The sequence below is a fragment of the Mirounga angustirostris genome, unplaced genomic scaffold, assembly GCF_029215605.1.
Source record: "Mirounga angustirostris isolate CCGP_5_RB_7025 unplaced genomic scaffold, mMirAng1.0.hap1 SCAF_2, whole genome shotgun sequence".
Classification (NCBI taxonomy): Eukaryota; Metazoa; Chordata; class Mammalia; order Carnivora; family Phocidae; genus Mirounga; species Mirounga angustirostris.
Window position 1 is genome coordinate 125,125,783 of NW_026991710.1, and position 576,716 is coordinate 125,702,498.

The 576,716-nt window shown below is 36.6% G+C and overlaps 1 protein-coding gene, 1 non-coding gene and 2 pseudogenes across 2 annotated transcripts; 1 reads left to right on the forward strand and 3 right to left on the reverse strand.

Moving 5' to 3' along the window:
• Positions 1–41,764: 41,764 nt before the first annotated feature.
• On the reverse strand, positions 41,765–41,867 carry LOC123849126 (U6 spliceosomal RNA). Its single transcript, XR_006791964.1, has one exon. It is a non-coding gene; the product is annotated as a U6 spliceosomal RNA (small nuclear RNA).
• A 150,755-nt stretch (positions 41,868–192,622) lies between these two features.
• Positions 192,623–446,069, reverse strand: LOC135363545 (IQ domain-containing protein M-like). The gene is made up of 6 exons (XM_064584030.1): positions 446,062–446,069; positions 445,722–445,920; positions 424,564–424,708; positions 415,942–416,076; positions 313,379–313,540; positions 192,623–198,996 (listed from the first exon to the last, which is right to left on the reverse strand). Exons 1-6 carry the CDS (start codon positions 446,067–446,069, stop codon positions 198,908–198,910), a joined length of 738 nt encoding a protein of 245 aa, XP_064440100.1. The 3' UTR covers positions 192,623–198,907.
• Positions 428,824–428,931, reverse strand: LOC123841459 (U2 spliceosomal RNA; annotated as a pseudogene).
• An 88,588-nt stretch (positions 446,070–534,657) lies between the features above and the next one.
• LOC123848177 (small ribosomal subunit protein eS1-like) lies at positions 534,658–535,393 on the forward strand (annotated as a pseudogene).
• Positions 535,394–576,716: the final 41,323 nt, after the last annotated feature.

The window sequence follows — 576,716 nt, forward strand, 5'->3', positions numbered from 1 at the left end:
GGTTTTCAGCAAATATTGAAATTAATTTGTGGGATTTAAACAGAAGATGAAGTGTAGAAAAAAATAAACCTTTTCAGTTCCATTGGTATCTGGTGCTTTGGAATCCTCAAATTTGCTTTTCAACCTTTTGTTCTGTTTTAACAAATTTGGAGTATGTAATTTAAAAAATAAGCTGAAGAAGTTGGTTAAGTCCCAGATTGATGTTGGGGATGAGCAGAACATGAGTTCCACAAAGTTGCTGGAGGGCAGTAGGATCACACCAAAAGGATCCAGATCTCTCTTTCAGTTAATCTTCAAGTGTAATAGCAGGAAAATCTCCAAGGTTAGAGAGATAAACAAAGCAATGTTGTTGTCCTCCTTTCATAGGCTATTGGTAATGTACACAAAATATATAGTTGCATTCTGATCTAAACGATTACTCACCCATTCAATGAGCAAATTTTGAGCTCCTGCTATGTGGCAGGAACTACACTATAGCAAATAAATCAGACAAGATGCCTGCCTTCATAGAGCTTACATTCTAGCAGAAGGATCATTATTTCTAGAAGGACAAGTCTTAGGGATGCCCAGAATATGAAAAGTGCTCTTTAAAAAAAAAAAAAAATCACACTGTATTCTCCTCTAATTACCAATCCACCTACTTTCCTGAAGGTAAGTATGAAAAAATGGCAGAGGTCATGTGAAATGTTTACGACATTTAGGTTAAAACATTAAGAAAAATTTCTCAATGACAGCAACCTCTTGCCCCAAAGGGTGAAATCTTCTGCAAAACTAATATTTCTGTTAAATCTCAATCATCCTATAAGGTGGGGGACAATGGTGATAGTGTCCACATATTTTTGTATTGATAAAATAGCCTCTCTAGGGAGGATTTTCTTTAACTATATGGGTTGTAGAATATAGGGCGATGCAAGTTCATTTCTTTCCTGGAGAGATGAAAATTCCTGAACTATTATTTGTGGTTATTACTATATCAACTTGTCCAAAGATCAGAAAAATGACATCACAAAATAGAAAAATAGGATTGTCTGTTACAATGTTGCTTCCCTGAAATATTTGGCCAGAAGATATGTGACTTATAATACAAAAGCTTGCATGCATGAGTTGGTGGAATCAATATAAAAAAAAAAAAAAACAGCTTTTAAATACCTGAACTTTTTTTTCTTGACACCCATCACTGAAAACCTTTTCATGATCAAGAACTCCTGAAAATGTTAGTGGGTCATCTTCATCACATTGCAGGACTGAGTTCATGCAGACAGAAGTGTGCATAGGTTTCAGATTAGATCCTTAGACTAAAGCTTTGAAAACATTAACAATAACTACTATTGATTAAAGGCCAATTAGGTGCCAGTAGTGGGCTTGGAACTCTGCACCAGTTACTTGATTTAATACCACAGCCTTATAAGGTGGATACATTTTATAGATTAGGAACTCAAGATTGAGCACCACAATATGATTTGAAACTCAGTCCAACTCCAAACTTCATGCACTTCCCACAATGCAACAATACCTCTCTCAATAAGAGTTTGAATGGATGGAAAGATAAACAATGTACATTCCCTTACTGATGCACGGTTTCATGAGAGCTTCTTTATTAATACACATTACTTTGGTACTAAGACCAAAAAGCTAATTGTCAAACTAAGAGCTTCTATAAATTTTATGGGACTGGAAGGCTTAATGGGTATTTTCAACACACTTCATGCAATAAGAGATTTCTTTCTTTCTTTTTTTTTTTTGTTAACACTGGCAGGTAAATGAAATGTGTTCATTTCAATACACTCTGTTTCAAAAACTATATTCTGGACATCAATTCATAAACAAGAGTACAAAAAATAAAAATTCGCATGAACACCTAATAAAAGATTTTTTTGTGAAATGAATTCATTTCGGGTCCACAGAAAGGTAAAATGCTGTAAAATATTATACCTGTAAAGCTGATATAGTTTGTCTTACAGTGTGCATAAAATCAGTTTAAAGGTAGAAGAGTTTGACCAAAACAATAGGCACAGGCATGCATTTCTGGGCTACATGATCTCAGGCTTGATGGTTCCGGTTTCTACTGTACATTTCCTTTAAAGAAAATTGTATTTTCTAACATAAAACCTCAGCAGGCATGCACTTGGCTAACAAGGGGAAAACTCTGTCCCAGTTTTCCATAATACATTCATGAAGGGATTTGAAGCAACCAACAGTCACTGCAGAAGGAAAACGAAAAAATGTTGTCCCCTGGCATTTTTTAAACAAACACAAAAGTTCAAGCTCTACAGCTATTAAGCTTTTTGGAGGCAACATAAACACAGGCTTATTTCTAACCCACTATAATCCTTGAATCAAACCCAATCTTCATTTCTGTTGTAATTTTTTCAGCAATACCCCAGACAATGGGAGCGCGTGAGGCAGGGTCACCAGCCCTGGGTTTCAGCTGGGTTCCTACAGTAGCACTATTAGCCCCAAGGTCTTCACTTATCTCTCCTGTGTGAGAGACCTCACATAACAAGTACCTTCTTTTCCACTCTGTTTAGTCTACAGAGAGCCCCTTTTCTTTTGTGGAAAAGTACCATCTCTCCTCTTGATCTTTTTCTTCAGAAAAGGAAGAAGCATATCCAGGGAGGATGTGGTTGACATATTTGTCTTCCATGCCAGCAGGGGGAAGGAAATTCTTTTCAAAACATAGTTTGATTTATGCAGGATCTCCGAGGATATTATAATGTGTTATGTGATCATTGTGCTCAAGGGAACCTCCAGGGAATGAGGTCCACCCTCTGCCTCTCGACAGGCTGCTTAGAAACTACAGCAGCACAAAAAGATACAAACGGATCTGCATTTATAGTTCTGGAGATGAAGTTCCACAACTTCTGCTAGCCCTCCACAGTCAAAAGATTTGTCTGCTTTTGTCTAAATCCTCTTTGCCATCATCAAAGGGCTTATTAAAGAAATTCTCCTCTCAATAGAGAGCACGAACAGCTGGCCACCATCACCTGAGTAATAACCCCTCAGGTTATTTTTAAATACTGTAATAGCACAATGGACCTTGTGCACCATGAAGAGGCAATTTCCTAAGTGGACACAGAAATCTTGAAGAGGACGCTGTATGGGCAAACGTTACTTAACTGTCTCCATTTACCTAGCTACAACCAGGCCCCATAATTACAGGTGAGCAGTGCAAACCCACAGCTAAATGTGAGGCCACAGAGTCTTTCCTCACATCTGCAGTCCTGTTTGGCAGTGAAATGCACAGGATAGATGATCAATACTAACAAAGTTATCAACCTTGATGATACCGAGGCTCATTTATATGGAGATAAGTGCTGGTAAGGGAGTAGAGGAAAAAGGCAAAGTTAACCAGAAAGATCTATACTTCAATGAAGCAAAGGTAGTTTTGTATGTTTTTTATTTGTACTTGTGGCTGCTTAATACCTATTAAATAAGTAATGATAATTAATATTTATCTACAGTGCACTGGTGATTTGCATCTTAATTGACTGATGTTTGTTGAGCTCTGTAGATGAAAGCTATAGTACATGGTAAATGAAAAATATTTTTAAAACTGTAGTTCTAATTATTTAAAATTTGATATTACCCTCTCCTGCTATTAATTCCTTTAGAGGGACTTTGAGCAAAGCACTTGATTTTTGGTCTGGACCTTGACTTTCCTGTTTATAGTTCAAGAAGGTTGAAATAGATGATCTCTAAGGTCCCTTTACCTCCAACATTCTGTGATTATAATTAACTGTACAGCTGGAGACTGATAGAATTCTGGACCTGGAAGAAATTCTGGACCTGGAAGAAATTCTAGAGTGGATTTATATAGAATTGTTCCTAAGACAATCATGGAGGCATTTTTTTTTTTTTTTACAGATTTCATTTATTGAAAGCTTATTATATGCAGGCACTATACCAACCACCTTCATATAATTCTCTCATATGTATCTCAGAAAAGTGTGATTTAGACATTGTTAAAATCTTCATCTAAAGAAACCAAGGCTCAAGGAAATAAAATTGCTTAAGACATACAGAAAATGGCAGAACAGGAAGTCAAAGCCAGTTTCTGGCTCCAAAATCTATGCTCTTAACCATTCTAGGCTGCCTTTGGCATAACTTCTCCATAATCCCAGTCTCTGGAGAAAGTCTGAACTTGCCCTTATACACCTCCTCATCACCCCATGATCTTCCTGTTTTCCCTCGGCTCAGAGCCAAGGTTCTTTTCAACTCAGAAAAACTAGTTTCCTATAAGAAATGAGAGTCTCATTTCTTCTCAGTGTTTGTGCTCAAATATCTGTGCAGGCAGGATGGAACAAGCGACCATTCTGCCAGTCTCAAGTTCTAGCACAATAAGATTTTTCTTTAGAATTTCACCCAGGGTAACATGGTCTTCTAAATTCTTGTTTCCCTGCAGGAGCCTAGTAGCTTTATGCAAGTCACCAAAGTGTAGGTCATTCCCCTTCACCATAGGCTAACCAGTGAGGATCCCTCTGACAGACACTTGCCTCTCTTTGTTTCTTCCCTCCTCCCTTTGTTCCTTTGCCCACTGTGCAAGCAATTAGTGAAACAGAATCTTTAATAAGGCCAATTGAGTCCAGCCCACATAGCTATTTTGTTTCTAATAAATCAAGTAATTCAGCTCAGATTGAGGAGGCTGTCATGTTTATAATATCACAGTCAGTATCTCCATATTTCTGTAAGAAATAAGTAGGCATCCTTACTATTATTTTCAGAATAGGATCTCATCTTTCTCTTTGTGGAGTGGGGGCTGGTGGTTGTGCTGCTGTTGCTAGAGTTCCTTGTCTTAACCAGAGACTTGAGAAGATGACTTAGCAGTCATTTACAATATTTTTTTCCATAAAAGGGAAGTAAACAGACAAAAGTCCACAGAGTTTTGTTCCTCTTGGGTACAAGGGATTTGAACAAGGATGGAGTAACCCTTTTGTGGTAACAGTTCTCAGTACTTTCCCTTCCACGATTCTACAGGGATAGGTGGATCCCATTAAATAACATAATATTTATGCTGAGCGAAATAAGTCAATCAGAGAAAGACATGTATCATATCAGCTCATTGATATGAGGAATTCTTAATCTCACGAAACAAACTGAGGTTTGCTGGAGTGGTGGGGGGTGGGAGGGATGGGGTGGCTGGGTGATAGACACTGGGGAGGGTATGTGCTATGGTGAGCACTGTGAATTGTGTAAGACTGTTGAATCACAGACCTATACCTCTGAGACCTATAATACATTATATGTTAAAAAAAAAAAAAAGAAGATAGTAGAAAGAGAGAAATGAAGGGGGGGAATCGGAGGGGGAGACGAACCATGAGAGACTATGGACTCTGAGAAACAAACTGAGAGTTCTAGAGGGGAGGGGGTGGGGGAATGGGTTAGCCTGGTGATGGGTATTAAAGAGGGCACGTACTGAATGGAGCACTGGGTGTTATACACAAACAATGAATCATGGAATACTACATCAAAAACTAATGATGTAATGTATGGTGATTAACATAACATAATAAAAAAAAAAAGAAAACAAAACAAAATAACATAATATTTAAAGCTTATCTTCAAATGACCTTTAGTTGGTAGGAATTATCAATACCTATTCAATCTCTTTTGACTTCTTCAACCATGTTAGCAAGGTAAAATGTAATCTTATTAAATTAAGATTTGAAATTCAGGTCCAAAATATTCCCATAGCTCTACCTTACAATGGAGAAGCTTTAGGAACCACACAAATGAACTAGATTTAAAGAATTTCTTTAACAAACAGCACTAACTGATCAATAATGTGGTGTGATCGCTCATATAACCCATTGGTAAAATATCTAAAGTGAGAGGCTGAAGCTCTTGCTTTTCTCTACATTTTTCAGATAATTGGGCTCAGTACTGTGAGCCAGTAGACTCCTATTACGTTATTTTTAGACTACTATTTTAAGGAAAATAGTGTCAAACCTTAGTATATTCTAAGAAGAGTGTCAAATGGCAAGTGGATTAGAAACCCTGCCAAATAAGAAGTAGTAGAGAGATAATGACTTATTTGTTTAGAAAAGGGAAGATTTGTTTGGGGTCAGGGAGTTCCCACCCTGAGAAAGGTGAAGGCATGTTGGAGAACGTTAAGTGTTTCAACGCTTCCGTGTGGAAGAGGGATCAAACTTATTCAGTATGACTCTAAGGATAAAACTAGGGTCAAGGAGTAAAACAGGAGAAAGCCAGATTATAGTTACTTATGAGGAAATACGTTCTAATAGCTACAACTTTGCAGAAATGAGAGACAGTAAATTCCTCTTCTCTAGGGATGTCTGGGCAGAGCCCAACTGTCCAGGTTGCAGGGATATTGTAGCACTAGTATGGGGAAAGAGAGCAGGAAATAACTCATATTTTAAGGTGCTATCTATGAAAGACTACAACTCTGTAGTTTATGTTCTCACTGAAAAATATGATCTATATTTGTTTGATTTTCTTGAAAAACAGCATGAGCTTAATAAAAAAAGAGAGAGAGGGGGAGAGAAATCTGAGGGATAGCCCAGAAGCAAGCCCTGGTTTTGACTGCTGCAGAGGAATATTATCCTCTATGCTGGTCTCTCGACCACAGCAGTACATTTCCCTTCAGTCTGCAAAGGAGTCTAAAAATCAGGGCCTATACATGTTGACACAGCATCAAATATTATGCTATGATCTGCCAATTTGCATCGAGGCTGCCAAATGGGGTAAGGCAATAACATTGGTTAAGTTTGGATAACTTGTCTGAAAAGACATTCCTGTAGAGTACAAAAAAATAGTTATTTTTCGTAAACTTTTTCAATTTAAAAATTAGTTAAGTCTCCATTATTAAGTAGAAAAGCATGTGGAATTTCTTTAAGATATAAAATTTTAAAGTACAAATTTATTCTAAAAGACACACACAACATTATGCATTCAGAATAACAAGAAGCTCTTTCCCTTTTGAGAATAGTCATGATTTTATTTTGCCTTCCCTTAGTTTTTAATCACTATCCTTGTTGTCTAAAAGGCGAATTAAATTGTTCCAGTGTTCAGTTCTTTGTTCATGCAAATAAATGAAATCTCTTTGTGAATTCCATTGTTAACATAAAAATCTAATTTCGAATTCTTAGTTACATCCATCAATATCCTACCGCATATAACATCACAACTATCAATTAATTGTACTCTCTTTATATTTTGGTTGAAATGAAGATTAAAAAGTTGTACATTGCCAAAAGAAAATTTTTGTAATCTTGGGAATATTAAGAAGGTTTCCCTGGCAGCTAAGTTTTGCAAAGATCTATGGCCTTGTGTGTTATAAGCAGAATAACATGATTGTGACCTACATTGTCTCTTTCTTTTAGATGGAGGACATTTTCACCTTTTTGAAACAGTACTATTTACCTTGGACTAAGTTATGCTGCAGTAATGATTGACTTCAAATCATCTTTCCTTTAAAACAAATGTTTATTGCTTGCTCTTGTTACCTATCCACTGGTGGTTGGCCCATCTGGAAGACCTCTGCTTCATCTCTCATTTATCCAGTGACCATGGTTGATTGAACAGCCTCAATCTTGGATTACTGAGCTCATGGCAGAGGGAAAAGAAAAGGCACAATGTATTTTTTTCATGTTCCATTGACTAAATCAAGTCACAAGCATGATGTCAGCTGGTGGAGTAGGCATGTCTAGAGAGGAGCTATGTAGACCTTTGCCTACTGAATGCAATGCTAGAAGCATCAAAAGCATCCTTATAATGTAGCAAATGTCCCTGTGAACAAATATGTCTGAAAACATTTTATCTCATCTGCTTTGTTCCTTCTCAACTATTTAAATGATGTGGTCAGTTGAATTTTGCCAGGTTGCCATACTTCATCACTTGTTGTTGTGTCCTTAGCCTTTGTTAACCTCAGATTATTTGCCTATAAAATGACAATTCAGTAAAGCTTCATTGTGAATAACCAGGGAATATGGTACTTTATCCAAGGCTTTTTTCCCCTCTAAACTAAAAGAATACAGTACTACACGAAGCCTCCACATGTATTTTTCTCATTAACACTTCCTAGTAGCGGCGCCTGGGTGGCTCAGTCGTTAAGCGTCTGCCTTCGGCTCAGGTCATGATCCCAGGGCCCTGGGATCGAGCCCTACATCGGGCTCCATGCTCCGCGGGAAGCCTGCTTCTCCCTCTCTCACTCCCACTGCTTGTGTTCCCTCTCTCACTGTGTCTGTCTCTGTCAAATAAATAAATAAAATCTTAAAAAAAAAAAAACACTTCCTAGTAAATGGATATTAATTCATGTTACTATAAATTACAATACAGTGTCTAAGCTGCTATGGAATTACACCTCACAGCTACAGAAATACCTGGAGGGCTGCTGGGGAGTAATGTGATTATCACAAGCAACACCAGGGAAATAATATAATTTGTTGCCTACTATAAAATGCTATGCCATTTTTCTTAGAAGCTTGGCAGGTTGAAATAAATTCTTTAAAGTCAATTTATTAGATTAAAAAAAAATCCCACCATTTCCCCCTTCCTTTCCTTACCCAGAGACCTTTAACAAGTAGGTGTAAAAATCAGCAGGCAACCAAGCTTATTGAGGACTTTCTTGAGGAGAAAGTTTTAGAATTAGTTAGGATAACATACTCTGAATAGCATTGGTAAGATTACTGCCCCAATAATTTGTGGTAGGTTACTGTGAAGAACGCTTTGAAATAAAAATAATGATTAGATAGGTACATTAAAGGAGACAAGGAAGAAAAGAAGGGAGAGAGAGAGAGAGAGAGAGAGAATGTCATCAGAGAGCAACAAGATTATTTCTACTGGTGCCATGGATTCATCAAAGGATGGGAGATTATAGAGACGCCAGGTGCTGATGTAAAGTTGACTTTTTTTTTTCCTTCTTCAGAAAGTAAGGGCAGTTGACAGTAGCTTGTACTTAAAAAGATTTTCCACTATAATTTCTCAGCTGGAAATCTTCTCTTCCCTCTTCTTTGGCCATCCTACTAATCTGAAAACATTGGAGCTGTATATAAGTACGTATGTGGGTTGCCTGGAGCTCTAATACTGCTGGTTGCTAGATTGTACTATGGGTTCTTATTCTGTGCCTGGATGTTCAGAACAGACAGATATCTTAGTTCCCAAATGCTTTTTTGTCCCTCAGGAGCCAGAGCATTCATATAGCATCTCCTTTTTTTCAAATTCTAAGGCACCACTGTGCATTTTCTACTATTTAGCTGTTTGCATATTATATTCACAAAAAAAATGCTCTTTTGAATTAAAACATAATAAAACAAAAACTAGAGAAATGGCTCTGTATGAAAAAGCAAGATAATACATTCATGGACTCACCACTGAATTACAATTTCACAATTATAAATGCAATTTGTGATTTCTTTCCATATCTAATCACTAAAATACCCTCAAGGGTGAAGAGAACAGAAAAAATACATCTAGTACTTCATCATTACTGCCTTTTTATTTCTTACCTCAATATTCAGATGTCTCCTTGCAATTTCACCATTGCTGAAACACCTCACATATTCTGCATCCCAACTGTTAATAATTCTATCATCAGCTTCATGTCTAGTGATTTAATTCAAAATACACCATGAAGATAGAGTGGATAGAACTTGCTGGTGGATTTGGACATAAGGTGTAAGAGAAAGGGAAAAGGCAAAGATGTGTTAAAAATTGCCTGAGCACCTGGGTGAAATGTGGTACCCTTACTAATGTTGGGCACAGTGGACAAGCTGGAGGTGGAATAGGAATATATCCAGAATTTTGTTTTGGATCTTTTAAATTAAAGATGTTGAAAGAAATATTGGATACACAAGTCTGAAACTCAAAGAGTAGGCTGTAGATAGCGCTTTCTCAGAATGAAAAGATTAAATCATTAAAGAGAGGAGACTGAATAGAGTCACATAGGGAAGAGGGTATAGAATTGAATAGAGGAGGTCTGAGGACTGAAGGGAAGAGCAGTGAACAAAGGGGCCTGGAAAGGAGCCTTCAGGAATGTCAGCGAGAATGGCATGAAAGGAGGATATAGAATGTAAACCTTCCTTCCAAGAAGTTTTGCTATATAGTTTATGAGAGAAATGGGTGGAAACTAAAAAGAAAACATGGTGTCAAGGTTTGTTTGTTTTTTAAGATGAGAGATATTATATCCTACCTGTATGCTGATGGAAATCACCCAGTAAAACAGAAGAAATTAAAGATGAAGGAGGAAGCAGGATTGAATGCAGGAGCAATGTCTTTTGCATATTTCAGGGGGATGGGAATCCAGTACAGAAGTGGAGGGGTTGGTCTCAAAGACGGCAGAGACACTTGATCCACTGTGATAGGAGGGAAGGCAGTGTATATGGTGACAGATACAGATAGATTGGTTTTTGTGGTGGGAAGATGGGGATATAGGCTTCTGATTGCTGCTAATTTCTAGGTAAAAACAAGCTTTATCAGGTGAGAGTAAGGATTCAAGAAGACCTGGTTGAGGAAAACAAAATGGCTGAAATAGTTTGGGGAGGTGAATGGACAAGGAAAATAAAATAAGATTTCTTGACAGTGGTCAAAATTTTGAAGAGAGACCAGTCACCATGGTTGTCGATTTTTTTTAGCCTCTTTCTACTGTGAGGATATGTTTCTAACTGTGGTTGGTGTTTTGTTATGTGAAATTATGAATGGAAAGAATGGCAAAGGAGTTGAGATTTTTCAAAAGAATGATTATAGTGAAATACCCCAGAACTAAAGCTCAGTGTGAAAGGATGGTGGCAATGGGTGACCATGGTGGGTAAACAGCCCCCAAACTGAATTCATAAGCTTCCTCTTCAAACATGACTCTTGTGTTTCATCCTTTCCTCAGTGACAGATCACCTAGTTCTGTGAACCAGAAATCTGGAAATATCCTATATGTCTCTTGCTTTGCAATCCCAAATCAATTTCTATTGAGCTGATCATGTACTTTTCAAGTATTTCTCTTCTTTCCCCCACTTGTGCTTCCTATGGTCACTTACTTGGATATTGCAAGAGCTGGTACTTTAACTCTCCTGCAACCTTCCACCTCATTGATCCATGACCTGCAGTTAGCAGAATGATTTTTAAGATCTGATTATACTACTTCCCTACTTAAAAACATTGATTGTCTCCAAATATCCTCCAGAAAAAACGTCCAAAACCTTCAAGTGACAGAAGAATAATGATAGTTCATGGGTCTCCAATAGCTACTATGTGCCAAACACTGGGCTAAGCACAAGAAATCTTTAAACAGCCTCAGGGATGATTGATTGATTGATTATTCAATAGAGACATTATGTTACATGTAAAGAAATGGAAGGACAAATATATGAAGTGGCTTGAACAAGGTAATACTTAGAAGAGCAAGAGTTTGATCCAGGTTTGACTAATTCCAGAATGTGCTCTCGTGACCACAGACATAACTGTCTGAGTATAAGCCTTGCTGTGATCTGACACTGGTTCCTCTGTCCAGGCTTGTCTGTCATCCTTTCTCTTTTCCCCTTAGACTGACCTTGGGTAAAGTCCTGTTAAATAATCTCATGCCCGCACTTACGTATCCTCCTGTGTTTGAAATGCTTTCCCCAAATGTCTCTCCTTCTCCTCAACTCCACCTAACACCCACCCTAACACCCCCTTCTCCCCAACTCCACCTAACACCCACCCTAACACCCATCCCTTGCTTGGACAACTTTCACAAATTGATTAAAAATTCGCCCCTTCTCTGATACCTCTGGGTATCTTTTTCCCAACTTCCCATTCAACCTTCTATTATTATACCAATAATATTTTATTGCAGTTTTCTGTTTATCTGTTCATACATCTATTATGGACTGAATTGTGTTTCCCCCACCCCCGCCCCACCAAATTCATATCATGAAGTCCTAACCCCCAAGATTTCAAAATGTGACTACTTGGAGATGGAGTCTTAAAGAGGTGATTAAGTTAAAATGAGACCATACAGTAGGCTCTAATCAAATCTGATTGGTGTCTATATAAGAAGAGGAAATTTAAACGCAGAAAGACACCAGAAATATGGTCTTAACAGAAGAAAGATCGTGGAGATCATGTGAGGACACAGCAAGAAGGCAGCCATGTGTAAGCCAAGGAGAAAGGCCTCAAAAGAAAGAAAACCTGTCACACTTTGATCTTGGACTTCCAGGCTCCAGACTTGTAAGAAAATTAATTTCTGTTGTTTAAGCACCAAGTCTGTGATATTTTGTTACGACATCCCTAGTAAACTAACATCATCTCTCCTACTAACCTTCAAGGCAAGATCTCATCTTATTTGTATCATTAGCCTTTATCCTGTAGACTCCTCCACCCTCTACACATGTTTTTCATCTGACCAGTGTTACAGATGTTCAATACACTTTACCAGATGAATGAATACACAGGTGGGAATGCCTATGTTTGCACACAGGAGTACATTATAGACCTCCTGAATATGGGTCTGAATCTATTTAATATTCCAACGTCAAAGGTTGGCCATTTTGTATGATTTATGTATTTTTTACATCTCTGCCTCCACATGTTATTGAGGACAATTGTTGGGTAGTAAGAAATTAGGCAGTACATGTGGTAAATAAGTAGAAACCCAATGATTCATTAACCCAAAATGTAAACTGATGTCCAAGCCTCCTGACTTTGATCTTCAGAGTCATCAACTTTGCATTTGCCCCTTTCAGAGGTACACTGATGGAGGCATTGTCATATTTACAGGTGTGATAAGAAATTGAGCTCCTTCTTTGGGTTTCTTAGTGTGGCCAGCATCACCATTATCTTTCCCTCTCACATCCTTTCTTTTCTGAGTGAAGGGAAAAAGAAGTGTGTTTACCTGGCAGATATTTTCTTTTCTTTTCTTTTCTTTTCTTTTCTTTTCTTTTCTTTTCTTTTCTTTTCTTTTCTTTTCTTTTCTTTTCTTTTTAAGATTTTATTTATTTGACAGAGAGAGACACAGCGAGAGAAGGAACACAAGCAGGGGGAGTGGGAGAGGGAGAAGCAGGCCTCCCACCGAGCAGGGAGCCCGATGCGGGGCTCGATCCCAGGACCCTGTGATCATGACCTGAGCCAAAGGCAGATGCTTAACGACTGAGCCACCCAGGTGCCCCAACCTGGCAGATATTTTCAAGTTTTCACAGTTCTAGGTAAAACATTCCAACTTATTGTCACCATACTTTAGCAAATAGCAGCATAGCTGGCCAGGACCTGATGAACGAAGTTACATAAATATTTGGTGTACACTACATGTGTGTTAGAGGGATTCCATCCCTTATAAACAGACCAGCAATGTCAGTTGATTTGATTTGGTGGTAGAGGAAGTGACTTCCTACCAAACAATTATTTCAGCTTCTAGAATAGCCACAGTCCCAGCCTAGTGAGAAGCAAAATAAAAATTTGATTTTTGCATTTTGTAGACTGCAAGTCTTGCTAAACCCTGAGGACCTTTAGAGGACTCAAATTGGATTTTGAACCACTTTTTTTTTAACTATATCTTCTTTTTTCCTTAATTGTTTATCTAAAGTCACAGGACTTTGTTTCTTCACCAGGACATTTCTGACAGGGTTTGATAATTTTAGAATGACCTGAAGCAGCTCAGTGAACACAGTTTTTGTAATAATTAAAATGACTACTAAGTGTGATCTTGATCTTTTTTCCAGAGGTTGAGTTAGGGCTAGAGAGAAGAGTGCACTGAAGCAGGAAAAACTTCTGTGTTCCAACAAGCCATTAGTCTGCGCTTGCAAACTTCCCAGGGCACTAAAGAGCTAAGTAAGCAAACATAGACTTGAAGCATGTCTTGACTCCCAATTCTTTTTGTGAAACTCCTCTACCCTTCCTGACTTTTATCTCCTGGTGTTCTATTAAAGATTCCTATAAAAATCCTTATATTGCGATTGTATTTCCAACTTAAAAAATTTTTACTCGGGGCTCACGATCCTGTATCCATCAGAGTTAAATTCTCCATATTCCCCATTCTCCTGTGGACACTTCCCTTCTCCTGACTTGTTGGACTGACATCTTTCATCCACTCCAGCTTTCCTTTCTCCTATTCTTTGAAAGAGAGCAGCAGGGGTTGTATAAGGAAGGGTTCAGAAGACCAGCAGCCAGAGTGAGTCCAATGATAAAAAGTTATGTGACATCATGGCTCCATCAGTGTTTCAATCTTCATAACCTGGAACTCATTACTCTGCTTTAGAATATACCGTTCTTTGAATAAGCTTTTTTTTTAGAAACTCTGTAAAGCAGACATTTGATTTGTATGGAGACATCTTACCTTCCTTTTTTTGTGTACACAGAATCTCCATAAATTTTGCTTAAGTGTCCCCATGGCCTCTTTCCCTATTTGAATATCAGGATACAACAGAGAAGGACAAAGAGATTTGGCTTGTTACCTTGTTACTTGTTAGATAAGAGGTAAAGCTAGGACCCTAGTGAGAATATAATTGAAACATTTAATTTAATAAAGGACTGGTTTCTGTGGTTAAAACTTTGGATCTAGGGAGGGGAAGATTCAAGAAATCGGGCCCTCAGTATGTTTATCTGTGATGTACCATTTTCTTTCACTCATCTTTTTGTGAAAATCCCCAGCTCTTCCTAAAATAAGCCCATTTTGTTAGAAAAAGGAAGCGTTTTCAGATTGTGGGTAGCTTCAACTCTTTCTTGAAAACTGAGCAAAAAGTAAACATTTCCATGTCTTCAACTATTCGATAGGAAATGCAGACCCCAAGATTCAGAAGAGGAAGGCCCCACCCAGCAAAAGAAACACTCCCTGTTAAATCAGAAATGGCTGGAGAGCAAAACCACAATGACCGCTGCTATAAGGCCATATGGATTTGAGTCTGGTCTATATTATAAAGGCTGAGGAAGACTTAGCCTCCTTCCAACACCACACTTCCCCCACCACCCTTCAGTCCACTGTCCTTGACTTAAAGCCAGGGTTTGCTATATATTTTGAAGCATAGTCCAGATATTCTCCTGCTCTCTTGTCTATAAAAAAGAGTCTTTCCTGGATAATGTGTCTGTGAGAGAGTTCACCCTCACGTACAATACAATCCAAGAAAGCTATGTCACTGTATATATCCACAGCTCTTAACAAAACAACAAAGCCATGTTGTATGCAACACTCTTTCATAGGACAAAAGGTACTGGAACTTTCCATGTGTGCAGACGTGGTCCCGCTGTTGTGGAGATGGCTCAGGGGAGTAGGGGCGGTACCGGAGGTGAAGATGTGAGAACATGAGAAGAGACCTCCACAGAGAGAGGCCAGGACTGGGGTGTGTGAAGCTTTGGCCCCATTTTAAGCACAGCTGCGTTATAAATGTGATGAACTAGCATTTCATGGATGATGTTCAGCCTGGGTCACAGGACAGCTAAGGTTGGAATAAAAGTAATGTTACCTTAGGCCTGCCCTCCCCCAGGATATGTATTTCTAAGAGTTGAAAATTGCTGAGATCTGGGGTGCCTGGGTGGCTCAGTTGGTTAAGCGACTGCCTTCGGCTCAGGTCATGATCCTGGAGTCCCGGGATTGAGTCCCGCATCGGGCTCCCTGCTCGGCAGGGAGTCTGCTTCTCCCTCTGACCCTCCTCCCTCTCATGCTCTCTGTCTCTCATTCTCTCTCTCTCAAATAAATAAATAAAATCTTTAAAAAAAAAAAAGAAAGAAAGAAAATTGCTGAGATCTGTCCTCACAGCTGCAAGGGCTCAGAATAGTATGAATGATGTGCATTTTGTGACACCTGGCTCTTGGTTGCCCAGAATTGAGGGGAAGGGGATCTCTCTATCCCCTTCTGTCTCTGTCTCTCTCTCAATCATCTATCTCAAGGTTGATTGGAGGGTAAAGTCCTCAGGCCAGCTCAAACTTCCTCCTGAGCTCAAGAAGGTGGGGGGTGGGGGTGGGGATGGTAGTGACTTTGACATAGGCCATTCATCCATCCACCCCAACAACCAGCAAATAATCTACCTAATATTTGTGTGAATTGCTGAGCTGTGGTCCAACAGTTCTTGGATTGCAAGAGGAGTCCTGGGGAGTCATATTCTACTGGAAAATTATGTTTGATGTTAACAAAATATATAGTCATGCTCGAAAATGTCTGTTTGCCCTCTATCCCCTATATAAACCATATATGATAGTTTTCTTCATAGATCACAACTCTACAGATTTTTTTCACCTCAGGATTTGTGATTTATAGGAATAGAGGTCAAATTACAAGTGGAGAAACTGAATATGACAAAAAAAGGTGTTAACTCTCAGAGCCTGACCACAAGGCACGGGTGGGAGCAAACAGAACAGTGAACAGTGTTTCTGCATCTCTCGGGGCTGCCTTCCCCCTGAGAAAAACAGCATATCCTCTATTGATTTCCATGTCTTAATGAACCAGATGTAATTATAAATACAAGGGTGGGAGAGGCACTGAGGAAAATTGATTTTGAAAAGAAACAGACAACAGTTTTTGTCAGATGAAAGCCTCCCCCCGTGAAGACTGAGTGGGCAGAGACTAGCAGCTAATAGGTAAACTTCCCATGTTTCTTGTCCTCTGAACACAAGAAAATTCTCTAAGTAAAATTAGGTTTAAAATTTATGTCAGCTGATGCTTGTTTGAGCTTTAAGGTTGAGCCTAACTAAGTGAAAAGACCCACTCCAGGGATTATGTAAAAATGTTCAAGTCAAATATGACAAACTTCTAACCTTCTTATATTCAGATAATGAGTGAATTGGCTTAGAAATTATGCTCTCACCAGAAACCCAGCCCCTTAAATAAGCCTTTCGTCTTAATGTTCAAATCCATAAAAAACTTAATATATGTGATATGATCAAAAGTAAGCACAAAACATTCTTGGCAACCCCACCTGAAGCAGCAAATGTGCTAATCACCTCCCAAACCCTCAAGATTGACAGGGCACCAACCTGATTTAATTCATGTGTCATTCCTTTACAGAAGGGACTATTGCAGAAGGCAAGGCGAGGGCTGGTAAGGGCAGATCCTTGGAAGACAATGCTCTGGTAAATTTGGCTCCTGAAACATTTGTTTCGCACCATTATAAAATCCCGGACTATAACATCAGCAACTGTTTCTGAGTCATGTAGTAAACCCCACCCAGTTGTATTTATTTCTAGAAGAGGTAAATTAAAACTCCCCCTCCTAGGTAACAAACTGCAATGTACTTAATCCATTTAATGTTCTTTACAAAATACATAAAATGAGAACAAAACATTATAGAAGACTGATATGCTCTCAAAATAAGGTCCCCTTGAAAGGGTCAGAACCCAGAAGGTCTCAGGGTAAAGCAGTGAAATGACACTGAGGAACTCATGGAAACTTTCTAAAGAATGTAAGATGAATTAATATGCTTTCTGTCATATTCTCTTTCTCTATGGGCTTGAGAATCCTTTTGACAAAAATATGTATCTGTGTGTAGCAGATTTTTTTTATTATAAACATAATGGGAAGGAATAGAAGTAACTAAGGAGTAGAAAAGCAGTGGAATACAACTGACAAATGTAGGTTGTGCCAATGAAAAACATGTCACATAAATTTTTATAGCTGATGATTAGAAAAATGGAGTTTGCCCTCCTTTAATCTAATAATTAAGATCTGACACAAGTAGCCAAATAATCACTTTTGTAGAGCAGTCCAATATTAACTGAAACCGAGTTGATTTTAAAGCACACAGTACTTTCACAACCCCTTCAAAACCAAGAAAACTAACTCCCTCTTGTTGGACCTTGTCCCTCAAACCAATTTTACTCCCCAAAACTGCTGAGACATGGGTCTTTTTTTTTCCACCACTTTCTCACCCTCTCGATTGTCTTTTATTCTAAAAGCGTGATGACTGCTAATTATCTAGTTTAAAAATTATTTTCTCGAGTGCTTTTACATAAAAAGGGGAGTCAAAACTCATTTCTTTTAAATTTTGCTTGTCTTATTTTTTTTTCCAGTCCTACAAGTCTTCTTTAAGTCTACAAGAATCGATAGACTCTCAAATTAATTTTTTTCAAACTCCATCATCTCTTTTACCGCTTAACTCCAGACTGTTTGAAAACTCTTACTTTGATGGTAGTTGCTTTTTTTTCAGTCCTTTACTCCCATTACCGTGTCTTCCATTGATACGATTTCACTTCCATTGTTTGTCTCTCATGGCCTAGTCTTCTACTTCTTTCTTTCCTCTTCTATCTTTTTTTTTTTTTTTTTTTTTTTTTGGTGGTAGGGGTGGGGAGGAGATCCATTCTAAACATTTCCATAATCTTTTTCACCCATTTCTTTCACTGAGCGCCTGTGGGAGAGGCTGGAGTAGCACTGTATGGTATAAACAAGAATGCATAAACAGTAAGGAACAGCTTGTTGGTCTTTCTTGGATGAATGGGCCAATGATTCTTTTTAAGGCTGAATTAAATACTGCAATTGTTAATTAACTCTCCTGATAAAAAATAACTCAAAGCAAAGCATGACTAGATAATGTAGCAGTAATACCCACTCTTGACAATACAATATTAATCTCAAGGTTTTTGCCCTCATTGTCAAAAGCTTTATAAGAACTGAATTTATTAAAATTTCAATTCTTTTTCCTTTTTAATGGTTTCCTTCCTCAGAATATAGAAGTTACTGGTGACTAAAGTGAAAAAATGTTAAGAAACTAAGAAAGTACTTTTTCATAAGAAAAGATTCTAATAGGTAGAATAATTTTTTCTTAGTCTGTGACTCATACCAATACTAAGATTCTATAAAAATAAGACCTGTTTCTTAGCCTTAATTCTTTAATGTTAGCCTGTGAAATAATCAATGTAGAATACTAAAGGTGTTTTTAATTTCCTTCTTTAGTTCCAATCTGTTTCCAAGGGAAGGAAAGGAAATGCAAAGATACAACATCTAGAGATGGAAGAAGCTCCTTTAAAATAGAAAGAGCCAGTGTTCTTAAAGAATATTTAAGCATTACTTCCTCCCCCCTTCTCCCGCCCCACCCCGCCATACTGTGAGCTCACTGAGGAAAGAGCCCACAGTTTATCCATTTTGTGTTTGGTCTACCTGGCATGTTGCCTATGACATTGTAAGTGCTCAGTAAATATTTGTAAATATTTGTTGAATGAATGAAATGACTATAAACATTAAACATTTTAAATGGACACAATCCTAAGTGGATCAGACCAGTGATTTATTTAAGTTATACTCCAAAGCACCAACTCATATTTTGTATAGTATTGGTGTTCAAGTCATGAGTGATTTAAAATTATTTGTCATAGACTATTCGTTCAATATTAATTTCCATCTTTCCCCAATGTACATGCTGAAAATCCTTCCTTTTCTTATTTTCCAAAGAGCTGAGGAAAATTACGTTAGTATCAGATCTTATAAGGTGAATTTCACAATCATAGAAACTCAAGAGCCTTATAATTAAGTGAGAAGCCCTGAGGACTAACAAAGATAGAATTAAAATGATACGCTAGCCTTCTAATCTTAGGGTAGTTCTTTATGATCCAAATAAAGCCTGGGTTAATGACAGATCCTGTGTTAGGCTGCTGAAGATCTCAGCATAATATGTACACATCCCAGGTTCACTGTAAGCCCATACATATTTTGCCAAGGGATTAATCTTTATTGAGAGCAAAAGAAATTCTGAAAGTTCTAATATAATTCGAGTCACTGGAGTTACCAAGCTTAATGTTTAAGAATATGGGATCTCCAGGAAGCCTTTTGAGATGTTTTTGCCAACAGCAAACAAATTTAAACACTCAGAGCCTCATTTTTTCTGTTCAAAACTACAGACCGCATAAGGGTGGAACGACTTCTAAATTTGGCAAAGCACCCTTTCCTGGTACTCCAGAAGTGAGTATCAATCACCCCAAACACGCCGATCGCACTAATCAGCAACCACATAATGAGTCTCATTGAAAAAACTTTAAGCTATTTCTTGTGTCAAGTTAGAAAAAGCTGGGGGAAAACATTCTCCTTTTGATTAAGCATCACAAATGAGAATTACATTTAAGCAAATGCTTTCTGTTAACTAATTTGGAGAACACACTGGAAATTAAAATTTTTACTGAGGATATGGGAAGAAACATGGAAAGAAACATGAATGTATTTATGGATGTGCCACCCTGGGATAAGTGAATATCTATCACAGCTAAAGATGACAGTTAATATTTACAAAAGGGATATATTTTTAAATCCAAACATCAATCCCCCAAGAGGAAAAGAAAAATGTAAGTGTATTTGACAGGTTCAAAAAACACCATTTTGATGCATTAAAAGCCCTTAATCAAGAGAAATACTAAATCAGGCATTCTTCTATAGGGACCAATCTCCCTAAAGAGATCTGTTAGAATTCAAGGGGGGTTGAAAATTTAGAGGGAAAAAAAGTACATTTTTATCTTCACTAATCTATAACTCAAATTTTAGCATTTCCTTCCCATATGAATGTAGGCAACCAATGACATTATTATTAGTAATATCAATGACTCTGTCCCCAACAGAAATCACAGATATTTTCATAGTGCCATATTTATATGTATTGACGATACCTAGAACTTTTCTTCATATCACTGTTTTGAAATTACGACTGATACTAGACCAACTGCTAGATCTTGTTTGTTATTAACATTTAAAGAAGCATTATTTGTCACAAATATTTTCTTAATATTTTGACTATTCTGATATGCTTTGTCCACTATTTCAATATTTGACAATTTCAATATTATTTGTTCCCTATTTCAATATTTGGCTATGTCAATATAATTTATTCCCTATATAATATTATGCATTAAAAACATTATTGCAAGCCAGTATCCTTTGACTTTACCAGTCTGCAAAAGGTAAACATTCCTAAGCTAAACCACCAATGAGAGTTTGGAAAAATCATCAACATATTTTATACATATTTGCAATGAACATTTACCTGGCAGAGAAATGTCTTGGAGCATTCTCTACTATTTATATGTAATTATGCACTATAGTGTGAGTTTAATGGCAACACACTGATAAATAATAGTTCCTTATAAACTAATTTACTAATGAACGTTAGCTAGATATATTGTTTAAGCAATAAAATGAACTGCACATTTTGGAAAAACAGAATATTCCTTCTAACAGATTTTTTTACTCACTAACTTTATATTAGCTACTCTACAAGCCTGAGAAAAATTTTTGCATTTATACGAGGCAGTTTACCAAGCTTAGTCTTCATAACACAAGACTTTGGGAGATGATAGTAAAGAACTTGATTTTCTGAATTAAGAGTAGAGTTCTAATTATTCTATTTTTATATCTATTTTCCATATTGTCAAATGGTGACTACACTTTAAATATTGACATTGATATATTATAAATATCATGCTCCTTTATTTATTCATCTATCTTGTCATTCTTTGAGCCTCGCTGAATAAACTAATTGTGTTAAAGAATGAGTTCTTGGGGTCACCTGGGTGGCTCAGTTGGTTAAGCATCCGACTTCTTGGTTTCAGCTCAAGTCATGATCTTAGGGTCCTGGGACTGAGCCTGTGTCAGGCTCTGTGCTCAGTGGGGAGTCTGCTTGAGAATGCTCTACCTCTCCCTCTACCTCTCCTCCCACTCTCTCCCTCCCTCCCTCTCTCTCTCTTTCTCAAATAAATAAATAAATCTAAAAAAAAAACTTTAAAAAGAAGAATTGGTTCTTTGCTCATTTTTATTATTTATTATTGTGAATTCCATTTCTTGCTCCTTTTTCAACATGTAACAAATGATTCTAGTGCTTTCAACATTAGATTACTAAAAGGATGCTTTTTAACTATGACTTTATGGAAGTTTTAAAAATAGGACAACAAGACTTTTGGGACTTGTTACATAGATTATTGTCAGTAATGAGGTTTGGGGAAAAACAACTAGAAAAATGAAGTTGCCATGAACTCAGATGAGAAAGCAGATTTGGGGATTGGTGGCTGGACATATTTCACATATTAAGTTTGAGCTGCTTCTTACACATCCAAGTTGAGATGTCAAGTAGGTGGCTGGATATATGAATTCAAATTTCAAGGGAAAGAGCTACACTAATGGCATGAATTTGGGAGTCATCAGTAAAGATGGTAGACATGGGTCTGAATGAGATCATCCGTGGAGTGGGTATAAACATGAAAGACCATAAAAGAGAAGAGGTCCAAGGTCAGGATCCACAGAAAGACTAAGAAAGAGTATCCAGAAAGATAGGAGGAATGATTCTTCATTGCCTTTTCATTCCCTGATTTGGAGGCACTATAAATGTGAGCAGTTATAGTTCAGTCCTGGAAAATGCTGTAAGGATGATGTTGCTTAGTTCAAATATGTTTAAAGATGCTGAGAAGTGTACCATATGCAGTCCATTGATATTTTTCTTTGGTTTGAATTAAGACTTGCCGGCTGCAGAAAACTAAAAATACATCATGCTGATAAATGGACACCCTGAACACTTTGTGTGTGTGTTTTTCACAGTTTTCCATGACATTTTAACTAAGTGTGGAGGATATTGTTCTTCTTTCCTTACACTTGGTATGGCTAACGCTGAATGTGTGGGGATTACAATCATACCATGTGACAGATTGCAGTGTCACACATACAGGATTCTGCCTGCACTGCAGGGATGAACAGAAGGAAATCATGGCTAGGAGAGAGAAACTATTTATTCAGCTGCAAATAGCATAATAAAGTGGTAATGATAATTAAGAAAGTTACCAGGTGAAAGTCATGCTTCCTTCAGGTTCTTCACTCTTCACCATTACCTCAAAAATATGTATAGATAGCTATCTATATATCCTATATATCATATATCATATATAACATATATATATGCATATTGCTTCCAGGTATCTCCACCTTTATTAGAACAGACAGTTATAGTTGCAAAAATACTCTATTTAGGTTATTTTGTGTAAAGATAGCATTCAACAAAGGTTAACTTTTAGTTCGGGAAAAACTGATTTGCTTGGGAAATCAAGTAATGATTCCTGTACATAGGAAACATATATGAGGAAAAAAAAAGTAGAGATCATACATTGCTTATATAAAACTGTGCTTAAAATTTGGAAGCCAGATACAATTGATTGGAGAAGAAGTCCCAACGTCACTGTAAAATGATAATCATCTAGGATGTGGGATCGTGTGAGGTCTGCCCTTCTTGTTCTTCTTGGGCATTGAGCTCCTTTCTCTGAGCACATTCCTGGAGACAGATCAAGGAAAACAAGGAAGGCAAAGACACTATGTGTCTTGGTTCTTCAAGTGGTATATAGCACTAGCCTTAAGAATTAAAAAAAAAAAGGGGGGGGGTTGATAAAAGAGGCTTTTGGAGAGGGGCGCCTGAGTGGCTCAATCAGTTTAGCATCCGATTCTTGATTTAAGTTCAGGTCATGATCTCGAGGTCCTGGAATTGAACCCTGCGTGGAGCTCCATGCTCAGCCCAGAGTCTGCTTAAGGATTCTCTTTCTCTCTCTCTCTCTCCTTCTGCCCCTCCCCCTAGTTATGCTCTCACAGTCTCTCTCTCTCTCTCTTTCTCTCAAATAAATAAATCTTTAAAAAAAAAAAGAGAGAGAGAGACTTCTGGAGAGTTTATGAAGTTAATTTCTTCATGCTTTCTCTGTCTCCCACTATGGAATCTTAAAGACAACTCAAGTAAGCAGATGACTTCACTCAGTTGTAGGGGGAAATGCCTCTCTCTGTTGCTCTCTCTCTGTCATTTTCATTCTATGGATGTTTCTGTCTCTGGCTCTGGCTCTCTTTCTTCCACAATCTCTCATCTTTCCCTGTAGTAATGTTGTTAAGTTGTTAGAATTAACTGATATTTTTCCAGATAAAATTTCCAATAGAATTTTATGGTATAAAACAAATTACACTACTTACTTCTCAGGTCAGGTACAGATAGATTTCTCAGGCCTCCTTTCATACTCAGTCAAGGGAAAAAATTTCATATGTATATTGAAGTATATTTTGTGCAGTAATAATTTGTTCTAGGTAGTGTTCAAGGAATGACATTTGAATTCTAAAGTTAGGTATACTGATCTGTGAATTGAAAACTAGTAACTAGAGATACCTGGGTGACTCAGGTCATGATCCCAGGGTCCTCGGATAGAATCCTGCATCGGGCTCCTTGCTCAGCAGGGAGTCTGCTTCTCCCTTTTGCTGCTGCTCCCCCTGCTTGTGCATGCTCTCTCTCTCTTTCAGTCTCTCTCTCTGACAAATAAATAAAATCTTAAAAAAAAAAAAACTAGTAACTAGGCTCTCTGAACCCATATATTCAAAATGCATTTAAATGAGTTTGTGAAGAGTAACATCTTTCATTTTATTCTTAGATATTGCTCTTAATAAATATTAAGAATAATATGTTATTAACTAATTAATACTATATTAGTAATTAATAATGTATTAATACTTTAATATTAATAAATAATAGAAGAATAATTGAGCTTTACTCTTATGGCCTCTGTCCTTTTATAGAAATAATATTTTACAAATGAAAGCCAAAATTTATTTAGTTTTATATGTATTCTTCCAAGAAACAAAAATGAATAAGCAGCAATTTATAGGAATTAGCAAGAACACATGGGAAAAAACTTTTATTTTATTTTATTATTTTACTTTTTATTTATTTTATTTTATTTTATTTTATTTTATTTAAGTATCCCTTTATAATCCCCTGGACTTCATGATAAAATTAGGTCAATGAAAGTGATACAGTTTAATGGTGTGGTCAAAAACACCCTGAGGAAATAAAAAGTCAACAATAATTCAACTTGTATTCAAGATTTATAGCCACGAACTTTGTGGCATTGAAGAAAATTCCATTAAGCATTTATTGCATCTCTTTTTCTCCCTGGAGGAAAACAAAGTATTTATCTCCCCTTACCATGATTAGAGAATTGTCACCTTTAAAAAAAACATTGTCCTTTGTCGCCAAAGCAGACACATAACAAGAAAATCGCAGAGCATTTTCTTCTGAACTTGGGAATTACATTTGGTGATCTCACCTTCACTGAATCATTTCCTGTAGGTATGCGGAGGTGTACTTCTGTTGAATGTTACTAAATGCCAGACACTGAACTGTGCACTTTCCCTACTTAAAGTGTTTCAACAACTTCATAAGAAATATTGTATTATTTTCATTTTCCAGAAGAGAAATGACTTGTTGGATGCTACATTTTGAAGTGCTAGAACCAGAATTTGAACCTGGACCCAGAGGTGGAGATCTATATACCACGATGAATTATTTCATTTTTAAAATTATGTGTATTACTGTGTGTGTGTGTGTGTGTGTGTGTGTCTTGGGGATGGGTGGACAATCTATGCCAGCTAGCCAGAAGATCAGGGGAGTGTGCCTCTGTTATCCCTGATTCAGAAAACAAGACGAGTGAATAGAAGTGATGTTATGATTTTAAGCTTTAATGCAGCTGTGCTGTTGGGTAATTTTCTACTACGCATATGAGGGCAATGCCATAGGGAGAGGAGAGGAGCAAAATGGAAGGATCTCAGGCCCTGAAGCTTTTAAGCCATCACTTGAGACCTGGACTCCTATTCAAAATATTCCTGAAAATATATTTGCATTACCCTAGAGCATATCCTAACTAATAAAGAACAGCACAGATTAAACATTAATTAACAGATTAAGCACTAACGATCTAAATTACAATCAAGGAGTCCCTGGATGGCTCAATTGGTTAAGCATCTGACTCTTGATTTCAGCTCAGGCCATGATCTCAGGGTAGTGAGATCGAGCCCCCGGTCAGGCTCCACACTGGGCATGGAGCCTGCTTAAGATTCTCTCTCTAAAAAGTATGTGTTATGGTGAGTGCTGTGAATTGTGTAAGACTGTTGAATCACAGACCTGTACCTCTGAAACAAATAATACATTATATGTTAAAAAAAAAAAAAGAAGATAGTAGGAAGGGAGAAATGAAGGGGGGGAAATCGGTGGGGGAAACGAACCATGAGAGACTATGGACTCTGAGAAACAAACTGAGGGTTCTAGAGGGGAGGGGTGTGGAGGGATGGGTTAGCCTGGTGATGGGTATTAAAGAGGGCACGTAGTACATGGAGCACTGGGTGTTATACGCAAACAATGAATCATGGAACCCTACATCAAAAACTAATGATGTAATGTATGGTGATTAACGTAACATAATAAAAAAGAAAAAGAAAAAGAAAAAAAAAACTAATGATGTAATGCATGGTGATTAACATAACATAATAAAAAATTAATAAAAAATAAAATAAATTGAAAATAAATTTAAAAACCTATTATGAATTTAAAAAAAATAAAATATATTTTTTAAAAAAAAGATTCTCTCTCTCCCTCTCCTTCTGCTCCTCCTTCCATGCTCTCTCTTTCAAATAAGTAAATTAAATAAATAAATAACAATCAATAAATTAGAAAAATAATAAAACTTCGTAAGTAGAAAAAAATAATGAAAGAGGAAATATTGATATCATGGAAGACAAGCAAAAAGAATAGAGAAGAGCAATGAATTAAAAGCCCTGTTTTATAAAAGTGCCACTAATGTAGGCAATATTCTGCCAATGTTGATCAGGAAAGAAAAGAGTGAGAGAGAGAGAGAAGTGATAGATAGGTGATAAGTAGCTAGATGAATAGATATTGAAAAGACTGTAACTCTATATAATATTAAGGATTTTAAAAACCTGTTAAAAGTATGAGACCCTTTATAATAAATTTTAAAATAAAATGTTAATTATCTAGAAATATGTTAACAAAATGTATTCATTATAAATAAAAAATCCATGTAGATCTATATCAACTAAAGATATATAATCATTATCAAAATATCTACATCAGAAAAAGCAACAGGTCCAGATGTTTTGATTGGTGTATTCTACTAAGTTATCAAGAAATAGAAAGTCTTTTATTATAAATTTTATGAAACTAGTATGAATTTGCTAACAATTCTGCAAATAAATAAAGCCAGGAAAATGATTAGCAACTATCATTTATGAAATAGATGTAAACCTACTGCATAAAATAGCAAACTGATTCACATTGTGTGTGTGTGTGTGTGTGGTGTGTATATAGGTAAAAAAAAACCTTCATGACTAAATATGTTTTTTTTTCTTTTTTTTTTTAAAGATTTTATTTATTTATTTGAGAGAAAGAGAATGAGAGACAGAGAGCATGAGAGGGAGGAGGGTCAGAGGGAGAAGCAGACTCCCCACCGAGCAGGGAGCCCGATGCAGGACTCGATCCCGGGACTCCAGGACCATGATCTGAGCCGAAGGCAGTCGCTTAACCAACTGAGCCACCCAGGTGCCCCATGACTAAATATGTTTTATCCCAAGAAATTAAGATGATTTAAATTTAGAAAACACATTAATATAATACATCAACCTGACAATGTAAAGAAAAATCTATATCAATAAATGCAGCAGTCATATGATAAAATTCAAAACAACTTATGAAAGAAACAATGAACAAAACAGTAATAGAAGGTCAGTTTCCTAATCCAATTGTTCGTATCTATCAAAAAGCAAATGAATTCAATGGCAGTGAAAGAAGCGTTCAGTACTTTAGTTATTTCCCCACATATCTACCTCTAATCCAGGTTTAGGCTAATGAGATATAAATGCAAGCTTTAAGTGGTAGCTTCCATGAGACTTCCTTAACAGACATCTGGCCCATGAGTTTTGACCTTTCTTTTTCTACTCTTCCTCTTCCTGTCACTACTGATGTGGAGGCTGCTATGAATCAAGAGTGTAGGAGTGGGGAACCAGAAGGTCTGAATCCTTAACAATATGTAGCACCATATCAGCCCCAAACTGGCAGCTTCCAGACTTCTAGAAATGTAAGTAAGAAATAAACTTCTATTTTGTTTAAGCTGCTGTTACCATGACTGCTTCTTGTCAACCCTGTACATTACTAGCAAATGTAATGACAGAATAAAAAGAAATGAGATATAAATTATAAATATACCCTAGTTGAGATTTGGAGAGTTATATGATTATATACATAGAAAATCACAGATATTTATATTGCAACATCAGTGAGCTACTTTTTCATACCCATAATATTGTCAGAAACTAAAAGATCTGATAATACCAAGTGTTGATGAAGTCATGGAAACATACAAGCCCTCGTACACTGCTAATGGGAGTATACATTTTTTAAAACTATTTCATCAAGTTTATAGTTGGAATTCTTTTGACTTTAGGCAACAGAAATCTTATCTCAAATTGGCTTAATTAACATGTACATCTACTATCACCTGTGTACATAGTTTAGCTGAAAACCAGGCTTATGATGATCAGGGGCTCAACAAGTCTTCAAGAAGCCAGTTCTTTCCAGCTCTGTTTCTGCCATCCTTAATATACCAGCTTCTCTCCCACACTGGCCTCGCTCAGTGGCAAGAATGCTGCAGCTTTTCCAGAGATCTCATCCAGAAAGACATCTAGAGAAGAAAAGGTGCTATATTCCTGTGATTTCCTTTTAGGAGTAAGGAAACCATTTCCAAAAGTTTGTGTTTCTTTGCTCAGCATTGGCCATGTGCCCATTCTCAAACCAATTATTGTCAAAGAGAATGGAGTAGTTGGGGTGCCTGGGTGGCTCAGTCGTTAAGCATCTGCATTCGGCTCAGGTCATGCATGATCCCAGGGTCCTGAGATTGAGCCCCGCATCGGGCTCCCTGCTCGGTGGGAAGCCTGTTTCTCTCTCTCCCACTCCCCCTGCTTGTGTTCCCTCTCTCGCTGTGTCTCTCTCTGTCAAATAAATAAAGTCTTTAAAAAAAAAGAGAGAGAGAGAATGGAGTAGCATAATCATTATAGCAAGATTTTTAGTAGCAAAGGATTAAAGACTGAATATTCAGTAATAAGCAAATGGATAAAATTGTTTGTTATAGCATTATAATAGAATACTATATAGTAATACTAATAAGAGTAACAGGTAACATTTAGTGAGGTGTTACTATGTGCTAGGTACTCCTCTAAGCACTTGCTAAATATGTATTTATTTTTCCATGGAAGAGTGGGCAAAACCCTACATTTAAACTAGTAATTTCATCCTATTGAGATGATATCCATAAGATCAATGAAAATTAAAAGGTCTGGTATAACACGTGTTGGTAAAGATATATGTTATGTGTGAGTATGTACATACATATACAAATATTTGTAAATATATATATGGAACATTGTAAATATATATATGGAACATAAACTTCAAATACTAGTTATAAAAGTTTAATTTAACGGCTGGGTTGCTCAGCCGTTAAGCGTCTGCCTTCGGCTCAGGTCGTGATTCCAGGGTCCTGGGATCGAGCCCCGCATCAGGCTCCCTGCTCCGTGGGAAGCTTGCTTCTCCCTCTCCCACTCCCCCTGCTTGTGTTCCCTCTCTCGCTGTGTCTCTCTCTGTCAAATAAATAAAATCTTTAAAAAAAATAAATAAATAAAGCATGAAGAAATTAAATATTTACCCAAGAACATGAGGCTATTAAGAGGCAGAGATAGGATTTGAGTCCAGAGAGTCTTTAAATAGCAGTTAAAATAAATAAATTAGATCTACACACATGTATCAATGTGGACAATTTTAAAAGCATAATCTTGAGTAGATGGTAGCCTTTCAACATAAAAGGAAATATAAGAATAGATTAAGTTTGCCAAGGGGGGTTAGATATTAAGAGTTCATTTGGGAATAGGTTGTTTTGAAGGTAAGATGATGATAAATCTTGATCAATGATGACACCCCACAGTCATGTATATGGCTATCCAGAAGACAATCAAATACAAACATTTCAAAAAAGATTTTTGGATCTGGATAGCTGACAGTTATCAGGTAGTAGTGGAAACTGCAGGTGGATTTAAAATGTGAAAAGAGGGAAGTAAGAAAGAAAGAGTCCTAAGTTTGGGGAGAAAGGAACCCGGAAGGGAGGTTGATAAAGAATAACAGAGTAGTAATGGATGAGAGTCCTGTCTCAAATATGATAAAGGGTGAGCTTCAAGAGCATTATGGCCAATAAGGTCAAATGCTACCGAGAGTGGTGAAAATACTTGGCACATCATTGAGAACATTAGTGAAACCACTTTCCAATGCAGTTATAGTTACAAACCTGCATCCATCCTTTGAAGAGTCAATAGGAATGAATAGAAGGGTATATAAAATGCAGCCTATTTTTTCAGAGGAGCTTGGTCAGTGAAGAAAAAGTGAATGTTAGAGGATCAGGCAGGGGGAATGAAGGATTTTTTCAGTGGAAAAGACATGGTAATATTTTTAGTTTGTGTGAAGAATCAGTAAAGGGAGACATCTAAAATACTGGAAAGATAAAGAAGGGTAGGACTTACTGTAGGAGCAACATCTGGAAGAAGATGGGAAGCAGTGGATCAAGAACACAGGTGGAGAATTTAGCCTTGAACGTGAGAAATAATGAGGAAGTGAATAAGAGATCTCCCAGATGAGAAGAGAGACAGATGGAACAAAGAAAGGAGAGAAATGAGTTTTGTCCTGCTGTGTTTCCAATCAGCTTTTCCCAGAAGGGATACTTGGCAAGGAAAACAGGAAACAGACAGGTGGTCCAAGGTCTATTGGGTAAAGTTAATATATAGTTGCTTGATTATTCAGGTCTGAGTTTTAGGACAAAAAAAAGTAGATTAAAAGCAATTACTGAAAATTTATGAATCACATCCAGTTGCCCAGACACCAGTCTCCTGACCCGAATTTCTTCTTCCCTTAGTGAATGGAGCTGGAATGTTGCCTATATGGAGGCCATTCTGAATTTACACCAAAAAAAACAAACAAACCAGAAAAGAGTTAAAGAAAAGTCTCACCAGATGTCAGCACCAAAAGCCACCTAGTGATCATCCACACAAACCCTGTTTCACAGAGGAAAAACAAATCTCGGAAGTGTGCATGATAGCTCCAAGGTCATCAAATTATTGATTGGTGGAGAGCTCATGCTTTATTTTCATCGAACACATGATGTATTTTACTTCTTTAATTCATTTATTATTTGCTTCCTCCCATGAGAATGTGGTCTCCTTGAGAGCAGGGATTTTTGTCTCTTTTGCTCACTGCTGTTACCTCAACCCTCAAAGTGTACCTGGTGTTTAGAAGGCACTTGTTCATTATTTGTTAGTGAATGGATTGCACTTTCTACTTACCCATTACAATTTCAAAAAGAGCACTTCAAAGTGAAACTGACACTTCAAACAACCATGTCCATGCAAATAATTTTTATTAACTGCTTCTTCATTGGGTGGAGAAAGCTCTGGGGTAGAGCAGAATTCAAATCCAAGACTACCCAGTCTCACAGCCAAATGTTAGATGAATTAGACCCATTCAGTTAGTTCTCCCTGAAAAAAAAACTGAAGGGATTTTTTGTGGCAAAAAAACAAAATAACAATAACAAAATAAATGAAAACCAAATCAATATTATACAACAAACTATATAGAGTTCACACAACAGTGAGCCTCGTGGTGTATTCCACATTTATATCTTTATCCATATTTTTATGTCTATGCCCATGTTTATGCCACCCAAGATAAATATGGTAGAAAAGATTCACTGGGTCTGTTGCTAGGGGAGCGTTATGAAAATTGTAACTTCTTATGACCCTTCCTCTGCTGAAGAAAAATCTCTATTTTGGGATTTTGTGTGAAAAAAAAAAGATGAGAAAGAAACACTGTGAAGCAGGCAGCTACCAAGAAGAGTGTTGGTCGATGCTGGGTGAATTTGAGAGAGGTTTTTCCTACTGTCTCTGAAGTGTAATCCTTTTTTTTTTTCTTCAGGAGTCATCTCCAGAGACAGGACGGAGAAACATTCTGAATGAGGATGTGTCCATCTCAGGGGAAGCATATGAAACCGTAGAAGCAGCTCACACAACAAAGCATTTGTTTGTGAAATTAGGTAAGAGAATCCCATGTTATGGTTGTGAGAGATGCAACTGAGTGTTTAACGATTCGCATTGCCTGAGGCTTTCTAGTATCTTTTTTGTAGCCCAAATTCTTAATAGAAAATGTACAGATTAGTATAATCAGTGCATTAAACTTTATAATACATATAATAGGATGTCAAATAGGATACTTAGGTTCTAGAATTTTTGCAAAGATCCAAAGCCAAAAACAAATACACCTCATGTTCTATACTCAGAAAGCCCACTACCTTCCTACCAGGTATTAGTGACAAGAGCTAGTTCAGAAAATACCTAGTCACCAACTCTCCCCACCTCTCCCCCACCCCTAGTATTATCCCACCGAAAGTAAGGCGAGGGTTGTGTGGGAGAGAGAGGTGGTAAGTCGGGAAAGAGCAGAGTTTGGGTAAGAATGAAAGCAGCACTCTTCCCTTTCTAAAACACAGTGGGAGAACTCCAGAAGGATCACATAAAGATTGACAGTTCCTGCCAGGGGAGCCTGGCAAGCCAAATATAGCAGGATGTGTGCTGGGCTGCAGAACACAAATGTCCCCGTCTGTGCCATCATTAATGCTGAACATAGTCAGAGAGACTGGATTTGGGAAGAGCGTCTGGGAGTCTGAAGCATACATCCTTATCCTTTTTGGTCCTCCTCATCCATATAAGGAAGAATAAGTGTGTCCCTGAAGTTTGGAAGTATACACCAATGCGGTGTGGTCTTGAGCTTTCTGTAGCAGAAACACCTATATTAGCAACACTTGAAGGGATGGTGGCACAGTGTACCTGGGAGGAAAATGGTGGTAACCCTACTCCATCTCTATTTCCCATAATCCTCTGAAATGTGATGGGGACTCTGGTAGTTTCCAGAGCTTCATGGAAAGGAACATGAAGGGCAGTAGAAGAGGGTGGGCTTTGGGGCTGCTAGGTGGTTGCTGGGCCAATTTTGTAAGGCTCAATTTAGAGAAAAAGTTGTGATACCCAATCTGCTGTAAAAGGAAAACTGCCCTGGGGAGGAGAGGGGGATGTAACTATTTGAATAAGGGCAAATTAATGGAGTTTCAGAGACAATGTCATGTCACCCACGTTTCTGCCCAATTAAGGAAAACATTCATTTTCTTCTCAAGCCCTATTCAGCAAATAACTTAGTATTTTTGCTTTATTTTTCCATCAAAGTAGGAAAAGGATAAGTCTCTCTTTATTGCTATAATAGGTAAGAAAACACAGAACCCAGAAGCAGATAGCCAAAGAACACAAAATACCTAAAGAAGGGAAAGATCAAGTAGAACTTTAGGATCACCAAAAACAAATAAGCAATTCTCAGAGTACTAAGGAATTAATGGGAAAAATCATGCCAGTAATTTGGAAAAAACAAACTTCCTAAGGAACACCATTGATAAAAGCTTGGTACACAAGCAGAAAAGAAGGGTTGTCTATAACTAATAATAAGGGCTGAAATACAAGTAAGCAACAACCTGGAACAGGTAGGTGTGGGCAAAGTATGGTGTAGGAAACACCAAGGAGAGTTCGGAGAATTTGGGTAATGTATGAAGAAAAAAATCAGGATACGTCCTATGGTAGATTGTATTTTCCCAAGATGAACACCACCATTGGATCCATGCCCTTTTCTCCATTTATAATGACATTAACAACCCTTCCATCAAGTGATAGAATCTCTATCCCCTCTCCTTGGACCCAGGCAGACTTTTGTGACTGATTTGTTCATGGAACACAACAGAAGTAAGTTCTGTATGACTTCCAAATCTAGGTTAGAAAAATTCCTTGTTTTTCTACTTTCTTCTCTTGGGACACTTGCTCTGTAAATCCAGACACCTTGATATGAGGAGGCCAAGAGGAAGCCTCTGGAAAGGCACACAAGATGGGACCCATACCAAGAGGAGCTGAATCCCCAGGCCCTCAGCCTCCCCTGAGCTCCAGCTGACAACTAACATCAAATTGCCAGCCATGTGAGTGAGCCATTCTGGAAGTGAGTCATCTAATGTCCAGTTGAGGGGATGCCACCTGAAACAGAGATAAGCCTTTCCCACTGTGCCCTGCCCAGATTGCAGATTCTGCGCTAAATATGTGGCGGTTGTTTTAAGCCACTAAGTTTGCCAGAGTGGAATGGGCAATAAATAACCAGAACAAGACCAGAAAGGGAATTGTTTACCTAGCCAAAGCTAGCTGACTTTCCACAGTTCTTTGAAAGGAGGAATTGAAAATTTCTATCAGTACTCCATTTTGTATAATAATACAAATATGACAATTATGTCATTTCCCCCACACTTTATTACCTCCTTAATAGTGTATGTGTAGAGAATTCTCACTTCATTATATAGGCTAGGTGTTCTCAATAATTATCTTGGCAGTCCTTACTAAATTTTGAATTATACTTTAAATAAAAGTATAGTTTTAGTTCAGTCTATAGAATGTTCAATTTCAAACAACATAATGGTTAATAACCTGTTACCCCAAAGGGGCACAGTGCATAAGCAATACTCTACAAAATTGTGATTTGCTCAGGCTACTTTTTGATTAGGTGAGTAACACACTACAGTTATAAAGATTGTTGTGTGGGAAAAAGAATGCTTCCTGAAACATTTTTCCCAAAGCAGAGTGGTGTATTTCCAAGAAGTATAATCCAGACCCTCTGTGTAACAATAGTGAGTACAAGGATCCATTAAGTGTGTCTTTGTAAAATATACATAGCACATAATTTATTCATTTAAACATACTTTAGAAAATATTTATTTGAGAACCACTGTGTGCCAACATAAGATGAGACATAGAATAGACAGAGGTGAATGAAACACATTGGTCCCTGATGGGACACTAAGATGGTAAATATATATAGATAGATAGATGGTATATATATATATATATATATATATATATATATATATATATATATATATATATATACTGAAGTAGATAAAAGAGATAACATGTCAAGGTGGGATGGGGGTGGGCAAGCAAGGTTGCTCTTTTATATAGGATGTTCAGGAAAACCCTCCTGATGCAGTAACATTTGAGCAAAGAGTAAATCAGATAGCTACCTGGGAGAAGCATATTTCATGTTAACGGAAGAGCAAATGGAAACACCACAAAATGAGAGCAATCTTAGTGCATTCAGAGGGCTCAAAGACACCATTGTGGCTATAATAGAGCAAGCAAGGTGCTGAGTGGAAAGATAAGCAGTATGGGTGGGAGAGACCAGTCATGCAGAGACGTGAGATATAATAGAGACATTGAAAAGGATTTAGCTCAAAGAACAAATATTGTGAAGATGTCAATGCTACCTAGAGCAATCTACACATTTAATGCAATCTCTATCAAAATACCATCCACTTCTTTCAAAGAAAGGGAACAAATAATCCTAAAATTTGTATGGAACCAGAAAAGACCCCGAATAACCAGAGGAATGTTGAAAAAGAAAAGCAAAGCTGGTGGTATCACAATTCCCGACTTCAAGCTCTATTACAAAGCTGTCATCATCAAGACAGCATGGTACTGGCACAAAAACAGACACATAGATTAATGGAATAGAATAGAGAGCCCAGAAATGGACCCTCAACTCTATGGTCAACTCATCTTCGACAAAGCAGGAAAGAATGTCCAATGGAAAAAAGACAGGCTCTTCAACAAATGGTGTTGGGAAAATTGGACAACCACATGCAGAAGAATGAAACTGGACCATTTCCTTACACCACACACAAAAATAGACTCCAAATGGTTGAAAGACCTAAATGTGAGACAGGAGTCCATCAAAATCCTAAAGGAGAACACAGGCAGCAACCTCTTTGACCTCAGCTGCAGCAACTTCTTCCTAGAAACATCACCAAAGGCAAGGGAAGCAAGGGCAAAAATGAACTATTGGGACTTCATCAAGATAAAAAGCTTTTGCACAGCAAAGGAAACAGTCAACAAAACCAAAAGACAGCCGACAGAATGGGAGAAGATATTTGCAAATGACATATCAGATAAAGGGCTAGTATCCAAAATCTAAAAGAACTTATCAAACTCAACACCCAAAGAAGAAATAATCCAATCAAGAAATGGGCAGAAGACATGAACAGACATTTTTCCAAAGAAGACACCCAAATGGCCAACAGACACATGAAAAAGTGCTCAACATCACTCGGCATCAGGGAAATCCAAATCAAAACCTCAATAAGATACGACCTCACGCCAGTCAGAATGGCTAAAATTAACAAGTCAGGAAACAACAGATGTTGGCGGGGATGCAGAGAAAGGGGAACCCTCCTACACTGTTGGTGGGAATGCAAGCTGGTGCAGCCACTCTGGAAAACAGTATGGCGGTTCCTCAGAAAGTTGGAAATAGAGCTACCATACGATCCAGCAATTGCACTACTGGGTATTTACCCCAAAGATACAAATGTAGGGATCCAAAGGGGTATGTGCACCCCGATGTTTATAGCAGCAATGTCCACAATAGCCAAACTATGGAAAGAGCCAAGATGTCCATCGACAGATGAATGGATAAAGAAGATGCGGTATATATATATATATATATATATATATACATATATATATATATACAATGGAATATTATGCAACCATCAGAAGGAATGCAATCTTGCCATTTGCAAAGATGTGGATAGAACTGGAGGGTATTATGCTGAGCAAAATAAGTCAATCAGAGAAAGACATGTATCATATGACCTCACTGATATGAGGAATTCTTAATCTCAGGAAACAAACTGAGGGTTGCCAGAGTGGTGGGGCATAGGATGGATGGGGTGGCTGGGTGATAGACATTGGGGAGGGTATGTGCTATGGTGAGCGCTGTGAATTGTGTAAGACTGTTGAATCACAGACCTGTACCTCTGGAACAAATAATACATTATATGTAAAAGAAAAAAAGAAGATAGTAGGAATGGTAAAATGAAGCAGGGGAAATCAGAGGGGGAGATGAACCATGAGAGACTATGGACTCTGAGAAACAAACTGAGGGTTCTAGAGGGGAGAGGGGTGGTGGGATGGGTTAGCCTGGTGATGGGTATTAAAGAGGGCATGTATTGAATGGAGCACTGGATGTTACACGCGAACAATGGACCATGGAACACCACATCAAAAACTAATTATGTAATCTATGGTGATTAACATAATATAATAAAATTTACAAAAAAGAAAGGATCTAGCTTTTATTGAGTGATTATAAATATACATATATGTTATAGAATGAGTGATTATAAATATACATAATATGTTATAGAATGAATGCTTGCACCTTCCCCAAAATTAATATATTGAAGTCCTAATTTGGAGATGGAGCTTTGGGCAGGTAATTAGGGTTAGATTAGGCTTGGAGGGTGGAACTTTCATGATGGAATTACTGGTCTTGTAAGAAAAGCAAGAGAGAAATTTCTCTTTCTCTGCACTCACGTACCAAGGAAAGGCCACGTGAGGACTTAGCAAAAAAGCAGCTGTCTACAAGCCAGGAAGAGAACCCTCACCCAAACCCAGCCCTCCTGGCACTCTGATCATGAACGTCTGACCTCTAAAACTATGAGAAAATAAGTCCTTGTTGTTTAAGCCACCCGGCCTGTGGTATTTTGTTATATATATATATGTTATATATATATATATAAATATATATATGCTATACAGTACAACTACAGTGTCAAATCGGTTTTAAGTCAAGCCTGAAATACAATTTTCTTTGAAAATATCCTCTTTTTATTCTCTTCTCACTTCCTCAGTCCACTTTTACTAGCTTTCTGGTAACAAAGGTGCTAATTGTGCAGTTCTTTGCCTAAAATTGCCTAATGATCGGTTTCAATTACAACTTTTCCAGTTGTATTTCTAAAATGCTAGTTTTCTGAAATTTGAGCAAAAACATGAGCTTTGGGAGGTGTGTCTCTCTGCTGATTGAAATGTCTTTTGTTAAAGTATTTTACAAACTGTGTCACAAAAATTAAAATAAAAAGTCTTCTCTAATATGCGTATTACAATTTTATTGGTAGGGATTTTATAGATTGCCCTGGCTCTAAGAAGAAAACAGTATTTTCTTAATTGAGTGAGAGATTCTTGTCCATTATATGGAATTCCTTCTGTCTATAGTTATTGTTTGCTTGCTTGCTTACCAATTAATTGAATATTTCTCTTATTATCAGATGTTTCCTTTGGTTAAAACAGATGGGGCTTCTGACTTTTCTTTTGGGGGGTTAGCTATCTAATTTCATACATAAGAGACTATGAGGCAGAGTTGAATTTTGCCTGCCAGCACAGGCTCTCAAGAGCCAGTGACTTTTTTGCCTCTCCTGGCTCCATTTTATGTTCAGGTAGTTTCTCCTGAGTTCTTTAGAAGTCCCACGTCATCTCTGTGATTATTGCCATGTTTGTTTTCTCTAGGTTTCTGTCTTTGATTTTTGCAGGAGTGCTCAGCACCACAGGATGGTAAATCCTTTAAGGATACAGAGACTCATTTCACTTCCTGGAGCACCTCTTACTCTCATTTCCTTCATCTCTTTCCTTGTTCCTTGTGTCACTTGTCAGCACTGCTTCCTCCTCCTGTTCCTGCTCCATCCCCTCCCCTTTTCCCTCTTTCCCTAGTCTTTCTCTTCTCCTTCTCTTTTCTGTCATGTCCAGCATTTGTATTCAGGCTCCTTGGCTCACGTTTTTTCTAGATCTCTGTGGGATTTTCACCAACTTTCTGCAAGATGGGTGGGACTGTTTATCATTTCTCAGTCAAGACTGTTTTTAGGAGGAGAAATAATTGCCTTCTTGGCATTCATCTCCAGTAAACAAACACAGAAGAGGCAAGCAAACCAACAAGCCTGGGGGGGGGGGGGGGCGGGGGTTAGGGCAGAAATGGTTCTTCGGACCTCTGCTCTTGAACTCTTAACTATGAGCAGAGGTTCTGTAAGAAATCTGTAATGTTGTCAAATCCAAAGAGCAGGGAGATTATGAGTTAACATCTGGGCCCATAACATTTCTAAGAATGAGATGATATATCATTTGGGGGAAAAACTGAACTCCTCCTATAAAGAACGTGGCTCACCTTGTGCGGTACTTCCCCCACAGACATAAATGTGATATTTATGTCCTAGGGAAAGCAAGGTCACAAAAATAAAGTGAATTGACGGTATTATAGAGACTCAAAAAATACATTTTTTCCAACTTTGTTTGGATTCTCCATCTTTCATGGCAGCTTTGGTTTTTATGCTTATGAGTCATAGTAAGAAAATTTCAAAACAAAGCTGACAAGATTTATGGAGATTTCATTCCCTTATTTTTAAAAGAAACACTTTTATTGGAGGAAGGTAGGCATTCATCTCTCTCATATGTCGTTGTCTCGATTGCATTGGGCACGCACCATAGCAAAAATGTTCATCTGGTTGTTTACAGAGAAACAAATAATCCTATTAAGTTTAGACTAGAAAAATTTAAAGAGCCACATAATTCTGAACTTTGGAGTCAAAGAGATCTGGCTTTACCTCTTGTTCCCTGTGTGTCCACAGACAACTTACTTAAGCTCATTGAGCCTGAATTTTCCTATCTAGAAAACCAAACTAATATTTGTTTCTAACTCTTAGGGTTATCATGAGAATTCAGTGAGGCAATAGCACATAGGGCACAGTTAGCAGCATGCCTGGCACGGAGTAAAAGCTCAATAAATACTAGATCATATTATTAGAATGTACTGTTATGGTCATTTTGCATTTTCATTGTCTATGACTTATTAACAGCAGTAGGTAGTATATTTTCCTCCACTACTAACTGGAAACCTCAGTCAATTCACTTAGCCTTCTTTATCCCTCGTATGTATATATCCTCCTAAATGAGATGTTCTTTACATATAGAGGATTATGACAGCTACTTAACTCTCCATATGCTATTTTTAGATCTGCATTTTATTGACCAAATGATAATATTTAATGACAGTGGTTCTGTGACATGCTAGTTCTATGGTTTGAGTTACAAAAGGAACTTTAGGGTGCTATGGATCTGCTCCTTTTCCCTCATCACACAAACACATTCTTTGTGATTACTGTTGATGATATCCAGAATCTGTATTAAATTAATACATAATGACAATAACTCATTGTAATATACAACCTCTTATAACACATAGTTTTGACCTTACTAATTTCCAAATAAAAATAACTGTCTTTCTGTCTCTGTCCCTTCTATCTAATAACTGAGACCTTCATATATGTAAGTTAATAATAGAATCCAGTTGCTAGTGTTCTGCTAACTAGAAATTAATTATGTACATATTGTTTTGCTTCTTCTGAGGAAGACTGAATTCAACTGAGTTTAAAATGTCTTGACCAAACAAAAAAGCAGAAAATAGTAACTGGTAAAACCAGGATTCAACATTGGTCTGTCAATCACAAAGGAAGTGGCTTTAACTATCACATATGACCATACAGTGTATGGATCACTGCTAAGGAAGATTTTTTAGGCAGCCATTATAGGGAAAGATATTCCCCAAAGTGAACAATACCAAACTGTGGTGTATGTGGTATTGCTTTCCTTTCCCATGCATTATTCAGGTGGTTGTTGACCCATAGGGGCTACACCTGTTACTCTACAGACAGCCTACAAATCTTACAGTATAAATAATAGAAGAGCTTGATGGATTCTTGTGAATTTACACACCATGCCAAGTTTCCAGCAATCTAACTCTACCAGTTTCTGTGTTAGTTGACACAGGGTGGAATATTTACACTGCTGATTTCTCGGAAAGGTAGGAAGAGCTGTGTGGAAATAAAGGATCATTTAGCTCATCTATTGGCTGGAGCCTGTATTTTAAAAATGTAGGCTAGATGCATTCTTAACAGATAATCTTTAAATCATCCCAGCTGCATTTGAAATATGGAGAAACCACAGGAGGTGGTATATGTTCAAGTGGCTACAGACATTTGCTGGGGCTGTTTTTTCGCATGTGTGTGCAAAGCTCCAGAGCAAATGCAATTTGTCTTCCAAAAATGACATTATACAGCTTTACATGAACTTGGCATGAGTTAAGGCATCTTTTGTGCTACACGGTTAGTATTTAGATACAGAAATTAGTCATGAAAGATGTAATGCAGTTATTTATAGATGACTGCTTTGCTAAAATAATTTTGGTTGCATACAAGAAATCCTGTCTTCTCCAAATTGTGTCAGATTTTCACTGTCTTCAGATTATACTTCAGAGCATAGCTTCAATGGCTTATCTACACACATACACATGCACACACACACACACACACATACATACACATATACCCCTTGGGGTCCTTGGTTAAGAATTAGAGAGTAGTGACTTGGCTCTTCTGCAGGAGAGCTTCTTTGCTGAACATATCAGATCCTAGCCCTTGGGTGTCCCATTTCTGGAATTCCTTCACAGAGCAGTTCAATCTTCTTGATGTGGTGCTAGTTGGTGTGGCTTCTGGGGAATATGCCTCACTTAGTCACATGACTAAAATGAGACAGCCCAAATCTGCTATTGCCAATTACTGATAATACCATCAAGGCAAGTCTTTGTTTAGAACTTTGGAACTTTTATTTGATGCATCAAGATGACTTGATAGAATTGTGACAAATTCCTCTCTACTAGTTCATTAAATAATATTCTTGCTCTATATTTGTATTTTGATGATTTGTTACTAAAGTTTAAATGAACATGTTAAAAACATCAGAAAGAAAAATTCACCTGGTCCTCCCCACTTGGATTTGCCAATGAAAAAGCCCCATCCAAAATCATTCCTTTCCACTATTTTCTATCTCAGCTCCCTTTTTATTTACTTCATAGCATTCATTCATCACAATTTGTAATTACTTTACTTCTTTTACATCAACTTCATAGAGCACAGATCTTGCCTATTTTTTTTTACCATTGGACCAAGCAAGCACTCTGAATGGCAAAATGAAGTCCCTCAATAAATATTTATTGAATTAATGAGTGAAGTATATTCTTAGTCCCCTTTATCTATTTCACTCCAAACTATGGAATATTTCATGAATTGCATGTCATCCTTGTGCAAGGGCCATGCTAATCTCTGCATCATTTCAATTCTAGAGTATGTGCTGTTGAAGCGAGGACTATCCTATAAGATTCTAAGACATATATTCTAAAATGCAGGTCCTGGGTTCTGAGCTGGGTGTGCTTTCACATAGCTTTATAAATAATGTTTGAGAGGGCAAACAAGAGGTAGACTTTAGAATATATAAAAATATTTTTCCACAGACAGCCAAGCTGAGAATGGTAGACTTTCAGTGGAAATATTGGGGAAAGGAAGGAAGGGAGTTTGAATAAGTATGGGAATTACATTTGCTTTAATCTAGCCTTAATATATTAAGTTAAAATTCCATACTGAGTTGGAGAAAGAATAGTCTTAATATTAAATAAAAAAGTGGTTTTGCCACTGTTAAGCCAGACTCTAGAACAAGTATAGACAATAGCAAAATCCTTGATCAGGAAATTGGCCTTGAGTTGGTTTCTTCTTCATGGGTCCTGTTCTCTTATAGCATACATTTTGAGATTATAAGCAGGTCTCGGTCACCTATGTAAGTGCTAATGACTGAATCAAAATGGTGCCTATTGATTGTCAAATCTATGCTATTGACTTCAGAGTCAATATTAAATGGGAAAAAATGGAAAGAAAGCTACTGGGCAAAGTGAACTATATTAATCTTCCTCAGGGCAAATGTGAGCCTGCTCATCATGCAAGTAAATAGCCATCTTACAAGTACTTATGTAAAAGGGTATTTAGGGTTCTGTGTGTGTGTGTGTGTGTGTTTGCACACAGTATAGATGGATGGACAGAAAGAAACAGGTATCAAATGCTTTAAGTTTACCAATATATGACAGAATTATTTATGCTAAACAATTAGGCACAAATTGATTTTTCAAGAGTCTGAAAATGGCTCATGACTTATGATACACCCTTATGATCCAATATTTTCATAAAAGAAGCTCATTTCCCAAAATGCCCATGCTCCCACGCTCACCACAGAGATGACTCTCCATTTCCACCCTTTGGCTTATAAGACAACCTCTGCCTGCCTCTCCATGTGTTATTATTCAAGGTTGAAAGAGTTGCTAAACTTATTGGTAAATGAACGTCTTCATTAGTTCACATTTTCACTAGTGTAGAATTACTTTACCTCACAGTGGGGACACAGTCTTTTAGGCCTTTATTTCATTATTTTCCTTGGGCTTTTCCTTGGGCTTCCTTCTTTGGGATCTGAAAGATAGTGGAATCCTTACCTGGATCTTTTTTCCATGTGAAAGCACACCCAGCTCAGGACCCAGGGCCTGCATTTTAGAATATATGTCTTAAAATCTTACAGGATAGCCCGGGATCCTGGGGTTGAACCCCGTGTTGGGTTCCCTGCTCAGCGGGGAGTCTGTTTCTCCCTCTGCCCCTGCCCTGTTCATGCTTTCTCTCTCTCTCTCTCAAATAAATAAATAAAAATCTTAAAAAAAAAAAAGAAAGAATACACTTATCATGATGAGGAGAGGATATTGCATGCAACTGCTGAATCATACTGTACCTGAAAGTAATATGACACTGTATGCTAATTATATGTCAATTTTAAAAAAATCTGATAGAACAAGTTCTCCCTGTTTATTCTTCCTTTTTAAGGTTTTAGTCATTTGTGGACCTTTATTTTTGAAATAACTTTTTAAGTAACTTTACTGAGTTCTCAAATATCTAAATAGATCTCAATTGATTTTGCACGAAATTTATAGAATAGATATAGTACCGTCATCTGTATAACATCAAGAACTTTATCCATGGCCATGGAATGTGTCTCTATTTGTCTTTTATTAGAGTATTAACTTTCCCCAAAGAGGATATGAGGTAAGTGTAGTAAATGGGAAGATTTAGCAAAGCCCATTTGCTAGGATTCTTTTTGGGGTATCTTTGTCTTCAGAAAAAAGGAGCATCCTTTTCTCTGGTCATAGGAAGGGGCACCTCTCACGTGAGAATTTTATGATCTGTTTCAGTAGAGAAGGGTGGGGTGAAGGTCAGAGTGACCTTTCTGCTTCTGCCATTTTCTCAAACTCCTTCAGCTTAAAATATTCAATATGCCAAAGTGCCATATTTGGGGTTAGCATGTCCTGAATTCTATCAAGTACAAAGGGAAATCCTCAAATATTAACCATATATAAGCCTCATGAATGCTATATATAGGTCAGTTTTAAAAGATTTTCAAAATGAAGAGAAATATAATATTCCTGCAAATAATTTCTATTTTCTGGTTCAAATCTAATGATTTTTTAAAGTAGAACTTTTACTTAGAATTGCACTAGTAGAAAATTGAGGGGAAAAATCTACCGGTAATGAGCAAAAATTATTAATATAATTAAATTTACTGGGAAAGTGACTATTTCTAAGGAAAACAAAGCAATCTATTTCAGACTGATCACAAAGAGTGAACCCCAATATGCTTCGTGGTTAATTCTTTAGGACCTAAGTTTTGATTATGGAAGATTCTCATAGAAACATTATTTGATGAGAGAGAGAGAGAAAAGCAAGAGACTTTCGTATTCACTATCTTCCTTCCTATCCACTTTCCCAAACATTACGTGATAGTTGAGCCTTGCCAATATAATTCTACTTAATCATTTTTATGAGAATTAAGTTGCCAAATTTTTCATCAAACATCAACTAAATGTTGGAAAAATACAGACTTTGTGGCACATTTAATTTAGAGCTCTACAAAAAAAAAAGAGAGAGAGAAGAGAGATTATGTAAAGACTGAATTTATACATGCAAAGCAAATGGAAGAAATGTGGATATTTTTCTGATAGTCAGTGCTGACATCAAATTTAACCTTGGGATACCTGGAATGAAGTGTCTTCTGATGGAAAGTAGTTGAGAAACTAGCCCCAATTTTTCACTTCACTTAGAGTAAATAATACCTATTTCACTTCAAACAAACAAACAAAAAAAATTGGTTTTATGCTAAAGAAAGAAAAACTACAGAAGGAAAAGCTAAACACCAACACCTTAGGAGTTGAGGAACCCATTTAATTGTTATTTTTAAAAAGAGCTTGATGGAAATCACTTACAAATTTGGATCACAATCTACGCTGAGTAACATAGGTTACTGTTATCAGTGGTTCTAATCTGAGATAACCTGACAGTTTAACTGTGGCTCAGAGATCTCTTTTGTTCAACAGCGTTTTGTTAACCAGCTGTCTTTTTGAAGTAGAAAACTGAATTTGTTAATATAAATAACACACCGGGAGGATATGAACTGTCAAAACAGTGTAAAAGACCTCAATCTAATTTTTATCTTCCTGTCATCCTGGATGGGTTCCTTGAGAGACAATAATGAAGAGTGCAGAGGGAAAACTCTTAGAGGATTTTTTACTCTTACAATTTATAGTAATTTGTTTTTTGACAGCTAGCTTAGGGCTTTGCCCCTCTTCTTCTAAGGAATCATGCAAAGAATGTGTGAGCCTAGGAGTCTAAGGCCATAATTTTCTTAAACTGATAATGAACACAGAGCCAAAACTGAAATCCAAGGTCACAGATAATGGAAAATACACCATAGGCATTTTCATTGCCTTTATGTTTTTAATGATGTCTTCATTGTCTCTTATTGGATTTTTGTTTTGTTTTCTTTTTACAGTCGCTTATGTTTCCTGCTCTTTGCCATTTGCTTTCGGGCTAGCACTAGCACTTCCATAAAATATCTTAATGGCCCCCCGCAGGGCTTCTGTAGTGAAGGGTCTGCTAATGTTTCCATTATGACCCTGGTCTCAGAGATCTTTATATCACAGTCATCCTAATTTGCATTAGACCATGGGGAACATGTCACATAGGTCAGTCTTGAGAGCAATATTTTTTGGTACACTTGGAAAAAATTATAGTATAAATTCCTCAGCAGTTGTGTAGCTCTAGAGCACTGAATCTAGTTATAGTAGCATTTGCTAGGGTTTTAGCTGAGTAACTTCCATAAAAGTTAATTGAAATTATCTGAATGAAGCCTCAGGTGATGCTTCGAAAATAGAGACTAACCTTGTAATTGCTTTGTTCTCCTTTCACCTTCTTCTCTTGCCTGAAATAGTAGTGCTAAGAATATCATCTTATAGATAAAGGTGGAATGACATAATAATTAAAAACAAATTGTACCTTAGTTTAATAAAGACTCCCAATATAAATACAAGACAAAACAGTTGTTTTGAAATGTTAGAGTGACCTAGAGTAGTGATAATATAAAGATACAAATGCCCATGGCATAGAGCCCCTGGGAACAGACATGCTGTCCCAGTGTGGGGGTGTCACACTTGATGGGAAATCAAAGGGAATTAGATACTACTTTGCAAAGTGTTTGTGGTCTATTTTCTTGTTATAAAATGTGATGAGTATTTTAAGAATTTTAATTTAAATCCTGAATAAAAAGTCAAGAAATGAATAGAAAAATATAAGGGAAAGATTTTATCCAAATATACAGCTGGTTTAAAAATTTTTAGACATGTAGCATTTGTTTATTCTTTGAATCTTTACAATAATCTTTTGAATCATGGGAAAGATTCCAATTTTCTTTTTTTTTTTTTTAAGATTTTATTTATTTTATCTGAGACAGAGAGAATGAGAGAGACAGAGAGCACATGAGAGGGGGGAGGGTCAGAGGGAGAAGCAGACTCCCCGCCGAGCAGGGAGCCCGATGTGGGACTCGATCCCGGGACTCCAGGATCACGACCTGAGCCGAAGGCAGTCGCTTAACCAACTGAGCCACCCAGGCGCCCTAAGATTCCAATTTTCAAAATAAGTAAACAAATTACTGGCAGCATGGATTTTGCAGGTAGACCTGGATTTAAATCCTGCCCTACCATTTACTAAGTGAAGGTTTGGAGCACGTTACCCAATTTCATCAGTTATGAACGTGCACATGGGGAATGGTGCTGTTGTAAGGGGCCAATGAGATTCATACATAGTTTCACACCATCCTAGCACAAAGAAGGCACTGAGATTGTTCTTTCCTCAACTTTATTTCTTTGAGAATAGGAGGCTTATTTAACATCATAGAAGGTTAATAGCACAGATAAAATTAAAATATGAGTGGTTTGACTTTTGGCCTGAATTTGTTACACTCTATACCTTGCTCCTCACAATTAAAGATAATTCACCAAATATTCTCATATAATTTTGCTTTAGTTTACTCATTTTCTAATCAAATTAGAAAGGTTTGTATTTGTGGAAGCATGATATAGAACAAAGTATTATGTGAATAACAGAACAATATATGATCTCAAGGAAGAAAATTTCTTTCCTTCCAAATGAATCTGGAAAAAACAAGGAAAATGAGAAAAATTTGTACTATCCACCAGAAGTCATGAGACAAAATGTGTAGAATCTACCACAAGGTCCCACAGAAAACTAAAACCTAGAATGAGAAAATTGAAGGAGATAAAGTTAACCTATATAGATAATAACCTTTGTGACCTTTCATTCTTGATATCTAAATCACTCTCTATTGAGTTATTTTACACAGAGTATCACACAGGACTTGTTCCAAGAAAATACTTAAATTACAGTGTAATTATATGTGTCCAATTGCCTGGAATAGTTTCTGTTTAGGTTTGTTGTCCTTGTGTAATTATTAATAGGCCACCTTTCACTCTCAAGCAGTGTCTATATCTGGATGATGAATTATATTGTTACCCTTTCAGTTAAGGACACAAATCCCTGTTGTTAGGATAGGTAGCATTCTATCATAATTCTTAACCCAATAACAGGCACGTAATCACTTTGGCTACCTACGCTCACTACTCCTTATCACAATCGAGCCCCCAGAGTTTAGGGCTCTTTGTAAAACAGAGTGTGAAACTGGGAATGACGATCAGATTGGGACCAAAGTGTGAATGTTTGTAGGAACAGAAGAAGGAGAGCCACAGTGGGATACATACACTAAATTGAAATTAAAGCATTAATATTTTTAAACCATTGCTGGTGAGGAAAGATGAATAGTGGGTAGCAGCCAGACTGAGTGTTTAGATGCTGGAAGTCAATTTCTAGTATACAACCCAGTTACATACTCAAAGCCCAAGGTTTGGAGTGCATATTCAGTTGTTGATAAAATTGTCACTATTGTTAACAGCCACATCATTTCGTCCTATAGACCATTTTGATTGGTTATATATATATATATATGTATATCTCATATATATATATGTATATATCTCATATATATATATGAGAAAATTTATCATGTTATGCTAGTTCACTATGATCAGTTGTTTGTCTTAGTTTCTTGTTGGAGTGAATAAATTAACTCCTGTATACCAGTTAAATTACTGGGTTGACCATATGAAATTGTTGGTTTTTAACCCTTTGCCTTAAAAGCAGAATTCTATCTGGCTTAATCTGATATAATCCTATTAAGATAGGAAAAGGATGATGGAGAGCTTAACTTAGCATGGTAAATGATCCTGAAGCAAGACAGAGAGGGAGAGAGAGTGGGGGGGGGGGGAAATAGGGAAAAGTTACTAAGAAATGCCTATTGAACACCTATTTCCACATGCCAAGGAACTGTGCCAGGTACCTGGGACTTAAAATAGACATTCTCTCTTCTGTCATGGCACAGGCTATTGGGAACCTAAATTAAGAGTTCAATATGTACTTTATCCACTCACCTGTCAATGGACATCTAGGCTCTTTCCATAGTTTGGCTATTGTGGACATTGCTGCTATAAACATTGGTGTGCAAGGTATTATGCTAAGCGAAATAAGTCAATCAGAGAAAGACAATTATCGTATGGTCTCATGGGCAGAATTTAAGAAACAAAACAGGATTATAGGGGAAGGGAGGGAAAACTGAATGGGAAGAAATCAGAGAGGGAGACAAACCATGAGAGACTCTTAACTATAGGAAACAAACAGGGTTGTTGGAGGGGAAGTGGGTGGGGAGAAGGAGTAACTGAGTGATGGGCATAAAGGAGGGCAGGTGATGTGATGAGCACTGGGTGTTATATGCAATGGATGAATAACTGAACTCTACATCTGAAACTAATGATACACTATATGTTAACTAATTGAATTTAAATAAAATAAGTTAAAACACACAAAAAAAGAGTTCATCATCTCTTTTTGTCTTGTTTTTAAAGATAAATTCTGATAGAACAGCTTCTCTTCCTCCTTTTGTTTTATATTTTCCTCTTTTCCTTTTTGTTTTATATTTTCCTCTTTTCCTTTTTAGGTTTTCTTCCATCCCAGAATATTTTTATATTAATTTGCAATCATTTTCGCTCCTCAGTCTGAAAGCCTAACCTCCTATCACTCTAAAGCATCTACTTCACTATAGCTTGTATTAGTTCCTTGTTTTGAGATCTGTGCCTCCTTCTCTCAAAGCACCCCTTGAAGGTAAGCCCCTTGAAGACAGGGAATGAGAATTATTCATCTTAATTAACATGTGCTGTACTCATTATATTCCTGGCCTTAGATGTTGCTCAATAAATTCTCATGAAAGCAAATAATGTCCAGTGTACATTGATGCACTGTCCAGACTATTGAGCTTCAGCAAGTATGAACACATTGATAATATAGGTATAACCATTGCTACTCACTACCCAGAAATTAAATGTAGTCACTGGATATTATGTTTTGAGATCAATTAAAATAATTTGTTTTTCTCATATATGGGTAGCCTCAGGCTCTGTTTCCCCTCAGTCTCTTTTTTAATGTGAACATTAAAGGGAATTATTTTTTATTAAGCAGAATGAAATAAAATAGTTTTGCAATTTGACTCAGTGTTTGCTGCTTTTTTATGCAGTCATGCATGAGCTAAAAATTTTTACTAAATGATATAAAACATGATGAACATTTTCTGTGAAGAGCTACGGGAGCCTTCAACTATCTAATTTTTCTCCTTACCTCTTTCCCTGAGAGGAGACCTTGAATCTGGAACCCGAATCACTCTTACTTGTCCTAAGATGTCAGTGGAAGATTGGGACAGCCAAGCTGGAAGGTCACCAAGATACTTGCTAATGTACTATTTGTCTTGATTCCTGCATTTCACAATTTTTATAACATTGAATCCACTTGAATAACATAATAGGAAATACATAGCAATTTATTCCTTAAAACAAATGGGAATCCACCTATGTGTATATTGTGGGGAGGAATTATGTGCACATACACACACAATACACATTTCATTTTAGATTTGAGAAAATATATAAGAAAATATTAATATATTCAGTTGAAATTTTGTTCCATATATATTACACATTATATTTTTATATTGTATATGTATGTTACATACATATAACGTATATGTGTACATGTTATACTTTATTTAAACAGCTTATTATTTAAACTGGTTCTAATAATAAATGTATAAATTGCCCTCTAAATACACTGTTCCTGGCAACATTTTTAAAGAAGCATTAAGTAGTAAATTTTGAATAAGTTTATGTGTTTTATAGAGAATCTTTTCCAAAAGAATCATCATAATGCTCTCCAAAACCTAGGGAAACCAAAATGTAGAATTATGAGTTTAAGAGTGAAAGGTTTTTTAGCAACTTAGGGATTTGCCCTTAGCAGAGGACTGTCCCTGGTTCCCCTGGTAGACGGGCTGTGCTAGAGAATTGAAGGCTAATGTGTGCTGTCAGGTAAAGGTCACAATGACTCAGGGTTTTACTCTGTTCTTTGCTGGTTTTGGGTGAAAGGCATCAAACTGATTCACAAAGTAATCACTTTGTTGTCTAAGAATAACAAACTGAGTTCTAGTAATAAATTCTATTTTGGCAACTGGGGAACATATTTTAAACAGTTTTTGTTTTTTAATTCAATTTATTTAACCTAAAGCAAAAACAAAAACAGTATACCCATTTCTCCCACTGTCAACCCCCTGCCTCTGGCAACCACCAATCTGTTCCCTGTATCAATGAGTTTTATATTTTATATAAAATTTCACCTGACTTATTTCATTTAGCATAATGCCCTCGAGTTCATCCATGTTCCTGCAAATGGCAAAATTTCATTATCTTTTGTGGTTGAGTAATATTCCATTGTGTATATATACCACATCTTCTTTATCCAGTCATCCACTGTTGGACACTTAGGTTGTTTCCCTATCTTGGCTATTGTGAATAATGCTTCAATGAACATATGGGTGCATATATCTTTTTGAGTTCATGTTTTCATTTTCTTAGGATAAGTATGCAGAGTGGAATTGCTGGATTGTATGGCAGCTGTATTTTTAATTTTTTGAGGAACCTCCATACGGTTTCCCATGGCGGCCCCACCAGTTTACATTCCCACTGGCAGTGCGCAGGAGTTTCCTTTTCTCCACATCCTCACCAACAGTTGTTATTTTTTTGTCTTTTTGATAATAGCCTTTCTAGTAGGAGTGAGGTGAGCATGGAATATCTTTCCATTTATTTGTGTCTTCTTTAATTTCTCTCACTAATGTCTTGTAATTTTCAATATATAGGTTTTTCTCTTCCTTGGTTAAATTTATTTCTAAATATTTTATTCCTTTTGATGCGATGTGAATGGCATTGTTTTTTAATTTCTCTTTGTAACAGTTCATTATTAATGCATAGAAATGCAACAGATTGGGGGCACCTTGGTGGCTCAGTCTGTTAAGTGTCCTACTGTTGGTTTCAGCTCAGGTTGTGTGATCTCGTGGGTCATGAAATTGAGCCCCGCATTGGGCTCCCACTCAGCTGGGAGTCTGCTTGAAGATTCTTTCCCTCTGCCTCTCCCTCCACTTGCACTTGTGCGTGTGTGCACTCACACACTCTTTCTCAAATAAATAAATAAATCTTTAAAAAAAAGAAATGCAACAGATTTTTGTGTATTTTGTATCCTGCATCTTTGCTGAATTCATTTATTAGTTCATTTATTAATTTACAGTTTTTATGAAGTCTTTAGGATTTTCTATAGATAATATAATGACATTTGCAAACAGTGGCAGTTTCACTTCTTTCCAATTTGGATTTTTATTTCTTTTTCTTACCTAATGGCTCAGGGCTAGGACTTGCGATACTTCGTTGACCAGAAGAGGTGATAGTGGACATCCTTGTCTTGTTCCTGATCTTAAAGGAGAAGATTTCAGTTTTTCCTATTGAGTATGGTATTAGCTGTCAGTTTGCCATATATGACATTTATTATTTTGAGGTATCTTCCCTCTGTAACTGCTTTGTGAGAGTTTTTAGCATAAATGGATGTTGAATTTTGTCGAATGTTTTTTTCTGCATCTGTTGAGTTGATCAAATAATTTTTTTCCCTTCATTTTGTTAACATGATGTATCACACTAATTGATTTGCAGATATTGAACCCTCCTTTATCTCTGGAATAAATCCCACCTGACCATGACCTATGATCCTTTTAATGTATTGTTGATTTTTGTTTCCTAACATTTTGCTGAGGAATTTTGCATCTATGTTCATCAGATATAATAACTTGTAATTTTCTTCTCTTGTGGTATCCTTATCTGGTGTTGGAATCTGGCACTGGCCTTGTAAAATGAGTTTAGGAGAGTGTCCCCCTGGGGCACCTGGGTGGTTCAGTCGGTTAAGCATCTGCCTTCGGCTCAGGTCATGATCCCAGAATCCTGGGATCAAGTCCTTCCAGGTTCCCTGCTCCGTGGAGAGTCTGCTTCTTCCTCTCCCTCTACCCCTGCCCTCTGCTCATGCTCTCTCTCTCTCTCTCTCTCTCTCACTCTCTCTCTCTTTCTGAAATAAATAAAATCTATATAAAAAAATAAGAGTTTCCTCCTGTTCTATTTTTTTTTTTTTTGAAGAGTTTGAAAAGGATTTATACTAATTCTTCTTTGAATTGTTGGTAGAATTCACCAGTAAAGCCATCTGGTCCTGGACTTTTGTTTGTTGTTAAGTTTCTGATTAGTGATTCAATCTCCTTACAAGCAATCTGTCTGTTCAGATTTTCTATTTTATCATGATTCAGTCTTGGTATATTTTATGTTTCTAGGAATTTATCCATTTCTTCTAGGTTGTCAGTTTGTTAGCTTGTAATTGTTCATTGCCGTTTCTTATGAGCCATTGTATTTCTGTGGTATCAGTTGTAACATCTCCTCTTTCATTTCTGATTTTATTTATTTGAGTCCTCTCTCTCTTTTTTCTTGATGAGTCTAGTTAAAGATATGTCAAAGATTCTGTTTTTCTTTTCAAAGAACGAGCTTTTAGTTTTATTGATCTTCACTATTGTCTTTCTAGTCTCTCTCATATGTCTGCTCTAATCTTTATTATTTCCTCCTTTCTACTAATTTTGACCTTCATTTGTTCTACTTTTTTAGTTCCTTGACGTGTAAAATCAGGTTTATTTGAGATTTTTCTTGTTTCTTGAGGTAAGCATTTATCACTATGAACTTCCCTCTTAAAACTGCTTTTGCTGTATCCAATAAATTTTGACATATTCCATTGCATTTTCATTTGTCTCAAGGTATTCTTTTATTTCTCATTTGATTTCCTCTTTGATTCATTGGTTGTTCAGTAGCATATTGATTAATCACTGCATATTAGTGAATTTTTCAGTTTTTTTGTGTAATTAATTTCTAGTTTCATACCATAGTCATCAGAAAAGATACTTGATATGATTTCAATTCTCTTAAATTTATTAAGATTTGTTTTGTGGCCTAACATACAATCTATCTTGGACAATGTTCTATGTGCCCATGTGAATAACACGTAGTCTGTTGTTTATGGATGGAATGTTCTATAAATGTAATCTAAGTCCATCTGGTATAATGTGTCCTCTAAAGTTGCTGTTTGCTTTGTGACTTTCTGTCTGGATGATCTATTCATTGATGTAAGTTGGTTATTAAAATCCTCTGATATTATTGCATTATTGTCTGTTTCTCCCTTTAAGTCTGTTACTATTTGATTTATGTATTTAAGTGCTCCTCTGCTGGTACATAAATATTTGCAAATATTGTATCATATCCTTGGATTTACCACTTTTTCATTATGCAATGCCCTTCTTTGTCTCTCATTACTGTCTTGGTTTTGAAATTTATTTTTTCTTATGTAAGTATGCCTACTCCAGCTTTCTTTTGGCTTTCATTTGCAAGGAACATCTTTTTCCATCCCTTCCCTTTCTGTCTATGTATGTCCTTACACCTAAAATGTGTCTCTTTTAAGCAGCGTATAGATTGGTTGTTATTTTTATCCATTCACTCTATGTCTTTTGATTAGAGAATTTAGTCCATTTAAATTTAAAGTAATTATTGTTTTTTATGTGCTTGTTTCCATTTTGTTTAATTGTTTCTTGATTGTTTTTGTAGATTCTCTTTCATCCTTTCTTCTTTTTCTACTCTCTTCCTTTGTGGTTTCATACCTTTTTTAGTGGTATGCTTATATTCCTTTTTCTTTATCTTTTGTGTATTTCCTTTAGGTTTTGGTTTTGGAGTTACCATGAGGCTTGCATATAAAAACTTATATCTACAACACTTATTTTAAATTGATAACAACTTAAATTCGATCCCATTGTAAAACTCAACATTATTACTCTCCTCCCTTCACATGTTTTATGTTTTTATATCACTTTTTACATCTTTTTTATGTATCCCTTAACTAATTATTGCAGTTTTAATTAATTTTTCACTTTGGTCTTTTAACTTTTATTATAGCTTTATAAACTATTAATCTACTATCTTTAATATAAATTTACTCTACAGGAGAGATTTTTACTTTTGTATGTTTTCTTTTTACTAAATGGTACCTTTTCTTTTCAGCTTAAAAAAGTGACTTTCAAATTTTTCATAAGGTCATTTTAGTGGGGTTGAACTCCTTTAGCTTTTGCTTATCTGGAAAACTAACTCTCCTTCACTTCTGAATGATAACTTTGCTGGTTAGACTATTCTTGATTGGATGTTTTTATTCTTTCAGCACTTTCAATATATCATGCCACTCTCTTCTGTCCTGTAAAGTTTCTGTGGAGAAATCTGCTGATAGTCTTATGGAGGTTTCCTTATACATAACAAGTTGATTTTCTCTTGCTGCTTTTAATATTCTCTCCTTGTCTTTAACCTTTGAACTTTTCATTATAGTGTGTCTTGGTGTGAGTCTTTTTGGGTTCCTCTTATTTGGAACTCTGGGCTTCCTGGATCTGCATATCTGTTTCAGCCATTATTTCTTCAAATGGTATCTCTGCCCCTTCTTTTCTCTCTTCTTTTGAGAGCCCTACCCAGCAAATGTTGGTCTGTTTGATGATGTCCCACATGTCCCTTAAATATCTTTACTTTTTTCATTCTTTTTTCTTCTTGCTGCTCTGATTGGATGTGTTCCACTGCCTTGTCTTTGACTTAACTGAGTCTCTCTTCTGCTTCATCTAGTCTGCCATTGAACCCCTCTAGTGTATTTTTCAGTTCAGTTATTGTATTCTTCAGCTGTATGACTTCTATTGGGTACTTTCTTATATTTTTCCATGTCTTTTTTGAAGTTTTCACTCTGTTCATCTGTTTTTCTCCTTATGACTATTACTTTGAACTTTTTGTCAAATAAATTACTTCTCTCAATTAATTAAGATTTTTTTTTTCCTGAGGTTTTATCTTGTTCTTTTGTTTGAAGTATATTCCTCTGCTTCTTTATTTTGCTTGACTCTCTGTGCTGGTTTCTATACAATAGTTGCTCTCCCAGTCTTGAAGGAATGGTCTTGTAAGGGAGGTGAAACTTGTTAAACCCTGCTTCAGTTCTTGGTTTTTCTCTTAAAACTTTTCCTTGTCCAAGTAGCTTGTTATGTTATTAATAGTTCCCTGAAGTTGAGTATGTACCAAGACCTGTTGATGTTCCAGAGGGGAGGATCTCAGCATCTAGATTCGTGTTGACTGGTAGCCAGAGCATCACACATCAGCTTTTAAACAGATGCAAATATATACAATCCTGTGAGACTACAAGCATAAGCCCCACTAGCCACCAGAACTAGGTGATCTGGAGTTGTCCCTGGGTGGCAGTCACAGAAATCAGGGCTCCACATGAATGTATAAACTCTTCTCTGGGTGATAACAGCACACTGGAGCAAGGCAGAGAGAAAGCATTAAGATGACATCCACAGCCTACATTCCTTAAAAGCAGCTCCAGTGGTACTAGATGTGTGCCAAACCTGAAGCTTCCTCTCAGGCCAAAGCTCCAGACAAGCAAAGAGGCCTCCTTCACAGAACAAATGGGGATTATGCCTCAGTCCTCAGTTAAATGCCTTGGAAGTGACAGCTTGCCACGAACTCTCTCTCCAATTGCCACAGTCCTGTGGGACCCAGGAATGCAAGCCCCCTGGCTACCAGAGCTGTCAATCAAAGGACATTTCCTGGGCAGTAGCTACAAAAACTGGGGAGCCCAACATAAAAACCAGGGCACTGGACATACATATACTTTCCCTTCAGGAGACACTGATGCTTTTGAGTATCGCAGACGGTGAGTGCAAAGATAGTGCCTGCCCTCCATGGTCTTCAGAAAGGATTATAGTCAGTCCCAAGTTGTGTGTTTAATTAGGAGTTTGCCCCTGAGTCCACACTCCTGATTAGCTAATAGGCTAATTCACAGAAACACTGAACTGCTGGTTCTATTGCCTAGGGTGGTAGCTGTTTAAGAACTCTCTCTGTTGGTTACAGTCCTTATTGGACCCACAAACATAAGCCCCACCAGCCACCAGAGCCAGGTGACCTAGAGGAGTCTTCTCAGAGCAGTTGCAAAACTCAGGGTGCCAGACAGCTATGAGTTCTTTCCTTATTACAGTCTCATGGGACTAAGAACATAAGTTCTCCTGGCCTTCCAAGCCAGGTGATCAATTGATTACAGTAGCTGCAAGAATTGGGGCATCAGACACACATAAAAGCTTCCTTCCAAGAGATACTGGTGCTCTGAAGCACAGAAAAGGGATAAACAGTTCTATATTTAGAGCACCACATAGTGTAGTTTTAAAGGTGTTTCTCTACACTTATACCATGAGTTCATAGGGGTCAGCAATACATATACATGTCTCATCCACTTTGTGTCTCTCAGCACCAGGCCAGTATTTGGCTCGTCGTACATTATCGATAATTGTTTGTGAGCTTAATTTAACTTGATGTGGAAAACAAGTCTATCTTAATTTCCATTGTAATCTTAAATTAGCTTTCCATTTCCCTGAAGGAGAGAAAGATTATAAATGAAGTGAAATAAGAGTAATGTGGGAGGAAATAAGATAATCGGGTTTACAATTATTTCACTCTGAGCTAATATTTACTGTTTATAAATGTTTCAGGCAATTTTCTAGGCAGGTGGGCACTCTTTTTTATCACATTTGACAGATGAGGAAACTGAGGCACAGAAATGTTAAACAATTTGCCTAAACTCACAATGCTAATAAGTAGCAGGGCCAGGATTTGATCCATGTTATCTAGTTACAGAGTCTGCACTCTTAACTAGACAGTTTCTTCCAGAAATATAATATCAAACTAAATTATAAAAGTCACTAAGAGAAAGGAAAAAGTAAAAATTTTCACAAATTTTGCAAATTTGTATAATATTAAAAACAAAAAAGTGAAGTCTGGGATTTAACAAGTAATTCTGCTTTAAATGCTTTTTACTGGCAGTTAAGCAAGCATAAGAAATTCAATAGGTAAACTACATGCTGGTTAGCACTTGACATGAACACATGTGTATATCCATTCAACAAGCAAATGTGGAGCAGTTATTATGAGCAAGGCAATGTGCTAGGGATGTAGGCAGGATGTACATTGGCAATCAAACTACTAACAGACCTGAGGGGCCACCAGAAGTACATGAATAGCTTCAGTGCAGAATACCAGTACAGGAAGCAATATCTGGGAGAGGGAGAGTTGTTCCCCTCTAGGGATCTGGATGTGTAGAGACTGGGGACACCTTACAGCAAGAAAGCAAGGGACATTCAAGGGAAACAGACAGTAATTTGTTTCAACTGGTATATACAGTGCATAAAACAGATGAAGGATTTGCAAAATACTGGCCCTGTTGGTGAGGCCTTGAATATCAGGACAAAGCTGGGAGGTATGTGTGGGATATGTATGTGTGTATGTGTGTGTATGTATGAAAGAAGGAGAGAGATCACCTTATTGTCTATGCATTATTCTTCCATTATCCAGCCTCCCATCAGTTATCTATTGTGATGTGTGTGCAAACACAAATGCATCATTATGCACAAATACCATCATTAGGGTAGAAAGAATAAGAAATTAGGCATGTGATGAACCTGGGTATGGATCCAGGCTCCATCTCTCTCTAGCTGTGAGATCTCAAAAAAATTATTTGATGTGGCTGGATCTTGATTTCTTTATCTGTAAAATTCAGATATACTAACCTGCCGAATTATTATGAGAACTAAATGAGCTTAAACCTTAGTGCCTTGATTCATAAATATTACTCAATATATATTATTTATCAAAGAGTATGAATATCTTTCTACAAGCAGTACAAAGCTACTACAGAATTTTAGGTAAGGGAGTAACATACTTAATACTTCATCTTCTGATTTCTGTAATAGAGCAGATTAGAGGCTTCTTTTTTTATATACTAAAGAATTCATCAGTAGCTAGTGATATATATTATATATATGATTTATATGATTTATAATTTATATATATGTGTGTGTGTGTATATATATATGTGTGTGTGTATATATATATATATATATATATATACACACACATACATATATATAATTTAGTGCCCTATTTCTATGCTGTTCCTCGAGTTTGAGGCGCACAGATCAATCTGCAGTCATATTTCAAACATGAAGGGTTTAAGAATATCGATTAGGTTTGTTCCGCCCCCGCTGAGCACGGGAGTACTCAGGGTCTGCTTGTCTTCTAAGAGTTTAAGTGAAATGAATGCCGGCTAGAAAATATTGCTCTGTTACTCAACTACTCTCAACTTTTTTACTCTATCTTATTAACAAAGATATTTGTGGAAACTGTGAAAAGTATCTGGGGCAAAATACCCTTGGGCTACCTTGGTGGAGATTTCTGCTGTGCCATTTTTTGTTAGCTGTCTCCTGCACACATGCACAGCTAGGAGAGATAGATGTTCACTCTCCATCCTAATACTCCAGGATATCTAAGAAGAAGAAGAAAAAAAGTGGTGACAGTCTCAATGCTATGAATTGATTGTGTGTTAGGGGTCAAAGGAGAAAAAATAGGGGAAGGAATGAGAAATTAGGACACATGTATCTTATGGCAGAAGTAGAATTTTCCTATCATACTTTATATAATCTCCATATACTGAATGCCTACTTTTATATTTGCTCTTTATATTTTTACTTCTAAGCATTCGTTGAAAGATTTGGTTCAATGTATTTCTTTCAGAGCTCAATCCTCTGGAGATTTTAGAAGTATATATTCTTTTTGTTATTATGGTTTTAAGATCCTGGAATTTTGTCTTCAGAATTGAATTGAGTAAGCCACTTATCACCCCATGCTTTTAGCCTGTCCAAGTCAGCCTAAGCACTCTTTTGTGACTGCCCCTTCAACACCCCAAAATCCCTATGTCAGCAGATTTTATCCTCCTAATGCATATGCCCTCTTTCGGGTCATTGATGTATAAAGTGAACAAAACTCTGTCCTAATATTTATCCCCGTAGCAGTCCATTAGTTAGTCCTGACCAATTACTATTCTCAATTAACTTCAATCTTAGTTATTCAAGCTAATTTTTTCCCTCATTCAAATATCTCATCCTCTCATACCATAATTGCTCACCTCGTGAATCAATTTTTCTATACTCTATTTTAAAATGTCTTAACCTGTAGGAAAAGTTCCTATTCCCTCTACATAAAGGCTTCATACCCCAGTTTTATTAAAATGCATGACCTCTTTTATGAATCAACACTATCTCTCCAATTTGATACACTAATTTTTGTATCTACTCTTTTTTAAAGTTTTTATTTAAATTCTAGTTAGTTAACGTACTGTATGATATTAGTTTCAGGTGTACAATATAGTGATCCAACATTTCCATACGTACATGAACCTGTGTTCATCACAAGTGCACTCCTTAATCCCCATCAACTTTTTAACCCATCCCCCACCTACCTGCCCTCTAATAGCCATTGGTGTACACTCTATAGTTAAGAGTCTGTTTCCACATTTGCCTCTCTCTCTCTTCTTTTTTCCTTTGCTCTTTTGTTGTGTTTCTTAAATTCCACATATGAGTGAGATCATATGGTATTTGTCTTCCTCTGACTTATTTCACTTAGCATATTACTCTCTAGCTCCATCCATGTCATGGCAAATGGCAAGATTTCATTCTTTTATGGCTGAGTAATATTCCATTATATGTATATTCTACCTCTTCTTTATCCATTCATCAATGGATGGACACATAGGCTGCTTCCACAATGTAACTATTGTGGATAGTGATGCTATAAACATCTAATTTTTGCATATACTTTTATTGTCTCCACTCTCTAGCTTCCCTATACTAATTTGTAAACTTTACTGGATCTGATTTGCTGTACACAATCTTTATAATTTAAAACTTCAGCATATATTTTCAATATATTTTGATTTCTATATTAAAATACATTTTTGAAGTCAGAGAAAAACATGATGGAAGCAGAAGGCAGAGAGAAGAGAAATTTAAAGAGGCCATGCTGTTGGCTTTTTTAAAAAATAAAATGAAATACATTTTTTTTCAAGATTTTATTTTTTATTTGATAGAGAGAGCACAAGCAGGGGGGGTGGCAAGGAGAGGGAGAGGGATAAGCAGGCTTCCTGCTAAGCAGAGAGCCCTATGCTGGACTCAATCTCAGGACCCTGGGATCATGAAGTGAGCCAAAGGCAGACACTTAACCAACAGAGCCACCCAGGTGCCACTGAAATACATTTTATATATTACTGATAATTGCCTGAATTGAATGACAAGCTGGAAAGTTAAACTGCTTTCTAGGAATCAAAGCTCACGGACTATTTAAATGCTTTAGTCAGTGAGCCAGTACAAAGGTGATTCTATCATCTGGTAACTGCAAATTGCTTGAGTAACTAAGAACACTGGCTAAATGTTACCAATGGTAAGTTTAAAGCATTAACTTTTTTTTTTAAATAGAACTTTTTTATTTATTTTTAATTTTATTTTATTATGTTATGTTAATCACCATTAGTTTTTGATGTGCTGTTCCAAGATTCATTCTTTGCATATAACACCCAGTGTTCCATTCAATACGTGCCCTCTTTAATACCCATCACCAGGCTAACCCATTGCCTCAGCCTGCTCCCCTCTAGAAACCTCAGTTTGTTTCTGAGTCCATAGTCTCTCATGGTTTGTCTCCCCCTCCAATTTCCCCCTTTTCATTTTCCCTTCCTACTATCTTCTTTTTTTTTTTTTTAACATACAAGGTATTATTTGTTTCAGAGGTGCAGGTCTGCGATTCAACAGTCTTACACAATTCACAGTGCTCACTATAACACATACCCTCCCCAATGTCTATCACCCAGCTACCCCATCCATCCCACCCCCCACCACTCTAGCAACCCTCAGTTTGTTTCCTGAGGTTAAGAATTCCTCATATCAGTGAGATCATATGATGCATGTCTTTCTCTGATTGACTTATTTCACTCAGCATAATACCCTCTAGTTCCATCCACGTCATTGTAAATGGCAAGATTTCGTTTTGGTTTTTTGGGTTTTTTTTTTTTTGAGGGCTGCATAATATTCCATTGTATATATATTCCACTTCTTCTTTATCCATTCATTTGTTGATGGACATCTTGGCTCTTTCCATAGTTTGGCTATTGTGAACATTGCTGCTATAAACATCAGGGTGCACATACCCCTTTGGATCACTATATTTGTATCTTTAGGGTAAATACCCAGTAGTGCAATTGCTGGGTCATACAGTAGATCTATTTTCAACTTTTTGAGGAACCTCCACACTGTTTTCCAGAGTGGCTGCACCAGCTTGCATTCCCACCAACAGTGTAGGAGGGTTCCCCTTTCTCTGCATCCCCACCAACATCTGTCGTTTCCTGACTTGTTAATTTTAGCCATTCTGATTGGTGTGAGGTGGTATCTCATTCAGGTTTTGATTTGGATTTCCCTGATGCCGAGTGATGTTGAGCACTTTTTCATGTGTCTGTTGGCCATTTGGGTGTCTTCTTTGGAAAAATGTCTGTTCATGTCTTCTGCCCATTTCTTGATTGGATTATTTCTTCTTTGGGTGTTGAGTTTGATAAGTTCTTTATGGATTTTGGATACTAACCCTTCATCTGATATGTCATTTGCAAATATCTTCTCCCATTCTGTCGGTTGTCTTTTGGTTTGGTTGACTATTTCCTTTGCTGTGCAAAAGCTTTTTATCTTGATGAAGTCCCAATCGTTCATTTTTGCCCTTGCTTCCCTTGCTGTTGGCAATGTTTCTAGGAAGAAGTTGCTGCGGCTGAGGTCGAAGAGATTGCTGCCTTAGGATTTTGATGGATTCCTGTCTCACATTGAGGTCTTTCAACCATTTTGAGTCTATTTTGTGTGTAGTGTAAGGAAATGGTCCAGTTTCATTCTTCTGCATGTGGCTGTCCAATTTTCCCAACACCATTTGTTGAAGAGACTGTCTTTTTTCCATTGCATATTCTTTCCTGCTTTGTCAAAGATGAGTTGACCATAGAGTTGAAGGTCCATTTCTGGGCTCTCTATTCTGTTCCATTGATCTATGTGTCTGTTTTTCTGCCAGTACCATACTGTCTTTATGATGACAGCTTTGTAATAGAGTTGGAAGTCCGGAATTGTGATGCCGCCAGCTTTGCTTTTCTTTTTCAACATTCCGCTGGCTATTTGGGGTCTTTTTTGGTTCCATACAAATTTTAGCATTATTTGTTCCATTTCTTTGAAAAAAGTTGATGGTATTTTGATAGGGATTGCTTTAAATGTGGATTGCTCTAGGTAACATTGACATCTTCACAATATATGTTCTTCCAATCCATGAGCATGGAATGTTTTTCCATTTCTTTGTGTCTTCCTCAATTTCTTTCATGAGTATTCTATAGTTTTGTGAGTACAGATTGATCAAGAAAGGATGCTGTACTTTGTCAAATGTTTTTTCTGCATCTATTGAGAGGATCATATGGTTCTTGTTCTTTCTTTTATTAATGTATTGGATCACATTGATTGATTTGCAGATGTTGAAAAAACCTTGCAGCCCAGGGATAAATCCCACTTGGTCATGGTGAATAATCCTTTTAATGTACTGTTGAATCCTATTGGCTAGTATTTTGGTGAGAATTTTGACATCAATGTTCATCAGGGATATTGGGCTGTAATTCTCCTTTTTGATGGGGTCTTTCTCTGATTTGGGGATCAAGGTAATGCTGGCCTCATAAAATGAGTTTGGAAGTATTCCTTCCATTTCTATTTTTTGGAACAGTTTCAGAATAGGTATTAATTCTTCTTTAAATGTTTGGTAGAATTCCCTGGGAAGCCATCTGGCCCTGGGCTCTTGTCTTTTGGGAGATTTTTTGATTACTGCTTCAATTTCCTTAGTGGCTATAGGTCTGTTCAGGTTTTCTATTTCTTCCTGCTTCAGTTTTGGTAGTTGATACATCTCTAGGAATGCATCCATTTCTTCCAGGTTATCTAATTTGCTGGCATAGAGTTGCTCATGATATGTTCTTACAATTGTTTGTATTTCTTTGGTGTTTGTTGTGATCTCTCCTCTTTCATTCATGATTTTGTTGATTTGGGTCATTTCTCTTTTCTTTTTGATAAGTCTGGCCAAGTGTTTATCAATCTTATTAATTCTTTCAAAGAACTAGCTCCTAGTTTCATTGATCTGTTCTACTGTCCTTTTGGTTTCTATTTCATTGATTTCTGCCCTGATCTTTATTATTTCTCTTCTCCTGCTGGGTTTAGGCTTTATTTGCTCTTCTTTCTCCAGCTCCTTTAGGTGTAGGGTTAGGTTGTGTATTTGAGACCATTCTTGTCTCTTGAGAAAGGCTCGTATTGCTATATACTTTCCTCTTAGGACTGTCTTTGCTGCATCCCAAAGATTTTGAACAGTTGTGTTTTCATTTTCATTTGTTTCCATGATTTTTTTTAAATTCTTCTTTAATTTTGTGGTTGACTCATTCATTCTTTAGTAGGATGTTCTTTGGCCTCCATGTATTTGAGTTCTTTCTGACTTTCCTCTTGTGATTGAGTTCTAGTTTCAAAGCATTGTGTTCTGAAAATATGCAGGAAATGATCCCAATCTTTTGGTACCAGTTGAGACCTGATTTGTGACCTAGGATGTGATCTATTCTGGAGAATGTTCCATGGGCGCTAGAGAAGAATGTGTATTCTGTTGCTTTAGGATGGAATGTTCTGAATATATCTTTGAAGTCCATCTGGTCCAGTTTGTCATTTAAAGTCTTTATTTCCTTGCTGATCTTTTGCTTAGATGATCTGTCCATTTCAGTAAGGGGGGTGTTAAAGTCCCCTACTATTATTGTATTGTTGTTGATGTGTTTCTTTGCTTTTGTTATTAATTGCCTTATATAATTGGCTGCTCCCATGTTAGGGGCATAGATATTTACAATTGCTAGATCTTCTTGTTGGATAGAACCTTTAAGTATGATATAGGGTCCCTCCTCATCTCTTTTTATAGTCTTTGGTTTAAAATCTAATTTGTCTGATATAAGGATTGCCACCCAGCTTTCTTTTGGTGTCCATTAGCATAGTAAATGATTTTCCACCTCCTCACTTTCAATATGGGTCTAAAATGAGTCTCTTGCAGAGAGCATATCGATGGGTCTTGTTTTTTTATCCAATTTGATACCCTGTGTCTTTTGATTGGGGTATTTAGCCCATTTACATTCAGGGTAACTATTGAAAGATATGAATTAATTGCCATTGTATTGCCTGTAAGGTGACTGTTACTGTATATTGTCTCTCTTCCTTTCTGGTCTATGTTACTTTTAGGCTCTCTCTTTGCTTAGAGGACCCTTTTCAATATTTCTTGTAGGGCTGGTTTTGTGTTTGGCAAATTCCTTTAGTTTTTGTTTGTCCTGGAACCTTCTTATCTCTCCTATTTACAGTGACAGCCTAGCTGGATATAGTGTTCTTGGCTGCATATTTTTCTCATTTAGTGCTCTGAATATATCATGCCAGTCCTTTCTGGCCTGCCAGGTCTCTGTGGATAGGTCTGTTGCCAATCTAATGTTTCTACCCTTGTAGGTTCAGACCTCTTGTCCAGAGCTTAAAGCATTAACTTTTTTAAAGAGATTGTGCTTTACTAAGTGACTAAGCCAAACCTACGCCTGAATGGAGCAGACTGCCATCTGTTGGTGGTTCTCTTGAATTGCAGGATTCACTCTAAAATGGTAAATTGATCTCTTGAGTATCAAAATAACCGAGTTATATCAGAAAACCTATTTTTGACCATCTTAATTACTATTAATGGAAACTCCATAAAGATTGATCATTTGTGTTTTTAAGATATGCTGTGATCACATAGATAGCACAGATAATTTCAGTGGAATTTAATTATATCAACTCTAATAATAAGGAGATACTAACTACAGCCATTTCTAAAAAAACATTATATTTAAATTTTAGGTCACATCCAACTCCTGTCTACTTCTGGAAATATTTAAGCATATACTAAAAGAGTAGAGGGTTTTTTTTTTTTTTATTTTGACTGTATTTTTTTTTAACTAGAATAAATTAACCCATTTTCAGTGCAGAATTGTGATTTTATAACTTTAGGATTGGACCCTCAGAAAGACTGAAACTTAGGGCTGCTAGGGGTAATGTGATTAGGAAACAGTCTCTGGGTTACTCACCTCACAATAAGTCTCAGCAATATGCCTACAGTGCTATCAGATGCTTACATCTCATGGAAAGACAGGCCCACAGCCACATTTTCCAGCATGGTTAAAAGGGCCTAGGAGTACATTTAAGTAAAAAGCCTAGGATGCATCTTGAAGGACTTGATCAAGAAGTGTTATAACAATGAATCATGGAACACTACATCAAAAACTAATGATGTAATGTATGGTGATTAACATAACATAATAAAATAAAGTTTAAAAAAATAAATAAAAAGAAGTGAAAATTTAAAAAAAAGAAAAGAAGTGTTATTAACAGGAGGTAGATTTACATGGATTTTGATCATGTTATCAATATCAATAATATGATTGATGTTCCTTGCATTATAAGGCTAATTTCAATGTAGTTAAATTTCTCTACTTTCATGGATGGTAAATTTTATCATCTATTTCCATTAATTTCTTTCTGTCAGTTCCATTGCTATCTTTTTTTGTGACAAACTTGCAAATAGTTCTCTTATTTTTAAACAAACAAGGGTATGGGGGCATGGATGTCTTTGGCATCATCACGAAACTGAAATCATCAGTGGCCAGTGATGATGGTTAGCCATTTGCTCTGCTATGCTTAGGAAGATATCCTAACCTAAAGCTTCCTACACAGTACACTTATTCCTAAACCCTATCCCTACTGAATCCTGGACATTTAGTACACATACTACATGACTAAATCAGAGTCTATCTTAACTTGACAATATATAATCTTTTTCCCTTCCATGGCTGCAAAAATCTGTAACTGCTGAATGACTCATAAGCTCTTGGAACCAGCCATTTTTCATCAGCCATACCTTACTAATTTACCACCCAAACCCTTCCCTCCTCTGTTAGACACTGTCCCTAACACAGCAACTCAAAAATACCTCAACAATGGATTCTTAAGTGTATGATTTGCTTTTAGCATAAATGGTATTTTGTTATTACGTGAATTTGTGTATCTTTGATGCTAGAGAGTTTAATTTTTTCATGTGTAAATTTTGTGCCAAATGCGACAAAGATCCAGATTAGAGTGCATATAAGTTTCTTATTTTGTTTTTATGTGGTACACTTGGGAATAAGCATTATATCAAATTAAATCATTTTCTTTCTTTTTTTTTCCTAGTGTATTTCATATTATAATTTCTCCTATTACTGATTTATAATGAGAATTTAATTAGCAGAAAAAGAATTTAATATGTTCCATCTCACTAATAATAAAGAAATTGAAATTAAAATTATATATTTTTGAACTATGAAACTGACAAAGGTTAAAAACAAAATATTAATATCTGTTATTGGAAAGTACATGGTAAAAGAGATACTCTCATTTGCTGAAGGTAGTTATTTAAGTTGGTACAAATTTGTGGAGTAAATCCTAACAATGTTTATCAATACCTTTAAAAATGTTCATGCCATGAACTTATCCATAAATGTTCTAGGAAATCATTTTTTAAATTATGAGAAAGTTATATAGCGATTTACATATATTTTCACTATAATGAAATTTTACATTATTTTATATACTCTGTACACATATTATACAATTATAATGGTAACATTTAGAAAAATTCAAGGTTTCTAAAGAATGAAGGTGATTAAGTTATGGTAGATCCTTTTGATGGAATATTATACAGATACATCACACAGATATATGCAGATAGTTATTGATAGAGATATATAAGTAGAAACTTACAGATAGAAATATAAAACACCAAAAAGTTACCAATGACTATTTCTAAGTATTGGAATTATCATTCTTATCATTTATTTTTCATTTCCTGCATTTTCTTTGAAACTTTTACAGCAACTATCAATTATTTTATAATTCAGGAAAATGTTATAACTGAAAAAAAGTGGAAAATACTAAATGTGAGCCAAATATTAAGCCAAATATTTTCCCATTCCTCAAAATGTCAATTTGCAATGTTCTGGACTTTTTACTTGTGATGGCTGAAAAGATAGGAAGCTTTTCTGTTTGGGCTTCTTGGCCCCAGTAGCAAGTCCCAGACTTCTGTTATTCTCACCCTCAAAGCACTATTTGGAGAACCCTTTGAGAGTTCAGTAGCCTAGCATTGGTCATGTGTTGGCTTCTCCCATTTTATTGTGAGATAAGAGGGTCCTGTGTTGAAGACCTGTTTTAAGGAAACAAAGGCTATCACCACCTTCTCTCCTTCAGGACTTCTTTCTTCCTGTCTCTGTCTTTGTGCAGAGAAAATAGTTAATCTGTGCTTCACTTGGGAATTCTCTTGCTCACAAATCTTCATCCTCCATCACTATAATCCTCCCTGTTTTCTACCCGAGGCTCTATTTTTATGATAAACTCCCAGATACCTGTGTCATGTCATGCCTATTCAGGGGACTATTACACAAGTTTCCTTCTATATAGATATTGTAATAGTTCTTTTGAAATGACAAATAGCAAACCCTTATCGATTTCATTCAAAGATCTCTAACGACCATTCTGTTTTTATGTGATTTTATTTTTATTGCATAGACATTTTTAACATATAACAATTTTTCAGTGTCCTTCTATGATTTATTTCATTGTGTCAACTTGTAAAAATTGCCTTTCATCCATAGACTTAAAGAGAAAATTCTGTATTAGTTGGTTAGAGGTCCCTATTTTTACTGTGTAAAGGGGAAAGCCATGTTCTCTGAGATTTACTCTGAAAGAAGATGCGTATTTCTGGTGTTGAGATTTTTCTATGATATTAACTGATTTGGGGATTTCACCAGTGGGGTCTCCACATCTGGTGCTAGAGTTGGAATTGATTGGAGGATCATAACTTAGAGACAAGATGACATGAATCATTAAATGGAATACTCTCACCTACATGGAATAAGCTGTCCCAGAAATAGGGTGGCTGACTGAACACTATGGAGAAGGGTAGCCTATAAGAGAATCCTCTGTGAATTGATATATATCACCAATGGATTCTAGGAGTTAGAATATTTTATATTCAATTATAATTTTAAAATTTTTTCAACATGTCATTTTATTATTTTAGCTTTTTCCTAAATATCATCTAAGCCACTGCAATCTGAGTAATAAAGCAATGTCCAAGTTTGTGTTTTGGAGGCGAATTTGGTCAAAGAATGCTGGACTGGTAGAATTCTTGACTCCTAGAATATATGTAAAGGAGCCCTAAAAATACTCAGAAATACTTGGACAAGAGATTAGAATAAGGTTCAATTTATTGTTACTTAAATTAAAGGAGAGGGTTATTCCAGAAGGATATGTATAAATTAAGTATAACCCCATTTGGGTCATATTTTATTTTTTGCTAATTTCTATGCAGTTCTAGCCACACAATTTTTAAAATAGACATCCCTTCTGCTTTATTTGTATATTTTACTTTGTCTTATAAAATCCTTGTGTGGCTAAATTTATTTTCATTTCTTCTTTTCTTTTCTATGACCTAATTTCTTTTTTTTTCTTTTTTAAATTTTTAAAAAAAATTTTAATTCTAGTAAAGTTGCTATACAGAGTTACATAAGTTTCAGGTGTACAATATAATGATTCAACAATTCCATACATCATCAGGTGCTCATCATAATGACTTTAATTTCTTTATATCAGTACCACTGCTTTAAATTGTGTTTTTTGAATTTTTTTTTAGTATTGTATTAGTTTCCTATGGCTGCTGTAAAAGTTTCACAGACCTGGTGACTTAAAACAACAGAAATTTATTCTCATGGTTCTAAAGCCTAAAAGTTTGAAATTGATGTGTGAATAGGGCCATGATCTCTCAGAAGACTCCAGGGGATGATCCTTCCATACTTCTTCCTAGTGTGTAGTGGCTGGGGGAAATCCTTGGTATTTCTTGGCTTGTGGAAGCAAAACCCAATGTCCACCTCCCTCTTAACATAGTGTTCTCCCCATGTGTGTCTATGTCCAAATTTTCCTTTTTATAAGGTTATCAGTCATATTGGATTGACCACCCACTGTAATCCAGTATGACCTCATGTTAACTTGATTATACTTGCAAAGATCTTATTTCCAAGTATGGTCACATTCTCAGGCTCTGGATGCACATACAATTTTAGACAGTAGTATTCAATTCAATGTAAGTATATTCTAATATAACCCCTTGTAATATTGGCCTTTGTGCTACACAGACCTATGGAATCAAATGTATGTTATATTACCACTAGGACTTAAGATTTTTTTTTTAAGATTTTATTTACTTATTTATTAAAGAGAGGAGACAGAGCATGAGTAGGGGGAGGGTCAGAGGGAGAAGGAGAAGCAAAGAATCCCAAGCAGACTCCACACCAAGGGTGGAGCCCAACACGGGGCTGAATCTTAAAACCCCAAGATCATGACCTGAGCAGAAACCAAGGGTCTCATGCCTAACCGACTGAGCCAGCCAGGCATCCCAAGAATTAAAACAAAACAAAACAAACAAACAAACAAAAACACCTTTGTTTCTTTCATTAATTAAGCAAAAATTTACTAGTGAATATGGCTATGTGTCAGGCATTGTTTTAGACACGAGGATACAGCAAATGAGGTGCCTGACCTTATGGGGCTTATATTTTAGTGTGGCGGTAAGGGATACAGACAATAACTGAGTGAATATTTGGATACTCTCATACTCAGATATTCAGAAGAAAATAAACATAAGATGAAGGGAGAGAGATTCACTAGCAGCAATGTCACTGAGGAGAGGACATTTGAGCAGAGCCTTGAAAGATGAAAAATATCCAGTCATGTGAATTTCCAGGCAAAGATATTTTAGTGTGAAGTCATGGGCATACAAAGACCATAACTTATGACACATCCATGGCATATTCAACAAATTTCAAAGAGGTAAGTTTATGTGGAATGTAGTGAAAGAGAAATGCAGGTCATGAGGCCAGGCAGGGATACAGGGGTCAGGTTTTGCAGTGCATTTTAGACTATGCCAGGAGCTCAGTTTTTATTCTAAAGATGAAACCACTGAAGGGTCATAAGCATGGAAAAAGGTATGATCTGGTTTATGATTTCAAAAATATTATCTGCAAGTAATGTTTGCAACAATTCTCCATGATTCTTGGAGAGTTAACACTCACCCTGTTTAAGTCAGGATAGTCTAGGCTCTGTTGAAAGAACAAGTATAAGCTCTGACATTTCAATCGTGTAATACAATAAAGATTTATTTCTCCCTCACACAAAGTCCTATAGGTCAGGAATCTCTCTTCCATCCTGTAGCTGCATGATTTAGAATACATACTCCCCAAGGATGCCAAGGCAAAGAAAGAAGACTAGAGGATCATGTAAGATACTTTTAATGCCAGACCTAGAAGTGGCATATATCACATCTGCCCACATCGTGTGGACCTAGGTTCAATTACATGGTACAAAACTCCCAACAAGGGAAGCTAGGAGATTTTGTCTTCTTGCGTATCTAAGAATAGGAAACAAATGTTCCTGCCAAACAACTTGAGCCAAGATAACTCTGACTTATTGCTTTTTAGAAGCATCAAAAGCTGGTAGACATTCTAGCCTCTTCAGGAAAGTGAAGCAACACCTTCAGGTCTTTCCAGGGTCTTGGCATCAACTAGCAACCAGGAACTTCATTAACCTGATAGAGTTCCAAGCCCCCACAGACCTTCTGTGGTCTGTGATCTGGGATCTTGATACAGTGATAATTATTTCCTGGTCATTCTGGATTACTTTCTGCTTACTATACCAAACTGGACTAGCCTAAGTCAAAGAAGCTTCTCGGGGACCAGAATCCAGAATGACTTACATTCTGTACAACTCAGGACCCAAAGGATGAGGCACTTGGTATGGATGGAATGAACTATGAGTAGCTGACTCTTTTCATTTTTTTTTTAATTTTTTTTTATTCTTATGTTAATCCCAATACATTACATCATTAGTTTTAGATGAAGTGTTCCATGATTCATTGTTTGTGCACAACACCCAGTGCTCCATGCAGAATGTGCCCCCCTCAATACCCACCACCAGGCTAACCCATCCTCCCACCCCCCTTGTTTTTCAGAGTCCATCGTCTCTCATGGTTCGTCTACCCCTCCGATTTCCCCCGCTTCATTCTTCCCCTCCCGCTACCTTCTTCTTCTTCTTCTTTTTTTTTTCTTAACATACATTGCATTATTTGTTTCAGAGGTACAGATCTGAGATTCAACAGTCTTGCACAATTCACAGCGCTTACCAGAGCACATACCCTCCCCAGTGTCTATCACCCAGTCACCCCATCCCTCCCACCCCACCCCCCACTCCAACAACCCTCAGTTTGATTCCTGCGATTAAGAATTCCTCATATCAGTGAGATCATATGATACATGTCTTTCTCTTTTTGACTTATTTCGCTCAACATAATACCCTCCAGTTCCATCCACATCGTTGCAAATGGCAAGATCTCATTCCTTTTGATGGCTGCATAATATTCCATTGTATATATATATATACCACCTCTTCTTTATCCATTCCTCTGTCGGTGGACATCTTGGCTCTTTCCACAGTTTGGCTATTGTGGACATTGCTGCTATAAACATCGGGGTGCACGTACCCCTTCGGATCCCTACTTTTGTATCTTTGGGGTAAATACCCAGTAGTGCAATTGTTGGATCATATGGTAGCTCTATTTTCAACTTTTTGAGGAATCTCCACACTGTTTTCCAGAGTGGCTGCACCAGCTTGCATTCCCACCAACAGTGTAGGAGGGTTCCCCTTTCTCCGCATCCCCGCCAACATCTGTCATTTCCTGACTTGTTAATTTTAGCCATTCTGACTGGTGTGAGGTGGTATCTCATTGAGGTTTTGATTTGGATTTCCCTGATGCTGAGCGATATTGAGCACTTTTTCATGTGTCTGTTGGCCATTTGGATGTCTTCTTTGGAAAAATGTCTGTTCATGTCTTCTGCCCATTTCTTGATTGGATTCTTTGTTCTTTGGGTGTTGAGTTTGATGAGTTCTTTATAGATTTTGGATACTAGCCCTTTATCTGATATGTCATTTGCAAATATCTTCTCCCATTCTGTCGGTTGTCTTTTGGTTTTGTTGACTGTTTCCTTTGCTTTGCAAAACTTTTTATCTTGATGAAGTCCCAATAGTTCATTTTTGCCCTTGCTTCCCTTGCCTTTGGCGATGTTTCTAGGAAGAAGTTGCTGCAGCTGAGGTCAAAGAGGTTGCTGCCTGTGTTCTCCTTTAGGATTTGGATGGACTCCTGTCTCACATTGAGGTCTTTCAACCATTTGGAGTCTATTTTTGTGTGTGGTGTAAGGAAATGGTCCAGTTTCATTCTTCTGCATGTGGCTATCCAATTTTCCCAACACCATTTGTTGAAGAGACTGTCTTTTTAAGTGAGAGGACTGGTATAGTGAGAAGCAGTGAGAGGAGTCACCTCCCTGATTCTCCTTTTGTCAGCAAAATTGTACTTCTCCCCCCAGTTTTCTTTGCACAGCTCCTTTTTCTCTGTGAGAATGGGGAACTTCTTATTTCAGGACCACAAAGGGAAAATTATAATTATTATGACTTATGAGACACTTGCCTCTAAACCAGTAATAATACAAATACTGGTGGTATTACGAGTATTTATTAACCATTAGTAATTAGTAAAAATTAACTAATTTTTTTTTGGCCAGGCATTGTGATAAATTATTTAGAATTTTTTTTTCTTTTAACCCTCACCATAAATGTATGCAGTTGGAACTATTAAAAGTTGTTAAAACTAAAGAGCAGGAAAATTATGTCCTCCTTCTGCTTCCACAGCTAGTAAACTGGGAGCCAGGATTCAAACTCATGGCTTTCTAACTCTTAATCCCATGTTCTTAATCACAAGAAAAAGATAAAACAGATCCCTGGCCTGTTTTGATTCATCAACATGCAACTATTTCAGTTAAAGATTTCATAGGTATTTACTAATTTCCCAAATACCTAGGATTCTAGTGTCTATAGTTTGTCTTTTTATGACAAGCAAATTGCATTTTTTGCCATAGGGATATTAAACAAAAATATTCTCAAAAATCAGAAGTGCTACAGAAGCTGGAGAAGGTACATGCCTTCCCTGACAGTGTTAACTTCTCCAGCCTGTTGATCAGCCCTCTCAAGCCATATTTATTTGTCTTTGAATCTCTCATATTGCTTTGCAGATAGTATCCTTTCAACAGATATGTGTTAAACTAGTGAATTCGTATTTCTGTAAGTGCTTACATGGTTGAAAATAGACGGAGGAACACCAAGTATTAATATGTTTTGAAATTACAACATGATGTGTGCTTTTGTTTGTATTGAGACTATCTCTTGATTTTATTTTTTATTGCATATATAATGCATGATTATTGTAGAACTGACAGAAAATACTGATGTGTTTCATATAGAATATATATGTATATACAAATAAAGTGGGCTTATGCTGGTGCACTGCTTTGAATTTTTAAAATTCTTATTTGATTACCTATCAGCTACTATTAACAACAACAAAACTTTCTAAACAATACTTGATATTATATGGCTCGTCTTTAAACTTTCATAGACTATTTTTGCTGTAGTTTTCTGGAGAAGAACATGTGAAACCAGGTCTAACTCTCCTGTGAAATAGTTTAATATGTCTCACTGTTGTGCCAGTAAAATATTCTTGCCTCAAAAATCAACAAGGCAGCTTAAAAGTGAGATTTTTATTTCACATGTAATATGTACATGGTAGATTTATGCAAAAATTCTATTGGTAAATAGCCAAAGAAAACAAGGTCCCTTCATTATGAATACAGGCAAAACTAAGAAAAATAATTAAACAATCATTTAAAAATCCATAAACACAGAGCTCCTGTGTGCACTCGCACACACACACACATCCACACACACACAGTCTCATTAACTTCAAGCCATAAGAAATTAATTACAGATTCACTGTTAATGAACATATGGGATAAGTGCTGACACTCAACTGGTTTCAGTTCAGTGATCACAGAAACAAAGCAATGCTCACAGACGGATGGTGGGGGAAACGTCAGTGAGTGGGGGCCAGGAAGCAAGATTCCTTCATAACTATGGAAAGCAGTTCCAAAATATTCAGACAGAGGAAAAAAGGGCTCCAAAATTCATCCCATTCTGAATACGAACAGACCTTCTCCATCACTACCACCTGCTCTCTCTACCTCTAGAAGAAACGGAAATGTCTGAGGGAGGGAGAAGCTTGAGCAGAGGGAAGAGGGTAGGCAGAGAATTATGACTCAGAAGTAGAGTTACCTACCTCATAAAAAAAATACAAAGGGAAAAGAAGAGAGCAGAATATTGTGTCTAAAGAAAAGAGGATGAAGCCAAAATCAGTCATCTATAAAAAGAGATCCTGAGTTAAATCCAAGGGTAAGTCACTGAACGCTTGCAGAGAAATTAAGATAGTGATAGTATATGTCCTTCTCCATTTAAATATGCTGACAATTTGCAACAATCTCATTGAAGATGAAGATCATGGAGATCCTTGCCCTTAATATGCTGTGTTAAAATGTCAAACTCAAAAGAAATGACAGCAGCAGGATCAACATCACTTTACCTTCAGAATTCTCACCTCATGGAAAACAGAAGGCAGCTATGTTGGGTTTGGTATCTATTAGCAGGATGTGACAGCCAAGGGATACCACCTGGAATTATAAAATAGTGAAGGCCACCTCTTATATTACTTGGGATGAACAAATTCCTCTCTTATTTCTATTCATGTCCAGAATCATCAGTTCATTATTCATCACCTGTGATATATGCATTATTCAGGATTAAATAATTATCAATTCATATTGGTGGTTTTTCCTATTGAATCACTCTCCTATTCTTACTCACCTCTTTTAGATCCATTGAAAATGTCTTAATTTGTCTATGAGATGGGAACATCTTAAACCTCTTGTGCTTATGTACATTACCTGTCTGCTTACAGTTACTTCTATGAAACTATTCTCTAGATATTTTAACTTCTTTTGGAATTAGGTACCTTTAGTCATCTTCTTAGTTCTAAAATCATTTTCCATCAGCTTATATAACCTCTAACTCTATGCTGATAAAGATTTTAGCTTAATACAAGTACTAATACATTCATTTAGCTTCTGGATTTGATTTTCATCTTCCTGTCTGTCAGAACTTTACCAATCTTCAAAAATAAATCAAACACTGACTTTGAATTATAAACAGTTAGGCAATAATAATAATTAGAGAATCTAATTTATTATACAAACATAACAATTTTTAAGAGCTTTTTTACATAAAAGCATGCTTAGAAAACCATAATTTAAATAATGTAAATAGACACTAAATAACAAAGCATGATGAATTCCGTACTATCAAGTAATGGGCAGTTGGAACATTTTGTTTATTCTTCTGGCTCTAGAAAAGAAATACAGCTCTAGCTAATGCACTTCCCAAGTAAATCTTCCAGAGCACAAAAGAGTATAATTATATGTAGATCACTATTAATAAATAGGTCCACCTTTTACAAATTTCAATGACTTGTTCTGATTGAAGGGGTGTCTAATTATTATTTTGCTAACATTGAGAAAGTGTAGTGTTACAGGTACAGCCTTTAAAGTATGGTTAGGGGTATGGCTTTAAAGTTTAACTTCTTGTATTCAAATTCCAACTTCTTCACTTGCCAGCTAAGTAACTGTGCTTGGGTTTCCTTTTATGTAAAATGGGGGGAAACTCATTATATTCAGAAAAAAACATTTTTAGGACTGAGAGACATAATGATATGATTTATATGAAGTTTTCAGAGCCTTTAATCTGATAAGCACGCAAGAAATACTGGTATCATTACTTTGATAAATGACTTTAAAGCAAGGGAAACAACTTATTCTTGAGAGGGGTGTGTGTGTGTGTGTGTGTATGTGTGTGTGTGGTGGGGAAGGGTGTCTAGGGACAAAAATTGGACCTTATAGCCCCTAAGATAGGGGTACTGTTGTCTCCCTATTTTGCACAGTTCATGGATTTTATCACCATACTCTTTGTGTATATTAGAAGGACATGGGACTGAAGAGAAGTCTTGAATTAAAGATAAGAGAACATCCAAGTTGGGTAAATTTTCCACGTTGATTAGACACATTCTCTAATCTAGGACCTTAGTAGTCAAAGAGGATAAGGTCCCAATTAAGTATTTAATTATTTGCTTTATTCTTCTTCATGTCGCTACATAGATTTTTTAAAAATTTGTCACAGGTAGTAAAAATTGATCTGCTTTCTCCTTTAGCTCTGGTGATCCTACACTTTCTCAGCTGTCCTCCCAACACTCTGGGTGTTTCTTCTGTCTCCTCTGTGTTCTCTTCCATGAACCTCAGGTTATGTGTGCAATCCTTCTCTTTTTTTAATTACTCTTTCTGAGAATGATTCACCCTCTTATCTTTATCTACCACCTAGAATTTAGATTCCCCACTATTATATATATTGAGCTACTTCCTTAACATCCCCTGGATGTCTCACCACAAGTTCAACAGCAACATGCCTAAAATAAAATTTTACTTTCACATTCCAAATCTGCTTCTCCTAAATTCCCTCTCTGAGGGATGGCCTGCCATCTGTTCATTAGCCCAAGTAAGTAGCCTGGTAGTTGTCTGGCTTTCCTATCCCTCCCTAAGCACAGTCATTTCGTTGTCAACCAAGTTCCAATAGTAATGTCTTAACGTTCCTCCAGCCTTTCAGTACTCAAATCTCTTTCTCTCTTTTTTAAAGATTTTATTTATTTATTAGAAAGAGAGACAGAGAGAGCATGAGCGGAGGGAGAGAGGGAGAAGCAGACTCCCCGCTGAGCGCAGAGCCTGACACTGGGCTCGATCCAGAGACCCTGAGATCATGACCTGAAGTCAAGACACAACTGACTGAGCCACCCAGCTGCCCTGTTCAGTCCTCAAGTCTCTTAATTTAACTTTTCATCATTTCTATTCCAAATCGCGAAGGACATTAATGCACCGATCATCTCTAAGTGTTCCTTCTTTCACATTGTTTTCCATTCCATAGTCCCAGAGATTGCTTCCTTATCCACATTACTCTGCTGCTTAAAATCTGTTTATTCAGACATTCAATCAATAAGTATTATTTGAGTATCCACTGTGTGCCAGACTCTGCTCTAGGGCCCTGGAAAACATGGTAACCATGCTCTTCCCTTGATGGGAAGATAATTTTTAATATATATACACACATGCGTACACACATATATGTGTGTACATAGACATAGACAGATTTTTTTGTCTTTTACATAGACAGATTATACCTATCTATGATGATATACCTAGAGATATATACCTGTCTTGTGATAAAAATGTATCTCTCTCTATATATAACATGTCATAGACATAAGAGCATCAAAACTGCCAAAGATTTCAATTTCAATTTGGAAATGCATTAGAAGTATTCTTATCTCACTTGCAGACTCATTCACTCATCCATATAACAACTATTCTTTGGTGTCTTTTTAATCACTTCATGATAAAGTTCAAACTCATTAGCATTACATACAGCTGCCTTCCTGATCTTATCTCTATTTCTCTCTCTATAGCAATATTTTCTGCCACTTTTTCATATATCTCCTATATTCTGATCACAAGTTTTGTGTGCCCTATAATCTTGTCTCCTGCTTGAGACTTGGCATTCCTATCCATTCTACCAGGAATATCCTTTCCTGCCATACTCATGGAAACTGAAACTCACTTATTCAGAGTAACTTGTCTTGACCCACCTGACCTTTCAGACTATTAGAGACCCCTCATTGTACATAAATCTATCCCACCAGCTGTCCAATTGTATGATAATTGTTTATTTTCTGATCTCCACTGTGAACTTCCTAACACAACCCCATCATATTCACTTTCTTACACAATGGCCAGTACATAGTAGCAAGTCATAAATGTCTTTAGAATGAATAAAAAGCAGAATGAATGAGTAAATTACCCACAAGCACTTGGGTCACATGCTGCAGAAATATTCAGGGCTTTGTTGAACAAAATGCTTTCATTTCTTCTTCTAAAAAGTTCTGGAATAGTGACCTAAAGATACTATGAAAGTTTTCCTAAATTGAGATTCAATTCAAAGCCAATTAAATTTCAACAAAATTACCATCTTTAAAAGTATATAAAAATCTATTTAACATAAAAAAATACCAAAAGTTGTAGGAGATAGTTGATCAAACTTTTTTTCTTAGACCTTTTGGGCACAACTTTTTGTAAATGATGAGACCCACACTTCTTAAAATCTCTTCAGTGCACTCAAAGCGCAGCATGCCTCAAGATATTCTTTCTTGAAATTCACCTTGACCTCATCTGCCTGCACAAAATCAGCAGCTCTGAGAGCTGATAAAATCTCTGGGGTTCTTGGTTCCTACTTTCCCTCATTTTTTTCTTAAAAACGGAAGTATCCTGAAAGCCCCAAACATTGAAAACAGTGTAGCTGTTGAGACTAATTTCCTCTGTCCAAACAATGTGAAAATACTGATTGATCCAATCAGTTTGCAGGTGAGGTAACAGTAACCCCCTGCGTAGTCTGCATGTTAGAACCTCAGGGCATGCCACATCATTCTTCAAGTTCAAAACTTTCCCAGGACTTTTTCCACAAGAAGAATGCACCCAGCTTCTTTTCTTTGACCATTTCCCCAAAACCCCGATTTTAAGGAAAAAAAAAATGAGGGTTCCTCAAATAAGGGGGTCATTCAGCATCAGCAGCTTTGAAAAGGCGGAGTCCATTGCAAATTATACATAATGCTTGACATAGTGAGGGTGCTTGAAAAGCGCTTTGTTGTGAGGCAACAAATATATGAATCTGAGAATGAAAATTATCACTTCATGGAGGAAATGGAAGATTTTATATATGCATTCATATATAATTATATATATATAAGATGTTACATATGTATCTATTTAAAACCAGACAGCCCAATAGTATAAATAATGTATGAATTAAAATTCAATTTGACTTTAAACAATTATGTAATGTTCTGAAAACTTCTAACACTATAGGGAAGTTAAATTTCCATTAGTAAGTCTATTCTATAATACTGCATTGTTCATTAATTGTTGTTTGAAGATTGAGTATGAAGTAATGGATTCTATGGCACTTACATAATGTTTTATATTTGCAAAGTGCTTTGCAATCATGTGCCAGTTAAATGTTAACTGGCCTTATATCCATTATGGATGAGAATAAGAAATTCCTAATTCAGAAGGACAGATTATTGGAACTTCTTTAAATGAGACCAGAAACCCTTTCATTAACTACATATGTCCTGTAAATTATTTACCTGTCCACATCTTCCATTTTATGAACAGTCTCTGAAGTGAAAAGTTTAAAATACACTAGTCATTCCTCAATTTTAATTCAGATCTTGGAACAGAAACTGCACTGATTCCAACAATCACATATTTCTCTCTAATCAATATTCATCCCAAGTTGTCAATCTATCCTGTATTTTAGTGCATGGTAGCACTAATATCTCTTTTCTTCAACTCTTTGTCCTGTAGAAAACCTTTATCAGTCAGTAGAAATTTAATAATTTCTCTTGTTTTATTGATCTTTGTATTTTTTATGTCAAAGTCTTTGAGGCTCTTGCTTGTTATTTAAAATGTGTTCAGCCTTCAATAAGATTAATGAATTATTTTTTTAAAAAATAGATTATCTCTTCTCACTTTCTTCCTATCATATTTATGAATATGAAGACTCTTCATAAATAATATTTATTTTTATTAGAGATAATGTTCTTTAATATATTATATTAGAAAGATATTTTGTTGGTGTGGTGGTGTTAAGTCGGTTTTAAATAAAACTGGGTGAACAGAAATAGGGCATTCCAGGCCTACCAAATGGAAGAAACTCTTTTAGAACCCACACAAATCACACCTTAAAAAATCCTAACTCAAAATAGTTATTTGTTGAAAAATAATTGTAAATAGAATGTATGCTGTTACTGGCTTGAAAGGTAATGATTGTAAAATGCACATACAATAATTATATAGTAATGTGGCTGATTCTTTAATATAACAAATGGGAATATTTCCATCCCTGACAGCAGTTGGGAAGATGGAGCAGAAGGCACTGGAATAGTTCAAGTGACATCCCATAGGTATTGGAAACAAGGTGGGGCAGTGAGAATGAGCAAGGGAAGCCCAGGAAAGGGAGATGTTGCTGTAGAATCACTACAGTGAGACAGGAGGCAGAAAAGACACATCAGGGAGACACAGAGAAAGCATTGCAGAAAAATCAGGCAAAAGAGCAGACAGGAAATTAATTCTAGAGATTTTGGAATTGGGGTAATGATGTCTAACATGTATGTGAAAAAAAGTAGAACAGGGCTTTAGGAGAGGCACAGAGGTAAGGATGGGGAGTACGTGAATTACAAGTCATCAGCAGAGTTATTCTATGGTCTATTTTATTTTTTTAATTTTGTTTTATTATGTTATGTTAATCACCATACCTTATATCATTACTTTTTGATGTAGTGTTCCATGATTCATTGTTTGCATATAACACGCAGTGCTCCATGCAGTACGTGCCCTCTTTAATACCCATCACCAGGCTAACCCATTGCCCCAGCCTGCTCCCCTCTAGAAACCTCAGTTGTTTCTCAGAATCCAGAGCCTCTCATGGTTCGCCTCCCCCTCCAATTTCCTCCTCTTCATTTTTCCCTTCCTACTATCTTCTTTTTTTTTTTTTTAACATACAATGTATTATTTGTTTCAGAGGTACAGGTCTGTGATTCCACAGTCTTAACACAATTCACAGTGCTCACCAAAGCACATACCCTGCCCAATGTCTATCACCCAGCCACCCCATCCATCCCACCCCCCACCACTCTAGCAACCCTCAGTTTGTTTCCTATAATTAAGAATTCCTCATATCAGTGAGATCATATGATACATGTCTTTCTCTGATTGACTTATATCACTCAGCATAATACCCTCCAATTCCATCCACGTCGTTGCAAATGGCAAGACTGTATTCCTTTTGATGGCTGCATAATATTCCATTGTGTATATATACCACCTCTTCTTTATCCATTCATCTGTCGGTGGACATCTTGGCTCTTTCCACAGTTTAGCTGTTGTGGACATTGCTGCTATAAACATCGTGGTACATGTACCCCTCTGGATCACTACATTTGTATCTTTGGGGTAAATAACCAGTAGTGCAATTGCTGGATCTTATGGTAGCTCTATTTTCAACTTTTTGAGGAACCTCCACACTGTTTTCCAGAGTGGCTGCACCAGCTTGCATTCCCACCAACAGTGTAGGAGGGTTCCCCTTTCTCCACATCCCCGCCAACATCTGTTCTTTCCTGACTTGTTAATTTTAGCCATTCTGACTGGCGTGAGGTCATATCTTATTGAGGTTTTGATTTGGATTTCCCTGATGCCGAGCGATGTTGAGCACTTTTTCATGTGTCTGTTGGCCATGTGGGTGTCTTCTTTGGAAAAATGTCTGTTCATGTCTTCTGCCCATTTCTTGATTGAGCTTGATAAGTTCTTTATAGATTTTGGATACTAGCCCTTTATCTGATATGTCATTTGCAAATATCTTCTCCCATTCTGTCGGCTGTCTTTTGGTTTTGTTGACTGTTTCCTTTGCTTTGCAAAACTTTTTATCTTGATGAAGTGCCAATAGTTCATTTTTGCCCTTGCTTCCCTTGCCTTTGGCAATGTTTCTAAGACGAAGTTGCTTCGGCTGAGGTTCAAGAGGTGGCTGCCTATGTTCTCCTTTAGGATTTTGATGGACTCCTGTCTTACATTTAGGTCTTTCAACCATTTTGAGTCTATATTTGTGTGTGGTGTAAGGAAATGGTCCAGTTTCATTCTTCTGTGTGTGGCTGTCCAATTTTCCCAACACCATTTGTTGAAGAGACTGTCTTTGTTCCACTGGATATTGTTTCCTTCTTTGTCGAAGATGAGTTGACCATAGAGTGGAAGGTCCATCTCTGGGCTCTCTATTCTGTTCCATTGATCTATGTGTATATTTTTGTGCCAGTACCATACTGTCTTGATGATGACAGCTTTGTAATAGAGCTGGAAGTCCGGAATTGTGATGCCGCCAGCTTTGCTTTTCTTTTTCAACATTCCGCTGGCTATTTGGGGTCTTTTTTGGTTCCATACAAATTTTAGGATTCTTTGCTCCGTTTCTTTGAAAAAAGTTGATGGTATTTTGATAGGGATTTCATTAAATGTGTAGATTGCTCTAGGTAGCATTGACATCTTCACAATATTTGTTCTTCCAATCCATGAGCATGGAACATTTTTCCATTTCTTTGTGTCTTCCTCAATTCTTTCAAGAGTATTCTATAGTTTTCTGAGTACAGATTCTTTACCTCTTTAGTTAGATTTATTCCTAGGTATCTTATGGTTTGGGGTTCAGTTGTAAATGGGATCTATTCCTTAATTTCTCCTTCTTATGTCTTGTTGTTGGTGTATAGGAATGCCACTGATTTCTGTGCATTGATTTCATATCCTGTCACTTTACTGAATTCCTGTATGAGTTCTAGCAGTTGTGGGGTGGAGTCTTTTGGGTTTTCCACATAAAGTTTCCTATCAGCTGCAAAGAGTGAGAGTTTGACTTCTTCTTTGCCAATAGATGCCTTTTATTTCTTTTTGGTTTCTGATTTCTGTGGCTAGAACTTCTAATACTATGTTGAATAGCAGTTGGGATAGTGGACATCCCTGCCCTGTTCCTGACCTTAGGGGGAAAGCTCCCAGTTTTTCCCCATTGAGAATGATATTTGCTGTGGGTTTTTCATAGATGGCTTTTATGATATTGAAGTATGTACCCTCTACCCCTATACTATGAAGAGTTTTGATCAAGAAAGGATGCTTTACTTTGTCAAGTGCTTTTTCTGCGTCTATTGAGAGGATCATATGGTTCTTGTTTTTCTTTTATTAATGCATTGGATCACATTGATTGATTTGCAGATGTTGAACCAAACTTGCAGCCCAGGGATAAATCCCACTTGGACGTGGTGAATAATCCTTTTAATGTACTGTTCGATCCTATTGGCTAGTATTTTGGTGAGAATTTTTGCATCCATGTACATCAAGGATATTGGTCTGTAATTCTCCTTTTTGATGGGGTCTTTGTCTGGTTTGGGGATCAAGGTAATGGTGGCCTCATAAAACGAGTTTGGAAGTTTTCCTTCCATTTCTATTTTTTGGAACAGTTTCAGAAGAATGGGTATTAATTCTTCTTTAAATGTTTGGTAGAATTCCCCTGGGAAGTCATCTGGCCCTGGGCTTTTGTTTGTTGGGAGATTTTTTAGTACTGCTTCAATTTCCTTAATGGTTATAGGTCTGTTCAGGTTTTCTATTTCTTCCTGGTTCAGTTTTGGTAGTTGATACATCTCTACGAATGCATCCATTTCTTCCAGATTATCTAATTTGCTGGCATAGAGTTGCTCATGATATGTTCTTACAATTGTTTGTATTTCTTTGGTGTTGGTTGTGATCTCTCCTCTTCCATTCATGATTTTGTTGATTTGGGTCATTTCTCTTTTCTTTTCAATAAGTCTGGCCAAGTGTTTATCAATCTTATTAATTCTTTCAAAGAACAAGCTCCTAGTTCTGTTGATCTGTTCTACTGTCCTTTTGGTTTCTATTTCACTGATTTCTGCTCTGATCTTTATTATTTCTCTTCTCCTGCTGGGTTTAGGCTTTATTTGCTCTTCTTTCTCCAGCTCCTTTAGGTGTAGGGTTAGGTTGTGTATTTGAGACCTTTCTTGTCTCTTGAGAAAGGCTTGTATTGCTATACACTTTCCTCTTAGGACCGCCTTTACTGCATCCCAAAGATTTTGAACAGTTGTGTTTTCATTTTCATTTGTTTCCATGAGTTTTTAAAATTCTTCTTTAATTTCGTGGTTGACCCATTCATTCTTTAGTAGGATGTTCTTTAGCCTTCATGTATTTGAGTTCTTTCCGACTTTCCTCTTGTGATTGAGTTCTAGTTTCAAAGCATTGTGGTCTGAAAATATGCAGGGAATGATCCCAATCTTTTGGCACCTGTTGAGACCTGATTTGTGACCTAGGGTGTGATCTATTCTGGAGAATGTTCCATGGGCACTAGAGAAGAATGTGTATTCTGTTGCTTTGGGATGGAATGTTCTGAATAGAACTTTGAAGTCCATCTGGTCCAGTGTGTCATTTAAAGCCTTTATTTCCCTGTTCATCTGTTGCTTAGATGATTTGTCCATTTCAGTGACAGGAGTGTTAAAGTCCCCCACTATTATTGTATTGTTGTTGATGTGTTTCCTTGCTTTTGTTATTAATTGGCTTATATAATTGGCTGCTCCCATGTTAAGGGCATAGATATTTACAACTGTTAGATCTTCTTGTTGGATAGACCCTTTAACTATGATATAGTGTCCTTCCTCATCTCTTATTACAGTCTTTGGTTTAAAATCTAATTTGTCTAACATAAGGATTGCCACCCCAGCTTTCTTTTGTGTCTATTAGAATGGTAAATGATTTTCCACCCCCTCACTTTCAATCTGGAGATGTGTTTGGGTCTAAAATGAGTCTCTTGCAGACAGCATATCGATGGGTCTTGTTTTTTAATCCAATTTGATACCCTGTGTCTTTTGATTGGGGCATTTAGCCCGTTTACATTCAGGGTAACTATTGAAAGATATGAATTTAGTGCCATTGTATTGCCTGTGAGGTGACTGTTACTGTGTATTGTCTGTGTTCCTTTCTGGTCTATGTTACTTTAGGCTCTCTCTTTGCTTAGAGGACCCCTTTCAATATTTCTTTTAGGGCTGGTTTCGTGTTTGCAAATTCCTTTAGTTTTTGTTTGTCCTGGAAGCTTTTTATCTCTCCTTTTACTTTCAATGACAGCCTAGGTGGATATAGTGTTCTTGGCTGCATATTTTTCTCATTTAGTGCCCTGAATATATCATGTCAGTCCTTTCTGGCCTGCCAGGTCTTTGTGGATAGGTCTGCTGCCAATCTAATGTTTCTACCACTGTAGGTTACAGATCTCTTCTCCCAAGCTGCTTTCAGGATTTTCTCTTTGTCTCTGAGACTCGTAAGTTTTACTATTAGATGTTGGGTTGTTGACCTCTTTTTATTGATTTTGAGGGGGGTTCTCTGTGCCTCTAGGATTTTGATGCCTGTTTCCTTCCCCTTTGATGCAGCTGTTCTCTGCTATAATTTGCTCCAATATACCTTCTGCCCCTCTCTCTCTTTCTTCTTCTCCTGGGATCCCAATTCTAATATTGTTTCATCTTATGGTATCACATATCTCTTGAATTCTGCCCTCATGATCCAGTAGTTGTTTATTTGTCTTTTCTCAGCTTCTTTATTTTCCATCATTTGGTCTTCTATATCATTAATTCTCTCTTCTGCCTCATGTATCCTAGCAGCTAGAGCCTCCATTTTTGATTGCCCCTCATTAATAGCCTTTTTGATTTTGACTTGGCTAGATTTTAGTTCTTTTATTTCTCCAGAGAGGGTTTCTCTAATATCTTCCATGCTTTTTTCAAGCCCAACTAGTATCTTTAAAATCGTCATTCTGAACTCTAGTTCCGACATCTTACTAATATCCATATTGATTAGGTCCCTGGCAGTAGGTACTGCCTCTTGTTCTTTTTTTTTGAGGTGATTTTTTCCACCTTGTCATTTTGTCCAGAGGAGAATAGATGAAAGAGAGAACAAAATGCTAACAGGGTAACAATGACCCTAGAAAAAAATACACTAAGCAAATCAGAAAAGACCTTCCTGAAAGTGGTCACTTTTCTGTTCTGAGAGTTGCTGCTATTCTTTTCTTCAATCTCCTGTTGAGTTCGTAGGTGTTCAAAATGGTTTGATCCCTATCTAGCTGAATTCCTGGGACCAGATGAAATTTAGGTCTCCTACTCCTCCTCCATCTTGCTCCTTCCCCCCCTAAATTCTGTGGGTCTATTTTAAACAGAGATTTGGGGTTGCAGAGACAGGACATGAATTCTGCATATTTCTTTTTGGATACTTTGCTAAACTTAGGTAAAAGTATCATATCAACTACATTATACCAGATATGAAGCAGACAAAAATTTAAAGAAATAAAATCACCAAGTCCTTTTTAGGACTGGGTTCTACCTTATCTAACTCACTTTCCAGACAAAACTCCTCAAATACAATCATTTTTAGGTGGCAAAGTTATTTCCTTCAGGGAAAAATTAGAGTGGAAGTTAGCCTCTGAGCACACAGTGTAGCAGTCCTGAACAGTGAGTTTTTAAAGTCTTTTTTTCTTGTTAAACCTTATCGATAAGGTACTTCCAACTATCCACTTGTACTCCCTTTAAAAGAAACAATGATTTGTTTGTATTAGCATCCTCTCTGCTCTAAGAGTTCTGTCCTAGGCCCGCTTCTGATCTTTGAGATTCCTACTTTATTTTAGGCTTGGAGAGAAGAAGAAATACAAAAACAAAAAGTCAAAACTAAACACCGTGCTACATTTCTGTGGCTGCGAGACCATAAAACTCTTCCTAATCAGACAAAGTCATTGTTTCTTTTCTACCTCAGCTTTTTGGCCTTTGCAGCTGTATCTCTCTATTGCTCATTTGCATTGGATGGCTGATCCTCAGGCAGCTCTGGCACATAACTAATTTCAGATAAAAAAAACTTTCTGAAATATTCATATTTATCAATTTTACTAAAATATTTTAAATTTTAAAGTACATTTAAGCAGAGCCTTAAAACAATTTAAAAATGAAGATGAAGCTTAAAAGGCAATAAATAGCATAAGCTCAATGCAGATTTGTGGCATTTTTCTAAATAAAATGCTGTGAGAAATTACAAAATATGTAACTCGTCTCTTTTCTGTTAGCATGCAAGTAAAAGAGGGTCTAACTTAAGTTGTAGGGATGAAGTCTAATGAGAAGAGCCAGTCTTAGATCTGAAAGATCTGGAAAAAAAAAAAAAAGTCATTGCTGGTACATTTGGGACAGCCTGACATAAAACAAGAGAATAAATTCAAATCAAATTAAAAGATCACTTATAATTAGGTAGGATTGTATTTGAACATTAAAGACATTCATAAAGGATATAAAGACATATATCCCCCCAAATTCAGGGGGACATATATTCCAAGTCTTAGTAAACAACCATATATATGCATTACTCACTATAAGGTTATTAGTCTCCCTTTGAATATAGTTAAAAAGTTTATTGGTGGATTTATTAGCAGACTTGTGGTATTTTTGTTTTACCACTGGGAATGCATTGCTTCCAACTTGCGAAGGAATGTTTCTTATTTTCCTAGTATGTGCTAAGTTTCAATATCTGCTTTACAGTTTGTATTCTAGGTGCATTCTATGTTTGATACATGATCTATGGAGTAGAGATGAAAATGTGTTGTTAACACTTAATGTGTTAGAAAGAAATTTTGTATATCGTGTAAATTATTTATATAATTTACGGAGATTAAAACAGATATAATACACTGCCAATTTAAATCTTTACATAGGAAAGAAAATATGTGCAATTTGTAAGATGGTGCTTGAAAGCTGTTAAATTTGACACATTTCCATGACTGGCATCAATCAGTTGTGGATTCTATGGTGCAAGAGTTTTCAGTTTTACACTCTCTCAGTGAGTACACAGCAGTACATAAGGCTTAATATCTTTCTTCTTATAGTTCTCTCATTAAACCGATCTAAGGCAATGCATATTTGAAAGCATTTTTTTCCTGGTGAATATGTGAGAGCAGCAACACAGCAATGTTTTCATTTGTATCTCAAGATTTTATTTAATATCCAAGGCATTCATATGCAAAAATCAGTGAATCAAACCAACCGGATGATTTAACAGGGGTGTTTACCCAAGATGCTGCTGAGGAACAAGAATAAAGACAAAACTCTGAAGGCTGAACCCAGCACCCCTCCCCCTGATGATAAGTGTCCCCCACAGACAACCTAGGGCCTTCACTTGAGACAGTTCTCCAGAAGTTTTCCCACTTTATCCAGTACTTCACTCAAACCAGGAACTTAAAAGGACAGGAATTAGTGTTGGAGCATCAGGCCAGGGTAGGAATGTGAGGCCTGGGCAGAAAGGCACATGGCAAACAAACATTTCATCAGTGAAACTGAGCCTATAAATAGCCAGGGTTATTGAGGCCGTCCTGATTCTTTTGGTGATGTTTTCCTTGGCCGTTGTTAGGAATTACAGTTCTTTTCTCTGTCTGCTGTTAAGCTCCCATGGGATGGACTAGATGGGATGTAGATGTGTTGCCAGGTTTAGCAAACAAAAGCACAAGACACTCAGTTAAATTTGATTCCCAGCTAAACTATATATATATATATATGTATGTATATATATATGTATATATATATATATATATATATATAATGTGCAAATATTTTTCCATAATAATGAATGAAATTATTCACTGTGTATATGTAAGTAAACTGGGCATTCTTTGTTTTATCCAGCAAACTTAAATATGGGGAGGAAACATGGAAGCAGACGAGCATGTGACAAAGAAAGGAAGAGGAGATGCCTGATACCTTGTGGTCATAGCACTGTTGGTACACAAACAGTGTACCAGTCACCCTTACCCTTGATGGTCCTCTTCCATCTTTATCACAGGCCCATGCTGAACATTCCTCAGGGGCTCTCTTCTGCTCTCTTAGAAATGTGAAAGCCTGCTCTGAGGTAAGAGCCACAAATATATCTTACTACATTTTGTTTTCCAGAGCACTTCTTTGTGAGGCTACGCCTTGTTAAAACCTCCTCCTGATGACCACACACAGTTTGAATTCTTCATCGACATACATTCCTCTCTCACAGAGTTTGTCTCCTGAAACCTAGAAAGAATTGAGACCAATGAGAAGGGAGGCCTCCAAAGTGCCTTGAGCTCAGTGCTTTCACATTTGCCAAATGATTTTACAAAAAGAAAAAAAAAAGCCCCAAGGGAATTTTAACTCTCCTCACAAACCAACACCTTGGTTTTACTTCTCATCTAAAACTTGCTTGTCACCATGACATATAAAAAACATATTTCAGACAACTCAGACAAGGAAGATGCTATGAAAAGGTAGGCTGTGACATTCTTAAACTCATGGAGGGCAACAAAACTTTATAAACCTGGACCGCTTCAGCCACCATTACTGCTAATGTGATGGTGCATTTGGGAATTCCAGCCCAATCAACAATCTCAATTATATTTTCACTTTGCTCTCCATGTGTCTGTGTTATTTGTCTATCATTGCTGGGGTTTTGTGTAGTGTGGTGTTATAGCCAGTGGGATCTATAGCTATGCTGGATCTGGTAGAACTCTTGGCAGCTAGAGGGTTAAGAAGAAGCACTTCACCATTTCTTCAATGAACTCATACTTTGGCTCTTCCCCATGCATCTAGAATGCAGCTCACATAGAGAGTGAGCACATGCTGTTGTGATTTCATCCTGTAGTGGGACATTACTTTGTTGGCTCCCACACTTGAAGCAATTTGAATTTCTCAGCAGCTATACATCACCAATTTTGACAGAATTTGCAGGTTTGTTCTTCACTTCCAGGCCTAATGGATGAAATGAAACTTGGTGAGCTCCCAGAGTTGGACAACCTTCAGAATGCTGAGACAGACCAAATGAAGGAAGAAGAAAAGTTCTCTGAAACTCAGCCCTCCCAGCACCTGTGGCAGGGTCCTGTTTTTTCAGTGAAAAGCCACTGGACTTTGCAAACCAGTAAGTGATATCTATGATGACAAAAGCTTCTGAGTTTCCAGAATCTTTTGTTCAGCCCTCTCATTTTTCCAGCCAAAGAAGATGGCATATAAAGTATGAACGATACCTGGCCTTCATCATCTAGCAAAATGACTTGCACATGCAAAGTAGATTCTCAATAAATATTCGTTCATTTCTGATTGTCTCCAAGAGAAAGGACATATTATAAAACCAATTCAAAGTGTTAGAGTTAGGTTTCTTTGTTTGGGATTTGCTTTTATTTATCTACTTAGTTTAAATTCATCTCAACTTCTTTTGATTAAGAATGGTATCAAGATTAATAGCCTTAAATCTGTTCCTCTTGTACTTGTGTGTTTAGAATGGCATCAAACAACATAGTTTGCAATGAATGAGTCTTCAGATGTATCTATTAGATGTACTATTGCAGGTACACTTCTTCTAAACCTGTCTGAAATACATAAATTTCTTATTAGTAGGATCTATTTCTTAACAGGCCAGAAATAGCACAAAAACATCTCTTTTATTTATTTTTGTTTTATTCACTATAATTTTAACCTCGTGTTATGTAAAAATAGATAAAAGCCATTGACCTAGATAAAACAACTTTTTTTTGTAATGCTGAATATAGTATTGGATTTTAGATCAGATCCTGTTGTTTGCTTCCTCAAATAAAAATCATATTCAGGAGGAAACCTAATAAACAACTAAAAGGGGTGAAAACTTTTTTTCTCATCACTGAACTTTGCTTTCTTTACTTATTAGTTAAGCTCAGCAAGGATGGAGGGCAGGACTGGCATGGCACTGATGTGTCTCAATGTATTATGAGACATTACAGTGGAGCTCCACAGCCCCTGGGCTGAGGTCAAGTGAAGGTGGAAGAGATGACTTCATGCAGGCTCTTGCCAGAAGCTTGATATCCAATGTCGATTGCTGACAACAAGCCAACTGAATTCACTCAAGTTTGGATACTGTACAAGTTTGGTGCCTCATGTGACTTCATAATTGGTCTATACACCCCAGATTAAACTACTTATGAGAACTGAGGAATTGTCAGGGTGATACAAATTTTACCACAAAGGAAAAAAGTGCTTCTCAATATTCACAAACAAACCCCACCGACCTGACGCTGAAGTGTATATACATACAGGACATTGCCTGTATGTGTAATGTCACCTTAAGAAAAGATCTAATGTGAATACACCAAAATGTTGAGGTCTGGCAAGGAAGAAAAAAAGTTCAACCACAGTTAAGGAGTATGACATAAAAAACGGTTTCTACAAACCACACACCATGTAATTAAAAATTATATAAGGTGTTGATTCATGTAGAGAAAAAGGTACGATTGTATTTATTGTCTTTTCAAGTTAATTCTTTGCTTTCTTATCACCTCTGTCTCTGTCTCAGTTTAGTTGGAAATGATCATGAATACCACCTATTTTTTGCTTAATTCCTCTATCTTTCAGACTGACAACTATAATTTACAATTTCAGATTGTACAGTACAGTTTATCAAAGGTTTAATATTCATCTGTATATTTGAGTTGTTTAAATTGTTCAAGCCCTATACTCTGGTTTCTCTTCAGATCGTATAAATCTTTCGCCTTTTATTAAATTGTTCAAGCCCATTGTGACTTTAGAGAGTGTCCAAACTATTTGGACAAAAATGCTTTATTGATTAAATTGAACAAATCATTTGGTAAAGTTTTTATTTTAATTACAGTATAGTTAACACAGTGTAATATTAGCTTCAGACATACAATATAGTGATTCAACACTTCCATACATCACCCGGTGTTCATGATGACAAGTGCACTCCTCAATCCCCATCACCTCTTTTACTCATCCCCCAACCCTAAATTTAACAAATAATTTTAATCCTTTATCTTATTTATCTTTTTCCATAGACAATATCCTTTGAAAACTACAGGAAGCTTCCTCACATATATACTAGATCTTATTTATTTACAAAATATACTTTCTGTCTCTTGGACTATAAATTAAATTTTTAAAAGTTGAACAAACTTCCATTGATTGTCTGAATACATAAATGGCAATGCCAAACAAATGATAAGCAGACTGAAAATATCAATTCTTAATCTCACACCTCAACACTGGCACTTTTATAGGTGAATTATTTCATTGGTAACTGTTTGGCAGTTGGTGATATTTCTATCCTTTCTATTCTGGACTCAACCTGCTCCAAGTGAATTCCACGACCTATATAGGAAGTAGTATAGCAGATATATGATTACCACAAAAGCAGTTTTGAAGGAACTTCATAATGTAAGAATCTAGAAGATGTTACAACACATTTCTAAGGAAGTTCCCCTAAGCTTTCCCTCATAAACAATGGTCTGCTGGTCTCCTTTCCATTCACTCATTCATTCATTCATTCATTCACCCACTCATCCAAAAGATACATTCTGAATTTCCTGTCTTCAAGAAGACGGACCTAACAGTGGAACATTATGTGGACATTGTCTTTGGACAAAACATTCTTCTCTATACATAAAGTCATATGGCAAGTCTAAACATATCCCACTGGAACTTTTGGGACTCTGTTTTCTCCAATGGGATGATAAATAAGGCAGAAGAGATTCCCCAAAGCCATATAAAAAAATATATATTAAGAAGGCTCTCAAACATAAATATTATTTGAAATGTCTAGAGAATTTGTGGAAGATTCTATCTAAGGCTTTTCGAATATTTGGATATTTTTGGATAAAACTCTTCTTCCCAAAACAAGCTGGGTGTATTTTCTTATTTCATACCTTTGCTCCTAATGTGTCCTCTGTCTAGAATATATTTGCATCTTGTGCCTGATGAAATACCATCCCCTAACCACCAAGGTTCAATGGAAATAGAGCCCAAATCCCTTCCTTAAAGTCTAATTCTAATTCTCCTGGTAGTTATTTCTCCTTCTTTTGAATTTCCTTCACATCTTTATTTATCAATCTAATGATCTTTAGACATTTTCAACATAACAGCTATCTATGTTCTTGATACAATAAACTTTTGGAAGGTACTGGGTATTATTTATCTTTGCATCCTCCATCTTAACCAGATGAATGTTTTGCATGCACTAGGTTGTTAATCTATGCATGGTGATACTTATTGAATAATATCTCTCTTTTTTTCCATGGAAGGAATGGCTCAAAAATTATACAGTTTGGCAACATACCTTTCTTTATTCCATTTCTAGCCAGTCTGTCTCCTTTATAAAATAAAAGGCTGGAGATTCAGCCTATCTAAAAAAGAAAAAAAAAGCAGGGGTGGGGGGGCTAAAAATGGCAGCTATAAACCAGCTGCTACACCTTTTAAACTCCAAGAATTCAGCATAATCTTAATTTCCAAGAATCTCAGAGCTGTTGAATGTTTGATTCCACACTAAAATTCTGAACATGAGCACTAAGAGGCTAATTAGTTAACCAATCATTCAGGTTCCTACTTCTCTCCATATTCTGCTTAGCTATTAGATAAAAGGTGGCAACAGAAAAGCCAAAACTAAAGCTCTGGACAAAGAAAATATAGAGAAGTGGGAGTGAATAAATAAAAGTGAGATTCATATTTTAAATTATTGATGTTTTTCAATTATAAATTAAATTGAAGTGACAAATATCCCAAATCAACATTTTCTTTAAGTAACCTGAATTTATCTATACTTTGTCATTTTTGGTTTTTTTCTGGTTATCCTTATCTAAGCCTGGTGTAACTTATGACACCTGATGTAATTTATCTTTCTGATATACTTCACTAGCCATTACAGATTATACGAGATAATTTTTCTCAAAAGAAATTTCCTTCTATCTTACGAGTTAATAGTCATGACTCAGCACATAGTGAGTTAATGTTAGAGCTCAGCCTTGGAATCCAGGTTTTCTGTTACCTAATTCAGAGCTTTTACATAAGTGTTAACAATCCAGATGCCATTAAAAATCAAGCTCCCTTTGAACACATAAAACATGGTTCCATTAACAAATAATTCAACTCCAATGGAATTTTTTTCCAGAAAACATCTATTACCTAAAGTAAGAGATGGAAGTTGTAAGACAAATGTAATGAAATTTAAAATAAAGGTAAGGAAAACAGTCTGGCAATTCATCAAGAGGTTAAAAATGGAGTTATCATATGACCCAGCAATTCTAGTCCTAGCTATATATCCAAGAGAGAAAAAAAAAACATAAATCCACACAAAAATCTGTACACAAATGTTCATAGCAGCATTACTCATAATAAAAGTGGAAACAACTCAAATATTCATCAACTGATGAATGGATAAACAAAATGTGGTACATCCAGACAGTTAAATACCATTCAGCTACGAAAAGGAATGAAGTGCCCACACATGCCATCACAACATGGATAAATCTTGAAAATATTATACTAAAAAAGAAGCCAGTCAGAACAGACCAATATTGCATGATTCCATTTATATGAAATGTCCAGTAGAGACAAATCTATAGATTCCGAAAGAAGTTAGAGCTTGCCCAGTGCTGGTGAGGATGGGGAGAGAGAAGTTCAGAGAAAATGTGCAGTGACTGCTAGTAGGCCTGAGTTTTTTGTGGGTGTATTGAAAATGCTCCCAAATTGACTGTGGTGATGGTTGCCTTACTCTGTGAATATACCAAAACCATTAAATTGTGCACTTTAAATGGGTGAATTTTATAGTATGTGAATTATAGCTCAATAAAGCTGTTAAATATTTTTTTTTTGAGAAAGGTAAACCTTTGGGGCTTAAAATCCAATTTATTCATTTATCATTCACTGTTTTATTCATTCATGTAAATATTCAGTGCTCCAGATTAGCCTTCTCTGATCTCGTTACCTCTCTACCTCCATGTCCATCTCTGGATTGACAATATCCTCACAGCACCACTCCATTTTCCTTCAGAGCACACATTGCATTTGTAATCACACTGCAACCTTTATGACAAAGCAGCGTATCTGTTCTGATCACTGATTTATCTGTAGTACCTAATGTGGTATGCATGGCACATGAGCATTGTTTCAAAAACTGAAATATAAAACAATGAAGAACAACTTAAAACATCCTAACAAAGCATATAAATATCTATCATTGTATGAAGGTATACATGAAAATAATAAAAATGAAGAACAGACAAGATTGTGTTTCAGTTAGAATTTTAATCCCAGACCTTTATAGTTGTTTAAACAATGCTTCAAATCAGAAGATATATCATAGATGGATTTCAGGGCAACCAGGACATTCCTGATAATACAAGCAAATTGTATTGTTCACTGAATCCATCTAGTTCCACGTTAATTTCTATTGATAATAACACTTAAATGTTAACTGGATGTGCCCTTATGTGTCTGTTTCTACTTTTACTGCTTTGGTTCAGGCATTTGTAATTTCCTGCCCTGACCAATGTAATAGCAGACAAACTACTCTCCCCACCACCAGCAGAGAGAAGGTACATTCTCCTTTAGTGAATTAGTCACTTGTAGATGCTATGAAAACAAACAACCCTGGGCTGACTTCAGTGTGCATATCTGCAATTATTGTTTTACTTTCTTCCTTTTCCAGTGAGTACATGTAAGAGATGATCAGATTCGTATGAACAAAGACCATGATTAATCATCTCTATATTCATGTCTTGAACATTGTAGATGTTGAATAGCTATTTATTTAATTGAATGAATCTGTAGCTCTCAAATGCCTAGCATGTGCTTTGCATAAAGGAGAGGTTTAATAACACTGAACAAATGAATAATATTTCTATATGCTATGTATTCATATAGATGCATATGCTATGTGTTCGTTATTTAGGCTTTCTTCAAGACCTCCTAAGGGGAAAAAAGGCAAAAACTTGAAAACAGCAGTTTATTTCTATATATGTTGCTTTATGAAACATGTCTTAAAGCAAAGCAAATCCCATTAACAGAATAAAATCCCAATATTTGCATAGTGCAGAGTGGGTGCAATTTAATGTAGTCCTAAAAGTAGCTACCTTGTAATTGTCATCTTGTTCCAAGGAGATTTCTTAATTATTTTAGCATTTTATGAAAATTTATAATAACTTGAATTCTGAAAGCTGTTTTATCAAGGATTTTTCCACTGTGTAGAATTAGCCCATTAGGTTTATTCCATTTTGCTCTTTCTTGAAAACCTTTAATATACATTTCGTTATGACCTAATAAAAACCTTGAACAACAAAACACACTGATGCTCAACCAGCTGCTCTATTGTGGTGCCAAAAACAGCATAAAGGGTTTATTTACTTTTGCTTCTGGTTTCATGTTCACTAATTACCAGAGGTGTTTAGCTCAGAGAGCTAGATCTACTGTGTATCTTTTGGTAGACGATACATTTTCAAAAGGAGGTACATGCTTAGATTTTTAAAAGTCCAACACATCATTATGGGAATAAAAAGCCATTTAAAATCTTTAAAGAGGAAACCTGTGTTGGGTTATCAGTGTCCAATCACCTTGCATTACATTATACACAATAAGCAGTGCACAACAATTTCCCAAACCACATTTTGCAAAATGAGTCCCCAGCAATCCATCATCCCTGGAAATGTGTTCATCATGTTTTCCAGGTGGTATTTTTCTTCCTGATATTCGGTATCTCCATTCAGCCATTAACTAGCTATGCGCTCTGGGCTTATCTGTGAGGGTTGATTACATCATCCACAAAAAATCTGACATCTTAACTTGTATGAAATCATGGGGGCTGAAATAGATCAAGTGTTGAGGCTCTTCCTAGTTCCAAGGTTTACTCAGGAGTTTATTCAGCATTCTCAGGTTCAGTAAATAAGACTACCTTAAATAAAGCAAAAATAAAATTGAAAATTCAAAGGAAGGTACCAGTGACCATCCAGAAAAAAAATAAATATCTTCAAAACTTAAAATTCTAAAGTCTGTCTCTTCTCTCCAATCCAGCTGCCATTGTTTTAGTATTCCTAATGTCACTGGGAGAAAAAAAAATCACTAAACTTCTGATTGATGTCCTAAAATGATATTAGCCATATTCTCATAATGTCCTTGGTAAACACTCAGATATATTTCACTCACCTGCCATTTCTTACCTTCAATACCTTCCAAGCCCTCTAAATAATTTCTGAGCTTCTCACCCTTGGCAGATAATTTTCCCTCTTAGAGCTCATCATGGGAGAATTCCACTCCCCGTTTGCCCTCGTCATCAACACACATTTTATGAGGATTCAACCATTTTCACTGCCTTTCCTCAAGGCTTGGACCTTTTTAAGTCTTGTGACCACTGTTTATCATGAACACATCTTGGCCTGTCTCCTTTAAAAATATGTTTTTCTAAAGATTCCCTTTCTCTTCTCTATTTCTGTATTACTCCCTGCATTCTATAAATATGTTCAAATATCTTGTATCTTAAAAAACAAAACACCCCCCCCCCCAATTTACATCCCTTTTTAGTGCTCTCATTCTTCTCTCAGTAAACTCCTTTGTGTGCTGGCTCCACTTCCTTATTTTGCATTCATTTTCAGGATCTACTCTATAATTTCACTATAAGCAATTTGGGCAAAGGTCACCAATAGTCTCATTTCTCAATGTCTAATGGAAATTGTCAGTGTTTAATTGACTACATCCTTGTTTTTGAATTTCTGAATGTTTGAACTTGGTTTATACTTCTTTCTCTGGCTTCTGGGATATTTCACATTCCTACTTTCCTTCCTTTACTTCCTTCTTTCTCAGCATTGTTGCTTGCTGTTCCTCCTTCTGCTCTTTGCATATTAATGCCTTTCTCATCTTCAACCAGGACTTTGCTTAAAACAAAACCTCTGTTCCCAAAATACTAGCTGGATGGATCTTGGGTCTGACTTCTGGATTGATCCTGATATTCCTGGGCTCACAAAAATGTGAAGAAAGATATTTTACATTGTATGGAGCAGTGACTTTTCAACCCAGAATCCTGGGAAAGATACCATTTCTAGGTACCATATCTTAGAATCTTGTAACTGGGTTTGGAACAGGGAGGGAGACATTAGGGCCTCTAGATCTAGTTTGAAAAATGCTTCAAATATGCTACTTATATATTATCTATAAAACAACAATTCATACTAAGTTTTAAATTTCAAATAACATTTAAAAATGACTTTGGGGGGCACCTGGGTGCCTCAGTCATTAAGCGGCTGCTCAGGTTGTGATCCTGGGGTCCTGGGATCCAGCCCCATGTCTGGCTCCTTGCTCGGCAGGAGCCTGCTTCTCCCCCTCTCACTCCCCCTGCTTGTGTTACCTCTCTAGCTGTCTCCCTCTCTCCATCAAATAAATAAATAAAATCTTTAAAAAAAAAAAGACTTTGTATTTTTTTTATTCTTATGTTAATCCCCATACATTACATCATTAGTTTTAGATGTAGTGTTCCAAAAAAAAGACTTTGTATTTTTATGTTTAACAAAAGTAGGTGTGGATTTCAAAGCCTTGAGAAAGAAATATCTATTTTCTATCACATAGACAAGCTTTTTTAAAGAACCTCATTGGTAAACCAATTGTTAAATAGGGGATTTTTTAAAAATTGTTTTGATACAAGTCTAGTTATTCAAAAAGAAAAGTAGTAGTACTTTTAGTCATGCAACAAAACAGTGTTAATCTTGATTGGAATTCAAGATTAGAAAGCAATCTTATGTTCAACTGGTTTTCATAATGTCATTTGTTAAAACAAAATTCCCCATGCAAAGGGACCTTTACATGTTCTCCAGTGCTTCTCAGTTACTAAAACTAACCTAAGAAAGTGTCAACCACCCTGAACATGGTCCCTGAAGATTCTGTTATAATCCCTGACCTAAAAAATTCAGAGTTCTAATGTTATCATTCCTCAGTAGTCTCCTTAATTCTGACTAACCTCACATGTTCTTATTTTCTGTCCACAGGGGAGAGCACATTTTAAGTGACTCCAGGATTATTGTGATTAAAAGTTTTATACTTTAAAGAAGCTCTAATGTGACCTTAATTCAGGTGATTTTTTAGAGCAATTACAACAACAGCATTCCAATAAAAACTCTTGGTGAAGAGATAAGGGAGAAGATTGAAGTAGAGGACACAAATAGTAGAAAGAAGTATACATTATGATGCATTTCTTAATTGGGTTAAAAATTTATAGTGGCTGACAATGTAGCTCAAACTCCACGTGTTAACAACAGTATTATTCCAAGAGGACTCAAATAGCACTTTATGTTTTTAAAGTCATTATGCTTGAATTTCCTCTTTTGGCATTGCTGCCTAATTTGTGAAAGCTTTCTTAACCAGCAGAATTTCAGAATAGAACTAGTTCTCAGTTATCTGCACTAATGGAGAGAATAAGAAGAATATAAAACAAAATAATGCAAAAGTAACATTGTATAAAAGGGAATTAGTAACTCAAAATGGATCAAAATGGATCCAAATACAGGTGTAAAGATATAAAACTGTCAGAAGGAAATAGGTGTAAATCTTCATGACTTTGAATTAGGCAATAGTTTCTTAAATATAGCACCAAAAGCACAAACATCAAAAGTAAGTATGGATTAACTGGATTTCATAAAAATCAAAGGACACTATCAAGGAAGTGGAAAGACAACCCACAGAATGAAAGAAAATCTTTGCAAATCATTTATCTGATAAGGATCTAGTATTCAGATAAAGAATTTTTACAATTTAACAATAAAAAGACAACCCAAAAAGTATTTAAATAGACATTTCTCCACAGTAAATATACAAATGGTCAATAAGTATATGAAAAGATGCTCAGCATTAGTAGTCATTAGGGAAATGCCAATCAAAACCACAATGAAATACCACTTAACGCCTGCTAAAATAGCTATTTATGGCTTTTAAAAAGGAAAATAACAAGAGTTGGTGAGCATGTGGAGAAATTGGGACCCTCACACATTGCTGGTGGGAATATAAAATGGTGCAGCTACTGTGGAAAACAACTTGACAGTTCCTCAAAGAGTTAAACATAAAGTTACCATGTGTATAGCAGTAATTCCACTACTAGATCTATGCCCAAGAGAACTGAAAACATATGTTCACACAAAAACTTGTACACAAATATTCATAGCAGCATTATTCATAATAGCCGAAATGTGGAACAATCCAAATGTCCAACAAATCATGAATGGATGCACAATATGTGGTATATCCATATAATGGATTATGGTTCAACGATAAAAGGAATGAAGCACTGATACATGCACCAACATGGATGAACCTTGAAAAGATTATGCTAAGTGAAAGAAACCAGTCTCTAAAGGTCATATATGGTATGATTCCATTTATATTAACTGTCTAGAAGAGGGAAATCCATAGAGACACAAAGTAGATTTGTGATTGATTACCCACAGATATTGGGCATGGGGGGAATGGACTATGTGTGGTTTCTTTTCGGGATAATAAAAATGTTCTGGAATTAGACAGTGGTGATGGTTACACAATATTGTGAATATACTGTAAATCATTGAATGGTATACTTTTAAAAGGTTAAAATGGTGAACTTATGTTATATAAGTTTTAACAATAAAAAAAACTTTAATTTGAATGTTGTCTTGATCCAGCTTTAGAACTCACAAATAAGCACACATACATTTAAACAGATATTTTTGGTTTGCCCTTGGCAAAACAATTCACCAAAGGAAGTCATTGTTGATAAACCACAATGGTACACAAGCTGTAAGTACTCTTTTTCAGTTAAGAGTTTCATCAGGAAAATAGACACTATTTTAGATATTAGAAGCAGAAAGGGAATTAATATAAGGAGTGTAGTGTTTTTAAAAATACTGAAAAGACTGGAGTGAAGACATAGAAAGACCAACACTAGCTCTCTAGTTTACCACTCATTTTGATTGAATTAGTAAGTTGCTCTGGACACCCAGGTTAGGAACTGTGGCTAACTTCTATCAAATGCCCCAGTTGTGGGGCGCCTGGGTGGCTCAGTTGGTTAAGCGACTGCCTTCGGCTCAGGTCATGATCCCAGAGTCCTGAGATCAAGCCCCGTATCAGTCTCCCTGCTTCTTCTGGAGCCTGCTTCTCCCTCTCCCTCTGCCTGCCGCTCCACCTGCTTGTGCTTTCTCTCTCTGTCTCTGTGTGTCAAATAAATAAACAAATCTTAAAAAAAAAATTTTTTTTAAATGCCCCAGTTGTCTGAATACTCGGAAGCAATTGTCTGGGGGCAATACCTGGAGGCTGCTGAAAAATCTCGTTTTCAAAGGCCCATGCTTCTGCCCAGAGTTGAACAACTCTATTTGACAGACTGTAAATTGCAACTAGAATCGTAGAGGCAAATGTAGTTTTATTTAGAAGTTTCAGGTCTTATAAGAGGGGAGAACATAGAAGGAAATGCGGCTACATTATAACTGGAAAAAAAAAAATCCAGTACATTTTTCCAAGACTTAACAGTAGTCAAAATATTTAAATCCTCACAAGTGTCATTATCTGATTGGCAGATATTAACCCCAACTTATGTGGCTGCTATTTTTTCTCACAAGAGCTATGGAATTAATATAGATTATTGAGGTCTATGGACTATACTTTGGGCAGGTTTTCCTTTTATCAGTTCTCATTCTTTCACAGGAAGTTCCACTTTCTTCACAGTAATAAACCACCAAATAGGTAAATGCTTTAAGAAGACAAAAACTGAAATGAAAGAAACATCTCTTTGGTTCATTTCAAGCATGCTATGAAAGGTTTTTTCTTTTCTTGATGATAATTGTTCTCAATCTAATTTTCTGAAATAACCTGACTAACCTGGATTATATTGAAACCTGATATTGGAAGAAAAACAGATATATGTGGAAGAGATGGGGTTCAAATCATTATTCCAATTTTTATAGGTTATATGAATTTCCTAAGATGAATTTAGGTTTGGGAAGATTTAGCTTCAGATTAACTAAAGAGTTAATATTTTCATCATCTTCTTAAAAGGCATGTTACATAAAGTCAACTTACAGTACATTAATAACTTAAAAACTAATAAAATCATCCCTTCACAACAGATATTAGAAGGCAGAATCATATTATCAATAGATTTTAGACAAAATGGGACATAATTCTTTTGAGTTACAAACTGAGTAAAGCTAATATGATTTCTGCATGAGTACTTTTGACATTATAACCTAATTATATTATTCCCCTTACATTTGAAATAGAATGTTTCTAGATTAATTTTGGATAAACTTATAAAGGAAGAGTGGGCTCCAGTTTACTTAGGTCAAAAACAATAAAATCATGAAAATTACCTGCTTTGAACTATGTATACCTTTAAATCAGCATGAGTGCTAGATAATACTTAGATTTTTATTTTAGTCTCTTTGAAAAATCTAAGATAATATTCTGGCCCTTTTTCTGTAGAGAATGACCTCATCATTGGCTCATAAAGTAAGTGAAATAATGCTAATAATTCATGGAAGCTATTTTAATATAAATTTATTTGAGTTGGAAAACATATTAGGTAAGTATATTTCTTTTCTCTAAACATGTAAGAGAAATCTTGCAACATAGCAGTAATATTATTAATGTACTATTTGTTTTTATTGCATACTCTCTTGATTTCCCATCATAAAGTTAAATTTTCAAAAGCAAAAATTAAATAAAGAATATTTTTGGAAATATAACATATGAGAGTTACCTCAAAATGTTTCATTAATTAATTAGAACATTCCACTAATAATTACCCACCACTGAAATAAAATAAAAATTTGAAAAAAATTTTTAATTTTTTTAATTAAAAAAAGAAAAGAAAAATTTGAAAAAGTCTATATCAAAGTTCAAAATATAGAGAACTAATTCTTCTACCCAACAAAAGAATGTTTAATCTCTAACATGTGAGTTTCTCTAGGGCTGGAATTTTAAATATTTTATTCATTGTATCCCAGCTTAGTTCAATAAAAATGTGTTGAATAAATTGTAAGGTATAAATATTGTTAATGGTTACAGTGTCAACGAACATATATCACTTCAAAACAAGATGGCGGAGGAGTAAGAGACCTAAATTTTGTCTGGTCCCAGGAATTCAGCTAGATAGTTATCAAACCATTCAGAACACCTCCAAACTCAAAATCGGAACTTTTAGAAGTCTGCTCCGCTGAGGGATGTCCCACCAGTGGCTAAGCGGGGGGTGGAAACTTCACAGGACAGTGTGGTCTCAGGACCCTCGGGGTCACAGGAAGACCAGGGGTGCATGAGTGTGGCAGAGCTCCCAGGTATTGGAGCGGGGAAGCCAGCTGCAAAGACTGAGCCGAGGAGTGGGCTCCTAGCTCGCAGTTGCCATAAACCATGATCCGCAGCATAGTCGGGCCACTGCTCCTCTAGCAGGGATGTGACAAGCAGCAGATCGGGGGACACTACCCTTCCTCTCCCAGGAGGAGTGGTGCGGGAGCGCACCGCAGGAATCTGCTGGGTTTGGAGACTCCAAACAGGGTTGTGTGCCAAAGATAGAAATGCTCAGTCACAGGCCGGGTGAGCACAGATTGCAGCCGGAGACCAGGGAGACAGGAGCGATTGACTGCTTTTCTCTCAGGGCACACTGAGGAGTGGGGCTCTGAGCTCTCGCCTCCTCCAGGACCAGAGATTGGGAAGCCACCATTTTCATCCTTGTCCACCAAAGCTGTACCGAAAGCTTGCAAGGCACAAAAGCTACCAAGAGCAAGCCTGAGCAGATTACTTAGCCTGGTCCCTGGCAAGGGCGGGGCAATTCTGCCTCAGGCAAAGCCATTGGAGAGTCACTGCAACAGGCCCCTCCCCCAGGAGATCAGCAAGAACAACCCGCCAAGACCAAGTTTATGAATCAATGAGAACGGCAAAACCCCAGTGCTAGGGGAATACTGCACATAGATTTCATGGCTTTTTTCCCATGTGATTTAGCTTTTCAAAGTTAATTTTTTATATTTTATTTTTTTCTTTTTCTATTTTTTTAGTTGAATTTTTCTTCTTTCCTTTTTCATCCAACATCTCCTCAATTCCTTTTTTAAAATATTTTTTAATTTTTCATTTTTACAGTCATATTCTATTTCTTCATTGTAGTTAACCTTATTATATATATATATATATATATATATATATATATATACATATATATATATAAGTTTTTCTGACTTTAAAATTGTGGGATACAGTTTCTTCTAATAGACCAAAATATATCCTAAATCTAGTGTATGACGTTATCCTGGTCTCCCACCTGATTCCATTCTCTCTCTCTCTTTTTTTTTAAATTATTCTTCATTCTTTTTTCAACCAACTTCTTATCTCATCAATTCCAATTTTAAAATTTTTTAATTTTCATCTTTATAATCATATTCCATCCCTTCATCATATTTTCCCTTATTTTTGTATGTATATAAGGTTTTCTTTCTTTAAAATTTTGTGAGGCAGTTTCTTCTAACAGACCAAAATACACCCAAAATCTAGTGTGTGGCTCCATTATTTTCACCAGCCTGATCATATTCTTTTTTTTTTCCTTTATTTATCCCCCCCCCCCCCCACTTTCAGGTATCTTCTGACTTGTTTAGTGCGTATGTTTCTGGGGTGATTGTTACCCTTTTAACATTTTTTTAAGCATTTTTTCTCTCATTCAACTATTCTCCTCTGGACAAAATGACAAGATAGAAAAAATCACCTCAAAAAAAGAACAAGAGGCAGTACCCACTGCCAGGGACCTAATCAATACAGACACTAGTAAGATGTCGGAACTAGAGTTCAGAATGATGATTTTAAAGATACTAGCTGGGCTTGAAAAAGCATAGAAGATACTAGAGAATCCATTTCTGGAGAAATAAAGGAACTAAAATCTAACTTAGTCGAAATAAAAAAGGCTATTAATGAGGGGCAATAAAAAATGGAGGCTCTAACTGTTAGGATAAATGAGGCAGAAGAGAGAATTTGTGATATAGAAGACCAAATGATGGAAAATAGAGAAGCTGAGAAAAAGAGAGATAAACAACTACTGGACCATGAGGGCAGAATTAGAGAGATAAGTGATACCATAAAGCAAACAATATTAGGATAATTGGGATCCCAGAAGAAGAAGAGAGAGAGGGGCAGAAGGTATATTGGAGCAAATTATAGCAGAGAACTTCCCTAATTTGGGGAAGGAAACAGGCATCAAAATCCAGGAGGCACAGAGAACACCCCTCAAAATCAATAAAAATAGGTCAACACCCTGACATCTAATAGTAAAACTCACAGGCCTCAGAGACAAAGAGAAAATCCTGAAAGCAGTTCAGAACAAGAGGTCTGTAACCTACAATGGTAGAAATGTTAGATTGGCAATGGACCTATCCACAGAGACCTGGCAGGCCAGAAAGGACTGACATGATATCTTCAGAGCACTAAATGAGAAAAATATGCAGCCAAGAATACTATATCCAGCTACGCTGTCATTGAAAATAGAAGGAGAGATAGAAAGTTTCCAGGACAAACAAAAACTAAAAGAATTTGCAAACACCAAACCAGCCCTACCAGAAATATTGAAAGGGGTCCTCTAAGCAAAGAGAGCCTAAAAGCAACATAGACCAGAAAGGAACAGAGACGAAATGACAGATGTTGGCAGGGATGTGGAGAAAGGAGAACCCTCCTACACTGTTGGTGGGAATGCAAGCTGGTGCAGCCACTCTGGAAAACAGTATGGAGGTTCCTCAAAAAGTTGAAAATAGAGTTACCATACAACCCAGCAATTGCACTACTGGGTATTTGCCCCAAAGATACAAATGTAGGGATCTGAAGGGGAACATGCAACCCAATGTTTATAGCAGCAATGTCCACAATAGCCAAACTATGGAAAGAGCCAAGATGTCCATCGACAGATGAATGGGTAAAGAAGATGTGGTATATATATACAATGGAATATTATGCAGCCATCAAAAAGAATGAAATCTTAGAAGAAGGTAGCGGGAGGGGAAGAATGAAGCGGGGGAAATCGGAGGGGTAAACGAACCATGAGAGACGATGGACTCTGAAAAACAAACTGAGGGTTCTAGAGGGGAGGGGGGTGGGAGGATGGGTTAGCCTGGTGGTGGGTATTGAGGAGGGCACATTCTGCATGGAGCACTGGGTGTTATGCACAAACAATGAATTATGGAACACTTCATCTAAAACTAATGATGTAATGTATGGGGATTAACATAAGAATAAAAAAAAAGAATGAAATCTTGCCATTTGCAATGATGCGGTTGGAACTGGAGGGTAATATGCTGAGTGAAATACGTCAATCAGAGAAAGACATGTATCATATGACCTCACTGATATGAGGAATTCTTAATCTCAGGAAACAAACTGAGGGTTGCTGGAGTGGTAGGGGTTGGGTGGTATGGGGTGGCTGGGTGATATACATTGGGGAGGGTATATGCTTTGGTGAGCACTGTGAATTGTGCAAGAGTGTTGAATCACAGATCTGTACCTCTGAAACAAATAATACATTGTGTGTTAAAAAAAAAAAGAAGCAGAAGATAGCTGGAGGGAAAGAATGAAGGGGGGGAATCAGAAGGGGAGACGAACCATGAGAAACTATGGACTCTGAAAAACAAACTGAGGGTTCTAGAGGGGAGGGAAGTGGGAGGATGGGTTAGCCTGGTGATGGGTATTAAAGAGGGCACGTTCTGCATGGAACACTGGGTGTTATGCACAAACAATGAATCATGGAACACTACATCAAAAACTAATGATGTAATGTATGGTGATTAACATAACACAATAAAAAAAAAGAAAGGAACAGAGACAATATACAGTAACAGTCACCTTGCAGGCAATACAATGGCACAAAATTCATGTCTTTCAATAGTTACCCTGAATTTAAATGGGCTAAATGCCCCTATAGGCTTTAAATGCAATGCTGGACCAGATGGACTTCACAGATATATTCAGAACATTCAATCCCAAAGCAACAGAAAACTCATTCTCTCTAGTTCCCATGAAACATTCTCCAGAATAGATCACATCCTGGGTCACTATCAGGTCTCAACCAGTACCAAAAGATTAGGATCATTCCCTGCATATTTTGGGGCCATAATGCTTTGAAACTAGAATTCAATCACAAGAGGAAAGTCAGAAAGAACTGAAATACATGAAGGCTAAAGAGCATCCTACTAAAGAATGAATGGGTCAACCAGGAAATTAAGGAAGAATTAAAAAAATTCATGGAAACAAATGAAAATGAAAACACACCTGTTCAAAATCTTTGGGATGCAGCAAAGGTGGTCCTAAGAGGAAAGTATATAGCACATCAAGCCTTTCTCAAGAAACAAGAACGATCTCATATACACAACCTAACTCTACACCTAAAGGAGCTGAAGAAAGAACAGCAAATAAAGCCTAAACCCAGCAGGAGAAGAGAAATAATAAAGATCAGAGCAGAAATCAATGAAATAGAAACGAAAAGAACAGTAGAACAGATCAACAAAACCAGAAGCTGGTTCTTTAAAAGAATAAATAGGATTGATAAACCCCTGGCCAGACTTATCAAAAAGAAAAGAGAAATGACCCAAATCAACAAAATCATGAATGGAAGAGGAGAGATCACAACCAACACCAAAGAAATACAAACAATTGTAAGAACATATTATGAGCAACTATATGCCAGCAATTAGATAATCTGGAAGAAATGAATGCGTTCCTAGAGATGTATCAACTACCAAAACTGAACCAGGAAGAAACAGAAAACCTGAACAGACCTATAACCACTAATGAAATTGAAGCAGTACTAAAAAATCTCCCAACAAACAAGAGCCCAGGGCCAGATGGCTTCCCATGAAATTCAACCAAACATTTAAAGAAGAATAGGCATTATTTCTATTTATTAATTAATAGAATTAATATTTTAATAGGTGTTAATTAATTAATACTTTAATAGGTATTAAAGAAGAATTAATACCTATTTTTCTGAAGCTGTTTCAAAGAATAGAAATGGAAGGAAATCTTCCAAACTCATTCTATGTGGCCAGCATTACCTTGATCCCAAAACCAAAGACTCCATCAAAAAGGAAAACTACAGACCAATATCCGTGATGAATATGGATGCAAAAATTCTTACCAAAATACTAGCCAATAGGATCCAACAATACATTAATAGAATTATTCACCACGACCAAGTGGGATTTATCCCTGGGCTGCAAGGTTGGTTCAACATCCACAAATCAATCAATGTGATCCAATACATTAATAAGAGAAAGAACAAGAATCATATGATCCTCTCAATAGATGCAGAAAAAACATTTGACAAAGTACAGCATCCTTCCTTGATTAAAACTCTTCATAGTGTGGGATAGAGGGTACATACCTCAATATCATAAAAGCCATCTATGAAAAACCCACAGCAAATATCATTCTCAATGGGGAAAAACTGAGAACTTTCCCCTATAGTGAGGAACATGGCAGGGAAGTCCACTATCACCACTGCTTTCAACAAGTATTAGAAGTCCTAGCCACAGCAATCAGACAGCAAAAAGAGGCATCCGAATAGGCAAAGAAGAAGTCAAACTCTCACTCTTTGCAGATGATATGATACTCTATGTGGAAAACCCAAAAGACTCCACCCCAAAACTGCTAGAACTCATACAGGAATTCAGTAAATTGGCAGGGTATAAAATGAATGCACAGCAATGAGTGGCATTTCTATACACCAACAACAAGACAGAAGAAAGAGAAATTAAAGAGTCAATCCCATTTACAATTGCACCCCAAACCATAAGATACCTAGGAATAAATCTAACCAAAGAGGCAAAGGATCTGTACTCAGAAAACTATAGAATACTCTTGAAAGAAATTGAGGAAGACACAAAGAAATGGAAAAACGTTCCATGCTCATGGATTAGAAGAACCAATATTGTGAAGATGTCAATGCTACCTAGAGCAATCTAGACATTTAATGAAATCCCTATCAAAATACCATCAACTTTTTTCAAAGAAACAGGACAAATAATCCTAAAATTTGTATGGAACCAGAAAAGACCCCAAATAGCCCGAGTAATGTTGAAAAACAAAAGCAAAGCCAGTGGCATCACAATTCCAGACTTCAAGCTCTATTATAAAACTGTCATCATCAAGACAGTATGGTACTGGCACAAAAACAGACACATAGATTAATGGAACAGAATAGAGAGCCCAGAAATGGACCTTCAACTCTATGGTCAACTCATCTTTGACAAAGCAGGAAACAATATCTAATGGAAAAAAAGACAGTCTCTTCAACAAATGGTGTTGGGAAAATTGGACAGCCACGTGCAGAAGAATGAAACTGGACCATTTCCTTACACCACACACAAAAATAGACTCAAAATGGTTGAAAGACCTAAATGCAAGACAGGAGTCCATCAAAATCCTAAAGGAGAACACAGGCAGCAACCTCTTCGACTTCAGCCGCAGCAACTTCGTCCTAGAAACATCACCAAAGGCAAGGGAAGCAAGGGCAAAAATGAACTATTGGGACTTCATCAAGATAAAAAGCTTTTGCGAAGCAAAGGAAACAGTCAACAAAACCAAAAGATAACCGACAGAATGGGAGAAGATATTTGCAAATGACATATCAGATAAAGGGCTAGTATCCAAAATCTAAAAAGAACTTACCAAGCTCAACACCCAAAGAACAAATGATCCAATCAAGAAATGGGCAGAAGACATGAACAGACAATTCTGCAAAGAAGACATCCACATGGCCAACAGACACATGAAAAAGTGCTCAACATCGCTCAGCATCAGGGAAATCCAAATCAGAACCTGAATGAGATACTACCTCACGCCAGTCAGAATGGCTAAAATTAACAAGTCAGGAAATGACAGATGTTGGGGAGGATACGAAGAAAGGGGAACCCTCCTACACTGTTGGTGGGAATGCAAGCTGGTGCAGCCACTCTGGAAAACAGTATGGAGGTTCCTCAAGAAGTTGAAAATAGAGCTACCCTGCGACCCAGCAATTGCACTACTGGGTATTTACCCTAAACATACAAATGTAGTGTCTGAAGGGGCACATGCACCCCAATGTTTATTGCAGCAATGTCCACAATAGCCAAACTATGGAAAGAGCCAAGATGTCTATCAACAGATGAATGGATAAAGAAGAGGTGGTAAATATATACAATGGAATATTATGCAGCCATAAAAAAATGATATCTTGCCATTTGCAATGATGTGGACGGAACTAGAGGGTATTATGCTAAGCGAAATACGTCAATCAGAGAAAGGCAAGTATCATATGATCTTACTGATATGAGGAATTTGAGAAACAAGACAGAGGATCATAGGGGAAGGGAGGGAAAAATGAAACAAGACGAAACCAGAGAGGGAGACAAACCATAAGAGACTCTTAATCTCAGGAAACAAACTGAGGGTTGCTGGAGTGGTGGGGGGTGGGAGGGATCAGGTGGCTGGGTGATGCACATTGGTGAGGGCATGTACTATGGTGAGCACTGTGAATTGTGTAAGACCGATGAATCACAGACCTGTAACCCTGAAACAAATAATGCATTATATGTTAATAAAACAATTAAAATGTGTAAGCATAGCCAGTAGTAAAAATTTAAAAAAAAACATATATCACTTCAAGATCAAAATGATGTTTCTTGTTAGGTATAGTAAATTAGTATATTTTAGCCTTCCTATCAGTGATAGTCTTGCCTACTTTTACTTTACGTTGGTGATAACATTTCTTTCTAAAACAGAGAATTTGTCTTAATAAACACTATAGGTTATTATATCTTTAAATAATATGCACTATTTCCTCCTTTCTGAAGTAGTCTTAATTATTATGGGGAAAAACAGGTTACTACAAAAGCACGTAAACAAACATTTAATAAATGTATCCCCTTTGAACATGAATGAGTCACTAAGGGTCATTATTAATATCAATTCCTTTCAAAGTTTTTGCTCAATAAATTAGTGACTAGCTCCTTCAGGCTTGTGTGAGCCTGTGTCCTCCTGGTGAGGAATCTGGACCAGGAGAATTCTTACCTTCTGTCAACCCCTACTGTTAGAAGAGAACAATTTTAAAATCAAAAGACCTTAGAATTCAAACACATTCATGACAATTTAGAAACAGTCATTAAATCTGACTACCTAACTAGCACACAAACAAAAATAATTTGACAGGCAGGAATAGACAATGGAATTATTAAATATCAGCCTGTCTTTTAGAAAGATGGGTTGAAAATAATGTTTTGTCAACTTTTAGCATTAGATAAAATAAAACTCGTTTTTTTTCTACTTGAATTTGCCACAAATATCCCTGCATACCTTACAGTATTTTCACCAGTGTTGCTTATGAAGCAGCCTCAAAATTGAGAAGAGGAGCATGGCTCTTTATTAAGAAAGAGTAGAGAGAATGCCAAGAGAGGCCAGGAGTCACCGAAGTCAGTAGGAAGACATTTTTAAGAAAAAGTGCTTTCAGCAGTACCGAGTAGCTACTGAGATACCAAACAAAGGAAGAACTGAAAAGTTCCCTTGCGCCCTTGGTATCATTGCTGAGAACGAAAGTAAAGAGTAGTTTTCAGTGTAGCTGAGGATTAGCGAAGGCCAGATGACTGAATTAAAGAGTGGGAGGTGAGAAAGGAGAGAAAGCAAGGATCAAAAACAGTTTGTGAATGTTTGACAATGAAAGAAGGAGACAGATAGAAAGTAATTATGGCCCCAAATTTCTTTGACCCTTCCTCACCGAGAGTTAAGGTATATATCCCATCCCTAGAATTTTTCACTCTGTGAATGCGTCACTAACAAAAAAAGCTGTGCCCATTTCCAGAACGGGGTCTTAAGAAAATGGCAACTTCTTAAGAATATAAAGACCATTTGTTTCTTGGGAAATAGGTGCCATTATCTTTAAACTTCTATAAATTTTTCCACAAACCTCATTGGTGTTCACCCCACTAGGCAGAATCTACAACCAAGCATCTATTTGAGATAAATCCTGCTTTAAAGCCAATTAAGGAGACACCATGTTTCTTGGAATATAGTCACCATTCTGTGAGGGAGCCCACACCAATACTGTGAAGAAGGTCATGTGGAAAAGAACCAAGAGATAACACCAGTTTTCCAGCCATTTGGGAAGAAATCCTGGAAGTGGCTCATCCAGCTCCAGTCAAGCTTCCCTAGCTGATATGGCATGGGTAAGAGGCAAATTGTTTTCACTGAGCCCTGACCAAATTGTAGACTTGTGGTTTTTTGGGGGTTTTTTGTTTTTTGTTTTTTTAAAGATTTTATTTATTTATTTTGACAGAGAGAGACACAGCGAGAGAGGGAACACAAGCAGGCGGAGTGGGAGAGGGAGAGGGAGAAGCAGGCTTCCCGCGGAGCAGGGAGCCCGATGCGGGGCTCCATCCCAGGACCCTGGGATCATGACCTGAGCCGAAGGCAGACGCTTAACGACTGAGCCACCCAGGCGCCCCCCAAATTGTAGACTTGTGAACAAAGTAAATGACTGCTGTTGTGTATGCCAGTTAAGTTTGGGGCTGTTTCGTTAGGCACTAATAGATAATTAATGCAGATGTTTGTGCTGGAAGTGATACACTGCTATAACAAAAATCTGTGACCTTGACTTCAAGAAGTTGGAAGGGCACTGAGGGGTCTGTTGGTGGAAGTAGAAAATATAAGGAGAGTGTTATTAAAAACCTCAAGGGATGAGGAGAATGTTAGCAAACATCTAAAAGACTTCATAATGTTATTGGTGGAGGTTTAAAATAAGGAAAATATCATTGAAAGCTGGTAGAAAATGGATTTTTATCATACAGTGACAGAAATTTGGTAACACTGTCCCCTGAAGAAATGTGGAAATAGGAATACATCCACTGAATTCAATTATCTCGTGAAGGGGATTTTCCAAGTAAAGTGTTAAAGGTCCTCCCTCGTTTCCTCTAGCTGTTTGTTATCAAATTAAAGAGGAGAAAGATGAGCTAAGAAGGGAACTGTTGAGTTTTTGAGGAAAGTTTAGAGGAAATATAAATGATTCAGGATCTGCTAGGCTCAAAAATAAAAACATCTTATTGCCAGACTCTCTGGATGATAAAATATTCTTAAATTAAAATACGGCTTCTACAAAAAGGTCAAATCCATGGCAGGCCTATAAGACCCTTTGCTAAGACATTATGAAGATTTAAGGCAATGACTTATAGAGCCTATCAAACAGACAAAAGACTTTCTAAAGATGTTAAAGGCATGTTTTCACAGACCCTCTCCATTAAGTAATGGGGCCTCTAAGAAAATTAAGGACATGGCCCCTCAGTAATCCACAGTAGAACAGGATTTATCTCAAAGATATTTTTGGCTGTAGCTTTCATCTAGTGGAGTGAACCCCAATAACGTGTATAGAAAATCTACACAGGTTTAAAGATAATTATTCTGGAAGAAGCACTGCTGGCTTGAACTATAATGGACAGAGGCAGTACAAAAGGAAGACACTTTTAGAGCCCCAACTTATGCCTTCCTATGGGCAAGGAGAGCTGAGAAAGAGATTCAGTTGCAAACTCTGTTTTACTATGGGGAAGGTAGAATGATTCAAAGGACAAGATCCAAATCCCGGAGGATGGAACTAAGCCACAGAAAATCATACACAGGGAGCAGGACTGGAAACTGGCAATAAGGAACTAGCAACACATGCCCAGAGAGTTCAGCAATTGCTATGGACCAGCCAGTGTTGCATCCATTTTCATCCTTTTTGAATGGGGGTACCTAATGTGGCTATCCGATGCTCATCCCACCATCGTATGTTTGTTGTATGGGTGGGGAAAATAACCTGTCTCTTTAGTTTACAGGTCTTCAGTTCGAAAGAACATATGCCCAAGGAACATTATTTAAGACCTGATACCTATAACATGATCCTGAAGCTCAAGCCTGAGCCCGAGCCTGATCCTTAATGGAAGGAGACTTTTGGGAGTGGAGGGGTATTGGGAGGGTGTGAGTGTAGTTTGCACATGGGAAGAATAAAAATTAATTTGTGGCAATGGGTGGACTATGGCAGTTTTAAATACTGCCTCCAACATATTTTGACACTCTTCTATGAAGAGGTGGAGTCTCTGTTTTTTTGCCTTAATCTGGGTCTTCCTGACCAATATAATATGGCACTGTGTCAGCTTCTGAGCTTAGACATTAAGAAACTGGAAGGTTCATGCTCTGTCTCTTGAAATGCTCACTCTTGGAACCCTGCACCATGTTGTGAAGAAGCTCAAGCAGCATATGGAGAATGCCAAGAGGAAAAAATTGAAACCCTGGGCCCACAAAACCCAGAAAACCTGAAAGTCAACATACGCTTTTTCCTCTTCCTTACCTTTCCCCTTCCTTACCTATATTGCTAATATATTTTCAGAAAAATTAGTAATTTATCATACATACAAAAATGTATAAAATGCACACATACAGTAACTAGGTATCTACACCCCAACTTAGAAAATAGATAAAAAATACAGAGCACCATATTGCTTTCCATAATACATTCTATTCTCTCATTTTAAAGATCACTAATACGAAGTATCCACTTTTCATTGAAGTTTTAATATTCACGCATGTATTCCTATGTAATATATATTTACTTTCTCTAATTTTATACTTTATAATAATATATTATGCATCTTCTGTAATGTGGTATTTTTGTTCAAATAATTTGAGATCTTTCAATGTTGCTTTTTGCAGCTGTATTTTATTTGCATTACAATTTTGTAATAAACACTTTTTATACTGTCAATATTTGTTAATAGTCTTTAATTCTTGATTTTGGTCCCCAAGAGATCAGATTGGTGGTTGCCAGAGGTGAAGGGTGGGAATGGAGAAATTGAGTGAAGGTGGTCAAAGGTACAAAATTCCAGTTATAAGATGAATAAGTCTAGAGCACCTGGGTGGCTCAGTCAATTAAGCATCTGCCTTCAGCTCAGGTCATGATCCCAGGGTCCTGGGATTGAGCCCCACATCGGGGTCCCTGTTCAGTGGGGAATCTGCTTGTCCCTCTCTCTCTGCCTCTCCCCCCTAGGCTCATTCTCGCTCTCTTTCTCATTCACTCTCTCTCAAACAAATAAATAAAATCTTAAAAAAAAAAGATGAGTAAGTTCTGGGAATGTAATGTACAGCATGATGACTATAGCTAACAATACTGCATTATATATTTGAAAAGTTGCTAAGAGAGTAGATCTTAAAAGTTCTCTTCACAAGAAAAAAGATGTGTGACTAATGTGAGGTAATGGATGTGAACTAGATTTATTATGGTGATCGTTTCACAATATATACATATATCAAATCATGTTCTACATCTAAATTAATGCAACGTAATATGTTAAACATCAATGAAAGTGGAAAAAATGAAAAAAATTTAATCTCCTGCTACTGTTTTGGATTTTTCAGTTCTTTTTTTGTATTACTTTCATCATTTGTTTTTATATTTTATGATAAGTAATTAAGGTCTTTTATCTTATTTTTAATGATAATATTAACATATTACATATTAATTTTTGTTTAGTATATGTATGATACATCTTTGTTTAACACTTTTCATTGTTTTACATGTGCCTCAAACAGATTACAGCTGGATTATTTTATATAATTTCATATTCTCTGGATTATAAAAGATCATTTTAGTTCTGCATGTTTATTAAAAATACTTTTATATTTGATCTCATTTACTAAAAAAATTGTCATTTTTTCATATGGTGTTATACTGTATAACTATGCTGTTATAACAACTATGTTGTTTCCTGTTTTTACAGTTATAAGCAGTATTATGTGTTCTTGTACACATATTCTTGTAGATATGTGCCTTTGGGACTACAAATACTAGATGATAAGCTATATACATGTTTAATATACAGAGTAATTTTAACCTTTTTTGCAAAATGGAACCAAATTATGTCTTCATTAGTAGTATATTAGAGCCTGTTTCTCCTTCTCTTCACCAGTATACACAGTATCAGGGTTTTTAACTTTTGACAGTCCAGATGGGTGAAATAACATCTGGAATAATTGTGGTTTTTAATGTGCATATTTTTGATTACTGAGGAAATTTAACAGCTTCTCCTGGGTCATTCTTGTCTCCTCTTAAGGGAAATGCTTTTTCACGTCTTCCATCCATTTCTTTTCCCCTTGGCTGTTGATCTTTTCTTACTGATTCATAGGAATTTTTAATATTTTTTATTAATTTGTTTTCAGTTGTATATGTTTGTCTTTTTCCAGTTTTTGTCTTGTATTTATATTCATGCTATGGCATCCTATGATGATCGAAAGTACTTAGGTTAATGTATTTAAATATATTGTTCTTTTCCTTTAGTTTTTATTGTCTTTAGTATCTTTTTTTAAGATTTTATTTATTTATTTGAGAGAGAGAGCATGAGTGCGGGAGAGAGGTAGAAGAAGACGGAGACGGAGAGTGAGAAGCAGACTCCCCAGTGAGCAGAGAGCCTGATGTGTGGCTCGATCTCAGAACGCTGGGATCATGACCTGAGCTGAAGGCAAATGCTTAACCGACTGAGCCACCCAGGCACCCCACTGTCTTTGGTGTCTTAAGAAATCTTGTACCACTTCAAAAATATGAAGAAATTCTTCTGTATCTTCTTCTAAAACTTTTATAGATTAGCTTTTTATGTTACATGTTTAATTCACTTGGAATTGATTTTTGTGTGGTGTGATATAAGATTTCTTTTCCAATAGGTGTAATCAATGTTTCACCATCAATTATTTAGTACTCCAAACTTTCACAGGGATATTCGTCCCATCTTTGCATTCAAAGTACTTATGCAAGCTTCATTATGAATTAAATTTTCATAGGTGCATGAATATAGCCCTGGATTCTTTACTTTGTTCCATTTTCAATTGACAAACTGTGCACTACCATCAACCTGTCTTAATATAATTTTATGATATCTTGATAGTTCATAAGGAAGGCCCCACCCCCACCTCAGAGATAAATTTTCAAAACCTCTTTTTTTAAAGATTTATTTTTAATTTATTTTTATTTTATTTATTTTTTTCTTTATTTTCTTTATTTGAAAGAGAGAGAACACATGGGGGGGGCAGAAGGAGAGAATCTTTGAGCAGACTCCCCACTGAGCACAGAGCCCTACACAGGGCTCAATCTCACAACCCATGAGATTATGACCTGAGTCGAAACCAAGAGTTGGAGCTCAACCAACTGAGCCACCCAGGTGCTTTGGAAACCTCTTATAGAGAATATGTAAAAAAAAAAAAAAAAAAAAAACTTGTTGAAATTTTGATTGCAAGCTTATTTAATAAAAAGAAAATTTTAGCAGAATTTATATGTTCTTGTCTGTATAAATGCCATATTTCTTGGTTTATTTAGATATTCTCTATTGTCTTTTAATAACATTTTATAATATTCTCTACAAAGAGCTTGCCCATCTTTTGTATTTTAGTTTTAAAATATTTTATGTATTTATTTATAATGTAAGTGTTACCTGTTTACAATAAGATTTCAACTGAAAAACAATAAAAGTTCACAATCATAAGTGTAAAACTCAATTAATTATGACACCAAGAATACATCCATGTAACCAACAAACAGGTATTAAAAAAGAACATCATCAGAACCCAGAAGATTCCTGCATGATGCTTCTGGTCTCAATATTTCCTGCCCCAAGGAGTACCACTATCCTGTCTAATTCATAAATTAATTTACTTGTTGTTCTTTTTAACTTTATTTCAACAGAATCATACAATATGTGACTGGCTTCTTTAACTCAACATTATATTTGTGAAATCCATCAATGTAGCAGTAGCTTATTCATTTTCACTGTCATATGGTGTTATACTATAGTAATGTTCCACCATTTACTTTTCTATTCTAATATAGATGTGTAGTTTGGAGTTTTTGGCTAGTATGGTTATGAACATTTTTTATACATCCTGGTGCAAATATATTCATATTTCTATTGGTATATACTTTTTAGATCTAGAATTTTATTTTACCCTATTTAAAAGCTAGTAAGTTAGTTTCATGAATGCTGGCAGAAGACACAAGACTCCTAGGTTAGAGACAAAAATGTACTACTCACAACACAACAAACAGCATGAGTATCAATATATTTGTGCCAGTTTTCTTCCCCTGCCCCAAGTTTATTGGGATGAAGCAGAAGACTAAGATGGAAGCCTGTACAGATGTGTACAAAGTTAAATAGAACTTGTTATAGCGAGCATCTTTTTCTTCTTCTAGATCAGGCACAATCTTTCAAGATGTTATCATTAAATATAATGTTTACTTTATGTCATTATTGTTTGTATTATTGTTGTTATTGTTGCAGTATATTTTATTTATTTTTTTCAAAGATTTTATTTATTCACTTAGAGAGAAAGAGAGTGCAACATTCATGAGTGGGGGCGGACAGAGGGAGAAGAGGGAGAGAGAGAATCTCAAGCATACTCCACCCTGAGTACAGAACTCGATGCAGGGCTCGCTCACAACCCTGAGATCATAACCTGAGCCAAAATCAAGAGTCCAATGCTTAACCAACTTAACCACCCAGGCACTCCTGCAGTATATTTTAAATATAACATTGCCCACAGATTTTAAGTGTGAAGATCGATGAATTTTGATAAATGTATACAGACCCACATAAGTCCTTGTGGTAGACACAATTCTAAGTTGGTCTTCAAGTTTCCTAGTCTCTAAGACACACATACTAACTACATAATCCCCTCCTATTGAGTGTGGACAAAACCTATGAATACGATATCATTCCCTTCATTATGTTATGTCATATAGCAAAATAGATTTTGCAGGTATTAATGTGCCTAATCAATTGACTTTGAACAAAAGGAAGATTACTCTGTGTGGGACTAACCTAACCAGGTAGCCATAAAAGAAACAAAAAGCATCAACTGACACTTCTCCAGGAGAAAATAATCAAACATGTTGTAAAATGCCTGTGGAGGAGAACACATGGCTAGGACCTGAGGCCAAATTTTAGGCATTGAGAGTGATTTCTGGCTGGAAGTCAGTAAGACACAGGGAACTTAGTTCTACAGGGGCAAGAAACTGAATTCTTTCAACAATCACGGGAACTTGCAAGAAGACTTGGAGCTTCAGATGAGATCTCAATCCCAGCTGACATCTTGACTTCAGCCTTGTGGGACGCAGAAGAGAGGACCCAGTTACACCATGCCCAGACTTCTGACCTACAGAAACTGTGAGGTAATAAATAGATGTGTAAGCACTAAGTCTGTGGTAACTTGTTATGCAGCAATAGAAGACTATTACATTCCCTCATTACTTTTTCCAGTTAATTTCTTCCCCCTAGAGGCTGTTCTGATTTCAATCACCAAATCTTAGTTTTGCCTTTCCTAGAATTTCATAAAAATTTTTCATGTAAATAAAATCTTTTGTGTCTGAAATCTTTTATTCACATTTTTGTGTGTATCAGTAGTTTGTACTTTTTATTGCTAAGTATTTTATTAAATTATTTCTATTAATACATAAATACTATTTATCTGTTGCTAAATATTTTATTATTATATAATATAGTTCAATTTGATTATTCACCTGGTTTTGGATGTTTGGGTAGTTTTCAGCTTGGGGATAATATGAATAAAGCTGCTATTTTGAACATTCTTGGCCACAAATCTTATATGGATTTTTGTTTCATTTCTTTGGAGTAAGTACCTAGAGTAGAATTGCTGAGTAATAGGGCAAGTGGATGTGTGTAAGATAGTGCCAAATTGTTTTCCAAAGGGTTATATTGTTTTTCACTCCCACCAGCAATGTATAATCATGCCAGTTCCTCTACATCTTGCCAACTCTTACTATTGCCGGTCTTTTTAATAGACTCTGGAGTAATTTGAATCCTGGCATTTATGTTTAGTATATGACCTTGAGCAAGTTATTCTTTGTGTCTCAGTCTTACTGATTGTAAATTAAGAATAATATTAGTACCTGATCCATAGGCTTGTTTTGATGACTAAATGAATTTATATATATAAAGTCCTTAGAATTGTGCTTGGTACATGCACCCCGATGTTTATAGCAGCAATGTCCACGATAGCCAAACTATGGAAAGAGCCAAGATGTTCATCGACAGATGAATGGATAAAGAAGATGTGGTGTATATATACAATGGAATATTATACAGTCATCAAAAGGAATGCAATCTTGCCATTTGCAATGATGTGGATGGAACTGGAGGGTATTATGCTGAGCGAAATAAGTCAATCAGAGAAAGACATGTATCATACGATCTCACTAATATGAGGAATTCTTAATCTCAGGAAACAAACTGAGGGTTACTAGAGTGGTGGGGGTGGGAGGTATGGGTTAGCTGGGTGATAGACACTGGGGAGGGTATGTGCTATGGTGAACATTGTGACTTGTGTAAGACTGTTGAATCACAGACCTGTACCTCTGAAACAAATAATACATTATATGTTAAAAAAAAAAAAAAGAAGAAGAAGATAGCAGGAAGGGAAGAATGAAGGGGAGGAAATTGGAGGGGGAGACAAACCATGAGAGACTATGGACTCTGAGAAACTGAGAGTTCTAGAGGGGAGGGGAGTGGGAGGATGGGTTAGACTGGTGATGGGTATTAAAGAGGGCACATATTGAATGGAGCACTGGGTGTTATATGCAAACAATGAATCATGGAACACTACATCAAAAACTAATGATGTAATGTATGGTGATTAACATAACATAATAAAATAAAATAAAATATTGAAAATAAAAAATATGCTCACCATCTCATATTATATAAATAAAAATTATTGTTATTTAAAATTTTTGCACTTGTATTCATGAAAAATACTGCTCTATAATTTTCCTACTTCTACTCATCTTTTGGAGTTTTTCTGACTCTAAAATTAGGACTAGCATATATTAATTTTTTCTACTATTTCATAAACTTAATAGAATATTAGAACATATTTTATTGTTGACAAAACTCAACAATAAAATTGTGTGAGAATCTTGTTAGATTTTAGAAAGATGTTTAACTGCTGATACTATTTTTTTGTTATGTGAAAATTCTAATTTTCCATTCTCCTGGCATAAGATCAGCAAATAATATTTTTCCACAAATTCATCAATTTTATCAAATTATTCATATTTATTGGTTATTTTTTCCAATAAGCCTTTAAATTTTTGGTTGCATTTATAAGTATGAACTCAATTATTTTCTAATATTATTCGTGGTTTTTTTACTTAATTAGTTCTGCCATCATTTTATCTGATCTTAGTATTTTCAGCAACTCAGCTCTTAACTTTGTTGATTTACCCCATTATATGTTTATTTTCCTTGTCATTTCCTTGTACCTTATCATTTGCTCTTTTTTCTATTCTTGGCAAGATAATTCTTTTCTTTTTTTTTTTAACTTTTTAATCTGGATGTGTTATTCTTTAATTTTCAGCCATTCTTTTAAAAATGTCAGTATTTAAATCTAAATTTACATTTCCCTTTATGCCAGTCTTAGCTGCATACCAAAGGTTTCAATATAAAGAGCTTTCAACCAAACTTAGCAATATTTAAATATTGCTACATATTTACTTACTTCCACTATTATTTATTCATTAATATGTGTTACACATACATGGATTTTTTAAAATTCCAGTATAGGGATCTTTTCTGGTCATCTTTTTGTTATTGAATTTTAACAAATGATTTTCTACATTATTTGAGAAAACAGTATCTCTAGTCTCTTTATTTTGATAATATGGTGAGTTTCACTGTTATTTGTCAAATTCTGGAACATTTATTTAGACTGATTACCTAGGTTATGTTCAATTTTTCTAAATATAACATATGTGTTTGGGAAAAAAAGTGCACCTTTATTTGCTGAATACAATATTTTATATGTCTGTTGGTTAAGCTTGCTGTTAGTCAATTTCTTCAAAATCGTATACCCTTACTGATATTTTTATTAGCTTGGTCTGTCAATTATTAAACATTAATTATCCTATTCTCCTGTCATAAATTGTGAATAAATATAGTACTATAAAATACTTCTGAAAATTGATAACTTCATCAAGTTCAGCTTCTAATCTAGGCCTTTTTTCATATATTTTGAGACTATATCATTAGCTGTATACAATTAGATCTCTCTGGTAGTGAATCCATTATCAATATATGGTGATCTTCTTTGTCACTAGTAAAAGTGTTACTTTTTTTTTTTTCTGTTACTTGTATAATTACATAATCTTTTGGTTAGTATTTGTCTCTTGTAAATTTTTAATATTTTATCTTCAAGGATATTTAAATTTTGTTTGTTTGTTTCAGGTTTTTATTTAAATTCTAGCTAGTTAATATATATGGTAAAATTAGTTTCAGGAGTAGAATTTAGAGATTCATCACTTACATATAACACCCAGTGCTCATCACAACAAGAGCCCTCCTTAATACCCATCACCCATTTAGCCCATCCCCCCACCTCCCCTCCAGCAACCCTCAGTTTGTTCTCTATTGTTAAGAGTCTCCTATGGTTTGCCTCCCTCTCTTTTTTTCTTCCTTCCCCTATGTTCATCTGTTTTGTTTCTTAAATTCTACATATGAGTGAAATCATATGGTATTTGTCTTTCTCTAACATTTTCTTTTTTTTTTTTTTAAGATTTTATTTATTTATTTGACAGAGAGACACACAGTGAGAGAGGGAACACAAGCAGGGGGAGTGGGTGAGAGAGAAGCAGGCATCCCGTGGAGCAGGGAGCCCAATGTGGGGCTCTATCCCAGGACCCTGGGATCATGACCTGAGCTGAAGGCAGATGCTTAATGACTGAGCCACCCAGGCACCCCTCTCCGACATTTTCGCTTAGCATAATACTCTCTAGTTCTAACCACATTGTTGCAAATGGCAAGATTTCATTCTTTTTGATGGCTGAGTAATATTCCATTGTGCATATATACCATATCTTTATCTATTCATCAGTCAATGGACATTTGGGCTCTTTCCATAATTTGGTTATTGTTGATAATACTGCTATAAACAACGGAGTGCAGGGTATTTTTATATTTTAAGGGTTTCTTTAGTAAAGCGCACTTAGCTAAATTAAAAAAAAATTAATCTGACCATCTTTGTCTAGGTGAAGAGTTTAGTCCATTTATATTGTTATTACCTTTTATTTCTACCCTCTTACTTAGTGCTTTTCATTTTTTCTTTCCATAATTGAGGAAGTTTCATTTTGAAAAGTATCATTTTTCTATTTTCGTTATCTCTTTATAGACAATGAATACATCTCTCTGACCTACTTTTTGAATAACTTTTGACTTCTCATCCAATTCCTTAATTCTCTCTTCAGCTGAGTTGAATATGTAACTTTTAACCTATCCATTAGATTTAAAATTATGATTATTGTTTTTATGTATAGGAGCTCTTTCTGATTTTTGTTCTCAAATTTTCTCTGTAAGTTTTATATATTCTTGTTCTTTGTTTATGTACTTAATCTTCTTTTTTAGTCATTAAAATATATTAATATATTTTACTGCCTCACAATTTAAATATCACTGCGGGTTTGATGCTGCCTCTTATTGTTTTTGCTGACCCTTACATATGGAGTCATGTTTTCTTGTTTTGTTTGACTTTTAACTCTGATCTCATGTTCCTTGGAACATTTTGTTTGTAGAATTATCTGAGGCCTGGCCTAAGGTGCATTCTCTAAAGGGGAACTGAGTTTTTTTCTGCTTGTTCCTGGGAGCCCCACCAATCTGGGTTCACATTATGTGAGTCGTCATGAATTTGTGCTATAACCTCACATGATGAGATGTTGTGACATCTCAAGGGAGAATTTTTATGTTCTTTTAGCAACAAGGGAGGAAAGATTCCTTGCTGGTCCCTTCACCTTGGCACCTGACACTGAGCATATAACCCTTTGAAGCCCCAGCTTTATGTAGGAGAGTTCTAACAGACTCCATATTTTTGTCTGGATCTAGGCTGTATGTTGTGTCTCTCACACATGCTGTATCTATTGAAACAAACTCAAGGGCTTTGAAAGTATCATCAGAGTGGCTTAGACACTGGCTTACTTCCCAGAGTTTCTGCTTTCACTCACTTTTTGGCCTCTGTTGATTCCAACCTTTTTTGCCACTTCAGTTGTATACTAAAATTTGATCTTTAAAAATTGTTTTTTAAACTTTTGTTCAGAATATTAGTAATCTTCTGAAGCAGGGTTTTTCAGAGTGTCCTGTTTGCCATACTACTAGAAGTAGAAAACATTAAATTGTTCTAGCAATTATATAATCTGTCCCTTTTCTCTGTCTCATCTACAACATCCTAAAATTAGGCCCTCATCTAGATTCTCATCTGGATTCTGGTTTCACTCTCTTCAACATTGTGGTCAAATTTTTATGGAGTTCTCCTTGAGTTGGCACAAAATCCAAATTCCTTGGAGGAACAGAGAAGGAATGTTCAATAATATGTGACTAAAACTAAAGAGTGTGCTATAAAGAAACAGAGTCAATTAAAAAATGGATTACCAATAATGTATTTTTCAGGATATAGGGCCAGAAATTTTTTTTCTTTCACTTTTTAGTCTAAAAGCATAGAATTCTACTTTGCATCTGGGAAAAAATATCAAATTTCCCAAGTTCAACACTTGTATTTCAAAGCACATGAAATTATTTGCTTAGTCTAAAAAGATCTTTGACAGCAAGTTTGAAGTACTTAAGAATGCATAAGCCTTCTTGTCCATGAATAGAATGAACAGAGAGATGGATATATGCCTTGTTATGAAAGTCTTCCTGAATGATAATTCTATTGCAGATGGATAATGATATGTTGCCTCTCTTTACCATTATTGAGCATTAGATTGTTATTAACACTTATATTACCTACAAAGTAGAGATAGGGAAGGAAGTAGGTTCTTTCCATAATAAATTTTTAAAGCTTATTTTTATCAGTATCTAAAGTATTATGATGTTAAAAGCATGTGATCAGTTCCTCCACTCAATTAATTTAATGCTAATTTTAAAACCTACCATCTTTGGGGCGCCTGGGTGGCTCAGTCGTTAAGCGTCTGCCTTCGGCTCAGGTCATGATCCCAGGGTCCTGGGATCGAGCCCCGAATCGGGCTCCCTGCTTGATGGGAAGCCTGCTTCTCCCTCTCCCACTCCCCCTGTTTGTGTTCCCTCTCTCGCTGTGCCTCTATCAAATAAATAAATAAAATCTAAAAAAAAAAAACCTACCATCTTTAATGGTAAGTAGGAATTCAAGAAAATAATGAATCAGATAATACACTATATTATCTTTCTTTTGTATGTAAGACACACACACATATACACACACATCTTTATCAGTGATCCAGTTGAAAAAGTTCCTGACACCTTAAGTTCTTGGACAAGGACAAGGGGCAAGTTTTGTTGATAATATATCAAAACATCTAATGTATTGGCAAAATTTCATTTAGTAAAAATGTTTAGTAGTAAAAAGTGAATTTCACAAAGAATATTACCATGGTTATAAACAGATTAAGAAACATAGCTGTTAAAGTAACAGTGTGGATAGAGATGTTTCAGAGAAACACTTTGCCGCCAATAATTCCTTGCCAAAGGCCTGGAATGGATAGCACCAAACTTAGGGCAAATGAAAACTATTTCCAAGGTAAGAGGTATGCTAAGATTAGATGACTGACACCAAAACCTACTTCTATAGTTTGTTAAGTATCTTCATACCTTTGTTTGTACTTTCCTTATAATTCACTTACAGTTAAAACTGAGCCACTCTAACACAAAATATAAGGGCCTTGCTGATTTCCTCTTCCTAATAATTGTTTTCTGTTCCATAGACATCAAATGAAATAAGCCTTATAGTACTCTCCACTTCTAGACCAGCACTGTCTAATAGAAATACAAGACAAGCCAAAAGTGCAAGCCACATATGTTATTTAAAATGTTTCTAGTCCCACATTTTTAAAAAGGGAAAGAAATGGGAAATTAATTTTAATAATATATTTTATTTAATCCAATGTCCAAAATATTATTATTTCAAATATAATCAACTCCAAAGTTATTAATCAGGTTTTTAGTATTCTTTTTTCAGGCTAAGCCTTCAAAATTCTCTGTGTATTTTATACTTCCAGCAAATTTCAATTTGGGCTAGCCCCATTTCAAGTACTTAATTGACAGTGCAGTTCTAGACAATATTTTTTAAGAAACACATGAATCAGGCATCATGAACTTGAGCTCAGCTGTCTTTAAACCACCCTGTGATAATGGAAGGTTAAAAATATACTTTATTTTTTTAAAGATTTTATTTATTTGTCAGAGAGAGAGAGAGCAAGCAGGGGAAGCAGCAGCAGAGGGAGAAGCAGGATCCTTGTTGAGCAGGGAGCCCAATGCGGGACTGGATCCCAGGACCCTGGGATCATGACCTGAACTGAAGGCAGACGCTTAATGGACTGAGCCGCCTAGGCATCCTGCGAATATACTTAACTTTAATTTTTAACCCCAGGAAGTTGAAATATACACGTTTATTTAACAGATATGGAAGTTGAAATATACACCTGTTTATTTAACAAATATTTATTCTTTGTTGACCTTATGTTTTACAATGTACTTGGTGCTAATGTTAGTGTCACAAAGAGTTTTCATTGTCATGGAGTTTACATTATTATAAGAATGGACAAATAGACATTAGTTATGCATTTTGTGCTAGAAACTCTTCTAAGTGTTCCCTATATATTATCTCCAGCATGTTCCAGGTAGGTACTACTATTCTTCCCAATTTGCAGATGAGAAAACTAGCTCCTTGCTATAATGCCCTGTCTCCATAGCTCTTTTCTTCCCCAAACTGAAGTTAGTTTCACCTAAAGAATCCTAAGGCAGTAGTTTTCAATCTTGGCAGCACATTAGAATCTTTTGGGGAGTGTCTCAAAGTTACCAAAGCTTGGGAAACTCGCTCGGAAATTCTGATTTAGTTGGTCTGGATTTGGGGGTTTTTTTGTTTTTTGTTTTTTGTTTTGTTTTGTTTCTTTTGTTTTTAACTACCTGGGTGGTTCTAATGTGCTGCCAAGATTGTCTTAGGGGAAATTGAAGGAGATTTAATTCCATGGTCATGGGAAATAGCTGCAAGTCACCACAACTACTAAACTCTTTGTAACCTTTACTCATAATAGATAAGGTTTTGTCTCTGTCCCTGACACCAAGTCTCAAGATTTTTGCTCAAGTTCTCTTTACCATCTTCTGCTCACCTCAGAGACCACAAATCCCTTAGCTCTTGCTAAACTTTCTATCGAGTCTGGAGTTCTCTAAACCCCTACCCCAAGACAGAACTAAGTTTGCATTACTAACAATATCCAGGAGTTGCTAATGTTTGTCCAGGAATCACACTTTGAGAACTACTGCTCTATGAAATGCTAGACTGGATCCCTCAAATTGCTTGTAACACTATCTGCCTCTCCCTACATGCAGCCTGGTGCTTGCCCCACTCTGGAAAATGCCCACTTAATTCCCAGCATCTGCTGGTCGACTCTGTCTTATGTACTTTGTAGTTCTATATCCAGCTCTGTGATGAGATATACTTACACTTTTACAAATATAACAGTATGAGCTTTTCAGTAGCTGGATCAATGATGCTATTGTAGATTTCACACAAACCCCATTCATCTATGAGCACTGCATATGAAGCATGTTCATATTGGAACTTTTATCACCCTAGAAATTCTGTTGTGCTTTATGGAGAACTCAAGATATAATGTTATGCATTTAGGATGGAGAAATAATTTAGGGAGAGGAGAACCTATCTAAATTACAAAAAGGAAATATAAAATCAGATCTTCTTAGATCACCTTTGTAGTACACTGCTGCTGCTTATTACTCCCTCTAAGGTAAAATGTGTCTGCTTCAAATAAAAGAGAATCAGGTCTTCTTGGGGTTAATCAGTTTCTATTTTGTTTTACTTGGTGATCTAATGAGTTATAGGTAGCCCTTGATGTTCTGTACTTGGTATTCTCAGTTTGGCCTCTCCCTCTTCCTCCTTTGTGGACAGTTCCTTCAACAATCATTGCAACCCTCCAACCCTCTATCTTCTTTCTCAATGATACATATATATAGGATATATGTTAGCTAAATACTTGAATTCTCAGTTTCCCTTCCCACAAAAGGTGACATAATTCTGTGACATCATCCTGATCAGTTTGGTATAAGCACAAGTCCCTAAGGAGGGTTTCCTCCTCAAATAAAAAGGCAAAACTTCACAAGACTTCTACCTTTATATTTTGTCCTTTGCCTATCCTCCTTCTCTCTACTGGGACACAAACATTATCTCACGAATTCAATAGCCATCTTGCAACCAAAAAGATAACAGGAAGTTAGAAGGACCCCAGGTCTTTGCTAAGATATTTGAACAATCAAATCAGTCTTACAACTGAACTTTTTGTTACATGAGGGTGATAATCTCCAATTTTATTCATCCCATTTTTCATCAAGCTTTTTTGTCAGAACAAATGCAATCCTACTTGATACATATATCTTACTCTTAAATTACCCTTCAAACTATTAAACTACTACTTGTTTAAACAATAGCTTATCAATGACTTTGAGCTCTCATCTGCTGGTATTGCCAGACGTATCTTGCTACTGGAATAAAAGGCCAGACCTCCTCACCAGGCTACAGGAATATTTTCATGTAGGAGCTGAGAGAAATTATTTTTCCCTGTCATATATAGTTCTAATGATCAACATCTTCAACATGAAGAAAGGGGCCTGGAAACTCGGGAATACCGTGAACCTATAGTTTGCTTGCTCATGATGGACTACCTTCTCTGTCTTCTCATTATATGCTGTTCCCATTTTCGGTGTGTGAAGCAAGAGTCTGCTGCATTTCCAACAGATAGCTAGGGGTGAGTGTTTCATCGAATCAGTCACCTGTGCACATTGGTGGCAGCTGTTCCTTGGCTTTTATGGTGAAAAGGGACACTTCCTACTTTACTCTTAGTTTAGGAAATAATACGGTCTCCCTCAGAGTTTTGAGCTTGAGCATTGCCCAGTACAGTACTCTGGTCCTTCCGGAGGACTCTGGGCCAATGTGAGAGTCTTTTAGAAGAGGTCACCAGAATAAAAGAAAAGAGACCACCTCTTGTCCTAGAGTTCCTTGCAAACCATTTTCTGGTTATCCTTCCTAAAGTCTTCCTTGCGAATATACTTAGTCACAAGGGAATAAATATTGCCCCTGGCCACTGCTTAGGCAGAGATTAAATCTTTCTAAACCTACCAGCATAACAAAGGCAAATCAGCTGGAAGCACATAAACTTACTGGTTAAGTTATTGTTAACCAAGAAGGGCTTAGTGTACTAAGGGGGAAAAGTGCTGTGTTCAACATTTTAAAACCCTTTATGTCCCTTTAGTAGTGGGCTACAGTACTTTACCTTGAGATTAGTTTCATATAAACTTGCCAAGATAAAGAACCTTTGTGGAATGCCCATTTGCTAGCTGTTTTATGATTAGCATTACGACACTCATAGGACCACATTTTGTGGTCTCCTACCTGCTAAACAGTTTCACTATGCCAGAATTTTACATTAAATGAAAAGTGACTATGAAAATGTATTTTAGTTTATGATGCTTGAGCCCCTTAAAGTCTCACACACTGAGCAATTCTGAAATATCTGATGACTTACTCTTTTTTGTAACTGCATTTTAGCATTCTGAGCTTAAAAAACACAAATTACTTTTAGCTTTCATAACACCCATTTCTTAATGAAAAAAAACGCATTTCTTCTAAAAAGAAAAAGTATTACAAAATTACCTGGACACAAACTTATTTCTAATGGTTATCCAGACCATATACAAAACAGCATTCCAATGGAAGCAAACCACTTTTGGTAGCATTCTTCACATTTTTAATTCCTTGTGTTATTCCTATAACCTCAATGGTTTCATTAATAAGTCAAAATGAAGGGCTTGGCAGGAAAGCCCCTTGAATGATGAACAAAGTAGGTTAATTAGAAGCATTCTAACTTTTCTCAAGTTATAAATTCTCATGAGTAATAGAAATGGAATATAAGTCTCATAATGCAAGAAGAAAAATGGCATTATTTTTATACTCCCAGATGAATAAACTACACTAAGAAAAAATATCATTTATGGAAAATTTCTAACAATAGTGGGAATTTTTTTTTAAGATTGGCTCCATGCCATCTTTCTCACTGAGAATCTACTCTCTATGGCTACCAGAGCATCAGCATTTTTATGTAACATTCTTTTCTCCTTTCTTTTCCCCTGTAGTTGTGAACTTCTGTCTTCTAGTCCTTCTTTCCTTGTGTTTGGACAGGAAGAGGATGATTTTGTGATCATAGTGATCTATAGTTGTCTTTCAATTATCATCATTGGCATTTTCCACTTCCCAGATTACCTCTGGCACTTTCTGAGCCAGCTTCTCCCACTGTGCATCATGCTCCCAGGATAAATCCCCTGCCATCAGTTGCTGTGTGGGCAGGAAATGCAAACTAATTTTAACCTTAGCTTAACCAAAGCATTATTAGAATCTTAAAATCACAGAAAAGAAATCATACTGGATAGGTGAAAGGCAATTAAGAATGATGGAGAAGTATGGGGCTATCTGGTGATGGGGGTTATCCTAATCTCTGATTTTCTCAATGAGTACCAATAATTGAGAGCAGAGTCTATAGCTTTGCATATTTATTATTCTAAAGCACATGTCAGACAGACAATATTTATCTGGGTCAGTGAGCTCAGTTGGTGTGGAGCTAATAAGGCCAAAAGCATGGGCTCTTTCCCCATAGAAACCAGGAAAATTGACTCAGAGAGAAAAACAAACTTATTCTACATGCACAAGTTGTACCCCTAAACCTGGCCAGACATCTCACAAATGCATGCTGTGGGTAGCAAGTGGGGAGGTTGAGAGAGAATGTGCTAACTCAGAATAAGCCCAATGCAAGTGTTCTAGAGTTGACTCAAAGCTGAGGTCCTTCAGCAAGTAAATTAGGATTGTAATTAATTAGGAGGGTTGGAATTCACATGTTAGATAAAACAGGCATATAGATGCATGTCACTTCCACTTGCCCCCCACACACACAAATTGTAAGATAATGTTATCTATGCTGATGTATTCATTGTTTTAAAGAATTCAGTTAGTTTTTGATGATTTCCACTATTTTCAGGGCTCATCTCTTACATGTGACTCTGCCTCTTGGCCCCATAGGAAGACACTGTGTGAAAATATCTACTTTGGAGTCTGAGAACGGAGATCAAATCCTGCCTGCATCATTTACTTCTTGCATGACCTTGGATGAATTACACTCTAAATTGTTTCCTCATAGGTAAGAAGGCTGTTGGGAGGATTCAGTGAGACAAGGTATGTAAAGCTATTAACTTAGTGCCTGGGACACAGTAAACTCTCCACTAATTCATGTTATTATTACAGCATGAGGTAGCATATGAAAAATGGCTGGTGGAGTGTCAGGTTCATAACAGGAACATCAATAAAGATTAGTTCCCATCCATCCTTCTTCCCTCACTTCACAGTTCCTCTGGGTTTTCTGTAGGTATCTCACTCTGTAGGTAAACACTAAGGTATTCCTCACCTACTCCTTCATAATGTCCTCCAAAGAAAGCATAACTCCCAAGAGTTTTTTCTCAGTTATCTTCCAAAGAATTCTGAAAAGTGAGGGTTGGAACATTGGGAGTCGGCTATGAGGCTGATGGTTGGTCTACATCTTAGGAGGGCATGCTCTAAGATTTTCTCACCACTTCATGAGAAGGGGGTGGAAGACATATGGTCAAGTTTATGCACTCATTAGCCTAATGCATATTGAGCACTCATAGATGATGGAACACTCAAAAGATGAAGATGACATTGGTCCCTGCCCACCATCTAATAGGGAAAGACAGATAAACAAGTCATAATAAAAATGAGTTAATTTATGGATGATTGATATATTTTTAATACATCAGTTCCTTATTGACAATATATGCGCTTTTCACCACTATTGAAATAGCACAACTTTTGGTGTAGAATTAACATCATACATCTCCTATAGTCTCATCATATTCTCTGTCCATATTAGTTTCCTCTACACCCTTTCTGTTTTTAATTTCCTGTCCTTCCCCCAGGTCCCAGGCCCTCGATCAATCAGTTTCATCTAGTGTCCCTTTGATAAGCTGCTGGGGCAGTGTTATAAGTTTCAGTTTATCTGCTAGCCCCCAGATCACTGACTAAATGTACTAAGACCTAAAAATCATTTCACAATGCTGTTGGTTGAATCTTCAATAAAATTATGCACTGGGATATACTTTAATCAAAGGCAAACATGGAATATTTTTTTATTGATACACTCCCTTGAGTCAAGGACTCAAATTTTAAAACCAAATACACTTACAAGGAGAATCATTTATAATGTATTTATTCATTAATTCAAACTGCCTTCACAATTTAAAAAAAAAATCATAGGACCCAGAATCCCAAGCCTGTTTCTTATAGCAATATATTCTAACCCTATTACAAAATGTAAAGGATATCAAAGTAGTCAAACTAAACTCATGAATATTTATAAAGTTTTACATGTCTTTTCCCATAGAATATCAGGACCTGACAAGTCATTTTCTCTTCCCTTTCTTTATACCAAATGAACTTATTAACAGTGATTACAATGATCAGAAGTGAAATGTTTAACAGAGCTGACATTTAGGTGCTCATAATTGGGTTTGAAAGTTACGTATTATTGATATGGATAGGAGAAGTGACTGTGTCATTTTCTCTTGTTCCAGTGGGCTCAGTTCCATGGGCAACAGTATATCACCAGAGGGAGGTTAAGAAGTCTATAAAGTTTAAAATAGGATCCAGCAGAAATCTCACAGAGGGCCATCAATTTTCAAAATCATAGACTTTGAGCACTCTAATTTGTGTTGTCTCTGCTTGAGTTGAAAATTATTCTTTGCCCATAAACTAAATTTGTGTGTCTGTTTTTTCCCTTTATTCCTGTTAGTTACATCTATATCTATATTTGCTCTATTTTTTTTTTAATTTTTCCTTTGGCCTCTAAAAGAAATTGACTCTTGCTAAGGTGTTATTATGTAAGAAGCTTTTCTAATCTAGTGTGTTCATTCTGTGTACCAGAATCCTAAGAACAATTTTCAGTTGTATCTCTGGTTTAAGCACCTATCTATAAAAATAATAGAATGAATTTTTAATAAATCTTAAGTCACAGAGAGATAGCTGTGGAATGAGAACTCCATGCACATTACTTAGGCTTAATTATAAATGAAGCCTGGCTCCAGTTTCAACATCCAATGCAACCCTTCCTTAAATTCATGACATTCTTAGGTAAATTTGGCCAAAGAGACTGACTTTGCCCTCTTCAAGTTTGCATCTCTTCTTTGATTTTTCTGGTACAGCTTTGCTTCCTTACTAAAAGATAAGCTTATAAGGTAGAATTTCTGTCTATTTTGTTTATTTCTGAATTTCTTATTCCTGGATGGTGCTAAGTCTCATTACAATGTAAACTATCCCTCTCTCTCTCTCTCTGTCATGCTGGTAGTTAACTCAGGCTTTGCTGTATAATTGTCATACACTTGCTTTTCTGTAGCCTATGAGTAGATTATATATATATATATATATATATATATATATATATATATACACACACACACACACGCGCATGTGTTTACTTAGATTTATATTTACACACACACACACACACACACATACCTACACCAGGCATATGTTTTTACTAACATGTTTCCATTGTGTTGATTCTAGTTTTAAGAAGGAATTTCTTTTGGCATAGTCAGGAATTTTTTATGTAAAAATAATTTCCATAATTTAGCAGCTGGTGGTATGGGGCAAGATAACGAACCTCTTTGAGCTTAAGTCTTCTCACCTGTAAAGTTATAATGCCTATCTCACAGGTTGTTGAGAGATTTAAATACAATAATACACATGAAGTATTTAGCACAAGGTTTGGCATCTAGTATATACTCAATAAATGCTATCAAAATGTTAAAGGTGGTCGTATACTCTCTTTAAGACTGAGATGGAGGAGACATGATCATTCCAAGGTTATGGAATTACTTTATGGCAAGCAGAATGGCTGGCCAGAGTTCCTGACTATGATATCCTGCATGGATGACAAAGCCTAATCAGCCATGGCATAATTGAATTGCTTATTTTGGCTTTATTTAACAATCAGTTCTGCACAATTAGTTGCTATCAAACTATTTGAAATTAATGAAGTTCCTTCTAGTGAAAGAGTATTATGCAAGTTATGTCTTTATTATTTGAAGTCTTATAGTGTGATTTAATACAAGTTCTAAATCAAGATTCCCTCCCCAATACCCAAAGTTAAAATAGTGGTTTAAAAAATTGTTTGTATCAAAGCAAGCAATATATTTTTGCATTTCAATACACTGGTTTCACTGAATTCTAGGTTTCAAACATTTTTCAAATGTTACTTATTCCTAAGTTATTTTTTTCAGGAGTATAAAACTACATGGGTGTAGGGAAAACAGTACTAGAATTATCCTTGCATATTTGCCTGAAATGCCCCACACAACTGCTTCAAAGTGTCAAAAACATGCTGATGTCCTGTCTACAGTCCTCCAAAAATTCAATGAAAAAAAATGCTAGAAAATTGCAGCTCCTCACTTCACACATTACCCAGTTGTATCCCACAGTTTCACTACATTCTAAGGAGAATGCTTGGTTTTGGCAAAACTGGGTCCACATCTCCCGATGCCACTCAGCTGCTGGAGCTCCATAGTGTTCCCTTCAGACAGGCATGACTTTTGCGTTCACAATGGCCCACTTCTGCCATTTCGGTTATCCTCTGTGCCCCTGATGCATTAGATTTGGGGATTTTATCTTTACTTACAGAAAGTGGAACAAAGAGACTCTACACACAAAGAGACTCTACACATAAAAGATAGTCAACTTACCCACAAAAGGAGATTCTACGGAGCTACATGTATGGGAGAAATGGGACATTCGCCAAGGCAAGGGAGAAAATATTGTAGATGAGCAACTATATGTGGGAGAGGATATCCACTACTGGATATCCACCCAAAGAAAATGAAAACACTAATTCAAAAAAGATACATGCACCCCTCTGTTTACTGCAGCATTATTTACAATAACTCAGATATGGAAAGAGCCCAAGTCTCCATTGATAGAAGAATGAATAAAGAAGATATGGTTTATATAATGGAATATCACTCAGTAACAAAATAGGATGACATCTTGCCATTTGTAACAACATAGATGGACCTAGAGGGTATTCTGCTAACTGAAATAAGTTAGGGAAAGGCAAATACCATATGATTTCATTTATATGTAGGATCAAAAAAAAAAACAACAAGTGAATAAACAAACAAAAGGCAGAATCAAACCTATAAATACGGAGAACTGATGGTTGCTAGAGGGGAGAAGGGTAGGGGGATGAATAGAATCGGTGAGGGGAAGTGGGAGGTTCAGGCTCCCAGTTATGGAATGAATAAGCCCTGTGGATAAAAAGTATGGCATAGGCACTATAGTCAATGGCATTGCAATATTATAATGGTGACAGATGGTAACTACACTTATGGTGAGCAAAGCATAATGTATAAGCTTGTTGAATCACTCACTATTTGTATACCTGAAACTAATGTAACATTGTGTGTCAACTATACTCAAATTTTTAAATAATAAAATAAAATAAAACTTCTTAGGTCCTTATATTTCCTTCGATAACTCTACATTAAGTATAAATATATCATTTAACAGTTGCAAAAATTGATGGCAAATTGAATGATAAGTCCATCCCTACCTGAAAAAATAAAAATAGAACTGGGGATTCATGTTACCTCTCTGCAGTACTGTGTGTGTGTGTGTGTGTACATTCCCTGAGAAAACACAGGATTTCCAAGCAATATGTGAATTCTGTCACATAAAAGATCTGAAAGAAAATATATCAAAGTGTATGTTTTTTTAAAAAGCTACTCTTACGTTTGCAAAACACTTGGCGTCCATCAAACAATGTGTGGGTGGACAGCCTTTCTCTCAGTAAGTCAGAAACAGGGAGTAACAATTTGGCTTCTTTTTACTTTCCTCCACAACACCGAATTGCTGGTTCTAAGTGCGTGCTGGGAAACCATGATACTTCAAACTATAACTGCTTGGATCTTCCGATGCCACGTCACGGATGGCCTGTGCCCTGGAATTAGCCAGTGTGGCATACTGTAACCAAATACAACTCCCTTGTCTTTACAGCTCTCATTTCAATGCAGACATCATTACCAACCCAGGCTGTGTGCAGGGATGCAAAGGGATTATATGCACAGGGGAAACGGAAAAGAGAAGAAAGGGAAGGAAACCAGTGAAAGGAATTTGGCCAAGGCTTGAGTCCTCCCGAATTTAGAATGAAGAGGGGAACCAATAAAGAAGTCAGTAGGACAGGAAAAAAAAAAAAAAAAACTAGGAAAGTGTTGTCTTCCAAAGGCCAAGTAGGTGATGGTAGATAAAATAAACAACTGTATCAAATATGATTTGATACATTGAATCAGGCAGGCTAGGAGTTGACCATTAGGATTTGTCAATGTGGTGTCAAAGGTGGTGCCAGGATAGGAGATTTACAAGACCAGGCTGAGCAGGGAATGGGGTTTAGCTGAGGTGTCCCAAAGCAGAGTAATTCATGGGAAGAACTAATTCCATGACTGGGAAACCAGGCCTGAGAGCCAGCTAGAAAGAAGTGCATCTGTGTGTAGATCTCTCCCCATACACTTCTTACCTCCAGCTAAAAGTGGTCAATGTGTCCCGTGCCTGCTCCTGTGTGAGGCCAGCCATGGCCAACTGCCCTGGATTCTATTTATCCTTATTTTCTCAAGGCTTTTGCTCCTTCCTGCATTGATCACCTATCCCTCTCATCTCTTTCTCTGATTTTGCTCACTTCTTGCAGGTTAAGTCCATCAGCACGCAAACAAGCTGCATTATTTCCAATCTAAACCACAAAACAAAATAAAACCAGCAAGCCTCACTTGACCCCATGTGCCCCACCAGCTCTTGCCCATCCATTTGCTCCTTTTTATGGCAAACATCCTCCAAAGAGATGACTTTGGACTTACCGTCTCTTCTTTGTCTTCTCACATCTGCTTATCCCAATCCAGAGTTTGTCCCTAGACTCTACACCAAAACAATTCTTATTAAATTTGAGTCACACCTGACAGGAGGAGCAGGGAATGATGTTAGATTCAGAATGGCAAAGAGTGAGAGAGAAGGAGGAGGCCCTTCCTGTCCAGAAATGCCCAGACTCTGTTCCCGAGTCTCTCTTTTGTTCTGTGATATCTTCCGCATAACGGAAAATGTCCTCAGACAGTGTCTTCAGTGTTTTCTTGCTAATCCAAGCTGACAATTTGGAAAAATAAATTTTATGCTTTCTTCCCTTTGAGAATTGGGATTCTCTGTTGGTCTCTGTTCACATTTAGTTGCAGAGGAAAGAACAGAAAACATTACATGTGGTCTTAGCCCTTTGAATATTGAAACTTGCTACCTACAGACCATCATTCTTCAGTTAAACCAGGCTCATGACAAATGGTAGAATTACAAAGTCTTTATCAACAGTGAGTCTGAAGCTAAAATTCTAATTCTTCTCTGTTACGTGTATCTGGGCTAATGGGCATGTGTGTATGCAAAAGCATCATGGCCCTCATATGGGTGAAGAGAGGCCAGAATACCAGGACATGGGTCTGGTTCTCAGTTGGCTGGAGAAAATTTATCCTATCAAAACGTTTCTCCAAATATGGTTATCACATACCTTGCATCATTTTGAGCTGAAAGTCTCTAAGCATTAAGTAGAAATATCATAAAGAATTCCATTGTAGATTTGGTTGGTTTTTTTTGTTTGGTTTTTTTTTTTTTTTTTTGTACATAGCAAAGAAGTCATTTATTTTAAGTGTACAAGTCAAGTTTTGGTGTACTTATAGAGTTGTGTAACTGTCACCACAATCTAAATTCAGAACATCTTTATTACCTCAGAAAGAATCTTCCACCCTCTTTCACGGGCACTCTCTATTCTGACCACCATTTCTAGGCATCCATTAATCCACTTTCTATTTCTATTTTTAATTTTTTTTATTCTTATGTTAATCCCCATACATTACATCATTAGTTTTAGAGGTAGTGTTCCATGATTCATTGTTTGTGCATAACACCCAGTGCTCCATGCAGAATGTGCCCTCCTCAATACCCACCACCAGGCTAACCCATCCTCCCATCCCCTCCCCTCTAAAACCCTCAGTTTGTTTTTCAGAGTCCATCGTCTCTCATGGTTCATCTACCCCTCCGATTTCCCCCGCTTCATTCTTCCCCTCCTGCTATCTTCTTCTTCTTCTTCTTCTTCTTCTTTTTTTTCTTAACATATATTGCATTATTTGTTTCAGAGGTACAGATCTGAGATTCAACAGTCTTGCACAATTCACAGCACTTACCAGAGCACATACCCTCCCCAGTGTCTATCACCCAGTCACCCCATCCCTCCCACCCCACCCCCCACTCCAGCAACCCTCAGTTTGTTTCCTGCGATTAAGAATTCCTCATATCAGTGAGATCATATGATACATGTCTTTCTCTGTTTGACTTATTTCACTCAACATAATACCCTCCAGTTCCATTCACGTCGTTGCAAATGGCAAGATCTCATTCCTTTTGATGGCTGCATAATATTCCATTGTATATATATACCACCTCTTCTTTATCCATTCATCTGTTGATGGACATCTTGGCTCTTTCCATAGCTTGGCTATTGTGGACATTGCTGCTATAAAATTGGGGTACACATACTCCTTCGGATCACTACTTTGTATCTTAGGGGTAAATACCCAGTAGTGCAATTGCTGGGTATTAGGGAAATTCTATTTTCAACTTTGTGAGGAACCTCCATACTGTTTTCCAGAGTGGCTGCACCAGCTTGCATTCCCACCAACAGTGTAGGAGGGTTCCCCTTTCTCCACATCCCTGCCAACATCTGTCGTTTCCTGACTTGTTAATTTTAGCCATTCTGACTGGTATGAGGTGGTATCTCATTGAGGTTTTGATTTGGATTTCCCTGATGCCGAGCGATGTTGAGCACTTTTTCATGTGTCTGTTGGCCATTTGGATGTCTTCTTTGGAAAAATGTCTGTTCATGTCTTCTGCCCATTTCTTGATTGGATCATTTGTTCTTTGGGTGTTGAGTTTAAGAAGTTCTTTATAGATTTCGGATACTAGCCCTTTATCTGATATGTCATTTGCAAATATCTTCTCCCATTCTGTCGGTTGTCTTTTGGTTTTGTTGACTGTTTCCTTTGCTTTGCAAAAGCTTTTTATCTTGATGAAGTCCCAATAGTTCATTTTTGCCCTTGCTTCCCTTGCCTTTGTCCATTGTAGATTTGTAAAATATTCAGCTAGAGAAGGAGCTTCCATCCTCCCCAGTAAACAAACTCAACCTTAGAAATTGGCCCTCTGAATTCCAGTGAAGGAAACTGTGTGGTTGATGCTCTCATTGCCAAATTTATTCGGACATTCAAAAATTTGCTTTTGAATGGAATGATAAGCAAACAGTTTGATAAATAAACTTAAATTTTCCATTTATTTTCAGGAAGTGATAATCATTTCTGGTTCCCAGGCCACATTGAATTGAGTTAAAGATATAGACAGCGTCAAATGAGAGGGGCTGAAGATTCTAGCATTGGGTCTATTCTAACGTACTTGGTAGGAATGAAGAACGCTGAGCGATCTTCGGCACTGAGCTAGTCTAATACTTGAGGAAGGCGGCATCAGCCACTGTAGAATAACAATCCAATGTTTTAAGCCTGGCCCAGAATGAGTTTAATCGGACTCACAAGTTAAAACGTCAAAAACAAAACACTAGAACAGGTGGCTTGTAGATGAACCAGTAGGAAAAAAGCAGAAATCATACAGTGGAAAGAATACTGGACTGGAATTAGGTGTCAGATTGAGTTCCAGCTGCACAACTTGCAACTGTAGGACTGAGGAAATTGCTCTCCCTCTGAGCTCTCAACTGGGGGTGATAGTATCATGCCTGCTCACTGCATCCCTGCATTCCTTCACAAATGCAACAGAGGTTTGTGTCCCACCGCAAAGAACACTCCTACTGGAGTGAAATGAAACATAGTGGCCAAGAACCAGGGCTCTAGAGCTCCACCCATGTCCCACTACAGAATATCAGGTAAGTTACTCAGTCCCTTTTTGCCTTTTTTTGCTCATCTGTAAAACAAGAACAATTGCATGTGTCCCCGTAGGACAATTTTAAGGATGAAACGAGTTGATTCTTACAAATGGTTAGAGGAGTCCCTGGCAAACAGCAAGTATGGTTGTTAGTTGCCTCATCATGCCTGGCCCTCGGCAAGATGCGGGAAGGAGACAGATTTGGTCCTTGCGCTTGGAGAGTTGGCTGTGGGGTCAGCTGTGTGCACAGGCAACTTTGGATACTTACTTTAAATTTCAAGTGACATCATAAACGAAAAAAAAAAAAAGCTTTGTAAGTTCTTTACAAACACAAGGCATTATTATTATTTGAATTCACCACACCCTCAAGGAAGAAAAATGACTTTAATGATGTACATTAAACTAAATAATGCAGAATTTAATTAGTTTAAACTGTGGGATTCTGTATGAAAGACTTTTTAGGTGGGCTGTAGCATTGCTTGTAGGAAATAATGAGTCCACTTTAGGGTATTAAATGAGTTCCTAATGCCTCAAAGAATGAATGCTCCCCTGAAGAGCCCTCCTTCAGACTGGCTTGGCATTAGGGCAAAGAGAGCTCCTTGTTACCCAGACAGCTCTTCGTCCTTCCAATAAACCATCTCGTTTATGCAGGAATAACCAGGCATTCGGGAAACTCTGCTTATTTACTAGTTTCCATGTTACTTTTTTCTTTTTAAAGATTTTATTTATTTATTTGACAGAGAGAGACACAGCGAGAGAGGGAACACAAGCAGGGGGAGTGGGAGAGGGAGAAGCAGGCTTCCCTCGGAGCAGGGAGCCTGATGCGGGGCTCGATCCCAGGACCCTGGGATCATGACCCGAGCCGAAGGCAGACGCTTAACGACTGAGCTACCCAAGCGCCCCTCCATGTTACTTTTTAAATAGGTCTAACCCTGTCAATGTTTTTATTTATTTAAAGACTTTGAGTGTTTTCCAGTGTAATTTTTTATAAACTTTAAGCTATCTAGACTGGCATAAGAAATTATTTTTTGAAAATGTAAATTGATTCAAACCTTGGTTCAGTGCATGTCAATTATTAGGCTGACAGCTGAACTCTTGAATCTCTTGACAATTTAAATATTAATGTAGACTTTCAATAGCATCTTACATGTTATGTCCAATACGATCAGAAAGGAAATGGATGTACTCCAAATAGCTAGCATTTGATAACGTGCACTTTCTGAAATGCCCAACAGAGAGTTTCCCAAGAGAAGGGGACATCGCAACATTGCCATAACATCCTGTCAGCCACGTTGCTTCTTACCCATTCCTACAAAAGGTGAATCTAATTTCATGGAAGTTCCACTAGCTGCATCTCAATGTAGATGGTGTTTGGATGCATAAGTGGGGCTGGAACGAACCAGCATTTTTCTTTGAAATAAAATCTCTAGTACTTCAAGAAGGATCTACTTTCAGAAAATAATGGGCTCCAAGCTTCCTCTTGTCATCATGAAAGGGAGTATTTGGAAGGGAGTTAAGTCAATAGTAGGACTTTGACAGATTCAAATGCCCGGGTAGTCCTTAAAAATTAAATGTATTAGAAAATACAAACATAGGGGTCCCTGGGTGGCTCAGTTGGCTGAGCGTCTGACTTTTGGTTTTTAAGCAGGTCATGATCTCAGGGTCCTGGGATTGAGTCCTGAGTCAGGCTCTGGGCTCAGCGGGGAGTCTCCTTCTCTCCCTCTGCCCTTCTCTCTGCTCATGCATGTGTGCTTTCTCTCTCTCTCTCTCTCTCAAATAAATAAATCTTTAAAAAAAAGAAAATACAAACATAAACTAATTGTTGCCCACGTTTAAAATCACAAATATTAGGTAGCATTCATCGAATATCATATTCTACATTCTTTAATGAGAGATAAGTAGTAATAGGATAAACCCCAAGAATTTGCAGCTTTGATTAAATTGACAAAATGTAAAACAGAGATAGTTATAAAGAATGAGTAAAAAAGCCAGTAATTATCTAGTAATATCAAGTCTGTCATAGCTTCTCTTTATACAAAATGGTGGATCAAGAAAGTTTTTCTGAGAGAAAATTTTAAAAATGAATTTGCAACGACACGCTTTGGAGTTGGACCTGGGATTAAACCTTCTTTCTAATACTTATTAGTGTGTAATCATGGACAAATCATTTAAACAAGTCACTGTGTTTTCTCTGGAGATACTATATAATAATAGCTACCTTTTAGAACTGAGAGGCAAGAATGTGATAATGTAATTTATGAAAAGTAGCTGGTTCATATATATATATGGCATGGATATGTGTGCATGTGTGTGTACAATTTTGCACATGCTTCCTCCCCCTTACCTATATAGAAATTGAGACCTTGACTAATGAATTTACATCTCTAGGAACACATAGAGCTCTTCAACAGCAAAATCAGCTTTGAATCTAAGACAAATCTTTTGAAGTTCCTCATGGTTAATGTGATCTTCACGAAGGTCAGTAAGTCAGTAGAGCACTCTAATTCTCATTTCTGAAAACTCTCAGGATGCTCTGATTATTTCAATATCCAATTAAGTACAATCATAAACCTCCCCCCCCCAAGAAAATATGTGTGTTCACATTCAAGTGAAATAAACCACAAACCAGCATGAAAGAAAATTGAGGAAGTCTTCAAGATGCTAAAACTGGAAGAAGACCAATTAACTTGGAAAGCAGGTTAAACGTAAGTACAGCAGACAACTGCTGGTCTTTATTTAGTATTGGTGAGTGGGAGAGAAATGTCTGTTCCATTCACAGTGTAAACCAGACCTTGCAATAGACATCAACATATTAGCATACCCAAAACTTTGATTCGCCACTCCAGATTTGACTTTCCTCTCACCCATCGTTTGCTTTAGCTTACGTGTTTTGCTAGGAAGTAATGATAAAAATGCCTCTTCCTGAAATTCTTCCAAGCATTATTTGAGCCTAGCAGTCTCCCTTCAGAATCGGTAGCAATGCAAATGTGGTACCACTAATAATAACACATGCACATGCACTGTCTCTCCTAGCCCATGTGAGGGATAGGAGTGATTATAAGATGCAATCTTTGATTTCAAGATGTTTATAAGATAGTTTGGGAAAATATTATTTAGGATTAGGTTACCTCATGAGTGACAAAAATTCAAAACATAGCAGCTTAAACAAGTGTATTTATTCCTAGTACTGCTGTATGAAACTATCCAAATTGAGTGACTCTAAACAACAGAAATGTATCCTCTCACAGCTCTGGAGGGCACACGTCCAAAATCAAGGTGTTAGCAGGGCCATGCTCCCTCTAGAGGCTCTAATGGAGATTCTTTCCTTACCTTTTCCAACTTCTGGTGGTTTCCCACATTCCTTGTAGCTGGATCACACTAATTTCTGCCTCTTTTCTTCACATCCTTTTCTCTTCTGTGTGTCTGAGCCTTCTCTTCTGTGGTGTCTCCCCTCACCGTGTCTGCTATAAGAACACTTGTAATTGAATATGGGGCCCACCTGGATAATTCAGGATGATCTCATCTTGAGATCCTTAACTTAATTACATTTGTAAAGACTTTCTCCAAATAAGGTTATATTCACGGGGTTCTAGGGATTAGGATGTGGACAGATTTTTTGGGAGGCCATAATTCAACCCACTACAACACAGTAGAAGTTTATTTCTCTCTTATAAAATCTAGGCAGAGAGCCAAAGGCTGATAGGATTCTCAACAGTGTGTCAGCAACCCAGACTTTTACTATCTGGTTTCCCTGCTAAAACTGGCTTCCTTTCTTAAGACCAGTTTACAATCCAAGATGGCTGACTCAGCCATCACATCTGATTTTGAGCCAGTAGAAGAAAAAATAGGGTCCATGAGAGAGTTATAAATGAATTGCAGAGCTGTTGCCCCTGGTGTCTCAGACTCCACATTATAGAAGAAATAAAAACTCCATCTTTTAGTACTTGATAAGTTAAACTAGCTTTTCTATTACTTACAGCAAACATGTCCTTAAGCAAAACCAGGCCATAAAATACATACACATGTTAAAGGCAATTAAGCCATGCAAAGCAGCATATCATAAGGGACTGTGATAGAGTCCAGAAGAGGGGAAAACTCTGTGGCTCAAAGGATCCAGAAAGAGTTTGTTCCTGACCATTTTCAGGATTAGGAAGATTTGGCAACATGGGAAAAATGAACTTGCAGATGATGTTGAGACTTAATTGATCTTTCCTGACCATAAAATCCAACAACTTGGATTTTGTAATTACTTGTTACCTATAATCACTTAGATTGTGTGTTAGGAAAAAAAAATTGTCATTCTAAAAGGAATCTATTGTATCCTTCACCTCTTAGGTTCTGTAGTGCTGGTAGAGCTTAGCCAGGAAAGCAGAACCAGACGAAACCTAAGATTTACCTAAGATAGCAGGGTACTATCTGAGGAACAACAACAACAACAAAACAGATCTGGAAGATAAAAAGAGAGGTAAGAGCGTCTGAGTTTTGAGGGGAACAGAGTGAGTTTGGGGGAGCTGCTGCTATTAAAAGAAAATGCTCCTCACCCCCTGCTGGTCCCACATTTGCTGCTGCTCACAAGAGAATTCAGAACAGGCTTATACTATTACTGAAGGTTTTGGAATAGCATTATAGACAGCAAGCCTTAACACGGGGACAAGAAAGCACTGGGGAAAATACTTGCACCTCTAAGATTAAAGCATCAACAACAACAGAATTTAACAAACTCTACATCGTACAAATCTCAATTATGATCACTCAGACTTACCTTGAAGGTGAATAACTACCTTTACTCAAGGTAGAGATGACTGAGAAGCTGGGCACTGAGCTAACCACAAAAACATTTACACCCTAAAATCACAGAAAAAATGGATAAGATGCAGAAAACACAAATAAGGCATAAGATATTGGTTGTTTGCATGTTAGTTTCAATAGCATTCTACCTTGATTGCTTTTTTAAAATGTCGTGCACAGTATGCAAACACCCACCATGAGTATTTTTCCACAAATTATTTCTCCCTGTGCTGGAAGGAGCCCAGAGATTACCTACCAGCGGCACAGGCACTTGGTACTTACTTGCTACACAGCGCCATCTGGTGGCAAATACTGCAAATTTCAGACACAGAGTCCCTGGGTTCTCGAGAGAGTCGCCGGGGCACATACCCTGATGTGTAAACCCAATGGAAAATGAGTAAATACACTGACTAGGAATATTTGTCAAAGTTGAAGATGAAGTTATTTGTTAATTATTCTCCTAATTAGTACTCCTAATATATAATTAATGTATTTCCAATAAAAATGAACTACTTTATCAAACAAATTGATTCTTAATAGGAACAATACTCAATCTGCATAACACTGTAGTTTTTAAAGTCCTATTCTTATTTATTAATGCACGAGATGCCTTTCTCACATATGGGAAATGAAGCTCCGGTAAGTTAAAGAAATTGCTCAAGCTCACAAAGCTTAAAATAATGGTGGTGTGGAAAGCCCAAATAAAGACTCTGTTACTAATCCGTGTGTCTTTTTCACAATGATCCTGTTTCCCTCTGCTTAAAATGAAATGAAGCAGTTTCAGCTGAAGCTAGATTGAAGCTTTAGCTTTAACAGAAAGTGGTCTTTTGAATTAGGTGGTACTTCATAAAGTTAACAGTCCCAAGCCTCCCCTGGTAGAATCTGGAGGAGGACTCAGCAAACTTGGTGGAGACAGCTCTGCGTTCTTAAGATCAGTACATGATTTTTTTTCTTGTTTTCCCCCCAGCCCTTGTATTTACATATATGAAACACCATCTCTCTGTCTTTGTGTTTTGCTCAGCTGCCCCATCTTGGGATTTACTCATTATAACTGCTTTTTTATCAGAAGCAACACCTACTTTTCAGTAGACCTTCAGGTGGCCCCTCACTCCCTCCTGGTAGATGTATTTCTTTCAGAGTTAATCAAAGAATGATATTTAAGGTGGCATCTCTTATTAGGCATCTAGATGACTTATGCCATTCATATCAATGAGACCTTTTCAACCCTAATATCTGTTCCAATGATTTATGGAGTACAGCCTTGAAATTTAATTATGGTGATGTTTCAGAGGCTGATGGACAGCTTTAAACATCTCACTTTAACATCATTAGACAGTCCCAAGTTTCAGTGCTATAAAAGAATGAAGATCAGTCTACTGCATGTCTTACCTTCATTGTGATCTATAGGTATAACCCTACATTTCTCAGACTCTGTCAGAGGTTTTTTATCTTGTGAGAAACTATTGAAATTTAAGGGCCTTTTTTTTTTTTTCAAAGCCTATTTAAACCTTATGGGTATGGTCCTGATGCTTTCGGTAAGTATTTTAGTGGTTCCTATACCGTTGCTTACATTCTTAGACTTGAGCAAAGAGTCCTAAAGCTTTGAACAAAACTGGGACTTATTAATGTATTCATTTAAAATAACCTCCTGAGAAAAATGATAAATGTGCATTATGATGTTTAATCTTTATTGGTTCATCAGAATCATTTGAAAATATATTTCAAAATTTATCTCAAAATGCAGAGCATTTTCTTTCCTATAGCTACCACACAACTGAAAACCCCAAATTTCCCTTTTCCTTTATGCCATTTATCATCAACAGCAATAAAGATTTTGGAATTAGAACTTAGGTAGCAATTTTGGGATGATGTATTAGCCCTTCTTCAGCTATGTTTGCTCTAGAGAGGTGATTAATATAAATGTCAGTTTATTTGTAAACTAGGAATATGTAACACAGAAAAGAAGACACAGAGAAGAACTAATACTGCCATTTCCAGAGCCTCGTTTCAGACCCTAAATGAATTTTAGTTGGGTAATGGCCATCACTGATAAACCCTAGAAGTAATATTGCCTAAAGTGACAAAAAATACAGTGGCATCCATCTCTTTTCAAGGTGAAGACATTGCTTACTCTGTTTCAAGAGCTCAGCATATAAATACAGTTTACAAGGAACTTTAAACTGATCACTAAAATCTGTGTATATTCAACTGTTAAATCAAAAGGAAGCGTGTGGTGTTGATCAAGCCCAGTAATCACCGCTTAATATCACTGAGGAGATAGCAGCATGATGAAAAGGATACGGATGGTATAAATCAACTGAAGAAATTTTGAGCCAAAGACCTTCATTTTTAAAAGGCAGAGATTAAAATCACCAAGCTAATAAGATCTGCTCAGAGACCTAGAAATGTCAGCCAAAAATATGGAAAATGTATCCCCCAAGAGTAAGCATTACTAGGTTGGTTTATAAGTAATAGTTATCTGCTGAAAACAGACCATTAAGCTTGCTGTTTAGCTTAAAGGCAGTATTTAGTTGGAATTCTATATATGGGATGTCTTATTCATATATTAATGTTCATGTCTAATGGATGGGAAAAGAAATAAGTATTACAAATGGATTCTGCTTTAGTTTCCCTAGCTCTTTTCTGACATCTAGCATTCACTTTCTGCTCCAAATAATAACTGCTTTGCAAATGTCTCCCCTAACCCAAGAGCCTCAAAAGGTACTCTTTGTCAATGGGGTAGCCCCCTTGTACTACTTTGACTACCTAAGATATTGATATAAATCTGTTGATTTGGCAGTCATCCCCAACAGATTGGAGGTTAAAGAACAGAATAGTGTCCTAATAATTTTATCTCCGAGGCCTACCTCTGTTCCAGGCAAACTGCAAGTGCTCAATACAAAATTGTTGATCCTTAATAATTCTCTCACTATGACTCAACATAAGCATACCTCCAACCCAGCTGATCAACTTCTGATCTCCAGACACTGAAAAGCCCCTCCTCTGTGGCTTGGCCTCTACCATGTCTCCTTTAGGGAGTTTCTGATTCCTCTTTACTTTTTAACTCTTTCTATTTTTATAAGATATAGTCTATGAGACATCCCAGAAGACACAAAATTTTCTCTCCTTTCTCTTCCTACAGCATTTACTATTTTCCCCAATTCTCCTAGCTCATATTAGCACATGCTATCTTGCGGCACTGCTTATGTTTTTAATTTGCAATCAAAACTCCTAAACAAGATTGAGTTTCTTCAAGGACAGGAGTCCTATCTTGGATTTGGTTACACAACAGTTACCTCAAGTGCTGCATTAGCATGCTCAGGTGCTCAGTAGAACTGAGTTTACAGAATGCTGGTTTGATGCTTATCTAATGATAACATAGCATAATAAAAATGAAGCCCAGTGCTCAGCAGGCAACACAAGTATAAACTATGAACAATATCTTGATAAATTATGTGAAAGTTCAGGCTGAAAACATGTAATGCAAAAGGATTTGATGAAATTAATTTTTAAAGATAATTTGAATCATTACAGTGAATGATTCACTACAGTGAAAAAGTAGTGCAAAGTTCTACTCATCGTTCAATATGCAAAAAAAAAAAAAATGCCACTTTTTCTCGAAAGATTCCCTTATCCATTTCCCTCCCCTCCCTAGCCAAATTAGAATCAATGGTTTCCTAAGATGAATACTCAGAACATAGCATTTATTTCTCAAGTATTTGTTTTTCTCAGCCATACTTAAAGTATCATCTCCACCTTGGAATGTACTTAATCAAACATAATGTGTTTTGTCCTATTCTAAGCCATAAGGTATTTGAAGGAAGGAAATCAAGTGTAATTTATTTTTGAAGCAATCCCAACACTTAGAGAATGCCTGACCTATAGAATGTCCCAGGAGTGTGCCTGCATGGCTACATGAATGAATCAGGGTCTATACAGTTACTATAGGGGCTATTCAAGTTAAAATTCTGTACCTGAAGATTCTTGATTCCTGGAAGCACACTTTTTAATTTCAATGTTTCCAAAATCACCATACCTCTGACATTTGATGTGTACATTTAATGTTGTTATTGGTGTGTGTGTGTGTGTGTGTGTGTGTGTGTGAAAAGAGTTAATTGATGGCACATCTTAGGATAAATAGTATCTTTGAATTGAGAAACCAGAACACAAGTCAAAACGTCTAACTTAAAGATCTGCTAATTGGTTTATATGTGTCTGCAAGAAAGAGTACATGGTTGAATGTGAGGAGAAGAATCTCCATCTTCCCAAAGAGGAGCAGAGTTCTTTGTTCGATACATTGCACCCCTGGAATGAAATGAGTATTTGCTATGACTAGAAAACATATTCATCTCTAAAAAGCTGCAAGAATTGTTTAAAAGAGAGCTAGTCAACTGCCCACTCTTCTTCCTGCATTCATTTGTTCTCAGATGTTAATCTGTTTTCTCCCGTGCCCCCATTATCACTGCGATTCATGGCCATCTTTAAATATAGTTGGATCACTTATTTCTGTCTTCATTCATGTTTTGTCTGAACCTTCTCATTCATGATAAAGACTAGTTACTTTCGATGTGTAAAATCTTGGATTCATAGCCAAACAACAGTTGGCCAGTTTGCAAATTAAATCCTTGGTTATAAAGAGTTCCAGGAAAGAACAGAAAATGTGGATCACATAGCGTACCTAGAATTCTACTTCTAGAAACACATTCCCTGGCACTAGATGTGCTGACGGTATGATATGAGTATAACCTTAATCACAAAGGACAACAGGCTAAGCTACCCACATTGTGGGCAAGAAATAATCAAGAATAGAGAACCCTTTCTGATCCCCCTGCCACCTACTTTGGGATTATCCATAAGGTTTATAAAAGCAAACAGAGGAGAAAAATCACACCATGTATTAATTTTGGATAATGGCCAGGACAGCCAGTTAAGTATATATGTTCAGGAAGTGCCTGATAAAGCAAGAAAACATTATTTCTTAGGAATATGTATGGGCAATGGTGTTGTTTATTTTTCCTTTTTCATAGCATAGCAGTCTAACCACTCTGTGTGTGTGCATGTACCTGGGCAGGGATGAGTAGGCAAATGATAAAGAACACGTATTGAATCAAATTGTAGTTTGAAGTTTGATCATTGCTATAAAAGACTGCAATTGTCCTTGTGAGTCTAAAGAGTTAATTTTTTTTCTAGCATGATTTCATTTTACATCCCAAAGAATCAGATTACTACCAGAAAAATGCCACTTAAATGGGAAAAATAAAAGGAGGCAAGAAAGGGATAGACAAAAAAGCAGGCTTGAATGCATAATGAATGCTTTGCAACTCATTGATAGACAACCCTTAAAACAAAGCATTGTTGTGTAAAATGTTCTAGAGAAAAGAATTCAAGAGTTTATCAAATGAGTTATTGGAGAAGAATTTTTTTAAAATCTGCCAGAAATGTACCAGGCCATTATTGCATCTTATAAATTATTTATTATTCCTAGATATGTCATAAAGCCCAACACAAATAAAGAAAAAATGCTGACAAGACAGAAACATCATTGTGAATATAGAGATAGCTTCCTGATGCCTTGCAAAAACGTTCCAAGAATCTCTGCACCCTGCCCCGCACATTCTCACCACTTACATATCTTGCTTCTTTGTATTTGAGGATGTCAGCATTTTCCTTTCCCAACAAGACCACCCATTTCCATTTCTCTTTGCGTGACTACGCTAATAGACCACAAACCACTTTTGCTTGTGTGTGTGTGTGTGTAAGAGAGAGAAAGAAAAAGAGAATTAACCACGAAAAATTAACAAAAATGTGATAGTGAAGAGAAATCCAATTTTATAAACATCTATTAATATGACTGCCTCGTTTATATGCGACTCTGCAAGATTTTGCCATTTCTCCTGATTGCCTTAGCTATATTCTCGAGTCTTACCTAATAAAGTAGTGAAGTCTCCCTAGTCTTTCATTCTTATGAAGCAGGCTAATGAAATATCATAGAGGTGTTTTCATTTTAACACTGGGGAGACGTTACGTATCTGACTGTAAAATATTTTTCTCCTTATTCACTTTTAAGGGTCTTATGAAAATTAGTGCGGTTTTAAGTAAAAGCAGTAATTTCCAAGTTGCTTATTCACATGAAGACATACTGTCTTCCTTCTCTTGGCTTATTCTTTTCCCATTACTCGTTGTCAATTCTGGAAGCACATTTTTCTCCCTCATGGCCTTTCTGGTGAATGGCTAGAACTAGATCCCAAATTCCCTTAGGACAGACGTTCTGTCTTACGTACCTTACTGTCTTCTGCAGCACTTCACCAAATGTTTTGCACATCACAAGTGTTCCATAAATATTTGTTGATTTTAATGAGTACATGTGTGGAGTGGGTTGCATAGACTCTCACCTTGTACTGGGGTGCACTTAGAAAACTCTAGGGCACCAAATATCGTTCCACTTTATCTGACCTCCTCCAGGGCTGGTGTGTGGGAGGTCGCAGCTCTATTCTTTGTATCTGAGAAATCATACTAAATAATACCATTATTTGGTATTTAACTCCTGTCCGTAAGCACAACAAACCTAAGAAGATAATTTCCCTACTGTTAACTCTTAGTTAAGTGGCCCCAAATTTTCCTACTTTCATTTTCTTAATCTTGAATCTAAATAAATATACTTTGGGGGCGCCTGGGTGGCTCAGTCGTTGGGTGTCTGCCTTCGGCTCGGGTCATGATTCCAAGGTCCTGGGATCGAGCCCCACATCGGGCTCTCTGCTCAGCGGGGAGCCTGCCTCTCCCTCTCCCACTCCCCCCTGTTTGTGTTCCCTCTTTCGCTGTGTCTCTGTCAAATAAATAAATAAAAACTCTTTAAAATAAATAAATAAATAAAAACTTTTATTCTGTGTATTTTTTCAGAATCATTTCTGCATACGTTGTTAAAGGGTTGCTCTGGCAATATTCAGATGAAATAAACTAAGTATCTATGGTCTGATGGTTAGGAGTAAGTTGAAAATTTGAGACATTGTAGAAAGAAGCGTAGTGGGAAGTGGGATATAGTGAGGGATGCCAGAGAAGGCTGAAGTTGCCTGTGAAAAATGTGGCAAAGGGGGAATTATTTCAATTCTAAACTCTTCTTTTCACCACATTCAGGACCTTGGACAAAGTGAGGCTTGGGTCACTGACTGGGCATAAGGGCCTCTATGACTTTCACATAAATATGGACTGTAAGGCAGGGCAAGGAACAAGCAGGGAAGAAGCCTTACTTCTAACAGGCTGGGAGATTCTGGGTATTTCTCCCCTTGACTGCAGCTTCTTCTATTGTCAAGTGAAGGCATTAGGCTGGATTGTTTCATTTTTCAATCATTGTTTTGTGTTTTATGGAATCAATCTTTGATACTTGCTTTCTGCAAACCCCCATAATCTATCACTCCACAAGGACTCCTGAGAATGGCTCGCCCTCTGTTTTGGCCACTCTTTCTTGGTTCAGACCCTTTTCATTGCTTTCCTTGCTTTTGTCTTTACTGGCTAATTCACTCTGTACATTTAGTCTGTGCTAACCATGACTAAACTACATCATTTCCAGCTCCAGCATCTTCCAAGATGCCCTGTGATTAGAAAACATGATTCCCAATACTAGCCCAGGTCTCTCCTCAGCCAGAGTAACATGTGGTTTTTTTCTTAATTCGTTCTTTACTGAGAAGTTAACTCTTAGCTGATTTCTTATCCCTTATGTCGAATTAATAGGTCTAAACACTTCCTATTTCTTGGTTTCAAACTTAACCTTTGCTGGTGCAATTTTAAGGCCACTTCTTTTTCTAGATCACTTTATTGCACAACGATCTCTTTTCCCTCTTAAATCTCTATGGTGCTGTCTCTTCCACTTGTTTCTTCCTTACCATTTATTGCCTCAATCATCTGGATCTGCCAGTTATTACTTACGTGGCTTTTCGGCAAATGACAACTGCTTAAGTCTTCAGTTGCTCTATCTGTTAAATGTGAATGACAGCTGTATGTATCCACAAGTGGTTTTGAATCCCCTCGTATAGTACATACAAAGCACTTTGTACTGTGCCCAGGTCCTAAGAGTCACTAATACTGTTACCTAGAAAATATGTATATTGTCCTTTTTCATTATAAGGCATTTATTCTTAATTACAACAGAGCACAAGACAAGAAAAAATAAAAGTAACCTACAGGTCTGGGTAGAATGCCGTGTGTATATACAAACATGTGACTGCTCTTGATGATAGAAATGACCAAGAGTATGTAAAAATGGGGAGTGTGAGGAATCTGCAGCAGAAAAAGACTTGGGGAAGATATTATCTTCATTATGGAATTTTCAAGATTTTCCTGATAGAAATAATAGCAATAAAACCACATTGAGAAGAGACACTCAGAGACATGTTCCAACTCACTCCCCTCTGAGATAAGGATGGCCTTTTGAGATCCAAGCAGAAGAGCTCAAGGACTCCATAAACACCACCTATTTTGGAAAGCAGAGGATTAGAAGCAAAGGTGCCCAATAAAGGGCAGAAAGGGCTTTCCTTTGGCAGTTGTGGATTGAGGACATTTGAGAGAAACTAAGAGGCTATACAGAGGGTCATGGGCATTTACACACAGTAGGATTTTCCTCCAAGCAACCCATCTGTTCTTGAAAAGACAGTGGGTGAGCAATGAGCATCCTCTCCCAGTGACAACTGATGCCATTCACCATTCCAAAAAGACAGTGCCGAGACTATGCTCCCCTTTCGGAGACTGCCTTTGCTCACACAAGGAAACAGACAGTAAGTGGCCATTGAGCCAAGCTTTAAACTCGGTATCATTTGACTCTGAAACACTAAAACAAAATATTTAAAGAACAGAAAAGTCATAATATAATTGACTGAAGGTGGGCATCAAATCCATTTTTAAATGTCTGAATAATTGTTATACATATAGTCGTGAGAGTGGCGATTTTATTTTTAAAAAGTAAAATATGTGATATTGTGAGAGTTTTAAAAACTGGAACTATATGTTAAATTATATGAAAATAAACTGGGATTTGGGTGAGAAGTTAAAGTATGGCAATGTTTTCATCTCGCATCACAGGAAGCCAATGAATATCATTTTGTTCTTGATATTGATAAAACACTTGGAAATTAAATACTCTTCTAAATAAACTGTACGCTATTAAATACACTGAAACTGAATTTATCAAATACGTAAGGAGTATAATGACAACACTGCATATTAAACCCCATGGAGCCCAGCCAAAGATGAAATTAAAAGCAAATTTACATCATGAAATACTTTGATTAAAATAAGGAGAAATGAAGATATGTAATTTGAAGAAATAAAATCTTTCAAAAGAAAGGAGAAATAGAAGGGATTAATAAAGATATATATATGTGAACAAGTTTAAGGAAAAAAATGAATCTATAAATAAAAGAAATTCCTTCTATGTTATCACTCAAAAACTGTCTTTTATGGATGTTAATAATATATGGAATTCTGTTTGGTATCGCATGATTTAAAATATCGGGTGTGTAGACACCTCAAAATTAGTTTGAGAAATTCTGTGGCTCCACTCAAAGAAATAAGTTTTAATATTTCTATATAGCTAAAACTGAAGATGAATTTTTCACCTCATCCTGAAGACAACTGAGAGGGTCAGCTGTCAAATAAACGCTAGGAGGGAAACACAAACTTCACCTTGGGAGCCCATGGAAGTAACTAAAAGAGAAGGTCATGATCTTACAAACACCATAGCTGAAGCATAATGAGTGCTCCACAGGCTAAAAATAGGAGAGATATGCCACATGTATTAAGACATATCAGAGAACAAACTAGACACATCCATATAAGTATAAAAAAAAATCAACATCTAGAACTATGAGGAGCATGAGATTCTATTTACCCTACTTCCAAATTAACACACTGTCCCACCATAATTTCATGAAGCTGGCAGAAGACACAAAACCCATGGGTCAGAGACAAAAAAAACCTGATGAGTATCTTGTTTATATTAATTCCTCTTGCACCCAAGCTCTAGGAGGATTGATGTGGAGTGGGCCAGATGGTGGCTGGGCACCAGCGCATTTGCATCACAGCTGAGGAGCCTTGAGTTGGAACCCAAATCTTTTGTAATGGACTGTAAGCAAACCTGCTTGACCTCAGTGGCAAAGCAAGATATTATCTCTATTATGCTAAGCCTTAAACAGATCGGCCCTCTGCTCCAAAGGGAGACAATATCTTTATCTTCCATGGCTGTTTGCTCTTTGAAAAGGTATTCTAGGACAAAGGCCACCATGCCTCTGCTCACAATATGTTCAGAAATGAGGAAAACCCATGGAGACTTGTCTCTGAACACACACAGATGCTCTAAAGTGCCGATGTTGATTTACAATTGCTCTGCCTTCTTACTTGTACAAATCTGTGTAACAGGCTATAGAGTAGATAGGATCCAGGATTTATTTAGCAACACTTATTTTTCCAAGCAACTCAAGATAGTTCAGCCAGTAATGTATAATTCCAAGGGTCAGTTATTTGAAATTATTTTTTAAAGGAAAAAAATAATAGCTGGACAACCTGGATGAAAAATTTAAACATTCAAAACAATATAAATTAGGAACAGTATATAATACAAATAGGTCACAAAAGATCATAAGAAAATACTATATTTAGCTAAATGATACAATATATAATTTTCTAGCAAACATGAATTATCTAATTTCTTAACATTTAACTCTAATCCTTCTGGAATAAACTTTGGTATATAATATGATAGAGACATTGAATCTTTAAATATTAATTTACCAAATATCCCCAATATCTGATATCTCAAATATCATGTATAGGTAATTCATCTTTAATATACTGACTTACATAGAGAAAATCCTAAAACAAAATAGCATAACACTAGAGATAGTGAAAAATGGTCAATAGATTTGATTTATCATTTTATTACTGTCTATTCTGTCCTAGGAAGTTGTGTAGGGCAACATTTAAGAGTTTAGATGCATTGGGGCGCCTGGGTGGCTCGGTCGTTAGGCATCTGCCTTCGGCTCAGGTTATGATCCCAGGGTCCTGGGATTGAGCCCCACATCAGGCTCCCTGCTCGGCGGGAAGCCTGCTTCTCCCTCTCCCACTCCCCCTGTTTGTGTTATCTCTCTCGTTGTCTCTCTGTCAAATAAATAAAATCTTTAAAAAAGAGAGAGAGAGAAAGAGTTTAGATGTAAGACACTGCCTTCCTCAGTAAGAAAACTCACCCACCCCTAAGTAGCTGAATGATTTGGGGCATGTTATGTACCTCTTAGCCTTTCTATACCTTGGTTTCACCCACTATAAAATGAAGAAGAATAAATGTACATACCTCTTATCTGGATTAATGAGTTAATGATTAAAAAGAGTTAATACAGTACCTGGGACAAAGAAAACATACAGAAAGTGCTTTTTACCATTTTTAATTTAGCACAGCAAAACATGGCAAATACAGATGACAACAAATGTAACGTATCTGAGATTCAGATTAGATAGCTTTAATTTATGAGAAACTTATAAATCTTTAAGAAAAAACAAAGACCCAGGGGGCACATGGGTGACTCGTTTGGTTAAGCATCTGACTTCAGCTCAGGTCACGATCTCAGGGTCTTAGGGTTGAGCTCCGAGTCGGGCTCTGGGATCGGGGGGAATCTGCTTATCCCTCTCTCTCTGCTCCTCCTCCTTGCACTCTCTCTCTCTCAAATAAGTAAATAAAATATTTAAAAAAAAAAAAGAAAAACAAAGACCCTGATGGAAAAATTGCTAAGACACATAAGCAGGCAATAGACATGCACAAAGGAAAAATAGTGTTAAAATATTTAATATTACTAACACTAAAAAATGAAAATAGAAACAGTTTTTTCTATCATATTGCAAAGATTAAAATGAGTAGGAAAAAAATATGCATTAAAAACTCTCAAATACTGCTCAAAGAATTAGTGTAGAGGCATATCAATTTCCTGGAGGAAATATGTCAATATGGATCAAATCCTTAAGCCTTTTAAGAAGATATCCCACCACTCTAAATGTATTCCAATGATAAAATCAAATGTCTATAATGTTGCATATACACATCTATCAGAGTGTTATTTATAACAGCAAAACATTAAAAATAACCTAAATGTCCTGCCAGAGAGCAGTGCTTGCGTCTATTACAGTGTATCTGGAAGTACCAAGTGCAGGACTAGGACAGGGGGAGGCAAGGCAGGTGCTCTGGGCACGTGATTTAAGGAACCGCTCATTCTCATGGCTTGCTCTTGCAAGCCCCCGAGGGTGATCACCTCCTTAAATTTTGCTACCAAAGGACTTTTTTGCCTCACCCTAGGCCAGATCCTAAATATAAAATTCATATGTAAAACCATGTTATGAAAGATTATGTAAGGATTTAAATTCATATTTTTGTATGTTTCTTATGCAAAATCCAGGCTTGACAGAAAGGCTTCTGCCTTTGTTAGGATAACGTTGGTCTAAGTCTTGTCCTGTTAATTATCTGACATTTAATTTCTTGCTATTTTTTTTTTTACTCTTTTGAGTAGTGTTATGATGACCCTCCTTGTGTATAATTCTTTCTGTTTATCGTGTTTTTTAAATTTGTTTCTTGGAATTGGGGTTGTTAGCCAAAAAGTATGAACATTTTTAAGAGCCTTAATAAAAGTTGATGATCGTTTTCCAGAAAGACTCCGTTTTTACACCCATAAGTGGGCAATGTAACTTTCTAAGGCTTCCAGACATGTGTCTCCCCTTGTACTGAAGCTCAAAGGCGTTATAAATTTGGACTATTTCTCCAACTCACCAACTGCAGAAACTTCTATCTCAGCAAAGACCTGATTGGATACATTTTTTGTTTTTCTTTCTGTGCTTTGCGCTTTTAACCCCTTTGAAAGCTTACTAGGCACTAGTTGACTGGTAAATACCTCAGATACATTTTTTTTTTTTTTTGCCACAATTTAAGTCACTTCCTAAACCTATGAGTTCCTTTTCTTCTCTTTCTTTCTTGCTTTCTTTCTTTTTATCTTCTGGTCGAAGCAATATGAATAGAGGCTGGCCAGAAGTCAAGGGAAGACAAAGGAGCCAGCTGGCTTCGGCAGCTCCTATAATTCTGTACAAATCACAGTGTGGAGAATGCTGAAAAATGGCGAATTAACGTAGACGGCCTTTCAGGAGAACTCCTCCCCCCGCAGACCACTACCCTTGATTGCACTGTGCTGGGATTACATACAAACTGCTGCACGGGTACCATCTAGAATTTACTACGTTAAACGTGGAGCGACAGGACATTAAAATCCATTTGAAGATGCAAAGAAAGAAAATAGTTCTGACTCTTGTTTCCATTGTCAAGGCATCCCAGAAAAAGAGGGAGCTTTCTGAAATGTTATATTGTCTAAGGAGTCATGTTTGTACTCTCGGACCACATCTAAATTGATCAAGGGATCCTCTGTTAATCTTTTTATTTTCCAGCTTATATTAGTGGGAATTTCCACCTAACGGATGATACCAGTGATCCAAGTCTCTGTGTAGGGCAGGCGCGAACACAGAAGCAATGTCACAGCCCAGGCTTTCTTAGTCAAACGGACATGGACTGAGAGCCCACATTAAGTACCTTGAGGCTTCTTGAGGGTGCTGGCTTGGCAGCAGATGACAATGAGCTGCAGGAATTTGCAGTGAGGGACAAACTGAACACACAAAAAACAGCATCATATTGTCATCTCAAACGCCTAGAAAGGGAAATCTGTTGTTAAGGCTTTGATACTTGTTTTATTTCTCTGTTCCTTCCTCTACCTCTTTCTGTCTCTCACATTTACACTTTTATAAGGAAAGTTTCAATTAATCCAAGAGAAGCTGCCTGTGCTTTTAAAACAACAGGAAGTCTCCAATCTTACTCTCTAATGAAGACTTACTAGCAGGCATATTTGCAGGGGGACTCAGGTTTTATTGGTGGATACTGTGAAATTTTTTTTTAAAAGTCGATACCTATTTTAGCAATTGCCCCAGAAAGTTACTTGACTTTCAGTCGGGTAACATGACATGGTATCTATAGTTGTCAGCTTTGAAATGTAAGCTGCCATCTACCAAATAGCTTATCATAGAATGTCCAGCCCCCCATTAGCAGTTACGGTATTTAAAAAAAAAAGTTAGATTTTTAAAAATCTAAAAAAATACTTTTGATAGCAGAAACAAAGTGAATTGAGCTTAAGTGTTTTATCTCTTTGGTCCCTCAAGATCCAATGGGTCAGGCTTTCTTGGCACCTGCTGTCCCCAGCTGTGGTGGCTACAGTCTGGCTATGGAAGAGACTCATCAGAATTGTGCACCACCAGCTGTTCGTGTTTCCATGTCTTGTCCTCAGGGTCCCCTTCCGATTCCAAATACCCAACTGGTTGTGGTGCAAGTGCTCTGAGCGTGAATTATGAACGGCATGCCTTGCCCATCCATCAGCTGGGCTTTGCAGGCCACCTATACGTGTCAGAGGTAGGCAGATTGCTCCTTGTGAAAGCTGGTAGAAAATAACACATCCAAGAAAAGGATGGCACTCTCTGCCTTTATTTTGTTCAGTCCAGTTCTGGGCCTTCCATTTGCCCATATCTAGCCCATATACCTTCCCTTTCTTTCTAGCCAGTGAGGAAGTCAGAAATCTTCTGACAAACAAAATGCAATGAGAGAAAAGAGTCAGAAGAAGTCTTGAGTCTGAGTTCTACTTGAGGATGTGAGCACATTTATGCAATCTGGACTTGCATATTCATCTAATGAATTCAGTTTGGAAATTTGGCTCCTGCTGCTACTTCCTAGAAGAGATGCCGTGCCAAGAGGGTAGCAGCTGAGAGGGGAGGGACAGAAGGCAGGAGAGTGGGCGAGACTAATTGGTCTTGTCACATAACACAGATTAGATTAGGTCTGCCTAAAACTAGGAGGGGGAAGGGATGTTTAATCACTGTTTATACCAAAAAGATATAAAGCCGAGCAGCCTCAGAGAACCAGATGCAGGGATAGAAGCACAAGCTTCTTGACAAGAAAACAGGAAAAACTAAGTGCAAGAAAAAAATTTTTTAAAGGTACAACATTTTGCTCTTCAACTAGATAAGGTAATTGAGAACCAGAATAGCAAAGTATAATCTGAGGAGAATTATGGTAATTTTTGATAATTCTCTAAGACCAGAACAGAAGTTTACCTTGTTAAACTAGTCAATAGATTTTTTTTTTTTTTTTTGTAAAGAGAGCAAGAGATTGCTGGAGTTGTGAGGAGTATTCTAGCTACAAAGATGAACTTTTCAAGGAAACAGGAGTAAATATTTTAATACAAATAACTAATATGGTTAACTGTTAATGATTCTTATTGGTCGATAGCATAAGGCATCTTAGAATCTCTGTTCCAGAATTACTATTGTAATTCAAGTTACTGTGTGCTCTACAATGTAAAACCACATTTTTAAAGATAGTACTCGGCAGCTCAAACTCAGAGAACCCAGACTGAGCACTCCCTCATTTGTTCCCATTACTTAAGGGGCTCCTGCATGTTGGCTAAATGAACAAAATTCCTAAAAGAAGAAAGCCGATGTATTTTTTGTGTACCCTTTCTTCTTACCTATTTGTTTTCCTGCCCCATTCCTTCCCTTTGATCTCTCTGACTTTCTTCCTTTCCTCAGATAGTTTGTGCCTTTCTAGCAAATTCCAATTATTTTAATAAGAAAACATGAGGAGGAAAGAGAACGTGTTGATTTGTGACTAAAAGTTTTCTTCAGATTAGTGTGGGTTCTTATGCCATAACCTTTTCCCTGGACTCTGGGACTCGAATGAAATAGATATTTCCCACAGGTCATTCTCTCTGTTGCCTCTGGCCTCAGACCACAGTCAAATCAGCCCCCCTGGGTTTGTCTTACAGACCACATCAGATATCCCAGACACCCCTCTTTATCAAACCCAGCTGTGAGCTAACTAATAGCACCAAAATAGATTCTTCTCTCCTTTTTACTGTTGGGAAAACATACACCAGAATCATAGCTCCCTGTAAATAGATGAGCCTGTTCTGCCCCTTTAGTAAATAATCTGTGGCTTTATCATGGGAAGTTTTTATTTAATTGGTGGACCTGGTTTGTCATATTGCATTGTGTCAAAGAACTTAAAGCTTTTTTCTATTAAAAAAAAAAAAAGGTTTTGGAGGTTTTTTTGTTCTACTCAATAGATCTTTCCAATCTTTTCTTTCTTTTTAACTCAGGGTTGCTGGATATTCATTTCCTGTGAAATTATAATTAGTGATATTTCTAGAAAGAATAATATTGAGTTTTGTATTGCCCCTTTCACACTCGAGTTCTCGGCAGGTGTTTTTAGCAAGATGAATGATAAGGTAACACAATGACTGTGAAGGTAAAATGCATCAACCTGTGACTGTTCAGAAGTAGCTCACCCGTGAGCTCAAACTGGAACACTTCTTTCTGAAAGGATATTGGCCAGGAAGCTCCAGCAAGGAAGATTATTATGTTTGCTTTCAGAAATAAAAGAGGGTAACTCTAGCTTCTAACCTTACATTTATCAGGATCAGGGGACGGGAGGGAACGTGTAGAGAAAGGAAAGGATTCTGAGAGTAATGTGGGAGGATATTGTGGGAGGATATTGGTTGGGCCTTTCTATTAGTTACTGGAAAATCCTCGGTATGTCACAGTCAAAAAAAAAAAAAAAACCCCTCTTTAAAAAATTCAGCAAATTATTGGAATTATTTTTTAGCAGACACTGATTTTAGACATTGCAGATACTGAGACACACACTGATTTAAAAGGCATCAGAGTTTCCTCAGAGATCTGAGTTCAGGAGAAGTAAGGTTCCATTTCCTTGTGGCCTTTTTGTCTACTAAATATGGGGGTGGTATTTTAATCAGTCTCTCTGTTAGTGCCAGGTAAATGCAACACCAGTAATGCTGACAGCCTGTGACCTGTGCGGTCCCTCAGACCTACAGTCATCTCTGCCATTGATCATATAGAACTGTTTGTTTTATTTGCTCTTATATTTGTAGCCCAAAATGACATCTTTAGATTCCATTAAAATAAGCAAACAATGGGCTAAGTCTCTTGATATTTACAAACAACGACTGCTGCTAATATTATGGATCACTTGTAATTGTGATAGTGAGGACTCTCTCTACCTACCTATTTTTCTATGTATGTATCCACCTATCACCTCATTTCATCCTCATAACAATTTTATGAAGGCAGATAATATTATCTCTACAACAGTGAGAAAACTTACATTCAAGGGTTGAAAACTTCCCCGGGGCATAAGACAAGTAAGAGATAAACCAAGATTTGAACCCTCATCCTCATCATTTCGACTATAAAGTCCATACAACTATCTTGCTATCCTGCTATTTGAACTGGTTTCCTGCTATTAGACTGTCATCATTTGGGTCTAATAGGCAATAGAGGCAGAAGTTATTAGAAATGTTGGAATGAAATGAGCTGTCCTTCATTTTACTATTATTCACTTGCCATTTCCCCATTTCTGGTCACTCGTTTATGAATAGATTCTTACCCAGGTAATTAAACCAGATAAGTTACCAATAGGGTCATAGGATTTTGCTCTGGTACTTTCTGTTTGCCTAGCATTTGCATTATTCTCAGAGAAAATTTTATGAGTGCTCTGAGATCATCCTTCACAGATGTATTTTGTACAATGTATATGTATATTTGTTTTTATTTGTCTGAAGAGAGAGAACTTTGGTTATTATAAAACTCGTAAGAGTAGCTAGGAATATTTCTCAAAGCAACAACATAAGTGATTGCACTCAAGGCCTCCAAATCACGAGTTTGTGATGATACGGCATTGTGTATTTTTTCAACATTGTATTTATCTAAACCTTATTCTTTACAAAATGGCTTAAGGCAACTTATAGAAGAGACACAATAACAAGTATAATAATTTGGGTGGAAAAAAAAATCAGCAAATAAGATATAAGGAAAAAAGAAGAACACAGGTAGCCTAAATGGCAGGGTTAACTCAACTGTACAATTGTACAATTGAATTCCAAGTTTGCCTCTGAGCTTCCTGGACATCATCAGAACAAGGAAGCATGATGAATGGCAGTGTTATCTATGGAAAGCATATGTTTTAGGTAACACAATTGAGTGCATGTCAGCCCTATTATGAACTCCTCTTTATTTTCACATCTTTATTATGTCCATATTAATTTTTCTAAGAAAACTGTTACATGCGGCTCCAACTTTTATAATCCCATATATTCCTGGAATTTGCAGCAACAGGGGAGTTGTTATAAAATAAGCATTCATTCTAAGAATAAATAAATGAATTTAAAATATGATGCTACATTTCTGATTAGTTCTGTTGGACCATCAATAATAGTAAAACCTGCTAAATAAATGGTTGAAGATTATGAAAAGAGCAATGTAGCCATCTATAAAATGGTGCAAATGAGCCAGTGAGGAAAATTTGGCACACTGAGAAGTGGAAAAAATCCATATTGCTTCATGTCTCAAAATCTGGTAATGTTTAGCTCTGCCTCTGGATACATAGGGTTCAAGTCCATGTAATGTGTAGGCTTCAATATGTAATGGCACTGAGAATTCTTGAAGAAGTCACAGGATAAACATATTGAAGAAACTTCACACCAATTGTTTTGTTTTCATTACATTATTGACCAAAATTTTGCTTCCCCTTGGAGCAATATGCCACAATATCAAACTTCACAGTTATCAAAAAATTATTTATAGTTCTGAAAAATGTCTCCATCTAGAACTAGGTATCTCAGCTGGCCACTACAGACAACATGAAATATATTTAGAGAGACCGCCTTTCAGCTGTTTCCTACAGCTTTTTTTTTTTTTTTTTGTCAGAATTTTACTTGACACTGAGTTGTTACCAATCCAGATTCTAGCTGGCATTTTTGTAACCCTTGAACCATTAAATAAATCATAGTCTTGCTACATTAGAATCCAACACTTCAACAAAATGGTTTCTAGGCTTTCCTGGTACACACTATTTTTTACATTTAACAACAACAACAAAATCTGTAACAATTTTCTATTTATTTATGCAATTTTATAACACTTCTGAAATTAAAATATGTATTAATTTGTTCCTGATTTGTATTATGGATATTTTCTACAGAGAAAAAAAATACTATGTTTTTATGGTTGGGAAGAAAATGAAAGACAAAAGGAGTCCATGGAAAATTTAAAAAAACACAGATATTAACTGGGATTCCTGGGATTAGATAAATCAATCACTTGAGAGTAAATCAATGCAACAATTTTGATAAACTTGCAACAATTTTGATAAACTTGCCTCCTAATTTCAAAATAACTGACTTTAAATTGTGTGTAATTGTACTTCATGTCTACTTCTTTTTAAGGACTATCATAAATTCATTGTCTTTTGACACATAAAAAGATGTTCAACATTGCTCATCATCAGGCAAATACAAATCAAAACTACAATGTAATATGACCTCATACTTGTCAGAATGGCTAAAATTAACACAGGAAACAACAGATACTGGTGAGGATGGGGAGAAAGGGGAATCTTCTTACCCTATTGGGAGTGCAGATGGGTGCAGCCATTCTGGAAAACAATATGAAGATTCTTCAAAAAATTAAAAATAGGAGTGCCTGGGTAGCTCAGTCAGTTAAGTGTCTGCCTTCGGCTCAGGCCATGATCTCAGGGTCCTGGGATTGAGCCTCACATGAGGCTCCCTGCAGGGAACCTGCTTCTCTCTCTCCCTCTGCCATTCTCTACCGCACCCCCCCACACCCCGCCCCCAGCTTGTGTTCTCTGGCTCTTTCTATCTCTCTGTCAAATAAATAAATAAAATCTTTTCTTAAAAAAATAAAAAAAAATTTTAAATAGAACTACCCTATGATCTAGCAATTACACTATGAGGTATTTCCCCAAAGGATACAAAAATACTGATTTGAAGGGATACATGGACCCCAATGTTTATAGCAGCATTATCAACAATAGCTAAATTATAGAAAGAGGCCAAATGTCCTTGACTGATGAATGGATAAAGAAGTTGTGGTATACACATACAACAGAATATTACTCAGCCATAAAAAAGAATGAAATCTTGCCATTTTCAACGACATGGATATAGTTAGAGAGTAATTATGCTAAGTGAAATAAGTCAGTCAGAGAAAGACAAATACCATATCATTTCACTCATATGTGGAATTCAGGGAAAAAAAACAGATGAACATAGGGGAAGGAAGAAAAAAAAGAGAGGGAAGCAAACCATAAAACAGACTCTTAATTATAGAGAATAAACTGAGGGTTGCTGGAGGGGAAGTGGGCAGCAGGATGGGTTAAATGGATGATGGGTATTAAGGAGGATATTTGCTGTGATGAGCACTGGATGTTATATGTAAGTGATGAATCACTAAATTCTATGCCAGAAACCAATATTACACTATATGTTAACTAACTAGAATTTAAATAAAAACTTGGAAAAAAAGAAATTAAACAAAAATTATTAATACACTTAAATATATCAACTGAACATGTGAATACAATCTTGATTAATTTGGTGTCATACAAATAGGTGATGAATTCAACAGAACATGAAGCAATGGGGTATATTCTTTGGAGCCAGAGGCATTTCAGCATTTCCTTTGCACATAAGAAAACCAAGATCATGGGTGGATATGTTGGACATTTTACTCCATTCTTGGAGAAACCCGATTATATACATGGTTTGATGGGAGAGAAAACTGGGAGGCTGCTTACCACTTAATAGCTCTTTTATTTATAGCTCCTCCAAACTCCTCACTTTTCTTCTCTTTAAAGAAAAATAAAAACATCACCCCCAGATTTAAAAAATAATTTATAAGTATTTGATATATGTATGACCTATATATATTTATTGGCTCATAGAACTATTAAGTATGTTCAACTCTGTTATCTTTCTCTATATATTGAGTGATAATTGCTTCTTTATCTTCCATTTCATCATTCCAAATTTCTTCTCTGGAGCTACATTAAATAAGTCTTATTGAAAAAAAAAACCTGTCATAAATTTATTCCCTACACAGTAAACAAATACAATTGTATTGGGACATGTCCCTCAAGTTCTGAAACTAAAGGAGTTTTTCATTCATTGTCAAGGACAATGCTCTATGTCTGCTGTAGGCAAATATACTAGAAAATTAGGCATATTTACTCGACACTTGCAGATGATGCAAAAATTGTACCACAAGCACAGATATCTGTGATTTGAAATGCATTTTTAGCATCATTTCTTGATTCCAAAGGAAGGGGCAAATGTTTAAGTAGGCAAAAGAAGATTCTAAGAAAGCCTGAAAAATGCTTTTTCTTCAGACATGCTATCATGTATAAGAGATGCCAGATTTGATTTATGTTGCCCAGTAAAATAGATATAGGATCAATAAGGGGCTGTTAGGGAGAGATGGCTTTCAACTATCTGCAAAAATTGCTTTATATTGACAGCTTCATGAGGGCAGGGGTGTCTTTTTTTAGCAGTGTATCGTAAGCAATTAGCAGAATGCCTGGAAAAAAATATTTAACTTACTAATATAGTTAAATAAATGGAAGTAAGATTTTACAAGGAGAAGAGAACTTCCCATTACTCCTTTTTCTTTGCAAAAGATATGCTCCTATTCAGAGATAGGTCAGGCTTGAAGTTCAGCTGAAAGATGCTTCCTAGGGAATCCCAAGATGACCATAATGATCTGTACCATACCATTCAGAATAACGGTTGTCCAACTTTTCCTGTAAAGGTTAGATAGTAAGTATTCTAGGTGCTGACGGCCAGACAACCTCTTTCACAACTATACCACTCTGCTGTTATAATACAAAAGCAGCCATAGACAGTAAGTAAACTAATTGGTATGACTGGATTTGGCTCATGGGCACACCATAGTTTGCCGACCTATGATCTAGTTATGTATTACTTTCTCCCTACTTCTTAATGTACTTTTTAAAATTAAAGTTATTTTATTTTTTATAGTGATGTATACATTACAAAAAATTTATCTTTTTAGCCGTTTTTAAGTGTGCAGTTCCGTGGCATTAAGTACATGGACATTTTTGTACTCCTATCACTACCATCCATCTCCAGAACTTTTACATCATCCCATGCTGAAACTCTATACCCCTTAAACAACAATTCCCCTTTCCCTCACCCCTCCAGCCCCTGTAACGACTGCTCTACTTTCTGTCTCTAAGAATGTGACTACTGCAGGTGCTTCACAGAAGTGGAATCATACAATATTTACCCCTTTGTGTCTGGCTTATTTCACTTAGCATAATGTCTTAAAATTTCATCCATGTTGTAACATATGTCAGAATTTCATTCGTTTTTTAAGACTATTTTTTTTTTGGAATTTTTTTTTTAATTTTATTATGTTATGTTAGTCACCATACAATACATCATTAGTTTTTGATGTGGTGATCCACGATCCATTGTTTTCATATAACACGCAGTGCTCCATGTAGTACGTGCCCTCCTTAATCCCCATCACCGGGCTAACCAATCCCCCTGCCCCCTCCCCTCTAAAACCCTGTTTGTTTCTCGGACTTTTTTTTTTTTTTAAGATTTGTTTGTTTGTTTGTTTATTTATTTATTTATTTATAAAGATTTTATTTATTTATCTGACAGAGAGAGGGAACACAAGCAGGGGGTAGTGGGAGAGGGAGAAGCAGGCTCCCCGACCAACAGGGAGCCCAATGCAGGGCTCGATCCCAGGACCCTGGGATCATGACCTGAGCCAAAGGCAGATGCCCAACGACTGAGCTACCCAGGCGCCCCTCAGACTATTTTTTAAAGCAGTTTTAGGTTCACAGCAAAACTGAGAGGGAGGTACAGAAATTTCCCATATATTCCTACCTCCTCACATGCATAGCCTCCCTTATTGTCAACATCCCCTGTCAGAGTGGTACACTTGTTACAACTGATGAACCTACATTCAACATACCATAATCACCTGAAGTCCATGCTTTACATTAGGGTTAAGTCTTGGTATTATACATCTGATGTGTTTGGTAAATATTTGGATGACATGTATCTATTACTTTAGTATTATATAGAGTATTTTTATTGCCCTAAAAATCCTCTATGCTGCACCTATTCATTACTCCCTCTCTCATTCCCCAGCAACCACTGATCTTTTTGCTATATCATTAGTTTTGCCTTTTCTAGAATGTTATATAGTTGGCATCATACATTACATAGCCTTTTGAGATTTGCTTTATTCACTTAGTAATATGCATGTAAGGTTGCTCCGTGGCCTGACATGGCTTGATAGTTCATTTTATTTTAATGCTAAATAATACTCTATTGACTAGATATATAACATTTTATTTACCCAGTCATCTACTGAAGAACATCTTGGTCGCTTCCAAGTTTGGGCGATTATAAAATCAAGCATGTATAAACATCTGTGTGCAGGTTTTTATGTGGATGTACATTTTCAACTCTTTGGCCAGATTGTATGGTTAGAATATGTACAGTTTTGTAAGAAACTGACAAACCATCTTCCAAAGTGGCTGTACCATTTCGCATTCTCACCAGAAATGAATGAAAGTTCCTTTTGCTTCACATCCTCACTAACATTTGGTATCATCAGTGTTTAGATTTGTTTTAGATTAGATTCTATTAAGTGTCTAGTGGTATGTCACTGTTGCTTTAATTTGCATTTCCCCATATGTTGTGGATCATCATTTCATATGCTTGCTTGACATCTATAACTATTTCTTGGTAAGGTGTCTGTTAAGATTTTTGGCCCATTTTTTAATCACTTCGTTTCTTATTGTTGATTTTGAAGAATTCTTTGTATATTTTGGATAACTGTGATTTATCAGTTGTCTCTTTTGCAGATATTTTCTCCTTGTCTGTGGCTTGTCTTCTCATTCTCTTAACCATGCACTTTTAATACAATTTTATTTAAACATTCCAATTATATCTCAAGGGTACTATAAGAAATTGAGGGAAGAATGCACTTCTGGTTAAGACTAGAGCAGCTCCTCCTGAGCCAGTATGGAGATATCAGTGACAACAAGTAAAAGATCACAAATTGAAGCTATAAAGTCCAAGCATCACATTTCCCTAATACGAACCCTGAAGATTTTTCTTAGGTATTTCAGCACTTTTACATGACTGCAAAAAGTTTATTGGGGTTCTGTTGTCTGGTAAGATGGGATAAGAACATTCTGCCACTGAATGCATAACAAAATATGGACAGAATGCATGCGCAGCTATTTGAGAACTCTGAAAAGTAAACAGTAACAGGCAGATTGGTATGGGGGGATGTGCATAATTCTAAGTGCCACTAAATCACCAGTAATCTTACCGTATTTTGGCTCTGATATCTCCAGACCTGGTCTCAATGTCACCTGAAACCCAGAAGTGGGCATTCTCACAGAGAGAAAGAATTCCAGGAGAAGCTGTCAATGTGTGACTTGCAATATGGGAAAGAGATCTTCTTTTTTTTTTTTTTTTTTTTTTTAGATTTTATTTATTTATTTGACAGAGAGAGACACAGCGAGAGAGGGGAACACAAGCAGGGGGAGTGGGAGAGGGAGAAGCAGGCTTCCCGCGGAGCAGGGAGCCTGATGCAGGGCTTGATCCCAGGACACTGGGATCATGACCTGAGCCAAAGGCAGACGCTTAACGACTGAGCCACCCAGGTGCCCCGGGAAAGAGATCTTCTAACGGTCAAAGATAGTGGGATAAAAACCCCTGTGTTATTGTGGTTTTCTTTTCTCCTTTCTCTCTTCTCCCAGTCCTCAAGCAATCCAGTGCAACTGGTGGTGGCAGTGGAAGCAACAGCAACCATGATGGCTAAGGGAGGCACAGTGAGGAAGTAGAAGCTTCCTTACAAATCAGAGGAGATTAGGCCCCAAGAGAGTGGGGTAAGCACCTGATGCTTTTTTTCTTGCTGCATCTCAGCTCAGGAAATGATTACAATTGCAGGAAGTACATGATAGAACTGGGAAAATAAAGCCCCAGTTTTCTGGCTGAACTGAAAAGAAGAGCCCCAGAGAGCCCAAAAAGTTCTAGGGAGGTCACATAAAGAAAAGAGTTGGGACAGTAACCAGAAAAAGTAGTTTATGTAGTCCTGGGAACACTCCCAAGATGCACGTGTACATCTTTTTGTTTGTATGTGCTTTGACACATAATAACATACCGTCAACTTTGAGAACTGAACTGCCGGGTAGATCAGCACCCAAGACTCAGAATGTCTACAGGGTGGAACACACATAGGACAGATCCAAATAATACTACAAAGGCACTGACAAAGAAAGTGACATTAAGACTACAATTCCCATAAGGCAGAACTTCCAACCTGAAACCAACCAGACCACTTTGCTGCTGAAAATGTCAACATTCTTCAGAAGATGTAAGCAAGAGTATAAGAAAGCAACTGATTTCTGTGCATTGATTTTGTATCCTGCCACATTACTGAATTGCTGTATGAGTTCTAGTAATTTGGGGGTGGAGTCTTTTGGGTTTTCCACATAAAGTATCATGTCATCTGCGAAAAGAGAGAGTTTGACTTCTTCTTTGTCAATTTGAATACATTTTATTTCTTTTTGTTGTCTGATCGCTGTTGCTAGGACTTCTAGTACTATGTTGAACAATAGTGCCGAGTGTGGGCATCCTTGACGTGTTCTTGTTCTTTTTTTTTTTTTTAATTTTATTATGTTAGTCACCATACAATACATCATTAGTTTTTGATGTAGTGATCCACGATCCATTGTTTTCGTATAACACCCAGTGCTCCATGCAATACGTGCCCTCCTTAATACCCATCACCGGGCTAACCTATCCCCCCACGCCCCTCCCATCTAAAACCCTGTTTGTTTCTCAGAGTCCATAGTCTCTCATGGTTCATCTCTCCCTCCAATTTCCCCCCCTTCATTTTTCCCTTCCTTCTCCTAATGTCCTCCATGTTATTCCTTATGTTCCACAAATAAGTGAAACCATATGATAATTGACTTTCTCTGCTTGACTTATTTCACTTAGCATAATTGACGTGTTCTTTTTCTTAACGGAAAGGCTCTCAGCTTTTCCCCATTGAGGATGATATTCGCTGTGGGTTTTTCATAGATGGATTTTATGAACTTGAGGAATGTTCCCACTATCCCTATACTCTGAAGAGTTTTAATCAGGAAAGGATGTTGTATTTTGTCAAATGCTTTTTCTGCATCAGTTGAGAAAACCATATGGTTCTTCTCCCTCCTCTTATTAATGTGTTCTATCACATTGATTGATTTGCGAATGATGAACCACCCTTGCATCCCAGTGATAAATCCCACTTGGTCGTGGTGGATGATCCTTTTAATGTATTGTTGGATCCTATTAGCTAGGATTTTGTTGAGGATTTTGGACGCCAAGGAAATGTTGAAAAAGAAAAACAAAGCTGGGGGCATCACGTTGCCCAGTTTCAAGCCATATTACAAAGCTGTAATCACCAAGAGAGCATGGTACTGACACAAAAACAGACGTATAGACCAATGAAACAGAATAGAGAACCCAGATATGGATGCTCAACTCTACGGTCAAATAATCTTTGACAAAGCAGGAAAAAACATGCAATGGAAAAAAGACAGTCTCTTCAATAAATCGTGCTGGAAAAATTGGACAGCCCCATGCAGAAGAATGAAACTCTACCATTCTCTAACACCATACACAAAGATAAACTCAAAATGGATGAAAGACCTCAATGTGAGACAGGAGTCCATCAAAATCCTAGAGAACATAGGCAGTAACCTCTTTGACATTGGCCCCAGGAGCTTCTTTCAAGGTACATCTCCAAAAGCTAGTGAAACAAAAGCAAAAATGAACTTTTGGGACTTCATCAAGGTAGAAAGCTCCTGCACAGCAAAGGAAACAGTCAACAAAACAAAGAGGCAACCCACAGAATGGGAGAAGATATTTGCAAATGACACTACAGATAAAGGGCTGGTATCCAAGATCTATAAAGAACTTCTCAAACTCAACACCCAAAAAACAAATAATCAAGTCAAAAAGTGGGCAGAAGATATGAAAAGACACTTCTCTGAAGAAGACATACAAAAGAAGACACATGAAAAAATGTTCATCATCATGAGCCATCAGGGAAATCCAAATCAAAACCACACTGAGATACCACCTTACACCAGTTAGAACGGCAGAAATGGACAGGGAAAGAAACAACAAATGTTGGAGAGGTTGTGGAGAAAGGGGAACGCTCTTACACTGTTGGTGGGAATGTAAGTGGGTACAGCCACTTTGGAAAACAGTGTGGAGTTTCCTCAAAAATTTAAAAATAGAGCTACCCTATGACCCAGCAATTGCACTCCTGGGTATTTACGCCAAAGACACAGATGTAGTGAAAAGAAGGGCCATATGCACCCCAATGTTCATAGCAGCAATGTCCACAATAGCCAAATTGTGGAAAGAGCCAAGATGCCCTTCAACAGATGAATGGATAAAGAAGATGTGGTCCATATATACAATGGAATATTACTCAGCCATCAGAAAGGATGAATACCCAACTTTTACATCAACATGGATGGGACTGGAGGAGATTATGCCAAGTGAAATAAGTCAAGCAAAGAAAGTCAATTATCATATGGTTTCACTTATTTCTGGAACATAAGGAATAGCATGGAGGACATTAGGAGAAGGAAGGGAAAAATGAAAGGGCGGGGGGAATCAGAGGGAGAGATGAACCATGAGAGACTATGGACTCCGAGAAACAAAAAGGGTTTTAGAGGGGAGGAGGGTGGGGGGATTGGTTAGCCCAGTGATGGGTATTAAGGAGGGCACATACTGCATGGAGCACTGGGTGTTATATGAAAACAATGGAACGTGGATCACCACATCAAAAACTAATGATGTATTGTATGGTGACTAACATAACATAATAAAATTTAAAAAAAATAGAAGATGTAAGCAAGACCTAGAGAATCCTAGCATAATATTCAAAATGTCTATGATACAATCCAAATTTTCACAGCATATGAAGGACCAAGAAAATGTCAGTTTGTGAGAAAAGGCAACAAACAGATGCCAAATTCAGATGACACAGAAGTTGGAATTATCTAACAAAGATTTGAAAGCAAATATTGTAAAAGTCTTCTAAGAAGTAAGGTCAGACAGACACTATTAAAATGAATGAAGAGAGGTAAGTCTCACTAAAGAAATAAAAGATATAAGTAAGAACCACAGAATTTTAGGGCAGAAAACACTGGATGGACTCAATAGCAGAATGGAAAAGGCAAAACAAAGAGTGAACTTGAGGATAGATTAATAAAAATTACCCAATATGAATGATAAAGAGGAATAAGATTTTAAAATTAATGGCCAGAGTCTCATGGACTTTTGTACAATGCCAGAAACTTTAAAATTTCTGTCATTGAAGACACAAAGGGAGAAGGAAAAGAGCATTATCCTGATTAATATTTGAAGAATTAATATCAAAAATTCCCCATATTTGGAGAAAGATATAAACCTATTGATTCAAGAAGTGCAGTTCACACACATGTTTTATAATTAAACTTTTCAAAACTAAAGGCAAAGAAAAAGTCTTGAAAGAACAAGAGAAAAATACTCAAATACTTAGAGTGCAACAGTGATTTGAATGCCCATATTGCTGATAAGAAAAAAAATGGACACTGGAAGGAAGTAGAACAACAGTTTTAAAATGCTGGGAGAAAGAAAAAAGGACTTTATCTCATGCAAAAATATCCTCCATAAATGAAAGTGAAATAAAGACATTAACAGATAAAGGAAAACTAAAAGAATTAATTGCCAGCAAACCAAGATTAAAGGAATTTCCAAAGGAAGTTCATCAGAGAAAAGGGAACGACACAAGAGGGACACAGATGGTAAAGAATAAAAGAATCAGGGCCCCTGGGTGGCTCAGTCGTTAAGCTTCTGTCTTCAGCTCAGGTCATGATCCCAGGGTCCTGGGATCCAGCCCACATCGGGCTCCCTGCGCAGCAGGAAGCCTGCTTCTCCCTCTTCCACTCCGCCTGCTGTGATCCCTCTCTCACTATCTATCTCTCTCTGTCAAATAAATAAAATCTTTAAAAAAAAGAATAAAAGAATCACAACAGAATGTAAATAACCGAGTAAATATTATGACATACTGCTCTTCTCTTGAGTTTTTTAAAATATGTTTGACACCAGAAAGCAAAAATTATAATACTTTCAAATATGGTTTTCAATGTATGTAAATGCATTACATAACACTATTAATATCATAAAGTGGGAAGGAGTTAAAAGGACCTAAATGGTCGTAAGTTTCTACATTCTCCTTCAAGTAGTAAACTACTGATTATAAGTTGACTGAGAAAAGTTAAGTATATATATTATAGTCACTAGAACAACCACTGAAATCCCGTACAAAGAAATAGAGTGGAAAATAGAGGAAAGTAAAACAGAATACTAAAAATATTGGTCAAATAAACCAAAAGAAGGCAAGAAAGGAGATGCAGAAGAACAAATAAGAGAAGGAAGAAACATAAATCAAAAGTGGTAACCCAAGTCCCAGCATATCAAGAATTACATCCAACAAAAATGGCCTTAAAAAGCTAACTAAAAGACAGAGATTATTATAATGTATTTAAAAAGAAAAGGTGATCCAACTTTATGTGTGTACAAAAACCCTCTGCAAATATAATTATATAAGTAAGTTAAAAGTAAAAGGATTGGAAAAGATATACCATACAAATATCAATGTAAAGAAAGTTGTAATGGCTATGTTGATATCAAACAAAATAGACTTCAGAGAAAATAAAATTATTAGGAACAAAAAGAACATTACATAATGATTAAGTAAATTTAGTAAGAACACGTAACAATCCTAAATATTTATGCACCAAAACTGAGCTTCAAAATTCATGAAATAAAAAGTGACAGAACTAAAGGGAGAATTAGACAAATTCACAGTTGTAGTTGGCAATTTCAGCACTCATCTCAGTAAGTGATAAAAAATTAACAAGGCTAGAGAAAAACTGAAAAACATTATCAATCAACTAGACCTTTTTGATAGTTACAAAACCCACAGCCAACAACAGCAGAATACACATTTTTTTTCAAATGCACCTGAAATATTGACAAAGATAAACAATATCCTGGGTGATAAAACAAATCTTAACAAATATAAAATGACTGAAACCGTAAAGAGTATGTTCTCTAACCATAATAGAATTAGGTTAGAAGTAGATAACAGAAAGCTAACAGAAATATTTTTAAACATTTGGATATTAAGCAAGATATTTCTAAATAATCCATGGGTCAAAGAGGAAATCTAAATATATCTATATATTTGAACATATCAAAATTTGTGAGAGGCAGCTAAATCAATGCTTAGCTGTACATTTATACCATTCAGGGCTTACATTGAAAAGGAAGAAAGTCTTCAACTTAATAATAAACTTCTGCTTTAAGAAAAAGAGCAAAATATATCAAGCAGAAAGAATAAAATAAAGAAGAAAAATCAATGTAATTGAAAACAAAAAGCAATAGAGAAAAAATCAATGAAACAACAGCAGTTTCTTTGAAAAAAATTAATGAAGTTGATATACCTCCAGCAAGACTAACAAAGCGCAAAGACAAAAATTACCAATAAAGAAGTAAAAGAAGTTATATCACTATAGACTGTGAGGACATTAAGAGGACAGTGAAAGAATACTATAAAAATCTAGGCACATAACTTTGAAAACTTAAAAGAAATACAAATCCTTTAAAACTACTAACCCCCAAAACTTTCCAAGTAGAAAGAGATAAGCAGACTCACCCTATAAATATTGAAGAAATTAAACTTGTATTTTAAAACCTTCCAAAAAGGAAATCTCTGGACTCAGTCTCCCTGGAGAATTTTACCATACATTTAAGGAAAAAGTAAAACCAATGCTGCACCATCTCTAAAAGAAAATAGAAAGCAATAGAACACTCCTCAATCCAATTTAAGAGGTCAGCACCTCTTTGGTATAGTTAGATGAAGACCAACAGGAAAAGATAATTACAGACTAATAGTCCTCATTAACAAATACAAAGATCCTCAACAAAATATAAGCAATTCCAACCCAGCAATATTTAAAAAGAATAAACACCACAACCTAGTGGAAATTGTCCTGGGAGAGCAAGACAGTTTCAATATTCAAAAAGCAACTGATGTAATCCACCGTGTTACAGTCTAAGAAGAAAAGCAACATGATTTTTAATTGATGAAGAAAAAGCATTTGACAAAATTCCAAATTCATTCATGATATAAACTTTCAGTGAACAAGGAATAAATGAGAACTTTTCAACTTGATGAAGAGCATCTATAAAAAACCTACAGCTAATTTCATACTTAGTGGTGAAAGAGAGTGCTTTCCCACTAAGGCTGAGAAGAAAGGCATTTCTACTTTCACCGGTCATAATCAATATTAAACTGGAAGTCCTAATTAGTTCAATAAGGCAAGAAAAAACCTTAAAGCCATACAAATCAAAAAAGAAGAGATAAAACTGCCTTTATATTCAGACAATATGACTGTATAGGTAGAAAACCCCAAGGAATTTTTTTAACCTCCTAAAAGTAATGAGTTTAGCAAAGGTGTAAGGTAGAAGGCAAACACAAAGATCAATCATATTTCTATATTTAGTAAACAACTAAATAATTAAAAATAATGCCATGGAATGCAGCTCTAATAAATGGAATACTTAAATGTAAATCTAATGAAACTGTAGTGTATCTATCTATATGCTAAAAACTACAAAACACTAATGACAGAAAACAAAGACCTAAATTAACAGAGAGACATTCGGTGGTCATGTGGTCATTGATTAGAAGAACTGACATAGGGGTGCCTGGCTGGCTCAGATGGAGGAGCATGCGACTCTTGATCTCAGGGTCATGAGTTCGAGCCCCATGTTGGGTGTAGAGATTACTTAAATAAATAAAATTTTTTAAAAAGAATAAGAATTGGCATAGTAAAGATGCCAAATTTCCTGAAACTGATCTATAGGTTTAACATGATTCCAATCAAAATCTCAGTAGGATTTTTGATAGATACAGACAAGTATCTTAATTCAAAATGTGTATGTGGAAAGGCAAAAGAGCTAGAATAACCAAAGCAAATTTGAAAAAGAAGAGTAAAGTTGGGGAAATCATGGGACTCATACTCTCCATTTTTAAGACTTACTATAAAGAGGCAGTAATCAGGAATGTGTTATTAGTGAAAGGATAGATCTATAGATCAATGAGACAGGGTGGAGAGTACACAGACCAACATAAGTATGCTCAATTATAAATGTAATTCAATGAGGAGAGAATCATCTTTTTAATAAATGGTGTTAGAAGAATTGTATATCAAATGAAAAATAAATAAGTAAAAGAACCTAAACCTTATACTTTAAACAAAAATTAGCACATAATAGATTATAGATCTAAATGTCAAACATAAAACTATAAGGTCTTTTTAGGATAAAATATGGAAGAAAATCATATGAGGCAAAATCATTTTAGGCAAAGTTCTTAGACATGACACCAAAAGCATGATCCATCAAAGAAAATATTGAAAAATAGAATTTCACCAATATTAAAACCATTTCATTTGTATGAGAGAGACACTGTTGAGAGAATGAAAGATAAACTACAGACTGGGAGAAAATATTTGGAAATTATATATCTGGAACATGATTTGGGTTCAGAATGTGTAAAGAATTCTCAAAGCTCAACAATAAGAAAACAATCCAATTTAAAAATAGGGAAAAGACTAGAATCAATACTTAACCAAAAAAAAATATATATATAGCTGTTCTGGAAAATTATTTGCCATTTTCTTGTAGGATTAAACATACATTTACAATCTGACCCATAAATACCACTCCTGGGCATTTATCCTAGGCAACTGAAAATTTATGTTCATATAAAAACCTATATACAGATATTTACAGCCCTTCTATTTATTATAGGCCCAAACTGGAAACAACCAAGATGTCCTTCAACAGGTGAATGGATAAACAAATGGTGGAACATTCACACAATGGAACATTATTCCTAATGAAGAGACATGAACCTCAATACACAATACTTAGAGGTATTTCAGAGGCATTATGCTGAGTAAAAAAACGTCAATATCAAAAGTTACATGTAGCATGATTCCATTTATATGACATTCTCAAAAAGACAAACTACAGTCCTGGGAGAGGTTCTGACATACATAAGGATAGCATGATGAAATTTTTACAGATATAGAACTGTTTTATACCTTCATGGTGGTATTGAAGAGGAAAAGAAATCTTTTTCTCTACCTACAGCTCTACCTACCAAACTCCAGGTAGGGCCCTATAAAGTAGACTGGCCAAAGACAGATTAGCAAATATATTAACATGTACATAGTACATGTACACTTGGGAACATCCAGTGATGAGTAACCCAAAGGGATGGTTAGAATTTGGACTTAAATAGCATTTTAGGCTAAACAGTGGAAAGGGGATTTAGGGTTTCTGGGCAAAGGAAAGAAGTTATGGGAAGGTGGTCCAGGAAAAGTATGGTAAATGGGAGTTGTTCAGTTAAGATTTGTTATGCAGATTTAAGTCAGTGCCTTCTCCATTGCTAAGAGTTCTCCTTTGATAAGTCTTCCATTGATGAGACTTAAAAGTCCTCCTCTTCCTGCTATGGGAGAGAGAGACATTTTTACAAAGGAAAACTTCCTGCATAAATGTAAATTTCCTTTATAAAAGGAAAAGTAGTGCCCTGTTTTTAGAGTTTTTCCTGTACCTACTGGTTCTCAATGACCATTAGCTCAAAATAATCCATATGCCAAAGAGCCATACTTTGGGATGGTATATCCTGGTACCCTTCAGGAATGATGGTTCTATAAATCCATACTTGTGTTAAAATTCAGATAATTGTATACTCTAAAAAAGTATATACTACATTTTAATTTGAGCAATAAAAATGTCTAAATATGAAAAATTCATTGGTAAAACGTAAATTTAAAATGTGAAAGAAATTTTGAGATAAAAATTCTTCATTCTAGATCATCATCCAATAAATCACCTTCAAGTAAATTCATTGTTAATTCTTCTGTTCTAAATCTATTAAATGGGTATAATAATTCCTGATCCAACTTACTGGACAGTGTGGGTCTCAATTTTTTTGTCTCAGTTCCCATTAATGCTCTTAAAAAGTGTTAAGAATGCCAAAGGATTTTCATTTATATGGGTTATGTTTAATATTCATAATATTAAAAATTAAAATGAAGAACACATATCAATATTTGTTAACTCATTTTAAAATAACAATAACAAACTCATTACATATTAACACAAATAACGTTTTAATAAAAATTATTTTCTAAGTCAAAGAAAACAGAAGAATAGAATTGTTTTAATTTCCAACTCTCTTAAAGTACAGCTTAATGGAAGATTCTTACCATAGTTTCTTATCTCTGGGGCCTCTAGGATCTCAGACTATGCTTTGGGAACTACTGCTTTACAGAATAGGAGAAAGAAATCTGTATCTAAGGATTCAAATTAACATGTTTTAAACTGGGGTGTGTTGTAGATTCATAAACAGAACCGAAAGACATTTGTTTCTATATGAATGAGAACACGTGAAAATTGCCTTTGCCCAAAAAACTAGTCTACTCTGACCCCAAATCCCATATGCTTTCATTATGCCACATGGCCTCTCAAATGCCTTGCTAGGTTCATTACAAATCTTGCTTATTTCACCCCCCTCTGGACTGTATTGGAAGATATATTAAACACTTCTAGAATCATTAGATATTTTTACAGTCTAAAAAATGCTCTTCTTATTTACCTTGTTGTTTTCCCATTTTCCTCTTAATTTTTCCCCCTAAATTAATGTCTTCCCAAATATTATCTGAATTTTTCCGAATAACAACAGCTGTTCATTCCCAGGCTGGCTATGACCCCAAAGCAGCAATGGCACCAAGCCAATGTTCTCCCCTTGACAACATCAAGAAAATTAACATTTTCTGGATTCTGCTTACTGCTAGATCCTCTTCAGATCTGAAATCACAGGAAATGTTAGAAGAGTGAAGTTAAATGAAAATAGTACACCTTCTGGACTTTTTGCTTTGGCACATTTAAGAATATTGGAATGTTCTGAATGTCATTAATAAAGAATATATCCGAAAAAAAGAATATATCTTAATGTTAATATATATTATAAAGTTAAAGAATTTGAAATGTCCTCGAATGACTATTTTACTGTTTATCCTTTATACGGTAACATGCTGATGTGAGGATTGTATCAAATTTCTGCGAATATTTCTCATCAAAGGAGAGGGAGACTTCACAAACTTCCTAAGTAGCCCATTGTAATAGTTTTTGCTATTTAACCCACCACCTCTCAAAATGTATTTATTTGGCTTATGATTCTATGGGCCAGCAATTTAGGCTAAGCTCAAATGACTGGTTCTTCTGGGCTCAGCTGGCCTTATGCATCTCCAGTCAGCTAGGTAAGTCATTTCTGCAACACGAGGTCTTATTCCCAAGCCATGTTAGCCCACACACTGGATAGTCAGAATTTTGCAACAGCAACGAAGCAGATAATTGCGATTCTCTTGAAGCCTAGAACTGGAATTTGTACACTGTCACTTATGCCACAGGCTCTTGGCCAGAGCAAGTCTATCAGCCAGAGCAATCGTCAGCCCAGATTGAAGGTGTAGGGGAGTAGAATCCATCTCTTGATGGGAAGAACTGCTAAGCAACATGGTAAGGGTATGTTTATAGGAAGAAGCATAATATAGCCAGTTTTTCAAGCAATCTACCATACCCATTTTATGAGACCCAGAAAGCTACTCTGTTAGTTTTCAGCACAAAAAAGAGATCATAAAGATTTGGAGGCAAAAATAAGAAAATGTATGGGAAAATATCTAAATATACAAAAAGGGACACTTTTGTTGGTGGTGACAGAAAGAGATGGAAAAAAAAAAAAGCTGAGTGCTAAGGAAAATAAACAGCACTTTGATCTCCATTGTGTAGTTACATAGGGTATAACTAGGAGTAATGGAGAGTGAAATTGAGAAAAAGAAAACTTGGGCAGAATTCTATGCAAGTTCTAAGAGTAAAGATTATTATTCTATAGAATAATCTTGCAGACTAAGCAATGTACTGTGCATTGCATAAGCACTTAAAGAAAGCCTGTAAAACCAGACTTTTTAATTCCACAAGGAAGAACTTGCTTTATATACTGTGTGTGTTTCACGTCCTCCCATTCTGTACGTATCTGCTGATGCCACCAATTTTTAGAGTATGTTATCCCTTCCCCCTCCATTTCACACTCGGGGACAGACCCTCATCAAATCATACCTGGTATGCATCTCAGTCAGCCACCTTGCTTCTGTCATTTCTCCTTCCTACAGCAATACTGAGAACTGAATTCCAAAAGTATCATCTTGGAATTATACTCTCCTGAACAATTTAGTGTTTTGTTTAAAACTATCATCGTCAGGCATTGGCCCTTAATTCAGCTCCTGTCATGCGCTAGGTGCTAGACAAAACTAGTTTGTTATATAAAATATCATCAATTTCTAACTGAATAGTGTCTTCTTAACCATGTCAAAGAAGTTTCTCATCTGTTATTGAATTGAGTCTCTGAGAATTGGCTAAGCAGATGTTATTCTCGCCCTTCTATACATGTGGAAACTAAGGCACCATAAAGTATATGGAATTGACTAAGGCCATATAGCCAGTTATAGGTCCAACCCCCCAAATTAGAAAAACAAACAAATAAACAATAACCAAAAAAAAACAAAAAATTAAAACTATAAGGCCCAGGGAAGAGATGTAAAGTCTATCTTACACTATTTGTTCTGTTTGAGCTGGTCAGAATTGGATCTTCTAAATCATCCTTCACTTAAAAAATACTTATGAAGTGGGGCACCTGGGTGGCTCAGTTGGTTAAGTGTCTGACTCTTAGTGTTGGCTCAGGCCCTGATCTCAGGGTCATGGGATTGAGCCCGTTGGAGCCCCAGCAAGGAGTCTGCTTGAGGTTTTCTCCCTTTCCTTCTCCCTCCCCCTCTGCCCCTCCTACTGCTCATGCTCTCTCTTTCTAATAAAAAAATAAGTGAAATCTTTAAAAAAATACTTATGACCATGGATCATCCTCCCATGGAAAATGTATTCTTCCTTCTGCAGATTTCTCCTCTCTTCAAAATGGTCTTTCACACTCACCTTCGCCAAGGAATTTCCTAGAGAATCCTTGGTTATAAAAATATTTTACGTTTATAGATTGCATTAAGAAAAAATACTCCTGTAGATTTTATTTGAATCTCACATGATGGTTCATGTGAGTGGTCATGTTTATTTTACTTTTCAGATAGATGAAGGATCTAGTATGACTCTGGGGAGGTTAAGGGATTCCCAAGGATCCTAGCTAGTAGGAAAGCCAGTATTACCATCGGAGAAACCCGGGAATTTCCTTCTGCAGGTCACTGGCTCTAATCAGTCATTATAGTTTCCCCATAGTGTCTGTGAATGTTGCTATACATCATGGAATATTCCTTCTGTTTATAGACCTTTTATTGGAGCATGCTCTCTCACACCCTGTAATGGGCTGAATTGTGCTCCCACTCTTCCTATGTCAAAGTCCTAACCCTCTGTACCTCAATGTAACCATATTTAGAGATAAGCTCTTTAAAGAGGTGATTAGGTTAAAATGAGGTCCTTAGGGTGGAACCTTAATCCAATATGACTGATGTCCTTATAGGAAGAGGGGAAGACATCAAGGATGTGCATGTTCAGAGGACATAGGGAGAAGGCCGCCATTGTCAAGCCGAGAAGAGAGACCTCAAGAGAAAAACCAAACCTGCCAACACCTTCATCTTGGACTTCTGGGCTCCAGAGCTGTGAAGAAATACATTTCTGTCATTTAAGGCACCTAGTCAATGGTATTTTGTTATGGCAGCCTGAATAGACTCATACACCACCTTAAACCTTATGCTGTGGTCATGTGTCCCTCTCCTTAAATATGATTATGCTACTCTTATAAGAGGACTGTTCTCATTTCCTGGAAGATTTCATCTCAGCATAAAAGTTTGAGAGCTTTCCAGGATCTTCAGAAATCAGAAAGAAAATATATAAACCTTTGCTACATTATTCTTTCTTCAAGATAAATCCATCAAATGATTTCTGCACTAAATCAACTGTTAAGGGTTTTCAGATAAGGAAAGGGAAAAAAATAAAAAGGAAATTTGATCAAAAAAGTGTTATTTTATATGACTTTCCTGTGGCTCAAGGCTCTCAGATTGCCAGAGATAAAATCTTAGGTGTCTTTTCTATATTTAAATGCTTATTGGAATTTAGGAAAGTGTTGGTGAAGAGGACTGCATCTGCTATGTGACCACAGTAACAAAGTGTATTGCTGAAATAGAATTTGTTCCTTCCTGTCTATGCGTCTTTTCTCCTTCATCCTGGAAGCACACAGCCCCTCCAGCAGGTTAGTCTCCAAATTAAGGACAGAATATGCATGGCAAAATGCTAAGCCATGCCAGATAAAGCCTTTTTGGTTCTCCTATTTTCTACTAGTGTCTTTATTGTTTCCCGATCATGTCTGAAATGAAGCATTGAATTCTTTTTCCAGCCTCGGAAGAACTTGGTCATTCTCCTAGAAGAATGAGTTTTAGAAATACAGGGAACAGATGAGACATGGTGTAATGGTCCTTACAGTATCAGAGCTCTGGCAAGGGATTATAGGGGAAATAACTCAAACCAATGCCATTCACACCTGCCAGATTTTTGGTCAAGGAATGTGCCAAATATTTGACAGAATAGTGATGAATGAACAATGAGAATGTTCAGAAAATATTAAAAACTGCGTTATTTTGAGAACTGCTCAGCACACAGACAAAACAAAACTTGATAGATTAGAGCCACAGTTTAGGAAAAAGAAAGTCATAAAGCTACTCTCCTCAATACTCTATATATCCGAAATACATACTCTAAAAATTGGTGGCAAATATTAGTATCACAACAGACAGAAGTACAGGTACATTCTTTCTTGGGTACCTATGGTACCTATGGGATTCTGGGCCTGTGTGGGCTGCACTTTTGGTCTGACGTGACACTCAATTCCAGGTCTCTTGTAAGAAATCTAGGGAAACAAAAATCACATCAGAGGACTGAATCCGTACGAGTGCTCTTTGGATCTAACTCTGCAGGAACTGGCCAAAATAAATCCTGTATTTTCTTCTTGCAACACACAAATTCCTCTCGTGTGACTTTAAATTCGAAATGGACTTCTAGACTGAGTAGGAATCAGGACCAGAGACAGACCTCTTCAGGACTTAGAATCAAATCCCAGATTTCCCCAAGGACCAAACCTAAGGCTGGTGGGTGGAGGTGGGTTGGAGGTGAAGCATATCCTTCAACCTATGCCAAAGCAGGAAAAAAAATCCTTAACCAAGAATCCCTCCTACAAATACCTATAAATTTACTTTTCTATGCTGCATCACCACTAAGCCCCAGAATGGCTAAACATTTGTCAGCTGAATTCACTTCTTTGCCCTTCATGGTTATCTGGTGGAAGGTAACAGATAAGAAGGCATAGCACAGCTTCCATCTGAAATCTAACATTCTTTCCGCTCTCTGCACCTCATCAATATGGACAAGACCATGGTGTCAGAGGGAGGATTATGATCTGAAGGGGAGGAAAATATGGAGCTTGCCCTCTCTGCCTTAAAGCTTCAAAGTGCATATAAATAATTCAAAACGTAGATTATTAACTTGTTCATAAAGTTAACTTTTGCTAGAAATCCAGTATGCCAGTATAAATGAAAGAACTTTTTCTCAAAGAAAATCAGGAAACATGGAAAACATAGAGTTCTATTTTCAGATTGATTTTCAGCAAAGAACTTTTAAATCTTTGTAGTTATTTTTTATTATAAAAGTAATGCATGCTCCCTATATAAAACAACATTTGAGACAATACAGAAGAATATACAGAATATGTCCTACTCTCCTTTCCCTCTGCTCTCTTCCTCTGAATTTAATTCTCTAGAGATAAAAACGTTTAACAATCTGTTGTATAGCCTTATGCAAATGTATGTCAGTTTACAAATATATATCCCATATCCAATCGAATTACAGTAGTTAGATTATACAACAGAGAACATTCTATTACCCTTTCACTTAGTAATTTACCATGGACCTTTTCTTTCTTTTATTTATTTATTTATTTATTTGACAGAGAGAGGGAACACAAGCAGGCAGAGTGGGAGAGGGAGAAGCAGGCTTCCCACTGAGCAGAGAGCTCGTTGTAGGACTCCATCCCAGGACCCTGGGATCATGACCTGAGCCGAAGGCAGATGCTTAATGAATGAGCCACCCAAGAGCCCCATACCATGGACATTTTTCTAAAACAGAATATGTAGATCTACTTCATTATTTCAACCACTGCATAATATTCTAGTACATGCATTGTAGTAAAACTTACCTAACCAATCCCTAAAGATGAAAATTTAGTTTTTTCCAAATTTATGCAGTTAAAAGAACATAAATACTGTGCCTATGCATGCAAGCATGCTTTATACGCTGTTTTCTTCTACAGCGCTTATTCCTAAAACTGGAATCCATAGTTAAAAGGGTACTAGCAATTAAAATATTGCTCCCAGAAAGTTTGCACTGAACTCATTTACAATCCAAAGAGTACTGTATAAGAGTACCCAGTGCCTTCATTCTCACCCACATTGGATAGTACCAGTCGTTTTGTCTTTTGCCAGTCGGATAGGTAAAAAGTTACATCTCCTGGTTACTTTAATTTGTGCTTGTTCCATGAAATTGAACATATTTTATTTGATATTGTGCCTTTATATCCCCTGTTCTGTGAGTTGCCTGTGCATACCCTTTGACCATTTAGAAAAAGTGTTTTTTTCTTTATCCCATTGATATATAAGAGCGGGCACCTTTTATTTGAAGGATGTTCCTTATTTTATGTGCTATATGCTATGAATATATTTTGTTAGTATTTTGGGAGTTTTTCTGTTCATGTAGAAGTTTTAAATTAGGATGTATTAAATGTGAACCCGTTCCTTTCATTGTGACTTCTAGAATTTGTGTCAGGCTTAGGAAATTCTTCTATGATTATCATAATATTCTGTTGTATCTCATCCCAATATTTCTATGATTGCATTTTTAAAAAGACATTTAAAACTTTAACTCATCTGGAATTCATTTGGGTGTTAAGCTTTGAGGTAGGAATCCAATTCTACTTTTTTTTTTAATAGCTATGTCACTGTTCAAAACATCAGTGATTGAGAATAATCATTTCCCAGGGATTTGCAATGCCATCTTTCTTACATAGTAAATTCCAGTAAAGGTCTAACCTATTTATTCATTAGTCTGCATCATTGAATTATCTATTCTTTTACTGGTACTACATTATTTTAATTATTGTAGCTTCATAAAAACTTTAAAATCTGATATGAATATTTCCTCCTATTTCCAGAATCTCTCATCTAAGTTCAGATATTTATACATCTAGATGAAATTTTTGAAGTTTAAAGAAAGCTATGTTATGATTCACACTGGGATTTCATTTACTTTATTGATTAATTTAAGAAGAAATTTATATCCTTAAATTTTCCTATGCAAGAGTAGAGACCGTCTCCCCTTTTAAAAGACATTATTTCTCACACTTGTAGTTTATCATTTTTTAAAAAGAGGTACTGTGTATTTTTTCTACATTTCTAGGGGGTTTTATTATTATTATTTCTTTAACTGGAATATATTAATCAATCATCTTTGCTACCTGCTTATTGACATTTGTAAAGTAATTTTTAACTAGTTCTCAACTAAACTTTTAAAATGCAGTTGATATTGGGCTTTTTCCTCTCCAGGCATGCAGTCATAATATAATTTGCGAAAAAATCTACCTTCCTTGCATGTAAACTCCAAGAGTGCAGCCCATCCATATTTCCATAGCAGCATATCCTAAGAGCCATATTATATGGCTGACACCTATTGGCTTTCAATCAATATTTGTGGAATAGAATGGATGAAATAATGTGTTCCCCTTCATAGCAATGTTTTACTTGTTTCTTCATTAATCTTAAACACTACCAATTAGTGTGGGTATCACTGTTATATTTCTGACTTTAATTGTAATACTTCAGCTGCTTCATTCTTTATCATGACACTTTTAGTTAGCATACATATTTTTTCATGCGAACGAAATTTCTATTTATTGCTATTTCTCTAAGAGTTTTTCTTCTTGAATCAGCAATGGGTAATGAAAATTTTCAAATGTCATATCAGCATATGTTGAAACCATCATTTGTTTTTTTTTCTCCTTTGGCTTATTAATGTGCTGAATATTAGTAATACATTTTTAAATATTGAATCAGTTTGGATTTCTGGACTTAATCCCAATTGGCCATGGTGAATTATTCTTTTAATGTACTGCTGGATTCTATTTGCTAATATTTTATTTAGGAATTGCATCAATATTTCTAAGTAAGATTGGTCTTTAGTTTTCTTTTTTATACTTTTTTTTAGATCAGCATTATGGGCTTATAATAGAAATCGGAAAGGAGTCAGTTTGCTTTCTTTGTGTTACAAAACGTTTTAAATAGTAGCCAATCAATTCTGACTTGGAGGTCTCCTTCCCCCAATTCTGCTAGTCCGAAGAAACATTGACCTTGATCCTTCTAGGGAAAATCCTCCCTTTCCAGGTTTGAGGTATTGTTCTAGTATCTGGCCCTTCCAGGTTTGACAGTTTTTTGTAGCTTCTGCACTCATTGACCAGAAAGCTTTTTGAATTACTATATGTGTGCCCTAGATATATATGTACTTGAGTACTTGAGAACCTTGTCCTTCCTTGTTTAGACAAAATCTGAATTTCATCATGTGATTCTCCTTACTGTGTACCACATGTGTATTTTTATCGCTCTTGTTGGTATAAACATGTGCTGCATCTTATTAAAGATATTGATTAAACACTATGCTTTTGCTATAATTAAACATTTAAAGAGATATCCATTGGATAAGATTATCATTCAACTTCAATACTTTTATTTGAATAATTTTGAAGCACTATTGGTTATCATTTGAGAGCGAGGTGCAAGATAAAATCAGAGTGGGGTGATCAAAAGTGCCACTATTAGGTTGCTCAAAATTTGACATTGTTGCAATATCTAGAGACACTGTTAAATAGACCAGACTGTTTAAATCTGTGGTTTGGGAAAAACTCTGCCCTATATAGCATGCCAGCAGATAGGGCAATGCTGGCTTCTGGTATTTCATTATGCCAGAATACTGATGTGTTACTAAGTACCAAAATAACAGTGTTTTTGTTGCTGTAATACTATTTTGATATTTTTTTTTTACAAATTTGAAATCTAGATCATTTCTGCATTAAAATTCTTCTAGAGAATTATATGTTACATTAAGTTTTCAACTGGAAACAAAAGTATATTCCTTCAAAAACATTCTTCATTGTTTAAAACACTTCCAGGGCATCTTACTGTTTTTATTCCAAGTACTTGCCTTATCAATGAGGTTGAGCATATTATACTTATTGTCTCCTTCTGTTTCTTTGTGAGGCCATTTTGGAATTCTTCTATATTTGGAAGACTCCAAAGGGCTTTAAGGAGGATGGGAGAAGCCCATGGAAGGAGGGTTGGAGAGAACAGTGTGGAGAAGGGATGATAGGAAGGTTCCCAGACCCCAATCAAGCCCCTCCCCTGATGCTTGATCATCTCTTTCCCCTAGAAGTAGATTCTTTCTGCTACTCTCATTTTTTCCCCTTAGGACCAGATCTAATCTCTAGGTCTTCCCCTTCCAACGATAGTTTATTTAAACCAGGGATTTCTTTTTTAGTCATCCAACTGAGTTACACTTAGGCATGAAAGACAGAAGAGATTCAGCCCTGGACCCTGTTTTTCTTAGTGTAAATTGCTTCTGAGAAAGAAGTATAGAAGATTATCACAATGTAATCTCACTTTTTAAAGTATGAAAAGAGCAATATATTTTGTTCTCATATTAAAATCACTAAACACTTTGATGGACAAGGCTAAGTATTCAGCCTTTTAAAAATTTCTCTTTCTTGTGTTCTCCGAACAGTATATATGAATGGGTAAAATTTTACAGTGATTACACTGAACCTTAGAGCACTTTAGGAGGCTCTAAAATATTATAGGCAAATGTAAGCACAAAAAAGCAAGGGCTACAACATTAATATCAGATAAATGTGTACTTAGCAAAAAAAACGTATCTCTCCTGCAACTTCATGCATGGATGGTGTGATCTATGTAGAAGATGTAATTGTTGTGCAACTTTGATAAATTCTCAAATGTAAATAAACAAATTAAACCAGAAGAACGGGACATTTAAGGTATAAGTAAGAGTGTTATCAGAACCAAGACCATGGTAGGAAAAGAGAGCAGGAAGAAGGAGAGATTGCAATGATTTGAATGAGAGAAAGTGGCATCAGTGGACTGGAAATTTCACTATTCTGGTGACCAGTCCCAGCGGTATGCTGCAACCTCACAGGATTCTAGCTGAATTTTATTTGGAGAAGAATGTAACTGTTTGCTCATGTCTGTAATGAATAAAGATAAGTAGACCTGAGTATGAAAGGGAAGAGCTAGAAGAGGAGTAACATACAAATGTTAGCGAGAGTGGAGGGGTAATGGTTTGGAAATGGCAAAGAGGAACAATAGGAAATGAAACCCCACCTCTTGTGACCAAAGGATATGGGAAATGAGAGAATAAAGTGCTACCTCTTGAGATGCCACCAGCAGAAACTAGGTCCTTAGGGCCAAGGCAGGCTTTGGTGAGGCATAAGGAGAAGGAAGCACACAGAGAAATGATTGAGATATGAAGAAAAGCTGGTAACTCTGGAAGGATGGGTCCAGGGAACACAGAAGAGGCCTGTGAGACTTGGAGAGACTTGGGACTAGATACATAAAGCCTTACGGGAAGCAGAGGGTAACGGCTAATATCATAGGAGTCAACTGACAAAATGACACATAAGAAGCATCTGTCAATTTAGTCTCATTTTGAGGAGGGTGGAAACTCCCTGATGCCCAGAGGCCCTGGCATTTAAAATACTCCAGTGTCTGCAATATACAAAATCAGTATTCAATATTAGTGACTTAAAACCATAATCATATAGAAAGCTAAAAGCAATTTCAATTAATTCCCTTTTACCTATGAGTGACTCATTTGGTTTATAATAGGTATTGTGATATTACAGAAAGATATGTGGTCTCTGTCCCCAGTTCCTTTGTTCCCAGCTCCTAAAACTCTTGGAATTTCCTGAGTGATAAGAGTAATAGAATTGTCTTAAGCTCTAATGAGTCTGCCCTTGCCTGGCCTCTAGACAGCTTCAGGATGCGTGCTAGTTACCAGAAAGACTAATCCTTGATTAAAAGCTTGGAACTTGCAACCCTATTCCCCAGCCTCTGCAAACAGGAGAGGGGCTGGAGATTGAGTTAATCGTCAATGGCCAATGATTTAATCAACCATGTTTACCTAATGAAATCTCCATAAAAATCCCTATGTGACAGGGTTTGGAGGGCTTTTGGGTTGATGAATGCATCCATGTGCGGGGCTGGTGGTACACCCACAAGGTGCTGTGCTCTAGAGCCTCCCAGACATCACCTTTTGTACCTCTTCCTCTGGTTTATTCGTATTCTTTATAATAAACTGGTAAATGTAAGCAAAGTGTCTTCCTGAGTTTTGTGAGCTGTTTCGGCAAGTTATTAAACCTGAGCCAGCCCAGTCAGAAGTACAGGTGGCTCAAGACTTGTGACTGACATCTGAAGTGGGGGCAGTCTTGAAGGACTGAGCCCTTAGTCTATGGGGTCTAATTCCAGGTAATTAGTGTCAGAATTGAACTGACTTGTTGGACACCTAGTTGGTGTCAGAGACTTAAAGAAATGGTATTGAGGGGGAAAAAAAAGCATATATTTGATGTCAGGAGGGGAAAAACATCTCTCAGGTACTCTTTTACTATTAGCCTAAAGAACACAGAATGAGGTAAAATTGAATAGAATTCCAGCCATACTGAGATGAACTTTCTAGTACCCCCTATGCTGAAATTCAGTCATAGACTGTAATTCCAAGGTCAAATAGCAATAGCTGTAAGCACAACTGAAATCTAACTTTATGTGTGCCTAGTATTTTCTAAGAAACTACAATCTTCCTTCCTCTGTACCTCCATATAGTTTTGGTCCTAGTCCCAAGATTAGAATATAATTACTTAATCTAGATTGTAAACTTCAGGATCATTCTGAGGTCAAACTTGTTAGGATGCTCCTATTGAAATGAATAGCATTCCTAGACTGTGCTGTAATACTCTAAAATATTATGTGAGGAAAGAAGTTCAAGGTATGTGTCTACCACATAAGCCCCACAAGAAATAAATATGTCATCAATTTTAATTGTAATTATGGTATGAATTTTAACTAATCAACAAGGATAGCTGTTTGAGACGCTGAACATCTTTCTTATATGAAATTTAAAGGAATGAATCACCTCTTTAAAGTCAAAAAGTATGACAATACAGAAATTGAGGTACTTTTTCCCTCAGAATTTCTCTTTGTATATTATACTATAGTTTTTCATTGACATATACATATGCTATAGAAGTAAATAAATATCACCTCTTTGTTCTGTCTGAATTCAAATAAATATTCTGAACCAAGCATGATTCTCAGATACTTGAAAGAGTTCTGAAAACATTCATCCATTCTTCTATCTCCCTTGAAAGTAAATAACATGATAGTTTTAGTCTACATTGTTGATGTGAGATATTTTCCTCAATAACTTTCCTACGGAATAAATTTGGAAATAGAGGAAAATTTTAAACTTGGTATCTTCAAGTTGACAACAAATTTATTAAATACAGCACATAAATGCCAATGTGAATCTCTTAAGTTTAATAGATGGCTTTAGAGGACATCAAAAAAATTATATCTATTATAATCCTATATAATCAATGTGCTAACCAAAATTTTCCCAATGGCAAGCTAATTATATATTTGAAGACAGAAATCTTTAGCATGCATATCTTTAAATTATCAAAAATGTTTCTATTCATGTTATTAACCAATAACATATACTGAATTATCTGAGCATTGTTAAGAATTAGTGGATGTATCTTAGAAGAAAAAAAAATTATGCTCAACAATACATTGAAGAAAGAGAGCTGTGGTGCTGATATAACTTTCTTAGTAAATTATAAGATACCTCTCCAATCTCTGTCACCCAACTATTTCTCCTCCCCTATTATATACTGAATTTCAATCTGCAACATATGCACTTTAAATGTGATGCCAGAGATATGTGAGTATGTGAATAAGTGAGCAGGTGTTGCTGTTAAAATTAGAAAAAGAAAATGGGAAAAAAGGGAAGAGTTTATCACATCTCAATTTACATTAGCATAAAAACACAATGACATTTATATTTTGTTTGAGGTGGAAGGGTCATATGGAAATTTGACTTATGACTACATTGCTCACACCTATATGAATTAGTAGAATTTAAAGTTTAATGTATATTAGTGGACACATTTCAATTTCACAGTGAAAAAATAAAAGGTATTGGTATTTTGAAAGGCACACACTAAAAAAAAGAACAAGAGCAACAGAAAAGAAAAAGCTAACATCGCAGCTCTGCTTAAAACAGTAATTATCTCTCATTAGCAATTGATATTATATTACATCAGGAAGTGTATTAGACTCTCTGAAGCTCTCTAAAAATATTAACTTACCAAATTCAAGGTAATCCACAAATGGATATATGCCCAGGTGCTTTTGGAGGGCAGTAGAACTCTGAATGTAAGAACAATGTAATCATGATAATATAAAAAGCTGCAGGTTATAGGAATTTAAAATCAAATACAAATTTAAAATCAAACTAAAACTTTCTTGAAAGTACCACCATGTGAAACCTTTTATTTATTTTTTTGCCAGCGTATTGACATTTACTTTTTCATATAAAATCATTCTCTCTACATAGTATGTTACCTTAAACAGCTTTTAAGATAAGGTGATTTCATTTGAAAATACCCTATGTGGGCCCCACAGAAATTCTACAGTTCCATTAGTTTGCATGAAGAAAATTAATATAATAAGTTCAGCATACAAAAGGATACTGTTTTGCTTTTCTCAGAGTATCTGATACAATTGGACAAAAATATCAAGGTAATCAGGATGATCCAACTCAATGGAAGATAGTTGGTTGTGCTTTCTTTTAATATACAGTACCTCCATTGATACCAGATCTGGCAGCTTTTCAGAAATGCATGGAAAACTCAACAAATGTAAATCAGGTTTTCATGTAGATCTCCATCAAGCTTGGACCATGTTCAGAATTCAATCTAGTGTTAATGAAAGAACTACACTGTATCTAACAGCACACAATCTTGCTCAGTCAAGCTTGCTGATTTTTTGCCTTATGCAAAATGTCAAAAATATATCTTTCCAATATGTGCCCACTTTATTAAAAGACTAGTTCAGGAGCACTGACTCCTCTCAGCCATTCCAATCACCAATATCCAGGTCTTAAGACTTTATCAATCATGTTGAAATATTTTTGTTTAGTACTATTTTAGAAACCTTCCAGAGAGTCATTTGTTTTTCTTTCTTTTGGAGAGAGAAAGACCGGGGTTACCACAGCATGGTGAAGAATAACAAACAAACTTGCATTACCATATTCTATCAAATTTTATTAATATCTCCCTGACAAGACACAGAATAATAGATACTTTCAAAAAGTGACATTTCCCTCCAGATAACCCCAATTTAAAACAGGATATCCTGGTCTCCCAATTGCCTGACAGGAACTCTATTTGGATAAAATAGACCATATGTTTTCCAGGATGGAAAACAAAGACATGAAGGATTTGGTGGGAAGTTATTAGACATACCTCACAAGGATGAAGGAAAGCTGCAGAAGTGTCTTTGAGCTGCACTCTGAAGGAGCGTGTCATAACAGATTTAGGAAATGATAATCCAAGCCACAGAGAAATATTTAGCTAGTGGAAGGGAGAATACATTTTCTAACCATGAAGTTATTTAACATTTAGTTCTGTGGAGCGAAAAGTTTATAGGGGAAATTCTTTGGCTTCCCTGCTAAGGTAATTCCCTGAGGATGCCTCTTCAATTCTTATCTTAAAATACACCACTGAATCTTGGAATGGTAATGATTTTCATTACTTTTATGGGGATTTGTCAATTTTTTTTCAAGTTTGAGTATGTGAATTATTTATTACCCCAGAATAACTAGGGGAATATTCACAGATACTATTTAACAAGTATTCCTTCATTCTGAATTAATTTAGAAATAACATTTGCTTGGTACCATTGCATATGTAATTATGAAGAGGGATAACATTAGTAAACTGAAAATGACTTATACATTCTGAGCATAAACATGATTGTACTAGTGATTCTCATTAGGTATTTTCATCTGGTATCGGTAATGTGCTTGTTTCTATTACTAAGCAATATCATAAGATCTTTATTTCTTTTTTTTTTAAGATTTTATTTATTTATTCATGAGAGACAGAGAGAGAGAGAGAGAAGCAGGCTCCCAAGGAGCAGGGAGCCCGATGCGGGACTCGATCCCAGGACCCTGGGATCATGACCTGAGCCGAAGGCAGACGCTTAACCATCTGAGCCACCCAGGCGCCCAAGATCTTTATTTCTTAAGTTAACTAATAGTTAACAAATGCCTCTACTTACCGAGCACTGTACTAGGCACTGAAGAAACAGATGATCAAGTAAAACATCTATGAAACACAGTATGTTTTAAAGAGCTAAAGGTAATAAATAATCTGTCTATAAGCAGACATTTATTAAGGACCTAATATGTACTAGAAACTATGGCTAGTTGCTGAAAATTTAAAAGTGCATAAGAAAGGCATGATCGTTGCCCCCACAGATCATACAGTATAATTTAAGGGGAAATCAGTTAAAAATAATTGCAATGAAATATAATAAATTCTGACAAGGAGGTGAAGATTACTACTAGTAGGAGCACATCACTGGCCAACCAAACCACTCAAGGGAATCAAGGAGTAAAGACCTCCAGGAAGAAATGTCTAAGTTGGGACGTAAAGAATTATAAGCAGTTACAAGGTTAAGGAAGAGTGGAGAGTGGAAAGGGAGTATTACAGGCAGAGAAGCCATGTGTGAAAATCCAGAAAAGGAAGGATCTGAAAAAAGTTTAGTACCCCGGAGTCTAGCCTTTAAGAGTGGAAATGAAAAGAATTGAGGATAGGGAGAAGCAGAGGCTGGATCTAAAGGACCTGGATCACTACCTTAATGGAACTGGTCTTCATTTTAAGATCAACGAGAAACTATTTTAAGTATAGGAACAATTTATCAAACTTATCTTTGGAAATATTACAGGGACTGCACTGTGGAGAATGGATTGAGTGGAAAGCAGAGAGATCAATTAGGCTTTTGTAACAGTAATTCAAGTAAAAATAATAATGGTCTGCACTATGGCAGTGTGGGTGGAGGGAAAAAAGAAAATGTAAAAGGTATTTAGAAGACATACTGGCATTTTTGAGTGGTGAATGTGGAGAGAGAGAAAGTGAAAGAGGCAAGGCTAGAATAACCCTGGTTTTCTGATTTAGGCAACCAGTAGGAAGGTGCCAATCATATATTCAGGGGATCCAGAAAGAGAAACCATTTTAGAAAGTGGGAAGGTGGGAGTTGAGTCTTGGATATGCTGGGTTTCAGATGCATGTAAGCCCTCTGAGTAATAATATCTAACAGGCAAAGGGTCTAAGGAACATGAGAGAAGTCTACATAAGAAGAATAAACTTGGGAGTCGGTAGTACCTCAAGCCAGTAGAGTGTGTGATCATAGAAGCCAAGACACGAAAGTGCCTCAATAATAGTAATTATTCGAGACCTGCAACTCTCTCCGTGAGAGCTTCTCCTGCCCCTGGGCCTGTATGCAGGCAACTCCAAGGTGTCAAAGAGGTAATGTGCACCCAAAAAAGTCCATCATCCGATGATACATAGGAAACTGGTGGGTAAATGCTCCAGTCCTCTTGTGCCTTTTTAGCAGTCTGAGGTGTTCCAGAGGTCCCTGGGGAATTAAGGCTTGGCTGTCCATGGTGGCAACATACTTGCTAACTCACCCTTCATTGCTTCCCTCTCTGCCTCACTTCATCCCTCCTCCACCTGCATTTTCTGAAATCACCTGCAAAATTAACTCCTTGCACTTAATTCCTTGCTCAGGATCTGCTTCTGAAGGAACTAAAACTAAGATAGCTGGTAAGAGAATTTGTCTCAGAAAGCCATCTCTCAACATGGTATTCTGAAACTCAGTCATTTATCAATCAGACAGCAATTAAGGATACCATTGCTGGTCATGACATGGGTATAATTCCTGATATTGCTGCCACACTATAATTACTGGGTTCTTGTGTGAGGTGAATTGGGACGGATACAGATAGAAGGGAAGACACTGGCTTATACAATGTCTCTAAGCTTAACAGATGGGTAATTATAAGAATTTTAAAGTAGGTGGGCTGTTACTAAGTGCAATAGATTGAAACTCCAGCCCTGACCAGTTTCCCATGCCAAAGTCAGAGTTAGAGTTCCTGGTAAAGTTGTTGAAATCAGAACATTTGGATGAATATGTTTGAGACGCATGAACCTGCAGACTCCTAAGTCACCACACAGACAGAAAAGGACCCCATCCCCTTGCTAGAGAACACCAATCTCCCTTCATTAGAGGACATGTAAATGTCTCACCTGATGGAGTTGCCTCACAAGATGATGCCTGCCCCTGTGAAATCTACGCCCTCTTCTCAGTACTTCTGAACCAATAACTAGAATTAAGGCTCAGCATGGCCAGATTGGGGTGGGGGGTTAGTCCTTGCTATGGGAGGAAAAGGATTATCACCAAAATAGCTTTGGGATCTGACCAAAACATCCTGGGGAGGGGGGAGAGGCGGATAGGAGACTATGCCTGAGAATAGATATTGTGAGTGATGGCCCAGTGGGTGCAGAATAAAAGGTTGAATAAGAGAGAGTTCATTGATGTGGGGCACTTTATCATGACTCAAGATTTACTGACCAGGCAAGGTCACCTGTGGCCAGTTCTAATAGACTGATGGGTTGATTCTTCCAAGCACAGAAGAAATGATGGTAATTGAGGTAAGGTTATCAGAACTGCTCTGCCACAGTATTGAGGAAGGGGCCAAAAGGGTCAAAGAGGAATGTATGCTAGAGTGGACTTATCCTGTAAGACAGAGATGACTGTTTTTTGCAGGACAGCTGAAGGGAGTATCCCTTTACTCAAATGATAAGGCCTGGGTTAATGGGGGGATGGCATTGGTATCATTAAGAAATCCAGTGGAGGCTGTCCTTTGTAGGACAGCTAAGTAACTGGACCTTAAGTTACCAATGATGGTGATAAGACTCTGTGATAATGGAGGTCAAGTAATATTATTTAATTGTTGGAGGCAAAGTGGATATATTACCATAATACGCAGGAGATACCTGTAGTTATGGCAAATAGACCATGATGTTTTGAGAGGTGAGAGGCCTCTAAAAGGGTGTTGCTTAACTTTCAAAGCCAAGATATATCAAGAGCAGGTGAGCAAAGTCTGTGTTAGCCAACAGAATAGAAAACCATCTTATCAGCCACCAAACATGAATCAGACCCAATGAACATTGACTGAAGAGGAGGCAGGTTCTCCTTCAGGAATGATCCTGTAATGCCAGAATAAATATATACAATATCTATTCTCCAATCCTCCTCCTTACCCCCAAAAAAGACATATAGACATTTCCCAGAGGAATTGTTCCCATATATTTCAAGGATTGTTGAATAAAGTGTATGAGCTAATACTGGTAACAGGAGGATTCAAAAGATCCTCAGGACTCCTTATTAGAGCTGGGTCTAGGGAGGCCTGGTGAAAAATGATGTCCATGAACCTACTAGAGGGTTATTTTCCTGGCATCTGAGTGCACAATCAGGATGGATATAATTAACAGCTTGCAGAACCCTCACACTGGTTCTCTAATCTGTAAATTAAGAACCATAGCAGCAGGTAGAAAAGCAGCCAGGTGACAGTCCCTGAAATAGCCCCAGACCCAGCTGAAATCTCAAATGAGAAGCAAAACACATCTTCAGTGAAGTGTCAGAGATCATTGCCTCCTTCAAAGATTTTAAAAGTGCAGAAGTAATGGTCCCCATCATATCCGCATTGAATTCAACAATTTGGTGCTTTGGAAAACCAGATGGATCATGGCAAACAGCTAACGGCTGAAAACATAACTACATAGTAGCCACCAATGTAGTTGCTGTGCAGAATGTGATTTTGGATGTAGCTCGTAAAACACTTGGGAATGTTGCCCTGATCCATTTATCAAGTGATTTGGAAGTTTGATACTATATGGGGCCCAGAGCAAAAGAAGGTTCTGCAGCAGATACAGACTGCAATACACACAACACTTCTCCTTGGCCACAAGACACGGAAGATTCCACATTATTAGAGGGAGTATCCATGGTGGATAAGGATGCCATGGGGATCCACTAGCAAGCCTTGATAGCAAAGTCATGATGCACTCCCCAAGATTTCTGGAGCAAATCCATATTGCCTATACAGAAGAACTATTCAATGTTTAAAAAGTGACCTTAGCATGTATTATGCCTCAGTAGAGTGACTATGGAATTGGAGCCTCCCATATGAACCATCAGGTTGATGGGCACAGCAGCAACCCATCATGCAATGGAAACGTCTATTTGGGATTGGATTTAAGCACATAGGGAAGACAAAAGTCAGTTATGTGAACAGGTGCCCACTCTATCATGTTACCTACCTCAGTTGCACCTAACTTTCTTTCTCTTATCTCACACTCATGGCTTTGTTGAGGATTCCCTATGACCGGTTAATGGAAGAGAAGGGAAAAAAAAAAACAGTTTGTTTCACAGATGGGTTGGCTTAATATGACTGTGAGAACCAAAACTGGACCATAAATGCACTACATAGAGCCCTACTCAGCAGTGGTCCTGAATACCAATGGTGAGAGACAGTATTCCAGTGGGCAGAGCTTCAAGTAGTACACCTAGTCATCAGCTTTGTGAGTTGTGAATATGCTTGGGCAGCAGTGAATGGCTTGGTTGGTTGCTTCATCAGAAGGCCTGTAAGGAGAAGATTGGAAAATCAGAGACAAAGAAGTCTAAGGAAGAAGTGTGTGAATGAACCTAGGGGAATACACACAGAATTTGCAGTTCTTTGTGTTTCACAACAATGCCTGCCAAACTTCTCTAAAGAAAAGGCACTAAGCAACCAGATGGGCAGACTGACTTTTCCTACGGAAGTCAACCAGCCTCTGCTGTTGGCCACTTCAGTGTCTGCACAATGGATCTATGAACAGAGTAGCCATAGTGGCAGAACTTGACTCCATGAAATGACCCAGTAACATGGACTGCCCTTCACCAAAACTAACCTAGCTACTGAGCAGCTGAACAGCCCATCTGTCAGTGACCAAGGCAGACACTGAGCCCTCAATATGGCGTATCCCTCAAAGAAACCAAAGAATCACTTGGTGGAAAGTTGACTACTTTGAACCACTTCCTTCTTGGAAGGGATAGAGATTCAGAATTGTTAAAATTAACTTAGTTTCTGAGTATGAGTTTGTCTTTCTTACCTTCACTGTCTCAGTCAGCCCTACTATACAAGTTTTCACGAAGTATCTGATTTATCATCAAAGAATGCTGTGCAACATTATCTTATACCAGTTTTGTGGGGAAGAATGTGTGATAGTGGGAAGATGACTGTGGAATCCTTTATTCCTCCCATGACCACATCATCCTAAAACAGCCAAATACAAAAACATTGAAATGGTCTCCTAAAGGTACAGCTAAAATGCCAGCATACAGATAACATCCTGGAAGGTTGGGGTCCTGTCTTTCAAGATGTGGCCTATATTTTCATGTAGCCATTATATGGTACTGTGTCCATGAAAGACAAAGCATTTGGTCTGGGAAACAGGGTGGAAATGAGAGCGACTCTTGTCATCATCACCACTCCATGACCCACTAGCAGAGATTGGGTCTGGTTCTCAGAAGGAGGATATTTCCACAGGTGATGCATTAAGGACTCTACTAAATCCTTTTGGGCTCCTCATGCCAAGAGACTAAGCAAGTGTAGAAGGAAGTTACTGGACTGCCAGTGGCATCCTTTCTAATTACCATGTAAGATAGGGCTGCTAATATATAATGTCTGGAAAGTGGTGTATCTAGAAAGTATATCTAGAGCCTGGGAAATCTGTTCACTGTGACCCTTTTAGTGCTCTTGTGTCTCCCATTCCCATGACAAGGAATTGTAGCATTCCTGACCCTTGGAGCTTTAATCATGAGTTCAGACGCCCTAAAGGTTTTGCTTACCCTACTTGGCAAATCAGATAGATTAGCAGAAAAGCTAGCCATGGATAAGAGATAATAAAATGGGTGGTGAAGGAGAAAAATGATAAATACAAAAATCAATTAGTCTCAGGGCCAACTGCAGCAGGACAGAATGTAATTTGTTCCACTAATCCTTCACTAGAAGTCCTTGTATTGGTAACCTAGGAGAGTCAGTGGCAAAACTGAGTGACCTTAGATCTAAGCCCAATATTTTATATGGTGAGAAAAGGAGGCCCAAAGAATTTAAATAATTTGCCCAAAATCAGCTGGTTAATGACACAGCTGGGACAGTCTGTCCAGTGGACATTAAATGTTTGTTTACTTACTCCCCAACCCACCATACATGCACCCAAAAAAACTAGTGCCATTTCATGTTTCAACATTAGTTATATTGTCTTTTTTTATATTATTATGTTTACCTCTGTTTTCACAAAAATATAATGTCCCGCTAAATTGTCCCTCATAGGGCAATGCAGTTCTCATTAGTAAGTCTATTAGAATCTGATGACTTCGACCACTCCTTGCTACTACTGGAGGCTGGGATGTGGCAGCCTCTTATCTTGCTTGTCTCACTGCCTCTGCCCTCATCTCCTTAAAGTCCATGCTCCACACGGGTGATCCCCTTAAAATGTGAGGGAGGTCACGTCATTGTTCTGCTCAATGTCCTGTAATGGTTCCACTTTCACTAGGAGTAAAGGGTCAAATTCTCATTGGTCCTTCCTTGAGTCTGCCTCCATTCCCCGTCACCTACTGCTCCCTTTCATTCCACTCAAGACCTGCAGGCATCCTCACCACACCCACCTATGGTAGCATGCTCCTGACCTCAGGCCTTTGAACTACCTGTTCCCTCCACCTAAATGTCTGCAGAAACATCTTACCTTTTTAAACCTTTTTCAATTATGCTTAATGTCACCTTCTAAATGAGGCCTACCGGATCACCCAAGTGAGCACTATCCCCACCACAATCTACCTTATGGGCTACAATTTTATTTTGGTCAATAGTATATATTATTTTTTAACACTCTAAAGTTCACTTTTATGTATATTTTTAATTGCCTGTTTGCTCTTATTGTAACATAACCTCTACAATAGTAGGGAGCACTGTCTTTGGCTCACTTGTGCATTCCAGATGCCTAGAACTGTGGATGGCACATCCACATGCTTAATTGCTTAATAAACATGTGTTAAATTGAAGTTAATCTTTCCAATAAAAGGCTACTCAGTCCACTTACACCATACTTTTTTTAATTCCTCAAATAATTGCATTTATATTAATTATAATGATAAAGTTATAGTAATAATTTCAGATTGGACAAAGCAGTTATAGAAAAATGAGAAATCAGGTAGACTGTGTAGATTTTATATCTTATACCATTCTAAATTTCATATTTTCAGTGTATAAGCTTTTCCTGAATGTAAGTTAGTCATCTTTAAAGGGTACATTAACACTTTCAGATGACTAAGGTGCTATTTAAAACACCAAACAACAAAAAGAACAGTAGAACAGATCAACAAAACTATGAGCTGGCTCTTTGAAAGAATTAACAAGATTGATAAACCTCTGGCCAGACTTATCAAAAAGAAAAGAGAAATGACCCAAATAAATAAAATCATGAATGAAAGAGGAGAGATCACAACCAACACCAAAGAAATACAAACAATTATAAGAACATACTATGAGCAACTCTATGCCAGCAAATTACATGATCTGGAAGAAATGGATGCATTCCTAGAGATATATCAACGACCAAAACTGAACCAGGAAGAAATAGAAAACATGAATAGACCTATAACCACTAAGGAAATTGAAGCAGTAATCAAAAATCTCCCAACAAAAAAGAGCCCAGGGCCAGATGGCTTCCCAGGGGAATTCTACCAAACATTTAAAGAAGAATTAATACCTATTCTTCTGAAACTGTTCCAAAAAATAGAAATGGAAAGAAAACTTCCAAACTCGTTTTATGAGGCCACCATTACCTTGATCCCAAACCAGACAAAGACCTCATCAAAAAGGAGAACTACAGACCAATATCCTTGATGAACGTGGATGCAAAAATTCTCACCAAAATACTAGCCAATAGGATCCAACAGTACATTAAAAGGATTATTCACCACAACCAAGTGGGATTTATTCCTGGGCTGCAAGTTTGGTTCAACAACAGTAAATCAATCAATGTGATCCAATACATTAATAAAAGAAAGAACAAGAACCATATGATCCTCTCAATAGATGCAGAAAAAGCATATGACAAAGTACAGCATCCTTTCTTGATCAAAACTCTTCAGAGTGTAGGGATAGAGGGTACATACTTCAATATCATAAAAGCCATCTATGAAAAACCCACAGCAAATATCATTCTCAATGGGGAAAAACTGAGAGCTTTCCCCCTAAGGTCAGGAACACGGCAGGGATGTCCACTATCACCACTGCTATTCAACATACTATTAGAAGTCCTAGCCACAGCAATCAGACAACAAAAAGAAATCAAAGGCATCCAAATCAGCAAAGAAGTCAAACTCTCACTGTTGGCAGATGATATGATACTTTATGTGGAAAACCCAAAAGATTCCACCCCAAAACTGCTAGAACTCATACAGGAATTCAGTAAAGTGGCAGGATATAAAATCAATGCACAGAAATCAGTGGCATTCCTATACACCAACAAGACAGAAGAAAAAGAAATGAAACAGTCAATCCCATTTACAATTGGACTCCAAACCATAAGATACCTAGGAATAAATCTAACCAAAGAGGCAAAGAATCTCTACTCAGAAAACTATAAAATACTCATGAAAGAAATTGAGGAAGACACAAAGAAATGGAAAAACATTCCATGCTCATGGATTGGAAGAACCAATATTGTGAAGATGTCAATGCTACCTAGAGCAATCTACACATTCAGTGTAATCCCTATCAAAATACTATCAACTTTTTTTCAAAGAAATGGAACAAAGAATCCTAAAATTTGTATGGAACCAGAAAAGACCCCGAATAGCCAGCGGAATGTTGAAAAAGAAAAGCAAAGCTGGCGGCATCACAATTCCGGACTTCCAGCTCTATTACAAAGCTGTCATCATCAAGACAGTATGGTACTGGCACAAAAACATACACATAGATCAATGGAACAGAATTGAGAGCCCAGAAATGGACCCTCAACTCTATGGTCAACTCATCTTCTACAAAGCAGGAAAGAATGTCCAATGGAAAAAAGACAGTCTCTTCAACAAATGGTTTTGGAAAATTGGACAGCCACATGCAGAAGAATGAAACTGGACCATTTCCTTACACCACACACAAAAAATAGACTCAAAATGGCTGAAAGACCTAAATGTGAGACAGGAGTCCATCAAAATCTTAAAGGAGAACACAAGCAGCAACCTCTTCAACCTCAGCCACAGCAACTTCTTCCTAGAAACATCCCCAAAGGCAAAGGAAGCAAGGGCAAAAATGAACTATTGGGACTTCATCAAGATTAAAAAGCTTTTGCACAGCAAAAGGAACAGTCAACAAAACCAAAAGACAACCAACAGAATGGGAGAAGATATTTGCAAAAGACATATCAGATAAAGGGCTAGTATCCAAAATCTATAAAGAACTTATCAAACTCAACACCCAAAGAACAAATGATCCAATGAAGAAATGGGCAGAAGACATGAACAGACATTTTTCCAAAGAAGACATCGAAATGGCCAACAGACACATGAAAAAGTGCTCAACATCGCTCGGCATCAGGGAAATCCAAATCAAAACCTGAATGAGATACCACCTCATACCAATCAGAATGGCTAAAATTAACAAGTCAGGAAACGACAGATGTTGGCGGGGATGCAGAGAAAGGGGAACCCTCCTACACTGTTGGTGGGAATGCAAGCTTGTGCAGCCACTCTGGAAAACAGTGTGGAGGTTCCTCAAAAAGTTGAAAATAGAGCTACCATATGATCCAGCAATTGCACTACTGGTTATTTACCCCAAAGATACAAATGTAGGGATCCAAAGGGGTACATGCACCATGATGTTTATAGCAGCAATGTCCACAACAGCCAAACTGTGGAAAGAGCCAAGATGTCCATCAACAGATGAATGGATAAAGAAGAGGTGGTATATATATACAATGGAATATTATGCAGCCATCAAAAGGAATGCGATCTTGCCATTTGCAACAACGTGGATGGAACTGGAGGGTATTATGCTGAACGAAATAAGTCAATCAGAGAAAGACATGTATCATATCATCACTGATAGGAGGAATTCTTAATCTCAGGAAACAAACTGAGGGTTGCTGGAGTGGTCTGGGTGGGAGGGATGGGGTGGCTGGGTGATAGACATTAGGGAGGGTGTGTGCTATGGTGAGTGCTGTGAATTGTGTAAGACTGTTGAACCACAGACCTGTACCTCTGAAACAAATAATACATTATATGTTAAAGAAAAAAGAAGAAGAAGAAGAAGAAGATAGCAGGAAGGGAAGAATGAAGGGGGGATATCAGAAGGGGAGACGAACCATGAGAGACTATGGACTCTGAGAAACAAACTGAGGGTTCTAGAGGGGAGGGGGGTAGGAGGATGGGTTAGCCTGGTGATAGGTTAAAGAGGGCACGTTCTGCATGGAGCACTGGGTGTTATGCACAAACAATGAATCATGGAACACTACATCAAAAACTAATGATGTAATGTATGGTGATTAACATAACATAATAATAATAATTAAAAAAAACACCAAGTAACAAGGAGACATTTCTCCAAAGAAGACATACAGATGGCCAACAGACACATGAAATGATGCTCAACATCACTAATCATGAGGGAAATGCAAATCAAAACCACATAGAGATATCACCTTCCCACCTGTCAGAAAAGCTAAAATAAAGAACTCAAGAAACAAGTGTTGCTGAGAATGTGGAGAAAAAGGAACCCCTTGCACTGTTGGTGGGAATGCAAACTGGTGCAGCCACTGTGAAAAATAGTATGGATGTTCCTCAAAACACTAAAAATAGAACTACCCTGTGATCCAGTAACCAAACTACTGGATATTTACCCAAAGAATACAAGAACACTAATTCAAAGGGATATATTCACCTCTATGTTTATTGCAGCATGATTTACAATAGGTAAATTATGGAAGCAGCCCAGTGTCCATCCATTGACTGACGAATTGATAAAGAAGATGTGTAAAGATACACACACACACACACAATAGAATATGATTCAACCATAAAAAAAGAATAAAATCTTGCCATTTGCACCAAAATGGGTAGACCTAGAGGGTAGAATGCTAAGTGAAATATGCCAGTCAGAGAAAGACAAATGCCATGATTTCACTCATATGTGGAATATAAGAAATAAAACAAAGCAGCAAAGAAGGAAAGAGAGAGAGAGAGAAACCAAGAAATAGACTCTTAACTATAGAGAACAAACTGAGGGTTACCAGTGGGAGGTGGGTGGGGGGATGGGCTAAATGGAGGATGGGGATTAAGGAGGGCACCTGTTGTGATGAGCACTGGGTTAACACTCAGTAAGTTATGAACCACTAAATTCTATTCTTGAAACTAATGTTACACTATATATTAGCCAACTGGAATTTAAATAAAAACTTGAAACTAAAAAAAAAAGAGTACACTTATCTTGATGAGCACTGAGTAATATATGAAACTGTTGAGTCACTATATTGTACACTTGAAACTAATATAACACTGTATGTTAACTACACTGGAATTATTGTTTTTTTTTTAAGCAAATGGAAGAAACAGTTCAAAATCTGAAACTGGTTGCCTCTGGGAAGCTGGAATCAGGGATGCAGTGGGAGCAGTCCCGAGATAAGTCTGTAGTTCTGTGTAAAAAAATGTATATATATTATTTTGAAATTGCTGATATTTGTCAGTTTTGGCTTATGAAAACGGCAATTACACATGGTTCAACTTAATAAAAATTAAAATAGAAACAAATTTTAAATAAGTAAATAAAATACTGAACAGAATAATGGTAGTTTACAAAACAATCCAAAAAACTGCTTTAATCTATCTTGTTTGTACCTTAAAAGTCATATAGAAATAAGTTTTATTGTTTTAATTTAATCTATACTGTGCCCTTGTATAAAAACTTCATTTATAAGATTTGACCTCATTTTGTCATTTAAATTCAAGCAGAAACAGATTTGACCAAATACCAACAGAAATATACAATTCCTTTTCATTCTAGTTGAATTTTCCTTAGTCCAGTTATAAATACATTATTTTCTTTTATTTAATCACCATGATGCTTTCTGGTAACTCTGTATTAGAAAATATCTGTTGAGTAAAAAGCATTGCTTAGAGAAGACTGCAAATGGTTTTGTTTCCTCCCAGTAAGAGTTAATTGTAAGATCAAAATTTTTAAACATTTCTTTTTTATAAATATAAAAATTTGTTAATTGAAGCAGAGAATCTGTTGAGCCTTTGTTAGCCCCAGTAAAAAAGCTGAAAATGCATGAGTTAATATACTGTGACTATGGAGCTTAGGTACTATTAACAAGGGAGAAAATGAGTATTATTCTAGGCCACCATCCATTTTTAGCAACTATATTTCTAGTTATTATTTTCCTTATTGAAAATGTACATTAGGATTTGATGTGCTCGCCATGGTGTACAGAATGCTAATACTTTCTAATTATAGGCTGTTTCCTAAAAATCAGGTAGATGCTGCAAGTAATGTCCAACAATCTGCACCTGAAGTATAGCCCTATTAATTCAATATTGCTGAGAAGGCAAGTGGTCCGTGGAAGGTATCACTCCGCACGGCTCTTTTATCTTACTTTTGATTTCCTTTTCAATATATTCCTCTGACTGAACACTTTCAATTATTTAGTCCTCAAATTTCTTCATATTCAGGCTTAAAGACCTTTTGAAAATTTAAGTATTAGAATCTTAGACTATTTCTCCCAGAATATGAAAATCTCAATGGATATTCATAAGAAGCAAGAGTAAGGAAGTAAATCAGATTAGATAAGGCTGTGGATAGGCAAATTATTATGGTAAGGACGCAATGCACACAGCAGAAAAAGCAGAGGCTTTGGAGCCAGTCCATCAATTCAAATTCTGCTTTGGGTACTTTAAATTAAGCTACAATTGCCTCGTCTCTTGTAATGTGATTATAACAACCTAAACCGTAAGATTTTTGTGAGGAATAATATCGTTTCCAGTACATCTTTGCACTTGGTAAGTTCTCAGTGAATAGTAGCAATTATGTAAATTATTTCGTTAAGTTTACTTATGTTTTTCTTTTAGATGACTTATGTTTTTCATCCTAAAATCAATAATCCGCTGGGAGAAGAACATTAAAATTACACACAATAAACTTATTGTAGTAGTGATAAAGGTTTTCCTTGCTTAAATAAAACAAAACAAATTTCTGAGGCTTCTGTTGAAATTTTTACAGTTTTCAATGAGGTTTTGCAAAACGTTGCAAATACCAAATGGCTACAGTGGAAAAGTAGTTTCAGCCTTAAGGTAAATTTGGACTTCCACTGCTAAAGAAAAGGGGAGGCAGACTGTCCCACAGAGGCTTTATGGGGAGACATTCATTACCCTTGTTTTCTCCATGGTGCAAGGGATGACCATCTAACTTTCATGCTCAGACATATACTTGTTATGGATAAAATGTTTGAGAGTCACAATTGCTGAGATGTAATTATGGTAGGTGGTAGGGCTTCTTTTTTCTTTAAAAATTGTCTTTACAATATTGCAGAACAAGTAGAGATGACTCTAATATTCCATAATTTGTATAGCTGACTTGCTGTATCTTTGAAGGTTTCAACACAGTTCTGAAAGAACTCTGCAAAATTAGATGTATCCCCCTCCTCATCTCCAAATCATTGTGTATGACAGAAACATGATTTTATCCATCTCTCCAGGACAGAATCATAGTAAGCAGTTCATGTATAAAATTGGAATGCAGATTTATTAATTTACAATGAATGATCTCTTCAATGAAACTAAAATATTCAAAACCCTTGCATGTAGACCTACATTCAAGCCAAATACGTATTAGAAGTTTTCTTGGAAAGCAGAAATCAGACCAAGAGTAATTAAACTAGAGGAAATAATACCATATGAATCCAGTCTTTAACAATATGCTTCCTTGACTGCATATCTCCACCTACCTATTGCCCCAATGGCTCTGCTTTCTGTTCCCATCAAAGTCTTCAGCAGAGTTTCTAGAATTGTCACAGCTTGTTCTCTCCCCATCCTCTCATTCTTTCTTGAACCCACTCCAATTAGGCCTCCATGTTGCCAAATCGAATGGTCAATTCTCAGTCTACTCTAACTTGATCTTTCAACTGTGTAAAACTATGTAAAACACAATGATGACATCCTCCTCCTTGAGCATTCCTGCACAGTTTTCCCAGCCATAACACTCCTGGTACCATATTCCCTTGGTTTTCCAACACCATGGTGATTCTCAAGGACTTTTAAACCTGTATTTTGAAATGATTTTATATTTACAGAAAAGTTGTAGGAATAGTATGCCCTTCAACCAGATTCACCAACTGCCAACATTTTGCCACAGTTTATCATACTCTCTCTCATTCATTTTCCCCCCTGAACCATTTGAGAATAGATTAGAGACCATAGGTCCCTTAACTTCTTTACTTCTCTGTGTAATTCCTCAGAACCAGGATATATTTTAACATAATTATAGTATAATAATCAAAATCAGATATTGTAACATTGATACAATACTATTCTGTATTCTACATTAGAATTAATCAAATTTCACCAGTTGTCCCAATAATACCCTTTATAATAATTTTTTTTTTTTCTGGTCTGGCATCCAGTCCAGAACCATGACTGCATTTACCTGTTACACCTCCTTTAATCAGGAACTTTTCCTTAGACTATATTTGTCTTCCATGACATTGACTTTTTTTTAATTATCATTTCAGTCCTTTATTTTATTTTTTCATTATGTTCAGTTAGCCAACATATAGTACATCATTAGTTTTTGATGTAGTGTTCAACGATTCATTAGTTCATAGATTCATTAGTATAACACCTAGTGCTCATCACAACACGAGCCCTCCTTAATACGCATTATCCGGCTACCCCATCCCCCCCACTCCCCTCCCTTCTGTAACCCTCAGTTTGGTTCTCGGAGTCCAGGGTCTCTCATGGTTTGTCTCCCTCTCTGATTTCTTCCCATTCAGTTTTCCCTCCCTTCCCCTATGGTCCTCCGTGCTATTCCTTATGTTCCACATATGAGTGAAACCATATGATAATTGTCTTCCTCTGCTTGACTTATTTCACTTAGCATAATCGACATTGACTTTTTGAAGAATACAGGCCAATTACTTTACAGAATGACTTTTCTTTATGATTACATTTAGGTTTGCATGTTTGGTAAGAATATTACAGAAATGGAAGTGTGTCATCTTCAGCACATCTCATTAGGAGACACACAGTATTGGCTTGTTCCATTATTGATAACATTCTCTCTGATCATTTGGCTAGAGTGATATCCTCCAAGTTCTCCCTGTAGAGTTACTACTTTTCCCTTTACAATTAATAAGTAATTAATAAGGAGATACTTTGAGAATCTGTATATATTCTGCTTCTCATTAACTTTAAACTTTTAGTCTTAGTATTTGTTGATGATTCTTGCCTTAATTATTACTATCATGGTTTCAAAATGGTGACTTTTTATCTTCGACATTTATTAGTTGGCATGCTCTTTGCTTTCAGGCTAAGCTTTCTATTTTCCCCCATCTATTTTGTTAATCATTTTTATATCAGTATGGAGTCATGAATTCATATTGTATTCAATGGGTTCATTCAATGGGTTTATTCAACCCACTGTTTTCATAATTTGTTTTGTTGCTGAAACTGTTTAATCTATTGAGTCCCTTTTGGCTAGATATTTTTTTTCAAGTGTCTTGGCCTATCAATATTATAATAATTTAGGGCTAGTCCATAGCTCTTGTCTCTTTTCTATATGCTCATTCTGGGTAATCTCATCTAATCCAATAGTTTAACCATCATCTTTATATTGAAGACCTTAAATTTATATCTCTAGCCCAACCCCTCCCCCTGAACTCTAGATTTGTATTTCCAATATCCTACTTCTCTCTCTAATATCTAATAGGCATCTTGAATGTAAACTACTCTCCATACCTGCGCATCACCCTCCTTGAGTATATCCCATCTCAAGCAAGTACAATTCTCCTGAACCAGAATTCAAGCTAAAATTTTTGGAGTTCTTCTTGACTCTTCTGTTTTTCTCACATCCCACATCTGATCTATCAGCAAGTCCTGTAGCCTCCAACTTCAGAGAACATCTACTACCTGACTGCTTAGCATCACTTTCATTGCTATCACACAAATCCAGGTAGTCACTATTTGTCACCTGGATTATTGCAGTAGGCTCCTGAGTATTCTCTGTGCTTCCACTTTTACCTGCTTTCTACTATCTGTTCTTCAATCAATAGAGAGGTCATTTTAAAGTGTATATTATGACACTCCTCTGTTCAAAAGCTTCTAATTGATTCATATTCATTCAAATTAAAATTCAAAAATGTAATCATGGCCTGTAAGTTTCTGCATAATTTGGCAGGTGATAATCTGTTTGACTTCATCTCTACCTCTCCCCTCTTTCCTTAGTACATTTCATCCATTTTTGTCTCCTTACTCTTCCTCCAGCCTTCCAAGACAGATCATGCTTCAGGACCTTGGCATGTGCTGTCTTCTCTGCCTATTTGTCTTCTTTCAGACATTTGCATGGTTTTACTTCTTTCCATCCTTCAAGTCTCCAGTCAGATGCCACTTCTTCAAAGAGGCTATTGCTGGGCGCTTGGGTGGCTCAGTTGGTTAAGTGACTGCCTTCAGCTCAGGTCATGATCCTGGAGTCCCAGGATCAAGTCCCATATCAGGCTTCCTGTTCAGCAGGGAGTCTACTTCTCCCTCTGACCCTCCTCCCTCTCATGCTCTCTGTCTCTCATTCTCTCTCGCAAATAAATAAAATCTTAAATAAAAAAAAAAGAGGCTATTGCTGATAACTCACCAAAAATGTTACTCTTGTTTTTATTCCTTTGCTTTTTCCTTAGCACATTTCTCCACATGATGTTTATTTGCTCATTTTTTTTCAAAATGTCTATCTTCCACACTAGAATGTAAATTCTGAAAGCAGAGACTTATCTTGATTTTTCAATGTTATGTTTTCTTGTCTATTGAAGAGTGTCTGACACATATTAGGCACTAAATTTTAGTTGAAGTCATGAAATATGGTGATGGAATTATGCTAATATAGACTTATACAACCCTCTCTAGAGATAGTCCTGCTAATACACCCAAAATTCCTGGTGTTTGTTGGTGCCTATCCCCAGGACAGACTTGGGTGGCACTACCAAAATGATTCTCCTTCTTCTGTGTTTCTTGTGGCCCCCAAATTCCCACCCCACTTCCTGAATGCATGGCACATTGTTTCTCTAGACTGGCCGATACATTTAGTCAGGTTATATATTTGTCTTGCTGGCCTGACAGTCATTTGGTCTATAAAATGATTTTGCCCAACTATGGTCTGTGATCTTACACTTTAACTCTCAAAAGCTCACCTTGATGCCTGTTTTCCAAATTCTTGGTGACACCACATTATTGCTTCTTGTTCTCAAACTCACAAATTGTTCCTTGTGAACTCTGCTCACAGAATCATTTGTCACGTAGAAGAACTTGGCCAATTTTCCTTATATACAATAGCAGCTCTGGTTTGGATTTTGTTAGTTGGGTTGTGTTACATACTATCTAAAGAGAATATCAATATTCATCTTTGGAATCAGGACATGCAGAAGCAAGTTTATATATGTTCTTGACTATAGGTCATTTTTTTAGCCATAGGTGGAACAATTCTTACATATTATTTTGGCATCACTTATGACAATCATTATAATGTACTGTACTCTACATCATATACACACATGTTTACATGTAAGTTTCCAAAAACCTTGTGGAAAGAGTAAAAATTTCCACTTTTATAGATGAAGAAATGGAATCTTGGCAGGTGTAAGTAATTTTTCCCAAGACCATTCAAATAGGACTATAAAAAAAAACTACTTATATTCAAACTCAATTCATCCAACTCCAAAGCCTGTTCTTTTACTACCATATCATATTATTTCTCTCAACATACTGAGTAAAGAACCTGGCTCTTTACAACTGTGACCTCTCCAACCAACCTAGCAAATATTCTTGGTGCAAAGTTGCTTTCTTTTGAGTGCCTATGACAAGTGCCTGTGGATTTTTGTTTTATATGACTGAAGCACTTTATATTCTAAGCCAAGTAGAGTGTATAATATATGTAAGCCTCAAACCTGCCAATAATTCTGGGCAGGTTCAATCTTTATCTACTTCTGCTCTTTTCTTGTAATGGATTGATACAGGGCAGCAGTTATCAGCTGGGGGCAATTTAGCTTCCCAAGGGCTTTTTAACAATATTCGGAGACATTTTTGCATGTTATAACTGTGAAATTACTACTGGCACCTATGAGGTAGAAGACAAAGATGATGCTAAACATCCTATAATACATAGAACAACCTTCCACAATAAAGAATTATCTGGTCCAAAATATGAAAAGTATTGAGGTGAGAAACTTCAATCCAGAACAACCATGATAACTCAAAAAGCCCAGATGCTAACGACAGGATTGAAGTTCAGACTCTTTCATTTACTAGCTTTCCTAAACATTACTTATATATCCACAAAATGAGAATAATAATATTTACCTGGCATGGAATACTGTGAGGTTTAAATGAGATCATGTCATATAAACAGCTAAGAGCACTGTCTGACACATGGCAAACACTCCATATATATTCATTATTGTTATTACTAGTAGGTGTTCTTTTTACCTCTGTGCCAGACAAGTGAGTGTTTCTCAGTTTTTCCTTGAGGGATACACCTTAGCCTTGCCTCCCCAAAAGAATTGCTTCCTTGATCTAGGGAAAAACTGGATTTTGATGGTTAGTAGAAGTACTTCTTTCTTTATACCACACCATGTCTGCTCCAAAAATTGAGCATCTGTGATCACTTTACACTTTTTCTGATCCTTTCTGTGAACTAGCAGATTGATTTTTAAGCTTATCCTGTTGACATTTTCAGTTTCTAGGAAGTAAGACATTTGTTTTTCTCTAAGCTTTGTCCCTGTGGATAACTCTACCCTGATGGCACCCATCTTTTAGGGATTTCAACAATCCCCCAAATAAACCTAAGTCCATCTGCTAAAGGGCCTAAAAAAGTCCGAAGTGTGATTAAAGGAAATTGAATCTTTTGGTCTCACCACTCCCTCTGGATTTTCTTTTTGTTTGGTTTTCTTGAAACTTCAAATTTGCTAAGGAACAAATACTGTTTCCTTCAGGTTAATGCATGTGTTCTCAATAACATGAGAAATAGGGGGAAAAGGTGTTGGATAGAGAAAGTTATTACTAGAGAATGTGGGAGGATTAGCTATAGTGAAGGAGAAAAGATATTTCAGCCTAAAGAATTTTTTTTTTTTTAGATTTTATTTATTTATTTTGACAGAGAGATAGACAGAAGAGCACAAGCAGAGGGAGTGGCAGAGGGAGAGGGAGAAGCAGGCTCTGCACCGAGCAGGGAACCTGATGCGGCACTCGATCCCAGGACCCTGAGATCATGACCCGAGCCGAAGGCAGACGCTTAACCATCTGAGCCACCCAGGCGCCCCAGCCTAAAGAATTTTTTTAAAAACTTTTCACTCTTATGCTTTAATGTGTGGGTAATCCCATTTTCCCTGTGGGAAGACAACTTGACAGAAATTTAGGCACAAATTAGGCTCAGATTTAGGTACTCCTAAATTTCTCCATTGGCTCAGTCTGGACTAATTATATGGTCTGAGCCTCAATTAGTTTCTTCACCATATCATGAAGATAATAATATACTCATAGGGTAATTTTGAGAACTAAGACCACCTACCTGCAAGGACCTAATGCATAGTAAGCACTCAACATTACTGTTATTTTACTTTTCCAATATTCCTTTTTGTTCAGAGTCTCTAACCTTCTTTGGGAAGAGGAATGCCTGATATGCTCCAACACAGAAACTTTATCAAAAAGTTCTAATTACCTAAATTCTGATTTGTCAATTTTGTTTTGTTTTGTTTTTTGTTTTGTTTTGTTGTTTGTGTTTTTTAGTTTTTATTTGGTGGTGGTTCTTTCTTTTCTCACAGTTCTCTGATATAGAGCAAGATAAAAGATTTCTGTTGTTATTTTTCAAACTAACTCTTCTTACATGCAAATATTTTAAAGAGAAAATGTTTCTATTCCAGAAATAAATCTTAGGCATTCATTTGTGTGCTAGAGTCCAGATATCACTGCAAGTCCATACTATTAACTACCCCATCTAATCAAAGCACACAAAAATGATAGAATATGTGAAAAACAGATTCACATATCCCTGTACCAGCAACTGAATAGCAACTCAGAAAAATAAAGGGCTGAATTATAGGCTTGCTGAGCTCCAAGCCCTGAAGTACGGAGAGGTCACCAAAAGGTGACTCTTGAGGGGTAGCAGGAACTGGAGTAGGGCCATCAAACCTGTAATGCGAGACTAGAAAGCTTCAGGAGTCACCTGAGGCTATAGGTTGTATAGAGCTGCACACTGTGTTGGAGGAAGGGACACACACCAAACCAATAACCTGGACTAGAGCTAACCAAGCATTAGCTAAACAACTGAATCCGTAATCGCTCCAAGATCATTTATATTTTGCTGCCATTGTTAGTCCAAATTCTGTCCCTGATGAAATGGGGGTCAGGGTAGGCAACCAGAAAATAACCAATTAAGTAGGGATGACTAAAGAAAGAGGGAGAAAAAGAAAAAGGAACGATAAACAATTAGAAACAATTCCTAGTAAGAAGTGTCTGCATGACACAATATACAGGAATGTATAGAAAGCTAAAACTATGTAACAATCCACAAACTCAGTAATATGAAGATAGATTAACTAGTAGAAAAAAATTTTTAAATGATTATAAATAAGATAAAAGGAAAAAAATTGTAAATATATTTTTTAAAAATACATTATGAAACAAAATCATAAATCAAGAATAAATGGGGAAAAAGAATAAATGGATATATATATAAAAGAACCAGTTGCAGAAATTTGCAATTTAATATGTTTATTATTTTTTTTAAATCCATGGACAAAATAATACTCTAGAACAGAGGGACAATTGAAAAGAGACTTACTGGGGCACCTGGGTGGCTCAGTCAGTTAAGCACCTGACTTCAACTCAGGTCATGATCTCAAAGTTCTGGGATCAACCCCTACATTGGGGTCTCTGCTCAGGGAGTAGTCTGCTTGTCTCTCTCCCTCTGCCTCTGCCCTTTCCCCCATTTGTGCTCTCTCTCTCTCTCTCTCTCACAAATAAATAAAATCAAGAAAGAAAGAAAAAGAAAGAAAGAAAGAAAGAAAGAAAGAAAGAAAGAAAGAAAGAAAGAAAGAAAGAAAGAAAGAGAAAGAAAGGAAGAAAGAAAGAAGAAAGAGTTACTAAATTGGAATATAAACCTGAGGAATTCTTTCAGAATACAGTTTGGGAGGTTAAAAAAAAAAAAAAGTAAAAGCACAACAGAGAAAGAAAGGGACATGAAGGATGCAATGAGGCACCAATAAATTGAGGTCTCATAAGTTTCCCAAAGTAGAGAATAGAGATGACAGAGAGGCAATGTCTGTTTAATGTGGCGAGAATTTTTCCACCTTTGAAGAATGATGAAAACTGTACATATAAAGCCAAGCCAAATAAATGAAAACAATTACTCCAAGAACACATCCTAGTGAAACTGCAGAATACCAAGAACAAATAAAGAATCTTGTAAGCCTTTGAGAAGAATAAAAATATTACCTAAAAGGAATGACAGACATAGAGCAGTGATCTCGTTGGCAAGAATAAAAGGTAGAAAATGTTAGAATAAAATCTTCTAAGTACTGAAGGAAAATAACTTCCAATTTCACATTCTAGACCCAGCTGAAGTATCATTCAAAAGGGAGAGAAGTGAAGATATTTTCAGATATTCAACACGTAACAGAATTTACTACCCATAGGACCTCATTGGAGAAACTACTAATGGGTACAATTTAACAAGAATAAAAGTTATTCCAGAAAGAAAAATACCACAAACATTAATAAAATATTTAACATAAAAACTACAATTTTTCTGGTCAAAATATATACAAATCTAGAATTCTAAAAGTAAATTCTGTACAATGAAGAGTTAAACTTGCTAAATGTTATTTCTCATGCAGGAGAATAGAAGTAATGAAAACTTTAAACTCTGATAGAAAAATGCATTCAAGTATATACGTTAATATCTATAAAGGCAATAAACCAGTAACAAAGCAAATTGATCAATCTAACAGAAGGCAGATAGGAGAAAAATCAGCAAAGGAAAAGCATAATAAATGGAAAACACAAATGTTGGAGATAATTCCAAATTCAACAATCTAAAATGTGAAGTGAGAAGTTTTTAAAAATCATATCATACCTTTGAATACTACAATAATCGAAATATCGTTAAGTTAAAGATTAAATAAAAATTAAAATTACAAAATATTTGCAATGAATAACAGAAATATTACATATCAAACCCAATAGATACAGCTAAAGTATTGGTTAGATAGAAATTTTAGACAAATTATTCTGCAATTATTATTATGCAATTATTCTAAAAACAAGAGGTATTAAAAACAATTAGCTACTGAAGCTATTAAAAGAAAAACAGATTATACATAAGAAAGCAGCGGGCGCCTGGGTGGCTCAGTTGGTTAAGCGATTGCCTTCGGCTCAGGTCATGATCCTGGAGTCCCGGGATCGAGTCCCGCATCGGGCTCCCTGCTCGGCAGAGGGTCTGCTTCTCCCTCTGCCCTCTTCCCTCTTGTGCTCTCTGTCTCTCATTCTCTCTCTCTCAAATAAATAAATAAAATCTTTAAAAAAAAAAAAGAAAGCAGAAATAAGGAAATAAAAGAGACAAGAGCAGACAATAATTAAATAGAAAAAATATAATCACAAAAGTAATAGAATGTTTCTTAAAAAGACTAATAAACAACCTCTAGCAAGGTTGATGTGGACACTTTACATTAATTTGTTTAATCCTCACAGGAACCCTATGTGGTAGGTACTATATAAACATTAATATAGAAAGGAAAAGAACATGGCTATAAATGTAATAGATATTTTACAAATAGTAGCAAATTTTTTGCCAGGACATTAAAATTTGTCAATGTCAATTACCAACAGTAACTTAAAACAAACAAACAAACAAAAAACACCCAATACCTATTTTAAAAAATGAAACTGGCAGTCTACAGTCTCTCCCTTAAAAAAGCTATTAGTAAGCTGAAGCAATTTTATAGAATCATTTTATTAATTTCAAATCCTATCTTATATAAAAAGTTTTATATAATAGAATTAGAGAGTGGTTAACAAATTAATGTCAGGAAGCTAATGTAACTTTGAAAATAAGACCTGATAGAGAATTCAAGAAAATCCAAAATTACAAATAATCACATGTGGTAACATAGATGAAGAAATCCTAAATACAGTTTTTGTAAATCAAATCCAGCAGTGTTTAAGAAATACCTTATAACCAAGGAGGATTTCTCATAAGAACTCAAGAATGATTTAACATCAGAAAATACTGCAGGGAAGCCTGGGTGGCTCAGTCAGTTGAATGCTCCATTCTTGATTTCGGCTCAGGTCATGATCTCAGGGTCATGAGATTGAGCTCCATGCCGTGATGGAGCCTGCTTGGGATTCTCTCTCCCTCTCCCTCTGTCCCTCCCCTCTCTTGTGCATATGCACTCTCTCTCTCTCTAAAAAAAAAAGGAAGAAGAAAATACTGTGATGTAATTTATACATTGACATTAACATGACAAATGAAAAACTAAGGAAAAAATACATATATACAGTAAAATTTAAGAAATATGCTTATTCATCATAAATAAAGTACTGTTGCCCACTCTCACTCATTATTCATCATTATTCATCATTGTACTAAAGTTTGTAGCCAAGGAAAGGCTAGCAGAAAAATAAATAAATGCATAAAGATTGGTAAAGAATAAATAAAACAGGGACACCTCGGTGGTTCAGTCAGTTAGGCATCTGCCTTCAGCTCAGATCATGATCCCAGGCTCCCGGGATCGAGTCCTGAATCAGGCTCCTTGCTCAGCGGGGAGTCTGCTTCTCCCTCTGCCTGCCTCTCCCCTTGTTTGTGCTCTCTCTGACATATAAATAAATAAAATCTTAAAACAACAAAAAAAGAATAAATAAAACAATTATTTGTATAGAACACATTTATCAATAAAGAGGATATATGATAATTTCTAAACAAACAATTAGAGCTCACAATAAGGTTCAGCAAGATGGTTAGATAGAAGGTCAATATATAAAATCAAAAAAAGTGAGTACGTTTTAATATATTAAATATATGAAATAAAGAACCCATAACCATTAAAATTATAATAGAAAATGATACTGATTATAATAGCAACAAAATTATAATATGCCTAGGAAAACACCTAACAAAAATATGTAAGCCTGTATTTATTTCCCAGGGCCACCTTAACAAAGTAGCATAAACTAAGTGGCTTAAAATAACAGAAATTCTCAAGGATCTGGAGCCTAGAGGTCTGAAATCACGGTGTTGGTAAAGCCACACAGACTCTCTTTAAACTCTCAAAGGGAGGATTCTTTGCCTCTTCCATCTTCTGGTAGCCCTGGGTGCTCCATAGTTTGTGCTGTACACCTCCAATCTCTGCCTCCATTTACACATGGTGCTTCCCCTAGGTCTCTGCGTCTTCACATGACCATTTTCTTATGAGAACAATCATACTGGATTACAGTCCAACTCAATTCCTGTATGACTTTATTTTAACTACTTCTGTAATGACCCTATTTCCAAGGAAGATCACATTCTGGGTGCTTTGAAAATAAGAAGTTAAGGGGCGCGTGGGTGGCTCAGTTGGTTAAGCATCCAACTCTTGATTTCAGCTCAGGTCATGATCTCATGGGTTATGGGATCAAGCCCTACATTGGGCTCCGTGCTCAGCAGGGGAGTCTGCTTGAAGAGTTTCTCCCTCTGCCCCTCCCCCCACTCTCTCTCTCTCTCTCAAATAAATAAATATGTCTTTAAAAAAAAGAAGAAGAAAATAAGTTAAGATTAAGGGGGTTAAGATTTCAACAAATATTTGCAGGGGACACAATTCAACTTATAACAATCCCCAAAATCAAACTATGATTTTTTTAAAGATTTATTTATTTGAGAGAGAGAGACAGAGCATGGTGGGAGGGGCAGAGGGAGAGAGAGAATCCTTGAGCAGACTCCCCACTGAACAGGGAGCCAGATGCAGGACTCCATCCTAGGATCCTGAGATCATGACCTGAGCTGAAATTAAGAGTCAGCTGCTTAACCAACTGAGCCCCTCAGGCACTCCTCAAGCCATTATTTAAGGACATAGAAGACCTGTGTCTAAGATGCAAATACAAAGACCATTAGAACAACCTGTCTTCAAATTGAGCATCAATTCTCCTGATTACTTGGCTTAGCAAGGAAAACTGCATGCCACGGGGAACAGAGAGAAGAGGATGGGTTTGGGGGCTTTTGACAGGATTTGGGCTTGTGTTGGTGATTTGGGAGAGAGCTTAAGGAAGTGAGGGTTTGCTCTGGACTGGATGATGTCAGAAAGCAGAGGTAATTGCTTGGGAGTTGTGGGTTATTGGAAATCTTAACTTTATCTAAGAGGTGTGAGAAACGAAGTAATTTTGTAATTGGTAAATAAGCAACATTCACACGTTATCTGGGAATGGGATGTTAAGTTATCTTTGTGGTTTGCATGGTGTCCTTATTTTTGTCTGTGTCATTAGGTAATTGCCTTGTTTTAGTCTTGCTCCGTCACAAGCTCAGTGACCTCATGTGATGAGGTTCTGTGACATATTTGCCACCATCCAGATGTCACCAGGCAGTCACCAGCTGATGGCTATTTTAATGTTCTTTCCTCCATTTTACCTGAACTAGTGATGAAATGCACCATGATTATGAATGAGAATATTATAAAAATATCAATTCTACCCAAATAATTGATGAAATCACTTTGTAGAGTAAATAGACACAGTAAGGAGGACTATGGCAAATTAAAAAGTGCATGCTCCTGGCTAAAAGCATCAGCATTTCGAAAGGACAAACAATTCATCCTTGGAACTGGTTCAGTCTCCATTCTATAATTAAGGTGGCCACACATTCTAGTTTGCTCGAAACAGTGCTGACTTGCACCTATTGTCCCAGCTTCCAATCTAGTTAGTATTTTCCTCAGATTTTTCATTTTTTACTGAAGGATTCATTTTAATAACTACATTAAAAATAAGCCAAAATTAGTTTGGTAAAGCTCCCCTGTGCACTTCCAGCTTCTGTCATAGTTATCATCTGGCAGTACGTGATGTTTATGTGCAGCAAATAGCCTCATTCAATATGAGGTTAATTCAAGAAATCAGTCTTCAATGACCCATCTCTCTTTTCCAAAGCTTTTTCATAGATAATACAGTTTACATCTTCCATTCAAGAACAAAATGCAGAGTATTCCCTGATAAAGCAAAGTGTGTGTCAACAACAGCAGCTAGACACAGCAACTCCTTTTGGTATCCAGTTACATTAGGGAAAGGGTTTTGGGGGGAGGAGGATTGAGTATAGTTTTATTTACTAAGGACGCTCATCAGGGTGGAAGCTCTTACCATTGGTCTTGGAAATAGAAATGTAAATTAAACTCACTTCGTTATTTTTAGCAATATCCTGGCTTTTAGTAGTATTTTCCCAGCTTTATCGAGGTATAATCGACAAATAGAATTGTAATGTACTTAAAGCGTACAATGTGATGGTCTGACATAGGCATACATGGTGAAAGGTTTCCCACACTCGGGTGGGGGATGTATTGGATGCCACCGTCCCTGCTGGCCACATGGTGCACCAGGCAGTTGTGCTCTGGCCCCTGTCAGGGTTTCCAAGACGCACTGAACTTCCAGACCTTGAGCTGGTGGAGTCAGTAAGAAACACGGCAAATTACAGATTAGCTGTACGTGAAATGTGTACAGGAAATGGAGACTGAGCAGTCAACAATAAAGACCAGAGAGTGGCTTTATAACTTGCACTTATTTTTGGTAGCGTATGTTCTCTCCCATTTATTTATGCAGTCATTTATGTATTATTATGGACTCACAGAGTTTTTTTAACCTTAGGGTTAAAATTCAATACTATTATTAGAGCTTGTTCTAGAATTTATAATTTTTTATTCTAAATCATTACACTTTGCTTATTTGTAACTTCTCAGAAAGTGAGAAACTTAACTCATAATCTGCAATGTATTTACTTCTTTGTTCGTGTCTAGGATACCTGTAAAATGGCTTCAGAACTGTTAACCCATATCTTGTATGGTAACATTTTAATTTTGCAACAAACATTTTTTAATAGCTGTCGACTCAAGAAATCTTTAACACTCAGTTAAAAATTAAGGACTGAGGGATGCCTGGGTGGCTCAGTCAGTTAAGTGTCTGCCTTCCTCTTGCGTCATGATCCCAGGGTTCTGGGATCGAGTCCCATGTCAGGCTCCCTGCTCAGTGGGGAGCCTGCTTCTCCCTCTCCCTCTGCAGCTCCCCCTGCTTGTGCTCTCTCTCTCTCTCTGTCAAATAGATGAATAAAATCTTTAAAAAAAATTAAGGACTGAGTTTATTTCTCAAAATTTTTTCCAGTAGTTATTTTAAGAAGACTATGCCCAAAGATGATGACTTAAAATGTACAGACTCAGAAGATACCTTTAAGTATAACACCGTGAAGTAGGACATCGATTTAGATTCATTACTAAATGGATTTTTGCTTATTTTCAAATCCAAGTTTTCTTTTACATGATCTCCAAATTAAGTGATATCTATTAATGTGTTAACTCTATTGGCAGAAAGAGACAATATACAAAGTATATTATATTAATATCATCAGATCCTATAAAGGGAAATATCAGGTAAGATAATTGTAAAAATGGTATGATTTTTTTCATATGTTTCATGGAATTAAAGTAAAGCTTTTTTGGAATTTTATTCTCTCAAAGATGAGGCATCTGTTATTTTTTAAGTGCTTTTGTAAATTAAGTTAAAAAGTTCAACATTAAAAATACAGCTTTTGTTTTTGCAGGGATAATATCAATATACATTTTGTGAAGAATGGGATTACAGTAAAAATAATGTCCTTACAAAATTAAGAAATTTTGGGGCAGAAATATTCTTGGAATTGGTTGTAGTACGCACATAATTCAAACTGCATACAAATAAGCTGCAGTATTCTGAAATAGAAGCTGCAGTTGTGGAATTTCACACACACACACACACACACACACACACACACACACACACTGGTGAACTGAGTTAGAATAACCTTACTACAGGGGCGCCTGCATGGCTCAGTCCTTAGGCATCTGCCTTTGGCTCAGGTCATGATCCCAGGGTCCTGGGATCCAGCCCTGCATCAGACTCCCTGCTTAGAGGGAAGCCTGCTTCTCCCTCTCCCACTCCCCCTGCTTGTGTTCCCTCTCTCACTGTGTCTCTCTCTGTCAAATAAATGAATAAAATCTTAAAAAAAAAAAAAAAAGAATAACCTTACTACAAAATTTGGGGAATGAAGACAAGATTGAAACTGAAGCCATACTTCACCATAGCGGTATGTACTTTCTCTCACTCCTGCCCATCACCAACCTGATTTCAGAAATGTTTTCCTTTTAAAGAATGACTTTGTAAATCAACGCTTGTGAGTCCTCTAGATTTTCTTCATTTTCTTCAAAATCAATATGAAATCTTTACTAAAAATATTCAACAAAGGGAGTTGTCAAAAAATGCTATCTTTGAAAGATTTTATTGATTTGCACTGTATCGGGAAACAAAACTAGTCAACAGGAAGACACTGATATTTATTCATATAAAAGCAAGAGTAGCTTAAATAATATGTAAGATTTAATTCTGAAATTCTATAGTTTTGCTTTGGAGTATCTCGACTGGTAGGAACACTATGTTATGGGAGTTCTAATATTTAATTGAATAAGTTATGTTCTGGGATTCAATGAAACAAAAAATGCCTATGATTTTATACCATCTAAAGTTGATAAAACATTCAAAAATCATCTTAACATATTTGATACACTTTTTTCATGTAAAAATATGAAAGAATGGACTCTAACTGGAGGCTAACTATGAATATCTGTGAAAATATTGGGGTTGAAATATTTATGTATGCTAATACAAAAAATTTTATGCTTGAGAATGTTCTCCATTTAGCAGAATTTGCTTTGAGCTTACCTAATATGATCTACAGAGAAGATTCAATAGAAGGTGTCCATTTTAAATTTGTTAACCATAAGATGCAACTTAGAAGTCTATTTCAGGCAGTTTTATGAAAAAAAATAATAATAAAAAGAATGAGACCATATTTGAGAGAAATACAAATGGCATTGTAGTAAAGAGCTACTGCCAATTCCTTAAAGTACATGATTTAAAAATGTGAATTAATGCTGAAGGAGGATCCAATATTGCCCTGACTGACACCATTTTGCCTTCCACTTATTCCTCTTAATTGCTTTGTTTTTCCCTCCAGCTTACCTGTTAACTCAAGCGAGGGACCCAGAGGACAAAACACCCAGTGATGGGAACTGAAACTACACCCTCAAGCAATAACAGCTACCCTAAGGCCATCAAGTCCCTGTGTGATTGACCCCAAGACAATGATCAACCTAACTTCTGCCGCTCAGATGCATATACCCACCCATCTTTGTTCCTCGTTTTTCCTGTATAAACTCAGCCTATCCACAGCACCTTAGAGATAGTTCTTGGGACACTAGTCTGCTGTCTTGTTGGTGTGGGCCTCCCTGAATTAAATTCCTTTCTTGTTTCACCACCACTGGTGCTTCTGCCCTTAGATTTTGTCAGTGGCAAGTGGTCAAACCTGGTCTGTTTGGGATCCCTGGGGCCAGGTGCTCCCGCACCCTAGGGCTCCGGTAACAATACCAAGAACAGTTATGCTGCATATCTTCTTTTTATGTTCAAATAATCAATAAAAAGGTGTTTTTCTATGTTGCATTAAGGCATGTAGATGTATGCTATTTTTAAGAAAGAATTTTATTTTTTGAAAATAGTTTTTAATAGAGTTATTGTATAGCTATGTCCAATATAATAAAATTAGGAATTTCGTGGGGAAAAAATAACTTTAGCTATTTTTGGTGCCCCTTTTACTTTCATAATTGTCTCAGTTTAGATAACATATTTTTTCATCAGCCTTTTTGTGACCTGCTACTGTCTATATTTTCCAGTGTTTGGTGTAGGATCAAAGTCTGAAGCCTTTCATATCTCAGTAAAACCCTTGCTAGCCTGTTCAGCTTGATTGAGCAGTCTGGTGTAAATACTCTTAATTCAATGAACATTTCTCAAAAACTTGTGCTAGGTTTAGGGATGTGGTATAATCTTTGCTCTCAGGAGTCTTTTTTTTTTTTAATTTTTTTTCTTTTTCTGGTGAGTTAAAAGTTATGCACATGAAACAGTTCACCGAGACCAGTATAAATCAGTGCAAAATAACATTATCAAGAACAAAAACAAATGATGCAGACAAATTCAAGCTGACAGAAGGGAATAAAAACACTAAGGATGAAAGTTTTCTAGGAAAGATTTGAAAAGGTAGCTCTAGGACTGGTTGTCTAGACGACTGGCTAAATTTTGAGCAGAAAAGGAGAAAATGGGAGAGGTGCCATGAACTAACGGAGGGGGCTTTCTTTGGGTGGTTGGCAGATGAGGCAATAAGATAAAGGCATATTGTAAGTAGCACAGAGCACCAGGGTAAAGACTTGAACTTCAGCTGAGGGTCTAGAAAGTCATGAACAACGGATGTGTAAGAGACCTAAGTAGAAGGGCCATGCAATGCTGCGCTGGATTGGAGAACAGAGACACTGACACTGGAGAAAATTCAGAGACATAGTAAGAAGTCTAGATTAGAAATGATAAGGTCCTGGACTAGCAGAATGAATGCGACATGAAAAAGAAAGGGACAAATCCAGAAAATGTTTTGAAGAGAAGGGAACTGGCTAACTATCTTACATAAGAAACATGAGTTTTTTAAGAAATGTAATTCTTTGAGATTTAGCTCCGAGAATTGGTATCGGCTAGCCTGGGAGTCAAGATCCAACACGGACTTCCCTTCTCTAAAACCTGAAATAGTATGCTGGATTGATACAATCATCAGGTCACAAGATGTGCAGTAGGAGGTAGGCTCGCTTAGTATCCATCCTAACAAACACACAGAATAAAATTTCTAATAGGGATTTCTTGTGTTCAATGAAGTCAGTCGTAAATCGTGACATGAATGTTGCCAGGATGCCCCTCACCTGGTTTGCACAATGTCAGAATCTGCCAGCATTAGTCACTCACGGGCAGTTCATGGGCCTCGTTAAAATGCAAACAAGGTAATACATGAAGCCATTAGGATCCATTAACACCTTGAACCAATTTAATTGATCAAATTAGCCAACCTATTCTCAAGCCTGAGGAAAAGAAGGATGCTAGCAAGGACAGCAGGGAGATTTTTTATGTGGGAGAAGAGAGATCAGAGAAGTCAGAGGAGGCATCTGTAATGCGGGGCAAGTGTAGTTTGCGAAGTTGCCTGGCTCCGGCCTGCATTGTGGATCCTTCTTTCTAAGAAAATTATCCTCATTTTGTCTTCTGGGGACGTAAGAAGGAATAGGATAAAGAAGACTGGACTGGAATCAGCAGATCCTATGTCAATCCCAGCTCAGACACTAAATTGCTATATGCTCTCACTTCACCCTCCACTTAAGCTTTGATTTTTATAAAATGAGGTCTTTAGAACATTTAAGTAATGCTTGCTCCAGCGACTCAATTCTATAAAATAGGTACATTTTTATTTTCACAATGTTTTTTTTGTTGGTGGTGGTATTTTTCTTTTAGTAAAGGGAGTATTATAAATAAACTCACACTTTTATCAAGAATATCACCTAGTTAAGATTCTGAAGTACCAATGATGTTTCAAAGACATAAGTTCAGACTTTTTTACAGATTAGCCTGATATCTTGGTTTATGATGAAAATCTATGGGACCTATATTTGCATAAGGCCATCTCAGTTTTTCTTAAAGCTGTATTTCACTTATTACAGAGTCCACACTGTCTGTTCCATTAGTCATCTAACTATTTGAGGGATTCCACTTCCAGACTAACCATTATATCATCATTGAAACAGTACTACATTTACAAATAGTTTAGTCTTTAATATACATGTCAAAATGCAGAAAGATTAAATTGATAAATCTTAGCCTATTCCATCCCTTTCATTTTTGTGGATTATAAGCAACTGTCAAGCTTCTGGAGTTTCATCAAATTATCACCCTGCTATCAAAAATAAAGTTACTTTTCTGATATCCTTGGCTTTTCTTTTATAGAGAATTACTTATAGAAATACCATTTAAGATATCAAATATGTGGGGCACCTGGGTGGCTCAGTCATTGGGCCTCTGCCTTCAGCTCAGGTCATGATCCCAGGGTCCTGGGATCGAGCCCCACGTCGGGCTCCCTGCTCGGCGGGAAGCCTGCTTCTCCCTCTCCCACTCCCCCTGCCTGTGTTCCCTCTCTTGCTGTGTCTCTCTCTGTCAAATAAATAAATAAAATCTTTAAAAAAAAAGATATCAAATATGTTTTCAATGAAGATGAAGCCACAGTTATATGCAGAGGAAAAGTGGAACTGGGATTGCTTGGGACAATGTGACATGTCAGGAGATTGCATATCTGGCATTTATGCCTACGTAGTACATCCACAATGTTCAATTTGAAAAAGGCATCTGAATTTTTAAATACCTTAATATTGGTAGAATCTTTATGGACTAGCATTAGTAAGTGAAGAGGGAGAGAAGAAAGGAAGACAGGAAGGAAAGAAGGAAGGAAGGAAAATATATGGGTCTGGTTCTCCGTTTCAGATGACAGGGCAACCGTAGCTATATTCACCAGAAAGATTTATTAAAAGAGATAGACAACTCAAAAAATTGTTGGCATTGCAGAAGAAACAGATTGAAGGAGTTTCATGAGTCACTCTTTGTATCACCCCAGGAACAGTCTTGCCAAAATCAGGAAGCTCTGAATCAGGAAGCTACCCTACAGCCACTGGCCTCAGAATCACCAGGCCAGGTCATTGCTGTGAGGTACTCTAGCAGGATAAGTGCTTTGTACTTGCTCTTTGCCCCTATCCGACTCATTTCCAAAGCAAAATTTTGTATGAGGAGGCTGAAAATATAGTTTGTGCATTATTATTATTACTATTATTATTATTATATTGGAAATGTGTATTTCACAATGTAGAATACTGGCTAAATGTACAGAGACTGCTCAAAAAAATTGGAAGAGACACAAATTAGAGTCCAATGTGAAATGTGCTTAATAACCCCCAAACTTGAATGTTTAAGTATTAATTCCAGAAAGAGATAGCAATTTTGAAGGGAGGAGGCTTCAGCTACCACATTTGTTCAACTTTCTGCAAACCTATTTAGAATTCTGGTTCTTTACATTTTATCTTTCTGTTTTCTCTTAGCTGTTTAAAAGTCTTTTAGAATGAGAATTTTTGGTTTTTTCCCCTCCTTTAGAGAGAGAGACAGAGACAGAGAGCATGAAGAGGGGTAGTGGGAGGAGCAGAGGGAGAGAGAGAACCCCAAGCAGGCTCCAGGCCCAGCACGGAGCCTCAAATGGGTCAATCCCTGGAACTGAGATCATGACCTGAGCCAAAATCAAGAGCTGGACACCTAACCCACTGAGCCACCCAGGCACCCCAGAATGAAAATTTTTAATTCTTCAATATTCTTCCCATTGGAATAAAATGAAGAATTACTTCTGAAATGATAAGTCAGTCCCACACTATTTTATTGTATTTCTTTTCTTGATTATTTATATAGAAAAGTTTGGAAATGGTACAATTCTGTGTCTCCCTCCATTGCTCTGCAAGTATTAGTTTTTGGTAGCCTATTTCTCCAGACTGGAAATGAGTGGTCTTTTATATAAAAAGAATGGTTCCTATCAGCATATTACTGAAAATTATTTACTTGACATGATTTTTATTTGAATAACAAAACCAAAACAAAAATAAAACCCCAAATTCTTCAATTTCAGGAAAGAAAAAACATATACCTGAGAAATTTAAAAAACAAAAAAGGTTTCCCTTTAAATTGATGCTAGATGTTTGCAGGATTCTTGATGAATTTTTTTAAAATCTAGAATTTAAAATCTAGATTAACATCACAATATTGGAAAACTAAAAAAAAAAAAATCTAGATTACTTGGATACTTTTATAATAGAAGGTTAAACCAGATGATGACCATCCAAGTTAAGGCATTTGAAATTTTTCTTGTTCCCTAAAATAATGAGGAATGCAATTTAATCCCTTTAGCAGGGAGGGGACATATTCTCTTCTTGCATATCAAATAGACTACGTTTCTAGCCCCCGTGAATTTCAGTGGGGCAGGTAACAAGTTGCCTCCAACAGAAGGTGAGCAGAGGCGATGTGTTCCAAGTTCAGACTAAAGCAGTTAAGAAGGGGGTATGCTTCCTCCACATTCTCTTTTTGTCTACTGCCTGGGTGTGAAGACTGCAGTAGTAGCCCTAAAGAGTGGCTATTAAGATGGAAAAAGCCTGACTCTCTAGAAGACTGCATGGGGCAGAGTCCCTGCTGACTCAGGCTGGCCACTGAAGTAAGCAAAAAGATACTATTACTTAAAGCCAATGGGATTTTTAGGATTGTTTTTCAAAGCTGTTAACCTACCCTGACTGATACACTTCCTTGAACATAGTGTGTTTGGGAGAGAGTAGTTAATATAAATATTTGGTCTGCCTACTGTTGAAATAAATTCCTAGACCCAAGATGGAGCTGCTCCTGCCTGGGCCACCATGTCAGCAAACTGAAACTTAGATAAGTTTCAGGCCCCTATAAATGCTCCACTAGACCAGAGAAACAGTCAGCCAATACCCAAATGCCAAGCCAAGTCTGGGCTCAATACTTATTTCCTTGTTCCTTTCCACCCCCAACAAGGTTGACTATGTGGCCCCAGCTGATATCTCCTATTTTTCTCTTCCTTGTTCTTTATTCTTTATCTTGGAAAAGCCTCTTGCCCTCCACTCTATTTTGCAGTTCTCTGAATGGAGATGATTCACTTCATGAGTGTTAAAGTTTTATCACCTACATTGTCTTCTTTAATCGTTTTTTTCACACTGATAAGAGTGTCCATCATTCATATTTACGCAAAAGTATACTGCAAGTACCGAAGCAAAATGCACACTTAATATACGATTGTTATTAACAGCATTAATAAAAATATTCATAGTTACAGAGAATTCAGTATTGCAGTAGTGTGCTTTGGAATGGAAGCTGGGAATAGGAATGGATAGACAAAGAAGAATCCCCTGAAATCTGACTTTTCTGAGAGGTAGTCCATGTTGCAAGATCATAGCTGCATGATTATTCTAATAGCTGGATTTATTAAGAAAAATATAGACTCATAAGAGAGTGCATAAGACATAGATGATTTAAAAGAGGTAACAAACCTGAATCTTGACTCTTCCTTGTTTCTGGATTTTTTTTTCTTAATGCACTTTTATTTAATTTGGCTTAGCTATTTTAAAGATTGTATTACTCTAGTCAGAAGCAGTGTTTTAGAACTCAGCTGGGTCACAGGGACTTTCTCACCACTCCATCCTAATTTGCAGTTTTGCTATAATAAAAGCCCTAAATATATTGCTACTGTCTAGACGTTTTATCTGAAACAAGTGTCCTTTGTAGTCTCAGAGGACTTTTCTATTTTATTTCCAGTAAATCAAAGTCTGAGAAGAGCTTTGGTTCTTATTAAGACATACCCTTCACAGTCCAGTGACTGCCAACCCTGGCAAGCCATTGACAGTTCATTTACATATAAGTGATGACTTCCATCAGGTAGTTGGCTCAAAAACACAATGGACATTTAGAGCATATCCAATATTTCTTGTTCTTTGATGAGCACCAAGTGCCAATTTTTATAAAGAAACTGACTATTGAGAAGTGAAAGCTTCTTTTCCCTGACCTTACACTGTCTTCTGGGCTCTAGAGTGACATACTGTCACTGAACTTTAATGGAGGATCACACCTCGAAAAGACATTCAGTAGCCCTACCTCAGTTTGCTGAAAATCAAGAACAATAGTCAAATGTAGGAAATAGGAGACAAGAACAATCATCACACTTTGTTAAAGGAAAAATAAACTTCTATATCCTGCCCCCAATTGTCATAATCATAACTTTTATATTTTATTTTTATAAGGTAACTTGGATATTTTTTTTTAATTGAACAAATTTATTGAGCATTTACAGTATGCCAGCCTCTATTTTAACAGCAGTAATCCAAGAGTCAGGATCCCCCAGGGGGTGTCAGGAGCCTTCCTGGATGAGGAAAACGCTAGTGCGTGGCTGGAGGTGGGAGCTAGGCTTTTGTCAGTATGGTAACTTGGATATTTTTTTTTATATTCATTGCTTTCTCTTATAAATATATTTGCCATTTGAATTAGTGACACTCATTAGGAAATCCTGTATTTTAGTTTGTAGGTGCCTTTCATTATAATTCTATGCTTTTGCTCCCAAATTTTTTTTTTAATAGTGGTAGCAGAAATCTAGCCAAATTTTTATCCTAATAATGCTATAAAAAGGAGCAGGCTGATGATCTGTTACCATGCTGGAACTCAACTCATGTGTGATTTTTTTCCTTTTTTTTTTTTTATTGTGCACTTTCCAGCTTTCAACACTGAAAGTATTGAAATAAAGAAAAACTTTTTTCTTTAAAATGAAACCCTCTCAATTACCAACAGAGAGAATATGGATAATTTAATTTCATAAATACGCTGATGTCTACATTTTAGCTCGTCATCGCTTTTTTCCCCCATCAAATGTTTTACTGCAAACATTTTCTGGTTAGAGGATCAGCATGTTTTTTAATCCAGCCTGGTTCTGGTTTTGGTGAGGCCATTACTTAACATGATTCCTGTAACTGGCTTTTCTAAAGATTTTATTCTAATAACTTCCATATGGATTCTACCCTAAACTCTATTGCATAAAGTAGCCTGAAAGAGATTTTAGTCTTAAACCGGAGTCGATTACAGAAGTAATTGATCAGAGGTAAGAACTGAAAAAATGAAACACACGCAGTTCCTGCCTCTATTCATATCTAGTCTCCATGTTAGGTACAGGTTCTGTTCCTTCACTATCCTTCACTTGTTTCTCCAACCCCATTCATAGAAGGAGGGGGCGGGGGAGAGAGGGATTGATGGACAAATGATGGATAGACAGATAAAATTAAGTGCAAGATTCTCAAGAAATTAGTGTTAGCCGCTATGCTTCAAATCCTTTCTGAACTAAGGCAGGTAATTAAGGAGCATTTAAACTGACTTCCAGTTTTTCACTCGAGTGAGGAATGAGAATAGGGAAAAATAATACTATGACCACACTAATAAAGTCATATAGTTTAAAACATATTCTGAGAAACCATTTCCAAAAAACTTAAGTGGGTTTTTAGAAATAAAAGTCTTAAATATTCTTCATGGCATTTATTGGTAATGGAACACAAGAAATTAAAGTCCAGTGAAAGGAATACTTGACACTAGGTGGTTTCAACTTCAGGATAATAAAACAGTAGCTTTTAATGAAGAAGATCCAGTGAGTGGTTCATCCAAAGATATTTAGAAATTATAAACTGACTTGTTGAAATCTTTCTTTTGCTGTCCAGAGATGCTTGTCATTTTTTTCCTGGTGATATATAATTAATCCATGGCCGATGTTAACATATCTCTTTGGGTAGATAGGTTCAACTCTTAAGATAATAAAATTGTATTGAAACATTATTCTACTTCTCACGATAAATGTCTCATTTTTCTTTCTCTTATAGATCTGGATACTAACTTTCCAACAACCCGGATGTTAGCTCTCTTAAGTACTGGATGTCCATTCACTATAAGACAAATATATAATTACATTAGTAAATTTTCAATTAATATAGCAATGTGTCATGCTTTTGAAAACATAAAAATCACAGGAAATAAATTACAATTGTGCTAGAACATTCAGAAGATCTGACTTGGACACATTTCTTTCAGGTGTATTGCACTACATTCTATATCATGCCAAGAGACTCAGCAAGAGTTACTGTGAGACCAAACAGCTGAGAGAAGGGATGGCAGAACCTGGATTCCATCAACATACAGCATGCTTGAAATAAATTAGATGCAACATATGTTTGACCATAAGAGCAACAGTATTGATTTTTCTTTGCAATACAATATACTCAGCTCTGATGCTGATATTCAAATCACTATAAACCACTATTCATATAGATTGCTTATACTAGATCCATCTTTAGGTATAAAATGACTTTCCAAATGAGAAATAAAAGCCATAGATATACTATGTCCACCATTATACACAGCACTACTTTACAGATAGGGCAGTGTATTTTTGCCTTTTAAGACCTTTCATTGTTATGAAACAAAAACATAACCGAAAAATAGTTTGTTATGAAAAGAACAATGCACATTTATACTAAAAGGAATTTAATGACTTGATGTGTTGTAAAAGACGAATCAGGGCATTGTTGCTGTTTTTGTTTATCTATATTGCCATTAGACAAATAGCAAGGCTTATAATAACAAAACTAAATTATACTACATTCAGAGTATTTATAAAATAATTAGTAATTATCATTGCCACTGTGATCATTGGCAACCACCAACTGGTGTTCTAATCTAGTAGTCATACAAGATAAGCATATTAGTTCTAAAGATCAGATCTTAGGAAAAAATGATTTCCTATTGTGATCTTTTTAAAAATTATATACAATACCTTATATACAATACCAACCATACATTTCATCAGATAGAATATGTTTAAAACATAGGATTTCTCAAAGTAGGTAAAATAGAAAAAAAGTGAATATAATGGTCCAAGCTCTTGTTCTTATACATTTGTCCGTCAATCCAGATTTAATACTCAATCTTAGTTTCCTTATTTTTGAAATGGGGATAATATCTATCTTGTCTGGTTGTTGAAAGGATCCAAAAAAGATAACATGTGTAATAATACTGTATTAATATTGACTCATCAGTTATAACAAATATACCATACTAATGCAGGGTGTTAACAATAGGGAATGGGAGAAGGGGGCTGCAAGTGAGGGGGGATATAGGAACACACTACCCTCCACCATTATTTCTAAAAACCTAAAACTCCTCAAAAAAATAAAGTCTATTAGTTTATTTTTTTATTTTTTTTAAGATTTTACTTATTTGTTTGACAGAGAGAGAGAGAGACAGCGAGAGATAGTGAGAGCAGGAACACAAGCAGGGGGAGTGGGAGAGGAAGCAGGCTTCCCGCCGAGCAGGGAGCCCAATGCGGGGCTTGATCCCAGGACCCCGGGATCAAGACCTGAGCCAAAGGAAGACGCCCAATGACTGAGCCACCCAGGCGCCCCGAGTCTGTTTAAAACAAGATATGTCTGACACTTCATAAGTATTCAAAATATAGTTGCTGTATTATTATTATTTATATCATGATGTTATAATATATAGGCTTTATAAAGGTATTTCACTAATAATTGTGTGAGGTAATAGAAAATATATATATATTGGTCTCTGTCCCTGGAACTTGGCACAGAGTTCCTAAAACCCTTGTAATTTTCTAAGTGATAAGAGGACTAGGAACATCTTTTGTTCTCAGGAGGTGACTCTAGGTGAACTCCTTGATGGGGGTGGTCACTGGAAAGAACAAGCCATGGTTAAAAGCCTGGAACTTTCAGTACCCACTTCTGAGAGAAGGAAGGCAGAGGGGCTGAAAATGGAGTTAATGATGGATCATGCTTACTTCAGAAAGCCTCCATAAAAATCCCAATAGTAGGGCATTCTGAAAGCTTCTAGGTTGATGAACGTATCCACACCAGAGAGTGACTATACCCCAACTCCACAGGGACAGAAGCTCTACACTCAGAATCCTCCCAGACCTCGTCTTACGTATGTCTTCATCTGGCTATTCAACTGTGTCCCTTCTCAATCCTTTAATAAACTGGTAAACTTAAGTGTTTCACTAAGTCCTATGAGCTGCTCTAGGAAATTAATCAAACCCAAGGAAAGGGTTGTGGGAAACTCTGATTTCTAGCCAAGTTGAACAGAAGTTGTATGTAACCTGGGAACCTACTACTTGCAATCTGCATCTGAAGTAGGGGGCAGGCTCTTGGGATTGAGCCCTTAACTGTGGGATATGATGCTCTCTCCAGATAGATAGTGTCAGAATTGAATTAACTAACAGGACACCCAGCAGATGTCCAAGAATTACTTGTTGGTGTGGGGGCAAAGAAAACCTCACACACTGATGACTAGATTCTTGGTGATCAGAAGTGGGATTGGGAGCCGAATCCTAAATTGTATAATCCATTATTTCACAAATATTTCAATTAAATAAAGAATCATTTAATTTTAGAGAGAATAAAAATATACATGATATATTTTTAATCTTTCAAAGTAAATATTCTTGACCTTCATTTTTGTCATATGGCAGAGAACAATCCTTTTGATTAAAAAAGTCAAATCCTGAATGAATTATTATATATATTTTAGCTGCATTGCTAAGCTGGCAGAGGAGGAAAATGCAGAGGCCAAAAACAAAGTAAAATCAGTAACCTTAGTGGATATTTGAAAGCCAAAACCAGTTTTGGTTTGATTTGGTTTGGTTTGGTTTTTTTGGTCTGAGGTTTTCTGCAGAACCCTGGATACTTGAACTTCATTCAGCCTCGTAAGGGGAGTGGGGACAGGAGATAGGGCACAGGGTCCACCCAAAATGGAGAGTTCAGCAGGAGACCACAATGGAGGGCTTGGACCTCAGAGGATAGGGTATCAGAGTAGGCAGGATAAGGTTAAGAGAGAGAGAGAGGAGGGAAGGGAAGGGAAGGGAAGGGAAGGGAAGGGAAGGGAAGGGAAGGGAAGGGAAGGGAAGGGAAGGGAAGGGAAGGGGAGGGGAGGGGAGGGGAGGGGAGGGAAGGGAAGGGAAGGGAAGGGGAGGGAAGGGGAAGGAAAGGAAGGGAAGGGGAGGAGAGGGAAGGGGAGGGGAGGGAAGGGAAGGGGAGGGGAGGGAAGGGGAGGGGAGGGGAGGGGAGGGAAGGGGAGGGGAGGGGAGGGAAGGGAAGGGGAGGGAAGGGGAGGGCAGAGGGAGGGAGGGGAGGGGAGGGCAGAGGGAGAATGGGGAAGGGGAGGGCAGAGGGAGAATGGGGAAGGGGAGGGAAGGAGAGGAAGAGAAGGGAAGGGGAGGAGAGGGGAGGGGAGGGGAGGGCTAGGGAGGTGAAGGGAAGGGAAAGAAAAGGAACACTTCAGAGAAAAACAGCAAGGAAACTTTCTTATCTCTAGGAGGCTGGGTAAATAGAGCAGAACCCCAAACCTGGCCCTGGTTTGATGTTCCAGTTCCTATCACCTGTGTGTCCAAAAATATCTCAATAAATTTAGAGTTTGTTGGGCTCCAAGAACAAATGAAAAACCTCTATAGAAGAAAGCAACTTCAACCAAGGCTTTTAAAATGTCACAGAAACATACTTAGTAAATACCTATATGTTACAATGTTGCTTTAGATGGAAAAGCAGATTACAAAACAGTATCTACAATATGATCCCAGGTTTTTAAAAAAGTTATATGTGTAGGAAAACATCCATAATATTATATAGCAGAATATTAAGAGTGGGTGGAATTATAATTTAGCTTTAGTTCTGTTTATCCATATTCTCAACAGTAGATATTATCTATGTAAAAATAACAATTTTAGAGATTTTCGAGTTTCTAGACTGGAATATATGGTGGACAGTCATTTTTACTGTAGATAATGAATAAATAATCAGAAGTTTGATATCTTTGTTTATACTTCAATAATTTAAAGAAATTATTTTAAATTGAAAAAGTATTCAAATTAAAAAGATAATATGCTAAAAATACGCATTTCATAGGCTGCATTTTCAAAGAATACTAAAATTTTCTCAAAGATTCAAAGTATGCTTTGTGGTCTGTTTTCTTTTTAACCACCTCCAGACTCTCATGCTCAAGTCTATTTCATTATTTCTCATACAATCTCTCTGACCTCTTCAAGGTTATGTATTATTCTACACTATTGGCTACTTCTTGTGAATGCTTCAAAATGAATCTTTGTAGAGCAACTTGGAAAGAAAACGAATGCGGATTGTGTAAAAACTAAAATATACATTTAGGTCATTGTATCCATGGAGCCTTATTTGCACAGGGTCATGCTAAGTGCTAGGAGCTGAGACCTCTCTGAGTCTCCATTTCCTAACCCACAAACAAACGGAAAACAATAAACAAACAAAAAAAACCCTGCAATTATTATGTTGATCACAGAGATTTAGTTAGAAAAAATAAAAATGAAAGCAACTACATAACTTGGTATTATGGCCCTGCCTGCCAATTATTGTAGTCAATACATAGTAAAAGTATCATCCTAGATGACAAATAATTAGGGACATATTTAAGTAGTTACATTTGATTCTAGTATACAGCAGGGGCTCAAGTGTGAAACTACATTTTGTGCACCTTAGGATTTCAAACAGGAGTATGTCCAGAAGACTGGCAGAGCAAATCCTCCATGGACCTCTTTGCAAAGAAAGACCAAGAAATCCTCTTGGGGAAAAACTCTTAATAGGAGAAGAGTTCGCTGAGTATTTTCATCTTGATGGACTAAGACAGTGGCAGCTGCCTGGGATGGGTGTATTTACGTAATCTGAATTGCCCCTTGCTAAGATGATTTTGCTTTGACTCTCCACTCCCCTGTTCCCTATCCAGCTACGCCCCCGTCCCCCCCCCCGCCCCGCCCCCGGGGGAGATTCTGGCCAATAACTTTTGTCGATAAAGGCCCCAGTGAGAAAATGGCAGAGCTGACAAATCGGTTTTCTTACACGATGTCCTGGGTTGCTGAGAGCACAGGGCATCCGTGCTGAGAGGGAGGGCACAGTGGTACAAAGTCCGGGAGAGAAGTTTTCTCCTTCAGCCGGTTGGAATCAGTGCAGCGTGGTCTGCGCAGGTGCTGATGGCAAGGACAAGCAAGACACCTTCAGCAGGCTTCCCGCACTGCAGACTGACAGCAGGATGCGGGACGCTGCTGTGTGGCTGCCTCGGGTGGCGTATTTATGAGCCTACGTGAAATGTCCTGGAAACAACCACGGTTATGGGAACTGCCTTCAAAGAAACTACAGCTTGCATAAGACCAGGTAGAAAATTCTGTGTGGGGCGCCTGGGTGGCTCAGTTGGTTGGGCGACTGCCTTCGGCTCAGATCATGATCCTGGAGTCCAGGGATCGAGTCCCGCATCGGGCTCCCTGCTCGGCAGGGGGTCTGCTTCTCCCTCTGACCCTCTTCCCTCTTGTGTGCTCTCTGTCTCTCTCATTCTCTCTGTCTCAAATAAATAAATAAAATCTTAAAAAATAAAAAATAAAATAAAATAAAAGTTAAGATAATTCGGGCGCCTGGGTGGCTCAGTCGGTTAAGCGACTGCCTTCGGCTCAGGTCATGATCCTGGAGTCCCGGGATCGAGTCCCGCATCGGGCTCCCTGCTTGGCGGGGAGTCTGCTTCTCCCTCTGACCCTCCCCCCTCTCATGTGCTCTCTCTCTTTCTCTCTCTCTAATAAAAAAATAAAATCTTAAAAAAAAAAAAAAGAAAATTCTGTGTGAATACTTCTCTACATAGTATTTCGTATACAGTATCTACATATATACATGTGTGCCTGTATGTAGTTGGATATTACTTTGAAATATTAAAGGTTTGCTTCCGACTCTTCACCACTCCCAGCTCCTGGCTCTGCCATTACAGGCAACAGTGATGGCTTTCTTGAGGGTGACTGAAATAAATCACCTTGTTTCTAACACGCATCAATTTTGAAACAAGGAAAAAATTATAAATAGCTAATAAACATTCCATTCTTGAGTTTTTGAACAGTCAGCTTCCTCTTTGTAATCTCTAAAGATCGAAAACATATCGCTATTTACTAAGCATATGTATTTAAAATGAGGTGAGTAATTTTGCAACATTCCACATATGCGCTGCCCAACAGCAGAAGAATCCTAGAACAAAGAGGACTATGACATTTCAAGGAGGAGGTTTTAAAACACAAAGCAAAAACAATACTTTCAAAAGCAAGGCTTCCACTTGGAAGAGTACAGCTTTGCTCAAAATGTATAGCATTTGGGGGATCCAAGACACCAGAATCTGAAGAACTTAGCACGTGGAGTCTTTTCCAACTTGCAGAGAATAGGAATTGGACGAGCAAACTGGTGGAAAACAAAAGAGGAGCTACTGATGCTCTCATGAGAAAGGGTCAGGCACCCTAACCCCCTGTACCTTGCCCTGGGGAAATGGAAAAAAAGAAATCTCAATGACCAAAAGCACATACAGTTTGCAGAAAGATTTAGAGTAAAGGGGTTTTGTTGAAGGGGCTGCCATCCTTTTGAAAAAAAACCAAGTGGCCAATATGGTGCTGCCAACAGGAGCTGTGGAGAGGGTTTAGATAATGGTCATGCAGCCTTACAGAACAAACTGCAGCCCAGTGTGGTATGAGGAGAGCTACTGAGATTGCTGAGGTTCCCACGTGGGACTTTTGAGAAGACTGGCTGACTGAAGGAGGCAGAGGTCAGGACAGGGAGGGAACTGAGTATATGCACTTCTCTACTGGAGTTATGGCAGAGACTAAGGACGGATGCCTGTGAATGATTCCCAAGATTCAGGTGGCATGAGTTAGACTTCAGGAGGCCAGCAAAGAGAAGAGATCACACTGAGGATGTCTCTCACAAGATGAAAGGAAATGGGGAGCAGCGCTGTTATAAGTGGGGGCCTGGCACAGAGTAAGTAAGAATCAAGGACACAATTTGATGGTATATATAGGCAATAAGAGCAACATAAAAACATGAAAGGTAGAGATGTAGCTTATAGAATACTAAGAGAAAAGCAGTCTGATTACTAATAGGGAAAGCTTTTCTATGTGAAAGACTTGAGTATGAAACTCTACTTATTGTGCAATCCGAAAATATGAATTTCATCAAAATTGGCATCAACTCGCTGAAGGGGGAGAGGGAAAAGGAGCTGACCTAAGTAACTTGAGAAAACAATGTTTTGACTGGAAACTGGAGGCTAATAACAAAATGCAAATGGACAGATGCAGATGGATACATACAGAAATAATTATAACTGTTTACAAACTTGGCTTAGTATTCATATTTTATTTCCTAGATCTGTCTACTGAGGGAACCCGGAAACCTTAGCAACAATGAACACATCCAGTCCCCAGACTTTGGTTTCTAAAGACTATTCTCCAGTAAAAGGAACCAAGAGTTGGAGTGCCTGGGTGGCTTGGTTGGTTAAGCATCCGACTCTTGATTTCAGCTCAGGTGATGATCTCAGGGTTGTGAGATTGAGCCCTGCAACGGACTGGAGCAGTGGAGCCTGCTTAAGATTCTCTCTTTCTCTCTTCCTCTGCCCCTCCCCCTTCTCTCTTCACACACACACCCCCCCCCAAAAAAAAAAAAAAAATAAAGGAACCAAGAGTCCTAGGAGAAATGGCTATCTCTAGGGCCAGGGCAGGGACAATACAAAATGAGTCTGCAGAATCTTGTAAGGCCAGAAAGTAAGGAAGTGCTCAGAAAACAAAAAGATAGCAGGAGGGGAAGAATGAAGGGGGGGAAATCAGAGGGGGAGACGAACCATGAGAGATGATGGACTCTGAAAAACAAACTGAGGGTTCTAGAGGGGAGGGGGGTGGGAGGATGGGTTAGCCTGGTGATGTGTATTAAAGAGGGCACGTTCTGCATGGAGCACTGGGTGTTACATGCAAACAATGAATCACGGAACACTACAACAAAAACTAATGATGTAATGTATGGTGATTAACATAACATAATAATAAAAAAAAAGAAAACAAAAGGATGGGGGTATTTCAAAGGGAAGCGGGAACTAACCTGAAAAATCACCCAGTGTCTGAAACTGGAACAATTTGAACAACAACAACAAAAGAATGTATATTAGATTATAACTCAAAGTATAAAAGAAATATACATGAGTACATGTAAAAAATGATTGAATAAATGGGGGGGAGAAAAAAATCTTCATTACATAACAATTCTTCATAAGTTATATAGATATTCCCACTTTCCAGAGGAAATGTTTCATTTCCCAACCACACCTCCTTGAGCATGAGCTGGATTTAGTTACGGGATTTCAGAAAATAGACTGCAGAAAGTGGGTAGGGGGGAAAGTAACTAGTAGTGAGTGGAGAAACCTGGCAAACACTACCTTGGCCAGTTGATCAAGGTTTATACCACCAGGTTAATAAGTCATATTGGTAGCATGTTCCTGATAATATGATGTGATGAGAAGGGCATTTCACCTCTGTGATATTCTTTCAAAAAACATATAACCTCAGCATTTAAAAACAATATCGACAATGAGAATAATAGCTTCCATTTAATGTACATTTATTCTTTGCCAGGCACTGTGCTGAATGCTTTACTTATATTATCTCAATTTATCTTTCTTCCAATACCAGATGTTATCATTATTATTATAAGAAATTAAGACTCATAACTAAGATGTCTCATTGGGCTATAGGTAATTTTTGATCCACATATGAATTGCAGAACCTTTTATAACTCACCGGAAACGATAGCACTATTTAAATCACTCATTTTTTTAAAAAATTTATTGTTATGTTAATCACCATACATTACATCATTAGTTTTTGATGTAGTGTTCCATGATTCATTTTTTGTGCATAACACCCAGTGCTCCATGCAGAACGTGCCCTCTTTAATACACATCACCAGGCTAACCCATCCTCCCATCCCCCGCCCCTCTAGAACCCTCAGTTTGTTTTTCAGAGTCCATCATCTCTCATGGTTCGTCTCCCCCTCTGATTTCCCCCCCTTCATTCTTCCCTTCCTGCTATCTTCTTCTTTTTTTTTTTCTTAACATATATTGCTTATTTGTTTCAGAGGTACAGATCTGTGATTCAACAGTCTTGCACAATTCACAGCACTCACCATAGCACATACACTCCCCAATGTCTATCACCCAGCCACCCCATCCTTCCCACCCCCATCACTCCAGCAACCCTCAGTTTGTTTCCTGAGATTAAGAATTCCTCATATCAGTGAGGTCTTTTGATACATGTCTTTCTTTGACTGACTTATTTCAATCAGCATAACACCCTCCAGTTCCACCCATGTCGTTGCAAATGGCAAGATTTCATTCCTTTTGATGGCTGCATAATATTCCATTGTACATATATACCACCTCTTCTTTATCCATTCATCTGTTGATAGACATCTTGGCTCTTTCCACAGTTTGGCTATTGTGGACATTGCTGCTATAAACATCGGAGTGCACGTACCCCTTTGGATCCCTACATTTGTATCTTTGGGGTAAATACCCAGTAGTGTAATTGCTGGATCGTATGGTAGCTCTATTTTCAACTTTTTGAGGAATCTCCATACTGTTTTCCAGAGTGATTGCACCAGCTTGCATTCCCACCAACAGTGTAGGAGGGTTCCCCTTTCTCTGCATCCCCGCCAACATCTGTCGTTTCCTGACTTGTTAATTTTAGCCATTCTGACTGGTATGAGGTGGTATCTCATTCAGGTTTTGATTTGGATTTCCCTGATGCCGAGCTATGTCGAGCACTTTTTCATGTGCCTGTTGGCCATTTGGATGTCTTCTTTGGAAAAATGTCTGTTCACGTCATCTGTCCATTTCTTCATTGTATCATTTGTTCTTTGGGTGTTGAGTTTGATAAGTTCTTTATAGAATTTGGATACTAGCCCTTTATCTGATATGTCATTTGCAAATATCTTTTCCCATTCTGTCGGTTATCTTTTGGTTTTGTTGACTGTTTCTTTTGCTGTGCAAAAGCTTTTTATCTTGATGAAATCCCAATAGTTCATTTTTGCCCTTGCTTCCCTTGCCTTTGGCGATGTTTCTAGGAAGAATTTGCTGTGGCTGAGGTCGAAGAGGTTGCTGCCTGTGTTCTCCTTTAGGATTTTGTTGGACTCCTGTCTCACATTGAGGTCTTTCAACCATTTGGAGTCTATTTTTGTGTGTGGTGTAAGGAAATGGTCCAGTTTCATTCTTCTGCATGTGGCTGTCCAATTTTCCCAACACCATTTGTTGAAGAGACTAAATCACTCATTTTTAAAGTAGGTCTATGTTACATTATATTATTGTTTGTCCTTTTTTTTAAGATTTATTTATTTATTTATTTATTTGGGGTGGGGGAGAGAATCCCAAGCAGACTGCACTGACCGACCGCAGAGCTGGATACGGGGCTCCGTGACCCTGAGATCATGACCTGAGCAGAAACCAGGAGTTGGATGCTTAGCCAACTGCACCACCCAGGCACCCCTATTGTTTGCCTTTTTATATGTTTGTCCTGTGTCTTCAAAATATAGTAATTTACTTCTTTGTGTCACTGCATTAGTCTCTAAGAGAGTGTCTTGCAGATTAATTGTGTTCAATAATTTTGATAATGCTTATTTTTGTTTTACAAAAATGACATCGTATTATGCATATTTTGCTTTCTTCACTCAAGAAGAATTCATGGAGATCTCTCCAAACTAACTAGTATAGCTCCAATTCATTATATTATGTGGTGCATAGTATTCTGTGATATGAATGTACCATAACATTGCTTAATGGATTAGTATTTACTTTGTTCCTCAGTTTTTCCAAATAAAAAATGCTTAAAATAAGCATCTTGTTTATTTAGTAGTGTTTTCATTTCCATGTGATAGATTCCCCCAAGATGTAGTGCAGTCAAAAGTATATTTTTAATTTTAATTGATATTGCCCACATGCTTTCTAAAATATTATGAAATTCCCATTTCTACCAGCAACATGTGACATTACTTCGTTGCTCACAACCTAGCCAGCAATAGCCATTATTGTTTTATTTCACTTTTTTTAAATTGTGGCCAGTCTAAAGGCTGCTAATCCACTGAGTTTCTTCATTTACTAGTGACTTTGAGCAGCTTTGCATATATTCAATGACTGTTGGATTTTTTGGGGGAATGGTTTCTCTACATCTTTTGTCTATTTTGCTATTAGGGTATCCTCTTTTTAATTATTTATTAATTTGAGAGAAAGAGCATGCTCACAGGCTTCTGCATGCATATGGGGAGAGGGGCAGAGGGAGAGAATCTTGAAGCAGACCCCACACTGAGCACAGAGCCAGACTGGGGGCTCGATTCCAAGATCCATGAGATCACGACCCCAATCAAACCAAGAGTCAGCTGCTCAACCTACAGAGCCACCCAGGCACCCCAAATTGTCCTCTTTTGCTTAATTTTAAATAGCTCATCAAAATAAACCTCTGTCTTCTAAACTGCAATTCCACTCCAAATCAAAATTTTAAATAGATTTGTTTATGGTATTTTTTCATAGAAATGTTTGAAATTTAAAAAAAAAGTCATTTTTCCTCTGCTTTATATTCTTTATTGAATATCTTTCTTGGTCTTACCTTGAATATGTAGTTCTCTAGATTTCCTTGAAGCTTGATTAACTGATTGATTGATTTAGACTGGTTGTTAAATTTTCTCAATTGCTTCTTTCAGTATCTATTGATAATATCATATAATATTTTCCCTAAAAGTATTTATATAATAAACTATGGGAATATAATTCTGAATTCTTAATATGGTGTTATCCTTATATTTGGAACAGAATGTGTTTGCACTTAGTGTATTATCCTTCAAGAGATGGCTAGGACAACTTCCTTTTCTCCAAGTATTCAGTGCTCCTAACTACTAAGACAAAGAAAATATGCCAACCTCTTCCACCTTTCGAAACTTTCTTTGGATCTTCCAGGCCCAATTATAAGAAATCCACTCTCAGTAAGAGCCCTTCAGCCAGGTTCATATCATAGTGGCCAGGACCGTTTCCATTACCTGGATCTCATCCTCTGCCCAGTGGCGAAGTGATACAGCTTTGAAGCAAAGACATGAGAGATGAAAACACAAGGGCAGTTTCAGAGTTTTCAATTGGAAATTCTTTGTCATATTTTTTCGAGGTGATAGAAAAAGACAAAGTAATAAAAGCCAAAGACTATACAATCTGTGTAAAAGGCACAAATACAAAATTTCTCTGAGCCAGGGTAGATCATTTTTTCTGTGGGAGTCATGGTAGTGAATCAAGGCAAGAGCTTAATATTCCAAATAACATGAGATTAACATAAGAAGGAGACCTATCCAGAAAACACATTTTAAAACCTAGGAGAAAAATGTGTACAAATGCATTTTACCCTAGATGCTTTCCATAATTTAGTATATCCCTTGACCATCATTTGCTTTCCATCTCCCTGTCAAAAGGAGTGCCCCGGTCCTGAGCTACCGCCACAAGCCACCAGTCTTCAGGAGGCCACAATGCTCATCAGAGCCCCTCTCTTCCTGTCCTGGCTGCAGCAAGCAGAAGCAGTTGGGCTCTTTCATTTCAAAACAGCAGAACACCAAAAAGGAAGTTGAAAGAACCCCACTCTTTACTATCCAAGCCACACACAAGTCTTCCTGACATCCTGTAACCGTGTGCCTTGTACCAAGTAGAAAATAAACTCCAAGCAGCCAGCAAAACAAAACAAAAAACAAAAGTGGTATGATATTATTATAATAATATATGAGAAAATACTCAAGTGTTTCATTATTCATTTTAGTCTACATTGGGACAAAGCAGAGTGAAGATTCAAATTGCCAAATTGCCTCTGAGAAGAAACAATCACAATAAAATTAAAGTTTCCCAATATCTGTGCACAATGGAAAAGAGCAAAGAAGGCTCAAACCATGTGTGTCATAATCTATTGCACTCTAATTGAAATCCAATTGATCTTAACAGGATTTAGATAAGGACATTTAATGGACAAACTTTTCAAAGCAGGATGGTCAATATCTCACCAAGAAGTGATAAAAATTCTTGTGACATTTTTAGTACAGAGCTATGAGCATAAACTTTGGGATCAGAAAGACTAAAATTCAAATACTGGCACTTTTAACTTAGCACCTTATGATCTTAAGAAAGATGAGTTTACATTTCTTCATCTGTAAAATGAAGATAACAGTACCTACTTCAAAGAAATAGTATAGGCATTTAATGAGGAAAGACACATAAAGCACTTGATTTATATTTGAATGTATCATTAATTTCTTAAATTGTATCTGTTATTATCCCCTTCTCTTCTTTTTTGTCCTCCTCCACTGAGATGGAGATTAGTTTATCACCATCTGCCCTACCATTTATTTATTTATTTATTTATTTATTTATTTATTTATTTATTTATTTAGTATTTTGTCATTGTTGTTTTTAATAGCGTGCGTGCTATGTGAATGCCACTTCCAGGCAAGCAAACAACCCTTTTCCAATGGACCACCATATTGTTTCCTCCAACCTTTTCCTATAGACATATTCTGTATTTACCACTAATGTGCCTACATTCTGATGTGAAAACCGCTGATAATATAATTCTTCCTCCTTTCCTAATTGGTTTTCAACACACAATGCTACATCCTGCACCCACATACATTACCCAATTAAATTCCGAGGAATATAAATTCTTCATTTTGTTCATTATTCTTAGGTAAATCAGATAGATAAACCTATCTGGTGTTTCCAAGAGGTCTGCAAAACCATCCAATCTTCCTGCCTCTCCACCTCTCCCTGCTTATATGGGCATGACTCTGGAAATCTTAAGACAGCATCTGATGGAGTGCTTCAAATGTCCTTCTCCCAGACCTTGAAGCTAGGCAATGACACGTTCTGAGGGAACATATTCATTGACTATATAATCCCTTTCCATGCAGGGTCTACATCTGTGAAAAGGCTTAGAATTGGGTATGTTCACAGAGTAAATACGCTCACAGTTATATTTTGCCACTTGATGTCACTCTGTCACATCTAAGCAAATGTGGGGCCACTTCCTACTACCAAAATGCACTGCAGTCTAGGCACTTGTCCCACGCCTGAGAAATAACTAATAGTTGCCACACTAGAAGCAAATAATAAAGATTAACCTCCAGTGTAAGACCAAGGCTGGCTCTAAGTATCCTCTGATGAGGATAGAACACCCTTATCTCCACCAACCACGACCTCATTGGATAGGTCTCCTCTTCCAAAGGACTGAGATAGATATACCTGCAGTGTTTCTGTCTCCAAGAGTATTCAGCTTTCCAAGCTCCATCATGCCATGCCATTATCCCCTTGTATTGTATTGGTATCATTAGCAACAACTCAGATGGGTCTCTGATTTTATAATGAAAACCAAGGTTAGTCAATATATCTTTACTATATAAGGCTACTATGCAAACATGATCCAGCTGTCCCTCATTCTCTAAAATTCATTCTACTATTGTGAAAAACCATGGAAACTAATTTTCAGCCTGAGAATCCAGCAACTATTTCTCAGTAAGTCCACCCCAGAAAGAATTTTGTGGAACTGAACTCAAGAAAAACCCCAGTTCTAAACCTTCTAGATTCACACTTGGCATTTCTGCTTCCAAAGATGGCCATGCCTAGAGATTTAACATGTTCTACCCATTTCTCAAGTTTAAAAAAAAAAATTACACTTAGTCTGAACGAATGACTAAAAACAACCAAAAACAAACAAACAAACAAAACAAATCTTGCTTAATTACAAGTTCCTCAGCAGTGAGCACAATCTCATACTCACAGAGATCCATATCTATCTGACATGAACATTCTCTGAACAGAAGATTTTTTTTAAATAGCCTCTACACCTGGCATGGAGCTCAGTGAGGAGCTTGAACTCATGACCCTGAGATCAAGACCTGAGCTGAGATCAAGAGTTGGATGCTTAACCAACTGAGCCACCCAGGGGTCCCTGTACAGAAGAATTTTTAAGTCCTTCAGAAACTAGGTCTCCATTGAGACTTGGTTAAAACTCATGACCCATTGGAAATTTAATAAAGTACTTCTTTAGACTTCCTCAATTCAATAAATTCATATGGTGCTGAATACATTTGCTTCTCTTTCAGGCATATCTTGTCTTGAGCAGGACATTCTAAACAAAATTATAATTGGCACAAATTCAGTTTTCTTGACATTCCTCTCCTTTATGCTATCTTTTTATCAGAAAAATAAAAATCGTGAAATATACTCTTGGCTCGAGTACAAAGTAATTTTAATGCTGAGCAGAAGTTGGATTTAAAATTCTGGGTTATAGATCCCACAGTGTAACTCATATATAAGCCAGGGATCGGTGTGACTCCATTTCTGGCATAATCTAAGGTAATGATGAAGAATTCCAAATTTTACTCAGTCTCATAATAAAATGTCCCAAATGTAGTTTCTTAAAATTATTTTAAAGTAATCTTTAGACATCTTTTTGACAGTCAACACTTTTGCACATCCATTTGAAACTCCCTTTAAAAATACTCTCTCTTGGGGTGCCTGGATGGCTCAGTCAGTTGAGTGTCCAGCTCTTGGTTTTGGCTCAGGTCATGATCCCAGGGCCCTAGGATCAAGCCCGCATCAGGCTCTGCTTGTTCCTCTCCCTTCCCCTCTGCTCCTACCCCACTCCCGCTCACGCATGCACATGCATACCCTTTCTCTCTCTCAAATAAATAAATAAATTCTTAAAAATCTATTCTCTCTTTGTTTATTTCTCTACTCATCAGTGTTCCTCAACACCAATCCTATGAATCTTTTTGGTCACTCTATCAAAATTTAACCACATATGGCAACTGCTAAAAAATCTATCCTTCTGTCTCTCTTTTATCCAAACTTCAATAAGTGTCCCCATAGTCATGATCTTTCCCTATTTCTCTTCTTCTATTCCCATGCTGTTAATGTGTTTATGCTCCTGAAATGCTGCCCGTACCTTACAATTCTACCTTCTTCATGTATGTCTCTGGAAAAGCATTTTTCTTCTATTATGATTGATTTTTTAGACAATAATCAGCCTATTCCCACCCCCTTGAATTCTGGAGAATAAAATACTCTAACATTGTAACTGCTAATGTTTTAATGGTTGTATAGAAAAGGAAACCCAGGCTTAGAGGGACTAAGTAACTTGCCCAGTTAAGAGGTGGATTATGAAGGAATACTCAAGTCAACATTACTTAGAGTTTCATTTAGACAGGCAGCATTAAATGGTGGTTATGAAGACCAACTCCGGGCCATACTGTCCAGGTTGGAATCATCAATCTTACTATCAGTGTAGCCTTGAAAGAATCTCTCTATGCTTCATTTTTTACATTTTTTAAGTGGGGATAAAGACCATATTGCTATTTATAATTGTTGTGATGATTAAATGAGTTAATACATGAGCAAAACACACATAGTAAATGAGTTAAATAAGTAAAACACATAATAAATACTAAATTATTATTATTAACCACTATACTATATTGCTTTTCAAATTCAAAAAAATTTTTTTAAATAAGTGTATATTTATTAGTCAAAATAATATGTGACTAGTCTACAACTCAGGTTATAAATAGGGACATACTTGGCTTATTTACCAAAGGAATAATTCACTAACTTGACTCTGCATGTCAGATACTTTAGTAGTTAAACCCTCAATCCGAGTTTTAAATATGTAACAGATGCTTAATGATGATAATGATGATGATAGCAATAATTGCTAACATTTATTGAGATTTGCTGGGCACTAGGTGCTTATTTGATGCTATAGTAAGTACTTTAATCATCCCTATTCACAAATGAGGAAGAAGAAGCTAACAGGTTGAGTATCTTGTTCAAGATCAAGAAGGTTCTAAATATCAAAGTTTGGGCTTTAACCTATTAAGGTAATTACAGAGCTTATACAGCCCAAAGTTCACGACCGAAACACCATTGAATATTACATAAATTTTCAGATAAATATGTTTCAATCATTTGTAAGTCTAATTGTATATCTTTGGTTTATCTTTAGATTGCATTACATTTGATATTCTAATCTGAAGTTGTACTGTTGGCTACAGAGTCACATAATCTGTTACTGATAATGAGCTTTGGGTACAAAAAAATTATTTAATAAAAAATGTTTCCTAAATCTTAGAGTAAAAAGAACTCCAGATGATGTACCTGCTAAACCTATGGGCATGGATAATATGTATAAATTTAAATGTAATTTTACCAAGAACTCTGTAAGGTGGCCCCATTCTAGAATGAAGAAAGCCATAGCCCAGAAAGGTTAATAAGTCACACAGACAGTAAGTGGCAGAATGGAGATTTGAATTTAGGTTGTTTTCTGATCACAAAGTAATTTCCATGGAACCGAGTAGTCTTCCAAAATAGGTATTGTTGCTTAAATTTATCAGTTATGACTTCAATTTTTTTTCTTATAAACATTTCTAACTTTAATAAAATCAATCTGTAATCACACCCTCAACTGCATCATTTTTCCTTGATTTATTCTATTGTCACAGTTCCCTGGTTTTGAGAGACAAAATTAGTGGTGTTACACCTAGAATTTTTATAATTCAGCATTTACTGTATTGGTAGTGAAAAAATTACATATATTATCCATCAGATCATATCTGGGTAGCATATGAATATTGTGTACCAGTCTAGACAGTTTCATGCCCGAGACTATAATGCAATCTGTGCCTATAAGATACAATAAGCAGAATAGGTTTATTCTGTTTCTTCTCAGAAGGACTGCAAAAACAAAGACCTTGTGTTAAATCTCCTGAAAGAAAATGTTGACTAGACTGATAATGTGAAAGCAAATTCAATAACTAAATGTAAGATGTTTTCAAAAATACCCTGGATCTTATTTTGTGTCAGACACTGTTCTAAGCACTTTATGTGTGCTGTGTAATTTATTTCTTATCACAACTCTATGTGACAGGTACCATTATAATCTCAATTTTATACAGGAGGAAACTGAGGCACAGAAATTTTAAGTAAATTTCCCACAGTCACAAGGTTAGTAAATCCTATTTCTGTACCTCAAACCCAAGCAGTGGAGGTGAGATGACTGACTCCAATATACAAGAACAACAGCATCAGCAGTAACAGCAATGAGTCAGACACCTAAATAAGCACCTTACATGTATTTTTTCATTTATTCTTGATACCAACCCTATGAGATGCTACTATTGTAATTCTCATTTCACAGATGAGAAAGCCACAGCAGTTAAATAATTGTACAGAATCACATACTTATTAAATGGCAAGATAAGATTTGAATCTAGCTAGTCCACAGACTCCATACTTGGACCTTTTGTCTGAATATTAATTACCTGCATACATATTTAATTGATACACATTTATATTTTACACAAATATTTTTACACACATTATGATCTTAGCTCCAGGAATTTATTTTTTTTAAATATTTTATTTATTCATTTGAGACACAGAGACAGAGAGAGAGAGAGAAAGCATGAGCAGGGAGAGAGGCAGAGAGAGAGGGAGAAGCAGGCTCCTCACTGAGCCAGGAGCCCGATATGGGGCTCGATCCCAGGACCCTGGGATCATGACCTGAGCCGAAGGCAGACGTTTAACCATCTGAGCCACCCAGGCGCCCCAAGCTCCAGGAATTTAAATGTAAAATAATTACACAAGTATTTATATACATTTTCTATTCTTGGATATTGATTCTGCAGTGGATATCAGGGATGGACTCCTCCCTTCAACCTTCCTTCTAGATTTAGAGCAACTGGAAATAAAAACCTTATTTATGACATGTCCTTGAAACTAAGACTCTGGATATTATCTTCTACCAATTAGCTATACTTTCAAGGATCTGGAATGTAAAAGGGATGTGGAGATATTTTTTCTACCTGTTTTTTTTTTTTCCCCCACCTTCCTCCTAGCAGATAAAGTTAAAAAAAAAAAAAAAAGTGGGTTTCTTCCACTGCAGTGTTCCAAAGACTATTATCTAGATTCTTGAGAAACTAGAAGAATTTGGAACAGCAACAGTAATCCTCCTAATTTCACATCCTGATTTCTGGATCAGCTATTGGATGTTTTTGAATTCGTAACTCCAGTGGCAACTGCCAAGGTGGGAGCTTCCATGGTGGGTCAGGTCTTTACTGCTCTGAGATCCAATCCTAGAAGTCCAAACTAAAATCCACCCCTGTACCCTCCAACGATTTTTGTTAAGTACTTAACTTATTGTATCAAATCCATGTCTTCTTAAAATATCTAGCGTGCTTTTCATTTCCTCTGCTGAGCCTTGAGATACAGTATTTACTGTGTGAACTGTATGATTGCTCTCTGGAGCAGTTCTTGGAACCAATGGCTTTTAGAGACTGTGATGCTATTGTACCTTACACTTTTGTCTTTTCATGCCTTCCAGTCCTTCCTCCTCGCCTCATCCTCCTTTCCTTCATAACCCTGTCCATTCACTACTTCTAAACCATTTACAAAAACCCTTTGATATAAGCGTCTGCCTTCGGCTCAGGTCATGATCCCAGGGTCCTGGGATGGAGCCCCGCATCAGGCTCCCTGCTCACCGGGAAGCCTGCTTCTCCCCTCCCACTCCCCCTGCTTGTGTTCCCCCTCTCGCTGTGTTTCTCTCTGTCAAATAAATAAATAAAATCTTAAAAAAAAAAAAAAACCTTTGATAGTCAAGCCTAATATACCCTTTGCTTCCAGTTCAGGAATGTTCATATCATTTTGAAAGAAAAAGAAAATTCAGGAAATAGAACATTCAAAATCAAATCGATTTTGATTTGTTTTAAGCCACTTAAAACAATGATGTTTCTGGGGCGTCTGGGTGGCACAGTCAGTTAAATGTCCGACTCTTGGTTTTCTGCTCAGGTGGTGATATCGGGGTCATGGGATCCAGACCCCCATGTGGCTCCATGTTAAGTGTGGAGTCTGCTTGGCACTTTCTCTCCTTCTCCCTCTGCCTCCCCACCTCCCTCCCCTCTATCAAATAAATAAATAAATATTTTTAAAAAACACAATGATGTTTCTGATGAAAGGAAGTTTTGTTTGTTTACTTGTTTGTTTTTCTCTCCTCTGGTATATTTAAACTGGGAAATATGTCCTGGTACCTAGCTCCCATCCTCTGCCACTTTTCACCATTGGTGCAACACCCTTTGCTGCTGCTATTGTTACTGCTTCACCCTTGTCCTAAAAATTGTTTCAGAAAAGATTGTAGGGGGGCGCCTGGGTGGCTCAGTCATTGTGTCTGCCTTTGGCTCAGGTCACGATCCTGGGGTCCTGGGATCAAGCCCTGAGCTGGGATCCTTGCTCAGTGGGGAGCCTGCTTCTCCTTCTCCCTTTGCTTCTACCCCCTGCTCATGCGTGCCCGCTCTCTCTCTCTCTCTTTCAAACAAATAAAATCTTTAAAAAAAAAAGATTGTGGGTACTGTACTTGATGCTTGGTGTTTGCCACAAAAATAAATATCTTCAAAACTAGAGATCAAAATCATGCCAAGTCCCTTGCCTCTGCCACAATTTTATACAAAATCCTTCGGCAAAAACCGGTTTTGAAAATCCCGTCAATTTTTTTCTAGGATACTCTCTATTAGCAATAAAGGTTAGCCTAACTGTTTAGCCTAGGAGTAGTCATCAAGAAAGTCCCAAGTCCATTCAGTTAAAAAGCTCAGTAACTTCATATCAAAGAAGAAATACTGTTACCAGAGCACCTTGCTGAATTTGTACTCAGCTGCACACTAAAATAAATACCATACATATTTATACGTGATGGTTGTTAGGAAGAATATCAGAAGGGTAAACAACATTTGGGAAAACCAACAGCCATTTGTTTCTTTGTACCTGACCAAAAATATGTTCAGCTGGTATTTGTGCTACTACATAGATGGGCGCCTACAACCCATCTGATACTTCTGCTCTCATCCTCCTTCCCTGCAGAAGGGAAGGAGAAGACAGATCAAAAACAATGCCTAAGTCCCAAAATGCCACAGCCAAACCAGAAAAGTATCCTAACAAAAGAGAAAGTCCCTGTCACTGGGAACTGGGTTAGCTCCTACTTTTTGTTTCTGGACGGCAAATGGGAAGTGTTTTGTAGAAAAAACAAATATTAAGTAAAATACAATTCCCACTCTCAAATTGTTTTAAACCCTAGTTTGAAAGTTAATCAGGTTAATGCACTTCTGTGGGAAGAACTACGACTTTTTGAACTCTGGTTTTTTTCCAGATCTTTTACAAAAATAGAAACAAAATTCCCATTACTATTTTCTTGCTATTCCACTGTGTTTTTACTACATATTGTAATTCATTGATTTTTTTCCTCCCAGTTTATGCTTCTTTAAATTCAGATCGGAGGCATGGAAATTCCTTAGCGAATAGTATTTGATGCCACAAGACTATTTTAATTTATTATAAATAATCATTCAATGAAACAAACAAATGTCTATTGCATTTTCAATGATAGAGCCAGCAGGGGAATATTTGAGTATTTTGTTTCCAATGATTTATTACTGAACATTCGCAAACGTACTAAAAATGTGAAAGAATTATACAATTAAAACCAGTTAGGTCTACAATTAATATTTTACTATATTTTCTTTATTATGTATCTCTCTACTTATCTGCCCTGTTTGGGGATAATGTAATCGGATAATAAGAGGAATCAGCTGAAAAACATTTAAAAAGCGCATAACCGAATAGAAGTCTCCCCACCCTTAATAATGTTTTCAACGTTTTGACTTCACTTTTTCCTTTCTAAAATTACTATAAAAATGTGGATAATGTTTGAAGTGAACACCGGGATTATGACTCATATCTCAAATGTTTTCTGCAGGTTTTCTCATGTTTTTCAATAAAGTAGGATTTGTTGAGCAGTAGAGGACAAAGGGTTATCATTGAGTATCAGACTAATATATAAAGCTCCTTACATGCCATCACACTGCCCTCGATTTTTAAATAATGGGATTTTATAAAAAGACTGAATAAAGGACTCTAAAGCGATAAACTACAGAGAGATACAAGATGCTATTGCCAAAAACAGATAGCACTCAATTAGTTTTTTTAAAGGCATTCTTATCACATCTTCTCCTAATATTAGCTTTCTCAATAAACAATAGCCTGCTGCAATATTGCCAGGGTTGCCCAGCTGAGATGACAATGTGCAATGGCAGATGATCGGGACCATCAAATTGTTGATGTTATTCACAAATGGCACTCACTGGCCCTTCGGTTTTTAAGATTATTCTATGACTCTAACATGAAACCAGATTAATATTTATGTGGTAAGAGAGATGAGAAATGCATTTTCCTGAAATAAAAAAGGAACTAAAAATATTTTGTGGGTCCATTTTCAGCTACTAACTTTTATCTAATTGAGTTTGAGATGTACATAAAAAGCAACAAACACAAATCTTTCTGCTTTTTAAATAGGCTTTAAATCTTGTATGACTATTCGAGAACTTAGTTAAGGTTTTCAGATTGTATTTGCTATAAACAAAGGAAAAATAGGGGAAAAAATCTCCATAATTTAATGTACTAATGCCACCATTCACACTAGGTTATGCCAGTCTCTGTTTTTAAACATATTAATTAGTACATTAAACTACTAATCAAATTAAAGTTTAGAATATTATATAATCTGTTCTTTTTATCCAGAATATAGAAAATTTCTAGTTTTCAAACTAAAAAAAAAGTCAGTATTTTAAACCATCTAATTAAAAAGTATATTTTCAAGATATTTGGGCACATTGGCCAATTTGACAGTATTGAATTATTTGAATTTCTGAAAGGAAATTCAAATTTTATTTAGATTCTAGAAGTAAAGTAAGACACGTCAAAATCTTTTAACATTATAATATCTCCAATTCAAGACAGAAAGCAATTACTAGCTTATGATAAACAAAAATTTTCTTAACATTATCTGTAATGCCTTAAAAAGTGTGGCCTCTTCCTATCTTTCCAATCTCTTCTGGAATGATGTTCACAGAGTTTCCAGATGAGTCAACTGTCTAGTTTTCTCCTACCTTAATGAACTGCTCTTCTCAGCCTTTTAAGGATTCTTCCTCCTTCTCTTTGACTTGGTATCATATTCTGTGCATTGAACACTCCTCTATCTTCACCCCCTTGATGTCCTTATCCAATCCCCGTCTTTAAATATAATAAATTTGTTAATGGCGATCAAATTTATGTCACCAGCTTCAATAGCTCCCTAAACTCCAGATTTGGTATAAAAGGGGGCTCGGCTCTAGGATTCACTACATATCAGGCGGGGAAAAATGAGCCCTTTCAGTGATGTGCTAGACTAGTAAGAACAGATTTTTACACATCTCTTCCCAATTCTGCATTCAGTGACATCCAATTAGTAGCCTGAAATTGGCCATACTGGGACTATTTCGCCCATGAAAACCAGCAAATGGTACAAATCCTTATCCCCAAAGAACTTAGCAGCACATAAGTGCCTGTGATAGTCTGGAAAGGCCCAAGAAAATGCTGAGTAATTAAAATACCCTTTTTGGTGGGGGGGGGGGGTAGGAGATTGTTTTGGTTATTCTTTGAAGATCATTTTCTAAATCTATTGTTTTGTTTTATTTAAAATATCTTTATACACACAAAGTTCCAAATCCTGATCAGCAGCTAGATTTGGTGGTCTTGGGGTACTTAACCTACTCATTCAGGTGGAATAACAAGGCTGGAGCAATATATGAAGATAGAGGAAACAAATTTAATTACTTTAATTAAATTTTACTAATAATTATTATCTAGATTGGGATCCTATGGTACTGCTACCTCTAACTCTCTCCCAATGCAGATATTTAGATCCAGGCGGAGACACTTAACACAAGTTGGCCAATCAAATTTTTTTCTTCTGGAACTTGTAGGCCAGTTAGCTCTTGATAGCCAAGTTGGAAAGTCATATTTACATATTCTATCTGACATTAGTGCTGTGAAGAGCAATGTGGTATAGAGCAGGGGAAATCACAAAGCAACAGGGAGAATAAGGCAAATATGCAAAGAGAAACAGTGCCAAGAGATCTCATGGTCCAGGAAAAGAGATGGCAACTTGACATTTCATACCCCATAATCCCAGGTAGCATGGCTATTCTCCCTGCAGTTGGGTTTCATGTGCTTCTGTTCTGTTCTTTAAATACACACTCTTTTAGGTTAGAAGGTCTTTTTATTAAAAACAGCCTTTTAAGATTTAGTTGAGAAAAAAAAATATTTCATTAACAGCCAGGTATGGTGTTAAATTGACCTCTTGCAATCACCACTTAGGTGTGTAATAATCATCTCAAAATTTACATGTAAAAGTGAACTCCTGAATTTCACCCAAAGCTGCTTCATTCATATTTCATCTTCTTCAGCTCGGTAAATGTCTCTATCTTTTTTTAGTTGTTCAAGCTAAAATCATTAGATTTTGACTTATTTTCTCTCACATAACTATATCCAATCCCATAGTACGTCCTGCTGGCTCTATCTGCTGAATATATTCAAAATCGGAGTACTTCTCATCATCTCCATTGTCACCAAGCTCTTCCAAGCCATTATTCTCTCCTGCCTGGATTATTGCAATAGCTCTTAATAGTCCTTGCTTCTGCCTCTCTCAGCCTCCACCCTCCCCCAAGTCTATTTTCTACACAGCAGCCAGAGTATATCATCCCACTCTTCAGATCAACACTACATTAAGCTTCCCATTTCCCTCAGGCTAAAAGCCAAAAAACCGTATAATGACCCCTCCCTCTAAGCTCTGTAACCTCACCTCCGACTATTCACCTCCCTATTTATTTCCTTCCAACTACATGTTCTCCCCTGCTTTCCTGAAACATTCTGGACACCCTTCTTTTCAGGCTCTTTGCCTTTATTGTTGCATTTGTTTCTTAGAATTTCTCCTCAATTATCTGCTCAGTTCAATTCCTCAACACCTTCAGATGTTTGCTCAAATGTCACCTTATGAATGAGATTTTCTTGGCCATTCGATTTAAACTGAAGTACCACCTTCCCCCTGGGACATCTTAGCCCCTTTCTAGTCCCTTTTTGTCATATAATTTAGGAGCATATAACACAGTATATATTTAATTCATTTTGTTTGTTTCTCTCCACTAAAATATAAACTCTCTGCTGGCAGAAATTTTTACCTATTTAGATCACAACTGCATCTCCCTGTGCCTAGGAAGGCTCCTTGCATATAGTAGATGCTCAATAAACCCTTGAATAAATGAATGAGTATATTCAGATAATAAATAAAAATACTTGTGGGGGTGAAGTTGGGAGAATAGCTGAATTACACAAACTATTTGCCTCCACTGCCCTAATTCAATGGAATATTGCCAGCTCTTTGTTTTGTTCTATTTAGATTCTGCATCTGTGTAGATTTCGTTTCCAAAATTTGTGGATGTATAGTAATTTAGTCAGGAAAAAAGTTGTTTCCATGGATGCCTGGTAAACTGATTACAATGAAACTGGCACTGAGTTCTATAATATGACACCATGGCATATTATAATTCTAATTTACACTATAAAGTTTTTCTAGTGGCAGAATGGGTACTTTCCCAGCTCTCTTTTTTTTTTTTTAAGCAGAACTTAGATAAAAAGCCCATGTTGTATCTGGCATCTGATCACTCATAGCAATCTTCTCAGATAAAAACACAATGTCAGTGAGAAGAAAGGAAAAATATCCTGCAGAATAGAAGGGAATAATCCCTTGCAAGACTGTCTCTGGATGCTAATGAACCAACAATAAAGGCCCTATTATGAAATTGTTTTGAGTGATATTGTTCACATTAAGTTTCAGTGATGCCAAAGGCAGAATCACCCTGAGGCTTGGATACATCAGTTAGGACGACACATATTTAAGCTCATCAATTTTAATAATGGTTGGTGCATCTAGTTTATATCAGAATGAAAAATTGGAAACTTGAGTTTTATTTTTAGTCTCATTTTGACATTATTGATCATATTCTTGAGCAGAAAAAAAAAGGAAAATTATATTGAGCCATCAATACTCTGAAATACACACAAACATATATCCTAATGAGACAATACCAGCATTTAAATAATGTGGAGTCCCCCTACCCATCTCCAGGCTGAAAGAGTAACATGTGCTTGTTTTGAATTTCTCGTGTCCTCCTACTCTAAGATCTTGAAGTCTGGTTAGATTGATAATTGCTTCCACTGCCATATGTAGACACTTTAAATAATGATGTAGGTGATTGGAACTGGAGACAAAAAGCATAGTCAATATATTTTGACTTGCTCATAAATCTAGGAAATTTAGAAAATCTGTGGTCATTAAGTAATGTTTGAAATCATATGTAGATAATGAATTCCTCTATGGCCCTCCAAGGATAATACAGACTCCAAATTAGACACTAGAATTTTATACTACATGACTGTGATACTGAGATCAGATGGTCAGTGTTTTGGCATATTTAATAAACCACGTTTGACACAATTCTGTTTTTTAAATGTGCAATTAAAGTTATGTCGCAAACTGAGTAGCTGATTTCAGAAATTTTTAAAATTCAGCTATAAAACTGAGTATTAAATTTGAACAGCTGGATCTTTTTGGCCAACTCTATTGAAGGGATAGGCTAAACTCCTCCATGATTAATCCTCACATCTTTGTAGAACATTCTGGAATATATCTTATATTAGAAATTCTTATAAAGTTACAATTTCTACGAATGTGAAGATCATGTAGGACAGATGATGAAAAGTATGTCTTCTAATAAAATTTGAGACCTCAGAAGAACACTAGAGATTCATTTCGCTCAATTTTTTCATTTTCCAGATAAGAAGTCCAAATCCAGAAAAGCAAAGTAATATGGATTCATATTAGTAGTTATAATTGCATAATGTGACTAAAGGGGATCTGAATATGCTATCCCAAAATATGTTATCCTGGCAAAAGGATGATTTTGAGCTAAAGACAAGTGAGAAGCAACAGATGCAGGAAGAACTCTCTGCCCTCCCCCTTTCTGCCTAAAAGTAGGGCATAAGTTTCCTTTGGTAAAGGTGTTCTCCTCCCTTCTCCTATAATAGGAAGAAGAGAATGACTCTCAGATAAATCCAGGTTTTTCAAGTTTCTCTATGTCTACTGCAATTCAAAGTGCAATCATCAACCACTTCTACTATTGCATTACCTGAGCACTTAGAAGCATGCCTAGCACACACTAAATGCCCAATAAACATATTTGAATAAATAAATGATTGACAGAACTGGATTCCTCTCATTTGTTTTGCTTATCCTCTAATTCATTTTCCAAGGGGCACGGGGATCTTTCCAGTTCTCTGAAATTATCATGTCATTCTCCTATTTAAAACCCTTATTGGCTTTCCATCACTTTTTGAAAAGAAATTAATAAGCCTTAAAAGGTCCTGCATGAATGGATTGATTAATGCTCTATCTTGTACAAAACAAGATGAGAAATGTGAGTCTATGCACTTGTAATTTATTACCACCATATAGGATTTGCACTGTGATGTCAACCCCCACACTGAATAATTGGGAACCGTGAGTGTGCCATACTTCAGTGGAGACAAGAAGAGAGAATATTGGGGCAAAGGTGATCCCACATGGCACATACTTTTTAAAATAAAATTTTGGGTTATGAATATTTTCAGACACAAATAGAACCTACAAGTTCATATACTTACCATGTAGATTTAACAATTATAAATATTTTACATTCCTTTTTTATAGCTAAAAGTATTTTAGGGGAAATGTTAAACCTCATGTCACTTCATTTCACACCTTCAGTGGGTACCTTAATAATATGCACACTTCCTTGTAAACTATAATGTCACTATCGCATCTAACATTATCTGACTCAAAAGTCATGTTCAAAAATTTACAACTTTTTCAAAAAATGTCTTTTTTTTTTTTTGCATATGACTTATTAGGATCAGGATCCAAACAAGATCCATACATCGTGTTTGTTTATGTCTCCCAAATCTCTGAATAATCTGAAGCAGTCCTCTTTCCCATCTTTTTAAAATCTTATCCTATTGACTTGAAGATACAGGGTTTATTGTCCTATAGAATCTCCTGTATTCTAGATGTTTCAGTTTGATTCCTTTATGGTCTCATTTAATTTGTTACCACAAAATTTTCTATAAATCGAAAGTTATCCCAAAAGAAGTTAATAAATTCAGATTTAATGTCCTCCTGCAATTCTTCCCACCAAAAACAATGAAATGATGCCGTGTGTTTCACATAACATCACAGAGGAGGCACATAATATCTAATTGTCTTCTTCTTAGTGATACTAAAATAAACGTCGGTTCAAGTGGCAACAGGCTGACCCCTCCATTATAATATTACCAATCACGTTTCTACCCCATAGCTTCATTCTTTGATGATCTTTGAATTAGTTTTTAAGGGTTTACAAAATGATAATTTTCTAATTCTATCAATTCTTCCATATTTATTTGTTGAAATATCTTGTAAAAACCACCACAACAAAAAACCTTTCCCTTGTCAACTAAGGCTATTTGATTACCCTAAAATATGCTTCGTATAGATAAAGCAGGATTATTCCTAATTGTCTTCCCTTAAATGAGAATAGCTGCTGGTCCAGGACCTAGTCTGTGTATGTGTGCTTATGTTTCTATAGCTTTGTTGAGATATTTCACATACTATAAATTCACAGTATACCATTCAATGGTTTTCTCTCACAGAGTTGTGCAGTAATCATCATAATCAAATTTCAGATCATTTTCAACACTCCTGAAAAACTCCTGCCCATTAGCAGTCACTTCCCATTATCCCCACTCTCTAGTCTTAAGGAACCACTAATCTGTCTGTATAGACTTGCCTGTTCTGGCTATTTCACATAAATGGAATCATGTAATGTGTCACTCTTTGTGACTAGTGTCTTTCACTTAGCATAGCATTTTCAAGGTTTATCTATATTGGGCCATGTATCAGCAATTCATTCTTTTTAATTGCTGAATAATATTCTATGGTATTGATAAAACATATTTTGTTTATCCATTTGGGTGCTATTATCAATAATACTGCTATGAACATCTGTATGTGAGTTTTTATATGGGCTTATCTTGGGTAGATATCTAAAAGTTGAATTCCTGGATCATATGGAAACTCCATGTTTATCCTTTTGAGTAACTGCCAGACTGTTTTCCAAAGTGGCTGTATATATATAATTTTACATCCCCACCAGCAATATATGAGTGTTATGATTTCTCCATCTCTTTAACAACAATCATTATTGTCTGTCTTTTTATTTTAGCCATCCTAGTGGGTATGAAGAAGATTTTAATTATGATTTTGATTTTCACTTCCCTAATTACTAAAATTGCTGAGGATATTTTCATATGCTTACTGACCATTTGTATATCTTCTTTGGAGAAAAATTTATTCAATTCTTTGCATATGTTTTATTTTGCTACAGTACTATGGAATTACAACCCACTGTTACAACCTTATTTAACCTTAGTTACTACTAACAATCCTATCTCCATATATATTTACATTGGGGGTTAGGGCTTCAACATATGAATATGGAAGGAACACAATTAAATCCATAGTAATCATGCTGTCTTGATTACTGTTGCTTTGCAGTTAATTTTTAAATCATGAATTCTCCAATTCCAGCAAGTGGTCCATTGTTTTCTATTCTTTATTTCATTATTTCTGCTCTAATAGGTTTTTTTTTTTCCTTCTATTTCTAGATTCTTAGGGTGGAAAGGTGGATTATTGATTTGAGATCTTTCTTCTTTTTAAATACAGACATTTCAATCCCCATCAAAATACCATCAACTTTTTTCAAAGAAATGGAACAAATAATCCTAAAATTTGTATGGAACCAGAAAAGACTCTGAATAACCAGAGGAATGTGGAAAAAGAAAAGCAAAGCTGGTGGCATCACAGTTCCGGACTTCCAGCTCTATTACAAAACTGTAATCCTCAAGACAGTATGGTACTGGCACAAAAACAACAAAAAGGTCAGTGGAACAGAATAGAGAGCCAAGAAATGGACCCTCAACTCTATGGTCAACTAATCTTTGACAAAGCAGGACAGAATGTCCAATAGAAAAAAGACAGTCTCTTCAACAAATGGTGTTGGGAAAATTGGACAGCCATGTGCAGAAGAATGAAACTGGACCATTTCCTTACACCACACACAAAAATAGACTCAAAATGGCTGAAAGACCTAAAGGCGAGACAGGAGTCTATCAAAATCCTAAAGGAGAACACAGGCAGCAACCTCTTTGACCTCAGCCACAGCAAATTCTTCCTAGAAACATCGCCAAAGGCAAGGGAAGCAAGGGCAAAAATGAACTATTGGGACTTCATCAAGATAAAAAGCTCTGCACAGCAAAAGAAACAGTCAACAAAACCAAAAGGCAACCGAAAGAATGGGAGAAGATATTTGCAAATGACATAGCAGATAAAGGGCTAGTATCCAAAATCTATAAAGAACTTATTAAACTCAACACCCAAAGAACAAATGATCCAATGAAGAAATGGGCAGACGACATGAACAGACATTTTTCCAAAGAAAACATCCAAATGGCCAACAGACACATGAAGAAGTGCTCAGCATCGCTCAGCATCAGGGAAATCCAAATCAAAACCTGAATGAGATACCACCTCACACCAGTCAGAATGGCTAAAATTAACAAGTCAGGAAACGACAGATGTTGGTGGGGATGCAGAGAAAGGGGAACCCTCCTACACTGTTGGTGGGAATGCAAGCTGGGGCAGCCACTCTGGAAAATAGTATGGAGGTTCCTCAAAAAGTTGAAAATAGAGCTACCATACAACCCAGCAATTGCACTACTGCGTATTTACCCCAAAGATACAATCGTAGTGATCTGAAGGGGTACATGCAACCCAATGTTTATAGCAGCAATGTCCATAATAACCAAACTATGGAAAGAGCCAAGATGTCCATCAACAGATGAATGGATAAAGAAGATGTGGTGTGGGGCACCTGGGTGGCTCAGTCATTAAGCGGCTGCCTTCGGCTCGGGTCGTGATCCCAGAGTCCTGGGATCGAGTCCCACATCGGGCTCCCTGCTCAGCGGGAAGCCTGCTTCTCCCTCTCCCACTCCCCCTGCTGTGTTCCTGCTCTCGCTGTCTCTGTCTCTGTCAAATAAATAAATAAAATCTTCAAAAAAAAAAAAAAAAAAAAGAAGATGTGGTGTATACACACACACACACACACACTGGAATATTATGCAGCCATCCCAAAAAAAGGAAACCTTACCATTTGCAATGACATGGATGGAACTAGTGGGTATTATGCTAAGTGAAATAAGTCAAACAGAGAAAGACATGTATCATATGATCTCACTGATATGAGGAATTCTTAATCTCAGGAAAGAAACTGAGGGTTGCTGGAGTGGTGGGGGGTGGGAGGTATGGGGTGGCTGGGTGATAGACATTGGGGAGGGTATGTGCTATGGTGAGCTCTGTGTATTGTATAAGACTGATGAATCACAGACCTGTACCTCTGAAACAAATAATACATTATATTTAAAAAAAAAAGGAAGAAGAAGAAGAAGATAGTAGGAAGGGAAAGATGAAGGGGGGGAATCGGAGGCGGAGGCGAACCATGAGAGACTATGGAGTCTGAGAAACAAACTGAGGGTTTTAGAGGGGAGGAGGTTGGGGGGATGGGTTAGCCTGGTGATGGGTATTAAGGAGGGCACATATTGAATGGAGCACTGGGTGTTATATGCAAACAATGATCATGGAACACTACACCAAAAACTAATGATGTAATGTATGGTGACTAACATAACATAATAAAATAAAATTTAAAAAATACATAAATATAGGCCTTTGCAGCTATACGTTTCCCTCTAAACACCACTTTATTTGCCCATCAGTTTCAGTAAGTTGTTTTCATTTTCAGTCATCTCAAAGTATTTTCTAAAATTTCACTTGTGATTTCTTCTTTGATACATTGGTTATTTAAGAGGGTGATGTTTATTTTCCACACACTGTGAATTTCCCAAATTTTCTCAATGTTGACTTCTAATTTAATTACATTGTGGTCAAAGAACATACTTTGTATGATTTTAATACTTATAAATTTATTGAGTCTTGTTTTATGGCCTAGCATATTCTCTATCCTGGAGAATGTTCTCATTGACCCTGAGAAGAATGAGTAACCTGCTGCTGTTGAGTGTTGTGTTCTACAGATGTCTGTAAAGTGTAGTTGGTTTTCAGCCTTAAGTTTTCCATTTCCATGTCGATCTGCCTAGTTTTTCTATCCATTATTGAAAGTGGGTAATTGAAGCCTTCAATTATTATTGCTGAATTATCTTTCTCCCTTCAGTTCTGTCACTTTTTGCTTCATGTAGTTTGGGACTCTTAGCAGGTGAATATGTTATAGATCTTTGGCCAACGTTCTTAACAACATCTTATTAGCTATCAGCTTGTTTTTCTAACTTAAAAGCAATGATTCTATTAATATTTCCTGTTGAGGGGTTTCTGGGTTGTACAGTTGGTTAAGCATCCAACTCTTGGTTTTGGCTCAGGTCGTGACCTCAGGGTTGTGAGATCGGGCCCCACGTCGGGCTCCATGCTCAGCTCAGGGTCTGCCTGAGATTTTCTCCCCCTCTCCCTCTGCCCTTCCTGCTTGTGCTCTCTCTCTAAAATAAATAAATAAATATTTTAAAAATATATTTCTTATTGATCCTGATAACTACTTTATTCCCAATTAATAAAAATTAGTGGGGTTTTATTGTACATGTAAAATTTCTATACCCCAATTCAAAATTTTCCATTAGGAAATGTGTGAAATAGGCCATTTCCTCACATATATGATGCTATAGCTCAAATCAACCTTTCTCTTACAAAATAGATTCTTTAAAATAATCTAATTGATTTATAAATATAAAACACCACCATGATATAAATTTTTTTAAAGATTATGCAGTGGAATGAATAAAGGTTATCAAATCTAAACATTAAAATAGCAAAAATCATGCAAAAATTAAATGCAATCAAGAAGTGATCAAAAAATGAGGGATGGATCACCTTAAAAGGTGCTTGATAACTGATGCATAGGCTCTAAGAATACTTTGCAAATATATTCTATTAAAACACTGAAATTGTGGAGAAAGGGAGAGAGGAGATAGAAAACTCGGGCCCCATGCAGCCTGGAGATTCTATGACCCCTTATTAAAGTAATGAAAATGCATATGGGGCAAATATCAATAGGGAGATATAAACAGGAATGAAAGGCTGAAGACAAAGCTATAGCTACTAAAAGGTAATTTGTTAGTCTCTGTCATCTGTAACCAATATCCAAAGCTATGCACGGAAGATAAGAGACAAGCCTTGGACTCACATAAGGTGAAGAGTTGGGAGTTATCTCCATATAATGTTCTATATATAATATCTCCATATATAGTTCAACCTCAGTGAAAGGATGGACTAGAAAAAAATCTGTCCATGAGGAAAAGGAAAGGACATAGAAATGTGTCTGATATAACCTGGACACTAGGCAGAAAAAAAAAATTTCATTGAGAATTTATAACTATAGTTCTTTTCTCATGGGTTTAGGATTATAATTTATGCTAACTATATGGTTCCAGAAACTCCAAACTCAGAAATGAATTTATAGTTGTTCCAGGATAAGGGTGTCCCAGAAACCTGGAAAGAAGACATGGCAAATCTTTTCTAAGGGATTTATAGACTCATAATCCAAAATTTACATAATGCCCCAGGAAATAGGCAACCATCAGAGAAAGCAGAACAACACATTGCAGAGCTTGACTCCCAAGAAATCAAATTTTACAAATATATGAGATATAATGAAAATTAATTAAAGTTTAAAGAAATAAGATTGAACTGAAAAGATGAACCAATAATAAAATACTATTAAAATACCAAGCGATGTGAAAAAGAGCTAAGTGGATTGCAATTCCAATAATTGCAATTATAAACTTCCATGTTGGTCACGTTGCAAAAGTAGACATTGTTGAAGGAGAAGAGTAAACTAGAAGAAGAAATCAAGAAACTTAGCAAAACATGAAAGATAAGTTTTGAGATGCAAAGAAAAGAATGAGAAGTTCCAATATAAACTTAAAGGAGCTTTAAAAAGAAAGTGTATAACAGAAAAGATGAAATGTTCTAAAGAATAGTGGGTTTTTAAGAAAAGAATTTTTTTTTAAAGATTTTATTTATTTATTTGACAGAGACACAGCGAGAGAGGGAACACAAGCAGGGGGAGTGGGAGAGGGAGAAGCAGGCTTCCCACCGAGCAGAGAGCCTGATGCGGGACTCGATCCTGGGACTCCAGGATCATGACCTGCGCCGAAGGCAGATGCTTAATGACTGAGCCACCCAGGTGCCCAAGAACAGAATTTTTAAGAACGTAATAAAATATAGAAATTTAAGACTCTGGTATCCCAAACAAGACAAATAATTTATCTACATCTAAATACCTCTTAGTGAAGCTGTAAGAAATCAAAGACCAAGAGAAGACATTAAAAGAATGAGAAGACAACAGAGTTACATAAAAATGAGTGACAATATAAATGGCAGCAGGGAATGGTTGAGATACTGAGAGAAAATCACTACAGACCAAGAATTAAATATATAGCTTAACTATCATCCATGACCAAAACAGAAATAAAGTAATTCCAGATAAATAAAAATGAGAACATTTACCATCAACATAGGTTCTAAAGGACATTCTAAATGATGTATTACTGGAAAAAGAAGGTTCCCAGAAGGAAGTTGGAGATGCAAGAAGAGTTGATGAGCAAAAGAAATTGGGAAAAACAAAAAATCTAAGCTAATATTAGTGTATAAAACAATAAGCAGGTGAGTGTAAAAATACTGAATTAATAGTTTCTAAGTCAATTTCCAATGCATTTCTCCCTTCTTATAGTATTGTTCTTGGCATGCACAATGCCATTTCTATTCAAAATGATTTTAATATAACCTCTTTTTATTTATGTCTTCTCTTTGTAAGCTTATGGATAATTTAACATAATCTTGATGGGAGGCCTACTGCATTTATTTTGATGGATACATTGAAGGCTTATTTAATTTGTTCTTATCTTAAGTGTTTGGAAATTCTCTTTCCATTATTTCTTTCATAATATTCTCCCTTCATTTTTTTCCATCTTTACTTTCTGAAATTCTAATATTTCAGTTTCGATTGATCCTCTAATTTTCTTACATTTTGTCCCCATTTTCTTTCTTTTTTTTTTTGTATTTTTGTGTACTTCATCCTTTTCTTTTGAGAGATTTATCTTACAAAGGTTCTTTTTTTTTTAATGTTTATTATATTTTTGGTTTCTAAGCAATGTTTTGGTTCTTTGTTGCTCTTGGCTTCATTTATGTACTTCCTTAAGTTTGTTCAGTCACTTCTTCTGGGCCCTTGACTACTTATTTTATGAAAAGCTCTGGTGGGTCATCGCTCTTTCCTAGAACAAACAGATGTCTTGGTGTCTCTTGCCCTGAGGTCTCAGGTTCCATTGCTTCCAGGGTGCCTGCCAAGGTGGGAGTCCCTGCAGATTGGATGCCCAGGTCTTACTCAACTAAATCCAATCCCATTACTTGCAAACTAACCTAAAGCTCATTGCGTCTGTCTTCCACAGCGGCAAATACACTACATCCTCTGAAGACTGAATCTGAAATATCTACTCTAAATAGTTTTGTATATCTAAACTCCTCATCGTGAGAAAGGACTAATTTGACTATTTTTACCTAGTTATTCATTAAGGTATGTCAAAGAAAGGGACTTAAATCAAATCTCTCTTTTACAGAATTTGCAATTACACTGCCTTGAGGTCCATATCACTGTTTCCAGATAAGCTTATTTTGTTTTCTTTTGGCTTACAATTTAACTGACACAGAAAAATATTAGAAAGAAATCCCACCAAATAAAACCTAGAAGAGAACAGGAAGAGCACATGTCCACAAATAGGTATCTAAGGCTGCCCTGGTGAGATTTAAGAATTTAAAAGGGGGCAATTCAAATGGGAAAGATGTCACAAAGCAAAACATATAAACATATCTATAGCTAACATTTGTTTTGATCGCACGTTCCTCTAGGAAACACATGGCAACTAGGAAGAAAATCCTATTTTCACTGCCAGCAGTTAAAGGACTAACCTGCCTTGGAATCCAAAGTATTAGGGGTGTTGCATGTGTTTTAAAACTCAGCAAGTGCCACTTTACAGGAATGGTAGAGATTCACATTTGCAGTAACGATAACTATTTCTATTACAGAAATATCATTTGCTGAATATAGCTTTCAGGCAAAAAAGACCAGTATGTGAGTTAATAGACTTCAGGTTCTAATTAAGTGCTGCTCTTTGGAGAATGGTTTACATATGTGTACCCTGGATTTAATGTTTTATTTAAGTATGGCTTGTTTTGTATAACAAAGGATGGGAAACATAAAAGCATAAACTGAAAGGTATCCCAAGGGGTTATACATTGCTTCTCTTTAACCACTGGAGAATTGTACAACCCACCTGTCATGGGGTTGTCTGTTCTTTGCCAAAGAACGAGGGTGAATCTTAAATTATTTGGAGTAGCTCATTCGATTTCCTACAACCATTTCTATCAGGAGACAGAAAGTATTTTGGGAACAATAAAGTGCTATGCAAATGCAAGTTTTTATAATTAGTATTAAGACCTGTTCTCTATTCCCAGAAGGGGAAAATGACTAGACATTTTGCATCTTATAAAATTCTTGCAACCCTGAAAACATTAATATGTTATTCTTCAGCTTTCTCTATACAAATAAAACTCACATTTTACTTTTCCCTAATTAGCCTTACTTCTCAGTCTGATTTCATTCTCCCTATTGGACAATTGCCAAACTTACCATGCCAGAAATATAAGACAAGTAGTAAACTAGCAGAAACTGGGGTGGGGGGGGTTGTTAAATGTTTGATATTTTCAACAGATAAAGGTCAACATCTAAATCAAGTCAATCATATCTAATATTTACATTTTAATTTTTTAAAACTTTTAATTATGAATATTTTTAACATGAAAATTGAGAGACTACTATAAGGAACACACACCCACATGCACACATACACAATTTACCAAATTGTTTTAAAGTAAGTTACAGATACTACCTAATAATAATAATAATACAATTATCTCACCAAAAACCCCCAAAATCTCATGCAATGTCCAGTCTGTGATCAAATTGCCATAGCTGTCCCACAAATACCTTACCCACAATCTATATTTTATAGTTAATTCGTTTCTGATTTAGCTCTCCAATTTTATATGTATATTTGTTACTTCAGTATAGTTGATACACAATGTTACATTAGTTTCAGGTGTACAGCATAGTGATTCCACAGGTTTATACATTATGCTGTGCTCACAAGTGTAGCTACCATCTGTCACCACACAACTCTATTACAATACCATTGACTGTATATATAATATTATAATGTGAAAGGAAGCACTCTGTATGCAATTCTACACCTTCTTTTGCTCATTTAAATTGTAATCTTGTGATCTCTGTATAACAGTGCATACTGGTCATCTTCATTTCTCTAACCTCATGGGGTTACTGTGACTATGGGTGCTTAGCACAATGCTCATAAGATAGCAAGGTCTCCATAAATGATAACTGCTGTCCTTTCAGAGAGATTATATAAGAACCCTGGAATTAGTAGAGAAAAACACTGTGTTGTTTTAAGGGAAAGGTATATATAAATATACACACATATATGTAAATTTACTCCAAGATATTTGCTAATTTAATGAAATAGGACAGCAGACCTTGGATTGGCTATCAAAAAGCAGTAGCAACACCTTTGTTGTTTATCATCTTTAACTTCAGAGGCTGAAAACCTTTACTATTCAACTCTCTGGCCTCCACTGCGGCTAATGGTGTCAGGGAACATTAGTATGGTCAATGAGAGTAGGTGAGCATCCCTGAGCTTCTTACCCTATAAAGAGGCAAAGTGCCACTGGGAAACTAGAAATAAGGTTTTTTGTTTGTTTGTTTGTTTTGCTCCTTCCTTCATCTTTCTGCCTAGAACTCAGCTCTGTAGTCCAGTCTCATGGTACAAGAGCTATCTTAAGACCTTAAGACAAGAAGCTTAAAGACAGTCTCACAAGTTAAAGATGGAAGAATGGAAAATAGAAAAAAAGAAAAAAGAACAAAGAACAAAACCTGAGTCCCTTATGGTGCTGCAGAGTTGCAGCACTAACTCTATATTGTCTACAGATTCTATGTTATAGGAGATAAATTTATATTTTTTGGAAGCTGCTTTTTGTCTGGTTTTTGCTTTTTTCAGCCAAATGCATTCTTAACAGATACAGATAGAAATCAAAATGAAAATCTTAAAAGAATTCCTCAGAAAACATATGTTTTTATTTTAAATTCCATTTTGATCATTTATAGTTGAGAATATCAAAGAACATTCAGAAAAAGAATGATGCAGAACACTAATACTACCAGTCTTTCTGCATATTAAGATACATTTGAAGCAAAACTAACTAAATTAGGGGCACCTGGGTGGCTCAGTTGGTTGAACGTCTGACTCTTGATTTTAGCTCAGGTCATGATCTCGCGGTGCTGGGATTGAGCCCTGTGCTGGACTCTGAGCTCAGTGCAGAGTCTGCTTCAGATTCTTTCTCCCTCTCCCTCTACCCCTCCCCTGCTCTCACGCTCTCTCTCTAAAATGAATAAATAAAATCTTTTAAAAAATAACTAAATTAGTATATCATTGGTGACATATAAATGATACATCAATGGAAGAGTATTAAAATTAATAAATATCTAAAAGTATAATACATGATAAATTAGGCCTGACCAAATGATGAAGAAGGAAAGGTGCATCCAATAATTTTTAAAAAGTCATCAATTTGAAAAAAATGAGACTTTCCCACAAATCTTCTCACGTAAAGCTTTACAGATTAATTCTTGTGATAGACTACATTTACAGAGAGAAACCAGCATGCCCTGTTCTGTGCTATTGCCGTAAACTTCGCTCTAGCAATTTTAACATATGATAGAAGTGTTGAGTGGTTTGTCTTTTAGCACCAACTCCTAAAATACTACCTGTGGGCTCAGTAAATGAACAATAAATAACTGAATGCCTACCTACTTAGGTGTTTCTGGTTGTGTTAAATTTACATGAATAAGACACACCCACCCTCAGAAACCTTGCAACCAGTAGAGATATGATAAGGTAACCCTCCAAAAAAAATAATAATAATACTACAAGTAGAATGTGATATATATCTTGAGATGGATGCAACAAAATATTCTGTGGATGTACAGTATTCAAAGGAAACCAAGAAAGACAGAGGGAAATGTTTGTTTTTGTCAAATATGTGGATGAATATAATTTTAAAACTCATATATATGATTTTTATCACATATATTATAGTTTTTGTCTTTTACTGGGTGATGGACTACTTTGAGATCCAACCCCTATTTACATAGACCAAAGTTTTGCACACAATTTCAGGAGATTTAAGGATTCCTTTGAAGTTTGATCATGAACAGTTAATTAAGAACCCTTGATCCAGATATTTGCAGTAAGGATTTTATCACTATTTATGTAATAAGTAACCTGGTTGTATCCCCAAATAAATTAGCAAACATCATATAGAAATATTTTTAACAGGACAGAATCAATGCTGCAGATCTAGGATACAATAAATGTTATGTATTAAAATACAGGTATTAAACATTATATTTCAATGGTTAGGTAAGCATTTTGCTTGCAAAACAGGTTAATAGAGCATGATACTTTTACAGTGATAAAATTATTTCTAAATGATTACTTTTCAGCACTGCTAATGAAAATGACAATTTTTCCAACGATTACATCATGAAAACTTAGCATAATTTAAAGGTTACTTTTATAAGGGTTGATAGTTTCCAGGATATTGAGAGCATTTTGTCCATGTGATTTTGATTGAACACTAATTATAATTTAATGCAAAATTATAAATGTTGAATTAGATCATGTGGAAATGGACTTAAAACACTTCTGTGGAAGGGGGAGGTTGATGCATTAACATAATTTGTGATTTTTCATAATGACTATATAGATAATTTGGGCTGAATAATCATCTGTTTGTCATTGCTGTGACTGCTGACAGATACAGTCATGCAAGTGCAGAAAGAATAGGAATATATCTTTGAAATTCTGGACTCAGTGAATGTCATTAAGGCACAAACCAATATTTAGGTCCGCGGGTCCCTCTTCTCTCAACAACTTTCCTTTTTCTATATTCCGTAGCAGAAAAATACCATTCTTACTATGGGTTCTATGAAAAGAGTTATTCCTCATGATCTTCTGCCCATACCTTTGTTGCAATTCAAGGCAGAAGAAGCACAGAGAGAAGTCTAAGGGCGCAAAATATATAAGGGAGTTTACGGCCAGTTGTGTTCAACTGAAAAACAGTACAGTGCATCTCAGAAATTTGCATTTGCAGGTTCTATACATCCTTTTGGTAGATGTCTATTGGTTCTGAAAATGTTTCTTTAAACATATATCCAATATTAAAGTCTGGGCTGCCACTGACTCTTTGGTCTATGAAGGCGAGGAAAGAGAGTCTTGGCTTACAGAGGGGCGAGCCACGACCCCAATGGTAGTTCCTCAAGTTCAATTAAAAAAAAAAAGTTGTTTTTTTTTTTTCATGAAATGACCGTATAGGCATCTAGACACCATACATGAAAATTAGGAACTGCGTAACAATGCTTTAATCAAAACGTGGAACTATGTGGTTATAACATATTTCTTAGCTGCTTATTAGGATCTATCTCTATTCGGAGTATCTCATGTCATACAATTTAAAATAAGTATGCCCCTATCTGTCTGGTGACTCACAATGTACAAGGCATTTTCACAAACACGGTTTTCCATAAACCTCTTAACTTTTGAGTAGTTCTCTCCATTTTATAAATGAGGAAAGCTAGGTTTTCCAAAGACAAATGCCTAGTAACTGGCCAAGCCAGGACGTTAATCAAGGTCTTTCAACTCTCTCGCGCTCTATTTCCATTTCAACACGGTTACTTGCATTTCGTGATACATAAAATGTACTTCTTTTTTCATTTTTCATTATGAAATAATTTATCATAATTCTCAGAGGACATTCTTATTTGAAAATTCATCAAAAAATATATCCAGTATAAGCATTTTTAAGGGAATGGAATATTTTGATTATCTTGTGCATTTTATTTCTTGAGACCAAATTTAGTTGGTGTTTAGTTCTTCTTAAGAGAGATATTTATAGATCAAAACTACCTTTCCAGACTGCTGGTTTCTTTCCAAACAAAATTTCTTTTTACTTTTTTTCCTTGGGCACAAGTTTCTGCATGTAACAGCAGGAATACAAATTATGTCCAAAGCACTTACGTAGTTGGCAGAAGTATTTTCTCTTCTGCTATGAATTTATCAAACATTTTTCAAAACAGTGAATCCCTGAAAACAAGGGCCGAATTCCAAATAGGATCATCATAGTTATGCCATTTACAATGTTTTAGTTAAGAGAATCTTCAATTATCTATTGTAAAGATCCTAAGTTGGAGAGCAATAACAATTTGCCATGGATCTGAACTGGCAGACTAATTTTCAGCTTCAGCAGGTCGGTTTTTTTTCTCAAAACTTTAGGCCAATTTTTCACTATGGGAAATGCATTGCTAATCAGTGATCAGTTCCTGCATGGGTCTTTTTGCACAACGTAAGAATAGGCATGGCATTGCCGGCAGCAGCAGCATCAAACTGGGAGCATAATGGGACAGATGGAGGAGAGAGAAAGAGCTTTTGGGAGTCAGAAGACAAAACTGAGTGCGTACAACATCATTTATAATGTCCTTATGTGTGCAAATTCAATTAGAGGTAAAATATTGATTAGGTAGTTGATGTCACAGATAATACATTACAGAAAAGTGATTAAACATTTTCAATTTTTTAAATATTCACAACACTAGAGCGGAATTAAAGATGGATTCATTAGGAAGTAAATGGTGCTGATATGAGAAATGAGTCGAATATGGACAAACAGCCAAAGGGGTATTTTTGTTAGCCAAAGGCTAACACTTAGCCTTTGTTAAGTGCCTAATATTTGTTAGGGGTTCCGTCAAGCAAAATAGATACAATGATGGACACAGAGTAAGACACAGCTCCTTCCCACAAGAACTCTCACCTCTTCAGAGCAGTGAACAGACACTAGTTCTTTGAAACACCTTGCATCATTGCTCAAATTCACTTGGGATTTATCTGGAGTTATGGGGATAGGACTGGCTATGCTGAGGCAACTCCAGCTGTCACATCTATATTGACCAACCAACACACAAACTTGTTCGAATAGTAGTGCAAATGACCACCGTCAAAGCATGGATTTACTAAGACCTTCCCAGACTCTGTGTAGTTTGCCTTTGTCCTTAATTTCTAAGCTGTGCTTGAAAATATTAACCAGATGGAACCTCAGCAAAGAGTTTCTGGGCTCTGGGCTGCTTATCAAATGAAAAGACCTCAAACACAAGTTTAAATAATCTTAAATACTAAAATACTTAAATACCAAAAGCACTGAAATAAAAAGGAGGTGGAGATGTTATAAGAAGTTCCTATTTATGAGTATAGAGGTGGGAGAGAATATAAGAAATGCACATAGAGAAGGTAGTGTTTATGTCTTAGGCTCTAGAATGAAGTCTAGCAGCTGGTGAAATCTCAAGAAAAAAATCAAATCAGATATGGAACAAAAATCAGTACAGTTAGCAACCATAGATGGGAAAGTGTTTGGAAAATATAAAAAGAAATAAAAGAATATAGTCTCCAAGGATAAGGAGAAAGAATAGTACAGAAAATATGTACACAAATAAAGAGGTTTTCATAGCATATTTTTATGGAAAAGGACGAATTAACCAGTTAACAGCAATGTGTTCTTCTGTAGAAAAAGCAGAGAAATATATTTAACAGAAAGATACGGACATCAATCTATACTTTATGTAGAAGAATAATTTGAATAAACTAACACATTGAAATTCTTTGTTAATGTTTCCTATTTTGAAGAAGCAATAATTGAGGAAATATATAAATACAATCTACCTTGAGACAGGAGAGTATGTTTTGGGATAAAATGACACATCATTCACTTAGGGGTTTCTGTCTGGCAGACCTGTATGTTCAGAAGAGAAGGAACATTAGGCCATACAAGAAAAGAGAGGGGAGAGAGGGAGAAGGAAGCTACTAAGCAGCCTAAAAAGATAGGAAAATTGCATAAAATCACTATTTACTTGACAAACAGTTCCCAGTACAGTGCCTGAAACATAGTCAAAAAGGAACTTTCTAGGCCCTCATTCTATAGCCCCTTAGCTTTTTTTTTCTTCTTTCATAACCATAATTTTTTTTAATTTTATTTTATTATGTTATGTTAGACACCATACATTACATCATTAGTTTTTGATGCAGTGTTCCATGATTCATTGTTTGCGTATAACACCCAGTGCTCCATTCAATACGTGCCCTCTTTAATACCCATCACCAGGCTAACCCATCCCCACTCTCCTCCCTTCTAAAACCCTGTTTGTTTCTTAGAGTCCATAGTCTCTCATGGTTCATCTCCCCCACTGATTTCCCCCCCTTCATTTTTCCCTTCCTACTATCTTCTTTTTTTTTTTTAACATATAATGTATTATTTGTTTCAGAGGTACAGCCCCTTAGCTTTTATTTTAAACCCTTTCCTAGCTTTGCCATCTGTTTTCTTAGCCCACAAGAGATTAAGAGATGGAGATAAGTAACCTGATAAAAATAAGAAATTGCTGACCTCCAGACACTGAAGGAGGAAATCGGAAATAAAATTTGAAAAAGCCTCAGGAAAACTCAAAATCAGTCACTTTGTGCTGGAATATACCCCTGAAACAACTCTGGAGAAAACGGTGTGCAGGACAGAAACTATTCCTTGCAATCATGAACTTGCTTTAGTCATCTATTCTTTCAATATATATTTACTGATCACCTACCTTAAGTGACCTACCTTCTCAGTCCTTTTCTCATTTTCACCCTATCAGGAGTCTTTTTAGATATCTATATATTTTTTCTGAACAACCCCCACTGCTGCCATGAAAATGTAATACCACAAATATGCTATTTATCTTTTTATGTATTGTGGCCCTTTGGAGGGTCCCAAATCACTGTAATATCTAAGATTTTTTTTCACCCCTCAAGAACCAAGGTTTGCCCCCTTGAAGGCAGTATCACCCCCACAGAAGATGTAGCTCTACCTTGAGCCAGGCACTGAAGTATGTAATGGTGAACAAAATAGACAAGGTTTCTGCCCCTGTGGAACTCACTGTCTAGAGGGAGATAATTAAGAGAAGCTGAATATAGTAAGAAATGCAAGCATATAGTTCTGAGCCCATATTACTAGTCAGCTAGGTAAGAAAAGACTTCTTTGAGAAAGTGACACTTGAATTGAGATCTGAAGGATGGGTAGGATTATCTAGTGAAGAAGGAAAGGAAAAGCATCCAAGGTAGAGAGAACAATATGTACTAGGATTCTGTGGCAGGGGGCAGTATGGGAAGAGCAAGAGATTTAAAAAGACAAAAATGGATAGAACAATAAGAACACCTGAGAACATAATGTGCTATGAGGCCGGCAAAGGAGGCAGGAAGGTTACGGGCCATATTAAAGCTTTTAGTCTCCATTCTAAGAGCAAGTTGAAAAAAAAAAAAATGAATGGCCTTGAGCAGAAGCGGAATCTGTAACGTAATCAGATCACAGTAATCACACACATACAAACTGAATTATGTTCAAAGTGTTCTGTTTATGAATGCCTGGAATTATGGAAGTTGTAACGTTTTCAATGTTTTCCATTAAAATGACTATGATTTAAAAATTGATGCTTCTATGGTAGATTTTAATTACCTAGGAAATTAGACCACATCAAACAGTTAATTCTCAACAATACCAGGAAAAGCAGGTATTTTTCTATTTAAAATCAGACCAACTCATTGTGACATATGGAGTAATAAAGAAAATGAATAATGAATGTGCGCAACAGATGATTATTATGTTTAAAGTATGACAAGTAGAATGGTTATAAAATAATTGATGAAGAATAAATCCTGATAAGAGGCATAAGACATGTCCTCCTGAAAGCTGTAAGAGCCTCCCCTGAACTGATACACTATGCCATCCCTACTTAAATAAACAACAGCACTGCATCTCTTACCTTTCAATGCACTTGTTTCCTATCATATAAGAAATTCCCACTAGGGGCACGTGGGTGGCTCAGTTGGTTAAGCACCTGCCTTCAGCTTGGGGCATGATCCCAGGGTCCTGGGATCGAGCCCCATGTTGAGGTCCCCGCTCAGCAGGGGTCTGCTTCTCCCTCTCCCTGTGTCCTCCCCGCTGCTCATGGACTGCCTCTCTCTCAAATAAATAAATAAAATCTTTTAAAAAAAGGAATTCCCATCAGAAACCACACCATTTCAAGAAATGACTTTAACAGTCACTCAAGTCCTATTCTTTTGTCCTATAACAACGGGAAGGGAGTCTTAAAGAACTAAGAAATTTGTTTAAACTTAAGGTTCCATTAAGTTCCAAATACATCTTTGATTACTATCCTTCCTCAGTATGCTTGTACTTGTCCATGTGTGTGTGCACATAATGTTGAATATTAGTTTATAAAAAATCAAAAATTATCCTTTGAGGCTTTTCTACATTTTGAATTTTATTTTTTAAGATAATACCATAGTAGAGAAATGTAACTGTTGTTATTTAAGAGCAAACTGTGTGCCCCAACTGATGTTCTCAGGCTGACCAGGAAGTACGTAATATGAAAAAACGGCAGAGAGGTCTAAAAGGTTTTTTTTTTAAGGTTTTTTTGTTTTTTGTTTTTATGCTGTTTTAGAAAAACCTCACTTTGCTCAACCTAGCTATTCAACACTTTGGTCAGATATGTGCACACAACACGACCTTTGAAAAATCACTTCCTGCGTCGCTTTTATATTCCAAATGAGGTAGAGTTATATAAAGCGATCAACAACATTCCACAACCCCCCTGAAATGACAGAAACACTGCTCCATGCCATTCTGGAATACGGGGATGTGCTCCCACACCAGCAGAGGCCCTGAACCGATTCCAGGGCCCTTGGAAACTATCCAGTTGGGTGAGAAGCCAGATCAGAAAATATTTACCGAGAATTTTCACAAAAGGTCAGTCAAAATGGGGCCTCCGAGGACATTACAAATGACTCTAGGATGGGCCCAAGGAGTCGTGTGTGAACTGAAGTACTGAAAGGCCTGGCAGGGGTCAGACTGTCGCCCATGCCAGTCATCCCACAGCCCAGAAATTCATGGCCTACCCCAGAATGGGCTCCGCTCAGACATTCTGGCACTGCCTACGGCTGCACACTGAGTCATAGGATGTGGCAAATAGTCCAGCAATTATCATTCTGGCATCTCACAAAGCAAAACTCATGGGTTGCTTTTGTTCTGTTTTGTGAAGGCCAAGCTGACAAACAACAAAACAAAAGATGGCAGGAAACTTTTAAAAAGTTTCTTCACCAAATCCCTTTATGAAGTCAATTAGAAATTTGTGTTGTGGCATTGAGTGTAACTATTTTTTTTAATATATAAATAAAAGAAAGAGTGGTGTGTTAAAGGGCTTCTGAACAGCTCTGAGTGTTGCTTAATGATCTGGGATCCTGAAAATGTTCCCATTCTTCACTGTGGACTTTCCTCCCCCATTTGTGAAGACTCTCCACCCTTTTTCTAAAGAAGTGCACATCTCTGTAGTGGAGAGGTAACACACAGAGGGTGAGCAGTCAGAGGCAACAGCCTTTCATTGGGCTGCACCCTGCTGACCGACCCCATTCCCACTGCATCTTGTAGCATACCCAGGCCCTCCAAGAGGACCAGATCAATGGCGCTAAAAGGCACCAGAACACTCACATTTGAGCCCTGAGCAGTCCTTGAAATCACCATTTTTAACTATTACAGTTTATAGTACTATATTTATATAACATAAAATGTGGTCCTGAATTATTAAAATAAGCTTTCCCTCCTGTGGAGAAATTGCTCTGCAAATACAGAGCTGGCTGGATGACAGAGATAATATTTTCAGACATATTTTTCAGATATAATATTTCCCTGTCCTGCATCATAGCATATGATATATATATCATATGAAAATTCAATTTATATATGTAATATTTTCACTTTTTAATTAATAAACAGCTGGTTGGTGAGAGAAAATGTGTACTTTTATATACTGGAATTCCAGACCAAGAAGATTAACAATAGCATTCACAGTATCACACTTTTTTTTTCTTTTTAAAAGTAGGCAAATTGCTCAGGTATCTCTGCCTTAATAAGAGCTATTTTCAATGACATTTAGGTTAAAATTAGCAAAAGTCAGACTTCTATCTTTATCTGGTAATATCTGATGAAGATGAAATTTTGTGGCTTTAATTGACTCTTAAGGAAGCAAGCTTACTGGCCAGTCATCTCTGTAGGCCAAGGACCTCTTCCCATCCCTCAACACAGTTGTCTTTATTGATTTCACCTCACTAGACTTAAATTTTTATATTGGAACTGTGTGTAATATCCTGGTGAACAAATGAGCAAAACCCGCCTTTATTGTTGTTTTAGAGCATGGGGAAAAAAGAAATAAAGAAAACTTAATTAATTATCTTTGTATGTTTCAAAAAGCTAAGAGGTATCCTCCCTGTTACCATGGATATGAGCATCCTGTTTATAATAATGGTCTCTTCAAAGAAATTGAAGCTCATTAAAATCACCAATTACACAGTAGCAGTTCTATTGCAATGTCCCATTATATTTATAAAATTTATGTACCCTCAATATTTTGCTTTCAATAGTCTTTTGTAGCAGTTTTTTCCTACAATATGTTTTTCAACTGTCATTTTTAAATGATTAATATTTTAGTGTATTTTTAAACAAAATACAGATTCTATTCATTACAGTTCTGTTGGAGAAAACATAACTGTTTAACAGTTTAAAATATGTTTTTATTTTTACACATATTGTGTTCATGGAAAATAGGTTAAAATCTGTCAGTAAAAAAGTCAATTGTAGCTAACATTTTTTGAGTGCTCAGTATGTGTCAAGCCTTCTTTTAGGTGATCTGTATGCATTAACTAATCTGTGTTTTGGAATTTAGATTCGTTTGGCAGCCTTAGCAGAGGCTGAAATAAGTGATACTGTTTTGACTATACCGAAAAATGAAGTTTATTGATTAAACGTTCTACCCAGAGTATTGAAGAAAAAGGAAAGGAATTACGGAGATGTTTTTCCACTAGGTTAGTATGCTTCTAGTTCACCTTAAGATCTGCTTTATTAAAGTAGTTCACACAGTGGCTGTACCAGTTTGCCTTCCCACCAACAGGGCAGGAGAGTAGGTGGGTGGGGGAGGGGTGAAATAGGTGATGGGAGTTCAGGAGGGCACTTGTCATGATGAGCACCAGGTGTTGTATGGAGATGTTGAATCACTCTATTGTTCACCTGAAACTAACTGGAATTAAAATTTTCTAAAAATCCATTTTATGAAGTTAAAAAAGTAGTTATGTTTACCAGGAAGTCTAATAGTGAAGGTCGCCAACAATTACTGGGTATTTTTTTTTTTCAGGTACTATGCTACATTACTTTTGCATTAATCAATCCACAAATGCTCTTTTCAAGATTTTTATTTTATGGGTAAGGAAACTGGTGCTGAGGGAAGTAAATAATTAGTCCCAAGACACACAACTAATAGTGATAGAGGTGAGATTGAGCCCTAATTACTCTACTCTTCTACTCCAGAACCTAAGGTCTTAACTAAATTATCTATTTTTATTATTATATATGATAATATAAACTACATAGCCTTCCCTTATAGATAACTTCATATATATTTTTATATTTTTATATATATCATCACATATATATCTTAATACATATAAAACATATAAAATACATAGATATTATATATGTATATATGTATGTGTATATATATGTATGTGTATATATATAAAATATAAATGTATATATATATGTATGTGTGTATATATATATATACATATATTTCAGCCTTTCACTCTGCAACCAGGCTTGGAGAATAGAATAGGAACACAATGAAGGTGACCACAGTGGATATCATAATCTAAAAGTTATGTCTTTGGGTTCTATAGCAAAAAGGAAAATGTGAACCTAGGTCACCCCAGGTCTAAAAAATTCCTCAAGACTTAAAAATGACAAGACTAGTGAATTTTTCTTCATTAGAGCATTTAAATTATGTTTTTATGTTTTGAGCATGGAAAATCCAACTGTAGATACCTAGAGCCCTCTCAAAGGGACCTAACTCATATTTGCATTCTATCATCTTCTTGGAGTCAATGTACACTGACTGAACTTAAAGCTATGGATTGATTTCCTTTAGTGTTGGTTGTAAGCAGTAGTAGTATCTGTAATACAGACCCGCATTTCTAGTCCATTATCCAGAAGAATGAAGAATGGCCTGAAAGAGATCAGGGGCTGCCTACAGGGATGGTGCCAGAGAGCTGGTAGGAACCTGAGTTGACTGTGGCACAGCAAAGGGTGTGACTGATTAGCTCCCCTGCACAGGGGGGTGAAGGTGGGGGTTGGGAGTGCCGGGACCATGCTGAGCCTCTAGCTATCCATCAGCCAGGGCTACTCAGAACCATATATACACAATTCCTCAGGAAACTCTTCTGCATGCTTTATATCATGAACTTTTTAAGGAAAAATAAAGAAACAGAAAAAATAAAGAGAAGTATATAAACAACATTTTTAAAAAATTCTACCTGGATATGGGGAACCTGGGTGGTGCAGTTGGTCAAGCCGCTGGCTCTTGATTTCAGCTCAGGTTGTGATCTCAGGGATCTGAGATAGATCCCTGCTCAGCAAGGAGTCCACTTGGGACTCTCTCTCCCTCTCCCTCTGCCCCTGTATCCCCTCTCTAAAATAAATAAATAAATTTTTTTTAAAATTCTATCTGGATAATGAATAGGTGGGTGCTCATTATATTAGTTTCTGTATTTCTCTATGTTTTGAAATACTTTTAAATAAAAATATATTATATAAAATATATATATAAATATTATTTACATGCTTAAATTTTTAAATCAACTTCATTAAGTAACAGAGAATTTAGATTTCTATGATTATTAAACATAAAATTCTCCTTACAGAAATGAAGCAGTTTTGTTAAATTCAGTGAAATGTTGACATGTGAGAATTTCTTACCTTAAAATGACTAAACATTTCATACATCTGCAGATAGGTGCAAAATTACTATCAACTCCCCTCTTCTGTTACAAAATTAATGAGTATTCAGTGAAGCCATAACAAAGAATTTTCCTCTAGGCATGTTATAAAAACATTTCTAGTTCTAGTATGAAGGCAAAATCTTGACTGAAATTCAATGATTTAAAATATGCACATTTTTGAAGATGATGAATGCCACACCAAGTAATTCTTTTGATTTTTCTTATATTTAAAATCCCTGTCCTACCTTATAATGAATGTTTTCCTCAGGGAAGATTGAGGAACAATTAATGATTAAATTCAGAGTATTCTCATTTCATCCTACTACTTAAGGGTATGGAGCTCCAATAAATTCTGAGTATCACTAAAGGACTCAATTGATACTACTGTATCTTCTTCACAAAGGATAATTTTGTTCAAAACTGATACCTCGGGAAGGAGAGCACACGTGATCTGCGGCTTGTTGCTTGGATGCTGGACAGATGGGATACTTTGGCAATTACTCTGGTATGCTGTGAATACTGCTGCTTTTGACAGTTCACTGAGCTTCCTTTAAAACAACTATATTGAAGTTTTGGAGAAGGAAAGATGGCAGAGGAGTAGGGGACCCTATTGCAACTAGTCCTCAGAATTGAGCTGGATATCTACCAGACCACTCTGAGCACCCACGAAACCAGCCTGAGATGTAAGAAGATCTGGATCTCTACAAACAGTATATCGCAGGCGGTTGGTTTTGAGGTAGAAGTGGGGAGCCGTGATTCCGTGGGCAGATATCAGAGGATAAACAGCAGCGGGAGGGTGCCTGGTCGTGGGGATCCTACACCACCGGTGAGTGACAGCCTCCCGCACTGCGGACAGGGCACAGACTTGCAGAACTGTAGTGGCGGGGAAAGGACTTTAGGGCAGGCCCCAGGGTGGAAACCCGGAGCGGCGGGGTCGCGCGGGCGAACTGGGAGAGGCTGGCGGTTTTAGAAGGACAAAGGGCAGAGACGTGCCCCGACCTGGAGGCAGGACTGGAGGCGCTGCGGAGGGGCGCACAACCCAGGACGCTGCAGTTTATAGCAGCACAGACAGAAACGGAGACAGTGTGGCCTGGAGAGCTCACTGAAGGACAGACTGTGATCTCTCTACTCTGAGGCAGAGGGTTGGAAACGGTCTCTTCTGCTCTGACTCGCAGAAGAGACGTGGAAAGCCACCAGAGAACAAGAGCCCCAAAAACTGATTCCCGCTGAGCCCATCCCCTGCCACAGGGGTGCAGGGCAACTCCGCCCAAACGGGGTTGCCTGAGTAACAGTGCAGCAGGCCCCTCTCCCAGAAGACAGGCTGGGAAAACAAGAGGCCAGCAACCCTAAGGTCCCAAGAAAACAGGTGCATCTTGCTTGGGTTCTGGTCAATAATTTGGACTCTATACATTCCCTCAAACACCCATCAACAGAATGACTAGGAGGAGGAGCCCCCAAAATAGAAAAGACTCAGAGATTATGATTTATGCTGCAGATTTACAAATGGATGCAGATATAACCAAGATGTCGGAGATGGAATTCAGGCTAGCAATTGTGAAGACAATGGCTAGAATGGAGAAATCAATTAATGACAACATAGAGTCTCTAAGGGCAGAAATGAAAGGGGAATTGGCAGAACTTAAAAATGCTATCAATGAGATCCAATCCAATCTAGATAATCTAACAGCTAGGGTAAGTGAGGCAGAAGAACGAATAAGCGACCTGGAAGACAATATAATAGATAAAAAGGGAAAAGAGGAGGCCAGGGAAAAACAACTCAGAATCCATGAAAATAGAATCAGAGAAATAAGTGACACCATGAAGCGTTCCAATGTCAGAATAATTGGAATCCCAGAGGGAGTGGAGAGAGAGAGAGGACTAGAAAATGTATTTGAGCAAATCCTAGCTGAGAACTTCCCTAATCTGGGGAATGAAACAAACATTCGAGTCCTAGAGGCAGAGAGGACCCCTCCCAAGATCAAGGAAAACAGGCCAACACCCCGGCATGTAATAGTAAAACTTGCAAATCTTAGAACCAAGGAAACCATCTTAAGGGCAGTTAGGGGGAGGAGATTCCTTACGTACAGAGGGAGGAACATCAGAATAACGTCAGACCCATCCACAGAGACCGGGCAAGCCAGAAAGGCCTGGCAAGACATGTTCAGGGTACTAAATGAGAAGAACATGCAGCCAAGAATACTTTATCTGGCAAGGCTTTCATTTAGAATGGATGGAGAGATGCAGACCTTCCACGACCGGCAGAAACTGAAAGAATATGTGACCACTAAGCCGGCCCTGCAAGAAATATTAAGGGGGGTTCTATAAAAGGAGAAAGACCCCAAGAGTGATATACAACAGAAATTTACAGGGACAATCTGTAAAAACAACATCTTCACAGGCAACATGATGACAATTAATTCATGTCTTTCAATAATCACTCTCAACGTGAATGGCCTAAATGCTCCCATAAAATGTCACAGGGTTGCAGATTGGATAAAAAGACAGGACCCATCCATATGCTGCCTACAAGAGACTCATTTTGAACCTAAAGATACATCCAGACTGAAAGTGAAGGGATGGAGATCCATCTTCCATGCCAGCGGACCTCAAAAGAAAGCTGGGGTAGCAATTCTTATATCAGACAAATTAGATTTTAAACTAAAGTCTGTAATTAGAGACACAGAAGGACACTATATCATTCTTAAAGGGTCTATCCAACAAGAAGATCTAATAATTGTAAATATCTATGCCCCCAACATGGGAGCAGCCATCTATATAAGCCAACTGTTAACCAAAATAAAGAGTCATATTGATAACAATACGTTAATCGTAGGAGACCTCAGTACTCCACTCTCAGCTATGGACAGATCATCTAAGCACAAAATCAACAAGGAAACAAGAGCTTTGAATGATACGTTGGACCAGATGGACCTCATAGATATTTACAGAACATTCCACTCTAAAACAGCAGAATACTCATTCTCTCGAGCGCACATGGAACTTTCTCCAGAATAGACCACATACTGGGTCACAAATCAGGTCTCAACTGATACCAAAAGATTGAGATTATTCCCTGCATATTCTCAGACCACAATGCTCTAAAACTGGAACTCAATCACAAGAAAAAATTTGGCAGAAATTCAAACACTTGGAAGCTAAAGACCACTCTGCTCAAGAATGTTTGGGTCAGCCAAGAAATCAAAGAAGAACTTAAACAATTCATGGAAATCAATGAGAACGAAAACACATCGGTCCAAAACCTATGGGATACTGCAAAGGCGGTCCTAAGGGGGAAATACATAGCCATCCAAGCCTCACTCAAAAATATAGAAAAATCCCGAATTCACCAACTAACTCTACACCTTAAAGAACTAGAGAAAAAGCAACAAACGATACCTAAGTCATGCATTAGAAGAGAAATAATTAAAATTAGATCAGAAATCAATGAATTAGAAACCAGAAACACAGTAGATAAGATCAACAAAACTAGAAGTTGGTTCTTTGAGAGAATTAATAAGATCGATAAACCACTGGCCAGACTTATCCAAAAGAAAAGAGAAAGGACCGAAATTAATAAAATTATGAATGAAAGGGGAGAGATCATGACTAACACCAAGGAAATAGAAACAATTATGAGAAATTATTATCAACAACTATATGCCAATAAACTGAGCAATCTGGATGAAATGGAGGCCTTCCTGGAAACCTATAAGCTGCCAAGACTGAAACAGGAAGAAATTGACAACCTGAATAGGCCAATAACCAGTAAGGAGATTGAAGCAGTGATCAAAAACCTCCCAAAAAACAAGAGTCCAGGGCCTGATGGATTCCCTGGGGAATTCTACCAAACATTCAAAGAGGAAATAATAACTATTCTACTGAAGCTGTTTCAAAAAATAGAAACAGAAGGAAAACTTCCAAACTCATTCTATGAGGCCAGCATTACCTTAATCCCCAAACCAGGCAAAGACCCCATCAAAAAGGAGAATTTCAGACCGATATCCCTGATGAATATGGATTCCAAAATCCTCAACAAAATCCTAGCTAATAGGATCCAACAATACATTAAAAGGATCATCCACCAGGACTAAGTGGGATTTATCCCCGGGATGCAAGGGTGGTTCAACATTCGCAAATCAATCAATGTGATAGAACACATTAATAAGAGGAGGGAGAAGAACCATATGGTCCTCTCAATTGATGCAGAAGAAGCATTTGACAAAATACAACATCCTTTCCTGATTAAAACTCTCCAGACTATAGAGATAGAGGAAACATTGCTCAAGTTCATAAAATCCATCTATGAAAAACCCACAGTGAATATCACCCTCACTGGGGAAAAGCTGAGAGCCTTTCCTTAAGATCAGGAACACGTCAAAGATGCCCACTTTCACCACTATTGTTCAACATAGTACTAGAAGTCCTACCAACAGTAATCAGACAACAAAAAGAAATAAAAGGTATTCAAACTGGCAAAGAAGAAGTCAAACTCTCTCTTTTCACAGATGACATGATACTTTATGTGGAAAACCCAAAAGACTCCACCCCCAAATTACTAGAAGTCATCCAGCAATTCAGTAATGTGGCAGGACACAAAATCGATGCACAGAAATCAGGTGCTTTCTTATATACTAACAACGCAACTGTAGAAAGAGAAATTAGAGAAACGATTTCATTTATAATAGCACCAAAAACCATAAGATACCTTGGAATAAACCTAACCAAAGAGGTAAAGGATCTGTACTCTAGGAAATACAGAACACTCATGAAAGAAATTGAAGAAGACACAAAAAGATGGAAAAATATTCCATGCTCATGGATCAGAAGAATAAACATTGTTAAAATGTCTAGCTTACCCAGAGCAATCTATACCTTCAACGCCATCCTGATCAAAATTCCAATGACATTTTTCAAAGTGCTGGAACAAACAATCCTAAAATTTGTATGGAATCAGAAAAGACCCCGAATCGCCAAGGAGATGTTGAAAAAGAAAAACAAAGTTAGGGACATCACGTTGCCCGATTTCAGGCTATATTACAAAGCCATGATCACCAAGACAGCATGGTACTGGCACAAAAACAGACATATAGACCAATGGAACAGAATAGAGAACCCAGATATGGACCCTCAACTCTATGGTCAAATAATCTTTGACAAAGCAGGAAAAAACATGCAGTGGAAAAAAGACAGTCTCTTCAATAAATGGTGCTGGGAAAATTGGACAGCCACATGCAGAAGAATGAAACTAGACCATTCTCTGACACCATTCACAAAGATAAACTCAAAGTGGATGAGAAACCTCAATGTGAGACAGGAATCCATCAAAATCCTAGAGGAGAACATAGGCAGTAACCTCTTTGACATTGGCCACAGGAGCTTCTTTCAAGGTACATCTCCAAAAGCTAGTGAAACAAAAGCAAAAATGAACTATTGGGACTTCATCAAGATAAAAAGCTCCTGCACAGCAAAGGAAACAGTCAACAAAACAAAGAGGCAACCCACAGAATGGGAGAAGATATTTGCAAATGACACTACAGATAAAGGGCTGGTATCCAAAATCTATAAAGAACTTCTCAAGCTCAGCACCCAAAAAACAAATAATCAAGTCAAAAAGTGGGCAGAAGATATGAAAAGACACTTCTCTGAAGAAGACATACAAATGGCTAACAGACACATGAAAAAATGTTCATCATCATTAGCCATCAGCGAAATTCAAATCAAAACCACATTGAGATACCACCTTACACCAGTTAGAATGGCAGAAATGGACAGGGAAAGAAACAACAAATGTTGGAGAGGTTGTGGAGAAAGGGGAACCCTCTTTCACTGTTGGTGGGAATGTAAGTTGGTACAGCCACTTTGGAAAACAGTGTGGAGGTTCCTCAAAAATTTAAAAATAGAGCTACCCTATGACCCAGCAATTGCACTCCTGGGTATTTACCCCAAAGACACAGATGTAGTGAAAAGAAGGGCCATATGCACCCCAATGTTCATAGCAGCAATGTCCGCAATAGCCAAACTGTGGAAAGAGCCGAGATGCCCTTCAACAGATGAATGGATAAAGAAGATGTGGTCCATATATACAATGGAATATTACTCAGCCATCAGAAAGGATGAATACCCAACTTTTACATCAACATGGATGGGACTGGAGATTATGCTGAGTGAAATAAGCCAAGCAGAGAAAGTCAATTATCATATGGTTTCACTTATTTGTGGAACATAAGGAATAGCATGGAGGATATGAGGAGAAGGAAGGGAAAAATGGGGGGGGGGGGGAGTGGAGGGAGAGATGAACCATGAGAAACTATGGACTCCGAGAAACAAATAGGGTTTTAGAGGGGAGGGGGGAGGGGGGATTGGTTAGCCTGGTGATGGTTATTAAGGACAGCACGTACTGCATGGAGCACTGGGTGTTATACGAAAACAATGGATCGTGGATCACCACATCAAAAACCAATGATGTATTGTATGGTGACTAACATAACATAATAAAATTAAAAAAAAAAAAACGTGATACCTCAAATTATTTGAGGAATAAGGGCTTTGCTTTCACAATGATAGTTTTTCTATGTTATATAATAATGCTGGGGTCTGAATCTTAGCCTCTGATTCATGGTACTTTCATTTTAGTCTCAATATAAGAGAAAAGTAGTGTTGGAAAATGAGATACCAGTCTGTGAAAGTGCATAGTCATACATTCGTGAAATATATAATCATTGATGCATTCAGAGTTTGTCCATTATGCTCCTTATGAGCAAAATTGAACACTTTCCATTTTCATTTCCCCCTCTCCTTTTAAGAGTCCCCATGAGCATTTTCTATATTTTATAGATAATTCTCAATTATGTAATTAACATTCGTCACTAATATTTATAAGTGAAAAAAATAACAATCCAAAAATATTAACTGAAGACTTCTCCTTCTACCCATCAATAGTCCTTTCTAGGAATTTCAATCTCACATTTATAGAATAAGAACCTGAGGTTTCAAATGTAAAATTTAATAAAATAGATAAAAAATGGTAATGGCTTCTCAGAAAACAGTAAGTCACAGGGGGAAAAAACTGGAAATATCAGAATTATTAAAGCAAGAAAAACTCGGGCGCCTGGGTGGCTCAGTTGGTTAAGCGACTGCCTTCGGCTCAGGTCATGATCCTGGAGTCCCGGGATCGAGTCCCACATCGGGCTCCCTGCTCGGCAGGGAGTCTGCTTCTCCCTCTGACCTTCCCCCTCTCATGTGCTCTCTCTCTCACTCTCTCAAATAAATGAATAAATAAAATCTTTAAAAAAAAAAAAAAAAAAAAGCAAGAAAAACTCTCAGTTTGGTAGATTCGTGGAGAAAATTATATGAAACAGATCTAATAAAACATATTTTATAATATGGATTCAACTAGATATATGTTTTCTTTTATAATTCTTATTTTTCTCCTTTATTTCAGAGTATTTGTATCTGGTTGAAAATGAACTCATTTTACACAACTTCTAAAACTGCCAGTTATGTTGGAAAAAGAAATGGATACTTCAATTAAAAAGCCATCATGCCACATTTTCATCACATTTTAAAATGCATGCAGAAAAGGACAGCCTTGAACACTTGAAGTTTTGAGGTTACCTAGAAAAATTATACTGCAGTCATTGGTTTGTGAAGAAAGCTCAATCACCCTATCTTGCTCATCATTCTTTGTAATTGATGATACCACTATATGAAAAGGAGACTACGATAAACTGGCTGGAATCTTGGGCATAATTCCTTAAACCTCAGTTTTCTGCTCTGCAAAATGAAAAAAAAAAAATCTACTTATCTATATGTCTATCTATCTATCTACTACCTATTACCTTCCTCAGTAAAATTGAAGTAATCACAGTCAGCAGTGTTTTATAATGCTTTCTTTGAATCACATGACAACTGCAAATATCCACAAAAACAGTAGGAGCATGAGGTCTGTCCTTGCTAGAACACTGAATGGCTGTTACCCTGCTTTATGGCTCCTGATTTTTTTAAAACACCTGAAGTGTTTTCTACATTTCCCAACTTAACAGTAATGTTCATCCTAAATCTATTGACCTATTGCAACCAGGCCAGGAACAAGATGGGTCAGGAAAGGGACTGATGCTAGCAGATTCCATCCTGGGATGTGTAAGGCCATAGGTAAAACAGTAGTAAATCCTGCAAGGGTAGCTTCTCACAAACTCCTCCAGGGAAGAGTCCGAGAGCTGGGTAGTAAGACTGCTGGCCTGGGTAAGAACCTGCTAGTAAAGTTAGTTTAGAAGCCTCCCAGTCAGATGATTGACCGGATCTGACCCATAAACAAATGGTTAGCACTAGCACCAGACAGATATTTCCTCATCCAGGGATGAAAAAAACAGGAAACATAATCACTCTGTCTCTGTCTACCAATAAATACTGCAAAACCAAAGTCCTGAATTCTCAGAGGAAAACATATTCCTGATAAATTATCTACTGCCGTATTCAAAATGAAATTCTTGGATATTTTGGTACATGGTGTCTGTAAAGTAGGAGCTGAGTCTTCATTGGTTTAAATGAAAGGTTATTTAGTATCTTATGACGTGCCAGGTGTTTTCATAAGGCACTAGAATCTCTTGTAAGCATTAAAATCACCTGTGAGGTCTGAATTAAATAAGTGATGCCTGGGCCCCACCCCAGACTGTATTATCCAGTGCTGCCCAAGTGATTCTAACGTGCAGCCAGAGCTAACTACTTGGCTAGAAGTGTGGGCTACCGCTGTGAACATAGGGGCAAGGTTTCTAGCTGTCTTGGAGCCGTAGTTCTGGAGGTCAGAGTTGCATCATAAACAGAGAAGTAATATAATATTACACAGTGATAAAAGACATGATGAAAACAAAGCAACTCACACTTGAGAGAGACTGGAAGGCATGAAGCAGGACATTTTTGATTGGTTGGTTAAGAAGACTTCCTTAAAGAGGTGACATCTGAACTGAGACCTAATTATCAAGAAAAACCAGGTTTGCAAAGATCTGGGGTCAGAGCTTCACAGGAGAAGGAAACAGGTAGTGTAAAGCCTTAAAGTGGTATGATTTTGATGGAGTTAGACGAAAGAAAGAAGACCGGTGAGCCTGGGATGAGTGGTGTGATAGAGATGAGAGAGGCAGGCCAGGGACAGATCAGAAAGGCCTCCTAGGCCTTGATAAGCATCCCAGATTTTACATAGAATAGACTATTTTGACTTTGTGCGGAAAACAGACTGTTGGGTGGGCAAAAAGAAGATTATTAAGAGACTTTCAGTGGTCCAGACTAGAAAGAACGTAACTTGAACAAGAATGAAGAAAGCGGAGAGAGAGCAAGGAGCATTCTGAAACCCTGCAAAGATCCTGATAAGTGATGAAGATGGGTGGTGGTGAGGTTCACTAGGCGATTCTCTCCATAACAGTTTATGTCGAAAATCTCTGGAATAAAAAGTTTTCTAAGCAAATAAGATAACTGAGGGATTGCTGTAGGCTTTTGTGGGAAAAGATATTGACCTAGGTGTTTTCCTTATGTATCCTAGTTTTATGACGGGGACAGAAAGACTTTCACTGGTTATGTGAGGACTTAATTTTCAAATTACTTCAGACAGACTTCAGCAGATGGAAAGAGTAATCAAAAAACTCAAGACTGGAAAAGTTGTGAATTATAGGTTTTTCCTTATTCAGTTCAGAGCCCAAAATCAAGGGTCTTGTTGGATAACATATTGTCAGAACACTCATGGAGCCTGATCTGACTTTTTCCCTAGCAATGTTCCTGGTTTTGCTGCTTCCCCTGTCTTAGGAAATATGCTTCTTATGCCACATCCTTCAATCCACAATTTAGGTGGAATTTCTGATCAGGCTGATGATTGCTAAGATCTTCTAGGTTTCTCCCTAAAACGTGGAGCTAGACTCCCCGCATAGCTCAATGCTCCTCTCCCTGCACCTGGGAAATGCCAGTGGGACTCAGCACCGGCCGCCTCCTCATTCTGGACACTTTGGTTGTTAATCTCTTACTGTGTCTAACTTTGGTTCCACTGGAACTGGTCCTACCTGACGATATTTCTGGGCATTGCTGATTCTGTTAGCTTCAGTCCACTGGAATTTAATTTAGCAATCTTCTAATGTGACTAAATTAGAAACATAATTCATCAGACATTGCAGTGGATACTTTTGATGGATGTGTCACAGATTGGTACATAAAACCCGTTAGGCTCGACATCCACAATCTAATACTTAACCTTGTACAGTTGAATCATCCCATCTCTGCTCTACAGGAGAGACAGACACTTTACAGTCTCTTTTCTGGTGACTCACCCTTTAGGCCAGACTGTTCTAAGCTCCTGGGGATATGTTCAGATGCCAAATGCTAAGAAAGCATTCCCTGTTTCCTTTTTTCCTTTTTTTTTTTTTTTTTTTTTTTTTTATTGAAGGTACTTTGAAGTTTGCAGAAATAGAAACTTTAAGATTGTGGGAGTATATCAATAGTAATTTGGATTTGTGGGATGAGTGAGTGTCATTAACTATAGACACTTGAGCTTAGCATAGGCAATGATGAGTTCTCTTAGCTTCTAGAACTTCGCGAAATGGCTAAACAGTTTACACAGTTGGATACTGTGCTGTATTACTATTTTTTTTCCTTGAACATAAAGGAGCATAGAGAAAGAGACTGGCCATTTTCTTATATAGAGAATTGTGACTGATGCTCTTTTGCCTCTTTTAGACTCATGTTGAATGACCCAAATCACTCAATTGTTCAATCAAGAAATCTTACTACACTGTCCCATAGCTAACAGTATCTTTCCATTGCTTTCTTCATTATCATCTTCCATTCAGACATGTGAATATTCCTGGCTTAACTATGATAAAAATCAATATATACAGATGTGTTTAACTTTATTAAAATATGAAGACATTTTACTATGTCTTATAAATCATGATACAATTAATAAAAATACACAAAAATTAACAGAGTATTCTAATTATTTTTAAATGCATTTTCTACATTTTCCACAATGAGAAGGTGTTATTTTTATAACCCGAAAAACTGATTTTAAAAGTCCTGTGTGCATGTATAATTTATACACACCTTATTATTAAAATTACAGTAATCACCCCTTATCTGCAGCTTCATTTTGTGTAGTTTCAGTTACCTGCAGTTAACTGTGGTCTGGAAGCAGATAATCCTTCTGATGTATTGCAGAAGGTCAACAGTACCTTAACCCTACGCCTACGTCATTCACCTCACCTCATCTCATCAGTTACACATTTTAGCATCTCAAAGCGTAAAGTAAGTTATTTTGAGAGCAATGGAAACAGACCACACTCACATAGCTTTTATTATAGTATATTGTTATCCTATTTTGTTATTAGTTATTGTTGTTAATCTCTTACTGTGTCTAACTTATCAATTAAACTTCACAGATAAATATGTATAGGAAAAAACAGTATATATAGGGTTTGGTACTACCTGCGGTTTCAGGCATCCACTGAGGATCTTGAAATGTATCCCCCCTGGGAAAAGGGGGACTAAGTATATTTTTTAGAAGATTTTATTTATTTATTTATTTATTTGAGAGAGAGAGCATGAGCAGAGTGAAGGGCAGAGGGAGAAGCAAACTCCCCAATGAGCAGGGAGCCTGATGTGGGAATAGATCCCAGGACTTCGGGATCATGACCTGAGCCGAAGGCAGATGCTTAACCCATTGAGCCACCCAGGTGCTTCTAAGTATATTTTTTTTTAAAGCAAAACATGAAAATACAGCAAAAACTTTATGACAGTTATCTCTTGGTGGCATATTTTATAGGTGATATTAAGGGTTCAATAAATATTTGTTGAGTAGAAGAATAACTTTTTCTCTTTATCCTTTCTAATTTTTATTTTTTTATTTTTTTAAAGATTTTATTTATTTGACAGAGAGAGACACAGAGAGAGAGGGAACACAAGCAGGGGGAGTGGGAGAGGGAGAAGCAGGCTTCCCGCTGAGCAGGGAGCCCGATGCGGGGCTCAATCCCAGGACCCTGGGATCACGACCTGAGCCGAAGGCAGACGCTTAACGACTGAGCCACCCAGGCGCCCCTATCCTTTCTAATTTTTAAAAAGTTTTTGGTAATAAGCCAATATTACATTCTTCTTTAAAAAAATCAATAAAATGTAACTTTGTCATTGGTATTGGCCCATAAGAACTAATTTTGTCCCCCCACCAAAAAAAGATTTTTTTAATTACCAAGACTTAACACTGCAAATAAAAGTATTATGTCTATTCACAATATACAAGGATTACCATCCAAATAATTGTGTGTTGGCCTTGTGTTTATTTATTTCAGAAATAGAGTGCACATGAGTGAGGTGGCAGGGAAGGAGGGGGTAGAGGGAGAGGGAGAGAAAATCCCAAGCAGACTCTGTGCTGTAGAGCACAGAGCCTGATGTGGGGCTTGATCCCAGGACCCTGAGATCAAGATCTGAGCCGTACCAAAAGTTGGATGCTGAATGGATATCCCTACCCAGGCACCCCTTGGCTTTGTTTTGAAACTGTTGTTTGAATCTTTTATTCTGATCTATTTTTTTTAGGTTATATGTTTAATATCCTACATCACTTTATTTAGAAATCAAGGGCTGAAAAGTCAGGAACCATGAGCTGGTTTCATGTCAAAACTCTACCACTTTCTAGTTGTATATTTTAGGTACATTGCCTCTCTGTGAATCATTGTTCTTAGGCATGTGGTTCATTGGATTTCTATGAGAATTAAATAATATTGCTTATATAAATTTAGGCAAATCACTTAGTACAGTGATTTTCATATAGGAAACATTCAGTGCATGTGAAATGTAATTATTTTTCTTTTTGCTTCCTAATAATATAGTGTCTAGAGCACAGATGTTGATTTGAAGAATTCTGATTAACCTCAAACTTAAAGCCAGAAACCAAAACCACAAAGACTATGTTATTCTTAAAACATGAATGTGGAAGAACACATCTCAGTATATTCTACCATGTGGCAGAACTATTTTACTACTAACATACACAGGTTGTACATTACATAAGCACTTTTTTTAAAGATAGAAATAGTTCTCTAAACTTCTGTTCATACCCATGACAATGTACAGTGATGTTTTTGTAAATAATCAGGCACCAGCATCTACTATAAAATTCCTCTCCTACTCATCTCCTCCACACTTTTCCCTCTTCTGCCTTTAAATTTTATTCTTAAAATCTCTTTCAAGTGCCCATTAGACAGACTTAAGGTGGAGATTAGTATGTGTAATCATGAAAGGCACAAATGTTTTATGCCAAAACATGATGTACTTTGCATATTGTTTAGTTCAGAGGTCCTAAGAGTCCACCTACATATTGGCTAGAAAGAAATCCACTCTGTTCAGCCTACTCTATGACTCTGTTATGTCTCTTCATTGCTACTGGTTCCTAGTACATAGTACCATAGTATGCACTTCAGAATATTCATCGAATGCACGAATAAATGAAGTTTTGAGCCTTTCCTTTAAATAGGGTAAGATGGCATCATTCATTTTTTTTTTTTTGCATAGACGTCTGTCAAACTTACTCTGAAAAAAAGGAAGCAGACCAGAACACCAAAAAATGGACAGTATATAATTGTGATGTGAATATTTAAAAGCATGTATGTGGTACTCATGTCACTGAGTCCTTCCCATGAATGAATAAAGGAAGTACAGTTAAAATTGTTGAAAGAGCGCTATTATTTGCAACATGCCACAAAGATTGTTTTTTAAATAAAATTATAAGTGGTTTGTAAAAACAGATGTCAATGTATTTCTTAAATAACTCCAGTATGCAGGTGTTTTCATATCAAATGAAACCTTGGAGCCTCTACATTTTTTTTAATTCTTCACTCACTACTTCCACACAATATGCAGTTATAAGCCAAATAAATTGTATTCACCAGTTGATTTTAAGTCTAAATTATCTATATTTATATAGAAATATCTGTTGCAAACTTTAAAGACTCTAAGAGGGAAAGACAACAATAGTTTCAGTACATGATTTACATACTTGTTTAAATTAATGTTAACATTAAAAGCATTTAGGGCGCCTGGGTGGCTCAGATGGTTAAGCGTCTGCCTTCGGCTCAGGTCATGGTCCCAGGGTCCTGGGATCGAGTCCCACATCGGGCTCCCTGCTCCTTGGGAGCCTGCTTCTCCCTCTGCTTCTCTCTCTCTCTCTGTCTCTCATGAATAAATGAATAAAATCTTTAAAAAAAAAAAACATTAAAAGCATTTAAAATGTCCCAGGGTAAGCTTATTTAATGGGTTAATTTATTCTAATATTATATAATCAAAACAGGGTTCAGGCAAACTATATTTGAACTGAGATTAACATAATGACATACCTTTAATAGAAAGTCTTATCAGCTCCCTACAATTATCAAATGTTCTAATTTAACTGACAGTCAAACAATACAGAGGACAATTATAAAAATTCCAAAGTATTGTTGGAAAACATTTTTACCTCACTATACTTCAGTCTTAGGTGGAAAAGTCATTACTCTACCCTAGGGATATTAAATAATTTTCAGCTTAAACGAAGTTTACATCTAATAAGGATCAGTTTCTGTCTCATGTGAGGTTTCATGATGAAGTACTATTTCTTACTCTTTAATATGTGTAGTTGGAAAAGGAAAGGAAGAGAGCTAAAAATAGCCATGCAAAATAAGATTTGACAGGCCAAAACTGCATGGTCAGAGCCTTTCAGAAAGGTTGGAACCCAACGTGTCCACAGGCAAGAGCTTTTACAGCGCCAGGCTACCCCGGCCCCAGGCCTTTGCCTCACCTCCATTCTGAAGACAGAGCAGAAAGAGGAGTGAGTGATACTGTTTTTGGTTTTTGCTTTAGAAAATATTCAAAGGACAAAACTAGCAGCCAATTTTTAAGCTTGAGAAAAACAGGGAGAAAAATAAAGACTAGTACAAAGACAGATGTGGTAATGCTTACTTTGTCCAGAAAAATTACTTTTCATAAAAAGCCAGGATGAGTTGGGGAGCATGTGTATGTGGTGGTGGAGAATGGACAGCAATGGGCTGGATGAGGCACTGAACCTGAATCATCATCACATTTATAATTAAGGTGATGACCTTGAACTAGCCACTTAGCCTCTGTGCCCTCTGCTCAATTCAAATGATTCTTTTCCAATACCTCCTAGCTGGCTCCCTGTAAAAATGAAAAGGGAGGGGCACCTGGGTGGCTCAGTCAGTGAAGCGTCTGCCTTCGGCTCAGGTCGTGATCCCAGGGTCCTGGGATCGAGCCCCGCATTGGGCTCCTTGCTCAGCAGGAAGCCTGCTCTCCCTCTCCCCCCTGCTTGTGCTCTCTTTCTCTCACTACCTCTCTCTCAAATAAATAAATAAAATCTTTAAAAAAAGATGAAAAGGGAATTAGCAAAATGACATGTAATGTCCTTTCCAGGGCTTAAATATTCTAGTTACAAGTGGTTTTACAAAATACTGGAAGAAAATACTCCAAAATAATAATTACTCGCAGTAATATTTTCCTTTTTCACAATTTTGCAAGTTATGTGTAATTCATCTTTATATTAAGTTCATACATAAAAATATCAATGTCTAGGACACTATGGTTGATCACTAATATAATGGAGCAATGCTTACTCCTTAATAAACAAGTGCACTATTTAAAATTATTTTGGAAGGGCCAGTTAAGCATACTATCAATGCATTACTTGAGAGCACTCTTTTCCTGTGAGTGTGAAATAATTTAAAAGGCATCCTGACAGTTCTCCCAAGACATCCCAAGTCTCTGCATCAGGGCTTATGATCCTCTCTTTTGCAAAACCCTTACTATGCCCAAACTCTCAAGCCTGCTTAGCAGAACAAGTGAGAACACAATATGCAATTGTTTTACATCTCTCATCACTTTATATCTTCTACTGTAGTTAATTATGTATTGGTATCACTTCCCCAGCCTAAATCATAAATACAAGAGGAAGGCTGTTTTATTTACTTTTGAATTCTCCTCATGTCTATCACAGAGTACTCAATAAAGGCACTCAATAAGGATTTGTGGAGTGACTGAATATGCTCTTATTACCTTGGATTTTTGCCTCCATTATGGTTAAATTATATTTTATTTATTAATAAAAAGTTTAAATATTAAAGAACTGTGCTGCACTAGAGTATAGAGATTCCCCCCCCCCCCCCCCGGGCCACCTGGCTGGTTCAGTTTTTGTTTTTTTGTGTTTTTTTAAGATTTTATTTATTTGAGAGAGAGAGAGAATGAAAGAGAGAGAGCACGAGGGTCAGAGGGAGAAGCAGACTCCCTGCTGAGCAGGTAGCCCGATGCAGGACTCGATCCTGGGACTCCAGGATCATGACCTGAGCCGAAGGCAGTCGCTTAACCAACTGAGCCACCCAGGCGCCCCCTTGTGCTGCACTCTAGTATAACCGTAACATGTTACAGTAATCCTCGAAGGAATCCGGAAAGAGTAAACAAAAGTAACTTTAATATACTGATGGAAAAAAGTATTTACCTTTAACATGAAAAACAAGAGCTCAAATGCTATAGGGATACTTTATGTATGATTCATATAACAAATAGTTAATGCATAAATGCCTACTATGTGCTAAGTGGGAATAAGGATAATTAAATAGAGTGTGTTCTCAAAAGCTTATAGAACTATCAGAGGAAGAGATGTTTCAAAGAGGTATTATATCTTCACACCTGAAATGTAGTTTTAAATACAAAACCATTTAAATGGTTTTGTAAAATATAATTGAAAAATGGTTTCATTCATTTCTCCATTATTTGAAATGCTGTATTTTATTTTTATATGATAAATATTCTTTACACTATAGTTCAACACAGCAAAATCAAAATAATATAAAGATAAATTTATCATTGAAAAACAATGTAAGGGCGCCTGGGTGGCTCAGTCATTAAGTGTCTGCCTTCAGCTCAGGTCATGATCCCAGGGTCCTGGGGTCGAGCCCCGCATCGGGCTCCCTGCTCCCCGGGAAGCCTGCTTCTCCCTCTCCCACTCCCCCTGCTTGTGTTCCCTCTCTCGCTGTGCCTCTTTCTGTCAAATAAATAAATAAAATCTTTTTAAAAAAAAAAGAAAAACAATGTAACATAGACAAAACTTTTTGATTTTTAATATAAAGAATATAGCTTGCATATGGAAGTTCAAAATGATATTTTCCAAGTCCCTAATAATTTTTTGATTATTGTTAAGCAAGAAATGTACAGTAAAATGTGTAAAATGTATAGAAAAATTAGAAAATTCAGGCATACTAGAATAGTTAAGGTCCACTTGATTAACGCAATATGAGATTAAAATTTGCATATTTTTACATTCAATTGATGCAACCATGTATATATAATATACATATCATTCTATTATAAAATGTATTTTTTTATTTCCCTGTAAGTAAATAGTAACATAATTTTAATGGTAATATAGCACTCTATTTTATTCATGAACCACAGTATATTTAACCATTCCCCTATTAACTGGGACTTTACATCGTTTCAACATGTGCAGTAATCGCAAAATTGTAATTACTATCATACATACATCTATAACACATGATTTCTTTAAGATAAATTATTATATATCTGAATTCTGAAAGAATAATCATAATTTAATATTTTCTTGATGATTCAAAATAAATCACCACATTTACTGCAGTATAGTAAGGTGGTAAGTGCTTGCTTAGGTTTAGAATGTCTGAGCTGAAATCCTGGTGGCACGCCCCAGTAGCTGGATGATTTAAGGCAAGCTATTTAGGCGTTCTAAGATATGTGTCCTCTGTAAAATGAGTTCAATAAAAACAACTATTATATAGATTATGAAGATGAAATGAGAAATAATATAAAATGTATAGTTCTTAGTCTTATTTAAACAGTACAAAATGGGGACACCTGAGTGGCTCAGTCGGCTAAGTGTCTGACTCTTGGTTTTGGCTCAGGTAGTGATCTCAGGGTTGTAAAATTGAGCTCCACGATAGGCTCTCTGGTCAGTATGGAGTCTGCTTAAGATTCTGCCCCTCCCTCTCCCTCTGCCCCTCCCCCCTCTCATGTTCCCTCTCTCTAAAATAAATGAATAGGGGCGCCTGGGTGGCTCAGTTGGTTAAGCGACTGCCTTCGGCTCAGGTCATGATCCTGGAGTCCCTGGATCGAGTCCCGCATCGGGCTCCCTGCTCGGCAGGGAGTCTGCTTCTCCCTCTGACCCTCCCCCCTCTCATGTGCTCTCTCTCTCATTCTCTCTGTCAAATAAATAAATAAAATCTTTAAAAAAAATAAAATAAAATAAAATAAAATAAAATAAAATAAAATAAAATAAATGAATAAATCTTTATGAAAATGAAGAGTACAAAATAAATAAATATGAATTAATATGACATTAAATGTTGTTTTACCATCATAACAATCAGTAGATGCCACAAACTGCTAAGCTGTTCAACCCTATTTACCCCTCACTCAACAAACTAAAATTACAATTGGTTTTCAGTTTTAAAATATTATATATATATATTTCTTTTATAAATTACATATAACAAGATCTGAGTGTCTGTACATATATGTATATACACACATGCATACATATAATTATTTATGTATTTATTTTTAGCACAGAGGATCTTACCAAGTATGAAACCTCTCTTAGGGAATATTTTGGAACTTTGAGGATGTGGTATCGGTTATCATAATGATTGGGAGGAGATAAACTAGCTTGTATTGGGTAAGGCCTGGGATACATTATTTCCTTCAATAAATGACACAGTATGTACAACAAAGAAATGTCCAATATCCTGCACAAATTTCAAATATTCTGCTATAACGTTATGGAAGAAAATCACATTTATTTTTTACTGGTTTTATTGAGAAATAATTTACATGTATCACCATATAAGTTTAAGGCATACAGCATGATGGATTGATTTACATACATTGTGAAATGATTACCATAATAGATTTAGCTAATATCCATCTTCTGATATAAATACAGTAAAAGAAAAGAAAGAAGAAAAGGAAAAACAAGGAAAACAATTTCCTCCTTGTGATGAGAACTCTTAGGATTTACTCTCTTAACAAATTTCCTATATATCATATAGCTGTGTTAGCTATAGTAATCATGTTGTACATTACATCCCCAGTAGTTATTTATCTTCTAATTGGAAGTTTATGCCTTTTGACCACCTTCCTCCAATTCCCCCTACCCCCACCCCATGCCTCTGTGTTCTTTGTTCTTTCTTTCCTTTTTTTTAGTTTTTATTTAAATTCTAGTTAACATAGTACATTAGTTTATTAGTTTCAGGTGTACAATGTAGTAATTCAACACTTCCATACAACTCCCGGTACTCCTTAATCCTCAGCACCTATTTAACTCATCCTCCCATGCACCTCCCTTCTGGCTATGTTTTCTTTTAGGAGTTTTATGGCTTCAGGTTTTACATTCAAGTCTTCAATTCATTTTGAATTAATTTTTGTATGTGGTGTAAGATAGTGATCCAGTTCCATTCTTTTACATGTTGCTGCCCAGTTTTCCCAACACCATTTATTGAAGAGACCCTCTTTTCTCCATTATATATTCTTGCCTCTATTGTCATAGGTTAATTGACCATTTGTGCATGAGTTTATTTCTAAGCCCTCTATTCTATTCCATTGATGTATGCATCTGTTTTCATACCAGAACCATACTGTTTTGATTAAGATAGACTTGTAGTGCTGTTTGAAATTCAGGGTGTTTTACCTCCAGCTTTGTTCTTCTTTCTCAATATTGCTTTGTCTATTTGGGGTCTTTTGTGGTTCCATACAAATTTTGGGGTTCTTTGTTCTAGTTCTGTAAAAAATGCACTGGTATTTTGATGGGGATTGCATTGAATCTGAAGATTTCTTTGGATAGTATGAACATTTTATCACTATTAATTCTTCCAATCCATAAGCATTGAATATCTTTCCATTTATTTATGTTGTATTTGATTTCTTTCATCAACATCTTGGAGTTTTCTGAGTATAGTATAGGTCTTTCACCTCCTTGGTTAAATTTATTCCTAGGTATTTTATTCTTTTGGATGCAATTATAAATGTGATTGTTTTCTTAATTTCTTTCTCTGGTAGCTTATTATTAGTGTATAGAAGTGCAACTGATTTTTGTATGTTAATTTTGTATCCTGCAATTTTAGTGAATTCATTTATTCATCAAATAGTTTTTTGGTGGAGTCTTTACATTTTTCTACATATTGAATCATGTCTTCTGCAAATAGTGAATTTTACTTCTTCTTTTCCAATTTGGATGCCTTTAGTTTCTTTTTCTTGTCTACTTGTCTGGCAAGGACTTTCTAATATTATGTTGAATTAAAGTGGCCAGTGTAGGCATCCTTGTGAAGTTCCTGATCTTAGGGGAAAAGCTTTAAGCTTTTTACCATTGACTATGATATTAGCTGTGAGTCTGTCCTATATGACCTTCTTATGTTAAGGTATATTCCTTCTATACATGCTTTGAGAGTTTTTATCTTACATGTATTTTGAATTTTGTAAAATGCTTATTCTGCATCAATATGAGACAATATAATTTTCACCTTTTGTTTGTTTTTATTTAAAGATTTTATTCATATATCTGTCAGAGAGAGAGAGAGATTGCACAAGCAAGGGGAGTGGCAAGCAGAGGGAGAAGCAGGCTCCCCACTGAGCAAGGAGCCCGACGCAGGACTTGATCCCTGGACCCCGGGGTCACAACCTGAGCTGAAGGCAGACTTAACCAACTGAGCCACTCTTTGTTTTGTTAATGTAGTGTATCACATTGATTGATCTGTGGAAGTTGAACCATCCTTGCATCCCTAGAATAAATCCCACTTGATCATGGTGAATGATGAATTTAGTCTATTGTTGAATTTGGTTTGCTAATATTTCATTGAAGATTTTTGCATCTATGTTCTTTGGGAATATTGGTCTGTATTTTTCTTTACTCTTCTCTCCCCCCGCCCCCCTCGCCCCTTTTGTGGTGTCTTTGTCAGGTTTTGTTATCAGGGTAATGCTGGCCTCATAAAATGAGTTTGGAAGTATTCCTCTTCAATAATTTGAGGGTAGTTACTAACTTTTCTTTAAAGTTTGGTAGAATTCATCTATGAAGCCATCTGGTCCTGGTCTTTTGTTTGTATGAGCTTTTACATTACTGATTGAATTTTATTACTTGTAATCAGCCTATCCAGATTTTCTATTACTTTGTGATTCAGTCTTGCAAAGGTGTGTGCTTCTAGGAATTTATCTATTTCTTCTAGGTTTTCTATTTTTGCTTTGTTTTGTTTTTAATTTTTAAGCTGAAGTTTTAATTGAATTATACACTACTATTACCATATTATAGAATCTAAATATGACAATATGTTTACCATTACCACTGAGATTTACCCTACTATTTTATGTTTTTATGATGTTAATTACATTCTTTTACTTCCACTCAAAGAATTCCCTTTAGCATTTCTTATAAGTCAGGCTTGGTGGTAATGAACTCCCTCAGTTTTTGCTTGTTTGGGAAAGATTTTATCCCTCCTTTGTTTCTGAAGTACTGCTTCATCAAGTATAGAATTCTTGATTGACAGTTATTTTTCTTTCAATATTTTGAATCATCCCATTCTCTCTCAGCCTAAAAAGTTTCTGTTAAGAAATCTGCCAAAAATCTTATGAGGGGGAGGGGATGAAACTTCTTGTATGTAAATTCCCTCTTTTCTCTGTTGATCTTACCATTTTTAATTTTGTCTTTGACTTGTGACAATTTAATTATGTGTCTTAGTATAACCCTATTGAGGTTCAACCTATATGTCATCTAATAAATGGTCTAACAAAGCTGAGATCCATTATGCTGGGAGAAATTCTCACAAACAAGAATATGCTTTCTCTGGTATCTGAAGTAAGAGTAAATGGGCATACACTCTGGAAAACAGTATGGAGGTTCCTCAAAAAGTTGAAAATAGAGCTACCATACGACCCAGCAATTGCACTACAGGGTATTTACCCCAAAGATACAAATGTAGTGATCTGAAGGGGTACATGCACCCTGATGTTTATAGCAGCAATGTCCACAATAGCCAAACTATGGAAAGAGCCAAGGTGTCCATCGACAGATGAATGGATAAAGAAGAAGTGGTATATATATATATATATATATAATGGAATATTATGCAGCCATCAAAAGGAATGAAATCTTGCCATTTGCAACGACGTGGATGGAACTGGAGGGTATTATGCTGAGCGAAATAAGTCAATCAGAGAAAGACATGTATTATATGACTTCACTGATATGAGGAATTCTTAATCTCAGGAAACAAACTGAGGGCTGCTGGAGTGGTGGGGGGTGGGAGGGATGGGTGGCTAGGTGATAGACATTGGGGAGGGTATGTGCTATGGTAAGCTCTGTGAATTGTGTAAGACTGTTAAATCACAGACCTGTACCTCTGAAACAAATAATACAGTGTATGTTTAAAAAAAAAAAAAGAAGAAGAAGATAGTAGGAAGGGAAAAATGAAGGGGGGGACATCGGAGGGGGAGACGAACCATGAGAGACTATGGACTCTGAGAAACAGAGGGTTCTAGAGGGGAGGGGGTGGGGGGATGGGTTAGCCTGGTGATGGCTATTAAAGAGGGCACATATTGAATGGAGCACTGGGTGTTATACGCAAACAATGAATAGTGGAACACTACATCAAAAACAAATGATGTAATGCATGGTGATTAACATAACATAGTAAAATAAAATAAAAACTTTTAAAAGAGTAAATGGGCATTGAGTGAGTCTCTCTTCTGTGAGCTTTAATATATTTCCTTTGTTATAAAAAAAAATATATATATATATATTTCCTTTGTTATATCAATTTTGACTGGCTAGAGACACTTTTATGCAAACTTTCAAATTCTTTATTGCATTTTAAAGTTGAATTTATTACCTAAAATACTCTTTAACATATAAGAAGTTACTCTAATCTCTAATTTTACATATTACTTATATATTTAAAATATGTATTTATTACCTAGAATAATCATTAACATATGAGGAGAGATTATAGTGTGTGTGTATAATGCAGTTATAAACTACATTAACAAAACCTCTAGCAACCCTCAGTTTGCTTACTATAATTAAGAGTCGCTCATGGTTTTTCTCCCTCTCTGATGACTTCCCATTCAGTAAAGGTGGGGGGAAGAATTTCCTAAAGCAAAATTAGTTCCCACAACTGAAGAGCATGGGAAAGACCTTTGCCTATAACATTATCTTCTATTCTTTACTTAGTAACTATAACCCATGATGTAAGAACAACTCATATGTCATCATCTTTATAAAATCATCTTGCATACTGCCCGATGTAGTCATTCCCTTTTCTTAGCCTCACAATTATACTTAATTGCTTGTTATATCAATTAGCATGAAATCTTGATTTTTTTCTTTATGTGCTTATTTATTGAGAATAACATTTCCTCATCCTCTTAAGAAAAGTCTAACAGTTCTACAGCTATGGTAATAAGTTAAAACTACAACATATTTGTAATCCTCTTTAACCAATCAATTATAATTCTCTAGTCATAGTGATAAATAATGCCCAGAACAAGTTTTAAACCTGTTTTATCAAACAGGGATAGCTCAATTCAGGAAACATACTTCTGAAAACCAACCAGTAGGTGAGAGATCCTACTTTTGAAAGTTAACTAATGAACAAAAGTCTCTCTAGTAACACATGTTTGAAGGCCAATCAGCAACTTGGTCTTTCCTGAAGAACCATACCCTAAATCTTATGTCATTTCACTTCCACTGCTAAAAGCCAGTAATCACTACTTGCATGTTGTGTAACAAATTATCCCCAAATTAGAAGCCTAAAACTGTGTTTTTGTTTCACATAGTTTCTGAGAGTTAGGAATTGGAATGGATTTTCTAGGTGGGTTAGGCCACGATCTCTCATGGGGTTGCAGTCATCTGAAGGACTGATGTGGTAGAGGCTCCACTTCCATGTTCCATTACTCACACAGACCTCAACTCCTCACTGGTTATAGGCAGATGCCTTCAACTCATTAGCACAAAGACCTCTCAACAGTTCTGCTGAAGACTTCTATCACCTGGCAGCTAGTTTTCCTCAGAGAAGCTTATCTAAGAGGGAGTAAGGCAGGAGCCACAAAATCTTCCACAAAAACCTTTATGACCTAGCCTCAGAGGTAAAATACCATAACTTTGCTTGTATTCGCTGATAACAAAGACCAACCCTGATACAGTATGTATAGTTCCACAAAAGCATGGATCATTGGGTGCATCCTGGGGGCTAGCTACCACTCTTCCCCAAAACCCTATATTATAGCAATAGTCTGCTTTGCCCAGAAAGACTGTTTAACCAGCATAACTCTCCTTTACTTATATGGACAACAAACTGAGTTTGGAGTTTTTATTTCAGATATTGTCATCCTTTGTCATTTAATGTTCTCCCAAGACTTTTTTTTTTTTTTGGAAGATCTTTATTTGGTAGCTATTTGTTTGACCCATAGACCAATAAAAGTGCTCACTGGGACTGACTGAGCCAATACTCTGATAGTGCTTTGGATCTGCTCAAATGTGAACACTTCTAGGGGAGGGATTAGGTTTAAGTTATTTTTCAAGCTTCATTGCCAGGAACATAGTTGATACTCAGTTAATGCTTATTGAATAAATGGATGCAGAATTCAAATAATGAAACATAATCCTACAATTTTCATTTTAAAAAGTTAAGAAGTATTGAGTGGTAGATCATTGTAAATATGCAACTCACATTTCCTTTAGCTTATAGATCTGACACCACATCTTAATGTCTTTCTAAAATGTTTCCAACCTGCCTAGTGCAACTGGATGAGTGGGAGACATATCTCTGATTTGATCAATGAAGTCCAAGAAAAAATGGAATTCACATAGAATGCATTCATTCCATTAAATGAGCAAGAGCTAATTCATCACCCTAAAGAATTTGTAATAACTTGCCCACAGTTGAAAAACTTTCACCAGATACAATATAGAATTCATTTTTATCTCTCTCTGAATCATTTCTGTGAGTATACCAAATGTTGAGAGTTTTAACCAACTGAACCATCATCTAAAAATAAAATACCATTGTTCCACTAGCAATTACTCTCATGAAAACATAGTCACATAATTTGCCCTTAACAAGGAAAATCAAAGGTACACTAAATAACATAAAAGTAGAGATGCTGGCAGTTTATAGTTGGTAAAAAGGGAGATCAATGGGTATGTACCCAAACAACTTTATAAGTCCAAATGAATACAAAATATAGTTTTTAATGATATTATTCTCCTCAAGCAAGCAGGTAATCCATAGGCTAAGCAAGACATCGAACTAACCATAGTCCATTTAAACTTATCCAAACTATAAGAGACCATTTCCTGTACTGGCACATATATAAGTCATATAAAGTATATGAAACTCCCTTCAAACAGGATTTATTTGAGTTTTTCATTTTTCAATAATTAATCTTACAAAACACCTCGAAGAACAGGTTCAAAACTTAATAAGTGTCTATATCCTAAATAAGTTAAGGATAATCAGGACAAATCAGGATACCAAATTTAAGAAGGCAAAATAAATTATACACAGAGCAATAATTAAAGGAAATATGCCCCCAAAAAGGAGAGAATAATGATGGATAGAAATCCAAATGCTGAGATGCGTATTTTAAAGATTTATTTATTTGGGGGGGTTGGGGACAGAGGGAGAGAATCCTCAAGCAGACTCCCTGCTGAGAGCAGAGCCCTACACAGGGCTTGATCCCACAACCCATGAGATCATGACCTGAGCCAAAACCAAGAGTTGATGCTTAACCGATTAAGCCACCCAGGTGCCCCTGAGATGTGTATTTTAAAGGTTTAAGACAAGCACAAAGATATAAGCAGAACATGTAGAAGCTGGATTATACTCACAATAAATTAGATATATTGGATTATCATATCTTCTTCTGAGTTCTGTCACTTAAAAGAAACAAGAAAATTTGAAAAATGTTTAGAGAGAAGTGTCAGAAGACATTAAGGATTAGAAAGAGGACTTCTGAGGATAATATTTTAAAAGACCTATTATTGAAAAAGAAAGATTCTTATTAATCTCTGCATAGCCTTAATTTTGTGGATAGTGAAAAAGTTACAACTGTAATGAGGCATGTGTAAGAAAAGAGTCTAATGTTGCAGAGTAGAAAGTTCTGAGAGAGATCATCACCAAAAATCAGACCTGACTGTCAAGGACAATTATGTAATTGCCAGAGTCTTTAAAGATGGGATTCTCATTTGGTTAATCAGGTCTTGCCTGAAGGCAGTGGAATAAACTGAATAGCATAAAAGATATCTTGTACTTTTATAATGGGTAACAAAACAGTGATTAGGACAAGAAATCAGTTCCAGTATTAATTACATAACTTAAATAACCATATGTTATAGGGTAAGTAAAATTTACTATATGAAGAGCTGGAAATGATACATGGAAAAGTAGTAGTAAAACTAGAGGTCTTTGCTCATTATTCAGGATCTGAACTAATTAGAAACCTTACATTAATATAATAATATGATTCCAGTTAAGAATGCACCATTGGTTTGAGGAAGTAATTTAATCATTCATTTGTATTCTCTAAATGATTTTCTTGAAAGATAATGGCTAACCTACTCCTTTCAAGGTATTCCCATTAGAATTCCAGGAGTTCCTTAATATAATCTACAGCTTCCAGGTTGAGAATCCACCAAAGTCACAAACACTTAATGAAGGTGAAAAACAAGTTCAGTGTGTCTGTGACAGGCCATAATACCAGGAAACTGAAGGACAGACAGCTCATAAGGAAAGGTAACAAAAGATACAAGCCTTCTAAAAGACTTGTTAAACTTATTTTCTGAAAATAAGTTTGACAAAACCTATGTTCCTGGAGAAAAATGTAAAGCCTTTTTTTTTTTTTTTGCCTTCATTGATCTAACAATTATAAAATTATGATTCAGAAGAAATACTTTGTATATATTAAGCAATTCGAAGTCATGACTTATGTTGCATTCCAGTGACATTCAAACCACTGTTATAGGAATTGTGGGGTGTAAAAACATGGATATAATGAATAATTTTAGAATATGTATGGTCCTAATACTACATAATTTGTTAGCAACCCATGCCATTTATAGAGCCCTCAGTAATTCTATTAACTACTCCTCAGTTCTTACTGATGATACTTCTCTAAATCTACAGAGTGAAATCAATAAACAGGAGTGCTTACATTGTGGAGTATTATTAATGTTGAGACACATAATAAATTCCTGGAGCTATCTTCCCTAAAATGTTTCTAGTGGAGCAGATACTGAGTTTCACAAAGCACTCCTGTAATAGACTAATCTTTCTCAAGGCAAATGCTGCAAACTATTTTGTCTATCAATTTAATAACAACTGTAATTCAAAACGATGAGACCTTGGTCACTTACTAAAAAGGGAAAAGATAAGCATAAAACCTCAGAAGATGGAGTCTTTAACTTACAACATACTGCCTCGTGCATATTTCCTTTATGTTTGTTTTATTTGTACCAAGTATTCACAAATGGGCTATATAAACAATGAACACAAATCTTTTAGAATTATATGGGTCACATTGTGGTAGTGTTCAGGTGGAAAATAGCAAAAAGAAGATAAATTGCAACAAGGGTCTTGATTAATCTTACAGAGCCTAAAACCCTCAATTATCTTTTTCATAATTTTCCTTCTCTTTCTCTCCTTTTCTTCCTCTATGCTCTCTATCAGAAAAGAGCACATAAGTATACCATTATATGCACTAGCCCAATGAGTGCACTAAATCTGTGGCTCTCCGTAGATAAGTTCTAAAATGCTGGTTTTAAAACTTAAAGAGAGTCGTTTCTCAAAAATATGAACAAAATACAAATTTCAGTATCTTGGTTCTTTAAATTTATGTTTCCAACTTTACTTTTATAGTTTTATTGAAGTATAAATGAAAACTGCACATATTTAAAGTGTACAATTTGATGAATATTGACATAGGCACACGTACATGGAACCACCACCACAATGAAGATAATAAACATTTCCATCACCGCCAAATTTTGTAACCCATCACATTTTCACATTTCACTTCCACTCCCCACCCCCATCCCAGGTAAACACAGATTTGCTTCTGTCATAAGGTTTAGTGTGCATTCTCTAGACTTTTTTATAAATGGAATCATACTCTTGTCCTCTTTTTTTGTCTGGTTTCTTCCACTCAGCATGATTCTTTTGAAATTCAGCCATGTTACCTGTATCAATACTGTCAATAGTTCTTTTATATTGCTGAGTTAGAAGTATTCTGATGGATATATCACAATTTGTTTATCCTTTCTCCTGTAGATAGGCATTTGACTTGTTTCTAGTTTGAGTCTTTTATAAAAAAAGAGATCTATGAACATTCATGTACAAGTCTTTATATGTAAATATACATTCTTTTGTCTTGGGTAAATATCTAGGAGTGGTATGGTGGGGTCATAAAATAGATAAATGTTTAACTTTTTAAGAAAACATCAAACTATTTTGCAAAGCGTTTTTACCATTTTACATTTGCAATGGCAGAATATTAGTGGTAAAGTTGCTACCCATCCCTGCCAACACTTGGTATGTTCAATTTTTAATTTTAGCCATTATAGTAAGTAGTTATATTCCATTGTGTTTTAATTTACATTCCCCTAATGAGTAATAATGATGCACATCTTTTTTGGACTTGTTTGTCATTCATATAAATTCTTTTATTTTGTGTTTATTTCTAAAATTTTATTTATAGTAAAATTCACTCTTTTGGTATATAGTTCATTGTGACTAATTTTTAGAGCCATATAACCACTATTATGATCAAGAGACAGAATAATTCCATCACCCTAGGAGCTCCCTCATGCTGCCTCTTCGTAATCTAACCCCCCTACCAGCTGTAAGCCCTGCAAAACACTGGACTGATCTCTGTCCTTATAGTTTGCTTTTTCCAAAGTATCATTTAAATAGAATCTATATATAGCCTATGAATTTGGCTTCTTTCACTTAACATGATGCATCTGAAATTTATGTTGTTGTGTATATCAGTAGTTCATTCCCTTTTATAGCTGAAAATAATTCATTGTGTAGAGGTAATAAATTTTGTTTATCTACTCACCAGTTGAAGAACATTTATGTTGTTTCCAGCTTTTGGCAATTAGGACTAAAGCAACTATATAAACTTATATTTAAGTTTTTGGTAAACAGACACTTTCATTTCCCTTGGGCAATTACCCAGGAGTAAGATGGCTGGGTTTATGGTTAGAGTAACTTAACTTTATAAGAAACAACCAAAATATTTAGGAATTGATTGAATCATTTTGCATTTCCACCAGCAGTGAATGAGTGCTTTAGTTGCTCTATATCCTTGCCAGACTTGGCATTGTTATATTTTCAAATTTTATTTTAGTCTTTCCAATAGGTGAGTACTCCCATTGTGGCTTTAATTTGTATTTCCCTAATGACTACTGATATTGGTCATTTTTTCATGTGCTTATTTGCATCTATATATCTTTTTAGTCTATTTGTTTTTGCCAAAATACAAAGTTAATTCATAGAAGGGTAGTCTTTTCAACAAATAGCACTAGCACATTTGGATATCAACATGTTAAATTAAAAACAAAACAAAACAAAACAACTTCAACCTATACCTTGAGCCAAGTACAAAAAGAGAATAACTCAGGATAGATTATACACTAAAATATAAAACCCAAAAGTATAAAATTTCTAGAAGAAAACTTTGTGACTAGAAGTCTGACTGATATATCTTGGCTATCACAGTAAAAGCATAAAGAATACAGGGGTAAATTGGACTTCATCAAAATTAAAAACTTCTCTTCAAAAGGTATTATTAAAAGATAGAAAACACAAGACAGAGACTAGGAGAAAATATTTTCAGAGAATATATGTTAAAGGATTTATATTCAGAATATCTAAAGGACTTTCAACACTGACAAAAAGTATATATTAAAAAATGGTCAAAAGATTTGAAAAGACACTTCACCAGTGATGACATACAATGACAAATACATGAAAACACGCTGAATATCATTAACTACTAGAAAAATGTGAATGAAAACCACAATGGAATGCCAATACATATCTATTAGAAAGGTTAAAATTAGAAAAACTGATTACGCCAAGTACTGATGTAGCTGTAGCACGAATGCGGCTCTCAGATCTCTGCTGACGGGGAATATGAAATGATAGAACGACTTTGGAAAACAGTTTAGTTAAGAGAAATGCAAGCATTTGTCTAGACACAGTCCTGTGCAGGAATGTTCATAGTAACTCTCCTTATAGCATCACGTTTTTAAAAGTAACACAAGTGTCTATCTAATCCGGTGAATGAAAAAACACAGTGTGTTTCCACTATTCTCGAGGAGGCACCAAAGTGTAAAACAGGCATTTTTTATTTATTATTTTTTTTATTTTTATGTTCAATTAGCCAGCATATAGTACATCATTAGTTTTTGATGTAGTGTTCATCGATTCATTGGTTGCATATAACACCCAGAGCTCATCGCCACACGTGTCCTCCTTAATACCCCTCACCCAGGTACCCCATTCCCCCCACCCATCCCCGTTCTGTAACCCTCAATTTGGTTCCTGCAGTCCAATGTCTCTCATGGTTTGTGTCCCTCTCTGATTTCTTCCCATTCAATTTTCCCTCCCTTCCACTATGGTCCTCCGTGCTAAAATAGCCACTTTTTAAATTGCAGGCATAATACTTAAGAACTGAAATGAGTACTCTATAGGGTCTATGTATTACCCTACATCATCTAAGTGACAAATAAGAGTTCTAAAAAGAGTCATTTCTTCTATATTATAAAAAGAAATAATAAGATTCAGCATCTTACCTATATATCTATAACCTTCTTCACCATTTACTACTGGTCTCAGCCAAGTTGACCTAAGCCGTATATTATTACGCACATGGGCACCTTGAGGAGGATAGAGTGTAAATAGCATTTCAATCGCATTGAACTTCTTGATGAGTTCAGAATATTTCTCATGGTCTTCTGTAAAAAAAAAAAAAGAGAGAGAGAATATTAAAAAATTTTTAAATTTTAGACATTTTTGTCTAATGTGTTTCTTGTAAGTGATGCAACATTAAAAACTATTTAATAATTTGAATGCTAATGGCTATGTTGACAACGTGGGTTTTCTTTAGCCAAAGGTACTTCACCAACAATCTTACTGTTCAGATAATTCCCAGCAAAAATTAAGGAGTAAGGGATTTACAAATATCGTCTTCAAACACTGTAAGTTTAAAGCAGTATTGTTAATAGGTATAGTAAAAAGTAAGGTAACCAATGAACAGCATTCATATTATACATAACATAACCATATATATTTTTAATTGCCAGTAAACAATGAAATCAAATTAATCTGACAAAAGTGTGGACTAAACATAGAGTTCCCCAAAGTGGAATGACTGAATTAATATTTCTAAGCTATGGTCTATAGGAAAATATAATGATACATATACAAATACTTATATACCACTTACTATATGCAAGGAATTGTTCCAAATGCTTTTAAACATTAATACAGTTAGTTTTCATAAAACATCTATAAGGCATATCCTATTATTATTTCCATTTTACATGAAGAATTTGAGGCCCAGAGAAATTAAATAACTTGCCTAAATCTTGCAGTCTATAAATGATGCAATTAGGCTTTGGATTATCTAAGGAAGCTCTGATTTGCAAACAAATGATTATCAACCAAACATAACCTGCATTAACTAGTAGATGAGGAAACAAGAATTCAAAATTAATTTGAACTGTAGAGTGAAAAATCTTTGGTTATGGACCCCGGGCCTCCACTTTGCAACTTCAGTTTTCAGTTGATAAGCCAGTGCCTAAGATTCAATAAGACAGTCTCCTGAGGAATGAATTCAAAGTGACTCTACCTAGAAACATTTCAAAGAAAAAAGAAATACTGATGTAAATCTTCATTTATAACCCTGTTGCATTTTTTCTTTCCTTCCTAGTTTCCTTTCTTTCTTCTTATATTCCTTTTTTTTGTTAAATAGCATATTTTGTGGTATAGTAAGTATATGACATAATGCTTAACCAACTGAGCCACCCAGGCGCCCCAGTATATGACATAATGCTTAACTGATTAAGAAAGTAGATTTGTTGGTGGGCTGTGTGCCAGGTATCAATCTATTACCTCATTCCTAATCCACCTGTCACTGTCCTGCTTGTGAGACTAGAACACTTCTTTGCCATAAGGCACAATTTTAAGCATCTTCCACAGAGAGCCAAGAAGGGAACTAGATGGTTAAGGGGCTCTTCCTGGTTCTGGGTACTTCTTTCTGTTGGCTCTTACAGTGCACAGTAGCCAGAAGTGTAGGGCACTTTCTGGGGGTGTCCCCTGGAACCACCCCCCACTACATGCACACACACTGGGAGCTTCTTACCAAGTTCATAGTGCAGCACCTTCCACAGTGTGACACCTCCCTATGGACAGTTCCCCAAGAACCCCAGAAAGTGGCTTTCCTATGAGTTCCCCTAGCCTGCTACCTCAGTGAACTTTTCTGCCATTTGCTGGGCCACAGCTCTGCCCTCTCCAAGATGTGGCTCCACGGTGGTGGGGGTAGGGTGAAGGTAGAAGGTCTCCTTTAAAATTTGTTCTTTCTGGGATGCCTGGGTGGCTCAGTTGGTTAAGTGCCTGCCCTCAGCTCAGGTCATGATCCCAGGGTCCTGGGATCGAGTCCCACATCGGGCTTCTTGCTCAGCACGGAGTCTGCTTCTGCCTCTGCCTGCTCTGCCTGCCACCCCCCCTCCTTGTGCTTTTCCCCTCTCTGACAAATGAATAAATAGAAATCTTTAAAAAAATTTTTTTGTTCTTTCCTTAGGTGCCCTGCCTCAAACCTAGGAGTACCAGCCACTCCCTACATGTGCTCTTCCCAATTCTTTAGAGTTATTTTTACCCCTTAGTAGCAGATCATAATTAATAATTCTTTACATTAAATTCTTCCTGCTCAAATTACTGTGTAGTTTCTATTTCCTAATTGGACCCCACTTGATATAGACAGACCTGAGCCCTAATGTTCAAATCATCATTAACAGGCTGTGAAATATTACACAAATCAGTTTACCTTCAGGTGATAATATTGTTCTCATAAAATTGTTGTTAGGATAATCCTAACATTTAAGTGATATAAGATATATAAAGCATTTATATGGTACCATGTCTATATGTACTAGATTAATGTGTTATCAATTTTCATCTAGTATTATTTCAATAATAGAAATGATGAGAGAGTCAGAAAAAAATATGTTATTGCATCTTTCAATTATACACATATATTAGGGACTTTTCTGCCTCCTTTTAAAAGGGAAAGTTCAAAATTGTTCCCTTGTAACTAACAAACAAACAAAATAAACAAAAACTCTTCCTCACATATGCTCACATATGTGAACAGATTATGTATAGATTTTTTTTTAAAAAAAGATTACATTTAGATTTAGAATTATATAGGCGATATCTATGTCAACATCTGCCAACATCATCTGTCAAGAGCAGAGAGGAAGCTGGAACTATTATAAAGCAGTGCTGAAGCGTGAACCTGCCTTAGTTTTTCACTCAATCATACTTCTTCAAGAAGTTGAGAGGGGAGCTCCTCAGGCAGGGGGTTACCTTCCGAGTGGTAAGGGAGGCTAGGGATGAAGCACTGCATCATGAGAAATCACACAGCTAAATAAAATACAATGCTGAAGTTTTCCATGATAGACAAGATAAGGAAACAAAATAGATCAGAGTCTCTCTTTGAAACCATAAAGAAAATTAAAGTAGGAAAAACTAGCAATAACCGCAGCTATTTAGTGTGAAAAGATAGAATTGCACTTAAGGTTTCTCCCCTCCCCAACATTTATATCTTTCTAACTCCTTTAATTTAAAAAAGGATGTTTAGTAACATTATTTGATAGGATTATGCTTATTAGTTTCAATAAAGTACTGTATTATCCTAAAAACAAATGTTTCCAATTTCAGGCAAAGTAAATGCCTTAAACTAAAATCTCAACAGCGGTAAAATGTATAACCGCCACTTTTTCTTACCAGCATATTCTGATTGAAGACTAAGCAGAAACACATGAAGTCAGTGGAATGTTGCACTTGCTAGGATAATAAGACAGTGCGAACTCTAACAGCAGACCCACATTTAAGGTTTCTAGCTCAGAGTTCTGCTAGTGTCACCATTTGCCATCAGGTAACACAAATGGAGGCTTGGAGCTTATATAAACAAGGCATTATGATTTTTGAATGATTGTACCTTCCTTCATAATATCAAAGTTGATTAGAGATAAACACTTCTAATTTTAGAAAGCATATAGCTTATAAAACGTGTTCTCTTTTTATTTTATTACATATGACATCCCAAGATTAAAAGTAGGAATTTAACTTTTGTTGCTGATATTGATAATTTTTGTTATTTATGGAGCATCTTCCTTTACTGCACTGCTAAGCCAGTATTAACACATTGGATTCAGATGTAGTGATACTGTTCTCAAAACTCAGAATAACAGTCCTTCCTTACCCCTTCCTCCCCAAGCTGTATATGTAGTAAAAATCTGAAGATCTTCCATGTATATGTCCTAGGTCTGTTTCTGTGGCAAAAGCCCACACAAAATTTCCATAACTCTATTGCTCCCAGGTCACCAAGTAGTTAATTATCTTCGGTAGAGATAGCAGTTGTTGACAGCAGAGGCTCTGCAGCTGAACTGCTTGGGTGTGAATCTGGATCTGCCATTTATGAGCTGTGTGACCTGAAGCAAGTTAGCTAACCTCTTTCCAGCTCAGTATCATAGTAAATCTGTCTACACTATAGTGTTGTTATGAGGACTACATGGGTTAATGTAAGTAAAGTCTTTAGAAGAATATCTAGTCTTTAGAGGAACACCTAGCCTATAGCCAGCATTATTTAAGCATTAGTTATTACTATCATTATGATGACCTCCATTTAACAGATGCTGGTATAGCCTCTATCCTATTAAGATAATGACAGCAGTTTCCTGTCTCTTCCTCCATCTTGCTTGCTTGTGGGTGGGTGGAAGAAAGGAAGCCATTGCCTTTTCTGGTCACTCCTACACTGTTTTGGATGCTCTAAAGGTCAGTGGTTCCTACTGGATGCTGATCAGAAGTTTTGGTTAATTGGTCATTTGTGGGCTACTAATTGGTGTTATGGTGGTCTTCTTTGTTATTATTATTATCATTAACAATATTTTGTTGGATCTAACACATTACAGATGTTGAGGGCCCCATCAATTTACACACCGCTAAGAAATATAAAGGACTAGAAATTTAACTATGGCATACCATTGATTATAAGACATAGCTTAATTTCAGATACACTAAAATATGAAAGTATATATCTTAGAGTTAACAAAATGTGACAAAATCAAGAAACCCAGTCACTTAATTGAGAACTCCACTTAGCTAACGAATAGGCATCTCAAAGTCTATATGCCAAAACCTGTCCTGTGCCAGGGTTTCTTGTCTCAGTAAATAGCATCTATCTTTTTTTTTTCTTTCATGTAGATAGAAGTGTTTTCTTTTTTTTTAATGTGTACAGTTTAATGAGTTTAGCAAATGTTTACAGCTATATCATCCAAACCCCTATCAAGATACAGAGCATGTTACCACCCCAGAAAGATCCCTGATACCCATTTCTGGTTAACCTCCCTCCCCTTCAAAGGCAACTGTCATTCTGCCATCTAGCTTTACAGTTTTAGTATATTCTTTTTTTTTTTAATTCAATTAGCCAACACATAGTACATCATTAGTTTCAGATGTAGTGTTCAACAATTCATCAGTTGTGTATAACACCCAGTGCTCATCACATCATGTGTCCTCCTTAATGCCCATCACCCAGTTACCACATCCCCCCACACACCTCCCCTCCAGCAACCGTCAGTTTGTTTCCCATAGTTAAGAGTCATTCATGGTTTGTCTCCCTCTCTAATTTCTTCCCATTCAGTTTTCCCTCCCTTTCCTTACAGTCCTCTGCACTGTTTCTTATATTCCACATATGAGTGAAACCATATGATAATTGTCTTTCCCCGATTGATTTATTTCACTTAGCATAATAACCTCCAGTTCCATCCACATCAGTGTAAACAGTAGGTATTCGTCATTTCTGATGGCTGAGTAATACTCCATTGTATATATACACCACATCTTCTTTATCCAGTCATCTGTCGATGGATATCTGGGCTCCTTCCACAGTTTGGCTATTGTGGAACTAACATCTAGCTAATGGTAGAATCTAGAAAAAATTATCACCTATGTCGACACAAACAACTTAGTCTCCTAAATAGTCTTCCTGGCCCTTCCAATCTTATCTCTAAACAGCAGCCACAGTAATATTTTTAAAATATATTTTTTATAAATTTTCCTGTTCAATGGTTTCCTGATGCTCTTTTTGTTTGTTTTAATTGGTGATTTTTTTAAATTTCTTTTCTTTTCTTTTATTATGTTATGTTAATCACCATATATTACATCATTAGTTTTTGATGTAGTGTTCCATTATTCATTGTTTGCGAATAACACCCAGTGCTCCATGCAGTACATGCCCTCTTTAATACCTATCACCAGGCTAACCCATTCCCCCCACCCCCCTCCCCTCTAGAACCTTCAGTTTGTTTCTCAGAGTCCATAGTCTCTCATGGCTCATCTCCCCCTCCGATTTCCCCCCTTCATTTTTCCCTTCCTACTATCTTCTTCTTTTTTTTTTTTCTTTTAACATATACTGTGTTATTTGTTTCAGAGGTACAGGTCTGTGATTCATCAGTCTTACACAATTCACAGCGCTAACCATAGCACATACCCTCCCCAGTGTCCATCACCCAGTCACCCCATCCCTCCCACCCCCACTACTCCAGCAACCCTCAGTTTGTCTCCTGAGATTAAAGAATTCCTCAAATCAGTGAGATCATATGATACATGTCTTTCTCTGATTGACTTATTTCACTACCCTCTAGTTCCATCCACGTCGTTGCAAATGGCAAGATTTCGGGTTTTTCTGATGGCTGCATAATATTCCATTGTGTGTGTGTGTGTGTGTGTATACATATACATACATACCACATCTTCTTTATCCATTCATCTAATGATGCTCTTAAAATAATGTCAGCTCTTTACTATGTTCTAACAGATTCTTAACATTCTGGCCCTGCCGCCACCTCCATCTCTAACAACCTTGGCTTTCTTTCAGTTTCATAAATACACCTTGCTTCCCCCTGTTTCAGAATGTTTGCTCAAGATGTTCTGCCTGCCTGGCATGTTCCCTTCTCCTTCCCTCCATTACCTCAGTAACTTCTATACCTTCTTCATGTCTCTCCCGAGAGTCTCCTGTGACTATCACCAGACTAGATCAATATAAGATCCCAGAGTTATTGTTCTCTGCATGTTTTCTCTATTATGGTTACTGAAGTTTGTAATTATATTTATATTACTATTTGATTAAAATCTGTGTCCCTCACAAGACTTTTAGCTCCAGGTAGGCAAGGTCCATGGCTGTTAGCTAACGCACTCACTGTATCTCCTATCACCTGGGAGTGTCTCATACTTACAAAGGGTCAATAAAAGGCTTTTAAATTAAATAAATAAAACAATAACTGATAGTATTTGGGGGGAGCTTAGCATGTGGATGCCGGTGTGCTAATAAGCCAGTTATATACATTAACTAATTTAATCCTAAAAGCACATATATTTAACCTGCTGACAACCCTCTGAGTTTCATATTATAATACTCATATCACATCTTCAGTTACTGAGGCAGAGGGAGGTTGCAGGGCATTTTCATGGCCTCACAGTTAATAAATAATGAAGCCAAGATCTACTCTTAATTGTCTCACTTCAAAGCCTGTCCTTTGAACGAGGATGCCAGACTAATTTAACACAGTGTTCCTGGTATCATGGGACTGTTAGTGGCCTCATGAATTGCTAGCCACCTGGTGGCCTCTCCTCTTAAAGCTGCCTTCCCATCTTTCTAACTCTTCAGCTGTCCCAGCACAGTCTGCTCGTCAGCACTGTGGCTTCTCTCACAGAGGCAGCAGCTCATAGCTCTTTTCAGGCAGTTTTCTGCGTTGGTCTTCTCACAAGAACTTATTTTATAGGGGATATTGATGATCTCTCAGGTCAACACCAGTATTCATCAACTGATTAAAACCCTCTTAGTGTGCTAAGGATGTAAGCTAGCATAAAATCCCAGTGTGACCTCCTTAGCCTCCTCCAGTATTCCCCTGCCTCTAAGATAAGTGAGCTTCCTTATGTTCAAAATTTATACTAGATGTGAATTTTCAGAGAACCCCAAAATGCCCCCTCCCTTTCTCTCCCAAACAGGGCACTGAGTTATTGAGAGCTCATTGCTTCCCTCTTGAAGAGCCTGAATCTGAATATTTAAGGCACTGGTTCCCAGACTTGTACACAGTGATTTAAAAAAAAAAAAAAATTATAAATGGGATCTTACTAACTTGAGTTTATTTGTGTTTGGCAAATATTCTGGTTTCATGGTTATTTTAACATTATTTCATGGTTTTAAAAGCATCATGTATTCATGATAGGAAACTTTGGAAATACAAAAAAGCATAAGGAATAATTATTACTTTCAGTATGTGCCAACTCTAATCCCATATGCATAATTTTTATTCTCCCACAACCCCAAAGAAACCACAATAGAGCATAAGTAGTTAATAGGACACTTGGTGGCAGATCACTCCTAGATCAAATAAATATTAAAATATTTCTATTAAAAATAACAAGCTGAGAAGATACTTTAAAAAACAAAATATTAAAAATTTTAAATTGGTAGAATGCAAAAGGTATATGTGATCTGAAGAGAAACCAGAGGATAGCCCAAATGTCCATCAACTGATGAACAGATAAAGAAGATGTGGTACACATGCGTGTGCACGCAGACACACACACACACACACACACACACAATGGAATATTACTCAGCCTTCAAAAAATGAAATCTTGCCATTTGCAATGACATGGATGGAGCTAGAGTGTATCATGCTAGTGAAATAAGTCAGTCAGAGAAAGACAAATACCATACACTCTCACTTATAGGTGGAATTTAAGAAAGGAAACAGATGAACATATGGGAAGGGGGAAAAGAAAAAAGGGAGAGAGGGAAACAAGCCATAAAAGACTCTTAGGATAGGGTTGATGGATAGAGGTGGGTAGGTAATGGGTATTAAAGAGGGCACTTGTCATGATGAGCACTGGGTGTTGTATGTAAGTGATGAATCACTGAATTCTACTCCTGAAACCAATATTGTCACTGTATGTTAACTACCTAAAATTTAAATTAAAAAATTTTTTTAAAAAGATTAAAGACCCCAGAGAGAAAAAAAAATTTTTAATTGGGAAAGAGACTTAAAGTTGTCAGCTTTACATAAAAAGTAAGAATGATACAAACACAGTGATTTGAAGGGGTACATGCAATCCAATGTTTATAACAGCAATGTCTACAATAGCCAAACTATGGAAAGAACCCAGATGTCCATGGACAGATGAATGGATAAAGAAGATGTGGTACATATATACAATGTAATATTACTCAGTCTACAAAAAGAATGAAATCTTGCCATTTGCAATGATGTGGATGGAACTAGAGGGTATTATCCTAAGTGAAATAAGTCAGAGAAAGACAAATACCATATAATTTAACTCATATGTGGAATTTAAGAAACAGAACATAGGGGAAGGGAAGGAAATATAAAATAAGATGAAAACAGAGAGAGGCAAACCATAAGAGACCCCTTTTTAAATTTATTTAAGCTCCTTTTATTTATTTATTTGACAGAGAGAGAGAGCAGCAGCAGAGGGAGAGGGAGAAGCAGACTCCCTGTTGAGCGGGAGCCTGATGTGGGACCTGGTCCCAGGACCTTGGAATTAGGACGTGAGCTGAAGGCAGACGCTTAACCAACTGAGCCACCGAGGCACCCCATAAGAGATTCTTAACTATAGGAAACAAACTGAGGGTTGCTGGAGGGGAGGTGGTGGGGGGGAGGGGGTAACTGGGTAATGGGCATTAAGGAAGGCAGTTGAAGTAATGAGCCTTGAGTGTTATATGCAACTGATGTATCACTAAATTCTACCTCTGAAACTAATAATACATTATGTTAATTAAATTGAATTTAAATTAAAATTTTTTAAAAGAAGAATAAAAAGAAAGATCATCTATTATCATAATTGTCCCTTTCTGTAATTATTATTAAAGGCTATTTTAACACTAAAAATGCAAGAGTAACACAATCTCAGATGAAAAAACAGTATTTACATTGAATGATGAGAAACTTGAGCTTCTAAGATTTTCTTCCTAATGGGCTTGTCCTCAACACAAATCCCAGCACAGACTCAAATAGGGCATGTGTATAAATCGTTAAGTTCAAGACCAGTCCTAAGTGTATCAGGGAGAGTTAGGGGGCTAACAAAGCTTCACTAGTGACCCTCGGTTATTAAACCAGAATGGCAGACCTTGTTATTGAAGTCAATTATTAACAAATATTTTAAGTATGGATAGAAATAGCCTACCCTTTACCTTTGCCCAGTAACTGCACTACTATGTATCTCAATTTATCACCAAGGTAAAAGTACACTTTAAAGCCTTCCTACAAACACAAAGTTCACAAGCTAAAAGCAATGGTGATAGTGGAGGTTCTCTTCCTTTGAGAATATTATGCTCTCATTGAAATGCTAATTTATCTCTCATGTGCGACTGACCAGTCATGGGAGGTTTCTGTATGGGATCATCAAATATGAGTTTAAACACCGATGGTGGAACTGCCTACAACCTACTGTAGGTGACCAATCTCTAAATGTTGTAAATTTAATATCTTGTCACTGCCACAGCACTTACTTTGTTTTCATTTTCTTTGACTTGAAATAAGTGAATGTCATACTTTTCATCATGCCATTTTTATCTAAGCTTTTTCTATTTATTAGTAAATTTAAGAGAAGGATACCAATTTATCAGTGTAAAAATTATTTATGTCTTGAACAAGGGAAATGAATCTAAAGCATCCCCATTCTTAAATTAATGAAACTTTCTTAAATTTAACTTCTTTTAAGAAATACAAGATTTTAATGATCATTAATGAAGAGCAGAACATTAAGATTCAAAACCGAAGGGCAAAATGGTTGAAGGCAGTCACACAATATGCCACTGGATGATATAGCAGTAAAAATAAATGCAAGGGCTGTTGATCTTTCATATCATAGTTAAATACTGTTATTACTCACCTTAAAGAAAAGCAAAAATGTTCACTAACACTTGACTGAGAAGTAAAGAATACAAAATAAGGACATGCATCAATTAAAAATTTGTTAAAGTCTAGGCAAATATTAATTTAAAAATTGTTAAAATATAACAAATATTACTACTTTTAAATCCCCTCTGTTTATGAAAACAGGCACATATTGTGAATTTTACCAGAATGTTCTTTACTACATAATTCAAAGGTTACTGTGTCCTTAATATATCTTTATAAATCCAATAAAAATTCTATTATAAAATAGGAAATTATGGAATTGCAGCCATTGGATTACTTAATATTCAAAGTACAGTTATTTCAAAAGGTTCACTTCTGCAGTGGAAAAAACAGAGTTCATAAAGAAATATGCTCACATTTTAATTTTATTTCCATTTTATTTTTACTTTTTAGACTTAAAAGCAAATTCAATACATTTTCAAGTATTTGATAAAGAAAGCTAAAAGACTCTTCCTTTTTCTGTCTTCATGAAATTTAGATAAAAACACAGATCATAATACCATACATGAATTATATAGCTACATAAAACAAAATAACTTTGGTTAATAATTCCAATAGAATTATAAGGATTTCTAATGAGGGACATTTTCTTTCTTCTAAAGCCTATGTAAAAAAAAAAAAAAGGTATGTTAAAACCTAAAATAAATTGCTAAGGAAAAGCTCAAGATAAATTTGTATTTTTAAAAAAAGCATCGTTATTCAACATCAAAGAGTAAGATAACTTCACATCTAAAAACCTGAAATAAAATAACATAAAAAACCCAACAGTATATTTAAATACTAATACCTAAGGAGGAACAAAGTTTTGGTTTTTTTTTTAAGTTTCTATTTATTTATTTATTTATTTATTTGAGAGAGAGAGAGAGAGAGGGAGAGAGAGTATGAGCAGGGGGAGGGGCAGAAAGACAAGCAGATTCCCCGCTGAGTATGGAGCCCTGTGGGGGCTCAATCCCAGACCCTGAGATTCTGACCTGTGCTGAAGTCAGATGCTTAACTGACTGAGCCACCCATGTTCCCGAAGGAGGAGTAAAGATTTAAGTTGGGAATGAGATAGATCAAGTAAAATGTAAATTATTTCAATAGATGTTGAAAAGGTATTTAATAAAACTAAAAAAAAAAAAAAAACCTCTTCATAAAGACATCTAGTAAACTTGGAAGAGAAGAATACTTAACTAAAACAAGCATTAGCAGTACATAATAACATTAAAATTAATGAAAAACAGCAATGTCCATCATTATCATTATTATCTAATGTCTTAAAAGTTCTAGCCAATGCAAAAGTCAAGAAACAGATATAGGGTGCCTGGGTGGCTCGGTTGTTAAGCATCTGCCTTTGGCTCAGGTCATGATCCCAGGGTCCTGGGATCGAGTCCCACATTGGGCTCCCTGCTCCGCAGGAAGCCTGCTTCTCCCTCTCCCACTCCCCCTGCTTGTGTTTCTGCTCTCGCTATCTCTCTCTCTGTCAAATAAATAAATAAAATCTTTAAAAAAAAAAAAAACAGATATCATAAAGTCACATCCTAAATGAGAGATGCATAATTATGAAAAGTATCACATTATCATTATTTTCAGGGGAACAATTACATAATAATAAAATTCGACAAGATCAGCTGAAAACTATTATAATCTTAGCAAAATATGGCTACATATAATAATTAATAGTCATAAGAAAAACTTGCCAGAATGCATAATATAAAAAGAATATGATTCAGTAATTTTTAAAAATGACAATTAAAACAGCTGGGAAAAAAAGCCTATGTGTGTGTCCTTGTGTGTGACTGTCTATGTACTAGAAATAATGCAAACATTGTCTCATATATGATTGGGGTATTCTGGTTAATTTTAAGTATTCCATTTTAAAAATACACCTTTCTCTGAAAGTCTGAGTCTCTGGATGGCCAGATTAAATCCATTAACATGACTTTATTCTGACTAAAGACAAATGCTCCTCTCACCTTAATCTGAATGCTCTTACTTTGAGAGAACACAATAGCACAAAAAACTCTTAAAACTTAAGAGCACAATGGCAGTTTTTATTGAGCTCACCATACATAATTCAAAAGTTATTTCTTTTCACTTTCTTGAGAATATTTTAACAAAAATATTTAGCTCCTAGGTTGGAAGCATAGAAACTCCAAATAAGTGTAGTTACCTTAAATTATTACATTAAAAATTAATTAATAATTAATTAAATTAAATATGAATTACCCAATCTTCTTGTTTTTCTTTTTTTTTTAAGATTTATTTATTTGAGAGAGAGAGAACACGCCCACACGCATGAGCAGGGGGAGGGGCAAAGGGAGAGGGAGAGAATCTCCAAAAGACTCCCTGCTGAGCAGGGAGCCTGATTCCAAGCTCCATTTCACCACCCTGAGATCATAACCTGAGCCAAAATCGAGAGTTGGATATTTAACCAACTGAGCCACCCAGGCACCCCAAGACATTTTTTAATATACCAAATAGAAATACATTAACATCTTTAGTGAAACATTAAAATTCCCACAACCTCTAATAAATTTCAAGAATATTTGACAGAAACAATGAAATTCAGACCTAAATGAGAGAGAATATCTAGAGCTGATACAAACTTCTTCAGATCTTGGACTGAAAGGAAGAATCACGTTCCTCCATGACATTTTGAAGGAGTAACAAGACCTATCTGTGTATATGGAATATAGGAGAAGCAGAAAAAGTAACTGAGATATTCAGTTCCATTCCACACCTCAGAATGATACAGAGTTAGAGCCAAAAGAAGAAAGATTAATGTCTGTCTTACATGCCAAGTTCATTCACCCCATCCCAATGCCCCTTATGTCACAACCACTGATAGCATCAAGTCAAAGTACAAAAATCTCATCAGCTCCAAAGTCCCAAATTTCATCATCAAAATCATCTAAATTTGGTATGGGTTATACTCTGGGTATAAGCCATCTTGGGGAATAATTCCTCTCTATGTATAGACCTCTGAAATTTAAGAACACATTGTCTGCTCCCAAATTACGATGGTGAAACAAGCATAAGATAACAGCTAAGACATTTCCATTCAAAAGAAAGATAATGGGAAGATAAAAATAAGTGTTTTTGAAATCCAGCTGGATAAATTCCATTAGATTTCAAGGGCTGGAAATAATCCTCTGTGGTTTTCACCTCTGCCCTCTGAATCATCTTTCCCTTTTTCATGAAGGGTAGCATGGATTTGTAGCTGAGTAGTTTTATCACTGTTTCTTGCCTATATATTTCTGGGTGTCCAGTAGCCTTCTTCCATTTCATACTGTCTCTGTCCTTTTTGGTCCAAACTGACCAGGTTCTGCTGGTATAAAATTCTCAAGAACCTTGTGTTTCTCCCATGTATGTTACAGAGATTCACTCCATTAGACAAGAGGCTTCTCCACACATCCTTCCCAGAAAATTTCACCCCAATTTGTGACTTCTTCATAGATAACTGAGAGTTTCTATGAATCACACATTTTTTTTCTCTTTAAAGAACCTTTTTGTAATTAAATTGTATTTTTTTTTATCTTTCTGAGGTATTAGCAAAAGGTCATCCAGCCACACTCTTAGCATTTCCTTTAGAGCATGTTTTCCTATAGTGAACATCTTAATTTAGCATCTTTCACAATTTGAGTAAGTTGAGAATTTCCCAAATAATCTATTTTTGGTTTCTTTCTATTTAACAGCTTTTCTTTCAAATTAACCTCTTGCATTTTACAATAAGCTGCAAAAAGTAACCAGGCTACACTTTCAATTCTTTGCGTGGAAATCTCCTCAACTGAATGTTCCAGTCATAATGTACAAACTACTTTCTATATAACTATAGGACATAATTCCACTGAGCTTTCTGCCACTATATAACAAGGATCTCCTTTCCCCTAATTTCTAATAATGTGTTCCTCACTTCTTTTTGAACCCTCAGTAGCAGTATTTTTAACTTCTATATTTCCACCAATAGTCTGTGATTTAGATATTCTCTCAGGTGATTTAGATTTTCTCTACCATGCTTCTCACTTCCTTCTGAGTCCTTATTAACAGAATCACTAACCTCCATAATTCTATTGTCTGTCTGTTCAAGGCAATCCAGACTTTCATTATTGGAGTCCTCAATATTCTTCTAGCCTCCACCAACTGCCCAGTTCTACATTTTAATATAATCTTTATCAGTCAGTGTTAAACTAGAGAGGCAGAACTAGTAGGAGATATACATTAAGAGATGTGTTGTTTATACACTTGTGACTGGGTAGACAAGTCCCAAATCCATAGAGCAGACCATCGAGAAGGGCAGGCTGGAATTCTTGGGCATGGCTGAAGACACTATCCACAGGTAGAATTTCTTCTTCAGGGAGGTCTCAGCTGTGTTTTAAAAGCCTGCTAATTGATTGTATCAGGCCTGCAGAGATTACCTAGGATAATCTCCCTTACTTAAAGTCAACCAATTATGTACTTCAAACATATCTATAAAATACCTTTGTAGCAAAATCTACATTAGTGTTTGATTGAACAAGTGGGAACTGTAGCCTAGTCAAGCTTACACATCAAAAAGACCATGGCAATCTTAATGAACTTAAGGATATACAAAGTAGACTTTTGGAACCTAAATCACTTCCAACAGGTGGTAATAGACAGCTTCAGTTTTTCCAAAACAAAAGTCAACAAAGAAAGAAAAAAAACTTAAAAGTTCTGAGAAAAGGTGTAATCCAAGAGTTTTAAGTGAAGCCAAGTATAAAGATACAAAAAACATTCTCAGGAAATACAGCCCCCACAACCTCTTCCTGGAATAAAACAAAACAAAACAATAAAATACCGTATTTTGTTAAAATAGAGCCAAATAAAATTGAATCAAAACAAAGAACTAAAGAATGGAGAAGCTCATGGTAAAATATTAAGGAAGGGAAGAAGGAAGGGAAATATTGAATCCATTTAAATATGTAGAACCACAGGCCAACCAACTGCAGGACTATAGAAAAGGTACATATGTTAGAAACCTTGAAAATATTTGCAAAAATCATAAGATATATTTTTAAGATTGGAAGATGTTTGAGAGAAGTAAAAGGAAGCTTACTTTTCTCATTTTATTGGGAGGATATCAATAGAGGATTTTGATAAGTTAGGAAATACTTTAAGTATTTACATTTCTTAAAGTATTCTTTAAAAGGACCAAAACCAATGCAGAATAATCTCTGATAAAACTAAACTCCCAGTGGATAACATACATGTATTTTATCCAGATACACTGCTGCTTCTAACAATTTAGAGATTTGGTTACCAATGAAAAGGGGAAAGACCACACATATATACATTTAACTGTCTTTCCTCATTCTCCAAATTAATTAAAGGCATTTGGAAAGAAACTCTCATGGGATACTTTTCCTATAGATACATAAATAGCACTCTTAAAAGTTGAAAATAGAGCTACCATATGATCCAGCAATTGCACTACTGGGTATTTACCCCAAAGATACAAAAGTAGGGATCCGAAGGGGTACGTGCACCCCGATGTTTATAGCAGCAATGTCCACAATAGCCAAACTGTGGAAAGAGCCAAGATGTCCATCGACAGATGAATGGATAAAGAAGAGGTGGTATATATATACAATGGAATATTATGCAGCCATCAAAAGGAATGAGATCTTGCCATTTGCAATGACGTGGATGGAACTGGAGGGTATTATGTTGAGTGAAATAAGTCAAACAGAGAAAGACATGTATCATATGATCTCACTGATAGGAGGAATTCTTAATTGCAGGAAACAAACTGAGGGTTGCTGGAGTGGGGGGTGGGGTGGGAGGGATGGGGTGACTGGGTGATAGACACTGGGGAGGGTATGTGCTCTGGTAAGCGCTGTGAATTGTGCAAGACTGTTGAATCTCAGATCTGTACCTCTGAAACAAATAATGCAATATATGTTAAGAAAAAAAAAAAGAAGAAGAAGGTAGTGGGAGGGGAAGAATGAAGCAGGGGAAATCGGAGGGGTAGACAAACCATGAGAGACGATGGACTCTGAAAAACAAACAGGGTTCTAGAGGGGAGGGGGGTGGGAGGATGGGTTAGCCTGGTGGTGGGTATTGAGGAGGGCACATTCTGCATGGAGCACTGGGTGTTATGCACAAACAATGAATCATGGAACACTTCATCTAAAACTAATGATGTAATGTATGGGGATTAACATAAGAATAAAAATAAATAAATAAATAAATAAATTACTGGATAAATAGCACTCTTAATATAGACTTATATCATTTTATGCTGTTTTCTAGATCAGAGTAAACATTTATCAATCAGGTTAACTAATAATTGTATTTAGAAGAAAAGTTCTATGATGTTTAGATATGGATAAGCAGCAAAATTCCAGTGTTTTGTTCATGTTGTTTCTTGGAAATATAAGACAACTTGGGTTATTTCCCCTTAGGTTTTTCCACAAGAGCAAGATTAATTGCTTGAATAAAGATAAGCTTATTACATAACTTATAAATGTGCATGCAATTCACTGTGCTGTATTTAATTTCTTTCATAGGATAACAAGCTTAAAGGATAAAGTAAATTAGAGACCTGCTATCTTTCTATTTTAATGGGGCTCTAAAGAAGACTTTGTAAAAAAAATTATATGGAAACTAAAGAAAAACAGATTAGCAGGCACTAAGATCAAATGGATTGGCAGAAATAATAAACAGATTGTTTTTAGTGGTCCATGGCAAATTGACAAGACATATTAGTTAAATTGATAACAAATATGAGCCTAACATATTGTATTATCTTGAAGAAAAGGGGAAAAAGTTAATGTAACATAGTTCAGAAAATGCTCTGGAATAATCTTCAGAAATAATACAAAGTAAAGAAGAAAAGAGATGAATTTGACTACATTAAAATTAAAAACTACTGTTTGTCAAAAGACCATCTTTCCCCTTAACATCCACTCCCTTTTGGGTTGGAAATACCCTTTGTAAGTATCACTAAGTATACTAACGTGGTACATAGTACACTGCAATTAGATCACATTCACAATGTTCATTTCTTACCTTTAACCTTAAAGTACAGTCAAGAGACAGTTTGTTGACAACTAGCTCCTCCCTGTGAATAATATAACCTGGAAACAGACCTTCAGGAGAACTTTTTTTCTATGCTTCAATGAAGTTTTCTTCTTGGCTCAAAAATTAGCATTAACTAGACATAAGTGACTGAGAGAATAGTGGCTAAAAGGTCACCATGACTGTCAAGGTAGGGTAAAATCTGCATTCCTGCAAAAGCTCATGTAGCTATGTGTATCTTTGTGTTTAAATATGTGTATTCATATAAATCTCTGAGTCTTAGACTCCTTAACAGATGACATAGAGTATGTAAATAGTTATTTCTAATATGCATTCTCAAACTTCTTAGTTTATACATATTTGATACTCCAGGTATCCAATTTCAAAATTAGAATTGAAATCAGTATTTTAAACCAGCCATCTGGTGGTTAAAAATATGATCCTAATAAAAGAAAACAATAAGATAAAATATATAGCCTCACTTTTGGGTCAAAATGATAAATTACAGGGACCTAATTTAATAGTCCTGCTAAATGCTGTCTATGCTTAGGGTAATTGTTCCCATTATTGGGTAGTCACACAAGAAGGTTTTTTGAGTTTAGCATTTTTATCGTACTATTACTCTCTGCATCCCTTTCATAACAGGCTAACAGCTGTATCTCCAATGATTTACCCTAAAATTTTGGAGTTTGATTCAGATTTTTAAAGGAAGGTTTATGTTTCAAGCATCATCAACATGTTTTACCTAGGATGGCAGTTGGGAATAATAACAGAATATCTTTTCTTTCTTTTTTAATTTCTGAGTAATACAGCTACCCATCATTTAGGTTGTCACATAATCTGTGACTGATCTGGATTTTTTAAAAAAAAATGTTTTTCCCCTAAATGGACCCATGAAAAGATGCTCAACATCACTAATTATCAGGGAAATGCAAATCAAAACTACAATGAGATATAATCTCACACCTGTCAGAATGGCTAAAATCAAGAACACAAGAAACAACAAATGTTGGCAAGGATGTGGAGAAAAAAGAAACCTTTGTGCGCTATTAGTGGGAATGCAAACTGGTGCAGCCACTGTGGAAAACAGTATGAAGGCTCCTCAAAAAATTAAAAATAGAGCTACCATATGATCCAATAATTCCACTCCTGGGCATTTACCCAAAGAATACAAAAACACTAATTTGAAAAGATATATGCACCCCTATGTTTATTGCAGCATTTTTTATAATAGCCAAATTATGGAAGCAGTCCAAGTGCCCATCAATAGATGAGTGGATAAAGAAGATGTGAGACAGATATATATAAAAAACATGGATGGATCTAGAAGGTCTGTTTTACTTAGCAAGTGAAATAAGTAATCCAGAGAAAGACAAATACCATATGACTTCACTCATTTGTGGAACTGAGAAACAAAACAAAGAAAAAAGAGGCAAATAGAAAAACAGATTCTTAAATATAGAGAACAAACTGATTGATGGTTACCAGAGGAGAGGTGGGTGGGAGGGATAGGTGAAATAGGTGATGGGGGATTAAGACTACACTTATCATGATGAGGAATGAGTAATATATAAAGTTATTGAATCACTTTATTTTAAAAACAAAAAAAAAGAATCATACATATAATTTTTTAAAAAGATTAAATGAAATAATCCTTGTGAAGCACTTAAAATAGCACCTGGTACCTACCTAGTAAGCACTCAATGTTAGTTTTAGTACCATGTTCTCATATCTATGTTTACATGGAAAATGGATTTGAAATTACTTTTTTCTTGAACTTCCTCCAATATAAAAAATAAGTCTAAGGGTCTCTAATTTCCAAATGGTATACTATCTCTTTGTAAATAAAAGCATGCACAAAGTACCCCTACCAAAAAAAGAAAAAGTGTCCCACTATATTCCCATGAAATTTAGATCATTGTTGCAAACTAAAGAAATTTTCTATTTATTCCTCAGGAGTGTTGGCATGTATGCATTTTCACCAAAAGTCTTTGGACATTATTATATCTAACTTTCAGAGAAATCACCAAGAACTAAAAACAAATGTGATAATTATTTGTATTCTGACATGTAATATTTGGGATATAATTATCATATTACTGACTTAAAATACTAAAAATACAGTTCAATTTTTTTTTCTTTTATTATTTGTCATGAGAAATTTGGAATGAGCCATTCACATTCTCTTATTTTGTGACTCTTATAATCCCTGAAATATATTTATAATAAAGCTGCCTTTATAAAGGAATTCATTCTTGTGCAATGAAACAGAATGGATTCTTTGTGTCAAGCTGATTGGCCCATGAAATAATTGAATCTTTCTAATATGCTCCATTCAAAAGAACTAGCTGGCTTAAATATGAATAATACTTAAACTTTTGAACAATAATAGAGATCTGTATCAATGATAGATTTGTTTTTTTACAAAGTTTTTAAGATGCAAAGTATCATTTTATTGGACAGTAAATTGTACAGGAATGGGGGAAATTTTGATAAATTGTTATAGCAAACTGAAACATGGAATTTTTTACATTGTACCAAGACCTTAATTTTAATAATCTCCGGAAGTGGTTGAAGGAAATAATGGCTCTGACACTTCTTTATCTAGATATAAATTTCATGTTAAACATTCAAATGAAAGACAGCATGCATTCTTTTAAATTGTACATATAAATGTATTTGTAAGAACCATTCATTTTAGTAGAATATTTCATAAAGAAATTTGGGGAAAATATACTGTTTTAGATTTCCTTAAAATCAGGCTAATCAGTAATAACTTCATAGAATAAGAATTAGAAGGCACAGGGGCACCTGGGTGGCTCAGTTGGTTAAGCGACTGCCTTCAGCTCAGGTCGTAATCCTGGAGTCCCTGGATGGAGCCCCGCATCCAGCTCCCTGCTCGGCAGGGAGTCTGCTTCTCCCTCTGACCCTCCCCCATCTCATGTGCTCTCTCTCTCTCTCTCTCATTCTCTCTCTCTCAAATAAATAAGTAAAATCTTTAAAAAAAAAAAAAAAGAATTAGAAAGCACAAAGATGGTTTATATTTTACATTTATTAGAGTGAAATTCGAATGTTGCTAAGAATGTTAATGCCCCAAAGCAAAATGTTAACACATAATGTTAAAATAGCAGAAATCTGGGGTGCCTGGGTGGCTCAGTGAATTAAATGTCTGACTCTTGGTTACGGCTCAGGCCATGATCTCAGGGTCATGAGATCCAGCCCCACATCGGGCTCTGTACTCAAGTGCTGAGTCTGCCTGAGATTCTCTTTCTCCCTCTCCCTCCCCTCTAACCCTCCCCTCACTCACACTTGCTCTCTCTCTCTCTCAAATAAATAAATAAAATATTTTAAAATAAATAATAAATAAATAAGCAGAAAACTAAAATAGCTCATTTTTTAATTGAGTAATTATTACATGCTAAACACTGTGCAAGGTATTAAAAATAAAAAGAGAGCAGAGTGGCACTTTCCTTCATGGACCTGATCATCTATCAGGATAGAAGATAAATAATAAAAAAGTAAATGAACAAATACATGCAAATTATTACTCATGTAACAAAGGGAAAAGCATAGTGATGTGACAAAACATAATATGGTGGGTAGTAGAAGAATTAACCACTTCAGCTAGGTTTGTAAAAAATGCTCTTACAAAGATTGAAAGCACAATAATATTTATAGGAATAAAAGTATCAAACACCAATAAGGTAAAATCCAAAATGTCTACCATGCAATACAAATTACCAGACATGAAAGAAACAGAATAGTACAACCTATACTGAGGTGAAAAGTCAATTGATCTATTGATAGAATCAATAGACATTAAAATGATTATTTTAACTATATTCCATATGTTCAAGAAGTTAAAAGAAAGATTAAACATGCAAAGTAGCAAACGAATGATATAATAAGGACTAGAATCAAGTATCTAGAGATGAAAACTACAATGTCTAAGATGAAAATTTCTTGATGGGATTAGTGGCAGATTATGCATTATATAAGAACAGTATTTGAAATTGAAAACATAGCTACAGAAACAATGCAAAATGGAACTGGGAAAGAATGAAAAATATACACAGAGTATCAGTTAGCTGTGGGACCAACTTCAAGCAGTCTAATACATGTGTAACTCAAGTCCCCTAAGGAGAAGAGCACAATAGGGAGAGAGAACAGAATATTTGAAGACATTTAAAGTTTTTTTTAAATTAAAATTAAATTTTAAAAATTCTCTAAATTTAAAGAAAACTAAATTCACAGGTCTCAGAAGCTCAATGAACCCAAAGCATAAGAAACATGAAGGAAATACACATAATCAAAATGGATGTGCAGAAAGGAGAACCCTCTTACACTGCTGGTGGGAATGCAAACTGATGTGGCTGCTGTGGAAAACAGTATGGAGGTTCCTCAAAAAGTTAAAAATAGAACTAACCTATGACCCAGCAATTGCACTACTAGGTATTTACTCAAAGGATACAAAAATACTGATTCAAAGGGACACATGAACACCAATGTTTATAGCAGCATTATCAACAATAGCAAACTTATGGAAGAGCCTAAATATCCATCCACTGATTAATATATATATATATAATATATAATATATATACATAATGGAATATTACTCAGCCATCAAAAAGAACGAAATCTTGCCATTTGCCATGATGTGGATGGAATTAGAGTGCATTATGCTAAGTGAAAAAAGTCAGTCAGAGAAAGACAACTACCTTATGGTTTCACTCATCTGTGGAATTTCAGAAACAAAAAGGATGAACATAGAGGAAGGAAAAGAAAAATAAAATGAGACAAAAACAGAGAGGGAGGCAAACCATAAGAGACTCTTAACTATAGAGAACAAACTGAGGGTTGTTGGAAGGGAGGTGGGTAGGGGGATGGGGTAACTGGGTGATGGGCATTAAGTAGGGCACTTGATGTAATGAGCACTGGGTGTTATATGTAAGTGATGAATCACTAAAGTCTACTCCTGAAAGCAATACTACACTGTATGTTAACTTGAATTTAAATAAAAACCTGGAAGAAAAAAATGTTCTAAAATTAGGTTATGGTGATGGTTGCACAGTTCTACAAATATGCTAGAAACCACTGAATTGTACACTTTAAAAAGATGAACTTTAGCAAGGGAAACAAAAGGGAAAATGAACTATTGGGACTTCATAGAGATAAAAAGCTTTCGCACAGCAAAGGAAACAGTCAACAAAACTAAAAGGCAACCTACAGAATGGGAAAAGATATTTGCAAATGACATATCAGATAAAGGGCTAGTATCCAAGATTTATAAAGAACTTATCAAACTCAACGCCCAAAAACCAAATAATCCAATCAAGAAATGGGCAGAAGACATGAACAGACATTTCTCCAAAGAAGACATACAAATGGCCAATACACACATGAAAAAATGCTCAACATCACTTGGCGTCAGGGAAATACAAATCAAAACCACAATGAGATACCACCTCATACCAGTCAGAATAGCAAAAATTGATAAGTCAGAAATAACAAATGTTGGCGAGGATGCAGAGAAAGGGGAACCCTCTTACACTTTTGGTGGGAATGCAAGCTGGTACAGCACTCTGGAAAACAGTATGGAGGTTCTTCAAGATGCTAAAAATAGAGCTACCCTATGACCCAGCAACTGCACTACTTGGTATTTACCCTGAAGATACAAATGTAGTGATCCGAAGGGGCACCAGCACTGCAGTGTTTATAGCAACAGTATCAACAATAACTAAACTATGGAAAGAGCTGAGATGTCCATAGACAGATGAATGGATAAAGAAGATGTGATATATATGTAATAGAATATTAATCAGCCATCAGAAAGGATGAAATCTTACCTTTTACATCGACATGGATGGAACTGGAGGGTATTATGCTGAGCAAATTGTCAATCAGAGAAAGACAATTATCATATGGTTTCATTCATATGAGGAATATAAGAAACAACACAGAGGATCATAGGGGAAGGGGGGGAAAAATGGAATGGGAAGAAATCAGAGAAGGAGACAAACCATGAGAGACTTTTAACTATGGGAAAGAAACAGGGTTGCTGGAGGGAAGTGGGTGGGTGGATGGGGTACCTGGGTGACGGGCATTAAGGAGGGCATGTGATGTAATGAGCACTGGGTGTACATGCAACTGGTGAATTGCTGAACTTACATCTGAAACTAATGACGTACTATATGCTGACTAATTGAATTTAAATAAAAAAATAAAAAAGATGAACGTGGTATGTAAATTACATTCCAATAAAGTTGTTCATTAATTTTATGCATATATATAAAACAATTATCCATGAAATTACTCAAATATTTAGACTAAGAAACGCATGGTTCTCTTGTCCTGGAGTCCTCTTTACAAGCTATCGTCAAGTTGACAAGAAAATAGAGACCATGCCCATCTTCCTCTATTTTGTATGTTTAATGCCAAGTTCAACTTTAAATTTGGTAAGTATTTGTTGAATGTCTTAATGAATAAATGACTATGGTTTTATTAAATCTATGAGTTAAAAAAAAAATAAAGAAGTGGAATAACATTTAATGCTTCCTATGAGCCAACAGCACCCTAGGCACTGCTGTACAGGAGATCTCATCAATCACAAAGATCTTATATTTTTATTGTTACTCCCATTTAAAGATTTTTAAAAGGCTCAGTATGGTCAAATTTACAGAATGTTCCACAACTCTAAATGAGGTAGCTCTGGTTCCAAACTCAGATTTGTTTGATTTTGTTTTTTTCTCTATGCCACAACAAAAAGAATGCCAATCACTTTTTTCCCCCTTAGAATTGATACAATCCTTCCCTATCTCTCTTGGTTATAATTACTTACCATAAAACATTGAGAAACTTTCTCTACTCTTGGATTGCATTATAATTAGGACTTTCTAGAAAAGAAGTGCCCTATTTGTCCATCGAATGGATATACACTGGCCTTGGAAATCTCTTCTGTGATTATCTTCTCAGCCTTCTGTTAGTTACTCTGGTCACTATTGTTCAAAGAACAAAGGCAGGGTGATATAAATGTGCCCTGCAATAGAAAGGATAAACTTGGGGCGCCTGGGTGGCTCAGTCGTTGGGCGTCTGCCTTCGGCTCAGGTCATGATCTCGGGGTCCTGGGATCGAGCCCCACATCGGGCTCCCTGCTTGGCGGGAAGCCTGCTTCTCCCTCTCCCACTCCCCCTGCTCCCTCTCTTGCTGTGTCTCTCTCTGTCAAATAAATAGATCTTAAAAAAAAAAAAAAGAAAGGATAAACTCAACAGTATGCTGCTCTCTTCAAATATGTATTTCCAGAACAGACTTTAACAAAGGTTCATTCACCTTGGCATAGTTGATTTTTTAAATTTATAACAAATCTGAAGAAATCAAAAACAAGGCCATGGAAAGCATTACCTGTTTTTTTGCTATTAGTTTGATAAAAGAAAAAAAAAAAACATGTATCAGAGGTTGGCTGGCTGAAGGAAGAAAAAAAGATACAAAAGTGTTATCAAAACTGTGTAACAATAATTTATGGGAAAAGTGTACCATGATGCTAATACTGTGTTTTACAAATTGAGTTAGGAATAAATTTTAAAATTCTACCTTTTTCTATAACTTTAACATTTCCTATTGCAATCATGCTTCTCTTTAATAACTAAGAGAAATGCTTGCATGTATGTTAAGAGGAAGAATGAAAAATGAGAAATTCATTTTGACGTGGCACTTTATTCCCTTTCCTTACAAATCCAAGTTACAGTTAGTTAGTTCAGGAAATGTAAATTAAGCAATCCCACAAGCACATCAGCATGGGCCATCCCAGGGAGAGGAGGGGAAGGAGTACAAAGATGAATATAACATGAAGAAATGTAAAATAGGATAGTCACACAAACAACTAACATAAAAGTCAAATGTTTTAAGTACCACAGGAGAAGACTTTAGAAAGACTTTAAAACTCTCATTGGGAAACAAAAATGGAGTGTTGGAAAATGTTTCATTTTGTGCTGAAAAGTGCTTAGCCATTCAGGCATTGTGGTTAATCATTTAACTTATCCTGGCCATCTGAGAAATAATGTGATTTCATAAGATTAAAATAAGACTGACAAGGAATGCAAAAGAAACTCCCCTAAGCAGTAAACACTGTATTATGTTTAGTAAGTAAATTTTGAATACATAAAATAAATTCAGGAAAAAGAGATGACAAAACCTCTTATCTAAAATTTATTAACATATATATCCAATGAGTAAATTTAGGGGCCAAGATTAATGAAAGGCAATGGGAAATAAATGAAAATATTGAGAGCATTTAAATGCTAAAGTGTAAGATTATTCTCTAATTGTAGTGTCTTTCGATTTTTCTTACACGCTAATATTTTAAAATTAAGCAACCCTGTTGTGTGGTAAATTTTAATTTATTAATATCTAGTTTGCAAGAGAGAAAAATAATTTAGAAGGTAATTTTCTTATAGAAAATATTAGAAAAGAGAGATTAAAACTATTTTATCCAATGTTCTTCTTACGGACAAATTGGTTTGATTTCAAACATTTTGAAAGCTAATTCATAATTTAATATTTTTGGAGCAAAATCTTTTCTTAGAGTGGCCAGGAATAGAGAAATTTAATAACTGATTTATAAGTTTCAAATAAACAAATTCAACCTATAAAAACTAGTTTCCATGGTCCTCCGCCAAGTACTAGGTTTGGGGATTATGCTTTACCACAGATTAAATAGTTTATCGTTTGGGTGCCCTAGGCAGCCATCCAGTCTAGTAAATGACTAACATAAGTCATAACAATAAAGTTGGATGGAGGGTTTCTGTTATTGTTATTTTACTTTCAGCACCACTAGATTATAGTGCGGTGGGAGCATGAATCCCTGCCTGATGTCTTGAAAAGATTCTTATATGTTTCATAGAACAGCTCTGGCTATACTGAAACAAAAGGTCTAAATAGCTCAAGAAATTATACTCCCTATTATAAGAGACTGTCATATGACCATATATTCAAGATGAATGTAAAATAATTGTTGATTCTCTCTCAATGGGATAAAACAGACACAGAATGAAAGCAAAGCATGCTCTGTGTTGAGATTATTTATCATACCATTTCCCCTTAAGGTCAGATAGAGCATTCTCAGCCATTCACCTCCATTTTGCCAATGCCTGGTACTTAGTAGATACTCAGTAAATGTTGGCTGTTGGATTAACTGAAAAGAAAACTATGAAGAAGTGCTCGCAAAATCAAATTAATATCTCCCCATTTTCTCCCTTAATTTCACAATCTAATTTTAACTTAGTTTCAAGGTTTTAGAAATGACTGCATACATACATAGCCTTTTTTTAGCTGTATAAAATGTCCACTTTAGATTACCAAATAAATGCTTGAATTAGCCCAAGTAATACAATTATATTGCCTCAGGTTAAAAAGATCTCTGGGATCGAAGATGAAATTTTTTTGGTACCAGTTAGCATGTCGTCTAAGAGGATCAATAGTGATATAATAAAAGAAGGAAGAAAGTGGAAAATGGAAGGAAGGAAGGAAGGAATAAAGGAAGGAAGAAGAAAAGTAGGACCAAATGATGGAGTGTAAAAATTAAACTAGTGGATGCAGAAAGTTGTAATGCATTTTATTTAATTTACTATTATTATTTGAGAGCGAGAGAGTGCATGCACATGAGGAGGGGTAGGGGAGAGAGAGAAGTAGACCCTCCGCTGAGCAGGGAGCCCGATGCGGAACTCAATCCCAGGACCCTAAGATCACGACCTGAGCTGAAGGCAGACACTTAACCAACTGAGCCACTCAGGTGCCCATGTAATGCATTTTAATACTCACGATTGCCATACAGACAAAAAAATACTGATAGTCATCAGAAAATCTTTATTTCATTAAAAAATAATCAAATATTGATTTTCAAAATTCTTGCTATACCCCTTGACATACTACCATTATACTACTTTGAAAATTACTCTGTTAAAAAAAATCAATGTCAAAATATGTTAGTAAAGTAGTGCTTCACTCCAAACAGGTAAAGGGTTACATGGAATGCTACTGTCCATGATAAGGTAACATCTAATGACCACTGACATCAAGAATTGTATCCCCTTGATAAGAAAAAAAAAAAGAAAAAAACATTATGCTTATGAACATGTCTTTTTTTTTAATTTACATCAGCCTAGATTAGAAAATGCCAAGAAAAAGAAACATGAAGAAAATATAACACCTTTGATTTCATTTCCAATTTTTAAACTGGGAAAAAAAAGAAAGATTCTATTGTGGCAAGTTTCTTATAAATGGCAACATGAAACCAATAAAACTGAAGGGAAAACTTACACATGTCCATCTTGAGGCTATCCCTGGCATTGTGGATCATTTTTAAGAGAAGAAATTTCCACTAGAAAGACTGAATTTTAGGGGCGCCTGGGTGGCTCAGTTGGTTAAGCATCTGCTTTGGCTCAGGTCATGATCCCAGGCTCCTGGGTTGGAGCATGGAGCATGAGCAAGGCTCCTTGCTCAGTGGCGAGCCTGCTTCTCACTCTCTCTCTGCCCCTTTCCCTCCGCTCATGCTCTGTCTTTTGCTTTCTCTCCCTCTCAAATAAATAAATTTTTAAAATCTTAAAGAAAAGAAAAAAAAAGAAAGACTGAATTTTATCAAAACTTGGATTCATCCCAATGGAAATGTCTTGCATCATCCTATGAGGTTGCTTATTACATTGTTAAAGACAAAAAGTGATGAATGACTAAATATTGATGATATACTGGAGAACCATATGCCCAGAATAAAAATGGTCAAAATGGCTGTGGTGTGCATGGAAGATAAATATGAGTTCCCTTAGAACTACTGGAAGAAACCCAAGTCTAAGCCAGAGGGAAGGAATAGAAGCCTGAGAACTGTTAAGCAAGCTTGTATCCCTCAAGAGACTTCTTTTTAAATAAAGTATTTTAGAAAATGAGAAAGTAAAGATCCCACACTATAAAAATCAGTTGCTTTTACAGACTTTATCTATTAATATATATTTTGTACCTCTCTAGATAAATTGTGCCTAAAAGATATGTACTATTTATTAAGTCATCTATAAATTCTTCGGAGATTTTGTTAATGTTCTGTACATGTGTTACCCAAATGTACATCATGATTTGGTAGGGCTGGAATGGAGCTTAAGATTCTGCATTTCCAACATCAGCCCAAGTGACACCAGCATTGCTGAGATCAGGGAACATTGAGTGAAAAGGTTCTCACGGGCTGCCTAGCTAGTGCAGGGGAAGGGTCTTTTTCAGGAATAGACCATAATCAGAATAATGACACTTCTTCAGAAAGAAAATAACTCAGTCAAAATAATGACAAATAACAGTACGGAATGACAGGCCAGCCTGTTGTCTCATTTGTCCATGTGTTTAATTGACTACTCTAAAGACAGGGGAAGGAGGGCACCTGGGTGGCTCAGTTGGTTAAGCGACTGCCTTCAGCTCAGGTCATGATCCTGGAGTCCTGGAATCGAGTCCCGCATTGGGCTCCCTGCTCAGCAGGGAGTCTGCTTCTCCCTCTGACCCTCCCCCCCTCATGTGCTCTCTCTCTCTCTCAAATAAATAAATAAAAAATCTTAAAAAAAAAAAAAAAGATAGGGGAAGGAAAAAAGGAGCATTAGAGGGATGGATGAAAAACTACTCGTCTCTTCCCATCTCCACAACAGCACCTACCACCTACAGACAGTACACTGAAGTTAATTTTCAATAAAACAATAGAACTGGTTCCTACTGTTTGAATTTCTGTCTTTTATTTTCTTGTTTATCTTGTATGTGTCTTTTTCTCCATTTTCCACCCAGAGTTCATTAGTTATCATGGAAACAATGACTCTGGTGCACATGAGGAATAGAGACATAAGTATTTTCAAGTGAGGCAAAGTGACACAAATTACATTCAATTCTTAGAGCTGGGTTTACACCACAGTTGGGACAGCAGCAAAATTAAATCAGAAATTAGACTGCTGAATTATTCTGGATTCAACTCTAGAAGGCAGGCTGCTAGTCTCTGCAGGAGAACATATGAATTTGAGCTGCAGAGAATGATCAGGCAATGTACAACACACTGGGACAAAATGGATTTGGAGGAGGAAGGGATAAATAAAAGTTCTCCATCTCTTTTCTACAAATTTCAAAATATCCCTTTGGTGTCAGGAGTTGGAGTTGCCATATTAAAAAACCTGTTAATAAGAACTTAGAAAAATAGCATTATTTCCATCATTTAGAGAACAGCCTTTGGTTAAGGAAAATAATAAAGACATTCAGATTATATAAAAATTCTATTTATATATGCAGGCAAGGTTAAGACTACTAAGCTGGAGGTGTCCAATGAAAATCTGAACCTGATTCATTAAGTCATGAAGACAAATGAAAATAAAAAAAAAAAAAACACCTTTAAAATTAACTGCCATAAACAACAGGAATACACCTTATCCCTGCTATTAGCCATAATTGGGTTTTGGAAGGAAACAGAAGCCGAATGCAATATAGGTAATTAAAGAACAAGCTTTTGTTAACACTAGCAATCATGGGGTTGTGATTTTACAGACTTGGAACCTATTAGGGTGCCCTGAAACCTGTCTATTTTTAAATAGGTAGTGTATTTCTCTTTCTTACAACACTAAAGTATAATCCTGGCTAACAGACAGGTCGTTTTCTATTCAAACTATTTACTATCCATTTAGGGCAAAGATGAGCATTTTTAGAATCCAGAATTACCATGGAAACCATATTCTTAATCCCTGAGGGCTGGCGAACAATTGGTTATGAAATCATGATGACTAAATTACAAGTCCCTAAATAGTGCATTACTGTAACTACTATCTCAATATTAAGCATATGGGTTTTTATTTTGTTTCCCTTTCAAATGAACTCTTTTTTTATAAGATGGCTATAACATATTAATTAGGTAACTTTAAGTAAATATGGCATTTCAAAATATGATGGCTAAGAATCAAACTTAAAATCATAATGAATATAAAAGAATGATTGCAATTGTCATGCCAGATGTCAGCATTTTGGGAGAAATAACATAGACTTAGCTTTTAAAAAAGTTCAGAAGTAAAACATGAAAATAACACCAGTAGACCCAAGGAGTATGAACCTTCTTAAAACGTTCCTAACCATGCTACTTGGAAAGAAAACTTCAATCTCAAAGTAGTAGCTCTTCAGATAAGAAATTAGTGTACCTCTGAAACAAATAATACATTATATGTTTTTAAAAAAGAAGAAGATAGTAGGAAGGGAAAAATGAAGGGTGGGAAATTGGAGGGGGGAGATGAACCATGAGAGACTATGGACTCTGAGAAACAAACTGAGGGTTCTGGGCTGGGGGTTGGAGGGATGGGTCAGCCTGGTGATGGGTATTAAAGAGGGCACATACTGCATGGAGCACTGGGTGTTATACGCAAACAATGAATCATGGAACACTACATCAAAAACTAATGATGTAATGTATGGTGATTAACATAACATAATAAAATTTTTAAAAAGAATAAACTGCACATTTCTTTCTACATTGGATACAAAAGTAGAATTATAAAGCCTTGTGGTATTCCATCTTTTCCCTCTTTTATTGTATATGTAATATTGCTATTCAGCTAATTATAATGAACTGTTGATCTCAGACTTTTATCACCTACCATCCCACAGAAACAACACTTAACCCTATCTCAGCATTCTGCTCTGCCTCATATTCATTTTTTTTTTTTTTTTTAGATTTTATTTATTTGAGAGAGACAGAGATAGTGAGATAGAGAGCACAAGTGGGGAGGAGAGGGAGAAGCAGGCTCCCCACAGAGCAGGGAGCCCGATGCGGGACTCGATCCCAGGACCCTGGGATCATGACCTGAGCCGAAGGCAGACGCTTAACCGACTGAGCCACCCAGGCGCCCTGCCTCATATTCTTAATCAGGGGCTGTTTAATTGCTGTTAAATCAGCCTTATTCTGAGATTATAATCTAATTCTATTAATTGGATTCCAGACTAGGTCCTCATAAATAAACCTTAGTCTTCATCTAAAAATCACTCCCAATCCAGCACTCACATTCTTTCTGCCCCTTACTCCACCAGAACTAAATTCTTAACATAATATCTTGCAAATTTCTAGTCTCATCTAGAATTAGAAACTATCCTACTTTGATCTTGCTAGAGCTCTCTGGACTAGGCACCCAGCCCCTAAATTCTCTCTCTTGCCAGATTTGTCTGATTTCCCTGTCTTGACATCTGATTATTGCCTGCTATCATATCCTCAGATGATATACCTTGCTTACCTATGGCAAGCCACTGGGCCCCTCTCATGCAGACTTAACTTACCTAATGGTACTTCCAATGATTGTTTTTGATGGAACCTTTTGAGATTGCTTTGCCTGACCTGGGAGATCTACATTGTCTGTAGGTTCTAGTTCTACATGATCAGAGATACTTAAAGGAACTTCCTAGGTTGATGCAAATGTTCTATTATCTGTGCTGCCCAATATGGTAGCCATTAGCAACATGTGGCTCTTGTGTACTTGAAATGTAGTAAGTGTGACTAAGGCACTGAATTTTTAATTTTTAAATTTTTAACTTATTGGTTACCATTTTGCATAGCTCAGGCCCAAGTCTTCCCCCAACTTCTTGGTAGTTTACAAATAAAAATCATAATATAATGTTAAATAGGAATAATTACGAAGTCTAGATGTAGGGTGTAATACATATACCGATACAGATAGAAGAAAACCATGATATTATTAGTTTTTGTCCTTCCCCATTTCCATTATATCAGTGATACTAACCAGCCTGTGTAAGTACCCAAACCATTAATATAAGAATTGACAACATATTAAAGATGACATGTAAAGAAAAAGGAGAAAAGATATTTAAATGTTAATCTTTATGCACTTTTCCATATTCAATGAAGAAATAGTTTTACATTTGATTTTTTATTTTATGTTTTTAAGATTTTATTTATTTATTTGAGAGAGAGTGAGCAAGAGAGAGAGAGAGCACAAGCTGAGGGGGAGAGGCAGAAGGAGAGGGAGAAGCAGACTCCCCCCCTGAGCTGGGAGCCTGACACGGGGCTCAATCCCAGGACCCCCAGATCATGACCTGAGCTGAAGGCAGATGCTTAACCAACTGAGCCACCCAGGCACCCCTACATTTGATTTTTTAATCAATTACCTAACAAAAGGTGTGAAATATGTGGCTTGACAAGCACAGTTTATATAAATAATAAACAAGCTTTTAATTGGTTGTCAAGCTCCATATAAAGTCTTGTGACATGGCCACTAAAAATATAGTGTTTCTGTATATAATTGGATGCTATTAGGAGCCAAAGGGCAAAATTGGAAACTAAGGTTCACAAATGAGTAGAAACAAGAAGCTGATGTACTGCATTCTAAGTCTAGAAAGCTATAAGCTGTTGAGGCTTGCTGAGAGATGTATGCTGTGCAATCAGCTCTAATTCCCGTCAATGCTCACCTCGCCATACAACTGCCACCACCACTGGAAGAAATGAAAGGTGCCTTTGAGGAAAGGCCACTGTAGGAAAGTTGTTCCTTCTCTTTACTTCCTTGCGGGAACCTCCCCATAGTTAAATGAAAAAGATTCCAAAGAACTGGTTGTAAATAATGGAGGTCCCTTCAAGAAGGGCAAATAGGCTTTTTGGTTCCTAGTTGACCATCTATTAGGCATTAATTTTTTTTTTTTTTTGCCATTTCTGTTCATTTATTTTTCTTTCTTTTTTAATTATTATTTTCAGTTAGCCAGCATATAGTACATCATTAGTTTTTGATGTAGTGTTCAACAATTCATCAGTTGTGTATAACACCCAGTGCTCATCACAACGCATGCCGACCTGCCTCTATGCTACTGGAGCAAAGGAAAGAACAATGAGGAAAGATGAAAAGCTACATGGTAGAGAACTGCCAAGGGCAAAAGAAGGGCTGCCTTTTTGTATTTCCAGTTTCCATGAGATCAAGGCACATAGACAGATTCAAGAAATGGGGGGCAGGGTGGATATTTCCTGGTTTTGTCGAAAACCTTCAAACTAATCATGAACACAGATTTGAGCATCAGAGGAAGATATTAAGACACTAACAAGTGAGAGATACCCAGAAGGCATAGTCTAGCCTAGCAAAGGGCCATCAATGCCTATGCAGACTACTTGGGTGTGAGCCCTTCTGCAGAGAGTCCTTTTGAAGCTCTCACCATAGATACTTAGTCTATATATAGTAAGTTAGAATGGCAGACACACAGACCAAACCTAACACAGGCAGACAAATAAGGATATCACTGCTTTACCTAGCCAGACTCCTGCCCAACATTAGGAATCTAACTGCCCAGAAGAAGGAATGGAGAAGTGAAAATACATTGTAAGCCACTGGAACCATGGTCAACACTGGGCAAGAAAAGCAGGGTCTTAGTTTCTGAGATTGAAAGTATAAAATTAGTTGGTCAGAGTCTTACCAAACCAGAATGAGGTGGTTTAAGAACTGGAAGTGACAGAAACATTATTGTATTATACTGAGACATAATTAATATAAATGGACTTCCAGCATAGAAAGGGAGGCCGGTATTTGATACCAGAGAGTTGGAGGTTCTTATTAATATAAAATTATTTCATTTTACTCCCAAATGAGATGACATCCTTATGTTAATCACTAGAGCTAAATCAGAAACATATATATAGGTATAGGCGTGTGTGTATGTTTGTGTGTGTGTATGTATCACAGAAAATATGTGCCCAAACAACAAGAGAAGGAAAAAAAAAAATAGAATTCCCAGAAAAGAATGTAAGGACTTTTGGGAAAAATGCAACAGTCTAGCACATAGGTCATGAATCTCAGAAGAAAAGAAGAGACAGAACGAGATGAAATTCATAAATTTTCCAAAAGTTATGAAAAAAAATCAAACCAGAAATTCAGGAAGCACCAGGAAACCCAAGCAATATAAATACAAAGAAAATCATATATAAGTATAGATAATGAATTTTCTAAAAAAAAAAAAAAAAACCCAAGAGGAAAAAAAAAACAAAAACAGAGAAAATTAATATTGACTATATAAAAATAATGCTATATGAGATTTTTAGAATTTAAAAAATTGCCACTCTAGACCACAAGGCAGATTGGCAGTGTTCTAACACATTACACTCTGAGAAGTGTTGAAAGAGTCAATTGAAATTAAACATTAACAAGACAATATTCATGTTGTAATCTCTAAAATAACCACAGAGAAAATGGAAAGGACAGTATAACTAACAAAGGATAGAGAATGAAACTGAAAAAAAGTAAAAACAATCACAAATGATTCAAGAATCGAGATAAAAGTGAATGTAGAACAAGTGGAACAAATAGAAGATGAGTAATGAGAAGGGAGATTTAGATACAAACATTTGGCAAGATATATGAAACAGAAATAGCATAAAGTATGCAGCTAACCAAGATTGTCAGACTGGATAAAAACAAAAGCAAATTTCAAACCATTTCCAAAAGCCACATCATATTTATCAGGACACACAAAGCTTAAAAGAAAATACATGGAAAGAGACATGCCATTCAGCAATAACCAAAAATAAAAGGTACTGTAACTATAATTACAACAAAATGGAACAAAATAAATTTTTGGCAAGGAGCATGACAGATATGGTGGGAAAATTCATAATGATAGAAGTGTCAATCCATAAGTATGACATAACAATTCTAAATTTATTTGTTACTACTAAAATATAATATATAAAGCAAAAATATTGATAAAACCCAAGGATAAACAGACAAATCCATAACCATAACAGTTTTAAAAATATCTATCTCAGGGGCACCTGGGTGGCTCAGTCGTTAAGCGTCTGCCTTCGGCTCAGGTCATGATCCCAGGGTCCTGGGATTGAGCCCCACATCAGGCTCCCTGCTCAGTGAGGAGCCTGCTTCTTCCTCTCCCACTCCCCCTGCTTGTGCTCCCTCTCTCTCTGTGTCTCTCTCTGTCAAATAAATAAATAAAATCTTAAAAAAATATATCTATCTCAATAATCGATAGAATATTAATATAAAAATTGGTAAGACTATGAAAGATCTGAAAAACATAATTAACAAATTTGGTCTAAAATACACATTCTTTTCAAATTGTGCATAGCACATTTACCAAAAATGACCATATTCTAGGCCATAAGGCAAATTTCAACACATGTTAAAGTGATAAAATAATTCAAAGTATGTTTTCTGACCACAGTGAAATTAAGCTAGAAATCAATATAATTTTTTTTAAAAGGATAACCAGTAAATCCATAAATGTTTGGGAATTAAGCAAGGTACTTCCAAATGACTCATTAGTAAATGATCTATTATTGATAGATCTCGATAGAAATTAGAATGTTTTTGAATTGAATGATAATGAAAACACAGCATATCAAATGATATACAAATAGTAAAAAAGAAAATATTTACAAGCTATGTTACAAAAGATTAATCTATAGAAGTTACTTAGAGCCCTAACAAATCAATAAAGAAGACAATCTAAAAAATAAAGAAATAGTAAAAAAATTATCAAGGAATTGATTGAAAACTACAAATGCTAATGAATATTTGAATAAGTCAACCTCATTTACAGAGAAGCACACGCTGAAACAACTGAAATATAGATTTGCTCATCAGCTTTTCAAAAAAGTAAACCAATTGATAATATTGAATAAACTGGAATTAAAACCTAGGCTGAGGGGCGCCTGGGTGGCTCAGTTGGTTAAGCGTCTGCCTTCAGCTCAGGGTCTTAGGATTGGCCCCATATCCGGCTGCCTGCTGAGCAGGGAGCCTGCTTCTCCCTCTCCTTGTGCCCCTACCCCCGCTCATGCTCTCTCTCTCTCAAATAAATAAAAACTAAAAAAAAAAATCTAGACTGACCCAATACATCCTTTTCACTGCCACAAACATTGTTTCAATGAATCAGTCCTTCAAAGTAGCTGTGAACAATGTTCGTATACACACTTCTATCCTACCAGCTGGGACACAGCATCACCTTCCTTATTTGTTCGCCCAGCTCCCTCTTACTCAACTGCAAGCCCCTTGAGTGAAAGAATTGTGCGCCATGTACCATACAACCTGAGAGCAATCCTTCCTTGACTTATAACAGGCATAATAACAACAGGGGCATCTGGGTGGTGCAGTCAGTTAAGTGTCCAACTCTTGGTTTCTGCTCAGGTTGAGATCTCAGGGTCGTGAGATCGAGCCCTGCGCTGAGCTCAGAGTCTGCTTGAGATTCTCTCTCCCTCTGCCTCTGCCCCTCCCCCTGCTCTTGTTCTCTCTCTCTCAAATAAAGAAATAAATCTTAAAAAAATAACAATAATAATGTTCAATGAGTGCTTTGTTTGCACTAACAGAAATGCAATAATCTGATCAAAGGGGATGCCTGTTTTGTTTATTTCTGCCTGGGTTGAAATGATATATTCAATTCTATGCATTACATTTTTTGTGGAATTTTTAACAAGAGGAACATAACCAAAGGAGGGCTCCATGGAATATTGTAGACTGCTTATTGAAAAAGAGCTGGGGATGCCTCCCTTCAAGCAGAGTGAAAACACAGAGGGCCATATTAGCTATCTACACATGTTAGCAAGAGTACCAGAGGGAAAGATAGGTGAGATTTAACCCTGGAACTCCAGAAGGTAGAGTTACGAGAAAAAGATGTGAGCTTCAGAGAGAGAACATAATGATGTATTATTTAATAATTAGTAATGTTTGAAAATGAAAATACTGTCACAGGCAAAACTGTGCTTTCACAAGCTACATGGCCAGACAGCCACCTTTCAGGAACGTTGACTAAAAGAGTAGATCTCCAAAAAAATCTCTTCCCACACTGATATGCTATGACCTTAAATTTGGGAGAATATCTAAATCAGAGTATCAAGAACCACATTATTAGAGGAAGAGAAAGGGCATGATAAGAATCCTTAATTCATTTGCTTATTCATACTAACAACAAATACATACTGAGTATATACTATGTGCCAGGCGCTGCTTTAAATTTGGGGGATGCATCAGTGAACAAAATAGATAAAGATCACTGTTATGGGATACAGACAATAAGTAACATGATAAATAAGTATATTAGTATGTTTTTCAGTTAGGATCTCAGGAAATAGATGACATACTTAATGAAAAGTTTAATAAAAAAGACTATTTAAAAAAGGTAAGGTCAAGGTTTAGAGAAACCAACAAGGGCTAGTGCATAATCCCAGGGCTAACAACTTCAGGGAGGTGTTATACCAGTAGGCCTGATGGAACCAGCGAAGGGCATAGTTATCAAAACTCATCAAGGGCCATATGACAGGAGTTATAGATTTCAGTAGAGCAAAGCAGCCAATGGATGGAGACACAGCAGGGAAGGAGCTGGGGAAATAAATACCCCAGCCTCATTGCCCTTTTGCCCTCTGATCTAGTGCTACTGCCTCCTGTTGATTACACACAACTGAAACCCAAAGGACCAGGGAGCCTGTTGATGAAGTTCATACATTTCATCATCCCAGGGCACAGAGCAGGGTGGAGAATGACTGTGAGGGAGCAAATGAAAAATAGCCAGGTTGGCATGTTAGAAGGCAGTAAGTATGGAAAGTAGTAATAAGAATAACAAAGTAGGGAAAGGGGGATAAGGAATACAGAGATCAGGAGAGGGTGTTGCACAATAAAGTGGTCAGAGTAGACAGAATTGAGAAGGTATCGTTTGAACTAAGACTTGAAGGAGATAGGGAAGCTAGTCAGGTGAATATCTGGGTAGAAAATGTTCCAGGAAGAATAAATGGTACAGCCAAAGGATTTTCTGACAGGTTAGATGTGGGAGTGAGAGAAAGAGAGGAGTCAAGGATGTCCCCAAAATTCAGAAGCTTAGAGAAAGGAGGATGCAATTGCCATTAATAAAGATGGGAAGAATGTAGGTAGGGCCAATTTGAACCAGAAGATCAGGAGTTTATTTTGGGTATGCTGCATCTAGAGAATCTATTAGACCTCTGAGTGGAGGTACTGACTAGGCAGATACATAAACAAGCCTAAAATTGGGAGAGGGGTCAGAACTAGATATAGAAGTTTGGGAGTAGTCAGCATACCTGTGATATTTAAAGCCATGAAATGAAAAAGATCACGAAGATAGTAAGTATAAACAGAGGAGGGAAGAGGACTAAGGACAGAGGGTAGGGGAATTGCAACAGTAAGGTGGTATGGAGAAGATGAGGAATCAGCAAAGGAGACTGATAAGGAAAAACCAGAGAGAGGAGAGAAACCAAGAGATGTTTTTGAACAACCACAACAATAAGTCTATCAAGGAGAAGGCAGTGACTAGCTCTTGGGAACGCTGCCGGTAGACCAAGCAAGATGATAACTGGATTTAGCAAAATGGAGGTTATTGGTGGCTTTGACAAGAACAGATTGGGTGGAGGAATGGGAGAAGGTGTGTGAGAAATAGTGGATTTAAAAGAGAATAAGAGGAGAGGACTCAAAGACAGTAAGTGTAGACAACTCAAGAAATTTTGCTGCAAAAGAAGTAGTAAATGACAGAGAAAGTTTTTGTTTCTGTGGGTTTTGTTTGTTTGTTTAACCTGGGAGAAAGAGCAGAGTGTTTGTATACTGATGGAAAATACCCAGTAAAAAGAGGAAGATTGATGATTTGGAGAGAGAGGTGAGAATCACTGGAGCAATGTCATGAAGAAGGTGAGATGAGGCTAGATCTAGGACACAACCGAATGGACCAACTTCAGATTGGAACATGAACCAAGTTGTGCATCTATCAGAGCAAAAGGATAGCAGGGTAACGGATGGAAGTAACAGAGGCATAGATATTTTTGTGAGGAATGATGCATTAGCCTATTTGCTTGACATAAAAGAGAAATTCCAAATCAATCTCCATTTCCTTACTTAAGCTCCCCCGCGTGGCAGGAGGCACATAGGTTCTCTATTAAAAGTGAGGATTTCTATTACAATGTGAATTAGATTAATTTATGGGTAAATTGACTTTATCCTGAAGTCAGAAAGTGATCAAAACATTACTAAGTCTTACGTGACCAGCAGTAGGACTGGGCAGTGCAAATTCCAGTGTAGTCACTCTCTGAGTCCACTCAAAGGCAGGGAGAGTCTGGGGACTAGAAGTCTGTATCAGTGAGCCTCCCTACCCAGCAGACCCCAGGATCCATCTCACATCAGTGGCATTGAGTCCTACTGCTCTTTAATTATATTCCTATTAGTACAATAACAGCAGTCTTTCACTTGAATAGCCTTTTACAATTTAAAAGGCTTTGTACTACATTAAATGAAATTTAAGTTGAAAGGAGCCTCACAATAGAGGAAAGACAGAAACCTGGCCTCTGGGAAGACAGCCGGCTTCATAGTAGCTTCTATGCCATCAGCACTGCCCTATATTATATCCTCCTCTTCATTTAATCACATACCAAAGACAAGAATTTCAAGGGAAAATAAACAGTACTAGATCGTACCCCTATCAAAAGACATTGTTTTTGTGAAATATGGCTGTGTTCATAAAGTGAAAGCCAAGGGTCTGAATGTCCTTCCTGCCATTTTTGATAAATCAATTGATGATATTCATTTGATACTTATCTTAGACCACTTTTTTTTTTTTTTTTTTTTGGATTAGACTACCTTCTACTAAGGCTTTTTATTCATGTCTCAGCTAAACCTTTAGCCATTTTCTGATGAACTGGCAGACTGTTATCTCCCAAGGGCCTGTTAACAAGAGCTGATATGCACATGAGTAAGGGAGCCTGTAAAGAAGTGCCTCTATGCTGAGAAGGGAAAGAAATGCAAATAACCAGGAGGCGGATATTTACTGAGTATTTACTTTGGACCATACACTGTGCTGGGAACTTAGAATATATAAGGAAGCGAAATAGACATGGGTGTGAGCATCATGGTCAAATGACACAGATCTCTGAAAGCAAAATCTTTTATAAAAAGGATTTATGGTCTGCAAGCAAAAGTGGGATGTCAGAAACATTTCAATCCTATATCTTGTTCTGAGTCTTCTGGCTCTTAAGAAAACAAAGAGCCAATACTTGAAAAGGCTACAAGAGAACTGGGAAAGCCACATTTATGTTACGGCCAGGGTTGGATGGTTGGGGACCAGCAGTTCCAAGGGCACAGTGAAATAATTTAGGCCATTGGAAAGTGAGAGAAGGATCAGGGAAAGGGAAGTAAAACATTACTGGAATGAAACCTTATACTTGGATGTTGACAGGTGAAAAGTTGGACTTATTCATTTACTTAACACTTTAACAAATATTAAGCATCCATAGGTTCCAGGGCTTGAGGATCCAAGTGAGGCCTTAAAAAACAGGTCCTTCCCTTCACTGAGGAGTAGAAGTTGCATGGTTAGTAGCATAGACTCTGAAGCTTGGCTGCATGAGTTTCAATTCTGGCTACAATAGCTATTAGCTGCCTGACCTTGGGCAAGTTACTTGACATTTCTAAGCTTTGTCTCTTTTATCTGTAAAATATAATACACCTTCCTAATAAGCTTGAGGGCTGTGTGAGTTAGTCTATGTGAAGCAGTTAGGACATTCCCTAGAACATAGGAAGTACTATACACAAGAAATAACAACAACAATGGTAAACTTGGTAATTCCAGATAGCAGAGTTGCTATGGAGGGACTAGAGAGAGACAGAGTTAGCCATGCAGAAAGCTATGGGCCCCTTACTAAGATATGGAAGAAGGGAGGGCTCTGGCATCTCATTGCATGGGTTCAGGTCCTGACCCTGCACCTTCAAATGTATGACCATAGGAAAATTTCTTAAGCTGTGTGTCTCTGTTTATTAATCTTTAAAATGAGAAAAATGGTAACACTTACCTCTTGGAGTTGTTTTAGGGAATTAGACAAGTAAACACCTGTAAGTCACTTAGAACGGTACCAAGAATGGAATTAGTGTACAATAAGTATTGGCCATGATTATTATTATTTTAGATAAAGGGAGAAGCATGAGAAAAGCCTGAGGCACATTCGGAGCACAGAGAAAAGGCCATCATGACTGGAAGTTAGGGAGTTAAGAGGTTCAGTAGCCTTTGAGAAGAGATGGGCAGTAGCCCTCGTGGCCAGAGAACTTGTCTTTCTTGTCTGGATACCAGCAGGTGCAAGATCGTATACACTCAAGATGCTGGATGTAGACCCTGTGGACTCCTGCATTCTGACAGTCTGCATCTATTTTCCAGCCTGGAACCTGAGTTGGTGGACCTCTGTACAGCAGAGGGCTGAAGAGCATTATGATGCGCGGGCCACAAACATGCAGCCTAAGTACCAGCTCACAAGAATGTCATGATACATAATTAGCAAGAGGGAGAGTCTTCCCATTAAGGCACAAAACACAAAATTCTGGCTCAGACAATATAGCATGTTTGGTACCTCTTGAGTTTTGTAGCTTCAGACAACCAGGAGACACACTCATGAGCAATTTCATAGAGAATACAGCAGCAAGGAATGGCAGAAGAGCCTGAGCCTTCCTCAAGGGAGTTGAGAATGAAAGGAGAAGACAAATGCTCATATGCCTGAGGATCTACAAAGTCCTTCTAGGGCTTCCCAGGAAAATACTGGGTGAGATTTCTTGAAAGTATGGAACTCCTTGGAATCAGTTCAGGTTACAATTACAGGAAATTTGTGTATTAACATTAATATGATTTTGTTTATACTTACAGGTTAGTGATGACTAGGGATATTTGGAACATATATGCCTGTTATTTTTTCCAGATACAATGTAACCTCCTAGAGTGAAGGAACTTTGTCCCCTAACTCCTAGTAAAAAAGCCATTGATAAATATTAGTTGATGATGATCAAGGTGAGTCTTAGTTTCAATAGAATCAAATGAGGCAAGAATTCTAGATCTTAGAAGTGAGGAATATGCAGTTTCACTCTGCCTCTAAATATGGACAAGTGTTGCTGGAGAGAAAATATCACAGCAAGAATAGAAAACTCTCTAGAGTATAACAGGAGTAATTAATATTTGAATGACTTAATGCCGATGACTGGTCACACTGACACTATTAGCTAAAGTATGAGGTAGAAATGCCACACGATGAACTATATTTTTCATAAGTGTTCATCCCAAATGGTATGGTGTATAGAAGGAAAAACACTACTCTAGGGGTAGATGCCATAGGTCCTGATTCTACCACATGGCCTAAGTTATGGTATTTTGGGCATGTCACTTAAATTTTAAAATAATAATGATGACTGTAATTATAGACTTCCATCATTTGGGGGAATTTACTATGTGCTAGTCACTGTTCTAAGGGCTTAACACCTATCTATCAAACTCATTTGATCTTACTAGCAACTCTGAGGGGCATTCATTATTTCCATTTAAGAGAGAAGATCCTGGGAAACAGATGGGTAAAGTAACATTCACAGGTGACACCGAGGTTAAGTGGTAGAGCCAAGTTAAGAATCTAGGGAGTCCCCTCTTCTTTTTCTTCCTTTCCTTTCCTGAATAAGGCCAGTCCTAAAGCTATTAAGTGAGAATGACCATGGTAGGCATTCACACCAGGCAGGGGGAACCACAGTGCCCTGGCCTGTCATGGGGCGATGGAGTGAAAACTCTGGGCAGAACCAGGAGGATGTCCTCACACAGCAGCCTGACACAGGTTCCCAAGTGGAGGGAGGAGGGTGGTCATGTGCAGGGAGTCCCTGACGATGCCCAAGAGATTGTGCCAAAAGCTGATCTCAAATGCTGCATAGATCTTCTGGAAAAACAACTGCCACAGATGAAACAAGATGATATCCAGAAAAATAAAGTATAACAGAAACATTAGATAATGTATAAAGTACAAACACCAATAGACCTGCAATTAAAGGCCACTTTTAGATATTAAAGGATGATCTTTATATGATTATGAACATGGAAAAGTGTTTTGTTCAACCCTCATAAGCATCATCAATATGCCATTGGTGGATCCACCTTTAATCACTGTGATTTAAAAAAGTGTTCTTAAGGGCCCTCTGGGTGGCTCAGTCGGTTAAGCGTCTGCCTTCGGCTCAGGTCATGATCCCAGGGCCCTAGGATCGAGCCCCGCATTGGGCTTCCTGCTCAGCGGGAAGCCTGCTTCTCCCTCTGCTGCTCCCCCTTGTTTGTGTTCTATTTCTCTGTCAAATAAATAAATAAAATCTTTCAAAATATAAAGTGTTCCTAAAAGATACACAGATAAATATAAAATTTTTTTAAAGATTTTTTTCTTGGTACTTAATTCTTTATTTATTTGTTTATTTTCCTGACTGGAGTGGATTTTATTTCCACAGCACAGGCAACGCAAGTTTAGTCTTTAAAGTGAGCTCTCAGTGGTGAGATGAGTCCCTGAAGAGGACTGAAGCATCCTAAACTCTCAGGGGTCCAGGTTGAGGTATAAGGTGTATGGGGTAAGTTACAGTGCTGGAGATTCCTGTAGATGGTGTTGGCCAGTTAGGCAGGGCCGGCGCCCTGAGTGGGCTTTTTGGCAGACTTTTGTTTCTTGGTATACAGTGGCAGTCCCTTTTAACTCTTTCCTGATTCTGCACAGAGAGAAACTATGGGAGCAAGTCCTCAAAGCACTCGGTTGCTTCTAGAAGCACAGTCTTCAGCAGTGTGGACTCTCCTTGCCACAGCAGAAGTGAGGTGGCCGTGATGGGGACATGGCGGCAGGACTGATACTTGATTCACTTAACATAGAAGATTCTCAATAAGAGTTTATCGGTATTGCTTTAATGTTAATTATCTCAATGCCTGTATTGACGTGTGAAAAATATATGGTTGCCATGCAATATTTATCTACTACGAAGAAAGGCACTCAGAAATGCCAGAACTATTAATTTGTCTAACAAATATTTACCAATAATCCGGGACCAAAAGAAATAATCCTGATTGTAAAACAAGCATTAAAGAAATGGGTTTGTGCTAAAATGAGCAAACTAATTTCAAGATGATGAAAGTTCTGTCTATGAGACTTCTAACTTCTCAAATAGTGATCCGAAGGGGTACGTGCACCCCAATGTTTATAGCAGCAAAGTCCACAATAGCCAAACTGTGAAAGAGCCAAGATGTCCATCAACAGATGAATGGATAAAGAAGATGTGGTATACAATGGAATATTATGCAGCCATCAAAAAACACGAAATCTTGCCATTTGCAATGACGTGGCTGGAACTAGAGGGTATTATGCTAAGCAAAATAAGTCAATCAGAGAAAGACATGTATCATATGATCTCACTGATATGAGGAATTCTTAATCTCAGGAAACAAACTGAGGGTTGCTGGAGTGGTGGGGGGTGGGAGGGATGGGGTGGCTGGGTGATAAGACACTGGGGAAGGTATGTGCTATGGTGAGCGCTGTGAATTGTGCAAGACTGTTGAATCACAGACCTGTACCTCTGGAACAAATAATACATTATATGTTAAAAAAAAAAAAAAGAAGAAGATAGTAGGAAGGGAAAAATGAAGGTGGGGAAATCAGAGGGGGAGACGAACCATGAGAGACTATGGACTCTGAGAAACAAACTGAGGGTTCTAGAGGGGAGGGGGGTGGGGGATGGGTTAGCCTGGTGATCGGTATTAAAGAGGGCACGTATTGAATGGAGCACTGGGTGTTATATGCAAACAATGAATCATGGAACACTACATCAAAAACTAATTATGTAATATATGGCGATTAACATAACATAATAAAATAAAATTTTAAAAAATTTAAAAAAGATCCTATTGATTTAAAAAATATACTTTTTCTTGGGAATGTGTATTATGCTTAAACTTTTAATCGAAAAAATAATGTATGCCAGTGAAATTCAGTTACAGAAAGTTACTTTTCACATGAGAAAAATACGTATTTTATGATGCAGTATTTCATGGTGTAAATTAAGCTACTGTGTTACTACTCAATATGCATTGGATTAGGAAATTAATAAAGTTTTACCTACAGACTTTAAATAAACACCACATCTACACTGTAAAAAAAAAAAAAAAAAACATTTGGGATAGACTAGGAAGTGGAAACAAATTCTGAAATCTCTTAATTCATTTTCATATAAATGGCATTTCCAGTCAAGAACATTAATGACTACATTATGAAAAGTTGTTAACACAATCTTTCCAGATACATCATGGCAATAATAACAAAGTTTATACTGCTATTTTTGCGGTTGTGGCTTAATATATAGACTATATAGACTATCTTAGAGAGCGTAAAGAGAAAGGTGACAACATTCTCCATAGGTACTGAAAAGAGGCAGCTGTGACCCAAAAGGGCTCCATTCTATGCTTTACTTTGTGGTGTTTTATGAATTACATGAATTCTAGAAAAAAAACAAAGGAGGCAGAGTAGGTAGTCTAAAGGTATTTCCAAGAAGAGAAAAGGTAATGGGAGACACTTTCTCTCAAAAGGTAACATCAGCTGATAATGAATGTGGAAACTTGAAAACGTGGGTAGTCTTTTTTCTACAGGACAGTGAGAAGGTGGGACTTTGGATGGCATGAATGGTTATGTAAAAACAGAGCAGTAATTTGAAATATTTTTACTAAAATCAAATAAATTCTAATGATTTATAATGAATGGCTCAAGATTTCATCCAGCTAAAAGACTTGGATGATCTAGCCCTCTCCAAATACATTTGGAATAGAGATTTAATTGGATGTTCTATTTAGAGTCTGTGCTATTGAAAAAGGCTTTTATCAACATCAAATGGGCATAGTAACATAATTCAACAAGCAAGCAAGTAATGGAATGAAATTAAACAAAGGAAAACATACACCCACAAAGGTGAACTTAGCGTTGGAGGAATTCAAATACATTTAATGCTGAATTAAACATAAAATGTCCAACATAGTCTTCCCAGCAAGTACATTATTTGTTGGAAGCCAGAATGCTGCCTCAATGCATTCTGATTCCTTATTTTGTTACATAATAATATGCTTAAAAAGCAACACATTGTGAGCTTGGGAGCTGTTAGGCATTTATTTACCATGGTGGGTTAATCTCATTCAGTGAGGTATAGAAACTCAATAATGAGTGCTACAGTATATAAGCTAATTGCTAGGATAAAACCAAATGAATAATTACTTAACTCCAGAATGAGGCCTGCGGGAATTTTTCTTTAATAAAGGTTTAATTCACCAGTGATAATGAATGCAATCTCACATACTACTGAATAACACCATTAGCATAATGGCTGGGATACAAAAACTATAATTAGAACTAAACAGAAACGTTAATTACAACCACCAAGGTACTGAATGAAATACTGTTGTTTAAGAAATTGACCTGCTTTGCTGTCATGCTTTATGGGTTCAAGGATATCTCTGTAATTAAATATATATATAAATAAATATATATGTGCATATATATAACCATCAAATAGAGTTTTTTAAATCATCCCACTGGAATCTTTTTAAGTGTAATAAACATATTAATGAGAAATTGTCTAGAATTTGAATTACAAGCTAAACATAAAAATGATTAAAACCTTTGTTTTTTATCTTGATTAAATGCAAACATCAATATTTGTGTTTAAAAAATCCAATATTAGAGTAGGAGTCTCCAATTTTGCATTTTACTGGTGTTAGCTCTATGAATGCTAGAAAAGCAGTTACTAAAAATGAACAGATTAATAAAATGTGAAATATACTATAATAAGTTAGAAAAATAAGTTGCATAATCAATGAAAAAAGTCAAAGTACTAAACTAATGGTTCTAAAAAACTCAGCTGTGATTCTTAAAATTATTTGAATTTCATTTATGTAAATATTTATATAACATTTAATTGCACATATAATAAAGGATTTCTGTATCTGGATAGATATATGTTGATAAGCATTTTGAAACCAAGCATCACATTCTTGTCTCTATTAAACATCAAAAACAATAACAACCATAACAACCCTCTCTTATTATATAGATACTTTCAATGGGATATGCTTAGAAATACTATCAAAAAGAGAAAGCCATATGCCTCTATGTTTTATTGCCTCCTCCAATGATATTAATTTTTCATAATCTTTATTTTTAAGATAGAACTTCAAAAGAAAATAAAAATATCCTAGGAGCCAAATCAGTTAAGACTGGAAAAATGTATCCCTGGCTACTCTTTATCCCTTTCCTCCATTACTCAGTTTTAATGGAATGAATATATCTCCCACTATTTTTCTATCAATCTCTTCCCTCCATTACAATGCATTTTCTAATAGTCCAACACAATTTTTGAGGTCATACTCGTATCATCTCCAGTAATGCATCTGGAAAGTGCCTCTCCTCTCACTATCAGCTATCCCATAAAAACTCCATTCTTTAATGAACTATTACCTGGTAATAATTCATACAACAGATGTATTTATCCTTACAATTTTCTGTGACCTGGATGATCGCTCACCATAAGTGGATTGCTCACCATAGCATCCTCCCTGACAATAGTCCATGAGGGAACAGAAGGGAGAAAGTATTAGCTGAGATGTATCCTTTCCCACGCTGCTTCATAGCCTCTTACACTAATAAACTATATGAGTAGAACTGATGGTGACCATAACTCCTAAATAGGTCTTTGACCAAAGAAAGCTTCTCTTATATCAGGGAATGTCATCTTCTTGCACACTTTTGGATGGGTTACAGAATGTAGGGTAGAAAGGGAGGAAAAGACTACGATCTAACAAATTAGATAAGTCAAATCAACTCTGGCCCCAACGGGATGAGTGATCACCCTCATTACTTAGATACTTATCTAAATATCTGGTGGGCAGCTCCGACCTAATGATTTACAAACTAATCCCCGCTTAGTATTGGTCTGTACACATCTTCTTCCTCATATCCCCTACCTCAGTTGATACTAAAATCAGCTACTGACACTCTCAACCACCCGAACAGGAAATCCAGAGATTTTTCTCTACATTGTTAAATATAATTGACTAACAACCTTAATCAACCTTTGTCATCCTCAATAACTCTCTCATTTTTTTCTCATTAAGAAAGGAAAGGTATAGAAGAGAATAATAGTTTTCCTCCAACAAAAACTTGAGTCTTAATTTACCTTGAATTAAAATAACTCTTTTTAGACCCATGAAAAGCGAACATTAGGATTTTAAAAATAAGCATGATATTATCATTTTTGGAAAATGTGTCACCAACTGATGATCACAAATGTAGATTAATACCAACAGTCCATCCAAGCATGCATAAAAATGCCTTTTATCATATTTTAATTCCCCAAAACATACATGTTGAAATTCCCTCTAAACATACACAGTAAGAGAGATCTTAGGTTTCTCGTAATAAACAAGCCTACGATTTGCCTGTCTTTCTAAAGGAAGAGAAAGAGGAGGATCCTAATGGCTTCCAGCAATCGGTATACCCTTGGGTGATCTCTGCAGTTTGAGAATGCATGCACAGTCTGAAAACATTCACCTTGCTATGGACCTTGAACCATTCTGCAAATATATAGAAAAATAAATTAAGTTAATTCAAGTGCTATTGCTGTTGCTAACACTGTCCTTCACAAGGTGAAAAAAAAAAAATAGGGGGGTGTGGGTAGAGAGTAGGACTATAGAGAAGGAAATTTGGAAATGGCACAAAAATCTACATTCTGCCTAGATCTTACTGGCATATAAATTTCTTTAAAGGAGGATCATAATCAAACACAAACCATCTGTTTTGTTGTATAAAAATTAGCAACCATGGTTCCAGCATGTGGCTCTATCCAGATAAAATGCTTTTCTTCTTTTTTTTTTATTTTTTGCATTTTCCACTTCATAATATATAAAAACTCCTGTCCAAACAGAGCCTGATACTACACCCACAATAAGATTCAGCCTCCTCTGTATTTTTAATTAACTCAGGCCCAGCAGTCGTTTTTAACAGCTAACATTTTGTGTGAGTTACAGTGTGCACACTGCTGAGACATAAATGCAAAGTAATCACTCTAATAAGTAGATATAAACATTTACAATAATTGCCACAAGTCTCTGCAACAAATAAGGGGATGGGAAGAAAAATAACCAGTGGTAAGCCAGGAAATAAGTTTCAATACAACTGCATGAGTACAAATGTCATTCAAAGCTCTGATCTTTTGTTGCATTTAGTCATTTCAATACCCCAAAGTCACTAATGAGTTTGTACTTTCAATGCCAAAAAATGAGTACCCTGATTAAGAAACAAAAACAAAAACCAAGACTTCAATTTTTATGTTTGTGCCAAAGACACCAACAGAGAACCAAGGCACTTGGGTGATTGCATAATTTCCATAACACAGAGAAATTATAACACCTCAGTCCAGAACCAAACAGGGCAAGCCTTCAGCACTCTTTCTGCAAAGAACAATAGGCTGTAAAGAAGCTGGACAGATGGGAAGAGCAGAGAAAATGCCAAAAGAGGAAGATGAGGTTGGAGAAGCAGGCAGTGATCAGGGTGTGGGAAGTTTGGTAGGGCAGGATAAGGGAAACAGATATTATGCTAAGCACAATGAAAACATGAGAGGGTTTTAAGCAAGGTAGCACCATGACCTTCCTTATATGTCTTAAAGGTTACCGTGACAGCAGGTTAAAGAATGGGGCAAGAGTGAAACCAAGAAAACCACCTATGGACTATCGCAGTAGGATGTTCGGTCTTCAGGAATAGGACTGTAGATAGAAGCAGAAAGAACAGGTAGATCGAGGAGAGGTATTAGAAGAGAAAATAAAGAAAAAGGAGAGACAAAGAATGAATCCAGACTGGGACTTGGGCATATGGGAGAATAAAGGATGCCATTCACAAAGACAGGAAATACAGGGACTAGGGAAAGAATAAAAGTTCATACAGAACTGAAGTCAACAATTTTCAGGTTTCTGAGCTATACCAAGCAGTGTCTACTATAGACCATAGATATCACCATTGCCTTTAATTAACAGCTTATAATCTGCTATGACCCAGAGAGACAAATATATATGTAATCATTGGAAAAGAATAGCTAATACATAAAATGTATTACATGTGCAGTAAGCACTAATGTAAGTGATTTATTCATTTAAATCTCACACAAATTCATTTTACAGGTGAGTAAACTGGGGTCCAGAGAAGTAAAGTACAAGCCCACAGTCACCCAGCTGATAAATGTTAGAGCCAGGATTCAAACTGAGGCAGTTTGCTTCCAAAGTTTATGCCCTTAACCTTTTAATCCACACAGCTTTCAAAACATATGAACATACATGTATGTGTACACACACACCCACACAAACTGAAAGTTCTATGGTAAAGGTATAAAAGAATAAAGATTGATGTTAACTCTGAGCATCTGGGAATGCAGAAAAGCTCCGAGGAGGGCAGTGCAGGACAAGCCCTGATGGCTAGCTAATTTTTTTACAGAATGAAGAGCAGCGTGTGTTTGTTAGCAGGTAAAATGGCTAAGATAAAGGCACCTTAGCTAGAGGATCCAAGTAAGCTTGAGAAATTACTTTCCTTTGGATATAATTTTAGCTAAGGCAAGATTTGCCTAAAAACAATTAACACTGAAAGTGAATGTCTATTCTAAGTTGGTAGAGCAGTTTTTCCAATAGTGGTGAGAATTTGATAGCTCATTACTTAGATGATCCCTGAGTAGTGACTGTTCTACCATCTTAGAGGAGGAGGAGATATTTAGCTGCATGAGATTAAGCAAATAGAACAGATGTGCAGTTTCCCTCTACAGGCCTTTGCACAGGAAAGTGGAAACATCTTTAAGGAAGGGCCAGCAAGAGCTTTTCTAAAGGGATAGTCACATGGGGAGGGCAGAGGGGTTGTGGGAGAGTTGATCACATCTATTTTATCAACGGTTATTTAGCGTTTCAATCCCTTGGCAATTGTGAGTAACGTTACAATTAGCATGGGAGTGCAGATATCTCTTTGAGATACTAATTTCATTTCCTTCAGATATGGACGGAGTAGGATTGCTGGATAATATGATAGTTCTATTTTTAATATTTTGAGGAAGCTCCATACTGTCTCCCATATAGCTATACCAATTTACATTCCCATCAACAGTGTATAAGGGTTTTTTCTCCACATCCTCACCAACATTTACTATCACTTGATTTTTTGATAATAGTCATCCTAACAGGTATGAGGTGATATCTCCTTGTGGTTTTGATTTATATTTCCCTGATGATTAGTGATGTTGAACACCTTTTCATGTGCCTATTGGTCATTTGTATGTCTCTTTTAAAAAATGTCTATTCAGGCCCATTCATTCATTTGTTTTCTTGCTGTTGAGTTGTTTGAGTTCCTTATATATTTTGGAAATTAACCCTTTCTTAGATGTATAGTTGGCAAATACTTTTTGCCACTCCATAGATTGTCTCTTCACTTTGTTGACTGTTTCCTTTGCTGTGCAAAAGTTTGTTTTTTGATGCAATCCCTTTGTCCAATTTTGCTTTTGTTCCCTGTGTTTTTGAGGTTATATCCAAAAAATCATTTCCCAGACTGATGTCAAGAAATTATTTCCCTGTGTTATCTTCTAGCTTCAAGTCTTATATTTAAGTTTTTAATCCATTTTGAGTTGATTTTTATATATGGTGTGAGATGAGTTCAGTTTCATCCTTCTGCATGTGGATATCCAGTTTTCCCAGCATCATTTATTGAAGAGACTATCTTTTCCCCATTGCATGCTCTTGGCACCTTTGTTGAAGATCAAGTGACTATTAATGTGTGGATTTCTTTCTGGGCTCTCTCTTCTGTTGATCTATACATCTGTTTTTATGCCAGTACCATACATTTTGGTCAATAGAGCTGTGTAATATAACTTGAAATCAGAATATATGATGCCTTTAACTTTGTTCTTATTTCTCAAGATTGCTTTTGCTATTTGGGGTCTTTTGTGGTTCCAAACGAATCTTAGGAATGTTTTGTGGGGGGTTTTCAGTATTTCTATGAAAAATGGCATTGTAATTTTGATAGGGATCGCCTTAAATCTGTAGATCTCTTTGGGTAATATGGACACTTTAACAATATTCTTTTAAGCCATGAGCATAGACTATCCATTTATTTTTATCTTTTTAAATTTCTTTTATCAATGCCTTACAGTTTTCAATGTATGATCTTTCACTTCCTTGGATAAATTTATTCCTACATATTTTACTTTTATGCTATTATAATTGGGATTGTTTTCTTAATTTTTTTGGATAGCTTATTGTTAGTATATAGAAATGCAACTGATTTTTGTATATAGATTTTGTATCCTGCAACTTTACTGAGTTCATTCATTAGTTCTAATAGTTTTTTGGTGGAGTCATTAAGGCTTTCTATATATAAGACCATGTCATCTGCAAACAGGTGATTTTATTTCTTCCTTTCTGATTTGGATGTGTTTTATTTCTTTATCTTGCCTAATTGCTATGACTAGGACTTCCAGTACTATGTTGGATAGAAGTGGTGAGATCAGCATCCTTGTCTTGTTCCTGATCCCAGAGGAAAGGCTTTTAACTTTTCACTATTGAGTGTGATGTTGGGGTTTGTCATATAAGGTATATTCCTTCTATGCTTAATTTGTTGAGAGTTTTTATCATGAAAAGATGTTGAACTTGTCAAATGCTTCTTCTGCATATAATGGAATGATCATATAATTTTTAACCTTCATTCTGTTAATGTGGTGTATCACATTTATTGATTTGCATATGCTGAACCATCCTTGCAGGGTGTATGATCCTTTTAATGTACTCTTGAATTTGGTTTGCTAGTATTTTGTTGAGGATTTTTACATCTATGTTTAGAAGACATGGATAAATCCCTAGAAATATAAAACTTACCAAGACTGAATCATCAAGTAAGAGAATATGTGAACAGACCAATAACAAGCAAGGACATTGAATCAGTAAACAAAGATAATCCAACAGATAAAAGCCCAGGACCAAATAGCTTCATGGGTGAATTCCACCAAATATTTAAAAAATTAATACCGATCATTCTCAAACTCTTCCAAAAAATTTAAGACAAAGGAACACATCCAAATTCATTTACAAGGCCAGCATCTGATACCAAAGCCAGACAAAAACACTACAAGAAAAGAAAATTAAGTCAATATCCCTGATGACATTCATTCTCTTATTCAATAAATATTTATCAAAACTCAAGGTCTACCAAGGCCTCCTTTGGGCCTAAAATATAATGGCAAACAAGACAAGGTATTTGTTCCCCCAAATGCTTACTGTCTAGTAGAAGGGACAGAAACAATAAATGTAATAACATCTTTTGGGGTGCCTGGGTCGCTCAATCATTGAGCGTCTGCCTTCGGCTCAGGTCATGATCCCAGAGTCCTGGGATCGAGCCCCGCATCGGGCTCCCTGCTCTGTGGAAAGTCTGCTTCTCCCTCTCCCACTCCCCTGCTTGTGTTCCCTCTCTTGCTGTATCTCTCTCTGTCAAATAAATAAATAAAATCTTAAAAAATATAATATATTTTAAGTGATGGAGTGGGGCAACAGTGGGGAGAGAAAGAAAGGAAAGAAGTTCTGCTAGCTATGAGGGGCAGGGAGGTGGTAGGGAGGCTTCATAGAATCTTTCTCCTCTGTCTCTCCTGTTGTATTTTTTGTGAGAATAACTAAAAATTCTGAGTTGAAAAAAAAAACTATGAATTTGTCCTAGGGAGTTACAATAATACGGGGACAAAAAAGTATATCCCATTCTCCAGTGAGTCTTTCAGAGAATGGAATGCCAAGGGAGAAAATGAGTGATGGTGGCTACTACCTCCTTGGCTTCCTGGAAGGAGGTGGAGGAACCTCAGAGAGGTCCTAGGCCTGAGATGGATGAATAACAGAGAAGCTACAGGACTTGTAGGCCCAGGGATACCCAGCAAAATTAATCCTTCATTTCCTCCCTAGAAGGCCAGATATTAGGGCAAAAATGTCACATGACCCTGAATGTTTATCAAGGTAAAAAATAATGCTAAAATTTTATTTCATTTTTAAAAAGAAAACTACCCCCCCAAAAAATATCTGTATTACTATCATTTGTAAATTTGTTTGTGTATTCTGATTTGTAACTTTTCTCTTAATTTTTTTCTTTTTCGTCCCCAATTGTCTTGTTATTTCCACATAATACTGGATGGCTTTTGTTCTACTGTCATCAAATGGAGGCCAATTACCCAAAGTTTAATATCATAGGTGCAATAAAACAGCACATTCTAAAGACAATTCCAGGTATATCCTTGGGAAACTTCCCAAAAGAAGTTAGAACCAGCCCATTATCCCATCCCTGCTCCATATCTACCATGTTTAAACAGAACATTGTTTAAATAGAATACTAGGGATATAAAGTAGAATATCTGTCGTAGTGAGTCACTAGTCTAGGGTAATTTGTTTTTCCTCTCTGCTCTCCACAAGGCATATGCTCCTTCCACCCAAAGCCAAGTGATGAACCATAAAAATTGGGTGAGGTTGCAAGAAAGAGACACCAACATCCTATCTCTGCTTATGCAGCAATATTGTTCTGTGACTATTAGATCGAAGAAAAGAGAATTGGGTAAGTAGTGAGAGAAGAGGCAAGGGTCAATGGTGGGAGGTGCCACCATTTCCACATATTTGGTGTGGCAAGGATTTCACATTTCTGGAAGATCACATTTACTACAGAAAGTAGCCAGATTTGGGCTGCTTTGCAAGTATTTCAACTTGGAAGCCTACCTCCTGGGCATGGGGATCTTAGCAGCCAGAGGTTCTGAGCTGTACCACAGGGCACGGCAGAAATGAAGAGGAGGCCATTGCTAGAATCAATGTCCCATCAAGAAACTGAAAGAGGGATGACCTCACAGCGTGCTGTGAAGGCCACACACCTCATGAGAGAATCGGCAATTAGAAGACAATTAAGTAAAAAACATCTTTGTGCCTTGTATTTAGTCCTCCCACCAGTTCTCCCCAACCCCCACTGTGAGCTCCAACCCTGGTAGAGCTAGAAGAGAAAGAGAAGGGACCACAGCCAGGAGGATGAAGGAATGCACAGGCCATGCTCCTGTTCACCCATGTTTCTGGCCAATACCTGCCTGGCCAGGTTGGAAAGAGATGGGATATGGGAAAGAAACAAAACTAGGGGTGCCTGGGTGGCTCAGTCAGGTAAGCATCTGAGTTGATTTTGGCTCAGGTCATGATCTCAGGGTTGTGAGATCAAGCTCCACCTTGGCTCCGCACTGGGTGTGGAGCCTGCTTAAGATTCCCTCTTTCCCTCTGCCCCTCCCCCACCCCAAGCATGTACACGTGCACACACACATATGCTCTCTCTCTCTCAAAAAAAAAAAAAAAAAAAAAAACTAAACTAAAATTTCGCACTGGAATAAATGGTAATGGATTTTTTTTTTTAATACGTGAGAGGACAAGAAAACTATGGATCTGCTTGAGAAATTGTTAAGAAACAGAAAGAAGGCATACTTGAAGGTGGTAAAAGGAGAAATAAAAATAGATGTTTCCCTGAAAACTGTTCAATAACTGGTATTTATCAGCATAGTTGGGTATTTAGAGAGCAACTTTTACAAGTGATGTCTGGCTAGAAATAAAGTTGGAGACATGATTTATCCCCTTCAAATGAGCAGAGAAAAACACACATTCAATTCTCCCGAAGTCCCTAAAACACAAACACAATTTCTGGCTCCTGGGAAGCACAGTAGGGCAAGTGAAGAATGTTATATAGAGAACAGAAAATGTTAGATACAAATGTTCATCTGACTATATCTGTCAGTTAAATATACACACATGTAAATATGTACCTGCTACTTTTTCTAGAAACAAAATAGTACAATTACCACAGTTTTATTTAGCTCCTTTAATTTTCTCAAAGAAACAATATTTTTTCATCAAAATATTAGGAAAGAAATAATTTGCCTTAGTAAAGGAGAATGCAAACATAGTAACTCTAATTTGGAAAGATACTGAACCTATATTTATTGGCTAATCAAATATATTGTAAAACTAGAAAGACACAGCAATATTTAAAATCTAGCTGATTACTCTTTGGAGGCAGATGACTAACAGCTTACCTCAGCAAAGCAAAAATTGCTACCAGAGATTTTTTTTTTATAGAAATGGTCCTTATTTATTATCTAAGTAACAGCTGTATACCCCATAGGCAAGAAATGAAAGCTCTTAAAGGCATGATTTTTAAAAATCCAAACTTTATGTTACAGTAATATGATGCTAATTAAAGTGGTGTCTTGGAAATAAACTCAAGATGTCTGCTCCATAATCCACAGTAATGAAGAAAGGAAATGTAGATTGGCCAAAATAGTGGACAGAGAGTCAGTTGTATTTACTTTGGGATGTAATCTTTATTTGAATGTTCTAGCCAAGGGAATAAAAAACATTGCCTCAGAAATTGCCTGAAGACTACGAAAGTTCTTCTGTCTGACCCTTCCTTGCTCAACAACTTCCTGTAACTCAGTCCATCCTGAAAACAAACTGCTCTTTCCCAGCTGACCAAAGGCAACAGCCTAAGCTTAGCAGACCTTCCAAAGCCTGTCTGGGGAAAAGTAGTTTAAATGAACAGCCAATTAATGAGCTCCTGATTTGTCCAAATCCAAATTGGTTAAGAAATTTTGTTTTAATGACCTTTCAGCATTTCAAAGGTAAAGAATCCAAGATAACAGTAAAGAATGATTAAATGAGAAAGGTCTCAACTATCAATAAAGGGGGATATCCCTGCAGAATGAATGCTTTACATTCGGCCCTTGTAGAAGTCTGCATGATTATGTATGACTTAAGCCAGCAAAGTGCCAAATGACTTGCAGGCTTAAGTTGGTATCTTTTAGGTAATATACATCCTCTCTCTATATTCATCTAAGAAGGAAAGAAAATAAACTTCTGTTAGATGTAGCAAATTGAAACTTAAGATAACTGAGAAAAAGTTAAAAGAACATTTAAGTGTGGTAGATGACTGAATCAGAGACGGCTGAAAGCATCTTCAGATATGAACACATACTACCTTAAATGAAATTTTAGAAACCATACAAACTTGAAAAGGTACCAAAAGACTAAGGTAAAAGGTGTCTTGTCCTTTTTGTTTTAAGGATGGGTCCCAAGAAATAGAAATGTTGACATCAATCTCAAGAGAAAATCTGAGGACAGGTTTTTAGACAGCTGGCTTGTATATATTTAGGAAAAGGCAGCTGAAATCAAAGGAGTCCAACTAGGGTCAGTAAGAAAATTCAAATCAAGTCAACATTCGTTCCTTTTTTGATACCATTTCCCTATTAAAAGAGTAGAAGAATACTCCAGATATACAAGACCCTGATTTCATTAAAATATTCAACAAAAATCACATGGTATCATGGAATATAATGTAGAAATGTACAAAACAATGATATGATATCAACTTGGAGTGCCATGCTATTCTATGCCACTGGGTTCTTTCCTTTGGCAATGTTGTTTCTCAGTGACTTCAAAGAAGACATGGAAGTCATGATTAAAAGACTTTTAAAAGACAAAAATCTATTTAGATTTATTAACATGAAACACTTCAAGTTCTTTCACTTGCATCCTTTGGGCTTCTGCAAAAGCTGTTACTTTTGTCTGCAATGACTTTCCCCTGCCCTCCCTGGTTTGTTCAACAGAAGAGCTACTATGTTTTCATCAAATCTGTTTGACTTCAAATTATATCCTCTAGGATGCCTTCCCCAAAGAGCTGCTGTAATATTTTCCCATGCCTGAGTGATTGAACTCATCACATTGCATGGTAAACTAGTTGTTTACTTGATGTTCAGCCATCTAGATTGTGACTGTCCTGCAGAAAGGACATTATTCATCCTGGTATCCTCAGTGTCTGAAACATAACAGATATTCAATATTTGATGAATAAAACCAACTTGCATGATTCTAGAAAAAGTTAATGAAGATGGTGAGAAGCTTCTATCAGAAATTGTTAGTAAAGAAAATTCCTGGTAACACGAAAGGCATTTACCTGTTCATTGCTTCAAATTCCTACTGAAGTGACACAGAGATTGTAAAAAAAAAAATAAATTAAATTAAAATAGAAGGCAATCTGATCAACAATGAGAGGGGAACACCACCATGACATGTTTTAGTAAATTATACAAAAAATAGTACAGATGGGATCATATTGAAGATAGGAAATAAGAAATGATTTCCAGGGGCGCCTGGATGGCTCAGTCAGTTAGGCAACCGCCTTTGGCTCAGGTCATGATCCCAGGGTCCTGGGATAGAGCCCCGCATCGGGGTCCCTGCTCAGCAGGGAGTCTGCTTCTCCCTCTGCCCCTCCCCTCCTTGTGCGCACGCGCTCTGTCGCTCTCTCTCTGTCAAATAAATAAAATCTTTTTTAAAAAAGTGATTACCAAACTCTCCTGATGAGATGTTCCAAATCAGCACGAAGGAAGAAAGTCCACGCAGAAACTCTCTGATACCACTTAACTTTGATGAGTAAATACTGAATTCACGGACAGTGCGTAGCCAATATGGAGCACTGGTTTCGATTCCTGTCTGCCACTAGGAAGTCAGTGGCTCTGGGAGGTAGCGCTTGGGCTGCACTGTCAGCAGGTTAAGTGGAGCAGCAGCAGCATAGGAAAGAGTGTGTGAGGTTAAGAGCCAAAAGAAGACACAACATCCAGAAGCCAGTTCCCAACATAGCAGTTTTGTTAATAAAGAAGAGATTCCCCTATAAGGAAGTTCCCTTGTTAGTTATAGCGGTAAACTCTTATAATAAAGTTACAGAACTTCCTATAACTTTAGTTCACCTTGGGCTGCTAGATCACTGGTTACCGAAATTTAGTCCAACAGTCTAAAATCTCAAGATATGATAAAGGATTTTTCCAGCTCAGTTTAGACAATAAGAATCCATCAAACCATTTATGGGCAACTACTAACCCTGAATAGACTTCTCTTGTTCAATGAATTTTTGTAAAAAGATCTGTATTTATTTGAGAGAGGGAGAGCACAAGCAGGGTGAGAGGCAGAGGGAGAAGCAGAGTCCCCACTGAGAAGGGAGCCTGATGTGGGGCTGGATCCTGGGATTCTGGGATCATGACCTGAGCTGAAGGCAGATGCTTAACAGACTGAGCCACCCAGGCACACATCAATGAATATTTTTTAAAAGTATCTAAACATATAAAGATATATAGATATAGATATATAGAGACCAAAGTAACTTACTATTGAAAACAAAAGTAAAGTCTGTAAATGTATCAAATTTATAATCCTAATAAAATTCAAAGGAAATATGGATTCTGAAACTAAAGGTAAAAAATAAAATGGTAAAGCAATAGGTGGAGCAAAAGAAGAAAAAAGAGCCCACGAGGTAAGGGAAATTGAAAAAAATGCAATTGCAGATTTGAAATATGCATCAAGAGCAATGAAAGGTAAAACTGGCCCTACAGGAAATTTGAATTCACTATGTATGGGACAAAAGGAAGAAATTTTCCAAGCAAGCAAAAGGGCTACAGAATCGGTATCCAAAATACATGTTTGTGTTTCTAAGAAGATACCAGAGAAATCTGAATAAAAATAAAAATTAAATTAAAAATAACTTTTCTGATCTACAGAAATGCCTGAATCTGCGTATTTAAAGGGATTACTAAAAACCAAGAATACAAATGCAGGAAAAAAAAAATACGTGGCTATATGGCAATGGGATTTTAAATTTCAGAGACAAAGACCTCCTAACCACTCAGGTTGATGTAGTTTGAGGGGGGAGGGGAATCAAGGTGGCTTCAGAAGTTTTCCACCAAATACACTAAATGCTAAAATGAAATGACATCTACAGAGTTTTTAGAGAAAACAACTGTAACCCAAGATTTGATGTGCAGCCAAATTGTAGGTCACATGTAAATGCAAAAGAAAGATTCCCTAAGGGGTGCCTGGGTGGCTCAGTCGGTTAAGCGTCTGCTTTTGGCTCAGGTCATGATCCCAGGGTCCTGGGATCGAGTCCCGCATCGTGCTCCCTGCTCGGCGGGAAGTCTGCTTCTCCCTCTCCCACTCCCCCTGCCTGTGCTCTCTCTCTCTGTCAAATAAATAAATAAAACCTTAAAGAAAAAGAAAGATTCTCTAAAAGCTAGAGCTCAGAATCTAGAATACTAGGTATTTTTTTCTGTAAATATTATTGAAGACTAATGCCAGCCAACAAAGAAGTGAACAGGAAAAAAAATAAAAAACTGAAATGACCAACAAAATATCAAAATATAAAAAAGAATCTGTATCAGACCAGAAACACTGAGGAACTGCAAAATATCATATAGAACACTTAAAAAAAATACTATCTAAATTAAAAGATAAACTTTGAGTTGGGAGAAAATTGCATCTGGAATTCTGACAGAATAAGAACTATAGTATATAAAGAACATTTTCAAAGTATTAAGAAAAAGACAGCCACACCAATTAAGCAAATTAGCAAATGACCCAAATGGATCATTAACAAAAGAATTTCAAATGGAGTGTAAGCTTATAAGAAAATATTCCCTTTTACCAGCAATTGAATAAGACAACTAAAAACAACACTATGACATCATTTTTCATCTATCAGATTAATGAAAAAGTATGATACTACCCCAAGATGGCCAGGATGAGAAGAAATAAACGTTCTCATATACAACTAGTGGTCTTATATGAAGTATTAATCTTTCTGGAGAGACACCTGACAACATGACTCAAAAGCCTAAAAATGATTTACTCTGTGATTCAGCAATTCCACATTAAAATTACCAATCAAAATGTATACACAGTTGAATATAAGAATGATATAGGAAAATCATCTACTTATTCATTCAACAAGGATTTATGGATTACCTATTGTACTACTCCATATGGGGGCCTACAGTAATAAACATGGCAGCTCAGGTCCCTAATCTCATGGAGTTTACTTTGTAATGGGGAAAAGCGGGACAATAAGTACATCACTGAAATTTTTTAATATATTACCTTAAAGATACATAGGAAAAAACAAATTCCTGAAGTCATAGAACACCAATGATTTACATATAATTTTAAAAATAATCTTTCTTTGACACATTTATTGAGGTAATATTTCCTAAAGATATGCCATACTAAAAAAGGTGAATTCTATAGTCACATTGTACTGGCAAAAACTCTTGGGGATTCCCAATATATATTACCAAACTGAAAGTTCTAAACAGTTTTGAAAGTAAGATATCGGTCTCATTTTCAAGTTTTCCAGAACTTGTATTTTTTAAAATGTAGCTCTATAGGTTTTAGCAGATCATATAAAAATACATTTGAAATACTATCATAAAGAACAGTATAAAAAAGCAAATATAAATCCCCCGAAATCACCCTATTCTGAGATAACCACCATAAGCATTGTGCTATTGATCTTCCTTTCTTTCATGTCTCCATGTCTATATAACCACACAGTCAAAATATGATATTGATCTTCCTTTCTTTCATGTCTCCATGTCTATATAACCACACAGTCAAAATATGACCCTCAACTCTATGGTCAACTAATCTTTGACAAATTAGGAAAGAATATCCAATGGAAAAAAGACAGTCTCTTCAATAAGTGGTGCTGGGAAAATTGGACAACCACATGCAGAAGAATGAAACTGGATCATTCTCTTACACCATACACAGAGATAAACTCAAAATGGATGAAAGACCTCAATGTGAGACAGGAATCCATCAAAATCCTAGAAAAGAATATAGGCAGTAACCTCTTCGACATCAGCCACAGCAACTTCTTTCAAGACACATCTCCAAAGGCAAGGGAAACAAAAGCAAAAATGAACTTTTGGGATTTCATCAAGATAAAAAGCTTCTGCACAGCAAAGGAAACAGTCAACAAAACAAAGAGGCAACCCACAGAATGGGAGAAGATATTTGCAAATGACATTACAGATGAAGAGCTGGTATCCAAAATCTATAAAGAACTTCTCAAACTCAACACCCAAAAAACAAATAATCCAGTCAAAAAATGGGCAGAAGACATGAACAGATACTTCTCCAAAGAAGACATATACAAATGACTAACAGACACATGAAAAAATGTTCAACATCACTAGCCATCAGGGAAATACAAATCAAAACCACATTGAGATACCACCTTACACCAGCTAGACTGGCAAAAATCAACAAAACAGGAAACAACAAAGTTGGAGAGGTTGTGGAGAAAGGGGAACCGTTTTACACTGTTGGTGGGAATGCAAGCTGATACAGCCACTCTGGAAAACAGTATGGAGGTTCCTCAAGATGTTAAAAATAGAGCTACCCTGTGACCCAACAGCATTACTAGGTATTTACCCCAAAGATACAGATGTAGTGAAAAGAAGGGGCCCATGCACCCCAATGTTCATAGCAGCAATGTCCACGATAGCCAAACTGTGGAAGGAGCTGAGATAACCTTCAACAGATGAATAGATAAAGAAGATGTGGTACATATACACAATGGAATATTATTCAGTCATCAGAAAGGATGAACACCCACCATTTGCATCAACAAGGATGGAACTGGAGGGGATTATGCTAAGTGAAATAAATCAAGCAGAGAAAGACAATTATCATATGGTTTCACTCATATATGGAACATAAGGAATAGCATGGAGGACCATAGGGGAAGGCAGGGAAAACTGAAGGGGGAGAAAGCAGAGAGGGAGACAAACCATGAGAGACTATGGACTCTGGGAAATAAACTGAGGGTTTCAGAGGGGAGGGGGAGAGGGGGATGGGGTAGTCAGGTGATGGGTATTGAGGAGGGCATGTGTTGTGATGAGCACTGGGTGTTATATGCAACTAATGAATCATTGAACGCTACCTCAAAAACTAATGATGTACTATACAATGGCTAACTGAACAAAATAAAAAAAAAAAAAAGAAAAGAAAAGAAAATATGGTCTTAGATATCTACCAAAATATAAATATATATATATATTTAAAGATTGTTCTAAAATGCTGTCCTTATTGTGGATCTGTTTGTTTTCTTTTTCATTTCTCTTACCCCTCCATCTTCCATCCTGGAAATCAATATTAAGAATCTGGTTACTTCCATATTCATAAAATTATGTACAATTTTTTTTTTTTTTTTATGTAGCAGGATGTTAGATGGGATTGTCTCTGGATTCTGAGAGTGCATGGAAGCCCTAAGCAAAAGATGCGGAATAATCAATGTCAAAACATTCTGAAGATTTTATTTCATTTATTTTATTTTTTTTTTAAGATTTTATTTATTTATTTGACAGAGACGCAGCGAGAGCAGGAACACAAGCAGGGGGAGTGGGAGAGGGGGAAGCAGGCTTCCCTTCTGAGCAGGGAGTCCAATGTGGGGCTCAATCCCAGGACCCTGGGATCATGACCTGAGCCGAAGGCAGACACTTGATGACTGAGCCACCCAGGCGCCCCAAAACATTCTAAAGATTTTAAAGAGAGCTCCTAGACACATTTCTGCATGACTTACTCAAAGGAGGGACAAAACTGGGCCCATGAATCTTAGTTATCCCTCCACTTAAGCCTACATATGAATATTTATTTATATAAAGAGGCACTGGTTTAACAGAGAGTGAGCCTGCATTTCCTCTTCCGGATAGAGGAGGGGATGCTATCTTCCCACTTACCAAGCCAAGTGCAGGAGTGGGAAGTGGGGAGTTGTTAAAAGTTAAAAAAAAGCATTTGCTTTTTTATCTCCTTAGTATCTTCTGGTTTGTAATCGTTTCTCAGTCTTTTTCTTATTTTTCATGACCTTGAGAGTTTTAAGGAGTATTGGTCAAACATTTTATAGAATAACTCTCAATTTGGATCTAACATCTTTCTCATGATTAAACTGAGGTAATGGGATTCTGGAAACAGTACCACGGAGATGCTCTCTCCTCACACTGTATCATGCAGCACCCGGTACCATGTGACATCGCTGGTGACAGCAACCCCATCACTTGGGTACCATGGTGTTTGCCAGATTTCTCCACTATGAAGTTTTTCTCTTTCCATACTCTATTCTTTGGAAGCAAGTCATTAAAATCAGACACTTTTTATAATCAAAACATACTTTTCGCTTAAACTTCTGGGTTTCCTACCCAGGCGTTTCATCATAGGTCATGGAATAAAGCCCAGCCTCCACAACGTGAGCCACAAGTCCATGACAGAGGTGACCTTGGTGCCTGCCTCAGCCTCAGTCACATGCTTATTCCATTCTTTTTTCCTCTCCCTCACCTCTGGTTTCACTGAGTTAAATCCCATTCTTTCATCAGGTATCCATTTACATATCATTTTTTTCACAATGTTATTTCATGAGATCTCCAGTTTGAGTCTGGTGATGCATTTCTGTGCTCCCATGGCACACTGTCCTCCCCTGTAACAGAGTTTATTGTTGTGTGCTATAACCTTCTATATCCTGCATTGGATTATATATTACAATAGGGCAGTGAGAGTGTCTTTCCTCTTCTTTCATGTGTCCAGGGTCAAGAATAGTGTCTGATACATAATGTGTACTCAATAAATGTTTGATGAATAAATAAGTTCAGTTTCAGAATACCATGGTCTTGACTATAGTAGCCCTCAAAAGTATTTGTTTATTGCTCTTAATTTTCATTCATTCATTTAGCCAATATTTATTACACACCTTCTTTGTGTCAGATACATGCTAAGTGCCAGAGAATAAGAGACTATGATCTCTGCTCTTATGACATTATAAACATGTACTGCATGAAATCATAAAACTTTTTTAAAAAATCAAGGCCATTTCCAAAAGTCAGTCATGGGCTACACATTATGATTGTCAACACTGACTCTTTAGTTTCTGGGGGAACATGAGCTCTACTCAACAGAAAACGTAAATTACATCATCTTATTCCAGTTGGTCAACTCTCCTTAGAAAGAACATGTAAGTAGTTTATGAGGGCTGGGGAGTGGGATTGGACTGGGGAGTAAAAATGTGGAAGGCGGAGGGGAAATGGTTTAGAAATTGGGAGATTTCTGCAGCATTTTTGCAGCGATATCATGCAAAACCCGGATCTGCAAGTTTTATTTCAAGCTAAGAAATTTGGTAATAGAAATGGCAGTGGCATTTTTAAACCTTTTATTATAGGTATTTATTTGGCTTAACTTGAGAGAATTCACAAATATAAATTTTAATGGAGAGTTTTTGACCTTTCATATTAGGTTTAATTTATTTCTCTTTTATATTGTTTGAGTATTTTCATTTGATTCTGTGTTGTCAGTTGAATTATTCTACTAAGTCAGAGGTAAAGCTTACAATTATGAAATCCAAGCATACTTGTGACTTATGACCCAACCACCTCATATTACTGCTGACTGGGTGAACCCCAGACCTCCTAAAATATTAATTGTGTAATTTCCGCTGAGGCCCTTGCTATTTCTCATAAATATGTGTTTCAAAAAAAATGAAGTCACTACAGTCATCCAGTGTTCTGAATAACTTTTATCTCATAAAGCTGAACTGAAGTGCTTTTAATAAAGATACACTTAGCTTCCTACAGTATGATTGCTGGGATTGCTACGTGAATATAGCCAAGAGGGATTTAATCTAAGTTTAAAATACCTTGTTTGGGTTTTTATTTCCTAGCCTATAAAATACCTCCAGTTCTTCTGTCATATAAATAATGCAGCCATGTCTTAGATGCCATTCTCAAGTATAGAGCTAATGTAGAGTAATGAAGTACACGTATCCCAAACCCACTCTAGCTAACCAGTGGACCATAAGTCTAAAGCTAGTAGAAAAGGTAAATCTGGTCCCTTTGAAAGATTTACAATTTCCCATATTATATTTTGCTTCTAAAGGTATGGAATAACTTAAAACTTGGACAACATACTAAGTGAGGAGAGGGAGTTGAATATTTCTTAGTATAATGAGCCAATTCCTGAAGGTGAATAGGAGTTCTGCAGTTAGTGCACTCATCTTATTTATAATGCCCAAGTTATCCTTATGTTTTTGTCAACATAGCTTTAAGAACTATTATTCACTCCATTAAAAAACACAAATATGCAAAACAAATACTCCCTCCTAAAAAATAAGTGTGAAATGAAAAGAAAGAAAAGAGGGGTCACATTTATCCATTTAGTTGTAATAAATAATGCAAGCTTTCCAAATGGAAGTACTGGAATAATTAAACTAATTTTCCAAAATTATTCTAGTGTATTCAATTATGGATTTTAATTATTTTAGAGAAGCAACTTGCACTGTTAATGAACAAGACAGTAGTAAAAATCATGGTGGAGTTAGGTTTCATGTTTCTGCATTCTATAAGCTTTATTAGACAATGTTAATCAAATATTTGATGAATACTAAGAGCCTTTTGGGATAGTAAAATGAATATTACCATCATGACTCTGAGAACTAGGTTGAAGTATAATCACAGTCAGTTAAGGTAAGTGGATTTCACTGCCAACGGGAACATTGGTTGAAAAGAGGCCTCTGGAGAACTGTTTGGTATTAAATAGAAATAATACTAAAAAAAAATTAAAGCTTTCTGAGTTTATGATGTAAACCACAGGAAACCAAAAATAATAAGATAATGTTGCTATTCAACCTTCAACTCATAATGGATAAAAAGATTCAGTAGGATAGAGAAGAGTAGAACAGAATCCTTATCATTTCTACATCATATTTGACTTATGTGTCACCCAAATACATCTTATACTTTTCTCTGTATGGCATCTTAAAAAAGAATAAGAGGGGAAAAAAATGAAACCAATGTTTATTGGACTACTTGCATCACAACTACCTGGGAATGACAGTTAAAAATACAAATTCCTGGAAGTCACCCAAATCTAATGAATTGATTGCTAGGGCTAAAGACAGGGATTTGTTCTTTAAATGATCTATGCAAGGTGATTCCTAATCACTTTAAGGTTTAAGACCTGCTGAATTAGATTGTTGAGTGAAAAGACAAGTTAAACGTCTATTTTGATTTCCCCCTTTTCCCCTAATATTATCCTGACAATCTTTATAAATTATATGAATTTTACCACTCTTAATAAATACCACATACTGAAATACTTTGCTTATTTGAAGTTAAAAAAAATCTTCTGGAAACTTGTATTAAGGAACTATTGCTATGAAACAAAGAGCATACACTATGAGGGACATAAAATGATAAGATTTTGTTTACCTCTCATCTTTTAAGTGTCAATGATAGACGTTTAGTTGGCTCAGGTGAATCATCGGGCATCTGGGAGTCCCCTAAACTAAGCCAGGGTCAACTAGGCAGCTCTAAGCTGAAGGTTGGTTTTCAGTCCGTTTCATGTCTCATCATCCTTGGACCAGAGGGCTAGTTGGGGCATAGCATTCTCATAACAATGGCACAGACACAAGAAGACTAAACATCCAAGTACATGTCAAGTGTGCTGGTGTCACATTGACTAATATCCAATTGGCTAAAGCAAGTCACATGGATGAACACAAAACCAAAGGGTAATAAAGCACATTCCCCCCACCATTAGGCTAAAGCTAGTCACATGGCTAAATCCAATATCAAGAGTGTAGGTAAGTATATTCCTACCATGGAGGTTGTAGGGAGGAAATGACTAACAAGCCTAAGAGTGATAATTTACCTTAATAAAACTTGATCCCTCCTAACCTAGTACTAACTGGGTAGATGAGGGAGACCAGGAAAGAGGTCTTCTACTCACCATCATTTGTCTCAAATGTCACTACTATGTTTATTCCTTTGAGTTAAGTCTCTCTAACTCTGGTATAATCTTCTGGTTATAACTTAAGCTTTCCAGAAAGGTGGCAATAAATTTTTATGTCTTTTTTTTTTTAAATAAAAGGACATTTAGGGTACTGTCTCAGGAGCATATTCATAAGTTATATAGGTCAGATATAAGGGAGCAACCAAGAAAACAGAAAGGAAGGAAAGAAAGTCAGAGAATGAAAAAAGAATCAAGAAAACACAAGTGATTCGATGGTGTGAAACAAGTGGAAAGAATCCCAATAGATTTCAGGTCCCAGTGGATATGGAAATGGAAATGATCCCTAGAATACTGGTAATGTGAGAAGAATGCTCAGCCAAGAAGTCAGACCAGAGAGAAAGAGGAAGGGAGGGAGAAAAAGGGAGGGGGTGTGTGGAAGTCTTAAACATAGAAATGACAGTGAAACTTGAGAAAGGTAATGAGGTCACCTCAGGAAAGCACTGGGGAAAAGTGTAGGAAGTAATTAAAGAAACAGTCTTGGAGAGTTCTTACATTTAGGGAAAAATTAGGAAAGAAAACCGAGAATACCTCAATTAAGCTTCCTTGTCCAGGACATGTCAACCATACAGTAAATAATAGATAATAGATCTCATCATTTGATCTAGAGAAGATAGCAGAGAGATGATATTAAATCCCTATTTGTGATTTCTTGTCAAACAGTGCAAGAGACCATTTACCCGGCATTGCTGTTCTTTTGCCAGGTAGAAATCACCTTCCCCAATCCAGGAAAAATAAGAGCAACTTGATGCTATCGATAACATAGAGAAAGTATTATGCAAACTTGCAGTTAGCTTTCTACTAGTATTTGGTAGCCGTTTATCATTTTGGAAAATTGGAAAATATATTCTAATTACTTTGCATGCAAAGATAGTGACATTTGTTTTTCTTTGAATCAGACCATACATTTGAATACTGCTTTCTTAAAAATGTGCCATTTAGGGGGGCGGAGCAATATGGCGGAGGAGTAGGAGACCTGGATTTCGTCTCCTCTCAGGAATTCAGCTGGATAGGGATCAAACCATTCTGAACACCTACAAACTCTACAGGAGATCGAAGAAAAGAAGAGCAACAACTCTCTCATCAGAAAAGCGACCACTTTCTGGAAGGTAGGACGTGCGGAGAAGTGAATCCGAGGCGATATTCGGGAGGACAGACGGCGGGGGAGGGGCCTCCGTCGGCCGCTGCTGGCAAGTGATAGAGCCGCGGAGCACAAAATCGGAACTTTTAAGTCTGCTCCGCTGAGGGACGTCACTCCGGTGGCTTACCGGGGGGTGGAACCCTCCGGGACAGTGTGGTCTCAGGACCCTCGGGGTCACAGAAAGACCGGGGGTGCCTGAGTGTGGCAGAGCTCCCAGGTAACGGAGCAGGGAAGCCGGCTGCAGAGGCGGAGCCCAGGCGCGGGCTCTCAGCTCGGGGTTGCCATTGACCATGATCCGCAACACAGTCGGGCCACTGCTCCTCCAAAAGGGACCCAACAAGCGGCAGATCCGGGGAGACTCACCTTCCTTCCTGCAGGAATCTGCTGGGTTTGGAGACTCCACACGGGGTTGGGCGCCGGAGGTATAAATACTCGGTCATGGGCCGGGTGAGCACGGAGTACGGCCGGAGTCCGGGGAGACGGGAGTGACTGACGGCTTTTCTCTGGGGGCTCACTGAGGAGCGGGGCCCCGAGTTCTCGGCTCCTCCGGGGCGGAGATTGGGAGGCCGCCATTTTCACTCTCCACCTCCAAAGCTGTACGGAAAGCTCGCAGGGAACAAAAGCCCCGGAGAGCAAACCCGAGCAGATTACTTAGCCGGGAGGGGGCAAGGGCGGGGCAATTCCGCCTCCGGCAGAGACATTTGGAAACCACGGCAACAGGCCCCTCCCCAGAAGATCAGCGAGAACAGCCAGCCAAGACCAAGTTTACCGATCAATGAGAACGGCAGAACTCCAGCGCTAGGGGAATAATGCACATAGAATCCATGGCTTTTTTACCATGATTCTTTAGTCTTTCAAACTTAATTTTTTTAACTGTCTTTTTTTTTTATTATTTTTATTTTTCCCTTTTTCAACCAACATCTTATCAATCCCTTTTTTAAAAAACATTTTTATTTTTCATTTTTAGAGTCATATTCTATCCCTTCATAGTAGTTACCCGTATTTTTGGCATATATATATAAGTTGTTACCTCTTTAAAATTTTGAGATAGTTTCTTCTAACAGATCAAAATATACCCTAAATCTCTAGTGTACGGTTTTTTTCTACTCCCCTGCCTGATCACATTCTCTCCTTTTCCTTTTTTTTTTTAAATTCTTTTCTTTCTTTTTTCAAACAACTTCTTATCAATTCCTTTTATAAAATTTTTTATAATTTCCATCTCTTACAGTCATATTCCATCCTTTAATCATATCAACCCTTATTTTTGTACATATATGTTTTTCTTTCTTTAAAATTTTGGGAGGCACTTTCTTCTAAAAGACCAAAATACACCCCAAATCTAGTGTGTGGCACTGATCTATATACCAGCCTGATCATATTTGATCACATTCTGTTTTTTTTGTTGTCATTGTTGTTTTGTTTTGTTTGTTTTTGTTTTTATCTTTATCTTTTTCTTTTTCTTTTTTTTCTTTCTCTTTTTTCTCTCTTTCCCTTTCTTTTCCCACTGCTTCAGGTCTTTTCTGATTTGTTTAGAGTATATTTTCTGGGGATGTTGTTACTCTGCTAGCATTTTGTTCTCTCATTAATCTGTTCTCCTCTGCACAAAATGACGAGACGGAAAAAATCACCTCAACAAAAAGAACAAGAGGTAGTACCGACTGCCAGGGACCTACTCAATACGGACATTAGTACGATGTCAGATCTAGAGTTCAGAATCATCACTTTAAAGATACTAGCTGGGCTTGAGAAAAACATGGGAGTTATTAGAGAAACCCTTTCTGGAGAAGTAAAAGAAATAAAATCCAACCAAGTAGAAATCAAAAAGGCTATTAATGAGGTGCAATCAAAAATGGGGGCGCTAACTGCTAGAATAAATGAGGCAGAAGAGAGAATCAGTAATATAGAAGATAAAATGATGGAAAATAAAGAAGCTGTGAAAAAGAGAGATAAACAACTACTGGATCACGAGGGCAGAATTCGAGAGATAAGCGATACCATAAGATGAAACAACATTAGAATAATTGGGATCCCAGAAGAAGAGAGAGAGGGGCAGAAGGTATAATGGAGCAAATTATAGCAGAGAACTTCCCTAATTTGGGGAAGGAAACAGGCATCAAAATCCAGGAAGCACAGAGAACCCCTCTCAAAATCAATGAAAATAGGTCAACACCCTGACATCTAATAGTAAAACTTATGAGTCTCAGAGACAAAGAGAAAATCCTGAAAGCAGCTCGGGAGAAGAGATATGTAACCTACAATGGTAGAAACACTAGATTGACAACAGACCTATCCACAGAGACCTGGCAGGCCAGAAAGGACTGGCAGGATATATTCAGAGCACTAAATGAGAAAAATATGCAGCCAAGAATACTATATCCACCTAGGCCGTCATTGAAAATTGAAGGAGAGATAAAAAGCTTCCAGGACAAACAAAAACTAAAGGAATTTGCAAATGTGAAACCAGCCCTACAAGAAATATTGAAAGGGGTCCTCTAAGCAAAGAGAGAGCCTAAAAGCAACATAGACCAGAAAGGAACACAGACAATATACAGTAACAGTCACCTTACAGGCAATACAATGGCACTAAATTCCTGTCTTTCAATAGTTACCTTGAATGTAAATGGGCTAAATGCCCCAATCAAAAGACACAGGCTATCAGATTGGATTAAAAAACAAGACCCATCGATATGCTGTCTGCAAGAGACTCATTTTAGACCCAAAGACACCCCCAGATTGAAAGTGAGGGGGTGGAAAACCATTTACCATGCTAATGGACACCAAAAGAAAGCTGGGGTGGCAATCCTTATATCAGACAAATTAGATTTTAAACCAAAGACTGTAATAAGAGATGAGGAAGGACATTATATCGTACTTAAAGGATCTATCCAAAAAGAAGATCTAACAATTGTAAATATCTATGCCCCTAACATGGGAGCAGCCAATTATATAAGGCAATTAATAACAAAAGCAAAGAAACACATCGACAACAATACAATAATAGTGGGGGACTTTAACACCCCCCTCACTGAAATGGACAGATCGTCTAAGCAAAAGATCAACAAGGAAATAAAGACTTTAAATGACACACTGGACCAAATGGACTTCACAGACATATTCAGAACATTCCACCCCAAAGCAACGGAATACACATTCTTCTCGAGTGCCCATGGAACATTCTCCAGAATAGATCACATCCTAGGTCATAAATCAGGTCTCAACCGGTACCAAAAGATTGGGATCATTCCCTGCCTATTTTCAGATGACAACGCTTTGAAACTAGAACTCAATCACAAGAGGAAAGTCAGAAAGAACTCAAACGCATGGAGGCTAAAGAGCATCCTACTGAAGAATGAATGGGTCAACCAGGAAATTAAAGAAGAATTAAAAAAATACATGGAAACCAATGAAAAGGAAAACACACCTATTCAAAATCTTTGGGATGCAGCAAAGGCAGTCCTAAGAGGAAAGAAAGTATATAGCAATACAAGCCTTTCTTAAGAATCAAGAAAGGTCTCAAGTACACAACCTAACCCTACACCTAAAGGAGCTGGAGAAAGAACAGCAAATAAAGCCTAAACCCAGCAGGAGAAGAGAAATCATAAAGATCAGAGCAGAAATCAATGAAATAGAAACTAAAAGAACAGTAGAACAGATCAACGAAACTAGGAGCTGGTTCTTTGAAAGAATTAACAAGATTGATAAACCCCTGGCCAGACTTATCAAAAAGAGAAGAGAAAGGACTCAAATCAACAAAATCATGAATGAAAGAGGAGAGATCACAACCAACACCAAAGAAATACAAACAATTATAAGAACATATTATGAGCAACTCTATGCCAGCAAATTAGATAACCTGGAAGAAATGGAGGCATTCCTAGAGATGTATCAACTACCAAAACTGAACCAGGATGAAATGGAAAACCTGAACAGACCTATAACCACTAACGAATTTGAAGCAGTCATCAAAAATCTCCAAAAAAACAAAAGCCCAGGGCCAGATGGCTTCCCAGGGGAATTCTACCAAACATTTCAAGAAGATTTAATACCTATTCTTCTGAAACTGTTCCAAAAAATAGAAATGGAAGGAAAACTTCCAAACTCATTTTATGAGGTCACCATTACCTTGATCCCCAAACCAAAGACCCCATTAAAAAGGAGAACTACAGACCAATATCCCTGATGAACATGGAAGCAAAAATTCTCACCAAAATACTAGCCAATAGGATCCAACAGTACATTAAAAGGATTATTCACCACAACCAAGTGGGATTTATCCCTGGGCTGCAAGGTTGGTTCAACACCCGCAAATCAATGAACATGATACAATACATCAACAAAAGAAGGAACAAGAATCATATGATCCTCTCAATAGATGCAAAAAGGCATTTGACAAAGTACAGATTCCTTTCTTGATCAAAACTCTTCAGAGTATAGGCATAGAGGGTACATACCGCAATATCATAAAAGACATTCTCAATGGGGAAAAACTGAGAGCTTTCCCCCTAAGGTCAGGATCGCGGCAGGGATGTCCACTATCACCACTGCTATTCAACATAGTATTGGAAGTCCTAGCCACAGCAATCAGACACCAAAAAGAAATCAAAGGCATCCAAATCGGCAAAGAAGAAGTCAAACTCTCACTCTTTGCAGATGATATGATACTTTATGTGGAAAACCCCAAAGACTCCACCCCAAAACTGCTAGAACTCATACAGGAATTCAGTAAAGTGGCAGGATATAAAATCAATGCACAGAAATCAGTGGCATTCCTATACACCAACAACAAGACGGAAGAAAAAGAAATGAAGGAGTTGATCCCATTTACAATTGCACCCAAAACCATAAGATACCCAGGAATAAATCTAACAAAAGAGGCAAAGGATCTGTACTCTGAAAACTATAAAATACTCATGAAAGAAATTGAGGAAGACACAAAGAAATGGAAAAACGTGCCATGTTCATGGATTGGAAGAACAAATATTGTGAAGATGTCAATGCTACCTAGACCAATCTACACATTCAATGCAATCGCCATCAAAATACCATCCAATTTTTTCAAAGAAATGGAAAAAATAATCCTAAAATTTGTATGGAACTAGAAAAGACCCTGAATAGCCAGAGGAATGTTGAAAAAGAAAAGCAAAGCTGGCAGCATCACAATTCCGGACTTCCAGCTCTATTACAAAGCTGTCATCATCAAGACAGTATGGTACTGGCACAAAAACAGGCAGATAGATCAATGGAACAGAATAGAGAGCCCAGAAATGGACCCTCAACTCTATGGTCAACTCATCTTTGACAAAGCAGGAAAGAATGTCCAATGGAACAAAGACAGTCTCTTCAACAAATGGTGTTGGGAAAATTGGATAGCCACATGCAGAAGAATGAAACTGGACCATTTCCTTACACCACATACAAAAATAGACTCCAAATGGTTGAAAGACCTCAATGTGAGACAGGAGTCCATCAAAATCCTAAAGGAGAACACAGGCAGCAACCTCTTCGACCTCAGCCGAAGTAACTTCTTCCTAGAAACATCGCCAAAGGCAAGGGAAGCAAGGGCAAAAATGAACTATTGGGACTTCATCAAGATTAAAAGCTTTTGCAAAGCAAAGGAAACAGTCAACAAAACTAAAAGACAACCGACAGAACGGGAGAAGATATTTGCAAATGACATAGCAGATAAAGGGCTACTATCCAAAATCTATAAAGAACTCATCAAACTCAACACTCAAAGAACAAAGAATCCAATCAAGAAATGGGCAGAAGACATGAACAGACATTTTTCCAAAGAAGGCATCCAAATGGCCAACAGACACATGAAAAAGTGCTCAATATCGCTCGGCATCAGGGAAATCCAAATCAAAACCTCAGTGAGATACCACCTCACACCAGTCAGAATGGCTAATATTAACAAATCAGATGACAGATGTTGGCGGGGATGCAGAGAAAGGGGAACCCTCTTACACTGTGGGTGGGAATGCAAGCTGGTGCAGCCACTCTGGAAAACAGTATGGAGGTTCCTCAGAAAGTTGAAAATAGAGCTACCATATGATCCAGCAATTGCACTACTGGCTATTTACCCCAAAGATACAAAAGTAGGGATCCGAAGGGGTACGTGCACCCCGATGTTTATGGCAGCAATGTCCACAATAGCCAAACTGTGGAAAGAGCCAAGATGTCCATCGACAGATGAATGGATAAAGAAGAGGTGGTATATATATACAATGGAATATTATGCAGCCATCAAAAGGAATGAAATCTTGCTATTTGCAACAACATGGATGGAACTGGAGGGTATTATGCTGAGCAAAATAAGTCAAACAGAGAAAAACATGTATCATATGACCTCACTGATATGAGGAATTCTTAATCACAGGAAACAAACTGAGGGTTGCTGGAGTAGGGGGTGGGGTGGGAGGGATGGGGTGACTGGGTGATAGACACTGGGGAGGGTATGTGCTCTGGTAAGCGCTGTGAATTGTGCAAGACTGTTGAATCTCAGATCTGTACCTCTGAAACAAATAATGCAATATATGTTAAGAGAAAAAAAAAAAAAGAAGGTAGCAGGAGGGGAAGAATGAAGGGGGGGAATCAGAGGGGGAGATGAACCATGAGAGATGATGGACTCCGAAAAACAAACTGAGGGTTCTAGAGGGGAGGGGGGTGGGAGGTTGGGTTAGCCTGGTGATGGGTATTGAGGAGGGCATGTTCTGCATGGAGCACTGGATGTTATGCACAAACAATGAATCATGGAACACTACATCTAAAACTAATGATGTAATGTATGGGGATTAACATAACAATAAAAAATTTTAAAAATAAAATAAATTAAATAAAATAAATTAAATAAAGAGTAAAAAAAAAAGAAATACGTTACATGTTCATAAGAGTTTGTGTATAATTACCTTAAACAGGAAATAAACCACACTGCCATCAATAAAAGAATTAATAAGTAAATCATGACATATCCATACAATGGAATTCCAAACAACAATAAAAAAGAATGAAATATTGTTACACAGGACATAGAAGACTCCTACAGATATTAAAAGTGACGAAAATCATACACAAAGAGTACATGCTGGATGATACCATTTATACAGATGTAAAACTTGTCTCTGGTGATGCAAATCAGTCTAGTGGTTATCTCTCAGAAGTGTATATTGATGTGAAGGGACAAAAGAGAACTTTCTGGGGTCATGAAAATGTTCTATATGTTGATCTAGATGGTAGTTCCACAGGTGTATGGATATGTAAAATTCATCTAGAGGTATACTTAAGATTTGCGCACTTTAGAGTGTATAAGTTACACCTTGTTAAAGAAATATTTAAAATAAAGGGACTGAAATAACCCAGTGCCTATAAAAAATCAAAAAGGGAGTACTTCAAACAAAAACAATTAGGACAAGATCAAATTTATAGCTTTGTATTCCTTCATTGTTAAGAGGAAATAACTACAAATAAAGGAATTTAATACTGATCTTCAAATGTTTTAAAATTATAAAATAAGTAAAAGAAAATTATTAGAGGTAAAAGCTAATAGTGATTAAAAAAATACACAAAAAGCAAAAGTATAAATCCAAACTTTGGTGGTTTGCTTTGACTAATAACACAGAAACCCTTGTTAGCTTTCAAAGAAAAGGGGGAGCAGAAAATATGAGGTAACTATTTTTAGAGAAAGGAGACATAACCGTTTCTAGTAAAAATATTAAAAGAAATTATAGGATAGCATTAAAAACAATTTGATTGCAATACACTTGCAAATCTAAAGAAATCAGTATTTTCCTAAAACTAATATAAATCACTATTAATCCCCCAAAAAGGGAAATTTTGAATAAAGCAATTAAAGTAGATTAAAACAGTGATTAATGATCTGTTAAAGAGACTCCTGGACTAAGTGTTCCATACCTAAGTTTTACCTAACCTTTAAAGAACAAATATTTGAAATATTTTAATTAAACTTTCCCGAACCATAGAACATGATAGAAAAAAAATCTTTATTTAATAAAACCAACATGATCTTAACCTCAAAACTTAATGAAGTTATTCCAAAATATCTACAGTTTAGTCTTATTTATTAAAATAGCTGAAATAGGCTAGGGGCACCTGAGTGGTTCAGTCGTTAAGCCTCTGCCTTTGACTCAGGTCATGATCCCAGGGTCCTGGGATCAAGCCCCACATCAGGATCCCTGCTCAGCGGGAAGCCTGCTTCTCCCTCCCACACTCCCTCTGCTTGTGTTCCCTCTCTTGTTGTCTTTCTCTGTCAAATAAATAAATAAAATCTTTAAACATAAAATAAAATAAAATAGCTGAAATAGTCTAAATAAAGTATCACCAAATAGAGCCAGCAGGATTCCCACTATTAAAAAGTATGATTATTCTAGAAAAGTCACTACAATGCCATACAGTCTATCAACAAAATGTGTTAAATTAAGATATTAAAACAGAAAAAATGTAATCAATAGATGTTGAATCAGAAATAGATTGAATCAAGCAGTCATTTGTAACAAAAACTTTAATACAATAGGCACATAAATCAATACAATAGCCTAAAGGGTCTTTCATTAGATCTAAGTATATATAGGGACTTAATTTATAGAAAAGTGTTTTCATTTAGTGGTCAACAAATAATTAACTTAGTAAATGATGTTGATACAAGTGGATAATCATTTGGAAGAATGTTCGACCCATACTCACATCATATCCAGATATTAATTCCAGATAATTAAAGATATGTAAAATATAATAATTTTAGAAAAAAAATTTAGTAGGTTCTATGTATAACTTAGAGTTTAAAATACTTTATTAACCAAGAAAGATAAGCCAAAGGTATAAAAATATACATTGAGTAGAGGGGCCACCTGACTAGTTTAGTCAGTAGAGCATGTGACTCTTGACCTCAGGGTCATGAGTTCGAGTCCCATGTTGGGTGTAGAGATAGAAATATAAAGTTTTTGTATTACAAAAAGATAAACAAAGTTCAGAATTAAATGACTGGAAGATGATTGTAAAATACATGGAAAGTGAAAAATTTATATATACAATAGAGTAAAAAGCACATTAAAATCAGTAAGACAAAGAGAAACAACCAAAATGGATAAAAACTGTAAGTAGGCAAATCATAGAGAAGCACCCAAATATGAAGAGCAATTAAATATCACAGATAGAGAAATCCAAATATGTAAATTAAACTAAGTTTAAATCATTTCACCCTCGCCAAATTGGCAAATACACTTGCCACTGGGAATTGGGATCTTTAAAAGGGCATACTTAAACTTTGCCGGTATAAATCTGAGTTATTACAGCCTTTCTTGAAAAGCATTCTGTAAATATCAACCAAAATTTAAAATATTTTGTTGTTGTTGTTTAGGATTTATTTATTTATTTATTTGACAGAGAGAGACACAACGAGAGAGGGAACACAAGCAAGGGGAGTGGGAGAGGCAGAAGCTGGCTTTCCGCAGAGCAGGGAGCCCAATGCAGGGCTCAATCCCAGGACCCTGGGATCATGACCTGAGCCGAAGGCAGACACTTAATGACTGAGCCACACAGGTGCCCCCAAAATATTTATATCTTTTGATCCGAGTTCACTTTTGGGAATCAAAGCACTAACACAAAAAGATGTTTGTAATGGTCCCAAACTATAAACAAAGTAAATTCTCATCAACAGGAGAATGACTGCATAAACTGGGGTGCATCCATATCATAAAATACCATGGAGACATTAAAAAGAGATAGAGGGTTCTCATGATGTATTGCTAAGTGAAAAAAGATTGTGAGAAATGCATATAATGTGATCCTAGTCTGTAAAATAAAACTAGCCATAAATTTTAAAAAAAGGAATAAAAGTAGCCATAAACATGTACTTTCATATGCATATATAAGATGAGCAAAGAAGAAATTTTTTAAATTTCACAAGAATACATTGTATCAAAAAATTTTTCTTCACTGTGAAGTTCAAAGAGCTATACAAATGTGAAAAAGTGGTTCCTCCTCAAATACTCTGCAGCTTGTTTCTATTACACAGATGAAAATAGAATCCACACAAAATGAAAGCTACTTCTCTGTAATGAGAGACTAATCCATGTTTAATTTATAAATAATTAAATAATACTCTGAAGACAAAATGTTCTACATAGACTTTAACAGTTTGATATTGTTTTTGACATTTTACACATTTGTAAACATTAGAACTCAGAAATTTCTATGAAAAAATATTTTTATGATAATATCTTAAATATATAAACTGTGAATATGAAGGATTAAAATTCAGAACAAAAAATAAACATTCTGGCATATTTTTTATTTACTTTTTTATTTCTTTTTTTAAAGATTTTATTTATTTGAGAGAGTGAAAGAGCACAAGGGGTGGGGGAGGGGCACAAAGGAAGAGGGAACAGCAGGCTCCCCGCTGAGCAGGGAGCCTGATGAAAGGCTCAATCCCAGGACCGTGAGGATCATGACCTGAGCTGAAGGCGGCTGCTTAACCAACTGAGCCACTCAGGTGCCCCACTTTTTTCTTATTTCTATACATTTTGCTTACTGATGACTGATAAATTCATTTTAGGTTAATAATTTACTAGAATTTACAAATAACCGATTCCATTATTTTTTTTAGAACTTCTCAGAAAAAGTAATTACACATAAGTTTGGTTGCAGGACATTTACAAAGCAGCAAAGCAAGAACTCTAGTTCTATACCAAAGTTCTTTCCTACATAAATCATGAAATTATGATCTCAGCAAGAACTAAATGATAATAGAGATACCAAATGGAGAAGGGAATCACCAGATAAACTTACTATAAATAGATCACGATTATCACTCCCATCAAGTAGGAAGCACTAGACTAAGCATGAGTTGGCCACAGAAACCAAGGCAGGTTTAATAGTTGAGTCCTTCCCTCAGAACAGAAAGAAGAAAGGATACGAAGTGACTAACATTTATGAACCTGTAGATGTATTGCTTTATATATAATACATATATCTCTATTGTTAAGGACTGAATTTGTGCCCCCCCATTTTGTATGTTGAAGCCCTAAACCCCAATGTTATAGTATTAGAAAGTGGGGCCTTTAGGAGATAATTAGGTTTAGGTAGGATCCTGAGGGTGGAGCTTCCATGACAGAATTAGTACCCTTATGAGAAGAGAAAGAGACACCAGAGATTACTCTTATTGCTGTGTGAGGAAACAAAGAGAAAAGAACCTTCTTGAAGCCAGGAAGAGGGTCTCACCAAGAGCTGAATCTGCTGGCGCTTTGATGTTGGGCTTCCCAGCCTCTGGAATCATGGGGAATAAATGCCTGTTGCATAAGCCACCCAGTCTATGGTATTTCGTTATGGCAGCCTGAGCTGATTAAGACATTTGATGTATTGGTGAAATAAATCTGTATTTTTAATTTCAAAACTTTTGTCTTCAGAAACTGCTCCAAATAATAAATTTCTTGGACATAAGCTGATAGCTACCAGATTTTAAAATTCATTACATGCAGGACCAACAAAACTAGGCCCCACAAAGGAGACTGCATACCAGTTATCATTCTTATTTTTATTTTAACAATAAGAATAATGTCCCCTTTTAATATTTAAACATTTGCTCTGATTAAACAGTTTATTTCTGCTGACTCATAACAGACACTGGCCTGGTACTGTTTATTAACTTTCCTATGAACATATTGTTTATAGCAGGTGTCTGATTAACATAACTGGTCACTGAAGCCTCATTGTTGGCCACATAAGAGAGTAGCTTTGCCTGGCAGCAGAGCCAGCTCCTTTATCACCTCGTGTATTTGAATCCTAATCAGACTTAATCCCCTCCTAACTTTCCCTTTTGTGGGGTGACTCATACTTGGCTGGCTGCACAAGTGTGTCCTGAGTTCACCAGATCATTGCAAAAAACAATTTGAGTATGTCTCGATAGATAGGACCTTAGGATACATTAAATGTTTTCACCTTAAAAACCTTAAAAACAACACACAAACTAAATAAATACAACAGCAACAAGACGTCCTTTTGGAGCCTGGTAAACAAAGCTGATGCTGATATGATACCAGACCATCCTACATTCCTACAAAGTGACACATTTGCAATAGATCTACAAGAGATGCCCCACACATTAAATCATATCCCCCAAACCAAACAGAGTAATCATGAATAAGAAATTATTACCTGGTCAAGCCTATAGGATCTCTACAGGCCTGCCTTCTGAGGGGAACAGACTTTTTCTGAAGGGTAGCAGTACTTCTTGGCCCCAAGACATGAGATAAGAGAAGGTGATTGAATAGTCTTACTTTTTTATCATCTCTAGGACTATATGGGCAGATGATACTTTTTTTCATTTTTTCCTACTCTATTAACTTTAGAGGAAAATAGGAAAGATTTTCCTTTCATATCTCTTCCCTTAGTACTGGCATGAATCCTCCATTCTGAAGTGGCTGATGACATCTCTCCCCCTCTTTCTGTGTAAGTACAAGGGTCTACCCTATGAACTGGATCATGGCAGTGAACAGGAAAGATAAGATCTCTGTCATATTGAAAATCAACAGGCAGGTAGAGGAAATAAACAGTAAACAAACAAATATATGTTTGAATATAAATACATTAAATATGTCAAAAGTAAATATCAAAGAAATGGAGGAGGATAGAGGGTAGAGGACAGTGAAAGTGAGACATTACAGAAAGAAAAAACAAGAAAGGTCTTTCTGAGTAAATGATATTTGAGTAAAGATATGAGTCGAACTCTTACAAAGTGATCCATGAGGAAAGAAAATTCTAAGTAGAAGAAATAGTGAATGCAAAGAATTTAATAAATTCAAAAAAGTAAAGTCATCAGGCTGACTGGAGTAGAGTAAGCAAGGAGGAGAGGGGTAGGAATCGAGGTCAGAAAGGTAGGAAATGTATCATTTGTTAGGTATTTGAAGCTTATTCTATATGTGATAGAAAGGATCAAGAGAATTTTGATGTTTTTATTTTTAAGTATTTCAGACATAAAAAAAGAAGTAAAAAAAAAAAAGCATGTGTACCCAGCACCCAACTTAAGAAACATTACAAGAAAACTGAATCTTCCTTCATAACACACAGCAACAAATGAAATAAGATGCTTAGAAACAAGTCTATTAAGCAAGATGAGTAAGTTCTATAGATCTGTTGTACAACATTGTACCTATAGTCAACAATACTATATTGTGCACTATAAAAATTTGTTAAGAGGGGAGATCTCATGTTAATTGTTCTTAATATAAAAATATAAAGTAAGGGGTGCTAGGTGGTTCAGGCCGTTAAAGGTCCAACTCTTGATTTCGGCTCAGGTCATGATCTCAGAGACCTGAGATCGAGCCCCATGTCGGGCTCCATGCTCAGCAGGGAGTCTGCTTGAGATTTTTCTCTCTCCCTCTCCTTCTGCTCTTCCCCCAATAATGCTCTATCTCTCTCTCTAATAAATAAATTAAATAAATAAACAAACAAACAAATAAATAAATAAAATCATATATATAATAAAACAAAAAAGAAGTAAGTCCAACAAAAATTTATAAGATCTTTAGGGGAAAAAGAAGATCTTTACGGAAAAAAATGAAGAAAACTATTGAAAAATATAAAACATAAATATAAAATATATAATAAAACATAAAATATAAAAATAAAAAACTTGAAACTTAAAAATAAAAAATAACCTACAGATAAGTAGAAAGATTTAATATCAAAAAAGTTAATTTTCTACTAATTATTTTGATATTAACTGCATTTTTAATGCAACTAGAAAGGCTAATTCCCATATTTATATAGAGGTGAAAAGTCCAAGAAGGTCCAAGACAAAAATAAGTGGTGGAACTTTCCCTGTCAGGTATAATGAATCACTATAAAGCTATACCAGTTGGGATACTGGCACAGGAATACACCAAGAAAAAAAACAAATAGAATTGAAAATCCAGAAACAGACCCAAATTTAGATGGAAATTTGATATATGTTAAAAGCAGCATTGTAAATCAGTGCTCAAAGAGATCACTGATTTGATTGAAGAATCAACAAAGCATGCTGGGATAAATGGTTATTTAAAAGGGAAAAGAAAATAATAATAGAGCACCTGGGTGGTTCAGTCAGTTGAGCATCTGACTCTTGATTTTGGCTCAGGTATGTGATTTCGCCATGGTGGGATCGAGCCCCATGTATATGGGGCTCCGCACTCAGAGTGGAATTTGTTCCAGACTCTTTCCCCCTTTCTCTCTCCCTCTCCTTCTGCCCCTCACACTTCATGCATGCACGTGCTCTCTCTCGCATGCTTTAAAATAAGATAAATAAAGGGCGCCTGGGTGGCTCAGTTGGTTAAGCGACTGCCTTCGGCTCGGGTCGTGATCCTGGAGTCCTGGGATCGAGTCCCGCATCAGGCTCCCTGCTCGGCAGGGAGTCTGCTTCTCCCTCTGACCCTCCTCCCTCTCATGCTCTCTGTCTCTCATTCTCTCTGTCTCAAATAAATAAATAAAATCTTAAAAAAAAAAATAAAAAATAAAATAAAATAAAATAAGATAAATAAAATCTTTAAAAATAAGTAATAAAAGGAAAAAGAAAATAATAATACCTTACTCCCACTAAAACAAACAAACAAACAAACAAAAAACAATGCAGGTCTTTTATGGGCTCCTTCTCATCTGTATTCTTACTCCTTCCCTCCCTCCCTGGATGCTCTCTTAACCTGCACACTGAGATGGCCTAGTGTGAGTCAGGAGAACATCCCCCTTATCCTTTTCTCTACTTCTTCCATCCCATACCCATAACCTTATATGCAGCTCAGAATCAGCCATGCTGGAAAGCTCTCCTTTTATGCAAAAAAATCCCATGATTTCACCAGGAACTTCCAGAAGCTTCACATAGGCTAACCTCAGCAGCATTTCTGACTGTTGCGATATTAAGATGGAGGTTTTAGTTTCACACTTGGTTTTTGAGAGTATATTTCTGTAATGCTGGACTCTTGCCCTGTACCAATATTAGTCTCTCTTCTCTGTGACTGACTAGGGTTCCCTGACATGGCTAGACTCTTAATGAAGCTGTTTCTTCCTTGATGAAGAAAAAAAAAAAAAGAGTTAATCACTATTCCACATTTATGGTTTCCCTTACCTCACTCATGTCTTTATGGTTTTACTGCAAATACATGTACTCTAAAACAATATAAAATATCATGTTGAAAACACAATTTTTACATAAATTATGTGTCCTTTTGAAACTTGTAATTTTTTTTAAAAATCTGTATCTAAGTTGATACATGTACCATTAATGTACCACCTGAGTGGTGTTTATTATATATTTCAGTGATTCTTTTCATAGTTCTGATTTACTTCATAATATATCTTAAAAAGAAAATGATAGATTGAGAGGTAAGAAGATCACAGTCTTTTCTAATTAGGTCTGCTACATCCATTTTCATTAGAGATAAGTCATCAGCAACGAGGGGGAAGATGGAGCTACTGAAAGTTTGAGAAGGACTGAGTTGTGTGAAATATTAACCTGGGAGAAGAAGAGATTGAATTAACTCAAAAAAAAATGGAATAAAATTGCCTGTCAGTTCTAAGGGTCCACTTGACATTTATGATCAGAAATTTAAAGTGAAATAAATCAGCACGGTTATGTTTTTCTCCAGTCACGCCATGTTCATCTTCTTGAACTAGGCAGAGGCTTGGCTCTGTCAGATACAGCCTTTTGGAAATTAAGTCTGAGGAGAGTAAGGAAGTTATGTATTGTGAAAAACTGACATGACTAGAACCATTTTAAATAGAGCTGGAGTGGTCACTGCAGAAAGTGGCTTGTCTGCCTTTCTTTGAACTGAGCCATAACCTTTGGACTGGGCAAAAGAGCAACCAATTGACCAAGAAGTCAGTAGGAGAACAGACATCCTGATCATAAGACTGATCGTTATAAACTTCCTGAAGATAGAATCAGCAATCAGTGTATAACCCAGAGTAGTTTAGCTTGTTAATATCCATCGAAAACTTCTTTCCTTTCTTCAACTCATGTAATCACCGCTCTTCCTTTCCCTCTTAAAAATCCTTGTTTTCACCCTACAAGTGAGACACTATTTGGATTTCTACCTGAATCTGTGCTCCCTGAATTGCAATTCTTTGATCCCAAATAAAATGCTTGTTGGTTTCTCATTACAGCTCTTATTTTCAGGTTAACAGTACGGGAGGGGTACCATGGAATGAATCCAAGCTGAGTAGGTGGAAGGTGGAAGACCCAAAGGGTTATGAATACTGTAAATATATTTATGCATAAATATATTAAATATACAATTAATGGATTGAATGTCCCCATGTGCTGCAGATTTATTAAAGGGAAAGATGAGTCAGAAAGATGTCAGAGGTGGTCAGAGAGAAGGGGGCTTGAAAAACAGATGTTGGGGTCTTGAAAAACAGATGTTGGAAGCTTACAGTTACTGGGAATGACAAACTCCAGTTAGCCAAGAAAGTAAGTCACTATAGGAATATGACCATTAGAAATGAGAATTAAAGGGAATGAGATCCTGGGTTGCACTCGAAGTGGCTATCTGCAAGCACCTCCAGAAAACTGAAGGAATGCAGACAACTGGGTGTAAACAGAACAAAAGTCCTCAAGTTACTATAAATGCCTCAGGCCTGCAAATGGTACAATTAGGGAGCTAGTTATCATCTGCAGAATAACAAGTTTGGAATATGGTAGTTGGTGATAGGCCTCTTTCTCCTTCACTTCAACGAAAAACATCATGGAGAACATGGTATTAGGAGCATTTCTAACAATGATTGGTTCTAGGCAGCTACAGAAAACAAAAATATGGCACGAGTGAGAGATTTACCGTAGTTATGTGAGCAGTCACCTCATCCTTGAAAAGCAGTACTACTCTTTACAATAATCAGAATTGTTTTTCAAGGGCAGATAAAGCAGATTAAGATTGACCTGCTAGAAATTAGCCAGCTGATATGGGCCATTAATACAAGACAGGGGTTCTGATGCCATTTCTGGCTATAACCACCCAAGGGGAGGTTCACCTGCACGGTGCATGCACAACGGCTGCCCTTGGGTGGAGCTCCCAGCACCCCAGCCATAGCTCCACCCTTTCTCTCTCAACAAAGTCTTTAGAATTCCAGTGAGTGAGAGTGATGTGACAGGGACCATTTGTAATTGATTCAAATTTCTTTCTTATTTTTAAAATTGGGGTACATTAACTTTCTTAGAATCAAATTATTTGGAACTCACTTTACAACTTATTTAAATACATGAATATGTTATGAGACCTTGGTTAAAAGCCATTAGTTTAAGTGATTGTTTAATGTTAAAGGAAAATCTCAATCTTAGAAAATATGCACAATAAATTGTAAGTGTACAGTCAATTTTTTCTTCTCTGATTAGTACTATGAATTAAACTCCATAAAGAATAAAGAGAATGAGAAGATTCTGATATCTGCCTTTTTGGGGCAATTAGCGCTGATGGGAGTTACTAACTAGAACACATATGCTCTGCAAATGTACTTACATGTGTGTACTTGTTTTTACCTCAAAAGACAAGGGCACACAAGGATGCAACTGAGAATCAAGTCCACTATATCCAAACCACTAAGGATCATCAGCTGAAAGGATGTTTGGTTGCTCATCATGCCAAAATAATATATAGAAGCATTGGTAGATAAAGAAGCACTGGAAGGAACATTTCTAAAGACTAGAAACCCAACATCTTTATGGTAGAAACATGACATATTTATGTTAAAATGCCTGAAAAACTATGCCCTAAAAGAAGTTCACTCTATAAACATCTCCTTGCATAAAAGGCCAAGACAACTCACAAAAAAAAAAAAAACCAATAGTGTTCCATACCATTGTTGTATAAATATTTACAACATCTACAAATAGTATAACCTGTGGATTTCAATGTGGAAACAGTCACAGAATTTAAATTTTGGAAATTGAAACACTAAAATGAAACTAATGAGCTTATCATGACTATAGAGATAAACTTTAAGGAAACAAACCTTTACATTAGCAATTGGCTTCTATGATGCCAAATTGGTAGTTCCCCGAAAAAAGTGTGGTTCTACAGATCTGAATCATTAACTTGCATTTCAGTACCATCGATAATTTATATAGAGCATGATAGAGATTTCACATCCTGGGAACATCCTGGTGCCTTGTTGAGAAGAGCACAAATTTTTTAAGTTCTCATTTAAATTCCAGTTAACACACAGTGTAATATTAGTTTCAGGTACACAATATGGTGATTCAACACTAATTTTTTTAAAAATCTTGAATCAGAAATGTTAGAAAATGTGCATTCCTGAAAGTGACTTAAAAAGTGGACTGGGTGAGGGGGCGGAGCAAGATGGCAGAGGAGTAGGAGACCTGGATTTCGTCTCCTCTCAGGAGTTCAGCTGGATAGAGATCAAACCATTCTGATCACCTACAAACTCAACAGGAGATCGAAGAAAAGAATAGCAACAACTCTCTGAACAAAAAAGCGACCACTTTCTGGAAGGTAGGACGTGCGGAGAAGTGAATCCGAGGCGATATTTGGGAGGATAGACAGCAGGGGAGGGCCTCCATCAGCCACTTCTGGCAAGTGATAGAGCCGTGGAGCACAAAATCAGAACTTTTAAAAGTCTGGTCTGCTGAGGGTCGTCACTCCGGTGGCAAAGCTGGGGGTGGAACCCTCGCGGGACAGTGTGGTCTCAGAACCCTCGGGGTCACAGAAAGACCGGGGGTGCCTGAGTGTGGAAGAGCTCCCAGGTATCAGAGCAGGGAAGCTGGCTACAGAGGCGGCGCCCAGGCGCGGGCTCTCAGCTCGGGGTGGCCATAAACCGTGATCCGCGGCACAGTCGGGCCACTGCTCCTTCACCACGGACCCAACAAGCGGCAGATCCGGGGAGACTCACCGTCCTTCCCCGGGAGGAGTGGCACGGGAGCGCACCGCAGGGATCTGCTGGGTTTGGAGACTCCACACAGGGTCGAGTGCCGGGGATAGAAATGCGCGGTCACAGGCCGGGTGAGCATGGAGTGCGGCTGGAGACCAGGGAGACAGGAGTGACTGACGGCTTTTCTCTGGGGGCTCACTGAGGAGCGGGATCTGAGTTTTCAGCTCCTCCGGGGTGGAGATTGGGAGGCCGCCATTTTCACTCTCCGCCTCCAAAGCTGTACGGAAAGCTCGCAGGGAACAAAAGCCCCTGAGAGCAAACCCGAGCAGATTACTTAGCCGGGAGGGGGGAGGGGGCAAGGGCGGGGCAATTCCGCCTCCGGCAAAGACATTTGGAAACCACGGCAACAGGCCCCTCCCCAGAAGATCAGCGAGAACAGCCAGCCAAGACCAAGTTTACCGATCAATGAGAACGGCAGAACTCCAGCGCTAGGGGAATACTACACATAGAATTCATGGCTTTTTTACCATGATTCTTTAGTCTTTCAAAGTTAATTTTTTTTAACTGTCTTTTTTTTTTTTAATTTTTTTTCCCTTTCTCAACCAACACCTTATCCATCCCTTTTTAAAAAAAAAAATTTTATTTTTCATTTTTAGAGTCATATTCTATCCCTTCATAGTAGTTACCCGTATTTTTGGCATATATATATATATAAGTTGTTCTCTCTTTAAAATTTTGAGATAGTCTCTTCTAACAGATCAAAATATACCCTAAATCTCTAGTATATGGTTTTTTTTCTACTCCCCTGCCTGATCACATTCTCTCCCTTTTTTTTTCTTTTTTCTTTTTTTAAATCCTCTTCTTTCTTTTTTCAAACAACTCCTTATCAATTCCTTTCATAAATTTTTTTATAATTTCCATCTCTTACAGTCATATTCCATCCCTTCATCATACCAACCCTTATTTTTGTACATATATGAGTTTTTCTTTCTTTAAAATTTTGGGAGGCACTTTCTTCTAACAGACCAAAATACACCCAAAATCTAGTGTGGGGCATTGATCTATATACCAGCCTGATCATATTTGATCACATTCTGTTTTTTTGTTGTTGTTGTCTTATTTTGTTCTGTTTTTATTTTTATCTTTATCTTTTTCTTTTTTTTCTTTTTCTTTTTTCTCTCTTTCCCTTTCTTTTCCCACTGCTTCAGGTCTTTTCTGATTTGTTTAGAGTATATTTTCTGAGGATGTTGTTACTCTGCTAGCATTTTGTTCTCTCATTAATCTATTCTCCTCTGCACAAAATGACAAGATGGAAAAAATCACCTCAACAAAAAGAACAAGAGGTAGTACCGACTGCCAGGGACCTACTCAATATGGACATTACTACGATGTCAGATCTAGAGTTCAGAATCATCACTTTAAAGATACTAGCTGGGCTTGAGAAAAACATGGAAGTTATTAGAGAAACCCTTTCTGGAGAAGTGAAAGAACTAAAATCTAACCAAGTCGAAATCAAAAAGGCTATTAATGAGGTGCAATCAAATATGGGGGCACTAACTGCTAGGATAAATGAGGCAGAAGAGAGAATCAGTGATATAGAAGACAAAATGATGGAAAATAAAGAAGCTAAGAAAAAGACAGATAAACAACTACTGGATCACGAGGGCAGAATTTGAGAGATAAGTGATACCATAAGACGAAACAACATTAGAATAATTGGGATCCCAGAAGAAGAAGAAAGAGAGAGAGGGGCAGAAGGTATAAGGGAGCAAATTATAGCAGAGAACTTCCCTAATTTGGGGAAGGAAACAGGCATCAAAATCCAGGAAGCACAGAGAACCCCTCTCAAAATCAATAAAAATAGGTCAACACCCCGACATCTAATAGTAAAATTTACAAGTCTCAGAGACAAAGAGAAAATCCTGAAAGCAGCTCAGGAGAAGAGATATGTAACCTACAATGGTAGAAACACTAGATTGGCAACAGACCTATCCACAGAGACCTGGCAGGCCAGAAAGGACTGGCAGGATATATTCAGAGCACTAAATGAGAAAAATATGCAGCCAAGAATACTATATCCGGCTAGGCTATCATTGAAAATTGAAGGAGAGATAAAAAGCTTCCAGGACAAACAAAAACTAAAGGAATTTGCAAATGTGAAACCAGCCCTACAAGAAATATTGAAAGGGGTCCTCTAAGCAAAGAGAGAGACTAAAAGCAACATAGACCAGAAAGGAACACAGACAATATACGGTAACAGTCACCTTACAGGCAATACAATGGCACTAAATTCCTGTCTTTCAATAGTTACCTTGAATGTAAATGGGCTAAATGCCCCAATCAAAAGACACAGGCTATCAGATTGGATTAAAAAACAAGACCCATCGATATGCTGTCTGCAAGAGACTCATTTTAGACCCAAAGACACCCCCAGATTGAAAGTGAGGGGGTGGAAAACCATTTACCATGCTAATGGACACCAAAAGAAAGCTGGGGTGGCAATCCTTATATCAGACAAATTAGATTTTAAACCAAAGACTGTAATAAGAGATGAGGAAGGACATTATATCGTACTTAAAGGATCTATCCAAAAAGAAGATCTAACAATTGTAAATATCTATGCCCCTAACATGGGAGCAGCCAATTATATAAGGCAATTAATAACAAAAGCAAAGAAACACATCGACAACAATACAATAATAGTGGGGGACTTTAACACCCCCCTCACTGAAATGGACAGATCGTCTAAGCAAAAGATCAACAAGGAAATAAAGACTTTAAATGACACACTGGACCAAATGGACTTCACAGACATATTCAGAACATTCCATCCCAAAGCAACGGAATACACATTCTTCTCGAGTGCCCATGGAACATTCTCCAGATTAGATCACATCCTAGGTCATAAATCAGGTCTCAACCGGTACCAAAAGATTGGGATCATTCCCTGCCTATTTTCAGACCACAATGCTTTGAAACTAGAACTCAATCACAAGAGGAAAGTCGGAAAGAACTCAAACGCATGGAGGCTAAAGAGCATCCTACTGAAGAATGAATGGGTCAACCAGGAAATTAAAGAAGAATTAAAAAAATACATGGAAACCAATGAAAAGGAAAACACAACTATTCAAAATCTTTGGGATGCAGCAAAGGCAGTCCTAAGAGGAAAGTATATAGCAATGCAAACCTTTCTCAAGAAACAAGAAAGGTCTCAAGTACACAACCTAACCCTACACCTAAAGGAGCTGGAGAAAGAACAGCAAATAAAGCCTAAACCCAGCAGGAGAAGAGAAATCATAAAGATCAGAGCAGAAATCAATGAAATAGAAACCAAAAGAACAGTAGAACAGATCAACGAAACTAGGAGCTGGTTCTTTGGAAGAATTAACAAGATTGATAAACCCCTGGCCAGACTTATCAAAAAGGAAAGAGAAATGACCCAAATCAACAAAATCATGAATGAAAGAGGAGAGATCACAACCAACACCAAAGAAATACAAACAATTATAAGAACATATTATGAGCAACTCTACGCCTGCAAATTAGATAACCTGGAAGAAATGGATGCATTCCTAGAGAGGTATCAACTACCAAAACTGAACCAGGAGGAAATAGAAAACCTGAACAGACCTATAACCACTAAGGAAATTGAAGCAGTCATCAAAAATCTCCCAAAAAACAAAAGCCCAGGGCCAGATGGCTTCCCAGGGGAATTCTACCAAACATTTCAAGAAGAATTAATACCTATTCTTCTGAAACTGTTCCAAAAAAATAGAAATGGAAGGAAAACTTCCAAACTCATTTTATGAGGCCAGCATTACCTGGATCCCAAAACCAGACAAAGATCCCATCAAAAAGGAGAATTACAGACCAATATCCCTGATGAACATGGATGCCAAAATTCTCACCAAAATACTAGCCAATAGGATCCAACAGTACATTAAAAGGATTATTCACCACGACCAAGTGGGATTTATCCCTGGGCTGCAAGGTTGGTTCAACATCCGCAAATCAATCAACATGATACAATACATTAACAAAAGAAAGAACAAGAATCATATGATCCTCTCAATAGATGCAGAAAAAGCATTTGACAAAGTACTGCATCCTTTCTTGAACAAAACTCTTCAGAGTATAGGCATAGAGGGTACATACCTCAATATCATAAAAGCCATCTATGAAAACCCACAGCTAATATCAATCTCAATGGGGAAAAACTGAGAGCTTTTCCCCTAAGGTCAGGAACGCGGCAGGGATGTCCACTATCACCACTGCTATTCAACATAGTATTAGAAGTCCTAGCCACAGCAATCAGACACCAAAAAGAAATCAAAGGCATCCAAATTGGCAAAGAAGAAGTCAAACTCTCATTCTTTGCAGATGATATGATACTTTATGTGGAAAACCCCAAAGACTCCACCCCAAAACTGCTAGAACTCATACAGGAATTCAGTAAAGTGGCAGGATATAAAATCAATGCACAGAAATCAGTGGCATTCCTATACACCAACAACAAGACAGAAGAAAGAGAAATTAAGGAGTCGATCCCATTTACATTTGCACCCAAAACCATAAGATACCTAGGAATAAATCTAACCAAAGAGACAAAGGATCTGTACTCAGAAAACTATAAAATACTCATGAAAGAAATTGAGGAAGACACAAAGAAATGGAAAAACGTGCCATGCTCATGGATTGGAAGAACAAATATTGTGAAGATGTCAATGCTACCTAGACCAATCTACACATTCAATGCAATCGCCATCAAAATACCATCCAATTTTTTCAAAGAAATGGAAAAAATAATCCTAAAATTTGTATGGAACCAGAAAAGACCCCGCATAGCCAGAGGAATGTTGAAAAAGAAAAGCAAAGCTGACAGCATCACAATTCCGGACTTCCAGCTCTATTACAAAGCTGTCATCATCAAGACAGTATGGTACTGGCACAAAAACAGGCAGATAGATCAGTGGAACAGAATAGAGAGCCCAGAAATGGACCCTCAACTCTATGGTCAACTCATCTTCGACAAAGCAGGAAAGAATGTCCAATGGAAAAAAGACAGTCTCTTCAACAAATGGTGTTGGGAAAATTGGATAGCCACATGCAGAAGAATGAAACTGGACCATTTCCTTACACCACATACAAAAATAGACTCCAAATGGTTGAAAGACCTCAATGTGAGACAGGAGTCCATCAAAATCCTAAAGGAGAACACAGGCAGCAACCTCTTCGACCTCAGCCGAAGCAACTTCTTCCTAGAAACATCACCAAAGGCAAGGGAAGCAAGGGCAAAAATGAACTATTGGGACTTCATCAAGATAAAAAGCTTTTGCAAAGCAAAGGAAATAGTCAACAAAACCAAAAGACAACTGACAGAATGGGAGAAGATATTTGCAAATGACATATCAGATAAAGGACTGGTATCCAAAATCTATAAAGAACTCATCAAACTCAACACCCAAAGAACAAAGAATCCAATCAAGAAATGGGCAGAAGACATGAACAGACAGTTTTCCAAAGAAGATATCCAAATGGCCAACAGACACATGAAAAAGTGCTCAATATTGCTTGGCATCAGGGAAATCCAAATCAAAACCTCAATGAGATACCACCTCACACCAGTCAGAATGGCTAAAATTAACAAGTCAGGAAACGACAGATGTTGGCGGGGATCCGGAGAAAGGGGAACCCTCCTACACTGTTGGTGGGAATGCAAGCTGGTGCAGCCACTCTGGAAAACAGTATGGAGGTTCCTCAGAAAGTTGAAAATAGAGCTACCATATGATCCAGCAATTGCACTACTGGCTATTTACCCCAAAGATACAAAAGTAGGGATCCGAAAGGGTACGTGCACCCCGATGTTTATAGCATCAATGTCCACAATAGCCAAACTGTGGAAAGAGCCAAGATGTCCATCGACAGATGAATGGATAAAGAAGAGGTGGTATATATATACAATGGAATATTATGCAGCCATCAAAAGGAATGAGATCTTGCCATTTGCAACGACGTTGGTGGAACTGGAGGGTATTATGTTGAGTGAAATAAGTCAAACAGAGAAAGACATGTATCATATGACCTCACTGATAAGAGGAATTCTTAATCGCAGGAAAGAAACTGAGGGTTGCTGGAGTAGGGGGTGGGGTGGGAGGGATGGGGTGACTGGGTGATAGACACTGGGGAGGGTATGTGCTCTGGTAAGTGCTGTGAATTGTGCAAGACTGTTGAATCTCAGATTTGTACCTCTGAAACAAATAATGCAATATATGTTAAGAAAAAAAAGAAGAAGAAGAAGGTAGCAGGAGGGGAAGAATGAAGGGGGCGGAAATCGGAGGGGTAGACCAACCATGAGAGACGATGGACTCTGAAAAACAAACTGAGGGTTCTAGAGGGGAGGAGGGTGGGAGGATGGGTTAGCCTGGTGATGGGTATTGAGGTGGGCACATTCTGCATGGAGCACTGGGTGTTATGCACAAACAATAAATCATGGAACACTACATCTAAAACTAATGATGTAATGAAGGGGGATAATATAAGAATAAAAAAATAAAAAAAAAATAAAGTGGACTGGGTGAGATCTGCAAAACTCCTTTGACTATTAAAGGCTGAAAATTACTTTAAGTCCTTTGGAAGTTTCACTTCACTGAGGGAATTAATGCGACTCTGGATCAAGTGGAATGCCAGAAAAAAACAAAGCTCTTTAATGCTATGACTATGATGTTGAAATAATTATACTATATCATAAAATTTTTCATTTCCTAAGAATTTCTGATGAAATATTTTATATTATGTTTCATTTATCAGAAATTTGCCAGCAAAGATGTTCCGAATAGGGAGTTCCTGTTCCTGATATTATAGTAATTTAATCATATAAAACAAAGACTTGCTAGTGGATCTTTGCACATAAAGAGTATCGGGTATGTAATCTTAATAAACAGTGATATAACAAAAGGAGCCTAAAGCCTTGCCCTCTAATAGACTTATGAAAGTAATTATACCTTTATTGAAGTTACACTACTCTCAAACCCCTGCTGTTCCTGGTTTCTTGAAGATGGTTATTTTCTACTTAACAAAATAGACAGGCTTTAGAAGAATAGCTAGCGTTAAGTAATATTACAAAATTTAGTCAGATTCTCTATGTAGCTTATATAACAGTGGTACAAATATTTCAACCCAAACAATAAAAGACTCAAAGGCTTAAAAAAAAAAAAAAATCCCAGAATGGCTAATTAGAGTAACTTACTAATTGGAGTAACAACTCACATGACTGCAGGAAGACAGAAAAAAGGGGAAAGGGGGAAGTCTTTCACTGGCCCTGATCATTCCCAGGGCGTATCATTAGCATAGGCTTTCCCAGGCTTTGCACAGCCATAGCTGGGGGAAAGAAGGCATTAACAGATTTAAATAATGAAAGATGAGACGAAATGTCAGGAACCATCTTTAAAAAGTGTTAGGGGAGGGCGCCTGGGTGGCTCAGTTGGTTAAGCGACTGCCTTCGGCTCAGGTCATGATCCTGGAGTCCCGGGATCGAGTCCCGCATTGGGCTCCCTGCTCAGCAGGGGGTCTGCTTCTCCCTCTGCCCTCTTCCCTCCTGTGGTCTCTGTCTCTCATTCTCTCTCTCTCAAATAAATAAATAAAATCTTAAAAAAAAAAAAGTGTTAGGGGAGAAAGCAGGCAGAATTGTAGGAGCAGCTGCTTGTATTAGGTAGCTGAAGCAAGGTGATGATAGATAGATCTTTCAGGGTTGCTCTTTGTCCCCAGGGTCCGGTCTCTAGTTTGTACAGGGGTATTCAAGCTCTAGGGGAAAATGTTTAAATAGCTCCTACTGATACAAAACTGATTTATATCCAAAATCTAATTTGCATTATGTATTTGAAAACATCCATTTCAAATAGGCAGATGACAGGAGACTAAGGGATTCAAAACAAGAATTCTACAAGGAAAAGCAACCACGCTGTTAACTAGATCTCAGTGAATGATCTGGCATCTTTTAGTCAGAAGTTTTAGTAACACCAAGCCCTCTCCAGTTACCCACCAGCAGACACAGATTTCTCCTATTTGCTGTTAACCAGCTGACCTAGAAATTCTAATTTGTTTTGCACACAATCTCTTTTATGTGTGAAATCTCTGTCTTTCTTTTATAATCTAGTTAACTCAACCTACAATGATTGACTCATCTTCAACATTCTCTATAACGTTCTCTGATTTCCAAACTTAAAACATATTTGTATCAGCTTAGTGTTCCATACTATTGTTATATAAATATTTACATTGTATTTATCTGGTTATATATACGCATGTCCCTCCAGTTATTATGTGGATTTTGAGACCTTGAACCACAATATATTTCACAGAACATATAAAGTGCTCAAAATGTATTTGTTGAATATTTTTGCAACAACAATTTTATCCAAAAAGATTCTGGATTGCCACAACCAAGGAAGGCATCCATTTAGTATGCTCTGATGCATTTCTTTTCACTTTATGACTTATTCCTAACGTCATCAATCAGAGAAGAGAAAGTGTTTTTACCTTCCACATGGCTGAAAGCATCAGAAAATATCTACTAAAATACCAGGGGAAAAAAGTGGCATCCTGCTCTACAAGAGCTATGGACACCACTGACAAAACCTTTATGTCTTCGTACCACATGGAAAGAGTCTACAGATTCATGGGAGCTTTGCAGTAGAGCCATCAGACCAGGTGGGACAAACATCAAGCACTGCCAAAGTGATCCAGTGTTCTATAACACAAATACATGAAATCCTGCTAAAGACCTTCATGGCAAATCAATTCAGGGACTCTCTTCATTAGTAAGTGGAGGTGATAGTAGAAGGAACATTCTCATTATATAGCCATTAGGATAGGTGCCAAACTTTCCTAACACTGACCACACGCCTAAATCATCTTTATTGTGTCATTTCAGATAATCTGATTTTGTGCTAAGAATTCTACTTCTTTACTTGTCTCCATATTTTTTGAGCATTCTGTCCTTCTCCAGTGAACAGAGGTAGACCACTAGGTACTAGGCTTTACTGAATTGGATCATAACAAGAGTATGAAGACCTGAACCACTATCAATATGTCTAACATGAGGATTATTACTTTCCCCCCACAACCAGATACCAACCAGCCATGAAGCTAAATTGATTTGAAGAGGCAGGAAAAACTCCACATCCATTGGCATTGACAGTACATGTAACACACCTGATAAGAAATAAATGGAGAGAAGCTGCAGCTCTGCTAGCCTGAATTCATCTCAGCTGGGGCCACCACAGGAAAGCCAAAAATTTAATAGGCAGATTTGGAAATGAGAAAGCCATAGAATGGCTTGATAACTACTGTACACATCTCAAGCTAACTGGAAAACAATAGGAAAGACCCAACGGTGCCAGTGGAAGATAAAATGTGAGGCAGATATAAAATATGAGCGCATTTGAACACTGATTGTGCTCCCAATCCACAAATAGACCCATAGGCAGAGGGTAGAAACCTTAAGGGCTCAAGGCGTTTGAGTAAACACTTTATCCAATCACAGGCTGACAACTAAATTATACAGAATCAGAGACAGACTTTTGAAAAGCCACTCTAAAAAAAAAAATTAAAACAATAACTGAGCAGGGAAATGAATCGCTAAACACCTGGCGGGGGTCAAAGGGAAGACAGATCAGATTCCAGATACTAAGTCCAGACAAGTTACTAAATAAATAAATCCTTGGAGTGGGGAAGCCAGAATCCATAGTTACAACAACATACTACCTAAAACGTCCAGTATTCAACAGAAATATTCAAATAAATAGGAAAGTGTGACCCACACTCAAGGCAAAAAACAGTCAACAAAAACCAACTCTGAGTGGACTTAGATACAAGATTTAGCAGACAAGGACCTCAAAGATGTTATTATAAATATACTCAAATAATTAAAATAAATTATATTTAAAGAATTAAAGGAAAATATGACAATTACTCAAAAATGGGCATTATCAAAAGAAATAGAATCTAAAAAAGTAACTAAATGGATTCTAGAGTTGAAAAACATAACAACAAAATGGAACCTTTACAAAATGAGTACAGCAACAGATCTGAGAAAGCTGAAGGGAAAAAGTAAACTTGAAGATAGATCAGTAGATACTATCCACTTTGAAGAACAGAACAAAAATTGAAAAAATGGTAAACACAGCCTCAGAGACCTCTGGGACACATTAAGTGTATTCATATAAGTGTAATAAGAGTCCTAGAAGGAAAAGAGAGAGAGAGAGGAAAATGTACTAAAAAAATGGCTGAAAAATGGACAGATTTGATGAAAAACATTAATCTAGAGCTCTAAGAAGTTCAATGAACCCAAGTATGATAAACACAAAGTGATCTATGATCCACACCCGTGTTTGTGGTATTTTGTTATGGCAGCCCTAGCAAATGAATACACCAAGCAATGCCTGTCAAAAGATGATACTGCAGATCAGGTAGACACTCCATGTGCTATTCACTAGATAAATGCCCTCTATCCTTATTTAGCCATAGCCTCAGAAAAAAAGAACAAAAAGTCAGATTGACTGACATTCGATTTTCTAGAGGCTAGAAATAAAAATTAACTTGTTATAGAAAAACAGGGAGTTCATGGACTGAGATTTGTACCAGCAACATAAATATACAGTGTGATCAAAAGAAAAAGAAAAAAAAAGAAGATTGTCAAATATTCTCCCCAAATGTTAATGGTGGCACTAGGAGATCCATATAAGCCCTGACTACCTATTCTAGTTGACCCTAGTCACTAGCTTCATGGCATTCTGGAACATAAAATTGCCAGTATTTTTCATTTCATCTCTTGTTTTTAGTGTGTATTTACAAAATGTTTTACAATAAATATGTGCTAAATTTTTTAGAAGCTATTTAAAATAAGGCTGTTGTAGTGTGTTACCTCCAATACTTGTGCTTTTTTTTTACTTCTGCATTTTTTTTTACCACCAGAATTTGCCAGTGTCTCACATTTCTTTTATCCTAGAATCTTCTACTATCTCTCTAAATCCTCTTTAATCCCTTTCCTACATAATTAAAATTTTATTGATAGAGTTCCTGTTCATATGAAAAAAAATTTTAAGGGAAAATCATTATATGTTTCCCATTTAATAAAGTCTTTTCTTTTAAAACAGCAAAAAATAAAATGCAGTGTTGTCTGTTTATGGTGGACAAAACTGTGCCCTGAGGAGCAGGAGGCCCAGAAGTTAGTCATAGTTTGCCACTAACTAGTCAGGGAGCCTGAAATAATTCACATTCTATTTTAAGTCACAGTTTCTTCAGATGCATAAAATATGTCAGGTTAAATAACATGTAAGGAACTTCTATGTTTCTGATTTCAAGATTTTTGTCTAGTGCTCCATAGTGAAAAGAGACTTCTCTTCGTTGTTGTTTTCTGTTCATTTTAACTGCAGAAAATAAACTAAAAGTTCTATTTACATGCTGGAAAAATACTGGAAAACCTTCAAAGTTCAAATTTCTAAAACATTAGGCAGATACGAGAATAGATGGTATAGAACCACAATGTATTATTTTCCTGACTTTCAGACATGCCATTCTATAGTTATTAGTTTCATTTGTTGAGATTTAAGTGAATATCAAACAATATCATGTTTGCATAGTCTTCAGCTTTTAAGATCAGCACATACATGTAGCCTAAAGTTGCTTCATTTTCCCAAAGGAAGAATTTCAGACAAAAATCTTGTCCTCAGTCACAAAATTTTTGTTACCATAGTAATGAGAATAAAGAAGGGGGGGGAGCTAAAAATACCTGAACACATACAGACAGCTTTAGGAATTTGACCTACTTGGTGTCATACACTGAAGAAGTTAATCAGTTGAATTAACTACATATGCACTAGGTGAAATATTCTACTGGATGAAAAAATGCGTAGGTTGCACATCTGGAGCTATTATCCACAATAAGAAGTCAGTATGAATGAAGATGACTGACAATATAAAATGCATAAAATCAGATTCTTTTAAAAATGGAATATATACAAGAAGCAAGTAGAAAACCATTAATTTAGCTTCATTTCCCATAAATTTTCTGTTTTTCTTCCATTAGTTAGGATATTTCCATTTCAAATGAAAGCTTCTTGTGTACCAAAAGAATTTTTTTAACTGGATGGAGCAAATAATTGGACATATATTTGAAATTATGTTAGAGTGGCTCCTTTCTATAAAAGAAAGCTTCCCAATTTTAGGCATTATAATAAAAACAATATGTTTTTAAACTAAGTTTTCTTCTGAAAATTCTAGTTTTAACAAGAAATTTAATAAACTCAGTCATTCACAGAAAACCTACTTTATCGCAAGGCATTAGGCTAGCCTGCGAAAGATCAATAAAAGGCAATACTTGCTGTCAAGAGTGTTTTAATCATCTAATTATGCTTTCATAACACAGACTTTTAAAGTCTCTCCACATAGTAAAATGGAAACAACACTGTGACTTGAAGAGACCAGGAATAAAGTTCCAACTCTACTAGTGAGCTTAGAAAAGTCTCATTCTAAGTCTCAGTCCTCTCATCTGTAAAATGAACATAAATGAGCATCTCACACACAGATCATTATGATAATCAAAAGAAAGGGTGGAAACCAACAGAAAACATTCAGTAAATAAGCTCTATAAAATGAATCAGTATACAAATAGTTTAACACTTCAACATTTTCAAAATAAAAAATAATAAAAATAACTAAGTATACTTAAGAATTACTTAAGAATAATAATAGCAAACTTTACTGAGCACTTATATTGGGACATATATTTTACAGAAATTATTTCATTTAGACTTCACAACAGTCCAATGACTTAGATAGCATTATCTTCCTTTTATGGTTGAGAAAAATAAGGAACAGGAGAGATAAATAAATTGTCCAAAGACATACAGCTAGTAGGTGGTAAAGCCAGGAATTAAACCCAGGAAAGCTAATTCCAGAGCCACGCTTTCAATATGTCTTTATGATGTACTCCAAAATAATCAGTGGACGGAAATATCTCCGTGAAACTATTAATTTGAAAAAAAAATTACATTTTAAGTTACTAACACTAATCAGTATAAGTTTCTGAAATGTTTAGTTCATGCTATTTTGTTGCTTACTTTTTTCATTATTATTATTATAAAGTAAAATGAAATCAATTCAAAGGTACAACAGTAAGAAAATAATCTCAATTTTCATAAAAATAACATTATATGTACAGAAAAAACCTAGAAAGATAGACATCAAATGTTTATAATTGCTACTTCTTAGCTGTTTTGTATATTTCTAGATTCCCAAATTTTCTATAATAAACATTCAAGGTTTTTGTCATCAGGAAAAAAATGACTTAAACAGTCTAGTCATGACTAGTAAAGCCTAAAGCAATTTCAATGCCTCTTTCAGTCTATGAAAAAATAGTTATTGAGAGTCTAGAAAACTCTTCTAGGTACTAAGGATACAGCAGTGGCAAAGCAAAGTCCATAGGTAATAAATTAGGTAAATTTAAACTAAGAACTAACTAAGAAAGAGAACTTCAAACCTACAAGGAAACTTCAACCTTGTCACTCTGACCTTAATCATCTTTCTATTGGCATGTGAGCCCTTTTCTTGTATTTATTTATTTATTTATTTAAGAGGGAGAACAAGCCGGGGGTGGGTGGGCAGGGGCAGAGGGAGAGGGAGAAGCAGGCTCCTTGTTGAGCAGGGATCCCCATACAGGGCTCGCTCGATCTGGATCCCAGGACCCTGGGATTATGACCTGAGCCGAAGGCAGATGCTTAACCAACTGAGCTACCCAGGCGCCCCCTCTTTTGTTGTATTTTAAAAGGGTCCTGAAATGTTTTATCTTTTTCTCTCAATTAAATTGTAGATACATCATCCATCATCTTTAGAACTAACAGCAAGCCATAGCATTAGTATGGTCACAGACACTGAGAAGAACCTTAAGGAATTAAGGAAAATTTGTTGAGACTTCCCACATCTTGGTGACAATTTCCACCCCCTTACCAGTCTTTAGAGAAGGGAGGGATGTTGTTCCATTTAAATTATTAAATATTCTCAAACAACACTATCCTTTCACCTATTTACTGTTCAGAAAAGAAATTATTTTTAACTGTAAAATTCTATTTTATTGAAATAGTTTACAATGTTTAAACATTTAAACTTGGCTATGTTCTTCAGTACCCAATCTAACTATCCAGGAGAAAGCTTTTTAGCATCAGTATTTAAAATATAGTGGCTTAAAATATACTGAGTTAGGTATAACTTATGTTGTATCAAAAAATGTATTAATATCTTAAAAGCTTAAAATCATCTCCTCCACCCCTCTAAAAAAAAAAAAAAAAACTGTATTGTACTAACTTATTTTTACCTGTCTTTAAATCTCTCCTTTCATATACATTAAAATAAGATTTTAAAAATTTTAGGAAACGGATTTATAGGACAAGTTCAATGGAAAAAGAAAAATGGGACTATTTTAAATTTAAATTATATTTAAATTAAATAAGAGAAGGAAAGGGAACGGCAAAGAAAGGGAAAAGAAGATAAGAAATGGGAAACCACTCGCCTCTATGGACCAGGTCCCAAACCTCGTCAATTTGCTGCTGGGTTGGGAAATGACCACAGTCATTGAAGAACTTGAGGAGCTCACTTCTTTCTAATCCTTGCCAATCTTCTCTCTTAGCAAACATTGTTTCATAGACTAAAAGAAAGAGACAAAATGAAATATTTTTTGTTATAAATAAAATGTCAAGAACAAACTACCAGAAAGTTTCATCTAAATTCAAAGAAGGTTTCCCTCCAGTTTTATTTGTATGTCTAGTGATTAGAGTAGCACTATGTCAGCCTCCTGGGGAAGGTTAGAAGGAAATGGGGCATGCTTCTCCCTCCCACATTCCCTAGTAGTCAAGATTTAGACATATTTCCCCAAAGAGAAGACTGGCATCCTCTGGTCTGGTTTATATGACAACTGCCCATGGACAGTGCATACATCAAGGCTCAAACTAAAGCATAAGACATAGCTTTGATGTCAGGGTTTCTGGGGGCTTGACTTCTACTGACCCATCTAAGTAATCATTTTTATTTAGTTCCCCTAATTTTTTCATCTCTTTTTGGCTTCTGTCTACATTCTAGCTACTTGTATTGGTGATTGTCCTTTGGACTGCTTATTCTACTTCTGATTTTGCCCCTAAATGGAATGATGTCTACTTTTGCCCCCTAACTTCATGTATTCCTCCTTCCTGGTTTAAGGTCACTGGATTTGAGTGATCTTGCCACTCCTGGCTCAAGGTTTCCACAGAAAACCACTCAGTAGGGCCATCCTTTACCTATCTCTCATACTTGGCAGTAACGGGGGTTACATAATAAGCAAGAAAATGGATGCATACATTTTGTAAGTGTAGTTCTCCATAAACCTTTTATTTTTTCTTTTCAAAAAGGTAATACTGAGTCTCCACTCTCAGGTATGATGGATTGGCCCCATGAAGGTGGGGCCAGCATTTACAGGATGACAAAGTCTGCCTCAGTACAGGCTTAGCTCTGAAGTATGGGCTCCAAATGACAAAGGGCACTAGAGTGGTTTCTAACAGGAGTCAGTGTATGATCCTGACGCTCAACCACATGGACTTTCGACTTTCCGTTTATTCATTTGTTTGTTCAGTGGAGGTGGCAGTCATGAGACATCAACAAATTCAAGAAATATTGAGTGATTGCCTAAATATAAGCCACTATTACAGATCCTGAAGCAAAGCAGCAAAATAAATTTATATTTAGAATATCTATGGCTTTTTCTCTCTTTTCTAATAAGCAAACTAGAGCAGTTGCTGTTGATGCCCCATCCATATTGCCTTGTCCCTTACATTTCTGTGCTTGCTGCCCTTACTTTCACTCGCCAGCATCTCATTTTATTGCCTCAGGGCTCCCTCTGGTTGCAGGACTCCACTCTGCCCACCTGTGCAGCAAATGTTGAGCAGAAGTGCCAGGGACTTAAGACCCCCAATGCACTGGCCCTTAGCCACTGGTCCTCCCTCAACTGGGAGTTGGTGGATAAAGGCCCAGCACTTAAGGAAAGTTGTCTACAATGTTCCTAGAGGGATCAAGCTCCAGTTGATGGTAATCGGTCTGATAAGGCATTCTTTTTTGACTTCTATCCCTTCCCTGTCTTAATTCATTCCACTAACAGTATTTACTGGGATCTGCTTGCAAATAAGTTAGTTGTACTTGAATTCTTGTCTCAGGGTCTGATTCTGGAGAAATCCAAACTAGCACACAAAGAATGTCACTTTTAATTTTCTGGTTAAGGAAATATATTTGTCCTTGAAAAGTATATTTACCTTTATTAGTTTTTCATTCAATCAGTTTTAGATGTTTCTCACTAGATCAAACTAAGACATATTAACATTATGGCCATGTAACTATATTAATAGACAATAATGTGCTTAACCTTTATATTATGCTTGAAAAGCAAATGTTCAGCCACACACTAGCAGAATTAATATTCTAGGCAGGTTTAATCAGGGTCAATATAAAACTTAAATCATGAAAATTAAATGAAATTTTCTGGTCATTGAAAGATTCTTAAAAATGTGTAAAGATAGATACCTGCCAAATATCACCCAATTAGCAATCCACATATGGAAGGGATGGAGAATTTTCTGAGGAACATAAAGGCAAAAAAATAACTTGCAAATTCTGTGGACTCTAGAGTTATTTTAACCCTTAGTGCAAATGGATGCCTTAGTTGGTAATTCTTTAAATCACTTTTTTTAAAAGATTTTTAAGTAAAGGAGTCCTAGCAGCTTCCCAATGAGAGAAAGTTTTTCTCTTTCTTTGCCTCTGTCTCTCACTTGCTTTCTTTTTCTCCCGTCTTCCCATCTTTTCATCTCCAACATTTTGCTCCTTTCTTCCCTTTTCTCTGGAAACCAAGTTGTTGGGACTGGGTTACTTGATCTAGCTTAATTCCGTGACATGCATAGAATCTCTTTGACTTCTTTCCCTAACCTCTAGCCACAGAAAAGGAGTCCTTCTAACTCAAAGAATTCTGGTTATCTGTAAATATTTGTTGGCATATAATTTTAGCGTAAGTAATAAAGTTAATGAAAACTGTCAACAAATATTTCTGAGCCCTTTGATAAGCCAGGCATTTGTTAATAGTGGCTATTCATTAAAGAATGTTAATAGATACAGTCCCTGTCTTCATGGAATGTACAGTCCATTGTGAAATGCATATTTTATGATTAGATGAAACTATACCAAAAATGTAGCACTTTTACATTATAAAGTGGAAAGATGCTTATTTCAATTAAATATAATTTACTTGCATCATTTTGTTGGTTTTTGTTTATTATTTTTAAAGACAATTTTTTAAGAGTAGTTTTAAGAAGGTACAGAGATTTCTCACATACCCACTACATCCACATAAGCATAGCCTTCTTTCATTATCAACATCACTCACAGAGTTATACATTTGTTACTAAGGATGACACATCAAAATCACTAAGGTCCACAGTTCACCTCAGAGTTCACTGTTGATGTTGCACATTCTATGGATTTAGACAAATACATAATGACATGTATCCATCATTGCAGTATTGTACAGAATAGTTTCACTGCCTTAAAAATCCTCTATATTCTGCCAGTCCATCCCTCCCCCCCCCACCCCATCCACTCCTGGTAAATACAAGTTTTTTAATTTTCTCCATAGTTTTGCCTTTTCTAGAATGTCATATGGTTGGGAAGTATACAGTGTATATAGACTTTTCAAATTGGCTTCTTTTACTTAGTAATATGCATTTAAAGATTCTTATTTATTTATTTGACAGAGAGAGAGAGAGACAGCGAGAGAAGGAATACAAGCAGGGGGAGTGAGAGAGGGAGAAGCAGGCTTCCTGCGGAGCAGGGACCCCGATGTGGGGCTCGATCCCAGAACACTGGGATCATGACCTGAGCTGAAGGCAGACGCTTAACGACTGAGCCACCCAGGTGCCCCAGTAATATGCATTTAAGATTCCTCTATGTCTTTTCATAGCTTGATAGCTCATTTCTTCTTATCTCTAAATACACTCCCTTGTCCAGATGTACCACAGTTTATTGATCTATTCATCTACTGAAGGACATCTGGGTTGCTATTAAGCTTGGGCAATTATGAAAAACAGATATAGACATCCATGTGTAGGTTGTGTGTGCCTATAAGTTTTCGATGCCTGTGCATAAATACCAAGGAGCATGATTGCTGGATCATATGGTAACAGTATGTTTAGTTTTATAAGAAACCACCACAGTGTTTTCCAAAATGGCTGTATCATTGTCATTCTCATTAATAATGAATAATACTTCCTGTTGCCCCACATCCCAGTATATGATACTGACAGTGTCCTGGAGTTTAGCCATTCTAATAGGTGTGTAGTGTATCTTGCTGTTTTAATTTGCATTTCCCTAATAACAATGATATTGAACATTCCAAATGCTTATCATCTGTATATCTTCTTTGGTGAGGTCTTTGGTTCAATTTTATTCAAGTTGTTTGTTTTATTATTCCTGAGTTGTTCTTTGTATATGTTCAATAGCGGTCCTTATCAGATGCGTCTTTTGCAAATATCTTTCCCAGCATGTGGCTTGTATTCTCATTCTCTTAACATTATCTTTTGCAAAGTAGAAGTTTTTAATTTTAATGTAATCCAGATCTTCAATTATTTATTTAATGGACCATGTCTTTAGTGTTGTATCTAAAAAGGCACCATATCCAAGATCATCTATGTTTTCTCCTATGTTACATTCCAGAAGTTTCATTTTTCTGCACTTAGGCCTATCATCCATTTTGAGTTAATTTTTGTAAAGGATGAAGGTCTGTGTTTAGATTTTTTTTTTTTTTTGCATGTGGATAGCTACTATTTGCTCTATTCTATTGAGGATTTTGCATCTATATTTAGAGAGATTTTGGTCTGTAGTTTTCTTATCTTTGCCTATTTTTGGTGTTAGGTTTATGCTAGCCCCATAGGATGAGTTAGGAAGTATTCCCTCTGCTTCTAACCACTGAAAAAGATTATAAGGAATTGGAGCACCTGGTTGGCTCAGTCAGTTAAGTGTCCAACTCTTAAATTTGGCTGAGGTCATGATCTCAGGGTCATGAGATAGAGCCCTATGTCAGGCTCCACATTGGGCATGGAGCCTGCTAAGATTCTCTCTCTGCCCCTCCCCTCCTGCTCACATGTTTTCTCTCTCTCTCAAGTAATTAAATAATTAAATAATTAAATAATTAAATAAATAATTTTTTAAAAGATTATAGAGAATTGGTATAATTTCTTCCTTAAATGTTCGGTAGAATTCACCAGTGAAGCCATCTGGGCCTGGTGCTTTCTGTTTTGGAAGGTTATCAATTATCAACTCATTTCTTTAATAGACATAGGCCTATTCAGACTATCTCTTTCTTCTTGTTTGAGTTTTAGCAGATTGTGTCTTTCAAGGAACTGGTCCATTTCATCTAGTATATTAAATTTGTGAGCGTAGAGTTGTTCATAGTATTCCTTTATTTTCCTTTTAATGTCCAAAGTATCTATAGAAATATCCCCTTTTTCTGATATTAGTAATGTGTGTCCTTGTTCTTTTCTTCTTAGGCAGGTTTTTTTTTTCTCCCACCATTTTAGGTTTAGGTGTGTGTTTTTTTTTTTTCTCCCACCACTTTAAATATTTCACTCCCTTCTTCTTGCTTGTATGGTTACTAATAGATTGCATGTAATTCTTATCTTTCTTCCTCTATAGGCAAGGTGTTTTTCCATCTGGTTTCTTTCAGGATTTTTTTTTTATCTTTGATTTTCTGTAGTTTGAAGATGATAATGCCTACACCAAAATAAGTGTAGTTTTCGGAATTTATTCTGCTTGGTGTTCTCTGAGATTCTTGAATCTGTGGTTCAGTGTCCAAGAGTAATTTGGGGAAATTCTCAGTCATTATTTTCTGTTATTTTCTCTCTTTCTTCTCCTTCTGGTATTCCCATTATCCTTATATTATAGCCCCTGGATATTTTGTTCAGGTGGTTTTTTTTTTTTTTTCAGTGTTTGTTCTCTTTGTTTTTTGGTTTTCAAGGATTCTACTGATTTATCCTCTAGCTCAGACAGTCTTTCCTCAGCCATGTCCAATTTACTAATAAGCACATCAAAGGCATTCCTCATTTCTATTACAGTGTAACATTCTTTTTGGTTCTTTTTTAGGATTTCCATCTCTCTGCTTACATCACCCACTTGCTTTTGCATGCTGTCTACTTTATCCTTTAGAGCCTGTAGTTTATTAATCATAGTGGTTTTAAATCTCTGGTCTGATAATTCCAACATCCCCACCATGTCCAGTTCTGATGTTTGCTTTGTCTATTCAAACTGTGTTTTCTGCCTTTTTGTACACCTTACAATTTTTTCTTGATAGCCAGACATTATAACAGGCAAAAGGGACTATTGTAAATGGACCTTTAGTAATGTGGTAGTAAGGTATGGGAGGAACTGTTCCATAGACCTATGATTAGGGTGTAGTCTCTTAGTGACCCTGTGTCTCTGAACTGTGAACTATACAAGTGTTTCTCGGTTTTTTTCTTTCCCCCTATAGGTGGGACAGGATGGCCAAAGTGGACTGAAATTGGGTATTTCTCTTCACCAGGTCAGTTAAGTTCTGAAAAAAACCCAGTAGGCTAGACTCTGGTTAACTAGTTTCCCCTTAAGGTAGGCCTTCTTAAGAAGAGTGTGCTCTGGCAAATTTCAAAATGGTTCCCTTTCTCTGACAATTACTGTGGGAATCTGGTCAAGCTCCTGGAAGTAAATATCACCGTACTGTGGTAGTCTTATGACTGAGTCCTCCTGGAGTTTTTAACTCTCTGAATTGTTCACACTGAGCTTCCAACTATTGTCAATGACAGTTCAATTTTCCTGCCTGGCACTGGTTCTCACATCAATTTCTTTTTTTTTAATTTTAATTCCAGTATAATTAACATACAGTGTTACATTTGTTTCAGATGTACAATATAGTGATTCAACAATTCTCTACATGACTCAGTGCTCATCGTGATAAGTATACTCTTGATCCTTTTCACCTATTTCTTTTTTTTTTTTTAAAGATTTTATTTAGTTGACAGAGAGAGCACAAGCAGAGGGAGACAGAGGGAAAAGCAGGCTCCCTGCTGAGCAAGGAGCCCAATGTGGGACTCGATCCCAGGACTCTGGGATCATGACCCGGGCCGAAGGCAGCCGCTTAACGGACTGAGCCACCCAGGTGTCCCCTTTTCACCTATTTCACCCATCCCCCCACCCACTTCCCCTCTGGTAACCACCAGTTTGTTCTCTAAATAGTCTGGTTTTGGTTTTTCTCTTTTTTTCTTTATTTATTTGCTTTATTAAATTCCACATATGAGTAAAATCATATGGTATTTGTCTTTCTCTGACTGACTTATTTTACTTGGCATTTATTCTAGATCCAACCATGTTGTTGCAAATGGCATGATTTCATTCCTTTTTTATGGTGGAGTAATATTCCATAGTGTATATATACCACTTCTTCTTTACCCATTCATTTATCAATGGTCACTTGCATTGCTTCCATAATTTGGCTATTGTAAATAATGCTACAATAAATATATGGATGCATATATATTTTTGAATTAGTGTTTTCATATTCTTTGGGTAAATACCCAGTAGTGTTTTAGTTCTGGATTATAGGATAGTTCTATTTTTAATTTTCTGAGGCACCTCCATGTTGTTTTCCACAGTGGCTGCACCAGTTTGCATTCCCAACAATAGTGTATGAGAGTTCCTTTTTTTCCACATCTTTGCCAACACTTGTTCCCTCCCACATCCATTTCTACTCATGAGTCTCTGCTCTGGGAAGCTGCAACTCCCTGTATTTGTGTGTCTGTCTCTTTAATCTTGGGGCAGTTTTTTGCCCTGTGGCTTCTCTTCTCTTATAGACCCATGAAAAAAAGTAAAATTTTTAGTCTGTTCAGCTTTTTTACTTATTGTTAAGATGGAGTGGGGATTTCCAAGCTCCTTATATGTGGAACCAGAAACAAGAAGTCCTCATTTATTATTTTTTTAATCAAGACACTGGCTATAATCTCCATCCTAATCCTAAGCAATGTAAATTCATTAAATATAATAGGAATCAGGCTCTCTGAAAGCTAAGATATATATTAGGGAAATTGTTCTGTGGACAGAATTTCAGCACTAACAAGCAACACATACATAATAGATTTCTATCTAGTCTGCTAGGTGTCCATTAGCTATTCTTATGTTAGCAATATGCAGTTTTCCTTTGGGGAGCTACTCCTTCCCCAATGGATAGAGCTTCTGTTCAACTCTCAAGAAAAGTTCTCTGTCTTCCCATGGCAGAGTGTTGGACTCATGATTCAAATTAAACCAATCAGGTGCTCTCTCCTTGGAATTTGAATTTAAAGCATAGAAACAAAAAAGTCTTAAAATGATAATAGCTTATCTATCTCCCAAAGGCAAAAAGAGATTTTTCTTTTTTGATCTCTAATCTCTGAAGTAGCACTGTTTTTTGTTTTTTGTTTTGGGTTTTGTTTTAAGATTTTATTTATTTATTTGAGAGAGAGAGAGCATGAGAGAGAGAGAGAGAGAGCATGAGCAGGGGGGAAGGGCAGAAGGAGGGAGAAGCAGACTCCCCACTGAGCAGAGAGCTGGATGTGGGGCTTGATCCCAGGACCCTAGGATCATGACCTGGGCAGAAGGCAGATGTTTAACCAACTGAGCCACCCAGGTGCCCTGAAGTAGTTCTGTTTTGAGTTCTGTGTGAAAGCTGATTCTTTAGCTACCTTCCCTATATTTTTCTTTTAAATTTCCTTTTTGCTTTGGTTAACTAGAATGGGTTATCTCTTGCTTATAAACAGAGGATCCTAATAAATTAAATCAAATATACATCACTTTAAAATGCAAATAGCCACCGATATTGTATGGAAGTATTGAATCATCATATTGTACACCTGAAACTAACATTACACTGCATGTTAACTAACTGGAATTTAAATAAAACTTTTTTTAAAACTTTTAAAAAATAAGTAAAATGCAAATAGGTTTCAGCAATATAAAATAGATCTACCTATGGTGTCTAGGGGTAATTGCATGTAAATTATATATAAAATTCCAATGGTTAAATCAATTCCAAGTTTAAAATCAAACCAGAAATGACGGTATCACTTACACTTTTTTCTGTCCATCCATTCCTCTAGTTCTACAAAGTTTATAATTTGTCTTGTCCTCCAAAGACCAAGTCGATATTTAACACGATAGATCTGTCTACGATACATGTTTATAACTGCTCTCAAATTTGGTCCATGAGACAAAGCCTATAAAACAGAAATATAGACAGTAAAGCCCCATATTTACATATTTCTTCTATATATATTTAATCTGATTTTGCCCTTTTCATTCCATCTATTTCACTCAGTTTCTTAAATTATGAATGTATTTATTAATGTTTATTGCATAGGTTGGCTAAACACATGTACTGTAGAATAAGATAATCTCCTTGAAGTTCAGAGAGCCTCAATATGAGAAGCTTTGTCATCAGATACCCATAATTTCCATAGCATAGAGCTTTCAATGATGGATATTTTCATGGAAGCTTCCTAGGTTGGCATCCAGATTTCTACAATAGGTATGCAACCCACTTGGTCAGAAAAAAAAAAGTTTTATTAAGGCATTATTCTGGAATGGTGATTCTTGCCTAAACTATTCACTAGGGGTGCTCAAATCCTTATTTATTTTCTTTCTTTTGAAAATTGTCTTTTACTTATTTTTTACTGGACTTTATAGGTTTTTCAAGCTGATTTCTAAAACTGTTAAATTAATCCTTTTCAGCATATGTACAAACTTTGTTTTATCAGTTTGCCTTTTAACTGACTATATTTATATATATATGTGTGTGTGTGTGTGTGTATAGATATGTGTATATATATATACATTTTCTACGTTCTATTACAATAGGCTTTAAAAATTAAAGTGTAAAAATTAATCTATTTCAGGTGTTTTTTCTTTTCTAAATAAACAGTTCCATTTTATTTATCAATTCAATTATTTTTACATTTTACATTTATTAGCTCATTAATTTCTCTACTTATCTTTATTAATTGCTTTTTAAAGGATTATGTTCCTGTTCTTGACTTTTTGAATTAAAGACTTAATTCATCTATTTTCATTATTTTTTTTAAGAATGTATTTAAGTCCATGAATTTTTCTCTGTGTCATCTTTCTTTTGACGTGCTTTGTGTACCATTTCACAAGTGAAAAAACTGAGGCAAAAAATCTTTAAATAACTTTCCCAGTTATTGGGTGGTTAGTTGCAATAGCTAGTAAGTTAGCAAGTTGCAGAATTGGTTTTGAAACCAAAACAGGGACACTCCAGGGTCCACACTTTTAATTATACATTATATTCCTCTTAATTTATTTGAATTTAGTGTTTTTCATGCATTCTATGAATTTTTTTTATTATTATGCTATAATAATCACCATACATTACATCATTAGTTTTTCATGTAGTGTTCCATGATTCATTATTTGCATATAACACCCAGTGCTCCATGCAGTACGTGCCCTCTTTAATACCCATCACCAGGCTAACCCATCCCCCCACCCCCCTCCCCTCTAGAACCCTCAGTTTGTTTTTCAGAGTCCATAGTCTCTCATGGTTCATCTCCCCCTCAGATTTCCCTCCCTTCATTCTTCCCTTCCTGCTATCTTTTTTTTTTTTTTTTAACATATAATGTATTATTTGTTCCAGAGGTACAGGTCTGTGATTCAACAGTCTTATACAATTCACAGCGCTCACCATAGCACATACCCTCCCCAATGTCTATCACCCAGCCACCCCATCCCTCCCACCCCCCACCACTCCAGCAACCCTCAGTTTGTTTCCTGAGATTAAGAATTCCTCATATCAGTGAGGTCATATGATACATGTCTTTCTCTGATTGACTTATTTCGCTCAGCATAATACCCTCCAGTTCCATGAACGTCATTGCAAATGGCAAGATTTCATTCCTTTTGATGGCTGCATAATATTCCATTGTATATATATACCACCTCTTCTTTATCCATTCATCTGTCGATGGACATCTTAGCTCTTTCCATAGTTTGGCTATTGTGGACATTGCTGCTATAAACATCGGGGTGCACGTACCCTTCTGGATCCCTACATTTGTATCTTTGGGGTAATACCCAGTAGTGCAATTGCTGGGTCATATGGTAGCTCTATTTTCAACTTTTGGAGGAACCTCCATACTGTTTTCCAGAGTGGCTGCACAAGCTTGCACTACCACCAACAGTGTAAGAGGGTTCCCCTTTCTCTGCATCCCTGCCAACATCTGTTATTTCCTGACTTGTTAATTTTAGCCATTCTGACTGGTGTGAGGTGGTATCTCATTGAGGTTTTGATTTGGATTTCCCTGATGCCGAGCTATGTTGAGCACTTTTTCATGTGTCTGTTTGCCCTTTGGATGTCTTCTTTGGAAAAATGTCTGTTCACGTCTTCTGCCCATTTCTTGATTGGATCATTTGTTCTTTGGGTGTTGAGTTTAAGAAGTTCTTTATAGATTTTGGATACTAGCCCTTTATCTGATATGTCATTTGCAAATATCTTCTCCCATTCTGTTAGTTGTCTTTTGGTTTTGTTGACTGTTTCTTTTGCTGTGCAAAAGCTTTTTATCTTGATGAAGTCCCAATAGTTCATTTTTGCCCTTGCTTCCCTTGCCTTTGGCGATGTTTCCAGGAAGTTGCTGTGGCTGAGGTCGAAGAGGTGTCTGTGCTCTCCTTTAGGATTTTGATGGACTCCTGTCTTACATTTAGGTCTTTCAACCATTTGGAGTCTGTTTTTGTGTGTGGTGTAAGGAAATGGCCCAGTTTCATTCTTCTGCATGTGGCTGTCCAGTTTTCCCAACACCACTTGTTTGTTTTGATTTCTTTCCTAATACATTTCCTTCAACATTTAATAACATTTCCCAATGTTTGTTTTTAATCTGCCTTCTAGTCAATAGGCTCTCGTCACTTTTAGAAAAAACAATGAATTGGTCACACTGGGAACACGGGTAGAGCATTCCCTAACATAGGAATTTTTGTGGGAGGCAGAACAAACCTCCCACAAGTTGAAGCCACACATCAGATACTAATGACCCAAGTTTCCTCTGTTGAAGCTCTGTTCATTATCTACATCAGCACCAGATTTTTTCATTGAAACTAGTAATGCTTTGAAGACAAACAGTGGTAAATCTATTTGTGTGGTACAGTAACTGTGGCAGCAATATCCATTTTTCAAGGGCAGCTCTCATTGAGGCAGTAATACCCAGGATTCAGTATCTGCATTAGGCTCTTTCTATGCAGGAGGTGGTTGGAGTCCTGAGAGCTATCTAGCCTTCATCATACTTTCACATTTCAGAACTTAGTTCTCCAGACCTCTGCCCAATATTCTACTCAAAATCTTTCTGCTTAAATCTGTTAGTAGGTTTCTTTTACTTATAATTAAGAATCAAGCAATGTTCTCATTGTGCCCTTAGAACAAGAGCCAAAAGGGCCCTGGTTGGAGTGCCTTTCTTAGATGGATGATGACATCTGCTAAGAGAACAGGGCATTGGGCAGCTATCAAACTCAGCTGGAGTGTCTTTCCCTCCAAATTTAATAAATCCTCTTTTGGGGACACAACCTGTCTTGTGAGGGCCTCCTTCTCAGATCTGAGGCTTTCAGAAGGTTATCTACGTTTTCATGTTTAAGAAGTTGAGCGGGAGAAAACTATAAGGGTCCATCTGCATGGTTATTCCGACAGCATGCCTCTCTGCTAGTCTTCTTCATGGAAATATGCCTCCACTATGGTGCTATGTACATCTACGTATGTAAATCTTTCATCATATTTCTAAACATTTCTGAGGATAGAATTTATTAGAAAAATGTACAAATTGATGTTTACAAAAACAATTTTGGAATATAAAAGACTCACTGCAAATTAGTAATTATAATTTTCCAACCCATGTTGATTTAAAAGGTAAATGTATCATACTTAGTACACATAGATGTTTAAAAATTTTTCTAGTATGCATTTTCAGCCTGCCTTTTGTTTGATATGGTCATGTCTTGTTTCAAAAAAGTAATGAATGGATTGCTTATTTGGAGAATTCCACTACCTTATGACACTTAGTGGGGCTTAATTTCTTTAATTACTAGCTGGAGTGCTCTCTTTTCCTATTTATTTGCCATTTATCCTTCTCCTATAGTAAAGTACTAGTTCATGTCTTCTACCTATTTCTTCTCTTATTATTGTAGTGTGTTTCTTATCAATTTATGATAGATCTTTACATGCTGAGTTTTTTTTTTTAACACCGGGGCAATATCAAATGTTTTACTACAGTTTGACTTTTTAACTTTTTAAAAATGATATTTAGACATATAAGCAGATAACTTGCCCACATATATTAACTAAGGCTAACCTTGTCTAAACACTTACATATGACATTATCCAAAAGGGTCTTTAAACTGATAAGAACAGATACTATATTTGATCTTAGCCAAAAGGCTGAGAAGGGATCCAAAAAGGGTCTTTATACAAAAACCTTATTAAAGCAGGAAAAGGTTTTTAAACCTAAAACTAGGTTTTTAAACCTAGTTTAGGCTTTTAAACCTAAACTAAAACCCAATGAAATAAGGATTGAGTATTCTGAATTGTTATCTTACACACACATACATAAACACACTTAACAAGTATACAAGCCTCACTTCCCCACCCACTAAAGAATTAGTGAAGCCCTTAGCCACACACATGTGGCTAAAGCAAACACTTCTCTCCTGGGTTGGGTTCTTCTCTCTTCAGGCCTCTTTTCTGTGTCACCTGCCACTCACTTTGATCTTGGTCAGAATGATTATAATATACCTGAAGCACATGCTTAATTTTTCTACCTCTAGTTGCTTAGTATAAAGACTGTGAGTACATATTCTTGGTCAACGGTATCACTGAATTTTGTCTTACTCCCATGCATCTCTGCAAAATTTAAGTAGCAGCTTCTGATTGCCACACAACTGGTGCTCCTTTATATCAATACAACTGGGGCTCTCTGCATCATCTTCCTGATGTGAGCACACCCCAATACAGTGTCAGAATGGAGTTTCAATCTAATTTTGGCTTTTGGCAGGACATTCCAATGTCTATATTGAGCCTGACCTGAAAAAATACTCCACCATTTTGCAATGATCATTGAATACTGTTATTACCAGAATGGTCTAATGTTTTAAAGTGTCTGGAACTAGGCAGACTTAGGTTTGATGCTCAAAATTCAGCTATGACACTGGCTGGATGTGTAACTTTAGACAAGTTTTGTTAACTCTTTGTGCCTTACTTTTCATAGCTAGTAAAGATAATTATACAAGTTAGAAGAGTGGTACCACTTCAATTCTTGATCACCAACCTCACCTGGGTTCTCAAAGTGGCATGAAAACTCACCTGTGTTTTTCTAGGTATCTCTATTATTGTCATTTTCTGTAGAAACTCAATCTCCTCAAACATTCAAACTCACCTTCTAAATGCTCACTCTCAGCAAATGACTTTGTTCCCTACTTCACCAAGGGGAAAGCATTAGATTATTGTTATCTCAACTTCCTATCACCAAATCTAAACACTCAGCAACATCCTTTGGTCCTACAACAGAGAAATAGGTCTCTCTTACTTAAGGCTAATCCTGTCAGGTGTCTTATAAACACACTCCCTCCAATATTCTTAACCTTCTAATATGGGTTATTCTCATCTCTCTTATATCATCAACGTTCCCCTCTTATTCATTTTTGCAATAAATATTTAAATGTACTTTTCCATTGTAAACTATCCTGCCCTAAAGCTCATAGTGTCTCATATTTATCTACTCTAGATGTTTTCACTTCTTTGCTTTCCACACATCACTCCACTGAAACTTGCCAAGGTCATCCATGAACTAACTGTTGTAAAGACAGAAAATTCTGTCTTTACCTTCATTCCTAGCAGCATTGGAGACTACTGACTCCACCTTCTTTCTTAATACAATACTCCCATGGCTCCAGTTAGTATCACTAATAATGATCTCAAATCTACAGAGAGGGGCAGAGTATAGGAAGCCATCCGTAGTCAAGGAGCTGAATCAAAATATTTAGGAAAAATTTTTTCAAATTTCACATCCTCTGATCCAAATATGCTATTATACATCTTCCATCATGTTGAAAATTTTATTTATTTTAACTTATATACTTAATTTACATAATTTAATTAATTAATTAGGAACATAATATGTAGCAGGAATTATTCTAGACTTTGTGAGCAGATTAATGAACAGAAAAGGCAAAATTCTTGTCTCAGGGAGTTACATTGTAATGGAAGGAACAATAATCCAATAAACAAATATCTATGTGTTGGGTGGCAGTAAATGATTTGAAGTCTTTTAAATAGACTAGGGAGTGACCAGGCTGAATATAATTTTTTATAAGGTAGTATGGAGCAGGCTTTTTTATAATTAACAATGAATACAGACCTGAATGAAGAGAGCCATCCTGTCACCTGAGTAAAGAGCTTTCTCGGAGATAGCATGAGAATCACTGCTAAATGGGGCTACTTCCATGAGTGGGAAGATTTTATTGTCTTCTGCAAGTATATTAAGGTAGAAAAGAATTTAAGAACTATTGATGAAGTCTAAATGTTTCCTTATGGCCCAATCTTTCTTCTGAGTTTTGGACCCATACATTCAACTGCCTCCCAGACATCTCAAAGATTTCCCATAGGTAGTTAAAGTCAGTGTCGAAAACTGGACTCTATCTCTTTTTCTTTCCTCTCCTCTCCTACTGGCTCTTCCTCTTAAATTCTGTATTTCACAACCACCCACCAGGTTGCCCAAGACAAAAAGCACAAAAACTGAGAAACTATTCTTGACTCCTCCCTCTCCCTTATTTTCAAATCCATTCAAACCCAATGTCCTAACTCTGCTCCATTTCTCCAGCCCTAACTCACACCACCATTATCACACACTGAATTATTGAAAAAGCATACTAGTTGTCCTCCCTCTAATTCTGTCACCCTCTTTCCCCAATTCATTGCCCAGAGTCAGTAATTTTTCTAAAAGGCAAATCTATTAATGTCACTGATCTGCTTTAAAGTCATCCATTCCCATATACTAAGTAAAAGCATAAACTCCTTAGCATGGTTTTTAAGAACATGCTTAATCTGACTGCTATCTCAGCTTCCTCTACTGCCACTATCCTCCCAACCAACTCTCAGCCCCTCAATGTTCTAGCTCACCTATGGTCACTGATTGTCTTTCACTGTGCCTACAACTCTCTCAGCCTACTGGTCTACCTGATGGAATATAACTACCCCTCATTTTCTGGATCTCAATGTATTGGCACTATCCAACACCCACACCAGACACAGCCTTTTGGATTAAATGGTCGAAGTTCTCCAATAGTACCTAAGACTTCTTTTAATTATCTGCATGCCTCTTCAGATTATATGCTCTATGAGATCACACACCAGGCAAGAAACTGGATCCAATACATAGTAACTGTTATCAAAAAATTTTTAACTTTTCTGTTCAATGTCAACTGTGCCATGGGGACCATGGATGGGCTTCAGAATTTTCTTATTGTTTCTGTTTTGTGTTTTGAGATAATGAGAGGAAATCCATACTTTATCAAATTTTCAAAGGATTCTGTGACCAAAAGATTAAAGACCACTAGCCTATGCATGGGATACTGTTATGGTAACCTTAAAACTCAGATTTTACCAGAACTATTCCAAGTCTATTTATTCAACAAATATTTATTCAAAAACAATTTTGAACACTTTCTTATTGCAACCACGAGCTATTCAAATGCCCTAGAGTTTCAGTATTTTGGGCAAATATCAAATGAATATATCAATTTAAGACTGAAGTTTAAAAATTTAAATTATGAATATTCAGAGGAAAAGACTGAAATTAAGCAAAATCTTAGAAGCATTACAATGAGAAAAAAATACTGTTTTTGTACCTTTACTGGGGTTTTTTTAGATCACTATTACTTATTCCAAAACACATGCAAACAAACAACACAGAGTTTTTAAAAGGAAAAGGACACTTCGAATGGTGGAAATAAATGATGCTTATAGTTAAAAGCAGCAATCTCTGTGGTACCCTTATGACTGATATGATAGTTCAATGTTGCTCCATTATTTCTAAATAAACCCAAACGGGAGTATTTCACAGGAAATGATGGAAATTGTACAGTCTCTTGAGGTAATTCAAAGTGACATTCTAGTAGACACTGTCCACAATTACAAGCTCTGAAGTGGCAGCCAAACAATATGACTATAGGAGTTTTCCAGCAGAGGGATTGCCATGGTGCTGACAATTATCCAGTGATTTGCTATGCAGCCTCTAGAGCAGAAACTCTATCAAGAATTCCCCCAACAACAACCTTGCACATAGGCACAGTCCTGGAACCTGACAATGTATGCATTACAGGCCTGCTGCACTAGCTGTTCAACAGCATGCAAGACAACATTAACCATACAAACAGAGCAGCCATCAACATACAAAGCCCCATACCAGTGATAAAATAAAAAAGAAATCAATGATCATAACAAATGTTATAACCAAATCAAAGTCAACAATCTAGTTTATATTGGCTCCAACTCTTTAAACATGCATCCCATTCTTTTCATTTCAAATTCTACCTCCTCATAGAAATTCAACATTTTCCTTGTCAGTATCTCCTTTTCAGCATGATCTTGGGCCCATTCTTGCTCTCTAAGTTTACTAGGCTCATTTTTCTCCCAGAGGTGATGGATGACTCTACAATACCCTTCAATAGCAGGAAATGCCATAATTAAATTAAATCATAATCTAAATGCATAATCATATATAGGTGTATACATATGATATATAATATATATTCTGTATTATATACTTACATACATACATCCACATTATTTCTCTTTATATATAAATGTGAATCATTAGAGTACCCTGATAAATTTCTATAACTATATTTTGTTGAATTAATTCATCCATTCAAATAGATATTGGTTGAATACTTACATGTACCAAGCACTATTCTAGCCATTTGAACACAGTAGCAAACAAAACATATACAGATGTATACATGTAAACATATACAGATAACTAAATAAATAAGAAAAAAGCAGATAATAAGTGCAAATAGTTAAAATAATAGGATTGTATAACATGTGTCGAAAAGCAATGTGGTGCGGGGGAGGAGCAAGATGGCAGAGGAGTAGGAAACCTAAATGTTGTCTGGTCTCAGGAATTCAGCTAGATAGGGATCAAACCATTCTGAACACCTACAAACTCAACAGGAGATGGAAGAAAAGAATAGCAGCAACTCTCGGAACAGAAAAGCGACCACTTTCTGGAAGGTAGGACATGCGGAGAAGTGAATCCGAGGCGATATTAGGGAGGACAGATGGTGGGGGAGGGGGCCTCCATCAGCTGATACTGGCAAGTGATAGAGCAGTGGAGCACAAAACAGGAACTTTTAGAAGTTGGCTCCGCTGAGGGACGTCGCTCCGGTGGCTAAGTGGGGGGTGGAACCCTCACTGGGAGGGTGTGGTCTCAGAACCCTTGGGGTCACAAAAAGACTGGGGGTGCCTGAGTGCAGCAGAGCTCCCAGGTATCAGAGCAGGGAAGCCAGCTGCAGAGACGGAGCCGAGGCACGGGCTCTCAGCTCGGGGTTGCCATAAACCATGATCTGCGGCACAGTCGGGCCACTGCTCTTCCAGCAGGGACCCAACAAGCGGCAGATCTGGGGACACTCCCCTTCCTCCCCTGGGAGGAGTGGCACAGAAGCACACTGCAGGGATCTGCTGGCTTTGGAGACTCCACACGGGGTCGTGAGCCAGAGATAGAAATGCTTTGTCACAGACCGGGTGAGCATGGAGTGTGGCCGGAGACTGGGGAAATAGGAGTGATTGCTTTTCTCTGGGGGTGCACTGAGGAGTGGGGCCCCGAGTTCTTGGCTCCTCCAGAGTGGAGATTGGGAGGCAGCCATTTTCATTCTTATCCTCCAAAGCTGTAGGAAAAGTTTACAGGGAACAAAAGCTCCCGAGAGCAAACCCGAGCAGATTACTTGGCCCGGACCGGCAAGAGCAGGGCAATTCCACCTCCGGCAAAGACATTTGAGAACCGTGGCAAGAGGCCCCTCCCCCAGAAGATCAGCAAGAACCGCCAGCCAAGACCAAGTTTACCGAACAATGAGAAAGGCAGACCTCCAGTGCTGGGGGAATTCTGCACATAGAATTCATGGCTTTTTCCCCCCTGATTCTTTAGTCTTTCCAAGTTAATGTTTTTTTAACTTTCTTTTTCTTTCTTTTTTTTTTTTTGAATTTTTCTTTTTCCATTTTTCAACCAATATCTTATCAATCGCTTTTTTAAAAAACCTTTTTTATTTTTCATTTTTAGAGTCATATTCTATCCTTTCATAGTAGTTAACCTTATTTTTGGTCTATATACATGAGTTGTTCTCTCTTTAAAATTTTGGGATACAGTTTCTTCTAACAGACCAAAATATACCCTTAATCTCTAGTGTATGGCTTTGTTCTAGTCTCCTGCCTGACCACATTCTCTCCCTTTTTTTTTTAATCCTCTTCTTTCTTTTTTCAACCAACTTATCAATTCCTTTTATAAAATCTTTTATAATTTCCATCTTTACAGTCATATCCCATCCCTTCATCATATTTACCCTTATTTTTGTAAATATGTAAGTTTTTCTTTCTTTAAAATTTTGGGAGACACTTTTTTCTAGCACACCAAAATACCCCCAAAATCTAGTGTGTGGCACCAGCCTGATCATATTTGATCATTTTCTGGGGTTTTTTTGTTTGTTGTTTGTTTGTTTGTTTGTTTTGATCGTTTTCTTTTTCATTTTCTTTTTCTTATTTTTTTCTTTCTTTCTTTCCTTTTCTTTTCCCCCAGTATCAGGTCTCTTCTGATTTGTTTAGTGTATATTTTTCTGGGGTTGTTGTTACCCTATTAGCATTTTGTTCTCTCATTCATCTATTCTCCACTGGACAAAAAAACAAGATGGAAAAAAATCACCTCAAAAAAAAAAGAACAAGAGGCAGTACCAACTGCCAGGAACCTAATCAATACGGACATGAGTAAGATGTCAGAACCTGAGGTCAGAATGATGATTTTAAAGATAGATAAAGCATGGAAGATATTAGAGAAACCCTTTCTGGAGAAATAAAAGAACTAAAATCTAACCAAGTTGAAATCAAAAAGGCTATTCATGAGGTACAATCAAAAATGGAGGCTCTAACTGCTAGGATAAATGAGGCAAAAGAGAGAATTTGTGATATAGCAGACAAAATGATGGAAAACAAAGAAGCTGAAAAAAGAGAGAAAAACAACTACTGGATCACAAGGGCAAAATTCGAGAGGTAAGTAATACCATAAGACAAAACAACATTAGAATAATTGGGATCCCAGAAGAAGAAGAAAGAGAGAGAGGGGCAGAAGGTATAAGGGAGCAAATTATAGCAGAGAACTTCCTTAATTTGGGGAAAGAAACAGGCATCAAAATCCAGGAGGCACAGAGAACCCCTCTCAAAATCAATAAAAATAGGTCAACACCCCGACATCTAATAGTAAAACTTACAAGTCTGAAGAGATAAAGAGAAAATCCTGAAAGCAGCACGGGAGAAGAGATCTGTAATCTACAATGGTAGAAACATTAGATTGGCAACAGACCTATCTATAGAGACCTGGCAAGCCAGAAAGGACTAAATGAGAAAAATATGCAGCCAAGAATACTATATCCAGCTAGGCTGTCATTGAAAATTGAAGGAGAGATAAAAAGCTTCCAGGACAAACAAAAACAAGTCAGAAAGAACTCAAATACATGGAGGCTAAAGAGCATCCTGCTGAAGAATGAATGGGTCAACCAGAAAATTAAAGAAGAATTTAAAAAATTCATGGAAACAAATGAAAATGAAAACACAACTGTTCAAAATCTTTGGGATGCAGCAAAGGCAGTCCTAAGAGGAAAGTACAGCAATAGAGGCCTTTCGCAAGAAACACGAAAGGTCTCAAATATACAACCTAACCCTACACCTACAGGAGCTGGAGAGAGAACAGTAAATAAAGGCTAAACCTGCAGGAGAAGAGAAATAATAAAGATCAGGGCAGAAATCAATGAAATAGAAACCAAAAGAACAGTAGAACAGATCAATGAAACTAGGAGCTGGTTCTTGGAAAGAATCAACAAGATTGATAAACCCCTGGCCAGACTTATCAAAAGAAAAGAGAAATGACCCAAATCAACAAAATCATGAATGAAAGAGGAGAGATCACAACCAACACCAAAGAAATACAAACAATTAGAGGAACATATTATGAGTACTATATGCCAGCAAATTAGATAATCTGGAAGAAATGGATGCATTTTTAGAGATGTATCAACTACCAAAACTAAACCAGGAAGAAAAAGAAAACCTGAACAGACCTATAACCACTAAGGAAATTGAAGCAGTCATCAAAAATCTCCCAACAAACAAAAACCCAGGGCCAGATGGCTTCCCAGGGGAATTCTACCAAACATTTCAAGAGGAATTAATACCTATTCTTCTGAAACTGTTCCAAAAAATAGAAATGGAAGGAAAACTTCCAAACTCATTTTATGAGGCCAGCATTACCTGGATCCCCAAACCAGACAAAGAGACAAAGGAGAACTACAGACCAATATCCCTGATGAACATGGATGCAAAAATTCTCACCAAAATACTAGCCAATAGGATCCAACAGTACATTAAAAGGATTATTCACCACGACCAAGTGGGATTTATCCCTGGGCTGCAAGGTTGGTTCAACATCTGCAAATCAATCAACGTGATACAATATACATCAACAAAAGAAGGAACAAGAATCATATGATCCTCTCAATAGATGCAAAAAGGCATTTGACAAAGTACAGCATCCTTTCTTGATCAAAACTCTTCAGAGTATAGGCATAGAAGGTACATACCTCATCTCCCAATCAATCAATGTGATCCAATACATTAATAAAAGAAAGAACAAGAACCATATGATCCTCTCAACAGATGCAGAAAAAGCATTGGACAAAGTACAGCATCTTTCTTGATCAAAACTTCAGAGTATAAGGATAGAGGGTACAAACCTCAATATCATAAAAGCCATCTTTGAAAAACCCACAGCGAATATCATTCTCAATGGGGAAAAACTGAGAGCTTTCCCCCTAAGGTCAGGAACACGGCAGGGATGTCCACTATCACCATTGCTATTCAACATAGTATTAGAAGTCCTAGCCACAACAATCAGACAACAAAAAGAAATCAAAGGCATCCAAATTGGCAGAGAAGAAGTCAAACTCTCATTCTTTGCAGATGATATGATACTTTATGTGGAAAACCCCAAAGACTCCACCCCAAAACTGCTAGAACTCATACAGGAATTCAGTAAAGTGGCAGGATATAAAATCAATGCACAGAAGTCAGTGGCATTCCTATACACCAACAACAAGAGAGAAGAAAGAGAAATTAAGGAGTCAATCCCATTTACAACTGCACCCAAAACCGTAAGATACCAAGGAATAAATCTAACCAAAGAGGCAAAGGATCTGTACTCAGAAAACTATAAAATACTCATGAAAGAAATTGAGGAAGACACAAAGAAATGGAAAAATGTTCCATGCTCATGGATTGGAAGAACAAATATTGTGAAGATGTCAATGCTACCTAGAGCAATCTACACATTCAAAACAATCCCTATCAAAATACCATCCAATTTTTTCAAAGAAATGGAACAAATAATCCTAAAATTTTTATGGAACTAGAAAAGACCCCGAATAGCCAGAGGAATGTTTAAAAAGAAAAGCAAAGGTGGCAGCATCACAATGCCAGACTGCAAGCTCTATTCCAAAGCTGTAATCATCAAGGCAACACACTGGCACAAAAATAGATACATAGATCAATGGAACAGAACAGAGAGCCCAGAAATGGACCCTCAACTCTATGGTCAACTCATCTTTGACAAAGCAGGAAAGAATGTCCAATGGAACAAAGACAGTCTCTTCAACAAATGGTGTTGGGAAAATTGGATAGCCACATGCAGAAGAATGAAACTGGACCATTTCCTTACACCACACACACACACACACACACACACACACACACACACACACACACACACAAAAGCTTTTGCACAGCAAAGGAAACAGTCAACAAAACCAAAAGACAACCAACAGAATGGGAGAAGATATTTGCAAATGACATATCAAATAAAGGGCTAGTATCCAAAATCTATAAAGAATTTATCAAACTCAACACCCAAAGAACAAATGATCCAATGAAGAAATGGGCAGAAGACATGAACAGACATTTTTCCAAAGAAGACATCCAAAGGGCCAACAGACACACGAAAAAGTCCTCAACATCGCTCAGCATCAGGGAAATCCAAATCAAAACCTGAATGAGATACCACCTCACACCAGTCAGAATGGCTAAAATTAACAAGTCAGGAAATGACAGATGTTGGCAGGGATGCAGAGAAAGGGGAACCCTCTTACACTGTTGGTGGGAATGCAAGCTTGTGCAACCACTCTGGAAAACAGTATGGAGGTTCCTCAAAAAGTTGAAAATAGAGCTACCATACAATCAAGCAATTGCACTACTGGGTATTTACCCCAAAGATACAAATGTAGGGATCCAGAGGGGTACGTGCACCCGATGTTTATAGCAGCAATGTCCACAATAGCCAAACTATGGAAAGAGCTAAGATGTCCATCGACAGATGAATGGATAAAGAAGATGTTATATATATATACATACATACATATATATACAATGGAATATTATGCAGCCATCAAAAGGAATGAAATCTTGCCATTTGCAATGACGTTCATGGAACTGGAGGGTATTATGCTGAGCGAAATAGTCAATCAGAGAAAGACATGTATCATATGACCTCACTGATATGAGGAATTCTTAATCTCAGGAAACAAACTGAGGGTTGCTGGAGTGGTGGGGGGTGGGAGGGATGGGGTGGCTGGGTGATAGACATTGGGGAGGGTATGTGCTATGGTGAGCGCTGTGAATTGTGTAAGACTGTTGAATCACAGACCTGTATCTCTGAAACAAATAATACATTATATGTTAAAAAAAAAAGAAGAAGAAGAAGAAGATGATATCAGGAAGGGAAAAATGAAGGGGGGGAAATCGGAGGGGGAGACAAACCATGAAAGACTATGGACTCTGAGAAACAAACTGAGGGTTCTAGAGGGGAGGGGGGTGGGGGGATGGGTTAGCCTGGTGATGGGTATTAAAGAGGGCACGTACTGCATGGAGCACTGGGCCTTATACACAAACAATGAATCATGGAACACTACACCAAAAACTAATGATATAATGTATGCGATTAACATAAAATAATAAAAAAAATTTTAAATAAAGAAGCAATGTGGTGCTATAAATTTGAAGATACATACTCCCAAATAGGTCACTTATTTGTGTTGCTTATGAGAGACATGTAAATAAAAGGTCACAATATAGATAACCTGAGCACAATAATGACCAAAAGAATAGAGAGATCATTTCTGCTTAATGGACCAGGGACAATGTCTTAGCACATATATTTAAGAAAGATCTTGAAAGATGAGTTGGAGTTTATCCAAACATTAGCGAGGGAGAGTATTCCAGCTTAAGAGAACAGCATTAAAACATAAGATATAATAGGAAACAATCAGGGAATTAAAGAATTTGGGCTTTGCTAAAGCACAGGGCATTAGTGAGAAAGTATCATGGGATGAAGATGGACAGTGGGCAAGTGCCAGACCAGGGAGGTCATGTGTACTATGTTAGAGAATTTACACTTCCTCCTACAAGAATATAGGGCCATTAAAATATTATAAGAAATGGAATAAGGCAATCAGAGTAAAATTTCCTTAATTGCATATGACAGATTAGAGGGTAGGTAGCAAAGAGAATAATTAGGAGACAACTGTAGTTCTCCATGTGAGGGTTGATAAATAGAAGCTCTGGCAAAAAACAAAGAGAGGAAGAGCAACACAAGAAACGTTATGGTGATAATCAATTGAATATTGAATGAGGAAGTTGAAAGAGTCTAAGAAAACTCCAGGTATAGCTTGGACTATGGGTGACGGAATAGTTCATCAATATAGGTAGTACAGGGGGTGGCCCAAGATGATGGCATAGGAAGATCCTGATCTCACCTATCCTACAAACACACCAAACCACAGCTACATGTGGACAATTCCCTCTGAAAAAGAAAATTAGCAGAACTGTTCCTCTACAACAAAGGATAAAAGGACTATCTCAAGATGGGTAGGGAAACCAACCCATCAAGGGACACAAAGGGTTGTAGGGAACTGAGATTGTCCTTTTAAAAGGCTCACCTAGTCTCACTTATTCCTGGACCCAGTACAAAAGTAACAGTTTGAAAAGCACCTAGACTATATGTGAAGGGAATTCATTTGCTAATCTTAAGGCAAGGGGCAGGGGACAGCTGGGACTCTCTTCAGAGAAGGACACACTGGCAGATGCCATTTTGCACTCTCCCCCAACCTAACACAGGCAGGTATGTCAGATTTAGTGCCATCCTGCTGCCTTTCTAAGGCTGGTGGGGGTGGACGGTGGTGGCACTGGCTGGGGCCCATGAATGTGAGCAGTCACAACATTCTCCCAGTCCCTTGCTAAAGCCTGTGAGCATGGGTGTTGGCAGTACTGCTCCACTCCCTGGCTGGGGCCAGCAAGTGCCAGTGACCATGACATTCTCTCAGTCTCTTGCTAAACCTAGCAGGCACACACAAACAAAGCACTCTCCTACTGCACCTCTAAAGCCCACAGGCACATGCAACCAAAGCGTTTTCCCACAGCTCTGCTGAAACCAATGAGTGTGCCCTGCCCCCTACACTCTTCACCTGCCTTACCAAAGTCAGAGGGTGTGCACAGTCCATGCAGGGGATGCCCCTTGGTTGCCTGGCTCTAGTGGCCAAGGGGGTTCACATTCCTGGGCTGCACAGTACTGTAATTAAAAAGACAGCTCTTGGCATCCCCAGACTACCACAATCAGGAGACTGAAACACACCCCCAGCCTTCCTGTAAAAAAGGTACACTTACTTGTCCTAGAGCTTCAGCCATCTTTTTAGTATCTATTTCACTTATTTCTGCTCTGATCTTTATTATTTCCTTCCTTCTAACTTTGGGTTTCATTTCTTCTTTTAGTTCCTTTAAGTGCAAAATTAAATAGTTTGAGATTTTTCTTGGGGTTTTTTTTTTTTTTTTTTTTGAGGTAGGCCTGTACTACTATGAATTAGTCCTTAGAATTACTTTTGCTGCATACCATAGATTTTGATATATCACATTTTCATTTCCATTAGTCTCTTGGTATTTTTAAAATTTCTCCTTTGATTCTTTTGTTGACCCAATGGTTGTTTAGTAGCCTGTTGTTTAATCTCCACGTATTTGTGATTTTTCTACTTTTCTTCTTGTAATTGATTTCTAGTGTCATACCATTCAATGGTCATGCTTGATATGATTTCAATCTTCTTAAATTTAATGTGACTTGTTTTGTGGCCTAACATGTGCTCTATCCTGTAGAATGTTGTGTGTGCACTTAAGAAAAATGTATGTTTTGCTGCTTTTGGATGGGATGTTCTGCATAAAGCTATTCAAACCATCTAATCTAAGATGTCATTTAAGGCTGATGTTTCACTATTAATTTCCATCTGGATAATTTATCCATTAACGTAAGTGTGGTGTTAAAGTCCCCTACTATTATTGCAGATTTAATACCTATACTTCTCAAACTCTTCCAAAAAATTTTCAGAATGAACACTTCCAAACTCATTTTATGAGGCCAGTACTACCCTGATACCAAAGCCAGAGAAGAACATCACAAAAAAAAAGGAAGAAAAGGATATCAAATATGGCATTTTTTTATTATCATTAGTATATTAAAATGTTTATTATTTATTTGTGCACATTGTGCTAAGCACCATGTCAGAAACTTTATATGTTATTTTTAACCTTTTCAACAAATATTTTCCAAGATTCAGAATTCTGACTCTAAATTCATGCTTGTTTTCACATAGTTTTTTTATATTAGTTTTTAGATATCCATCAACCATTTATATGATATGCCCACTTACTTACTGGTTTTGTTATATAGTTGTCTGATATTAAAGAATCCAGTTGGTAGAAAAATAGATGATAAATATCAATAAAACAAACAGGGTTCTAGAGGGGAGGGGGTTGGGGGATAGGTTAGTCTGGTGATAGGTATTAAAGAGGGCACGTATTGAATGGAGCACTGGGTGTTGTATGCAAACAATGAATCATGGAACACTACATCAAAAACTAATGATGTAGTGTATGGTGATTAACATAACATAATAAAATAAAATTTAAAAAAGAAAAAAGAAAGAAAGAAAAGAAAATCATAGGCCAGTGTCCCTGATGAACATAGATACCAAAATCCACAACTAAATATTAGCAAACTGAATTCAACAATACATTAAGATGATCATATACCATGCTCAAGTGAAATTTTTTCCAGGGGATGCAAGAATGTTTTGACACCCATAAATCAATCAACATGATGCACCACATTAACAAAATGAAGGATAAAATCATATGATCATTTCAGTAGATGTAGAAGAAGCATTTGATGGAATTCAACATTCATTTTTGATAAAAACTCTCAATAAAATGGGTATAGAGGGACCACACTTCAACTAATAAAAAGGTCACATATAACAAACTTAGAGCTAACATCATACTCAATAATGAAAAGCTAGAAGCTTTTCCTCTAAGATCAGGAACAAAACAAAGATGCCCACTCTCACCACTTTTATTCAACATTACAGGGGAAGTCCTAGACACAGCAATTAGGAAAAAAAGAAAAGGAAATAAAAGGCTTCCAAATTGGAAAAGAAGAAGTAAAATCATCACTATTTGCAGATGATATGATACTGTACATAAAAAAAAAAACATAGACTCCACCAAAATACTACTAAGTTTAATGAATGAATTCAGTAAAGTTATAGGCTACAAAATCAACATATAGAAATATATTATGTTTCTTAATGGTAATAACAAGCTATCAGAAAGAGAAATTAAGAAAACAATCTTATTTACTAGTGCATTCAAAAGAATAAAATACTTAGAAATAAATTTAACCAAAGAGATGAAAGAACTGTACTTTGAAAACTATAAGACACTGATGAAAGAAAGTGAAGATGACAGGAATAAATGTAAAAACATACTATGCTCATGGATTGGAAGAATTAATATTATTAAGATGTCCATACTACCCATAGTAATGTACCAATCCATTGCAATCCCTATCAAAATACCAGTAGCATTTTTCACAGAACTGGAATAATCCTAAAATTTGTATGGAACCAAAACAACTCCAAATAACCAAAACAATCTTGAAAAAGAACAAAGCTGGAGGTATCATGCTCCAGGATTTCAAACTATGCTACAAAGCTATAGTGATGAAAACACATAAATCAATGGAAGAGAATAGACAGCCCAGAAAAAACCCCACACTTATAAAGTCAAGTAATCTGTGATAACAGAGGTAAGAATATACAATGATGAAAAGACAGTTTCTTCAATAAATGATGTTGTTAAAACTGGTTCACTTTCTTACACCAAAAACAAAAATAAACTCAAAATGTATTAATGGCTTAAATGAGAACTGAAAATATAAAGCTTCTAGGAGAAAATTCATGTAGTAAGCTCTTGGACATTGGTCTTAGCAGTACTTTTTTAGATATTTCTCCTCAGGCAAGGCCAACAAGAGCAAAAATAAACAGATGGGACTACCTCCAACTAAAAAGCTGTTGCACAGCAAAAGGAAACCATCAACAAAATGAAAGAAAAAAATCCTAATGAATGGCAGAAATTATTTGCAAATGACATATCAGGTAAGGAGTTAACATTCAAAATATATAAAGAACTCATACAACTCAATATCAAAAAAATCCAATTAAAATATGGGCATAGTACACCAGAATAGATGTTTTTCCAAAGAAGACATACAGATGGCCAACAGACATATGAAAAGATGCTCAATATTACTAACCATCAGGGAAATGCAAATCAAAACCACAATAAGATATCACCTCACACCTGTCAGAATGGCTACTATCAAAAAGATAAGGAATAACAAGTATTGGTGAGGATGTGGAGAAAGGGGAACCCTTGTGCATTATTGGTAGGAATGTAAATTGGTACAGCTGCTATGGAAAATAGTGTGGATGTTCCTCAAAAAATTAAAAACAGAACTACCATACAATTCAGCAATTCCACTCTTGGTATTTTTCAAAGAAAATTAAAACACTAATTCTTAAAAGATATATGCACCTTTATGTTCAATGCAGCATTATTTACAATAGCCAAGATATGGAAGCCACCTAAATATCCATCAATAGATGAGGGGATAAAGATGTGATGATAGATAGATGATAGATAGATAGATAGATAGATAGATAGATAGATAGATAGATAGATAGATGATTGATGATAGATAGATGATAGATGATAGATAGATGATAGATGATAAATAGGTGATGATAGATAGATGATAGATAATAGATGATGATAGATACATACATACATACATACATACAATGGAATATTATTCAGCCATAAAAAGAAATGAGATTTTGCCATTTTTAACATGGATGGATCTAGAGGGTATTGTGCTAAGTGAAATAAGTCAGGCAGAGAAAGACAAATATTGTATGATTTCACTTATATGTGGAATCTACAACAAAACAAATGAACCAACAAAACAAAGCATAAACATACTCAGAGATACAAAGAATAAATTAATGGTTGCCAGACAAAATAGAGCCTAGATATTTATTTTGAAACTCAAGATTGCTGCTTATGCAAGTTGCTCAGGTGTGTGTGTGTGTGTGTGTGTGTCTACAGTTCTTTTTGAGTTGAATGTTTATGCTGTACAAGAGTATCCAGGAGTGTGGGAAGTGGAAGAAAGTTGCTTTATATGGACAATAAGCAGCAAAAAAGGTGGAACAAAATTAGTGCAAGGACAGGTGGTCCTGGCCTTAGAATAAAAGTGGTCCCAGAACTATTGGGTTAATAAGGATAAACTAGGCCTTTTGTTCAGATTCTCCAGTTTGACCAAATCTGAAACTGTCAGCAGAGTAGATAATTCATAACATTTTCTCAATGAAAAGAATGTAGTCAGAACTTTATTTAGAAAAATCATAGATACATTGACCAGGTGACTATTCAAAACTCAATTAATTTAAAATCTACATAGGAAAATTTATACACATTATATTTAACACATGCTTTACCTTGATCATTATTCTCTGCAATCTTTTGCGTTCAAGCCATCCTCTGACATAGGCCTGTATGATGATGATCATTCTAACTACTTTTTTGGTATTTACAAATTTGGTCCTTTCCCGGAACACTTGGAAGATTTCTATGTGTGGTCCAATTCTTTTAACTTTATTGTCAAGTTTACCACTTTTACTTAGAATAGACTTTAGCCTAAAAATAAAATATAAAACTTTCTTATTATAGTTAATAAGAAAAATAATCACTTCTGAAAAGTCTCAAATTCATTTCAATCATAAATGTGTTAAAATAGGAAATGTATTATAATTTGTACATAGATTTCATATACATCACCTGAACATGTCAATAGGATTCTCCAAAGAAGTTTGAATATGCTAGAATCAATATAACATATATAAAATGAACCTTGTGAAGAAAGGAAATCCAAAAGAAAGCAAATTTGTCAAAGCTTATCCATAACTATTCAAAAGAGCAATATATAATATTTAAGGAACAAAATATTTTCATATGACAGAGCAAGTTAGTCAAAATAACTTTCTTATCCCAGAAGCTATTTTAAACTAAAGACTACAAAATTATTTGGCACTGGTATTCTGCTTACCAATCATCTGAAAAGTGATTTTATTTTCCAAAGGCTTTCAATCGAAAGGCATGGTAGTGTGTTGTTAAGGTCATGGACTATAGGATCACAGGAGCAAGCGACCATAATGGAAACCATAACAAGTCCTGACATACTGATGTGGATGGCCCTTGGAGTGATGATAAATATGTGAGAATACTACAGACTTTCTACTATAGACAGACAGACTGTAATCTTGGTAATCTTGTATCTACTTTTTTCATTTATATATGTTGTATTTTTTATATGGTAGTCAGTTTTTTCTAAGTCATCTAAAGTTCAAAGGCTAGTTTCCTTGCAACTTTTAGCATATAAAAATCCTTTTTTTTCTTGGTAATTTCTTTTGTTTCTACAGGTTTCACAGCTGAAATTCCAAGGAGATGCCCAGATCGATTCACATACCAGAACTGAGTCTTGCCCTAAAAAGTGACTGTATATAGATCTCTGGAACCTAGGCCCAACTTTCTTGATTCTCAGAGTGAGTATCATGACTCTGTTTCTGCATTTTTTTTCCCTCTGAGTTTATTTTGATGTCTGCAGTAGGCTGGTTCTTGAGGAGTCCTGTTCTACTTTGTACAACAGACATTATTTTTCTTTCCTTGGTGACTGAAATGTCACCAGCCTCTGTTCGGTGGTAGAGATGGTAGATGACAGGGAATCCCAGCTCAGTCTTTTTCATTTGTCTTTACTATGAGCCTTTTTTCTTTTTAAGATTTTATTTATTTATTTGAGAGAGAGAGAATGAGAGAGAGCAAATGAGAGGGGTTAGGGTCAGAGGGAGAAGCAGACTCCCTGCCGAGCAGGGAGCCCGATGCGGGACTCGATCCAGGGACACCAGGATCATGACCTGAGCCGAAAGCAGTTGCTCAACCAACTGAGCCACCCAGGCGCCCTTTACTATGAGTCTTGAAGTTTATGATATGCCTTGTATTACATGTTGTTTGAACACCAGTATAGCTAAAAATATTTGAGACAATTTTGTTCCCACTAGAATGAAGATCAGCTCCATATCAAGAGACTTTCATAACAAGTATTCCTTAGAGATCTTTTTTGATTCCCTGACATTCCTACTCCCAAGTAACCACAACTGAGGAGTGCAATTTGCTCAGGCACAGAAAACTGTGTTCCATATTTATTTTTAACCTATAGTTAAAGATGTAGAACTAAGGCTGTTCATTCTCTTTGTGCTTGTGTGTATAAATGGAAAAAAAAAAAAAAAGTCCTTACTCTCCTTGCAAAGGAAAAGTTAGCTTTGTACAATGTTCTTGTAACTGTAGCTCTTTTGTATCTATGGCTGGTCTTCCATTCTCTCAAGAAAACTTTTTTAGATTGAGTCAAAACTGTATCATTTTGTGTTCTGGAGAAATATCCCATTTAGACAAAGCTACCAGAAAAGGTAAAGAAAATGAAGCAAATTTTTCAATTTGTTTGTTTAAATTAAAATTGATTTTGCATAGCTTAGAAGAGAGCTCTGCCTTCTAAGAGGATTTTTGTTTGGTTAATACAACAATTTTTATGAATGGGCCTTGATGTCTGAAATAAACTGGTAATGAAGATAAAATGTTAATGATTACTTCTGGCTGTCCAGAGTTTCAGGATGTATAGCAAAACCTAACGAATTCTGAGTTCCTGGCTTTTTCTCCTTTCTCTCAGAAGAAATAAGAGAAGTGTTACAGAAATACCCAAGTGAGCCAAGTTTATACCCTAAGTTCCATGTTCTAACAAGAAGAGAGAATAAATCTCAAAGAGCTATGTATGATTGTAAAGTGATGTGTGTCGTAGATGTTGAAGCACAAGAGCTCTGCTGGTCTCTTAAGTTGCCTTGAATGTCACAGAGTTCTTAGTCAAAGTGTGTGAAAAGTGAAAAGTGTGTGTGTGTGTGAGACAGAGAGAACTGAAATTATTTTGGTTAAAAGCTATAGTTAATATGAGTGATTAGAACTATATTAAGAAAAAGAATTATGAAGAAAGGCAAACATGTTTATAAAAGGATGGATGTGTATTGTCTGGTTGTTTTTTTTTTATCAACTTAAAAAGAAAAAAGTTTTGGGGTGCCTGGGTGGCTCAGTTGTTAAGCGTCTGCCTTCGGCTCAGGTCATGATCCCAGCTTCCTGGGATCGAGTCCTGAGTCGGGCTCCCTGCTCCCCAGAAGCCTGCTTCCCCCTCTCCCTCTCCCACTCCCCCTGCTTGTGTTCCTGCTCTTGCTATCTCTCTCTCTGTCAAATAAATAAATAAATAAAGTTTTTAAAAAATTAAAAAAAGAAAAAAGTTTTATCTTAGGCCTTAGACATATGGACTCTGATCATTAGTACATCTCTAAATAATTGGAATGCTAAAAAAAATGGAAAGGGAAATTTGAGGTTGAAGAATAATTTATATAAGGCTTGATGTAAAGTGAATTATATTTACAAATAATGGATTCGAAAAGAAGCTATAAAATACATCAAATTTTGACCAAGTTAAGTCAATTTTGATGAGCTTGATCATAAAATAGAGAAATGCTCGGGAATCTTTGACTACAAAATGTTATTTAAGTGGTATACAAAAAGAGTAAGATTAGAATTTGATTTACTTTCTGTTACATTGCCAGACTGAGTTTTGAATCCACAGTCTGCTCTTAATTTAACAAAGGAAAAATCATTTCATGCCTTCAATATAGCTTTCCTGGACAACAAAAGTTACTTATGTCACAAAAATATTCCCTTTATCATAATTATCTTTTTGTTTTTTTTCTAATCTACTTCTTGCAAAATCTGGTATTCCTAATATCTAATGTTACTGTGGCTGTGTTACTTTTTTTGGTACTTTTACTAAAGGCATCTATGACTTTTGGTTCCTCTAACAATTTTTTCCAATATTGTTTTCTCCAAGTTCAAACCCCAAACTTAAAAACAAATTATTATGATACATTTTAACCTATCTTCTGGGTGTCCCAGATGCCTTCAAGACCACACCAAAGATTTTCTTCTTCACTATATAAAAGGAGGGATGCTAAAAATGGTAAAGTATGTTTAACATAGTTATAGAAATGAACCAAAGATGAATCTTTTTTTGACAGAGAGAGAGAGAGCACAAGCAGGTGGAATAGGAGAGGGAGAGGGAGAGGCAGGCTCCCCACCAAGCAGGGAGCCTGATGCAGGGCTTGATCCCAGGATGACCTGAGCCGAAGGCAGACGCTTAACCATCTGAGCCAGCCAGGCACCCCACCAAAGATGATTCTTGCATATTGGCCCCTATGTTGTTTACTTCTTACACCAGGCTAACACTTGAAAGCCTGCTGGCTCCAAACTCAAAATTCTTAGACATCCAATTGTTTTAAATATCTCCCAAAAAAAGTATAGTTTCAGCCATTTAGAGACTGTCTGCTTTGCATATCACACAAAACTGCAACCAACATCTGCTAGCCATACATAAGATAAACCTTAGGGCTGTAAAAGACCCCAACCCACTACAGATCAGAACTCTCTGATCCAGAGACTCCCCATCTTGCTGCTGAGTGACCTACCCAGATATGTAAGCCTTCTCTTTGACTTCCCTCTCCAAGGTGGAATCTATTTATCCACCTATTAATGTGTGTTGGCCTTGTGAATTGCTTTGGCCAAAAGAACCCAATGGAAGTGATGTTCTAGTTTTCAACATGTGCCTGAGAGGCCTTGAACAGTTCCATTCTCTGAACCTTACATCTGCAGAAGAACAAGCCAGCAAGCCTCTTAAGGATGAGAGACCACACAGAGAACAGACAAGTTGTACCCACTCAAGTGAACCTGGGTGGCATCAGCTGAGTCTAGACTAGATCATCAGAATTGCCTCACGAGAAATAATAGTTGTTGTTTTAAGCCATTACGTCTTGTGATGTTATTATAGCAATAGATAACTGATACACATATTTATGTTTTTACCAAAAGCTAATACAATAACTATCAAATTGATTTTTATTTTTTTAAAGATTTTATTTATTTATTTGACACAGAGAGGGTGAGGAGAGAGCTCGCATAAGCAGGGGGAGCAGCAAGCAGAAGGAGAAGCAGGCTCCCAACTGAGCAAGGAGCCCGATGCGGGACTCGATCCCAGGACCCTGGGATCATGACCTGAGCTGATGGCAGCCGCTTAACTGACTGAGCCATCCAGGTGCCCCTCAAATTGATTTTTAAAAAGATTTATTTCAGAGGTAAATTTTCTCCATCAATTAGTAGTACTCATGATGAACATTTTATGGGATAAATTTTTTAAAAACTTGAAGTTTATCAGTGCCCTCACTGTGAATAATACGTTCTTATTTCAAGGTGATCAATGACTAAATCCTTATGGAATGAACGTGTATATCCTCAATAAAAGATTCCATTCCTCTCCACTCTGATATTGTTGGTTGTTACATCAAATATATACTAAATACACCCCTTTTAGTCATATCTTCAACAGGTGGCTTCTTCCTTTCTCTCATACTTGTCCAAAGCCCCTAATACAAGTTATAGCTCATAAATTATGTCTTCTGAAAGAAATATCAAAAGAACGATCGCCTATAAAAAATGCATTTTCCTAACAATTTCTAGTAGAAGGAAAAGACTTATGACTACAGGCTTCTCAATTTAAACTGATATCATAAACATGAACCTACTGTGTGGCTCTTTTCATCCACAAACAGACAACTTTATGGGGTAGCCTGCTTAATCCAAGATCAGCAGAATAAGACTTAATTATCTTGGACTGAATAAATGAATTGAATTATGATAAGTATTAATTTTTTATTTAAAAATATGAAAAAATGCTTTTTTTCTCTATGAGGATCCACTTATAAATTTCAATTTATTTGGCTTTACTTGTACAAATGAGAATGAAACATCCTTAAAATGGCACGTGAATGGTTCCAAATAACCCCTCAGAACTTCAGTGAAAAAATCCTAATGAAAATTTTAATGTAGATCATAAGTTAAGAAATCACCAGAAATAGGGGCTCCTGGATAGCACAATCAGTTAAGGGTCTGACTCTTGGTTTTAGCTCAGGTCTGATCTCAGGGTCAGACCTAAGCCACCCACCCACCCACCGCCGCCCCGCCCCACCCCACCCCGCCCCAGTGCTCAGCACAAGGTCTGCTTGAAGTTCTCTCTCCCTCTTCCTCTGCCCCTCCCCCCTGCACTCTCTTTCTCTGCCTTTCACTGAAATAAATAAATAAATCTTTAAAAAAAGAACTCACCAGAAATAATAATACTATAGAAATTAAGAACACATATTAATTTATTTTATCTACAAAATAACATAGCACAATAGTTCAATATATGCAAAATGTCTTTATTATAGAAGTATTTATTTATAAATTTTAAGTAAGAATCAATACTTTTTTTCTACTATGATGTAATTGAAAAATCTAGTTTGTATCTCACTTTCCATACTAAACATCACGTTTAAAGGCAAGTCATTTACCTAGATGTGGTGGTTCCTAATTAGGAGCTGGACTCACTTATTATGTGAAAACTATTGCCACTAAGACCTAAATAATAACCAACCTGGTCCCGCTGCCACTGCCTAAGAAATTCCCATCGAATAAGATAAACTTCTGGACAAACAAGGAATATTAAGAAAACTTAAGATATTAACAAGAGAAAAAGAAAGCTTATACCATTATATATAATGTAGGTAAAACCTAGAAGAGGAAAATGGAATGATTTCTGAATATCAACTTCAATATAAGAATGATAAAGACAAGAAAATATTTATGCCACATAAAATCACTTTAAAAGATGATGACACTAGGGAATCTGTCAGTCTTCTTGACAGAAGTCTCTAATGCCTTAGTATCATATGATTCTAGTTTTGCTAACCATACAGTATAGACATTTTTATGCTTTAATCAACATTTCTGATTCCATCTTTGTTATTGAAGCTGGCCCAATTTAAACACCAAGTTAACGATACTGAATAAAAAGTGCTGAACAAACTTATTTTGTCAAAACCTTAATGAGAAGTGCAATTTGACTACAAAACAAGGCTGAGAAGCAAACTGACAACTCATCTTCCCCTCAATCATGAGCAACTGTACACATATTACCTTACAGTCAGGAAAAGAAAAGCTTCTTTTATCCTGTGATAAACAAACACAGGTTCAGGCATACTTTGGAGATATTGGCAGATTCAACTCAAGACCACCACAATACAGTGAATACCAAAAAGTGAATATTCCAATGAAGTGAGTCAAATGAATTTGTTGATTTCCCAGTGCACATAAAAGTTATATTTACACTATAGTGTTGTCTATTAAGTGTGCCATAGCATTATGTCTAAAAAAAAAACCAATGTGCATACCTTAATTTAAAAATAATTTATTGCTTAAAAAATGCTAACCATCATCTGAGGTTTCAGTGAGTTGTAATCTTTGCTGGTGGAGGGATTCACCTCGATGTTGATGGCTGCTGACTGATAAGAGTGGTGGCTGCTGAAGGTTGGAGTGGCTGAGGCAATTTCTTAAAGCAAGACAGTGTTAAAATTTTTCATATCGATTGACTCTTCCTTTCATGAATGATTTCTATGCAGCACATGGTGCCATTTGATAGCATTTTACCCACAGTAGAACTTCATTCAAAATTGGAGTTAGGGGGCACCTGGGTGGCTCAGTCGTTAGGCGTCTGCCTTCGGCTCAGGTCATGATCCCAGTGTCCTGGGATGGAGCCCCACATCGGGCTCGCTGCTCGGCGGGAAGCCTGCTTCTCTCTCTCCTTCTCCCACTCCCCCTCCTTGTGTTCCCGCTCTCGCTGTGTCTCTCTCTGTCAAAAAAATAAAATCTTAAAAAAAAAAAATTGGAGTCAGTCTTCTCAAACTCTGTTGCTACTTTGTCAACTAAGTTTATGTAATATTCTAAATTCTTTGCTGTCATTTCATCAATATCTTCATAATATCTCCACCAGGATTAGATTCCATTTCAAGAAAACACTTTCTTTGCTCACCCATAAGAAGTAACTTCTCATCTGTTCAAGTTTTACCATGAGATTGCAACAGTTCACAGTCACAACTTCAGGCTCTACTTCTAATTTTAGTTTTCTTTCTATTTCCACCACACCTGCAGTTACTTCCTCCACTGGAGTCTTGAATCCCCAAAGTCATCCATGAGGGTTGGAATCAACTTCTTCTAAACCCCTGTTTATGTCAACATCTTGACTTCTTCCCATGAAACACAAATGTGGCTAACAGCACCTAGAATGGTGAATCCTTACAGAAGATTTTCAATTGACTTTGCCCAGATACACCAGAGGAATCACTATCTGTGACAGCTACAGCCTTACAACATGCAATTCTTAAATAATAACAGTTAAAAGTCTAAATTACTCCTTGACCCATGGGCTGTAGAAGAGACATTGTATTAGCAGTCATGAAAACAACATTAATCTCATTGTCCATCTCCATCAGAGCTCTTGGATGACCAAGTGCATTGTCAGTATTTTGAAAAGAATCTTTATTTCTGAGCAATAGGTTTCAACAGTGGGCTTAAAATATTTAGTAAACCATGCTATAAACAGATGTTCTGTTATCCAAGATTTATTGTTCCATTTATAGAGCACAGGCAGAGTTGATTTAACATAATTCCTAAGGGTCCTAAGATTTTTGGAATGGTAAATGAGCACTGTCTTCAACTTAAACTCATCAGTTGCATTCACCCCTAACAAGAGAGTCAGCCTGTCCTTTGAAGTTTTGAAGCCAGATAGTGACTTCTCCTCTCTAGCTATGAAAGTCCGAGATGGCATCCTTTTCCTTATAAGACTGTTTCATATACAATGAAAATCTATTATTCATTGTAGCCACCTTCAAGAATTTTCTTAGCTGAACTTTCTGGATAACGACTGCAGCTTCTCCATCTTTATCTTGCACTTTTCTGTTACGGAGATGGCTTCTTTCCTTAAACCTCATGAACCAACCTCTGCTAGCTTCCAACTTCTCTTCTGTAGCTTCTTCTCCTCTCTCAGCCTTCACAGAACTGATGAGATTTAGGGCTTTGCCCTTGCTGGATTAGGCTTTGGCTTAAGGGAATGTTGTGATTGGTTTGATCTTCTATCCAGACCACTCCAACTCTCTCCATATCAGCAATAAGACTGTTTTGCTTCCTTATCATTCATGTGTTCACTGGAGTAGCACTTTTAATTTCCTTCAAGAACATTTCCTTTGCACTCACAACTTGGCTGTTTGGCACAAGGGGCCTACCTTTTAGCTTATCTGGGCTTTTGACATGCATTCCTCACTAAGCTTAATCATTTCTAGCCTTTAGCTTAAAATGAGGAATGTGCGACCCTTCCCTTCACTTGAACACTTAGAGGCTATTGCAGGGTTATTGATGGGCCCAACTTCACTACTCTTGTGACTCAGGGAATAGAGAGGCCTGAGGAGAGGAGACAGATGGGGGAATAGCCAGTTGGTGGAGCAGTCAGAACACACACATTTATGGATTAAGCTTGTCATCCATATGGGTGTGGTTTGTGGTGCCCCAAAACAATTACGATAGTAACAAAAATCACTGATCACAGAATCATAACAAATATAATAATGATGAAAAAGTTTGAAATATTGCAAAAATTACCAAAATATGACACAGACACACAAAGTGGGCAAATGCTGTTGGAAAAATGTTGCCACTGGACTTGCTCAACACAAGGTTGCCACAAACCTTCATTTTGAAGAAAAAAAAAATGCTTCTATCTGCAAAGTGCAATAAAGTGAAGCACAGCAAAACAAAGCATGCCTGTAATTCTCTCTAGACTAATCTCTAAAAGAAATAGAAATTTAGAAAAGCTGTATGTATGAAAATATCCATCATAATTTCATTTATGATGGGAGAAATCCAGAAACAAATATCTAAGTAAATTGTGTTATATCCAATGATAAATTATGAGGTCATAAAAGTGATGTTTATGAAGATTATGTAATAACTTACGAAAATGCTTACAGTTCCAAGAAATGATATTAAGAGAATGAAGACATTAAATTATATGTGTTATATGATTGCAACATTATTTTTTAAGTGACATACATAAATAAGCCCAGAAAGAAACATGACAAAATATTTTTAGTGACTGTATTAATGCAGTGGTTCTGAATCAACAGTGGCGTCTAAGAAATATTTTCAAGTAACTCCTGCTTAGGGCCTGTCCTTATAGATTCTGATTCATCTCCTCCAATAAAATGCAAATCCATGATTAAACACCACGTTGTAAAGAAAACCTTAGGTTTAAAGAAAAATGATTACAGTTGACCACCGAACAACATGAGTTTGAACTGTGCAGGTCCACTTATATGTGGATTTTTTTACGATACAGTACAGTACTGTAAATGTATTTTCCTTATGCTTTGCTTAATAACATTTTCTTTCCTCCAGGTGACTTTATCGTAAGAATACAGTATATAATGGATACACAAAATATGTGTCAGTTGACTTTTTATTATCAGTAAGGCTTCTGATCAACAGTGGGCTATTATTGGTTAAGTTTTGGGGGAGTCAAAAGTTATATGCAAATCTTTTGTGTGGGAGGTCCACACGCCTAACCCCCATGTTGTCCAACAGTCAACTGTATTTGTTTCTCGTTTTCTATTTTGTTCAGATTTTCTGAAATAGACTGATGTGCACTGTACAACATAAAGGAAACATATAATAATTAAATCCGTTAATAGCAATAGTAGCTGCAATTTTTTATTAAACATTTGCTTCAGATATACTTTCTCCTTTAATCATCAAAATAATTTTATTGGATGTTAGTATCCTGGTTTTATACATTGATGCAAAATAAATTAGCTTACTTCCAAAGATCATGAAGCTATAATTAGTAGTCAGAATTCAAAGCCCTTCTTACCTTGTATGTGATAAAATCAAAAGAGAACAAAATCGTCATGACTTCAGAAGGGTTGGCCTTGGAAATCCCCAATCCCCAGTTGGTTAGGATGATTTGGGTGACTGGCTTTAGGTTTTTCTTCTTTTGTGTGTTTCAGCAGTATTGAAAAGATACAACCACATCACATATACTGAGATGGGGGAAGGGCATCGTGGCCATCAAATATATGGAGGCCAAGTAACCTCTGATGAGAGAATCAGTAGGAACTATCCTTTGCTTACCCTCTAAGTGTAATTTTAAAATTCATCTTCTTTCACAATGTCTTAACACAATTCTGATAGGGAGAAAATTCTCATTCTTACAGATTCTTACCACTAAAGAGTCTATAAAACTCTTCTAGAAAATCTTTATGAAGATAAAAATGTGAGTCATTAGAGGCTAGATAATAAAGCCAGTTTTCAGCACTGAAGAGACCACCTGCTTGGTCCTCAGGCTGCCACCTCCTACTAAAGTCACCCTAAGAAAGCTTGAGAGAAAGACCGGGGCTGGCTGTGTAGCTGAATTTGACTTTTTCACTTGAAGTTTGACAAATCTATGATCAAGGTATGAAATCAAATAGTTTTCAGTGAGAGAAGAAATCATTAAGCAAGATTACATGTGAGAAAAGATACAATAAGTTAATTAGTAAGTTAATCATGTCTGAACATTAAACACTGGGCTTGGCAAACATTTGAACAGGGAATTTCCTTTCAACTGCTAATGCTTATAGAGTAATATATATTAAACACTAAATCAATTTTAGAGTTTGGTTCAGATATTGCTACTAATTAGTTTTGGCTGATATTGAAGTATTTTGTATGCTCCATTTATAAAAGCACTGCTTGCCCATCTGTTCATAGGTTGAAAGTGATTAAAGGATACTTATTTTGGCTGTTGTAAAAGCCAAATACTTTTTAAGCTGCAAATATGTGACAAAACCAGTTAAGGTTGCCAAGTTCAGAAATATATTAAAAGAGATTTGTGACACTTCCCTCCCCCAATTCCTCTTCCAACCTGCATTATCGAAAAGTAAATATCACTGTTTTCCTGATTAGACTAGCATGTCTCTTTGTCCAAATGCTTTGCAATTTGGTTATAATTTTCACAATTTACCCTGATTTGGATCCTCTGCTACCAAGCTGTGTTGGGGGCTTTCATTTCCTGTATGTGCAGCCTTGAAGTAGAAACATGTGATGCCCTCGTGCTTTGAATGCCAGATTTGAAAGCAATGTGGGTAACGAGAGAAATAAGTTTGCAGCCTACTTTAATCCCCCACATGAGGTCTGTTCAGTTTGAAAACAATGCATTAAGTTCAGCATGGAGTTTTAAAAAAAGAAAAAAGAAAAAAGAAAGGAAGGAAGATTTTTAAGATCAGGGATGCACTACATTTCCATGAATAATATAGTCTTAATGCTATTTAATACTCCATTTCCAAATATTCCCAAGGGGTTTAGCACTTCATGTTAGCAAAACCTGTACATTTTGAAAATCAGAGCGGGGCTCCTAGGACTTTTAAAAATAAGATGCAATCTCCTGAAGGGGAAGATAATACCACTTTAATTTGGGCAAAATGTTTAGTTTCAATATCTGAATGAAATGCCTTTCCTTCTGTTCCTTATACACTCCTTTTGAGTCTTGATCATTCCTCATGGTGTCAGCCTGCCTGACCACCCTCCAAAAAAAACCCAAATGGCCTCCTATTTTTGGCTGCTCCCAGTTCCACAGCAATCTCTTTAACTAGATCATATTAAAGGGTGGAGGTCGATATTCTATTGAAAGCCTCTAGGGGTATTTGCTTTAAACAATTTACTACCTGAAGTTGTCTAACTAATACTTATCCAGAAATGTAAGCGATATAATGCACTGGGAGGATTTCCTCTCCCTGCCCCCCTCACACCTGATTTTCCCCTAAAGGAAATCTCCCAGCCTATTATGTCATATCCATGGAAAGATGGGTTTTGTTATTATTGCTGCCGCTGCTTGGTTTCAATTTATCAACAGCTTTTTCTCAAAACAATTTAGAAATACCTAAATTTCAAATTCAGTTCAAAAAACACAATTATTCTCTCCCTCACATACAAACATTTTGGAGGAGCACTATTTATTGTGAATTAAAATGACGTTGTCATTTTACATAGTAAAAAAACAAAAGTACAAAGGAAATGCTATTTTTGTTCAAATTTAATTGATTCTGATTTTATGGTCAAGGTAATCTATGATGAATTTTCAGGGAACTCTCTCTAATACAAACATTTAAAACTCCTTTTTACTGTGCCTACATGTTTTATCTGTAGGGCACTATAAAAAATTACCCTAAAGATGCCTGAAATGACTAGGATGTTCATGCCAAAGGTGTAAGAGGAGCTGATTTTTTCTGTGGCACAGTGACCAGAGTTGTCCATTTTTCATGAGCTTATCTACGAAACAGGGAACATGAACTGTCCACTCTTCCTCCCAACACAGTAATTTACTTATTCCTCTCAGGGCAGCCCTCAGCTCCTGACCCAAACTTTAGTGGGTCATGGAGGAGAGCTGGCTCTACCTGCCTATCTGTGTCCCTCACCTCTGCTCAAAAAGGGCAGGCACTAAAGACTGTGCCTGTTCACAGATCCCTTGTCCCTGGAAGAAAATTCAGGGGACTCTAGAAACATTTTCTGAAATCATTCTCAATATTTCAGTCCCAACCACATGTGTGTTTTAGGGACTATCATGGAATTCAGAGATCCTTATGCAGGCACACACAGAGTGATGGTCAGACAGTGGTAGGTCAAATTCTATGAGAGAAGCAGGCAATGTGGACGGTCTTCAGAGCAAGCTGGCGGAGAGAGAGGACGGACTTTATAGCCCTCTCTCCCCATGCTTCTGCCCCTTACTCTCCCTCGGTGAGTTCTTTCATGGAAAAGTAACAGAAAGTCTGATTTTCCCTATTAGAGACATTCACTCATCTTCATTTTACTTGTGGGCAGGATTACGGTGATTTAGAGATGAGGATTTATGTGTGTTTCTCCTCCCAGGATTCTGCTTGTTATTCCTCTGACATTTTCATTCTGATTCTATGTAGGAATCACAGCTTCACAGGGCCTTGCCCTTTCTTCAGGCCCAGCCATTCTTTTTCCCAGGTACTGATTCTATGTAATCAGTTTCTTCCTCACTCACTGCTGCATCCCTCAGCAGACATCGATGGAATTACGAATATCTTATGCATGTGAAAGGCCAAGTAAACTCAAGACTTTTCTAGGGTCTCAGACATCTCTGTTCCAGGGAAGAAAAGCGTAAAGTGCCCAATTCAGCCTGTAGCTTAAGCCAACATGCTCCAACTCTGTTTTACCAGAGAATCCAGCTATCAGAGTTTCGTTGCTTCACATCTTCTTTGGCCTGCCTATTGATGTGGTGCTTTTCCATCCAGTTGGGCGAGATTGAAAAAACCAGATGGTAACTCTAACCGATGCTGGATTTTGGACACGTTCAGAGATCTAGGCTGCCAATGGTCCACCGCCAGCCTTGCTCCTGCTTCGGTGTACAGCTTTCTTGAGTAGAACCCTTACCCAGGAGAATAAGTAATACAAGGAAGACACCAAAGCTCCACAATTAACTACTAAGAGGAAGTTTCAAAATTCTTGGCAATAGTCACAAGCAAGAGGCCACCAGCTCCCGAAGATTCAGAGTCAAGTAGACAATCTAAAAGCCAGGGAAATAGTCATAAGCCAGGAAAGCCAGGGTAGGTGGAGAATCAGCACAAAGGACAAACCAAGCACCATAAAACGATATCAGGGAAAAGAAACTGAGAATTGAAGCAATTATTTGACCTAGACTTAGATACCTTTATCCTCTTCTGACACTACAAAAGAACAATCCTGAGGAAGGCAGGCCTGGAATACTGAACGTGCAGCTATATGATAATACTTGACTTCAAGGTTTGTGTGAGTTTGGAGATGGTAGCGATTCCCAGGACATACAATCTCTTTTCCCATATTTCTTTGCATCACAAGGTTATGGCACTGGAGCACCATCAAGGTGATTCACCATAGCTCTCTCTATTAACTCGATAACCCTAACAAAAAGCAACTATGTCATCCTCGGCATTGACAGAGCTGGGAGTCAAGGTGAACACTGGACATAGTCAAATATGCCCCCTAGCTTGCTACTCAAAGTGTGGTCTGAGGACCAGTGGCATTGACATCACTTGGCGCTTACTAGAACTGTGGTATCTCAGGCTGTACTGATTCTATGTTGCTCAGAAGAATGACCATCAGACTAAAAAGGAAAGAACAAATACAGGAGAGAACTGACGCTAAAACCAAGAAAAGATCTCAGAAAACAAAACTGAAGCTGCTCTTAGTTTGTTAAATTTTCTGGGCTCAGGCAAATAATTTTCCAGATTCATCTGTTGATCTGCTGTCTTTGAGAAACTGGACAATGAATGTGATATGAGAATTCTGGAGAATGGTAAATGTCTTCACTTTCAAAAAGGAAAGAGTATAAAAAATTACAAAGTATGGACAAGTAAGTAACTATGGACCAGATTTTATCAGTTATCAATTGGATGGTATGTAATTAAAGCAGTAATGGTGCCAAGAGCCAGAATGTGCATAAAAACAATGTGAAGCCACCTTGAATTTATTTCTTTTATTTAATTTTAATTTTATTATTATTCTTATTTTGTTTTTTACTAGATTACTATACCAGGGAATGATTTGTGATGTTTCCAAATGTCAGGAAGACAATTTTCAAGGTTCTCATAAAATCTTTGTAAACCAGGTAGAGAAATATAAGCTGATTGGGAGGTTTTGGATGATAGGATGGACAGTATCATTACTAGCTGAGATAGGGAATAAAGGAGAGAAGATTTAGAGAGGGGAATACATAATTATTTCAGTTTTGAGGGATAGCTATGGGGTCTTCCAGTAAAGATACCAGTAAGCAGTAGAAAACTTGAAATAGAAGCTACAAATGGCTAGAGAGGGAAGAAAATTCATTAGAAGATAGAGAAAAGATCAAAAAAATGTAATTCATGCATTGAACAAATATTCATTCATTCATTCATTCATTCATTCAGTGTAAGATGCTCTTCTAGCACTGAGAACACACTAGTAAATAAAACATAGAAAATTCCCTGCCCACATTGGGCTTATATTCTAATGGGAAGGACAAACAGTAATCACAGTAAACAACTTAACTACCCAGTATGTTAGAAGGTAATATTTGCTATGATTTAAAAAATAAAATAAAGCAGGGAAGGCAGTTAGGGAGTGCTAGCAGGGGTGGAAGATAAAATTTTAAATGTGTATCATGGCAGGTGTGGGATTCTTGAAAAGGCAATATGTGAGCTAATTATCTTAGGCAAATGTGACAAGGAGCTAAATCCAGTGTTGGAATGCGATAGCTTTACTTGCAAAGCTCTGCAATTGGTTAATATGTATGATTGTACAAATAATTCTTCTCGGACCTATGAAAATGGTTAGGTACATTTCCTCCATCACTGCAATTATCTCATTACTTTATAATTATCTCTGGGTCTATCACCCCTCTATACTCTGAATTCCTGAAGAGCAACAACTTTTCTTTGTGTGCTTGGCAATATATAGTGAAGAAAAGAGGGGTAGAGAAAGAGAAGAAAGGAGGGACAAAAGGAGAACAAAATGGAGATATATTCAAATATCTGGGGTCTTAGGGTTTGCTTGTTTAGGGTTTTTGTTTTGTTTTGTTTTTTGTTTTCTTTCAGAATTAAATCAATGTAAGTATTGCCCTTAAGAAACTGTCCACCAAAACTGACATAATGGGCTTCATACACTGTTGACAGTTTGGTCCCACTCTAGATTGCATAGATAGAATTACATCTGAAATACTGTGTTTTTTCCTAAGCAACATATTGTAAAAGGGATACTTTTGAGTGTGGTGGGCACTTGTTCTGTACCTCTGTTTTATACTTCCTTCTCTTTCGTAGAACTGCACTTCTTCCACTCATGTGACTCCTATATGATTTGTCCAGGGCTGATCATGTCCTCCATGTTGGAAGGTCAGTCAGAATAATCTGGGGGCGGCGGGGAAGGGACAAGTCGGGGCATATAATAAGAGACCTTTCCTTTTGGTAAGAGCAGGAAGTAAGTCAATTGCAAATAGCTGGAAGCCAGCCATTTTCCTTAACACATGGAAAAAAAAAAGTCCATAGTAAGAGGTATTAAAGCCAAGCAGGAGCAAGCAGAGATTTCAAATAAATGAAAAGAGAGTACATCTTGAAGACATTACATTTGACCTCTGAACAACATGGGGGTTAGAGGCACTGACCCCCTGTGCAATAAAAAATTGAGTAAAACTTTTGACTCCCCAAAAAACTTAACTAGTAATAGCCTACTATTGACTGGAAGCCTTACTGATCACATCCACAGTCAATTAACACATATTTTATATGTTATATGTATCATATACTGTACTCTTATAATGAAGTAAGCTGGAAAAAAATAAAATGTCACTAAGAAAATCAGAAGGAAGAGAAAATAGATTTATAGTAGTATACTTTTAAAGATCCTCCTATAAGTGGACCCTTGTAGTCCAAACTCACATTGTTCAAGGGCCAACTGTACTTGAGTCTGTTGAGCCAGCTGAGCCTGAGATGTTAAACAGATACAAAGAACATATGCCCCCCATACTCTACTCTCTTGGAATCTCCACTTATATGAGCATAAAGATTCAAGTATCATTTTGCTTAAACTAAGTTGAATCACCACTCTAATGAAGATGTTGTAAAACCATTTATTTATTTATTTATTTATTTATTTATTTATTTATTTATTTGTAAAACAGTTTTTTTACATATAAACTGAAGTGCTTAATCTAAAAAGAGAAGGCGGATAACTAGGGTGGTGGCCTCAAGAAGACAAACGTCAGGGCCAGGGGGTTACCAGCTCAAGGGGCACAGGTGATGAGGTTCACACAGAGAAGTGTCTGAAAATCTGAGCAGTCCTTAGAATTAAATGGGATGCCACTTGAACAGAAGCATTATGAGTCTCTGGAGTTTTCAAGTAAAGGCTATGTAGGTACCACGTTATAAAGATGCACACTTTGGATGGAGGGTTTCAGGAGAAAATCTTTAAGGTTCCTTAAACTCTGGGATTCTATTATTCTCAAAGGCAAAACACACAAGTGGAAGTATTGTTGGAGAAATATTATTCCCCACATTTTCATAAATGCTTAGGCTGAGTACTGACACAGAAGAAAACTGTTGGTGAAACATATCTAACCATAAACAAGCTAATGTTACATTATTAGGTAACAAAATTTCCAAAGAGATTAGCGGCCAGTTATCAGGTGGTAAACTGTAAACTTGTGTTGAGATAAAAAAAGAGGATTTGACCCCTTCCAGGGAAGAAATGGTAATGAACCATACAGTAATTTCAGAGTTATAAAGGAAGCATTCAAGTACCCACCTAAATTTCCAGACTCTGAAATGTGAATTTCATACTTACATATGGCAATAAATGTATTAGATTCCATTACATCAAAAAAAGAAAATTTAGAATAGTGCAATGTTATGTTTTAGTAACATTTTAGCTACTCATATCCTGTTGCTACTCTCCTTTTAGTTCCAGTATGCTACAAAATAGTAAGGAAGACGTATGTAATTATTCCACATCTACATATTTACACGAACTATCTGGATGCTTAAAATCCTAAAGAACAAAAAAAAAAAAAAGGGAATTTAGGGGTTCCAAAATGGTATACTTTTTCATAGATGGTGTATTCAAATAACATTTTTCTCATCCAGAACTGCAATAGATGCTGAAAAGGTGAAAGGCTGATGACCAGCCTCTGAACTAATTACAACTAGAAAGTTAATATTGTGAATCAACAATAGAATGTTTTTCCTCTATGAATTAAAGATCTGTCAACTGTTCTGTTCTATACTTGCAAATCAGTCATTATTTTAAAAAACAATTATGTGCTTTAGAAATTCAACAAAAGGAAAATTTATCACTGAGATCATATGAATCTGCAAGGGATTAACAGCTCACTGCAGAAAGACATCAAAAGAAAGTGTCTTATTCATGGAATACAATAGGTTATCTGAAGGAAAAAAAAGATATTTGCCATATGGTTAGAGGTAGTAAACAAATTCAAGTAGACCTCAAAAAAGACTGTTTATGTAAAGAAAATCTCACGAAAAAATAAAAGTATAATGTCATCATAATAGTACAATAGATTACAATTGATATAGGTCCTGGCTCACAATTTTCGCTTAGATATTGAGAATGGACTGTGTATATGCGGATGCATTATTTCCCTTTACCTAATAATATAAACTGCATTTGATACTTTACATTAAAAGTACCATATAGGGCGCCTGGGTGGCTCAGATGGTTAAGCGTCTGCCTTCGGCTCAGGTCATGATCCCAGGGTCCTGGGAAGGAGTCCCACATCGGGCTCCCTGCTCCTTGGGAGCCTGCTTCTCTCTCCCTCTCTCTCTCTCTCTGTCTCTCATGAATAAATAAATAAAATCTTTAAAAAAAAAAAAGTACCATATAAAAATAAGAGAAAATAGGTTAAGAATCAAGAAGTTAATGAAGAGATTTTTTTAAAAGATGGTGGTAGGAGACGATAAGATCTCATTGCAAAACATCATTCAATCTTTACCTTTATTGAGGTAAAAAAATATATATACATAATTCATGTACAAATTACATTTTTTAAACTAAAAATTAAGAGTTACATCTATTTGTCTTTAATTCTTTCTGGTTTAGAAAGAATTGAACTGAGTTTGCTTGGCTTTCTTTGAAATGATTAACTCAATCTTCCCTTAATAATGGTTTCAGGTTTTCTCAACCATAGTTTAATCTTATGGATTTCTACTGATCTTCTGAAACTTAAGAGAGTTTCTTTTTTTTATTTATTTATTTTTTATTATTGTGTTATGTCAATCACCATACATTATATCATTAGTTTTTGATGTAGTGTTCCATGATTCATTGTTTTTGCACAACACCCAGTGCTCCATGCAGAACGTGCCCTCTTTAATACCCATCACCAGGCTAAGCCATTCTCCCACCCCCCTCCCCTCTAGAACCCTCAGTTTGTTTTTCAGAGTCCATAGTCTCTCATGGTTCCTTTCTCCCTCCAATTTCCCCCCCTTCATTCTTCCCCTCCTACTATCTTCTTCTTTTTTTTTTTTTTAACATATAATGTATTATTTGTTTCAGAGGTACAGGTCTGTGATTCAACAGTCTTACACAATTCACAGTGCTCACCATAGCACATACCCTCCCCAATGTCTATCACCCAGGTACCCCATCCCTCCCACCCCCCACCACTCCAGCAACCCTCAGTTTGTTTCCTGAGATTAAGAATTCATCATATCAGTGAGGTCATACAATCTCAAAATTTATTATTTAAATTGAAATACTGAAGAAATAAAAACCATTCAGAAATCAAACAATTTTATAAATGTTCATCTATGAAAATTATATTCTAGGAATGTTGGGCAAGGGTGTGTATGAAATGAATATTTACAGCAGAAATTACAAAATCAAGGCAATAAGATCACCTCTTTTTCATAAAAATACACAAATATATATATTTAAGAACCCCAAAATAAAAGCAAGTAGCCACTTTTTGTAGTCTACAACCTACTAAATTCAACCTAAATATACTGGATTTGAGGATTGCAGCTCCTTGTTTAGTAATAACGCTAATTAAAAGTCTTATGTACACCTGTACACATATTTGTATAGGCAAATGTACCTAAGTACTACCATGCCATCTTTTCTTCTCCTTCTAAATTTTGAGATCTTCACAGTCAAAAAATCAGGGAGATAAGACCAAGAAAAAAAAAATAGAAATTTGAAAACTTGTCTTTTAGGCTATGATCATTGAAGATTAGGACAGAAATGATCATGATTCTGCCTTATCAACCACATTTACCTATGTAAGACAACAGGTTCCATTCCCTCCCGAGAATAGGAGTGGATGCACAAATTTGCCGTGACTCCAAATCCAGTTCAGCAGCAGCATTTTTAGTTACCTTAACTTCCTTGCCCCACCCTTTAACAGACAAGGGAGTGTCTCCTTAAAAAATACTGCTGAGTAGGTGCATAAACCAGTCCTATATGCCAAATGTAGAGGGTTCCTGCAAAGCTTGTGGGTATGTGTGAATGAATTCCATCATTTTTTCTTTTTTTCTATAACTAAGAAGAGAAGGGGGAAAAACAAATTCTCTTGTATTTACTGTAGCCTGGCAGTGGTAATATATGTGTGACATATTTTTACCCTTGAAATGCAAAAGTACTTTAGAAATTGGCCAGTACCTTACTGAAGTTGACTGATGACTGATGGAAGGTTCTAATACACTCTGCCTCATACAGACTCTAAGGAAACCTCTAGCTGAAAATATATGGGAAATTCCTAACAAGAAAGATCCTTTAGGCCAAGCTTATAGGGTCCCAACATTTGGATTTTAAGGTTTCACGGAATTTCTATGATATAAATAGTGCAAGATTTCAAATAAACAAGAAAATATTAACATTGTTTCACTTAGATATTTGCAATGAAATGTCTGTATGTGATGTATTTACAGTGTTATACTGCTCACCACTTTGCTTTATTTTCACATTGTTTCCCTCTCCCTGGGATTCTGTTCTAGTGATACTTTTTAATCACTGCAGCCACTGTAAGATTTGCTAACTCATGAAGTAAGGTTTCAGTCTACTTCTCTTAAGTAATCATCAGAAAGGTTGTTAACATTTAGTATACAAATGACATAAAGCAGCATGACTGGTAAGAATACTGAGAATTAAAGGTTGGATTCCAGTTAACAGTTCTGTGTTTTGTTTTGTTTTGTTTCGTTTTTACTTTTGTGACCTTGAAGAAATCACTTAATCTTTCTGAATCTCAGTTTTCTCAACTAGAAATTAAAAGGATTAAAGCAAAGACCTCTAAATTTTCCTTCAGCCATCATTCCCTAAAATGTTTAAGATATCCCTGCAAAAATTAGCTAGATATCCCTGCAAAACTCTGCCATAGCTCTTTATGACTGCAACAGATGGTAGACTGTAGAGGAAAATGTTTAGCATTCAGATTAGCTGGCTGGCTCCAGTAAAATAACTATAATAAACACTCATCTTTCAGACTGTACAATTTTTTAATCATTGAAAGAGCTGGACTAGATTTTAATTTAGTGACACCTATGAGGAAAAAAGACTCCCCAATCAAACTAACCAGGTAAAGAATATTTACAGGAAAAAGACATATAAGAAGTTCAGCTGTTTTTAACACAATTAAGTAGTTATAAAAAAACAGCCTTCTTTTCTTTAAAGCAAGTCTTTTTGTGGAACGGTTTTTGATAATAAATTCAATTTATTTAATAGATATGGATTATCCAAATTTTCTATTTATTCTTGTGTCAGTTTGTATGTTATCTTTTTTCAAAGAATTTGTCCACTTCATCTTCGTTGTTGCACATAGTAGGCATGAAGTTACTCACATCTTTTTCATTTTTAATATCAGAATTTGTGTTTTATCTCTTCTTTTTCTTAATCAGTTCTGTTATGACTTTAAAAAGTTTATTAATCTTGGGCGCCTGGGTGGCTCAGTTGGTTAAGCGACTGCTTTCGGCTCAGGTCATGATCCTGGAGTCCCAGGATCGAGTCCCGCATCGGGCTCCCTGCTCGGCAGGGAGCCTGCTTCTCCCTCTGACCCTCCCCCCTCTCATGTGCTCTCTCTCTCTCATTCTCTCTGTCTCAAATAAATAAATAAAATCTTTAAAAAAAAAAAAAGTTTATTAATCTTTTCAAAGAACCAATTTTTGGCTTTGTTAACTCGCTATATTGTTTCTCTGTTGTTTATTTCATTGCTTTCTTATCTCTATAATGAATGTTATATGGGCACTGAAAAAGAATATTCTAAGGTTGTTGACTGTAGTCTTCTATAAATGTCAATTAGGTCCAATTAGTTGGTGGCTTGTTCAAATCTGTGATACCACTATTTATTCTTTTTACTCATTTTCCTATTATTAAAAGAGGTATGGGAAAATTTTCCAGACATAATTACGGAGTTGTCATCCATTTTACTCTTTAATCCTGTCAACTTTTGCTTTATTTATGTTGAATCTCTATTACTAAGGCATACACATTTAGGATTATTATCTAATTTTAATGAATTGACCCTTTTACAATTACGAAGTGTCTGTCCTCTTTGTCTTTGGAAATAGTCCTCGAAGTCTACTTCGATCTTAATTTAGCACTCTTCTGCTAGATTTTTCCATTGCTTATCTTTGACTATTCTTTTACTTCCAATTAATGTTTTTACATTCATCTTTTATGGAGAGCAGAGAGTTGTGTCTTGCTTTTTTATCCAGCCTGACAAGCTTTTACGTTAAGTATACTGTTTATTCTGTATATTTAATATAAATGTTGCTACAGTTGGGTTTAAGTCTACCATTTTCTATTTGCTATTTATTCACTCAATATATTCCACTTTCCTGTCTTCTTTTGGGTTAACTGAACAGTTTTTGTATTCCATTTTAGGTTCCATACTAACTTTTAGGTTTGCCTTTTTGTATTAGTGGTTGCTCAGGGAATTGTAATATGCATTCTTTTTTCTTTTTTTTTTTTAAAGATTTTATTTATTTATTTGAGACAGAGAGAATGAGATACAGAGAGCATGAGAGGGAGGAGGGTCAGAGGGAGAAGCAGACTCCCTGCCGAGCAGGGAGCCCGATGCGGGACTCGATCCCGGGACTCCAGGATCATGACCTGAGCCGAAGGCAGTCGCCCAACCAACTGAGCCACCCAGGCACCCTGTAATATGCATTCTTAACTTATCACACTCTACTTAGAATTAATACTGCTACACATAAAATGAAAGGAACTTGCAAGAGAATGACTATTTCTTTTGCTATTATTGTCACATATATTTGCATCTACCTAACTTATAAGTAAACTAATAATGTTATAATTTTGCCCTAAAGTCAATTTTAAAGAAATTTTTAAAAAATATATTCTTTTATATTGATCAATATATATTTTCTATTTTCAGTCTTCTTTATTTGTTCTTGTAGATTCAAATTCTTATCAGGTATCATTTCCTTTCAGCATGAAGAACTTCCTTTAAACATTTATGAAGTGCAAATCAGCTGGGAATAAATTCTAATTTCTTTAACTGAAAATTGTTTTTTTCATCCTCAATGCTGTGAGATATTCATTAGATACAGAATTATCAGTTGATAATATTTTTTCTTTTAGTACTATAAATATATAATTTTATTGCCTTCTGTCCTCTATCATTTCTGATGAGAAGACATCCATCATTCTGAGCCCCTGGTTATTTCCAAAGTTTTTTCTTTGCCTTTGATTCTCAACTCTGACTATGCTGTGCCTACATGGGGTTTTTCTTGGATCTATCTTGCTTAGATGTGATGATCTTGGATATGTAAAGATGTTTTTCATTAAATTTAGGAAAAATTCAGCTCTTATTTCTTCAACTATTTTTTCTGCCTCTTTTTATTTCTCTTATCCTTTTAAGACTCCAATTCACATGTGGTAGTCCACTTGATATTAAATTATAGGTCAGTCAGGGTTTGTTCATTTTTATTCTAATTATGGTTTACTTTGCCTCAGACAAGTCTCTATAGATCTACAAGTTTACCGACCTTTTCTACTGTCTTTCCCAATATGCTGTTCAACACATCCAATGACATTTTCATATCAGATACTGTATTTCTCAGTTCCAGAATTTTTATTTGATTATTTTGTATAGTTTCTATTTCTACACTGGCATTCTCTGTTATTATGAATTTCTTTTCCTTTAGGTCCTTGAACATTTATAATAGCTGCTTTAAAGCTCTTGCCTGTTAATTCCAACATCTGGGATAACTATTTTTTGGATGTAAGCCATATTTTCCTATTTCTTCATGTCTAGTATTTTATTTATTGTATATAAACATTGTACATTGTAGAGATTCTGGGATCTGTTATGGTCCTTAAAAAAATGTTGAGTTTTTTTATTCTAGGTGGTGGCTGAATTACTGGTTTATCATCTTTAACTTGTCAAGGCTTGATTTTATGCTTTTGTTAGGGCAAATCAATTTGTTTTGTCCTCAGTACTAAGGTGAATTCCTTACTCCTGCGAATAGTCTCCACTCTTAGATGTTGGCCTTCTAAGACTTCCATGGAAAGACTGAGGTGTTCACTAAATCCCAATCACTTGGTAGGACTTAAACTCCAACTTTTGTCTCCTTCCATAATGAGGAGCAATCTGCCTAGGCTTTAAGTTCCATAGATGTAAGGAGTCTATTGTGTTCACTCTGTCCTTAGCACCTAAAATAGCAGGTGCTTGATGTTAATTATTAAATGAATAAACTATCAGTACTAAACTAATATTTGGTGGATTGATGAATGAATGTATTACCAGTGAATAAGAAAACACAAGTGTGAAACCTGTCCTTCTAAGAAACTTCACTGTTACCTTTCCACAGTCTCTTCTTTCCACCTCACTGTCCGATCTATCTCACAAAATCAATAGTCTTTCATAAAAGTTTGTCAACACATTTGCTACATATAGTAGCAAGGCAATCTAAAGAATCCCTCACAGATTCATTGAAAGGTATGCTTTTAGCATAGTGAACTGTAGTATCCTGTTTCCAATACAAAAAACAGCTGAAGCATTATATACAATACTGTCACACTGCTTTTCCCAGCTACTACATAGTAAGCTCCAGCCTGGTCTACTGAATGATCATTAATATACTCAAAAAAAAAAAAAAAAAAAAAGGATTTTTTTTTTCTCCTTGCCTTAGCTGGATTAAATGGAAACACTGAAAATGATATGCTAAAAACTTGAGCTTTCAACAACGTGCACTTCTTTGCACCGAGATACTTAAGTCAAGATAAAACCCAAAACAAGCACATTAATTTATACTTTTCTGCTATCATATAAAGATACACCTGGAAAAAAAGAAAAGATATACCCAAGTCCTGGCTTTGGTCCTGGCTTTGGTTTGATAGGCTGTTGCTCTTTCTTCATTAAAGTTTTCTAGAATAAGAGAAAGAAGAATTGACTTAAGTAGGAAAACAACTTCATTGTGTGTAAAATGTTAATTTCATTAATGTTCTATTATCAAAGGGAGAAACAACTATTCCATTCTAATATATATTACAAACCTAAACACTGATGTAAATTGGTAAGTATACCATGAACAGAAATATCCAAAATGGAGTCAGGAATGTCAAGGGCCCTAAGATGTCAGGAACCAGGAGACCACCGGGGAAATGCACGACCACACCTGGACGGAACATGAACTTTTAGACTGTGCCAACCACAAACTGCTACATTCTGTTGCAGTTCTCAGAATGAGGCTCACATCACTGAACTCCAGCTTAGCACCTGGTAAAGTAACCTACCCTAAATAGACCAACATTAATTATTTTTACCGACACCAGTCAGAGTTCTTGCAAAACAACTTATATAAGCCTGCAGTTTTGCCTTTATATGCTCTGTCTTTGTCCTCCCTCCCTGGAGCATATTTTAGTTTCCTCCTGAATCTGTGTCTCCTGGGTTGGAATTCCTAAAGACCCCAAATAAACTTTTGGTTTGCTTCACAGCCTAAGTACTTTCCTGTTTGACAATACTCAGAGGAGTATGACCATTGAACCCCCTCCAGCACCTTTTGGCACCCAGGAATACAATTCCTACTGATCATTCCAGTGAGCAAATATCCATACAAATCTATTACAGATGAGAATTTATTTATTTTCTTACGTGTCCTCTGTCTTATAAAAAAAGATTCAAGGCAGCTTACAGAAAATACAGTACATATGAAAAAGGAAAATAAGGAAATCAGGTTAAAGGTAAAATATGGATAGAAAAATAATGTCAAATATTTTCCGATATTACTTGATGTGTCACACAGATTTGGCTCTCAGATCACTAGCTATCAAAATGTTATGGACTGAATTATGTCCCTCCAAAATTCACATATTGAAGCCCTAATCCCCAATGCGACTACATTTGGAAATAAGGTCTTGAGGTTAAATGAGGTCATAAGGGTGAAGTCCTAATCCAATAGAACTTGTGGCTTTATAAGGAGAGGAAGAGATGCCAGGGATATGTGTGCACAGAGAAAGGGCTATGTGAGGACAACCAAGAAGCAGCCATCTATAAACCAAGGAGAGAGGACTAGGGATAAACCAACTCTGCCACCATCTTGATCTTAGACTTCCAACCTCCAGAACTGTGAAAAAATTAATTTCTGTTCTACAAGTTACCCAGTCTGTGGTATTTTATTATGGCAGACCTAGCAAACTAATACAAAAAGTAACGAAGAAAACACAGTAGTTTTAACATTCATAATGTCTATAAGAGAAGCAAACTTCTTGTGAAAATTTCTTCCATGAGTCCTTCAAAAGAAGCCTAGTATAATGTGATGGTCAGCTTCAACAGCATCTATTCAACAATTACACCAGAGTGTTTAATGTGTGTGTGGGTTTTTTTGTTTGTTTGTTTGTTTTTTACAATCTTTCAATATCGGTCAACAGTAAAAAGAACAACTCAGGAAGATAATTCTACAAGACCTCAGAATAACTGGTCATTCCCTCTCTGGCCATTCAGTGTGATCCAAAGGTTAAACTGGTACCTAGAGGCATTGATGAATTGCATATCTACTTTATAACCTGCCATGAAAATTATTTTGCGCAAAATAGCTTTTGAAAAAAATGGTCTCAGGTAAGAGGAATTTAAGGTAATCTTGATAAATGAGGAAAAGGTTAATGGATTTTGGGTTGTTGATTTTGTCTTCCCCCTCAGAATCTATAAGAAGTCAGGAATAGCAAACATATTGGTTATTGTTACATGGTATGCTCACAACACCACAAGGAAAATGCTTATTTTAGTTTTGCTTTTTAAGTTTCAAATTTGTGTTTAAACACTATTTGACAACTGAAGCAAAAGAAGTCTCTTATATGAAATCTCAAAATACATAAAGGATAAATATAAAGATGAAATGTGGAAGACAGTTGTGTTTGTACTGCAAAAATAGTATTAGGACATAAGAATGATTTTAAATATTTTAAATAAATTATAACTCTTTTAAAGTTAAATTCATTCTGTCTCATACTGCTCTCTCAGATACAATCTAACTTGTATATGTTAATTTGTATTTTATGCCATTCATTTTTTTAAGATCGACGATTAACTTTTCTTCTATAATTATGTGAGAATGCCACAATAACCTTGAGAATTAGTTTGTAACATCTCTCAACTGCTTGTTACTTTTAGAATTCCCTGGTGATGTTTTCATTTTCCCAAAGTAAACCATCATCCTCAGGAATAATACTGTACTTTAAAAAAGTTATGTGCAACATGTAGGTGATAATAAAACATGAAGCAGGACTTATATATTTTAAATGTTGCCCTCAAGATATTCCAAGACATGCATTCATGGCTACAAAAATACTAATTGACTACAAAAATTAACTTTAACCAATATATTCCATACTTTAGCACAAAACAATGTGCTTGGCTTGGAACACACTGCCCGTATGTGATACTACTATTTATGTTTGCCAACTTAATATTTTTTTAACTGCTTCCTTCTTGGCCAGACCAGCCAAATTGGCATGTTATCCATGATGAAGGGTGTCAAATGTGAAGGCTGCTATGTAACACAGTCTCAGACAAACATTCTTGAGGATTTTTGTGACTAAGATATTCTCTGATTTTTTCCAGTTACTCTCTTGCAACTTCATTGAATTCACAATCTCCATTGTGTCCTCTCTTCGTATCTAACAGAATTAGAAACTGGTTTTTGTTTTGGATTTCTTTGGGGTCGGGGAGGGTGGTCTCCTTTTTGCAAAATCAGCAGTCCTTTTATTTAAGAAGTCCTATGGGATTTTTTTTAAGTCTTAGTTTTCTACATATTTAAATTTCAAGTCCATTTTGCCTTAATGTTTCAACTCGATTCTCTCTCAAAATCTTTCCTCTTTCCACAGGTATTAGCTGCTTCTTTAAACTACTTCAAGCTCTTAGTCACTTGATGACAATGCATCTGGAGTGACACATTCTAAATACTTGATGTAAAATGTAAGTCATTTGTTAAACCCTCATGTCAAACTTTTCAAAATTTTGTAATAACCTATGTGTTATTTTTTCCAAACCACTTTTCAGACTCCTTTGCCCCACATATTTTCTGAAATTCCACAATTTAACTGGTACAAAGCTTACTTCTGATAATTTACACAATATTATTACACTTCCAGCTTCTTTTTAGAAGTAGCTGTCTAATCCATCAATTATCCTCTTCTTTCCATATCTCATCTGGATTTTTTTTCCTTTTGCCAATGCTGCTAATTTCTCTCACAGCATAATAATTAAATTCTTGATTAACCCCAGATGAAATATGGAAGAAAGCATTTCACTTTGGATATTAACTTTAAGACATATTTCTATATTACTGGTATTAGTGTGAATTCTAGAATATGTTTGCTATAAAAAGGTAATCTATAATTGCCATATTATACCCCCATACTTACCCCAAACGTGGTTAAAGGGTATTTTCTAAGTAGCAAGGAACTTTCATAGTTTTAAACAGCTTTGTGACCCTACCAGAAGTATATATAAACATATCATTAAAGGTAAAATCAAAGGTTTGTTTAAAAGTAGGTAACTGTGAAGAGAAAATGATTAATAGCATATACATATAAAATTACAATTACACATTAAAACATGTGAAATAAACTGAAAATCTTTTTCTGCCAGGCTTGACTATTAACACTTATGTTTCCCCAGTAGAAGTCAGTCATGTCACTAGCACCTTCTGTGAAATAGCAATGAGCTGCCTTCCTTACATTGCTCATGCTACTTATATAAAAAGTGGTTTAAAGAGAAAAATGTCAATATCCTTGCACACATGCAGAACTAGAAGGCACCAAACGCATCATTCTGGGATTTTTCACAAGTATTTTTGCATTATTAAATTTGAGAGCTTTCCCAAACACATACAAACCACAGGAGGGTTTTCAAGCCATAGAACCACCCTTAGGAAGTTGTGATAGGCCAGGAAACCCACAGAGATTCCCAAAATCTTCTCACGGAGTCAGGAGCCTCCATTTTGGAAGATGGGGTTTTTTTTGTTTGTTTTTTTAAAGATTTTATTTATTCATCTGAGACACAGAGATACAGAGAGAGAGAGAGCATGAGCAGGGGGAGAGGCAGAGGGAGAAGCAGGCTCCCTGCTGAGCCAGGATCCTGATGTGGGGCTCGATCCCAGGACCCTGGGATCATGACCTTAGCTGAAGGCAGACGCTTAATGACTGAGCCACCCAGGTGCCCCAATAAATATACTGTAAGTGAAGTTTTTTGCAAACTTACCTGTACTAAAGGTATGTCTAAAGGATACAGTTCAAGAAGAAAAATCATTCTATAGGTCTGAGATGCTAGATACAATGACAAATAAAAAAAAATGAAAGGGGGGGTAAGCATGTAGATTAACCTAAACAATGAAGTATAAAACAAAATAATTGTGTCTAATTTGTGAGGTTAAAAAAAAGAGAGGAAAAGTACTGGGGAAGATGGCAGAGTAGGAAGACCCTGAGCTCATCCCATCCTACATTTAGGTAGGTATCATCCACATCCAGGTCAATAAACTGGAGAGTGATCAAAGATGGGCAGAACCAACTCCACAACTAAATATAGAGAAGAAACTTCATCTGAAAGTTAGGAAGATCAGAAAGGCAGAGGGAGGCTGCCCATGGGAGGGAGGGAGCTGAATGCATGGAGAGGGCAGGATCCTGGGGAAGACTAATCCCCCCAGTGTTTGGCTTTGAAAACCAGATGTGTTGAATTCCAAGAGTTTGTAACACCAGTGGGACTTGGAGCCTGAAGCTTTAAAAGTCTCCTGAATCAGCAGTGGGCAAGTGAGAAGGGAGAGTGATAGCTGGGTCCCTACCCTTAAAGAGACAGCTGCCTGCGTGGAGAAGCAGTTTACACAACACCAGGGCAAATGGGAGACAGATCTGTTCATACTGCTTTTGAAGTGTGTTGAACTTCTCTAAAAATGAGGGAGCTGGCAGATGCCATTTTCCTCCCCCACCCTCCAGCATAAACACAGAGCCACCTGCAGGAGGCGGGGCTACACACACACTTGCTACTTAACCTGCTAGCAGTGTGTCTGACCCATGAGTTCTCCTGAGGAGTCCCCCACTCCAAGCCTGCTAGCATCAGCCCCCTGGGCTTAGCACAAATTTTGTTAAAGCTATGCACCCCACCCAGCTTTCCCAGGGCACAGCTGCCTCAGTGCACCCTGCTCAGCCACCCTGCAGAGTCCAGCCACACATACCCCCAGCTACCGTGGTATGTCAGGCCCAGCTATACCCAGCCAACGTCATGCGCCATACCAAGCCTCACATCCCTGGCCACCCCAGCCCGTAGCCCACAGCTGCCACAGTGCTTTGGAGGATCAGACAAATTTTGCTAACACGGCTGTCTTGCTCCCAAGTTCGCTGGTGGGCACACTGCCTCAGAGCTGGCCTCCCTGAGCCCTACTAACACCACAGAGAGCAAAGCAAGGAGAGCCCACAATAGGCAGGGAGTCAGTGCAAACAACTGCACTGAAAGCAAAAGTGAATCAGACACAAGAGCAGGGCATCAACAACAGATATAGGATATTCTCCTGAAGTGCCAGGTTCTGGTGAACAGAATACACTGCATTGCAGGACACTACAGGACTTCTTTTTCATAAAGTCACTACTTTCAAGAACAGAAGACATGCCTGACTTTCTCAACACACAGAAGAAGAAACATAGAGGCAGACAAAATGAGGAGAGAGAAAAATTTAACCCAGATGAAAGAACAGGACAAGGCCACAACCAGAAATCAAGCAAAACAGATATAAGTAACATGCCTGATAGAGAATTTAAAGCAATGATCATAAGGATACTCATTGGACTTGAAAAAAGAGTGGAAGACATGAGTGAGACCCGTAACACAGAGACAGGAATAACATAGCAGAGATCAAGAGCTGAATAAATGAAATGAGAAACATACTTGAAGGAATGAATAGCAGGATGGAAGAAGCAGAAGAATGGATCAGTGACATAGGAGATAGAGTAATGGAAAGTAATCAAGCTGAACAAAAAACAGAAAAAAGAATTACACAAAATGAGAATAGACTTAGGGGACTCAGTGACTCCATCAAATATAATAAGATTCATATTATAGGAGTCCCAGAAGAAGAGAGAGAAAAGGGGACAGAAAATTTATTTCAAGAATAATTGCTGAAAACTTCCCTAATCTGGGAAGGAAAGAGATATTCAGTTCTAGGAGGCACAGAGAACTCCCATCAAAATCAACAAAGCAGATCTACACCAAGACATATTGTAATTAAGTTAGCAAAACATAGTGTTAAAGAAAAAAATTTTAAAGAGCAAGACAAAAGAAGTCAGTAAATCACAAGAGAAAACCCATAAGGCTAGCAGGAAATTTCTCAACAGAAACTTGGCAAGCCAGAAGGGAGTGGCATGATCTATTCAACAAGCTGAATGGGGAAAAAAATCTGCAGCGAAGAAATACTCTATCTGGCAAGGCTCTCATTCAGAATAGAAAGAGAGATAAAGAGCTTCCCAGACAAATAAACACTAAAGGAGTTCATGACCACTAAACCAGCCCTGCAAAAAATATTAAAGGAGACTCTCTGAGTGGAAAGGACAGACCAAAAGTGGCACTATAAAAGTAGGAAACACAAAAGCAGTAAAAATGAATATTTCTATTAAAAAATCAATCAAGGAACTCACCAAAAGTAGGATATAAAATATAATAACATATACCTAAAATGTAAGGAGGAGAAGAGAAAAGAATGGGTTCAAACTTAAGCAACCATCAATGTAATCGAGACTGCTAGATGCAGAAGATATTATCTACAAACCTAATGGTAACCATATATCAAAACCATTGATAAACATGCAAAGAATAAGAAAGAAATCCAAATCTGTCACTAAAGAAAATCAGCAAAATAAGAAAGACAGAAAGACAAGAAAGGATCAGAAAAAATCTTCAGAAACAACCACAACACAAGTAATAAAATGGCAATAAATACAGACAAATCAATAATTACTCTGAATGTAAATGAACTAAATGCTCCAATCTAAAGACATAGGGTGACAGAATGGATAAAAAACAAGTTCCATTAATATGCTGCCTACAAGAGATTCATTTTAGACCTAAAGACACCTAAAGATTGAAAGTGAAGGGATGGAGAAATATCTATAATGCAAATGGATGTCAAAAGAAAGCTGGAGCAGCAATTGTTACATCAGACAACACAGACTTTAAAACAAATACTGTAACAAGAGACAAAGAATGACAGTACATAATAATAAAGACAACAATCCAACAAGATATAACAATTGTAACTATTTATGCACCTAACATAGGAGCACCCAAATACATAAAACATTTAGTAACAAAAATAAGGGAAGTAATCAATAATAATACAATCATACTAGGGGACTTTAACACCCCTCTTACATCAGTGGACAGATCATCTAAACAGAAAATCAACAAGGAAACAATGATGTAGAATGACACATGGGAGTACATTAATTTAACAGATATACAGAACATTCCATCCCAGGTGCCTGGGTGGCTCAGTCGGTTAAGTGTTGCCTTCGGCTCAGGTCATGATCTCAGGGTCCTGGGATCAAGCCCCACATCAGGCTCCCTGCTCAGCAGGAAGTCTGCTTCTCCCTCTCCCTCTACTTGCCACTCCCCCTGCTTGTGCTCTCTCTCTCTCTCTGTCAAATAAATAAATACAATCTTAAAAAAAAAAAAAAGAATATTCTATCCTAAAACAGCAGAATACACATTCTTTTCAAGTGCACATGGAACATTCTCCCATAAAACCAGCCTTTTTCAAGAAGATCAAAATCATACTATGTATGTTTTCTGATCACAATGCTATGAAACTAGAAGTCAAGCACAAGAAAAAATCTGGAAAGATCAAAAATACATGGAGGTTAAATGGGTGAATCAAGAAATCAAAGAAGAAATTAAAAAGTACATGGAAACAAATGAAAATGAAAAACACAACAGTCCAAAACCTTTGGGATGCAGCAAAAGCACTTCTAAGAGGGAATTTTATAGCAATACAGGTCTATGCCAAGAAGCTAGAAAAATCTCAAATAAACAACCTGACCCTACACCTAAAGAAGTAAAAAAAGAACAAACAAAACCTAAAACCAGGAGAAGGAAGGAAATAATATAGATTAGTGCAGAAATAGGGGCGCCTGGGTGGCTCAATTGTTTAAGCATCTGACTCTTGATTTTGGCTCAGGTCATTATCTCAGGGTCATGAGATTGAGCCCTGCATCAGGCTCTGCACTGAGCATGGAACCTACCTAAGGATTTCTCTCTCCCTCTCCCCCTGCTGCCACTTCCCCAAAAAACCCAAACAAAATAAAACAAAACAAAATGGAACACATCAATGAAACCAGGAGCTGATTCTGTTAAAAAGCCATCAAATAAAAATCATAAACCTCTAGCCAGACTTATCAAAAAAAAAAGAGAGAGAGAGAGAAAAGACTCAAAAAAATAAAATCACAAATGAGTGAGGAGAAATAACAACCCATACCACAGAAATACAAATAATTGTAAGAGAATATTATGAAAAACTATATGCCAACAAAGTAGACAACCTAGAAGAAATGGCTAAACTCCTAGAAATGTATAAACTACCAAAACTGAAACAGGAGGAAATAAAAAATTTGAATAGACTGATAACCAGCATGAAATTGAATCAGAAATAAAAAAATTCCCAATGAATAAAATTCCAGGACCAGATGGCTTCACAGGTGAATTCTACCAAATATTTAAAGAAGAGGTAATATCTATTCTTCTCAAATATTCCAAAAAATAGAAAAGGAAGGAAAACTTCCAAATTCATTCTATGAGGCCAGCATTATCCAGATACCTGATACATTAATTCAGTAAAGTCACAAGATACAAAATCAATGTACAGAAATCTGTTGCATTTCTATACACCAATAATGAAACAGCAGAAAGAGGAATTAAGAAAAAAATCCCATTTACAATTGCACCAAAAATAGTAAGATACCTAGGAATAAACCTAACCAAAGAGGTGAAAGACCTGTACTCTGAAAACTATAAAATACTGATGAAAGAAATTGAAGATAACACAGAAATGGAAAGACATTCCATGCTCATGGATTAGAAAAACAAATATTATTAAAAATGTCTATTCTACCCAAAGTGACATTTAATGCAACCCTTATCAAAATACCAATAGCATTTTTCACAGAACTAAAACAATTCTATAATTCATATGGAACCACAAAAGACCCTGACCTTGAAAAAGAAAAGCAAAGCTGGAAACATCACAGTTCCAAACTTCAGGTTACATTATGAAGCTATAGTAATCAAAACAGCAGGGGCACCTACGTGGCTCTGTTGGTTAAGCATCTGCCTTCAGCTCAGGTCATGATTTCAGGGTCCTGGGATCAAGCCGCACATGGGGCTCCCTGCTCAGTACGGAGTATGCTTCTCCCTCTCACTCTCCTCTGTGTTCTCTTTCTCTCTCAAATAAATAAAATCTTAAAAACAAAAAGAAAAAAAATAAATACATAGATCAATGTAACAGAATAGAAAACACAAGAATAAATTCATAACAATATGGTCAATTAATCTTCAACAAAGCAGGAAAGAATATCCAATGGGAAAAGGATAGTCTCTTCAACAAATGGTATTGGGAAAACTGGACAGCTACATGCAAAAGAAAAAAACTAGACCACTCTTTTACACCACACACAAAAATAAATTCAAAATGGATGAAAGATCCAAATGTGAAAAAGGAAACCATTAAAATCCTACAAGAGAACACAGGCAGTAACATCTTTGACATCGGCTGTAGCAACCTTTTTCTAGATACGTCTCCTGTGGCAAAGGAAACAAAAGCAAAAATAAACTATTGGGACTACACCAAAATAAAAAGCTTCTGCACAGCAAAGGAAACAATCAACAAAACTAAAAGACAACTTACACTAGAGAACAAACAGAAGGCTATCAGAGGGGAGGTGGGTGGGGGGATGGGTGAAATAGGTGAGGGGGATTAAGAGCAGAGTTATCATGATGAGCCCTGAGTAATATATAAATTGTTGAATCACTGTATTATACACCTGTAACTAATATAACCACTGTATGTCCACCACACTAGAATTAAAATTTTTTTAAAATGTGAAAAATAAATAAATAAAATAAAGGCAACTTACTGAACGAGAGAAGATATTTGCAAATGACATATCCAATAAAGGGTTAGTAACCAAAATATATAAAGAACTTACAAAACTCAACACCCAAAAAAGATAATCCAATTAAAAAATGAGCAAAAGACATGAACATTTCTCCAAAGAAGGTAACAGATGGCCAACAGATACATGAAAAGATCACTTACTATCAGAGAAATGCAAATCAAAACTACAAGGAGGTATCACCTCACAGCTGTCAGAATGGTTAAAATGAACAACACAAAAAACAACAGGTGTTGGCCAGGATGTGGAGAAAAAGGAACCCTCTTGCACTGTTGGTGGGAATGCAAACTAGTACAGCCACTCTGAAAAAGAGTGTGCAGTTTCCTAAAAAGTTAAGAATAGAACTACCCTATGATGCAGTAATTGGACTACGGGGTATTTACCCAAAGAATACAAAAACACTAATTCAAAGGGATACATGCACCTCTATGTTTATAGCAGCATTATTTACAATAGCCAAGATATGGATGCAGCCCAAGTGTCCATCAGTTGATGAATGGATAAAGAAGAGGTGGTATATCTATAATGGAAAATCATTTGGCCGTAAAAAGTAATGAAATCTTGTCATTTTTCATTGGCATGGATGGAACTAGAGAGTATTATGCTACATGAAATAAGTCAGTCAGAAAAAGACAAATACCATATGATTTCACTCATATGTGGAATTTAAGAAACAAGAAGAAAAATGAGCAAAGGGAAAAATGAGAGAGAGAGTGACAAACCAAGAAACAAATTCTTAACTGTAGAGAACACACTGATGGTTACCAGAAGGGAGGTGTGGGGGGGGGGGTGAAACAGGTGATGAGGATTAAGGAAGGCACTTGTTGTGATGAGCACCAGGTGATATATGGAAGTGTTGAATCACTATATTGTACACCTGACACTAATATTACACAGTATGTTAACTGTACTAGAATTAAAATAAAAACATTAAAAAAAAAAGCAACAACTAAACTTTGGTAGTTAAGGCAATCTAAGATTTCTGTCTGAGATGGAAAGAGGGTAAAGATACTTTAAATTAAATGTGTATATTAAAATCTATAGGTTAACCACTTACAAAAGTAAAAACAAGACTACAAATGTCAAAACAGTATAAGGAAAACTAACACAATGCCAAACTAGTACTAGGAAAAATGGAACAAGAAGGAAAAGCATGCCATTCAATTTCCGAAAAAGACAACAAAGGGGTGGGGGGAGAAAAAGGAAAAAATGGAAAGAATAAAGAACACAAAATAAAAGGGGTGGAATTGCATCTAAATATATTTTTTAAAACTACAACAGTATGACATTTACAAAGAAGAAATAATGGTGGCCTAGAAATATGTGAAAAATTCTCAGCCTTGTTTGTCATTAGGAAAATGCAAATTAAAATCACAAAGAAATATTTCATGCCCGCCAAATTGGCAAAGGTTAAAATTTTGACATATTAAGTGTTGCCAAGTATATAAAGCGATGGGAACTCTCATAAGCTGCTGCCGGGAGTGGAACGGTGTTTGCTAGTGCCTGGTAGAACTAAACATATGCCCAATGGCCAGCACAGCCATTCAACTAGAGGCAATCAATTATGCACGTAGTCAATAATCAGTTATTGAGCTCCCACTACCGAAGCCCTGCCAACCTGCCTCAAGGGCTGAAGGAATCAATATCCCAGCATCTATATAACCCATTCTTGATGCAGCAGGATGCAGGTTCATATTTATCCTGGGAATTCTTGCCCTAGATAAACTCTTGCCCTTATATTTCAGAAGACATGGGAAAGAACATAGCAGAATTGTTCATAATAGGAAATAACTACAATGGGGGCAGGGCAAATACCTCTCAGCAACAGAAAGAATAATCAAATTGTAGTGTAATCATTCAATGGGATGTTGAGCATCAGTGAAAATGAATGAAACAGGGGGGCACACACTGACACTTATGAAAATTGATGGATCTCAAAATACAGTGTTGAGCCAAAAGAGAGACAGACATTCCATATACATGAGGTGAAAAACAAGCAAAAGTAAACAAAATGCTAATTAGAAATAGGTGTATATGTACTAAAACTCTAGACAAATGAGGGAATGATGAGCATGCAGTTGAGGAGATTGGTGTCCTCAGGATATGAAGACAATGAAAAGACACACAGTTCTATTAATTTCTGTAAGTATTTGCTTTAGTATTATTCTTTAAGATACATAGATATAGATAGATAAGTATAATGTGCTGTTGTATATAATCGACACATAAAACAATAAAAAACTTTAAAATAATATGGTAGAAAAATTCCTTGAGCTTATGATGAGAACCTCTCCCCTTGAGAAAAAGAAGAATGAAAAAGACCTTGGGAACCCATAGTTTTTTCAGGTATACCACTTCCTAGGACATGTTATGGCTCCGAATATCTCCTGTGGTTTGTGTGTGTTTTTGGAAACTAAAATTCAAGAATGCTGAAGAACAGAATAGCTGCTGCCAGGTACGAGTTGTTCATTCTGAAGTCTTAAACCATATGAGTCCATAAATACACGTGACTGATTTTATTTTTTGGTAAGCTAGAATTAGAAGGACAAATTGAGGAAATGAGTTTCCATTTCACAATCTGGGGGCATTCTGATATGCTTGTGTTCATACTGATGTTGAAGTTGATGCTGCAATAGATAGAGGGTGCTTATTTGATTTTGAATATGTTTCCCTTTAGGATTTAAACTGACCTCCCAGGTAGTTAATTTATCACTAAACAAATCAGTTACAAACTGAACAGTGTTTTAAATTTTTTAATTCAATCATTTTCATTTGTATATTTGTTTGGGATTTACTGGAATGTGAAACCACTGTAAACTTGAGTTTGGTCATCATCATGAGATTTATGTACTCTGGTAGATCTGGAACTGTATCACAGAACTAATAAATTCTTATAACTAATAATTCGAAACTATTATGTACTTTATGTACATTTTCTTCAATCTTCAAGACTCTGCAAAATAGATATTTTAATTCCCTTTTGCTAAGGAAGTTGAGAATTTAATATCTTCACCTTGATTACACAAGTAGAAAATGGCTTGGATTCAGCCTCAATATACTATTCTCTTCAAAAGATGAAACTGGTGACACAAACAGATTTTTAATCACGGCAAACAGTCAGAATATAGTGAACAAAGACAGCACTGGAGGTTGTTAGGTGTTTAATTGATTGACACTCAGCAATTTTGTTTTCCACTTTCATTTCTTTTAGAACAGATCCCATGATTTTTGTAGGGAGTCAGCAGGACTTATTCACAATGGGATTTAGAACTGACAATCAAATGCATTGAGGTCAAAGGTCCCAGCCCCGTAACTACAGCTTGATGACCACTCCTTATCTGGAGGACTGTTATAGGGAATTATATAAAACAGTTCTTCTCAAACTTTAGTATGTTCATAAATCACAAAGATCCAATTCCTAGAGACTCGGGATACACTTGGATGAAAATATCAGCTTATTGAAATTGCCCAGATTAATCCATTTGGGTGAAAGCTCTAATTATCAAAATATCTGGCATATTTTCCCAGACCAATTTTGACATTCAGTGTAGTTCTATTTCATTATTTGAGAATGTGTTTCTAATAGCGCTGATTGGATATAATCTCACTCCTCAACTTTCACAAGAAAATGCATCCCTGTCCCACCACATGACTCTAAATTTAACACATCATAGTTCTACCTCAGGTATTTGTCAAGAAAAAAAATTACTCTGTATACACTGTCACTACTTACCAAAGCTCACTTAAAAGGCAGGATATAATGGGGAATGATCTAAAGCAGTGTTTATAAAACTTTAATATGCTTATAAATCACTGCTGTTTCTGATTCAACAGATCTGGGGTGGGGTCCTGAGAGTCTACATTTGTAACAAGTTCCTAGATGATAACAATACTATTGAGTCATGAACTCGGAAGGACCTAAACGATATCCCCCCACTTCTGAAAATATCCTAAAATCTACCTCTGATTTAAACTAGCCCTGCAGAGAACTGGATACCATGTTACCTAGTAACCTAGATTACCTGGAGGGTCTTCTAATGAGTGTTGGAGGAGGTTAGAAAAAAGAAAAAGAGAAACCAACAAGAGAACTGCCTGACAAAATGAGAATGATTCCAGAAAAGAAGAATGGGGGGAAAGTCAATTTAAGAACGAAGAAATCAACAATTTTACAACTCCTTTTGGTCAACACGGAAAATATAATAATAATTACAGTAAGATTGATGCAGCATCTTTAAGTCATTTTTTTTCTTTTCCCTCTCCCTAATAATATTATCATGGCTGTTTTTCACTGTCTTGGGAACTTGAGTCTCCTTTGTGTTCCTTTTAGAGAAAATTTCAAACAACCTGTTATTCATTTATTCTGAAAATATTTTCTGAACGTCTGCCTTATAACAGGTACTACTCCAGGCACTGGAGCTCCATCAGTGATCTTGAAGGTCCTCAGCCTTGTGGAGCCTACATTTTAGAGAGGAAGGCCAGGAGTAAACCAATAAAGAGATACACAATATACTGTCAGGTCAGAGTACCTTGTAGGATGAAAATAAAGGCAGTGATGCTCTTTTAGGTGGGGGTCAGCAAAGGATTCTCACAGGAGGTTGCATCTATCAGCAAGATATAATCACATCTGCTTAATTCTGCCATTAGGAATCATACAAACATGGGCATTCCAAAATTAATTCCAGGATATCTTGCACCAAGAATCAAGAACAATGAATATATGATCACGATATTTTTCTTAATAATATGTGTGGGTGTTTTCATATAAGTGTGCGTATATGTCTGCCCTTATCTCTTTATCTTCCCTATCTACCTTCGTCCACTACTACTGCTATAGGTCTATGATTCCTTATCTAAGACTCAGAAATCCAAAAAGCTTTCAAAACCAACAAATTTTTCATAACTTTATGGAGGAAAATTTAACTCACTTGAGCTTTGGTGGCAAAACCTGACCTGAATCAACTTAAAAAGGCCTATATAGTGGCCTCTCTCTCTCTCACTTAATGAGAACATTCATATGCTTTACTGCAAAATATTAATATGTTTTCATTACAGGTTTCACTGCAAATCCACTTATCTTCTTACCTTTCTAAAGTTTGAAATTTTCTGAATTGCTAAGTATATCTGGCCCCAAGAGTTTTGAATAAAGGATTACGGATCTGTACAATTATTACAAGGTAATACTATTAACTACTGTTTCTGCATGAGCTGCAAAACTTTACCTTTGAGTAGCCCTGTATTTGTTACTCCAAGTCATTCCATCTCAGTAGCTGAAGCCTAAAGAGAAAACTTTGCACCTAGTCCACCTGTTGTTTAATGAATACACTTGACTTTTAAACCTTTTCTTCCCCCCAATCATTTAAAAAAGTAAATTACAGCAAATCTGACTCAATGCAATACTAGCCATGGCAATATCCAAGCCTGGATACCAGCACTATGTATGTCTACTCGTACTTTCTGCATCTACTTACTATTACTACTGAAGTTTTCATTCACATTCAACATCCATGTCTAGTGCATTTTGTTTGATGAAAACAAGCTAATTAGTTTGAACCTTCCCTAGTTCATAAATTTATTCCTAAGAACATTAAAAGGAAGTCAAGTGAGACATGTTCAGTAACAGATGTTTGCCTTTTTGGCTGCCTTTTTACAGTTTGTTCTCTTTCATTACTTTTTAAGAAATTTAGTTAATGTTCCTTTTACAAGAGAACAAGCGTACCTAGCTTCCCAGCAGATGGGGGTGCGGGGGGATTCCCCAGGGCAAGCACAGTCTGTTCATTCCCACAACCTAATATCTGTCCAAATGCTCTCTGCATTCAACTTTCATTCTTTCATCCAGGTTTTGGTAACAATCACACTCCAGCTTTAAAAAGAATGCATATGTTAACTGGAAACTGTAAAACTAGAACTACTGTGAGCATTATTACCAATATATATGGGTCTCTTACCAACATACATGGGTCTATCTCTCAAATATCTTTCCCACACAGGGATATCTCAGAATAAAGGATCAATATGATTGAGAATTTGGTTGAATCTTTTGGCTTCCACAATAAAGAAAGATTGTGAAATGGCTTCCAAAAGTAAAAATTCAATGGTCCTTTATAATAAATGAGAAGTATAGATTAAGATTTTTCTCTATAAAATTAGATTGATCCAAAAATACAAATTTAAAATTATCCCATTTATTTATCCAACCCTTCACTTTTGAAAAGTATTTAGTCTGGGTTGGATTGTGATGTGGTTCAAGCAGTAGTACACTGCAGAACATTGCAATCCAAATCATGCCATCACCGAGAGTGCTTTTAAAACTTTGTGAAAATAGTTAAATATAAGTCTTGACCAATTTATCGTGACTATTCCTTTTGACCTAATCATTGCTAAAGGAATTTTGCATGGAGCACCTCCTTTATTTTTCCTAATAAGTATCATAACTACGACAACAGTAGGAATTTTTATCTAAAGGAAAGATTCAATAAAATGAAATAAATGATGGCTATAAAAATATACTTCAAGCCAAGATAATACTGCTGCAAAGCACCATAACTATCGAAATGTGGGCTTTTAACTGCAACTATGTAAATTTAAAATGTATGTATGTATATATATATACATATATGTGTGTGTATATATGTATATATAAAAGTAATAAAAGTAAATATCTACTTCATTATATCATAATGTCATAAAGATTAAAAACTTTAGAAATTAATGATTTCCAGGGGCCAAAAGGAGGAAGGAATAGGGAGACTGCCAATGGGTATGGGATTTCTTTTTGAGGCTCATGAAAATGTTCTGAAATAGGTAGTGGTGATGGTTGCACAACTTTGTGAGTATATATATTCACAACTAAAAACCACTGAATTGTATACATTGAAATATTGAATTCTATGAGTTATATCTCAATAAAGCTTTTATTTAAAAAGATTAAAAACCTTAATATTTCATAGGAAAAGAAATATGCATTTCAAAATTAAAATACGAAGGTTGAAGATAACGTACATTAGGCATCACTACTCCTTGTAGTTAGACAAAAACAAATAAAAAAGTACACAGAAAAGAGTAAACTACTGGAATGCTATTCAACTTGTTAAAAAATCATAGTCATTTAGCTGTAAACTCAGTGCCTACATTAATCCTAAGCCTACTGCAGGATTTTCAAAAAAGTAACTTTATTTCTACCCAAAATGACAAAAAAAGAATTAGGAAATTATTTGAATATAAAATTTAAATTTAGTAGTTGTGATGATCTGTGCTAATTCTTAAAAATATCATAAAATCAAATCAGATAACCTTTTTTTAATCAAATGCAGCCCACCAGGGAGAAAACCATGAGTATGAAAATAATTAAAACACCTCCCCAGTGTTTTGCAGAAGGGAAGGAGAAGCTCAGAGAGAAGAAATTGGGATGGGAGAAAAGAAGTGAGTAAACATGCTTTACATACTAAAACTTAACTATTTTTTATTATGTAATCAAATCCTTCAAGTGAATGTCCACAATCTTCTGACAGTACAATTTGGTAAAGACTTACAAAGAGAGGGGCGCCTGGGGTGACTCAGTCAGTTAAGTGTCTGCCTTAGGCTCAGGTCATGTTCCCAGGGTCCTGGGATCAAGCCCCACACATCAGGCTCCCCACTTGGTGGCAGGGAGCCTGCTTCTCCCTCTCCCTCTGCGAGCTGCTCCCCCTGCTTGTGCTCTCTCTCTCTCTCTGTTGTCAAGTAAATAAGTAAAATCTTTAAAAAAAAGAATTACAAAAAGATATCTAAATTTCCAAGTTAAAAGAAAAATATCTCCTTAGATTCTTTACCAAAATGGCTCAAGAAAATTCTCCAGAGAAAAGTAATTAGAAAGTTCGTGTTAAAATAAAGTCAATTCATTCTATGGTTAAAATTAAACTTATGTGGATTAAAAGCAATATCACCTCAAAAATTTGGCAGCAGAGTAGGAGGATACTAGGCTCATCTCATCCCATGAACACAACTTGATAACTATCAAATCATCCTAAATACCCCAGAAATTGGCCTGAGGACTTGACAGAACAAATTACACAACTAAAGGGAAAGAAGAGGCCATGTTGAAGAAGGTAGGAATTGCAGAGCTGTGATTTAAGGGAGAAACAGATCATGGCTACTGCAAAAGGGAGGGAGCCGTGGTCATGATGAAGGGTGATAGAGAGAGGAGCACACAGGGGAACACACAAGGAGAATGTTTCCCCAAAGCTATTAGCTCAGACCTAAGAGGGCCTGAATTATGAGTTCTTGCAAACAGCGGGGCTTAAAGCCTAGAATTTTAAAGCTCAGCGGACTTGGGATAGAGCCAGGAGGCCACTGTGCTGCTCTGGGAGGGAAAGCAGCCAAACAACCTGGGGGCAGATAACATGGAAACAGCGATCTGAGAAACATCTGCGGTACACAGGGAAGAGTTATTCGCTATTCTAAGATCATCTCCCTGAGAGGCAGCATTCAAGGAGATGCTTCTCTGGGAACAAAAGAGCTGGTCAGTGCCATTTCCCTCCCCTGCTCCTCAGCATAAACACAGAGCCACCTGAGGGAAGCAGCTCAGCACAGACACTAGCTGCCTAACTTGCCTACACCAAGGGTCACCCCCCAGCATTCAGGCAGGACTGCCCTTCTCCATCAAGCTTGCTTCAGTCCCAGAAGGTGGGCCCTTCCCCCAGAAGACCAGTGCAGGCCCCTGCCCACACCATGTCTCCTGACCAGAGAGTTCTGCAGGGCCTCAGTTCTGGTGGAGTTGGTGTCAGGTCTCACTTCACAAGCAGACCAGAGCACACCTAGTTAAAACTTGCCACACTCAGGCCAGGGACCAAACACCACCCACAGTAGGCCAGGAGAGCCTCTGTAGACAACTGGCCTGAAGGATAGAGCGGCCAAAAACCAACAGCAGAGTGCACACAGCACACACTGGAAACACTCCCTGAAGCATCAGGCCCTAGACACTATATGACCTCTTCTTCATAAGGCCAGTACGTTTAGGAGCAGGAGACATAACTGGCTTTTCTAACACAGAGAAGGCAGAGACTTAGATAAAATGCCAAGACAGAGGAATTTATCCCAGATGAAAGAACAAGATAAGGCCACAGCCAGGGATCTAAGTGAAACAGATATAAGTAACATGCCTGATGAAGAATTTCAAGAACAATCATAAGGATACTCACTGGGCTTGAGAAGAGAAGACATCAGTAAAACACTTACCACAGAGATAAAAGAGTTAAAAAAGAACCAGTCAGAGATTGGAAACAGGCTTGATGCAATGAACTGGCTGGGAGAAACAGAGAAATGAAGTAGTGACCTAGAATACAAAATAGTGGAAAATACTGAAGCTGAACAAAAGAAAGAATTATTCAACATGAGAGCTGATTTAGGGAACTCAGTGACATCTTCAAACAATAACATTCATATTATAGGAGCCCCAGCAGAAGAAGTGAGAGAAAAGGGTGCAGAAAATTTATTTCAAGAAATAATGGCAGAGAACTTCCCTAATCTGGGAAAGGGAACAGACATCCAGCTCCAGGAGGCACAGCTCCCATCAAAATCAACAAAAGCAGACCAATACCAAGACATGTTGTAAATAAATTTGCAAAATATAGTGATAAAGACAAAAATCTTAAAAGCAACAAGACAAAAGAAGTCCATAACTTACAAGGGAAAACCCATAAGGCTAGCAGGAGACTTTTCAACAGAAGCTTGGCAAGCCAGAAGGGAGTGGCATGGTATATTCAAAGTGTTGAATGGGAAAAATCTGCAGCCAACAATACTCTATCCAATAGCAAGGGCTCTCTGGGAGGTCTTCTATTCATTCAGAATTGAAGGAGAGATAAAGAGTTTCCCAGACAAACAAAAACTAAAGGTGTTCATGACCACTAAACCAACCCTGTAAGAAATATTAAAGGGGACACTATGAGTACAAAGGAGAGACCAAAAGTGGCAAAGACAAGAAAGGATCAGAGAAAATCTCCAGAAACAATGGCAAGTAATAAAATGGCAATAAATACCTATCTATCAATAATTACTCTGAATATAATTGGACAAAATGCTCCAATCAAGACATGGGGTGTCAGAATGGATAAGAAAACAAGACCTATCTATATGCTGCCTACAAGAGAATCATTTTAGACCTAAAGACACCTGCAGATTGAAAGTGAGGGGGTGGAGAAACATTTATCACACAAATGGATGTCAAAAGACAGTCGGAGTAGCAACACTTATACTGGACAAATTAGACTTTTTGTTCTTGTATTGTTTTTATCCTGTTTGGTATCAAGGTAGTACTGGCCTCAAAGAATGATTTTGAATGGGTTCCCTCTATTCCATTATTTGTAAGATTTTGATTTTAAGATTATCATTAATTGTTTTTTTAAATGTTTGGTAAAATTCACCAAAGAAACCATGTAGTCTTGGACTTTTCTGTGCTAGGAGATTTTTGATTCCTAACTCAACTTTCATTCTTGTTTTTGGTCTAAGAAGATTTCTTATTTCTTGGATTCAAGATTCATGATTCCATCATGGTAAATCGTGTGTTTTTAGGAACTATCTGGATTTTTTTCCTAAGTCTTCTGATTTGTTATTATATAATTGCTTATAGTAATCTGTTATCACACTATGTATTTCTGTGGTTATCTGTTGTATTGTTTTCTCTTCCATTTTTCATTTTGGTTTTTGAGTCTTCACTCTTTTTTTTTTTTCTTAGTTAATGTAGTTAAAGCACTGCACTTCTGTTTATTTGGAAAAACTGGTCATTATTTTCAATGTTATGTTACTGTTTATTCTGGTCTCTTATTTATTTCTGATTTTTCTTTGTTATTTCCTTCCTCTACTAAATTTCAGCTAAGTTTCTTCTTTTTCTAGTTCCTTGTGGTGTAATGTTGTTTATTTGAACTTTTGTTCTTAATACAAGCATTAACGCATTAACATCTACTTTGCAGCATCCCATAGGTTTTGGAATATTGTGTTTTTTTTTCTTTTGTTTGGAGACATATTTTGATTTGCTGGTTGATTTCTTATTTGTCCCATTAGTTGTGCAGTAGTGTGTTATTTAATATTTACATATTAAATATTTAATACTTACATTGTAGATTTTATAACTTTGTTTTATTGTTGATCTTTAGTTTTGTACCATTGTGGTTGGAAAATATACTTGGTATGATTTCAGTCTTATTAAATGTGATATTTGTTATGTCTCTTTTTATGTGATTTAACCAGGGGATTCTTCTTTGTGTACTTGAAGAAAATGTGTATTCTATTTTTCTTGGATGTAATGTTTTATATATATACACATATATATATGTATATATATATATCTTTTAGAACCATATATTCTGAAGTGTGATTCAAGTAAAATATGTTCTTGTTGGAAAAAAATAATAACTTCAACTGAGGGTACTCGTTTAAAATAAAGCATATCAGTGGGAACCTGGGGGAGGATGGGTGAAACAGGTGATGAGGATTAAGAGTATACTTACAATGAGCACTGAGTAATGATGTGGAGGACTGTTGAATCACTATATTGTACACCTGAAACTAATACAATACTGTACGTTAACTATATTGAAATTAAAATTTAAAAACTTAATAAAAAATAAAAACAAAAAAGCAAAACAAAATTATGCTTATGTGAAGAATGATGTTATATTTAAAATTTCTTTTTTCATTTCTAAAAAACATGTTTCTATAAAACTAATGAATTCTGTTTATGAGATGAAACTATAAGTATGTTTAAAAAATATGACCAGCGAGTTGTTTTCTTCTTTCTTATGTAGGATGTGTTCCCCTAGATGGGTGGCACAGAGGGGAAAGAAGCCAAATGCCCAGAGGACTGACTCACAGTTTGTTCTCTGAAACACAAAACAGTTTATAATGCAACCAATTATTAAACTGAATTCTATTTGCTTGTAATCCCTTACTTCCAAGTGTCAAAGTTAGGCAAATTCTTTGTAACCAGGGTCAGGAAGATAAAATGACTGACAGTCTTCCCACAAGGCACTTGATGATAATAGGGACTTGCTTATCTCTTCAGTTTCATTTCTTACCACTTGCCCCTTCGAACACTGCACTTTTGTCACAATGAACTTTCAATTCCTGAAATGCACCCTGCTCTCCCACCTCAGACAACCATAAATGCTCTTTCCCCTCTAACCTGCTACCCTGAACCCTATCACCTATCACCACATGGATGCATGGGCACACTCTTGGCATTCCCTCACTTGTCACTTCATCTTCATTCTAGGGTATCACCAAATGGCATATGTCCCCTCAGGGAGAGCACTGCAAAATAGTTAATAACCGCTCACTGAGGAGAGGGTTGCCTTACTAACAACTAATGAATAAAAGTTATTTCACATATACAAATTTCTGTCAATATTTGTTTTTATCCTAGCTATTTTTAAGAGCACTATTGATAAACACGTTAATTTTTCCTTCTCAGAATTTTGATAAATACCAAGGTCTTAGAATGGCAAAAATCGACAAGAAAAGAAAAAACAAATGTTGGCGAGGTTGTGGAGAAAGGGGAACCCTCTTACACTGTTGGTGGGAATGCAAGTTGGTACAGCCACTTTGGAAAAAAGTGTGGAGTTTCCTCAAAAAGTTAAAAATAGAGCTACCCTATGACCCAGCAATTGCACTAATGGGTATTTAGCCCAAAGATACAGACGTAATGAAAAGAAGGGTCATATGCATCCCAATGTTCATAGCAGCAATGTCCACAATAGCCAAACTGTGGAAGGAGCCAAGATGCCCTTCAACAGACGAATGGATAAAGAAGATGTGGTCCATATATACAATGGAATATTATTCAGTCATCAGAAAGGACGCATACGCAACTTTTGCATCAACATGGATGGGACTAGAGGAGATTATGCTAAGTGAAATAAGTCAAACAGAGAAAGTCAATTATCATATGGTTTCACTTATCTGTGGAACAAAAGGGATAGCATGGAGGACATTAGGAGAAGGAAGGGGAAAATGAAGGGGGGGACATCAGAGGGGGAGATGAACCATGAGAGACAATGGACTCTGGGAATCAGACTGGGGGTTGAGAAGGGAGGTGGGTGGGGGGATGGGTTAGCCTGGTGATGGGTATTAAGGAGGGCACGTACTGCATGGAGCACTAGGTGTTATACACAAACAATGAATCATGGAATGCTACATCAAAAACTAATGATGTACTGTATGGTGACTAACATAACAAAATAAAAAAGGTTTTTAATGGGTTAACCCATGAGTGCTGCCTTTATAATAAAGGAGTGTGGCTCAGAAAAAAAAAAAAAAATACCAAGGTTGTTTTCCACAACTACAGTCCTCCAGGTTATAGGTTTCAAGATTGCTTCATACATTATTATAAAGTTAGCAAACCCTTTTTTTCTTTTTAAAGATTTTATTTATTTTAGAGAGAGAAAGAGAGAGCACGGGAGCAGGTGGAATTTGGCAGAGGAAGAAAATCTCAAGCAGATTCCCCGCCAAGCCAGAAACCAACCAGGGCTGATCCCAGGACCCATGAGATTATGACCTGAGCTGAAATCAAGAGTCGGACTTTTAATGGACTGAGCCACCCAAGCTCCCCAAGTTAGCAAACCTTTTAAAGAAGAATGATAAAATGAAATTGTGGCAAGAAAGTTGGAGGTGGTGGTCTTTCCTATATTATTGCTATATAATATTACATTTTTATGTTACACAAGGGATTACATTTTTAGGTGTTCACTTATCTTGAATAAATATTATCTTTCAAGACAATTAAGACTATAAATATCTCAGTACTTCAGAAATCATAAAAGTAACATTAGTAACCTTTTCTTCAGGATGCAGTTTCTTTAACTTCATTTAAAGATGTTTTAGGGAGCCATATGTCATTGCTTAAAGTACCTAGAAATTCTAATAACATATTTCTAATACAATAAGACTGCAGTTGCAGAAATGAAACATTAAAACTAAAGACATATAACATTATTAAATTATTATTTAATTAGAACTGAAAACATATAAGGATTCAAAATACTTCAAAAAGGAAACAAAACCGTCAGGCTCAAAAGGGATGGCATTTTTTTAGTCACTTTCTTATTTGAGTAAATTAAAATTTTGAGAAGAGTAGATATGCTGTAGAGAGTGTTTTGAAAGCAGAAGGTGCAAAATTTTTCTCTCCTCTAACAAAATCAAAGACAGGATTTTCTATGCCCTCTCTCCCTCCTCTTTTACCAATGCAGGCTTCTACACTCTCAATTTCCTAGTTACTTTTTGGACTGATTGGACAAACTTCAGATCAAGATTATGTACCACTTCACACCCATTAGTATGGCTGCTATCAAGGAAGTGTATAATATAATAGGTGCTGATGAGGATGTGGAGACACTGGAATATTTGTGCTTTGCTACGGGGAATGTAAAGTGGTACAGCCATTGTGGAAAACAATACGGATGATTCCTTAAAATATTAAACACAGGAATACAATATGATCCAGCAATTCCACTTCTGGATATATACCAAAGAGAAGTGAAAGCAGGGATTCAAACAATACTTGTAAGCCATATCTATAGTAGCATTATTCAAAATTTCCAAAAAAGTAGAAGCAATTCAAGTGTCCACCAACAAATGAATGGATAAACAAAATATAGTTCAAGTATTCCCTGCTTTTTGAAAGTTCGCATTCTGCCACTTCCCTTGTAGGAAAGATCTACATGAGTACCTGTTTTTGCTAACCCAAAGTAATCCAAAGAGGATTTTTGGCTTTTATGGAAAAAGGTGAAAAGTGAAAATAACATTCAGCATTTGTTTTGCAGCAAGCCATAAGAAAGGCAGAGCGACCCAAGCAGTGAGAGTGCCCTTGGCAGGCTCCCCTGTAAACTACACTCAGCAAGCATCTCAGCATCAAGCCGCCATAGCTTTGAACTGTGTCTTGTGAGCATCTATGCTAATCTTGAAGTATGTTGTTCACCCATTAGCAAGATGTGTCCTAAGAGATCAGAAAAGCCTAGGAGAAGTTATTTTTTTGGATCTGGGAATACTCATTTTTCCATATAGAATCAATGGTAATTTCTTCACTTTATGTAATTTCAGCTTACAAAAATGTTTCATAGGAATGCTCTACCTTTAGATAACGGGGAAACCTGTATATAAATACAATAGAATATTAGTCTTTTTAAAAAGGAAGGAAGCTATGACAACTGCTACCGCATGAATGAACCTTGAAGACATTATGCTAAGTGAGATAAGCCAGTCACAAAAGGACAAATCAAAATTATAAGAGACAGAAAGTAGAATGTTTTTTTGCCAGGAGATGAGGGGAGGGAAGAACAGGGACTTAGTGTTTGATGGGTAGAGAATTTCAGTTTGGAAAGATGAAAAAGTTCTGGAGAACTTTTTTATTAAAAATTTTTTTAATTAAAAAAATTAAAAAGCCGTTTAAACTTTCAGTGGTGGAAAATGATAATGCAATAAGCTTCAGGAAAGAAATTTGAAGGTTTGAATCTTACTCCCTCTTACCCATTCACAGCCCCACCCCCCATACAGTTGGTTTGCAAGGATAAGATACAAGCCTCTAACTGGACTGATACAAAAGGCCTATTCATGCTCACCCAGTCTCCACTCCAGTCCACTCCAATCTGTTTAGACAAGTGCACATACCCAAAGCATTATCTTTTATGTCAAAGCCATGGTTAATAGTCTTATGTGTTCTTAATTTCCCACTCAGCAATTAATAAATACTCCAGTTTTACATTTGGAGCTCTCCGCAATCAAGTCTACCCCTGCTAGATATATCCCCCAAAGAAATACATTTAAATGTAGTTTGTCACACAGCTAGGAGCTGTCTTTACAGTGTTAGTGTAAAACAGGGTAGAGCTGAAAGGCTTAGAAGCAGCAGTTCATTTTTTTACCTTTACTGGGAAATAATAAAAATAGCCTTCCATGGGTATTGCTTTTGTTAAAGACATCATATTATTTTCCTTAATGATATTCATATAATGTCCTTGCCTAAAACAGTGTTTAGCTTTAGTAAATGTACTCACAAATTTAGCAACATTACTTAAATCTGACATGATTCAAAAGTTTTGGTTTATAGGAAAAATATAAAAACTCAACCTTTGTTTTTTAAAGTTGTAGATAAAGAACAATTCAATAGACAGGAAAAAATAATTTCTCAATATATTTCCGTTGACTAAACTGAATTATGTCACCTCAAAATGCATACATTGAAGCCTTAACCCCCAATGTTACTGTATTTGGAGATAGGGTCTTTAAAGAAGCCATTGGGTTAAATATGTTCATAAGGGGAGGACCCTCATCCAGTATGAGAGTGTTCTCATAAGAAGAGACAGACAACAGGGGCACATACAGGAAAGGCCATGTGAGGACACAGCAAGGAGGCAGCTGTCTGCAAGCCAACAAGAGAGAGGCCCCAGGAGAAATCAGCCCTGTTGGCTGCTTGATCTTGGACTTCCAACCTTAAGGACATTGAGAAATACATCTCTGTTGTTTAAGCTACCGGTCTGTGGTATTTTGTTATGGCTACCCAAGGACACTAGTACAAATGACAAGTCAAGAAGAAAAATAATCGGGTGCCTGGGTGGCTCAGTTGGTTAAGCGACTGCCTTCGGCTCAGGTCATGATCCTGGAGTCCCGGGATCGAGTCCCGGGATCAAGTCCCGCATCGGGCTCCCTGCTCGGCAGGGAGTCTGCTTCTCCCTCTGACCCTCCTCCCTCTCATGCTCTCTGTCTCTCATTCTCTTTGTCTCAAATAAATAAAAATAAAAATCTTTAAAAAAAAAAAAAAGAAGAAAAATAATTAGTGATATGAAAAGAGAGAAAAAGTCAGAGAAAGGATGAGACAGGCACATTCACACCCAGAACAGACACACAGAAGATGATAAGAAACCCATATATATATATATATATATATATATATATATATATATATATATGAGTTTCCTCTACTATTTATACTTGCCCTGATGAATAGTGAAGCTTGGATTCCATTTTCAAGTCCCAGAGTCCCATGTTTCAGTTTAGAGAGCCCTCATTCAGAAAAACATCAATGTGTGGTCTTGAAATCGTCCTTGGATTTTTTTAGTCCTCTAATTGTCACACACTCCTAACAGATGTCTTCATGTTCCATTGGCCTCCATTCTATTTACCTGACAGTCCAGGTACCATTACAAAAACAGTTGCTATCACGTTTCGGGCAAACCATTGTGATGATCACTTTGGCTATCAGTACTCTTCAAATAAAAATTAATACACATATTTAGGAGTTACAGTGGTCTGCACGATGCAAGATTTACACAAGACACGATAACTGAACAAAAAGCACTGCTTCAGGAAAAAGATGAATTTCAATGGAGAATCATTTTAGGACTAAAATAGGTCCATAGGAAATCTCACATATCAAAATTAACCCAGTAACGTGCCAGAAAAAAAAAAAAATGGTAATTCAACTCTATGTCCAGTTTCACAAATACTCACAGGACAGTAATCCGGAAGCACTGATGATGACCCATACAAACTAGGCCAGCTGGGTTGAGGAATCAAACGGGAAGACTTCGTTGGCACAATTCCTCTCCAATCAGAGAATGTTTTGTCTGTTAGAAATATCAATGTAGGTTAAAACAATTTTTATTCAAGAAAAGTACACACTGATCATACTTCTTAGTGTTACAAAGAGGAAAGTGAATCATCTTTATGGCCCCATTATTCTGTATTAAAACCACATCTTGTCATCTAATCAGGGAGATGGAGAAGCCATAGTACTGCACAGAGAGGCCTCAGTTAATTGGCTCTCTCATACAGCAAAGCTCTTGTGTTTTTATTGAGAACAGCATGCCCATCAGAAAATAGGTTCATTCTTTTGACTCTCTTCTCTTCAAGAACACTGACTTCTTTTTTTAAATATGATTTTAAAGCAAAATCATATTTGTGAGTAGCACTTACAAAAATCAAAGGAAAGCTTCTCTCTCTCTTACATCAGTACTTTAAAAGAAAAATCAGAATTATGATGAAGGCACACGTTTTGAAATTGCAAAGTAAGTGAAATTATTAAGAGTGCTTAAGTAAATAGGTTGAAAGAGGAAAAGGTCAGCCAACATATACCCACATATTTCTTCGGTCTCATGACAGTTGTTAACATGGGATTTCCGCAAAGAAAATTTTTTTAAAAGATGACGAGATTTAAGATTTATTTATTTCTCAGAAACATTAATCATTTAAAAGAAGGAAAAATTCAGTTCAATCCTACCATCCAAAATGAATCAAACTGTTTTCACATTTCCAATTTTCTTTCTAATACTTATTTATATACATATATTCTTTTCCTGAAACTTTCGATTTAATAGAGTCATCTATGGACTGGCTAATTTAAGATAAATTTAGAGAAAACTCAGAAGTAATAAATTTTCTCATTTCATTGCTTCAATTTACTTACAGGATCATAAGTTAAGTGTCTTATAGGGAGGCAGAGTGGGAACATAAAAGAATAAAAAATGTAATGTTATCTCAGAGATATTCCAATCAATAACATGCACACATCTACCCCGTTTTAATTTTATATGTATATAATTTCTCCCATTTCAGTCAAAAAGAATCTTTGTCCTCTATCAGAAAAGGCAAAGTCTCTAGAAGAAGCAACATAAGTAATCATATATTTCAATCACAACTCAATATGAATAAATAAAATTCTTTAGTGGAAACAAATGCCAATAATGGAAAGATTATGAAGAAAGTGAACGTATTAGCATCTGGAAAGAGGCTAGCAAAGGAAAGGCCATACACATTATACTTTAACAGGGGACTTTTATAACCCCAGGGGGATATAAAAGGAGAGCATAGGGTTATTAGAGATGTATAAGCTCTCACATTTCCTATGAAGCTTTCTTGAGTAATCTGAAGCATTCCTCAACTCACTAGCATTATCTCTGGCCCACCTACTTCCCTTAATGAACTTCTACAATAAGTGTTCTCACATTTTAGATAATTGGGCATTTCACATTTTAGATAATTGGGCATCTCTTTCCAATCTCTTTTTAAATTTATAAGCCCTTTCAGGACAAAGACAGTATCTTGGTTGGAATTGCTCCATGCTTCTGGTTCGTCAGCAATGCAATTAAGGTAGCTATGTAAACACTGGTGAACAAGAATTAGCCTCCGGAGGTGAGATCTCACAGGCAAAGGGAGTATTCCTGATCACTGAACTGCCCAACCCAAAATGAAACTAAATGCTATACAAATTATTTTTCCAAGACAGTCCAGAGCACTTCAAATATTTTATCTTGTTTACCCACAAAACAGACTCATGTAGTTGAGAAGGCCATGCATTATTTTCTCCGGTATATAGGTATCACACCAGAAAATATAACTTTTCCACTTCAAGAAGCAGTAAACCTTCCACTAAAATCCTCAAGGTAATCATTCACATGCTGATGTATGCTAATGGCTCCTCTAGAAGCCAGGCACAGAAGGTGACTTGCTTCAAATTCCAGTTTATTCCACAAAGTCAGTCAAAAGTTATAAACTGATAGTTTGAAGACCAAAGTCATACATCAGACTAAAGGTTCCCAAACCCTCACGGAGCCAACAATCTTCACATATAGTGCCACGGAGGAACAGAGATTCTGAATGCTGGGATGAGGGTGAGCAAGAGTAGGCTGTATATTGACAGGTGGAAAAATAAGAAATCTTTTCAGTAATCCCAGTTTAACAGCCAGCAGGATGGAAGAAAATATTCTGATATTCAACAAACCTGGGGGAAATGTAATATCAAAATTTGGAAAGAAACCAAAAAGTTTCCATCAGATTAACAAGGAGTCAGTAACTGAACAGGAGCTGACTTGGAACCTAAAAATTTTGTTAAATCACTACCCATACTGATGTCTTCCTGCCTTTGCATTTCCTCAATACTTATTTAGACTCTTTTTGAATAATATTATATATTTAGTTCAAGTTATTTTGTTGTCTCCTGTATATCTTATTTTCCTTTCTAAACTTAAACATCTTTGACTTGCTTTGTACTTCCTATAAAGCTGAATCTAATGCTGTGCCCCAAGCATAAATTCAATATATGCTCCTGGGCTTTTTTGGCATTGACTGAAAGGCCAATCAGCAAAACTGTTAAGAGTGAAAGGCCCCATACAATGCAACTGATATAAATATCTGAAGGAATGAAAAAAAAAAAACTTTAAAATGGGTTTTTAAAATTCTTTTTTTTTCCAGCACCAAATATTTTCCACCAGATTATCTTCCCTCACTTTCTAGCATCATCTTGATGTTTATAATGGTAATAGTTTTTAAATACATTTCAGTTGGGGGTGGTTTTCTATTTTATTTCCCATTTTTATTTAAATTTATGTAGTTAACAATGAGCCAATTCTTTGCACAGGTGAGAGATAGTTTTAAAATTTAATAAGCATAGTTATTTTAGAAACTAAAATTACTCAAATGACTCACAGAAAACTATAAGATCCTATACTATGGTGGTATTGCCAAGAGAAGGAAGAAAGAAAGAGGAAAGAAGGAAGGAAAAATCCCTACCTAGCTAAAACATTCACCACCTCTGTAATCTTTGTAGTGACAAATATTGCCTTTAGGTGGCAAATGGATAGATTTGTCCAAGTCACCTGAATATCAGCAAAAGACCCAAAGACAGTAGAAGTTCAAACTTTTCAAATACACTGTTTCAGTCAACCATGAAAGAAGAAATAAGACACAGTCTATAATAATAATATATAATGTAATAATGGAAATCGTTCATAAGAAATAGTCTACGCAGCTGTCTCCTACAGAGCTGAAGTCCAAATGAAAGTGTGAAGTATCTTTAAGAGGACATGACAGAGCCCAAGACACCAGTGGGTTCAATTGGTCCTGTGTCCCTAGAGCCTTTTTTATGCCAAGCTTGTTCTGTTTCCCTTTTATCAATTCCCTTGTATCAATTAATTCTTTGAGTTAATTGCACATGCAGTTTTAATCTGTGGGTAATTACAAACAATTAATAGTTAGGAGACAGAATTAGCAGTTCTTAGTTTGATTATCTATATAATTAAAAGGGGTGGTAAACTAGAGTTGACAAATAGCATCTTAATCACTTGAATAATCAAACCCCAGAAGCTTGCTTGGGCAGCTGAATTCCATCTGTTATATTAGTTCAAATTTTAGAATCAATAACTGAAATGTCCATTTAAATCAATCATATTGTTAATTTCTAGTCAAAAATGAACAATATGTATTCTCAAATTGCTTAAACTATTTACCTTCTTTCATTTATTTAAAGGAGCTGTTTCCAAAGGATTCAATAAAAATAAAGATTCAACAGACTAACTCATGTATATCTCCTGAATACCAGTTAATATTCATGGCTCCCAAATCTTATACTATAAAACATCTAAGAAATATGGATAAACTCTTTTTGTACCAGATTCTAATTAACACTTGTATTTAAGCATGTGCTGAAAGACAGCAAGGAAGACATACCTATAATTCTTTTTTTGGCTTCTGATGGGATCAGTTTATAGATACAGAGCAAATACTAAGAAGCAGGATAAACTTGAAGTGAGTTAGAAAAATATATGAGAACTTCATTCTTATTAGGATATAATATAATACAGAATAGTGGCATCACGGCTGCATATGTTTCTGAGTTGCCAAGTATTTGAACAAGTTTGGCAAATACTTTCATGCTAAAAGTGGATTTTAAAAATGTTCAAAAAGAGGGGTGCCTGGGTGGCTCAGTCAGTGAAGCGTCTGCCTTCGGCTCAGGTCATGATCCCAGGGTCCTGGGATCAAGCCCCACATCAGGCTCCCTGCTCAGTGGGGAGTCTGCTTCTCCCTCTCCCACTCCCTCTGCTTGTGTTCCCTCGCTCTCTGTGTTTCTGTCAAATAAATAAATAAAATCTTTAAAAAAATAAATATTTAAAAAGAATCATTTCTGGTTCAATAGGTCTTTGTGACTTTTGGCTGTGTGGCAGTCCCTTTTACAGTCCCACTAAAATATTGTAACAATAAAGGAAAAGATGAAAATCTCAAGGTCACAAAAAATTAAGTCTAACCAATTATTATTACCAATTTGCAGATGAGAAAAAAAAATTTCTTTAATTAAGATGACAGAAGTGAATTGAGGAAAGCAATTAGTGACCTTTACATAATAATAAAATTCCTAACCCACTGAAAAATGTTAGAAAAAGGCTTAATATCTCCCAAAAAAAAGATAAAGAAAAAAGAACAAAACCCATTTCTCTACAATGTGGGTGTTGCTTTTGGAGAACACTTCCCTTTCCATTTCCTCAACTACCAGGATCCACTTAGACACCCCAAGTCTCAGGAAACAACTAGGAGAGGGAGCAATCCTGACCTTAGCACCAGGTTTTGACAGAGTCCTGTTGTAAAGGAAGAGCTCTCTGCAGAGGGTGGGACTGACAGGACTTGATAGAAATGCATAATGGGGATTGTAATTTTCATGCACTGAACAGCTAAAAGTAATAAAGAATGAAGGTGTGGAATAGGAACAGCCCCACCTCAGTAGAGCCAGACTGTTCCAGACGGACATCTCCGGGTTACTGAGAAGTAGGCAGAGAAGTGGGCATTGATACCTGCTCATCAACTATAGAACTAGGAAAGATAACTGACACACCCAAGTGAACATGCAGCAGAGGAGAGAAAAATCCGTATGCTCTCTCTGTTTGTAATCACTCACTGTGCATAGAGCTATTTCTCTTCATTCAGGGCAGACTAAACATACTGGGGCCTATACTGATCATGGCAATGTTAGTTAACATTTATTGAGGACCAAGATTGCTAAATACTTTACATGCATTACTTGATCTAATCTGCACAATAACCCTAGTTTAACAGAGAAGAAAGCAAATTAAGTCACTTGCCCAAGTTCAGACAGCTAGTAAGCAGTTGTAGAAACCCAGGTCATTCTGAATTTGAAGCCCAGTGACAGTGACACAAGGGGAAAGGTCCCAGTGGAAGACTGAACAATGGCCCCAAAGATACTCACATCCCAATCCCTGAAACCTATAAATGTTAGCTCACATGGCAAGAGGGATTTTGCAGATATGATTAAATTAAGAATCCTGAGCGGTGCCTGGATGGCTCAGTCAGTTAAGCATTAGACTCTTGATTTCAGCTCAGGTCCTGATCTCAGGGTCATGAGATCGAGCCCTGCATTGCCTTCCACATTGAGCATGGAGCCCACTTAGGATACTCTCTCTTCTCCCTCTGTCCCTCCCCACCCCAACTCACCCCCGCACTTGCATGCACACACTCTCTCACTCTCTCTCTCTAAAAAAAAAAAAAAAAGAAAGAATCCTGAGAGGGGAAGATTACCTGGGGTATCTTAATGGGCCTTACGTGTACTCACAAGGGTCCTCACTTGCCTACAGAAGAGGAGAAGGAAATGGATGACAGAAGCAAGAGACTGAAGTGATTTGGGGAATAGGTCATAAGCTAAGGAATGCAAATAGCCTTGAGAAGCAGAAAAGGCACAGAAACATTCTTCCCTGGAGTCTCAAAAAAAAAAAAAAAAATCAGTCCTGGGGAACATCTCCATTTAGTCCAGTGAAATTGATTTCAGGTTTCTGGCCTCTAGATGTGTAAGAGAATGCATTTGTGTTGTTTTAAGCTACCGAGTGTGTAAATTGTTAGAGCAGCCCTGGGAAATTAATACAGTCAGCAATTCTGAAAATCTAGTAAAAGAGTTTAAGTCAAAAATATTCTAATAGACCCAGAAGAAAATTTTAGACTAGTACTGGCATTCCATTGTACTCTAATAAGCCAAACTCTTTAAAATAGAAGCCAAAAGCAATAAAGGGAGAAAATAAACTAAGACTTTAAACAGTAATAATATTTGCAAGATAAATAAAATTAGAAATGAGTCATTTTTAAAAGGCAAGAAATACAAGGAAACCTAAAATGTAATGACAGAATTAAAATGTACTTCATAACTTAGTAGGACTGTAAGAGACAGTGCAGAGTATTAAATGACTGGATTTAGCATAGTGTTCCTAGAATACGGAAGTATCTAAAGATGAAAATTATGAGATAAAAGATTATAGATTAAAGAGGACAAAAAATAAATATCCATCAAAGGAATCATATACATTACTGAAGATGAAACCAGAACAATCAGAAATAGAGAAAACATACACTACTGAATAATAATTTCCTGAGCGGAAAAAAAGATAGGAATCTTCTGAGTGTTGGGGCTTATTGTGTGTTAGGAGAAAGTAATTAAAAGAGATTTGTATGCAGTACATTCTGCAAAATTACAGGAATAAAGAAAATTTAAACTACTAAAAAAATTCATACACATTTACAAAGAAAAAAACATCTCAAAGGTGTAAAACACAGGTTGTTATCTAATGTCTTCTGTGAAACAACAAAAGAACCAATAAATAATAGGACACCACAAACAGAATTTCCAGGGAAAAGAGAAGTTGTGAACCAGAAATTTTATAACCAAAGTGTCTTCGATTTATAAAGGTCAGGGAGAAAAATCATTCTCAAATATATGAACGCCCTGAAAGTCTGTTGAGAAAAGTCATGTGTTTTTGTTTAAATAAAAAACATCTATCTGAAGACCAAGACATGAATCAAAATTAAGGTTAAAAGAGTTTAAGAATCATGGGCTAAGAGTACCAGCAGTTCTTCCCATAACCAGTGCAGCCATTTCTAGTGGGACCACGTGTAGTCACGTGGATTCACAGCTCAGACGTACAGCTTGGCCCCACCAGTCCTAACCTCATAGTTTCTTTTCTGCTTTATTCTACTTTCTTAGGAATGAAACAATTTGTTTCCTAGGGTATAAACGTGAACTCACTCACAGTTCAAATGAAATGTTCTTTCAAATGGAATCTTGTTCTAGGATTATCAAAAATGGGTAACCAATGACCAACGTTGGTCGGTTGTGCACTTACAATGGCTAAAGATTTGGAATACGTACACAGAGACCCAGTAAACAAGACAGGTATAACAAAGTACAATACAATCGCAGTTTTCATTTTCACAGGACTTAAATAATAACTTTTCTCCTTCTTAAAACTTCAAAAAGAATCACCTACGTCATGATAACACCCCTCAGGTAGTGTATCCTTATATCATGAGAACAACTTCTGAGTATTCCTATGGCACTCTGTTGTTTAAGGGGAAAAATATACCCAGAAAACAGATTGTAGGAAATATGCCAGAATTTCACAGTGAGTATCTCTGGGTGGTAGAATAATGAAGGATTATCTTTTTTGTGTGATAGTGTTCTATATTTTCCACATTTTCTGCAATTTATTATAACTAATTGCAACTTTAGAGAGAACACATTTAAAATAAGGCTATACAATTTTAGGCAAAAATTATGTAAAAAAGAACTATGAACAAAAGCAAAGTCTAGAGAAATTATCACAGAACTTTAGGGACATTTACCTCTAAGGAGGCATTTACCCCTTTTTTTCTAACAAGGACGTTTTCTACTTATAAAGATGAATATACGGGCGCCTGGGTGGCTCAGTTGGTTGGGCGACTGCCTTCGGCTCAGGTCATGATCCTGGAGTCCCTGGATCGAGTCCCACATCGGGCTCCCTGCTCAGCGGGGAGTCTGCTTCTCCCTCTGACCCTCCCCACTCTCATGTGCTCTCTTTCATTCTCTCTCTCTCAAATAAATAAATAAAATCTTTAAAAAAAAAAAAGATGAATATACAACTTGTTTAAACCTTATAACAAGCATACATACAAAAATAAAGGCTTCCTTTAAATTTGTACTCAATGACCACAACATTTCGGGGGTGGGGGAAGAGATACAATATCTTTAAAGAGTCAAAACTCATATTCCCCTCCCAGGAAGTAAGAGAGACGGTCGGCTTGTTGTAGTAGCTTTGGGAAAGTCTGGTCTTAGGCTGAGAAAATACTCTTGATTAACTAAAGCAGAAGCCCAGGCACTAGGTATGTCACAGATTTACTTCTGCAATACGAGGGCAGCTGTCTGAACACATGATCTGAAAATGCCTCTTGAAGACAGCTCACCTGTCATTTTTGCCAAGAAGCACTATGACAAATACAGCGTGTGCTGGCCACTGACTGCAAACTCCAGGTGGGCAGAAGTTGTGTCCTGTGCATTGTTTTATCCTCCACACAACCACAATGCCTAGTACAGAATATGCACTAATAGTTTTGGACAAATAAATGTTAAAATGAACTGGATGATCCTTGTGTTACAGATGGCAATGATGTCATAGGTTTCTAGGCAAAAAAAAAAAAAAAAAAAGACAAGAGTTCCAGGAGAAAAGTGGATATTGAATGGTAGTGGAGTGTTCTTAGTGGTCCCTGCCCCACCCCTGCAAAAAGAAGCAACAAATAACTAGCCATATGTTTGTCTCATATAATCCAAAATTTTTTTTTAATTAATTCTTCCAGGTTTACTATGCACTGATGTTTGGACAATATGGATCTTACTGATTTTAGTCAAGGCTTTGATGCCAAACATACATGAGTTGTACATGAGGGGGTATGCACACCAAACATATTTAGGTCAAACTCTTCCCAGTTTGGTCTCTGTACCACATGGAAACAATCTGACACAATCAAATCTTATATTTTAATAGTTTAAATGCTAAATGAACAAAAGAGAAGTAGGTTGTTAGCTGAGACATGAAGCAACTCCTTTACTTGTCTCTGAAGCAAGTTGATAATCCCAACGTTAAAAAATCTGGAACCTAGAATGACTGTGAAGTTGAGGGGATGACTTCCCATGATGCCTTCACATATATGCATCAGTCAAAAAAATATGCACATGCCACTCCCTTCCACGTATAAGGAGGTTGACCTGAATATTTAGCTTTCCAGAAATTCTGTGATGAAGATATGGTTGTTTTGTAATATAATAGGATGGTTAAGTTTTAAAAAACAAAACTATCTACAAAATATTTTGTCACAAATCTTTGGTATTTTATTTATTCACAGGTTATGCATGAGATAGAATAACTGTGCAAATTCTGGAATGAGCTGGCCTTTTTAGAAAACAAAAACAAGAATCTAATACCCTAAGAAAGATTGTTAATTTTTAGTTATTTCCATCTGTCTTTGATGATTGGCTTGTCAGAAGATTGAAGTTCATTAATGTATCATTATCTTTACTAAAATTCATTAAAGCAATACATTAAGGCAGGAGAAAAGATTCTGGTGGCAAAAACAAAAGGATAATTACAGAACAGCATTTTAGCTCTGCTTATGTCGGTATTTTCATTCTAAATGTTTCACTCTATTCTTTTCTACTCTCCTAGTCACAGCTAGGAGAGAGTTAGTCTGTCACCTTGAGAGGTATAGACCATGTATGACTGCTGGAAACTTAACTAAGTCGCAGGCAGAGTATTATAGAAAATTAAGTACAAAGAGATTCACAAAGCCTAAGTCAATAAAGATATAGCAAATACCACACATAGATATAACAAACAATATTGGTTAAATAAGCTAACAAAATGAATTTTGTATTACAGTGATAAAAAAGTACAAGTATTGGGCTTAAGTATTAGCCAATTTCTACTCATCCTTTTCAGTCTTTTCAATCATCATCAGAAAGGAGGCAAAGGTAAAACATAAATCAATGTTTCTACTTGTTAGAAATACAAGTAATAGTCTAAGTTCTGGTGGATGATGAAAATTCTGGATTTTAAAGTGTTAAATATTATCTATAAAGCTCAGTAGCCATGTGGACCCTGTTTCCATTATCACTAATAAATGAAAATTGACTGTACTAATAAAATATTTCACAGATGCTCTGTCTTCTTACTCCTACACAGCAACAGATCAAATTCAACAAAATTTGGTTCTTTTGAGAAACATAATATGTATCATTTTAGCAGCAACTTTAAGAATAAATTAGAACAAAATAAAGTTTATTTCTTAATTTACATTACTGGTTTTATTAATGACTATGTCAATATATGAATCCTTCCTCTGGTTAAAGTGTTATACTTGCCTTAACCTAAAAAAGTATTGAAGTCCACTCATTTGCCTATGCCATGGTCTCCATTTGTGACGGTTAATTTTGTGTCACCTGGTCTAAAACACAGTGACCAGATATTTGCTCAAACATATCTGGATGTTGCTGTAAAGGTATTTATATTAACATTTCTATCTCCTTGGAGTAAAGCAGATTGCTCTCCATAACATGGGTGGGCCTTATCCAATCAGTTGAAGGCCTTAAGAAAAAGACTGACCTCCCCACAAAAAGAGAATTCTGTCAGCAGACAGTCTCAAATTTTGGACTTGTTAACCTCTAAAACTGCATAAGCTAATTCCTTAAAATAAATCTCTCCATATATGGAGTCAAGAGGAGAAAGAGAGAGATTTAAGGGATCACATATGAAGAATGAGAGAGAGGGTATCTATCATGTATCTATCTTTCCATCTAATTATACCTCTATCTATCAAAACCCCTATATAAATATATAGATAAATAAGTAGATATAGATAAAGATCTAAGTATATCTATATCAAGAGATAGAGAAAATTGAGGGGGATCTTACTGATTTTGTTTCTCTGGAGAACCCTGACTACTATATCCCTATAAGACATCCTAACCAGTCTCCACCATCCCAAAGCATACTTAACATTCTAGGCCAAATTTTCAAGGTCCATCACCTTTTCTCTCCACTCAAAAAAGCATATTAGAATTCAAAGGAATGTGACAGGCATGATTACAAAGATAAGCCTGAATCCATTCTAATTATTGAAAATTTAAATAATTTTCAAAGTTTTGTCTTTTCAGTATCAAGAAAAATATGCCTTGCAACTACCTCACTGATATGATTTAACAATGTGAATGGTCATGGAGCCTGAGACCACTCATCTCCACCACTGGGACAGAACACAACTCATTGTTTTTTCTCATTATGGGTCACCTTTTTCTGTGTTTTAATTCAGCCACAAGTCCATAAATTCTTTATAAGACATGGTTAATGTCTAAAATTTATTTGTATTCCTATACCCAACATGCACAGCATTTTGTATGGTCAGTTTTCAAAAAGCCAAAAAAAAAAAAAAAGCTGTAATCAACATCATCTTGCCTTCAAAATTCAGATGATACCTTCTCTTCCATTATGATTACTTATACCAAAATGTCTTCATCTTTGTAAAAGATAGAAACAAAAATTATATAACAACTCTCATCTCCACTTGAATGAAGCCTCTATCAAAATATGATGGGAAAAATATAGAATTTGAATAATTACTAGATATTAATTGATATTAAGTTATTAATTTTTAGATATGATATTTTGGTTGTGTTTTAAAAATAGATTCCTCATATTTTATAATAAAACTGAAAAATATTTATGGAAGGATAGCAAGGAATTTGCTTTAAATAGCCCAAGTTGGGAAGGGAACTGAGTGGGAGCATGGATGAAATAATATGGCCATGAATTTATAATTATTGAAGCTGGGTGATGGGTACTTGTGGGTTTATTATCCTACTCTCTTTATTTTTGTATATATTTAGATTTTCCATAATAAAATGCTTTTTTATCTGTTTATTCCAAAATGCATAAACTTTTCCAATGCCAAGAAAAGTTTGAATTAAATAGCTAATCATCAGGAAAAAAAGAGCAGACGGCAGAGCAAAACATGAATAACAATACTTTTCTATCTGGCAAGATCTAGTTTGAAAAAGAAAGAATAGAACTGCACAATAAGGTGCAAGAAAGCTCAGCTAAGCAAAATCCCCACCAAGTCCTCACATGGTGGCTTTGTTGAAAATATTGTAAAATTCTAGGCCGGAACCTTCCTCAGGGAGAGCAGAGCATCAGAAATCTGTTTATTATCTGTCTTCTCCAATAGAATATAAGTACTATAAGGTCAATAACTTTTGTCATGCTCACCAGTGTCTCTCCAGCAACAAGCAAAGGACGTACAGTAGGTTCTCAAAAGATATCCATTAATTATTCCCGTATATAAAATATGCTCTCCCCTAGCTACTACTACAAGATCATTAACGATTAATTATAGATATTAAACTATTAGAATAAAAATTCATTTCAGAGATTCAAGTTTTAATTATATATTCATCTTTCTGAAAATTATTTATCAGTAACTTACATCTATTTAGCATGTTAAGATGAACTTCTACATACACCATCCCATTTTAGCTTCATCCAAAAGGAGATAGATAAAACAGGGATTACCTCTCCCATTTTAGAAAAGAAAAAACTGAAGCTCAGAATATATTGATCTGCTGAGATTCCAATCCTGGTTTTTTACTCATGATCCTTCACTCTTTGAACTGGAGAACCATCTGTATGTTCTTTAAGGATATCTCTAATTAATCAAGCATTTTCACTCAGTATTATTAATTCTAGGAGAGAAAACATCCTGAAGTGGAGCCCAGAGTCAAAGGATGAGAGACAGAAAATCAAACCTACTATGTGGGCTTTCAGATACAATATTAAGGAATATCATTTCAAATAAGAGTTCACCTTTTACTTAATATAAAGCCACACACACACAAAAAAAAATCTTTTGCACCCTAGCAATGAGAACAAGACAGATAGTCTATAAAACAATAATTTTTTAACCACTAAGAGAGCTAAGGTCACAAAGCAACTAATGAACAAGTTGACAAGATCTTCCAAGAAGAGACAGAACACAAGGTTGATAAGCTCCTCCAAAAAGAGACAGAACACAATTCACCTTGGACAGACCATGAGAAGAAGAGATGACCATCATAGAAGCATGCAATAAAAAAAACAGCCAAAATTTTTTATAAACCTTTAAAGGCCAAATGCAGACTCACTTGGTAGTATAGAATTTTAGAAGCCCAAATGGGGCATCTGCATCCACTCTTCTACTCTTTTATAAAGGCTTCCAGTGAGTCTGATGGAAAAGACTGGGGTAAGGCAAGAGATCTGAGAGAGACCTCCTTTATGATGCAGGTGTGTGGGTCTAACCTTAGTTTACAGGTGGAGCAGAAGAGCCTAGAGAAGCCTGTCTCCAAAAGAGACCTGCATGAGGACAACGTGGTGGTTGGCTGCTGCAGGAGGAAAGCCAGGAAATTCAACTAAGTTTATGAAGCCATTAAAACCCTAATAGCAAAGCCAGACAAGAATTTTACAAGAAATAAAAACAGACTAATGTCCTTGAGAAATATAGACACAAAAATTCTTAATAAAATATTAGCAAATCAAATCCATCAATATATGAAAAGCATAATATATCATGATCAATTAAGTATAGTCCAAGAACATAAAGTTGGTTTTATATATGAAAATTAATAGTGTAATTCACTACAGTAAAACACTGAGTGAAAAATCAATAATCATTAAAATATACATAGAAAAAACATTTTACAAAATTCAACACATATTTATGATTTAAAAAAAAAATTTACTGCAAACTAGGAAAAAGGGAAATTTCCTAATCCTGATAATGGGAACATACAAAGAACTATAGCTAATGTCATACATGATGGTGAGATAGTGATACCATCTGCCTAAGATTTGAAACAAGATAGGATGTCTGTAATCACTGCTTCTATTTAGCATTGTGCTAGAATTTCTAACCAGTGCAATAAAACAAGACAGAGATAAAAGACATACAATTTGGAAAGAAACAAGTAAAGCTATCTTTATTCATAATGACATGACTGTGTACGTAGAAAATTCTAATGAACTGAAAAGAAAACTAGTAGAACTAGTAAGTGAATTTAACAATGTTGCAGTGTACAAAATCAATTAAAAATCAATTGTATTCTATATAGTAGCATGAACGATTAGAAAAATCAGTTAAGAATAAATTTAACAAATAGCATGTAAAACCTTACATAAAAATAAAGTATATATTTTACAAATATAAATATTGCTGAGAAATTAAAGACTTACATAAATGAAGAGATACATTATGCTGATGGAATGAAGACTTAATGTTAACATTGTTGTTTTATATCCCTCAAGTGATATATAGATTCAAAGCAAAGCCAATTAGAATCACAGCCAGCACTTTTTCTGGAAGTTGACAAGATAACTTTAAAAATTTGTTTGGAAAAGCAAAGGAACAAGAATAATTAAAACAGTTTTGAAAAGAAACAAAATTGGAGGATGTATACCAAATAATTTCAACACATACTATAAAGCTACAGTAATAAGATAATATGGTATTGGCAAAAGGATATATAAACAGACCAGTGAAATAGAGTCCTGAAATGGACACACAAAAATACAGATTTTTGACAAAGGTACTCAGAGGAAAAAGAAAAATCTCTTCAATAAATGGTACTACCTTAAGCAATACACAAAAATTATTTTTCAAATGGAATCATAAGTTGAAACATAAAAGCTAAAACAACAAAGCTACCTGGGAAAAAGTATAGAATATCTCCACAACATTGGGACCAGCAATGATTTTTAAAGAAGACGCAAAGCACAAGTCACAAAAGAGAAAATGAAAAATTGGACTTCATCAAAAATAAAACCTGCTCATAAGAAAAGGCAAAAAGAAAAAAAAGCAAGTTATGCACTATGAGTAAATATTCACGACGCCCGACAAGGAGCTAAATCCAGAATATATAGACTCTTACAACTCAGTAACAAAAAAAAAAACAAATCACTCTATTTTAAAAATGGGCAAAGGAATGAGATCTTGCCATTTGTAACGACGTGGATGGAACTGGAGGGTGTTATGCTGAGCAAAATAAGTCAATCAGAGAAAGACATGTATCATATGACCTCACCGATATGAGGAATTCTTAATCTCAGGAAACAAACTTGAGGGTTGCTGGAGTGGTTGGGGGTGGGAGGTATGGGGTGGCTGGGTGATAGACATTGGGGAGGGTATGTGCTATGGTGAGTGCTGTGAATTGTGCAAGACTGTTGAATCACAGACCTGTACCTCTGAAACAAATAATACATTATATGTTAAAAAAAAAAAAGAAGAAGATAGCAGGAAGGGAAAAATGAAGGGGGGGAAATCGGAGGGGGAGACAAACCATGAGAGACTATGGACTCTGAGAAACAAACTGAGGGTTCTAGAGGGGAGAGGGTTAGGGGGAGGGGCTAGCCTGGTGATGGGTATTAAAGAGGGCACGTTCTGCAGGGAGCACTGGGCGTTACACGCAAACAATGAATCATGGAACACTACCTCAAAAACTAATGATGTAATGTATGGTGATATAACAATAAAAAAATTTTTTTAAAAAGGGCAAAAGACACAGACACTTCACAAAAGATATACAAATGGAAAATATGCATGTGAGAAAGTGCTCAGCATCAATAGTCATCAAGCAGAGGAATGCAAATTGAAACCTCAAAGAGCTACCCCCACTGAAATGGCTTAAATGAAAGAGACTGACAACAAATGTTGGAGAATGGGGGGCAACCAGAACACTTACACACAGCTGATGGAAATGTAAAATGGTTTCACCACTTTGTAAAACCCACTTTCCTTCTTAGTTAAACATACATCTATTCTGTAACCCAGCAATTCCGCAGCCAGGTATTAATCCAAGAAAAATGAAAACATAGACCCACACCAATACTTGCACCAAATGTTACTGGAAGCTTTATTCATGATAGCTAAAAACTGGAAACAATTCAGATGTCCACAAACAGGAGAATGGACAGCTACACTGTGGTATTATTAAGCAATAGCAATAAAAAGAATGAACTACTATTTCTCCATCCCCCAACTCTCTAAAAAAAAAATTGGGACTGTGGTGCCTGGGTGGCTCAGTCGGTTAAGTGGTCAACTCTTGATTTCGGCTCAAGTCATGATCTCAGGGCTGTGAGATCAAGCCCCGCTACAGGCTCTGCACTGGGCCTGGAGCCTGCTTAGGATTTTCTCTCCCTTCTCCCTCTGCCCCTGACCCCTCTAGAAAAAAAAGAAAAAAAAAGAAAAAAAGAATGAACTGGTACATGCAACAACATGGATACATTTCAAAAACATGCTAAATGTGGTGCCTGGGTGGCTCAGTCGTTAACCATCTACCACCGGCTCAGGTCATGATCCCAGGGTCCTGGGATCCAGCCCTGCATCGGGCTCCCTGCTCCGTGGGAAGCCTGCTTCTCCCTCTCCCACTCCCCCTGCTTGTGTTCCCTCTCTCGCTGTGTCTCTCTCTGTCAAATAAATAAATAAAATCTTAAAAAAAAAAAAAAACATGCTAAATGAAAAACGTCAGACAAGAAAACATACGTGCTGTATGTTTCCATTTATATGAAATTCCCAAATTGGCCAAACTAAACTATGACAATAGAGATCAGGTCAGTGCTTAATTCTAGAGGCAGAGAGTAGAGTAGGGGTAGATTGATTGGGTCAGACAAAAACTTTCTGGAGTGATAGAAATGCTGTGTCTTGATATCCATTTCTTAAAACTTAATGAATGGTACCTTTGAGATGTGAGCATTTCACTAAATATAAGTTATATTTCAGTAAAAAAATAAAGATAAATTAAATATTCTATGTGCCTTCTATTAGCATCTTCACATAAGCAATTTATATTACTCATGTTATGGTGTCAAATCAAATTTAAATTATAATCCTAAAAGGTTAAAAGCTCATCCCAACTATGGACTCTGAGAAAACAAACTGAGGGTTCTAGAGGGGAGGTGGGTGGGGAGATGGGTTAGCCCGTTGATGGGTATTAAAGAGGGCATGTGGGCGCCTGGGTGCCTCAGTCAGTTAAGCGTCTACCTTCAGCTCAGGTCATGATCCCAGGGTCCTGGGATCGAGTCCCGCATCGGGCTCCCTGCTCTGTGGGGAGCCTGCTTCTCCCTCTCCTCCCCACTTGTGCTCTCTATCTCACTATCTCTGTCTCTCTCAAATAAATAAAATCTAAAAAAAAAAAATTTAAAGCGGGCATGTATTGAATGGAGCACTGGGTGTTATACGCAAACAATGAATCATGGAACACTACATCAAAAACTAATGATGTAATGTATGGTAATTAACATAATAAAATTTTTTTAAAAGGGGGGGAAGCTCCTCCCAAATACTTTAAAAGTACTTTCTAATTTAAAGTTCATCTTCAGAATAAATCAGTCACAAAACAAATCATTTTTTAATCTAAATAGCCTAGTAGTTTTACTGGGAATAAGCTCTTATTCTTTCGCTAGCAAATGCAACAAATTTTAAAAATCATTTTTTAAGTAAGGCATTGAGGTGGTTTTCCATTAAGGAGAATCAGTATTGTGCGTATTTTAAATTAGCATGGAAGAATCTTTTTAACTTCAGAATTTCTGCAATATTATACAATTCAAGTTATTAATATTCCATTATAAAAGTAGTCACAGTTTAGACTTAACTTCTACATAGTCTTGTCTGATTCTCATATTTACCATGAATAGTAGATAAAAGAGGAATTTTCTTCCTCATTATAAATGAAACAAACATTGGCTTTCTCTTCTTTTACTGTTCTTCCTGATCTTGCTTGAAATTCTTGTTTAACTATTTTCCTCTTTGATTCCTTAAATTCTAACAATATTTTCTAACTCTAGCATCTCCCTTTAAGGCTTTGTCCTTAATTAAGATCCCCACTTTTCCTAAATAAATTATTCTTTTTATCCAAGTATTTGTTTTTCATTTTGAGGACAATCTTTTGATACAAAGGCAATTTTAATGATGCCAAAAATATATTAAAAGATTTTTAGCAACTAGACATCTTTGGTGTATCCTTCAGAAAAGATTTGTTCTCATTTTCATTGATAATTAAAAACCTAACTGACAAAACAATAGAAGAACAGAAAATTAAAGAGTAATGAGTGAATTACTATAATTTTATTTAGCCATTTTACTTATTATTTTTCTCTACATCAATTTATTAATTCTAATGGAAAATGTTTTTAAAGACCTGTGTTATTAGAATCACACATAATCCTATCTATTTTTAATTATGTATTATTTCAAAAACACTAAAAACTGAAAAATATAAATACCGTTTTAAAAATTCATGCTCTACAGATTAATTGTGGAAAACCACTTTCATTCATATACAATTAAATGAAAATGGTTAGGGGACAATTAAGATCATGAAAAACGTAAGAATTCTTTTTAAAAGTCTATGTGTTCTCCCAATTTTGTAAGTGGGAGATAAATGGTCTCATTTTTTAAACCACAATAAGAGAAAATGCACCAGTCATTTAAATATTTTTTCAATACATTTCTGAACCAAATTTTGCCCCACAGAGGAATTTAAGACAAAAATTAGAAACCTGAGAAAAGAAGACTTTATAACATTCAATTATACTCATTTTCATGCATTAGCCTTCCATTTTTTAAGTCAGATAAGCTTGCAAAATATTCTATAGCACACTTGGTCATGAATTATTAAATCTAATTTTTAAAACTTTTGCCAGAGAAACTACCTTAATTGTAATAAAGGGATTGTAAATCTGGTTGGAAAATCGACTGGAAAAACAGGCAAATTAAGGAATAAGATCTTGCTTTCTGTATTTTAAAAAATAGTTCAAAAGTCACTATAAGTTAATTAACCAATATTAAAATTTTGGCTATCAAGGACAAAGTTAAATTCTCAGTGTGTATATTCAGGAAGAAATACTCCAAACAGTGAGGAGAAAGAAAGAGAAAATTAAAAAGCAAGAAAACAAACAGAAACTACCTTCAGGAAATGCTCTCACAGAGGTCTGCTTTATAGGACTGATGGTACAAGTAATTAGTATGACAATTAATAAATGGCACTTTGAAGAACTGCTACTAAACCCCAGTAAATCTTTAAGTCAAACCACCTTGGCTTTTATTTGTTTTTAAGCAACAGAATTATAGTTTGCCATCATAGTTTCATTACCTCATGTTTAAAAGATTCATATGTATGAAATGCTTGAAAGAAACATCCCTTACATACACTGTATTTCCCAGTGGACATAGCTTAGCACAAACTGATAAAAATGAAGGGTCATAAAATAGAAAATCCATTTTCATACTCATTGGTGTGTAATTGAATAGATTCTTTGAATAGTTGCTATAAATTAATTCCAACCTAAAAGCAATGAAATATTTTACCTTCTGCAAAGCAGTCAGGAATGACAAAACTATTCTTTTCCCCCTTTAGCAAAGAAGGGACGTTCTGTGATTTCAACAGTTATTGCCTTCATCTATCTAAACTATAAACCCATCCCATGGACTGCACAGGAAAATGTGGAGCTCCTTCAAAGCTCAATCATCCAAATACAACAGAGATTCTCATTGGTTTAAAGTATATTTTAGAACACTAGGATATTTTTCCAGGATATTAAATCTGAAGAATGACTGACTTTGGTTTCCTTATGAGTTAGGACATAGTAATGAATAGTTCTCCTCAGATTTAGGATAGATTCAAAAATATATTTAGGGACACAAATAGGTCTATGGGTCCATAAAATTTGTATCAGCCATTGCCATATGTATTAGAGAGAAAAAACACATCAGTTATTTTTCTTAATTAGGAATAATAAATGTGGTTACTTAACAGAACTCACACACAACAGAGTATCTACCACAGAGAGGTTTATGTTCTAAGACATTTACATTCAGTAAGAGTAGCCTACAGATCAGAGCTTACTTTTTTTTTTTTACTTTTTTTTCTTATACCTCTTTTTTTACAGAAGTGTTATTTACCACCGTTACACTCACTCAGGCAAGCAATACTTACTAAACCTTAGGAATAATAATGTAGTGTTGTTTTCTTCAGGGCTAAATACATTGTTACACCTAGTATTTCAGTCCGATACATGGTTTTATTGTCTACAATTCCAGCAGGTATTTATTTCGTATTTACCAGGTACAGCTAAACACTGAATGCTTACTATGTGCCAGGCATGTGCTAAGTGTTGAGACTACAAGATGAACAAGACACAGTCCCAGGCTTTGAGAATACATATTCCATTAGGGAAAAGTAAATAAAGACAACTCACTACCACTTTGCAGTAAGTGTTTACTAGATATATGTGTGGAGGTTCACACAGAGACAAAGCAATTCTACCTGAGGAGTCCAGAGATAACTTCACAGGTGATGATTGGACACTTGAGCTGGATACTAAAGGATGATGAGTAGCTCTAGCAGGAGGTGGAAGAGTTTCCATCTCACAGAGGACGACAGCAATAAAAATGAGGAGTTAGGGCTCTGAGTCCTACATTCCTCAGGGCACTCAAATGCTCTTGGAGATACAGAGTTCTTGAGACTTAGTTAGCCAGACTGGAGGGTGTAAGTGAGAGAACTTAGTCAAAATCCGTAAGTTGCCCATGATATCCAGAAAAGCTGACCAGCCAGGACAAGACTGGCAGTCAGGGGCTTCTTAAGAAATGTAACTGATGGGGGGTGGGGGAACCTGGGTGTCTCAGTCTGTTGAGCATCAGACTCTTGGTTTCCACTCAGGTCATGATCTCAGGGTCGCAAGATCAAGCCCCATGTCAGGTTCTGTGCTTGAGATTCTCCCGCCCTCTCCCTCCACCTCTGCCCCTCCCCCTGCTCAAATCGTCTCTCTCTCTCTCAAATAAATAAAATTTAAAAAAAAAAAGAAACCTAACTGATGATTTAACAATGTGGCGTTTTCCTAGATGCTATAACTAGAAACTTCAAATAAATCTCTCCAATGGATTAACTTCAGATTCCTATTTTAAACCCTGAGTTTACTCTGCCTTCCTACTGTTATATTTCCTAGCATAATTTTACAATAACTGATGAGAAGTTCAGGACTTATCCTTTGTATTTAATGGCCTCTCTGGTAGTAAAATGGTCTGGATGCACAGTCACCAACCAACTCAGTTTGCACAAGACTGCCTCTATTTTAGCACTGATTGTCACAAACCCTGGGAACCTCCTCAGTCCAGATCCAACTGGGCCAGTTGATCACTCTAAGACTTCCCACTCCCAAGGCACTAGCAGAATAGGTACACAGCATTGCTTTTCGTAGTGAATTTTTTCTTTTGAAAATCTACTATTTTAAAATGTAACATACACAAAGCACATAAATTATTATGTGTACAATTTTTAACAAATAGTGGACCACTTAGTACCAGAAACAATATATATGCCACCACCACAGAACCCTTCTTTCCTAAAATGTTTTTCTTCCCCCAAGAATTAATTCCTTTCCTGAATTTTCTTGTAAACATTAGTCTTTTTAAAATAAATTTGCCAATGGTATCAAACTGTAAAACTTAGCTTTACCTTTTTATTTGAACTTCATCTACCAAAATGCTTTTATGTTTTGCTTTTAGTGCTAGCATTATGTTTATAAAACTCATCCACATTGCTACATGTGGATGTAGGTTGTCTACTTTCTTGCTGTATACTCTGATGCATTTACCATAACTTTTATTCATCATTGTACTGGTGATGACATTTTGTTTCTAGTTTCAGGTTATTACAGACTATGCCATTATGAATATTCTTGTATGTGCATTCTGGTGCAATGTGTGCAAGAGATTCCCTAGGGCTGTACTAGTGAAAAGTATGGTCAATGAATTAACAGAATCATCATCACCTGGGAGCTTGATAGGAAAACAGATGCTCAGGTCCTAACCCAGACCTGCTGAATCAGAATCTCCATTTTAACAAGATTCCTTTGAACATTAAAGCCTGTGTGAATGACATGCAATACAGGATGAGAAGCACCATTCTACAGCATAAGCTAAGGAGTGGAATCACTGCAATTCAGCTTTACTTGACACCAGCAGGGGGAGAGTTCCCAGCCTTCCACATCCTCATCAACACTTTGTACTGCTAGTCTTTTAGATCTATAACGATCTGGTGGGTGTGATCTGAAATCTCCTAGATTTCCTTTGCATATACCTAATCACTAATGAGGTTGAGCACTTATTTATAAGTTAATAAGGGATTTGGATATCCTCATTTCAAATTTCCTTTTCCCGTCTTTTGTCCAGGTTTCTACTGGTTTGTTTCTCATTTTCTCCTTAGTTTGAAAAAATTTGCTATATATGCTGGGTTTTAGAGAATTGGTGGTTATATGTATTGGGATTACTTCTCCCATTCTGTGCATTGTCTTTTTACTCTTTATGGTGCATTTGATGAACGGCATTTCTTAATCATGATATTTGTATGCTAACTAGTTTTTTCATTTATGTTTTGTGACTTAGTGTACTATTTAAGAAATCCCTCCCTACTCCAAGGTCCCGGATGTATTTCCCTATACTTTCCATGAAAAAAATTCCCATTTCTTAACTTTTTATTGAAATACAATTCATATAGAAAACTGAACATGAGAATTCAGCTTAATAAATCTTCACCAACATCCTTGTGAATCATGAGATTTCTAGCAACTAGAAACACCTGATGTTCCTTCCCCTTTAGTCACGACTCCTCAAGAATAAGACAATGTGAGATAATTGTTCATTTTTGCCTTTTCTAGTACAATGTATTGGAAAATCCCTTTTATTTCCACTCATATGCCTTGCACCTCTTTAGTATGTCAGATACACATGTGAGATATAGATCCCTTGGCAAACTCACAGCCCCAGTCTGGCCTGATGGTCACTTTCCACAGTCCTTGCAATAGAAAGATCACACTCCAGGCCTTCCACCAGCACTGGCACCCTGACACCCTCTGCTCATCTATCCTCTCCTAATGTGGACACCAGGCATTTCAGGCCTCCCACCTACACAGGAGCATACCCAGTGCCCCTGCACACCCATGTGCCTGTGTGCCTGCCCCTGCAGGTTCATGTGCAACCCAGAAGGTTGCTTCCCTCTTGACCATCTCTGACCCAGTTATACAGTGAACTTTTCTGCCTTCTAGCAGGCTGCAACTACATCTTCTCCAGTGTAGGGGCAGGAAGCCCCTTCAAAGTCTTTCCATCCTCGGATGATCTCTCTCAGCCTTAGGATACACTGTACAATTCTCTTACATCTCTTTTATCATGACTTAATAACTCTTTATATCAAATGTCCCTGTTTAAATCACTGGGTACTCCATGTCTCCTGATTGGATCTAGACTAAAATAAATCCTTTATATTTTTGAAATATAAATTTTAACATCCTCTGAAATATGAAATTAGAGCTTTTTATTCTTTGAATTCTTGATAGAAATTGCCAGTGAAGCCATCTGCCCCAGCAGTTTTTGTGGAAAGATTTTTCACAAAGAATTATTTTTTTTTTAACATTTTATTTACTTATTTATTTAGAGAGAGCATGAGCCAGGGCAGGAGCAGAGAGAGAACCTCAAGCAGACTCTGCGCTGAGTGCAAAGCCAAAGGGGGTGTCTGCGCAGGGGACTTGATCCCATGACCCTGAGATCATGACCTGAACGGAAATCAAGAGTCAGATGCTTTACCAACTGAGTCACCCAGGCCTCCTGAGTTACTTTCTTTAATGATTATGAAAGTCTAAGTTTTGTACTCTTTCATTGAGTCAGGGTGGATTATATTTTTCCAGAAACATTCTTCTTTGGTCTACATTCTCAACATTTCTGTCATAACATCTTCCCTCTCTTCTTCTACATCTATGATATAGCACCTTTATCACCTTTTGCATTATTTTTTTAAGATTAATTTATTTTAGGGCACCTGGGTGGCTCAGTCGGTTAAGTGTCTGTCTTCAGCTCAGGTCATGATCCCAGAGTCCTGGGATCCAGTCCTGCATCAGGATCCCTGCTCAGCGGGCAGTCTGCTTCTCCCTCTCCCTCTGCCCCTCCGCCTTGCTTGTGCTCTCTCTCTCTGTCAAATAAATAAATAAAATCTTTAAAATATAAATAATTTATTTTAAAGAGGGGGAGGAGGGGCAGAGGAAGAGAGGAAGAGAATCTCAAGCAGACTCCTCCTGAGCACAGAGTCTGATGCAGGGCTCAATCTCACAACCCTGAGATAATGATCTGAGCCAAAATCAAGAGTCAGATGCTCAACCGACTGAGCCACCCAGGTGTCCCTCACCTCTTATATTCTTAACATTAGTAAAAGGATTGAAATATATATACTATGCTAACAGAGATCAAAAGAAAGCTGACAAAACTTTTACTTCAACTTTCTATATTCTATGTTTTAAATATATCTCATACATAACATAGAGTTGACTTTTTTCCCTACACTCTAAAATTCTTTGACTTTTACTGGAATATCTCTTTTCATTTATTTTCAATGAGTAATATTTTTTTTGTATCCACCTAATTTTTGTTTCCTATTTTGTCACTTAATTTTTTTTCCCTCTATTTCTCTCATTTGTGCTATGTACTTTTTATATGCCATTTTTAACCAACAGTTTGAAAGTTATATATTTTTAAAAATGATATTCTAGATATTAAAGATGCATACTTAACAAAAACTTTATCCTTTTCTTGGATAAACCAAATTCCCTAGACCACTGTAACTTTTATGTTAATTTAAAGATAATAAAATATAATCACTATTTAATATTTTAATTATAGTTTCTAGAACCACTATACATTATTATTGCTATTGCACATCATCAGTTTATTTTCCCATAGATATTTATGACTTTTTAAATCTGTATTTTCCTGAGGCACCTGGCTGGCTCAGTCAATTAAGCATCTGCCTTTGGCTTAGGTCATGATCCCAGGGTCCTGGAATCGAGTCCCACTTCAGGGGCCCTGCTCAGCAGGAGCCTGCTTCTCCCTCTCCCTTTGCCCCTTCTCCAGTCGTGCTCTATCTCTCTCTCAAATAAATAAAATAAAATCTTCTAAAAATAAATCTATATTTTCCTTTGAATTTCAGTTCTTCCTTTTCAGATCATTTTTCTTGTCCTGAAGTACATCTTTAGTATTTCTTTCATGAGATTCAGTCGGTCATAAACACTCAGTTTTTGTTTATTTAATTATGTCCTCATTTAACCTCTTTTTTTTAAAAAGATTTTATTTACTTATTTGAGAGAGAGAAAGAGAGCGCACAGAGCGAGAGGGAGAAGCAGACTCCCCACTGAGCAGGGAGCCCAAAGGGGGGCTTGATCCCAGGACCCCAAGATCATGACCTGAGCCAAAGGCAGATGCTTAACTGACTGAGCCACCCAGGCGCCCCCTCATTTAACCTCTTGAAAGATATTTACTATGCCTATAGACTTTTAGAGTAGCAGGTATGGCTGTAAGCACACTGAGGTTATTATTCCACTATCTTGAGGCTTTCATTGTCACTGTTGAGAAATCGGTTATCTTACTGCTCTTGCTGTGGAAATAATTTTTCTTTCTCTTTTCCTTTTCTCTTTCTTTATTTCTTTCCGACTGGCTTTTTAAAATTCTTTTTTTTGGTTTTCTTTATCTTCACTATGATTTCAAAGTGTATGATTCTTTTTATTTATCCAATTTAGGATATATTAGACTTCCTAAATCTGAGGAAATAATCTCAGCCATTATCTCTTTAGATATTGCTTTTGCCATATCGCTAAGAGGCAATATGCACACCTCCTCAGACTCTGATCATATATATATTAGATCTCTTCATGGTATCACTCTTGCCTTCTCTTCTGTATTTTGCTATTTGTCTTTCTATTGGATTCTGGGTAATTTCTTCTAACCCTTCCATCAGTTCACTAGGTATCTGTTCTGCTGCATCCAACATGCTACCAAGTATGTTCACTGCCAATATAATTATTGTGTTTCTGTTTTCTAGAATTTCTGCTCTTTCTATTCCAAATTTATGTCACTTTTTATAACTTCTTATTCTCTACAAATACCTTCAACTTCTCATTTATTCCCTTTAAACACACTGGTATAATTGTTTTAATATCTAAATCTGATAATTCCAATATCTGAATCTGAATGAGTCTTTTACTATTGTCCTTTATTCCAATTGATTCTTATACTTTTTCCATTGTTTTCTCATGTGTTTAGCTATTACTGACTCATTGATTGATTTTTAAGGGCAAGGTCTTCGTCCTTAAAAAATAATATAAATTCCCCTTAGTCAGTAGGGTTTTTCATTTCCTTCTACCAGCCAGTTGGAAATCAACTTAAATGAAGTCATAACTTGAGGATCCCTCACTAACATAGGCTATTAGTACATGAGGTACAAATCCATGCAAGACCCTGTATGTGGCCACAACCCAGAGAACTTTCTTTCATTTTTTTCTTTTCTGTTTAGCAATGAGGCAACTTAAAAAAGCAAAAACAAACAAAAACAAAAAATAGTTCCTGTAATTGATGGAGAAGGAATGGGTTTCATTCTAGTTTGCTCTTTCCCTAGCTTAATGTGGGGAGGCTTTTTTGTAAAAATCTCAAAAAGACAGATTCTAAACCTGACACTGTCTTCCTTATCCACATGCTTAGTTTTCCCAACTATGCAGCATCAATAATGCCTTCATGGCATAAACAGGTTTGGCACTCCAATATTCTGCTTCCCACTCTAGTTATAGATGGTCGAAGAAAAACTGGCCTGTGGCATTCCCCACTGTCTTTTTAGTTCTTCAGTGACTTTTTTAATACAGTTTTTAAAACATAATTTTTCTAACATATTTTATTTCAAAAAGGATACTTTATCCAAATAATATTTCCTCATCCCATTATGTGAAGTGTCTCATCAGAATTTTTAAATTATTAAAATCCAAGTTTAATAGCCTTCATTTATCCACAAACTAAAACAAGATGCTATTCCAATGTCCACATTTCCTTGGCTACATGGTAACATATTTTATAGTCTTATACACATATTTATCTGTCCATGAATAGATAACTAAGTAATGCTGGACTATATTTATATCTCCTGTGATATTAATCACTGGCAGGTCTCCAAAAACCTTTTTCCCAATTTAGGAATGATACAAATGTAAACATGGTATTAAAATAAGGAAATCAATATGTCTCAATGGTTCAATATAACTGTCATAAAATGCACAATGTTTGTATTTTTTAAGAATACTTTAGAGTTGTTTCACAACAACCTTGTTTATCTGTTAAAAAATAGTGAGTTAGAACAATCAGCTAATCTATTATCTACCAAAAGATACTACCCACTATACTCTAGGTTGAATTGTGTCCCCCAAAAAGATATGTTGAACTCCTAACCCCCAGTACCTCAGAATGTGACTTTTTTTTTTGGAAACCAAGGTCATTGCAGATATAATTAGTCCGATTAAGATGAGGTCATAGTGAAGTAGAGTGGGCCCTTAATCCAATATGACTCATGTCCTTATAAGAAAAGGAGAAACACACAGATATACAGGAAGACAGCAATATAAAATCAGAGGCAAAGACTGACTGGTATTATGCTGCCACAGGACAAGCAGCACCTAGGGATATCACAAACTGGAAAAGAGAAGAAAGGATCCCCCCTTCAAGACTTCAGAGGGAGCATAACCCTGCTAACACCTTAGTTTCAGATTTCTGGCCTCCAAAACTGTGAGACAATAAATTTCTGTTGTTTTAAGCCATTTAGTTTGTGGTAATTTGTTACAGCAGCACTAACAAACTAATAAACCCTATTAAAATGTTAGTGTAAATTTTACATCTTACCAATAACTTCTGAGGAAGTTATTAGACTATCATTTAACATAAAAGTACAGTAATAATATGCTTTCTGTTAAGGATTGATGTATGAATTGTATTTCTCTCAGGGAGGCTTACTTGTTGGCATTTGCTTGAGTTCCTAAAAATATTATCACACCTTCTGGTTTGTAAATTGTGGAGTAAAAATACAATCTTAGCCCCTTCCTCTCTTGGAAATAGTCCAAAGCCAATCATAAAAATTAAACATCAGAAAAGCAAATTCCTTTGATGAAATCAGAAGCCATCTAAAATCCAGAAGCACATTATATAAGACAGAACTTCCAAATATAAATGAAAACTACATGAAAGTGCAAGAAGAGGAAATTAAAGACACCACAGTTGCTGATCTCAGGTAATGCAGAGAATAATTCTCCAACATAAGTAACCACATCTTGGGGAGCAAATCCCTTTGGGGGAAAAATGGAAATAAGGTGTTTATTCTGACAACAGAAGTGCACTGGACCACATTTTCACAAGGTCTCAAGAAGTTGGGAAGGTGGGACTGACTGAATGAGAAATCACATAAATGAAGCAGATTTTCAGGACTCAACCTCCAGTTGAAGTGGAGGGTAAGGAGAGACATTCAGCAATGTGAGCTGTCCTTCAGAGTGGAAATAAAATGGCTGGGGAGAAGCAAAGGCTAAAAGAACTCACGCACACCATAGATCTGTGTCATTAAAAGTGTTTTCCATTAACCTGGAACACTGCTCTGGCCACTCCTATCTGCAAACCTCCTACAAATGACTGGTCCAGGAAGAATGCACCCCATTTCAAAGTGAGTAATCATCATCATCATCATCATCATCATCTAGCATAAAATATATACCAAAATACTGCAGAAGCAAACAAAATGGAAAAGGTATTTTTAAAAATAACACATGAATACCATAAGAAAAGTGTTGTCAGGGGAAAAAAAAAAGGTGAAAAATATTGCCACAAGAAAGATCAACATTTTGACCAAATATATTGCTTAAGAAAGGTTTTGGAAGGGGACGCCTGGGTGGCTCAGTTGTTAAGCGTCTGCCTTCGGCTCAGGTCATGATCCCAGAGTCCTGGGATCAAGCCCTGCATCGGGCTCCCTGCTCGCCGGGAAGCCTGCTTCTCCCTCTCCAACTCCCCCTGCTGTGTTCTCTCTCTCGCTGTCTCTCTCTGTCAAATAAATAAAATCTTTAAAAAAAAAAAAAAAGGTTTTGGAGGAAAAAATATAATTGCTTCTATTTAAAGAATACTCAAAAAAATGGATGTAAAAGCTGAAGAAAGATATGGTGACACAATAGAGATCACTGCTTGAGTTGATGCAGCCCACAAAGACGTAAAGGGAAAAAAATTAAATTATTTGCAGAAATGAAGACAGAGTATGGGGCACTGAAAATAGGATTGATAAAAGTGAACATGAAACATAAAAAAGAAAGTTCAAAGGGATCAGAAGAAAAATGATAGACATAGGAAACAGGCAAAAGAAGAAAAGAAACAAAGTAATAGAATAATAATATATTAAAAACATAGTTTAAGAAATAAACATTGAAATAAAATAAGACTAGAACCTTCAATTTGAAGGACATACTTTATATCAGGAAAAAAAAAATTGTCACAGCATAATGCTCACCAAAACATATCTCAGAAATATTACAAGAATTCAGAAATAAAAAATCCTTTGAATAGCCAGGCAAAAAGAACAATATACCTATAAAAAGCAAAGCTGCAAGCTAAAAGGCAGTAGAGAAATGTCTATGAAAAATGAGCATGATGTAAGAATTTCATCCTAGCCTAGATGAAACAATCAATAAGTAACTAATCAAAATTTTGAGAATGAAAAGAAGTTGGTAAATGATGTAAGTAGCTGATTTCCACATCTTTTATAGTCAAGGGGAATAATTCTCATTTGGAATTAGTAAATCACTTGGTACAAAAATAGGTATATTTAAAGTATGAATACCATGTATACTCTTTTTTAAGTTTTTATTTAAATTCCAGTATAGTTAACATACAGTGTAGTATTAGTTCCCAGTGTACAATACAATGATTCAACACTTCCATACAACATCCAGTGCTCATCATAACAAGTGCCCTCCTTAATCCCCATCATCTATTTAACCCATCTCCCCACCAACCTCCCCTCTGGTAACCATCACTTTGTTCTCTATAGTTAATAGTCTGTTTCTTGATTTTGCCTTTCTCTTTTTTTTTTCCCCTTTGCTCATTTCTTTTGTTTCTTAAATTTCACATATGAGTGAAATCATTATCATGTATACTCTTAATGTATACCTATACACTAAGAAAAAAACATATCTGATAAAATTGGGTGGTGGATAAAGGAGACAAGAAGGAAGAATAAATAGATACAAATTCCATTACTGTTCATAGGAAAGAGTCATAGTTATATATAAAGAAAGTATGTCTTCCACTTTTGAAATATTAACTGCTATGGGAATTGACTGCCTGTCACAAACAGCTAAAAAACTAGACAAAAGATTTATTATAAATAGATGGTAATTAGAAGCATGTGGTACTCTTCTAAGACTAGACAAACAGATCAATGAAACAGAATAAGACACAGCAACAGATCTATGCATATGTGGACATTTAGTATATGACAGAGGTGACCCAGAAGACCACTGGGTATAGAGAGACTTTTCAATAAATATGTCTAGGACAATTGAGCATCACTATGGCAGCGGAGAGTGGGGAGATTGGGGAGGGAATGAAACTGGACCCTTCTCTCACACCTTACACAAAAATACACTTCAAAAATCTTAAAACCTAAATATAAACATAAAAACTATGAAAATTTAGAAGACATTAATGGACATTAATTTAATGACCTTTAGGTAATGAAGGTTTTACACTGAAGTTTACAAACAAGATACAAAAGGAAATAGTCATAAAGGAAACACTGATAAATTCAATTTCTATTTGTCAAGGCACCATAAAAGAGTATACGAAGACAAGCCATAGAGATAGAGAAATTTTTTTCAACACATGCAACTGACAAAGACACAGTTTATGAAATTAAATGAGAAATTTTTAAAACTCAGTAAGAAAAGGCAACAACTCAAAAGAAAAATGGAAAAAAGTAATTAAACAAGATTTTTTTTTAACAGGAAATCCAAATGGCCAAGAAGCATATGATAAGAGTGTTCAATCTCATCAATAATCAGAGAAATTAAAATTTAAAAAAAAATTTAAAGATTCATTTATTTATTTTAGAGAGAGTGTGTGTATTTGCACATGCACAGGGAGGGGAGGGGCAAATGGAGAGGGAAGGAGAGAGAATCTCAAGCAGACTCCCTGCTGAGCACTGAGCCCCAGAAGGGCTTGATCCCAAGACCCTGAGACCGCCAACCTGAGCCGGAACCAGGAGTCAGACCCTTAACCAATTCCACCACCCATGTGCCCCCAGTGTTTAAAAATTTTTAAATATGTGGGGCGCCTGGGTGGTACAGTCAGTTAAGCATCCAACTCTTGATTTCAGCTCAGGTCGTGATCTCAAGGTCGTGGGATAGAGCCCCCATTTGGACTCCATGCTCAGTGCAGGGTCTGCTTGAGATTCTCTGTCCCTCTCCCTGCCCTCTTGCTTGTGCTCGCTCGCTCTCTGTTTCTCTTTAAAATAAATAAATAAATCTTTAAAAAAAGTTTTTAAACACTGAATCCCAACTGATAGGCACAAATTTACAATTTTAACAATTTCAAATGCTGAAGAGGATGTAAAACAATGAGACTGTTTATTCCCTGCAAGTGTGAACATGAATTAGTACCAACCTTGGAATACTGGAATTATTGAGAAGTTTAAGGTATACATAACCCATGAACCAGAAAATTCTCTCCTTGGTATATACCCTAGAGAACCCCTTGCAGATGCACAATGGCAGACATACACAGTAGTACTGATACAGCCCTAAAGTGAAAACAACTCAAATGTCCATCAAGGTAGACTAAATATTACATGATATATTCCTAAAATGGCATACTGTACATTAGTGAGAATGAACAAGCTACAGTAGTCCGTAACAGCATGGAAAATTTTTGCAAGCAGTATTGAGCAAAACAGACAGAGCATAAGAAATATATGCAGTATAATTTAATTTATATAAAATTTTTAAATAGGCACAAATAATTATCATTCTGGGTGGTAATACCAGAGAGAAAAGCATGGAAATTGTTATCACAAAACCAAAGCCGGTGGTTAACATTGAGGGGTGATTAAGAGTGTTCTAATTGGGAAGAGACCAGGTGGGAGTGGGGGTACTGCTCACACAGGGTTAACTTTATAATTATTCATCACATCATACCAAATTTTCATTTATTCATTGGTCTCTCTCAGTCTATCATAGCAGGTTTTATTTGCAATATATTGTTGTGCTCTCTTGAGTATGGGAACACTTGTTGGGTGAGTGCAGATCCTCAGGTGTGCAGGTTGCACTCATTCACCAGATGCTCCTTGCTCTACAAACACAAATGGGACAGAGGATGTCTGCAGTCACTAGGCTGGAACCTGGGAGTGGGTGGTCAAGACTCCATCCCGGGAGGGGAGGACAGGTAGGGAGGCAGGAGTTGGAACCACTTGTGAATTAAGGTTCCAAGCTTCCAATGCTTATTCTATTATCCTATCAGACTCACTTACAAACCACAAATTTAAAGGTAAGTTACTAGGAAGTTCAAGAGGGTGACCACAGAGCATTAATCCCCAGAACTGATTCCCTTCTGAGGGCGGAGTCCTGTGTGACAACAGTGTCACATGCCTATGAAGCCAGCCTCCTCACCATACATGTATATTTTCTGCACATCTCAGCATATGTGTTGTATTGTGTATGTGTATGTATGAATGGAGGAAAGAAAAGAACAGATCACGCTTCTATTTCTTACTGCAAGTTCCTGAGCCATAGGTGAGGTCTGAGAAGAAGGGAAATAAGAAGATCTGAAGTGATTATGCCATTAACTTTTTAAACTATCAGACTGAAGCTTATTTACCAAAATGTTCATACATCTGAATGTAGACCTGCGTGTTTAAAGGATGTTTTATAAATTAAGTATTAAATATTTATAATTAAGATCATGGGCAATTAATTCCACAGCATGCTAAGCGATTTAACATAACTGTCCTTGGCTATAATCCTGATGCCAAGAACCTTCTACTCTGATTCTAGTTTCTTTCTTTCCACTCACTTTAACTGAAAAAAATGTAATGTTTGGTGGGGCAATTTATAAGATCTAATAAAAGTGGATACAAATAGATTATGTCGTCTAATGTATGACAATTCAGATTTCCAAAGGGAAATGAGATGGAAAGAAACCAAGTAGGTGTTCTACCTTTGTCACCTTCATTTAATTCTCTCACAATAATACTGAAAGACACATACAAATATCTCATTTCTACAAAAGAACACTGAGGTTGGGAAGGGTAAATATCCTTACCAAGATCATCCATCTACTAAGTGGATATATATATTCTGATCAGACTACAAACTTGTATGACCTATCTTTGCTACCTCTTTTTCTTCTTTTTTTTTAAACATTTACTGTCCATTTACTATGTGCCAAGAATGAGGGATCGATGTCCACTGCAACCCAAAATCCAAGGTTGTGTTCTTAGTCCAGTAATGTGTGGCTATATGCACTTGAAATATGGCTAGTATGAATTGAGTTGTGCTGTATTTTAAATCATACACCAGATTTCAAAGACAGTAAGAAAAAAGGAATGTAAAATATGATACTAATAATCTTTCATATTGATTATATATAAATGATAAATTTTATATATATTAAGTTAAAGTAAATGTGTTTAAAATTTATTTCATCTGTTTCTCTTATTTAATGTGGCTACTAGAAAATTTAAATTATAAGTATGTCTCACATTTTATTTCTATTGTACATCATTGGTCTAAAGATGCCCTTTCAGTCTTGCTTCAAGATACACAAATGAATTACCTACTTGTGATTATTAAATGTTATAGTTCAAGATTATTTTGAATAGGAAGTATCTGTAATACACTATGTAATGTATCTTCCTGCCACCATCAATACTTATAGATGATATATTTAATCTCTTGAAATTTCAGAAATTAGCTTAACTAAAAGTAGCTAAACCCTGTTGGTTTTCCTTTTCCTGATAGGCCATACAATGAACAGAGAGAGATACCTGGATTCAAGACACAGGTATTCCTGTAATGGAATGAAAAGGGCTTTTTCACATACTTCAAGTATCTCTTTGAGATTTGCTGAACACTTTTAATATCAGAGTATGCATTTCTCCCAGCATGAAAATTTTTTATTATTTAGAATTGGGTATATTAAAAACACTTTTTACATTTTCCTACAGAAGATGAGCCAAGGTGCATTTTCAGACAATAAAACACTTGTATTTTTATGAAATGTCTATTAACGTGAGCAGTGGGGAATAATGTAAGAAAGCTATCTTTCCTATTATATTGTTACATACTGAAACAGCAATACAAATAATTTACAATTCAACATAAAGGCTAACACTCTAAAACTGTACATGATATAGTAACATTATTGATAAATTTGTAAGACTGATTGAAAATGTACTTCTAAAAATATGTACAATAGTGAGAAACACCATATTTAGATTACATGGGATCAGATGTAGAAAAACTCTCAAAAATCACACAAATTTACACAACCCTTTAGTTCATAACATTGTATGTACTACAAATTACTCATTTTATAAGCCCATCCTATATTGAATCACTCTGTTTTATCATGAAATATAGCCTTAAAATATCCCAATGTTAGGGGCACCTGGTTGGCTCATTCAGTGGAGAATGAGACTCTTGATCTTGGGGTCATGAGTTCAAGCCCCACGTTAGGTGTGGAGTTTACTTTAAAAAAAAGAAAAGATATTGAAGAAATTATCCCAATTTTATATTTAAAGAGCAAAATATTCATAGATACGTATAAGACAATATGAACATATATAAAGCAATACAACAAAATGGAATAAGAACTGGAAATCAAAAGCCTGATACTTGTGAGATTTGAGCTACTTGCAAACTTTTTAATATTTAGTTTCTTCATCTGAACAATGGGAAAAGTTAAATCAGCTATGCCTGAATATCCCATGAGAATCAAGGACACAACATGTAAAAAGAAACTTATTACCAGTAAGGAATGATACAAATTATATTATTATTATATTAAGAACAAATTTATTCTATTATTTTATTATAAACATCTATCCTTCAGTTGATGTTTTTAGTAGCCATTGAGGCATAAAATAAAATAACAAAAATATTTGAAATATCTTAAGTTTCAGCTTTTTCAAATCATTTTTAGAATTGCCTTGGTATAAAATAATAATTGACATTACATCAATAAATGAAAATACTTATGAGAAGGTACTTGATGATCACAGTAGAATTGGGGGAGATAGGTGACCACAGAATCAAAAAGACAAGAAGCGACAGTCTAGGGCACCTGGGTGGCTCAGTTGGTTGGGCGACTGCCTTCGGCTCAGGTCATGATCCTGGAGTCCCTGGATGGAGTCCCACATCGGGCTGCCTGCTCAGCGGGGAGTCTGCTTCTCCCTCTGACCCTCCCTATTCTCGTGCTCTCTCTCTCTCAAATAAATAAATAAAATCTTTAAAAAAAAAAAAAAGAAGTGACAGTCTAAACGTACACAAGGCAAGCATCATCTCCCTCCCACTCCACCTGTTATAATACAGTGGATTCCTGAATAAAACTGAATCTATTTAGAATGTTTAGAACTTATTATTTTGGGGCAAGAAAAAGCACCTTATGAAAGATAGCAAAAAGGGAACCAAGAAGAAAGTGATTGATCCATTTTCTAAGAAAGATTGGTATGATAGAAAAGCACCAGCTATGTTCAATATAAAAAATATTGGGAAAACACTAGTCACGAGAACTCAAGGAACCCAAATCGCATCTAATGGCCTCAAGGGTCATGTTTTTGAAGTGAACCTTGCTGATCTGTGGAATGATGAAGTTGCACTTAGAAAATTCAAGCAAATTACTGAGGATGTTCAGGGCAAAAACTGCCTGGCTGATTTCCATGGCATGGATCTTACCCATGACAAAATGTATTCCATGGTCAGAAAATGGCAGACCATACTGAAGTTCATGTTGATGTCAAGACTACTGATGGTTATTTGCTTCATCTATTTTGTGTTGGTTTTACCAAAAAAAACTAACAATCAGATTCAGAAGACCTCTTATACTCAGCACCAACGGGACCTCCAAATTCAGAAAAAGATGATGGAAATCCATGACCTGAGAGGGGCAGACAAATGACTTGAAAGAAGTGGTCAATAAATTGATTCCAGACAGCACTGGAAAAGACACAGAAAGACCTGTCAGTCTATTTATCCACTCCAGGATGTCAGAAAAGTAAAAATGCTCAAGAAGCCCAAGTTTGAATTGGGAAAGCTCACAGAGTGAAGGTAGTAATTCTGGAAAACCTACTGGGGATGAGAACAGTGCTAAAGTTGATTGAGCTGATGGATAGGAGCCACCAGTCCAAGAATCTGTTTAAAATTCAGACATTTAATGGTGAAAAAAAATCTTGTGATGTTTAAAAAAGCAAAAGAATTTATTATTTTTAAAAAATCTACTTTCCATTTCTACAATGAGTTGAAAATGCCTCTCTAACCCCTTCCCTTCAGTTGGCTTCGCATAGTGTCCGAAGACAGGAACAAAGAACATGGCGTTTCCTCCTCTGATAAACTGAGTGCTGTGGACTGAATCGTGTTCCCCCCCAAACTCATATGTTGAAGCCCTTACCCCCAGGGTGATAGTATTTGGAGATGGTGCCTTTGGCAATTAGGTTTAGATGAGGTCACGAGGATGGGGCCCTCATGATGAGATTATTGCCCCTATTAAGATTGACCAGAGAGTTCTCTCCCTCTCTGAATGTGTGCTCTCAGAAAAGGCCATATGACAAAACAGACAGAAGGCAGCTGTCTGCAAGCCAGGAAGAGAGCTCTCATCAGAACCTGAACATGCAGACACTTTCAGCCTTCAGAACTGTGAGAAAATATTTCTGCTGTTTTAGCCACCCAGTCTATGTTACATATGGTATTTTGTTACAGCAACCCAAGCTAACTAGTTCCTGAATAACCTCTGATGGGGTGGGCAGGTGAAGAAGCTCGAGGGAGTTTTCTGCACTGGCATATGGGTGAGAATTCCCTTATAGTTGTTGAGAGAAAATGAAATGGATGCTCATGTCCAATTAATGAAAGAAAACTATTATCTTAGACTTAACTAGAAAAAAAAAATTTAAGTATTGCCGCTAGGTTTTAAAAAGATGCAAAGGAACAAAATTGGAAGGAAATAAACCAAGTTGTTAAGCATGGCTGTCAGAGGGTAGTGGCATTAACGGACAAGATTTTTCTTTTTTATTTTTTTTTCCAAATTGTTCTTTAATATGGTTCTATGTATTTTTATATTTATTTATATATTTTTTAAAATTTTATTTATTTATTTGACAGAGAGACGGAGAGAGGGAACACAAGCAGGGGGAGCAGGAGAGGGAGAAGCAGGCTTCCCGCGGAGCAGGGAGCCCGACATAAGGCTCGACCCCAGGACCCTGGGATCATGACCTGAGCCGAAGGCAGCCGCTTAACGACTGAGCCACCCAGGCGCCCTGTATTTTTATAATAGAAAAAAAAAAAAAATGAAACCTAACATTTGGCTAGTGATCTCAATACAATATGAGTCTAACAGCAAGGGTTTTGTTTATTTTAAGCTATCTTCACAGGGGAACAAAAGCTATTTATAAAGCATTTTTTGAGTTCCCAAATGTCTACCTTTCTATTGGCTCTTTTTAAAGGGGAAGAGTTGCCCTCCTAAAACTCAACCCTTTTATTGAGAGAAGATTCTGTCACAGTAATTGAGAATAATAATACCATATGTAACATATTTTAAAAAATGTTCATTATGGGATGCCTGGGTGGCTCGGTCGGTTAAGCGCCAGCCTTCGATTCAGGTCATGATCACAGAGTCCTAGGATCGAGTCCCACATTGGGCTCCCTGCTCAGTGGGGAGTCTGCTTCTCCCTCTCTCACTGCCGCTCCCCCTGCCTGTGCTCTCTCTCTCTCTGACAAATAAATAAAATCTTTAAAAAAATAAAAATGTTCATTATAATGAGTAAATGCTGAAGGAAAATCAAATAATAAATATTAGGTTCTCAAAGAAAGTGCTCACTCAGAGCTGACCAATATGAGAGCAGGAAAATATAATGTTTAATAGAAATTCATGAAATAGAAAGGAATACACTACAAAGAAAATAAGAAAAGCTAAAAGCTGTTTCTTCTAAAATAAATAAATAAATAAATAAATAAAAATAGAGTTGACAGACCTTCAGCACAAATGACCCAAGAGAAAAAGGAAGGGAATGTGGGAGAGAGAGAAAACCTAAATAATTAATATAGAAAATTAGAAAGGAGACATCAGATAACTGTTATTATGGACAAGTTTATGGCAATACTTTTGACAATTTAGACATATTTCTATAAACATAACTTACAAAAACTGACAAAAGATGAAAATAGTTTCATCAGTCATAATTTTATTAAAGACATTTAATCTGTGATTTTAAAATTCCATATAAAGAAATCTCCAGGCCAGGTGGCATCAATACTGATTTTCCCCCAACATTTAAGAAAAAAATACCAGAATCTTACACAAATTCTTCCAGACAAACAAACAAAGACGGAATAGGGAATCTTTTCCAACCTATTGTATAATGTCATTACCTCAATGCCAAATCCTGACAAGAACATTATAAACAAGGAAAATTACAGGTCATTTCTCTTTTCGATGTAAGTTTAAAAATCCTCAACAGAATATCAACAAATTAAATTCAAGTTAGGTTTATTCCAAGGTTGAAGAATAGTTTAACATCTGAAAATCAATGAGCATAATCCATTACATTAAAAGAACAAAGGAGAGAAATCATATAATCATCTTAAGAAATCAAAATAAAATCATCTGATAAAATTCAACATTGACTCATGATAAAAACCTCTTAACTAAGCAAGAACTTTTAAAAATAATATAGAGAGGCTTTAACAAATACTACACATTATACTTAATGCATATATATATATATATATATATATATATATATAATAATTCCTTCTGAGATAGGAATTGAGAAAAGAAAGCTGCTCACCATTTCTGTGTTACATTGTGCAGACAGGGGGGTTAACAAATGCTATAAAGTAAAAAAAAATAAGAAAATGTCTAAAATAGAAAAGAACAAAAAACTGTCATCATTCAAGGACAACATGATTGTGTATTTAGAAAATCTAGAAGGATCAACAGATAAACCAGATAAACTATTAGAAGTTATGCTAATTTATAAAGTCCGTAAGATATAAGGTCCATGTAAAAAAGATCAACAATATTTCTATATTGTAGAAAAGCGGATAGGGCCTGAAATAAAAATTTTAAATAGCATTTAAAATAGAACCAAAAATGTCAAATGCATAGAAATAAATCTAAAAAAAGATGCAGAAAACTATCAAATATTATTGAGACTTTAAAAAGGCCTATATATATAAAAGGATATATCATCTGTATTTCATTCTGAAAAATTATGTTTCTTTCAATTCTTGATTTACCTGGAGGCAGGTAAATCTAAACAAACATCATCTTTATATTAACAATTATTGCATGGCTTGTGAGATTAAAGTTAAAAAAAGACAAAATTGAAATAATGTATAATGATAGTAAGAAATTCAGAATAGAGAAAGAACAAACCAGCAAGTACTTCATAGTCACTTTTTTGTCCCAAAGAAGGTAACATTTGTGTTAAATTTTACTATATTTAAATTGATATTATTTATCAAAGACACCTTAAAGAAAGTGAAAAGACTAGCCACAGTATAACTAACAAAGGATTAGTATCAAAAATTTAATAGAACTCCTCCAAATCTAGGAATCTAGGGTGGAAGCAAAAGGATAGGATTCTGGAAGGGCACATAAGTAGATGTCAATAGCTATCAATATTATTTAAAAAAAAATAAAAGCGCAATCCATGAACAAGTGATAATATTGCATCATGATAAAAAGGAATTCTATTAATCTAATTCTGGATTCCTGAGGCCTAATAAATACATGTATACATATATATGATTGATTGATTGAGAAGGAAAGGGAGAGAAGTGATACCAATGTTTTGTTGTTTGTTTGTTTTAACTAGGAAAGTTCTAAGCTACCAAGAACAGGTATGAGCCCTAAAAACAAACTACTCTAAATAATATTAATTATTATTTCTTATGGAATCAGACTTTCTTATATTTTCTGGTTTTATTATTTTTATGCTTTCCTGCCAGTTCAGCCAGGTTTTTAATCTTATCTTTTAATATTTAACCAGCATTTTTAAGTGTTCTGTACCCAAAAGTCTTTCTCTGCATAGTTGTTCACCATGTTCTCAGAAACACACACACACACCTGTATTTTTTTTCAGCTATATTTTTTATTCAAAATGAAAACAACATATTTGAGCTCCATAGGTGAAAATATTTATTCTAATAAATTAGATAAATTTCTTCATTAAATAGAAAAAAAATAAATATGAAAACTGGTACCAGTCTTTTAGAAAATAAAATAGTATCTTCACTCATCCAACAAAATATAGTGAGCACTTCCTACATGCCAAGAATGATTCTGGATCCAAGGGATTTAGTAGTGAATAAATCAGTCAAAACTATCTGCCTTCATGGAGCTGACGTTCTAGCAGGAGAAGGCAGACAAAATCAGATAAATAAAAGAAGCAATATGTCCTGAGACCTCAAGTGTTAGAGATCAAAGTAAAGCAGGAGAGGTAAACCAAGGTGGCAGGAATGACCTCACTAATAAGGAGGCATTTGGACAAAAGCCCAAAAGTGGTCAAGGAGTGATGCTTTCCAGGCAAAGAGAACACCACCTACAAAGTTCCTGCATTGGACATATTAGATTTGAAGTGCCTATTTAAAAATCAAGTAGAAATGCTGATTAAGCAGTTGAATGTGAGCTGGAGTTCAGGAGAATAACCAGGCTGGAGATATGTTTGGAGTCATCAGCATATAAATGATATTTAAAGACACAGATTGGTTGAAATTACCAAGGGAATGAGTATATCTAGAGAAGAAATTCAAAAATTTTCGGCCAGACTTCTATGAGCACTGAGGGCCCCAAGACTCTTAGTGGGACTAAAAATATTGTTAGAGTTTAAAGGGTGATCTGGTTGGATGGTAGTGCTCTTCAAAGTCAGGTTTTGGAAAAATTTCAAAGGTATAACTATCAGAGAATATATGTAGTATGATGGAAGGCAAAATCATTGGACGAAAAGAGCTCAAGGAATGGAGAAGCCAATGAATCAGACCGCTTATTGGACACCAAAATCACAGTTCTTACAAGACTAGCACTAGAGAAAGTCACAAGGACCCAGGGGCTAAATTCTTTAAGATATGAGAGAATGGATACAAATCAACAGACTAAGAAGAAGAGATAATGGAAGATATCCTTTGATGACATGGGATTCAAAGCTGGGTGTGTTAGAGAAAGGGAGAACGGTCTGGAAACAGTATGAGGAATAAGGAGGTCACTTCCCCATCTCCAATCCCAGATGGGTGAGGCATGGGAGAGGAGACCATCACCACTTGAGAGCGCAGCAGAGGAAGAAATGTCCTCAGGGCTGGAGACAGAGCATAGATTTCAGTAAGACCAAGAGGTGAAGGGAACACTTAGCAGAGGGTAAAGATTTAGGGTTTTTGCTGGTTACTGGCCATGAGTTCAGGGAGAACAGTAAACATGTTTTAAGAGCAAAAAAGGTAAGGGATAAGATCACAAAAAAAGGCATACAGAGTTAGAGAGATTTCCTTGGTCAACAATTTTGGAGAGAGATTTTAATATCTAAGAAGCAGCCACACAGGAAAAGGAAATTTTCTAACCTTTCATTCCTTTCATTGAAGGCAGTCATTCTTTCCTCAAAGATTATAGATGATGCAAATATAACCCAGAGAATTGAACGGATTCACACCAAGCCACACAACAGAGTTGGATCTCATGTAGAGCAAGGTGGGCTTTTTGGAACCATTCCCTTCTTCCCAGAACTTTATATTGAAAAATCCTATTAAAGAATTCCTACCATGGGCCTATTCCCTTAGAATCATAAAAATGGAGAAAAAGCTTTGAAATTACTGGTGAAGGGGGTGCCTGAGGAATATCAGTTTCAGTGTGACCTACCAAATTTATTGAAATAGCAGAGTAAACAGGCAGATTCAAGGTCTAGAACAGGATGCCAACAACGACAATGACAAAAATAGCTGAATGCAGGAAAGGCCACAGTGACTGTGTTTATACAATAACAATAAACCTCACTTCCTGAGTTCTGTGCCATGATAGTTTAAGTTAGTGTGGTACAGAGGTTTGTCTTGTGCTTCTAGTAATACATCCTTTAGGATCGGTCACTGAACGTTTTCAAGTCTATTATGTTTTACTATTTACACGTTTTCAAGTCTATTATGTTTTACTATTTACATCTAGGGAACTGAGGCTAATAGTCAAAGCTCAATTTTATTAAGCACCAGGATGTAATGTAATCTAAAAATTTTGAGGTTGGTACTATGATTATTCCCCCATTTAATCAATGAGGAAACTGAGTCATGGAGTGATTAAGTAACTTAGATGAGGTTTCCCAGCTAGAAACTGGCAGAGTCAGAATTCTAACCTCATTAGAATGACTAGAATAACTTCAGTGCCTGCACTACTGTGCTATATAGGAGTCCCCTTTATCTGCACTTTCACTTTCTGTGGTTTCAGTTATCTGCAGTCAACCAGGATCCGGAAGCAGATGATCCTCCTTCTGACATACGGTCAGAAGGTCAATAGAAGCCTAACGCTGTATCATGATGCCTACGTCATTCATCTCACTTCCTTGCATCAGTAGGCATTTTATCACCTCACATCATCACAGGAAAAAGGTGAGTACAGTACAATAAGATATTTTGAGAGAGAGACCACATTCACATAATTTGTATTACAGTATATTGTTATAATTGTTCTGTTATTATTAGTTGTTAATCTCTTATTGTGCCTAATGTATAAATTAAACTTTACCAGAGGTATGTATGTATAGGAAAACACATACTATGTATAGGGTTCGGTACTGTCTGCAGTTTCAGGCATCCACTGGGGGTTTTGGAACATCTTAACCTTCAGATAAAGGGGGACTACTGTACCACTTTAAAAGTCAAGGCTTCAAGTAGTATAAAGTATATACATTTATATGTAATATAACATAATTATTATATATCATATATAATAATATATATAGGTCAAATGAATAGAAATCATGACTTTGTCTTAACTCCCATGTTCTAATCTCCTTTCCTTTTTCCTTTAATAAGAATAATTCATTTATTCTAAAAAAGAATTGGGCAATTTTAATTTAAGGGCCCAGTAAATTACCATACACCCCTGAGAAAACCACAAGATCTGCATTCCCTCACAATTTAAGCTACATTCTCTTATTAAATAGACCTCAGTGTCTGTTTCAGACATTCAGTGAAGCTGTAGCTTACTAAACAGTGTTAATAATGGTGTGGAGAAAAAGCTTTGTCGGATAAATTTGTAGATTAAAGCCATAAAATGAACTAAAAAATTAACATGAATTCTAAAAAGTATTCGTAAAGTATTCATCATTTTCACCCAAGACACAAAACCAGGACCACACCTAGGTTATTCAAAAAGAAAATCAACATCTTTCATATTTCTCTAATAGCTTACATAAAGTAAGTTGCTGGCCACAAGACTTCAGATATTTCTGTTCTCATTAAAAAAAAAATGTTGCTATTATAAAAGAGTGGTTTGGCTGAAAACAAAGCAAAATAAAACAATACTTCATATACCACAAAGCAATGATGAAATTCCCATTCTTATTTGATTAAAAGTACATTTCGTTTTAAGGAAAAAAGAACAGCTACCCTATAGCATTTGGAAATAATATTTTTATTGAAATTTTTTACACTTTCAGCATGTTCAACCTTCCAACTCCCCATGAAGTTATATGAGTATTGAGAGACTCATATCATAAAACTAATAATCTGTCCAACAATTTGGTTTTAAAGCATATAAGCTAAATGTATAACCTTTTACTTATTTTTATGGTATCTCTGGAGTCTAAACATAATCAGTGTAAACCAGAATTGTTAAAAAAAAAAAAGGGTCCAGTGCCATTCTTTTGCATGTTTATATTCGTTGTTGTTTTTGTATTTTACTTACTTCCCAAATTCAGTTTTCTTTTAGCAGTTATCAAAGACCTTCGGCTCAGGTCATGATTCCAGGTCCTGGGATCGAGCCCCGCATCGGGCTCCCTGCTCCGCGGGAAGCCTGCTTCTCCCTCTCCCACTCCCCCTGCTTGTGTTCCTGCTCTCGCTATCTCTCTCTCTGTCAAATAAATAAATTTAAAAAAAAAAAAAAAAAAAACACAGACTGCACAAACAGACACACAGATACATAGAAATATATTCCATTTGGGGGACTTCTTTTAATTTGTCTTCATTTATTCATTCATTCAACAAATGTTTATTAATGCCTAATGTGTGCCTGTCCCTGTGATAACTACAAGGAGACTTTAGCTTCTATGAAGCTATGCCTCTATTAGTAAATAGTTCAGATATTTCAGGAGAACATTTTTGCATGGACAGAACATTTAGCAAATCTCAGAACACATCCTGTAGGTGACTGCCCCATTCTGCTGGCCTTCTACTCACAGTTTCACAATAATCTGCAGCTAGTAACTGAGATTCTCTCAACGAATGTTTTAGAAAGATTTTCTGTCTTTTCTTTAGCATTAAATAAACAGTGGTCAAGCCCCTGTACGGTAAGCTCCATGTATATGGAAAATGACTTAAATTTCTACATTCGGAGTAAAGCCATGAGAATTACTGAACCCTTCAATGAGCTTAGAGCCAGCTCTGTGAGGGTGCCTCTAAATAAATGTGATTTATCTGAGTTCAACGGTATTTGAAAAGAGAGGCTTTTATCAATGCTTAGGACGATTGTGAATAAACTCTAAATGTCACAGAACTTTCACTTATGAGGTAGTTAAAGGCTGCAAACCTCAGCTTTCAGGATTATCAGATTTCAAGTTTATTATCTATTAAAACTATTTCACCCATTAGATCCTATGCTTTACGAAGAATTTTTGACAGCATTTACTTCTTCATATACATATTCAATTCTAGACTCAATTGAGACCCACCCATTATTTATACTACCTCGGGCCTAAACTATCTAATCAAGCCTGAAAAGAATTCAAGCTATGGATCAATTCAACATTCAAAAATTTTAAGCATTTACATGTGTTCGAGATTCTGACATTATATTCACAATATTAAAAGTTTTGGTGAATATTGGTTGGATTAATGAAAATGTGTTACTTGAGCCTCCATCTGATGCTTGAATTCCTTTTAAAATAATACACACAGCGAAATGCTGGTAAAATTGTAGTTGGATAAAGGAAATTTTATGCAAGTGCCTTAAGAACTTGAGGAGTTTCTTCTGCAAATTTTCAAAATTTTTTTCCAAAATCAGTCAAAGTCCCACTCTACAAAAAGAGTTTTCTCTTAATGACAGCCTGAAGCTCAAGAACATGAGTAATAAGTTAAAATGAGGAAAACTACAAAATAGTTTGAATCAATAGCCCCCTAGGTCTTCAAGTAACTCACCAAGTTCCAAAGAATTTCTCAATCACACTTACAGGACTTTAAAGAATTATCTATATTTTCTTTTGAAGAATTATGTATTTTTTAAACAACAATAACTGAACTATAGAGAGGCCTTTTAAATTATAAGAATTTAAACTTATAATTTCTTAAAGCCTTTAATATTCACACATGTTAAAAACATCCAATCTCGTAAGTTCTAATAAAAGAGCTGAAAATGAGTTATTAGTAGTTGTTTCTGAAATCTCTTTATCTTTTGACATGGTATTGAAAGGAAATACTAGCTGTTTGACACTACATTTTAAGAATGCAAAAATAATGAAAATCATTGTGTTGCTATTAACACTAATGCAATGAGACTCACCATATTCTTCCAGAAGCCCCATGGAAGAGGAGGTCATGGGTTGTAAGGGCAAGCCAAGGTTGATGATGGGGGTGGCAAATGGTGAGACCAATGATCTGTTTCCAAAACATAAAGTTAGAGCTTTGAGTGATTTATAGTCCCTATTTTGTAATACAGACTTTCTAAACCAATGTTATAGGACTAGATGCTAATCACAGAGAGGAAACCACTTGTCTTCTATCAATAGAGACTGAACATGTTGTACTCTCAGTGCTCTGCAGAGTAAGAGGCATGCAGTAGGCCCTCTATAAACGTTATTGAAAGCATATAAATATTTATATATCATTATATTATATAATAAATGTATAATATGTACTGAATGAAGACAAAATAATACCAAATTTTGCTGGCTCTGAGCATGGATAACAAACAGGAACATTTGCTTTCTAAATGAAAACAAAAATCAGAAAAATGAACAAGCATCATATCTATTTCTTCTCTGTTTTGCAAGATTTTAAGTAACATGTTTTCCTATCGTGACTTGGCGAACTTCAACCAAGTCAGCTGAATCAAAAACTATGCACCATGCAGAAATTTTAGAAAATGTACATAAGCAAAAGGAAGAAAATAAAAATGACCCCTAATTCACCACCCTAATATTTTAGTCATAATTTTAACCCTTAAATGCTTCCTAGGGGCCAGGCACTATTCTAAGCCCCATCTGTGTCTTACTACATTTAATCCTCACAATACTCTGAGTTTTTACTATTATTACACCCATTTTATAAATGAAGACATTAAGACAATTAGGGGTTAAGTAGTATATAGTTCAAATTATCCCAGCTAGAAATGGGTGGAGCCAGGATTTGAATCCAAGCAGTGGGACCTCAAGAACTAAACTCCTTATTACTATTTTCTACTAACTCCATTTGTCATAATTAACATGTGTAATATATAACCTTCTCTATGTTTACGTGCACATAAAATGTACATGAACATTTTAGCCTATTTTTTGCACTTAATATCGTGAATATCTTTATTTGTAAATGTACAAAGATGTACATTGTCATTTTGACCCCTTACAGAGATTTCCACTGTATGGATTTAACATACTGATGGTTTATTTACCAATCTTCTTTTGCTGGATATCTGGGTTTCTTCTATTTTTTTGGTATTTATAAACAAGGATGAAAATCTATGAATATTCATGTTTGTGAACCTGTCCAATTCTTTATCATAAATGCCTAGAAATGCAATTGCCAATTAAAACGTTATATAAATGTTATAGAAATTTTTAGGATTTTAAAACATTTTGCTCATCAGAAAACTAGGGTCTATGAGGGAAGAGTCTGTGGCTGTTCTGTTCAGAGTTCTACATTTGGCATAGAGTAGACACTCTATAAGTAGTAAATAATGACTGACTTACAGGATCTATTAGTCTAGCTGTTACTCATGTGGTCATACCCATGCAGTTCTCCAAAGAACTGAGGTATGGCTAGTATGACAAAATGTTATTGTCAAGGGAAAATATAAAAGGCTTGAGTATACAATCAGCTTTGCAAAACTCCATTTCAAATTCTAGAATTTATTTGTATGTCACCAAGAATGGAGCCATGATACACTGATCAATCACAGTTTTATTTGCTCTTTTCCATCTTACCCATGGTTAAATATTTAAGTCTCCAAATTAGGACTATTAATTGCATTGTTCATGATTCCTATTAATGAAAAATTTTAACAGAAGTAGACCACAATTCATCCACTTAAGCAAAATATTTTACAAACATTCAGGTGAAATGGCAGGGTCATTTTAACATGAATGTGAAATGCGATGAGAGATTCTATCATTATTTTAAAATCTCATTTTATTTTTTATGTTATCTTAATCACCATACATTACATCATTAGTTTCTGATGTAGTGTTCCATGATTCATTGTTTGCGTATAACACCCAGTGCTCCATGCAGAACATGCCCTCTTTAATACCCATCACCAGGCTAACCCATCCTCCCACCCTCCTCCCCTCTAGAACCCTCAGTTTGTTTTTCGGAGTCCATCATCTCTCATGGTTCATCTCCCCCTCTGATTCCCCCCCCCCTTCGTTCTTCCCCTCCTGCTAACTTCTTCTTCTTTTTTTTTTTAACATATAATGTATTATTTCTTTCAGAGGTACAGATCTGTGATAAAACAGTCTTGCACAATTCACAGCGCTCACCATAGCACATACCCTCCCCAATGTCTATCACCCAGCTGCCCCAGCCCTCCCACCCCGCACCAATCCAGCAAACCTCAGTTTGATTCCTGAGATTAAGAATTCCTCATATCAGTGAGGTCATATGATACATGTCTTTCTCTGACTTACTTCATTCAGCATAACACTCTCCAGTTCCATCCATGTCATTGCAAATGGCAAGATTTCATTCCTTTTGATGGCTGCATAATATTCCATTGTACATATATACCACCTCTTCTTTATCCATTCATCTGTTGATGGACATCTTGGCTCTTTCCACAGTTTGGCTATTGTGGACATTGCTGCTATAAACACTGGGGTGCACATACCCCTTCGGATCCCTACATTTGTATCTTTGGGGTAAATACCCAGTAGTGCAATTGCTGGATCGTATGATAGTGCTATTTTCAACTTTTTGAGGAACCTCCATACTGTTTTCCAGAGTGGCTGCAGCAGCTTGCATTCCCACCAACAGTGTAGGAGGGTTCCCCTTTCTCTGCATCCCCGCCAACATCTGTCGTTTCCTGACTTGTTAATTTTAGCCATTCTGACTGGTGTGAGGTGGTATCTCATTCAGGTTTTGATTTGGATTTCCGTGATGCCGAGCGATGTTGAGCACTTTTTCAATGGTCTGTTGGCCATTTGGATATCTTCTTTGGAAAAATGTCTCTTCACGTCTTCTGCCCATTTCTTGATTGGATTATTTGTTCTTTGGGTGTTGAGTTTAAGAAGTTCTTTATAGATTTTGGATACTAGCCCTTTATCTGATATGTCATTTGCAAATATCTTCTCCCATTCTGTCAGTTGTCTTTTGGTTTTGTTGGCTGTTTCTTTTGCTGTGCAAAAGCTTTTTATCTTGATGAAGTGCCAATAGTTCATTTTTGCCCTTGCTTCCCTTGCCTTTGGCGATGTTTCTAGGAAGAAGTTGCCGTGGCTGAGGTCGAAGAGGATGCTGCCTGTGTTCTCCTTTAGGATTTTGATGGACTCCTGTCTCACATTTAGGTCTTTCAACCACTTTGAGTCTATTTTTGTGTGTACTGAAAGGAAATGGTCTAGTTTCATTCTTCTGCATGTGGCTGTGCAATTTTCCCAACACCATTTGTTGAAGAGAATGTCTTTTTTCCATTGGACATTCCTTCCTGCTTTGTCAAAGATTAGTTGACCATAGAGTTGAGGGTGATTTCTGGGCTCTCTATTCTGTCCCACTGATCTATGTGTCTGTTATTGTGCCAATAGCATACTGTCTTGATGATTACAGCTTTGTAATAGAGCTTGAAGTCTAGAATTGTGATGCCACCAGCTTTGCTGTTCTTTTTCAACATTCCACTGGCTATTCAGGGTCTTGTCTGGTTCCATACAAATTTTAGGATTATTTGTTCCATTTCTTTGAAAAAATTGGATGGTATTTTGATGGGGATTGCATTGAATGTGTAGAATGCTCTAGGTAGCATTGACATCTTCACAATATTTGTTCTTCCAATCCATGAGCATGGAACGGTTTTCCATTTCTTTGTGTCTTCCTCAATTTCTTTCATGAGTATTTTATAGTTTTCTGAGTACAGATTCTTTGCCTCTTTGCTTAGATTTATTCCTAGGTATCTTATGGTTTGAGGTGCAATTGTAAATGGGATCGACTCCTTAATTTCTTTCTTCTGTCTTCTTGTTGGTGTATAGGAATGCCACTGACTTCTGTGCATTGATTTTATATCCTGCCACTTTACTGAATTCCTGTATGATTTCTAGCAGTTTTGGGGTGGAGTCTTTGGGGTTTTCCACATAAAGTATCATATCATCTGCAAAGAATGAGAGTTTGACTTCTTCCTTGCCGATTTGGATGCCTTTTATTTCTTTTTGGTGTCTGATTGCTGTGGCTAGGACTTCTAATACTATGTTGAATAGCAGCGGTGATAGTGGACATCCCTGCCGCGTTCCTGACCTTAGGGGGAAAGCTCTCAGTTTTTCCCCATTGAGAATGATATTCACTGTGGGTTTTTCAAAGATGGCTTTTATGATATTGAGGTATGTACCCTCTATCTCCATACTCTGAAGAGTTTTGATCAAGAAAGGATGCTGTACTTTGTCGAAGCTTTTTAGGCAACTGTTGAGAGGATCATATGGTTCTTGTTCTTTCTTTTATTAATGTATTGGATCACATTGATTGATTTGCGGATGTTGAACCAACCTTGCAGCCCAGGGATAAATCCCACTTGGTCGTGGTGAATAATCCTTTTAATGTACAGTTGGATCCTATTGGCTAGTATTTTGGTGAGAATTTTTGCATCCATGTTCATCAAGGATATTGGCCTGTAGTTCTCCTTTTTGATGAGGTCTTTGTTTGGTTTGGGGATCAAGGTAATGGTGACCTCATAAAATGAGTTTGGAAGTTTTCCTTCCATTTCTATTTCTTGGAATAGTTTCAGAAGAATAGGTATTAATTCTCCTTTAAATGTTTGGTAGAATTCCCCTGGGAAGCCATCTGGCCCTGGGCTTTTGTTTGTTGGGAGATTTTTGATAACTGCTTCAATTTCCTTAGTGGTTATAGGTCTGTTTAGGTTTTCTATTTCTTCCTGGTTCAGTTTTGGTAGTTGATACATCTCTAAAAATGCATCCATTTCTTCCAGATTATCTAATTTGCTGGCGTAGAGTTGCTCATAATATGTTCTTATAATTGTATTGCTTTGGTGTTGGTTGTGATCTCTCCTCTTTCATTCATGATTTTGTTGATTTGAGTCATTTCTCTTTTCTTTTTGATAAGTCTGGCCAGGGGTTTATCAATCTTGTTAATTCTTTCAAAGAACCAGCTCCTAGTTTTGTTGATCTGTCCTACTGTTCTTATGGTTTCTATTTCATTGATTTCTGCTCTGATCTTTTTGATTTCTCTTCTCCTGCTGGGTTTAGGCTTCATTTGCTGTTCTTTCTCCAGCTCCTTTAAGTGTAGGGTTAGGTTGTGTATTTGAGACCTTTCTTGTTTCTTGAGAAAGGTTTGCATTGCTATATACTTTCCTCTTAGGACTGCCTTTGCTGCATCCCAAAGATTTTGAATAGTTGTTTTTTCATTTTCATTGGTTTCCATGAATTTTTTTAATTCTTCTTTAATTTCCTGGTTGACCCATTCATTCTTTAGTAGGATGCTCTTTAGCCTCCACGTACTTCAGTTCTTTCCGACTTTCCTCTTGTGACTGAGTTCTAGTTTCAAAGCATTGTGGTCTGAAAATATGCAGGGAATGATCCCAATCCTTTGGTACCAGTTGAAACCTGATTTGTGACCTAAGATGTGATCTATTCTGGAGAATGTTCCATGGGCACTCGAGAAGAATGTGTATTCTGTTGCTTTGGGATGGAATGTTCTGAATATATTTATGAAGTCCATTTGGTCCAGTGTGTCATTTAAAGTCTTTATTTCCTTGTTGATCTTTTGCTTAGATGATCTGTCCATTTCAGTGAGGGGGATGTTAAAGTCCCCCACTATTATTGTATTGTTGTTGATGTGTTTCTTTGCTTTTGTTATTAATTGCCTTATATAATTGGCTGCTCCCATGTTAGGGGCATAGATATTTACAATTGTTAGATCTTCTTGTTGGATAGATCCTTTAAGTACGATATAGTGTCCTTCCTCATCTCTTATTACAGTCTTTGGTTTAAAATCTAATTTGTCTGATATAAGGATTGCCACCCCAGCTTTCTTTTGGTGTCCATAGCATGGTAAATGGTTTTCCACCCCTTCACTTTCAATCTGGGGGTGTCTTTGGGTCTAAAATGAGTCTCTTGCAGACAGCATATCGATGGGTCTTGTTTTTTTTATTCTATCTGATAGCCTGTGTCTTTTGATTGGGGCATTTAGCCCATTTACATTCAGGGCAACTATTGAAAGATATCAGTTTAGTGCCACTGTATTGCCTGTAAGGTGACTGTTACTGTATATTGTCTCTGTTCCTTTCTGCTCTATGTTGCTTTTAGGCTCTGTCTTTGCTTAGAGGACCCCTTTCAATATTTCATTTAGGGCTGGTTTTGTGTTTGCAAATTCCTTTAGTTTTTGTTTGTCCTGGAAGCTTTTTATCTCTCCTTCAATTTTCAATGACAGCCTAGCTGGATATAGTATTCTTGGCTGCATATTTTTCTCATTTAGTGCTCTGAAGATATCATGCCAGTCCTTTCTGGCCTGCCAGGTCTCTGTGGATAGGTCCGTTGCCAATCTAATGTTTCTACCATTATGGGTTACAGATCTCTTCTCCCGAGCTGCATTCAGGATTTTCTCTTTGTCTCTGAGACTCGTAAGTTTTACTCTTAGATGTTGGGGTGTTACCTATTTTTATTGATTTTGAAAGGGGTTCTGTGCCTCCTGGATTTTGATGCCTGTTTCCTTCCCCAAATTAGGGAAGTTCTCTGCTATAATTTGCTCCAATATATCTCCTGCCCCTCCCTCTCTTTCTTTTTCTTCTGGGATCCCAATTATTCTAATGTTGTTTCGTCTTATGGTATCGCTTATCTCTCGAATTCTGCCCTCGTGATCCAGTAGTTGTTTATCTCTCTTTTTCTCAGCTTCTTTATTTTCCTTCATTTGGTCTTCTTTATCACTAATTCTCTCTTCTGCCTCATTTATCCTAGCAGTTAGAGCCTCCATTTTTTATTGCACCTCATTAATAGCCTTTTTGATTTCGACTTGGTTAGATTTTAGTTCTTTTATTTCTCCAGAAAGGGTTTCCCTAATAACTTCCACATTTTTTTCAAGCCCAGCTACTATCTTTAAAATCATCAGTCTGAACTCTAGTTCCGACATCGTACTAACATCCATATTGATTAGGTCCCTGGCAGTTGGTACTGCCTCTTGCTCTTTTTGTTGAGGTGATATTTTTCCGTCTTGTCATTTTGTCCACAGAAGAATAGATGAATGAGAGAACAAAATGCTAACAGGGTAACAACGTCCCCAGAAAACATACACTAAACAAATCAGAAAAGACCTGAAACTGGGGGAAAAGAAAGGGAAAGAAAGGAAAAAAAAAAGAAAAAGAAAAAGATAAAAACAAACAAAAACAAAACAAAAGAAAAAACAGAATATGATCAAATATGATCAGGCTGGTGCATAGATCAGTGCCACACACTAGATTTAGGCATATTTTGGTCTGTTAGAAGAAAGTGCCTCCCAAAATTTTAAAGGAAGTAAAACTTATATATGTACAAAATAAGGGTTAATACGGTGAAGGGATGGAATATGACTGTAAAGATGAAAATTATAAAAGATTTTATAAAAGGAATTGATAAGAAGTTGGTTGAAAAAAGAAAGAAGAGGATTTAAAAAAAAAGGGGAGAGAATGTGATCAGGCAGGAGACTAGAACAAACATACTAGAGATTTAGGGTATATTTTGATCTGATAAAAGAAACTATATCTCAAAATTTTAAAGGGAGAACAACTTATATATATATACCAAAAATAAGGGTAACTACTACAAAGGGATAGAATATGACTCTAAAAATGAAAAATAAAAAGGACTTTTTAACAAAGGGATCAATAAGATGTTGGTTGAAAAAGGGAAAAAGAAAAATTCAAAAAAAGAAAAAGAAAGAAAAAGAAAATTTTAAAAATTAACTTTGAAAGACTAAAGAATCATGGTAAAAAAGCCATAGATTCTATGTGCAGTATTCCCCTAGCACTGGAGTTCTGCCATTCTCATTGATTGGTAAACTTGGCTTGGCTGGCTGTTCTTGCTGATCTTCGGGGGAGGGGCCTGTTGCCGTGGTTTCCAAATGTCTTTGCCGGAGGTGGAATTGCCCCGCCCTTGCCCATCCGGGCCAAGTAATCTGCTCGGTTTGCTCTCGGGAGCTTTTGTTCCCTGCGAGCTTTCCGTACAGCTTTGGAGGACGAAAGTGAAAATGGCAGCCTCCCAGTCTGTGCCCCAGAGGAGCCAAGAACTCGGGGCCCCACTCCTCAGTGTGCCCTCAGAGAAAAGCAGTCAGTCACTCCCGTCTCCCCAGTCTCTGGCCGCACTCCGTGCTCACCCGGCCTGTGACCGAGCTTTTCTATCTCTGGCACCTGACCCCATGTGGAGTCTCCAAACCCAGCAGATCCCTGCGGTGTGCTCCTGTGCCGCTCCTCCTGGGGGAGGAAGGAGTCTCCCTGGATCTGCCACTTGTTGGGTCCCTGCTGGAGGAGCAGTGGCCCGACTGTGCCGCGGATCACGGTTTATGGCAACCCCTAGCTGAGAGCCCGTGCCTCGGCTCCATCTCTGCAGCTGGCTTCCCCGCTCCGATACCTGGGAGCTCTGCCACACTCAGGCACCCCCGGTCTTTCTGTGACCCCGAGGGTCCTGAGACCACACTGTCCCACGAAGGTTCCACCCCCCGCTTAGCCACCGGAGCGACGTCCCACAGCGGAGCAGACTTCTAAAAGTTCCGATTTTGTGGTCCGCTGCTCTATCACTTGCCAGAAGCGGCTGACGGAAGCCCCCTCCCCCCGCCATCTATCCTCCCGAATATCGCCTCGGATTCACTTCTCCGCACGTCCTACCTTCCAGAAAATGGTCGCTTTTCTGTTCAGAGAGTTGTTGCTCTTCTTTTCTTCGATCTCCTGTTGAGTTCGTAGGTGTTCAGAATGGTTTGATCCCTATCTAGCTGAATTCCTGGGACCAGACGAAATCCAGGTCTCCTACACCTCCACCATCTTGCTCCGCCCCCCCATTTTATTGCCTATATACAAACTGTCGTGTAACGCATAAGAAACTCCCAATGATCACAAAACTAGGGGATGAAGTCCCGGCTCACTTGCTTGAATTACAGAACGCATTTACAGAAATGCAATTGTCATACCTTCAAATGCACCAAATATTATAAACTAAAAAAAATAGTTCTAATAAATAAGTGCATAGTAAATTAATTTCCTTGATGGAAAATTAACATTCAGAATGCACTCACATTTATCATTATTGTCAAAAAAAGTATGTTAATGTATAATAATCTTTTAAGTTAGAATTCAAAGGTACATTGAAGAACTTCACATCTTTAAACTTAAATTTGAAAATGTAGAACTAGTTGATTTTGTTTTCCCTCCACAAATCAAACATAGAGAAGTCTGGGAAAAGGAAATCATACATTTGTAAGATTATATTTCTTCATGTATTATCCAAGGAAATTTCTTTCATTTTTATGGTCCACCTAAAAATATTATGTGTCACCTTGGAAATTAATATTTTCCCAGGCATCTTCAGGGGAATTGTAAGTAGTTTATACATAGCTTCCTTCACAGGGGTCTATTTGTATTGAACAGAAATTTTCCAAAAGTCTCACAAAGAGTTGGGCAATTCATGCTAATTAGTGCCAGTGCTTGTCTCTGCATTGTTAACCATCCCCTTCCTGATTTCTGATTGATTCTGTTTCCCTTTCTGTTGCTTATATCCTCGTTGCTAAGTTTCTTTTATCATTATTATGTGGTGAACTAGATTTCAATAAAAATTTCACTCTAATGGCATCTTATTTGTCTAGCTAAACACCTGTGTTCTAACACCTTGAGTCGCCATGTCCCAGAACACTGATTTGTCTTCCCTTCTGTATTCCCATCCCACTTCCAACATTAATGAAATGAAGCTAACTGCTAAGGTAGGAAACAAGTTACCGCCATAAGCTAGCTATAAATAAAGACAAAGCAACCCTGGTGGATTGAAGTTCAGGCTTTATGTGCCCCAGGCTGTCACTGGAAGTACACGTTCTTGCTCTTAATTTCAGAGGATGTTGATCTTCCTCATTAAGGAGGACATGTTTTCATTAAAAATGGGATGTTAGGGTGTCAAGAGAACTTTATCTTCCACCAGTTGCAGAAAAAACAATTCTTCGAGAAATACTCAACTCTCTGGAGAAAGACATATTGAAAGATATTCTACCTGATCGGATTTACTATTAATGAGTGCTCCACTTGTCCTTAAGTCATTATTATTCTTTCTTGAATTTTTTGGCCCCATCTCAAATACTGAAAATGGTAGGTTTTCAAATTAGTTCAGTTAATTTTTCCAGTTACTAATAGCTTACTTAAAATTCTAAACTATTTGGTCAAATTGGTCTGCTAACTGCTCTTTTAGCAGTTACCGCTCTGCTAGACCAACCTGGGTCTCAGCTTAAATTAAGTAAAGGCCAAAAGTAAATTTTTAAAAACTGGTAAATTCCCAATACAATCATTTCTTTTCTTTTGCAATTGATATCTTCCCCAACCATGGATAAAACCAAACCCTTAGTCTTAGAACTGTACCTACATTCCATTCTCCCAAATTTGAATATCATATTATAATTAAGCCAAGAACGTGGTTACTTGTCAGCATGAATCTTTTACTGTTAGGCACAGTTCACCAGATAAATGTTGGAAAGTACATGGTTAATAGCCAGGGCAATATTTTCTCAAATTCTTATTACTTACAACTGTGCCAATTACCCCAAATTTCGGACAAGGCTACATTGTGAAGTAATGTAAAACAAGCCACTAAAAAATACATTTTAACTGAGCAGTATTTACATTGTACAAGTATAAATGTTCCTACAAAATGTGCTGGAAGGGCCTTTAAAGGTTCTGTAGCTTTAGGGTCAACAGTTATGTACACAATTGTAAAGTTATCTTGAAGATGATGATGACAGTTAGTGGAACAATTCAGAAAAGTAACTGACCCATCTCCACACACCTTTGGAAAGCAGAAGCAATGCGTAAAGCGCCTATCCTGAAGCTCTGCTCTATAGGATCAGCCTCACCCTCTGTTGGAAAAAGACTAACTTTAAATTATTAAGTTAAAAAAGAAAAATTATAATTTAACTCTGCTCCATAATTGCTGCAGATGAGTTATTAAAATTCCAAACTTATGTAATGTTATCATAAAATATGGCATTTTTCTCAAGAAAGCCACAAATTGGATTTGAGCTTATGCACTGTAAAACCCAGATGGTCTGCTTAACTACTCAGACATCCCCCAGTTCAAAAGTTAATTGAACTGAAAACTAAAATTTTGATAATTGATATGCTTTGAGGGACTCGAGCAGAAGGATAAATTAGCCTCATGCATGGGGTGTTAATAGACTTGGGAAACCATGACAATTGGTCAGGAAATACTGGCACAGTAGAATAAAACTATACATTTTCTATAGGTTATAGCTAATTACACATTACCTGGACTTCCCATGGTGCTGATGCTTTTCTTTCTCCATTTTTTTACCCACTGATTCAATATTAGTCACTATTTTACCCAGTTTGACTTGTTCTGGAATTAAAAAAATAAGTTTTAATTGTATACGATTTGTTTTCAAGTTCTAAGTGCATTTTTTGAATTAAATTGCAAATCACAGATTTTTTAATAACAAGAGATACAATATTTTTCAAACAAATTACTAACACAAAGATACTCTAAAAACACATTTGAATGGTTTTTTTTTCACCCCTTGCTCCTCAGATGTTTTGCAATTACTAAAATTTAGCACTGAAGGTATAGAGTAAATGAACTGCATATATCAGAAAGGAGATAGCTCCTCGAGAAATGTCTGCAATAGCACAGCACGTACCAATGAATTCCAACAGCCTCATTTATACATATCAGCATTATTATCATCATTATCATCATAATAAGGCTTAGCTTTTATAGGAGAGTCTGCTATTTTAAAATAGTTTAGCAATCATTAGTTAATGTAAATAGGAACACTCATCAACTTGATAGAGTAAAACTGAAGTCCAGGAAAGGCAAAGTTCTGCTTAAAAAAAAAAAATCTAGTTCTTGGAGTCTAGAGAGAAATTTACATAAATATTTTTAAATACCTATTACTTTGTATTTTGTATAGATAATAGAACTAACATAGTTTGAAATATTGTAACAAAATATTAAGTTGATATCTCTAAAGCGCCTTCTAGCTACCACCTCAGGTACGTTAAATATATATTAAAGATACAGGGAACTTATGAAATGAAACCCTCTACTTGGGAAATATTTACAGACTGGTTGGTGTGTCAATGCTAACAAATAGAGGAGCATAGTTGACACATTATGTTAATTTAGATTTAAAACATATAACAGAAAATATAAAAATTTTGGAGAAATGGAAAACAGAATCTTAAAATGTATGGACTATTTATAATATACCAGGGGTATTGTTCAGCATTCCCTGCAAATCATCTCACACTTCAGCCTCAGAACCAGTTCTTGGCATTTTTGTTTGTTTTTGGTGAAGCACAGTGATTACTCTTTTACATGGGAGGAAAGCAGCCTACCCAACATCTGGTAAATTAAAAGGTGCAGAGCCAGGACTCCAACCTGTATCCCTCTGACTTTAAGTTCCTTCATCATTACTGCCCACATGGCTCAGGGGGCCTCAGGTGCTAATCAGGGAAAGAGGGTCATTTCTGCCTCGTTTATTAATTTGGAGGGTGACTATGGAGCTCAAAAGACACTTTAAGTAAAGACACATGCTAGACTGAGAAACATACTAAGATGAAGAAGTAGAGAAGGAATTTATAATTTTGAATCTTAAAAATATTTGCCATATGCTATGTGTGCTAATTGCTGTACCTGGGTTATCATATTTTATTCTCACAAGTACACCATAAATTAGGTTCTGTTATTCTCCCCATCTTACAGATGAGGAAACGGAAGCAGGGAAACAGAGATTAACTTCCCCAAGGTTATATAGCTAGCAGTAGGTAGAGTCAATATTCAAATGCAGGCAGGCAGTCTTTGGAGCCTGCATTGTTAATCGCTATGATACTCAACATGCGTATTTATTTTATTTATTTCAGAAATATCTACTTAGTGAAAATTGTTGTTCTAACTCCTAGAGAGGGGAGATGTAGGCTATACCAATTAATGTGACTGCCACTCTCAATGGACAGCATGACTAACAGCAAAAATCACTGCAAAAAAGCAAAGAAGAAAAAGGATAGGGAGGAAAGGTCATGAGATGTGTGATCCAGAGATCTAACTTAGAGTGAATTTTACAGTGATGCTAAAGAAAGTAAGTTTGTGTTACTATAATAATTAATAAAGCAAAAGATATGCCCATTTTGTTGGGTGTTTTTTTAAGTTTACTTTTTTTTTTTTTTTAGTAATCTCTACACCCAATATGGGGCTTGAACCCACAACTCTGAGATCAAGAGTTGCATGCTCCATGAGCCAGTCACGCACCCCTATATGCCCATTTTGAAAAAAATCTGTTAAAAACTTTAGCCATAATCCATTTAAATGTTAAACTAAAAGCCCCCTATGGTAACATTTAACTAAATCATGTTAGGACTGCATCCAAAATAAAAAAATAAGTACAGTTATATCCCTCAAAGAAAAGAGAGATTTCTAGAAAGGCAATTAAAGCATATAAAAAATTCAACATTACTTCTAATTAGTTTACTAAACCTTTGGATGGGGAACCAGGCTATTGTGTGACTTTGCACAAATTATATCATCTCAGAGTTCATAACTATTCCCTTTATGTAAAATCTAGTCTCTAGACCAATTACACCAATTATACCAAACTCTAGAATTCAGTCTGGAATGTAAATTATATATTTGTTTGTTTGTTTTTGTTTTTTCTTTTTTTTATTATGTTATGTTAATCACCATACATTACATCATTAGTTTTTTTAAATTTTTTATTGTTATGTTAATCACCATACATTACATCATAAGTTTTTGATGTAGTGTTCCATGATTCATTGTTTGCGTATAACAGTGCTCCATGCAGTACGTGCCCTCCTTAATACCCATCACCAGGCTAAGCCATCCGCCCACCCCCCTCCCCTCTAGAACCCTCAGTTTGTTTCTCAGAGTCCATAGTCTCTCATGGTTCATCTCCCCCCCTGATTTCCCTCCCTTCATTCTTCCCTTCCTGCTATCTTCTTCTTCTTCTTCTTTTTTTTAACATATAATGTATTATTTCTTTCAGAGGTACAGGTCTGTGATTCAACAGTCTTACACAATTCACAGCGCTCACCATAGCACATACCCTCCCCAATGTCTATCACCCAGCCACCCCATCTGTAAATTATAAATCACCTCTGGTTAGAATAATTGGTAAATAGGAGACAAACAGAGAGCCAGGGAAAAGAAAATGAAGGTAAAACAATAATTATCTGGGGGTTTTTGTATGAAATCAAACACATGGAGCATAAGGCATTAGAACTGCCAACCAAAGGACTCTAGTCCTTCACACTATTTACCACACTTTCCTCAGAATTCAGCTGGAATTGGCCATTCATTCAACTGGAATCAATCAACCATTCTATTTCCATCACTTCTGACTCTTTCACCTGTCTCTTTCGTGGACTCATTTTGCTTAGACCACCTCCAGCTATTGTATATGCCCCACGGCTCTTTCCTTGGCTGCCTTCTACCCTTTACCTAAATGATCTGGTCCATGCCCATGGCTAAACTTATCATCTAAATGCAGATGCCTCACAAAATCTGTATATCTTGCCAAAGCACTCTCAAGTGCCAAATCTGACTAACCAACTATCTCTATGCACACGTCCCAAAGACATCCCAATTACCATTTCTCCCTCACAATTAATGACACTACCCTCCATCCATCTACCTGGAAGTTCCTTATACTCATTCCCCCTCAACCTTCCTCATACAATCAGTCATTAAATCCCTTCCATCCCTTCCCACACAGACTGCCTCAAAGCAGACCTTTATCATCTCTCCTCTGAACACTAACAGCTTCTTCCCTTGAATTCCTGCCTCCAACCATGATACCCTCCAATCCATCCTCCTTACTTTCCATAAGTAATCTCTGATTTTCAAATTATGGGATTTTAAATTATCATTGTCATTGCTTTTAAATTTAATTTCATTGTAATCAGAGAACATGATGTATAATTCTAAATTTTTTGAAGTTTACTGACAGTGTGTAGACAATTTTCATAATGTTCCATATTTGTCTGATTCTCTCATTGTTGTTCTATATTCATCTAATAAATTAAACTTCTTAATGTAGTTGTTCACATCAAATTTTATAACCTTACTGATTTGTATATGCACACACATATATGAATGTACATATACATATATGTATATACATAATTTATTTTTTGCTGGACCATTTAAAAGTCAGCTACAAACAGTATGACATTCCACCTTTAAATATTTCATCACATAGCTCCTAAGAACAAATACACCTCCTACACATTCACTATACTATATGTATAAATACACTCAGAATTTCTAAAATTTACTACAAAAATGTAATATATCTAATTAAAATGTTAAATTAATTAAATGTTTAAATAATATTTTCATATATTGAATTAAATAAAATATATTATTAAATTAATTTCACCTGTTTCTCTTCACTTTTTTTAATGTGGCCACCAGAAAATTTTAAATTATATCTATGGTTTGCATTGTCTTTCAAAGGACAGCACTGGCTAGAACATAATGCCAAAATCAGCCAGTCAGTTCCTGTACCATTTTGACATACCTCCATTAGTCTTTGAACATTCCGTCCTTTCTGCCACAGTAAGAGTTCTAGGCTCACTTTGTCCTTTCTCTGTCCCAGACCTGGAATCAGGTCTCCAGTGATCTCTTCCATAATTACCATTCTCCCCATTCTCTAGTGTTTTTTATTAGAAAACTCTGATTAGATTTGTGTTATAAGTTTGCAATATACTCTCTAGAGCTCTTAATCTTTCATATTGTCCATCTCTTTGTGCTTCCTTTTGTAAATTTCTTAAGATACCCTTTCTAGTTACTGATTCTATCTTCAGCTCTATTAAATCTGTATTTAAAAACTTATTAAATTTCTTATTTAAATTATTATATATTTATTTCTAGAAGTTCCTTAACTGCTTTATCAAATCTTCCTGAACACTTTTATTGTCTTTAGTTCATTTATATTTTTACACTTTACTTTTTAAAGATGTTAAGCTGACTTATTTTCTATTCTGTTCTATCAGACAATTCTATTATCTATGGTCTTTATAAGTCTAATTGCATTTTGGGGGAACTGGAGGGCTAAGTTTCTCACTCAGAGTGACTATTTCTTCATGCATTTAAAAATTTTTTAATGGTAAACTCATATTCCATAAGAATGGGAATTACTTGCAACCTGGGATTAAGATCCATTCCTCAAGAAATAACTTGTTTTTCCTTCAGGCAGTTAAGGGAACTTTCAATTCAAAATAATGTTAAACTAATTTCTCACTTAGGGATTTTTCAGATACTGGTAATATGGATTTTGATTCAATCCCAGGTGAGCTTGTTTGTGGTTATAAATCATAAGGGGAAATTTCTTTGAATTTTCCTCTCTCAGAGCCAAGGCTGAGAGAGTCAGCTTTCTCTGCCATTTCCTTCTTACAAAGCAAGGCTTTTTATTTTCTTGGTTTAGTTTTTCATTAACAGTATCACCTTTTGAGGGGCCTCAGATTTGGGGAAGTCTCTGACCTGACTTCCCATCTTGCAAGTGCTAGTTATTTTCTGTGTGCCTTCCTTGCCCACGCAAGGTCCAAAGGTAGCCATGAGCTATCAGAAATATGCAGAAACTACCAGGAACAAAAGCTGGACTCTGCCCTAAGTTTATATTTGTTCTGGTTTTTTTCACTTTGGATTCTCAAGGGTTCTATTTTAAAAACGTGCTTAATGAAGGAATGCCTGATAGATTTTTCCCATTTTGCTAGCCATTCACATTTCAAGACTTAGCTCTTTGGTCTATCTTAACATTGAAACAATTTGCAACACTTGTTGTTTACTTGGCCCACCTTCTCATTATTAGTCTGTAAACTCTGCTAATGATGTGAACGGAATTTACTCCCCTTGAGTCCTCAGCATTTCATTACAGTATTGAACACATTCATCAAACATTTGTTACATGAATCAATAAATAAAATATTAAACATCTCTTATTCAGTTACATAAAATTTTTAATATTACTAGTTTGTGTTTGCCAAGGTAAAGGATTAATTTCTTTCAACTTTTTTCTCCAATATGGTAGACACTATATACGTTCTCCTTCAACTGATCCTCACTTCTCCCCTAACTTTCATAAAGAATCCCTTTTTTCCTCTTCCACAAAAACAAGTAAGCAAGCCCAGGAGCTCTAATTCAGGTGGCTAAAAGCAGCCAAACTTAGTTAAGCTAGACCAATGGAAGTTACGAAACTAGTTTTTTAGAATTTAGAGCTTTAATAGTTCAGAAATTGGGTACTGTACAAGGGAAGGTATTCCCCATCACAGGTGTTTCCTGGCAGAGATTGGACAGGAACTTTCCAGAAAATATTAAGGAATTTTATATCATGAAAGTAGTTGGGCTAGAAGAATGTTAAGGTCTCTTCAACACAGAGACTTAATAATATTAAGAAAGTGCTTCACACAGGCTAAATCCAGATCCTATTCATTCAAAAAATGAGATTTTGGATTTTGTATATTGAGTGATTATAAATGCTTTTCTCACCTTCACTCTTTTTTTTAAGACCCACTATCTAAATTATATTCAATTTCATATGAATTATAATAAAATTTAAAACTTAATGTTGCAAATTTATAGACAGATTCATTAGTCAAGAATGACAGATTGCAATTTACTGACATTTCACATTCTAGTGTGTGGGCTGGGTGGATGTCATATGATTTTCTACTGTTGGAATTTCTAGCACATGTGTGTTATATAGAATGCCAATTCCTCCCTACATTGTGAACTCTTTCATGGTTTCTTGAGGACAGGGATTGTGTTTTTATCCAACATCCACTAATTCAATCATTAATTCAACAAATATTTACCAAGTGCCTCTAATGTGACAGGCAGTCTGCTAGGCACCAGGGATGCAAAACCTAATGTGGGTATTATGAAGGCTATGTCCTAGGGAATTCAGTTAATTCCTGAATTATTAATTATACACTGAATATTATTATATTCAGTGAACATAATAACTGAATAATTAATTATACAAATAATTGAGTAATTCCAAACGCACTATTATGAAAATCTATTTCCATTATCTCATACATTTAAGACAAGGGATTATGAGGCTATTGGTGGACAGTTAAAGGGAAAGATAGAAGTGGAGACAAGATTTCACTGATTTGAAGGAATAAAGTTATGGGAGATATTAAATGTAGACTCTCCCTTTGAAAAGTATGGTTTGAAGGGGAGGAGAGAGGTGAAATGACCATCACAGAAATAAGTTTGAGAAAGAATGTTTTGGTGTCGATATATTTTTAAGATGGAGAGACTTTAGGATGTTTATATATTATTGGAAAGGAGAAGGTAGAGACATAAAATAAATAATATATAATAGATGAGGTAGGTTCCTGGCAGGAAGGGAAGGGATAGGATAGAATTTAGCCATACTCTAGAGAAAATAGGTATTTTCTTCTAAAAGAAAGTGGATGAAGTCTTAGGTGGCTATGAATAAGTTTCTAGAGGGTTCACCATCAAGACCTTTATTTTTTCCATGAAGTAGGAGGCGAGGTCATTTACTGGGAGAGGGGTATAGAAGTTTAGTAAAGAAGTACAGAAAGGGTCTTCAGGAGAATGGCAAAGATTTGAAAGAAACAGTAAGTGGGATAGGTAAACGAACTGACCAAGGTCAAATAAAAGGCTTTAACTTCGATTACCTCTCATGCAGTCATCATCACAGCTATCACTTAAAAACAAAACAAAACCTTCTCTTTGCTTTATAGGAAAATGTTTAAACTGACCATCTACATATACTGTTTGTACTTCCTCACCCCACTTACCCTCCATTCCAATCCCAATATGGTTTGCACAGTCACCGTATCAAGGACACAATGACTTCCGCACTATCACGCCCACTGGATAAATCTCTGTCTGCTTTTTACCGGGCCTTCAGCAATACACAATGGCAATGGTGACTCTCCTGTGAAGGGACTACGTGACACTTTCTTCTGGCTTTGCTCCTATGAAAACCAGGCTGCTCATTTTCAATCTCCTTTGCTGACTCATCCTCTTTTATCAAACCTCTAGAGAATGAAGTGCCTTGGGCATCTATCATAAGCCCTTTTATGTTAACATCACTTGTTCCTTAGGAGACTTCATCCAGTTCCTTGGACAAATTATGTCCACACACCAATGACTAAAACTTTATTCTCTATACCACACCTGTCCTCGAAATTTCACTCATGTATACAATTGTCTCACATGTAAACTTGCATGTTAATAAGTATCTCAAATATATTTAACAGAACTCTTGATTTTCTCTCCCAAACTGTTCTTCCTTGCATTTCTCATGTCTGTAAATGATATCATCATACAGCCACCCATTCAAATCAGAAACTCATTACCTATCACTAAGATATATCTCCGATTTGCCCATTTCTCTCCATTAATTCCACAACAATTGCCACTATAATGCTGCATTAAAAACCAAACCAAAAATCAGTGGATTACAAGCTTGGAGTTTGCTCACAGTTCCTGGACTTGGCCAGAGCAGCTCTGAGTCAGCTGGCTTAGATGGGCCAGGCTGGAGGGTGCATCTACCTGGGGCACAGTCTTTCCATGGCAGACTGAGGAGTACAGAGACAAGTTAAACCACTAATATATTTAAATGTATTGCTTGCATCATGTCTTCTTACTTTCTGTTGGCCAAAGCAAGTACAGGGTCAATCTCACAATCAGTGGGTCAGGGAAGCATACTCCAATCCAAGGTGGAAAAGAGAGTGCATATGTGTTGAACAATAACCCTATCTAAGCCAACATTATCTTTTGCCTGGACTGAAAAATATCTTTCTGGTTAGTCTATTTCCTTCTAGCCTCTATGACTCCATTTTACAAATAGAGGTCAACATCTCTTATTAAAATGGAAATCTGATCATAACACTTGCCTTAAAACCATTCAATCACTTTCCACCACTCTTAAAACAAAAATCAGTTCCTTGCCATGACCTACAGGGCTGTACATCATCCAATTCCTGGTCATCTCTCTCACATGATTTCACATCGCTATCCTTACTTTCTCTGCCATTACTCTACATCCACAGCGGTTTCCCTTCAGGACCTTCAATAAGTCCATTCCTGTCCCCTCTCAAGGTTTTTTTGTTTTGTTTTGTTTTTTTAAGATTTTATTTATTTATTTGAGAGAGACAGAATGAGAGAGCACATGAGAGGGGGGAGGGTCAGAGGGAGAAGCAGGCTCCCCGCTGAGCAGGGAGCCTGATGCGGGACTCGATCCCGGGACTCCAGGATCATGACCTGAGCCGAAGGCAGTCGCTTAACCAACTGAGCCACCCAGGCGCCCCCCTCTCAAGGTTTTTTGCACTGCCTGGATTTCTCTTCATATTGCCAGTGATGAGCTGCAGCTAGCTTGCACCAGTTTTCAATGGTCAACTGTTAAATCTTTAGAAACTTTTGCAATCCAGATGTTAAACCCTTGGTAGCCTGAAATTAGCTCCAGCGGCAATATTTACACCATGAAAGTCAGGACACGTTATATCAGGCTTTTTTTTTCCCCCATAGTGCCAGTTTACCAGCACACCACTCGCCCTCCTCTCCTTGAGATGGCAGATCAAATATAAGTTCCTCAGAGACGCCTTCATGACATTTGCATCTAAGTGTGTCCCCACAGTCTATTATATCACTCTATTTCCTTCATTGTGATCTTTGTGTTTTGTGATTATCTTATCTGTTTGCATGGTTTTGGCCAATCCTCCCCCAGCTGAATGTAAGCTCCATTTTCACAACTACACCATCAGTGTCAAGAAGAGTGGCTGGCATATAATAGATGCTTAATAAATACTGAATGAATGAATGAATGAATGAATGAATGAATGAATGAACGAACAAACTTTTTTCTGGTATGTTATGAGCTATTAATGAACGGAGACATTTTTATTCCCTTTCTAACTCACACATAGCATTATAAGTCAGAAACTCAATAAATATTAACTGAATAGGGGCACCTGAGTGGCTCAGCCAGTTAAGCTCAGCTCAGGTCATGATCTTGGGGTCCTGGGATCGAGCCCCCGTGTCAGGATCCCTGCTCAGCAGGGAGTCTACTTGTCCCTCTCCCTCTGTCTCTCCCCCTGCTTGTGCTCTCTCACCTGCTCTCTCTCTCTCAAATAAATAAATAAAATCTTTTTTTAAATGTTACTTGAATAAATGAAATAATTTATCGATGCATCTACTAGGTACAGCTACAATGAATTTTTAGTTAGAAAAGGAAATATGCTAGACAAGTTGTCTGAATACTTCAGATTTCACTATATACCCAACCTCCTGTAGGTATTATTATCCTCAATGTAATACCATTGAACTAATAAGTGGTAACTGACCATCTCCTTCAGCCATGTGCCAGAGACCATGGCAGTTATAAGAAAAGGGGAAAATGTCATCACCACTTTCCAAAAGTTTATATTCTGTTAATCCCACAGTAAAGATATTCATTCATTTATTGAACAAATACCTCAAGTGTCTAGCCTGGCACGTATCAGGTACTCAATAAATGCTGAATGAACAAAGAAAACTCAGCCAGGAACCAAGAGCAGATTGAATTAAATGCAAGAGAATATAAAGTTCTCTATGATGTCAGAAGAAGAATACTGGAAATCAGTACATGTTTTGTCAGTACAATGTAACTCCACTATGAGACCTCAGTGTGTAAAACAATAGTGCAAAATGTACTAAAACAACAAATAGGTAACTATATTCAGAAATCTAAAAATTTAATGTAATAGTAATGAAAAAGAAGACAAAGATTACACAACTCCAATAAAGTTTAGGACAGCTTATTCAAGTATAATCAATTCAATATCTACCAGGTACAAAGTATTTGTTAACTGATACGATGTTTCAGGAATCTGAATCTCATCCTTTAGGTGGATGTGCTGCATTTTTTATAAGGGATCACACAGAGAAGTAGTTAAGAGGGCAGAGAGATTTGAGGGGATATAAATTTGAAATTCATCACCAGTATGACCCTCAGGAAGTTATAGCATGTCTCTGAATTCACCTTCCTCATTTGTAAAAATGGGTATGATGACAATAGGTTACCATGAGGACTGGGTGAATAATACATACAAAGTACTTAGCACGATGCCTGGTACATAGTAAATGCTCAATAAAATTAGTGGTGGTAATGGTTATAACAACGTGACATGGCTTATAATCCCCACAGGAGATGAGGCAGACATATAACATGTTATACAGTGGAGGCTACCTGTGCCATAAAATAAAGTGCTACCAAGATACTATCTCAAGTCTGTAAACTTTTAGGAATAGCACAAATATTGAAAACAAAACACAAAGTCATATTATGCTAAATAAATACTCTTAGGCCTAAAAGTTTTCTATCAAGCATTCATTTCTCTCTCAATCCAGTCAAAAAATACAACAGTACTCATCAAGCCTTTGGCAAATTAGGTAGCATACACTCTTCCCCCAAAAGCAAAATAACGCCAGATATCCCCTAGTGAAAGAGCTGAATTTCTACCAAGTAAACATCACAGCCAAAGGCGTAACAAAATCGCCCAGAAGAAATGTGTTTATTTGATCTTCTTGGGTCACCCTCTCCTGCAAAAAAATAAAACAGATGACTAAACAAAAAACAAACAGCAACAAAAACCAAAGAGGTGGCTCCATTGAAATGACTCTTGCAAACCTGAGCCTTCGTTCAGGCTTACTGGGCTCTGGTCCACCTGATGGAAAAAGACTGGTGTATATCCCTAGTCAGCCCATCTTGATCTTTCCCTTAAACAAAATTAAAACAGGTGTCAGGAGATAATTCTCAACAAATATTTTTCCGTTTGTGCACTGTCAGGGCTCTGAGCAACACATTCTGGCACCTGGGTTAAAGGATACTTGAATGGCAAACAAGCCAGGGAAGTTAAAGACAGAAGCTCAGGAGAGATTTAGAGGCACCTCCCCTCGAGCCATTTATTTACATTCCAAAGAGTAATATATATAGGGACCTTCACTTCACTTCCTTCTCCCAGAATGGATTTACTTAATATTGATAAAGCCTTTGTGCACTTTCTTGTTCTCTTGCACCACTGCCGCTGCCCCGCCCCGCCCCCACCCCGGCCTCTCCAAGGAAGGAAAGGCAAATGTGCCCCCAAATAAGCTCTAAGATTCATAATTTCTAGAGTGCCTCTTCTGTGGTACTAACTCCACTGTACATGAGGCATGGGGAAAGTGAGGTAAGATGTTCTCTGAGCCATTAAAAGTCTGTCTCTGATCCAGAAATCTCACGTTTTTCTTATCAAGATAGATGTGGATGGATGGATGGATGGATGGATGGATGGATGGACAGATGGGCAGATAGGTAGATAAATATATAAATCTTAACATGAGCAGGGTTGACACACGCCTTTCCTTCACAGATAACCCACATTGAGGGAATTAAAGAACTGACTGGCTGATGTGTGAGGATTCTATCTAGCTCTGTCAGGTCACCACCCTTCATACCTGTTCCCCAGGCTCCCTCCTCACACTACAACAAAGTCCATCATTGGGTTATGACTTCAAAAACCTCAGCACTATTCTCTTTTAGCTTACAGCTGGGCACCTACTAAAAACTCTTTAGTACTAACCATGCTGTTGCAATAATTCTCAAGAGTTTTTGAAAATTTGGTAAGAACTCACTCCTTCAGGCAATGCATCATACCAGAGAGTGTGAGAAACTTAAAGGGAGCAGCATGGCCTGAGGTAAGCCACTTAGGCTCTCTGAGCCGCAGTTTCCTCCTTCTTAAAATTAGGGAATGATACACCTGAGCATTATAAATTAGACTCTAATGTGTTAAATAAGTTGTAAACTATCTGCATAGAAAGCACTGAGTTTATAAGCACTCAGGAAAGAGGGATCTGTTGCTGCCATTATTAATGTTTGTATGGTCTCTTTTGCTTTTCACAGAGACAAAACATGAATTCCCCAGCACTTGCCTTACCTAGTAGGACTCCTGTACCACTATGGACATCGCCAGGGGGAACCCATCTTTCCTTCCCATTGTGTCTAACCTAGAGAATATAGGAGACTTGGCTAATAACCCCAAATCTCTCTGAACATATTTCCAAAAAGTGAGGCATAAAAATTCACAAACTGAGCCTCAGAAGCAAGTAAATACATAAGGACACTCTAACATAGGCCCTGAACTCGATTTTGAGGACTCACAGATCCTACTTGAGCCCCCCTAGAACACTGTCTGAAGAAGCCTGGGAAGGAAGCAATCATCAGGAGTAAGGGACAGATATAAAAGACAAACCAATGTAAAGCTGATGAAATTCACATGTTAGGAAGAAAAATACAAGCACTCATGAAGAAACCTAAAATACCACAGCCCTTAATCACAACCATTTAGTTAACCTTGACATGGCAAGGATATTCATTTATATCTTACTCCTCACAGCAGATATTCCCCGGGTGAGAAGGGTGTAATTACCAGGGCAGCGCTGCTAAACATAGAAGGTGGTAACTTTGAGGCATTAGGGAGTGTTTCCAACTGGAGATTGCTTTATTTATTAATTTTTGTAGCATTAATCATGTTGCATCTTGCAATGGTGTTGTCATTTCTCTTGCATGCACACGCTGAATTACTGAGCAGTGCTATGCAATGTGTCTCACACGCTCTGGCACTTCCATTTCATACTTCACAGTTTTAGTGTCACTTTGAGGTTTGAAATGTTTCACAGTTATTTGCTATATGTGGGTGCCAAAAAAAAAAAAAAAGTCAGCCTATATCACTGAAAAAGATACTGCAAGAATAGAAAATGGTTAGAGTCAGATGGGAATGTCTGTCCCATTAACATTCAGAACTTTATCAAGAATCAATTTACTTTTTATCAAAATTTAATTTATGCTTTACAGATGCATGGGTGCATACAATTATTTTGCTCACCACACACACTTCATACAAAGTTAAATATAAACTTTTATTGATATAGATAAGATTCTATAATTAGAAGGAAATTGAAAACACCCTAAATCTTTTCTAGCCTACAACTTGCCCATATGCTCTAACATAACAAACCCCAAATCCTCAATCCAGTCACCTGATCTAATCCAGTATAAATATTGAGTGAATTTCTATGTATATATCTTTTTTTTTTTAAGATTTTATTTATTTATTTGACAGAGAGATAGAAAGAGAGCACAGATAGTCAGAGTGGCAGGCAGAGGGAGAGGGAGAAGCAGGCTCTCCGCTGAGCAGTGAGCCCGATGCGGGGCTCGATCCCAGGGCCGTGGGATCATGACCTGAGCTGAAGGCAGACGCTTAACCGACTGAGCCACTCAGGCGCCCCTCTATGTATATATCTTGATACATGTTTCTGTACAAAAGTCAATCTATTTAAACAAAGATAGAATGACTTATATCTGCCATAAATATAAATGTGTTAAGACTGATCATATGCTGAACAATGCATGGATCGACACCTACAAATAATGACAGGCATTTTCCTACCAATTTTTGTAACGCACTAACACACTTGATGGCTTCCTATTCCTGCACTCTCACTGATGACTCTCTTACTTTACACATACCCACAGCACTTTGGCATATGACCACCCAAATACCACATGTATATTTTTATTAACATAATCTGTCTAGTTGTCAACCACAAAATTAAATAAACAAATAAATAACAAACATGTTAAGACACAAAAAAAGGAAGCTTTTCACACAAGAGAAGTGTCTAGAATGAGCACTTGGCACGAATCAAGCACTGAGTAAAGATGTGTCCTCTTCCTTTCCTTGTCTTTCCAATTGCACAAGATGCCTCCTCCAGTTTAAATGTCTGGTTTGTTTCATTACAAATAGAATCTGAGAGCCTGGTAAGCATGAGAAGAAAGCAAAAAGGGAAATAAGCAAATACAGATGGAAACTCAAGTAGTGACACGTTCAGGCTTGCTCTGAATACTGTTTAAAAGATTTTTCCCCCTCATAGGAAGAGGGAGGTTATGCTTACAATGTGGCTATCTGAAGGATGACAAGTAATTGCTACAAAGTAAGAGAGTACCCTTTCCATATAGCCCTTAACAGAGAAACAAATGATGGCTAACAATACTGAAACGCCGGTACTGCAAAAAGTCCAAAGGGTCTGTTCTGGTTTCCAGTGTTCCAACAGGAATGCAGGATAATCCTGAAACTGGGCATACACAAATAGAGCCAATCTCCACAAAATGGACAATGGGCACAAGAAAAGCTGGTCACCCCAGAATGCAAGCATAATCTGCTTTGTGTGCCCAACTTAAACTAAACTCTAACTTGGCACAGCCACAGCAAACATGCAAAACTGTCTGTATTTATTATACTTTACATTTGCAACTTTTCCAATTAAATGCATAGCAGCGACAACAACAAAACTTAAAACATACAACTTCTTAAGTATAAGCTAAAAGGCTACCAGACAGCAATAATGTGACACTGTGTAAAAGGTTTTGATTGGTTACCTCTGCTAGCTACCTATAATGGATATTCTGACCCGGGATTTATTATTGCCCCAAAGTACTGACATTGTATGGAACAGCCTCATGATATTAACAAAAACGTTCTCACAGTAAATCAATTGCATTTCCTGTTAAAATTAACACTTCCCAGTGGCATGTTTAGAACTAGGTGGGGAGCACCTGGGTGGCTCAGTTGGTTAAGCGACTGCCTTCGGCTCAGGTCATGATCCTGGAGTCCCCGGATCGAGTCCCACGTCGGGCTCCCTGCTCGGCAGGGAGTCTGCTTCTCCCTCTGACCCTCCCCCTCTCATGCTCTCTGTCTCCCATTCTCTCTCTCAGATAAATAAATAAAACCTTAAAAAAAAAAAAAAGAACTAGGTGGGGAGAGGAAGTGGAAGAAATGGATCACAAAATGCATGCCAGAACATTGTAACTATCACAACTTCCTAAAAAAGACAAGTATTAGTTTAGACAGTAGGCCAGGGCCTCTAACTGTGGTCTCTGAAGAGACTGACAGGGTCTTCAGTCAATTATGTTTTGTTTTACACTTTAGTTATAAACATGTTGTTTTCTGTGTATCAGACTTTCTGTCAGATGCTGTGGGGTTAACAAAATGATAAAATATATGGTCTGAGCCATCATCAGAACTAGAGAACACCTTATACAGAATAAGTAATTTTAACAATATTTAGAAAGTAATAATTCAGAGTATTCTTAAGAATGCCAAGGGGGAAATGAATACTGTTAATGGGAAAATCAGACTAATGATTAACTATTGAGTAGAAGAGGCAGCTCTGATTAAAATGTGAGAATATGAGAGAGAGAATTCATAAGATCCTAACATTCTCTAGAACCCTGTCTCTATTTCACAACTCCACACACCCCTCCTTATACTGAGAATGCCTTTCTCGTGTATAAGCACAACAAAAGTATCTTCCCCAATGCATGGTATTTGAAGAACATGCAAAGTTGGAGCACAAGTCTCCAATTTTCCAATTTTTTTGCACACTGCTATCAGTATAAAATTTTTTGAGCAGGGGTTTCAATATATGTAAAGTTGTTTATCTATAAATTACATTTGTATTCAACTTTATTAACATGTACATTATAAAACAAACAAAAATAGACATTTTAATCAGAAGATACAGCAAAATATAAACAGGATCTTCTTCCTATACGATGAGATGATACCTTGCTCAACCCTTGGAGTAAGCACTCCCTACTATAACACCAATGGATTAGAGTAGGGGTTGGCAAGTCATGGCCAGGACCAAATTTAGCCCATCACCTATTTCTATAAATAAAGTTTTATTGGAACACAGCCACACCCACATGTTTACCTATTACCTATGGCCATTTTCGTGCCACAAAAGCAGAGATCAGTAATTGTGGCAGGCACCACATGGGCCACGAAGCCAAAGATTTGTACTATCTGAACTTTTATAGAAAAAGTTTGCCCCCCACCCCCAAATCAGGATTAATTTCAAAGTACCCAAGAAGGGAGAGCTCTGCAGATAGAGCAGTAAGACTGAGCATCTGAAACGAAGGGAAAGAAAAAGACCCAAGTGACAAATCTGCAAGGGATGCCAACCAAGTTACAAAACAGGCACAGGAGAGGAATCCCTCCCAGAATAAAACTCTTAGGGTAAGTCTGACCACAGCATTACAGAGCATGAAAACAGGATTCAAATACTGGTGAAAACAAAACATAAATCAAAGGTATAGAGGGATAGTTTATTTTTCAAAACTGATATTTCTTATAGTACCTCAATCAGAAGGTAGGCATCTCTCTCCATTTCAGCCCAACTTTAGTTGGCATACCTTTTCTATGTCAGCACTTGCCACAAATTTCAGATTAGGGGCCAACCAAATATTTAAGGTATCAATGGTCAAAAATTATGATTTAACATGAAGAATGAATAACACAGATTCAAATTCAATCTCTCCCGCATGCACACACATGCACACACTTAATTCTAGTATTGACATCCTCTAGCAAATATCATAATATTCCTTTGGCTGTGCCAGGGGGTTCTCTTAAATATGCTAATAAAGATAATTATTAGAATATGGAAAGTTGAGGCTTTCAAGTCCCCAGTAATCTCCCTTCTTTCTGAAGTTTTCTTAAAGTCAGTGCCAAAGATCCTAGCATTTACTTATTCTGTAATAGTAGTTTTGACTTTCCCAACTAGAGAAGACAGAACTGAAAAAATAAAGATATCCGATATGTCTTAGTAGATCTCATGTCACTGAGCATGGGTCTATGGTAACACACCCAATAATTAATTGATTCCTGAGAGGTTACCTGCAAAATGTGTTGCTCCATGTTAAATCTGATTCTCTCATCGCTTTCATTACAAAACTGAATACTCTTTTTTAAAAAAAACGTTTCAAGATGGGGCACCTGGGTGACTCAGTCAGTTAAGCGTCCCACTCTTGATTTCGGCTCCGGTCATGACATCACGGTCATGGGATCAAGCCCAATGTTAGGCTTCACCCTCAGCACTGGGTCGGCTTGTCCCTCCCTTCTGCTCCTCCCCCTGCTTGCTCTCTCTCTCTCTCTCTTTTAAATAAATAAATAAAATCTTTTTAAAAATGTTTCAAGATGAAGTAGAAAGAACACTGGACTAGGAGTCTTAGAAATTTGGTTCTAGTCACAGTTGGTGTGACAAATTAGCTTTATTGACTTGAGTCAATAAAGTCACCGAACCTCTTTTGTTTCTCTTTCAGCATGATGATGGGTTAGAGCAGCTGAGCATACCTTATTTAGCTCCAAAAGACTGTGACAAGATCACATTGAAAGATAAGGCAAATCTTTTAAAACAATGTTATTCAAGTCAGGTGTTATAAAATGGCAGCTGGAGGGTCAAATCCAGACTCAGACATACGGGTGCGGGGGCAGGGTGGGTTGTATACAACGTTCAAGATGTTGAATCAGAGTGTGTCTGGATGGCTGTGCTTTCTCTAGCTCGCCATAGACTCCATTCCTCCCATTGATCACATTGGCTATTTCACAGTTACCTGCTGATCTTAGAAGGGCACTTAAGTTTGTAACCCATAATTTAAAGGAATTATGATTCTGTTGTCATTTCAATACCTGGGGTGATTTTCCTGTACATGAAAAACAGAAGTACTACTGTTACCAAACAGAACATTAGAACACATAATGAGAAGGTACTAAGCTTCTACCAGTATCCTTAGAAGGTACTAAGCTTCTACCATTGCGTTCAGAATGCAATGTAGTGCAGTGACAAAAACACTGTATTTTAGGTACAAAAAAACTTGGGTTTGGCTCTTTTGTTTACCACTAATAAGACCTTTGACCTTGGGTGGCAATTCACTGAGGCTCTCTGGACCTCTGCTTTCTTACTCGTAAAATGGAGATGGGGTGGTTAGGCTAAATTGCTTCTGATGTACATTTTATCTCTGCAATTCTGCAATTCTATGAACAGTCAATTTCATTGTTTTGACCTTATTTCCTAGAACTCTGGGGAAGCTACAGGCCTTTAGAAATAAACAGATTTATCTAGGCTAAAGGGAGAAAAAGATGCAGGAACACTCCAGTCTGATAAAATCAAAATGCAGCAAGAGATGAACAAAAAGAGTAATCATTTCCTGCAATGTACACAGCAGTAAATAAAATAACGGAAAAGCCCTCACTAAAACGCAGAGCCAACATAGCCTGGAAATTCTTTAGCAGTAAAGCAAAACCAGTCTAACGGTAATAATATTAGGCTATGAATTAAAAACACTGTTGTAGTCTCTGCTGTGCCATTTATTTGTGACTTTAGCTTCTTAAACACATTGAGCCTCAAATTCCTTATTTGCTAAAAAGAGGGAATAATAATGCCTTGAAACCACAAATATATGTGCAGAGAATTTATACATGCTACAAAAGACACATATTGCTTGTAAGATAATTGTCTCAAGTTCCTAAGGGTTAGAAGAGGCAATCCACCGTGGGTCCTAAGCACCCCTGATAACTGCATTGGGTGCCAAGAATGCCAGATTCTAGCAGTTCTTTGCTCTTTACCCAGACTCAGGGTTGTGTTTGCAGCAAGCCAACTTTGAAGAAGTAATGCCTCTCCCAGGACAGAGAGCATGCTTTCTCTAAAGGCCACAGATTCCCCCAAGCTCACATCTCTCGGCTGTAACACAAACCCACCACATGAATAGCATCCACCTGAGTCCTCCGCATGGCCACCATGGGACTTGGGGGCCACAGGAAGGGCTATGGACAGGAAGCTCAGCCTGAGTGCTGTACCATGAGTAACAAAGTCCTTGCTCTGAAAGGTCCTGATTCTGTCTCCTGCCTGTATCCATGAAACTGTGGCAGGCTAAGTTTTTAGGTTGTAAATAGGGGGAAATCCCAGACCTTCCTGCCTTATGAAGCATCTGTGAGGATGCTTCATAAATTCGTGATTGCTGGATGAATGCAAATTAGGGTACTTTGTATGCATTTCATTTCCTTTTCTTGGTACAAATCTAAGGTGAGTTTATTGCCTATTCTTAGGAGAATAGAAAGTGCTATATTTTAATCTAGAACCAGGAAGAGAATTTGTGTGGTGTTTGTGATCTTCCTTCTTCCTGGTTCTCACAAACTGTCATCTGTTAGGTAACTCACTGCGTTACCATCAACATCCCATCCTGGCAACCACTCAACATTACCTATGATAAATGCCAGCACTTCACCTCTTCTTTCCTCAGTCAGAATTTTCCTGCACTCAAAGCTAAGATCATATAGCCTCACTACTAAGGGTCTGATCCTGAGCTAATCCTAGAGCTGCCACGCTAATTATAAAGCAAGTTATTGTAATGTTATCTAGCACCAATACCCAAAATATATTCTTTGTGGAAACTTTACAAAAGGTACTTCTGTGCCTTAATTGCACTTGAAATTGTTACAGAAAACAGGTATAGCTAAAAAGACCGTAAAATTGCTTAGGATTGTAGACAGGAACTTAGAGATTTAAGTGCCACCTCTACTATATTTTGTCAGAATGTAAATATAATTGCAGGTGCTTAGAAAAAAAAAAAAGACAAGTATACCAATAAAAATCTTACATGCCGAATGCCAGGAAAGCAATAACACTCCTATTATAAGCCATTTTATGTGATAATTGCCTTTTGAGAAATAGGGATAGCGATATTATCACTAACAAAAAGGCTTTAAAGAAATGCAAATTCCTGATTAGGATCATTTTCAAGTGAGGTAAACAGCTATTTGTAAAT

Coding starts and splice junctions, on each gene's coding strand:
- LOC135363545 (XM_064584030.1), bottom strand. Junction 416,077..424,563: donor ATGGATGGACAGAAAAAAGT/GTAAGTGATACC, acceptor TCTTTCTTTTAG/TCTATGAAACAATGTTTGCT. Junction 198,997..313,378: donor AGAAGGTTATAGATATATAG/GTAAGATGCTGA, acceptor TTCTCCTTACAG/GCCTTCTGATGAAGCAACCA.